Source organism: Fusarium keratoplasticum, chromosome 5 (genome assembly GCF_025433545.1).
Source record: "Fusarium keratoplasticum isolate Fu6.1 chromosome 5, whole genome shotgun sequence".
NCBI classification, from domain to species: domain Eukaryota; kingdom Fungi; phylum Ascomycota; class Sordariomycetes; order Hypocreales; family Nectriaceae; genus Fusarium; species Fusarium keratoplasticum.
In genome coordinates, this window is record NC_070533.1 from 317,378 (window position 1) to 814,426 (window position 497,049).

A 497,049-nucleotide genomic window follows, 5' to 3' on the forward strand; every position below is an offset into this window, starting at 1 on the left:
AACTCAAAAGTCGAGGCATTCCTTCCAAAGCTTGTGCAACGGGACGAGGATTCGTGGGGCATCACGATTTATTGAAGAATAATTCGACCTCATAGCATACCCAAAGGTAGATCAAGGCAACCCAGTCATAGAAATACAGTTTTACACAGTCAAGCCATCATGCTCAATGCCTTTCAACACAAGAGTCAATATCAAATATGCTCTGCAGATGCTTCCACGCTCAACACTCTGCCTCAACGAACCTTATGTCACCGAGAACACGTCGCCAGTTGACAATGATAAAAGCGGCCTAGGGTTAAAGTTAGTCTTTGGTACTTTAAGGATAAATAATGTGCTTACCAACCTGCTCTCCGTTCTGGCAATGGCAGCTCACCATCAACAGCAACAGCACAGCACAAGATGGCGACTCCTACACCTTACAATCATTATGGTTAGCATGATAAAGGCTTCCAAAATGACAGTGCAGGGACTTACAAATCACCCAGTGCGTTCTCTCTCTCAACGACTCAAGCCCGGAAGCAACTCAATACAGGACCTACCCAGGATATTAGTGGCACGGAACTTCAAAGTATTCAGGTGCACTCACCGCACTCTCGTGCTCTCCCGATACGCTGACCCTATCAGGGCAAAACCTCAAAGATGCCATGGACTGCCTAAAGGAGACTGGCCTCATGAGACTGCTGGAGCCAAAGAAGCTCCTTGCGGCCTCACGGCCATTGTCAGACCTCCAAAGAGTCACTAAGTGAAAAGATAGTCAGACATTGCAGAAGGAATATGTCTTTGCTGGTACCTACATTTGGTCTTCTTCGGTTGCTGCTTGCTTGAGCTTCAAGTCATTCTCGCACCCAACGAGCAGGACTTCGTCGATCATCAGAAGCAACTTCTAGATGGCCTCACTGGGCGTATCGAGAACGATCACCCTTTGTGCGACGAAGAGTCAACATTCCTTGCCACCTTGCTGTTATTAATTAGCCATGTTTCATCATGAATACATGTCACAGGCCGGGTGCTTACCGGCAACAAGACATGTGGTTGCAGGAGCTTCTGTGCTCCATGGAGTGGGTTTGGATGGAAAGTCAGTGAGCGAGAAGCTGCGCAAAGTCAATGGAGTTTAATCCGGGATACGCCAGGGCGGGCCTACAGACCTTGACTCACGAGTTTCCCAACAAATGAGATAGGGTTCTGCGTTTCCGATGTCAGCAAGAGCGTCAACAAGACTTGGGCAAAATTCATGTTGTGCGGAAGAACTGAATGTTCGTCTAGTTCAATGTTGAGGAATGACGTACCTGGATAAAAGTTCAATGAAAAGTTCATCAACCCAATTCCGAGCAAAGTTTCAAGACGTGATGACAGCAAATGCAACTTGCCCAGGCAGGTTAGCACACAATGCACTCGCGAAATGGAGATAACGGCCAGACTTACTGCGTAAACACAATGAGTAACCCAATCAAATCACCGGGACCCTTACAAAGGGAGTGCGGCTACTCCTCAGCCACGTCGGATGGGCCATTTTCCCGAGGCCAGACGTACTGGTTCAGGTCAAAGTGGGTGATGGCCCAGTCGCTCACGGCCTCGGGCTGCTCAATGAGTAGCCTGTAAAAGTCGTTGTGGCCAACCTTCTCGGTCAGCGCAGCCCTTGGTCCTCGAAACCTTTCACACTGAGTGAAGAGGTGAAAGGCGGTGTGCCTACCCTTCCCACAAGGGCATTGAGGTGAGTCGACTTGCTGGCCCTTGGTCAGAGGCAAACTTCAAAAGACGAGTGGATGACGCAAGTCCACCTACCTTTATCGAGAACAGATAGTCGTTCAGACTAATCACCCCGGTTCTGCACTGTATCAGAATGCTGGTTTGGGCACGGGGGAGATCACTGTAGCATCTGAGAAAGGCGTCGGCCCCCCAGGGACCTTTCATCGCTGGAGGCACCGTCGCGTGCCGCTGGGCTCGCTTTTGGCGATACTCATCCCACATAGCCTCGCTCTCTCTAAAAGTGTCCCCCATACAATATGCCTTCAAGGCTTTGTTTCTCTCCTTTGGATCACTCCAGCTCGCGGCTGCCTTAGCCTCACCTAGCTCAGCCACCATGCCCTTCCAAGTTCGCTGTCTGAGGTGTCTCCCACCCAAATCGAGGAGCGTGTAGGGATGAACCAGGTCATCGTCCGGTTTGCTAAGGCTTGTTCTAACCTTAACGAGGGCGTCGTGGTCGGGGGTGTCGATCATCTTGGCCCGGTGGGTTGCCGCCAGCCGGCAAAGAGTCATTCGAATACTGTCAATGTTCAGCTCCTTTTCCAGAACCATTCGGGAGGTCCCCCTCATCGCTCCAGAAATCTGCAGCAAGCACTGATACTGCAGTGACTCGAGAATCTCGAGTCTCGCCTGGGAGATACCCCCATGACGTAGAGCTGCTTCATGGTCTTCAGCTTTGGCCCCCAGATGGAGCCTGAGATTCGGAGCAGGTGATTCATCATGGCCTTGACCTTGCTCTTTCGCTATTAATCGCGTTAGTTGATACGGGAGCCAAGGCAAAGTGTTTGTACGTACCTCTTGGATGTGTTCTTCCCAGCGGAGCCCCTTGTCGACCTCAACACCAAGTATCCTCAGGTGTGTCTCGGGCTTTTTGCTGAAGCCGGGGATCTTTGGAATCAGTGTAGAATCGGGCCCACGGGAATATGGTCGTTTGAGGTGCATGAGATTGTACTTTTCGGGTGAGAATGTGACTCCCAACTCGCTTGCGCGTTTGATGATGATGTCATGGCACCTCTCAATCGCTCTACAGTTCGTCTCGTAGCGTTTCGACACTGCCAATATATAGGTGTCGTCGACGTAGGCGAAAACATACATGGTGGCTCCCTTGTAGCGGCACTCGGAGGCCTTCTCGAGTATCGGCGCTGAGAAGAAGAGGAACAGGATCGGTGACACGGGGCTTCCCTGAGGAATGCCAATGTTTACCCAGAAGGTGGGTGAAGTTGCGCCGGGCATTCTCAGCACGGTACTGCGACTGGATGAGAAGGACCAAATCATCAGGACAAGCCAGTCTGGGATGCCTAGCTCCACAAGTCATTGCAGGAGCTTAGTCCGGTCCACATTGTCGAACGCTCCCGCAATGTCAAGACCCAATAGTGTGGCCTTCAATCTCTTCTTCGAGCACCAAGCGGCGTAGATGGGATTGAGGAGATATTGGAGCGCCTTGGTCGTGCATTTTCCTGGAAGGCCAAACTGCACATGGGGGAGCAGGTTGTTCTGCATCGCGAGATCCTTCAGGCGATCAGCCAAGATTCTTTCCAAGATCTTGCCCAGGCAAGGCAACAGGGCAATAGGCCTCCAGCTCTTCGGATGGCTATAGGTCTTTTTACCTGGCTTTCGCAGAATGACGGTGGTGGCATGCTTGAAGTTGGACGGATGATAGGCGAGTCGCAAGCAGGCATTGAAGACATGGGCCAGATAGGAGACCAGGACGTCGCTGGCCATCTTGATGGCCTCGTTGGCGATCTGGTCTGGTCCAGGTGCCTTCTTAGAAGATAGCCTCTTGATGATCTCAGCTACCTCACCAGCAGAGACGGACTGATCAACTGAGAGCTGCGGTCTCGTCGGGTCGAGAGACGGCTTTGGGAGGCTCGGTGCAGCCTCGCCGTCGCTGGTCTTGGGCCATGTGCTGTTCCTTAGACTAAGCTCCTTCTCCTTCTTAGTCCGAAGTATGGTGTCGTTGACTTCGAACACGGGAAGATGGGCTGGCTCCTTTGGCTGACACATGGCCGTGGCCATCTTGGCCATCCTATACGCGCCCCGACTGTATTTTGTGTTGGCTGCTGTTGACCGATGCCAGCTGTCTCTGTTCTGGGCCCGTTCTTTGGCAATCCTCTTCCAGTTGCAATGGCTCCAGAACCGATGCCACCGATGGTTGTTGGACTGGCGAAGCTTCTGCAGAGCCATCCTTTCCTCATCTTTGAGTCGCTTCAAGGCACCGTTGACTGGCCGTCGGGTTGGCTTGAAACTTACGCCGACTCGTGTAGGAACATGCTTTTTGGTGGCAGATTCGAGAACTTGACGGGTGTTCTCGATGTATGTGTTGACATCACTCTCGGTCGCAAGAGATGGGTAGCCCAGGGTGCCCATGCCGTCTTTGACATGTCTGATGAAGCTCTTCTCTTTCGTGCGTCTCCACTGGAAAACGATCCGACTTGTCCGAGCCAGTTTGAGGCTCAGCCTTGTCTCAATGACTCGGTGATCAGACTCGAAACCCACAACGTCCAGAACCTGCCAACTCGTCCAACGTTGTATGATTTGATCGCTGACAAAGGTGAGGTCAATGGTCGAACCCTTGTCGCTCACGCCGCGAGTGAAGGTGGTGGTGCCGGGAACAGTGATTCAGATCATCCTGGCTGCCTGTAGCCCTTGATGAAGATTTCTGGCGTCTTTGGAGGCATTCTTCACCTCGACACCTCCCCAGTGCTCGTGGAGGAGGTTGAAATCCCCCACCAGAATGTCACGGCCCATCGTTGTTGTGTCTCTTATCAGCGCCTCAATGTCCACAGCGTTCTGTCTGTTGTAGACGTTGTGGATTGCCAATGTGCCGGCATTAGGCGTCTGCAGGTAGAGACTCGCCGCAAGATCTTTGTTGGCATCCTTATGGTACTCCACCTCATAGGTGTTCCCTAGGATCGATCTGTGCACAAAGAAGCACACGTGGGATAGACGGATAGCCGGCTTCTCATGCTCGCGATTCTGGGGTCTGTCTTCCTCGCGGAGTGGCCTTTCTGGATCGTAAAACGGTTCGTACGATCGGATCGAGTTCCATGGCATGGCGGGTGGAGGGAAGCTGGTGAGGTTGAGCTTTGTTACACGTGTTGAGCAGGGAACCTATCACCCCATGGGGCAAAGGCGGTAGATCGAAATTTCTCCATACTTAGTTAGCTCCCGCACGCGGACAAGGGCTTGCAGGCGTCTCAAGTCATTTGCGAATGAAGCCATCCTCCCAGTACCCTAGAAACCTCAAGAAACGCTGCCTAAGCGGCCTAGGGGACACAGCTATGACGCCGACCTTGACTTCTCTAGAATATATTAACACCGGTCCTCTCCTGGTTGATACTTCGCATGGGCTGGCCCGACGCCCTTGACCAGCAGAAGTCCTAATTATTCAGCGTACCGATGATATTGAGTGTCAGCAAGCCTGTTGAAGCCACACTGTCTCTACGGAGTAGCACGCCGTGCCTCTTTTTGAGCCTGTTGTGTAGATATTTCCCATGCCTGAGCAAGGGTAATTAATATGTAGCTAGTGGATTGATTATATATGTTATACCGGTAGAGCCATAGCTATATATTTATATCTAAGGACTTATATAGTACCTATATATATAGGCTTATAAAAACTTCTGAGTATCCTCTTTAGTCTATTATATATCGTTATAAGCCGCTATTAGACTTAACTCGCCCTAATATAATATAAGAAAAATCTTATATTTATTTCTTATTTCCTCCTTAGTTATCTAAGGCATATTAATATTAAAATGCCTTATTATTAAAAGTAATATATTATTTAATTAACTAAGGCTTAATAGGGATATACCTAGATTTAGAGATAGAGGTTGTGACGAGAGGGTGTTTTCCAAGGGATAAACCGGTCGTACTGGGTTTATGTTAATAGGGGATCAGGTAGCGTACTCTGAGGCGGAGTGTATAAGTCACGTCTGGTAATATCCTCAAAAGTATTAAGTGTAACTAAGTTGTATTGATAGCTGGGGTAGCTACTATATAAGAAAGTGCAATGAGCGTGTTCTATATACTACGCAGGTCGCTGAGGCCTGAGTGAGCGAGTTGGAATCACTCACTATGTATCACAGCCTAGACATACCCAGGGTCACGTGCCATACATACCCACAGTAAGCGCCCAATCCGCACCCAAGCCAAACTACTTACTCTTACGACCATAAGCAATCACATACCACTCACTATAAGCTCAATAAGCGATCTAACCTCGCTTATATAGGCCTTAATAACTAGCCTAGTATATAGAATATACTTATTATACTTTTATATATATTAGCTACCTTAGCTATTAATATAACTTAGTTATACTTAATACCTTAAATATATTATTAGATATAACTTATACCTATTTATTTAAAATAATATTAATAACCCTCTATTAATATAAACCTAATATGACTAATTTATCCCTTAGGAAATAATATAATTATTATATATTAATAGCTCTTATTTAGTAAATTATTTATATTATCTTAAATAATATTAAATATAATAGCTACCTAGGCTACTCCCACTAATAACTACTAGTAGGTTTTACTTATTAATTACCTAGCTATACTTATTACCCCCGCCCCCGCTAACCTAGACGAGGAAATAAATAATATAAATAGCTCTAATAATAAAGATATTAAATAACTTTAGGCTTAAATTATTATTATAAGCGCTAAAATAAATAATATATATAACCTTATTAAAAGGATAGGCGAAAATTAGTATATTTAAAATATAAAATACTTTAATAATATCTAAATTATTAATAATATAATAGCTATAGCTATAAATAAAAGAGATATAAGAGAAATCCTAAAATTAAACCCCCTAGAACCTTTTAATAAGACCGCTTATAAGCTACTTATATTCCTTACTTATCTAAGGGTATTTATAATATATTACTTAATATAATTTACCTTAGCTATTAATAAAATCTAATATATTATAAGGAGACTTAAGGGCTATGCTATAATATAATTTAAACCTATTATAAGGGAATACCTTATAATTCCGGCTAGCTAATACTTACCCTATACCTATTACCTTTACTTAGATTATAAAGCCTTTAAGGTAATACTTTAATAAGCCTTTAGAATAATTAATAAAAAGGTATAAATTAAAAAAGAAATTAAGGCATTTTAATAGATTTAATCTACCTTAAAATATAAGATTAAATACCTTTAATTCGCCTTAAAGCTTAATTAAAATTAAGAACCCTTAATATCTCTTTTTTTTAATAAACTTAAGAAAGAGGTATAAGCTAAACTTTATAAAGAAAAATAATTAAATAACCTTATTAATTATATTAATAAGGTAATTAAAATTAATAATTAATAATTTTCTTAGAAAAAGCTATAAAACCTTAAGTTTAGTAATAAAAATAATAACCCTTACTTTAATATTAACTAAGGTAAGAAGAGGTAAAATAATACCTTATATAATATTAACCTAAGACCTATAGAGCTTAGAGTAACCTAATAAGGACCTAAGGATATTAAATATTATTATTATTATAAGAAGGGCTATAAAGCTAATAAATATAAGAAAAAATAATAAGATATTTAAGAAAGGCGCTATAAGCTTTATAAGTAATAAATACTCCTAGAAGGTAAGAAATAAGTAAGGACTACCTAGGTAAATAATAAATTATAAATAGCTATTTATATTACTAAGATACTTAAAATAATATAAAAAAGATATAATAAGATAAGCTTATAACTAAGGGAGATTATTATATCTTACTAATCTACTTATTTAATAAAAAAATAAGCTAAAAAAAACTATATAATTAATAATACTATAGGCTAATAACTCTATAAATTAATATTACCCTTAAAGAATAAGTAATTATACCTTATAGACCTAATAGTCTAGAAGCTATTATTAGAACCCTATAAGGGAAAAAGGGAATAAAATACCTTATTATAATAATAAATTATTAAAATAACTAAAAGGTTTAAATAAAAAGAAATAAAAGTATTAGCGGGATAAAAGTAATAACCCCCCTTAATAGCCGCAAAATAAATAAACTTTAAAGAAGCTATTATAAAAGGTTTTAATTATCCCATGAGTGCCCAAGGACCTCCAAGCCGTACCTTGCCCCACTCTGACCACGTGATAGCCTCAGTACAAGCGGGGTACGAAAAGTTAGTTCAATGAAGCTATCACAGCCAAAATCACATACAAATTATTTTGAACTGAACAATGGCCACTCTCTTAATTCCACAAGAGGCACAAGCCCTCAATGCCTATGATGACAAGAGCTTTATCAAGGAAGATCATAGCCATCAAATGCACCCTAATGACCCGACCCGGGTGGCTATTTTTCCGGCCGAAAAGGCCCGCGGCACCAACTTTGAACCCTTCCACGTAGAGACACGCAACTTCCACATCAACACACCGCCGCCATCGCCGCTGCAGCTATTCCAGCTTTTCCTTCCTATTTCCCTTGTTGAGAGATGGGTCCAATACACTTAAAGCTGGCTCTCGTGGCTCAAGGAAAATAACGTTGTCGATAGCTGGAGTCACCCGATGACGAAGAATGCAAGGCTGCGAGCTTGGCAAGGGACCTCTGTTGCAGAAGTATATGTATGGCTTGGAGTACTAATTTATATGGGTATACATAAGGAAAGGACCATTAAGAGCCATTGGAGTACTCCAAAGCCAGGGGAACAGCGCCCTTTACACTCCATCATCAAGTTCATGCCCTATTGGAAGTTTCAGATCCTTCACCGCCACCTTCGCCCTTTTGACTACGCCAAGATCGACGAGACCGGGCCTCTCCCGAAGGTATTCCAAGCCTGTGATGAGTGGTCTGATCATATACAAGCTGTGTCAGCGGAGATCTTCATCCCGGGCTCTCATCTCGCTGTAGATGAGTGTATGATCCGCTTCACGGGCAGGTCTAATGAGACAACAGTCGTCAAAGGCAAGCCTATTCCTCGAGGCTTCAAGATCTGGGTTATCGCACAGCACGGCTTCTTTTTCCGCTGGTTCTGGCACATCACGGGCGCACAATACGGCGCCGTTGGTGTTGAGCTTCCTCCCGCAAAGCGCCGCTGCACCCGCCGCACGCAAGGATCGCAGGAGACACAGGGAGGCTCCTCAGACGAGCCTATCGCCTTGAACTCGACCCAAAGCGTCGTCGTGGCCCTAGCAAATACACTGCCAAAAGCGACATATCACGTCTTCGTCGATAACCTCTTCTCGTCGTCAGATCTCTTCCGCAGCCTCCGCATGCATGGCCACGGAGCCACAGGCACGGCTCGACCTAACAGCGGCATCCACGAGGAGCTTGTTCACGATCTCCGGGGCGATAAAAGACTCAACACTAGCTACGACTTCAACCAGATCAAGATGATCCCCACGCCTGACAACAAGGTATCATGCCAGGACGCTTTTCTATGTAAATCCCTTACTAATCTGTCTTTCCTTTATATCATAAGGTTAACCAAATCGCTTGGAAGGATAACCACCTCGTCCTCTTCTTCACGACTGTTTTTTCCGGCGAGGAACGCGTTGAACGCCGCAGAAAGAAACCCACCTCCAAGAAGCCCGAGGCACGGCAGATCCGCCGCTTCTTCGGTGATGAAGCCGTCAGGGATATCCTCATTCCTACAGTCGCCGCTGACTATAATGATGAAATGAACCACGTTGATCGGGGCGATCAGTTAAGGTCATATTATGCGTATGATCATCCCTTGCGCCGGGGTCCGTGGCAGGCTCTTTGCTGGACTTTTCTTCTTGACGTTGCACTCGTAAATAGCTATATTATCCAGCTACGAGGCCCCGAGCCACAGTGGAAGCGATTCACGACTCAGAGAGAGTGGCGAGAGTGCATTTATAACGAGTTATTCAACGCCTACGGCCAGAAAAGTCAGGCAAGGAAGCTCTACCGGTCAGGAGACGAGCATGACCTCCAAGACCCCGATTTACAGCGTCAACACGCCAATCGGCAGGTCAATCATGTCAACCGGAAGGTAAAATCAGATTGCATTGCTTGTCAGGGCTTTCGGCAAGGTCAGGTGCGGTCAAAGGGCCAGAAAAGAAGCCCTTTTAAGGAGCTCAACGGTAATCAAAGGAGGCCTCGCAAGCAGACTTGGTTTGGCTGCCGGTTGTGCAATGTCGCTATTTGTAATAGCCAAAATTGCTGGGACTTCTATCACCATATAATTTAGGTGAGAAATCTTGTACCTCTCATTTGGCGCATTTTAATTGGCTATAACCCCCCATCGTGACCTGCTTGGAGGTCCTTGGGCACTCATGGGATAAGAAATAAATCATAGGATATAATATAATACCCCCTTATATACCCTTTATTATATATAGAAGGGATTATTAATAAGATAACCCCGCGTAATATAATTATAATCTATGCCTATAATATTAACCTAAGGTATCGCGGGAATATAATAAAATATATAAATAATGAGAAAAGAAGTATTATATACCGCGATATATAGACTAAATCTCTAGAAGGGATATTAGAGACCTAATATAAACTAACTTTAAATATAATATAATAAAACTATAAAAAGAGCTTTAATAAACCTAAGAGAAATAATAATAAGAGAAAAAGAAAATTAATAAAAAACTATAAAAAAAAAACCCCTACCTATAGCTCTATAATAAAGATAATAATTAATACTAAAATAATAAATAAGAATAATATATCTATATAGCATAAGAATATATAGATATAGTATATACCTAGGAGATTTATTTTTAAGCTTATTACTAAGAACTAGCTAAGAACCTATAATATAAAGAAGTATTATTTAACCCCTAAGATAATATATAAATATACCTTATATATAAGGAATATCTTAGTATTTTATAGATATCTTATTAATATTATTAATATAAAAAATATAAAGAAAAGAAATAAAAATAAAATTACTTTCTTATTACCTTATTAGCCTAATTAAATAATAACTCCTATATATAATATAAAATAGAGGGATATTAAGTATTTTATTAATATAACTCTATTAGAATAATATATATATAATACTATAAGGATCTATATTAAGCTATCTAAAACTATAAATAAGTAATTTATAAGATTAAAGATTAATAGAAGAAGATTAGCTAAGAAGAACTAAGAAAACTAAGTAATACCTAATATAAGAAAAATAAAATAATAAAAAAAAGCTATTAATAATAATAAGATAACTTAAAGAATAATTATAACTATAAAGTATATATAAATAATAAGTATAAATTTAATTACCTTAGCTATACTATTAGGAAGTTAAAAAACTAAGTACCTTATTTAGCATAGGGTAATAAATAAATAAATATAAGAAAATATTACCTTAAAAGGCCTTTTACTCTATAAATAAAATATATAAGTAATAATACCTAGAACTAAAAGTATAAGTTAAGGGAAAATAATTAAATACTTTAATAAATAATAGAGCTAAGTAAAATTACTTTAATTTAATAATAATAAATAGATTTAAGTTATTATAAAGATATAAGTAAATACCTTATTTAATTATTAACCTAAAAGGAACTCTTTTTAATTATAATAATAAAGTTATTAATTATAAGATTAATTACCTTAAGGTTTTTATTAAAAAAAAAAACTAAGAGATATTATTTAATATTATACTTAATAAGTATTATAATATTATACTTAATAAGTATTATAATCTTATACTTAGATACCTATAATTATAATGCTATAACTTATATTTTAATTAAAAAATTAATTAGGTATTCTTTTTAAATAATAAGGTACCTTTTATAATAAATAATAACTTAGGATATAATATAAGATCTTAAATTTCTACTAAAGATATTAAAAAAGCTAAGAAGAGGTAAATATAAGATACCTCTTTACTTAAAGGAATAAAATATAAATATTATAATAAATAAAGATAATAAAATTAGTAAATAATTATATATATTATAAGATAATTCTATAAATTAAAAAAAAACCTAAAATAAGCTAAGAAAATACTAAAAAGGGAATAATTTAAAAATATTTTATTATAATATTATATTTATAAAAAGCCCCTTCTAGAAAAACTTAAAATAGGTTTACCTAAATATATATATTATAACCTAGAAATTAAGTTTATTAATAAAAAGTAACCTAGCTTTAATAAACTTTACTTACTTAATAAGGTATAACTATTAGTATTAAAGGAATATATTAAAGATATATTATAAAAAGGATATATTAAGGAAAATAAATTACTTATTAGATACCTTATTATATTTATCCTAAAAAAGAATAATAAGCTCTAACTCTATATTAACTTTAAAATACTTAATATTATTATAATTAAGGACTAAATATTATTACCCCTTATTAATAAACTAAAGGATTAGCTATTTAAGATAAAGTATTTTATAGCTCTTAACCTTAAAAGAGCCTATAACCTTATTTAGATTAAGGAAAGATATAAATAAAAAACTACTTTTTATACTAAATATAGACTATTTAAGTACCTTATTATGCCTTTTAGACTTATTAATATACCTATTATATTTTAATAAATAATTAATAATATATTATAAGAATATCTAGATATATTTATTATATATTACCTAAATAATATCTTTATTTTCTCTAAGATAGAAAAGAAATATATAAAATATATTTATAAGGTATTATAACTACTATAAGATACTAAGTTATTAATAAAGCCTAAGAAAAGTAGATTTTATACTTTAGAGGTAAAATTCCTTAGATATATTATCTCTTATAATAAAATATATATAGACCTTAAGAAAATCTTAGTAATTAAGGATTAAAAGGAATTAATAAATATTAAAGAAATATAAGCCTTTCTTAGTTTTATTAATTATTATTATAAGTTTCTTTAATAATTTAAGAAAATTATTATATTATTAATTAACCTTATAAAAAAAGATAAAATATTTATATTTAGGGATAAGGCTATAAGAGCCTTTAATATAATTAAAGAACTTATCTTAAGTAAACCTATACTTAAGATATTTAATTTATCTTAATAAATTAAACTTAAAATAAATACCTCGGATTTTATATTAGGCGCCTAGATTAGATAATAAGATAATAAAGGATTCTTATACCTTATTATATTTTATTCTTATAAGCTATATAAAATAGAACTTAATTACCTTATTTATAATAAAGAATTCTTAGTAATAATAAATACCTTTAAGGAATTCTAATATTATCTTTTAAGAAATAAATACTAGATTAAAGTATATATAGACTATAAGAATATTACTTACTTCGCGAAAACCTAAGAACTTAGTAAATAATAATTATAATATATTAAATACCTTTTAGAATTTAATTATATTATTATTTATATTAAAGGAATAAAAAATAATAAAATAGATATTATTAGCTAATAACCTAATCTAAATATTAGGAAAATTAAAGTAAAGAAATAATTTCTATAATTTATATAAGAAAGATATCTTAAATAATAAATAATTACTTATATTAAGTAATAAATATTATTATATTACTTAATAGATAAATAAAAAAATAAAATTATTATTAATATTACTCTTAGTAAACTTAAGAGACTTATAATTAAATAAATAGATTAAGTAAAAAGCTAATAAGGTATAATTATATATTAGAAATATATCTTTATACCGCGGAAATATATAAAAGAATTTATTAAATATTATTATTAAACTATAAAATATAATAAGAAACTTAATAATAAAAAATTCTAAGAAATAATATATTAATATTTTATATAAGAAAACCTTATAATAAGACTAGATAGCTACCTTAGCTATAAAATATATTATAACTATGCATAGCTAAGAGATAAGTACTTACTAAAGCTATGTAAATATAACTAAGCTATAAGGATATCTTATATTACTATAAGAAGCACTTATATTATAAAATAGGATAATCTATTCCTTAAGTAGATCTAAGAGTATAATATATAACTCTTAGATAATAAAAAAATAAGTAAATAATAAGTCCTAAATAAATTATAATATAACCTTATATATAAAATATATAGCTACTAATTATATAGATACTAAGGGATTAATAAAACCCTAGAATAAGTTAAAATAATATTTATATTTCTTAAAATAAAAAAAATTATTTTAATAATTATTAATTAATATAACCTTTATATAAAAACTAAGGTATAATATTATAAACCCTATAGGAAATTATAATTATTCCTAGTTATAAAATAACTATAGGATTTAATTATTATAGATTTTATTACTAAATTACCCCTATTAGAAGAATTAGCTATTAAAAACTTTTATAATAATATTCTTATTATTATAAATAAATTTATAAAATTTTCTTATTTTATATCTTATAGAGAATTAATAATTATAAAAGAATTTATATACCTTTTTTATTTTTATATCACTAAAATATATAATATATTACTTAAAATTATTATAGACTAAGGACTATTATTTATTTTAAAATTTTAATAAAGCCTTATAAGATATTTAGGAATTAATTATAAACTCTTTATTATATACTATAAGGAAATAAATAAATAAACTAAATATATAAATTAAATACTAAAATAATACCTTTAATATTATATTAATTATAAATAAATTAACTAAGTTAAAAAACTACTAGCCGCCTAGCTAGTATATAATATAACTATAAATAAAAATATAAAGATTATATTAGCTTATATTAATTTTAGATTTATACTAGATAACATACATATATAGCTTGCGTGATAGACAAGCATGCATAATAAAAATCCTAACCTCTAAGCTAGAGATCGCTATAAAAATACTATAAACTATTTGATTAATTAAAATTACTCGCTATACTCTTCCCTAGATATCTTAATCACTACCTGATAGGTCCTTGCATTATGGCCGGGCTGGCTATAGTTACTATAACGCTAAACCCCCGGTCGCGCCGACCTTCCTTAACCACTACGTCTCGATAATTTAGCCACTACCTACACATTAATATCCATTTGATTAATTACCTGCCTTCTTTCCTCTACTATTATAACCCCTCTTTTCTATAGCTGGGTTCTTTTTGCCCTCTGGCGCCGACTAAGTATCTTATTTGCCTCCTGAAGGTCTTTATTCTTAGTAGCTAGTAAGGTAACCTAATACATAACTACCTTTATCCCCTTCTTAAGAGACCTTAGGGCTTTAAGGATTAACTCTAGGGAGCTACTTTAATGCCTTTTAATTCGTCTTTTAAGGTATTTAGATTAAGATCTAGCCTTAAGCATAGTCCTTGGGGTCTTTAAGACCCAAGAGGTTAAGGGCTTAGATCCCTCCTTAGTAGGCATTAGAGTCTATAGCTATATATTAAGCTTCGAGACTATAGTTTCTAGATCAAGGGGAATAAGGCTAGCTCCTTTAAAAGCCCCCTTGATATTTCTCTCCGTTATAATAGCCTCGTATGTAGCGTAGAAGGCTAGAAAGAACTTAGTCTTTGAAACGTAGGTTATAGAGTATCTAATTAATCGCTTTATTTCTTAATTATAAGCTCGCTTTAATACGCTAAAGTACCTAATATTAAGAGGCTAGAGTAAATAAGATAAATAAAGTAGTATATAAAGCTAGATAATTTTCTTTTCCTTATAATATCTCTTAAATTTAATAAAGTAGTAACTTTTATAGCTATTAAGGATTAAGAGACGATAAGAACTAATTAATTAATTAGTTATATATTAGTTAAAGTACTTAAGCTACTCGAGATTAGTCTTATTATTAGTCTAGTTATTTTAGGTTATTATAATTACCTAATCGCCTAGGAGGTTACTTTCTTAGTATTAGTTAGCGAGGTGATATTAGCCCGCACTAATAATAAATAGTTAGATCGCCTAGCCTTTCGTATTAATTACTTAAATAACTATAATCTATTCCTAGTTTCTAGGCTAGACTAATTTTAGCTTTAAATACCTTTCTAAGCCTATAATAACTATTCCGCTTATAATTATACCTATAAGAAAGCTAGTCTTATTAAAGTTATAAATATTATTTAATTAGATGCTATACTTCGTGATTATATTCGCTATAAGCTAAAATTAATCGCGGATAATAATTAGATCTTTATACTTAGCTCTCTAATAGTCATATTTCTAAAAAAAACATATCTTAAGCTCTTAGTACTACTTAATAAAATTTAAAGCCTAACGCGTACTAATAGGTAGCGCGTCGCGGTCGGCAAGTAATTAATCAGCTATTTCCTTTATACCACGAAGCCAGGGGGGAAATCCTCGCGAATCTAGGTTAAGAATAAAGTAAATAAGGATCTCTTCCTCTAGGTCTAAGAGCTTACGTGATTTAGGGATCTAATTAAGTCGGGATTAAATGCCCTACTGCCGGCGCTATAGCTTTATATGACTAATATTATATATCTCTATAGCGCGTCGGAGCTTTAGTTTTAGGTTATTTTAAAGGGCCTAGAGGGCAAGAAGGATTCTAGCCTTATTATTAGACTAAGATATGCTAGGTGATTAAGAATTAATTAATTAAATAGAGATAATATAGGTTAAGGGATTTTTATTATACATGCTTGTCTATCACGTAAGCTATATATATATATTATATATTAATAAATATAAGATATTATTATTAATCCTAAAGCTATCCTTATTAGTAACTAGCTAAAAAATCTATATAGAGAAATATAAATAAAACTTAAGTTTATTAAAAATAAAATAATAAACTATATTAATAAGAAAAGGATTAAGAAACTAATTTTCTTAGAGAGAGATATAATCTATCTTATAATAAAAAATATTAAAATAAAATAATAAAATAAAAAACTTAATTATAAGTATATTAAATTATATAAAATTAAATAAAAAATTTTAAAATATAACTATAAATTAGATTTATTACCTAAGGTTAAATTCTACTTAATCTTTTATATCTTATTACTTAAATTAATATAAGATATTATTTAAGTTAAAATTAATAATAAACTAAAACCTGAGGTTAATAAACTAAAAGAATATATTATAAAAGCTATCCTTAATATAGATAAAATTAATAATAAAATAATATATTTTATTAAGTAAAAAAACTATCTTAACTTAGAAAATATATAAGAATTACTAAAATACCTTATTAATATATAATACCTCCTAAAGAATTTCTATTAATAATATTAGAAGGGATAATAAAATTATTAAAAAAGCCTAAATCTAAGATATTAATATAAACTATAATTTAGATATCTTCTATAAGTAAGGACTCCCGCTACTTTAACTATTTAAGCTTATCTAAGAAAGCCAAGCCCTTATAGGTTATTTTTATACCTCGCAATATTAGCTATTACTTATACTTCTAATATAACTCTAGCTAAGAAAGAGATTTATTTAAATCTTATTATATTTTTTATAAAGCTTTATAATAAAAAGTAAGTAGCTTCTTAGTAATAGCCTCTCGCTTATCTAAATAATAAGCCTCCTCGATAATATAAGATATTAGTATTATTAATAAAAAGACCTAGGTAAAAAATAAGAAATTATATATAAGAATTTAAAAAAATACTTATTATATTATAAAGATAACCTAAATATATATATAAATTATATTTCTTAAAACTAAAGATTATTTTATAAATAATACTTTATTTTAAGTAATAAAAATAAGGTATTACTTTAAAACTAAATTAATTAATCCTAGAAATAAGGATATAGTGATTTTTAATAAAAAAAAGAATATTTAATTTTCTTTTTATTATATAGCTTAATATCGCGTTAGTATTATAATAAAAAATAAAAATATAAGTTAAAGTTAATTACTTATAAAGAAATAACTATAGTCGCGGGAAATAACCTTAGGAATAAGATTAATAAAGAGGGGATATTATATTATAGCCTAGATATACCTAGGGTTATATACTATATATACCTATAGTAAGTGCCTAATCTATACCTAAGCTAAACCGCTTACTCTTATAACTATAAGTAATTATATACTACTTACTATAAGCTTAATAAGTAATCTAACCTTACTTATATAGGCCTTAATAACTAGCCTAATATATAGAATATACTTATTATATTTTTATATATATTAGCTACCTTAGCTATTAATATAACTTAATTATACTTAATACCTTAAGTATATTACTAGATATGACTTATACCTACTTATTTAAGATAACGCTAATAACCCTTTGCTAATATAAACCTAGTATGACTAGTTTATCCCTTGGGAAACGATATGATCGTCATACTGTGCTTATGGTGAGTGGTGTGTGACTGCTCACGGTCGTCAGAGCGAGCGGCTCACTCTAACGTGGATTGGCTGGATATTGTGGGGCGCCGTTTGACACGTGACTCTGGGTATGTCCAGGTCGTAATAAAGGTAATCTAAGAGTAGGGTTCTTAATAAGCCGCGGAAGTATTTATAATTAGCCGGCCTATATATAAGATGTGAGGTATAAATACTTATTATTATTTACTATATAGTAATAAAAAGTATATACCTCTTAGAGAATATATTAAAACTCTTTTTTTTAATAATTATCTATTTATCCCTATTAGTATTAAGTTGGGGAAAATGAGTGCTAAGCCGTTTTGGGCCGTTGGGTAATTTCTTATATATAGAAAAAGGTTAGAGGCCGCGGCCTCTAATTATTATTATTATCTTCATCGGTCATAACGAGAAAGGAGAGCTTTAGGCTTTCTTCCTCGGAGTAATCATCATTGCTATCAATTGATTATTTGCCCTTATTATTTTCTATATTATTAAGATCACGAGTTAGTGTGTGAGATCCCTCCTTTAAAAGGTCACAGAAAGGAATTCGCGAAGATCTAGCTATATGGTGTAGTGTGTTCTGTTTCTCTAACAAAGTATTTCTATCTTAAAACTAAAACTTAAGCCTATATAATATATTATAATAAGGTATTTAGAAGTATAAAATAATTTAGCATAAAATAGCTATAAGTTCTATAAAAGATTATAGTAATAGTAAATATCACAGAAAGCCGTGACGATAGGTTATATAACCTCCCGGGGAAATCCCGGGGAAATCCCCTGGGATTTCCCTTATTAATAAGCCAGGGATTTCCCAGGGATTTCCGCCGAACACCCCGGCGGAAATCTAAGGGAATTCCCTAAAAGGGCAAAGATTAAGAAAAGGGGAAAGGCCTAAGAAATCCCAGGGATTTCCCTTAGTAATTCCTAAAAGAGATCTCTATAAGAGACTTCTATTTCCTTAGTTAGAAAACTATAAATCTTATACTAAATATATCTTCCTTTTAAAACTATATAGCACTATAAACCTAGTTTATTATTTAGTGAGATTCTATATATAGAGCTTATAAGTTCCTAGAAGCTAGTTTTTTATATTATATAATAATAATTAATTTATTTTTATTTTTTAAATTATATTAAAATATAATAACATATATACATAGCTTGCGTAACAAACAAGCATGCGTGACAGCGCACTATACCGCAAAAAACAACTTACCCTATACTACTTAGCTAGCATAAGACAAATAGCTATAAGCCTAAAAAGAATAGTTTTATAAACCTAAGTTTCTAAAGAATTTAAAAATATTTTTTTTATATTTTTAAAAAAATCCCTTTATAAGGATATAGCTAAGTACATAGTGCGAATTTATTTTTTTATATACTACCTTATAAAGAATTTATTAAGATTTTTTTTTAAGATTATATAAGATAGGTTATTATATACTATATATAATATTAAAATTATAACTATTTTAAGCTATATTTTAATTTTTAAGAAATTCTTAGATTTTATTATTTAAGGTAAAAATACATTCTATCACATATACTTATTATGACGATCGTATCTTTTCCCAAGGGATAAACTAGTCGTATTAGGTTTATATTAGCAGAGGGTTATTGGCATTATCTTAAATAAGGGGTATAAGTCACGTCTAGTAATATGCTTAAGGTACTAAGTATAACTAAGTTATATTAATAGCTAAGGTAGCTAGTATATATAAAAGTATAATAAGTATATTCTATATACTTAAGTGCGTTATGCTAGACTAATCATGAGTTAGACCGCCGTTGTTCCTAGACCGCGTTGGTCCTAGACCGATATTATTCTAAGATATAGTCGGTCCTTATTTGATAGGTCTATGGGGCCTAGGGTTTTATAGAGACCACGTGATATAGCCGTAGAGGTCGTAATATGATATCTCCCCTCCGTTAGGTCTTATCCCTAAGACCTATATACCTTAGTCTTCTTATTCTTTCGTTAATGCATTTTAATCTTAACCCTTTTATTACTCTTAATGCTATAATAGCTAACTATGTATCTAAATAGGTTTCTCGCAAAACCTATGAGTTATATATCCTTGCTTCTTCCGTAGAATTCTTAAATAAGGAAGCTAATATATCTTATACTTATTATTTTCGCTTAGGTAAATAGTATCTAATATCTGCGGACTTATTGCGCTATAGTAAGTATATTCGCAATAAGAAATCTTATAATAGTACCTATATGGCTGCCTCTTATATGTTTTATCTCCTTCTCTTTTATAGGTTCCCTTAGCTAACTATAGTAATAATTTCTTTAATAAAATAGGAGAAAAAGTTAAAATAGGATAAGAGTAAAGCTAGTAATACCCTCTTTATGCTTTATAAGGAGATAATAGAGCTTTAGTCTCGCCTAGCTATAGTAGCTAATTATTTATCATATATTTATAAGACTTAGAGTAATATAAAAGTAAGGCATTCTAAGGCGACTTATTAAGGTCTTTAGGAGGTAGAATAGGAGGATAACTTATTATTTATATTAGATGCCTATAAAGGTATAGTAATATATAACCTCTAGGTAGATTATATTCTTAATAAGGTTAATTAGATATCCCTTGGGTTAGGCGATGAGTTCCTTAATATATTACCCTTATTTAATCCCGGTGCTATTAGTAGAAGTTCTTTAGAAGGCGTTATATATTAATAAGATATTCTAAGGGTTCCTAGGTATTTTCTATATCTAGGTAGTTTTTCTATTTAATGAAATATATTATTTTATTATTAATTTTATTTATATCGAGGATAGTTTTTATAATATATTCTTCTAGTCTATTAACTTTAGCCTTTGGTTTATTATTAGTTCTAACTTAGATAATATCTTATACTAATTTAAGTAATAAGATATAAAAGATTAGATAGAGCTTAACCTTAGGTAATAAGTCTAGTTTATAATTATATTTTAAAATTTTTTACTTAATTTTATATAATTTAATATACTTATAATTAAGTTTTTTATTTTATTATTTTATTTTAATATTTTTTATCGCAAGGTAAATTATATCCCCCTTTAAAAAAGTTAGTCCCTTAATTCTTTTCTTATTAATATAGCTTATTATTTTATTTTTAATAAATTTAAGTTTTATTTATATTTCTTTATATAGATTTTTTAGTTAGTCGCTAATAAGAATAGCTTTAGGATTAATAATAATATCTTATATTTATTAATATGCATTTAATATAAATCTAAAATTAGTATAGGCTAATATGATCTTTATGTTTTTATTTATAGCTATATTATAAGCTAATTAGGCGGCTAATAGTTTTTTAACTTAGTTGGTTTATTTATAGTTAATAAAGTATTAAAAGTATTATTTTAGCGTTTAGTTTATATATTTAATTTATTTATTTATCTCCTTATGGTATATAATAGAGAGTTTATAGTTAATTCTTAAATATCTTATAAGGCTTTATTAAAATTTCGAAGTAAATAATAATCCTTAATTTATAATAATTTTAAGTAATATATTATATATTTTAATAATATAAAAATAAAAAAGGTAAATAAATTCTTTAGCTATTATAAATTCTTTATAGGGTATAAAATAGGAAAATTTTATAAGTTTATTTATAATAATAAGAATATTATTATAGAAGTTTCTCGTGGCTAGTTTTTCTAATAGGGGTAGTTTTATAATAAAGTCTATAGTAATTAAATCCTATAGTTATTTCGTAATTAGGAGTAATTATAATTTCCCGTAAGGTTTATAGTATTATGCTTTGGTTTTTGCGTAGAGATTATATTAGTTAATAATTATCGAGATAATTTTCTTTATTTTAAGGAATATAAATATTACTTTGACTTATTTTAGGGTTTATTAATCCCTTAGTATCTATATAATTAGTGGCTATATATTTCGCGTATTAAGTTATATTATAGTTTATTTAGGACTTATTATTTAATTATCTTTTTATTATCTAGGAGTTATATATTATACTCTTAGATCTATTTAAGGAATAAGTTATATTATTTTATAGTATAGGTATTCCCTATAGTGATATAGGGTATTTCTATAATTTAGTTATATTTATATAATTTTAATAAGTATTTATCTCTTAGCTATATATAATTATAGTATATTTTATAGTTAAGGTAGCTATCTAGTCTTACTATAAGGTCTTTTTATATAAAATATTAATATATTATTTCCTAGAAATCTCTATTATTAAGTTTCTTATTATATTTTATAATTTAATAATAATATTTAATAAATTCTTCTATATATTTCTATAGTATAAAAATATATTTCTAATATATAATTATCCCTTATTAGCTTCCTACCTAATCCGCTTATTTAATTATAAGTCTCCTAAGTTCGCTAAGGGTAATATTAGCGATAATTTTATTCTTTTATTTATTTATTAGGTAATATAATAGTATTTATTATTTAGTATAAGTAATTATTCGCTATTTAAGATATCTCTCTTGCGTGAATTATAAGAGTTATTTTTTTACTTTAATCTTCTTAATATCTAGGTTAAGTTATTAGCTAATAGCGTCTACTTTATTATTTTTTATTTCTTTAATATAAATAATAATATAATTAAATTCTAAAAGGTATTTAATATATTATAATTATTATTCGCTAAGTTCTTAGGTTTTTATAAAGTAGGTAATATTTTTATAATCTATATATACCTTAATTTAATATTTATTTCTTAGGAGGTAATATTAGAATTCCTTAAAAGTATTTATTATTACTAGGAATTCTTTATTATAAATAAGGTAATTAAGTTTTATTTTATATAGCTTATAGGAATAGAATGTGATAGGGTATAAGAGTCCTTTATTATCTTATTATTTAATCTAAGCGCTAAGTATAAAGTCCGAGGTATTTATTTTAAGTTTAATTTATCGCAATAAGTTAAATATCTTAAATACTAATTTACTTAAGATAAGTTCTTTAATTATATTAAAGGCCTTTTTAGCCTTATCCCTAAATATAAATATTTTATTCTTTTTTATAAGGTCGGTTAATAATATAGCGATCTTCCTAAATTATTAGAGGAACTTATAGTAGTAATTAGTAAAGCTAAGGAAGGCTTATATTTCCTTAATATTAATTAGTTTTTTTTAATCCTTAATTACTATAATCTTCTTAGGGTTTATATATATTTTATTATAAGAAATAATATATCTAAGAAATTCTACTTCCGAGGCGTAAAACTTACTTTTCTTAGGCTTTATTAATAACTTAGCATCTTATAGTATTTATAATACCTTATAGATATATTCTATATATTCTTTTTCTATTTCAGAGAAGATAAGGATATTATCTAAGTAATATATAATAAATATATCTAGATATTCTTATAGTATAACATACATATATAGCTTACGTAACAAACAAGCATACGTAATAAAAATCCCTTAACCTACATCATCTCTATTTAATTAATTAATTCTTAACCACCTAGCATATCATAATCTAATAATAAGGCTAAAGTCCTTCTTGCCCTTCGGGCCCTTTAAAATAACCTAAAACTAAAGCTCCGACGCGCTATAGAGATATATAATATTAGTTATATAAAGCTATAGCGCCGGCAGCAGGGCATTTAATCCCGACTTAATTAGATCCCTAAATCACGTAAGCTCTTAGACCTAGAGGAAGAGATCCTTATTTACTTTATTCTCGACCTAGATTCGCGAGGATTTCCCCCCTGGCTTCGTAGTATTAAAGAAATAGCTAATTAATTGCTTGCCGACCGCGATGCGCTACCTATTAGCACGCGTTAGGCTCATAACTTCGTTAAGCGACACCTAGAGCTTAAGATATGTTTTTTTTAGAAATATAACTATTAGAGAGCTAAATACGAAGATCTAACTATTATCCGCGATTGGTTTTAGCTTATAGCGAATATAATCACGAAGTATAGTATCTGATTAGATAATATCTATAACTTTGACGAGATTAGCTTCCTTATAGGCATAATTATAAGCAGAATAGTCATTATGGGCTTAGAAAGGCATTTAAAGCTAAAATTAGTCTAGCCTAGAAACCGGGAATAGATTATAATTATCTAAGTAATTAATATAGATAGTTAATTAATCCCGCTATTCATTATTGGTATAGGCTAATATCACCTCGCTAATTAGTACTGAGAAAGTAACCTCCTGGGCGATTAGGCTATTGCGACGACCTAAAATGGCTAGACCGATAATGAGACTAGTCTCGAGTGGCTAAAGCATTTTAACTAGTATATAGCTAAGCGATTAAATAATCGCTATTATCTCTTAATCCTTGATAGCTATAAAAGTCACTACTCTATTGAATTTAAAAGATATTACGATAAGAAAAAGATTATCTAGCTTTATATACTACCTTATTTATCTTACCTACTTTAGCCCCTTAATGTTATATGCTTTAGCGTGCTTAAGAAGGCTTATAGTTAAGAAATAAAGTATTTAATTAGATGCTTTATAATATATATTTCAAAGACTAAGTTCTTCCCCGCTTTTTACGCTATATTTTAGACTATTATAACGGAAAATAATATTAAGGCATCCTTTAAAGGGGCTAGGCTTGTTCCTCTTGACCTAGAAAGTATAGTCTCGAAGCTTAATATGCAGCTATAGACGCCAACGCCGGTTAAGGAGGAGGCCAGCCCCTCGACCCCTTGGGCCTTAAGGACCTCAAAGACTATGCTTAAGGCCTAATCTTAATCTAAATACCTTAAGAGACGGATTAGAAGGCACCAAAGTAGCTCTCTAGAGTTAATTCTTAAAGTATTAAAGTCTCTTGCGAAGGGAATAAAGGCAATTATGCATAAGATAGCTCTCGTAAGGGCAGAGGTCTAAGACCTTCGACAGGCAAATAAGATACTAAGCTAGCGCCGGAGGGCAAAAAGGACCTAGCTATAGAAAAGAGGGGTTATAATAATAGAAAAAGGAAGGAAAGTAATTAATTAGATAGATATTAATACGTAGGTAGTGGCTAAATCATCGCGGAGTAGTAGTTAAGGGAGGTCGGCGCGACCGGGTGTTTGGCGTTGTGGTATCTGCGGTAAGCCCGGCTATAATGCAAGGACCTATTAAGTAATGATTAAGATATCTAGGGAGGAATATAGTAAGTAATTTTAATTAATTAAATAATTTATAGTATTTTTATTATAATTCTAGTCTTAGAGGTTAGAATTTTTATTATATATGCTTGTTTATTATATAAGCTATATATATATATTATTATTAATTATTTATTAAAATATAATAGGTATATTAGTGAGTCTAAAAGGCATAATAAGGTACTTAAATAGTCTATATTTAGTATGAAAAGTAGTTTTTTATTTATATTTTTTTTAATTTAGATAAGGTTATAAGCTCCTTTAAGGTTAAGTATTATAAAATATTTTATTTTAAAAAGTTAGTTTTTTAACTTATTAATAAGAGGTAGTAATATATAGTCCTTAATTATAATAATATTAAGTATTCTAAAATTAATATAAAGTTAGAGCTTTTTATTCTTTTTTAGAATAAATATAATAAGGTATTTAATAAATAACTTACTTTCCCTAATATATCTTTTCTATAATATATCTTTGATATATTCCTTTAATATTAGTAGTTATATTTTATTAAGTAAGTAAAGTTTATTAAAGCTAAGTTACTTCTTATTAATAAACTTAATTTCTAAGTTATAATATATATATTTAGGTAGATTTATTTTAAGTTCTTTTATAAAGAGTTTTTTATAAGTGCGGTATTATAATAGGATATTTTTAAGTTATTTTTCCCTTAGTATTTATTTTACTTATTTAAGGTTTTTTTTTAATTTATAGAATTATTTTATAATATATATAATTATTTATTATATTTATTATTTTTATTTATTATAGTATTTATATTATATCTCTTTAGGTAAAGAGGTATTTTATATTTACCTCTTTTTAATTTCTCTAATATCTTCGGCAGAAATTTAAGATCTTATATTATATCCTAAGTTATTATTTATTATAGAAGGTGCCTTATTATTAAAAGAGAGCACTTAGCTAGTTCTCTGGTTAAAATATAGGTTATAGTATTGTAACTATAAGTACCTAAGTATAAGATTATAGTATTTATTAGGTATAATATTAAATAATATCTCTTAGTTCTTTCTTTTAATAAAAACCTTAAGGTAATTAATCTTATAGTTAATAACTCTATTATTATAGTTAAAAGGGGTTCCTTTTAGGTTAATAATTAAATAAGGCATTTATTTATACCTCTATAGTAGCTTAAGCCTATTTATTATTATTGGGTTAAAATAATTTTACTTAGCTTTATTATTTACTAAAGTATTTAATTATTCTCTCTTGACTTATACTTTTAGTTCTAGGTATTATTGCCTATATGCTTTATTTATAGAGTAAAGGGCTTTTTAAGGTAATATTTTCCTATATTTATTTATTTATTGCCTTATATTAGATAAGGTATCTAGTTTTTTAATTTCTTAATAGTATAGCTAAGGTAGTTAAATTTATACTCGCTATTTATATATACTTTATAGTTGTGGTTATTCCTTAAGCTATCTTATTATTACTAGTAGCTTTTTTTTATTTCTTAATTTTCTTTATATTAGGTATTGCTTAGCTCTCTTAGTTCTTTTTAGTTAATTTTTCTTTATTAATCTTTAACCCTATGGATTGCTTATTTTTATTTTTAGATAGCTTAATATAGGTCTTTGTGGTATTATATATATATTACCTTAATAAAGTCATATTAATAGAATACCTAATACCCCTTAGTTTTATATTATATATAAGGATTATTATTTAATTAGGATAATAAGGTAATAGGGAAATAGTCTTATTTTTGCTTTTTTTCCTTATGTTTTTTATACTAATAGTATTAATAAGATATTTATGAAATACTAGGGTATTTCTTATATATAGGGTATATTTATATATTATCTTAGGGGTTAAATAGTATTTCTTTATATCGTGGGTTCTTAGCTAATTCTTAGTAATAGGCTTAGAGATAAATCTCTTATATATACGCTATATCTATATATTCTCGTGCTATATAGATATATTATTTTTATTTATTATTCTAGTATTAGTTATTATCTTTATTATAAAGTTATAAGTAGGGTTTTTTTTTTTATAGTTTTTTATTAATCTTTTTTTTTTCTTATTATTATTTCTTTTAGATTTATTAGAGTTCTTTTTATAACTTTATTATATCGCGTTTAAAGTTAGTTTAAGCTAGGTCTTTAATATCTCTTCTAGAGATTTAGTCTATATATCGCGGTATATAGTATTTTCTTTTTTATTATTTATATATTTTATTATATTCCCGTAATACTTTGAGTTAATATTATAAGCATAGATTATAATTATATCGCATAGGATTATTTTATTAATAGTCCCTTTTATATATAATAAAGGGTATATAGGGGGGTATTATATTATATCCTATGATTTATTTCTTAGGATTAAAACCTTTTATAGTGGCTTTCTTAAAGTCTACTTACTCTATTATTATTAAGGGTAGTTATTATTTTTATTTTATTTATGCTTTTATCTTTTTTATTTAAGTCTTCTAGTTATTATAATAATAGTTATTTATTAGTTTATATTACTTAGTCTAGTTCTTTCCTTTATTATTAGCTTAAGGAGTAGTTACTATTATATGGTTTTATCCTCTTCCTATGCCTTTATCCTTTATCCTACCTAGCTATAAATTTTCTTATTATTAGGTTTAAGTCTATAAGGGTTCCTCTTATTTATTATAATATTGTATCTACTTCGCGATATCCTAAGCATCTAGGTAATATAGATAGCTATCTATGGCCCGTAGTCCTAGTTAGTAGTATTTAATTATTTCTTACCTTTAGGGAGTAATTATTATTCCCGGGGCTTATAGCGTCCTTCCTAGATATCATATTACTTCTTTTTATACTTATTTGCCTTATAACCTTTCTTATAGTAATAATAGTATTTAATATCCTTAGGCCCTTATTAGGTTACTTTAAGCTCTATAGGTCTTAGGTTAGTGCTATATAAGGTATTATTTTATTTCTTTTTGCCTTAGTTAATATTAAAATAGGGGTTATTTACCTTAGTGCTAAACTTAGGGTTTTAAAGCTTCTTCTAGGAGAACTATTAGTTATTAATCTTAATTGCCTTGCTAATATAATCGATAAAGGTATTTAATTATTTTTCTTTATAGAGTTTAGCTTATACCTCTTTCTTAAGTCTATTAAAGAAAAGGGATATTAAGGGTTCTTAATTCTAATTAAGCTTTAAGGTAAGCTAAAAGTATTTAGTTTTATACTCTGAGGTAAATTAAATTTATTAAAGTGCCTTAGTTTCTCTTTTAGCTTATGCTTTTTTATTAATTATTCTAAAGGCTTATTAGAGCGCCGCCTTAAAGGCTTTATAATCTAAGTAGAGATATTAGGTGCGGGGTAAGTGCTAGTTAGCTAGAACTATAAGGTATTCTCTTATAATAGGTTTGAATTATATTATAGCGTAGCCCTTAAGTCTCCCTATAGCATACTAGACTTTATTAGTAACTAAGGTAAATTATATTAGGTAATATATTATAAATACCCTTAGGTAGGTAAGGAATATAGGTAATTTATAAGTAATTTTATTAAAAAGTTCTAGGGGGTTTAGTTTTAAGATTTCTCTTATATCTCTTTTATTTATAGCTATAGCTATTATATTATTAATAATTTAGATATTATCGAGGTATTTTATATTTTAGATACGCTAATTTTCGCCTATCCTTTTAATAAGGTCGCGCATATTATCTATCTCGGCGCTTATAGCGGTGATCTAAGCCCGGAATTATTTAATATCCTCGTCATTAGAGCTATCTGCGTTATCTATTTCCTTATCTAAGTTAGCGGGGATAGGGGCAATAGGCGTAGCTAAGTAGTTAGTAAGTAGAACCTACTAGTAGTTATTAATAGGAATAGCCTAAGTAGCTATTGCGTTTAATATTATTTAAGGTAACGCGAGTAATTTATTAAATAAGAGCTATTAATATATAATAATTATATTTTTTCCTAAGGGATAAACTAATTATATTAGGTTTATATTAGTAGAGGGTTATTAGCGTTATCTTAAATAAGGGGTATAAGTTATATCTAGTAATATACTTAAGGTACTAAGTATAACTAAGTTATATTAATAGCTAAGGTAGCTAGTATATATAAAAATGCAATAAGTGTATTCTATATACTTAAGTGCGTTGTGCTAGACCGATCGTGAGTTAGACCGCCGTCGTTCTTAGACCGCATTGGTCCTGGACCGATATCGTTCTAAGATATGGTCGGTCCTTGTTTGATAGGTCCGTAGGGCCTGGGGTTCTATAGAGACCACGTGACATAGCCGCGGAGGTCGTAACACTTATTTATTATGCAAGCTATATATATATGTTAAATAAATATATATTAAAATTAATATAAATTAATTATATTTATAATATTATTAATTATAATAAATAGTATTTATATATTAATTATATCTTATAAAATAAATAAATAAAAATATATAACTTAATATACTTAATAAGCGAGCGTCGCAGATAAGCGAGTATCGCACTTTTCTTAACCTTCTCTTAAGAAATCGCAATAAAAACACTAAAAACCATTTAATTAATTAAAACTACTCACTATACTCTTCCCTAGACGTCTTAATCACTACCTGATAGGTCCTTGCATTATACCCGGGCTTGCCGCAAATACCACAGCGCCGAACACCCGGTCCAACTAACCTTCCTCGACCACCACTCCTCGACGATTCGGCTACTACCTATGCATCCACATCCATTTAATTAATTGCTTACCTCCCCTCTTCTACCATCATAACCCCTCTTTTCTATAGTCTAGTCCTTTTTGCCCTCCGGCGCCGACTTAGTATCTCATTTGCCTCTCGAAGGTCTCTAACCTCAGCCGTCAATAAGGTAACCTAATGCATAATAGCCTTTGTCCCCTTTATAAGAGACTATAGAGCCTCTAAGATTAACTCCGGCGAGCTACTTTAATACCTTTTAATCTACCTTTCGAGGTATTTAGACTAAGATCTAGCCTTAATCACGGTCTTTAGGGTCCTTAAAGCCCAAGGGGTCGACGGTTTAGCTGCCTCCTAAACCGGCGTTAGAGTCCGTAGCTATATATTAAGCTTTAAGACTATAGCTTCTAGGTCAAGGGGAATAAGGCTAGCTCCTTTAAAAGCCCCCTTGATATTTCTTTCCGTTATAATAGCCTTATATACTACGTGGAAAGCTAAGAAGAACTCGGTCTTTAAAACATAGGTTATAGAGCATCTAATCAATCGCTCTATTTCTCGACTATAAGCTCGCTTTAGTACGCTAAAGCACCTAACGTTAAGGGGCTAAAGTAGATGAGACGAATGAGGTGGCATATAAAGCCGGATGATCTTCTTTTCCTTATAATATCTCTTAAATTCGATAGATTAGTGACTTTCGTGGCCATCGAGGATTAAGAGATAATAAGAACTAATTAATCGACTAGTTATGCACCGGTTAAAGTACTTAAGCCACTCGAGACCAATCTCGTTATTAGTCTAGCCATTTTGGGTCGTCGCAATAGCCTAATCGCCCGGGAGGTTGCTTTCTCGGTACTAGTTAGCGAGGTAATATTAGCCCGCACCGATAATAAACGGCTAGATCGCCTAGCCTTCCGCATTAATCGCTTAAATAACCGTAATCTATTCCCGGTTTCTAGGCTATATTGATTTCGGCTTTAAATGCCTTTCTGCACCTATGATAACTATTCCGCTTATAATTATACCTATAAGAAAGCTAGTCTTATTAAAGTTATAGATATTATTTAATTAGATGCTATACTTCGCGATTATATTCGCTATAAGCCGAAACTAATCGCGGATAATAATTAAATCTTCGCACTTAACTCTCTAATAGTTATATTTACGGAAAAAATGCGTCTTAAGGTCTAAGTACCGCTTAATGAAGTTATAAGCCTAATGCGTGCTAACTAGTAGCGCGTCGCGGTCGGCAAGTAATTAATTAGCCATATCTTTAATACTACGTAGCCGGGGGGGAAATCCTCGCGAATCTAGGTTAAGAATGAAGTGAATAAGGATCTCTTCTTCTAGATTAGATAGTTTGCGTGAATTCGGGATAGTATTAAGTCAAGCTTAAATGCTATTCTGTCGCCGACGTAGCCTATGCTTAGAGACCCGGTAGGTCCCTGCAGCGCGTCAGATGCTTAGCTTAGGGTTATTTTAAAGGGCCTAAAGGGCAAGAAGGGTTCTAGCCTTAATATTTGAGTCTGATATATTTGGTGGTTGGGAATTAATTAATTATATAGAAAGTTAGATATAAGAGGGAAAAGTGCGATGCTTGCTTGTCTGCGACGCTCGCTTATTAAGTACGTTAATTATTTTTATAATATAAATATATATTAATATTAAAATTATTAATTAATTTTTTAATTAATTTTTTATTTAATATTATTTTTATAATAAAATTAATATATATTAATAATTATTAATTTTTATAATTATATAAATTACTCCATAAACAGAGAAAGCGCTGCTGGAGCCGCCAAATCGGGCGGAAAGCGTCGCTATTTTAGGCGGCGCTAGCGGTGCGGGGAGTCCAACGACCAGAGGTCGCGGGGCAGGTACTATATACTTGGCTGGCCCGCTCACGCATAGATCCCTTGCACGCGCCCAGGGCTGACATGGCGGGGCTGTCAGGGCATACCCACCCGAGGGGGCCCAGTTTCTATCCCCCTTCTGCCTTCATCACAAAGGGCGTTCTAATTTCGATACCCAGCGCGTCTGTTTTCTGTTTCCTGTCGTCGCCCACAATGGATCTATCCCTTGCCGCCTAGAATAGCTATACCTGAGCTGCGATGGCTTACTTGCTCTATAAATGGCAGCGACGGTCCCCTTAGCCTCCCGTTCCCGTTCGACTCGTTCGATATGGCCGCTCCCCCTATTACCCTCCGCAGCCCGCCTGTCTACTCTCTCTCTCTCTCTCTCCCTAGCCGAATGACTGCTAACTTAAATCGAGCCGATAAGCAACGAGCCTCAGAGAATTATTTACGTCCTTACGTCCCCATGGCTCAGTTTATGACCGCCATAGCGTACCGAGCCGGTCCTAACGGCGCCCTAGATAATTATGCCGACTTTCTCGCCCAAGTCGCTCAGCAAGAGTCACGCAGCAGAGGCACCAAACGACCCGCACCGCTATCCACCGAGGCGCATAAGGAGAACCGAAAGCGGCTACGGCGAATAACCTTTGTTAAGCCCGTATATGCTCACGAAACCCAGATCAACGTCGCCGGCCTATTCAGGAAATGGGAGCGATAAGTCACTGAGCCTATCCCGCTGGATATCTATCCTCTAACGTGTGGGCTAAGTTACTATTAAGAAAAGAAGGTCGGCGATTGGAAGGCGATGTTAGAAGATCTATAGCGAGAGACGACGATAGATTTTTTACTCTTCGTCTGCGGCAACTATAATATTAAGTTATGGGGTACTTTGGATATGTATATTCGCTAATTCTAATAGCTATATACTACGGTTACGGGTTATTTTATGGACCGCAATAACTCTAAGGAAGTATATAAGGTATGGCCCATTTGAACCTGGCCGGAAGCTAGCTCTTCTCCCTATACTTTACTATGTATAGGAAGCGCTGATAGAGACTCCCGGCTAATACTATCGTTATATCTTAATCCCTTAGTTTGGTCTTTATGCGCCTAATATCGACGCTAAGCTAATTATAAGCGCGGCCGGGTTAGAGGTCCTCCTAGTATTTAATATAGCATACGACGAGAGTATCTTCCTTAGTAAACGGCACTGTATTTAACTCCCCTATTACTATAAGATTATATATTATACCGGGGCGCGACCTAGTAAGCTTATTGATAATAAGAGGCGAAAGCCTAAAGATAGCTTAACTTAGAAACTCTTCGGCTTTAAGGTCGTATCTTTACCTAATGCTAACCGTGGAGCGGACGAAGGTAAAGATAATAATATCGCGCCTAATAAGGTATCCCGGCGGCTAGATAAGCTATTATTAGCGGAAACCAAGGGACGCGGCTAGCCTAAGGCTCTTTACTACGAGGATATTAATCTAATGATTATCCGCCACCCGAGGACGGGACGGGCAGTACCCGCCATGGCTATTAAGTTTATCTATCATAAAGGCGTAGATAATAGGCTAAAACCATGAGTTGCCAACGTCCTATAGGCTGATTACGACTGGCCTATCTTCTTGATACTAATTATCATAGTACTATCTTCTACTTTACGCCGATGAGGAAACTCGTTTTTTGTGTTATTAGCGATATTATCGCCCTCGCGCTTCATAATAGCGCCTTTGCCGCAGAGAGCTTAATAAATGCCTCTTGGGTGCTAGGGATAAAGATCCCTATGTATAAGCCGTCCATATAGCTACGGTGGAAGGAGTCTATGCTTAAGGTCCCCGTTTTCCGCCGCTTTAGCCCTAATAGCGAACTCTCCGAAGATAAAGCTATGCTCTATGCTAAGCTTAGAGATGACATAGGCCAATAGAGCGAAGATACGGGGTTCGAGGTTCGCTAGACGCTAAAGGTCTGTCGCAAAGGAGCCTTAAACGCTACGAACGGTAGGTAATATCCCTAAGCTCTAGTGGGCTTCTAATCTATAGATTGCTAATATGCCCGTAGGTAACGCGCCGGATACTGTCTGAGACTAGATAATACGCTATAACCCTAAGTTTCTTACGTTTTAAGACGCCTACCTTAATTAGATAGTTAAGTTTAACTTGTAGAATACCTTTCTTAAGGAATAGATAGAGAGCGAATTATATAAATTATTCACGCATATTAGCCTTACCCATAACCCTCGAGCTAAACGCGATATAGTACCTATGGAAGTATAGGCGAACCTACTACCTAATCCCGAGATCGTTAAGCTAGAGTAGCGGCGAGCATTACTTAAGCAGGGACGGTATCGTATCTAGGGTCTGGAGGCCGAAGAAGAGATATATATGCTTACTGAGTAGATTAGACTTAAGAAGGGACGATGCGTATACCTAATTATAAGAGAGTACCGCTAGTATTACTTCTATTACTGTCCTATCTGGGATATTAAATGGGAGGTACGCGGAGAAGACGAAGATAAGTATGTGGAGCCTGCCATCTATATCACTATACTAGAACGCAAGGAATTGGCAGAGATCGTCTACCACTAGCCCGAGGACTTAACTGAAGACTAGATCTTCTAACGAAGGATCTAGTTTATTGATCTTATGGTGGCTCTCTATCGCAAAAGAGAGATAGTTAAGCGCTCCCGCGTCTGATAGAACGTCAAAGCCAACTTATCCATAAAGACCGAGCCTCTTGAAATAGAATACGAAATGTTGCCTAGCCCTGATTAATTCCCTCTGCTCCTGTACGCTGCGTAATGTCCTGATTGTATCGGTGATGAGTGACTGTCTCGTGAAGAGCGCGCCTTTATATACTGCTGCTCGACTATTATGAATGACTACTTCGATGACTAGTACCTGGTTAGGCGCGAGTAGGCTGAGCAGAGCGGCGAGAGGATCCGGTGTGAGCATCCTAAGTGCAAAGATGTTAGACTCTAATATTTGGACCACTTCCGGAGCTATGTCTAGAAGGTTTATGGTGTCACCCTGCGGACGTTAGAGCAAGTGAAGCAGAGGCGATAGCGCAAGGTAAGGCGCCGCTAGATGGCTAGGGGAAAGCGCCTACACTAGGAAAGAGCCTAGAGATAGAATGGCTAGAGCTAAAGTCCTTTCCTCTATGTCATAGATTTAGTAGAAGTAGCCCGGACTGGAATAGAATATATTAAGGAAAGGAGATAAGGTGTTTCCCCGCGAGTTTAACCTAAGGCGGCAATACTTTGTACCTCCGCAGCTATGCATAGCCTGTGAGGCCAGTATGATTACCGAGTGGTGCGTGGTTGGTCCTTTGGTGCCCTGGGGCGCTAGGACGAGCAGCCTACCAGCCCACTAACGTACCTGGCCAGGTTAGGTCGTGCGACGCTATTCTTGGCCGGGGCGACGATTTCGGGGACGAGTCGTTTATCAACACGTTAGGTTCCAAACCGATTCATGTTGTTCACTGGAGGCAACCATATACCGGTAATTTGATCGATAGTTCGATTGGCCAACCACTATGGCGGGCATAGCACCTCCACTGGCTGGGAACATGTCCATTCAAGGTCGATGAGGCACGTCACATGCGCCAATCACCATCCACAAAGATGCTGCTTGGATGAAGGCCCGAGAGGCTGTCGGGAATGGTCAGGAAACAGTCCAAGCAGAAGCACATCTCAACCTCCGTCTTTGTTTCTCCATCTGTTCCATTCTTGTTCCCTCGTTTCTTGCCATCCCCATGTCGAATCGTAAACGGGAAACAGATTGGAACTGCAGTAGCGTATTGGCATGAGGCTTGACCAGGTAGTACTAGACGAAGAGCTTAAAGAGTATTGTTTTGAGGCTGCCGGGTAACACCCCTCCCCCTCCCCCTGGGACGGTCTCCGTCATCCATTGGATAACCCGTCGCGGAGTTGCCTGCGTGTCCTCTTTTCTGTGGGTCAAGCCCGGTCGTGACGATTGGTCAGGAGGGTGCGGTTAAACAAGGGCACGCTGCTGCACTGTGCGAGCCGTCGTTGTACTCGTCTCGCCATCTATACATGCTAGGAACCCCCCGTGTAGGGCTGCTCTGCGAGAGTTGCCTCTTGTTGCAAGTCCTGGAGGGGGCAGAACAACAAAGCCGGCACCCCAAAAAGGGATAAAACTGGTCATGCGCAGATGCTTCTTTCACCAGCAAGTGCCTTTCTTCTCAGGCTCGTTCCGAAACGCATTGGCGGACCCCGTAGGGGATCGGTCTCCTGTATAATTCAAGTAATCTGTCACGGGCCAGATGAGATCAACTCAAGAGGTAATGCCACTGTATTGCGAGAATACTACGTTGGAGAGGAAAGAGAGAAAGCGGGCAGGCTCGTAGACGCGTAGACGTGTATGATAGTCCCTGTGACGGCCTGCCCCGTACGCCTAGTTACGTATACCCAACCCAGGGTCCAGCACCCCGGACGCTCCCGTCACAAGCGTACCAAAACTTGGTTTAGTGTAAGCAGACTTTATCTGCCTCTTTTTGACAGGCTGCTAGTAGCCTAAAGACGGGCATTACTGCAATAAGTTGATGACTTAATAATATAATTAATAATAATCAGGCTACTAGCAGCTGCTAACATCGAGGACCCACCTTTGGCCACCACCCCCCTTTGGCCAGCGTAAATTGCCTCACCTCCAAAATGCACACATCACGTAAATCAGCGATTTCTCAATAAAAAAAAATGCAGTTAATTCAATTGAACCTGAAATACACTCTGCATGCCTTGCTGCTCCTTCTCTGCTGCTTTAATGGAATTATCTTGTAATTTGGATGCCTCATAGTCGCGATATTTCTTTGGTGCTTTCTCAGCCTCATAATGAGCGTACGCAATTTCGTCAATGCGAGCAAACCTCTCATTAGGGTCATAATCAACGGCCTTTCTGCCAGTGGGCTTCTGTGACTCTAGCTGGTTCTCTAGGAACTCAATTCTCTGACTTTGGCTGGCGATAATGCCGTTTAAATAAGTGACTTGCTTGCTATTCTGATTTATGAGGGTTCGGGCTTCACGAGAGACGTCGCCATCGCTTTTTCGTATGCGATCTAGCCGTCTTTTGATATCCCTCTCGTTCTTTGGCGTACAGAGATTATCACGAGATAGCTGCTTTTGCTTTTTTGGTGTTGAGGGTGTCAAATCGGGCGGGGGAGGGCGCTTGGTAGTAGCTACCTTCTTTATCGGCTTATTGACATCGACAGGATAGATTCCTGCGCCCCGAAATGCGTGTCGGATGTTCCTCTCGGTTAGGGCTTTCTCTCGAGCTACTTCATAAGTATATACGAAGCGTCGTTTCTGAATGGGAGACCTAGCTGTGAATGTTGCATACTTGGATGTCTCTTCGTGAAAATTTCGCTTGAGAACTGAAAAGACGCCAACGTCGAGAGGTTGTGTGGTATGAGACGAATGTGGAGGTAAATAAAGGAGTTATACCTTATTTATCCAGGCCAGGAACATTATCTCGATAGTCACATGAGAGCTATGGCCGTCGAGAAGAAGGAGGCGCCATTTCCCAGGAGCAGGCGCTGTTTCTGGCAGGAAAACCTCGATGAACCATTTCCTGAAGATGAGGCTATTCGACCAGCCTGTAGATGTGCAGTCATACTTCCAGTCCGGCCACGGAGGGTCAAACCACTGGCCCTGGAGGTTCTCGCCGGTGAAAATGACCACCGGCGTCGTAGAGGAGCCAGCAGCTGAGATACACTCAATTATCGAGACCCAGGTACGAGAATCGCTCTCTGAGACGATGGAAAAGGACGTAAATGAGGTCCCTACGACCCTTCCGGCCTTGGTTTCCCCTTCAGCAACTCCGTGTTCGTCGACATTGTGTAAGGTCGTTGGGTTGATGTCCTTATCTTCAATTTGGTGCTCGAGGAGTCGAGAAAAGCGCTGTAACTGCTCCTCCGTTGTCTCCCTCGCTCGTACGGCGTCTGTGGCCCGCGATGGCTTCATTTTGATGTCTTTATGGCGCCTGATAAAGCGGTTGATCCAGTTGTGGCCGACGTGTTCGTCTCGTCCATCGTGCTTGAGAATGAGGTCCGCAAACTTGCGTATATTTGCCTTGCTTTGGCCCCGGCCAGCAGCTTCTTCATTGAGGATCCAATTGACTAGATTCCTCTCTTGGTCCGGATTCAACTTTTGAGCCGGAATTTGAGCGTCGCGAGCGTTGGTGCCGCCTTTTTTGCGGTTGCGAAGACTGCCGCGAGAAATGGCATGCGCCGAAGCAACCGGGGCGAGTGGGGCATGTTTGAGGTCTTTGAGAGCGCAAGAAATTCGATATTCACGTTCTTCAGACATTTCTGATTATTATGACATATTTTTGAAGTTGATACGCTGTAAATTGGTAAATCTGTGGCCGGGTGCATTATTCGCAATGCCAAGGATGAAGTCGATGATGATGTGGCCAAAGGGGGGTGGTGGCCAAAGGTGGGTCGTCGATGTTATGCCTTGAGGAACTTGTTCCGAAAGGTTCTTTTTTTTTTTTTTTTTTTTTTTTTTTTTCCTTCCGTGCCCTCCTGGCGGTCCAAAAATCAAGCTCGGGCCACTAAATGGTCCGTGCGAGCCGCCTGCACCACAATCGCTTCACCTCAATCCCTGCGCCACCTTTTTTCCTCCTGCACCACTTTTTTTCCCCGCGCCAGCCTGGCTACCAACCTCAGCCAGCAGGCTCTGCAAGTTGGTCAATTAGAGCGTCAGGTGCCTATACGTTCAATTCATAGAAATAAATTCTGCCATTCTAGGGATGATTTCAGGTGAAATAAAACCTATGTATCCATCCATACTGACCGATATCGAGGCATCAAAAGGAGCAAAACGTGGCCTATTCTGTAAGAAAGGAGGAGAGGAATTCTCGGTGCAGAAGCAGTCATAAATATTAGAAAAACCTGCGGGAGCTATTCACAGAGTGGAGACAGCTTTAGTAGTCGATGGTGTCATATTAGGTACTGATGGCGTTCTTTTTTATCTAATATTCTATGGTTACCTATATAACAATGCTATCAGCACATCATAGCACCGATGGCATGGAAACAATCTACGAACCCTTTCACAAGGGTAAACTACGAAAATCTGCAAAGAACAGCCATGTCTTCAGTCATCTACCTCGTCCGCCACGCCGAGTCGGAGCACAACATCTCGAAAGACTTCACACAACGAGATCCACCTCTTACCGCTAGCGGCTTGGCCCAGGCAGCGAATCTGACTGAAAATTTCCCTGACCCAGCCTCAATCGCCGTCGTTCTCACATCTCCACTTACACGCACGTTGCAAACTACGACCGCCGGCTTCCCTCAAGTCTTCCGCAAAGATGCAGCAGGCGGCGCCTAGCTTATTATCGACCCCGACCTTTAGGAGCGCAGCGACCTTCCTTGTGATACCGGGTCTAGACGTGCTGAACTAAATAAGGCCTTTCCAGGTCTCGATTTTGGGGACTTGGGGCATGAATGGTTCATCAAAGAGGGGTTGTACGCCGCGGATGATGCTGCGGTCGTTAAACGAGCGCAACGATTCCGCGAGAGATTGCGTGAGATTATTGCTTCACTCGAGAAGGATAGAGAAGAGGATGACGAGAGGCGAAGGACGAATGTGGTTGTTGTCACTCATGGTGTGTTTATGAAATTCTTAGCTGAGGACGACGCGATTAACCTCCCCAAGGCGGGCTGGAAAGCCTTCAGGATGGGTAGTAGGGAGGGCGGAGGTGCTATACTTATTCCCCTGGAGTGAAGTTAAAATGGAGAAACTATCGTCCATCTTATATTAAATTAAGCCCTGACAACCCCATACCAGATTAGGCCCAGCACAGCGCCCATGATGATAGCGACCGGAGGGTTCACGCCAAAAGAGTAGCCGAAGACAAAGCTCGATGCAGTCACGACAACCCACCATGGTTCCTGTGCGAGACTTGTCCCCTGCTGGAAATTTTCGTCTATGTAACCGATTTGCCACAGGCGGTAGACTGCGGTATAAATGAGCCCGACGGCACCAGCATTAACGCCTCTGAGGAGCGACTTTACCCATCTAAGGCCGCGGATAGCACTCCATATGCCCATGGTGCCATGAACGGTGATGAGGCCTGGGGCAAAGATGCCAATGAATCCGAGTGCAGCCCCTGCAGCCGAGTTGTAACCCCCGTTGATCGCAGTCAGGGCGCCAAGGTACACGGCGAAGTTGAAGTTGGGACCGGGAAAGCTCTGCTGAATGGCTAGGCCGATGAGGAAGTCTCGCGGGCTAACCCAGCCTTCGGCGACGACGTATTCGCGGAGCAGGGGGATGACGACGGGACCTCCGCCGAAGATGATAGTTCCTGCGAGGTACATGTTTGCGAAGAAGCTGAAGAGGAGCGATTTAACAGGCAACACGCCGCGCAGGACCATGATGACGATGAATGTAATGAGGAAAAAGACAATTATGCCGAGGCCGAAGGTCCAAGAGAAATTGAGGCTGCGTTCTGGTGGGACGACGCGGGGTTCCGACTCGGTCTCTGGATGCCCGTTCTCAGTAACCGGAAGAGTTTCCGCATCGTTGTCTCGGCTTGAGCGCGTCCCTGCCTCATTCCGTTTTGTCGCAGCATCGGAAGAAGTAGCAGTGGCGGTAGCAGTGTTGTGCTGATTGTGCTGATTGACAGACTGCGCCTGCGAAAGCTCGACGGATTCCGGCTCTTCTGCCAGGCGTCGTCTTCTGGGGTTCTTCACCACGCTCACGACGACCTTGACGGGGCCGTGAAGCCAACGATAATCATGAACGACGGTTGCGACGCCGGCCAGGAACATCAGAAGGGGAAAGTACCACAGCGCGTTATATAGGATGCCGGCCGCGCCTCCGAGGAAGACGATTACGTGGGTTATTTTATCGGTAATGGCTTTTTCTGACAGTTGAACTGCGGCGACTGCGATGATGCCGACGGTCGAGGCGTTGAGGCCGGAGAGGAGTGCATAAACCGGACCGGGGAGTGAGTCTCCGATGTTAGAGATGCCAATGGAGAGGCCGTACATTCCGAGGGCGCCAGGTAAGCTAGTGAAGCAAGTTAGCAGCGCCGATGCGAGATTTTGGACTGGACATGGCTGCTTACCTCCAGATAAAAAAGCTCAGCAAGGCAGGCGGGAAACCGTCATGGATGAGGTTGATACAGTAATGCATTTTAGTGCTACCAGGGCCAGAGAAAGCCTGGCATACACTGAACAGCTCTTGATACTGCATACTGATCAGCAATGCTGCGTTACCCAACGATACCACGGAAAACTCGACGTACCACTTGCTCGTCGATCCATTGCAGCTTCTGGACGAATTTGTCATGAAACTAAGGTGAGGGCATTCGTCAGCAGTCGCTCTGTCCGAGACGCAATATACGTCACGATGGAACATGATCATAAGAACAAAGCTGTAGCTCACGATTTTGAAATGCACTGGGGGACCACCAAAGGAGGTAAATCCAAGATGGTAATTAGTGTGGATGGCATTCCACAACTTGGCCCCGATATTAACAGGCTGCCCGCCTCTCCAGCGTCGAATAGCCATCCTGGTAATAGTGTAGGATTGTGTTGAAGCTCTTGTCGATGGCAGCAGAATTGGTACTGAACGGCTTGAATGCTGAAAAGTTGGAGATTCAAGACAGCACATAGGTTTATTCGCTTGACTGACCTACTAGGTTATCTCCATTAGTACCCACTCGAAATGGTGCAGTACAACCAATCATTGCTTCTCTTGCAGGGCACGTGGGGTTGGCCATGCATCGGCCCCCATGTCACAGACTTTTTCGGACCTATTAGATCGAGGGAATGACAGCGAGCCGACCGAAAGACTCACGCCGAAACGAACATATCCACCTTAACTTCGCCTGGACCCTCGCGCCACCTCTAGCCACGGCGCATGCGCCGTGGCAAGCCTATAAACAGACACCTGCAAAGACGCCCACAACTGCCCAAGGCCATTAGGCGATACCTGTCAGACAGCGCGCCCTCACTAGGTCACTGATGATGAAAGATGATATTGGGATGATCTTGAGTGTATTGATGGGGTTCCTTGTGTTCGTCCTCCTTGTTCTTCGTTCTCCCTCGTTGTCTTTGTATCTGAGGGGGGCAAGACCAAGATACTACCCAGGGGGTTAGGTGATGTACGCAACCCCTCTCTTCATCAGAGAGGGGGCGTCAAAACCTGTAACTCCGTCGCTCATGTAACCGTGTCAACCCATATAAAATTAGCTGCTTGACAAAAATAGTCCTGCAAAATATTCATTTTAAAAGTGGGCCTAAACCTTATTTTTTTTTTGATCGCTTATTTTTGTCCGACAGCTAATTTTCTATAGGTTGACAGTGGTTACAGGAGTGACGGAGTTACAGGTTTTGACGCCCCCTCTCTGATGAAGAGAGGGGTTGCGTACATCACCTAACCCCCTGGGTCGACCTGCTGATCCTGCAACAGATCTGTAACGCTGTTCTGACAATTAAGGTATCATGGGGTGACATCTTCCCTTGAGGTGGCTGCCTGTGTAACATCATCATGCATGCCACTTCTCCAACAGTACCTACCTAGGGCTTCGTCGCGACTTACCTGGAAGACAGTGCTTGTCGGCATCGTTCTTTTTCACATTTTTTCATAAGACAAGTGCTTGTGTCAGGCTCTTTTCTTTTTTCACTTTTTTCAAGGCAAGCGCCTTGCTTCTCAGGCCTGTTCCGAAAGGCATTGGCGGGCCCCGTAGGGGACCGGTCTCCTGTAGTAATGGATAGTAATCAGGCTACTAGCAGCTACTATAGTAATGGATTGATGATCTAGTAATTAGGCTACTAGCAGCCTGCCGAGCTTACCCACCGCATAGCTACTAGTAGCCTACTGGACTTACTACTGCATAGCTACTAGTAGCCTACCAGGCTTACCCATAATCAGGCTGCTAGTAGCTGCTATAGTAATGGGTTGATGACCTAGTAATCAGGCTACTAGCAGCTGCAATAGTAAGAAGTTAATAACCTAGTAATCAGGTAGCGACACCTGTGCCCAAACAAGAACTACTTGAGAACTTCCCTTATCTGTACAGCCGCAATCTGACGCATGTCAACTAAACAGCCGGACCTGACAGCCCATTCTGCGCTCTCGGTGAGCAAAGTATAAATATGAGCAGCCTTGTCTGAACGCTCCAAGACGCTTGCCGCCACCAACTTTAGGCTTCCACTGTCTTGTCTTCCAACGTCCCGCCTGCCGAGAGTCAGTAACAAATCTTTCGAGGACGGGTAATGCCATATACGATCGACTCAGCAGCATCCGAATATATCATGGTGAAGAGTGGAGATGGTCCCGCTAGGTCGCTCCAGCTTCTACCAGCTCGTTTGCGTTCTTTCAGCTCACGTCTCAAAGCGTCTGGGTGTGAACGGTCTTCCTGAGCCTTCATGTAAATGTCGATAGCAATGGTCGCGTCGCGATAACAAGGCTCACGTGGGGCCCGTCCATTTTCCCTCTCTGATTTTATAATGGATTCAAGCGTGGTGAAGATCCGCATTAACTGCACGTGAGCCAGCCGTCGGAGCAGGTACGTTCCTTCTTGTCCACAAATGATCCTGTCCACAGCTTTGAAAGCAGCAATAATACGGGGGTCTGAGCTTACGAGATCGCCAGGTATTGTGGTTTTGCCAAGTAATGAGATCCAGTCTGTGATTGCCTTTATGCAATTCTGGGTGAAGAGGTCCATTGGATCGTGCCCGACCAACCTTTGGCTTAGCGTCGTCACACGAGCCAACTCGCGAAGAGTGTGGCTTGCCTTGGGCGGTCGGCGACGGATCTGACTGTTTCGTTTCAGGATACAATATTGCCAATCTGTGAATGAGACTTTCCTTTTCTGTTTATCGTACCTCCCACGTGATACCCTACAGGGAGGATTTCGGCGTGTCTCTGAGCGCACCGAGTTCCAGATGCTAGTGGGAGGCTTCTCCCAAGCTCCAGACCCAAAACTTGGCTTCTCATGTAACCCCGCTTTGTAAGCGTTGCTGTCTGTGTGCGCCAAGTCGGAAGTAATGTTAACTTCGCGTGTCGTCTCAGGCGCAGGGCACGCAATGATTTGCTCGCTATCGACATCCATGAACTCGAACATGTCGTTCATCTCGTTTGTTGAGGCGTCCCTTTCAAACAAACGTGACATGTTGATAGGGCAGCTGCGACTCCTACATTGTGAGCAGTGCACCGCGAGGACGCGCAGACGCGAGCAATATATACTTCTGCCAACTGCACAATAATTCCTCGAGAATGGGACTGTGATAGAACGGGTTGATGTTTCTTGCAGCCCGTTTCTCAGGTTCCTCCCCCGGCTTGGGGACAGAAACGCGAATCCGAGCACTACCAAGGAGGGGCGTGCACGTTTCATGGGGTCGTAAAGGGGCAGGTATAAAGACGGTTTTCTGTTTTCAGCTTGCCTCGCGCTTAATGGTAAATCCGGCAACCTTCCGGTTTCTGCTTGCTGTTACCTGATCCTGTCCGCTGGCGCTTACCAGTAATCGCCGCCAACCATCCCTGGCGCTTACTGGTAAATTTAGAACCATGCGTTTCTTTCAATCGCGCTTACCAGTAATCGCAGTCAATCCGCCTCGCATCTTACCAGTCTAAGGTTATCGCATTACCGGTAAACCCTTTCCTGAAATCGTTTCTGGTAAGCTACCACCCGCTTACTAGTAAACAACAAGGAGGCTGGTGAAAGTTTACCGGTAATTTTAAGCCCCGGACCTTAGCATGGCCGCAGATTACCAGTACTCAGCCATCGCACTACTGGTAAACCCCCAGGAGAAAGCTATTCTGGTAAAGCCATCTACGCTGACTGGTAAACAATTAGCGGATAACTGGAATTTTACCAGTCATTCTGGCCTTCACCTGGTCGACACCTGTAAGATTACTCGTCAACATGGCCCATACTGGGAAATTTACCATGACGTCAGGACGGAGGACCAGTGAGTGACCGGTCGTCGGTCCCCTACCGGTCCTATTTGTTTCGGTAATGCACTCGGATATGGGTTTTTGTGGTTGAGTTGACTCGACAATGGTTATGTAAGTTAGGGGAATGGTTGCCCTAGCTAGGAAACCCTGATATGTATCCTCTTCATCGCTCCACAAGCAAAACTTTCCTCGTAGAGGTTTGCAGGTCGAGGTCTCTGCCCCATCGCTGTTCTGGGGAGCATCGCTGGTCGACGTCGTCGGAACTTGGGAACTTCGGGGCTTCGGGATAGCACTGTGATCAGTAGCCAGAGTTGGAGTATGGAGTTGAAGAGGCTGGGGCTGGCAATCCCGATGCTCTAGGGTATATATACCTACCCAGCTTGCTATGGGTGCCAGAAATGGCACCAGCATTCAAGGCACAAGGGTCCAGCTTTGTGTAAGCAGGGAACTGTTTTCAGCCTCCTTGTTGCTTTGAATCGGACCCGATGCTATTTGTGGGCCAGCTGCCTGACACCCCCAGTCGATAGCAAGCACGGTCACACGGCCATGATCGGTTGGTCGAAGATGCATCGGGCTCAGTCAGCCAGCTCGCTTGATCGCTCTATGGTAGTGTAGTCGACGGTCAGTTATCCAAGAGCCATGGTCACCTTACTTTCGAGCCTTAGCATAGTTGGAGGAACGCTTTATCGTGTCGCAAGCACGACGCACACGCAGCGGGCCGGGAACAGAGGACGAATTATGACCTCTTATGCTACCGAGCGAAAGTCAAAGGGGACAGCGCAGCGGAAATGAAATTTCGATCTGTCGAGAAAAGGGAGGAGTGTTCGAGGGAGGGAGCGTTCGAGGAAGGAGGGGATAGTCGGGAGGGAGAGGACAGTTGGTCAAGATTGCCGTAATGTTAGTATTTCCTAATTGGAGGACTCCATGGCCAAGCTGAGAAGAGCTACAAGTGCAAGCTTGGGAGGGAAAGTAAGCCGTAGTCGAAGTGTTGAAAAGAAGGAAGAAAGGTTGAGTTGAGTGTCACGGGGGTGCCCTGCAAGACTCCATGTCTCTTGGGTAAGCTTCATGCCTAAGGCAGCAGCACGGCAGTTTTGGGCTGTCTAAGCCACAAACCGTCCGTACTAAGCCAACCACCGCCAATGTCCAAGTGCTGAGGGCTCCATTTCGCCATCGTCGACACTCTCGTGACGACTGTTTACGTTACGAACGCGCCAGCTCTTGTGCCCCTAGCCATCCCTTCACGTCATGAATCAGGATTTTCCCACCCCACGCTCGATGAACCCGCCGAGCCCGCCGAACCGGCCGAGCGACGACTCGATGGCATCGCCCAAACCCCAACACACTATACCCATGACGTGAAGCTGCACACAAATGCGGTGCAATTTTTCGTGTCGACAGAAAATCATCTTTACGATACACGTCGCGTGGAACTCGAGGAGAACGTCTGGCAATGTAAGGGAACGATGAACGATACATCGATTCAAGGGCTCACAGAAGCTCTCCGGAATCGAGGCAAAGAGCCCCAGCCGCAGACCGACAGCAAAACCGTGGTGCCTTCCTTTCAAGGCCCTGGGCGGTCACTTGGGAATCCGGGAAGGCATGCAAACAGCTGAGCATCAAGAATAAGCAGTGTTTGGCTTGTTTCAGTTATTGCTTGTAGTCGAGCTTCAATCGAACTATCTCCTGTTATGTGCCCTGAACAACTCCTGCAGCGACGCGTCTGAAGATGATGCGACCACTTGCACTGCTCCCTCATCCAGCCTTACCCGTCTCGCATTAAAAAGCTCACCAAGCGTAGCAACAAGCATCTGCCGTCCATTCTTGCCTATCGCGATATCCTCTAGGATATGCACCTTTCCAGAATCCGCCCTCTCAGATGCATCTGAGCATATGGCGAGGCACTGCCGTGTACTATCAAACTCCCTCGCAAGGCTTTGAGCCTCCCGCCCTGGGCTTGCAGTATTGCCCCTGCCCCGTTTAGGCCTAGCCTCTCCCGCGAGTAGTCGCCCCCTGCTGTCTTCCCCAAGGGCCCGAAGTCGACTTGACGTGTCATTGAGTTTGTCGCAACAATCTTTCAGTGTCGAGAGGGTCATGATGTGTGCCCGGGTCAGATCCTGGGTAGATAAGCCAACGGGCTTGGCGCCACACGGTGCTTCCCCCTTCGCCACTGGCAAAAGCCTCAGTCTGTTGATATGGGATAGCACCTGCGAGCAAAATTGGAGACACTGCTCGGTTGCCTCGCGTTCATTGCGAAAGCGCTCTATATCTGCGGGTTCCGCCCGAGAGGTGATGTCGCCATGCCTCGTCAAAAATTGCAATTTAGACGTGATCTCCTCGAGGCGGTTCTCGAGGTCTTGCTTCGTATCTCGAATCATATCTTTGTATTCATTTAGGACTTGAAGGGTCACCGTGCTCGAACGCCTTGGTCGTTTGGGTCAGCCAAATAGCTAGTGTAGGAAGTAGGTTAACTGACAGGTTTGCATCCGCCAAGGCGATGGCAATGGTAGATTTATACCCAGCCAGCATAGCCGTGAAGCCATTAATGTCATTGTCCATGTATCTGAGCTTTGCCCAGTCTCTGAAGCTCATGTTTCCCTGCCCCTCAGAATGTCTAGTGCATCTGACTATTAGCGCCTGGAAATCCACGCATGCCTTGGTACACTGCTCGAGTGGAAGCTTCAGCGGAACGAGGATAGAAGGTTCGTGTCCGGCAGAAGCCTCCAGGGACTGGAGGACACCACCAAGAGCGTCGAGCTCATCTCTCAGCTGCCGAACAGAGCGAGGGTGGTCCCTAAGACTCTTGACAGTCTGGTAAAGCATCTTGCTTGACTGTATTGTAGCAGTGACGATGGCCAAAAGCCCGGAAACAACACTAAGCGGATCCGCCATTAGCCTTTCTCGTGGGTCAGGTGGCCACCTCGTCATGTGTCCCGAACTTGAAAAGATGAAGGTTTGGTCGGCCTCCCGTCAGGTGCCCACACCTCACCATCGGGTTGTTTCCATGCGGCCCACTCATTTGCTAGTGCGGGACCGGGAAGAACTCGGCCCCCGCCCCCCGGGGGAAAGTGCATGGATGTACGGTAAGACCTCGGAGTCGGCATCGCATCTCAGGCCGAGCAGGTTCATGGGGCTTTAGCCAGACCCTCCGATGATGCTGATGGTGCTAGAAAGAGCGATTTCACAAGGTCCCAGACCGGTAGGCCATCAGCGTTTTCACTGCCGAATGATGGCTTACGATCTCGGACACCAGCCACAGGCAAATGCGTCTGTATCTTATCGTAACCTTATCCCCCTGTGGGGGAGCATTGTGGCTTTTCCAAGCCCAGTTTGACGCAGGCAACGAAGGGCACTCCCCCCCGTCCGACACCTTGGCTGAAACACGTCACCAGTAACATGCTGTGATGAAGCGCGAGTGGATATTAATAAAGACGTCACAGTAGCCGAGCAGGGTACCACCGTTTCCTAGACGACGAGAGCAAGAAAAATCTCCATGATATAACTAACCACGTCTGCTATGGCTCGTTTGGTAGGTTGAAACCACGCCCATAACGCTCAAACCTATGCGACATTACGCCGCCACTGTTAGGCCCTTCAGTAGAAGGCGTTTGCCCGACGCCTTGTCCATTCGACTTGACACTTTCTAGGTCCAGTTGTGTCAGGCCGTCGATTGTTCTCTGGTAGCTCTCATTGCTGATCTGACCACCCAAATAACGGGCCTGGCCGCTCAAGTTAAGTCGTCTCGCAACGAGGTCTTTCACAGTCGAGACCGAAATGCCGTAGCTGCTGTCAGCCAGAGTTATGTCTTCGAAAATGTTGCACCGCTCATTAGTCAAAGTCTCGCCCGCATCAGCGACAACGCTCATGCATTGGCGAAGGCTCTCCTTGGCCTCTTGAAGCTGTGCAATTTGGGTAGCTTCGTGCTCAGACAAGGGCACTGCAGACCTCATCGCTTCCATTCTTTTGTCGATGACATTCTCATGGGTTGGAAGCCGTGATACTAGGGATTGGATAGAGCCTTTGGCGACACCCAAGCCACTCCTAATGAACATATGTGCTGAAGGCTGCTGCAAGAACTGCGGGTGCTCTTTCGAGGCTGATTCGAGTTGCTCAATCTGGGCAGCCAGTTGCGAACAGATCTTCAAACCTTCCCGAGTACTATGCTTCTCCTCCACCATAGCCATCCACTCAGGCTCATCTCGGCCGGGGCTTTCAGCCTTGGAAGCAGCTAAAGCCCGCACTCTTTCATCCAATCGTTTCATGTGCTCTTGTAGATCGTTCGTCGTATCGTGTATCAAGTCCTTGTATTCTTCAAGTGCGTCAGGCGTTATTGAGGTAATCACGCGCCTGTAAAACTCCTACCATCAGTTGACTGCGCAAATATAGGCCTGGAATTTGTTCCTTACATGTTTGCATTGGCCAGCGCTATATTGATAGTGGATTTGTATCCAGCAAGCATCTCTCTGAAATCAGTTATGTCTCTTTTGAGGTACTGCTGGCTGATCCAATCACGCAAGCTTGGTCGTGATGGGCCGGAATGCTTCGTGCACCGAGCAATGAGGTCGCCATACTCCTCACATGTCTTGCCGCAACGGAGTAAAGGAAGCTTTAGAGCATCAAAATTGATGTTAGAATTGTTGTCAAACGAGATATACTACGTAAGTGCCATCTCAACACGGTAGATCGACTGCGTGCTCGTGCGATGTCCCAGCGTAGGCTAATATCTATTTGGCAAGTGGCCGTGCCATGCGAAGTCATCACCGGCGGAGATCGCGGTCGGCATGTTGCGCAGTCAGTCTCTGATGGCCAGTCGCTCGTGGAATCTTCTAGAATCTCTAGATGACCTGATAAAACTTGACGCCTGGGACAGAGTGGCACAGAGTAGCACAGACGGGGAGCGTAGAGGGGATCGCCGAATCTTCTAGAATCTTTAGCACGTGACCTCAAAAAAAGTCAAGTACAGATTACTTCGAGCGGAGCATTGCGCACGGTGGAGCCCCCCCCCCCCCCTTTTTCTCTTCTTTTTTTCGCCCTTTCCGGTAGGCTAGGCCGACTTGGCATGGGACTTAAAACCAAAATGGAAAGATTATCTATCCGTCTCATTAACGATGCGCTACTAAAACATGAAACCCCTCGACAAGTCAATTACTCGTCAAAGAGACTGCCTCAGGCAAATCGTACTTTATGTTGTCATGCTGGCAGAATACTAGCAGGTTCAAGGGTTGGTTGAGTGTGCGATTTTTGAACTTTGCCAAATCTGGACTACCTGTGGCTGAGCACAGTGTGTACCTTTCGGAACGAAGAGACGAAAGGTTCTTCCTTCTGCGTTCCTTCCGCGTTCCTTCCACGCCCTCTCTCCCACCCTAAAAAGGAAAACGCTCGGAACAACGCAATCAACTCAGACGTGATTGGCCCCCGCTCAAGAGGGACAACAATAGGACTCGGGTATTAAAAGCTAGGCCCCGCGCTATCTTTGGAGTTTTATCGCACCTCCGACCCCGCTCAATCGACGAAGGAACCTAACGCACATCTCTAAAGACAGCCTAGGCTCGGCGAAATGGCAACAGCTAGGGAAGATCTTATCATAGCTCCAGACGATGACATTGAATCCCCTCTGCCAACACCGCATAAGCATGAGCTAGCTAACCTTGAGTCTAGGTTGCTAACGAACGCGACTCCGCAGTTAGGGATATATGGGTGGCCACTTGCTCGACGTCCTGCTTAAAGAGACAAGATCACTGATATAGGCGATAATAATAGGACAGCGCATCGTCAACTACAAGCATAAGAAGCTCTATTATCGACTACCGACACGAAAACGGGAGGACCTATCATCGGTACAAGGATAGAAGTCGGTTGCCGATGGTTTCAGGCACCGTAGAGAACTTACACTAATGCCTGCCAACCAGAATACAACTTTCCCAACGACGACGAAGAGAACGAGAGGCTAGGTATACCGACGCATCTTACCCAGTATTAGAACTTTTATGCTTAACCCATTTAGACCTAGAGCACAATTTATGCCTCTTAACTCTCAACAACAAGCTTAGCCTTTCGCCCCCAAACCTCCCTAATTCCAATGTCAAACGGGTTCTCGACTTGGGCACTAGCACAGGCATTTGGGCAATTGATTTTGGAGACGAGCATCCCGAGGCTGAGGTAAAAAGAGTAGTCGCAGAGCCCAAGACTTCTAACTGACACTATACAACCTAGATTATCGGTGTCGATCTATCTCCCATTTAGCCGAGCTTATAAACATGATATGCGATTATAGTCGTCGCGGTAACTAACAACCATCCAGTGTCCCCCCAAATATCCAGTTCATCATTAACGATATTAATAAAGATTAGAATTATTCTAAGCCGTTTGATTATATTCACAGCAGAATGATGAACTTTAGCGTTCAGAACTAGACTAATTATCTGAGCAAGATCTTCCAGTAAGCTCTATTATAAGCCCCGTATTCCCAATATGCCAGCCCTAACTTAACTATAAATCTCGCCCCGGGTGGCTATATTGAACTGCTAGAGGTTGATGGTTTCTTAATATCCGATGATGGTACTCTTACCGAAGACCATGCCCTTTCGAAATAGTGCAAGTTTCTGCGCGAAGCAGCAGCCAAATTAGGCCGGCCCTACAAACAAACCGATAAGTTCAAGAAGATCATAGCCGAGGTCGGATTCACCGACGTGGTTAAAACCCATTTCAAGTAGCCGACGAATCGCTGGGCCAAGGATAAGAAATTCAAGGAGCTCGGGGCTTGGAATAATAAGAACACAGCCCGTTTTCTTGAGGCAGCCACTTTGGCGCCGTTCACGAGGGGGCTTGGATAGTCTAAGGAAGAGGTTCATGTTTTTCTGGTTGATGTGAGGAGGGACTTGAACGACCCGAACATTCATGCCTACTCGCCAATGTACACACATTCCTCAATTGCTTGGCTTCATGAGCTAATATATCGATAGCTGCTCGGTCTATGGAAGGAAGCCAGAAACCTGAAGCTTTAGGAAATGGATGAGAGTGAAATGGTGCTTATAATTCTACAAATGTGCCGATATTTTCAGTCCTCGGATGGATGTGACGCATGGCTAGTCATCATCAGCTATATGAAGGCCGACTGCCGCACCGATCAATCGAATCCATCACCAAGTCCCAAAACGTCAGCTGGTCCTTGCGTATCATAAACGAAGACCTGAGGGCGGTTTGACCTGTGTCTTGCCCTGGTGTTCGGTCCACGATGTGCGAAGCCCGGAAGCACGTCCCGGCTCCACTGCAGCATGTTTTTCCAGCAATAGCTACCTATTGAGCGGGCGTGATATGGCGTGTCGCATGAGTGCGGGGGTTTCCGCCCATATGACCATTCACCATTCAACCATTCCCTCCACCAATAAGGAGGCGCAGTTAGTCTTCTAGCGGCTGAACAATCCCAGGAGTTTTGCAACAGTGACCCCTATCGCCCCTAACCCTATAGGGACTTCCCTCCGGGCGAAATAAAATCCATCCATCCAACCGTAGTTGAGACCGGACGGGGAATTCCACGGTCGTAAGCGCTGCAGAGCTGGGAGTAAACCATTTGTGGACGGGAATGGCGCGTTTAACAGCTGTTGTTGCAGATGGAGGGTGTTGAAATGAGAAGATGCTAATTGCTTGATTCATCCTAAAAGTGCAGTAGGGGAACCACGGTTTATGTACAGGCACGATCTCTTGTAGAATGTTCCTCCTTCTTCCACACCTTGCCACCGCCTTGGTCGCCTCACACTTGTGATCTCCAACAGAGGGAACGGGACACCTCTCCCTGATAGACTGCTCCAGCAAGGGATGAGGAAACTCTACATGTCACTTTTGGTCGCTGTTGGTCGCTGTTGGTCACAGGCAAAAAAGAAAATTGCTCACCAAGGCCGATAATACAAGCCACTTATGGGAATTTCGCTGACCACTGGGGAGGAATTGATGGAGGATCCGATTTGAAGCGATCGGCTAAGTTCGGGCGACTGCCAAAACCGCCGGGTAATTACTAAACCCACTAATAAGAGTATATAGTCGCGATATGCAACCAAAGCCGCGTCGTATGTAATAAAGCAGATGCTATCTCATCTAGGCTCCGTAATCGCAACGTCAATCGTGACTTTGACTTCAAACCACATCAATAAGCCAAGTCCAGCTCGGAACGTGTGAGCAGAACTCCCGATATCCAAGCACATCCAGTCATGGGTCGAGCGCCGACAAGCGGATATTGCCAAACCTGCCGAAGACGTCGAGTAAAATGCGGTCAGTAGCGTGGGAGGCGCGCCTTATGCTTACCATCTAAACCTATGCTGTGTGTCTGGCTCTGACGTTGATCGCACCCAGACCGAGGCGTTCCATCTTGCCAGAGGTGCCTCAAGTCTGGGCATTCTTGCGGCGGATATGAGACGCCCTTGAGGATGGTCAACTATAGCGTCGCTCGCGGCCAGCAATCAGCTTTACAAAGAGCCCCTTCTAGTTCTCGGTCGTCATGGATGCATGGTACCCCAAGCCTTAGCTATGCATCCGAACTCAGCTTGGTAGCTTTTGATGGCCAGATATCACTCGACTACTTCCTCGCTAGCTACACCTGGGCGCACTGGTGGAAGTCGATCGTAATCACCGGATTGCAGGGCGATACTGCCTCTGCCAGCTACATAGCTTGCAGGTCTCTCCTCATGGGACATCTCGGCGTCGGGAATTCTGATGCAAAACTGCAACAACGGAGCATGCAGCTCTACGGACAGAGCATGCGACTTGTGTCGTCGAGCTTGGACATGCACCAGAGCTCAGTTCTTGCTGATTTGATCCTCCCGGTCATGATTCTGAGCATGTACCCCGTGAGTTGACCATCCAGCCCTTGGGCAGAACAGGGCTGACGCGATCAACAGTATGTAATGGAAAAGTCAGTCAAGTTGGAGCATGATCTGGGCTTGGGCCTTATCACCAGAAATTGTGGCCCCGACTGCAGCCAAGACGACAGAACTGTTTCCATATTCAGGTCTTGCAGATCGATGCTTGTAAGAATCAAGCCCAAAAATTGATCCACGGAAGGTTGATTCAAGCGAACTAACGTGGCTTGAAGATATGCACCGCCCTTGCGAAACGATGCCGAACCTTCTTGGAAGAAGATGTCTGGAAGTCGGCGCCCTTTCGAGCCTCCCATAAAACCTGCATGGATAGACTCTATGACATAACTTCGAGTCTCCCCGGGCTAGCTGAAGAGGTCCTGGGTGGGCGCAATCGACAGCCTGAGCAGGTAGTTGACGCTGTCGCAAAGGCAGAAACTCTATACCGAGAGCTCCGAGCTTGGAGATATGACTGGGAACGAATCAACCCTGGAGCGGCAACCGTGTTGACCGTTTCTGATAGCTCAAAGGCCGCCTCTTCAGTGCTAGTCAGACAGCTCCTCGGCCGGCAGATCCGATTCAACAGTCTTGGTCAAGCACTCGAGATCTTCAACTATAATGCCGCCTTAGTGTATCTATCCCGGCTGCAGGAACTCCTTCGGTCCCGAACCTCTGCATCCATGCATATCGATGTGGCCCATATCGAAAGCCAGCTGCGGGACAGACAAACCTCGTCACCCCTCCTGCTAACGAATGAACTTGAGCTTCCCTGCCTGCCAGCCTTAGAGGCGGTCCAACAGTGCGCTTACTTAGCAACAGAGTTAAAGCCAAGCGTGGCGACGAACTTCATTGCCCTTGCACCTGTCGGCATACTCTACTGTGCCTTGAAAAGCATGGGACCTCTGGGAGAGCTCTTGTCTCTGGCTGTCGCAGACATCTTTTCTGCCACACCGGCGCTTGATCAGCTGGAAGTGTTTGGGATCTGGGATACACCGGATACTAAAGAGGCAACGGCGTCTTGATGGCGATGGGTTCTAATCATGTACCTCGATCTTTTTTGGAAATGGCGAGTTATGACTGTTGATGTATTTCAAAGCCGCGCGTCTGACTACATCATCACCAAACCGCCATTAGCCGTAACCACATTCCCGCTCACCCATCTCGACTCCTCACTAGCTAGAAACTTGACGATGTCCGCAATGTCCTCTGGAGTCCCCATTCGTCCTCCGGCAGGCACATTCTTAACCATCTCATGCATAGTGTCCCGAAGCGTACCAGGGGCAGAGAGATACATATCCGTGGCCACAGGACCCGGGTTCACCGCGTTGACAGTAACCCCATACTTGGGCCCAAACTCAGCAGCCATGACTCGAGTAAAAGCCTCGAGGGCAACCTTGCTTGCCGCATAGACCGCCGTGCCAGGCATTCCCGTCCTCGCATTAGTCGACGACACGTGGATGATCCTGCCCCCCTTGGAGATGCTTGGCAGGACGGCCTGGGTCATGAAGAAGGTGGCGCGCGTGTTGATGGCGAAGACGCTGTCGTACATTTCCGGAGTGACCTCCTCGACGGGGTGAACGTCTGCGACGCCGGCGTTATTCACGAGGATGTCGATGTGGTCGACGCCAAACCCAGATAGAGTCTGTGCAACAATCTTGCCTGGAGCCGACTCCTGGGCGAGATCAGCCTGGATGGCAATCGCCGAGGTACCTAGCTCAGAGAGTTGGGATACCAGAGCTGCGGCCTTTGGGGTTGAAGAGTCGGTAGCGTAAGTGATGGCCACCTGGAAGCTGAGGTTAGTTGTGCCTAGTAGGTGAGCGGATGAAGACTAACCCGAGCTCCCTCTTGTCCAAGCTTCAAGGCGATGCCAGCGCCAATGCCACGGGCGGCACCGGTGACGATGGCGACTTTTCCGACGAGAGACATGGTCGAGGCGTGATGTCTGAAATCAAGGATCAGTTTGAATAGGAAGACAGGAGAAATCAAAGCATATGAGGAGGAGGCGTCCTTTTTATGTGCGAAGGGGATGTAGTTGGCGGGCCGGGCGCCAGTAAGCAGGGGTTAGCTTGCATTCTCACGATTGCCTAATCAGGCAAGTTTCGTCGAGGTGCATGGTGAATCACCTGGAGTAGCAGCATCACACCCACACTGATAATCGCGCTGACCAAAAAAGACCCGGACACTTACCAAGCCACGGAGCCGGCCTCACTGCAGTATTTAGATTGATATTATCAGAGTAGACTGCGGTGACGCTGAATTACGTTGAATTCCGTTACTAAAGAGCCAAGCTCGGACCTGAAGTTAAGCTGGTCCAAAGGTGTCAGAAGACAACTGGAAGCTCTGTGCCGGCTTGGGCTCTGCAGCTCTTACCAGACGGTTTTGCGCGCCGTAAAGAGACAGTCAGATGCAGCTGCCGGAGAAGTGACCTCGAGAGGACAGCAGCCAACAGTCGTCACTGCATGCGACAACTTCGAGCAGATGGAACATGTCAAGGAGCAGCGAGTTCGGGTCGTGGTCGCTTGCTGATGCTGGAGATTTTGTGACGTGACTGCCCTAGACGGCCACAAATCCACAACAACGCGTCGCGAGGGAACAAAAGCTAGATCAATGGATACTTGGAGCTTGTGGGGTCCTCCTAATATAGTTATCTTATTGATTTGTGTTGAATTGAGGCGTTTATGGCGGAGTGTAATCGGTAGGGTTGGGAGTCGACCCAGCGAAACATTATGATTACCGCAAAATTGTATGGGAGCGAAGCATCATCCCACCCAATTGCCAAGTTTTGGTCTCAGGCCCTCTCACAAGAACCACGTGATCCGCGCGTCTGTTCGCTTAGTGAGTGGGTCTGAGTGCCTGAGGTAACTAGGCGTACAAATAAGATCCGTTATGTAAGAGGCATGTGTGTGTTAGAATGAGGATAGGAATTGACAAGGGTAAGGATCACAAGTATCGTGAATAACCACGGTCAACATGAACCCCACACCACAACGAGCGTTAGGCAACAGCCTGCTGCCTATGGGATCAGCAGACTGACCACAGGTATAAGAGACCAACTCTTGTCACTCCTTAGATAGAAGAACAAGCACAATGAAGTCTCTTCTGATCACACCCACTGTTGCACACCTCGTCTTTTGAGAATGTGGCCTTATGTTGCATATGCCTCTACCCAGATTGTCACAAGAGTGCACCACAAGAGTCAGAGTGGTGTTACAGATCAGTTGCAGGTTCGGCAGGTCTCGTATCACAGCCTCGTCTCGTCGAATATAATGAGGACGAGGAAGGACGAAGACGACAGGAGAGAGTTGAATCAATGACTGATCTGTTCTCCATCTTGAGATCATCATTCATCTTGACTGACCACCCTCGTATCCGACACCAGTCGCTCACGACTCGCTTGAGACGAACGGATTCTTCTAGAAAGTACCAAACAAGTTATGCGATGACGTCATGTCTTACGTCATCAGCGGAATCAGAGGGTCGGTGCATATGGCGACCAATGCGGGGTTGGCCGATAAGAGCAGCGGCCGATACGGGATGGCGTATAGGTCGGAGTCTGTAAACGGAAGGATACGGAAAAACAGACCGATAGGGACCCAGGCCAGCCCCACGCCCACCGACCTTGCGCCACCGCTGTATCGGCCGGGCTCCACATCGGCCATTGCATGCACCGACCTCGAAAGAGCCGATGTGGAGCCCGGCCGATACAGCGGTGGCGCAAGGTCGGTGGGGCGTGGGGTCGGCCTGGTCAGTATCGGTCGAGTTTTCTGTATCCTTCCATTTATAGATTCCGACCGACACGACATACCGTATCGACCGCCTATATCCGCCAAGCCGACTGTCGTCCGTATCGGCCGCTGCTCCTGCCGGCCAACCCCGCATTGGTCGCCGTGTGCGTCTACTACGAATCGGTGAATCGGTGAATCGGTGAATCGGCAAAACGGTACAGAAGGTTCGCTAGGCGACTGTAACGAGTCTCTCATCCACATAGACAGTAAATCTTAATGCGGCGCATGCTAATCAAGAGGGCCGTGGAATAGCTCTGGCATCACAGTCCGAACAGTATACCGTATCGACTCGACAAATTGATAAAACCTGGTGGGTCCTGGCACCCCTGCTTCATGCAAGTTCTATTCCTCATACAGTTAGTATGAGAATCAGAACACAACGTCAGCTCATCTCCCCCTCTTCCTTGATTTTGGCAAATTCCTCGCGTCACGGCCGCCGGCATGCCCCAATCGAGGCCATCGCCGGTGTGCGGCTTCATTGATATCGTCTGTATGTGCAGAAGTGAGGGCATTCCCAACGGAAGCTAACCAGGGCCAAATAGACGTCACACACGACTTTGAACGCGCCGAACCCTTCGAGATCAGACAGACCTACCGCCTCGAGTACAGGCAGCCCTCCTCGCCCGGTTAAAATATAGGGATTTCCCTAGCAAAAGAAGGCTATTACTACGGTTGGGTTAGGGTGTGAAGTAGTTAGGCTGCCGATGATGTCTTGAGCCGGGGAAAGGTGTGTTTTTGCAAGGTCGATAGAGACGACGAAGGACAAGTCAATAGCTAAGGTACAACTATAATACATGATTCAGGCTCTTCCTCCACTGTAATCGGGGCCTCGGCAGTAGTCCCATCGGTATATTTCCTCATCAGCCGTCTCACAATATCATCCTTATTCCCACCCACCAAAAGTCCAAGCCCCTTGGCCATTGTCTTCAGCTGTTCCTTCTTTAGCTGCATGAGACCAATATAAAGGTCCTCTGGGGTGTTGTCTTCGTCCCCAGCTAACATAAGCTCCTCAAAGTCCGTGAGGGTATTCACAACTTCTTCCTCCTTGACGATAATCTCCTCAGCAGTCTCCCAACCCGTAAAATCGATCTCGTCGATGTCTTTGATGTGTATGAGGTGGTCTTGGCTCCCGTCGGGTCTCACACTAATACCGCAGGTTGTAAATGACTTGGCAATCATCTCAGGGCGTTGGGCAAGTCGTTGAATAGCCCGTGAGACGACCCATGTTGTCATTATCCTCTTATCCTTGACGGACCACTCTGTCTGCCCTTGGGCCTCCTTATTTATCATGTAAATAAGGGTTTCTTCTCGTAGCAAGTCCTTCAATGGTCTGTTGACGGACACGTCAAGCGGTTGAAGCTGACCCGTACAGCCCGGCGGGATAAGCGCCCTCGTCACCTTCTGTTGCCGTAGCTGGTCTGTGACTTTGTCAGTCTTGTGAAATGTGGCGACGTCCATTACGAGAAGGAAGTCTCGTGTTTTCGCCTGTACGTCCGCTAATTCGTCCTTAATCCAGTCATAAAATAAGTCCTCATTGTTGTACGCTGTCTCATTGTACGCGACAGTCACGTCTGGTGCGTAAAGATGGCCCTCATCTGCGAAAATCCTGCCTTTTGGGCCGGCGGTGCCGTGGAAGATGATCTTGGGCTTTAGTCGGAAAGACCCGTCGGCGAAGATGTACATGATCAGGGTGGCCTGTCTCTTGCTCCACCCGCTACGGTCGGTCTTGCCGGCCACGGTTTTTGCCCCACGTAATTCCCACGTACTTCCATCGAGATATTCGAATGGAATCGGGGTCTCATCGACGTTTAAAGTCCATTTCTTCTCAAAGCGACGAACGGGCGAGTCGAGGATATAATTTATAGTCATTTTGGGTGACTGGTCGTGGCGCAATTGCAGTGTATTGGTGTTGTTAGATACCCGGCGGATAAAGCAGAGGAAGTTATTCGTGACAGCCCTGTATTCCTCAGGGCGACGACTTGACTCCTTAGTGATCCGACGCTTGACGATGCCTCGCCGCCGCTTAAAGCCCAGCCACCAACCATTTGAGAATGTGAATACCTTCACTGACTGAGGGTATTTATCTTCCCAGATAATCTGGGCCTGTCTCCTGAACCATCCAGTCGTTACGATAAGCTTCTTGTCCCGGGCCTCCAGAAACAGCCGGAAAAGCTCCTCCTCGAGGTCCGGCCAGTGGGGGGAATAGCTTCGTTTCTTGATGTCAAGGGCGGCCTCCTTATCCCGTTTCCAACGGTATATTGTCTGCTCGGGAATTAAGAACTGGATTGAGGCTTCTTTGGCCAGTGGATGACGATAACCATTGACAGAAAAGTAGTGACCTGGATCGTATATCCTATGATGCTCTAGGAACATAAGGACCTCGACTTTCTTGCGTGGTGAGTATGTATTCTCACGGCGTTGCAGTGGTTTTGGAGGAGTATATTTCCGATGGGACAGCGGCTTCTTCTTTGGTCCTGATTTCCGAGGCGTAATATTGACTGACCGCTCCACAAGTGTCATTTTGACGGAAAAACGGGGTCATGATAGCTTCACATCGGATGAAAAAACAGGTGATTTACGTTGGAAGGGGGAAAATCCCTCAAACATTGCAAAACCCTGGTCTGATATTGCGGGGAAGAGCCTCGAGAGTTTATCATCACATACTAACTATATGAGGAATAGAACTTGCATGAAGCAGGGGTGCCAGGACCCACCAGGTTTTATCAATTTGTCGAGTCGATACGGTATTAGAGAAATAGAGTAGCTACGGTCGTGTCGACCGTCGCCGAGTGGCCTATAATTGGCTCGTCTTAAACAAGAGTTGCTATGATCCGATCAAGTGGTACTAAAAGCCGCCGAATGATGTGGAAGCCAACCAGCTTGTGAGAACTCGGAGCCCAAAACGCCAACTCCCCGGCTCCATCACAACAACGCAGAAGCAACTGTCCCAGCACCTAGTCTGAGACAACCCCGTACCAAATTAGACCCATGACGGCTCCCATGGCAATTGCTACGGGCGGGCTGACTCGAAACCAATAGCCACCCACATAGCTCGTGGCTGTCACGACAACCCACCAAGGATCAACAGCCAGGCTGGTGCCCTGCTGGAAACCTTCATCGATGTGGCCGATCTGCCAAAGACGATATACTGCAGTGTAAATTAGGCCGACGGCGGCCGCATTGACGCCTCTCAGGGACGACTTGACACATCTCCACCCTCGCACCGCAGTCCAGACACCCATGGTCCCGTGCACCGTAAGTAAACCGGGGATGAAGATTCCTAGAAACCCGAGGACGGCGCCGGCAGCAGAATTATATCCACCATAAATAGCAGTCAGGCTGCCAAGATAGACCGCGAAGTTAAAGTTAGGTCCTGGGAAGGCTTGGATGAGGGCGAGTCCGATTAGGAAATCTCGAGGGCTAACCCAGTTTTCGGCGACAATATACTCCCGGAGCAGCGGGATCACAACTGGTCCACCGCCAAAAATGATAGTACCAGCGAGGTACATGTTGGCGAATAGGCTGTATAGACGTGATTTATGCGGCAGAGTACCACGTAGAACCATGACGACGATGAAGGAGACGAGGAAGACCAGGATAAGCAACAGTCCAAATTTCCAGCTGATATTGAGACGCCGTCCCTCGGGAACAACGCGACGCTGGTTTTCGACCGTCGATGCTTCGCGTTCGGTAATCGGGAGAGTGGCATCTTCATCCTCCCTCTTGTTTGTGGAGCTCGAGCTGTTGCCGTTTTTGCTGTGGCTGGACGGGCCAGCATCTGTGTTGGATTCGTTGTGGCCGTTTCTTGCGGCGGCTTCTTGCTGAATTTGCATCTCGACGCCCTCTTCTGATGCATTCTGGGATTGCTTGGACTTCTTCCGGAAGATAGCAGTAATGGCTTTTATGGGACCGTGGAGCAAGCGAAAATCATGAACGACGGTCGTGATGCCAGCCAGAAACATCAGTAGCGGGAAATACCAGAGCGCATTGTACATCATCCCGGCTGCAGCCCCGAGAAAGACCAGGACGCGGGTTATATTGTCAGTGATGGCCTTCTCGGACAACTGGACGGCCGCGAGGACGATGATACCGACAGTAGCAGCATTGAGACCGGACAGGAGAGCATACACGGCTCGAGGGAGAGATTCGCCAATGTTGGAGACTCCGATGGAAAGGCCATACATCCCTAGAGCTCCGGGGAGACTAATAAAGGCCTCTGTCAGCTTCTTACAGCGAGGTCGGAGTTCTGAAACGTACCTCCAGAGTAGGAAGCCGAGGAGGGCAGGAAGGAAGCCGTCATGGAGAAGGATGATGCAATAATGCATCTTGGTGCTGCCAGGGCCTGAGAAGGCCTGGCAGACGCTGAATAGCTCCTGGTACTGCACCATCGTCAGCAACAAATCTCCTAGTCAACTCATCCCTGCGAATCCCGGGAAACCTGTTCTTACCACTTGCTCGTCGATCCATGAGAGCTTGGCGACAAACTTGTCGTGAAACTGCCGTAAAATACCGTCAGTCATTCTCCTCTTTCCTAAGCCTATGTGTTGTGGTCCTCGCGGCACCGAATCCGAGTTAACCCATCCACCGGAGGGCCAAAGTCGACTGGCTTTTGAGAACGGGGCTCCACAGTGGAGCGTCGGCGGGGTGGGGGTGGGGGAAGCACTCACCATCTTGAAGTGGACCGGCGGTCCTCCGAATGAGGTGAAGCCCAGATACCAATTCTCGCGAATGGTGTTCCAGAACCGCCCACCCAGGTTAACAAGATGAAGTCCTGCCCACTGCTTGATCGCCATCGTCTCTTTAAGTTGAGAGATGCTGCTTTCGGGTTCTTCTATTCTTGATTACTAGCTATATAACAATCTGCCTGATACTGGACGGGATCCTAGACAATCTGTGAGGGTATGTCCCCGAAGAATCAGATAAAAATGAAGATGAGAGATTGGAATTTGAGTGTGGACTGATGGATGGCAGTATTTGTATTCATAGAAAGAACTGGCTGGTGGGTCTTCCAGAAATTGTCTCGCTGTGGGGTTTGTCGAGGCAGCCAATGACAAGTGTTGTTGTGTGGCACGTGCCACCAGACTCTGCAACTCAAATTACACAGATGCTTGCTGCTCGATAAAGGTGGGCCTCACATTCTTGTACAAAAATATCCTCGACATGTGGGAGCGATATGACGCAGCAAATCGCCCCCATGTGTCACGATCCATGCCGCGACCAGGCGGTCAGGAGTGGCAGAACGACCGTCGGCCGGAACAACGTCCCCCCCGCTCACGCTGGAACAGGTGAGCCGGACCCACCCGCTCACCACGAGTGAATCCCAGGGAAGCACTCACGACGGACGTCGTGAGCATCCCAAACCACAGGAGTATATAGCACACACTCATCAGCTCTTTCCTATGTACCAGCTACCTCAGCTATCAATACAACTTGGTTACACTCAATACCTTTGAGCACATTACCAGACGTGACAACCGCCTCGCCCAGAGTAACGCACCTGATCCTCTGCCAACATGAACCCAGCACGACCGGTTTATCCCTTGGGAAACACACGATCGTCGCACCCTTGAGCAAACGTTTGAAAATAACACCACGACAGCCAGACTAGGAGCCATTGAAGGAACAGCCTCAGAACCAGGCAGGTGGCGACTCGCTTATCATGTACGTTACGACCAAAAGATGCTACACGAAGTGTAGAATCTGCTGACAAGGTGGATTTTCAGTGCACTGCCTCGCCGAGCCACGTAACGATGCTCTGGAACGCTTACTCCGTCTCCACAAGCGTCAATCACCCCTGATGACCTAAAAGAAGAGACAAAGCTGGCGATGGCCTTTCGAGAAGAAAAGGCTAACAACAGCGATGGCACGAAGCGTGGCGTAGACGAGGCAAAGCGACTGATCTTGCTCGGGCTTGGATCACGGGATGATTTGTTGCCCCCGATCTGGTGGTGCAGAAGTTGTCGCTGACGTCGGGCGAGTGGACGGACGAAAATAAGGCTATTACTTTCACTGTTATGGGAGGACCGGAAGCCCTGCGAGGGAGAGAGGTGTGCAGGTCGGGGGAAAGGCGAGCAATAAAAGAGGCGATCGGCATACTCCTGCCCGTCAGCATTGTGAAGACGAAGGTGCTTGAAAGGTAGCTTATGTGTGGATTTTACTCTCCCCTTGTATGCGAAAACGAGAATGAGCCTCCGGATAAAGAACCTAGCCAACCTGAGCCGTAAGGAAGTCAAATGCCGAGGTGATCTGGCCTAGGCTGAACTGAACTTCAAGGATCCCAGGCCTCTCAGACTGTTAGGGGTGCTCGCTGTACCGAGCATTTCCATCAAGCGCTGTGCTGGGGCGCTGGTGAGGCGTGTTTGAGATCCCACCTTCAGTAAAAAATAGCATTGACTGCAACCTTACTTAGGGGGCTTACAAGGGCCGTACCACGGGATCAGTTCCCCAATGAAGCCTCTGCGCCACTCACAGCCCTCCTCTAGTTCCCCACACGAAGCGTCAGAGCCTCCCCCGGATGGTATCGGTACTTGGGCTTGACCTTATTTCTGGGCCTTCCCTTGACACAAGCGCGCGTATGCTCAAACGAGAAGAAAAGGGGGGTTTGAGATCAAAGAGAAGAACCCGGTAAAAAGGTCAGCAATGAGTGGATTATGCTCAGCAAATCCCCTAGTCCACGGCTGTAGCCAAGCATAATCTTCCCTGGTCAGCATTGCCGTGCCCCAGCTCAAAGTACCTTGTGTCCCAAGGCTGTCTGACGGCCGAGTCCATTACCACCATCCCAGCCCCATCTTTAAACCCCCCCAAGTTCCCTCCACCCACTGGCTCCGGCTTAATGACGCAGGGAAAAAAAGAAGGCACAAAAACAGGCACTCTCGACGTCAAACGAGCGACCAGAGATCGGCCGCCGAGGACCCAGTCTCCGTAACCCGTACCCGCTGCAAGCCCAGCAAACGCCCTGATCCGCGCGCACTCGCTTCCCCCAGCCCCCGAAGCAGTCAAGCCCCGACTCTTTTGTGACGACAGAGCGAGCGAGACGCGCGACGAGTCCGAGCTTCAAATAACCCTAACCCTGCGCCCTCCCCCGATCCGATCTCCTTCTCCTCCTCCGAATCATGCACCAATACTACAAAATGGCCGACTCGGGTATAGGAAATATCACTGGCGGCTTACGGCGCCGCTTCTCGGTGCGGCTCATCATCTCCTACGCCTTCGACTGGGCCGTCCTCATCTTCTTCGCTGCAATCGGCGTCGTCTTCGACCGCATCGAGCCCGCCAAACGACCCTTTTCTCTTGTCGACCCCAACATCGCGTGAGTCCAATACCATCCTAATTGCGAGCATCAGGCTGACCCTCGCTCTACATCTACAGCTTCCCATACACCGAACACGAACTCGTTCCGATCTACCTACTCTTCATCCTTGCCATCGGCGTTCCTGCTGTCATCGTCGCCGTTGTCTCCTTGATCTTCGTTCCCGGACCAACTGCCCCCAAAGGCACACCCAAGACGCTCATCTTGCAGCGTAAGCTCTGGGAATTCCACGTCGGCTTGCTCGGCCTCGTTTTCGCCCTCTCTCTAGCATGGTTCTTTACAAGTGCCATAAAGAACTTCTTTGGCAAGCCTCGCCCCGATCTTCTGAGTCGTTGCGAACCCGACTGGAAGAACGTCAAGGATCATATTGCTGGCGGCTACAGCTGGGGCAACATGAACGGTCAGCTCGTCTACGCCAGTATTTGCCAGCAGACAGACTCGTACAAGCTCGACGACGGCTTCCGCTCTTATCCCAGCGGCCACGCCTCCTCCGCCGCCGCCGGCCTAATTTACGCCTCGCTCTTCCTAGCCAGCAAGTTCTCCGTCACCATCCCCTTCGTTACGCCTTCGGCCGCTGTAGCTGCGGGGGCTACTGGAGCTGCTTCTCACGCCGCCTTCCCTTCCCGCCTGAGCCCTGAAGTTGATCTCTACGAGCCCACTCGCGCCCGCGGCTTCGACGACCGATCTGCCACCTCCTCGCTCACTACCAAGGTCTCGCTCTTTGGCGATATGGGCCAGCACAACGCCAAGATCCAGTCTCTTCGCCGTCAAGCTGCTGCTCCCCCCGTCTACCTCCTCGTCTTCACCCTCCTCCCCTTCGGCGTTTCCATATTCGTCGCCGGCTCCCGTTGGTATGACATGCGCCACCACGGCTTCGATATCCTCTTCGGCTACCTGATGGGTGTTGTCACCTCCTTCTACGCCTTCTACTACTACCACCTTCCCATCCGCACTGGCGCAGGCTGGGCCTGGGGTCCTCGCAGCGACGAACGCGCCTTCTGGGCTGGCGTTGGCCGTCTGGGCTATGCTGGTACGGATGAGGAGCTGGGTATTTACTCTCGACGAAACGATGTGGGTATTTCTGGTGATACTTCGTACCCTCCCATGGCGTCTACCCTTGCGCAGCGAAATATGCAACAACATGATGATCAGGGCAGTGAGCGTCGTCCAAGCCAGAACTTCCGGGATGTTGAGCTACAGCGGATGGACGAGGCGGATTGTGCCGATAACCTGTTTGGTGAAAACCGCGTCTAGGAGCCGCCCTGTTTCGAGTTGTAATTTCTTTTAGCATGGAAACTCTATAGCAATGTGCGTGTGTGTGCAATTCATTTAAGATATATGTACGGTATTTCTCAGGATATAAGTAAAAGTAGAATCTAGACGCAGGACAGCTTTAGGTAGATCTTAGTTTTGGCACGACGTAACACGAACAATAAAAACGACCGATTCAATCGAATATGACATATCTGTGTGAGATTACCTGAGTGTGAGTTCACTCTAGTGAATCACCTAGATGTGTTCACATCCTCACAGTATGGACGTAGATCCTTCACAGTGAATATTCACAGACTTCAGGAGAAGGATCTCGCAGAAAAGAAGAATGCTTCAGGATTAACAGCTATAATTCAAGAAATTTGTTCGTACTCCGGTTAAGACTAGCCCAGCCCTCGTGCCTTTCTGCTAAACGCCAATCCAGAACCGACCAAACATACCTACGTAACCTGGAAGGGGACGGCTCAGGGGGAGATGCAAGTAGCAAAGTCGGGCAATGAGCCACAAGATGCGATATGTGCATCTGACATACAGTAACAGTGCGCATGGGCCCAATTTGGTTGTATTTCATCAAATTACAGGAACGTGGCCTAGTGCTATCAAGCTAGCTAGCTAACAACTGCCAACCTCCAAAGTGAAAACCAGGCCTCACATCCTGAGCCTCACCATGAGATTCGTCGCAGTATTGTCAGGAGTCCTAGCTCATGAGTTCGTCATATGTCGGCAGAGCCTCCAAACCATGCATATCAGACCCATGCGGCGAGAATGTAGCGTAAGGGTCGGAGCTTGCATGGGGTTGTAACCTAATCGGCAGGCCCCATGTACGGCTGCGGTCCGGGCCGTCCTCGTCCTCTGCCGGCAGCGAAAAAGTGTCATCCTCCGGTAGGGACGGCATCGGTGGTCGTGGATATGCTACTTGCAGTGGTACTTTAAGGTCCATCTTACTCGCGTACGCGCCACCGAAAGAGATGTTGAAAATCACTGAGTAAGCGCGGGCCACAAGATGGCTAGAGAAGGTAGCCTGTAGCCTTCGCGATGGAGTTATAGGTACACAGATCGATGTCTGCAACCTACAAGCGTACTGCCTCTCGGATGGCGACGTGTCTACCCAATGACGCGACGCTCCACTGCTTCTCGAGGATATATTTGAATCCCGACGAACTGAGGTGTCTTCATAGGAGGGAGGTGCACTTTCTCCTAGATGATCTACAGTTTCATCTGCGGCCGATTCTAGATTCGGGAAAGTCCACTGGAAATTCTGGAATGTTTGGCTGTCTAGCCTTTGAAAGTCCTTGTAAATATGGAGGAGGGAACCATGATCCGTGGATAGACTCTGCGCAGGTATACATGGTAATTTTTCGGAAGAATAATAGGTCTTGGCGCAGATGGCGGGATTGACCACGATAGTAGTGTATCGCAGCCGGCGAATGGCGGCTAGGTCGCACTCGACAGTGATGTCAAACTCGCACTCAGTCGAGACGGGGGCTTGATTTGATAAATACGCGAGTGGTGGTGGCTCCTTCGTGGATATAGTGACAAGTCCCAGGCGGCCATAGAGAATGCTCTTCCATAGCGGTCGGCGTACGCTAAGTGTGAAGTCGCTAGGGCAACTTTCGGTATGGATTAGGGGCGGGACTTCGTGGTACGGCAGGAACTCAATCGGCTTGCTCATTACAACGGTCATCATCGAGTCCGCTGTGGTGGGCGTTTGCAAAGTATATGTCAGAACAATTTGGAGCGAATATAATATCGATATGTCCGGAAGAGGTACCGGGCTCCAGGAGTGGAAGTAAGCATTCCGAGAGTTAAAGGATGGAGGAAACGTCTGGCGTGTAGGCGGAGCAAACTCGGACCCATCCGGCATGATAAAGAGGAAAGGAATGCCGTATATATACTCGGAGATCCGCACCTCAGAACTGAGTTCTTGCGGAATGGAAGGGCGACATGCAACGTCTAAGAACTGCACTATATCAGTTCTACTCTGTGAAGTTAAATGATCTGTAGGACTAACCGTTTTGCAGCCGTTGCGTCGCGTACCATCATGAGCCACAACTATTGTCGTCTCTGTACCTATATATGGGTCAGTATAAGTACTTAGAAGCACTACAATAATATCGGTTGGCGGTAGAAGAACGCAGCTGAATGGACACACTGGGCTAACCTTGGAGGTACACTTCTGCCCTGGTGAAATGCAGAGGTTGTTTTGCCGTTACGCGAACTCGCCCTTCTAGTTTTTCGGCCGGTCGCACGCAGCGGAGATTGTCTCTACCCAAGAGGTCTATATCCACGTCGAGGTTATCCACGCTTCCGCGTGGAATTGGAGGCTCTGCCATGGTCACACGTAGTGCCAGCCCAGCTTGACGCTTTCGACACGTCGTAGGCAGGTACTGGGCGAATGCTATGAATGCCACGGATGCGAAAAGAGTCGACCTGGCTTGTCAATCTGTCAACGCTTCGCTGGCGTCTGGCGGCTTATCTGTCCCTGGCAGCACATGCTAAAGCGAGCCTCGACATCTCCGCGAGCTCGGCACACCAGGATATCGCAATGAGAGGGATGGTAAGTCGTCGGTGCACCCTCAATCTCACCGTATGACTCTAAGGCGCCCAATCAGATTGCAGCCATGACAGGATCCCGGTAATAAGGACCAACTCGGGCAACAGATCTGCCCCTGTTACGTCACTAGCTGCTTCGTGGCTTTACTACGGTACGAGGCATAAAGTATGTTAGTTCGCCCCACACAACAGCAGGGGTCAAAGGGGTCACTTTCCCGGGTCGCGATGTAGCTTCTTGCAAAATTAGCTATGGTCTTTATCTAGAATCGAGTATGCATTCTATTAGCATTAATAATAGCCTGGCAATGGTCCTTTATTGATTCTAATAGCTCAATAAAGAAGCTATCATTAATTGCCTCCCAAGCTTCCTTCACTGCAGCCCTTAGCTGGTTATATGACTGCTGCTCTGGGAAATGCCTCTCTATATAATCCTTTATCTTATTCCATACGGTCTCGATTGGATTCAAGTCCGGTGAAAAAGGCGGCTATTTAATGATCCTGATACCTCGAGCCTCAAGCTCAGCGATAGTCTCTGCCGCGGCGTGGGCAGGAGCATTATCTTGCATGAAGATATGACCCTTATCCGGATGAAGACGATGCCATCCATATACAATAGGGATGATATGTTCTATATAGCTAGAAGCCCGTATTGAGCCCTAATCCTTTTCCCAAAAGACCCCGGGGCCCTTCCCTGAGAGCCTATAAAAGCAGCCCTAGAATATCTACCCCTTCTTCTGTTGATGCCGGTCAATGATGCAGGTTAGATTAAGCTCTTCGCTGGGCCTATGAGTGACCCAGGTTTGTGTGTGCCTTCCTCCTGTAACCCAGGTCTCATTAGACTATAAAATAGCTATCTAATTATTAAGAGTCTAATCAACGCATCGCTTAGCGAAGGCAAGTCTTTTCTGCTGGGTAGCCTCTGTGATTGGGGGCTTCCGGCGAGCTACGTATCGTTGGAAGCTAGCCCGACAAAGGGCATTCTTCACAGTATAGACCGAGCAGTCCTAGCCTAGCTCCTGTGGAAGCCGCTAGTAAGCCATCCACCTTCCTCTCCGAGAGGCATATACGAACTCGATCAATTCCTCTACTTGAGCTTGTGTAAGCAAGGGAGGCCGGCCAGAGGGGCGCCGAGGCGTTGCTTGGGTTGTAGCTGCGTGTTGGACTTGCCGAAGCGTAAGGCGAAGATGCGTAGCTATTTGTTGATAGGTCTAACCGGCTGATCGAAGCGTTCGAATCGATATATGGGTATCGCGGCTTGTATTGCTTGCGCGGTTTGAAGGCTGCGGCGAGGGGGTTCTTGGAGGGGCGCTTCTGAGCTGCGTAAGAAGCTCCTGATGCTGCCGGGCAAGTTGCTCTTGGAGCTGCTGTTGAAGCTGTTCTTGCTGTTGCAAGATAAGCTGTTGTTGCTCTTGAAGCTGCCGTAGCTGCAGCTCGAGGTCCTGACTCGAAGCCATAGCAAAAACGCGATCAAAGAAGGGCTCAAAATGTGTTGTGTTGGTGTTAGGTTGAGATACGCGAAGAACGCGAAAAGTGACCTCTCTGACCCCTGCTGTTGTGTGGGGCGAACTAACATACTTTATGCCTCGTACCATCTCCTTGCTTGCGCGAAGACTACCAACGCGTACTTTGCAAGGAACTAAACCAATTACGGTTAGTGCCTCAATTAGCACACTCTGGCCGCAATATAATCATAACAGCCTCCTGCACGATACACCAGGCGCTTAGATAGTACCTTAGCAGTGGGGCGAATACGCGATGGTAGTCTTCGCGCAAGCAAGGAGATAGTAGTGAGCAACTTGTGCTCTGCCAAGCATAAAGCTAATGCGACAAACTTCATCTAGCCAATGAAGCAAAGCCCCGCCATTCGGCACACGGTCTTACACTGCCGAATGCTGAGTGGGTCAGACGACCGTGCTGCGCCGCAAACTTTTAGAACCGAATCTCAATTGGGTTCGGGTGTGTGTTCACGTTGCCCCACTCTCCAAGCGTCTTAAATCTTTTCTCCTTGGGCCAACGATTTGTCGGCCTTTGAATGGCGTCTCCTTAACATCAACGAATCCAACCTCAGCCACAAGGCGTTTGAGTTAATCGGCCTCTGAAAGGAGTTCCGTGCTTTTGGGCTGCTTTGACTAGATGAACACCCCATTTTCTGAAGAGCAAGATCTTTGGTAAGAGTGTTGTTGTCTAATAATATATCGACGTCCTGGAGCTCAGCGTAGCCACCCAGCGAAAGATTTCTAGTCAAAGATCAAGTGGTACTAAAAGCCGCCGAATGATGTGGAAGCCAACCAGCTTGTGAGAACTCGGAGCCCAAAACGGCAAGTCTCCGGCTCCATCACCTCAACGGGCCCTGGTACCTGGTGTGGAGCTGTTATCGATAAGATGCACTGTCATCCCTTGGGGGGTCAGTGCTGTCGGCACCAACAAAGCGGGGAGCTCGGATTAGTATTGATCCGGGATACCTGGACACACAGTAGCCGTTGAAACGATGACAACAAATGGAACCAACGAGCCCATCGCCACGCAAGTCAATCGTGTCAGTGATGATTGTTTCTCCCGCGATACTATCGGCATCCAGTCCGTGCTCAATGCCATGTTCAGAGCACAGGCCCATCAGCGACTGATTGCAACATATCGACTATAGTCTCCCAGCCCGCGAGACCCTCGCATTGCACTGTCGCCTTTGTTGTTCCACCAGAAGGAAGCGCCCCCGCGCCACACCTTGATTCGGCAGACTCATCTGACGAATAAACCGACAGCTCCTAGCTGCGGTACCCAGGGTCTCTTTTCCTCTCGTTCGTCTGCCATCCGAGCTGCTCCTCCACCTCTTCTCGCACGCGATCGATCCCTTAGACCAACTCTGCTTGGCCCTTACCTGCAGACGTCTTCTCCTAGTTCCTTCATTCCTCATCGTGAAGATACTCTCTGTGGCGAAGCACAGATGCCTGACCTCGCGATCCTGTTGTAAAATTCTCTCGCTACCGAGAAGGCTAGCCCCCCTTAGATGCGCGTGGGAGTCCAAGGCGAACATCGGCGCTTTGCTGCGATTGTTTGTGGTACCGACCCACCAGGAAAAGGTACTGGACGAAAGAAGGAAATAATAGCCTGCTAGCATTGTAACCTGCTAGCATTGCAACCTGCTGGCATAGTAATCTGCTGGCATTGTAATGTGCTGGCACAATAACACGCTGGAACTTTCTAGAAATAATGACCTGCCGCTTAAGCAGATCTGCCCAGAGACATTCCCCGCAAGCAGGTCTGCTTGCGCCAGAATCCGCGTACGCAGCTCTGCTTCGCCTATTTTCGGCTTAAGCTGCCAGATGCCCATGACAGAATGTGACCAACCTCCCCCACTCTCATCCGGTCGCTCCATTACGACAACCCACAAACCGCTCCACGATCATCGACCCTAAATTGAAGCTATCCCTCAGTCATAGTAGAGTCCCGTATGGAGTACTGCGGGCCTTGCGACCAGCATTTTGGAACTCCGAAGTCCCTTCAGCAGCACCTTGAGAGCAGTAGGCACTCGCAAACATATTGCTCACGATGCAAGAAACTCTTCCCACACGCTGGGGCCAAGCAGCAACACATCGCCCACTCTCGCCAGCACCATGTCTGCCACAATTGCCTCCAGAAGCCTGATTTTCGCAATGAGGATGAGCTGGATGAGCATCTGGAAATGAAGCACAGCATTTGCGTTCCCTGTGATCTCGCTTTCGGCAGCTCGAACCAGCTCGCTCAGCATGATGTTGCTATGCACAACAAATGTGAATCGTGCGGAACGTACTTGGAATCCCCGTCGAACCTGAAAAACGTAAGTCTCGTTCAATATTCCTAGCTAACTTAGTACATAGCTAACTCTCTCAGCATCGCAAAACCCATGCTGAAAAGACCGTCGAGTGCCTGGGATGCTCGAGGGCATTCATCTCGGACTCGGCAATGGTGTTGCATCTCGAAGCTGCATCATGCGAGTCTGGTGCGGATGAAGACTTCGTCGCCGAGGTGGCATTCGCCTGTTATCAATCAGACCGATACGTTAGCAAAAATCCCGACTTTGACTTTCAATGCCCTACTTGCGATACGCTTTTCTCGTTCATGAGCGGCCTTTTGCAACATGCTGAGAGCGATGCTTGCGAGGAGCACTTGGGGAGGAACACGGCGCTAGGGAAATTTCTCCACTACCTACGACTGCGCCTGAGGGAACTGTGATGCACGCCTTTGACCATCCCCTTTGTGATCTAGACAGTTTTGTTCTTAAATTTTATCTTTATTGTTTGTTTACCGCACTGCCATCTCCTTGGCAAGCTCAAACTCCGCACCCTGTACCGTACCTTGATCAGTTCGCCGCCGCTGCCCCTTGCTTCCTACCAAACCTTGACTTCTACTACGCGCAACATCTGCAGCTGTCACCTGCACCGGCAATGGAAAGCTTTCATTCTGTCGTGCTCCATTAGTGACGGCCTTGCTACGCCTTGATGGGGATCCTGACTCTCTCCTCCTCCGAAAGCGGCTGAGCTTTGTCAGTAGACTTGAACTCGTATTTTTCGCCCTTGCGACGAATGCAGATGTAGACCTCAGCATCATATCCCTGGTGAACTTCGAACCCGTTCTTTTTAAAAGTACACCATCTTTTCATGAAGTTTTCATTACTTCGGTCTCTCTTATTTACCTTGGTGTTCTTATCAACAGCCGTCGTCAAATCATACAGGGTAGCTCTGCGATCAATAGCCATCGTTGGAGTATGGAGCTGAAGAGGCTGGGGTGGCAATCCGGATGCTCGAGGCAGGTATATGTACCTGGCCAGCTTGCTTTGGGTGCCAGAAATGGCACCCAAAGCTTTGTATTGTGTTTCAAAGGGTCTATTTCAAGGTCCAAGGGTCGCGCTTTGTGGTCCTGCTTTGTGGTTCTGCTTTGTGTCAGGTAGCTGTTGTCGGCTTCCTGGTATCTTGAATCGGACCCCACGCTATTTGTGGGCCGGCTGGCTGACACCTCCGACGGCCATAGCCATGCCTTGCCCTGAAAATGACGTGCCGCCCTTGGGGTCGAATTTGTTTGCCGCGGCCAGGCTGGAGCGCAGGTGTGTCGACAGAGGGTATACCTCTAGGCAGCAGCGGAGGCCTCGGTACCCTGCAGTCTTGCGCAATTCACCAACGCGGTAGCTCTGTACATTAGACCATCACTCACAAAACGAAGCCCAAACGTCCAATATGAAAGCCTTGAGACGACCACCAAGACCATCGACACTCGATCACCGGTCGGCGTTGTTTCCCCACGCCTCAGGTTGTTGTTCTGACGGTGTTGGTCAGCCGCTAAAATGGCTCCCTTGGCCGGATTCGAACCGACTGCCTCTGTGAGGAGGCCCAGGCAAGAACCCATCGTACACCCCTCTCGGCACGAGCAAATGAGTGGCGGCGATTATCCGCTCAAGTAATGTGCTGCCGCCTGAGGCACAGCATCTGTCAACGCATCTGCGCCCTGGCCTCGCCCCAGAAAAGATGGCTCAGGCTGTTGGAGCATGGGGAAAAGGATGCTGACTACCGCTACCGTGCCATCAATTTGCCGATATTGTACCGATGAGCCCACCCACTTCTGGCTCGAGTCTCCCTGAGAGCTTCCTCTCTCCACTAAAATCCCAGCACAACGCGACAGAAGAGGCGAGCCGCCATGACAGATCAATCGCGATCAATCATCAAAGACCACCCGATCGGCGATGGGCTTGACTCCTTCCATGTCTCGTTTCAATCGATCTGCCATGAAAAGGGCTTCTCACGTTCTCCTAGCTCGCTGGACCAGCTTGACCACGAAGGTACGTGATCAGTTCTTTTTACAACGTCCTCCGCTGACTCCAGCAGGCCTTCAAAGAGTCGTCTTAGCTCTCTTGTCAGCGGTGCAAACCCTTCCAGCTGCTCGCCTCCTTCCTGCTATAGCGCGCCGTGGCACACTCTGAAAGAGGAGCTTGGCCCTATGTATGTGTAAAGACGTTGACGAACTATACAGTAGAATATCGCTTTTGCGTCTCTCGCTAATGGGTGCACACCATAGGGCCACCCAACCGCCAAGTTAAAAGCACGGGCAGGCTCAGTGTCTTCTAAAATTAGCCCAGGACTGGTCATGCTAAAGTTAGGGCGACAGCGCGCTGCTTCACCAATGGCAAAAAAAGATCCAAGACTTCTAAATTAAGCTCCCTAAGACCACTCTTCTGTGTCGGTCCCTTTCTTTCTCAGCCGCACCGTGCCCTACCTGTCCTGTATGGCTCGAGGCATTCGTGACCCCGTTGAGGGACTGGAGTCTCGCCCACATGCACGCCATTTGGTGCCAACATCAGCCCAAGTGGGTTGCTGCAATTCGCCCAGGAACAGCCGCGCGAGAGCCAGGGACAGACAGACGCTAATTTTATGGTAGTAAGATCCAAGGGTTCTAAAATTATCTTCCAAAGACCCGCTCGGATTTATGCCACCGTCTCTCCTTGAACAAACCTGTCGTTGGACTGGTTGACAACCCTCTCGCCTCCTGAGAAATGACGCAACGCACGCAGATGGTTACACAAATGGGCTCGGGACCTCGTGATCCACCCGCCCCCACGCGAAACACCGTCACCGTCCATGACCGTTGTGATTGCATCGGAAGCAAAAGGCTTGCTATCCCCAGTATATACCATGGCGGTTCGTAAAGCTCTTTATTCTCCACCAATCCTATGTCCGTTGGCAAATAGCTCCGTGCCTCCCTGCCCCATCCTTGCCCCCACAACCAAGGCCTTGCTCGCGTCTTCCCCCGGATCTCGTTCGACCAAGGATTGACTGTGCGTGATCACCACGATCCAGCCGACCACCGTCTGCGATATGACGCCGCACCACCTGATTACAGCCGCCTGGCCCGCCTTGTCCAGGTTGTCAAACACCTCGTCAACGAGCACGTAGTGCGCGCGGTGTGCACTTCTAGCCCGCGCTAGCTGCAACAGTGCGAAGAAGAGCGCTAGGTCGACGCGCTTGCGCTCGCCACTTGAGCGCTTGCTATAGGCGAGCGAGGGGTGAATAGCAAGGGTGGGACCGAGAACGGATCCCGAGAGGGATGTATCGATCATATCGTCGGCGGACTCAGAGTCGAACAGTGAACGCAGCATCCCCGTTGCCATGTGCGCGTGGCGCGTGTCATGGTACAGCACCGTAAGGACCTGCGCGAGGAGTGCGTTGAGCTCCGATAATGACTTCACGAGGATGTGCTCGCGGAAGTTGGCCGTTGCCTTCGTCGTGGAGCTGGGCGAGGAAGACGAAGAGGCGCGGCAGGTGCGCTTTGCCAGGGCGGAGGACCAAAAGACGAAGAGCTCGCGATTAGCGGCAAGCTCTTGCAGCTTGATGGCCAGCGCGTCGTATTCCGAGCGTAGGGAGTGCAGAGATGACTGCTCGGTTTCAGCCAGGCACTTGTATGTGGCTGCGTCGCGTTGCTTGATCGTGGCCTGTTGCTGCAAGGCTTCGCATGCCTTTTGAGCCCGGATGACCTGCGCAAGCTGCTCGCTAATCATGATGGCGTGGTTAGTACTCAGCTTTTCCTCGTGATTTAGGCTCTGCAACCGCGACGTGCTTGTCTTGATGTCTCGACGGAGACTGTTAATGGCCGCTTCCTGATCATGGTTTTGGGTGCTGGTTGTTCCCCGAGGGCGGTCCTTTGGAGTCCCGAATGTGCGCAAGAGGCCCCTAAAGGTCACCAGAAGGACGCGGAGAATGGAGGTCTCTATGGCGTTAAAGAGTTTGCGCAGGCCTATGGGGTGAGCCGCGGTAATGGCCTCGAGTCTTTGACTGAGTTGCTGCTGTAGCCAGCCTTGCCATGATGTCGACTCGGCATGCTTCTGTTCCTGCATCTGGGCATAAGAGCCCTTTAGCCGTTGTAAATTCTCTTGCTCGGTGTGGATTTGATTCTGCAGCGCCAAAATCTGAATGCGAAAGTCCATGTTGAGCTCGGGGGCCTGGGTTCCTTTGCTTGCATGGTGTTGAATGGCTGACTCTAAAGATGCGACAGCCTCCTCCGCCTCATCTTCGAGTCGTTTCTGTGTCCGGTCCAGATCTTCGAGCCGTAGTTCATTGTATTCTATCGTCCGGATCAAACCTTCTAGCTTGCCCTCCACCTTGTTCACGTCGGCGTCGATGTCCTTGAGCAGTAGCCTCGACACCTGCTCGCACTGATCTAACATCGACAGCCCAAGCGATGTCTCGATCAGGTCGCGCCGCTGCGCTGGCGTCGAGTTCAGAAAGCTCGCTGCACTCTCGTGGCTTAGCACGACCGTCCTGACGTATGTCTCGTAGTCGGTGCCAAGCAGCTCGTTGATGGCCACCTGCGTTGTGCGCGCGTCTGGGTGCTCGAGCTGCGGCTGCGGCTCGCCATATAGTGAGATGACGACGCGGTTTCTGTGGATCTTGTGCTTGCGATACCGTGCAATGGCGTATCCGTTGGCGAATTCCAGCTTGACGGAGCAGTTCTTGCCTACATTGTCGTTGACGACGTCGTTGGCCGCTAGCCCGCCGCGAATGCATCGCCCGAACTGACACCACGCCATGGCCTCGACGAGCGTGCTCTTACCGGAGCCATTGTCGCCGACCAGGAAGGTCAATCCGCGCGGGAGGTCTTGTCGGAAGTCAATGTTGATGGTGTTCTGTACGCCGAGGAAGTTGGTGATTGTAAGCGTGCGCGGCTCGGCGACGAAGACGTGGGTAGAGGGCCCTGCCAGCTCAGTGGCGGTTCTTGTGCCGACAACTTGAGATGACCTATCGAGGAAGTCTTGGTAGTTAACCTTGTTCTCACTATCCTGGTCAGCGATCTCGCGGGAGACTTGGATCATGCGTTGGCCAACCCGCACCAACTCGTCCCGTCGCAAGAGAAGAGACTCGTCTAGATCCAGCGACTCGACATATTCACGAGCCTCCACGGCGAGGTCGAGTCTCTCGGCCCGAGGTTCGGAGCCAGGGTCAGAGCCCGAAACACCGTCGGTGGTTATGGCTAGATCCGCCTCATCCCTGGTGGGATCCTCTAAGGGCTGGACAGCGGCATCGCTCGCCGGCACCGACGCGCCGAGACCACCGGATGAAGATCGGTCGGCGTGCAAAGCAAGACCCATAGGAGTCCAACTCCGCACGCTCCGCACGCCCAGCGAGAGAAGCTTGTCACGAGCCGTGACATACTTGAGATGGGTAAGCTTGCCGATGAGCATGACATGCTTGTCTGTCACGGCACCCTCGTCGACCTGGCCGCTGAGAACTTGCTGTAGGTCAGCTGTTATGTAGCCGACGGCATGCGGGTTGATGAGTAGTTCGTGCTCGAGTGTCTCTGGATCGAACAAAACGACGCCCCGCTGCTCGTCGTAGAGGTCGGCCCAGTTTAGCTGCAAGGGCGAGCCTAGGTATGTGATGCTCCCTTGTAAATTGACCTTGTTGCTGCCGGATTGTTCCTGGGTGATGGTCTGGTGGCTGTGGAAATGCCCCGTGAACGTTCGGGCCAGAGAGGCAAACCGATTCGGGCCCGTCAAGCCGCGGTGCGTAATAGAGGTCGCCGCGCGAGGATTGTCGACGCCGGCACCGACTACATGCCGCTGCGTGATAGCCTTGTTGATTGCGAGATGGGCAAAGGCAACCGTCCTGCTCGCCTCGTTGGGGCCTAGAGCAGCCACGGCCTCCGTCAGCTCGTTCTGCTCCTCGCGAAACGGCAGCAGTAAGACGCGTCGGCCGTCCCATTCGTGGTGAGCGACGACGCTATGCAGCAATACGTACGGGGCCAGGCGTTTGATATTGACGGCGTCAAGGGCTGTAGTCTGGTAGTCGCGACGGAAGGCGAGGTCATGGTTGCCGAGCACGATATGAACTCGCGGCACGATGTCGCTGAGGAGACTAATGAAGCGGTAACACGCAGACAGCACATGCGTCGGCTGCATCGTGCGGCTCGTCAGCAGGTCGCCGCACACCACCGCCCGCCTGACCTGATTTCGCTCCGCCTCCGCAACGATCCACTGCGCTGTCCGCCGCACCCGATCCAAGTCATGATGCTTGAAGTGGAGGTCGCTGAGAAGCAGCCATTGCACCGTCCTGGCAGACGGCGCTCGCATGGCTCATGGTGGCCAAAGGGGGGGTAAAAGATGCCATAAAATGGGGCGTCATGGAAATCTAGGAGAAGGAGAATTGCGGGGGATTGAAGAGTAGGATACTGTCCGGGATGATGTCACCGACGGTAATGCACTGGGAGATGAGGTTTTGTGCCGAGTTTGACCGACTGTGGCTATGTAAGCAAGGGGAATGGTTCCCTTAAGTTAGGCTATGGGCACGTGATCAGTGAATCACAACGCCAGGTCAACAATCTTAACAGTCAGAGGGGACATCGGCCACAGTTTCTATATAATCAAGAATCATGGCGTCTTTTCCACATTCCAAGTCCAACAAACATACTTTCCATCACGGTATACCTCATTCTTCTAATAAATGCCTGCCTGAAGTCACGCCTAGAACGTAACACGCGTCGTAGAACGCAGCACGCGTCATCGTGCCGTCCGGTCCCCGGAAGGCGACAAAGCCCAAATCCCCTTGCCTGATGACAAACGTCGCCGGGTCGTTGCGCATCTTATCCGAGAGCGCCCCCAGCGTCCTCTCCACGAAGTGGTCAAGCTCGATATGAGCGTGAGCGTCTTGAATGCGCGACTTGCAGGGTCCCGCAAGCTTAACCTTGGATGTTTTCTTGTCGCCAACGCACCCCAGATGATGTCAGAGGCGTGCTAGCCCATTAATTGCCCTCTTGCCTGTGAACACCAGGGCGAATAACGCGCCCGTGCGGGACATGAACTAGGACAAACAAGCTGGCACTGGGCTGGTGCCTGATCTGCATGCAGGCCAACGGGTCAGATTAGCCCAGGAACCGGTGCGCTAAGTTTCAGGGGTGTGACTGCCGGATGCGTACGTAACAGGGACATGCCAAATTTATCCACAGGTGAACAGGCTACTCGCTTCCTTGCTCCCCCGCGCATCCCACTTCGCGGCAATGGTTGTCAGCTTCCGGCCCGCCCTGTCTCCCTCCCTCTGTCTCTGATATGACCATTGTCACAAGCTATCCTTGTAGAAAATTAGGGCCAAAGCGAAACTAAACAATGTTTTTCTTATATCTCTTCTATATTAATAGGACTGCTTTGCTTGAGCCTAGTTAATGGACTTCTTATATATAACTCTTGATTAATTTCCCGCCCCCGTTTCTTTCCCGACGTGGAAACTTTTAGGCCACTCTTCTTATCTGTAATATCTGTAGCGGTTATGAGCACTGGCAGCGGGAAGCTTTTGTTCTGCCGTGCTCTGTTAGTAGTAATCTGCCTGTTACTTAGGTATGTTCTGACCTTTTCCTTGTCTGATAGCGGTAAAGCCTTCTTAGTAGACTTGAACTTATATTTCTCGCCTCTCTGATGTATGTATATATATACCTTAGTATTATAAGTCTAATGGATATTGAGGCCATTCTTCTTGAGAGTGCTCTATTTCTTCTTAAAGTTTTTATTGCTTTGGTCTCTTTTAGCCCCTTGGGCGTACTTATTAATTACTATTGTGAAAGGTGACGAGGTAAGAATTGTGATCTAGCCTAGGGGCGGGGTATAAATAATTAATTCTTCTTGCTGTCGCTAATTTTAGTAGATTCTATATTGGTGTTATTAGCTTATAGTTTTGTGTATCTAGGGACTTATTTTTGGTCCCCTCTTGAGTTGTACTTGGCTAGCAAAGTGGACCGGGATTATATAGCTTTCCGCTCCCCCGTAAAGACGTCGTATGTGAAGTACCCTACCTGACGGTAGGTATATGACGCACTTTGCGCCCTTCATTTGAGCTCTAGGGCTGTGATGCGCCTATGTTATACTTTGGAGGGGTTATTTCGTAGAGGCGCTCTTCCTCCCGGGGTTCTCGAGTATCTACCGTAGGCTTACTCTGCCTAGCCTTATCAAACAGTAGATAAGCAATTCCTCTGTCTTCTGGTAGTGAATAGTGGCAGAATAAGCCGGACTGCTGGAGCGATGTAATCTAGCTGACTATCTAAGTTGGTATGGTTAAGATAGTCTAAGTATGACTGGCTTCTTCCTCGCGGTATATTGAGCGTGGAAGGTTTGAGAACCGGGGGTAGTAAGTTATTGGTCCTATCCTAGAGGCTACTTTTCTGCTTGAGCTGCTAAGTCTCGGGTATTTTCTTATCTAGATAAGAGTATGCTATCGTAACTAATACGAGAATTTTTGGGCCACGGATCTGACATTGAATCCGGCTGTAATAGAATAGGTCCTAGTTTTGGGACCTCGCAATGTGCTAGGCCAGGCTATGAGATAGCACGTTATGTCCTGGGCCAGTTTCTAGGATAGGATATGATATCATAGCACAGAAATTAGGATAGTGCATGGTGGTATATCACAGTGCCTGGCATGGCATGTTTAGTGCTGGCACATTTAGTATCACAGTACATTCAGTATCCCAGTATAATTGGTACCACAGTACATTTAGTATCCCGGTCTATTCCCTCACAGTGCACTCAATATCACAGCACATCCATTCACAGCATTACTATCCCAAAACACGGTCCCAGCCCTATTGTGTCAGACTCGCCTGCAAGGACTTCGCCTTAGCAATAAACACGTCCTTCTTATGCTTTCCTGATACCTATTTCCTCTTCCGATTTCGTCGGTTGACGTTGACGGGTCCGAGAGGTTATTGAGTACGGAGTTCCGCTAGTATCAAATCTATGATTATATATCTGCTAGTGCGTTTATCGTAGAGCACGTTACGTAGCTTAGCATCGCGGTGGAGGACTCTATGCTGATATAATCGACTGAGTGCTATAAGAATCTTCTTAATAATATCCGTATTGACTTTTCTTAATCCTTTTAATACTGGTCGCCCGCCATAACTAAGGAATATGAAGTCTTCGTATACGCCGCTATTGAAGTAATAGGGCTTGATGAGGTTAATAACACCGAGGTAGACCGGAATGAATTTCCCCTAAAGGTCCCGGAGATGACTATATATCTTGTTCTCGTAGAGTAGGTGCTTAGTATCCATTGCCTCTACCTCTTTCGCTATAAGTATATAGCTATGCGACGAGAGGTAGAATTTAAAGAGTAACCCGCGTGAACTAGATAAATAAAGCGGCACGTAATTAGTATCTTTTCCGCGATTAACTGCTAGTTAATCCTATGCTAATTAAAGAAACTCGCGCTGGTTAATATGCGTATTGCTATGATCCGCCGAGTTAGGGCATTTCTAGTCTATTGGGCTACTAAATGTGAGCCTATGGAGATACTCGTGTATGTAGTATAGTCGATCTTGAATGTTTGGTCGCACGTTGGTGCCCTCCTGCGAGGCTGCGTTTCCATCGTGCCCCTGTATCTCGCTTAATCCGATGCCTATTGATATAGTAGTCGAGGCACCTCGGCGATTAACGCCTGGGTTTAGCGTTAGGCTTGGGCTCTCGTCGTTATCGTCGTCGCTGTCGTCACCGCTAGGTTACTGCGCCCCGTCTTAAGGTAGTAAGTATCGGGAGCGTGTCTAGATTGGAGAGCGTATAAACCCTTTCTATTATTACGCCTTATAAGTAGTCTCGCGTCGCGGCTTCTAATCTATTTCCGGGATACTTCGTAATATATCTTTATACTCTATGGCCTATATATTAAGATGCTTAGTAGTATTATGCTAGGCTTAATAGGGTAGCGGCGATTAGATAGCCTAAAGTATAAAGGCAAAGGCTTATGTAATAGCAGTGCGATAGAGCTGAGTCTCGTTATTATCTTAGATGTCTAGGCTTAGTACGTAGACGGAGTAGTAGATATAGGAAGGGTCATCCGGGATGCGGAGGAAAATATATGCCTCCCTGGTGTTGATGTACCTATACTGGATCTCTTTGCCTATTATATAGGAGAAGAGCTAGGTCACGACTATAGTGGCAAGTTGCCTGGCTGCGAATTTATATCCCTTGCCCTCCTGGTTGATTATATTATGATCTGGCTGGATCTCCGAGACTAGCCTAGTAATGATCTCGCCGCGTCTTAACTTATATGGCGCCTTATACTTAATCGCAATAGTAGGAATATTTTGATCGTTAGAGGTCTGGTATATATAGAACTGATCTCCTTGGTTGCCCTTCCCCTGCGCCTTTTGCCGACGTCGAGTTAACTGGTTAGGTAGTCTAGAACTAACTAATACTTGCTCTATTGATTCGGAGAGGGAGTTATCGGTAATACCGAGGTTTATATGGCTTTTAAAAGTTATTATTTTATTAAGGCTGAGATAACTCCTTAGCGACGAGTCGTTATATATCGCGTCTATTAGCTTCTGGACGGCATTTTCCATAATATCTCGCTCGCTATTTCGGAGTCTAATCTCGCTGCTGACCGGGCGAAGCAGGGATCGCATATAGTCTAATTGATATCGAGATGGAAAGGCGGCTTGGGAAGAAAAGGAGGGACTGAATAAAAGCTTATCCTAGATATGTTCTTATTCCCTTGTGAATATGGCCCACGGGATAATTCGTTGAGGATAAATTCGCCTAGTCGGGTTTATCGTGTCCCCTTGTGTCGTTAAGGAATGGTCGGTTATTATTTCGATAGCAAGGCTAAGCGAATGGCATGTCTCGAGATATGGTTGGAGTGTCAATAGTCGCGATGCATCTGCGAGTTTCTCGGCTTCTTCGCGTCGGCGTTGCTCTTCTTCGCGTCGGCGTTGCTCTTCTTCGCGTCGGCGTTGTTCTTCTTCTCGTTGGTGTTGTTCCTTGAGGGCGCGACCTTCGGCGGCTTCACGTCGGCGTTGCTCTTCTTCTCGTTGGTGTTGTTCTTCGAGGGCGCGGCCTTCAGCAACTTCGCGTAGGCGCTGCTCTTCCCGTAGCTGCTCTCGCAGCCTCTTAAGTTCTCCCATGGAGGCTGATGGATTTGCGCAAGAGGGAGCGGGTGATCGGCGTCGAGAACTGGTTTGTTGTTTTGAGACGCTGGATAAGGGAAAAACATCGGGACAACAGAACAAGTCCTATCCAGAGAACTATGTTATCATAAGCGGGTCGGTCCATATAGCCACATCGAGGGCCGAAATGTGGGGCTTGCCTAAGTCCGGTGTCGGGATTTTCAACTCACTCACATATGATCAACCCTTGGGCCAACCCCTGCTGGAAGCGCTATGTTTATAGTTACCTTAATATATAATAGATGGTGTCCTAGAATGTATTGAAAAGAGGAAGACTAGACAAGGTCATTTTAGAATAATTATTAGGCTGCAGTAAGGGCAGCACCTATTTTGGCCGTTTCATTATTGCTGCATATCTAATATATCTACGCGTTCTTATCTGTCCTTTAGCGCTTTAGCCGCTTAGCCTAATTCAGGGACCCTCCACTCCCTTGATGACGCGACCTCCCGCTGATGCGAATAGGTTGCACCGTTGACTTTGTGCCTGCGTATGTAAGCCCTAGAGTGTGCTGGCTTTTGCTTGCACGCGGTGCCTCGTTACTTCAGCGGATTCACTTACGACTCAGCCGATCGTCGTTCGCAGCATCACTTGCTGCAGATCCCTGCACTGTTATATACTTCGGCCATCGTGCTCTAGCGTAGTTATGCGCATGACCTCTCACCCAAGATGTCTTCGCCTGCCTGTTTTCGGGAACACGAAGTTAGAATGAGAAAGCGGTTTTGCTCTATTCTTAGGAACGGAGTGAGGTCAGGAAATAGTATTCCTTTGTTCCTGGGAACAAGGAGAAGTCAAGAAATAGTATTGGTCTGTTCCTGGGAACAGAGTAAGAACAAGAAAGCAGGATTGCCCCGTTCCCAGGAACGGAGCCAAGGTGAGAAAGCAGTATTCCTCTGTTCCTGGGAATAAGGAGAAGTCAGGAAATAGTATTCCTCTGTTCCTAGGAATATAAAGAAGTTAGGAAGCAGTATTCCTCTGCTCTTAGGAATAGGGCGGTCATCGGATCCATATTATAATCGCACGCCCCTAATTTAATAAGCAGAACGGCTATTTAGATATCGAGAGGAATAACTCGGTAAAATACTTTGAGAATATAGGATTCTATAAATACGTCGATGAACTATAGAATATCGCTTTTATGTCTCTTACTAATAGGTATATATTATACTAGGGGTATATATACTGATGTACCCCTGGACTCTTGGTATCTATATGTATATCACCTTATGGATATGATATCTTCTAAAATTAGACTAGGAACCGCTACGCTAAAGTCAGGGCGGCGATAATGCTTTATTGACGGCGAATAAGATCTAAGACTTCTAAATTAAGCTCCCTAAGAGTACTCCCTCGAATCCTTAGCCGCAGCGTGATCTATCTTAAAATAGGCACGAGGGATAGGAGGGATTTTAACGCTAAACCTCTCATTATTGCTAGCCAAACGCCAAATGGCTAAACCCCGCTTACCGGGCATAGCTGCCCGGGAATGGCGGCTGAAACCGAGTAGGAATAGAACCTGAACCTGAACCTCTTATTATTACTTAGGGAAGATACTAATAGAGCCGCAGAGCATAGTTGCCCGCTAGATGGCGCTGGGCCTATTTGTTAATCCATATAGCTTTTCTCCTCTGTCCGCATAGAGCTAGATTGAGGCTAGCTACTTCCCCCTTATCTGTTATCTATATCGATAAGATAGTACGATAGGCATCGGTATTTTAACCATCTGTGGATCGCTGGCCCGAAAGGAGCGTATCGATTAGCCTCACTAATATTCATCTGTTACGTTTGAGGTTCTAAATACGGAGGTCGTTGTTATAATGTAGAATAGAAATAGATTATTAAATATATGTCTATAAGTTTTATTTTATGCTACTGTGTCGCTTAATTGCTCGTATGTTTTTACGGCGCTACTGATTCCGGCACGGGCTATGCGTAGTGGCGATCTCGGACGTGCACTTAATATCTGTTGAAGTATAAGTCTTAATAGTCTTCTGGGGGTAACCTATTTTTGTTTTAATAATATCATAATATACTCGTTACTATAATATACTTAATATCATAGTATAGATTATACTATATCCTGCGAACTAGCCTAATTTCTGGCCTTATTAAATGTGGGATAATTAGGGAATGGAAAGTCTTTTGGGAATGGGCTCTGGGGTTAGGCTGGGATGGGAGTGGGTCGACTAATGGCTATGATGTCTTGAATAGATTTATATATTGATAGCTGCGAGGGCAAATAGGACCTGGTAAGTTGTAGACGTAAGATTTATAGCTTTATCGCTATGAGAGTATTATATAAGTATATACCTTGTTTCTAATTAATAATGCTCCTAATATTACCTCGAAGACCACCGCTCTGCTCTTGCCTCTTGGTTTTATTTCTTAAGAGTTATTATTGGTCCTGCCGGCAGTAGTAGTATACCCGTTTGCTTTTATATTAAACCGACGTGCTAGACGGAAGCGCGTAAAGCGGGATCTTATCGTTTCTAACCATTAGAATTCCCTATCGTAAAACCCACCTACAACCCAGGCGAATAGGTTCTATCGCTATAATATGAACTTAGTCTACGCCGTGGGAATAAAGTTATGTATGCCGGTGTACTTGAAGAACTTGGGATAAAATCCGGCGTAATCCTAATTAATAAACCATAGTTACCCTTCGCGGTCGAGAATAATATTATGAGGCGCTAGATTATAATGGGTAAAGATAAATGGGTAATTATATGAAAATACCGGTCTCGGGCAGGTTATATGCTCTGCCGGTGTCTTCTTAATCTTATGGCGGAGCGAGACAAAATTGGCCTAGAAATTTAAGAAAGTATTGACCTATTGAAAGGTAGCTCTAGGTGGTAAGCCGAAAGAATCTTCGAGAAAATATAACCTGTATTTGCTAGTTGCTAGTGATCTAGATGAGGTTAAAATAACCGACCTTAAGCGGTGGATAATGTGACGAAGTTGGAAGGTAAGTTGAAGGCTTATTATCTAACTAAGCTCTAGCTACGCTATATTAAGTGTTATTCTAGGAATCTGATCTATAATGTAATAAAACGTATTATTGACCTGGATAATTTATTAAATATGTGGGATATAGATACTAAGCTGATATATGAATTTTATAGATTCCGCAGTATCCTTAAGCTTATCCTCTGTATAGCCCTTGGCCAAATACTTGGAAGATAGTGGTATAATATTAGAAAAATTAGGTAAACTGGGAAGAGAAGTGATATGGCCGGCAAGTTCTGCATCCGTGTAGGTAAAGAGCCTTATGTCGTCGAAGTTTAAGTCTATTTTAAGTATAATTTAAAAGAAGAGAGTGGAAAAATAAGATTATTATAATCGGGATCTTAAAGGGATGCTAATATATAACCGATAATTTTCCGAAAGTTATATAGCCATAGATCGCCACTTATATGGCGATAAAATGAAAGGATACCTTAGCATTGATCGCATTGTCTTTTTTTACTTAATGCTCTCCACGCAACGGCAATCACACAGCTTTCAAATAGGTAATCAAATAATACATAGCATCGACATGATATCTCACGAGATTCCAGGTTGTAAACTTATTGTCGCATAACATTCGTGTGACCGGATGTAACTATCCGGTTTCACATCTGGCCTGTCGCATAATCCTAACGACATGAACTTAAATAGCTGTGCCCGAACACATGGCTGTTCGATTTCTTTTGTTCTTCAGATAATTCTCATCAATCGACTGGTGCCACCAATGATCCCTGCGGAACCAATTGTCTGACACTTATTAATAACCTCCGACCTATCCCTTCTGCAGGTCCTCCTATTGCGGCATTTCCTTTCACTTATATCGTGTCCTTTCTTATACGCCGTCATTCGAGTGAGCAAAAGGTTCCTTGCCTGACTTCTTGAATATTATATCCCGAAGGATTAATATAATAATAAGATACCGCGCTCTAAGCTTAACTAGTACTCTTAGGTTTAATAATACCCTATTATTCAAGATGTAAGATTAAAGTATAGACCTAAAACCTATAACCTTCCCATTTAGGCGTGAATGTATATTTCTAGAGTCTATTGCTATTGATTAGATTAATAATATCCCTAACCTTTGGTTTGCCGATAATATTAAAGGATAGCCTATAAATGGCCTTGTTGGTGAATCTATATCTCTTTGATGAAATTTTAATCTTGCCTTATAACCTATTAGAGCTATAGCCTAGGGCTATATCTATCTGAACCGAGTGAGTTAGTGATATCTCTAAGAAGGTAGCCTAGTGGTTAGTAGGCGGATCCTCTCTGTCCCCTTTGTTATTCTTATTAACATAGGCATAGATATATATCTATTTTACTATTCTTCTAAGATTACCCTTATTAAAATTGTCTTAGTCTTAGTTGCGATTTATAGCTACCTCGTTATAAGTATTATAGTTAATTATAATAGTGTCTATGGTGTTACTTACCTTTTAAAGGGATATGAGGTAGAGACTAAGCGGTAGAGAAAATAGAATTTTACTTTAGGATTAAAGATAGTAAAAAATAAACTAAGGGAAAAAGGAGTATCTGCGAGGCCTTATATAGCCTCTAGGCTCGGGTCTCTTTACTTCGAGTCCTCGGATAAAACGCATATACTCAGCTAGTTAGTAGCTCTTTCTATAATAGTAGGTAAGAGCGCTTAGGTAGGGTAGCATGGGTTATGGCCGTCTATTAAGGCCTAGGCGCCTATGATACCTAGGCCAAAGTATTATAGTGAGGTATCCTTAAACGCGGTCTTTTAGGTATTTAGGCGTATCGCTAAGGAACCTATATTAACTAATAGAGTCCTCTCCTTTAAGTATTATCCCTTAAGGGCTAAGTTAGAGCTATATTAAATAGGGAAATTAATTATATATTGCGACCTAATACTAGAATAGTACTAGGCTTAATACCTACCTAATTAGACTGCCTAATATTCCCTTCTGCGTTACGTGGAATACTTGGCTTAGAAATTAATTTTTGCGAGAAACGTTAAGCGGGGTCCGTTCTTATCCTCGCCATAAGCACGAATGGTCATTAGGCGATAATAAAATGCCTAATAAATACCCTATCTCGATAGCGACTTTAATAGCATATGATGATTAGTAATCGATATCGATAGATAGATTTATCTATTTAGATGATACTATGCTAGGATTATATGTTTCGATAATAAGGCAGGATAATATGCTATTAGGATTAGTTAGCGGGTTTATATTCTTTAAATAAAATGTTTTAGATAATTTAGTATATAAAAATTATTCTTTTTAGCCGTAATATAAGAGCTAAATTCTCTTAGAGTATAATAGAAATAATAAGATCTTATCTATAGTGTGAATTAATTAGCTTAAGACTTTACCGAATACTAAGACCTATCCCTGGAGCTTATTTATTTAGGAAAAATAGCCTGGGTCTACCTATTGAATCTATTATGATTTATGTATTAGCAAAAAATATGAAGATAGTGATTTAGAAGGACTTATACCGGATCTAAGTACTTTTCTCTAAGGGGAGTATTAGATTATAGTAAGCTCTTCCTTCTGATCTTCTAGATATTAGTTTATAACGCGTTAAGTAAATATTTAATAATAGTAGCTAATAAGTAAGGCATTTAGATCATAGGTAACTTCTTCTTATACTAGAGCTAATTATATCCGTAATACTTATATTTTTATAGAGGTATTATAAGGTAGTACTCTTACTTTCGCAATAAGGAATAGGGACGCGCTTTAGAAGTAGGGATTAATAGAGCTAAATAAATCACTTAAATTAATAATAAAAGCGATATAAATACTAGTATTTAAGGTTAATATTATATACTCTAATAAGTAGAGAAAATAGATTTGATTTATAAGCATAAGATATCTAAGGGTAAAGAAAATAGGTAGAGAGGTAGTATAATCGAGTCTTTAAAGATTAGTAAATACTCGGGAAATTCTTCTATAAGAGTTATATTTAGCTATGAAATAACTAGATAGAGAGGCGATATAGCGGCCTCTTAAAAAATTATTAGATTCTCGGGGAGCATAATTATAGAAACCATATATATATTTAAAGTAAATAAATAGATAGGCGGTATAGTAGTATCCTTGAAAATTAGTAGATACTTAGGGAGCTCCTCCGTGAGAACTATACTTAGTAACGAAGTGATTAAATAGAGAGGAGGGATAGTAGCGTCCTCGAATATTAGCGGATACTCGGGAAGTTTATCTATAAGACCTAGAGTAGGCTACGAAAGAATTAGGCAATAAGTCGAACGAACGCCATCTTCTAGAATTATTGCCTATTCGGCCTGTATCTATGGTACTTTAATAGTAGTCTCCCTATCTTCCTATTATGTCTAAGTTAAATAAAACTAGATTAGCTAAGCTTCTGATAGGTGGCTTATATTATTTCAGTGTAGTATATCTATTATAGATATATTATTTGCTTCGACGCTAGAAGTCACGGTTATCCTTAGCCTCTTAGTAGCACTAAACTTATAGCCTTAGTATATCGGATTTGACTTCCTTTTTCTATTCTGCGGTATTAAAATACTAAAATAGGTCCTATTAAGGAAGGCTTCTAGATATATTAGATACTTACGATGATCCGATCTATAAACTTCCTTCTAGTTATTTATTAAAGCCTTATTATTCTAGTTAGTTACTTACCTCTTATTATAATTATAGCTTAGAGCTATAAATACCTTTATATATATCTCTCCATAAAATACGCATATCTAAAGGTAAGCAGTATCTATAGCTTTTAATTAGCACCGTAATTCTTACTTAGTTTTAATAGAATACTTAATATATATGACTTAAGGTACTTAAGTATCTACTTACGTATTAGGAAAATATGCTACTCTATGCGGTATTTATGGTATAGATATAGCACCGAGGCCTTATTTCGAGTTATTTTGTTTATAAGGCCGAACTTAGGAGCATAGGCGGCATTAATATCCTTACCCTTAGATTTAATACTATCGGTATTGCCATAGTAATCATAAGTATAGCCGGTATTATTGCTATTATTATCTAGGCGGTTAAGGTAAGTGATATCCCTTATAATAGATATATGCTCTAAGAAACCTCGAGAGGGTTTATCCTGGGTAGAATATACTTAAATATAAGATAATATTCTAATGAGATACTCTTATTTAAGCTATAAAGAATAAGTATAGAAGATAAAGATATCTAACCAAAAGAATATTAGCCTTATATTTTATAATATGCCGATATAAGGTATCGTTAGTATTAAAGGCTCTAAAACATATTTGATATGCTTGACTACTAGATCGTATTTGATCTGTATCCTCTGTATCGTGTAACGAGTGGTTCCGTGGTAAATACGCCTGAAGTTCTAGCAACCTAATAAGTAGCTATTATTCTCTGAACTATACAATATTAGTAGAAACCCTAGTAAGGCTTCCTTATCTACACTGGCCTAGTACTCTATAACGTAGTAATATAGCGACTTATTTAAGTTAAATATCTTAGAATATATCTAGTATTTTAGAGATAGGTTGCTAGATAGACTCGGATTAATGAAAATGAAAGTAGTCATCGGTATAACTAAAGGGCTTAACGTGGATTTTAGCAGGAGGCAACATTAAGTAAAATATGAGCAGCGGGGTTGGTGATTATAGGGCCGGACTAGGCTTTAATTAGCTAGAAAGAATCTCATATGATATAAAGGCCTCCAGATGCCATACTATGTCGCTCTGATATAAGACTCTTTCTATTCATATTAACCCATACCTATAGTCTTTCATATATAAGCCAAAACGACTCATAATACCTACTTATATTAAATATAATAATACCAGCAAGGTTAGTTTATCTGCCTATACTAACTATAGTAGTAGTAGCATATCTAGATAAGAATATCTTATCCGCCTCTAGTTAATCTTAAGATTACTAAATAATAAGAGTAGACTATTGCCTTATGTAATTACTTTACTAAGAATTTTTAGTATAGGTACCGCTTAATTATAGGTTATATTTAATGGATTCTATGGGCTTAGGATATGCTTTAATTTGGCTTATATCTTATAGTTTTATATCGTACCTTATTTATTAAATATTAAGCTATAGTTTTTTTTCCCCTTTTATTTTAATATTTAATTATATGGTTATATAGACCTTAAGTTATTTACTCTAATATTAGCCGAGAATACTTAATTAAACTTATAATTAGGGGTAATTATATACCGGAAGTCTAGAATAAAAATCTTTTCTAAAAAAGTTAATAGGCTATCGAATGTGCTATTTAACCTAAAAGGGAATTAGGCTGCATATTATAATTTTAAGCTAGGAAAGGAAGTGAGCTATAATAGCGAGATACCTACCTAAACGGGAAGCAGATTATAGATCAAGGTCGCGAACTAAAACGAGAAATAAGCTATATATCTATTCTTTTTGCTAAAGCGGGAGCTCTAATTAAGATTACCTACTTAACTTAGTTAACTCGCTTAACCACCCCTTAAAAAGCGATTGCCTATTAATATTTCTTATATTAGCTAATAATGTATATTAATTAACCTAGAAGTTAGCTTCTTTAGCTATAGTAGATTACATAGAGACTTAATATATTTGTTATTAAAGCATAAGTTTATATATAAATTAGTATAAAATAATTAGTCTATATGCTACTAAAGATCTATTGCTAGGGCTAATGATATGGCTAATAGCTTGTAGGACGGCATCTGCTCTTAAAAATAGTTATTATAGGTCTCTATGGGGAAATTATAATAATAGACTATAAACGCAATAAATATAAGGTCCTGGCGTGCAGCTACTTTGATTAGATTAGGGCGGAATAAGAGAGTTTTATTATGTACTCATAAAATTTTATAATAGGTACGCTTAGCTAATTATATATAGGGTATGCCTGCCCTTAATGTAGCTAAGGAGGCAGCCGTTTAAGAATCTACTATTGGGGGCTAGATGATTATTAAGGGATTAGATGCTATCGCGCTAACGATATTATTATTTCTCGCAACTTGTAGGTTAATATAAACCCTAGCGTAACCTTAGTACTATATTTTAACTAAATTAGAATAGCTAATAGGATATGCTTGCGTTATACGCGGCGTTGATTATAGCTTATTCTTAGCTAAGACTAGCATGCATCCGCGGCTAGACTAAGATAAAAGTAAGGAGAGAACTATAATTAGTGGCCTATGTAGTTCTTGCTAATAATCGCGATAGGTACTTTTATATAGATTTAGTTACTCTTAATGCGGCCTTATAATGGTGCTATTAATCTCTTAGCCTATTTCTATCTTTCCTTATTAATTATATGAGCTCTAAAAAGAATAAGAATACTAGATATTGCTACTTTAATAGTGCTTATTTCTCTCTTATTTAATATATTACCTCCCGAGGCTTATTACTTTGTAATCCCTTGCTCTCTAACTTATTTATTATAATACTTCTTAGCAACCTTAGCCCTCCTCTTATCTAAGAGGCCCTATCTTAATATATATCTCTCTTAGACCTCTTCTTTCCTGGTTTTATAAATATCACTAGTGCTGCTAATTAAGCCCTTAATAGTAACCTAACTGGCTATACTTAGTTTATATATCTCTTTACTTTGGTTGCGTTCTTAAAGCTATATGTTTTTAAATTAAGAGATTGGTTTATTTAACGCTATAGTTAGTCACTAAAATTAAACCCGTATATTCTAGGCTAACCCCCTAAAGTAATAATAATCTATATTAAATGATTAGACGAAACGCACGAGATGGTATAAGCCTAGGTCTTATCTCGCCGATTAGACGATGCTGCTTGTTCTATGCTCGCTAAGATCCGAACAAAGTAGGATTTAATACGCGAGAAATACCTTAAAGGGAAAAAGGTTCTTTAATATGCCCCGTGGGAAGTGTCACGGCCATGACATACGCCAGGCGGGGAAAGCCGGCAGAACCACCTGACTAAGCAAAAGGGACCGAAGGGACCGAACTTCGCGCAACTCGGTCCCAGGACCGAATGGCAAAAGCATCGGTCCTACCCTGGACCGAGTCTCAACAACGTCGGTCCCTAGGACTAACTCAAGTATATAGAACACACTCATTGCACTTTCATATGTATTAGCTACCTCAGCTATCAATACAACTTGGTTATACTCAATACCTTTGAGCATATTACTAGACGTGACTTACACCCTGTTCAAGATAACGCTAATAATCCCCTGCTAATATAAACCCAGCACGACCGGTTTATCCCTTGGGAAAGATACGATCGTCACAGGAAGGCTCCTTTTTCTTCTGGTATAAGTATAACGTGCTTCACTACCGGACTACACTAGTAGAGCATGGTTTCCATAAAGAGGAGCAAATCTCTATTACCTATGCTAGGCGATCTTTGGTCTTAAAGGATCTCTTGGAAGAATATCGAATTATATACCTCAATGAATTAAAGAATAAGATGATTATCTATGGGCATCGCGATGAATACTAGAGAAAGGAGAAAGTAATAGCTGCTTGGCCTCTATTGATAGTTATTCTCGATAAGAAATAAAAAGAACCTTTGATTAAGGATATTTAAGATTTCCTTAACCCTAAAACTAGATGCTAGTACTCCGACTATTTGATCCCCTATAAGCGAGGATACCTCTTTTATGGGCCGCCTGGAACGGGAAAATCTAGTTTTAGCTTATTAGTCGCTGGTGAATTAGATATAGATATTTATGCCATTAGTATCCCTAGCGTAGATAATTAAATACTGAATAATTTATTCGTTGACCTCCTAGGCAGATGTGTTGTCTTGCTGGAGGATATTGATGTAGTAGGAGCTATGTATTCTAGGGACTCCGACTCGGAAGATTCGGATAGTGGCATAGACGCGAGGCCGAAAAGGAAGGGGGTTACTCTTTTAGGCTTACTAAATGTCCTTAATAGTATTACCTCTTAGGAAGACCGAGTCCTTATTATGACCACTAATTATCCCAAAAAGTTAGACTAGGTATTGATGTATCCCGGCCGAATTAATATAGAGGTCGAGTTTTAGCTTGTTAATAGAGGTATTATTAAAGATATTTTCCGCTTTATATTTGGGGAACTAGAAAAGTAGAGGGAGCATAAAAGGGTAGTGGAGAGTTAAGCGGATGAGTTTGCCTCGAAGGTACTAGAGTCTAAGTTTAGTCCGGCGGAGATTATATTATACCTTCTGCTATATAGGTCTTGCCCGGCTGCTATAGTAGAGAACTGCGGCTGATAGGTAGAGGATCTCCTTAAGGAGAAGTAGGGCAAGAGAGACTTACTAAAGAGTAGCAGTAGGAATCACCGTAGTTAGAGTTAAGGTTAAGGGGAGTCTTATTAGTCCCTACCGCATTTAGTCTGCCGCTATGAAGGTTAAGTAATGCTACACTTATTACTCCGTAATACCCGATAGGATAACCCTATCGGCATAATCTTAGAGATCTTAGCTAAAGACTCGTATGAAGATGGCGTAATCTGGTCTGTTTGAGTATATGGGTGACTTTAGTCCCGAGTCACTGCCGCGTTCGTCTATGGCCCATTAAGATTCCGTACCCCCTGAGATTAGTAACCCACGGGGAGTAGAGGCATATAACTATCTTTATGTTGGTTCTTTTGTTTTATTAATTATGCGCTATCTAATATAGTAGAGTTATTTCTTACTGCGGTCTTTGTTCGTAAATATAAATAAGACTTAGAGTCTCCTTATCGTCACGCCTTAATGCTAGTCGCGAACCTACTCCTCTCTGATTCGTTTTGATTAAAATAGATAGTCTTACCTAATATTAGGTCATTGAGACCTATCTAATATCTAGTCTTTTTTTTCTTTTTATCTACCTTTTTGCCTTACTTAAGGCTATTTATTCGTGGTGGCGGGAGACGCCCTTACTGTGCTTCTAAGTATGCTTGATAGCAGGATGGAGCATGTTAGAGATAGCGGCCTTGATCCTCTTTTCTCTCGAGTATAACCAGCCTGGAAAGCTTCCCGAGCTTCTTGCGGGATCTATCCCTACCATCCTAGATACCATTTCCTTCTGGGGCGCCGCTATCGTTCAGGTCCGTTGAACTCTTCAACAAGCGTATCGTTGCTGATTTGATAACCAGATCATTGCAATCATCTATCCGTTTGCAGTTAGCATTGTGAAAAAATCGTGGCTGAAATGGCTTGTTAGACTCGAATGCGTTGAAGTAATGTTCATTACTATCTTCGTCATGGTTCCGGGGATCCCGACTCCCCCTCAAGTTGCCTATATTACACCATTCACTTCCCAAGCTACTACCATTGGGGTCATACTTTTCGCTTCCCGAGAGATGGAATCCGAGCGCGAAACCGCTAATTATTTGTTGAGCCTAACCTTGCTTCTTATATTGGTCTCAGCATCCATACTTGGGCTGTCGCTTGCTGGATACTACCCGACCTTGATGCTCTTGCAGTGGTTCCTCTACATCTTCAACTCGGCCCTGGGTTATCGACTTCCGGGGATCCAATACCGGAGACCTCATCGGGCGGGTGGAAACTCGGAGCTCAGGCTGAATCCAAGTCGCCAACCAAGCCTTGGCCGCTCTCTCTGTGACAACCGATCTTCAGCAACCCTAGATAGCGATCAAGCGCTGTTCTCCGACCTGGTCCTGCCGCCTCCTGCGACCATAGCCTCAAACAACAGCCTGCACTTATCTGACAACAGGTAACTGGTTGGTTCTACAGCCTTGCAGCTGTCAATGGCATGAAGGGATGTGGCATCTTCAGAGCTCATGGCTTGTTGTGGTGAAGGACAGAGTGGTGGGGTAAAGAATGGAATTAATTGTTTACTTTTATTTTATTTACGTCTAAAACTCTCTAATTCTCACAGAAACTACTGCCCTTCCAATATGCCAGAAGAGATGGCCACGACGGCATAGGTCTTGGTGATTGCTCAATCCAAGCGGGATCACTAACAACGTTCCGAGTGCATCCTATTCTGCAACGCGGGAACGCTGTGTATGTTTCTTACTTTCGCCCAAGTTTACTATGGGCAACTGGGTCGACGGTTCCCCGAACCAAGTACAAAATCTCTCTTGGATCTGTGTGGTTCACAACGCACGTGGTGGAGCTTTCCGTGGGGAAAGCCGTTGCCGGGAATAGAACGGTCGCACCCTGTTGCAATCGCAGAGATGTGGGTAGCCCGGAACATCTAAAGTGCGGGTACCTGAATCGGAACCCGAGTGAAACTTTGAGCTCATGCTTAATCTTGGTTTGGACTCTATGCTGGCGGTTATTGTGCTGGGTTCGGTTACCATGACGTCTCACATGTTTGGACTCCTCTGGTGTTTACAGTCCTTGATATCTGAGCCAATTGACCTCGCTGATACGCCCATTACCGATTTCGTGGTCAATTGGTCGGCTGGGGCGAGCAGCCCATTCCTTGCCCACTAATCTGAGAATGGGCCTTGATAATCGTGTCTTGCATGCACACTTCATGAGCTCGCCGATTAGCGAATGACCTAACGCGTCCGCGACACGCTACAGTCGATTTTCGCGGGCAGGAGGAGGCATTGGCCACGGACATAGATGGGAGCAAGCGAAGCGCCCTTGTGGAATTTAGGCCCTGTACCCGCCCCTCTTCAGTAACAGCTGCTGCCAGTACCGTACGTACGCAACAAATTCGCACACTCGAATGCCTCTTTTAGCATACTCTAACTGATTAGAGGCCTTGAGCCTTATCTAATAGGTCGTCCCGTGTTTTGTGGGGACACAAGGGCTTTGATGGACTGATCATTACGAAATGCACAAAGCGCGTTTGTGTCCTCGGCAGGAAGCCAAGCGCGACTCCGCCACGCCATAGCCTCGTTAGGCATCTACCGTGGTACCTATTGACGGATCCCCTCTCTCCTCAGCGCTTTCCTTCAGCGAACCATAGTTACGCGAACATTGTCGCTGTTGGCCCCACAACGAGGGCAAATCATCTCTTGTCAGCCTTCTGTCTGGACGCGACCTGGAGTGGGCGGGCCCTGACCACTGTGAACACAATAAATACGATAAGATTGTCGCACCCTGCTGGAAGCACTCGCGCAGAGGTGGTTGAGGGTCGGTTATAAGGCAAGGAACCCCTCACCAGCTCAGACCTGTCAGATCAACGACACCTCGCTATGGAGCCCGCCGGCCTCGTCATCGGGGTCGCTGGGCTCGCTGGGCTATCTCCTTGAGTGCGTTAAGGCTACAACCAGGTCACGAGCAGGGGTCTGAACCAATTAAAATGCCGCAAATTAGAGGTACTTTAATTGCCTCCTATTTTCTATGGTGATAAAAGTCCTAATAATCCTGCTAGTTACAAAGGATAACATCACATTACCAACAGCTGTACCTTATTTTTTTAGCTCCTTTTTCCTCGTATTGGTATTAATGCCGGTTAATGGCTTCCTCTTGCTTCGTGACCTAATTTAATTTAACTGCAGCGGAGGCCTTGATAAGCAAGGCAAGAGCTGTTTTCCCCTCTTTTGACATGTTCATGCAGCTCCATAGGCGTATTTTCGTCACTAGCTCGAAATCGCTGCCTAGAATGACCAGTCTAATAAGCCGCAATAAGGTTATCTATAAGGCGGCCTCGTTAGTCACTCTGAGACCGTATTTTCTCCCACTTTGGCTGCCTATGAAGCTAAAGAAGATAGCTATTGATAAGGGCTGTATCAAGAAGGAAGGTCTAAGCTATAGCCTGCTAAGGGCCGCGACAAATTGAGTGACTATAGCCCCGTGATGCCCTCAGTTGGTCGCCACGGTCCACATGATTCATCTCATCGTTGTACATAGCGGCGATAGAAGGGATTGCAAAGGTCTTGACGGCTTTGTCACTAAAAAAACGCTATATTAGCCGTGCGCGGGTGTTACGAGCAGAAAGAGCAAACAGGATACGAATGGAAAACGTCGGAGCTCGGAACGGAACAAACAGACCCTGGAGGAAGTGGTGTGTGGTCGAACGGGTCGAACGGGGACGAGTTCGACCACGTTCGACCAAAAGTGAACCTTAACCTTAAATGGTCGAACAGGTCGAACGAGAGCCCGTTCGACCATGATCGACCAAGCAAATCAGAATAGTACATATAGCTTCACTCACTCCCACTTCCCTGTCTAGATAGCTCTCCAGCTTTCAATACAACTTAATTACTCAAGAATACTTCTTGACATTATCAGAAGTGATCCGCCACCCTACGCTCAGTACGTTACGCCCCGTTACAATTGCCAACATAAACCAATTCGGTTACGGTTTACTTCGTTGGGAACCTCGGCCGTCACATTACCTTAAAGTATGAAAAACGGTAGTGAAAAGAGCCTTGTTTTCTAATAATAAGGTTATTACCTAATGTAGTAATATATAGCGCGGAGCTCTTATAGTGGGACTGCTCTGACCAATCAGAGTGCGTTATTGTTTAATATGATGATTCCCTCCTTCCCTTTTAGGCCATGACACGGCCTTCCTGATTGGGCCTAGTCGATAATAGATCCGGAGATCACCCAACCGGCCATTAGAGGCACGTGACCACCCTCTGAGCTACAGGTTCCAATCCAACAAGTATAACCCTATCTAGAACTAGTAACTAAGTATATTTAATCTTAGTTATAGCTACCTTGTTAGTAGGACTTAATTAGTTTTTTAGAGATACCTTATCTATATTTATTTCTAAGTTTTACTTAGCGTTCCAGCTTATAGACTATTATTCTATTTACTTAGGACCTAAAACCCTAAAGATTAGTTAGAATAAGATATTTTCTTTCTAACCCTAGTATTACTACTAAGATAATAGAGCAAAACAGAGCAGGGTAAGGTAGGGCAGATATGTACTCACCATGTAAGTAAAAGCTTAATCATGTGATCGGTGTCCGTGACCTTAATCGACCCAGGAAGCCTTTGGATGGAGAAGTTCTGTATAATATGCTGCCTCGTTTCGCGCCACGCCGTCATAAACGCGTCGGATGACGCGGCTTCCCACAGGTACTTGGACGCAGTCCACCGGTGGACTGCCGCTGATCGTCCAGGGACCGGTGTGCCACCAATACCCACTGTCTTGAGCATGCTGACAAGACTTATGAACCCGTAGCCTAACAATATGGTCCGTCGTACACACTCGGCAAAGATCCATTCATCCCAGGATCTTGGTGGTTGCCCCCGGAGCGTTCCCTCCTCGAGTAGGCACATCTCAGCAAGATTGTCGCGGTAAGTCTCGAGATCTTCGATCCAGGTTTCAAGGGTTCCCATATCGCGTTCTGCCTGCGCTTGCAAGGTAATGTCGCCGTCAAAAACGCGGATTTGTTGGTAGATAAGCAGCGCTTGGGTTCGAGCTAGCTTGTCAAGAGGAGTAAGGGATTGGGTCAGGTCCATCGTCTCCAGGGGCAGTGTTTGTATAACTGCCTTTCCCTTGCCCTGGCTGCGGCCTGGCATGCCCACCAACTCGTCCGCGGCTTCGCAGAGACTGCGGATGGCACAAGCTCGGTTGCCATCGGTACGGTTCGTCCAAATCGTAACAACTGAGTAGAGAGCAAGAGCAGCGTACGGGATATGACTGCGATACAGGTGGCGATGGAGGAAGGGTAATTCGTGCTCGCGGACGAGAAGAGCGGGAAACTCTTTGAAGGTTGCGATAGTGAAGCCCACACGGGAAGTTGGGTCATGAATGCTCCATGGGTCAAGGTTTGCCTGAGAATGTTAGTAAATGGCTGTGGTAGTAAAGGCTTTTCGGCTCAGAGCCATGAATGAGAACATACACAGGTGTCAGACATAGCCTTTTGCTCATAAAAAAAGCATTGCATACTTTGGTCCAGCGGCGGAGGTATGCCCGACAGTCGGGCTGTCTCTAGTTCGGATGTTTGCATTTGTATGCTACCGCTCGCCTGATCAACAGACATGTGATTCATTAGGTTATTAAAGTCAAAGTCCGGCGAAAGGCTGTTCAATACATCGATGTCCTGGATCAGGGTGTCTTTACTTGTCTGGAAACCTCGGTAGTAGTCTGGCAGACGCTCGAGGTCAATTCCAGGATCTACATATAGTTCCATGCTTGAAGGCCATGTAGTTGTCGATGAACTGTCGAGATCTGGGAATAGGACCGTGCTGGAACTCTGGCCTCCCATAGGCTGACAAGATCGCGTAGATGGGTAATTGACGTACACACATGATAACCCCTTCTCGACGCACCGTGTACATGACGGAATCCGCTTGTCACAGCGGCGTTTGCTCCGGGCGCAGACATGACAGCTTTTTTGGCGCGGCCTGTTCGCTGCAATACGCATGGCACGCATCCTTGACAGCTTAGAGACTCCAAATTGATTGGTGACAAGAATCGCTGTTGGATCGGCCAATGAGAACAACTGTCAAAAAATCCTCTCTGGTCTTGTGCCTGAAAATAAGAAGCGCTGAATCAATTCAGCAAATGCTTGTCCAGGTTCAGGTTCAGGTTCTATTCCTACTCGGTTTTAGCCGCCATTCCCCGGCAGCCATGCCCGGTAAGCGGGGTTTGGCCGACAGCCGAAGCGCCCCGAATGTTTATCCGTCGCGCCCCACTTCGCCAAACGCCAAATGGTGTTTGGCCAGCCGCCTCCAGACTTCCCACTTCTCTCCTTAAACCGCTATCTACAACTGGCTGCCAACCTCTGTAGATCGTGGTTCTAAATACTAATGCACTCATGCTTTTAGGCTCTTACGGGGCGAGTCATACGCCCCGTGTATGTGTCCTCCTACCTACAGTCTTCCCCAGCGCTCGGCTTCGTCTGGTTACGAACTGGTCCTGACTAGGACCTGGGTTTGTTCCATGAATTTGACGACCTTTGCTGCTACTTTGCGTTCGCTCAGTAGTTGTCGGAGATTTCGACGTCCTGGAAATTGCCCTAGTTCCTGGTTTCGAAGTGTGGTATGCCTCCTACATTGAAGCAGGATATGGGCCACTGTTTGCCGTCCTTCGCCGCAGTTGCATCTCGGCTCGGTGACTCCTGGCACTCTTCGTTTGAAGAGGAAGTCATTCATCCCAATCTTTTCCGTCCGGAGTTGGATGTAAATGGCGCTCTGCCTCTTGCTGAAGTGCTTGTGTGGCTGCAGTACTTTCGGTGTTGGCTCTGGCGTGTGCCTGAAGGTTGCCCGGCCCCTGGTTTCCTGTCGCCACTGTGTTTGCCATCTTTGTTTGACAACTCTGCGCGACCACAGTTTCAACGTGGATTTCAAGGAATGCAGTACGGGGGTTGCTGTGCCCTTGGTCCCGGCGGACCTCTTTGTCGCCATCCTGTAGCTTCTTTGGCCGCTCGGTCAGCCGCTTCGTTGCCGTATATCCCCTTGTGGGCCGGGATCCATCTAATCTCGACGGTCAAACCTTGTGTTCGTAGTTCCTGTATTCGCTGTGTAATGTCTTGGAGAAGGTATGACCCGGATTTGCCTCTGGGCCTCGCCACCGACCGGATAGCTGCTTGGTTGTCTGTGTATATCAAGACTTTCTTTCTGGCGTTGCCTCTGTCTCTATCCTCCCGGGCAAGCTGTAGAGCCAAGGAAATTCCCTGCAGTTCACCGGCGTACACCGTTGATACGGAATCATCGCCCATGTAGGCGTCAAATGCATGTCCACTGCTTGAGGGGGCCTATAGTCCGGCCTATTCCCGTGACTCGGTCTTCCGCAACTCCGTTGTGCTCGGAAGACCAAGCACGGGGGGGCCGTTGACTAAGGAAAAGGCCGGTTGATTAGGGCAATAAGAAAGATACTTCTAATTACGTGTGCATTACACACAAAGAGAAGTCACTCGGTTATTGCGATTATCCCGTATTCTGCACCGATGATGCTCCTAATATGTCATTACCCCACCCGTCGTGAGGGCATCACGACAAACCTCTTCCAACCACCTCAACTTCACTCAACCACAACAATTGCAATTCTTCATCAATCCGAGATATGAATACATCATTGGAAAGCCACGATTCTGGAGATTCTATTCATCAAAGGTGGATTGACCCGGAGACCGGCTTGCCGCACTTCCACCGCTTTAACTCCGAGAACCTCGAAGAACGTACCGTCGCCGCAGCAGCTCTCGTCAAGTCAAGGTTTTTCCCCTCTGTCGCGGCTGCTGCCCGGGCCTTTAAAGTCTCATACAAGAGACTTCTTTCGAGGGTAAGAGGAGCGAATCCACGCAGCCAAAATGGCGGGAACAACACTCTTTTCTCACCAGAAGAGGAACAGTCGATAATTGTGTGGTGTTGGCGGCGTGTCACGCAGGGACATCACATACAATATCGTACTCTTCGTCAACATGCCAATGCGATCCTTAGGGCCACCGGCAGGAAGGCTACGGCCTCGCGCTTCTGGGCTCGCCGCTTTATGAGACGTCATCGTCAGATCTTTCATAGAAGAAAGGCGACGACGAGAGATGCACAGCGTAAAGCGATGGAGGATCGTGCCTCTATTCAGAAGTGGTTTTTGGAGTGGTATTACTTCTCCCGCAGCGGCGTGAAAACCGAGAATATCTGGAACATCGATGAGACAGGGTTCCAGATCGGATACTTGAAAAATGGTATCTTCGTGTGGACTTTTAGCGAAATAAACCAGCTAGTCCTGACTGACGCCCACGAGACTATCTCCATCACGATTATTGAAGCTATATCGGCAGCCGGGGCGGTGATACCGCCGTTTATAATTATGCCCGGTGTCCAAATCCCGTCCAAGTGGGTTGATAACGATCTTGACGGCGAGGCTGTCATCACGACATCTCCAAAGGGATATATTAATGATATTATCGCTTTGGAATGGTTTGAACACTTCGTTAGACATACGAAGCCATCTCGAGAGTGGCAGAAAAGGATTATCCTATTAGATGGTTGCGAATCTCACTTTACGAAGGATCTTTTCGCACATTGCGAGTCTCATAATATCACTCTTTTCCCCTTTCCTCCGCATCTCACACATATCCTTCAACCTCTTGATGTTGGTATGTTTAGCTGCTATAAACACTGGCATCAGGAGGTCCTGACGAGGGAGATTGCGGACGGTGCAACCGACTTTAATAAAGCGGACTTTCTATTCCATCTTTAGGAGATACGAAGGCGCACGATAAAGAAGTCGACGATCCTCTCTTTATGGCAGAAGTGCGGTCTTTTTCCTTATAATCTAGCTATTATCTTAGACCGCATAGTGAATCCGTTGTCGTCCCTGACTGCGGAAGTGGCTAAGACTTAACTTCCGGGTTATACCTCCTTTGGGTCTTCCTCTGATGACGACTCTGACTCTTATGACGAAAATGAGGAGGAAGACGGCGACGATGCCTTCTAAAATATATATCCGGATGAAGCTCATGACAAGGAGATTATAATGATGCCCTCTACGCCTCCAACAGTCAACTGGGGCGCCCTGGAGACCCCCCCCTTCCGTATATATAGGATTTAACAATACGAGCATTATGTGAAGCTTCGAATCGATGCGTCAATCATGTCCGGGGTTGCGCTGACACCATCCGTGGCGCACGTCAATGAAAAGGCAAGGAAAGCCTCTACAACACTAGCGATCAATGGCATCACGGCGACTCAGGAGATGCGCCGTCTTAAGGAGAAGAATCTTAGTCGCCGGGCTCGCGACCAGGGGACGTCAATCGTGGCTAATTACGGTCCAATTCGCATGAGCGATGCCAGACTGCGCGTCGCCAAAGACGATTACAATCGACAATCACAACAGGAAGAAGAGGAACGGCGGGTTAGGAAGAAAGCCGTGAAGGACGAGCTGATATATGTACGGAGGTGGGTTATGAGGGTGCGAGGAGTCGTCCGTGAGAGTATCCAGAAGCTGAGGGTTGAGAATATCTATCTGGCTTCCTCTCAGACTGCTTGGAAAGGACTCAAAGGCCGGCCACGGAGAGAGTGGTGGACTAAGACTGATAGACGTCTCTATCTCTCGTCCGCGAAGTGGATGAGCAAGAGATACGCGCTGCATCGCGAGATGAGAGAAGACCAGGGACTTCTTCCTCACTGGAAACCTCCTATCACGATGCCCCTCGACTACGACGGCGAGGTTGTGCAAGAAGCAGTGGATTTGCTTGCCGACGAGGAGCGGATACGGCACGAGGGAAAGAAGGTTCTATCTCTCGAGTCTGATGGGTTGGAAATCGTCGATGACGAAGAAGAGATAAGCGCAGACGACGACGACGACGACGACGTGCTTATTGGAGACGTTATTGAAGTCTGTCAGACGCCTTTTTGGGTGCCTAAAGAGGAGGAAAGCTCATAGGGGTTGTCTAATGGTTTGTCGATTTTCATCGCATATGTGAATAGCTTCATTTTTGACTTGCAGTAATGTGTGCTTTTGAACATAATGAAGTGACTTCTATTCCCACTGTAATTAGCTATGAATATAAGTACCTTTTTTCCCCAATCAAGAGCCCCTTTCCTTAGTCAACGGCCCCCCCGTGCTTGGTCTTCCGAGCACAACGGAGTTGCGGAAGACCGAGTCACGGGAATAGGCCGGACTATAGGCCCCCTCAAGTGAGTATTTTACTCCACTGGCTAGGGATGGTCCATGAGTTAGGTAAGTCGTGATAAGATAACAGCCACGTGATAGAGACCACGTTAGTAAGCCTAGCAAATCTTTCGGGTTAGTTATCATGGATGGATGGGTACAGTAAGTAACTCCCCACTACAAACCAAGAAAGCTTGACTCAGGCCAGTACTACTATTAATATATACCTGACGTATACAACAATTTGACACATGGCACTGATTCAAGGGAGTTTACATGAGCGCCTAATTATTTAGTCTGCGGGATAGGTTTGAGCTATATTGACTGAGGTTTGTAAGTTTGCAAGGTCCTTACTACGCACGATTAAAACATAAGAAAATGCAAGCCGATAGATTATAAATACGCCATCTGGAGGAGGATCGCTAACCAAATGCATTGATCACTATAAGGAATGTTTCAAATAGTATAGTAAAGGAACATATCATCTGCTGGTTGCATGAGCCATCGATTGACGATAACGTACATGATAAGCGAGTGCACCGGACAAGTGAGTGCACCAGTATCCCTTCAATTGTCGAGGACCTCCCGGCCGTACCGTGCCCCACACCACCCCTGTCATCAAGAAGGTACATGAGGGGAACCACACGTTGCGTCATTGATCACCACTTATATGAGCGGTGTAATGTAGCGATTTGTAACTCGAAAGATTGCTGGTACTTCTATCATAGGATTAAATACGTGGGGGATTAGGTACCTTTGATCCGATGCATTTTAATTGGCTGCTCTCCCCGGCCGTGACCTGGCGGGAGGTCCTCGACAATTGAAGGGATACTGTATAACCTAAAATCACTAAATCCTAAGTCTCTAAAAATGGCTATAAAATAGCTATGAAGTTAAAAAGAGCATTTCTATAAATATAACTCTATATAATATCTAAAAATAATTTTTTAATATTTTTAACAAAATCCGTTTATAAAGAAATAGCTATATATACAGTGCGAATAAGATTTTCTTTTTTCTAAACTAGCTTACTAAAGGATTTTTAAAAAATCTATAAGAAATAATAAATACTTTTCTCATTGTATATAATCAAACTTTTAAATTATAAATTTCTAAGATTTTTTCCTTAATTTTAGAGAATTTTTTAAAGAGATTAAAAATTAAGGTGTAAATTCTAAGAACTTTCAAAGTGGTGCACTCACTTGTCCGGTGCACTCGCTTATCATGTACGTTAAAGTTATGTCAGGCAAAAGGCAATAGCACTAAGGGAGTATCCCTTCGATTGTCGGGAGGCTCCAGTAGGTAACTCGCCCCACGCTACCCCTGTCACATGAGCAGTACCTGCGGGGAACCTAAAGATGCGTCATTAATCATTCCCACCTAAAACACCGTACAAATCATTTTGAAGTTATCAATGAGTTCTCAATCAATCCCTGCCGATACCCTCAATGCATATGACGACCAGAGCTTCATCAGGTAGGGTAACAGCCGCCGAGAGCATGAGTATGGCCGGTCAGCGGCAATAAAAGGAGGCATCAATCAAGGCAGGGATGTAAGCAGTGTGATGTCGCGATTTGTAACTCAAAATATTGTTGGGACTTCTATCACAGGCTAATTTAGGTGGAGAATAATGTACCTTTCATGCTCTCATATTTGATTGGTTAGACACCCCTGTAGTGACCTAACTGGAGCCTCCTGACAGTCGAAGGGATAGTACAAAAGGATCCCATTTTCCCCGAATATATTCTGAATCGTTGATCATATGTCTGCATAATTACGCCGTCGGTTCACCCTTGAAGACAAAGGCACTTGTTGCGCGGATCCATTCTTGATGTTCTTCGTACATGGGCTCTAGTCCGTTTTCCAAGGTATACTTGACAAAATCTTCGAATGTAATACCCTGGAAGTCAGGATAGAGGTCCTTGGCGATCAAGTAACCCAGATAACGAGCATACTCGGGAGTATTTTCTCCCATGAGGTCAAAGGACTTTTGGTAAGTATACTGAAAGTAATCCATCGTCTTGGCCTGGTTTTCCTTTGTCGCGGCTATGCCTTGTTCGATCTCCTCGGCGGTACGCTTTAATGAAGACGTGTTAGTTCCGTACATAAAGAAATACTAGGGTAGGCTGCAATTAGCCTTCGTCTGCTTTAAATGTAAACTTACGTATTTCTTCTCAAGCTTCTCACCACTAAGCCTTGCGACAGTGTCCCATAGATCGTTCTGTGTGCGAAGATCAGTGAAGGCGAAAACTTTCTGGTTTAGAGTTCGGGGATCTGTAATAATACGTGCGACGTATGCCCCGACATCCCGAGAATCGGTTCGGGCAGAAAGAACATCGCCGTTACCGCCAATGGCAGTATTGTAGAGGAATAGGCTACGGTCAAGTCGACCAGATGGAAGTCGCGGGAGGCTAATCTGATACCACCAACCGACATCAATGACGGTGTAGGGAAGGTGAACACGCTGAATGTGATCTAGGGAGGCTTCCTTCTATAGAGATGAAGAATAAGTTAGTCTTGTATCAGAGCATTGAATTCCGCCTGAGACTAGGGTTACCTACGTTATCTCGCAGTGTCTGGACACCTCTTGGCATCACCGATGCATAAAAGCAAGGGATATAGCGTCCCACGCCCGCCTTCTTCGCTGCATTGATGAGGGGCACTTCGTTGAGGATACAGCACACAATAAGGATATCGAGACCCTGAAGCTATGCTACAGCAGCATCTTCTGGACCGTTAATTTCAAACGATGCTATCCTGACGCCTCGTTCCTGAAGATTCAAAACATTTGGCTTTTCCAGCGAGGAGGGCCTCACAAGGGCGGTGATGTCCTGCGCGAAATCATCATCTTAGCGTTGCCTTGAAAGTAAAATATCCGCGGCAAGCGACTCACAAACTTATGGCTTGCAGAAAGCAAGCCATTCACAATGGAGCTCCCATTCTGGCCGGTGGCTCCTAGAATTGCAACCTTGGTAGCCATCCTGATGTTTTATTAACAGGTAATAGTAAAAACAATAGTTGTCGTAGTAGATGTTGATAGAGATAGTAAATAGCAGTGATATTATAACATCAACTAGCTACCCTTTTATACTTATAGGATATTGTTATTACAGCGAATAAAGGATGCACTTTTATGAGCTATACTTCAAATCGGATGAATTTCCCCCCGCGCATAAATTAATATTATGTCATACCGGCGGAGTTTGTTGTGCAGAGTGGGGCTTCTGGCGGAAAATACGTGAACTTGATTTAAATCGGGTCTATCTTCCCCCGTGTTTAATCAGCGAACAAACTATTGAACCGAAGCGGCCCGATACGCCGAGGAGCGATACTAGAATCGGCAAAGCGTTTTGACTAAGCGAACCTCAGAATAGGAATCTCTTTGACTGCGCGAAGGCTCCCACACGGTACCAGTCTCCACTACTAGGTCACTATCTAAGTCGCTCGCTAGCTTGGTGGCAATGTGTTAGTCCTGTATCTCGATTTGGGTGAGGGTAGAGAGATACTGATCGTGATTGGCTAAGATCCCTGTAAGATACCCAATGGGAGCCTTCGCGCAGTCAAAGAGATAGGCAGACTCACTGAGTTGGGGGAAATGGGTGCTAAGCCGTTTTGGGCCTTTGGGCAATTTCCTTTATCTCCTTGAGTGCGTTAAGGCTACAACCAGGTCACGAGCAGGGGTCTGATCCAATTAAAATGCCGCAAATTAGAGGTACTTCAATTGCCTCCTATTTTCTATTGTGATAGTAGATGGCGCAGCCCCAGTGGGAGAATGTGAGCGCCCTGCCATAAAAAAAGTAATAATTTTGAGTTATCAACTTGAAGGGACGCTTATCAGATGGACCGCATATGCTGTACTCGTGATTAATTCAACTCCTCAATTGATGCGGAACCGGAGAAGCACGTCGACCAGCTTTACCTGATCTTCTACCAGGTGGGGAGGGTCTGCAATTCTTCTCAGGGGCAGAGGGCTCGATCTCCAAGAAAGACAAGATATTGGTCTCTGAAGAAGTCGACAGCTGGGCCAATCCGCATACGGGTACCTACACCAGACCTTCCTAGGACGGAGCAGTTCATCGGGGTGCTTATATCACACCCGATCATCAAGCTACGAACTATGGTCTCAGGTGTAGAACCCGAGGCATACATGCCCTCCAAATCAACAGGCTAACAACTCCAAGCAATCGTGCACGCATATGACCAGGGTCATGAAGGAACAATATGTATTGCAACACTCCTTGGCTCGTTTAAGGTACATCCGCACTCATCTCAAAGTCCCCTGACCCAGAAGAGTATGATGCTATTAAGTTCTCCCACGATCCTTGAGCTTGGCATAGTAGTGCACTTGCAGGCCCGAGCTACCTCGTTTGGGGAAACGTTGAGCAAAACGCCGACGAATCTCCGCCTACCCAAGCTGCTCCTCTTCTTTCAGTTGTATAAGAAAGTTATCTTCGGCGTCTGAATACTTTGCCCTTCTTGCGGGAGCTCGCTTGGTTGCTTTTTTCGCTGCGACCGAGCGGGTTGAATCGGGGCTCATACTGGTGGCATGCGGATGATTTGCGCAAAGGGGCCACTCAAACTGGAATTGAAACGTAGTCTTGCCATTTTCGATAATGCGTTTCATTGAAACATTCTCGAGCTGCTATTCCTCAAACTGAGCAAGAAATGTAGTGGCATCAGAGGGAATAGATCTTGTATGCGATGCTGTTGGACTCAATAAGCCGAGTGCTAACGTGTCACGCTCCCTCAATGAGTGTGCGATAGCTCTTGTGGATCGCTTCCTTCGGCGAGAATCCCGGGCACTGGTGGGGGTACTGCGAACCGAGCTGTAAGGAGATTGAGATGCCTTGCGACGTTTGTGACAATGCTGCTTATCATCGGAGTCGTCTCTAGAGCCGTGTTCCTGATTTGGTGAAGGGCAATAGTCCTCGTTACGCACGCATTCTGGAATATTGAGGCCATCTTCACTGCTAGAGCCTTTAGTATCTACGTCACTGTCCTCATGCACCATTTCATGAGTATGTGAGGATCTGCGACGAGAACGGCGCGGGGACGGCAACCTCCGAAACGGAGGAGACAGTCGGGCTCCAAATTGCGATCCGGATTCGGCCGCTGAGGACTCGGACTCAGCGTCGCTGGTTTCGCAACTAGTGTGGTCGTAATCTTGCTTATGGTGTGATTCGGGGGATGAAGTGTGGGCTCTAGAAAGAGCATCACCGCGCGATGTGCTCGCACACTCTTCGCTATCGTGCAACAGCGTGTGAGCCATATTAGGGCCTGCAGCAATATGACTGTATGTGTGCATCAAAGGGGATGTGGGAGTACTCTGTGCACCATCACGGGAACGTTCGTCAGAGAGAGCATCGACTATTATGATGTCTGGCTCGCTGGTGGCCCCGGTGATAAGCTGTTGTTCGTCTGACACGCTCCGATATGGCTGACTCCTAGGGCTAGTAGGCGAAATGTTAAAACTGGCATCTGTATATGCCGTCGCATCTCTAGCGGACGTGCGTTCTATCTGATAAGGAGATTGTTGATTCGGTTTAGGATTAGCAAGGGGGCCCATATATGAGTTATGTGTCCAATCTGAGTCGTCCTCCACTAGAGCTAGAGATACTGCTGGCGTAATGTCCATACCGATGGCGTCCTCCGACCCAGTTGGACTATGCTTGGTGCTCGTGCCACCTATGAACAGGCTGTCAGCACCTACACCGGAAAGAACGACACTATTAAAAAACATACCAAAATGGTCTGCGATGCTGGTCGTAGGTGTTGTGTATGATTGCGAGTCGTCGAAATCTTGACCCTCATCGCCGTCCTCATTTTCTGTATTAGTCTCGTCGTTAGAAATTAAAATGGCGGTACCCCTGGATTCTCTAGTAGCCGAGACCCCCTCTTCGTCGCATAGAGATATGGAGTCGGCTTGGGAAGCAGGGAGCGCAAAGCTTTGCAGCAACTCCTGCTGCCTACTATTAGAAGCTGCCGATGTTATGTTGGAGTTGCCGTGTGTTTAGAAAACAAGGGATAAGGGGATTTGCTCTGGCAGTACGATGAGGCGGAAAATGGGCGGGCATTGTCCAGCTTTTATGCTCGCAGCCGAACTACGCGACTGGCCGGCAGGAGCCCAGCCCGTGTCCTCTGCCTATCTCCTCGTTCTCCGAGATCAGGGCGGGTCGAAAGGAGCAGACACGTAACCGCTTCTCCTCTGTGCCAATCATTCCACTGCCGGGCCACACCGATGTAGCTGTGATGGACAGATGATTCCCTCCTCACTCCATCTCCTCGCAGATCATCAGGGATCCAAGTCACTCGCTGGCAAGGCAGAGTTCTCGGAGATGCCATATGAGGCAGGTCTTGATGGCTGTTGGGCTGTTCACGCACAATGCGTGATCTCCAGTTGGTCACAGTATCGGGGATAGGAGTTTCCGGCAGCATTAGCTCTTCCGTCTGACCGTGATGAAGCTCGATGCTGCGCCCGCACATGTTGATCGTCACAGCCGGGAACCTTTTGAGCCATTCAGAGAGCTCAAGATGGCGTCACGAACGCCTCGTGATCCCGCAACAGCGAGACTAACGGAGGTTGCATGCGTGCAACACCAGCAGCTCGCCGTAGTGCGCCCGTCCCTTTCTCCTCCACTCCTCCTTCTCACCCAATCATCCCTTTCAGCATGCTGGCTTGCCTCCGTTTCGGAGGCTGCTGAGCCATCACGAGCCGCACGGAAACGGGTGAGCCGAGGACCAGCAGGAAGTAATCAAGGAACTTCCGCCCAAGCGGCGGGTAGTCTTGGCAACCCCTGAACAGGGAATTGGCGACTCGGCCCCGTCGAGCGACCCGTGATCAGACACTTCACCCGCTCTACCCGCTGAGAGAACCAATCAGGGAGCAAGTTCGTGCCAGAGGCCTCTCGAGCCACCCGTGCCAGGTTAAGGAGGCAAGTCCGAGATGGCACCATCCTCCATCATGCAGCAGGGGGCATTGATAAGCCACTGCGGCATTTCTGCCATTGGATGGGCGTCGACTGGAGGCCTCACAAGGAAAAACATTGCCGTGAGATGCTCTGCTGCTGCCTGAGAAGCATCACACCGCTGTGAGGCGGCCTAACCTGGGGAAAGCTCTCTGGACTGTTGGCGTTGTTAGTTTCTGAGAGAAGAGGACGGGAAGTGAAGCCGTACGAGACACAGAGTAGAGCTGGTAATAAAATCAGAAGATAGAATGGAAAACAAATGCTAGGACATGTCTCATTCCCTCCGCAATCTGGTGTTGGGGGCGATGCAAGCGTCGCGATGGTCGGTCAATCCCTCCGGCGAGAGAACTTCGTTCGAAATCAGAACGATGGCGTGGCAGGATGGGCGAGGGGAGCTGAAGGCAGCGATGCTTGCAGGAAAGGGAGAATAGCGGATACAAACGGGCAGAGCATGGGAAGAAGCAGAGGTCAAAGATACACGTTGCCAGGGTCGGAGGAGGTTCCTGTCTTATATACAGGGAGTCACGTGATATGCAGTCGGGCGGGTGTGCGGCACGCGCGTCTTGCCCGTTTGGGCGGTGCCGCTAAACCGGAGGCAGCAGCAGCGTGTCCGCGATTACTAAATAAAATTAAAAAAATAATAATATTATATTAACGTATATGTATAGCTTGCGTGACAAACAAGTATGCGTGACACCTGTACTGTGCACCTAAAAGCGCTAAACCTTAGGTCTATAAAAATAGCTAGAAATTAGCTATAAATAAAAAAAAAAGTATTTTTAGTTATTTAATAAGTAATAAAACTATATATAATTTTCTTAGATTTTTAAAAAATATCATTTATATATAAATAGCTAAGTACACAGTATAAATATACTTTTTCTAAACTAACTAATTAATTATTTTATTAAAAATCTATAAAATTTAATATAGCTCTCTTACTATTTAATAGGCTTAACTTTAAATTCTTAGCTAATTTAAGTTTAAATTAGATTTTTTAGAAATTTTTAAATACCTTACTTTTAGGTATAAGTACATTTGTCACGCATACTTATTTGTCACGCAAGCTATACACATACGTTATATTATATTAATATTTAATATTATAAATATTATTTAAATTATATTTTAATTTACTATATTATTATTTAATTTAATTTTTTTTATATTAGATATCTAAAAAGAGATTTAATTATATAAAAAAAACTCTAAGGGCTAATATGGATACTTAAATACTATATTTAATAACAGGTATTAGCACGAGGCAGGGAATAGGTGCATGCGGAAATCCAGCCTTATGTTTTAGGAATGAAAAGAAAGCGTCCCTATGTCCCAGAGTTAAATGGAATTCGTAACCCATTCACTAGCTACCAATTAGGTAAAGCTGCAGGTCCTTGACATGATTGAGACTCGACTACTTCGAGGTCTCTAAGCATGTCGCTGAACTCTTATTCATTGGGTAGTCTGCCAGCGGCTCTGTTTTAGCTACAGTCCTTCATCTCAATCAGTACCCCCATCCAGGTACCAGGGATCACGTATTTCTTCTCCTTGTCTACGATGACAGCTCTTCCATCACACCTGGACGCCGAGCTTTTTCTCGCCTCGCTTCAATCGCCATCGGTTCGTCGACTCAATCAATTCTGGACATCCCCGAAGCAGCCCGCCCCATTTCTTGATGAACCCAATGCTAGCCTCCCAATTGTATACATCGGACGCCTCTCCCCAGACGATGAGGTATGGCCCATCCTCTTCGTCGCTCTTCGAAATTTCCATCAGATCAGCGCAAAGCTCATCTTCGTCGATAGCCCCGCTCGTGATCGCATTCAAGACATTATCTCTAAGTCGCGGAGCGGGGAGGAGATCTGTCCATGGGTGGTGTTCGACCGCCTGCTGCAACGCCGTCGGGCGCATGTTCTCGGGACAAGTGTTTTCCACTGGCACGATGTCAAGGAGTTTCGGTCCAAGTGCATTAAATGGCGAGATTAGCTCGTCACGGCATAGACCGTGGAGCGGGAGACCAATCGTATGCGCATTTTCGGACAGGGCATTGATAGCGTTGAGGCGGATGAGGGACGGGAGGTAGGTTAGCCTGTGGTTCTTGAGGGTATACTGCATGTAAGCAAGCTGCATGAAGGCATATGTGACGGCGCGGGTCCGCGGGTGGTCGATCATGAGGTAGCCATCGGGGGCGAAGGCGCTGGTCGAAGCGGACTGTCCTTGACTGACGACAAGCTGTTCTGATGCCCCAGCCTGTGCCTGCTTCCGCTTCCCTATGATGGTAAGACAGGTAATGTGGCAGTAAGCAGAGATGTGATACTAACGGTATGCTCTCTGGTTAAGACGGTTCTGTCGCCGCCTCCGATCGGCCGTCCTCGTCACTCCGGTCCAGTCGTCCCCGGGAGCTCGTAGCTCCACTAATTGGGGTACCCGCCCGAAACGTTTCGGCGCAGGTATAGATATTTCTTCCCTCAATTCGGCCATGGGGTTAGACACTGGGAGAGCAATAAGGTCGGGGGAGAGAGATCCGCCACCCCGGTATTTCTGTTGCTGCAACTAGCTTACCAGCACTCCGAAGGCTCCGTGTGCCGTGGAGATATGGCGTTCTTATTCCCACCAGGAAGGAGGATCGTGTGGTAGAAATCGCCACTCACGAGGAAGTACCGCGTCTGGTTTGAGTAGTGGACGAGCCACTAACAACATGCGATTATCAAGATTCCCCTTCTGTGCGTAACCTCGTACCCTGTCTTCCTTCTGACGGGAACGTCAGAATCAACAGGCGGTGTGGCCAACGATCCATCACCCATTGGCCCATTTATCCATCCGTCTGCCGAGAGAATGACGCTAATGCATCTTGCTGACACTCTGGGTCCGAAGACCGAGCTGGGGGTTCCCTCGGGATGGCGTTCCTGTCAGACGTTTGTATCTCCTACCCCAGACGCGGCCAATTGATCTCGGCGCGTGGGGGGGAATAGAATGCTTTATTCGCAATTAATGTATTAGAACTAGGTTCATTTATTCCTTTGTTAGACTTTGTTTTGAAGCTCCAGACGATCTATAATCGCTAACATCTTAATTGCCGAAATGTCAAGATCGGGGTGCCACTATCCCGCTATGGAGATGCTACCGCTCACGTACGAATCAGTAGTGAAATTTCGGACCTAGCCTTTTCGTCGGGCGTGGTGGACGTTACGACGAAGTCTACCATGGCGATGGATTCCATATCACCCATATTCAACTTCGAAATAGTCTAGGTGATTGGGACCGGGCGGCCCATTGAAACCGCAAAATTTGGAGAAGCTCAAGTGCGTTATACCCTAGACAGCCAGTCAAGAGGCACTAGACTCGATAACGCAGAGCGCCATCAAGAATTGAAGCTTCCTTTCGGGTCTTGCGTACAGGCTTCGGCCTCGGACAAAGTTGGTCAGATTGCTAAAAAATACCCACCCATCCGGACCGAATTGATTTCACCACGTATTTACGGATGCATGCCTGGAGACTGGATGTAAGCAGGTTACATGAAACTAGAGCTGAAAGACTCTAGTAAAAGTTAAAATGTTAGCAATAACGTGAATCGACCAGGATGCATTGCAGAAGACGTTTCCGAACGGCGTATCGGGTTTTGTATCTCAAGTTAACCAGGGGAACGCCTAGGTTAGCGGGCCCGCCAACCCGCCATTCTAGGAAAGATTACTAAGCCCCCTAATTCCTTTAGTATTAGTATCAATATCTAATAACGAATTCAAATTTAATAATATAACTATAAATAAGATATAGCTATATAGCTAAATATAAAGATTACTACTCCTTAATCTCCTTCTCATATACCCTCTAGATCTCGCCTAGCCCTCGTCTACTCGAAAAGGGCTATACTACTATCTCATCGGCTACCTAGGCGTTAAGACGATTATTCTCTAACTTATCCTAGTTAAGATAGGCTATTATCTCTTCTTTAGTCTATTCCCTAGAGCCTATTAGTATCATATAGCGCTTAGTCATTTACTTCTAGTCAAGGCACTAGTCATAGTCGGCTTTACTATATTATAAAGGCAGACCCATCGCCTTCCGATACTATTAGTTAGTCTTAATACTACCGCGAGGCTATGCCCTATACTAAGCATCTCTCGCCGCAATATATCTCTAATAGATAGCCCGGGGGTTATTATATCTTAGTGCCAGAGCTGCTACTGCTACTAGTGCCTTTATTACTGCCGGTGCCTCTATTATTGCCAGCGCTATTATTAAAGGCGGCGCTATTACTACTAGAGAGGATAAGACTGCCTATGCCTGCCTCTAAGTAATCTACTCTAAAAGCTCTTAATACCGAAGAGGGTATATGTATGAAGATATTATATAGCCAATCTCATAGTATCTACTGTATCTTAGTAGCGCCTTTTGCCTACCTATAGCTTTAATAGCTTTAAATAAGCTTAGTAGCCTTCTTATGCTAGATACTGGTTAACTAGACCTTACTACTCTTACCTCTATTATCTTAAGTGGCTTAAGTAATAAGGTTGGCTTCCCTAGCTAATTAAGATGCTAATGCTTATTAAAATAATAAAGTTAGAGAGATTAGCCTTACTCTATAAAGGTCTGAATAGTATGAGCACATAGTAGCCCCTGAGTCTAAGTAAATACGCCTATATAAGTAGGCAGAGGCCCCTAAGCATCTAGAAGGCGCTTCCTTTATTCCTTAACCTTCCGCAAGGCATAGTAAGATACCTAGGCTTAAATACTACTATAGAGGCTTTTTAAGAGCTTAATTAGGGTATAGATTTATTGCTTTACTTAATTTATGCGGAGCTTAGTAACCTAATGGACTAAAGCTTATTAGATAGAGCTCTAAGCCTTGAAGAGATCTAAGGTAAATCTCTTTAAATAGCCTTTAAGTATACTATAGATGCCTTTAACTTAGGATATAATAATACTACTAAAGTGAAGATACTAATTAACCTAAGCTTTTATAAGCTTCTACTTATAAGGGCTAAGCTAAGTTAACTTTAGGTATATTACCTTATTAATATAAGTAGGTAGATATTACTCTTTAAGCTCTTATACTTATTATTTAAAGGTAGCTTAATCTAGTAAGTAGATAATTAAGTGCTAATAGCTAAAAAAGGCTTACTACTTTTCCTCGCTATTATCTGCTAGATCTAGACCTAGCTTTAGAAGAATAAACTTCGGCCGGCAATTAATAATAATAGCCTTATTAATATATTAAAGGCAAAGCAGAGAGATTAAATCTAGAAAGTAGATATTAATGGCATTTATATATGCCTCTACATAGTTAGTTAGAATAACTAAAGGAGGTTAAATCTAACTAATCTCATAGAGGGATTTAAGCCGCTTAAGAGCCTATAGATAGTTATCTATAGTTTCCCCCCTTAGGAAAGCAAAGGCAATATAAAAAGATTAATTAGATCTATTAATACTAATAATATCTAGCAATAGTATACCAAATCTATTAGTCTTATATATATAATCTAATAGTAGTAGCTCTGGATATATCTGCAGATAGGCAAGTAAGTCAGGGTGGGCAAAAAGAACTACTTTAATGTGATTATGCTTATTAACCTAAAATCGGCTCTAAAAGCCTTACTAGTCTAATTAATTAATAAGTGCTTATATAGAGGATCTGCCCTTACGGGTATCTCGGCGGCTCTATAAGATCTAATTTAAAATATCCTTCTACGTTATAAGCATAGATATATTCTGCCGTAGATAGGTATTAATCTCCTTAGGAGTGATTCTAGTAGTATTAAGCTAACTAATCTAGCCTTATTAATCTACTATAAGCCGCCAGTGGATTAGATAAGTAGTTAGATAACTACTTAGCTCGTGGTTATATATAGTAAAGCGCTTATCGCGCCGATGGCGCAAGGCCTAGCCGCCCTTATTCTTTAGCTACTTTCTAAGGATTAAAAATAGGCAACTAGTGCATCTAGAAGTTATCTGCCATATGCGCTGCCTTAAGGGGCTAGGAGGCGCCCCTCTGTGGTCATAGGCGTATATAATAACACGTAGTCCTAATTTTTCTACTATTGACTTTCTGTTTATAAAGGCATACCCGCGAGTAAAGGCCTAATCGTTGATAGCTTGAAATAGAGTATCTCGAGAAGGAAAGGTAGCCTCAGGAGGTATATAGTTAGGTGGAAATTGCCCTATCTTTAATTAGAAGGCATAGATAGAATTAAACGTATAACGGCTAGTAGTATTTATTGCCTTCTGCGATAAAAAGGGGGCTTAGTAATCTTTCCTAGAATGGCGGGTTGGCGGGCCCGCTAACCTAGGCGTTCCCGTTGACCAGTAACATCTTATTAAGCCTCCCCCCAGACGGTTGGCCCCAGAATACCGGGCTAGGGGGGGGAATTTTGCTTTTACTAACCGGATAAAGGCTAGGTCCCGACCAGCCGAGCGGGTGCGGGTGGGATGGCTTGGGGAAAGCCTGGGGAGCAGGCGGGGAAGAGAGGCCGTGCTTGAATCCTCGATCACGCGGAGGACGATGTCAAGGGACCGCTGGATGTTTGGCTGAGAGACGGGCCGATATCACTTATTAGATGCCGGGTCTAAATTGTACTTGGAATAACCTCATGGTTAAATTCGTACAGAAAGGCCGAGATAGAGCCACAAGAAGCTTGACTCGGTCCATTTTGCCTTGTAGCTTGACGATGTTCGCGGGTTTCTGGCTTGACGCTGAGGCAAAGCCCCTCTAGTGCCGGTGCCATAGTATGGATGACACCGAGGGCGAGGGTTGACCTAGCTTCGCCGGCGAGCTGAAGGACGACAGTGGTCGCGATGCCTAACACCGATAGAGTATAAGAAGATCATCAAAGCCTTGAACTTCTAAGTAAACCTTTGCTTCATCAAGCTTTCAGTTAGACCGGGTCCCCTCTTGAAACTGGATTGCACTCTGAGGTTTCTTCCCGTCTGTTTTTTCAGTATGAAGGCATTCCTCCTTGCAAATGCCCTGCTGCAGGCATGTGCTATCACAGAGGCCGGTGTCGTCCATGTTTGTTCATCCTTCTCTCTCGCTTCCCAACAAACTTCCTGGCGTCCACGACAAAGAGCGACTGCTAACCGTCTCCTAGTACCAACAGGAGGATCATAGTGCCAATGCGTTCTCGGAGCCCGTCTATCCATCACCATGGATGGACCCAGGCGCAGATGGGTGGAGCGAAGCCTATACTAAAGCAAAGGCCTTTGTCTCCGAAATGACCCTGCTCGAAAAGGTCAACCTAACGACTGGCGTGGGGTGAGCTCTTAAAACGTTTTCAATGGAAGCTCTTGGACTTATTGCTCTAACATGAGACTAGCTGGCAGAACGAACGATGCGTGGGCAACGTCGGTGACGTTCCTCGCCTCGGCCTCCGTGGTCTATGTATGCAAGACGGCCCAGTGGGGGTCCGGCTTACCGACTACAACTCGGTCTTTCCGTCAGGGCAATCGGCGGCTGCGACCTGGGATAGAAACCTGATTTTCCGCAAGGCTCAAGCCATCGGTGAGGAGTTTAGAGACAAGGGTGTTGATGTCGTGCTTTCGCCTGTCGCGGGCCCCCTGGGACGAAATCCCTCCGGTGGTCGCAACTGGGAGGGTTTCTCTCCCGACCCTTGGCTGACTGGCGTGGCCATGGCTGAGTCGGTAAAGGGCATGCAAAGCGTTGGAGTCATCGCCACTGCGAAACACTTCGTCGGAAACGAACAAGGTACGCATTGTAACAACTCCCTCTCTGCCTAGTCCAACGCTCAAACGGTATATTTCCAGAACACTATAGAATCAACTGGGAGGCTGCCAATCACGGACTTCCCGATCTTGCCGAATCTTTGTCGTCTAATATTGACGATAAGACCATGCATGAGCTATACATGTGGCCCTTTGCCGATGCTGTCAAGGCGGGCGTCGGCTCCGTCATGTGCTCGTATCAGCAGGTCAACAACTCATACGGCTGTCAGGACTCTAAGCTTCTAAATGGGTTGCTAAAGAGTGAGCTAGGCTTCCAGGGCTTTGTAATGAGCGATTGGATGGCCCAACATAGCGGAGCAGCGACCGCCGTTGCCGGGCTTGATATGACCATGGCTGGCGATACTATCTTGGGTACCGGCAGGAGTTACTGGGGCACGAACCTGACGCTCGCAGTATTGAATGGTACTGTTCCAGCCCATCGAGTTGATGATATGGCAATGCGGATTATGGCCGCCTACTTCAAGGTAGGAAGAACGGTAGAGGACCAGCCCGAAATCAACTTCTCCTCGTGGACCAATGACGCCTACGGCCCTGTCCAATTTACTGCCCAGGAGAATCAACAGGTCATCAATCGCCATGTCGACGTGCGATCTGACCATGCAAACCTCATTCGTGAGATTGGTGCTGCGGCTACAGTCCTCTTGAAAAACCAGGGTTCGCTTCCTCTCCAGAAGCCCAAGTTCCTTGCCGTGTTTGGCGAGGATGCGGGCCCAAACCCGAGCGGCCCAAACAGCTGTCCCGATAGGGCTTGTGGAGATGCCCTCTTCGCCGCTGGCTGGGGCTCTGGAACAGCCAACTACCCATATCTCGTCACTCCCGATTACGCCCTTCAGCAGCGGGCTCTTCAGGATGGATCAAGGTACGAAAGCGTTCTGATCAACTACGGCACACAAACCACTCTTCTGGCCTCCAAAGAAGAAGTCACATCTATCGTCTTCGTTCATGCAGCCGCCGGCGAAGGTTATGTCGGTGTCGATGGAAACTTTGGCGATCGGAAGAACTTCACTCTCTGGAGGGACGGCGACGTCCTGATCCACAACGTGTCTTCCAACTGCAACAACACCATCGTTGTCATCCATTCGCCTGGCCCTGTCGACGTTACTTCCTGGTACCAAAATCCCAATATCACCGCCATCGTATGGGCTGGACTCCCTGGTCAGGAAGCTGGGAACGCCATCACCGATATCCTGTACGGCAAAGTCAATCCATCGGGCAAGCTTCCATTCACTTGGGGTCCAAACCTGGAGAGCTATGGTGTGGATGTTCTCGTCAAGCCTAACAACGGCAAGGGCGCTCCTCAGGTCGATTTTGACGAGGGCGTCTTCATCGACTATCGCCACTTCGACCGCGTGGCTCTGAACGGTAGCGAGGGTGCTCCTATCTGGGAGTTTGGCTTTGGACTATCGTATACTACCTTTAGCTACTCCGATATCCAGGTCCAGAAGTGGCCAGCCCAGCGTTACAGCGCTTCCTCGGGCTCTTCCCGTCCTGCGCCCGTCTTTGGCAACTTCTCGACTAACTATGAGGACTATCTCTTCCCTGAGGACCAGTTCCACTTCTCGAGGGCCTTTATTTACCCCTACTTGAACACAACTGGCCCACGAGAAGCCTCGGATGACAGGGACTATGGTCAGACTGCGTCCGAGTTCCTGCCCCCCAACGCCCTCAGCTCGTCATCACAGGCTGTACACCCTGCTGGTGGTGCGCCCGGCGGCAACCCCCGGCTATGGGATGTCCTGTACACCGTGGCTTGCACTGTCACTAATACTGGAGACGTGCGTGGTGCTGAGGTTGTCGAGCTCTATGTGTCCCTCGGCGGCCCTGAAGAGCCTGTCCGCGTTCTGCGTGGCTTCGATCGCATTTTTCTGGACCCTGGCGCTAGTGCCACTTTCTCGGCCTCGCTGAATAGGCGCGATCTCAGCAACTGGGATATTAATCTCCAAAACTGGGTAGTCACTGAGCACCAGAAGACGGTATATATCGGCAGCTCGTCGCGTAACCTGCCTTTGTCTGCGACATTGCAATAGATGACGTCCACATAAAATCAGAATTTATATGCATCTTGAATAACTCTGGAATGCCCGAGCTCATTAGGTGCTATGAAGCCATGCAGCGTTCTTCATTGCATTATTATCTCGTAGTCCTTGTAGCAGAGCCTAACCGCCGCCCATCCCTTTCCGGCGCTGTATGTGTAAATATCTCAGTAGCTAGTAGCTTCTATAGCGCTGCTCTTAGACTAAATATACTATTAGGGTATAATAGTCCCCTAGGCGCTAAAATAGTCTTAATCAAGTTATTAATTATTAAGATATTTATATATATAACTATAAGGACTTATTATATAATAATTATATAATTATATATAATTTCTGTTACGCGGCAGCTAGGCAGTGGCTGCAGGGTAGCAAGGCCAGTTGGCCACTCGACCAAAAGGTCACCTATGACCTCGATCTATTGAGGTTATGACTGCCTAACGCGGTATATTACGGCTAGCCTGCAGGGCACCTTTGGCGCCCTAACATGGCACAACTATAACAATTTCTTAAAATTATTTTATAGCATAATTTTATAATAAATTTTATAGATATAAAATAGTTATATAAGTCTAAGCTTAATAAATATAATATAAAAGACTAATTAATTTTAATTAATATACTTAATAAGTAAGTATCTTAGATAAGTAAGTATCTTAAAAAATCTTAACCCTTATAATAGAAATTATTAAAAAACCACTATTAATTATTTAATTAATTAAAACTACTTACTATACTCTTCCCTAGATATCTTAATTACTACCTAATAGGTCCTTATATTATAGCCGGGCTAGCTATAGATATTATAACGCCGAACCCCCGGTCGCGCTGACCTTCCTTAACCACCACGTCTCAATGATTTAGCCACTACCTGCGCATTAGTATTTATTTAATTAATTACCTGCCTTCCTTCCTCTACCGTTATAACCCCTTTTTTCTATAGCCGGGTTCTTTTTGCCCTCCGGCGCCGATTAAGTATCTTATTTGCCTCCCAAAGGTCTTTATTCTTAGTAGCTAGTAAGGTAACCTGATATATAATTGCCTTTATCCCCTTTTTAAGAGACCTTAGGGCTTTAAGGATTAACTCTAGGGAGCTGCTTTAGTGCCTTTTAATTTATCTTTTAAGGTATTTAGATTAAGATCTGGCCTTAAGTATAGTCCTTAGGGTCCTTAAGACCTAAGAGGTTAAGGGCTTAGATCTCTCCTTAGTAAGTATTAGAGTCCGTAGCTATATATTAAGCTTTGAGATTATAGTTTCTGGGTTAAGGGGAATAAGGCTAGCTCCTTTAAAAGCCCCCTTAATATTTCTTTCTATTATAGTGGCCTTATATATAGTATAGAAGGCTAGAAAGAACTTAGTCTTTGAAATATAGGTTATAGAGTATTTAATTAGATGCTTTATTTCTTGATTATAGGCCTTTTTTAGTAGCCTAAAGTACCTAATATTAAGAGGCTAGAGTAAATAAGAGAAATAAGGTAATATATAAAGCTAGATAATCTTCTTTTCCTTATAATATCTCTTAAATTTAATTAATTAGTGACTTTTATAGCTATTAAGAATTAAGAGATAATAGGAACTAATTAATTAATTAGTTATATATTAGTTAAAGTACTTTAGTTACTTAAGGCTAGTCTTATTATTAATCTAGCTATTTTAGGTTATTATAATTACTTAATTACCTAAAAGGTTATTTTCTTAGTATTAGTTAGCGAGGTAATATTAGCCCGCACTGATAATAAATAATTAGATCGCCTAGCTTTTTATATTAATTACTTAAATAATTATAATCTATTCCTAGTTTCTAGGCTATATTAATTTTAGCTTTAAATACCTTTCTAAGCCTATAATAATTATTCTACTTATAATTATACCTATAAGAAAGCTTATCTTATTAAAGTTATAAATATTATTTAATTAGATATTATACTTCGTGATTATATTTACTATAAGCTTAAATTAATTATAGATAATAATTAGATCTTTATACTTAGCTCTTTAGTAATTATATTTCTAAAAAAAATATATCTTAAGCTCTAGGTATTACTTAATAAAGTTATAAGCCTAGTGTATACTAATTAATAGCGCGTCGCGATTAATAAGTAATTAATTAGTTATTTCTTTAATACTATAAAGCTAGGGGGGAAATCCTCGTGAATCTAGGTCGAGAATAAAGTAAATAAGGATCTATTCCTCTAGATCTAATAGCTTGTGTGATTTCATAGTAGTTTCTTATATAGAAAGAATGCCCTTTTGTCGGCGACCTAGGGTCTTCTAAGAGACTATATATATCGATGCGGCGCGTCGGAGACTTAACCTTGGGTTATTCTGAAGGGCCTGAAGGGTAAGAAGCATTCTAGCCTCATAATTCATCTATGATATGCTAGGTGGTTATGAATTAATTAATTAAGTAGGAATAATATAGGTTAAGGGATTTTTAAGATACTCGCTTATCTAAGATACTCGCTTATTAAGTATGTTATTAATAAATTAATATTATATAATAATATATAAAAATTCAAAACATATTTTATTATAATTAAAGCTTAGCTCTTAATAAGTTAATTAAGCTTTAAAATATATATATATAAATTAAAACCTCTTTTATATTATTAGATCCTAAGAACTCCTGCGTAGCTAGAGCAGAATAAATAGCCGCTGAGGGGGGTAACAGGAGAGGCACCAAGCGGGACAGGAAGGGCAGGAGGACAGCAAACGAAGTGAATGACAGTAGCCATCGACCCGAGACTGACCGAACAGCCTCCATTCCACTCGACCTGCTGGACTATGAGATTCTTGTTTCTGACATGGACAGCAGCGCAGGGATCACAGAGCAGCTGGAAAGCTTCATTAGCCAAAGACTCAAAATGGACCCGTGACACCTACAAACGGGGAGGTCAAGCATCGTAGCTTTGGACCTGGGCCAAGCTGCTTCAAGCATTGCCCACATGGCTTCTGCATTTCGTTCTCGGTTTGATTCATGGTCACTGAGAGAGCAATGAAACTGAAGACTGTTCGGACTGAGTGTCTTCTCGAAAGGTTGAAGAGAAGAGGGAGTTGGACGAGCCCAGGTTTGAGGAGAAGGGCAGGTTTAAATACACGTCAGGACAGGTCCTCCTGCCACCGAAGAGCATTTCAGGCTTGAAGGCAATCATCACCATGAAACCCCTCTTCCCTTGAGCCAGGCTATTCGCGTTGAGGCTTAGAAGGTGTAGCCAAAAGGCTTGAGTCCCGTAGTGCGGTACATCGAAAAGGGAAAGCTTCTGTGGCCGTGATACCATTGAACATCTTGGTCAGCAAGGTCAGTAGCATGAGACCCTTCATTGCGATTTGTCATAACAGGGTAGCCATCGGACCCTCACCTCCATTCGCTAGCCTTCCCCGGTATGCCGAGACCATAAGGGAGTCATCATTAGCTTTGAGTCTGCCTTGAATAGCGTCACCGTTACATGGGTTTCATTCAGCTCTGCCTTTGGTGCCTATCTTGGAAAGGAGGCCTCGGTTTCGCTACAACTCCACGCTTGCGCCTGATCCTGTTACATCAACTCGCGTCACGCTACAGCATCTTGTAAAATTGAGGTAGCATGACGCACCCGACCTCACTGTACGGAACTCAGCCTGGAGGGCTCTTATCCAATGATGTTCCTTGATTTGGGAGACCTGATGAGGCTTGGAGACTGGAGCGGCATGAGCTCACCCCGAGCTCAGGTTAAAGCAGCATCGACTCAGGATCATAGGCGAGAAGGGAAATCTTGGAAATCTAGATTCGTGGCAGAGTTAGGCTGTTATAGTTTCGTTCAATAGGTAGCTTCATGTGCTCATCACTGCGTGCTTTGTTCTTGGGCTCCACGCCCTGTTTTTAAGAGAAAACTTTGAATGTCGTTCCTTTTAATAACAAAACAATGTATTTGCATCGCCACCCTCATGAACTTCGTCACTGAGAAAAGGTTTCATTTAGCGGTGGTTAACGAGTCGTGTAACCGCCATTGGCAAAGATAGTCTGACCCGTGATCCATCCGCCTTCAACGCAAAGGAACTTGACCAGTGGAGCAATGTCCTTGATATCAGTTAGGCGTCCTCCAATCGCCTGGCTCTTATGAAACTCGACTGCATCTTGGGACTCTTGTGGATAAAAGAAAGCTGCAGGAACACAAGTCTTGGTCAGTCACGCCGACAACCGGATGCGGGAACATACCTGTATCCATGGGCCCTGGAGCAACAGCGTTGACACTGACTTTGCGACCTTGGAGTTCTTTAGCAACACCACGCGTGAAGTGCTCTACTGGAGCCTTGGAGCCTGCATATGAGGTATAGAAACCAGTGAAGGCTGCCAGGAGCGAGGTCACGATGGTGATGATCTTGCCGCCCTCTTCAACATGCTTGGCGCCAGCTTTGAGGATCAAGAATGCAGCCTTGGAGTTGACACTGGGCATATCGTTAGTAGGTCGATCTTGAATTTGCGTCGCGAACTGACAACACTCACGCAAACATTGTGTCATATTCTGCCTCTGTAATATCGACAATAGGCTTCTTGAGCACCTTACCAACCGTGTTCACAACGATATCGATCTTTCCGAAATCTTTGAGGACAGAGGCAAACAGTTTGTCGACAGCAGCCTCGGTCGTGAGGTCTCCCTGATAAAAGGAGATTTTCACACTCGGAAACGAGCTCTTCAGCTTGGTAGCCAGTGACTCGGCATCTTGCTTCGAAGCGGGAGAGTTGTAGTGAAGCGCAAGTTGAGAGCCCAGGGGAGCCAAAGCTAGGGCAATCTCTGCACCCAAGTTCTTTGCTCCTCCAGTGATGAGAGCGACCTTTCCGTCGAGGGACATGGTGAAAGCCGAGAGGTGATAGGAATTCAGTGTTTTGGCAAGTTTAGAAAATGGGAATCAAGGACGATGGTTGATGAGGAAAACAAGCATGGCAATCAGTGCCCAGTTATATATTCGTACGTCCATACTGATGTCGCCTTCGTTTGGGCACTTGGCAGTATCTCAAATCTCGAAAGGCAGACCAAGAAATTATCAGTAAGACTGTCGGCAAATGTTCAGCTGAAAAAGGGCGCTAAAATGCTATATGCATATTCCTAATCGGGGAAAGCGCCCGGGTCACGAACGCTCAAGGAACAAGGTCGTCATCTTCGAATCATAAGCGATACATATCCCAGCAATGGAGACATGCCCGAACCATCCGGCTCAAGAGGCGGGGAACAGTAAAGGCTGTAGGTGAGCTGTCGGGGCTTGCTGAGGTGACGGCAGCACGGACTAGGTCGAACAAGGAATATGCATTTTGCCCATAAGTGTGCTCATCCGCTCGCGTACGCGGGAAAGCTAAACAAGGTGACAGCTGCTTTGCATGCATATACCCAATTTAGCAAGGCGCAACAACGCCACGTGATATGAGCTCACGAGTTGGGCATCAGCCGCAGGACCTACGCGGGAGAGCTCCAAGAATCCTGAACTTGACCACTCCAACCTTTCCACAACCCTGTCTTGGGCATCATTTTGCCCACCCTCCCTATTCCTAACTGCCGAGTCTTTTCTCCTCGGGTAAATGATGAACCAACATGCCAAAAGAGTGGAGATTCGTCGTCAGTAATCGGCCAAGCGCCCTCAAGGCCAACGCCGCGAGCATTCGGGGCCATGTCGCTTGCCAGGGTTGGAAAGCCCACAAGAAATCTCGAGGCCAGAAACGCCGTCGGGGCCTGTCAGCGCTCAAAAAGACAACTTATGAATACGTAGCCGTGGACTGGCCATCTTGTTGGGTTCCTCCCCTCGAGTACCAGCTCGGAGGTGGCCGAGTTGATCCATTCAGGGCTTACCCGGGATCCCAGCATCCTGCTATTCCCGCCTTGCTAGATCACTGTACGTGCCGGGGAACCAAAAGTAGCTTGGCAACATGCTGATCTGATACAGACCTTGTCCACATGGCTGTTGACATCCCCGAGCTAGACCAACCAGGCAATGCCGGCCTTCTCCGCTCAAGCTGGTTCCCCCTCGTCATATCTGACGAATGCCCATTCAAAGTAATCCTCCTTCTGGCAGCATCCAATGCCGTCGCAATCAATTACAAGCCATATGCCTCTTGCGATCTCGTTCAGCTCCATACCAACGCAATCAAGGCCATTAACAACGCTTTCGACAGCAGCGAGAAGCGCGTTTGCGACGCTCTAATTGGCGCTGTCGCCAAGATGGCGAGCTTCGAGGCGATGCATGGAGACATCACGTCGTACCGCATTCATATGGAAGGATTGTGCAAAATGATCGGCCTTAGAGGTGGGCTGAATCAACTAGGCCTCGATGGCTTACTGCGACGGATTGTTGTGTGGATTGACATCAACTCTTCGTTTCTGCTTCAAACTCCTAGGTACTTCCCCCAAGACGGCTTTGCAGTTGGAGAGGTCTGGGGGGAGCCGAATCCAGAGCGATTTATCGCGCCGTAACTGCATGAAAGGTTGGGAGCTGTATCTCATCTCAAAGTGTCCTTATCTTGTCTTTCGCCTGCACAGCGCTAGGATTCCCACCAAGAGTAACACTTTCTCAATGGGGTCCGTTGGGTAATAAGGATGACGAGGCATCTGGCCAGGAGGCTCCAGGTGAAAATGACGCCATCCTTGAGCAGCAGACCGGCCATACCACCTAGACCTCTGTAAAGGCAAAACCTCCTCGAGGCAGCTCCACTAGGTCAGCATCCTTGCCACGACGATTCAGCAGCATGCGGATGAGATGGTCTATGTTCAGAAGCCTCTACGTCTGTCAGAATCAAGACATGACAGGATGGATAGCAGAACAATTGCCGACATGGAGGTGTGAAAACAAGAGCTCCTTGGTGAGGAGTTACCCTGCAGAGATAGGTGGGCACCGTCTCCAGCCAGACATAGGTAAAAGCGGACAAGACATAGTGAAGGGCCATATGTGGCTAATGCTTTACGAACCTCGATGAGCCTTGAGAGTAATAAGAATATATCCAAGAACCGCCGATAGCCCCCGCTTCTTACTCTGGCCCGGGGAAGATGCGACCCAGAGACCCTTCCAGCCCACAAAGTCTTAGTCAACCGCGAATGAGTTTGCAAGCGGGGATTTTTGATGTCTCATTGACCTCGGGGGATCAGAAGCCGAGTTAAGGGGAAGGACCTTCTGATCAACGTGCGCCGCGGTGTCTCTTGGCGCGAAACTTGGCATAACTTTTAGGCCAAAAGAGGGATGGGCCAGTCTTGTTCTTCATATTCGTACTTCTGTGCCTCTTTGCCCGTCCGAACGTCACCCGAGGTTTCCTGGGGCCCCGCAGAGGCGTCAGCATCCAGGCTTGTTCGTGCATAACATCCGGGGCTGACAGGGGCTCTCCTTGTCAAAACACTAGAGCCCCAGCTCAGGTGTCACACCAATCCGGGAGCACTCCGAAATCTGCATGGCTCGTCTTGGCGCCGGGTTGCACGTATGGAAATATTCGCTACCACGTAATACATACGGGCTTAGCGATATTTCCGCCATCCCTTCCACGATCCTGATGCGGGGAAGCACGCATTTTCGGGAGAGAGCTGAGCGAGCTGGAGACTGACTGCCCTTCTATTGATACTAGGAACTCCAAGTCCAGAGCTCCGACGGACTAGGCAGCGAGCTTCGAAGGGAGCGGCAACCCTCGAAGGCGCCGAGACCGATCCTTGCGAAACACTGATGGTCTTGTCAACGGCAACCCGAACTGAAGGGCTTTCAGGAAGTTGGAATCGCCCGATCATTTATCCGTCGCGGTCTCTCACCTGTGAATCTCCGCAGGCAGTACTTGGTACTTGTGCTACAGAAGATCAACTGCTCCCCTGAGAAGGCCGCAGGGAGGAACTCCAAATACCGGGATCCGGGAGCTCCCGAGGGCTTGGGATCCAACGTGGCGGCATCTGTGTGGTACCGAGGAGTGAGGTGGGGTGGAACAGCAACGTCAAATCCGGGGATCAAATGATGTGGCTGAACATGGGTTGGCATTTCGAGCCTTCACTGGCAGAATGAAGGCCGTCCCCTTGTTTGGTTTGGCATTGGCGTAATTGTCGTCGGCCTCTGTTATTCCGGATCGCCCAAGTCATCGGCATAACCTCCACCGTCACAGGGTTTGCACTGGATGCTGAGCTCCCCGAAATGGGCAATGAATTCGTGAACTAAACGGGAAGAAAATGCTACGTATTCTCTTCTAGAGCCGTGAGCATATCGAAAATAAACATGGCAGACTTTGTCCCCGAGACGTTGGCTATGTATGGTTTGTCACGAACCACGGGATCAGGCCTCAACAATTTAAGTCTAAAACTTTGCCGACTGATGGAAAGTGGAATAATAACATCATTCATCCCCGTACGCTTGATCATCCGTTCTTGCTTTCATTTAAGAATTTTCTCGCCCGTAACTCTTGGCCTCGTATGTCGTTTAACCTCGTTCCGCCACCGCCTAGCGCATGCTCCATGTTCTCCGTGCCTGGTTTAAACTCCATGAGCCACATGACGTGGACCTCGTTCTTCGTTTAAAGCTCGTTTTGTCGTCTGAACCGCTTTTACCCCTTTTGGGTCCCGCTGAGCCAAGCTTTGAGACTCAAGAGCGGTCGGATTATGCTAGGTCTGAAATCATCGACAGGCGAGCCAAGATTCTTCTACCAAGGTATTTAACTGTAGCATGTCCTGTATCTTCAGACCGGTCAGATCCACGCTTGACTAGCCATCAATTGCGTTCATCCTTAACACTTGCGAAGTAATAAAACTTTCCTCTCCTTTTTCCGATCTTTCTTGTTTTCCCCTTTGCATTCCTTTCATTCTCTCACGTACACCGAATTCTCCATCTTAAACCTTCTTCTATTCATTTCGTCAAAAACGCCTCCCCGATATCCCGGCCGCAATGTTTCTATTGAAAGCAACTTTGGCATTGCTTCAGGCAGGCTCGGCACTGGCTGGGGTAGTGGTCAGGCCAAGGTCAAAACAAGACGCAATCGTTTATGCAACCAAAGGAACGATATCCCTCTCCTCAGACGGGACAGACCCTGACATTCTGATCCTCGATTATGGTCAGAACGTTGAGGGACATCCCACCTTTGAGGTTGTGTCCACATCCGGGGATGCTTCTGGTTTCGAGCTCACTTTCGCCGAGTCCAAGTATGCCTTTAGCAACTACATGGTACGTTCTTAGAATCTTGAGTGGTAAATTTAGTTTACTGACAATTACTCTAGAGTGACGGGCCTCTCCCCCTCGCAGCTGCCATGGACAACTATCGTGTGAACCAATACAACATCTCCAAGCCTGGACTTGTTACCAATCGCCTCATTCAAGGAGCTTTCCGTTATCAAAAGCTCAACCTTTCTACGGCTGGTGAACTGCGCCTCAGGAAGGTGGGTGTGAAGCAGACGGTTCATACTACGCCGCTCACCGAACTCCCTGGGGCTTTCGAATGTTCAGACAACGACTTGACTCGGATTTGGTATACCGGTGCTAGGACGGCTCAACTCACGGAGATTCCCAAGGGCACAATTCCCGACTTTTGGCAAATCACCAATCAAGGTACTTTTGTCGAGAGTGCGGCGCCGCAAGCTCTCGCCAGTGCTACAGCTGCCCAGCTATTCAGCTATGAGGTTGACTTTGAAGTCAAGCCCGTCACTGAAGAATTCAGCTTCTCCGTGTTGTCAGACACTCTGAATGATGCCATTGTCATCTCTTGCAACGTGGTAACTGGCGTGATCTCGGCAACATATGCTCCTCACTCTGGCTCAATCCCATCTGCCGCCAACGCCCAGGTTGGCAAGTGGCTTTCCGTCCATGCCTGGGTCAACATGGGGGAGATTGCTGTATCCATCAACAATAAAGTGGTTTTGGAGTTCAGTCAGACGACCAAATTCGCTGGTTCTTTCGGCCTTGGGGCACCATTCGGCCACTCAGCCTACTACCGAAACCTGAAAGCTGCCACCCTCGATGGAGTAGAGGTCTACTCATCTACTCTAAAGGACCCTAGCTTTCTCGCCGATTTCCACATGGGAACTAATCCTGCCGATACGATTGTGGATGGTTCTCGACGCGATAGGATTGCCTACACTGGAGATCTCGATATCGCACTCGCTTCAAGCTTTGTGAGCACCTACGGCACTTCTTTTATCGAGGGCTCCCTTGAACTACTCGGTTCTTACCAAACAACTACAGGGTTTTTTATCCCGACCGCCAAGATCCAGCAGGAACCACTCAAGGACATTCTGGATGTCAATGTGACGGGCCTTATCGGCTACTCCTTCAATTTCCTCAACGCGCTGGCTCAAAACTATGAGGTCCAAGGCGACCTTGCCTTTGCCAAGAAATGGGCTCCTCGTATTGTGTCCATGCTGGACTGGGCGCATTCCAAGTTGGAGAATGGTCTTTTCACTCTCGCCGACGCTTCGTTAACGGGAGATTGGAACTATTATGATCCTCCTCAGACGGGTGCAAGCTCCAAGTTCAATTCTATCTACGCCTACGCCTTGCAGCAGACTCAGACTCTGCTCATGGATGCTGGCGCTGATGTCTCTGTATACCAGAATCGTCTCGAGAGCCTTCGCGGTGCTATTCACTCCCATCTCTGGAATGATACCCTTGGGGTCTATATCCTAACTAATGAGATTCCAACTGGATTTGCCCAAGACGCCAATGCAATTGCCATCTTATCTGGCATCCCGCAGAGTCATGGCATTTCAGCAAAGTCGTTACTGTCAACTCTCGAAAGCGGACTCCAACGTCCTGCGGGCCCACTGGCCTTCAGCAACTCCACGGTTGAGGCTGGATTCGCCCAAAAGATCAGCCCTTACGCCTCAGCCTATCATCTTCGCGCAGCTTTCGAGTCCAATGATGCTGATACTGTCCTCCTCCTCTTGAAGACCCTTTGGGCTCCCATGGCAAACCCTGCCCATGCCAACTACACCAACTGTTTTTGGGAAACCCTGGATCCTGATGGCACCCCAGGCTTGGGCCTGGTGACCTCTCTTTGCCATGGATGGGGCGCCGGCCCAACTGCCGAGCTAAGCCATCATGTTCTCGGCGTGCAGGCCGTTAAACCTGGTTACCGGGAGTGGAAGGTTGAACCTATGACCTTGGGTCTCAGCTGGGCCAAGGGCCGCGTCCCAACCGCGCATGGACCCATCCAGGTTCAGTGGAAGTTTGTGTCTGGCCTTTTGCAGATGAAAGTTCGTGGGCCCAGAAGTGGTGGCACCCGCGGAACTGTCCATCTTCCTAAGCCCCTACCCACACCCCTTGACAAGACCGTTATTACGGTGAATGGAAAGGTTGTGAGTGGCACCAATTTCACAGTTCGTGGTGGCCAAGAGATTACCATCAAGCAAATCAAGAGATAATCCGTAGCGTTTTAGTGATAAGCATAGAGTGGAGTTGCGACGACCGCCGAGATTCGTGGTGCACATCTATTCTTTTGTACAGTAGTTACTTTCCAACAGCTAGCGTTGTCTTCCACGAGATTTAATTCACGTCTGGCAATTTGCCCAAAAGGTATCAAGTATTACCAAGTCGTTCAGTAGCCAAGGGACCTAGTATATATAACAGTGCAAGTGAGTGTGTTTCTATACTTGGGCCGTTCTTTCAGGATCCCCTAGCCTAGGTGACTTATAGGAGGATAATCCTTCCCCCGTATTACGCTCAACATTATAATCTTGTGCATTGGGTCATTCGAGTAAGAACTATGATCTTCCTTCAATTAGTAGATATAATGGCATTCTTTTTTAGGCAGTTGCCTTCTTATGATAGCCAAGATTGCACAAAAGGTACACGGGAAAGGTTGAAAACAACCAGGTGGCTGAAAATAGTTGCGAGTCAGACCTCACTGTCTAAATCGACCTTTTCGGCTCAATCTAGGTACTGAGCGAGTCATATTTCGTAATTGACGTTCATTCGGTCATAAAAGCTTTCTCAACTACAAGGTTCAAGGTTTACCATATTTTTAGGTACCTAAGTTAGTAGCAAAAGGATTTGGGGCATTTGCAAACGTCAAGTCATGGGTTATTATTATAAACTTCAATTATAGAATTAGGCTTCCCACTCCGTAACCTCTCGAACAAAATATTGGCTAAGAGCCTGACGTCATCTTCCTGAAACGTTTTCTAATGGATCTCTGGTAGCGAAGCCTTTTTGACTTCTTGGTATTCACAACCTGATCCCACTCAAAATTCTCGAATGGAGTAAATTGGAGTTGGCTTGGTTCTGTCCCGATATGTGCGTAGTTGGGCTGTGTGCAAACTGGTGACTGCCTGCCACTTCCATAATCCTGCACGTATATTCAAGCAATCAAGAAGCCTGGCGGTGGACTGGGAATGATTTGTTCGTTCAACGAATCCGATGAGATCCTTCGTGGCAGAGGGGGCCGTACACTGACTCCCACAGCCCTGCGGTCTCAACGTGGCCGTATCGGATTGCAAGTTCGAGGGGTGACTGATCTTCGGGAAGCTTTAATTACTTTTAAAGTCATTTAAAGTATTACTAATCCCATGCCTAGATATCTATCTTGAAGAGTTTCTAACCCAAGACATCATTAGCGGAGACTCGGAAGCGGGGCAAACGCCGTTCCGAATCCCGACCTCATCTCCCCGAGCCGCATAACTAGCTTATTTCAACCAACCCACCTCAACATTTCCCCATCACGCAACATGCCTCGGGCTTGCGATCCGTGCTCAGTCAGGAAGATCAAATGCAATGGCAGATCTCCATGCGACGGCTGTCTCGCGGCAGACCTGCCGTGCTCGCACGCACGGAAACGCAAGAAGCCAGGGCCGAAGGGACCGAGGAAGCGGATTAAGGAGGCTATCCAGCAGATGCAGACAGCTGACGCCTCGAGTGAGGTGGAAACAACGGAGCCATGCGGCCCCGAACTAGATGCGGACACGTCTGGGCCAAGTCCAAGCATGTCTGATCCTCCCAACAGCCCCTGCGACAACAGCGCCATCAGCGGCCGAATACCGCTGTCAACATTCAATTACTACTTGGACATATTTCGGAGCCATCTCCACGTAGTATGGCCCGTGGTAGACTGCGACACCATCGAATCCCGTCTCCAAGACACCAATGACCGAGCCGTCTATGCACTCGCCGCGGCGATATGCAGCGCGACAATAGCCCAGCTACATCTCACCGTCAACGGAAGCGTACATTCTCACCATCAGATGGCCCTCGAAGCCGAAAGCGCACGATTCCTACTCGACTATTCATCGCACGAGACCATCGATGCCTTGCTTACATCCTTCTTCTTGCACGTGTTTTACTCCAATACGGGCAAGATGACCAAGTCCACACTTCTACTACGTGAGGCCATCGCCTACTCTCACATTTTGGGTCTTCACCAAGACATATTCTACACCAACCTTGACCCATTCACGACACAGTACTATCTTCGCATCGCATGGATCTTGTTCATCACAGATAGGGCCCATTCACTGCAGCACGACTTACCACCCACCTTCAGGCTCAGTCCGACACTGCCTGAACTCCAGCCCCAGGACGGTGACGGTCTCAGCACAGCCTTTTGCAGTTTATGCCGACTCTTCCAATCTTTTCAAGAAGCCTGTCCCCCAGATATTCGATCCACCGGGGGTCACCACTTGCTTGGAAACATTAGCACTCAACTCCGCCGAACACACTCATTTCCACTTTGCGAGAATGAGGTCCAACGCGCCGACCTCGTGGTCACCGACTCTTGGCTGCGCGTCGTCTTGTGGAAGGTAGCGATCCCATACGTTGATTCCACGACGGATCCCAACGACCGAGGACTCAGTGTGTCTTTCCCAATGTCTGTGGCGAAGGATCTCCTCTCCAAACTCGCCACCCTGTCATCCTGCGCCCTCGAGGCCCATGGCCCGGGAATGGTAAGCCGTGCCTGTCTCTCCATGTTGCAAACTAATCTCGAAACTACAGGTGTCCAAACTGTTCGAGGTCGCGAGTTCCGTCGCAGACGTCATCCTTTGTGCCCCCGATCTAGCAGACGTCGGGTCAGTCCAGGTCGGACCTCGCGAAGTCTTATACGCGCTGAGTAGTTTGATCAGCTCCTTGCGGACAACTGGTCATCCTGAGCTGATCACCCTACTTCGCGAGAAGATGATGGCGTGCGCTTTGGATCAAGCAGGGCCGGCAACGTTGATGCAGATCACGGATATATCGGACGAGGATGCACAGAATCTTGTTGTCCCACATCGAGGGGATAATCGATAGGTGTATTCTACGCTTGAGTCTATCTATTCCGTCTTGAATGAAACAACAAAAGCCTCAAACGGGCGAAGAGCCAACTTCTCCCGCGTGATATCCACCTCTGGGTAGTTGGACAACAACACCTCGGCAGACGACAGGTTCACAGACGGAGGCATGGCCCAGGTGACGGGAGTTTCCCGGAAGTTACAGACAACCACTGCCTTCTGGTCGCCGCTTGACCGGGAGTAGGCAAAGACGTCGTCGTGTTGTCGGTCGAGGAGCTCAAAATCGCCATACACAAAGATGCTGCGCAAGTCTTTGCGCAGAGCCAGAGTTGATCGCCAGTATTCAAAGACGCTGCCCGCTGCAGAGACTTGGGCTGCGGCGTTGCAGATCTTGTAATCGTCGTTGACCCTGATCCAGGGGGTGCCGGTTGAGAAGCCAGCATTTGGGCTGGAATCCCACTGTCAAAATATTAGCGGTGCTTCAAATATTCGACACCCATAGATATCTGGATGCTCACCTGAACAGGCAGTCGGGCGTGGTCACGCGACTTGAGCTGGTATTCCTTACGGGCAATGTCCAAAGCTGCAGAGCCCGAGCCAACCATCTCTTTCAGCCTATGTCTACATGTTAGCAACATACCTGACGAAAACCATCAACAAATCTTACTCTTCCCAGTGATTCAGAGTCTCAAGATCCCGATACTCAGAGATATCCCACGTCTCAGGCATGTTAGCCATACCCAGCTCCTGACCCTGGTAGACAAAGACGGTCCCGCTCTGGAAGCAGAGGAATGTGGCAAACATCTTGGCCGCAAGGGTTCGGAACTCGGGCTTGTCAGACGCCCAGCGGGAGATTGTCCTCGCTTGATCGTGGTTCTCCAGGTACAACGCGTTCCAGCCGCGGTTCTTGTACATGAAGGTCTGCCACTTGTCGACGATGGACTTGAGATCTGCCATGGCCCACTTTCGGGGGGAGAATTTGCCCTGGTCGCCGTGGTCCATGTCCACGCTGCAAGAGTCAGCTCACTGAAAGTTCTCATGCATATCATGGTGCTTACATCTCAAAGTTAAAGATCATGTTTAACTCTCCTCGGCTCTCTCCCACGCTCTTGATAACCTCCTTGGGATCTTGGACCGACGGCATCTCTCCAACCGAAAAGGCATTGTACTCCTTCAGGATCTTGCCAATGTCTTGTAAATATTCGTGGAGTCTCGGACCGCAGGCAAAGTGCTCGACACCGCTCTGGTACTTGGCCGAAGGAATCGTCACCTCTGCGTCTGGAAGTCCGGGCGTCTTGCTGATGAAGTTGATAACGTCCATCCTATCCAGGGTTAGTCATATACAATGCTTTAACACCGACAACGTACCGGAATCCATCGACACCCTTGTCTAGCCAAAACCGAATAATATCGTGGACGGCATCGCGGACGGGAGGGTGCTCCCAGTTGAGATCTGGCTGCTCCTTGGCAAACAAATGGAGATAATATTCGTCGGTTGCTTCATCGTATTCCCACGCGCTGCCTCCGAAGAACGAGCCCCAGTTGTTGGGAGGCTGTCTCGTGCCGTCTTTGTCGTATCTTGGCTTCCTCCAGATGTACCAATCGCGGTAGTTATTGTCTCGAGATGATTTTGATTCTTGGAACCACTTGTGCTGTTTCCCAGTCCCGTCAGTGTATTGAAATCGTAGTGGGCTCGGCCTTCGTACCTGATCTGATGTGTGATTGACGACAAGGTCCATAAGGAACTTCATCCCTCTCTGATGAAGACCCTCAATCAACCTCTCCACATCCCCCAAGGTTCCATACTGTGGATCGATATCGCAATAGTCTGCGACATCGTAACCCATGTCAACCTTTGGGGATGGGTAGATGGGGCACACCCAGACGATGTCAACACCGAGTTGCTTGAAGTAGTCAAGCTTCTCGATCACACCGGGGATATCGCCAATGCCATCTCCGTTGGAGTCTTTGAAAGATGAAGGGTAGATCTGGTAGACCGAAGCCTCCTTCCACCAAGCCTCGGAAACGGGGCTGGCGTTTGGTAGCGATGTGGCAGATGGCATTGTGGTGAGATGTTGTGTGTGGGATTACCGGGAGAGGTCAAGGAGAGGGGAAATGGAGGGACTCTTTTATCCCCGTGAGAGCAATAAATGGAGCACCTCCCATAATGTCACATCATCAGCCTAATATCATTCTTCGTCTAAGCCAAGTGGTAGTTACTAGTGACTGCAACCTCAAAAAACCTCCCGGTAATTCCCCCGGTAATCCTCCCGAGAATCTTTCCGAGAATCTTTACACCAATCATCTCTCACCCCCTCAACCGAACCCGCCCCCCTGACCCTTAGCTCAGAACTTTCTTCCACTTCTGTGGGGATCCTGGGGATCCAGACGGTTCGCACATGATCTCCATGGGGTGACAATCTCCTGGTCAGCGCTGAGGATTTTTGCCCCAGACTAGGTCCCCGGATTCGGGACTCCCCGTTTTCTGGGTTAGCTTGTTGAAGTTGTTACTAGAGAAAAACTTGACGGTGAAGCGTGATGGTCCAGCCGGAGAGAAACACATATAAGGGCATGGTGATGCCCTCCAGTTGATGACTTTTCTGACTCAACAGCCACAAACACCTTCCTACATCTACAAGTTCAACTCATCTCTTATTATATATCCTCTCTTCGCCATCATGGGCAAAAAGGAATCTCTAGCCCTCAAGTCGGGCAACGAGGTCTACAAAGCGTACCGCAACAACACAGACCAGAAATGGATTCGAGACCCTGGGCTGAGAAAGCTCAACATGGGCCTTGCCTTCATGTTCTCATCCGCAGCTGCAAACGGTATGCACATCTTCTTTCCCTTTCCATTTTCCTATTTTTCTCGAGAGTTCCATTGAGAACAGCAACGACATTTGGTCTTGTCCCTCCCAGCTCATCCCACAACAACCAACTTGAACCCCTGTTGGATGCTGCTCTACGAACCAATCAGCTAACGCGAAACAGGATTTGACGGGAGTCTCATGAATGGCCTCTTGATCATCCCACAATGTAAGTGACTGTTGCTGAAGAATAAGTTGCAAGTATCCTGATGGAAATCATAGGGAGCGACGACATCGGAGACGTCAGCCCTAGCATCCTCGGCCTCATCATCGCCGGAATCAGCCTCGGTGGACTTCCCACCTTTATTCCCGCCGCATATGTCAGCGACTGGATGGGTCGTCGGTTCACCATCGCCCTAGGCTCATCCATCATGGTTGCAGCAGCCATCATCCAGGCCGTCACCAACGGACCGTGGGCATTCCTCGGCACCAAGATTATGCTCGGAGTTGGCCTTGGTTTTGCTCAGACTTCTGCTCCTCCTCTCACGACTGAGATTGCCCACCCGAGACATCGCGCCAACGTTACAAACCTCTTCCAGGCCATTTGGTTCTGGGGCGCCATTCTTTCCGCGGTTGTCACCATGGGAACACTCCACATGAGCGGGAGCTGGAGTTGGAGACTTCCCGTTCTCTTCCAGGCCTTCTTCCCTGCCATGCAGCTCTGTGGCCTCTTCTTCGTCCCTGAATCCCCGAGATGGCTCATCTCCAAAGGTCGACGAGATGAGGCGTTCCAGATCTTGGCCAGGTACCATGCCAATGGTGACACATCGGACGAACTTGTCAACTTCGAGTTCAACGAGATATGCACTGCCATTGAGCAAGAACGTGAAATAGAAAAGCCCGGCATCATGTCCTTCTTCAAGACAAAGGGTAACCGTCATCGGTTGTTGATCTGCGTCTTAGTTGGGTTCATGATTCAGTGGGCTGGCAACGGTGAGAAACAATTCGAACATTAGCCTCGGGGTCCATCTACTAACTCTTCCTAGGCATCGTGTCTTACTACCTCGCCCCCATCTTGGAGAGCGTCGGCGTCACCGACTCGGTCGCGCAGGCCGGAATCAACCTCGGCCTACAAGTCTGGAACGCCGTCCTCGCTGCACTAGGTGCAATGGCTTGTGAGCGATACGGCCGACGACCCCTGTGGCTCATATCGGCCAGCGGCATGCTCTGCTCCTTCATCGTCATCACAGCTCTGTCGGCTGTCTTCGCCGACCACGGAAACAAGGCTGCTGGCAACGCCGTCGTCCCCTTCCTGTTCATCTTCTTTGGCTTCTACGTCATTGCCTTCACTCCACTATCGATCGCCTATCCAGTCGAGATTCTGCCTTTCGACCTCCGATCAAAGGGCTTGAGTATCAACCTGAGCGTTGTCTTCGGAGCTGGTTTCTTCAATCGTAAGTTCAATCTAACTCCCCTCTTCAAAACTATTCTAATACCGCTACAGAGTACGTGAACCCGATTGCTCTCGACGCCATCCAGTGGAAGTTCTACTTTGTCTACATCGGAACCCTAGCTGCGATGCTGCCGACTATCTGGTTCCTCTTCCCCGAAACAAAGGGAAGAACTCTGGAAGAGATCGCTGTAGTCTTTGATGGCCCCGGCGTCAATCACTTGGATGTCGGTGATAGGGTGTTTGGTGGTGGCAAGTCGATTGATGCACAGAGTGTCGCCCCCAAGGCGGAGCATATCTAAAGATTGGCCGTGAACAGCCAAAGGAGAGGTCAAGTCCTCTCTCCAAAAGTATCCAAGTAATGGATACGCAGTAGATAATACTCAGATTGTTAATAGTCGGAAGTATGAGTAAGATATGAACACTTGAAAGAGCTCTTCTTCCAGTCCTCCGCCACCCATGATATTACCTCACCTTAATCTCTACACACTTCGCCTCCTCAAACATCTCCCCATCCATAATCCCATGCACATACGCCTCTCCTACAAGTCTATACATCCCCTCCTCATCTCTCCTCAGTAACAAAGGCACTCTCCCCCCCTTCACGAGGACAATTCTGTCTCCTACCTCTGCCTCCCCTGGAAGCAGAGCCAAGAACCCATTCTCGCCACGCCCCAGTCGCCGTTCGTACACGGGCTCCAGCAAACTCGCAAACTCGCTGTAGTCGCGCCACGTGCGCATGACGTACCCCAGAAAGGCCAAGGGACGGAACATGCTGTCCACACGCCATTGACGCAAGTGGAAAACGGGTCGCAGACTGGACCGCCACGAGTAAAAGAGCTGGGCTGTCGCGTGGCGGCCACCAGAGGCGAAGGTACCTACGCAGAGCGTCTGCCAGTAGACGACGAGCGGGTCGTAACCGTCCTCAAACCCTGGGCCAGTGGACGACGTGTCTTGGCTGCTCTTTGACGATACTACAGATTCCTGCGCAAATGCTTCCCAGTCCCAGAAGGTGGCCAAGTGTGGGACAACCGACGATAGCTCCCAATAGATTGCCATAACGAGCATAAACAGCTGGCCCAGAGAGGCCAAGCGCGCCATGAGTGTATCGCCAGCCTTGATGGGCTTGAAGCCGCTACTGTCTCGTTGGAGACGATGCAGGACGGGCGAGAGATGCGTGATGGTCATGACTTCATGGCCCTCGAGTACGAGTAAACGGTTGTCTTCAATGAAGCGGGGCGTCGCCTTAGTACCGCAGCATGCGTGAGTCTGACGCAATCTTCCTCGAGCGTCATGCATGAGAGGGCAAGGGCCGCTTGGTGCACTCCAGTCGGGGACCCAAGATGGCAGCTCCAGGTTGGTCGTTGGAGTGCATGCTCCAAGAACGTTGAGGTTACCCGATTGCAGTAGCAGCTTCCGGGCAGCATGGCAGTACACATGGCTAGTCGACAGTCTGTAGTCAGCCTCAATCGCAAAGGAACCAGCCGAGTTGTCTGCATCTGCGTCTGCGCCTGCGTCTATAAGCCCCAATAGAGCGTAGACCTTGTCTCTAGGATCTGAGGCTTGTCTAAAACGGCATTGAACCAGCAGTCCCAGCAAAGTCTGCTCTGGCGTCGTAGTCGATGGCCGCTGCCTCTGCTCCCACAAAGCATGTGTTGACAGATAAGGTATTACGATGGGGTCGACAATTATCCCAAGCGTCACAGGGTTCCAGATACCAAGAGCGAGCCCGTATCTAATGCCAGCTGAGAAGCGGCCCCAGTCTATGGTAAACGTGCCCGCCATGATGACAGCCTCTGAGGCGAGGAGGATCTCCTGGGCCGTCCAAGCGCGAAACCACCACTCGGCACAGGCGATGTGGAGGATGCTAAAGTCGTCTCTGAAGCGGTCGAAGAGCGGACTCTCTGTCAGCTTTAGTTGCAGCATTGCCAGAGTCGGATTGTAGGGGTCGATGTCCATGGAAGGGTGTTGCCGAGAGATGGCCTCAGCTGCGAGCTCATCGACCATGGCAAACGCCTTTGCCGTGTACGCAGGACGGCTGTCTCCCATCCACACGATAGTGCGAGCAGCGTTTCTATAGATGTCTGCCATGATGGAAACCTGGTGGTTTTTCTCCAACACACTGTTCTGGTCGATGCAGACGGCGTCGACCCAAATCGTGCATGGCTGGTCCAACCTCCGGATATTGAGCAAGGCGGTCCGGAGATTCGTCGTGACCATGAGGGTGCAGTCCTTAATTTGTATAGGTGTCAGTTTAGTTTTATCGCCCCAGACATAGCTCAATGCGTCATATTCCTGGAGCCGGCTATCCAACGAGTATTCAACCAAGTTGCAGGCGATATCGTCCTGGCGGGTTCCCGGGGGCAGCTCAAGCAGGCGGATCGAGTCAGGTCCGCCGTCTAGGGCTGCATACTCATACGGCTCACTGATTAGTTCGTTCTTGGTACGATCCTAGTCGGGCGGCTTCTGGTCAGAACCACAGCGACTTGGTTAGAAGGGTTGAGACAAACTGGCAAGATCCCATGTGCGGGGTGATCCTCCTCAATGCTATTCTTCCCCTGAGTCAATCTTTCAAAGGTTCTCTCTACTTGCTTCCACACACGGTATGACATGATGTTCAAGAAGCAGGTGCTGCGTCTGTTGTCACAGAATTGGCGAGAAACAAGCGGTTTGCGGGGAAGTAAAAAATCATGTCAGCTTGATCCTGGTCCAGCTTTATGCACGGCACGGGCCACGTTCACTGATCGACCAGATTCGCGAAGTCACTGATTGTTCAAAACCTGACCAATTAACAAAGACTATTAGAAACTGAAACCATGTTGTAATAGATTGTTGATGATGATTGGACGCTCGAGGCCTATGATCGACGATCGCCGATATTCGCTGTGAGTCACGTGGAGAGTCAACGGGCAACCTCCCTTCTTACAAAGGCATACCATAAACTCAATACCACAATCTGTCTCTCTTCATAACCATCGTTGTTTTCCCTCGATATCTCTGCCGCAAGAGCGTGGTGTCTCATCCACCGGCAACGACGCGACTCCCACTCCAACCTCAGTCAACCCCAAACGGACTCCCATGCCTGCAGTCACCCCATCTCAGCAAGCCCTTGAGGGTAAAATTATCGTTATAAACGGTTTTCCGGGCACTGGAAAACTCACAATCCTCAAGAAGGTCAAGGAGCTACTTCCCACTGAGACGACCTGTCTTCTGGACAACCACCTGCTTATCGACCCCGTAGTGGCAGTCATCCCCGGTCGAAGCCAAGAGCATCATGAACTGCGCAGTAAGATTCGAGCTCCCATCTTTGCGAAACTACGGGAGCGTGCACAAGACGGTCATACCATCCTCATGACGGCTTGCCTGGTTGAAAATGACGAAAGAGACGCCGGTGTCCTCCAGGAGCACCTCAACATGGCACACGAAGCCGACGTGCCCATCTTCTGGATAAACGTGCACTGTAGTCGCGAGATACTACAGCAGCGCGTCGCGAGTATCGAGCGCCACCAGGGGACCAAGACGAAGCTGACAGACCCGACCGTTGTCCGCGACTTGGTGGATAAGCACCACCTTATTGAGCCACATAAGACCGACAACAGCCCGGAAGGATTAGCATTTGCAACATTGGACGCCGGTGGGTCCGTGGATCTCTCCGTCAGTCGCCTAATGAGCATCATCAAGCTCCCATAGAGCGTCATGACAGGTCGGATGGATTCCGAATGGGGGATTTTTCCAGCAATCACCTGCAGGTCAGTAGTAAGCAACCAATATGCAGCACCATCTGTCTGACTCACGAAATGCATACACAGAGTCAGGCTATTCTAAGGGAAGAACTGCCGGCGCATACACAATTAGAAACTTGAGTGTTGATATGACTTGTGCTACCAGGTAGCAAATGTGAAAAGAATGGGCGCCTGATCCATGATCGATGGGATAGATGTAATGAAACATTATTTCTATCGTTAATTGGACTGCCTACCAATGGCATATATCCCTTTCTCACACAAGTCTTACTTCAGTATCCAAAACACTACCCCAGCTACCGGACGCGACAGGAGTTGCCCATTTTCTCAATCCCTTCATCAACAACCGATGATGTTGACATTGTTCCGAGGCATTTATTCGAAAAAGGAAGATCTTTTCTAGAACTCGCTACTCGTCAGCCAAGTTCGATTGATAACTGACTGGTCACATAGTCTCGGGTAGGCACGGGGAGAGGGAACCTCGGCCAAGGTCTGCACGGGGGCAACATGACTGCCTAGGATAGAAATCCAGCAAACTATAGTCTATTGTACCATTCTAAGAGGTTTCCCTAAAGTAAAGAGAATCCCAGATAGTTCTGTGCAGTCAGGTGCTGACCCTTGCGTTCTCCCTCATTTAGCTGAAGAACGGCTGAACGCCATTGCTGATCTATGCCGACGGAAAGATGAGACTCTAGTGCCGTGTTACAAGCAAGATGCACGTAAATCACAACTTGCTGTAACGCTGCCTGACGCCCAAATCACAGCTATCCTCACTAGTCGCCACTATACGAGACAATGACACTTGAAGTTGCGTCGAAGCTGCCGGACCTGCGTTACAACCCCACAAGGATTCATGGGATCCATAGGGGGCCGGGGTCTGATGGGGATCACCCGATCCAATGAAGAACACACGGGCCAGGACAGGCATTGCACGTTTTTTCCCCTGCTGCGTGTTTTTGAACGTGCACGATGAGCCGAGTTCATCGCCTCCACTCTGGTCACGATGATCGAGATTCTTCCGTGGCCCAGGCCTCCAGCTTAGCACCCACCCATGAGAAACCCACATGGTCTCTCATCCAAGAGATAGAGGACGACTGGCTGGGTAGTTATAGCATGCGTACTATTGTTGATAAGGTCTCGCCCAATTGAGTCGGCGCCAAGTCGCTAACAAGGCGTTCGATAACAAACTTTGTCTCGGCCCGCCTCGCGACCCAACTCTCGGGTTCGCCTACGAGCAATTTGGCAAAACAAGGATACAAACTCCCGCAACCAACATCGGCAATTCTCAGTCGCGTGCGTGCCTGCAGCGGCACTTGCAATTGCCGAGGTGGCCACATTGATGGCCAACCAAAATGCGATTGATCCATCACACGCATATTGATCTGTATCTTGTCAACTTCAGCAGACAAAAAGACTCATATAAACAGGGGACTCTGACCTGCGTGATTCAATCTGTCTGACGCGCCGAGTTGATAAGCACCGCAACCTAATTGGTTAACCCTTAGACCCAGCATCTCCACGACCCGGAAATCTGACAAAGACCTTAGTCGAGTCGCTTAGACAATGGATGGAGCATCGGCTACAGCGGGAAAGAACAGACCTGTCACATCCATTTCCCCGTGCAGGTAAACGTGGGCTTAATCTCCGCTGCGCATGATTCATAAGACGCCAAAAGGAAACCTGGGCGCCACACACACTCGCCCAGCCGTTAGGCGAGCCTCCATACCAGGTCCCAAGAGGCCTGCCAAGAATCCACCAGCCATGTGCCAGATCGTAAACCCGCAGTCCAGAACACCCCTTGTCAACCGGGGGACACATCCTCATCCTGCTGAAAAACCCCTTGCAAGCCACAGTAGCCCGCTTTGACACTGACGTCTCCCCTTTCCCACTTCCGCCGCTTCCAATTCGACGAACCAAGAAAAGAACCATGAATCCGGGCGCGATCCCAGGGTTTCAGCTGAGATGTTGGCAGAGCTAACCGAGACGAGCTTCGTGTCGTCCCGGCTGGCAGAAGTTACGTCCGTGCGAGAGGGGACCTCACCTAAGAGCGCCACCACACGAAACGTGGTGAGCTTCTCATGTTGATGATTGTGCGTGACGAAGGAGCCCTTGTTTTTGAGCTACGGCCAGTCGCGTGCATGAATTGTCAGGCGTGGCGCGTATAGGGGGCTTGTCGGTCCCTGTTACGCGGACATGAAGCTGCTGATAAATAGTCATGGGCTCTCCTGTGTCTAGAGGGGTGTCAGCCTTGACTACTTTACTCCGTCTTATCACTCTGTCCTCTCCTCAGGTACCTTAATTGCATACTCTGGTCTCCTTCCTTACCTCAACAATGTCGACTGAAATGGAACACATCGACCGCAAATCGCTCTACACGAGCCTCGAAGCTCGAATCGACTACCTCCACAAGTTCCTCGACTTCGATGACCGTACGCCTCCCTCAAACCCCGCCCCCAAAAACATCCCTGTTGACCCATCGTAGGAGATCTGGAAGCACTGGCCTTCGGGTCCAAGTTTGTCAAGGACCTCATCCCTGCCGTTGTGCACATCGTCTACAGAAAGCTCCTCCAGTTCGATATCACGGCCCGAGCGTTCGAGATTAGAGATACGACATCAGAGGCGCCGTTGCAGAGCGTCTTGGACGATAACAGCCCTGAGCTTCAAGAGAGGAAGAACTTTTTGAACTCGTACCTTACGAAGATTTGCTCAGACCAGTCCAAGATGGCCTTCTGGGAGTACCTAGATAACGTCGGGTAAGCAACCGCTCACTCCCATCAGCAACCATCCGTGTCCCTTCCTCTAACAGATGCCCCTGCAGTGCCATGCACGTCGGTCTACGAAGAAGCAAGCCCCTCCGCGTCGAGTACATCCACATCAGCGCCACCCTCTGCGTGATACAACACGTCCTCACCGAGTCGATCCTCTCCCACAGCGTCCTCCCCATGTCCCGCCGAGTCGCAATGGTCAAGGCCCTGAGCAAAGTCATCTGGATCCAGAACGACCTCTTTGCCAAGTGGTGCGTCCGAGACGGCGAAGAGTTCACCGGAGGTCCCGCAGCAGCCGCGAGGGCGGATCACCTTGCTTCCGCAGGCGATGTTCCTTTGAAGGAGTCTGCGGTTTCGACTTGTCCTTTTAGTGGAATGACGAGCGGTGTTCAGAGCTAGGTGAAGGAGGACTTGTTAATTATTGATGGGAATGAACTTTTCTGTTTTTTTTGCAGGTGTCTTGGGCAATACAGGGCCCCGATTAGAATGTCAATGATAATGTACTTTTACTTGATGCAATACGCAAATGAAGAACAGAGAAAGCTCGCCTGTAGGTGATGAACTCAAATGCTTCCTAGATTGCTGTCCTATAGGCACGGATTCAGCGCCAGCACTCCTAGACGCCAATCATCTTTGCTCTTACTCCTAGGGTTCGTCTCTGACGGCGTAAAGTCAAGATCAATGATGCTGGCTTTCTGGTGGTTGTAATTAATCTCCCATTCCACACCCAAATCTCCTCATCACATTTCTGAAAACTCGTTTCAGTAAGTGGTGAGGCCAACACATGCCTTTCGGCATTGGGATTTAGATAACCACAAAGCATTGGGTTTTAATGCTGGCATGTGTCAGCAGCTGTGCTTTTTGTTAATGTGGTCGATGGCCTCTTTGGGAGACGTCGCCAAGCTCACAATGGAGTTGATGGGTGTTCTCCAATTCACTCAAGTTAACAGATTTGGGCCTATACACCAGATTAATATTTCCAGTAAAGCAAGCCGCACCTCGACGATTCCCTCAATGTTGGAAGCGCAAGGAAATGATTACCGCGTTCTCGAGTCCACAAGGCCACCCAGGTATGATGAATCGATGGGTTACAAGCTTAAGACCATCGCAGACTCTCTTTCCATAGCCAGATGCGCTTATTCAACGCAGACCTACCACGATCAAGGAATTCTGCGCACCTAAAATAATACGATTATGATTAGCTCGTGATTCTGTTAGGCGGGGTGGTGGGAAATGAATCGTTGCTTTGGTTCTCTGGGTGTAGTCTTGTGTGTCTACTGCGCTACTGGGCAAAAGAGATCGCCGTCTAGGAGGTACATTCCTGTCAGGGCTGACAGGTACCTTCTTGTACCTCACAACCCTGACCAAATTGCTTTTGCGGAATTCAATGTCCATCTGTCAAGCTAACCACAAACAAACAAAAAAAGCAAGCCTCTACCCCGGATCGACCTGTCAAAATGTCTCACACTAGGCACCAATCATGTTCAACTTCTAGATGTAGAGTTATAGTACAATGCAGATCATGTCAAGATTCAGTCTATTGTAATGAACCAAAAACCAAGCAACTCCAACCTTCTATTGTTACAACTCAACTTTATGGGGTATCCTTCAAAACCGCGGCAATCTCCCTTTTGAAAGTCTCAATGATAACTCTTCGGTTCAATTTCTGCGTGGCAGTCACAAGACCCTACAAGTATGTCAGTACTCTGTATCTCAGGAGAAACGATTTCAAACTCACGCTGTGAGGAGTCCACTCGTCATGAGTGAGGACGACACCTGCAACAAGCTCCATCGCAGCAAGACCACCGCTCTTTCCTGTAGCACGGAGATCTTCCAAGACTGCTTCCTTGACTCTGGCGTCGTGATACATGTCGTGCTCGTCGACGCCCAAACCTTCCGCGATTGACATGAGGGCCTTGACCTCGGGCATGATGACTGCGATGGGGCGAGAATGAGCTGGATCGGCGTGGACCATGACGTTCATAACAGTCCGAGCACCACGGTAGATAGACTCCAGCTTCTCAAGAGCGATATACTCCCCGCCTTGTAGCTTGATGAGGTTCTTGATGCGATCGATAACCCGCAAGTGGCCATCAGCATCAAACTCGCCAACATCACCCGTCTTAAACCAGCCGTCCGGAGTTATAGCCTTTTCCGTCTCTTCTGGATTGTTATAGTATCCCTTCATGAGCGAAGTGCCCCGAGCCCAGATTTCGCCCTGAGGTACCTTGGCATCAGTAGAGTATCCAAACTCGGGCACAGAAACCAGCTTGATCTCGAGAGAGCCAGCAACAGGGCCAAGAGTGTCTAGCGCGAACTCCAGAGGCGAGCCCAGGGCACCACAGGCGCAGGTTTCAGTGAGACCGTATCCGATGATCATCGGCGCAATAACATGGGATATAACGTGCTTCGTCCCCTCAGCGATTCCGCTTGCACCATTCACGGTGAATCGGACCCGTCCACCAGCCAAATCTCTGACCTTGCCAAAGATGATCTTATCAAAAATGTTGGCTCCCGGCAATCTGTATCTCGACATAAAACTCTTAAAGTTCAAGGCCGCCCAAAAGGCATTCTTGAGTAGAGCACTAGCCTCCAGTTTCGCGTTGATGCCCTTTCGGATGGTTTCCCAAACTTGCGGAACGCCCATCATAATGGTAGGTCCTAGTTCCTTCATGTCTCCTGCACAGTTTCTGGTTGATGCATCAGACAATGTCCTCGAACTGCCATAGCCGAGAGTGCCGCCGATGAAAATGGCCAGGTTCTCGACGGTCAACTCGAAAATATGGGCAAGTGGTAGATAGCAGAGTAGAGTATCGCGATAACTGACAACTTCATCCACGGAAGTGTAAATACCGGCAACTAAACGATAGAATGTCAGCAAATTCCATTTACTTACCCGCGAAAAAGATGAAAAGTTAGGTCGCAAGGGGGTAGCGTACCTCCTGCAACAAGGACCTCGTGCGTGATACAAGCACCCTTCGGGGGGCCAGCAGAACCCGAAGTATACATGATGCAAAACAAATCAGTCGGCTTAGCTGGTACAGGCTCAACCATGTTGTTCTCTCCCAGACTTCGCAACTGCTCAACAGTCAAGACCTTGAACTCTGGGTTGGCAGCCGCAAAGTTCTCCATGTCGTTTGGATGTCCGAAGATGCAGGCATCGTTGACAATAACAGTCTTTACGTTGGACTTTTTCAAAGGGTTCGTAGCGATCTTGAGAAGGTGAGGGTCGATGAAGATGGCGTCGGATTGGGTCTGCACGAGAGTGTGTTGGAATCCCTCTTCTCCGAGGGTGTCGTAGGCCGTGACGATGGAGATGGACTGAGAAGCGCAAGCATGCGACATGGCGAGCCAATTCATACTGCAGAAAATAATCAGATCCATGAACTAAACCAAGTACAAATGATAGTAGAAAACAACAAAACCCATACCTTGTCGCACCAAAGAAGTGCAGCTTCTGGACCGGCGACAAGCCCAGCTTCCGCAGCCCAGAACCCAACTGCAGCACAAGCGTCTCATACTCCTTGAAAGAAATGAACGAATACCCAGAGAGCTCAAAGTACTGCCACTTCTTCTCAACCTCTTTAGTCTGCCCATCAACCTTCTTCTGCTTCACCGTCTTGACCTCTTCATGAAGCTCAATCAGCTTCCTCGACCCGATACCTCCGCGGTCGGGGTACACGCGCGCGCTACGCTGAACAATGTCAAAAACGGTATTAATACCCTCTGCAGGTCGCGCGATGAGGCCATCTTTCGCTTTGGGGTGTCGTCGAGGAATAGTCTCGCCGGGGACCTTTTCGCATCCGGGCGACTCGATGGTGAAAGGCGGCTTGTGAACCTGATGTAGGGGTAGCACACCCGTTGGGTAAGGGACGTTGTGCGTATCCATCGTGGAAGGATATGATTGGACAGACTAGCCTATGTCAAGCGTCTGCAGGTCGAGTGGTAGCGACAACGGTTACAGTAGCCGGCACATGCAAAGCAGCACGAAGCGACAGCCATCCCAGAGATATATCCTCTCGGGAAGCAGCAACGTCATCTCTTTTTATCTTGTGCTTAACACGTGTGTCCCCATGGGCCCTGGGTGCCTCGGCTTTGCCACTACAGGGGATCCCGGACAGAAAACGGTCCCTGTGGGTAACATCAGGTGCCAACAGTTGCAGAAGGCCCGTCTCCATTCTCACCTAATCCCGACTCGAGCCCCGTTGTTTATCGTTTGTGCAGAGGCATTTCTAAGCGCAGTCACGGGCTGTACGATCCATCCGGTTTCCGCGGGAAGTACGGATGCACACGGAGTACATACTTGAACGGATATGCAGCTACTCCGTACAAGGGAGGTGTTGCGATCCAATCGCAAAATCAGATCCCATCTCAGCCAAGAGCTTCAGCCTCAACTGAACGCAAGCAGCTGACCAACAACGCGCAAGTAGTGACGCCAAACAAAAGGTGCTGACATGCGGATCCGGAGTTTTGCATCGGGAAACAGTTGAGATTCTGGGGATTTATCCCCTGCAAGTTCAAATCAGCACCCCGACGTCAGATCTGACAACGCCGCCTTGAGGAGCTAACAAGCTCTTTCTAGGCACGAGAGAACCTTATATCAACAGCTCATGACGTCGTTTATGTTCACATGCTTGTTTTGAGCGGCATTGAACGAAAAAATGTCACGAGCCTTTCGTTTCCGCGGCGCTCAGACGGGAAATTTTAGGAAATGACATGGAAACGCCAAGATTGTCCCCTGGACTGTCAGGCCAGCTAAGTGGATAGCGCCTCAAAGCCACTGCTGGCATGGCTGCGTCTGGAGGACAGTCTAAAAGGGAAAAAAGAAATTCACTGCATCTTGAGAACAAGGCATCATTTCCGACGGTGCATTCACCGAGTAGCTTACGACTCTGGCCACGTATAACACAACCTACTCCAGAGCATGAAGACACGAGACAACTTGGCCCAACTTGCATGTGATACTGACAAGGAAAAGAAAAGCCCCACCAAACTAAAATAGCAAGAGCCGACATGGATCAAGAGGTCATTCCAACGATTGAGGCTCATGGTGTCTGTCACTGATCAAAGGCCCTGGGAGGTTTTGTTAAGCCCCATAATAACTCCCGTCAGCCAATCACAGACAGGCGCGCAAACCTGAGGCTCCAAGCACGAATTGCCCATTTCCTTAGTAATTCGCAACCTCAGGCAGAACAATTTGATCTCATTTCATCTCATCTCCAACAAAAACACGGCATGAAGAAATCGATAGCCTGCGGCGCATGTCGTTCCTCCAAGCGTAAAGTACCATGCGACAGCCTCTCTCCAATCCTTTCCAATCTCCTTGGCTGATGGCGCCGTAGTGCATCCACTCGGGCGGGCCACCCTGCAGTCGATGCCGCGACCGCGGCGATGAGTGCATCTTCCCTCCCAAGGGCACCTCCTTCATCTTCCGACGGAGTCGTCTTGAGCGTCATGGACGTGAGCATGAGAGTGCTTCACAGCTGGCCGTCAGGGGCCAGGCCCGCTCGGAAGAGTGGCTGGCTGCCCGGTCAAAGACGTTGGCTGCGGTGGACGCCTTCGAGTTTCTAACCGACGAGGTCAAGAACAGCTATCTACGGTGTTCCTACAAGTGGTCTTTTCACCATATCCCCAATCTTCTCATAGGGATACGTGAGAAGACGCTCGATCCTCTGCTTGTTTGGGCTATGCTGGCAATCACGGTGAGGTGCGCTCTCAATGCCCCAATCACTTGTCCCTCACTCACCGCGTCAATACAGATTCTCCCAGGCCGCTCCTCCAGGGTACTCTAGCCAGGTCGAGGCCAGCAACACATTTGCTACTCATGCCCGATCAATGGTGTTGTCATTAGTCGACCAACCGACTGTCCATCGAGCCCAGGTCCTCCTCATGCTGACCGGCCATTCCTGGGGCGCCGGTGAGGGCAGACGGGCGTGGGTATACCTAGGCATGGCCGTCAGAATGGCTCAGGTCTTAGGTCTATTTGAAGAGCCGACATCCGTAACGACTCGCGACGACTTCATCGCCGCCGAGGAGAGACGACGCACAGCATGGACCTGCTTCCTAATGGACAGCCTTCTCAGCGGAGGTAAAGGCCGAGATAGGATGCTCTCGGCCGACAAGATGCGGATACAACTTCCCTGCGAATCCGACAGCTTCAACTTTGGAGAGCTAGTCATCTGCGAGAGGCTAGACGGCTCATTGCCCGAAGGACCCCGGCTGGGCGAGCAAGGGAACCTCGGCATCGTCGCATATAGCATGAGGGTCGCTGATATATGGGGTGCCGTTGCGAAATGGGCCTGCACACCACATGACAACAATCAACCACCCTGGCAGCCTCAATCCGACTTTCAGTACCTGCTCTCGCGGCTAAATGTGTGGAAGGACTCGTTGCCCAAGCGGTTACAGTATGAGCTGTTCCTGTTAAGGGCCCATAGTGTGTCCAACCAGGGTCAGGCGTACTGCTACATGCACTGCATCTACTTCATGAGCGTCATCTTCCTCTATCGGTCATATCTCCCCGAAGTGGAGATGCAAAAGGCGAGAGTAGGCGACCAAGAGTGGGATCAATGGTCAGCATGGTCGAGCAAGGAGTTAGTCGAGGTAGCCGAGCAGGTCTGCGAGATGCTCCAGGAGATGCGTGCCTTTGGCCTCTACTTTCTACGGGGTCTGGTTCCGTGGATTGGCTTTACCATCTACACGGCAGTAGGGACGATGCTGTATTTCTACCACTTCCCCAATCCCGGCGATACACCACATCAGATTGAGCGGAGGCGCGAGCACATCGTTGAGGGATTGCTGTTTCTCAAGGATATGCGACAAGCGTGGCCTATGGCAGATACCTGGGTGAGTTCTCCCTCTCAAACTCTGGCACACTTCCACTAACATCAACCCCAGCGAGAAAAGATCAAAGCGATGCAAATATTTTACACCAACATCAAAGCCGAAGGAGACCAAGCAGTAACACCAGGCGAGAGGAGAGAAATGCGAAACGCAATCATCGACTACGGAGCCCTACAGCCCGACCCCGTCCGACAACCCGACGCCGAGAGCAACGACGAGCAGGTGGGTTCATCCTCCGAAGCCTTTACGCAGCTGCCAACAAGACCCAAGAGCGCAACAGACGGCGAAAACGACGCTGCCCCTACTGCCGTGGACTTTGCGCCAGATCAGCTCAACTTTATCGCACCAGCCGACATTGACCTGTTTGACACCAACTTTGAGTTTGGAAGCAACATGCACGCGACATTTGCGGATACAACGCAGGGCTTCTGGGAGAGCTTCCCGGGAAGCATGGACATCCAAGGCGACATGGGAGGCGAGTAGAGAGGGCATTCTTCCCGACCGAGTTCAAAAGTCCAGCATGCCAAGCTGCGGGTACACGTTTGGATAAAAAGAGAGGGCGGAATTGAAGCTGGATAACCCGACGTGCAAGGCAATTGAATGGAGTCAAGTAGAAGCACGACATTGGTCAGTCAGAGGCAAAGATCTGCAACTCTGCTGGCGCTAATCGTAAGACGAATCCCCTCTCCCCCCCCGCGTTTCCTGGCAAAGGTGAATTCAGGCTAAATGCCGTGACACGAACGAGGCGCCGTCCTCGGGGAGGATAAGTATTGAGTGATGGGGGTTGTCATGAAGATGAACGTGGGGTGATACTGACAATTGAACTCTTGTCTCTCTTGTCTCTCTCACCTTTCCTTCAGCTCTCAGTCACTCGTCAAGATGCCTCTCGTCAGAAACCCCATCCTCCCCGGGTTCAACCCCGACCCCTCAATCCTCAGAGTCGGCTCCGACTACTACGTAGCAACATCGACATTCGAGTGGTTCCCCGGAGTCCAGATCCACCACTCCAAAGATCTCGCAAACTGGACATTGGCAGTCCGTCCTCTCACCCGCAAGAGCCAGCTCGACATGCGCGGCGACCCAGACAGCTGCGGTGTCTGGGCTCCCTGTCTCACTCATGATGGTGAAAAGTTCTGGCTCGTTTACACGGATGTGAAGCGGAAGGATGGGTCTTTCAAGGATACGCACAACTACATCATCAGTGCTCCGGCTATTGAAGGACCATGGTCTGATCCCATTTATGCCAACTCGTCTGGCTTTGATCCTTCACTGTTTCACGACGAGGATGGTCGCAAGTGGTTCAGCAACATGACATGGGACCACCGGGCTCGTCCCCTCCTGTTCGCCGGCATCATGCTTCAAGAGTTTGACCCAAAAGCAGGCAAACTCGTCGGCCCACGGAAGAATGTCTACCAGGGAACAGACCTCAAGTTCGTCGAGGGACCTCACATGTACAAGCGCAACGGGTGGTATTACATGTTGACAGCCGAAGGAGGAACGGGATACAACCACGCCGTCACGCTTGCACGGTCTCGAAACATCTGGGGTCCTTATGAGGATCATCCTCAGAAGCATATTCTCACGTCCAAGGACACTCCCAACGTCGCGCTGCAGAGGGCTGGACACGGCGATATCGTGGATACGCCTGACGGCAAGACTTATATCGTGCATCTCACTGGACGGCCGATTGGTCAGAAGCGTCGGTGCGTGTTGGGACGAGAGACGGGAATCCAAGAAGCATACTGGGGTGACGACGACTGGCTCTACGTGAAGAATGGGCCAGTCCCGAGCCTCTTCGTTGACCTCCCCGCCGCACGAGATGACACAGCATACTGGGCTGAGCAGCGATACACGTTTGAGAACGGTCTTCACCAAGACTTTCAGTGGCTGCGAACACCAGAGCCAGAGCGCATCTTCTCGGTGAACGACGGAAAGCTCACTTTGATCGGTCGCGAGTCAATCGGATCATGGTTTGAACAGTCTCTAGTGGCAAGGCGACAGACGCATTTCTCTTGTGACGCCGAGACTGTCATCGACTTTTCCCCAGAGGACGAGCGCCAATTTGCAGGACTTACAGCCTACTACTCTCGCTACAACTTCTTCTACCTCACCGTCACAGCCCACTCAGACGGCCAGAGAGAGCTTTCCATCATGAGCTCAGAAGACTCATCTCCCCTCGGTAAGCTCGAACCTCAAAAGGCAGAACCGGTAAAACTCCCCAACGAGGGCAAGGTGAAGCTGGGTCTATCCATTCGCATGAGCAAGCTCCAATTCTACTACGCCCTCGAGGGTGACGAACTGAAAGATTATGGTCCCGTTCTGGATGCTTCGATCCTATCGGATGAGTGCGGTGGACATGTAGGAGATGGGAGCTTCACTGGTTCATTCCTAGGAGTGGCGTGCTCGGACTTGAATGGACTTGGGATAGAGGCCAAGTTTGACTACTTTGTGTACCGACCTGTCCACCACGAGTTGGACCGCTACGAGATATAGACATTTATACATGAACATGGTGGCACGAGGAGAACAGCATGAAATCATTTAATGGCATTTGTTAAGGTATCTATGAGTACAGAATCGAAAACGGCTCCAGGTGCATTCCCCGCCACTCAATGGCATGTCTAGCACTTCTTAAGACCAAAGGCCTCCTTGGCAAGGTTCAGAGCGTCGAGGCGAGGCTGCTCAGGCGTGACATCCACACATTTCATGTACAGCAAGAAACCCTCGTCGATATCCCTTCGCAGAGCCTCGCGCACGTCGGGCTTGCACTGGGTCGTCAGGAACCAAGGACCAGAGGCAAAGTTGTACTTGTCGTCGACGACGTCGTCGAGGAGGGCGTTGAGGGTGCTGTTGGAGAGACCGTCCACACTCTTGATGTCGGCGTACTTGTCCTTGAGCTCGGGAATGCTCTGGGCGTACTTGAGGTTCCACTGCGCCATCTGCATGTTTGCGGTACCTTGGCCAGGTCGTCCGGGGCTCTTGTTGCGCTTGTACTGAAAGTCGACAGACTCAAAGGCCATGAGAGAAAGAATGGCGGCCATCTCCTTGACGTCGTAGATGCCGTAGTCGTAGAAGCCCTTGGTGATGAAGGGGGCGGCCTGCTTGGCGGTGCGGCACTCGTCGTTCTTGGGGTCGCACTTGACAGACTTGGGGGCTGCGTGCTCGATGATGGGGGCGGCGTAGAGGGGGCTGGCGAGTGAGAGGTTGGCGAAGCCGAGAAGGGCGGCGGCCGAGAGGGAAAGGAACTTCATCTTGTTGTTCTTGGGAGAGTATGGGTGTGTGTATGTGTGTGTGTACGTTGACGCACGGGTATATGAGTGTATGAGAGGAAAAGACAGAATGGAAATGTGCTGAGGACGTCGATCAACGGGTCGTCAGACAGTGTTTATAAGACGCTCTGAACAAAGAGAGTGATCAATGACAAACAGACACAGCCTGAACGTGGAGAAAGGTGAACAATGCAGGCTCAGCCGCGAACAAGTAAAGGACAGGGAATGTAAGCGGGAACAGACAAGGAAGAGAGAGAATGGATCCCCGTTGTAAGGCTGGGGGGCTGTACGTCTGACAGAGCAGGAGAAAAAAAAGAGATGCCGATCAAAATCAGCCAGACATCGAGCCAAGCCTGACTCTTTATGCCACCCGAAACCCCCTGAGTCAATTGATCAGAAGGCAACAAAATGTTTCAAAACTCTCCTATCCCAACGGCACAAACGGCACGGCAGAGGCTCTCGAGAGAAGCAGCTGAAGCGTCACTCACAACCAATGGCGTCTCTCAATCGCGGGTCAAGAAACACATAGTGAAACGCACCCTGCTGCTGTAGCCCGAGAAGGAAAACGAATCAGTCTTAGCGCTTACTGAGGGGGGCAAAAGCTTTCTTGTGACCCCCCTTGAAATCCTTCAAGCAGGCTCCCGATATTGCAGGGGGAATCTCGAAAAGTCCGAGTTTCAAAGAGTCCGAACATGTCAGATTAACCTATTAACATGCTTCAACTCGAAATATCAAGACCTTGGGTTGCAATAAGCGCGCGTGGCCGCAGAATGTGAGGCCCCCAGCCCTGTTGGGTACTGTACCCAGCCCAGCCCAGCCCAGCCTAAGCGCGTGACAAACCTCGGCTAAGAATGCACGCAGCCTTATTTTTTAGGATACACCGCCACAAGTTAATCTGTGCCTGCGCCTCAGATTTGGCCTCCGCAGATCTATACTTGGGACACATGCAACCTCGCGTAATCGTTGCCATTTTGAGATCTCACTGCCCTTGACATCACAGCCTGACATTTTAAATCCACAGGCCCTTACAGTAAACCAGGGCCTGACATCTTGAACAGGGTTTCACATAAGCTGCCAAGACGAACCAAAAGACAAAAAGTCCAAAATACAAAAGGAAATCAATATTAGCGTCGGTGATATCACTAAGCAATCTCAACCCCCATGGTATAATCCCAACCCCCCAAACATTCCCTAAAAAAAAAAAACACTTCATCACATTACTCTCCATCCCACGTAACCTTCATAGAGGTAGGGAAAGGCCAGATGCTTCCCCAGTCCTCAGTCATGTACACGTAGAATCCACCAGGCCTGGGAACCTTCTTCAGCTCTCCCTGAGCACCGGGAACCCGGCGGAGTCCCTTCTTCCGGAACAGGGCGCGGAACAGCTCCGTGAGTGCCACCTGGCTGATGTTTCGGCCGAGGCACTCGTGGGGTCCGGTTCCGTAGTGGATGTACGACTCGAGAGGTCGCCGAGGGTCTACGACTTCCGGGTTGGGGAACACGTTGGGGTCCTTGGCCGCTGACACGAAAGAGACAAAGACGCGGTCGCCTGCCTTGACCTCGACTCTCTCGCCGTTGTCTTCCTCGATCACGTCGGCAGACTCAGCCTTGCGGTAGAGACCAAACGTGCCGGCCATTCTGATACCCTCCATGGCGTAACCCAGAAGGAGGGCGTCAGTCTCCTCACCGGTCTCGAGAGCGGCAATACGATGCAGCTCAGGACGGTACTTTTCACCCGCAGGCGAAAGATACCAATCCAGAGTTTGAGCAAACTACCGCAACGTTAGCAATCATTCCCTTCACACACAAACAGAATCACTCACCACCTGAGCCTGGTTGGGAACCATGGCTCCAGCCGTAGGAAGAATCTGGCTCCACACAATGTCCTCAGTGCTCAGCCCAGCCCTCTTAAGCCCCTTGGCCATGTTGACTCCATACGCAGCCAGAGGATCATCCTTGTTCGCCTTGCCCGTGAACAGACCCTTCATTCCAATACCGTTGGACAGCTTGACGTTCATCTCGACAACCTTGCCCAGCGCCTGCGCAACCTCTCGAGCGCCCTGCCTCAACGGGAACGACTTGGCAGGATCAATGTCGAAAAAGATACAGACAAAAATGACGGCGAGGATCTTGTAAAGCTCCTGCTCGGAAAAGAGTCCCTTGGGGTTCTCCTTGGTCTTGAGCGGCAGGTTAAACATGCGCGACACGAAATGCGTGTGCGCGAGGTTACCCACGTCCCGCACAACGTCGACCTGCGTCTTGCCCGCGAGCTTGTACGACTTTTCCGCCAGGAGTTTCTCGGCAATCATAGAGTAGAACGACTTGATGGCGCTCTTCCACGTGTCGTTGTACAGCAGCGCGCCCATGCACTTGCGCTGCTGGGCAAAGAAGGCGCCGTCTCCAGACAGCATGAAGCGGCGTCCGCCCTCGCCCATAAGGTGCCCAAGACCCTCGTCCCAGCACACCTTGTAGATCTCCTGGTTCTCCAGGATGTACTTGGCGGCGTTGTAGCCGACAATGTTGATGCGGGTGGGAGTAAAGCTAGGCCGGTCAAAGTCGAAGCGGTCCGCGCGCTTAAGATCCGTCAAGATCTTGCGGTTCTCGGAGGGAATCACCATGGGGTAGTGAGCATAGACCGAGTTGCCCGTAAAGTGCTGAGGGAAAGCCCGGATGAAGAGCTTGTAAAAGACACAGCCGTGGTTGATGTTGAGATCATAGTCAACCTCCTTGTAACCCCAGTTGGTCAGGTTACGAGGATGGTAGTCAGTCGTGTAGTACCGATCACCACGAACAAGGGCAACGGCATCAGACAAGACGACACGAGAGATGGTGTAAGTCGGAGCAATACCGACACCAGGAACCATAGGTGTCTTGGCCTCCTCAGCAACGATACCAGGATACAGCTCGACATAGTCGGGGTGCTGGTACAGGTTCCTCAGAGACTCGGCAATCTCAGGATCAGAGTTGATCTCCTCAAAGGTATCATAAGCCTTGAGACCAAAGTGCTTACGGAACTCGTTCAGACCAGCCAAGTTCCACTTGCGACCACGGATAATACCAAGCATCTCGACAGGCTTCATGATGCGAGGAACGTTGCGACCGCCAAAGGCACCACCAGGCTGCTCAATAGCAGTAGCAAGAGCATCGACAAGCTCATTGTCGTTAAACTTGCCATCCTTGCCACGCTTAAAGCCACCAAAGGTGCGCTCAGCAGGATCCTGAGGAACAGACATCTCAAACTTCTTGAGCGCCATCATCAAGGCACGCATGTCCATGGCGCCATAGTTGTCGCCCAGGAGCTGAACATAAAAGTCCTGGATCCACTTGTCATCCATCTCGGAGATGCAAGAGTGCCAGCGGTAGCAGAGGTTGAACTCGGCAGACACGACGTTGCCAGTACCAGACTCGGAGCCCTCCTTGGTACCGACCGAGACACCCATCTCCTGACGAGGATCAAGAGTCCATGTGGTATCAACACGGTTAAGGTTGATAATGTTGCGAACATAGTCAATGAGGGTAATGTTGATGTACAAACCCGACGTGACAAGACGAGCAGTCTCAAAAAGCTCCTCATCACGCTTCTTCCAAGCCGCAGCCGCAGCCTCAGGATCAAGGTTAGGAGCCGGCTTGGAGAAGCGACCGCCCTCATTAATGTCAGCGAGGTTAGTCGCGACGTGGTTGTGGAATCGGTTAAACATGATGAGGATGATGCAGACACCAGGAGGGTTTCCGATCAGACGCTTGTCGGCAAACGTGTCAGGCTTGAGCAGACCATCCTCAAATGTTCGGATCGAGTCGCGAGCTTCAACGGTGCTACCGTAGAGGGGAGAGAGGTCGAGATACGACGACGAGTCGTTCTGGTTGGGGTCCTTGAGGTTGGTCCAGAACAAGTCTGTTCAGTCAGTAATTGCCAACTAAAAGTCGAGTATGGCACATACCGTGGATGATGATGGTGGCCCAGTACCACAGAATGCTCGACACATTGTTGGGGTTCTTCTTGAAGCCATCACGAGCCATGACAGACTCAAACACAGCCTCAGGATCAGGCTGAGCACCAAGCGACATGCCCTTGGGACGAACAGATCGCGAATAAGGAGTCTTGGCGGCGCCAAGCTTGGGCATATAAGGGTTCTACCACTATTAGCAACTCAATTGAGACCTAGAAAGTGTGTATCCTCACGTTGAGAGATCCATCCGGCTGGCGGAAGCGGTACTGGTCACCCATGTACAGCATCGGCGGGTGATCGAGAGAGTTCCAGAGCTTGTCGATGAAGCTGTTGGTGAGAACCTCTTGAACCTTGGAGTGGTCATTCAGACTGGCGACGAGCTGGATGGTCCTCTCCATGATCATGGTCTTGTCATCTTGCTGAGTCTCGCCCTTGGCCTTGCTCTTGACAATGTCAAGCAGCGTCTTGAGGTCTGTCACGCATCAGCAAAACAACCCCAACCTCAGGCACACAAAACTCACCCTTGATCTTGAGACGACGGAGATCCTCCTTGAGACGAGGTCGGTTCACCACAGTCCTGTAGCTACCATCACCCATCTCAGTAGGCAGCGGCCTCTTGGAAAGAACCCGAAGCTTCTTGAAGCTCTTCAGAGCACCCTCCTTCTTCTGATTGGACTGGCCAGCAGCCTTGGGCTGCGGCTTGGGAGGAGCAGCAGCCTTTTCCTGGCTGTGGCCATTGGTGGCGTGGCCGTTCTTGACCTCTGCAGACGACATGATGGCGCAAGTGTGTGAGTGAGAGGAGAACAACCAGAACCCCAGAAAGAGGGGGGACACCCTCGGTCTTATCAACCATCATCACACATGCTTTTCAAGGGAAACAAAAGCTTAGCTTAGCGTCCACGAGTGAGACACGGCATTCCGCGTCGCCATGGTCCAAGGACGGGGTACACCTGGTGCGGCCCGCAAGGGAGCCGGGCAAGAAAGACGAGTGGTTGGACCAAGCAGTGGAACACACGATCCCCATTGTTGCTTTTCAGGATCAACCTCGTAGCTCGAGGCCGGCGCATCTAAGTGTCTTGAAATCGAGTGGAGGGGTGTGTACCTTGGGGTATCGTGAACTTCTGATAGTCTAGCTAGACCTGCAGACGGCACAGACAGTAGCTCCCCACAGATGTTCAACACCAAGATCTATCCCCATCTCTGATTTGCTCAGACACCTACACCACCATGTCTCGGAAGCAGCCCAATCGGAGGGGCTACCCACACAGATTTGAGATGCCCTTGACGTGACTGGCTTCTCTTTGTGGCGTCTAAACTGGGGAGCTGTCAATCGAACTAGCCAAGGTCAATGTCTAATCGAAATGAGCACAGAGAGACTGGCGGTCAATCTTTTTCCTTCTTGCTTGGCGACACTTGGAGGATAACCCTTGCTTTCCAGCAGAGCGAGACATGGTATGCGTGGTGAGCATGGCCCTGTTAGGCCTTCTTTCAGCTTGCCTTTAGACAATAAGACCCTGTACCGGTTAACCATTCACTCACCTTTGAGGCCTTCAGTTCTCTCCCTTCTCCTCTGCCGCCACCGACACCAGTTTCCGCCCCGGGAATGGATCGCGGTCCGAGCCGGCGGCCCTCTAGTCCACAAAGAGGAGCCACTAACCCTCAAAGAAGAATGCCTCCCTCCCCAATCGAGAAGGACGAGAGTGGACACGGTGCAATTTAATCCTAGACCCCGACTCTTTCTGCGTCGGCAGTCGTACCCTTTGTAGGGCGGCAATTGGGCAATCATCTCTAGCCTTGCAGATCCTCAACTGAGACATCCCTAGGGCCCCCCCATTGACAGACGACGCCATGTATGTCTCTTGTCTTGGTACATAGGGTGCGAAGATGAGGGGGCGTCAGGAATTATACCCGTTGTCATTGGGTAACCTCCTCATCTTGAGGCGAGCTGAAAAGCTTCTTTTGGACTATCCGACCCGCCCTGTGCCTCCCCAAGACAATGACGTGTAGGGAGATTTATCAGCGGGCTTGCTTCCCATCCCATCCCATCCCATGTCAGTCATTGCTTGGACGATCCTCATCCATACCTAACCTCCCCGAGGCCATCTCGTCTTGGCCCTGCAGCCATCAACCAGATTCTTCCTCTGCAAGAGTCCACTCTCCTCTTCAGCTCGCCTGGCCCTAGTCGATCCCTGCCCTATCAGTCCACGACCTACCTGGAGCTCGGATGGAACCACTGCCGACACCTCCACCGCAGAGCAGAGCAAATTCTCCTCGTCATGCACGCACAACCCTGTGTGCATGGAATGAATGAATGATTGATTGGTGTTGCAACACTCTGCTTGACTCTGGGGAGCACAGCATCATGTTGCAAGCTGAATCAGTTGCTCCTGGCAAAGTCCTATGACCTGTTTCTCAGTCCCCTCAAGCACCCAAGGCCGTCGTGCTCATCTCTCGGGCGATCGACTCGAACCAGCCATCAAAATCTGAGCATCCCAGACACTGACGCAGATCCCAGCCCAGCCCAGCACGAGGCCCAATCCAATCATCGACTCCTCATTTATATGAGACCATCCCTACCCGCCCGCAGCGCAGACCGACAAAGGACCGCGTCACCGGGTGTTACCGGAGAATGAACAAACACGCGACACAGACACAGACGCTGTGTAAGTAACAGAGTCCTCGTCAATTTGCTTGCTTGTTCGTTTGGATAGAATATTTTTATGCTCTTGTCCTGCCTGCCTGTCCTAAACTCCAGCGCTATGCAATCCTGCTCCATCGTCTATTTCGTCCTCAGATCGTGAACGTAAAAGTCCAGCTTGTCGCTCTCGTATACATGGCCCTGTGGCTGCTCCGCCGGGCGATAGATCTTGTTTGGGTCTAGAGAATGCTCATGAAACGTCGGCTTCTGGTTGCAGTTCAAGATGTGATCCAAGCCTGGAGGGTGAGTTAATCGGAAGATGCCGTATCTGGCCATGTCAGCAATCGCTCTCGTCAAACGGGACGTGTACTTACGAGGGCGTGAATTTGGGCGCGCACACAATGGCCACGCTCTCAGGCATCATGACCTGATATCCAGCATGCGTGTGCAGGTCTCGAGAGCTCATGAAGCACGTCTGTGTCGGGTGCGTGTGGATCCATCCCAGCAGCAGCAGGTCTTCCTTCATACAGTAGTCAAACATGGACTCTTCATTCTCCGTCTCACAAGTATCCGAAGTGCACTTTTGGTCGGGGATCAAAAGACATCGAACAAAGAGGGCGTTGTTGATGGGAGTTCCGCAGAGCATCCCACACATTTCGAGCCCCCGGCGCGTGTTCTCGGACGCAATCTCGAGGAACTGCTGACGAAGTTGTCTGGGAAGGAACAGTGAGCGTATAGGGTCGCCATTCTCGAGATATGCGCCCGGCTTGAACGTCAGACGCTCCTTCTTAGGGAGCGTTGGCGGCGGGCTGATGGCCTCCTTTCGAGGCACCTGGGGTCGGTCGGCCGTTGTGGGTTGAGGAGATGGGACAAGAGGAGCGTATTGAGAGAGAGGAACTTTTTGAGGTAGACTCGGCGGAAGAGTTCCAGATCCCGACGTGGGGTATAACGGTTCCTTGGGTGGTAGCGAAATGGGTTCCTTTGGCGGTCGGCTCGGCTGGATCGAAGGAGTTGTCGGTGTTATTGACCTCTCATAATCCACCGGTCTCGACTTTGAGATGGACGGATAGTTGTACGAGTGCGATACCGGCGCTGTCTGGAAATCCCCATCATTACGTCGCTCACGAGCCGAATCGAGTGCCTGCCTCGTCGCCTCCATTTGTTGCCGCAGCTCATCGCCATCCCACTGATCCCATCTCCCTCCCCTCCGCCGGGACATGATATCCTCGTCTGATATACCAGCTTTCCTTGTCGCTCGTCTTGCCGTGTCTCTTCGAATCAACTCCTTTTGAGCCAGATCAACGGCTAGGTCTTGATTCTCAAAGGCGTCTAGGATCTTGGCGTTTCCGGTTAAGCTTGGGTCTCGGGCCGCAAACTCTTCATATCTCGAAGGCTCCGACGTCTTGTTCGCCGCCTGGGGCGGGGGCGCCATCCGTTCCCATTCTTTGACGGCATTCTCGATTTCGGGTTTCAGTTGTTCGAGGTCTTGAATCACACGTCCGATGCGCTTCGACAAGGCAGAAAATGCCTTCTTATTCTCGGGATCCTTGATCTGCGGGTGCGAGGGGAGGTATTGGAGTACGAGAACCGAGTGTCGGTAGAGCATCATGTATGCTCGTCCATAATCGCCATCGGAGACTGCAAACCCGGCCTACCAGCGTCAGCATGGCCAGCGGTGCAAACGCAGAACAAAGCATACCTCTTTATACAACGTCTCAGCAGCGCGCGTCCAGTGCTTGACAGGAATATTCGCGTTAAAGTTGAAGTTCTCAGCCTGAGCCACCAGCTCCTTGACCGTCGGGGGCCGAGCAGGCCGCATCGACTCCATTGTGGAAAAAGCGCTGTAAATAGGAGTCTCTCAGGGTCGTAGAAGCCGTCGCTAATGTCTTTATAACCAGGGCATATTCCCCCAAGCCGCCGCGCCACGTGTATCTGGTGAACAAAGGTTGGGAGCTGCCTGGAGTTGGATGTAATTATTCAGTGACGACGCGCGCCCTGCTTCATGGTCAGCCGGTACCTTGTTGCCCCTCCATGGCCGATGGCGGGGCAGGGCACCAATGAGGCTAACGGGGCAAGTCACAAAAGAGGTATATTCAACTAAACAGACTAACGCAAGAAAAGGGTCCGTTGCTTTCCTGCTCTAGCCTCCCAATTGCGCTGCTTACTCATCGCCTCAGCCACAGCCAAGCCCTCCCTCATCAAACCTCCTTGTTTTCTTGGGTCATGGAGATATGGCGTGGTTTATAGATGCAAATCGTACAATTCCCACCCGCATTGTCCACGCCATCTATCCCATCCAGTCGGATTCTACCTGATGCTTCCCCCTCAGGCATCTCTCAGAGTCCAGAGTGCCCAATGCTGACAACCTCCGGTTCGTTCCATACGAGAACAATTGCCGGCTTCGCGTACGCTTGCCCTGCCTTGGTTCGGGGTCCGGGGTCCTTTGATCCCCGTATTATTCACTTTCGCTTATTCCCTGATATTGTTTCCCAATCAGGCAAATGACCGACGCGGGGGTTGAAAGAGTCGGTCTGATGCGATTCTGACCAGTCCGTTAATTGTAGCGACCAGATCTTGCTAATCGGAGCCACTAAAGAGACGACTCATGAAGCGAGTTGATGCTAAACCCAAAACATGTTTTCTTCTGATATCTGTATCATGTACTCCGCCTCAACGTCCTGACGCCACATCCACATGCCATGATGGCCATGATGCGCGGTGTAGGTGTCGAATCACCGCCTCCTGCGCTGTGTTGGCCAACCCCACGGTGATGGGGGCATCGTCCCATCGACCCATGCATCCATGCCCATGATACCTGAAGGGAAGGAGCAGTGACCACCGCGTGGCCATGAGGCCTTGCTATGAGGCTGCCGGGATATCGTACGGGCTCCTTCATAACATCTCCTGAGCCGGGGGCCATGAAAGGTCAAAAGCCGGCCTCTCCCCAGGTCTTGGGCTCGAATCTTGTAGACTATATCACCATCTCTGACCAGATCTCACTATATCAAACAACTTGAACGACACCTAAACCACTTACATCCATCGAAAATGCAATCCATCAAGGACCAGTCTGCCGTTTCCGTTGTCGAAATCTCCCCCGAGATCGATATCCGCGCGACCAGCACTTGTAAGTTGCGCCTGGGCAGAGCCTCAATAGGCACTAACATGAGAAGCTGCTGTCAACGCTGCCATCGAGGTCTTTACCATCGAGGAGGGCCACGTCACCATCCCCAACGACCTCTGCCCCCTCGAGGTCCTCTTCAGCACCCTCCGCAAGGTCTCGGCCGTCTTCAACCTTGACATCTGCTCCGAGGTCGACCTCAACTGCCGCAAGATCCTCCACCGCCTTCTCCAGTCCATCTTCGACACAAACACCCAGTCCTTCCTTGAGCAGGAGACGTCCGAGATCTTTGCGCACCTCAGCGCCAAGCAAAAGGCCCGTATCCTCGCCCAGGCCATCGCCACCTTTACCATCCTCTTCCAGCGTCTGGCCGAGACTGGCGAAAAGGTCACCTATGGCGTCCTCAACCGTGAGGCTCAGCTCTTTGCCGAGAGCGAGCAGCGCACAATGATGCAGGATGCCATTGAGGGCAACCCCATCTTTGAGGACTGCCAGAGGAAGAGCGACATTGCCGATGCCATCCTTGCCGCCCTCGACGCCGACGAGTCGCCCGCTTCTCCTCAGCTCGTCGCTGCTGACGACAAGGTCGACTTTACTTTCTCGCCCGGTGCGGCGCTGGAGCACAAGAACATGGGTGTGCCCTGGGGGTTCACCGTCATGGCTCTCAACTAGATATTTCTGACGAACAAGTTTCACGACCGTGGAGTTTCAGGCGTTTCGGGGAACAATGGAGGAATACGAAGGAAACTCTCCCACTGGCATTTGTTTTAGCGTGGCGCTCATAAAGTGCCAAGGCCTCTTTTTTGATCTAGATGGCATCATCATCATTCAGATTCCATAGGATAAACAACTCAACTCATGATCTAATCGCTCCTTGTCCCATGTCCCCTTTTTTTGGTCAAGCTTTTTACTGGCCATCCTTGCCCTTGCCACCAGCGGCCGCCTGAGCACCCGACTGGATCTGGATGATCTCGGTCTTTTTCTTCTCAAGCTTATCCTGAGTTTCCTTGATTTGGTTCTCGAACCGAGAACTGCATCGGGCGTCAGCCGGGACACCTGACATGGATCGGAATGTCACTCACATCTCACTGCTGATGAAATCAAGGCGGCCCTTGACCGTGCTCTCAGCCTCTACCTTGTCCTGCTTCAGCAACACGGGGCCGGTGAGCTTGTAGATGGTCTCGCCGTCTTGTAGTCGGTCAAACTCCTGGTCGAGGTTTAGCAGGGGTTGGTGGTCGCGTGTTCAGGGGTCACCGCCTACCTGTTGGACTCCGAGATTTTCCTGCTTCTGGCCCTCAAGTTTTTGCCGCGAGGCGACTGCGCTCTGGAGTTCTAGACGTAGTTAGCATCTGTGTAGTCTTCTCAGGTCGAGAACTTGCCTCCTTGAAGCTTCTGGAACTCTTCCGACAGCGCCTGAAGACGCGCCTGAGGGTCCGACATGGCGTTCGACTGAGACGATGACAAGGCAAATGACGTGGTTCGGAAGGCTCAACTAGGCTAAAATATTCCTACCTAGAATTATCTCTTTAATGTCGTCGCCTAAAGTGAGCTCCTCGTAGGGTAGATTGATCTCAAGTTGTGCTGGTGCTGCCCCGCTATCCATCCCACCAGCGGCCGCTGAGTTCGCCCCGCTATAAGCATGTTTCCCCGCCAATCCAGGCTGCTCTGTCCCGCGATTGTTGCCTCATCCATCACCATCTCGAACGTCGGGTCTCCAACTTCTGCGGTGACGCCCACGTGCCTGTTGTATCGTCTTTTCTGCTGGGGAGCTTGCCAAGGCCTCGCTCTTGTCTTATTCATCTCTTCTTCCCTCCGACTCTCCTCCCTCCTCCCTCTTCGACCCCCCTCTCCCCTCGTTATCCTAGGCACCGTCACCATGTCGACCAACTTCCGCGACCGCGCCATCGCCGAGGTGCAAAAGGCAATCACCGCCGATCACAACAAGGAGTACCAAAAGGCATTTGACCTCTACATGTCCTCCATGGAGCTCTGGGTCAAGGCGCTCAAGTGGGAGAAGAACAAGGCCCTCAAGGTCACCATGCAGGAGAAGATGGCCACCTACCTCGACCGCGCCGAGAAACTGAAGCAGTTCCTCCAGAGCGAGGCCGACTCCAACTCGAACGGGGGCGGTAAGGCTGCCATGGGCGCTAACGGCACCACCACTGGGGGTAAGGCAAAGCCCTCGGCCGAGGACGACGAGAGCAAGAAGCTGCGCAACGCGCTGTCGGGGGCGATCCTTCAGGAGCGGCCGAACGTGAGGTGGGAAGACATTGCTGGTCTTGAGGGCGCCAAGGAGACTCTAAAGGAGGCCGTCGTTCTGCCCATCAAATTCCCCAGTCTGTTCCAGGGAAAGCGACAGGCGTGGAAGGGTATCCTGCTCTATGGACCTCCTGGAACTGGTAAAAGTTACCTAGCCAAGGCTGTAGCTACAGAGGCAAACAGTACCTTTTTCAGTATCAGCAGTTCCGATCTGGTGAGCAAATGGATGGGTGAAAGTGAAAGGTGAGTGTCTTTGATATGACGACATGGCGTTTCTAATGCATCTGCAAGGTTGGTCAAGCTTCTGTTCTCCATGGCGCGAGAAAACAAGCCATCCGTCATCTTCATCGACGAGATTGATGCGCTGTGTGGTCCCCGAGGCGAGGGCGAATCCGAAGCATCACGCCGTATAAAGACCGAGATTCTGGTTCAGATGGATGGTGTGGGCAACGACAGCAAGGGCATTCTAGTTCTGGGCGCAACCAATATTCCCTGGCAACTGGATGCTGCCATTCGACGTCGTTTCCAGCGACGAGTGCATATTGGTCTACCCGACATGAATGGCCGCGCAAGGATGTTTAAGCTCGCCATTGGCGATACCGACACGGCCCTTCAGGCGAGCGACTACAATGTGCTGGCTGCCAAGTCAGATGGCATGTCTGGTAGTGATATCAGCAACGTGGTTCAGCACGCCTTGATGCGACCAGTGCGAAAGATTCTGCAAGCCACCCACTTTAAGCCTGTAAGTCCAACTCTCGCCGCATGTGTGCGCATATCTAACAATCTACAGGTAATGAAGGACGGCAAGCGGATGTTGACACCCTGCTCACCCGGCGACCCAGAAAAGATTGAAATGACATACGACGACGTCACTTCGGACGAGCTGCTTGCCCCTGACGTACAGCTCAAAGACTTTGAGATGGCCCTAGAGGATTCGCATCCGACCGTATCCAAGGATGATATCGCGAAGCAGATTGAATGGACCAACGAGTTTGGCAGCGAAGGCGCATGATGAGTGGGAAAGGCAGAGCGAGTTTCCAGAATTGTCCTTTTTTCTTCTTCTTTTTAGCATGGCGGCGTCACGCGGAGTTTACTTGGGGCATCCACTGGTGAATGAATGTTGATATATAACGATTTGCAGGGAGTCGGGGAGGGAGGTATCTTGTGTGTGTGCAAGCGTGAAACCCTCTTGTTGATACACGCGAGCATAAGTTAGATGATTGACAAGAAACCGTGGTGTCTTGATTTGGTCTAGTATGTGAGTTTGCTTTTTCTTGAGGCTCTTTCATCCCATGTTGTAGGATCCACTGCGAGACGACGACAGATGGGCTTGAGGCGGATCTTAGAGTAACTATAGGAGGTCGAAGACAGTTGATGATGGTTATCCGAGAACTTAAAATAACAGGTTTTGTATACTAGTACTATATTCAACTTGGTTTGGTGTATAAACATCCATACTGAGGGATCCAATTGCTGCAAACCAGCTCCGCGAACCAAGGTATCAATCCGCTATAGGGTAAGCCATACGGAGGAGGAGGACAAGGACAGAAGTTTTAAGCAACCATATGACGCCGAGGACAATCGATGATAACTCTCTTATAGCTCGAAAAGATATCAATACTTTACCAATGCTTTGAAACTTTTCGTTCATCTGTATTCCTGTAGTGTCAGGAGTCTGGATAAGTATAGGTTGGAAAGTGTGAAGTTATGTTAAAGTCTGGGGAAAGAGAGGGGCAGAATTAATGAGCACAAAACGCTATTAGAAGAGCAGATGCTGACTTCTGAAAAGGTCGGATCATGAATAGGAATGTATATCTACTGTTTACCGAATTGTCCGGACTAGAAGATCGCAATGCTAATAAACCGCACGATAGCTTCCGCGCATATAGTACTGAACCCCTCCATCCCCATGACGTCGCCCCATACACCTCACTTAAACAAACAACAAAAGTCGGTGAACCACGGCAGAATCTCAATTTCTCACCCATCTCTCCAAACACGGCTTAATCCAATAGCATCCAAATCAAGTACCCTTGTCTTTTCCTTCATGTTTCTCGTTCGGCGGCACAATGCGAGAAAGATGCGGCCGTTCCTACGCGCCAGGGCAAACGCCCGCAAGCAGAGCACCCGTGTGACAGAAGAGATGCTCGTCGCGGGGACTCCCGTCGCAGAGAGGCTTAAGGAAACCGGGCTTTGGAAGTGGCAGAGGGGGAGGAGGGTTACGAAGGGTGTGCCTGTTGGTGATAAGCATCGTGTAAACATTGTCAGCGAGAAGCTATGCGGTAAACACCAAAACCTTGCACTTTTAGATAATCCCTAGCTAACTTGATTTTAGATGACATTGCTAATTACATTGGCCCCTCCCTCGACCGTCACCGCGGCTGCGATCTCATCGACATAAATCCCGGCGCTGGCCTCTGGAGCCGCACCCTCCACGACCTCGTCCAGCCCCGCAAGCACATCCTCATGGAGCCCGATGTCGAGGTCTACGGGTCCATGCTCTCCGACCTCATCGAGAGGCCAGGCGTGCAGCTCCTCCCAAAGGCCGGCATCCTCTGGCGAGAGGTCAACGACATGCTCGCGACATGCATATCACCCGAGAAAAAGGCAGACCCCAACGCCGTGCCGGAGCGCAACGATACCTTGCTCGTCAACATCAACATGTCATTCGCCCCCCCGAAAAAGTTTCAGATGTTTGAGTGCGTCAGCACAATGGTTCTATACCAGCTCATGTCATCCATAAAGACAGCCTCGCTGTTCCAGCAGTACGGCCTAGTTCGGATGCTAATCTGGGTCAACGACGACTCGAAGCGCAGACTCGTCCCGCACTCTGCTACGCGTCGCAAGAGGAGCACCTTTGAGGCTGAGCTCTCGTGCGAGTGGATCCGAGAGATCGCCGGCAAGGACGTCGAGTTCGAGGCCCAGGAGCTCCGGGACGAGTGGATCAACCTCGAGTCCGGGTATAATACTCTTGCCAGGATGAAAAAGGCCGGCCTGACCATGCCCTCGGACAGGGAGACGTTCCTCTACAAGACGATGATGGCTGATGAGAGCCTCATGGGCCAGAAGCTCGCCGGAGTCCGGAGACCCATCCTCAGCAGACCTTTCCGCACGGAGCTTGAAGGTCTAGAATCCGAATTCGCCTCGTCCAAGGAAGAAGAGCCTTCCAAACGCCTGAAAGCCCTCCGATACCGAGGAAGATACGACATTGAAGACTCAACCACGTATCATGAGCTCATCCAGCAAGGCGAGGCAGCATCCCAAATCTGGAAGACGGACCCCGCCGCCTTCGCCGCCGCCGACGCAGCATGGAACGCCAAGATCCAGCTCCTAAAGAAGAACAACCGCAAGGAGTACGTCATCTTCCGAGACAACTATCACATCTTCCGGCAAGACCCCCCACTGTTGCACTGGGACCGTCGTCCCTTTGAGCCCCTCGACGTTCGAGCAGACGAGTTCTACCCTCAGGTCCCCTGTGCGCTGCTCGACCTTCAACCAAAGACGATGCACAAGTACCTCCGACAGCACGGCCCGACGGCCCGCGAAGGAAGTCTAGCAGACGCGATACTGCGTTTCTGGTACAGCTACTCCCTGTACCCGGTATCCAAGGCCATGGACAGCCTGTGGCCGGGCTTCGGCAAGATGTTCCCCGAGATAACATGTCTGCGGGACCCTGCCAAGGGTGGTTCACCGCTATCGGGCGACGGAGAGATGCCCGCTCGGTGCGTCAACGAGAAGCAGTGGACTGAGATTGTCGAGACCTTTTTGAACTGGCCGTTTGTGCCCGAATACCAGGAGTTGGTGGGACGCATGATGGACGAGAGTGAAGGTGAGGATGAGGATGATGCCAAGAGTGGAGCTACAGGAGCTGGAGGAGTTGGAGGGTCGATGAACCTGTAGGATCCTTAATGTATATGTACCATATAGAATGCGCCATGACTGGATGAGTTTATGGCACTAGATCTTGGAACGGCGTTGTCCTGGATATATTACATGTAGAATAGAATATAACGAATATTGCTGGACAGCAATACTCTGGTTAATACTGTACAACTCCTTTTCACACCACGCCTTCACGGGATCACTCTCACTCCGCAGATCTCGGGTAAACATTGTTGATACATTGAAACGAAGCTATCAAACCATCCATGTCAAGCATGTCCCTACTTGACACTGGATCCCATGCCGTTTTGAGTCTATATGTGCTCGAACCGAACCGTAGTTACCTAGATAGATGCCAATAACCCCCCAAGCCGGTCAGTCATCGTTGCCAACCCGCAACGACATGCGTCAAGTCATGCCAGCCAGTTGATCTCTCTCGCGCCAAACGCCGTCGCCTCCAGCCAATTCGTAGGTCAACTCCGTACAGAATGAAACAAATAACAAGGGAAATCTTGAGCCCGAGCTCATGTCAGTGAGCTCTTCACATGTTGAAGCTCTGCCATGTCTTCTCGATTGATGGGTCCTTCTTGGCGTCTTCCACCCAGCCCATCTTGTCTCGATCGTCGGCAATGACTCGTCCGTATTCGAGGAGTAATCGAAGGACGTAAATCTGCATGTCCTCCTTTCGGAGCACCTTCTCTGCCCAGTCCCTACCCTCGAGGGCAATCTTCTCCGCCACCTTGTCATGTCCGCTGATATCCTTGTATCCAAGGAAATACTCCATGATACCGTAAAAGTCCTGGAACCGATTGTCCATGGGGACAAAGTGCACCCATGGCACAAGTCGGCTGTCGTGCCACTCTCGGAAGAGCGTGGCTTTGATAGGAAGCGAGGTCGAGTTGAGGAATCCGAGGTATCGGCCTGAAAACGAGTTCCCGTCGATATCAGGAAGATACTTGTAGTCAAACTGGTCGTGCATCTTCATCCCCTCGACCTTCTTGAAGTAGTGGTCAGTGTACCAACATGTGCCCTCGTCATTGTTGGGATGGCACATGAGGTCCACGAAGCCGACTTCTGACCACTCTCCGATCCATTCACCCAGGCGGCCCTGGGATTGGGCCTTCAAATTGTACTTTTCTGATGGTAGCACAAAGTTCTCGGGCACTGCCAAACCGGCCTCGACGCTCGATACCTTGGTCTCGTTGTTCATCGAAACGAATCGGTGGCGATGGAAACCTCGCCAGTTGTCGGCCTTGTTTCGTCCTCCAGTTGCGACACCTCGCCAAATGACCTTGCTGGTCTTGTCCTTCCAATCCACGTCGTTGTCTTCACCGCCGGTAAATCGTTCTTCGCCTTTCCAGTAGATCGGGGGAGGGAGGAGGATTTCGTTGTTGATAGCAAGCTTGGAGCCGCCAAACATGGGGAACAAGACCTTGGTCGACGAGACTGAGATGGGGTTGATGAGGAGACCATTCAGGCCTTGAAGATCGGGTTGATGGCAGATATCGCTCGAGAGGGTAAAATTGGATACGAAGCCTTCGAAGGAGTGCTCTTGAGCGTTTGCGATATCGATCTCTGGAGGCATGTTAAATGTTTCCTTCATCTCGGCCGTGCGGGCAGGGCTCTCTGGTGGGCAGCCTCGCCGGGCAATGGGCCAGTAGGGGCCTACAAGTGTTAGCGAAACGGACTATTCGAGAGCAAAGAGGGTCATACTGGTCTTTTCCCATCGCTTGAACGGAATTCTGGCGTATCGGTCATGACGGCCCGGCGGGGGAAGTGTCTGGAAATCAGAGATGACATCCTTGGTTGGCAGCAGAGCACGAGACTTGGCTCCGGCAGTCAAGTAACCATCAATGTCCTCCCAGGGGACGACCAAGCGAGGCTCGTCCATTGCGTTGAGAGGCATGTCCAGGTCGGGGATCAAGTGCTCAATGGATCGAATCATGTCGAGCCAAATCTGAGTCCAGAACCAATCGCTAGTCGAGTTGGCCTTGCCATTTCGAATATGAATCGACATCTCGAAGCTGTATGCCTCCTTGCGGATAATGGGCTGGGGAACGCCCCAGAAAGGCTCGAGATCATGGTAAATCTGGTCCCAAAATTCCTCCACGACGATAGCATTGTTGGCTTTCGCAAACTCGAACCACTTGTCGAACCCAGGGGGAGGGTGACGGCCACGGCGCTGTCGGTAGGCCTGGGCAGCCTCTTCGAGGGTGTGGGATTCCTTCGCAACGAGTGCTTTGTATGATTTTCCAGCATCGTGGATGAGTTTATCTATGGGGTGGACGCCCCTCACGCCAGGGTCTGATACGGGTTTCTGGTCCTGGGGCAGTAGTTAGCACGTGGCAACAAGGTCGCGATGCGCTGTGACGTACAGAAGGCTTTGAATTGCCGAAAGGCTTTACGTTCACAGGTTGTCGAGTAGGGATATTAATAGAGGGTGTTCGCGAGCTTAGTGTCCAGAAGGCAAAGAGGAACAGGCCAGCGACGACGGCGAAGCGTATAAAAGGGGTGGCGCGCCGTGACCTGAAGCCAGGCGCAAGCATCTTGACCATGTCGGCAGAAGTATTCGATTTCGATTTCGATTCAATAACGGGAGCGTCGAGCGGCGACTGAGAGCCGAGCGACGCAGCTCAAGGGCGGCGCAAACGCAAAAGATATCTGACGCCAGCGACAGAAACGGTTTGCGCAGCGAAGGGGAAAAAAAGTTCCAATCGAGGGCGGAACGTTCGAATGCGGTAGCGGGGGGGGAGGACGATCGCGGCAGGATGCGTCGATGCACAACGGGCGGGAAAAGCTGAAGCAGACGTGCGAAACAAGGTACGACGAGGAGAAAATGGCGATGCTGGTCTCCTTTTTACCACATTGTTTCCAACAGAGAGAGTCGCAGGGATAGCGGGTTCGTTCGCCGTCGGTGCTGCTGCAAGGTGATGCCAAGGAGGCTACACTATAACGTGGGGAGAGTGGGTGGGTTAAAGAATGGACAGACGAGGATGTCAAGTCAAATAAAGGGGGGCAAAAAGAAGACCAGAGCGAGAGAATGAAGATTGCCCACGATCAGGTAGAGCAAAAGAGGAAGAAGAATGACGAGGACGATGAGGCTCGGTCGAGGGAAGATGTGTGAAGGAAGACGAATGGCCGGAATGAGGGAGAGGCAAGATTTGTTAGGTCGACTCAAGTCAAGTTGGTTGGCTAGAATCAGCAATCATGGGAGGAAGCTCCGTCCAGGCCACATGTGGGATCACCAATTTAGCTGCCGTGCTGAGAAGGGTACTTGACGATGCAGCCAACCTCCTATGGGAAGCCAAGTACCGCTCTCAGGGGGCGCAAGCCTGGAGGTCCAGGGCCTTGCTCAGGGTCGCACGGTGGAGCCCAGTCTTCCGGGGGGCTTCCCTTTTGCAGGGGATAGAGCGGCTACCACCAAGCAAATCCATGATGATGCATTCTGGAAACCCACTCGGTCCCTCCAATCCGTTGACAATCTTGCCGGGTTCAGCAATCGAGGAGTTGATGAAGCTCAGGGGGAGATCAGACGCTAACACGCGTCAGCTAGATTGTTGCGAGATGTTGGACAAGAGACGCACTGTACTCTTTTTTAAGTGCTTATGCTAGAGGTGTGCACAGCATGATGCCGCTGCTGGTTAGAGCCCGGGCTGGTCAAACTTCCATTTGTTTGCGGAGGACAAGCCGGGACAAGAGTCTCACTGGTTGATCATGCCGCCATGGATGTCGTCAGAGCTGCGTAGGTTAATACAGCAACAGCCTCACAATGCCATCTTTTACCCGCGGACCTGGTGAGAGATTTGCACAAGACTCTAGAGTGTCTCGGCCTTGAGTCGTGCAAGCAACCAATCCGAATACTCGTGCATGTCGCAAACCAGTCTTCAATAGCTCAGCGGAACAAAGTTCAAGGGAGCACCGCCAGCTGCACAGTTCGGTACAGTATTCCGGAGGATTCGTTACACCCTGTTCAGTTTGCAAAGCACCAAGCCTGAGACACGCAATCATCAAGGGGACGCGTGTCAGAGCGGTTTCTGATTAGGAGGTGGGATCGTCGGAGCTTGGGGGCCCCTTGGAGAAACGGAGAGAGAGCGTGGTCCAAGCTTAAGCTTCAAGCCATTATTTTATGAGCCTCGATTCTATTTTGATGATGTTTCGAAACAGGACGGGAGACCTCTAAGCCGATGGTTGCGAGGCTGAGTTCAGCTGACACTCTGCCACTTTAAATAGCCATTATTTTTCTTTTTCATCATCTCAGCACGATAATATTTGCAATTATTTAAATCCCTTGAACTATTGAACCTGATAGTTCTCGTCCACATTGCGTAACTGGGGCCGCTGCTCAGAATAGCGCAAGTTCACATGCCACCTCCTTAGCCACCGTTTTCCTGCAGAGATTGACCCTGCGGTCCCTGCCTTAGCCACCGGCTGTGGACCTGGGTCCTGCAAGGTACAGGAAAGGAAAAGAGGAGCTCATAGCAAATTGAAGGTGTTTGAATGATGAAAGCTAATATCAGGGAGAGAAATACTGCGTGTTTCGGCATAGACACAATTCTAGGGGAAACCTCGTAAAAAGAAACCACAACTACAATTGGCACAAATCTTCAACTACAAACTGTCGCGTGACAAAACCTCTAGCAGGAATTGAGGCTCTCCTACTCAGGAGCTGTTCATTGCCCCTGAGCCCTGAGCGGTGTGGCGCCAGGCCCGCCCGTGGCGTCAGATCTTGTTGATTCTTGGACATTGAACAAGATCTTCGGTGACGGGCTGCACTCCGAAAGTGGGCACCGAAATTTACCGCTGCCGCCGTTTGCGTTCCCTCGACCGCTGCAACATCCTTGGCCCTTAAGGAGAAGGTTTACGGATCGTCGATTGAGATGGAGGCGGTGACATGCACCTGTCATGAATATTTGCTCACCAAATATCGAATACTCAAGGTCAAGTCCGAGCACCGAGAGACAATGGCAGAGTCCCCGGCTCTTCTAGACTCGCAAGGAGAGACATTCATCATCATCGACCTGTTGAGAACCGAGTTGGTGGAATCACTCACAGTTTGGCATCCACGGGGTCGTAAATGCAACTTTGATAGCACCAAGGCATCGAGGCAGTGCCGTCTTGTCACCTCCCATAATCGGACTCGAATCCGCTCGAACCCGGGCCTTCCGGGAACCTACCATCATGTTCGTTCGTTGCGTGTGCGGAATTCGTAACATCTAATGCGGTTTTAAGGTATTTGCTAAGCTTTTGCTGTGGAGAAGCTGTTTGAGACCGTCGCGTGGACTGCTGGAGATGGATAGGATTGTCTGTCGCGGGCGATCAGTGTTCCAGGCACTTGTTGACCAGCCAGCCAGACTTGAAGCAGCAGGAACTCCAGGGACCGAGTTTTACCATGCCATTCCAAGACATGGAAAGTCTAGAGGCACAGTGTCAGCCCCGGACGAGTATCAACACCGGGCGCGCAGGTCAAGGGCGGGTGAAGATCGTCCACCTAACCCATGAGGCTTGCCTGGCTGTGCTGTTGCATAGACGACCCGAGTTTCATTTTCGCTCGTTCTCGAATGCTTGGTTCATGTTTCGGATCAGAGACTGAGGCTTTCCGAGTTCCACGAGTTTGGCTGGAGGTCGAGGTAAAGATAGGTGTAGGTGACTGTGCTCTCCGACTTTGTGTGATTGCCGCGCTTGGAGGGGAATGTGTGCGCCCGCGACGCTTTATCCGTATTGCCTGAAAGTCGATTGCTGCAGGATTACTGCAAGAGTCAACGCAAACACCCGTCCAGCGCAACAGCTTGTCAGTATTGTCTCGTTATCTGTAACTCGCTTACAAACCGTCGCAGCCGATGAAAGCCACCGAGTGGTGGGGTGTCGCACAATCTCGTGAGAGTCTGTCCAACATGAAGTCATAGCAGGGCCATTGCGTCTCGGCAGCATCAATCTGATACCCAACATACTTACCGACATCGACAACGTTGCGGTCTACAGCCCAACTCAAGGATTCTTGAGAGACACATCCGGGGGCCAGGCACATTTGTGAGAAAAAGCACTGCCTGTGGGGATGTGACTGCATCCTCGTTGCGGCTCCGGATGTTCCCCAGGAAATGGAACGGCCGGCGGCGGGCAGGAAAACGTGTCGGACATGGAAGTTGAGCGTGGGGGGTTACGTATTTTGAAAAGCAATCGACATCATCACCAGGAATGCCATGCCTTGGCCCGAGAAGAAAAAAATCGGTGAAGCGGGTTGCGTCCTGAGGCACGTTGTGTTCGGAAGCGCGGCGATAGGGTCATGGACGAATTGGAGACGGCGATGGGGTCAAGTCATGAGCGACTGCGGCTATGGCCGGTGATTTTCCATCCACTGGACGACATCCTCCAAGGTTGAGCGTAGTTGTGCGGGCGTCGAGGCGCGTGGATGAGGCGATACAGGCATGGCGGATGGATCAGGTCGAGTCATGGTGGAAGAGGGCTAGTAACTTAGAGGAAATCGTCGCATGAGGACACAAGATAGCTAGTAACTTAGGGGAAGGCAGCGCATGATATTCAAAGACAGCTAGTAACTTAGGGGAAGGAAGACCCGCGATTCTTATGCTCGTTGGCTCCGAGCACCTCCGAGGGCCCCAGCCGAGGACCCCAGCCAACTCCTCCACGAAGATACGGCTAGTAACTTAGGGGTAAGGAGTGCCGGGCATCACCTGGCAATGCGTGCAACTGTGATAGATGCCATTACCTAACATTACATAAACCGCCGACGGCTCCAGTGCGCGCGGTGGTGGCTACCTGCGGCTTTGACGCTGACATCCCACGTTTCCTCTGGCCGGCGGGCGCTCAGAGGTTGCGCAGAGGTTGTTCAGATGATGCTATCGCTAGGGCCATTCAGAGTCAACTTTTCAGGGCAACAACACCTAGCGAAAAACATAGGATGGTTGACGTCCGGCACTTGCCAGGAGGGGTTGCGCCAATTGGGGAATCGGGGATTTTGGGGAAACAGAAAAAAGAATGGAGAATCTGTGATCGAGAGCGTAACAGAAACCATGCCCTGTCCTGTCGAGATCCAGCGGGGGGGCACGCCAGTTCCAGAAGGGATGACACTTGGCCAACAAGAGGACAGAAGTCGAGTCGGGGGTCTCTTCTGCTAAGCCGGAATCAGTTTGGACTCACTGGCAATTGGTGTCGGATGACCCGATGACGGGCAGTCAGCTCCCACCCTTCAGCTTGCAGGGATCGAGTTAGTGGTGTGCTGATGTTTGGTAGATGGATTTTTGTGGATGACCTCCAGTCCAGAACACGAGTTCTCTCGCGTACAACGTTGACAAACGACAACTCGACCCGAGCATCCATCTCCTTGCTTGCGCGAAGACTACCAACGCGTACTTTGCAAGGAACTAAACCAATTACGGTTAGTGCCTCAATTAGCACACTCTGGCCGCAATATAATCATAACAGCCTCCTGCACGATACACCAGGCGCTTAGATAGTACCTTAGCAGTGGGGCGAATACGCGATGGTAGTCTTCGCGCAAGCAAGGAGATACCCATTGACAAGGTCTCAGATCGTAACCCCCGCGCCGTCAACGGCTCCCGGGATCGACGCTATTACCTGATCTCTTTTCTTCCGCTTCCAGCCCTGGGAGGGTCCCTGTGTCAGGTAGCTTGCCGCCGGCCGATTGCAGCCATCAACAAAGTCGGCGAGATGGAGGGCAGTGCTCAACAGCTCCGAATACAAATGGAAGCTGTCTCGCTCTTTCGTTGAGAACTTCTCTTCTCTTTTTTTTTTTCCCTCATCACACACACTCACTCTTCTACAAACTTCTTTGTTCCTCAACAAAGCAACCTTATCTCTCTTATCAGAGCCCACTACGTCATTTCTCCCCCCACATTCCGCCCTTCACCCATAAACCGCAATCATGAACACCGGTCTCATTGACAGCCGCTTCCTCTCCAAGCCCGAGGAGCTTGGTGTTGTTGCTGTTGGATTCTCTGGCGGTCAGGTAAGACATTCAACCCCTTGACTGTGGAATAGAAATTTTCATATGTGTGTGGTTGCAATCGCGTGCTGACTCGTATCCTCTTCTAGCCCAAGGCCGGTGTCGACGACGGCCCTTCCGTGCTTATCGAGGCTGGTCTCCTTACTGAGATCCGAGAGGAGCTCGGCTACAAGATCTTTGGCGATGAGAAGGTCCAGCAATTCGACGACATCATCCCCGAGTCGGACCCCGACTACCGTGGCATGAAGAAGGCCCGCCATGCCTCGGCCGTCACCCGCAAGATCGCCTCCCAGACCTATGAGCACTCCCGCGAGGGCCGCATGACTCTCACCCTCGGTGGTGACCACAGCATTGCCATTGGAACCATTGCCGGCACTGCCAAGGCCACCCGTGAGCGCCTCAACCGCGAGATCGCCGTCATCTGGGTCGATGCTCACTCCGACATCAACACCCCTGAGAGCAGCGACAGCGGTAACATCCACGGCATGCCCGTGGCCTTCCTCACTGGCCTTGCCAAGGATGACAACGAGGAGTACTTTGGATGGATTGAGGATGACATGCGCCTGAGCGTTAAGAAGCTCGTCTACATTGGTCTCCGCTCTGTCGATGTTGGCGAGCGAAAGATCCTCCGTGAGCACGGCATCAAGGCCTTTAGCATGCACGATGTCGACCGGTACGTTTTAACCTTAAACTTTCCCCTGAGCCCTGACTAACTCGCAACTACAGCCACGGCATTGGCCGCGTCGTCGAGATGGCCCTCGCCCACATCGGCAACGACACCCCCATCCACCTGTCCTTCGATGTCGACGCCCTCGACCCCATGTGGGCTCCCAGCACCGGAACTCCCGTCCGAGGCGGCCTCACACTCCGCGAGGGTGACTACATCTGCGAGGCCGTGCACCAGACCGGCAACCTTGTGGCCGTCGACCTGGTCGAGGTGAACCCCAAGCTCGCCGATGGCGCGCAGGCTGAGCAGGACACTATCCGTGCCGGCTGCTCCCTGGTGCGATGCGCCCTTGGTGAGACCCTCCTGTAAGCTGGAGGCGTGTCTTGAAAAAAAGTGAACTTTTTGTATGATGGATGGGAAATGCATTGGGATGGGAGTATTTATGATATCCTTGAGTTGAATGATGATTGGGCCGGCGCATATAGGACTACCGAGATCACTCTCGAAATAAAACGTCACAACTTCTTTCCTCGGGAACTGACTTTGCCTTTGCTTCTGCTTTCACATGAGATTTAGTAATCGCCTCAAGTAAACTGTCAAGTAAACTGTTGAGAAAACTGTCAAGGCGAAAAAGATCGTCAGGGCTTGCATGACACCCAGGGTCCTAGTCAGGAGTAACATAGAAAACGTCAGCTCGGAAGTCGGTGAGAAGCATGTCACCGCTTGGCAAATCCTGTCAAGCCTCACCCGAGGCATACAAAAATAATTCCAGAAATCAAAATCCCAGGCGATCCGAAATAAAAGAATCCATCTCGAAGGCTGGGCTTTGTTACGTGTATCCATTCAGAAGCCGCCAAAGCGTCATCGTCCGCCCCGGAAATGCATGTTTGGCGTGCGTCCCAGCCATCGGGATTTACAAGGGGGGCAGCTCCCAGCCTCCTAAAGTGAGAAAGCCTCACCAAAATAAAGGGTGTCGGACAATTTTTTAAATGATGGACGCCGAGACCATGAACTGACATTGGACGAACAAATAAAAATCGTGTGGCGCTTGGGTTGTAATTTCTTTTTGGGCATTCGTTGACTTGGACTTCTTTTACTTCCATTGCCCCGTCGCGTTGATGATTTGGTAATTTGGCCAACTTCCCATTAACAACAACATCAACACCATCGACGATTAATAACTCAGCTTCGAACGCGCCATCTCACGAGCTTCAATACCTGCTACTCAACCCAGCGACAAAGCGACACCAAAGCATCATCCACCGCCTGTCTCCTCAACCCAAAATCTCGCCTTGGCATCCATCTCGACGCCCGAGACTCCGACGTCACATCACGTACAGCGCATCACCCGCCAATCTCCACCCCGCGAATCGACCCGACGAGGCGAACCAACATTCCTCTCGCGTGAGGCATCACCGCTCTCGTCTCACCCATTTGTGTCATCTGCATCTCAAGCGGTCACAAACTCACATTGGGATTGAGGACCCTGCTTTTGCTGCCAGGCACCCGGGAACCACTGGCTGATCAACGGCCGCGATCGGTGGGGGGTTAGGCGCCGCCTTGCGACGTGGCAGTCCGTTGTGCATTGGGTACTCAGAAGGAAAATCGACAGCAGGCTTTCTTGACTTGTCGGGGATTGGTTCGAGGAATAAGGGGGAAACGTTAAAAGGACGTGAGCGTCACGCCGAGCTTCAACGACGAGTTACGATTGATTGAGCTGGGACGACAAGGTTTCCAGACAAACACGAGGTTACACAGGCCGAGTTTATGCAACGCTTGATCTGTATTTGAACTGGTTCTCTCCCCAGAGCAGTTATCACGACGCCAAGTTTTCTTTAACATCAAAACTCGAGGGCTCGACTACCATCACCATGGTCGCCAAGTCAACAACGACCGGCTTCACCGGCTCGACTGGATGGACGGGCACCAGCTTCACGAGGTCTGCCCTGTCCTCCAGTCGACCACCCGCCAGCCATGTGCGGACCTACAACTGGCCGCCCATCCAGCTCAACTTTTGGATCTTTGTCATTCTGCTCGCCTCGACGTCCATCATCGGTGTCTTTTCCAGCTTTATCCAGATCCAGGAGCAGCTCCTCCTCCCGATCCCTTGGTACGCACATCTCCAGGTCCACGTCGGCAATCGCAACTAACTTGCGCAGGTACTTCCCCTACTTTATCACCGTCGGCTCCCTCACCGTCATCTTCATCATCGGCATCTTCTGGCTCATCGCTCAACGACGTCTTCTCCCTGCGATTGTCATGATCGGCGCCTTCATGTTCTTTGTGCTATGGCTCGTCGGGCTCGTCATCGTCGGAATACAACTGTTTGGACCTAATGGCTCGATCCAGAGCGTTTGCGACGTGCAGGTCTTTGGGCGCAACCCAACAGGGCAGAGCGAGCGAACCATGGCCTGGCTGCAACAGCGAAACATCTGTACGTGGACACTCTCGAAGTTAACCTGGACTGAACTAACGAATTGCAGGTCAATGTTGGCAGTTGGTTTTCGCCATGTCGCTGACGGGCACCGTCTTCTTCATCTGGGTCATGATCATGGCCTACCAGGTGTTTGTCAACTCATAGGGAGAGTACAGCACGCTAAAAGGACGTCGAGGGTGAGACCATTTTGGTTAACGATAACGATGCATGGCCTACGAGGCACGGAGTCAATGATTTGAATGAATACCAAAGTTTGAACGCACGCAAAGAAGCGCAGCATGGGAAGGAGTTTTATTACGACCAAGAATTAGGCCGCATTTGGATGATCTACAGTACTGAACTCGTTTTGAGATAGATATTTTTGAGCACGTAAATGTTAATAGTCAAGAGAGAATACAATCTTCATTCGCAAACACACTCGGCATTGTCAGTTCCCTCGACTTGGCTCCCTCCCGCGCCCACACCTACCGGAAGCTATCTGACGCTAAAAGCTTGCGAAGCTTCCAAGCACCCCGGCCCGTGTCTTGTTCTTGTCTAGCTCGGTCGTGATGGAGCTCACAAACAGCATCCAGACCAGAACCCGCATTCAAGCAGCTTATCTTGAATGGCTGTATCACAGGTCAGTCACACGCTAGCTCAGCCCAGACGGGCGCAGTTCAGCTCGGTAAGGGTATCAAGCCTTGCCCCACGGGATCTCGCGGTGTTTCGGAGAGATTCAGCAATTGGGTTTCAAACGACCCTGATTCCTCCATACCAGCTGCCTTGGTCAATGATGGAATCCGAAGCCGTATTCCCGAGATCTGGGCTTCAACCCGCCTTCTGGAGCTCTTCCACTGGCTTGGCCTTGGATGATCGGCGTCGGCCGGATGCGGGATGATGATGAACTCGGCCGTCATGGGCACATGCGAACGAGTTGGCTCAGGGTCTAGAGTGACGTAGCGCGACAATCGTACCCCCCCTGCCCGCCTGAGTGAGGGGTTTGGATTCAGGTCTAACCATGAAGGCGATGACGAAAGAAGAGGGGTCGTGATAGCCTGGTTCGAGGCAGGAAATCGAGATGGATCTGCATGTCATTCCTCTTTCCGTTGATTGATCCCGAGGGGTTTCGGGCACGTTGGTCTGGGTATAAAAGGGACGGATGGCCTGGCTTGTGTTGAGTCTGTTCTGTAAACCATCGCAACTTGTCTCTTAACTTTGCATCACAAGCTTTCTTAACAACAACTCGTCATCATGGATTTCATCAAGGACGCCGTCTCTAATGTTAGCAAGGGCCAGAAGTCAGAGGGCCAGAAGGAAGAGAAGAAGGGCGAGAGCCAGGACTACCTTGACAAGGGTATGTCCAAGCAACCTCATTACTAGGAGACGAGATCGTTGACAGGTTTTAGGTGTCGCCTTTGCCTCCTCCAAGGCTGGCTTCAACATTTCTCCCGACCAGCAGGAGAAGGCGACCGATTTCGCGCGAGAAGCTTATGAGAAGCAGTCTGGGTGAGTGATCAATGTGGCTGATGAGCTGAGCTGTGGCTGACATTCGAGACAGCAAGAAGGTCGATCCCAAGATCTCCCAGTAAGGAGACTACGATATGGATAATGTAATGGATGCTCAGAATGATATGAGCTTTATATGAATTAATACGACATATTCCCAACCAAGTTCTCGTTGTTGCACCTGCTCCTTGTGATTCTATCATCTATGTGGCCAACAAGGTGTGGCTCGAGCTGTGGCTACCTCTAAGAACCATTGAGTTTCTTGCCAATTCCTACCCCGGCAGGGCTGTGATAGAAGCGAGGAATCCTAGTCGTAAATCCAATCTGCGGAATTCCTCCGCTATGTTGATGTTATGCCGTAATTGTATCTAGACTTTTGCGCAAGCTGGTCAATACAAATATTGGCTGATATAGGGGGACCAAATCTACCAGAACTGCATAAAGCTCCTATCGGGAATGCCGAACTGAACACATAGACCAGATCAACAGAAAGTGCCAATGAAACATTACCAACACAACAGACAAGGCATTGAACTCTCGCCGCTCAGCTCATTTAACGAGACCCGTCCGTGACAAAACACCACGAATCCCTTCAGCAGGTGTCACGGTTGTCCCCGGCAACCAGCTGGGCTTCTGGGCACCAGGCGCATGGGTGACGGCCCACTATCCTCCCCTCCCGCGCCGCTAAAGCTACAGGGCTCCAGGGCCTCACTGGCCACTCGGCGGCGCCCAAGCCAGCGCTACGGGGTGCTCTGGAGGGGCCGCCCGGATCCCGTTCAACGGCCCAGGCGCCCGACGGCGCAAGGAGCCCAGAGCAGTCAAGGTTTTGCCTCCAGTGAGAGAGCGACAGTGAGTGGTGACGCTCAGGCAAAACATCGAGAACCACCGCAGGAGTCAGCCGTTTTCTCCCTTTTCCTAGAAGCCAACGATCAACAAAAACCCACAGCTGCTGCAAGAGCCAGCTTGCCCATCCAGCCCAGCCCAGGGCTTTTCGCCTAGACAATCACGCCGCTGCCGCAATGCATCATGGCCACCGATGAGCAAGACCATGGCCAAGGCCCCTCCGGCCAGCAGCCCTCGAGCCCTAGCAACAGCAACGGGTCGCGTCCTCAGACGGCCCATCGCGTCGACGACGAATATGATATCGCCGAGACATCTACCACGACAGCAGACACAGTCGCAGCTACTTCCCCGGCGCAGGCCTCGACAAACCCGACCACCGCGACCTTGGACCTGATGGCTGATGCTACCAAGAGCAAATCCCCGACACCCACGAATCTCCAACCGAGAAGCGCCTCATCCTCAAGAGCAGCGATCCGCGACAACAATGCAATGCTGCGAGTCCCTGGGCATCTAGCCCCTGAAAGCAGCTACTTTGACCCCGTAACTGTCGATTTCACACGGGGCCCTGATGATTCCCTGACCGAGGAGGACGTCAGGCGCCACCTCGGAGACGTGGAGTCTAGCTTTTTGCCCGCCCTATCGCCTATTCCCACGGCATCGACGAACAACGCGGGCGGTGTTGATGACACGTACCAATTTGATTCGCCGACAAAGAAGCCAGTCCCCCGACTTGGACCAACGATACAGGAGCAGGACGAGCACGATGTGACCACCACAGCCACCAACACCTCCAGTTTCGAGAACTTCGACTCATCCCCTACCGCCGCCGCTGCCCGGAGGACCATCTCGCGAGCTGTTAGTATGGCTAGCCAGCCAGGAGATAATCAAGGCGCGGCCGACGAGAGCGAGGACCGCGACACAGAGCACGAGAGTTCCATAATATCCAGCTCAGGAGAACACGATACTCAAGGCCAGTCTCTTGCTGGTAGTACCCCTGGCCATTCCTTGCGCAGCCGACGACCCAAGTACTTGCGCAGTCGCTTCGGAAGCCAACGATCATCGACATCTTCTTTCGTGACAAACCCCGAGTCACACGAAGGCAGCGACATGACTGTTGGCCTTGGCACCGACTATGCCCTCCAGTCTGGCGGCGCTGTTCCCGCCATGGGGATGACACGACACACGAGCAACCCCATCTTGAGGTCCATCAGCATAGGAAGCATAGGATCAGCCTTTGGCGCAGAAGATTACACCGACACGTCATTACCGCAACTGGAGCCGCTCCCCGAAGTCGATAGTCCCGAACGACCGCGACGCTCTGGTTTGCTCAGTACACCCAAGCCCTCTAAGGAAGGGTTCAACACTGCGCCAACAGACACAGTTATAGCACGACATGTTAGGAACGTTCAGGTACCCGAATCTCTGGCCAAGGAGTACAAGTTCAAGGGTGGACTAGAGACCCCCCGGAAACCTTCCTCGGTCACCATGGGTTCAGTGACCACGGCTCGGTCGGGAAGGAACTTGACCCTCAAAGAGCAGAGCAGCACTATCGAGAGGCTGTCCAAGGAGAACTTTGATCTAAAGCTCAAAGTTATGTTCTTGAGCGATCGCCTGGACAAGCTATCAGAAGAGGGTATCAAGGAGATGATTTCCGAGAATGTTGAGCTCAAGACTGGCCTTGCGGTGCTACAGCGGGACAACAAGGTTCTGCGAAGAAGAGTCAAGGAGTTGGAGAAGCAGATTAAGGATGAGGGTGAACGACCAAGCACAGCACAGAGCGGTACATCTTCAACAGACCAAACGGCTCGAATGGGTGACGAGGAGGCTCAGGAGCGAGAGGAGGAACTAATCTTTTTGCGCGAGCGGGTCGAGGAGTATGCAACAGAAATCGAAAGACTTCGATCTGAGAGCCTTAACAAGGAATCAGAGAGACGAAAGTTTGCCGACATTGTGAGATCACTTGGCGAGAGGACAAGTGACAACTTGGGCAGACAGGAAGAAGCCGACGTTTGGAAGGACCTCCTTGAACAAGAGACAGCCCGGAGAGAGCAAGCCGATGACGAGAACAGGAGGTTGCGAGACGAGGTCTTTAAGCTGAAGCAGGACATGTCGGGCTTGACCGGCGGACAGGGTGGTCTGCACCATACGACCAACATCTACAACATCACCAAGAAGCAGCGAGACGCCAACATGGAACCGAGTCGACCTGTTTCAGGCTTGTCAGGCGAAATAGAGGGCTCCAACGGCAACTTCAGCGCGGCCACTACCCTCGTTGACGAGTTGCGCCGAGAGAGTGAGCAGCTACGCCATGAGAATGCTGAGTTGCGACGAGAAGTTGGCGCCCAGACGTCAATGCTGACATCGAGGAACCGCGAGAAAGAGCGCCTCTACCAAGAGATTGAGGACCTCAAGATGGCTCAGCGACGAGGTCGCCCCGCGCCCTCCACCATCGACAGTCTACTTGAGCGATCGGCTTCACAAGTCGGCGGTCCCGAAAGGCCACAGTCGCGCGGCAGCATAAAGACACGGACGCAAATAGAGGAAGAAGCAGAGCGCGAAGAGATGGAAAACAAGATGGCCGAACTCCGTGACAAGATCAGCGAAGTCAAGCTACAGAATCAGGAGCTGCAGCGTGAGCTCGAGACTTGTATGGAGGACTTTGAAACGGCCATCGACGGTAAACGCCAGGCCGAGGAGGCAGCACTGTCTCTGCAAGAGGATCTCAACAATGCCATGAACGACTTGGTCGCTTTGCAGTCGGAGCGCGATGAGGCTCTGCGCGAGCAAAGCGACATGGAAAACGAATTCGAGTCGCTCCGAAAAGAAGCACAAGAGGAGATCGACGCTCTAGAGTCAGAGGCGGACCAGCATGCCGATGAGATGCAACGACTTCAAGCAGACCTTCAGGACCGCTCAGAGAATTTCGACGCCTTGCAGGAAGAGATGCGAAAGATGAGCGAGGCCCTCATTCGACTCGAAGACGACCAGGAGAGCAAGATGCGCCGGATCCAACAGCTCGAGCAGGAGTTGGATTCTTCCAACAAGGAGCTTGAGGAGCTGGAGCAGAAACTCATGGAAGCCAACGACAAGAACCAGCGACTGTCGGTGCAACAGGAGTCTTCTCAAGGAGAGATTGCCTTCCTTCGCGAAGAGCAAGAGGGTGACAAGATCCGCATCGGAGATCTCGAGGCGGCCCTGGCCAACGCCGAACAAAGCCTGCGCGAAGAAAAGGACCGGGTTAAGGAGCTGGAGAACCGCTTGCAGCAGGAGAGACACCAACGAGAGATCGTTGCGGACCAGGAGAAGGAGGAGGTGCAACAGTTCGTCAACGAGCTCAACAGGGAGGCGTCTGCTGCTAAGGATGAGGCACGACGCCTGCGTAAGAACTTGACGTCGAGAGAAGTGGAAGCTACCGAGTGGAAGGAGAGGCTGATGGAGCTCGAGAATAACTTGCGTGAGGCTCTGGGTGACCTCAACGGCACTCGCTCTTCCCTTCTCAAGGTATGTTCTACTCTAAGCATAAGGAGATTTGTGCTAATTCGATGACAGTCTATTGCCAAGCTGCAACGAGAGCTCGAGAATACGATTCGCGACCTCGATGCAAGCAAGGCTGCATTGGTGGAGAAGGATCGCATCATCAAGATGCGTGATTCTCTACTCGAGTCTCATGCCCTTGAGAGCCGCAAGCTCGCCGAGCTGCTCGAAAAGGAGCGTGTTGCTCACAGAAACACCAAGTCTCAGTACGAGACGTTCCAGAAGACGCACCAACATCTTACTCGTACCGCCAGCAGTCAGGATATCCGGATTGCAGAACTCGAGACGACACGGGGCCAGGATCGCAGGCGGATCGCGATATTGGAGCAGACTGCTCGCGAGCAACTTCAAGAGCGCAACGAACTGCTTCTTCTGCTCTGGCAGAAGCTCAGCAAGCTGTGCGGCAGGGAGTGGGCTAATGGCAACGCTCTTATCGATCGACAGGTGCTGCCATCGCTGGAAGTGGTTGCCAACCGTCTTCCCGGCTTCTCCAAGAACTTGCTGGCTGCCGTCAAGGCCATCGAGCTCATGGTCGGCTCGTTCGAGTCGAGGATCAAGTCTGTGGAGCGAGACTTGTATCGCGAATATCAGACTCTGGAGAACAACCTCGATGTCCGCACCAAGAAGTTGGATCGACTAGAAACTATGGTGAGGAACTCGGTCGCGTCTGGGTCATTGAGCCACGATGCCCGCTACTCGCGACTAGAAGAGGCATACCGTCAGCTCAAGGTCGAGAATACCACTCTCCGCACGGCCAACGATGTCCGAGCCCGGGCGGCGTACTCGTCCAGGGAAGCTTCTGATTCATTGATTCCAGTTCCAGCCAGTGGCGGCGGCTCACCATCGCCATCAATACCTCGTGGACCGGGTGAACAGAATAGAGATCGGTCCAGTCGGTCCAGGTCCAAAACGCGGACATCCACCATGACGAGATCATCCGCCGCAGCCCTTCCTGGCTCTTCGGCCGGCGGACTGGGTCTTAGAGACATGGCAGCCCTCACCGATGAGGCAGGCAACAACAATGACAACCGATGGCTGTTCCGACTGCGAGACATGGAGTACAAGCTCAAGATGGAGCGAGAAGGACGCAACCAGGACCGACACGCGGCGAGGCAGAGGCTGGGAGGACTGGAGCTGGAGAACCGAGACCTAAAAGAACGGATGAAGAGGGCGCTAGGGGAGATCGACTAATCAAGCATACGGCCAAAGACAGCATCAGGAGTTGGGGAGGGCTCATAGAGAAGACATACGGTGCTAGGGTGTTGATGTTTAGTTATCTTGTATAATACCAGTATCGTTAGGGACGGGCAGCTGCACTGCATTACTACGAGGGACTTGATGGTGTTGATGAGGAAGGGACCGACATATTTGACATATTCTGGGTATTTATTACGGCTTTTTAGTGATTGGCAGTGTTTTTGTCTCTCTTTTGCCAGTGATGCTACTTGAGCCATCCATCACAGCCACCAAGGCTGGCTAACGTCGGGACATTGTCCACCGACACGCACATTGCAGCACACCGAGCCCACTCCCGAGTCGTCAGCAAACTTGCTTTTGAGTGTCCCCATCAGTGTGTGGATTAACTTTCGGGTATTTGCGAAAAAGTGTGGTGGTATTTAGTAGATCCAGAGAGGAGGAGTGCGGACTTCCGAAAGGGGTAGTCCCGCACTCCTCACGGAAGGATATAAGAATGGAAGGGATGTGTTGACGTTTGATGATGAGATGGTGGTCATCAGACACACAGCTCTTACTCCTCTTTTCTTGTTTGAAACAGTGGCCATCATGTTGAGAGCTTCTCTGGCTAAAACGCCCAAGGGCTTTTGTCGACGCATGACGACAGCAGCGGCGCAAAAGTCAACAAAGAAAGAAGGCGACATTTCAGACGCCTTCACATCCCTTTCAGGCGCAAAGAGAGAGCCCCTCCCCGATCGATTCCGCGAACTAAAGTGCGATCTTGTTCGTGGTCGGGAAAAGGAGATTGTGGCAAGCTGGGGCAGACTCCTGCGACAGCTTCGAAGAGAAAACGAAATCATCGCAAAGAAGGGCCCTTCTGTTATTCCTCAGGTTGAGTTTTCGGATTTTGAGAAGGATGTTGATGTCTTGAAGGAGGAGATTAGGAAGAGGGGTGCTGTTGTTATCAAGGGTGTTATTCCGGAGGCTGAGGCGAGGGCTTACAAGGATGAGGTTGAGGAGTATGTCAAGAAGAATCCCTCAACTAGAGGTGAGTACTTATCTACGCTTGTAGATTTATATGCTGACAGTTTGTAGCTTTTCCGGCTCATGACCCTCAGGTTTATGAGTTGTATTGGTCTGCTCCTCAGCTCAAGGCTCGCGCTCACCCTAACTTTCTTCGGGTTCAGCACCATCTGATGTCCTTCCTATGGCACTCATCATCCCCTGATACGCCCATCTTTCTGGATCAGCCGTTTTCATACGCCGACCGTCTTCGCATTCGACAGCCCGGTGATGCCTCGTTTGCTCTAGGTCCTCATATCGATGGCGGCAGTGTTGAACGATGGGAGAAGGAGGGTTACGGCCGCGGAGGCGTATACGACCGTATCCTAGAAGGCAAGTGGGAAGAATACGATCCTTGGGACGCAAGCGGACGAGTGGAAGCTGTCAACAACCTCTACGACGGTCTCGGACCTTGTTCCATGTTCAGGATGTGGCAGGGCTGGATGAGCATGAGCCACACCAAACCAGCCGAGGGTACGCTTCTCGTGAACCCCCTCATGAAGCTGTCGACGGCATACGTGCTTCTACGACCATTTTTCCAGAACAAGAGAGGTCGTGCGTCAGCCAACTACCTCGATGAGGAGAACTGGGAGTTTATGGGTGTTGACGGCATGACGAGTGAGCTTCAAGGAGCTACGCCGGGGACAGGTCAGGAGTGCACGGATGAGCTTCATCCGCATCTGGAGCTGGAGAGGACCATGGTGCATGTTCCTGAGATTCGGCCTGGAGATTTTGTAGGATGGCACTGCGACAGTAAGTTCCCTCTTCCTCGTTTTCGTCATGGTACTAACACGATCAGCCATCCACTCAGTCGACAAAGTCCACGCCGGAAAAACAGACTCAAGCGTCCTCTACATCCCCGTCTGTCCCGTAACCCAGCAAAACGCAGAATACCTCGTCCGCCAGCGCGAGGCCTTCCGGCGGGGCACCCCGGGACCAGACTTCCCCGGAGGAGCGGGCGAGTCGGGGCACGTGGACCGGCCCACGGAGGAGATGCTTCGGGGGTGGGCGGACGGTGTGGGGAGGAGGGCGATGGGGCTGGAGAGGTTGGTTATTGATGAGGGGGCGAGGCCGGGAGCTAGGGAGGCTGTGGAGGCATCGAATGCGGCTCTAGGGTTTTGAGATGTTAGTGATGCTTGAACTGTACACGTATTGATATCTGAAGAGGAGAGTTTCCTGGCTGTACGCTGAGGATGGCCTGAATTGTACACGTATCGTTGATTCCAAACTGACCACGTTTGATGACCACATGTATTTTCATTATTGCTGTTGCCTGACAGTGAGCATGTTTGTTTGTAAGCACACTGATACATCATGTTTGTCCTTTCATGCACGGCCAATATCAGGCTTGCTCGCATTTGTAAGCTGCAAAGTGAGATGAAGCCTCAAACATTGGAATTCGGACAGATTATCGTCCGGCTCAAGGTAGGTACCCCACTTGCAATGGTGATGTTGAACCAGTCTGACGATGAGAATGGTGTGAGTTGGTGATCAGTAAACAATGTTCCTGGTCTGGAAGTCGTCTAGCCCGGCAAGGATCAGCCCTATCCGTGATCTCCAAAAAAACTCACGATGTTTTGCTTCCCCTCCTTCGGGTCTCGGTCCCGATGGGCCGCCCACTCCACTTGGGACAGGCGACGGCGCTTCAGCCAGAGATCCACGGAGAAAAGTACATTAGTAATACAGGTTGAGGAATCATCTGGAGTTACGTAGTAACACGGGAAGGGCATTAGTAAAGCGCATGAGCGGTGAAGCAAGGGGTGAAAGATCCAGAGTATGTGGGGGGACGTCAAGGTGCTTGGAGGAATAGACAGATATATATATATTCAAGAGATTCGCCTCTCGGAGAGTTGATCAAACCCGACACTCATCACGCAATCCTCTTACACACACACACCATACACACACATACTCTCTTATCAATCAATCAGTCACCATGAGCTACGCACTCTACGACTCGGCCATCCTCCTGGCCAAGGACGCCCTCAACTCCCTCTCTGCCATCCTCAAGAAGGCCGAAGCCCACCCCAACGCCGCCAGCTTCCCCCAGGCCAAGCTCGCCGAGGACATGCTCCCCCTGAGCTTCCAAGTCCACTGCGTCTCCGACGTTGCCCAAAAGATTGTCGCCCGCACCACAGGCGCTGAGCCCCTAGCCCTCACCCGGGAGAACTTTGACACATTCGAGGCTTTCCACGCCCGCATCGCCCAGGTGCTCGAGGTTGTGGAAAAGGCGGATAGAGAGGCTGTTAACAAGCGGGAGGGCGAGATTGTCACGCTTGGTCTTGGACCTGGAAAGTCGGCGCAGCTGGCTAGCAGGGATTATGTCAACGGATATGGACTGCCCAACTTGTTCTTCCATTTGACTACTGCGTATGCTATTCTGCGCAAGGAGGGTGTTCCCTTGGGAAAGCAGGATTACCAGACAGCTTTCCTAGGCAAGTATATTCAGGCTTAAGTGGAGGATAAAAGTGGTGAAGAAGATATTGAGGGGGATAAAAAGCAAGATTATTTACCCAATTGTGTTGTCCATTGTGAAGTTATCTGGGGTTTGTGAATGTGTTGCTCCGTTTGCATTGGCCTATTAACAGCTTATAACATGAACTGAAGTGTCAATGTCTATACATGTGAACATCACTGGGTATAATGGCCGTGAGAGTAAGCACATGTGTTAACACATACTTATTAAGAATTTCAAGGTCCATTACACCAAAAGTACAGTTGTCGTGATTGAGGGTAGATCTCAGCCAATCTCATCTTCAAACTAACACGAATAATCAAGAGACCTTTTGAACTCACACCCTCACATGATTGCGAAAAGAAAATCTCTAAACAAAGGGCCTATGAAGCTCTATTCAACATATAAGGAGTGTACATTCACTGCTAGAATGAGGTGCATTTAAGTCTAGGGTAGCTAGCTTTGACTTTGTCTTTGTCATCCTCCAATCGCCACCCCGCCAAACATCAATTACACTCGCATCCGTAAGCTTCAACTTCCAACCTCAACCCCAACATCGCATACCCCCAAAATGTCCGTCTACTGGTGGGCGCTCCGTCTGATCCAGTCCTTCGAGGTACCTTCCCTTTCCAATCTCTCCAATGCCATAGCTGACAACTCCTAGGACCACATCGTCGCATCGGTACGAAAACGCAACCCGACCCTCCGAAAACCAATGCTAACAACCTTCAGATTCTTCGACGTCCAGGCTTCCATCGCGCAGTGGGAAAGATACACAAGACGATAAACGAGAAGCAATACGGTCGAAACCCCCATGAGCCGCTAGCACCCGGTGAAGCGACAGGTTCGCGCTCCCTCTTCATTACCCGAGGAGAGTTGTCATGATAGGGCTAACGGAGGGATGTAGCGGATCCAAACTCGAGCGATCGACATCAGAGGTTCGCGAAACATTTCATCGACGAGTTGAAGAATCAGTTTCGGGGGAAACCGACAGAGTTGCCGAGTGAACGACCAAAAAAGTGAACAACCACGGTTATATTCTTTTCTTTTTTTACGATGATATGATACCCAATTATACTCTACTCTCGGAATGCGGTGGAGAAAGGCTTGCTTGAATTGTCGATGGTCGACAATGGGAAGAGAAGGGTCAAAGGTGGATGGATAATCACTGCAAATGGGCAGATAGGCGAAGGTTGACATGGCGTTGGTTAACAAAAACGGACTCTTTATTGTCAAGGCACGAATTGAAACTGGCTAATGCCAAAACTCCTACTCTGCAAGCACTGAATACACCTACAACCCTCCCGTGGCAATACTTACAACTCCATCAATAACATCCGCGATAAGCTCATCATCGTCTTCATCACCGGAACCCCCCTTCCCAACCCTCATCATGGCGACCTGCCCTGTAGCAGCATGTTTGCACTGCTTCTTGGTCTTCCCCCAACACTTCTGACATAGATCTTTATCCCAGCATTTATTGCAGTGCCATACCATCTTGCCTTTCTTGATGTCCTTCCAGCACCCGCTGCAGCCCATCGACGAGCGTTTACGCTGCGGGAGATCTTTGCCTGCTGCGAGGAGGACCTGCGTCGCTGTGGGAGGACGGTGGCATGTTGGGCAGAAGTAGTCGATGGTGTGTTGTGTTGCGGAGCGGTAGACTGTGTCTGAGGGGGCGAGGCCTTTGCCACAGGTTTTGCAGCGGATCGCGACAAGGATTTCGATGGTTTGGAGACCTTGGGGTTGGCTCGGCTGGACGTATGAGGGCTGTTGGACTGGGGGGAGTGGTTGGTAGGGCGCAGCTGGAGGATAGTTGTAAGCCGGAGCTGCAGGAGGAGGCTGATATTGCTGCAACGGCATAGGAGCTTGTCCATTCCACGGCCTAGGTGGCAGTGGAGGCGAAACTCTTCCAGTCTGCAACTCGATCCTCCACATGGCCTGCACAAACTCTTCCCTATCAAACTGCCCATTCCGATCTCGGTCTGCTTCATCCCAAATACCTGCAAGATCCGTCCTGGATAGCCCGCTCGTCATGAATACCCCCGCTGCTTCCATGCCGTTGAGGTAGGGTTTGCCACGAGCTTCGTTGGCAAATATTGCCTCGTAGCGTTGTCTTGCTGCTGGAGGAATCTCTTGAGTAGATGCCTGGGGATAGGTAGCTTGTTGGACGCCGTTCCATCGTGTATTGTCTGGAGGCGCAGTGTAAGAAATGGTACGTCGATGATTTGAACGATCATTAGCCGGCGGGGGAGAAAGTCCAGAAAAGGAACTCGGTCGATGTTGAGACTGAGGCGAGCTCGAAACAGACAATCTGTTGCTGAATGGCCCGTGAATAAACGAGTTGAGCACATCATCAGACGGCGACTGCTTCTCCATGGCCATGACCACCAGCTGATCAGGAAGTTTAGTAGCCAACATCTGATACAAATGCTTCGACCGTGTTCCTGAAACCGCTTCGAGGAAATACTGATCAGGATTGCAAGGGCAGAGAACAGTATTCCTCCCCAACACAAACCCAGCATTCTTCAACTCCCCATTCGTCAAAGCCTGCAAACTCGTCTGCAACGACTGCGACAACATAGCAGATAACAATTCTCGATCAGTCCGGACAATGACAGCTTCTTGAGCTCCAAAGAAAACATCACGGATTGGCGAATACTGCCGTGTTTGACAGCTCAGGTCGAGATATTGCAAGACGAGACGCTGGAAGGTGTTGGAGAAGCCGCTTGAGTGAGATACCTGGACAGTTCCGTCGTTGAAGCGGAGGAACCAGCCGCCTAGAGGGGAAAAAGTGATGTGTTCGACTGACGTTGCAGGTTGAGCTGCTGCGAGTAAATCTTGGCGATTTGATAGAACTATGCGTGTAAGCCGAGTAAACATACTCTAGTGGTTGCACTCACGCTCGCCTCCCTTGGTCATAATCGCATAGGTCCCATCAGGCGCCGTCGAGACCCATGATATCAAGGTACCGACCTTGTTAGCATGGCCACATGCATTCCCTAGACGATCCCATATCTGCTGAAGAGGACCAGGTAAGTTCTTGCTATGAACCGTTAGCCATCACCATCAATCAACAAATGCTTCCACTCACGCCACGGAAAAGTAATCATTCCCAACAGCCCAAGAATCCTCGCTAGTTCCCAAGTAAACAAACATTCTGAAACCGGCAAGATAAAAACCAATGCATCTACTCCAACGCCAAGGGCACCATCACGAATTATAAGTCTCCCACCCACCATCGCAATCTCCAGCCCGTAACCGCTAAGAATCCTCAATTGGGCAAAATCCAACCATCAATCAACTCTTCATGTCGGATTAATTGAGGCGCGGGTAAATCCATGTCCCGCTGAATCGTCGCAAGGCGTCTTTGGTGGATGTTCATTTCCTAAATAGGCAAAATCTTGGGAGGCCGAGGCGCAGTCCATGAAGCGTGATTTGCTAGGCGACGATCCGCCAGTGCTGGGGGTCAGCACCACGCGATTATTCCTCCGTCTCAGGCGTATTTTGCATTGTAAAACGAACTACAAGGGGACCAGTAGATCAATGGCACGTAAGACAGGCTGTTGAAACGCTCGTGGCTGCTGGAAATGAGGTCACGATGCTGGGATCACTTGAGAGAATAGACTGAAATAAACCAACTGACGAATAGTAATGACCGGCCTCGTCACCGAGACCCAGCTCCTACTCGTCAAAGGTGGTACTTGGTTCCACCAAAAACAGGTGCCATCTGGCCCGGCATTTCCTTCTCAATGAGTCCCTTGAACCTCCATCCCGTGCAGTGACCTGGCATAAGTACCGTGGGCTTGAGCGCCTTGAGGTCCTCGATACTCTTCTTCATCTTTTCCGGGGCGGCGTCTGCCAGATGGTAGCCACCGACAATCGCGTGAATGGGGCTGTTGTCAAGCTCTTTGGCGTGCCTGGCAACATTGATAAGACCGGCGTGGCTGCAGCCGGTGAAGACGACAAGTCCCTTGTCTATGACTTGTTAGCATTGCCGTTTCAAATGCAACATGATGCATACCTTTGATCTTGCACATGACAAACCGCTCATCCATGATGAGTTCGTCCTTTTCCCACGTGTTGGTCTCAGGCTCATAGCGGATACCGCCCCGGACTCCAAGCTCATAGTCCGTCTGTCGAGGAATTTCGCTCGAGATCAAAAACATGTCGTCCAGCACCGTCTGCGGCTGAGTATTGGTCTCAACCTTGCCACCTGCCTTCTCAAGTTCCTCCAGAGTAGGGTCTGCTTCAAGCGACAAGATGTGCGGTCCCCCATTGTTGCCTCGGTGCGCAGGACGATTGGGAGGGACGACAACTGTGACTCTATCGCCATCCGCTTTTCCCTCGTTGACGAGTTTGATGGCAGAGACCATGCCGCCAGAATGATCGCGATGCCAATGAGACAGAGTCATAACTTGAACCTTGCTCAAGTCGAGTCGAAGTCGCTTGGCATTTCTCTCAAAAATATCGCCCTCGGGTCCACTGTCGAACAGCAAGCTGTGGCTTTTCCCATCCTTGGTAACAGTCTAGAAAGTCAGCTATAAGCTGAGACACTTTACTTGATATTCTCACAATGAGCAGCGAAAGGCCAAGTGCGCCACAACAGAGGTTCCTCATCGGAAACTCCACCTTTGCACCGCCTCTAGCCGCTGGATCTGGAAGCACATCGACAGGCGCGCCACGGAACGACTGAGTGTGCTTGACGTGGGCATTCGGACTGGGTGAGATGTAGTCGATCTCATCGTTGACCAGAACGACGATTTCGATATTGTCGACTTCGACCAAAGAAGGGTACGCCATTGTGGTATCTGACAGTAAGATAAATGAAGATGGAGAAGTTTATACAGTTTTAGAGGCCATGCAAGCCTCTTTATACACATGTTCGCTGTCCGCGGACGCGGAGCGCCAATGCTGACGGTCTCACCTCTATTGAGTGTCAACCTGCGCTTGTGGTTCGACTCGCAACCTGACCCTCATGAAAATAGATCGCTTTTGCGAGGTGCGGAAAGGGCGGAATTCCGTTCGTCCATCTGCCGTGCTCGGTCGCCGAGGTGGCTTTGTATCATGGCCTCATGTAACTTATGTTCCCGAAATGTTGCCGACTGGGTCTGAATGTGGACAAAACGCATAGGCCTTCAATATGGCGTCGCAAAAATGTCTCGAATGCGCAATATTTGCGGCCAGAGTGTGATATGGGTTAATGATATATCTGTCATGTGTGGATCGTAGAGGCACTGATCAGGTAGCATATTGTCCCCAATCTCCCCAGTTGAATGGAAGAGCAATGTCCAGGTTTGCTTCGAGCGCATCTTCGACAGCGTTGAGGTTGAAGTTGGGATCGATATGTCCAAAAACATCCTGCCCCGAGATGGCGTCTATGAGTGAAAAGTCGACTGGCTGCTCGACGCTCGGCACAGAGTTGATCATGGTCGGATTAGCCACCGGAACCGTCGATTCAGGTTGTCTTGGGACAGAGTTTGGCTGTGAATTCGAAGACGGAGCTGAGCTCGGTGTTTCTCCTGGAGGAGGAGGTGGTGTTGAGTCCTTGGTGAGAGTTGTTGCGGCACGCTCCATCTCTTTCAGAACTCTCTCGCCAAGACCAGCAACGACATTAGCGCTCCAGAAGTAGTCACCAAACTTCCTCAACATTTCACAGTTTCTCCGGAAAGAATGCATCGCTCGAGCTCGGAACATTGGCAGGCGGCTATGTCTCATCTTGCGATACTCAACACTGAGTGCTAGACAAACAGCATAGGGAACGAATGGCATAGGACTGAGATGATCACGTAACACGGCACATGCTATTCGCTCAGCTGCGAGGGAGCGGCGGGCATTAGCTGATGGCGGAGGAAGAGTTGAAGCTGCTGTGAGAGTGCCTGGTCGAGGGAGCCGACACGATAGGATAATAACCGCGTGGTAGAAAGTCTCGATGGTGGCTGCAAAAGTTAGCAGATGCCCAGTCGGAGAGGAAGCCATACTAACCAATCAATGAACCCGGAACTTTGAGAGCGTCGGCATTCACAATCATGGCCTCGAGCACAGGAAGATCAATGTAGGCGACCTTGTCAAGACCAGACGCCTCAGCACTTGGTCCTGGGCGGTAGAGCTCAATGACCTGGTCGAGCCACTGTACCACAGACAGCAGCAGTCGAAAGCATGGTGGACGCTTCTTAATGCATCCATCGAGATTCGCGCCGATGTCTCTCTCATGCATCAGGCATGGTCTTCCGTAAGCCGCCGCGTTGATCCTGTCGACTGCCCAGACTGCGCAAAACAACGTCTCGAGCTCTTCGCAGTTTGGCGCATCATACCTGAGAAGGTGTAGACCGAGAGTCTGGATGTGATGAATAGCTCGCCCACCAAGTTGTGCCGGGAGATCTGCTTCCTCGGAGCTGCTTGGTTGCGTGTAGAGGGATAGTATGACAAGGGCCCTGATATGAAGGACGCGGTCGGTGATGATGCTGGTTTCAAGAATAGCCCGCACTGCCGAAGAGATGGACTGCAAAAAGTCTTGGCACGTCAAAATCTCATCTCCCCGATTCTTGAGCCGAAGATAGCGAGATACGGAGGGATCGGTGGAGGCTGCCAGACAGACCAGTTGCCGTAGAACGATGGTGGTCGGCTCATCAGAGGGACCCTCTAAGGCTGTCTCCGGGATGATGGGAAAGATGGGATGAATCTTCTGAAGAAACAACCGCTTCAATTTGCGATACTCCTTCTCCGGAGGGAGACAAGACAGGCAGTGTTCTCGAACAAAGGGAAGCAAGAACTGGTCCATGATCGGTGGAGGTCGTGACGTGATGAACTGAGATGCCTGGCCTGGCCCCCCGACCGTGGACGAGAGCCAGATACCGACATCGCCCTTTTGCGAAGTTTCGCGAACTGATGCTGAACCTGTCGCCTCCACAAACATGCCCTCTGGATTCAGATCACCGACGAAACGCGAAGATGACTGAGGCTTTGGCGTCATGCTGGCTGACTCTCGCCTTGAAGGCGTCGCGACAGGTCCAGTCGAGTCGCCATACTGAAACGAAGCTCTGTTGTTGCTTGTTCCGTTTTGCTCGGGTAGAGCACTGGAGTGAGTCTGCGTTGATCCCGTCAAGGCCAACGGAACGGATCTATAAGGTGATCAGCATGGAGAGACATGTCAAGCATCAAGGCCCACTCACGATGACCGGGATGGAGATGTCTCGTCCTGGTCCTCTGGTCCGGCGACAGCCGTCGCAGCCACTGGACTATCGTCGCGTGAATCCTCAGCGTGAATGCATCGCCTCTACATAAAAACAGTCAGAAAAGTGTCGTCGAGTCATCAAGGTGTCACAGGCTGACCTTTTTTCGTCGACACGCGGCACAGGCGTGCTGGACCTGCTTGCGCTTGACGGGGAGCCCCCCGCGGTTGGGATCCGAGGCCACAAACTTGACCTGCTTCGACGATGGCTGGGGCATCGCAGGTGTTCACCATGGGAGACTTTCTGAGGCTGGTGCGGTGAGCCTCACTTGGTGGTGGTCGCAAGGGTCAGTTGCAGATGGTGGAGTGGAGATGTTTGGCGAAACGGTGAGTGATGAGTCGTGGAATTTCCCAAGGTGAAGGCGGGACGGAGACCCTCGTCGGTGAGGGAAGCTTGGTGCAAGTTGCTTAGTCATCTCGGTGAGGGTTTATTTGAAGTGGTCCAACATGCCGCAGTTACCGGACAGCCGAGCAGCCGAAGGAGAGAGTGTTTGATCATGCGACTGAGATGCATATCGTATCACAGGGCCGATCAATTTTCTGATAAACATGTGCAGAGGTCAACATCATGACTGCGGGTTTGGATGTTGGGATTGCTTCATTTGAGGTCTCCACTCAGTAGGTGCCTGCTGAGAGCTCCGCTGGAACTGCCTAGAGATCGCTAAAGAACCCCTGGCTGCTCATGGTTTTGTGGATCTGGATTTTATTGACTAGACTTCTTGGCCGTGAATGTTTTGATTGCCGAGAGTATGACGTTGCATGCTGTACTCGGTTCTGTGGGTGCTATTTTGGTGGAGTGAGATCAAAACAGCTTCATCATGAGCATCACAAAGCTCTCAGCAGCCCAAGATCAAGCAAAATGATAAGCAACAGAATCAACAACATCATGACACCACCTCCACCATCCCTCCCGGTTGCCCCTTCAATATCCCGTCTACCAACGCAGTGGGACCCGAACATAACAAACAGCACAACACGATCCCCCGGCCGTGAATCCGACCCGTCCTCTCAACGCGACCTTCGCACCAAAAACAACAATCCAAATTCACGCTCCCTTCTCGTGCGACCTTCTGCCCCACTGCACCGTCCATTTCCACTGGGAGGCTCGAGCTTCAAGGGCGGCCGTTTTGAGAGACCCTTGAACTCGCAGATTCGGTTGGCTGTGGTGAATCGCGGGGTGGTGGGGCCGGCCGTCTCCCGGACGGACGCTAGCCGTGATTGGCAACAACATAAACATTGGGCCGAGGGGTCGGGTCTGCCTGGAGGTCAAGCAAGACACGCTGTGTTTACGTTGGTTGTTGTGAATGTTTGTTTAAATACAATATCCTTCCTGGTCCTTTGTTGCCAGGCTCATCTGCTTCTTTGTGGACCAACTGTTATCCTCTTTGTTGCAGGCGGCCTGTATCCATTCTGGTGGGCTTTAATTGTCTGCCACATCCTAGTCAGCTATGGAAGACCTCAATCTCCCGATTGCCGTGAGGCGCCCACGGCGCAGCAGCATCAAGCCTGAGCCAATGGCCGATGTACCCTCCTCTCCAAGAACCTCTGCCAAAACCCCTCGGAGAAGCAGCAAGAGGCGGGTCCGCTTCTCGGATCCGGGACTCTCAGCATCCAGCGGGTTGACCCCAATGGTTGGCCGTGTATCTGTTTCTACACCAAAGCGTCGCCGTCACTCTTCTGCGCCTGTGCAAAGCACACCGAGCAGATTTGAACCAAAGAGTCCTGGCCTTCCTCAGAGCGGGGAGGTGACTTTTCTTTCTCTTCGCCAAGTCCTCGATGGCCGTGTTCAACGCCGCATCCGCCGCAATGGCTTGAGTGAAGAGATGAACACAATACAACAAGAGAAGCGACGAAGAGCAAAGGAGTCCAAGGCTGAGATCGAAAAGCTCAAGAACGAGCTCAAGGCCCGGGATCGAGAGATCTACGAGCTGCAGAATGCCACCATCGTCCTCGACACCGACCGGATATGGGATCTGGAGAAGCAGATCCAGGATCTTCAAAGCGAGCTGAAGAAGCGATCTAGCAACGCGAACCAGAGCCGTGGATACAACTGGACCCTCGCGGCGAGGGATCAGTTCCCCGGGGACTGTATGGACATGGCGCTCGACGATGAGGACTTTGGTGAGGAGACGATGGCCCAGTTTGTCTGCAGCACTCCGCAGAGGGCGAGAGATTCGGCAAGAGATTCATTCATGACGCCCCCCGCGACAAGTCCTACGATTCCTGGATCACCGCTTTTCCCAACACTGCCGGCTTTGAACACCAACATTGGCGTTCAAGCTGGCGTTCAGGCTGGCGTCCAAGAAGCACTACCCGACCCCAACCAGGAACGACTCGAAGGCGAGATATCCACTCTCCAACTTGAGGTCGCCAAGTTGACAGAGACCCTCAATTCATATAAAGCTCTTGGTGGCCGACTCAGCGAGAAGCTCTCCGAATTCAGGCCTTCCACAGAAGGTGACAGAACATCACCCGCGATTGAAGGTCTTGAAGCCCAGATTGAGATGATGCTCCAGACCATGTCCGACAGGGCATTCGCCTTGACCCAGCTCACATCCTCAATCACCAAACTCGGATTCTCTGGTGATGACGCCAGTGACATGATGACGTCCCTCGCATCAGGATTCCGAGCTGCTCGTCTAGAGTTGGAGTATCTCACCCCGGGAGAGATCACACTACCACTCTCATCCCACGGCGCAGAGGTTCTAGACCTCCTCCTCACTCGTCTCCGCGAAATGGCAAAGAAAGCCAAAGAAGACGAAGACGCCATCGACGAGTACCACGAGATCGAGTCGTCGCTGCGAAAACAGCTCGACGCACGGGTCACCGTCATGGACGGCCTCAAGGCAGAGATGGGCAAGGCGGAAAAGCTCATGAGCGACAAGATTGCGCGGATACGCGAGCTCGAAGTCGCCAACCAGAGGCTCAAAGGTGCCGTGGATGGGTACATCCGGGATATCTCTGAGCTTGAGGATCTTGTTCAAAGGATGGAGCGAGAGGCTCAAGATGCTGAGGATGAGCACAATGTTCAGCTTGAAGTGAAGCGCAAGGTTCTCACTAAGAAGGAGGACAACATCGCTGAGCTGGAGGCTAAGCTGACCGACGCCCTGCACCGGTCTGCAGATCTGCAAAAGCAAATGGTTGAGCTCCAAGAGTCCAAGATGAAGGATATTTCGGAGCTGAACAGGAGACACGGCGCTGCCCTTGCGGCTGGCGATGCAAACGTGATGAAGTACCGCGGGGAGATTGACAAGGTCAATGAAGCCCTGCGCACAGCACACGCAACCATCTGCAGCCTCCGCGTCGAAAACGGCACCCTAAAGACGCAAATGGAACAAGACCGAGAAAAGGCCAGCGCAGTAATCGATTCGATGAAGGAGGAGCTACAACGGGTCGTCCAGATGAGCCAAGAGTTCCTCAAGACACCCAGCAAGACGCAGACGGAAACCACACAGGGTTCCGCCAGTTCGTCAAGGACGGTCGTGAGTCGGGGCTCGTACTTTTCTGGTGGTCTGGCTCGAAGGACGAGTAAGAAGAAGATGAGTAGGGGACAGGATAGTGGGATGGGGCTTTTGGATGAGGATGAGGAGTTGTTGTTTTAAGACACGACATGGGCATTTTGGCATGGATGGGGCGTTTGGGGACCTTCATTCTATTAGCTTTTTCTTTGTACCATGATATTAATGTCATTAATTCTGAAGTAACTGGGTATATTTACCTATGATGGGTGCTTCATGACGAGTAAAACCTCCATTGCGCCTTGTAGTCTGGCGTTAGATCCAGTCCAAGCAGTAATGCCCGTAGCAATTCGATAGGCATCGTATTCGCCCTCAAGACGCAATCGTGAAACTCCTTCTCGCTATACCTCCTCGAGCTCAACACCTCTTTCCTCAATTCCATCATCTGCAACGCCCCAATCATGTATCCCACCTGATATAGAGGCGAATAGTCTCCATTGAAAGACCGCCTCACCTCAGCTTCAGCGTTGGACGGCTCATGACCCACCCAATCGACCAAAAGATCGATACATTCTTGAGGCGTCATCTCGCCCAGGTGAAACTTGAGAGAGAAGATTATGCGGGCACAACGATGCATGCTCCAGAATAATGTACCGATGCGATCTTCGGGCGAGATGAAGAAGTTGCCCATCTCCCAAAACACCATCTCCCAGTACATGGCCCAGCCCTCAACAAAGAAGGAAGTGGTAAACATCTGTCGGTGACTATGATGTCTTTCACCCATGAATAACTGAAGCCTATGCCCGGGTATGAGTTCGTGAAAGGCCGTCGCACGAGAAAAATGTTTGTTGTTTCCCCTCATGACCATCTTCTTGAGCTCATGCGACATGTCGGCCGTCGGGGAAGCGACAAGGATTGAAGGACCACCAAGAAAGAATGGTGATTCTTTCTGACGGTCTGGAGACATCATAAACATGCGATATGTCTCGTCGGCGATTTCAGGCACTGTAACGAGGTCGTGTTCTCGAACGAAAGATGTACCTTCGCGAGCGAGTCGTAGGACGAGTTGGGTCTGTTCGCCGGGAGGAACAGACTTTGTTTTGACGTGTTCGAGGGCTTTTTTCCAACCTTCACCAAAGTTGAGTTCCTTTGATGCTTGTTTCATTTGCGCTTCGCACCATTTGTACTGTTCTTTGGCGATGTCGATGAGTTCCTCGGGTGTGTATGGAATCATCTCGGCTTCCAATTCCACAAGTAGTCCGTCCCTACCAATCGGTTCACCAAAGATCTCATCATGGCCATCGTGCCGTACTCCGACAAGTCTGCTCTGTATCAGGGACTGATAGTGCTGTAAAGCGGTATTCGCTTCTCGCCATGGTGTAGTTGCCCACCAGTCAAACATGGGATCGTAAGTAGTGTAGAAGCTGAGAAACTCGTGCAGATGCTTTCGCAATTCGGCCACAATTTGAACAGCTTTGTGCGCAATCTGCTTGCTGACTTTTATTTTGCCCTCCTCCACTTGGTGTTGGACATTTGATGTTTCAACTGTCACTTTGTTCAGTAACTCAGCAGCCTTTTCTGCCTCCATCGGCTTGACGTCTTGTCTCGACTCGCATAATGATACGATGATCGACGCGAAAGGTAACAAAGGCATCGCTGCTTCTTGTGCTTTTTGGTCCAGATTGAGCTGTCGCTGTCCTCGCTTGAGGAAGTTTCGCAGGAGGAGAAAGTCGACTCTGCCTTGTTGGCCAAGATCCTGGAAGGGCATCTGGAAGAGATCGTCCAATTCATTTTTATAGAATTGGCTCAGCCGTTTGTGACGTCTTTCAGACATCTTGATGTTGTAGTAATTGCGAAGATCTCGCAAGTCGGACCGTACTCGTCTCACGCGGTCAGCCATGGATTCAACATCCTCATTCATCTTTGTCGTTGTTGCTAGATTGACCCAAGCACCGTCCATTTCCGACGAAGAAGTCGACGCATCGCGCTGTGGCATGTTGAATTGCCGTCACGATCCTACAGCAATTGAGATCGCCCAAGAGAAACAAGAGGAGAAGTTCAGCTGAGGGGATGTCTAGTTTATGAGGGCACATGGACATTTTCCCAAATGCGCCATGCCAGACATGGGACTTGCCGCGATCATCAGCTTTCCACATTGAGACAGGGACAAGGGAGGTGAGCCATGTGGCTGCCATTGACGAATGAGTGAGCTGGAAAGCAGCCATTATGAGCCACGAGTTCTTTATTGAACCTGAGAACCCTTGCTCAAAGGCCAGTGAGTTGAGGCTCGCATGAATACATCCGGATAATATGTAGTATTTGTGTTCGCGTTTGAATACATGTGAGGTCACACGAGCATGGAGCTCCCTTGACGAATTTCCTCCACTATGACGTGCGACAAGCAGATTGACGGTTTGAGAGCAGTTCTCGTTGAACTTCAGCCACGTCCGACTGCAAGCGGACAATCACGATAGCTCCAATCTTATCACAACTTCTCTTTCAGCTATACCAAACTACAGCTATCAACTCAATTTCTTCGGCAAGGCCTTCCCGTTTGACTCATTAAAAAATCTCACTCGGCCCCCTGACTCCGACTCGATAGCCGATGAATCCCGCCCCAGACATCTCCACCTCGTCTCGGCCAGCCAATCTGAAGCCGACCCGGGCATTCTCTAGATCCGATGGCGCAAGCGGATCAGCACCGACGCCAGCTTTCGGAATTATCTCCCACGCCCGAGTTCGGCATCAAATCTAACGCTCAAAGACCGGGGGTGTCGCTCATTAAGGGTCTCTTTCCCTCCGACCTTTCACAATGTCATAACCTCTATACCATTTAATCGTTATGGCGACGCCCCTGCTCCGCGCCGCTCTCCGGAGGCATTTCGTGTCAGCCCGATTCCCCCGGATCCAGCGCCGATTCCAATCGTCGCCGTCCAAGCCGCCCTCCGGGGCCAAGTCCGAAGAGTCCATCCCCGTGCCCAGCACCGTTGCGCCTCTGCCTCTATGGCAGCGTCTCGGTCCTCTGACGGCTGCGGCGCGGGGATATGCTAGGGCGCAGACAAAGAGGCCGCTCACGACGCAGGTCGTCACGGCTGTCGTCATCTACATTGCTGCCGACTTGAGCGCTCAGTACGTCGGCGGGAATGAGTATGATGGTGCTAGGACAGCGAGGAATGCCGTCATTGGTGCTGTTGCTGCGATACCCAACTACAAATGGTATGCCTCACGTCTTGCTTGTGCTGATACTGTCCTGACAATGCCCAGGTTCATCTTTCTCTCACACAACTTTAATTACTCATCGCGCATCCTCTCAATCGCCACAAAGGTCGCAGTGAGCCAAGTATGCTTTACACCAATCTTCAACACCTTCTTCTTCGGCTCTCAAGCCATTCTCTCGGGCGAGAACCTCGAGGGCACCGTCGAGCGTGTCAAGGACACGGTCCCCACCAGCATCATCAACTCGTGCAAGCTATGGCCCGTCGTGACGGCTTTTAGCTTCACCTTCCTCCCACTGAATTACCGACCACTGTTCCACGGTGTCGTCGCTGTGGGTTGGCAGACGTATCTCAGCTTCTTGAATAGGCAGGCTGAGCTCAAGGAGGCTCTTCGGCATGAGGCAGTAGGTCATGTGGATGAGAAGCAAGAAGTTGCCTACGCTGTTCCACAAGCAGCCTAAAAGTTTTCTTCTATTTTCCTTCGTTCTCTCGGGTGGGATCTAATATAGACATAGACTTGTGTTTGATACAGAAGCATCAATGGAGTTTTCGGTTGACTGAAGCGCAATTGCAGGCCTAGCGACGACGTTAGTCCATCCGTCATTCGAGAAGTGATCCTTTGTTACATACCCATAGCGACACCAATTTCTGCCTCCACAGTTTAACACTCTCAATTCTCCTCGCATCTGTCTAGTCTGTCTACAGCTCTCTATCGAAAGTTAGCTCCACGTACAACATCACATGAACTCGGCAAGACATACTCAACACTGGGTCAAAGTCAGCACAGGAACATGGTCAAAAACAGGCGCACACTCACACTCCGTAACAAGGATATTAGACACGTCAAGATCGTTCTTCACCAGGGCCGCGAGGCTTGAACCACCAACCGATGGATTCACCGGGTTCATAGTACTTCAAGATATCGTCAAAGGTGAAACAGCACTCGACACAGATGGCCTGGTACGGCACAGAGGTCTCCGTCATGGAATTGGGGACGCATTCGAGCTCTTCGACATCACAGGTGGCGTCGGGGATGGGCTCCTTCATGACCGTGTGGGTGCACGAGTAGCACTGGAGCAGAAGACGGCACACCGGGCACTTGCGTTCAGTGAACTCGTAGTTGTCGGGATCCTATTCCCGCTTGGGCCAACAGTCGGGACACATCACATGGCCACAGGGAGCGATGAGGCCTTGCTTGCCTCCTTCTTCGGGGGTCGAGAGGCCGGCCATGCTGATGTGGTCGTAGCAGATGGGACAGGCGCACTTGACGGGACGTTCACCGGGTTCGGCTTGGCCAAGGCCGTGCTTGCGGAGGACGGGCCAGAAGTACTCTTGCACGGGAGCTTTGGGATCGTCGGGCTTCGCTGGAGGACCGTCACCAGTGGTACCGGTGTCAGTGGAACCGACGCCGTAATCCCAGCCGTTGTCATAGGCACAACCGGACCTAAGAATGGGCATTGTTAGCTTCAACCTACCGGTCGATAGAAAAGGATGGATTTGGGCGCTGTGAGGTTAGTGAGGGTCGAGACGTAGGAAGCAAGGTGCAGGTCCTCAATCCTGCGGGATGCGTGAAGGATGAAGTTGACTGTTGAGCAGCGACTGAATTTATACGTCAGGTGCTCTTCTATTCTTTTTATTCAACAAGAACATTGACGGGGAACAATGTGTAAACGCCTTCAAACGTCCAAACGGGTCATGAACAGTGAACAGAACATACCCGAAAAGACCAATTAATCATGCTCTGTCCAGTGATCAAACGCGCGATTCTACTTGCACCGATGCCTTTGTTTGCCCCCTCCGTTCACCATACCACGACTCATCCTCATCAATGGCTGTTTCATGAGTCACATCGTACGTAGTCTTGACCACGACGGCCGCCATAGAAACACTGTCCTTTTTGAAGATGGACTCTTGACTACCGCGATCGCTTGGCTTGGATCCCTCGGCGATACTCGGCGTGAGTTCATACGGCCCTGTGATATCTGTTGACTTGCCGGCTCCTGTCGTTGTTCGGAAGGAGGAGCTGATATTTGTGTTGTTTTGCCAAGACCAGAATGAGCGTTTGAACATGGGTCGTAGGATGGGAATGTTGACGGTGATGATGCCGACGAGTGTTTCGCGGACGCCCCATTCGTTTACAGCGAGGGCGGATGGATGGGCTGAGAGTGTGAGAGTTGCGCGGATGATGGCGGCGGCGATGACGAAGAGTCCAGACGATAGAAGGAGGCCGATGACAATTTTCCTGGACCAGATCCGGTAAGTATTGCTGCAAGTTCATGACAGAATAGAGCTTGCCTTCGAAGGGGGATTTGAAGCTTCCACAGCAGCGGCAGTGGAATACCCAATATCATAGAGTCGGTCCTAACCATAATTAGAGGCTGTTCTCAGAGTATATTTATTGAAGGCGAGACGAACAAGACATTGAGCACCGTGGTCACCACGAGGTTTTGCCTCCGGAACGTGCACTTCTCTATTCATCATGGTTAATATGCTGTGACCATCTGAGCATGTTTAACGAACCTCCAGGGTCAGGAACAACCCTACGAAACAAGGTTAGTTGATTAATTCAGAACATTAGAACCACCAAACTTACTGCCAGTTCTTGCGTGTAGGAAAGCATCCAAACGTGACCTAGTATTTGGTCAGTCATATCCGACAACATCTGACAGGCCTCATACGGTGAGGAAAACGGCCAAGTAGGAGACAGCGCAACAAACGGATGCCGTCTTGACAAGAATACTATGCCAGGTTCCAATGGTGATTCGAGAAAAGAAGAAGAGCATGGTCCCCTTGAGCGACCAGATGAGAGAAGTGTATGAATACCAAGCGACAAACTCCAGTTTCGAACCCTTCACACAATCTTTGATGATGGAGTCGGTCAATGCTTTCGAGATGTGAGTCGTCGGTGCGTATGTTGATGATCATGGAAAACTGACTGTGTGTTTTTGCGTAAAAGTTTGCCTCGAGGTTTGTTCCCAGGTAATCTGAGCTAACAGTCAGTTAATGCCGCATCAACATCAAAGGAACTGGTCAAAGAGTACATATCAGGTGGACGGTAAATCCATCCATGGCAAAGAATATCAAAACGAGTGCCGAAAAGAAGTCATCCCCCTGGAACCCACGCCATCCGACCGTCTTGAACCGCACGGCGAATCGAGTAAGCAGAATGAGCGTCCCAACGCCATAAAGAGCCCAAACTTCGTATAGGAACTAAATCGGTGAGACAAAGTTTATCGGAGGGGAAAAGAGTGTGATATACCGACGGTCTATCTTCAAAGACAGGCATGATTGTCGACGAGCAAAGGAACAATAACTTGGCGCAAAACAAAAGAAACGAGAAACAACGAGTCCCCAGATCCAACAGCCAAGACCCTTTCTTTTTTAATGTACATCTGCATTAGACCCCTGGAGACAACACAAACCCGACACGGCGAACCAGAGCCTCGAGATCACCCAAGTCCGAGCACCATGCCCTATGCAAACTACCACTAGCCTCAAACCAAACCAGGATTTCAATACCGCTGAAGACGCACTCCTCGATGTTAGAGCTGACAAGTCAGGGCCTCCACGATCGCAATCTAGATCAACGTTGTGGGTACGGATAGATCCTGCAGACGACATAGGTCCGGGTACAGCGGATGCATGCCCGAAGTGTCTTGACTCGAGTCATGAGCAAACCGAAATGGTCCGATTTCTACTCCTTGTAGCGAACTGAGCTCCTCTTTTTAGACTTCAACACTTGGCTAACCGACTGATACCCTCATCAACTGCCGACGACAACGTCCCAACAGAGAGTAGCAGGATCGTCCAAGTCGAAACGAAGCTAGGATCTCACGCGGGGTGCTTGCCGAGTACCTTTCTGTAATAGAAATAGGTACTCGAAATATCTGAAAATGTCTCGGGCTTCCCGTGTTTATTTGTGGACGTCTACCTGCAGCTCGACTGAGTTCTAGACCAAACAGCTTGAAGGATTAGTTGGTGGCTTGTCAAACGACTCCATCAACTAAAAAGCCTTGCCGTTCCGTGGCGGCCCTGAACGTCAAAGCGCTACAGGAGCTAGTGTCCGCCATGCATCTCAATGAGGATCGATGCTAAAGGCCGGGAAAAACCAGGCACGAGCTGTGAAAAGCCAACGTGACAAGTCTTGACACATAGCAAAAGCACGTCAGCGGTCCGAACTTCCGAGCCTAGACTCAGGGGTCTGAAGGATCGACGTTCCCCATGGGCAAAAGTATATTACTTATCGTGACCCGGTAAGGAGTGAAGTCTCCGGATTCAAGGGAACTCTTGTCTCTAAAGGCTGTATGATATAAAATATTAGCATTAAGTTGAACCTTAAAGCCGGGTCTACTGACAATATGGGTTGTCCTTATGAAGCCCAACACGCCCAGATGGGAAGCCAGCCTCGTCAGATTCCAAACTTGGATATTAAAGTTCAGTAGACTGCGGGATGATGGCCGCGTTTTCCTCAAACACATGGCCGCCACGTGATGGAATTGCCAGTTAACTGAAACCCTCCGTCCCCTTTGTGACGGCTGGCCAGCACTCACCATCCAACTTCTTGTCGAGTTTCCCTTGTTCGGGGACGATCAAACCGGAATTGCTGTTGCCTTGCCAAGGCCAACCGTTGGGCCGCCGATCTTTCCATTCTCCCCCACACATTGCAACCCATCCCTGACAACCTCCAGTAGTCATCTCCGTTCAAAGTTTCCTTCTCCGTCTCACCTCCAGGGGCACATGAATCGCCGCTCGTATCAACCTCTCCAACTTCTTCGGAATTCTAGAAATATCCAATAGGAATTTGTTTGCCATAGCAGAGATGGAGTATATGGGGTAGGAGAGTGGCATTGCCAGTGTAACGGTCATCGGACATTCTCGCCCTTCACTGTCAAAGGAACCTTCGCTGATGGGCTATGATCCTTTGAAAAATCTTCAACGATCTAATTTCGGCCTTGGGAGACCTTTACAGGGTTGCAGAGGGGTTTCACTGCACTTCAAGGAGGAAGAATCTCCCTGGGATCCGGAACACGCATGGCTCTTCGCGGAAAGGATTCTGCTGAGAAGCTCCGAGACTTCAATATTGGAATGAGAAAGAGCCTTTCAGTTTTTAGCCAGTACATATTAACTCGTACGGTATGGGCCTGCGAGTTGTGATCGACGTCGAAGCTTTCTTAGGTAGCAGACAATGCCCCCCTTTGGTGAAATCATCTCAATGCTTTGTTCTAACTATCACGTAACTACAACTACACGCAACGCTCTGCGCAAGAGTTATCTTTGATAATGATGACCAACAAAAACCCCCTTTGTCCTGACGAATTACTCTCCAATCAGAATATCGCTAGCTGAAATGCTTGGCTCCAGCCTCTGTCGGCGCCAAAAGTTTGTTGCTTGAAGCAGTTCCCCGTCAATCAAGAACCACCACTTCTTGGCAAACTCTTCAGAAACCTCCCAACTCGTCCCATCCCACGGTATAGATCCCCAAACCTTGAAAGCTCCGCCTGTTAGATCAATAGTGAGCTTTTCCAAATCTATTACGGCCAGAGAACGGAGGACGCGGTCTCGAACCCCAGGAAAAGGGATGACGTCGACAAACGGGGGATGAGGGATGGTTTTTTGTAGCTCAGTGGGCATAAGAGTGGAAGGGAGAGATGTTTGTGATGGGTTGAAGGTATCAATGCTTGGGACTTCGCATGGGATGTGAAGAAGAGTGGCATTTGAGGACAATGCTGCGACTGTAGTGAGAGAGGTGAGTAAGAGGAACTGAGCGTCGAGACCAGGCTGTAAGGTGTCGATCTGCGTATCAGCAACTGATGCTGGGGGGTCCAATACGACGTCAAGTGATTCGTTGTCCTGATTTTCCAATCCAGGTATTTCAAGATCTTCAATGTTGTTGTCGGCCACTGCACCACCACGGGCCTCAGTTGTCTCAGCTTGTGTTTCGACCTGGGCGGCTTCGCCTGATATCGAACTGGCCTTGTTTCGTCTCGCCTTAAGGTTGGCTCCTAGATCAAAGTACTATTTAGAACCCGTTTAGACAGCCAACACGAGTCAAATGCTGACTTACTGCGAGCCCTCTGGGCAAGTCTGTTCTGGATTCTTTTGCGTTGGCCGCTGTCTCTGACCTCGGACCAATCGTCTTCAGCCCCTAGGATATATGGCTGCCACTTTTCAGCCATATTCAATCGTTATTTAGTGATATCGTAGTATTAATTATGATGTTTGAAGAAAGTTAAAGTGTCCCAATGTTTCCAGCATCATATTGCGAAGGCGCTGACAAATCCATCTCATTGTTAGTGCTGATATAGTGCTGATGGGATCACTCTGTCGATGCCAATGCCATGAACAGGTTAAAGTCACTTTTACATGTCAAAACCCGCGAGTATTATTATTCCTCTTGAAGAGCTATAGCATTTAGCCGACAAGGCCATGTTCACAGCCTCAAGAGTCGCGGGTGAATGAACTAGACAAGCAACTTTCCATCCTTGATAACCACATTCTCATCTCCAACTGCAAAGGTGACCGTTGTTGGATCGGCAAACTCGGCGACATCAGTATTCAGAGTCTCCTCGTGTGCCGGGTCCTTGAAGAAACCGACAAGGTCATCCATAGTCGGGAAGATGAGGGTGTTGATCCCATCGGCCTGGGCGAAGTTGAAGAAGGGCGCCATCTCAGGCCCAATCTTTTCTTTGAATTCTTCGGCATAGACGTCGAAAACGTGATGCTACAGCCAAAGGTTAGAACAAGTGCTGAAATCTTGCGAGGGCTGATCGTGGTACCTGGATGTAGGCGATGCCGTTGTGCTTCTTGATCACCGGACCGGCCAACGTTCCGTGACGAGCGAAGCGACGGGAGAATTCTTCCTGGGTCACGCCCTCCTTTCTCCTGGCGAAGACGGTAGCGCGGTATACCTTGCTGAAAGCCATCGTTGATTGTCGGAAGCTCCTTGTTGTTCTGTTGGCGAAGAGGATGGTGATGCTAGAAAATGAAGCAGAGCTAGCTGTTTAAATACATGGGTCGCATAATGGACGGTGTAGTACAAAACCGTCAGACGGATGCCATAATTCTCGATCATTAGGCATTGGGTGACAAGTCCAGAAGCTACTCCTGTCAGAAAGCCCACCCAGACGTCAGATTGTCCTGTCAGAAAACCATGGCGTTGTAAGAAGGCTGTCAGCCGTTACCATTGGGTGGGTGGAGCTAGCGAAAGGTGGGTTTGGGCTCCGGACATTACTCCAGTTCGGAGCCCATTCGGCCATCGAGGGGGTCGCTGGCCTCGAGAGAAGTGTAGGGTCAGGCAGCCATGTCATGGGGGGCTCGGCAGGCAGCGCAGTATCTAGAGTACATGGGAAAGGCGCGTCTTCACAGACAGATGTAGCAGAGGTGTGAAGAGCGTCGGAATGGTCGGGGTGTGGTGTGCTGGGCAGTTGTGTTGCACACGCTACTCGAGGTTAATACATGGCATTGTCAGAAGAAGCGAAGGTAATAAGATCATACCAATAGCGGCAAAGGTGCTCAAGGGGTCAGTGCCTTTGGTGGCTTGGGTTATTGCTGTCAATGAAGTGTCAGTGAGTGCCTGTGTGAATGGAATTAGTGAGGTGGCGTACTGTTCAAGAGAGATATCATCAGGGCAAACAGAGTCCCTGTGACAATACGTATGATGGCTGCTTTTATACCGCCACCATCTATCGCATTGCGGTCGCTAAATTGTAGATTGGGAGACCTGCGATCTTGTTTGGAGGACTCAGTTATACCACAAGGTTGATTCAGACTCTCGGTACGGGAAGGCGGAAAAGTCTTCGGGGACAAATCCGGTGCATGAATGTCAAAGGACGAAAGTCCTATTGACTGCTTTGCCATCGGCGATGTACACTCGGGGGTAACTCGCTCTCCCAGTAGTGGATGATGGTCCGCCTTGGCACTGCCCCCAGACTCTGTGAACTGAGTTGACTGAAATAGAAGCTTGGCGGCAAGATCTTGCATCCGTATAATATTCTCGTCGACAGAGCCTGGCGATGAAGATTCTTGGCTGAGCTCGATGCCCCACGCCAGTCGCACGACTTGTTCATACAGAAGGGTGTCATTGGTCTGCTTGAACTTGCCGTGTCTCAAGACTTCAAAGAACGAATGAACGCCGTCTTGGAACTCCCCAGTGAAATCGGCGCCTGCCTTTGATCGTATCAGGTCCGTCATCGCCCGGGCGAGACACAGGTAGGCCAGCAGCGAATACACGTTGTCAGGGGCCTCGAGCACCGACAGACCTCTCATGGACGACATTGCCGAGCGGAAGGCAGGGCGGTGATCAAGAAAGTACCGGGACAGCTTTTCAGCTTCTACGGCTAGGTGCGCTGGGAGCTTCCCTGCCACGTTGCTGATGTTTCTGCACTGAGAGATGAATCGGGCTCGCACGGCAAAGGAATCTCTCAGCGGGGCTATGTCATCTAGAGGTTTGCGGTCTTGGCGCAGTAGCAACTTGACAAAGCCTGTTCTATGACTCCTTCGCGCAGCCTCGATCGCTGAAAGTCCATTGCTGTTGGGCTGAAACGGATCGGCGCCCCCGTCCAACAGGCGTTTTGCGACAGCTTCATCACCGTACCTGGCCGCCATGACAAGGGCGTCGTTGTTGTTGGCACCGTAGCACAGGTTGAGGATGGCTGCCAGTTTGCTGTCCCCTTCTCTCAGCACGAGGAACAACGCCTTCGTCGCGTCAAGCACCGGTTCGTTTGTTCCACCATCTAGCTTCGCGTGGGAGAAACCAGACTTTTCGGCCCAAGGTCGTTTGTGCCGATGTGCCTTCAAGGCCAGGTCCAGGCTTGCGCCTCTGTCCAGAAGTAGTTTGAAGACGCGGGAGTTGTTGGACATGGCTGCTTCCAACAGGGGAAGGCCCCATTCAGGCTCGCCCAGTCCCGATGACATCTCGTCCACGTCTGCTCCATGGTCAAGAAGCAGTCTACAGACATCTTCTTGTGGAAATTCGCTTTTGCCCCTGGATGCAAACGACAGTGCACCCGGCTGACAGCCCCCCTTATCCAGGAGAGGTAGGAGGGCTTCAAGTCGACCGGCCATGGCGGCTTCGCGCAGAGCATTCGTGGTTGGAACGTCCAAGTCCAGGAGTAGCTTCACGACTGTGGCGTGACCTCTAATGGACGCTGTTTTCAGAGCATTCAACAAGGTTGAACTGTCAAAAGGACGACCAAGTTGTTTTGCCAGGTTGAGCAATGATTCAGCAACGCGGTGATCACCCTCCGAGACAGCTCTGTAGAATGACGCCGTCAAGTCTTGATAGCTGTCCCCCTCAACGCGGTCCGTGTCTTCGGCGCAGTCGGCATCTTCCGAGTAGTCGATGCTCTTGGTGCAGTTGTTGTCTTCGGTAATGTCTTCGGCGCAGTTGTTGTCTTCACCTGTGTTGTCCGTGGCCTCGACGACACTTAGTTCTCCACACGTCGAGGCAGTGGCAGTGAGTTTCGAGAATTGCCCGGGATAGCCCCACGCTTTGTCTAGAATCCCTATCGAAGGAATATCGCTGGGCTCAGAGAGAAGTTCGGGCTGGCGCCAAAAGGCATCGTCATCGTCATTGTCAATATGTTGACACTCGAGGTCTAAGAGATCGTAATTTTCGTTCTCGCCAGCCTCTGGGACGGGCAGGTTGTCTACACGCCGCCAGGCGCGTTCGAATCGGTCAATGGCCATCGAAAAGTGATCAGATGCTCCACGGCTTATCGGATGACCGAGTCCCCCTCTTACCTGCTTCTGAGGATTCACCGAGGTTATGATGTGTGGGCTACCAGGAGGGCTGGAGTCTTCTCCCATGCCAGCTACCGACGTAGCGCCTGTAGACTCCATGATCTCGTGTCTGGACTCATCTTCTGACACAAACTCGATGTCCAACATTTCCAAATCTATGTTCGGTTTAGCTTCTGGATAAGGAAGCGGTAATCGGTAACGTACCTTCACACCAAGCACCGAAGTGGCCAACATCAAACTGGATCGCAGCCCTGGCCCTCTCCTTTCTCCATCTCCTGATCTTCTCCTCGGAAACGGGAGCGCCACCAAGCTTGACCGAGGTCGTCTTCTTTCCCTCTTTCTCTCGGCTCTCAAGCTCTCGTACAATGGACTCCTTTGCCTGTTTGGGGACATTCTTTACAAGACCCCAGGCTTTCAGCGTAGTCTTGTACTGCTTCTCACTAGAATCATGGGTTAGAAGGGCTTGGACAGGAGGCTGAAGGGGTGCTCTTACGTTGCCCGGAATCCATGCCTTTGCTCCATGGTAGTCATGACCTGAGCCAATTTCATCTGGTCCACTATGTAGAGATGCCGAATAGTGGCGCGATGGGGCTCAAAGTCGGGCTTGACCTGCAGTGGCGGTTTGCGGGGTTGGGTTGAGCTGCTCATGACGGACGCCGAGGAACAACTGACGTAAGGGGGAGGGGGAGGCAGTGGTTTTCTGGTGCAGAGATGCTCAAGTATGATTGAAGAAGCTGAATTAATTGAGATTAGCTGGTGTAAGAAGAAACAGAAGATATATAAGATATCTTAGGCCGTAGTTTACTATGTCCCAGAAGCCTCCCCGAGGGTTGGCTCAACCACTGAAATTTTGGAATTACAGCCCGGAAGCAATCAGCCACCAATTAACCTTGTCGATGAAGGTCCTTTGCATTCAGGTGTAACGCACAGAGCCACTAAGGATGAACGACGCTCATACGCAAAAAGGCCCTTGCAGGGAGAAAACAGCCCCATTGGCGAATAAGACTTGCTTGGCAAGCCGATCCTGCAATGACTTTCTTGGGGCTTTGTTCATTGGCCCAAGCTTGCCACAACAGACGGTGTGAAACGGACCACGCATGGTGGCTTGACGCTTTTGTCACGCGGCTGAAAGGCGGTAGTGCGCCAGTTCCAGAATGCTAGATGGAAATCAGATCGTTGCATAGACCATCGGGATATTGTCCATGGGTCTTCTCTAGCGAAACGGCCCCGAGCCTGACTCTTATTCGAGTGCCTCCGAATATAGTTCGACAGTATTATCATGTGCCTTTCGAGCCCTGCTTTCCGCATTTCGCCCACGAAAAGTGCACGTCAGCCTCACCCTCAGCTCTCGCTTAGCGACAGCTCCGCCTAAATCGACGGGAACTTGGTTCTGAGCGAAGATGGGCTTTCTTATACTTGATCGTCTCCGAGTGGTATATCATAGGCGTCAAAGACGTGGTGCTACAGCTGAAAGTCAGAAAATACGTTGAAGTCGTGCGAGTTTAGGAAATACTATTGTTTTTATTGATCACTGGTCTGATCAATTGGCGGGCGAAACAGCGAGAGAACTCTTCTTGGCCCAGACCCTCCTTTCTGCGCGGTTCACTTTACTGAAAGACATCTCTGATGTTAGACACTCTTTATTATTGGGTCTCGGAAAGGAGGTTGTGAATGCCATAGTTTGAAGACTAAATGTTTTGCTACAAAATCCTTCCTGTAAGTCCATGACTATGGCCTGAGTGACAGACCCAGAAACTGGATGTTGTCAGAAACGCCACAGAGCCATCAGAATCCCCTGTCAGAACTCTGACGAGTCAGACGAAGCCGTCAGAAATCTGACCAATCTGTCAAGGAAAATGACAAGCACATCATTGCTGCATCAGACACTGTAAGTGAAGAAGCGCAAGAACCTGTACTAGATTCCTGCGTATGCTGGACACTGACCAAGCCAGGAAGCATAACTGTACGTTGAAAATATTTGGTAATTGCTATAAAAATGGTATCTATTACGCTCTCACACACGCCGTGTCCAGTCCACCAATTACCGTAAACTCCAAACCGAGACTCCCACAATTGAAGTACCCGACATTGATCAATTTTGCGCCGGCAGCTCAGCCCGAACACCATAGCCCTGAAACTGGTGTCCATGAAGTTCCTGTGGTTCCTTGGGCAAGTAGTGAGTCTGCTGCCAGGCATTGCCCATCTGCGGCGCACCGTGGTCGGGTGATGAATGATTGCCCTCTTTGGCGGCCTTTTCATTCTTGCGCATCTTCCAGGAAAGGTATACCACGGCTGCAATTACGAGTGCTCCAACACCGACGCCAACTCCAATGCCTGCCTGGGCGCCAGTCGAGAGTCCGGCTGCTGGTGCCTCGGTCGACTCGGGTGCCTGGGCCTCACCCGTGGTTGATGAGGCCGCTTCCGATGTTGTACTCGCAGACGAAGATGCGCCGGTCGTCGTGGCCTCTGCAGTGGAAGATGCGGGATCGCCAGTGTACATCGTGCCAACAACTAGATATTCTGTCGCTTGTCGGTTCCATGTGGCCCAAGGCTTCGGCTTTGAGGGATACACATTGAACCTTCCGACGCCGTTGTCGCAGCAGTTCGCATTGTGATCGCAGCAATATGAAGTATCGGTATTCGTAACGTTCGAACAGCCCACCAGGTCGGTTCCTCCAGTGTCGGCACCTTGATCATATCAGCACAAGTTCAGCGACTTCGATAGAGTCCTAGACCTACCAAGACAATACAATGGACACTCTGGTGATGCCCAGTCCTTATCTGTACAGGAACCTCGTACAATACCTCCATCGCCTCCTGCGCATAGCTTGTTCGACATACAGATCGATCCGAAGCTTCCTCCACAGCATGTGCTCACCTCGGCATCTTCATCGCAAGGGTGGTCGGGGGCCTCTTCTCCATTCGGATAATAACATTGCTTGGCGGCAAACCCCTTCTGCAAGTAACAAAGGAAAAGGATAATGGAGATGAGCCTCGTCATCGTAGCCACTGAGCCGCGCAAACGGGCAAAGGAATAGGCATGAGAAGCGTGTAACAGAGAAATTGAGGATGTGAGGGGAGAATGGAAACCTGGACCCAACGAAGGCTGGGGCAGTTCTAGGAGGGGGGCACGAACAGGCCCCTTTGTCCAAGCCAGAGCCATGTTGATACTTTTAGGGTGCAGTCTAGCGAGTTAAAAGACCTTGGCGGTGGTTGCATGCATGCATGGGAAGAGTAGAACCAACAGTCAAGTCTGAGACTCCATGTTTCGGGAGGGTGTCATGTCTACCCCGTGGCGGTTTGGACCTTACAGCTACGCATCGAATTTGATCAAGAGCAGTTATCTCGAAGAATTTCCTTTCAGCACGACATTTTCTGTCTAGATTAGCTCAATTGACAATAAATTTACGCGGCTGAACTCGTTGGTGATGTTCAGCTCGGATGGTTGCGTTTCATTAAGCGCCGTCTCCGGTCGGCGCTTAACAGGTTCATCGCGACGCAGGGGGCGACGTCTGCTTTGAGGGAAACCATTAATCGATGCAATGGAAAGGCCCAATCACGTCTTCTTCTCTCTCTGCTGGGGCATGGCGTTCATTGAGCGCGTGCCGATCCCGATCATACCAAGGTCTGCCTTGCTTCTGCCTTGCTTGTCCCGCTTGAGGCTGACAGACGCCTGGCTGCAGCTGGGGACGGCATCAATAGCAACATGGCCTTCACATCAAACACTGGCGACAAAATGTGGTGGCCACGAAAATCTCTGTATGAAAGACAAATGCGCTGACTTATATACTCTCACTACACCTCCGCAACCTGGCCATCGTTCCCTCCCTTCCGGGCCTTCCTCCCCCTAAGCCTCCAGGTGAACAAACCCACTGTAATGAGCGTAAGAATAGCTGCAACAAGTGCGTACACCCATATGTATCCGGTTGCAATGTTGCCGGGCGCCTTGGGCCAGTCAAAGAAGTCCATCGAGAAGAAAGTCTTTGCCAAGATCAGTCCCAGAACTAAGATACCAGGCGGCTGGGTGGGACTGGGACTTACTGAAGTAAAGGTGGCCGGGAGAAAGAACATTGTGACGAAGGCTATCAACTTCATCAAGCTGCCATCCTTCTGCGCTAGACTGGAAACCTGCAGGCTGCTGTGGGCGATTTCTTGGTTTGTTTTGCGGGTGTCCTATTCGAGTCAGCCAGATGGGCTCTACTGTATGGAACACCTTTCACTCACCATGGACATTGCCAGCTTTAACCCCCCAGTCACGGTAGCACAATCGCGAATGTGCTCGTCGTATTCGCTGATTAGCTCCTCCAGCCTCTTTTGGATCCGGACACTGGGAACCTTTAGTTTCTCCAAATTCTTCTGAATCTCCAAATCGTAGTGTGTCGAGTCTGGAGCCGCGGCGTTGGATGACCGTTCAAGGTGGATCACCATCCTTCGCATCTGCTGCTGCCAGTTCTGGAACCCATTCTGCAAATTGCTCATGTCTTGCCACAGCTCAATGGGCTCCTCCTCATCATCGTCGAGTTGGGAACTGGATTCAGTACTCTTTGGTATCTCTTGGCCCTTGTTTACCGTTAGGTCAAGCGTTAGTTGCCCCATCTTGCCGGAATTCTTGCGCAAGAGCTTAACATGGCGCTCCCTCTCTATATCGGCAAGCAGAGTCGGCAGGAGCATGGGGTGAAAGACAGGGTGGTCAGTTCCAGTGAGTTGTTCTATGAGAAAGTCCGCGGCCTCATCGTCGCACCCGTACACGACGGCATATGTGGTGAGGTTTCTGAGTGAGAAGGAAACCGACAGAGCCATATCACCAGACCAAGTTGATACTGTTCTGCAGTTGTAAACTTGAACGATGTCAACACTGAATAATCCCTTTGCCTCGAAAGATGTATGGGAGCAAGGTACCAGTAGTAATATCTCCTGAGTCTTGGTCATATTGAAACGGCAGGTCCATAAATTTGCACCGTATGTTTCTGTTGATCACTCGCGCAATCGACCCGTGGACCCGAAACTCGGTCCTCACTTGATCAAAGATGGGCTTCGGAAAGGGCAAATGTGCCACTGTCAAGGGCTGATTGAATTCCTGTTCTATGCGCCCACAGAATCTAACGACGGGTTAGCATCTTGGTCGCCTTGTGAATATGGACACATACAAGATGTTGAGAGTACTTTCAGCGCCATCACTATCCTTGAAGTGACCCTTATTCACAGTTAGTATACTTCCGGTGAAGGAGACAGGAGAGTCCAAACCGCATTGAACCAAGACTGCCACTCGTATTCATCGGATAGGGTCCAAAATCTTTGTCTTGTAGCGAACTAGTCAGGTTAGACGCTTGCTACACTAGAAGCCTAGGGCCCATACTCCAGATCGCTTGGAAAGACTGAGTATGCGACTTGTTCCATACTTCTGGAAGAACAAGGTCTTCATGTCTCCTTCGGAGATGCCGGGGTCATGACGTAGCCAGTTCATGCCGACCAAAGGTTCCCTCGATGCGGGCCGCGCTGCAGGAAGATGCATGCTCCCAATGGCGGAGGAGACCAACCTTGAGTTGTTATAGACTGTATGGCTCGCGATTCGGTTCCTGAGGCCTCGACCAATGGCTCCGCTGGTGCCTCATGGCTGCATATGTAGAAGGGTCACGAGGCGTTGTTTTTCAACCTGGCCATGCGTGAATTACAGTGGAAGACCACGGGAGGGGGCGCATGCCGTGAGTTGGGAGAGGTGCACATTCACAGCCGAACTCTGAGATCAGATCACTCAGGCATCAGCGGATCGCAGAGCCTCATTTATCACCGTTCAAGACGATGATTGCCTCGGCTGAGGCGAAGCGATTGGGCGTCCTTGGGAATCAGGCTCCGAGTTTTGTGGAAACTCCAAGCTGCAGGATGTGAGACTTGGAGGCAGGCTCTGGATAAGCGGGAAGAAGACGACCAAAATCGGACGCCAAGAAGTAGTTGTCAACGACAAATTTCAAGTGCAGAGTTGGGGGAAATTCGGTATATATTGTCATCAATCTTTCCTTGAAAATGAGGTGGCTTTGACAACAATCTCTTATTCTCGTCGTCAACTACATGCTATGACAAACCACGAGCTTTTGGTTACCACCCCAAACTCAAGACATAAAGCCCAAAAAATGTACTCCCACACTCTTGACACTGAGTACTCCGATGGCGGCGTTCTGAAGGCAATCCTCGACGGCAAATTTGGTCCCAAGGGATACAAGACATACGCAAGGCGGCCCTTTCTACGACTGCGGACTCACTGCTAACGCCCGCCAAGATGCGGAACAATAGATTTACTGTCAAAGTCCCTACGCCTCTAACCGCGGTGAGTGCACAGCCATGTTCAGCCCTACGACGTGACTCACAGTTGTGACCAGGCAGAGATCGATTATATCAAGACGGAAATGTGGCGTCATTTTCATCCCGGGCAGTAGGGGTCGATGGTTCATTTTCTTATCTTCTGGAAGGACCGGGTTTTGATCCAGGACGACGATGGTTAAGTTGCTCTCTGTTGGCGATGTTTTGCATGTTTTGCAGGGTATAATGAGATACAAGATGGGCATCTTTTGCATCAACCCCGATTACGCGCAGGCTTCTAGATCACTCAGTCACATGTTGCTGTCTCCATTTATCCTTATATTAAATTGTCTATTTTCCAATCCCGACCAAAGAAAAAGGTTATATACATCGGTCAAGCGCTAGATCGGGCGCAAATGCAAAAGAAGGGCGGGCGAATGTGGCCCCGAGGTCGGAAATCCCGGATTTCCTTGCTCAGTAACATTGCTGAGTCTCGCTTTCGTCGAGCTTCCGTGAGGCCCAGATTGTGTATGAGTTGTCTCGCATCTGCCTTTGCTTAATAAATGCAGACGATGATGAATCTGTGGGGCGTTGACTTACCGAGACGGCATATTGATCAGCGAAGAGTTTGTTGAGAAGATTTTCCAACTTGGCTGGGTCAACCCGCCGCCCTGATATGGACGTCTTCTCAGTAGTGTCACGTTGGTGGTCTGGGGTTCTCTTCGTGCAGTACCAGCAACAGCACGCGGCTGGTCGCGTATTCCCTGTGTTAACAGCGGACTTTGACATTCTCGGCTGGCATGAATTGATGGTTTGGCGTTCAAGTAAAAGAATCTGCATTGACCTGAGCAAAGGAAAACCATTCAGCTGTGAGTGGGAAGGCTACTCTTATGGACTACAAATTAGCAACACTCTCAGCGAAATGTCTGTATAGTCATCTCGCCACGCCGCTTCGATTGCCTGTTCGTAACAGGGTGTACTGACCTATCGTTCAAGGTTGCAATGGGAAAAGGGTTGAAAGTGAGGCGAGACAGCAGGCTTCTTGGTTGGTCGTAGGTCTCCGGGTCACCTAACCAGGCTGTGGCCGCCAAGGCTCTGGCCGCAGCAGCTTCGATAGCAAAGCCACGCGAGGCATTTTCCAAGGTGACGTCTCTCCCTCGGAGCAACGATTTGTTCTCCCTGCCCCGTTGATAAACAGGGTCGGCCTGGGGGTTCCCCCAGTTTCAGCTTCATTCTACATCGCCCGTTGCTTGAGTCAACATGTCTCCTGAACAGCCCCCTATGGCGCAGCCAAAGCTCAGCATCTCTACATCAGACCCAGTCATCGCTCGCAAGCTCGTCGACGAGGAGATGGAGCAGCTCAGAGGGCCTAAAAGTGCTTCTGAATGTCTTGGGCTCCCCGGTGACTATCCAACCGGACTGAATCGGTCAAGGTCTTTGTCTAATAGATCTGACCTATCCAGCCGCATCGACGACTATGGTCGTAGATTTAGAGAAGACAACACGTCAGGATCGCTCGAGAAGGGTCTCCAGCAACTGTCTCTCCTCGGGGTAGGGACTGAAGGCTCTTTGGGCGGCCCAGAGACCTATAGACCTGATGAGGTTCAAATTCAGTCCTTGGCTGATGATCTCACCACTGCCGCGGTGCCACATTATCGCGATAGAACCAAGGACTGGATACCACTGGGTGAGCTACGGCGGCTCTGTAGCCCCCCGGTTGTTTATGAGGAACTGAGGGGAAGGGTTGATAAATCTCATCTGCAGAAGTACACCGACTACGTGTGTGGTCAGACTGACGATGACTTCAACGCTGAACGTTCGTCACATATACTGTTCGCAATTCTTGTGCTGACTGGACGATTGGATCTACTAGGTGGATTTTACGAGGCCAAGATCTGTGACAGGGACTTTCCCTTCATCCGGGGGGATGATGGTGTGCTTCGACCACTCAAGAGGGACTCGCGGGGCAAGGAGACACGCCATTTCCCTTCAACTGAGAAGAGCTTCATCTCTCAGTTCTACCGGGAGCAGTGGCACATCAATGTCCCCATCATATCTATGACTCGTGACAAGCAACCTGCTGAGTACGAGCTTCATGCTGAGACCATCATGCCATGGACGTCTCGTCGCCATATCAACGAAAAGGGCGGCCATGCTGATGTATACGAGGTCGAAATCCATCCGGATCATCATCGCTTCGTGAGTACCCCAAATACGTACTTGTCTCTACACGCGGATAAGAATCACCTTCTAACCATTGCCCTAGATCGGACATGAGGTGTTTGCTCTCAAGGTGCTTCACTCTCCCGACCAGGACGAGTTTGAGCGAGAGCTATACGCTCTCAGAAAGACCCCGCCTGGGGATCATGTGATCGAGTTGTTTGCTACCTTCCAGTGTGGCAGTGAACTCTCGTTCCTCTTCCCATGGGCAGAAGGGGGTAGCCTAGGCGACCTCATGAAGAAGCACCCCTCCGAGCTCTTTGCCTCGCCGACCAATGCCTCGCCTCTCCTCATCCAGTGGATTGCAAAACAATGCGCTGGGATCGCCGAGGGTCTCCGCGGGATTCACAACGTCAAGCCGGCGGTGCGGCGCAAGGGCGACAAGCCCAACCAAGATTGGAAGGACAACTACGGCATCCACAGGGATATCAAACCCGCAAACATTCTTCGATTTACCGACAAGAAACTGGACGGCGATTTAGGCAAGCTCAAACTAGCCGACTTTGGCCTGACCAAGTTCCACACGCTGGCCTCGAGGTCGCTACAGCCTGGGAAAGGGAAAATGTCTCCAAGTTATGCTGCACCTGAGCAGATGAAAGAGGGACCCGGCGTTTCCAGAAAAGCAGACATATGGGCTCTGGGCTGCGTCTTCTTGATGCTCTTGACCTGGGCCATCCGAGGACCAGGAGCGCTGAGGAGATTCCAATGCGTTCGCATGAACGAAGGAGACATGGGTCACGCGAGTCGCTTTTGGAACACGGACTCGTTTTTCATAAATGTCACCCAGCAATTTGGCCATTCGGTTTCTAGTGGCTTCCTTCTGAAGCGAGCGGTTGCACTTGTAAGTTTGATCTCCTGGTGTTTTACCCTACCTCCCGCTAAGGCTGATGTGTTGGACAGCGTGTTAAATATAATAAGAGGGCAATCTCTAGAGTAGATGGCGAAGCCAACTACCTGACCGAGTTCCTCGACTTTATTCTCCATCACATGTTGGTCATTGACAAGACGCAGCGTGCCGGATCCGACGAGGTCTGCGAGTTTCTTCACAACAAGATGCAAAAGTACAACAAGGACGGCTATAATGTCACTCTCCCTTCCTTGGACAGGCCAAAAAATGTGGACGAGCCCGAATGCGCTTGTAACCACGAGGATAATGAGTATCACTGCCAGTACCAGAATGGCTCAACCCCTCTGGTTGCTGTTTAGAGGCCTTGGATGGGATCAATTAAGGGGCATTGAGTGTGCAACTGTGTCTCAAGCAGTGTATAGCCTCGCGGCGTATATGTAATTTAACAAGATAGATTAATAAGCCATTCAAACCTACTCTTAGACTATCAAGCATCTCTTCTATTGATTGCCCACCACCGTACCTCTCGGCCAGAGGTTCTGCGGCACAAACCTGACTGAAGACCAGAACTTGCACCACTAGACGAGCCACCTCTACAGCGCCAAGACTCCTCAAGTTTCCCGTGGGGTGAAAATCACGGATGTATTCCTTCGACATCTCTCGACTGGGGCAAGGGTACTGACCGTTGACGATGGACATGGAACCTTCGGGACGCCTTTCCGGTGCGAGAGGTAGGGACGATTTTGAGGCCCTTAAAAGGAGCGACCTAGACTTGCTCATAGCCTTTTGGCAGGGAAGCTGAAATGTTGCTTGTACGAGGACAACGGAACCAGAGAGGCGTCTTGGGCCACAACCATCTTGGCCGAGGAGGCCCTTAGCAAGCTACCACCAGCCCCCTGTGATGAATCCTCTCGAAGCAGCTCGGTTGGCACTGTGAGCAAGCAAGGCGGAATATGTGCGCCTCTGAGCTGCAGTGCCGACAAGAATCCTTATGCGACCTGATCCATGGAGGTTTCTAGACCCGCGTGACTGTAATCTGCCGAACTTCCAATCACCTTCTGCCAGTCACTTGTTGTCTGTCCTGAATTGTTTAATCTCCGGCATGCGGCCTTCCGGCTCGACGAAGCTTTTAGGAATCCGAAATGCCGGCCGCTAAGAAGGGATCTGCACTATATGTCCTGATACTTCTATCGCCGGGATATCGCGAGGCAAGCCCGACTCATCAGCGGCTAGGTCCCCCTGATGATGACTGTCGGACTGCTTGTCTGGGCAGAATTCAACATGTGGATAACAGACAGAAGAGCGCTTAAGTGATGTTGGTATAGACCAAAGGGGGGTAGGAAGGGGGGGCGAGCAAACGGCAGTGATAGGGTACCCTATGGAGGATCTCATGTTGAGTCAGTCTCGAGTTCAATCTGTTCTGCACGGGTCCAGCCATTGCCAAACTTCTTCATGAGCCACTTCAACAGTTAGCAAGGTGTATGATCCTTCATCATAGTGGAATAGACTAACCTCGAGGGTAGGCACATAGAGTGTCTGTACTAGCCCGCAGAGCCCGATGGTGAGAGGGATCAACTGGCCTGTCGAATTCACATCATATACCCCCCTGACGCCGTTCCAGTATAGAGTCAACTCAATTCCCGTGATGGAATAGACCAGCGAAAAGACTCTCAGGTACGGTACTAAAACTTTGACAATCCTTGCTTCCAGTTAGAGGGGCCCAATACGCGGTGTAGCATAACATTACATACCTTTGTACCTTTTCTCTCCGAGCATTTCGCTTCAAGTCTTTTGACTGAGAAGGGGTCCTGTTGAATTTTCGAAAATATCGAATGGCTCTAGCCAGCCGAGACTCGTTGCGTATGGGATAGTTGCAGGGGGCTATCGCCAGACAATACACGGCAAACCCCCAGACCCATCCTATCGTGACCAATATTGAACAGAAAGCAGAGAAGGTCTTGGCTGACTGATTGTATAGCGATACCTTTGCAAATAGGAATCCGTATGTACCACACCCTCCTGGTGTCCCCAGGAAACCACTGCCTTGTATCCCATCGAGCCAGAACCAGACGTAGTAGACAGAAGCAGCCGTCAATACACACCAGAAGACGAATTGCCGACAGAGACGCGTGACAGTGTCCACATCGAAGCTTTGGATTGGCATCGGGTCGTTACCGGTCAACAGGACGATGTAGACCCCGCCAAAGATGATGTATGCGAGGACCATGACCTCAACAGCGTAGGGACCTTTGGGCGCATCCTCGATGGACGGGGCAGTGTTTGCGGTCATGAAAAGGAGGGCGACGAAGATGACAAAGATGAAGATGGCGTAGGACTTGGCCAAGCTGGCTCTGCCTCTCAACTCGAAGGCTCTCACGATGAGGACTGATGTCCATTGGAGGTATATTCCGAGTCGGATGCCGAATCCGTAGATATCTGGTTCGCCTTGGAAGGCGCATTCGTTCGAGGCATCTCGCAGGGAAGGGGTTAAGACGGCCATTTGGTGGATGGGCTCGATGTCTGAGAAAGCGGTGGCAAAAGATCTTGAGAAGAGACCATCACCAGGCCCTTCCTCGGCGGTCCTTTTCTTGCTCAAGGAGGTGACGGTTGAGCCTCAGTGTGACAATCATCTTGAGGTTGTGCAAGAACATATGGTACCTCACGGGGGCTCACCAGACCAAGATGTAGTTGTACGAGACCATAGTCAACTAATCAGGGTTACAGAGGACCCTGAGAGGCTATCACGGTACTGACTTGAAAGGGGAGAGGATGGCATTTTCGTTACCATGATGGGAGGACAGAAGTGTCGCTTGATACCTAAGCTGACTTGACTTGATCACCCAGAATACTCGACGATCCAGGGGCCGCCATCGGTACTATAACAAACAACATGGATATGAGCATCGAGTACACATACTCCCTTGTGAGTGCTCTATCCAACAAAGGCTTTTGATATGAAGAGGCTAAAATGGAAATGTGCTTATTGTACCATGTCTAGGTGCATGTAAGCGACGATTTGTCTCACCACTGTACCATCAAGCCTCCAACCTCAGGTGGTCGAGACAGGTTGGGCTGAATGGCGTGAGTCTGCGAGAGGGCTGAGCCGATTGCAACATTCCACCAAGGCCGTACAGTTGAGGCTCAAGACCTAAGAAATAGTTGATCGCCATGTCCGAGGTGTATCACATCTCATGTCACCATAAGCTCCCTCATCGAACAAAAGCGTTGAGGTTTCAACAAGCGGCGTCGAGAGGTTTGGTCAGACTGACGGTGTACAGTGAAACCTTGCTGCCACATGGGGGGAAAGCATTAAAAGCCTCAACCCTTATCATCAAGCAAGGGTTTGAGAAACTTCCCATTTCGCGGTTATTTCAACGGTCGAGATCCTTGCTTAGCTCGTGGCCTGAGCCGCCGTGACGGTCACCCGGGAGCTAAACGCCGATGGCTTGCGGGGAGGGGATTTGAACAACATTTTGGCTTTGGCAATGGATGCTTTTGAGTTTTGTCTGTTTTCTTTTGAGCTTGCCTAGACTCTGATTTGGTTAGTTTATCGTTGTAAGGTTTCTGGAAAGAGAAGCTGTCGCAAATCCAATTTCTCAACGGTCATCCCACCGGTTCATGCGCCTTTTTATGAAGCTGCAAAAGCCGATATTGCGTGCCGCTCCACGGTGTTGGCTGACAACAGCCCCTTATAAGAAAAAATCCTTGCGAGGAACAAAATTCGGATCGGTCGGAAGACGTGGGATTGAGCCCCGAGACAGTTGGATGCATGATGGCTGCGATTATGCAGGCACATGGCTTGTTACATGGACCGCCTCGACGATCCTTACAACCACCATCCTTGCAGCTGAAGAAACACCCGCTAGACAAGAACAAGAAGGCGGCGGACAGGCCGAGGCGAGGCTGTTGCAATTTCGCCGCGCGTGAGCGGTTCCGAGTGCCAGGATCCGTCGCCACCATGATCTGCATCCTCGCAGTCGCTGACCTATCACGACTCTTCTCGCGAGGGGCTAGAAGCCACTTGGAGGGGATTCCCAGGCCGGGGAGCGATCCGTCCCTCCACAGCATCATCCTCTCCCCATGGGGGTCCCCTAATGATGTGACTGTTGTGTCCTTGGAGCCTGACGGGTCTGGAGAAAGAAGGAAAACCTCGTCCACTTGGACACACCTCGAGTCATTCTAGAAGTCTACATAGCTGTCAAATGCCCGTTTGACCCTCTTCTTGTCTCCATTTCGCCCAAACTTGCTTCTGCCGTCGTCCATCGACTACACACTCATGCGGGACCGTCTCGATACCCACAATCATGCATCACCATGAGGGATGATACCCCCAATATCATCGCCGCAGCCGCCGTGACGCTCCCTCTGGCTACTGTTGCCCTCCTCCTCCGACTCCTCTCGCGTCGAATCACAAAGACTGGATATGGCTGGGACGATGTGTTTGCCATTGTGGGTTGGGTAGGTCGCGAACTCGACCATCAGATGCGCGAATATCCTGAATAACCTCATTTTTTTTTTTTAGATCGGCTCATTGGCACTCTTGATCAATGGCATGATCTGTAAGCGCAGCTCGCTCCTCGATCATAGCTCTTCTGACATCGTGTAGGGATTCGCAATGGACTCGGCCGACCGATGGACTACAACCTCTCCAAGGACTACACGTACGCGGATAAGCAGCGGACTGCTTGGTTGCAGATCTGGTGCACGAGCATGACCTATACATTTGCCATCGCCTTTTCCAAGTTTGCGATTGTTGCCTTTTACTGGCGACTCTTCAAATATTCCGACATTCGCGTCCCGATTCAGGTCCTCTCAGCGGTCACTGTTAGCTGGTTCTTCCTCCGACTGTTTATGGTGACACTGCAATGCATTCCCACTTCAGCCTTTTGGGAAGAGCCCCTTGAGACAAAGACTCAAAAGTGTCACGTTCGCGAATCCGCCTTCTTCTTCTCGACCGTCCTTACGCATGTCCTGATCGACTGCGCCATCCTCGCACTGCCTGCCATCGAAGTCGGCAGGCTTCATCTTCCAAAGGGCCAAAAGGTGGCCGTCATCGCCTTGTTCGCATTTGGCGCCGTGTAAGTGTACAGCTTGAGACTTGCTAGAGTCTCGCTGACTGGTATCCAGGACTTGCCTCGCCTCAATCTTTGTCCTCATCGAATCGTTCAGGTACAAATCGGACTCGCCAGAGCCGACGTTGCAATTCGGTCCTCACTACGCTTGGTCCATCGCGGAATGCAACCTGGCCGTAATAGCTGGTATGCTGTCAAATCTTGACATGGTTTACGGGGTACTGATCAATGTGATAGCTTCCCTACCGATGCTCCGACCGATCGCCCGAAAGATCCTCCCGGGATCATTTCTCAGCTCCAACAGTGGCGGCGGCCAATCGACTAAAGCCAGCGCACCCTTCAGCAACGGCATCAAGCTCACGGGCATCACCAAGACCAAAGAGCGCGACGGCGACGGCTCAAGCTCTACACACGAGCTGACACCGGGAATGGATCCTGGACCGTCAGACTTTGATGCACCCGACTGGCCGCACAGCGCGCAGACGGTGATATCGAGCCCTTGGCGAAAGTACACGTCATCCCGGGACTTTCAGGACCTGGAGCAGGGCGGCGGCATCCACGTACATAATGAGACGGCAATAAATGTCGAACGGATATGACGACTATGAGCTGGGACAAGGGGCAACCCTAGGCGTTTCGTCTTCTATTAGAGCATGATTTGATACAGAGATACCAAATACAATAAATACTGTTAAATATGCGCATGGAACTCGCCGAGAGAGTTGATCAGCAATGCTTGTTGCAGACAAGACACATCCTAGCGCCCCATTCTCGATGAACCAGCACACCGGTACCGAACGATGCAGGTGGCGTTCCGAGGTGGTGTGCCTCCGACCTGCAGACTCGTACAGTGTCTAATTCCATTCAGGACTGAAAGACACGGTGCTTGAGGTATCACTGAGCAAACAGTGTCGTAACGGCGCTCACCTTGACTCACCGAGGTGATAGGTCACGGCTACGCTAGCCTCGAAGCCAAAGCCGCGAAAGTACTTGACCTGGTCACAAGAACCATCTCATTTCGATCTGGATCTTCGGCATAGATGATCTTGAACCGACCAAATCTCCAGCTCCAGGGGCATTTAAGGTGATAAATGCTGGAGAAAAAGAACGTAATAGCCGAGCTCGGCAATGTAATCCTTCCTTCCTCACGGCTTCACGCACGCCGGATTTCAATGTCCGGCGTCCGAATATTATCGTTTAGCCGTTTGGAATCGCAGACTCACCATTCGCCGAGGGTACGTAGCTTCCACTTCCTGACGTCGACGGGACTTGACCTTCCTCGGACTTGTAAAGCCTCTTTCTTAACCAAGGTTCTCTTGCTCAAGTCGAACCATCATCTTCTCCCTTTGCCCGCTCAATCGCAACACCAAGAGAGATAGAGTCCGTGCGATGCTCAAAGAAGCTCGGTTAGATTGATCCCGACTTGATCTTCCCCGCAAGCTGTGTGTCTGTCCTTTCTTGTCACCATCAATCTACGGACCAGAGTAAAGATGGCTTCCGCTATACGATTCAAGGCCGTCGCTGGCCTCGCCGGCCTCTCGCGCACAATCCCTCGAGCCCACGCCAATGCCTTCCTCTGCCATCGCGGCGCAATCGACACCCAGCGTCGTCTCTTTGGCTTCTCGAGAGTTCTCAATGGTGAACTCATAGTCAAGGTGCCCCCAATGGCCGAGTCCCTTAACGAGGGCACATTAGCCAGCTTGACCAAGAAGGTCGGCGAGACCATTGAAGCCGACGAGGAGCTTGCCAGCATCGAGACTGACAAGATCGACATTTCCGTTCCCGCCCCCGAGACTGCCGTCATCGCCGAATACTTTGCTGCCGAGGGAGATACTGTTGTAGTTGGTCAAGATCTTGCGCGCATCGTGACGGGCGGCGAGGCCAGTGCTCCCAAGAGCGAGGGAGAGGGAGAGGCTCAACAACCACCCAAGGAGGAGCCCAAGCAAGAGACGAAGCCTTCAGAGCCTGCCAAGGCTGAGGAGAATCATAGCAAGGAGCAGACACCTCCCCATGAGCCTCCCAGAGCCGCGAAGAAGCCTGCCGAGTCGAAGCCTGCGCCCAAGTCCGAGCCTGCCGCTCCTGCGAGCGCATTCACCGGAGGTCCCGCAAGAACCGAGCGAGTTGTAAGTGTTCAAGGTGTCGTAATTGCCATACATAGCTAATGCGACTTGTCGCGCAGGAGAAAATGAGCCGTATGCGAAGGACCATTGCGAGCCGTCTCAAGCAATCCCAAAACACCTGCGCCTCCCTCACCACCATCCAAGAAGTCGACATGACTAACCTCATGGCCTGGCGAGCCAAGTACAAGGAGGAAGTTGCCGAGAAGTATGGCGTGCGCCTGGGTTACATGGGTGCCTTCACCAAGGCCACGACTCTGGCTGCTCTGGAGATTCCTCAGATCAACGCTGCCATTGATACGGACAAGGAGATCACCACGTGGCGAGACTATGTCGATATCAGCATTGCTGTGTCGGCACCCAAGGGTCTTGTGACGCCTGTGCTGAGGAACACGCATACGCTGAGCATTGTTGAGCTGGAGCGCGATGTTGCTGCTCTAGCCAAGAAGGTGAGCATAGAGAATTACAAGAGTGATGAATGCGCTAACTGTATAAAGGCCCGCGATGGAAAGCTCACTATGGAGGATCTCGAAGGCGGCAACTACTCCATCAGCAACCCCGGCATCTTTGGCTCCATGTTTGGAACCCCCGTCATCAACTACCCCCAGTCCGCCGTCTTCAACATGAACGGTATCCAACAACGCGTCATGGCTATTAATGGCCAGGCCGAAATTCGACCTGTAAGTCTACACACATCTATTCCGTCTCACAAGCTAACGCCTTGTTTCCACAGATGATGTACATCAGCTTGACCTATGATCACCGTCTCATTGATGGTCGGGAGGCTGTCAGCTTCCTCAACATTGTCAAGCAGTATATCGAGGATCCCTCTCGAATGCTTCTTGCGTAAAGGAGGCCTTTATGTAGCATTTGTATTGTAGTAAAAAAAGGACTTTATGGGCTCAGGCGCAACTTGTCTGTGAAGGGCTGCATGGATCGGCGCTTTTTGTAGACTTGGACTTAATACAGGCGTTTGACTGCCAATATCTATTAAATCATGATACTCTACAAGTGAACAGCTCGGCCGATTCTCCTCCCCCAGACCCTATAGCATATTGAAGACGGGAAGAGCCTCATGCTCAATGCATGTAGTTTACAAGTTGCATAACGAGAAGCCATTGCCAAGGTTCCGCCATTTGCTATGGTAAGTCGGCTACTCGGCCATCAAAAGACCGACAAAGCGAGCTCGTCAAGTCCCGCCTCTCTTGCTCACTCGCCCTCGGATGTCGCACCCGAAAACCTTCCTTTTGCCTCCCATGATTCGCCCACACTAGACCTTCATCCAGCTATCCGCCTCTAAACGCCTTTGCCAACTCGCCTAGCCTTCGGGTCATTTATCCATAGCCATGGGATTGCCGTGGATGTTGTCACGGCATTGCCGCGGGCTGCATGGATCTTGGCCTGGATACAAGTCCCGACCTCCATGAATGACTTGCTTCGATCCGATCTTTGATCCATCTTGTACCTCGATGGACTTTTCACAAGGTTGATTGACATTTTGAACATCGAATCTCTGTCATTATGTTGCGGTCAGCTCGTTCTGCTTCTGCCGGTGGTAGGAGACTTGTTCGTGGAGTCTGCTGTCAACACCAGCTCACACGAGGCCTCACGACGCTCAAAACCACCCAGACCATTAGAAAGGATGGGGGTAGGAACTATGCTACGGCGCACGCAGAGGCGGTAGCTCCTTCGGAGCCCCCAGTAAGTACACTGCACTTATTAACAAGGTCTTTTACATGCGGCTTACACTTTTTAGACACAGGCGGAGTCCTTTCTCCAGGGAGGCGCTGCTTCATACATTGATGAGATGTATCAGTCTTGGAGAGAGTCCCCGGAGTCTGTCCATGTATCATGGAGGACCTACTTCCGCAACATGGAGGATAGATCACAGTCGCCCGCCCAGGCTGTCCAATTGCCCCCTGGCTATCTATCGCCTCGGGATCCAGCTCTGCAATCTCAAGTTCATCCATCACAAGGTAGCCAGGTGGCGGACCAGCTAAAGTTGAGCAAACTTGCTGCTGCGTATCAATCACATGGACATCACGTCGCCAACATCGACCCCCTTGGGCTTCGCAAGAATGGCCAGGCTCCTCACGCCGAACACCCGGAAGAGTTGAACCCCGCCTATCACGGCTTCACTGCCGCTGACCTAAACCGGGAATTCGCTCTCGGCCCGGATCTTTTGCCTCATTTCGCAGCCCAGGGCCGCAAGTCGATGACCCTGAGGGAGATTGTGTCCGCATATGAGTCGATGTACTGCGGCAACTATGGCATCGAGTATTCACACATCCCAAGCGCTGAGAAACGCGAATGGCTTCGTGAAAGACTCGAAGTTCCAACTCCTTTCAATTTCTCGCCAGATGAGAAGAAGCGCATCCTGGATAGTCTCATCTGGAGCACTGGCTTTGAGCGCTTCATTGCTACCAAGTTCCCCACTGAGAAGCGGTTTGGTCTTGATGGCGCTGAGGGTCTTGCTCCTGGTGTTACTTCTCTTATCGACCAGAGTGTCGATGTTCACGGTATTGAGGATATTGTTATTGGGAGCTGTCATCGAGGAAGATTGACCATGCTGGGTACTGTCTATGGCAAGCCCCGCGAAGCGATTCTCGCCGAGTTTGGGGGACGAGTCACTGCTGATCTTCCTGGTATGGCCGGTGATGTCAAGTACCACCTTGGGCACGACGGTCATCGCATCACTCCTGAAGGCCACCGTGTTTCTCTATCCCTCCTTGCAAATCCGTCACATCTCGAAGCGGTCGATCCTGTCGCAACTGGCTCTGCCTATGCCACCCAGAAGCTGCGCGGAGACAAGGACCGCACCCGTGCTATGTGTCTTGCCTTGCACGGTGATGCTGCTTTCGCTGGCCAAGGAGTCGTCTATGAGACTCTTGGTCTCTCAAGACTTGACGGATATCAAGTCGGTGGCACCATTCGCATCATCGTCAACAACCAGATTGGTTTCACGACTGATGCCGAGTGCTCGCGATCCACTCCCTACGCCTCGGATCTGGCGAAATACACCGACTCACCGATCATTCACGTCAACGCCGATGACGTCGAAGCCGTCACTTTTGTTTGTCAACTCGCAGCCGACTGGAGAGCCCGTTTCCAAGAGGACATTGTCATCGATCTCGTCTGCTACCGCAAATTCGGCCACAATGAATTCGACCAGCCAAACTTTACGCAGCCCATGATGTACAAGCAGGTTGCTGATCAAACTCCGACATTGGAGTTGTACATCAACAAGCTTGTGCAGGAGGGTACCTTTACCGCTGCTGAGATTGAGGAGCAGAGGAAGTGGGTGTGGGATAGACTCAATGAGAATTTTGAGGCCAGCAAAACGTACCTCTCGGAGAGAAAGAACTTCCCACCTGGGTGGGATTCTCTACCTTCACCAGCTTCGTTGGCGGTTGAGAAATACCCCGTCACTCAGACGGCTGTTGAGCATGCCACCCTCAAGTCCATCGCGGACAAGGTCAACAGCGTGCCTGAAGGCTTTGAGCTCCATCAGAGCTTGCAGCGCATTCTTACTGGACGGTTGAGCAGCTTTGACCAAGGTTCTGTTGATTGGTCTACTGCTGAAGCCCTGGCCTTCGGAACCCTCTGTCTTGAAGGCCACTCTATCCGTCTGACGGGCCAGGACGTCCAGCGTGGAACATTCTCACAGCGTCACTCTGTCCTGCATAACCAGGCCACGGGCGAGACATGGACGCCTTTGAACACCCTTTCTGAGGAGCAATCTCCTTACGAAGCCATCAACTCGCCTCTCAGCGAATTTGGTGCCCTCGGTTTCGAATACGGCGTGACACTCGCGGACCCGAACCCCCTCGTTATGTGGGAAGCCCAATTCGGTGACTTTGCCAACAATGCCCAGGTGATGCTGGACAACTTTATCGTTGCCGGCGAGTCCAAGTGGCTTGATCGGTCAGGCATCGTTCTCTCCCTACCTCATGGGTATGACGGCCAGGGAGCGGAACATTCGTCTGCTCGACTGGAGAGGTTCTTGTTGATGTGCAATGAGGAGGGCAGGTCTTGGCCGAGTGAAGAGGCTATTGATCGAGCGCATCAGGATTCCAACGTGGAAATTGTTTGCATGACTTCACCGGCAAACTACTTCCATGTCTTGCGCCGTCAGTTGAAGCGAGAATACCGCAAGCGTAAGTCTACAGTATTCCACCATTTGAGTGCCTTAACTAACAGCAATACCTAGCATTGGTCATTTTCTTCTCAAAGTCTCTTCTCCGCCATCCCATCGCCAGATCCGACATCTCACTCTTCACTGATCCCTCTGCCACCTTCCAGCCTGTTCTTGCTGACCCAGAACACGAAGCCGGCGGAATAGATAGCGAGGACAAGATCTCTCGTGTTATCTTCTGTTCAGGCCAAGTCTATGCCAATCTGGTCAAGCACAGAGCCACCAACGGCCTCCGCGACACAGCCATCACACGTATTGAGGAACTGCACCCCTTCCCCTGGCGTGAAGTCAAGGCCAACTTGGAAAAGTACCCCAACGCACAGAACATCGTCTGGGCACAAGAGGAGCATTACAATGGTGGAGCTTGGCACTATGTTCGCGATCGTTTGGAGGCTGTTCTCCGCGAGTCGGATAGTCTGTCGGCAAGGAGGGTGTTGTATGCTGGAAGGGCTGTGAGCGCGAGCCCGGCTACTGGATTGAAGAAGAGGCATGAGGCGGAGGAGAAGCAACTGCTTGAGGATGCTTTCAGCGTTCAAGAATGATTTTGTGGTTTGTTGAGCGGGATGCTCCTGGGCAGAAGATGGAACACCAGATTTAAAAGGTACCTACATTGAGACGGAACTCTCTAGATTGTAGCATTGTCAATTAAGGCATTTCTCTTTACATTCCCAGGCAATGAGAATTCCATATTTCTCAGCAAAGAACACGTTTTTAGCACAACAATCACATTGAGACCAGGGTTGTATATTGTCATAACCCGAGCGGACAGTGGCTGCTTGTCGGAAGCACCGTCAACTTACATGAGACAGCACGATGGAAAGGGCCACATCTTGGGACTAGAAAGATTTTTTTAATAATACGTAGAGCCCAAAATGTCTTTTTAAGCTGATATCTCGCTCTTCATGCAAACAGTGCCATTCTTTTCCACCAATACATCCCAAACCTTTCCACCCTCGGCATCTCGCACACCATCCGTCCGGATGTTGTACGTCTCACCCGCATACAAAGGCGACATGGCCCTATACTTGATATCTCTAGGACCCTCTCCGTTTCCATGAATGTCGCGCCAGTAGTTCAGGAGATTGATGAGATTCAGGGGCCCATGAACCACCAGGCCGGGGTGATCTTCCACGTTGCGAGTCCAGTCCTCGTTGTAGTGGATCATGTGGCCGTTGAATGTGAGAGCAGAGAATCTGAATAGACCAACTGGTGACCATCGAAGTTCTCGGATGGGAGCGCCTGCTGTTGTCAGTGAATGATCGTGTATAGATGGTTCAGAGGACATACCCTCGCTCTTGGTTGCCAAGTCCTTCACAGATGATGGACCACGAGTGACGTTTTCAAGCGGCTTTGGCGGCTCCTTGATGGCATTAAGGTCAATCTCAGGTCGAAAGACCCATGATCGACGATCAGTCAAGGCCAAACCCTTTGGACCCCAGAACTCTTTCTCAACCTCAACCAGAACCATTTCTCCTGCCGAGCGGCTCTTCTTTGGGACAGCACTCAACAGCCTTGTCCGCTCTTCAACCTCATCTCCAACTCGAAGGAGAGCACCACTTGAGGGCTCTGCCCACTGCATCTTTCCGCCAGCCCACATTCTCCTCGTGAACGGGGCAGACGCATTAAATGTCCTGTCTGTTCCATCCGCACCAAGGTCTCCCTCAGTGCCATTTGGCGTGAAATACGCCAGATGATATCCCGGAGGCACAGGAGTTCCAGCTACTGGCGCATTCTCAGAAACGTCTGTGCCGTTGAGGTTGGGACGGCCAAGCGTGAGAGCGAGCTTTTGTAATTGGTTGGCGTCGATGAGTTGACGACGGATAACAGACTTGTCGGCAAAGTTTTCAAGAAGATATGATGAAGCATCTGCAGCTGTGGCCTTCTGTAGACGTGAAGAGACTGTGAAGCCTCGTCGCTGGCATGATGCTGCCTGAGCAATGCGTCCGGCTTGACGGAGGTGAATCGATTTCATCATCCTGATCCCGCTTCTCAATGACTGACAATAGATGGATAGGTGCAGTTGAAGGACCTGGTCAAGGCATATGGCGGGAATTCCATGTATGTATAACACTCAACCGGTAACCAGCCAACAAGACGACGGAGTCAGTTCGGTCATGGTCCGGGTGGAGAACGGAGGTGGAACCGGGGTTCCCGGCCGTGATCTCGGCTACTTGAGCTCCCCTCCAAGTAACCGAAGTAGCCGGTCTCCACTTCAGACTCGGATGTCATCTCCGGAGTTTGATTCACCGCGAACGGCCCAGGATATTGAGACTCTCCATCTGCATTGGATCATTCGCCTGCAGGACCAGGCCGAGATCCGCCATGCCGTCATCACCCTCCCAGGGTCCGTACAAAAGATTAAAGTATTGGTCTTCAAAGACTCTTGTCTGGGCCTGCGTCTGCGGGGTGGGAAAGTCATGTGTCCGCTCTCCTGGACTGGCTGCATCTGCACTTCCTTGCTGGTCTTCCGAAGTCACTCCTGATTCAAGGTCGGCGATGCTGTGGATGGGTGCATCACTGCTTGTTGCGCCGTGTAGTCGCTGGGCAATTGACACGTCGAGATATTGGAGAAACAAATCCAGCACATTGTTGTTGATCTTCCAGTACTTTTGTATCTCTTGCAGGCCGAGGAGACACATCTGCGCACGATGCTCAGCGATGCGGCGAGATACATCCACGCCTCGCCTTATGCTGATGGCATGGATGCAGAGGGCGGCAAATAAACTCGTGATTCTAATCGCCGGTCAGCATATGTACTTCTTTCCAGTTACTTATCCAACTTACAAGTGCATCTGTCCATAGCGAAGCGTTCCTTGTGCAAGCATGTCCTCAGCGATCCTGCTAATCTTAGACGCAGCCGCTACGGCGATCTGCCCGCTCTGTTCGTCTTGGCCGTGTCTAAGAAACTTATGCCTATAAATAAGGATCCGAAGATGGCTTCACAGGTACTGTTAGTGAGAGCTCCAGCCGCTAGCAGATGTGACATACTTGTAGGCAAGGTGTAACAGATGCGCCCACACTGAGGCCGTACCATCCTCGACACCGCGGTTCATATCCTCTGGGAGGTTTGCTCTCCAGTCTTCGAGTGCATCACCGACGTCTTGGATCTGCTCAGGGGTCGACGGTTGCCTGCCAGGTGAAAAGTGCACATCAACTACCCGGCCAACTATTTCAACGAGTTAGTACCTGACCCCAATTCAGCTCTCCCTGGTAACACACGTATTCGTGCAACATCTACCATCTTGATGGCGTATGTGATGTGCTCCGGCTTACAGCAGCCAAAAGGAGAAAAATCGGGATGTTCGGTCTCAGACTCCAGGTCCGATGGGCTCAGTGGCTCTATGTCGCAGTCGTCATCTCTGATTCTACTGGGAAGGCCCAGCGAAGCGGCTGCTTGTCTCTCTCGGACCTACAAGAGTCAGATGGCGATCTAGTCTGATACGAAGGGGACTCACGTAGATAGACCACCAGATTCGTCTCCTTAGACGAGCCTTTTGAGGATCTCTAGTCGTGAACCTTGGTCTGGAAGATGTCAGTCTCTGCTTCCTCAGCTTGAAATTTGTCCAAGGGGTCAACTCACGATCTATGAAGTCCATATGACTCCGCCACACCAATGACAACTCCCAGCCAATACCGCACATCCCTAACGTCAGAGGGACCACCTCGCCAGAAACTCATAAGAAACAGTGATTGAATCAGGGTGGTCTCATCCTTTTCCCAATCGGCATGAAAGAGAAGTCTCGCTCGGGTGTACAGCAACGACTTGGCCTCTGTTCTATCAGTGAAACCCATGGAAGTGATGGTCGCATTGTCACAGTACGTTGCCCCGATGAAGAGCATGGACTGCATTAAAAGGTATGAGACCTCGGACGCAGCCAGTTGGCGAGTGAACTCTGCCCTATCCAAAATTGGGAAGCATGGATGAAACCAGGTGAAGTAAGCTTGCAGGGCTGGAGTGCAAGCTTGCAGGTCGGGTAATGTGAGGGCGCCCTCATCACGTAGATATCGTGATGTTCCTACACTGAGGCGATCGATACTAGCTGGAGATGCACCTTCGGGCATGGACTGAGGTGTGCTGTTGATGGGAAAGAGGAGTCGGGCCTTTTGCTTGCTGCCGTTTTGGTCATCTTGTTCGTCGAGCTGCTCTCCTATACGGGGCATTCCAGGGACCAGGGTGAGAAAGTTGGATTCGCCAAAGAACAAGTTCCCAGGTGCTGCTGAATCTGTTGAAGGTGAAGGGCTCCTCGCCGGTATTCTAGTATCGGCAGCATCTCTTTCAGTCTGGGGAGTTGCGCCTGATGCCACTGTATGAACAGATGATGTCGGCCGGTGAGAGAGGGGTCTCCCATCGCTGCCTTGTACACTGGGGCTAAGAGCAGAACGCCTTTGTTGTTCAATCTGCTTCTGGCGTTTGTTCTTCCGCGGATATCTAGACTAATTGTTAGACCAATATCCAATACAAGGAGTATTAAGTCAACTCACCTCCCTCGACGAGACGGCAACACCTCGCAATTGACCCCTGAAGAAGCGCAATTGGAGCAGGGATGGCACTCTGTGACATTGCATCTCACCCGCCGAGAGTTGCACTCACGGCATGCATGCTTCGCGCGGGCACGTTTGACAGTGCTAGTAGCCGTCGAGGCGTCATCGGTAGCCGCTGATGGGAACATGTTGCATCGATCGGTGTCTTGGCTTGGGTCAACAACAATGACACTGGCCATTCGGCTTATTTGGCAGAGTAGCCGGGGGAGAATGTCTTGTTATATGGATTGTGAATTGGTAAGAGAATTGGTAAGAGTCAAGACCCGAGCTTCGGGAGGGACATCCGGCGATGATATTGTCATGGGTCCACTTTTCTGAGAGGCAAGTAACCGAGGGCAGATGAGATCGATCGATGTTCTTGGAGGAGAGATATGGGGTTGGTGGATTCAGTATGGAGTCATTGGTTATCCTTATCGTTTCCACCACATGGCTGACCTGGTTTATCCTCCTTATCAACATACAGGCCTCGTCGGTGTGAATGGTGTGTACGTACCCCCCGCTCTGTGTGTAAGTGGGTGAGTTCATCGACCAGTCATGGTGTGAAGATTTCAGTTCTAATCAAGAAGTTCTGTATTCTATGTACTTTTTAAACACTTATCCCTTGTCTAGTAACTCCTGGGAAGCTGAAGCACCCTCTCGCTGATAAAGTTCAAAATCATCTCCCTGCTAATGGGCGCAATCCTCGGCACAAGACACTCGCGGAACCACCTCTCAACATCATACTCCATGGCATATCCCATACCTCCGTGTGTAAGAACCGCCCTCTCGCAAGCTGTAAATGCGGCCTCGGCAGCCATGTACTTGGCGCTGTTGGCCGCGACGCCCACCTCGTCCTGTCGGATGGATGAGTCCGTCTTGCTCTGGTCGTAGAGTCGTGCTGCGTGGTAGGTTGCCAGCTTGGCGCCCTCGAGCTTCATGTAGGCATCGGCTAGGGGGTGTGCGATGGCCTGGTTCATTCCGATTTGGCGCTTGAAAACGACACGCTCACGGGCATATTCGCTGGCCTTCTTCAGGGCTGCATAACCCAGACCGAGCGCCTCGCCGGCAAGGAGACAGCGCTCAGCGTTCATGCCGTGAAGGATCATCTTGAAACCCTTGCCTTCTTCGCCAATCAGCGAGTTGGCAGGGATCTGGTAGTTGTCGAAGAAAACCTCGTTGGCGTCCACAGCGCGACCACCCATCTTCTTGATCTTGCGCAGATCAAGACCAGGCTGGTCTCGGTTCAGGTCGATAGAGAACAGGGAGAGGCCTTCACTAGGCTTCTTGACCTCCTCCAATGGCGTAGTTCGAGCAAGAAGGATCATCTTGGAGGCGACTTGAGCGCAAGTAATCCAGATCTTCTGGCCAGTCACACTGTAGGATCCGTCTGAGTTCTTCTTTGCCGTGGTGCCCAGTCGGAGAGTGTCGAGGCCGGCGTTTGGCTCCGTAACACCAAAGCAGACTCGCCACTTTCCAGATACGATGTTGGGGACTGTCGTTTCCAGCTGTTCTTGAGAACCAAACTTGGCCAGGGGTTGGGTCGCATAGACGTTGGCGTGGATTGACTGTGCGCCAGCCATACCAGCTCCAGACTCAGTGATAGTTTGCATCATCATAGTCGCCTCAGAGATGCCCAGACCAGAGCCTCCCAAGGATTCAGGAAGTGCAATGCCCAGCCATCCATCCTTCGCAAGCGCGGCATGGAACTCCTTGGGATCCTTCTCCTCCTGGTCATGCTCCTGCCAGTAGGTGTTGGGGAACTCAGAGCAGACCTGGCTCACCGCTTCCCTAACCATGAGTTGGTTCTCAGTGAAGCCAGCCATCCCCATAAGTCTCCGTGAACTTGTTGTTGAAAAGGCATGGCTCCGTCCAGCCTGAGCCCGGGAAGCTGAGAGGGTAGGGCGACTCAAGCGCCAGAGTTGATTCGCTACTGATCGTGACATGTTGAAAGATTGCTGAGGATGAGATGTGATACTGAGTCTGAATGTCTGGAGATGTGAGCTTCATTTATCCATGAACACGATATTCTCGCTGCACTTACAAGAACCCTAGTTGCCGAATCACCAGTTCAATCGCAAGGTGGTTGACGGCGACAAGTTGTGGAGTAACATGGCATATAGCCGACTCAGCGGACAAAGTGTGGGGGTGCCCAGAATGACCTCCATCTTGAGTAGCCGAATTGGCTACTTCAAACGCCCAATTATCTTTCAATTGCATTCCAAATCCGGTAGGGATAAAGATTCGGCGATTCAGGCGCCTTTTCCATAATATCAACGGCATCTTGGGCGCCGACCCCGATGGCCTTGCCGGCTCCGGTGGCGCAACGCCCTCGGTTCCGGGGCATCACGGCTCCGACATGGTATAGAAAACGCCGACTTGTCAGGAGTATTCGGGCCATGATTGATGTATAGAGAAGTGTTGCTTGTCCTTCAAGTACTTCAAATAGGGCAGTTGATCTAGCTATTCGTTCCACTTCATATCCGGCTTCTCTTCATTCTCGGAGCACTCCGCAATCATGGCGCAAGATACCCAAGTAGCCGTTCAGTCTCTTCCAGCTCTTACAGAACATCATAAACACCAAACATTGTTACCAAAACAAAATATACAATATCCGAAATGGTTTGGCGGATCAGCATCATGTCTGGCTGTCATTTGCTCACATCCCCTTGACTTGGGTGGGTGGTTTCCTCACTCTGCTTCCAGGACACCGAGTTACTAACTTGTCGTGGTTTCCAGTCAAGGTCAGACTTCAAGCTACACCGCTGTCGGAAAGAAAGAATGTCCTGGAGACAATAGTCCATATCCTTCGCAATGAGGGTGTCTCTGGTCTATACCGGGGTGTAAGTGGCTTCAAAGATCAATTAGATGCCAGTTACTAACTCGAGGCATAGCTATCAGCAGGCTTGCTTCGTCAATGTTAGTCTCCTCTTGATGATTACCATCGCTTGTGCTGATACCAGAATGTAGTGACTTACGGATCCACAAGATTCGCCATCTACGAGTCCATCAAGGAACAGTCTTCGAAACATGGGGGTGGTCCAGCCCCCATAACCATCCTCCTACCAGGTGCCTTTCTATCCGGCGCATGCGGTGCCCTCGTCGGAAATCCGGCCGATCTTGCCAACGTGCGCATGCAAAACGACCGGTCCCTTCCGCCGTCTCTTCGACAGAACTACCGCTCGGTATTTGACGTTCTTGTTCGCGTCGCAAAGACAGATGGTCTCCAAGGCTACCTCCGCGGTGTCTTTCCCAACGCTATTCGGGCCGGTGCCATGACGGGCTGTCAACTTGCCTCCTACGATGGTATTAAGCAGTCTTTGATAGACAACTTCAGTCTCAAGGATGGTGCACCAACACAACTGCTAGCTTCACTTCTGGCAGGCCTCTTAGCCACAACGATATGCAGCCCCATCGATGTCATCAAGACACGCACCATGAGTCAGGGAGGTTCAAGTTCAATTATCGGAATGATGACAGAATTAACGAGATCTGAGGGGTTGAGATGGGCTTTCAGGGGGTGGTTACCCAGTTTTGCGCGGTTAGGGCCGCATACAGCTGCGACACTGTTGATTCTGGAGCAGCATCGGCATTTGTATCGAGAGTATATATCTCGAGGAATAAAGCAGGATGCGCTATTGTAGGAATCAAGCATGGGTGTTTTCAAGCACGCAGGCCCGAATTAGTTAAGGAACCAGGAGGCTTTAGTGCGGGCGCAGATGTGTTGGTATCCCATCCAACGCCTAGATCTCGACCTTGAGGCGTCTCTTAATCCACCCTTTATACGGCGTATTTCTCAATGCGCCTCTTAGTGTTTCACGCATCACGACCCTCTCTAGCCGTCCATACCTGCCCATGGAGTAGAAGCTTAAGCGACCAGTAACTGTGCATCGTATCCCGCCCATCGTCCGATAAACCATTTCTCCGTAGATGGATCTGTTGGGCAGGAACTTCTCATGGCTTAAGCTTAAAGTTGTGATTTTGATCCACCCTCAAGCACCGTTATAGGTACACGATCTGCTCAGTAGGGCAAACGCAAATCTACTTAGTTACCTCTCCTCTTCATCGGCGCTTCTCCAGGTAAGATTGTTGAGCTTCAAGCAACTTGTCGTTTTGAGTTTTATGAAAGAGGAGAGGACAGGTCAGCTCTCCTTTCGGTGTGAAATTATAAAAGCCCATTGACGGTCACTTGGCTGTCGCAGCTTGATTTCCAATACTGCCCATATCCTCCTCATCACCACCATGAAGGCATCCTTCGCAGCACTCGGCCTGCTGCTCATCAGCGCCGCGCAAGCCCTTCCCCTTCCCGAAGCCGACAAATGTCACGTCGCCAAGGTGCAGAACAGCACAGTGCCCGTCACCAAGAGCCTCCACAAAAGAGATGATGTTAAGGGCTGGAATTCTCTCCCTGGACTTGCAACGATTGACGATATGGTTTTGGGGATTTTCTTCGACTGGGCAAGGAAAGCGGTGGCCAAAAAGCAGCGTGAGTGAACACTTGACAACAGTCTACACTTTAGGGTAGGCAGAAGCTCACAGACGCACAGCTATAAGCAAGTGGCACGACAAGGAGAATAACCGGTTCGAGAGCAACAGCTGGGCGCTCAGTCCCCACGAGGTCAGCGTTCTCGAAGCGTGGGTCGACGAGACTGGCCAACCCGCCTGGTCAACTGAGGCAGATGTCTTCACCAAAATCCCGCATGGTCGTAAAGAAAGTTAAGACCCAACATCAGGACGACTACGCTCACATAGGCCAATAAAGAGTATTCACTTTAGCCTATTTATGACCTAAATGAGGGATAAAAATGAGAAATAATGCCATAAATCTTTTCATATTCTGCTTAGTTACCTCTAATATTTTTCTCATATTTCATTTCTTATATTTAGGAGTCGTTTTGCGTTAGACGACTGCGCGGCTCCCATCCATTGTTCTAGGTTAGTTGCATCGCCACGTCGGCACCGCCACACGCGCTGGCATCAAGAAAGCCCAAGCCCAATCACCGCCCCAGATGACGACGCCTTTTTCTTTCTTGGACGGGATGCAAACATTGGGTCAATCAAGGTCGGTCATGGCGGCTGAGCTGAGTAAGAGGCAAGGATGTCTCGGCGCGTTTCTTATATCTAAGAGGTTGCTTGCTAGCAATTGACGCTCCTTTCAACTCAAGCGATTCCCCACATTGTGCCCCTCAAGTGCCGCTCCACCATCATCACGAATACCCAGCAGAGGCAGCCCAGCTCACGACCCAAGACTTGCAGCTGGTCTTGGCTTTTACTTATAAGCGCCGTCTTTGCGCTCGTTGCTGCATTGATTCTTCACAATACATCCTTTCTGAACATCTTCACTCCATCCACAATGGGCGGCGGTCCTGAAGGCTTCCGCACCGTAGCTTACTACGTCAACTGGTACGAAGCCACCCTTGACCATACATGCCCATCGACTAACGTCATCTCAGGGCCATCTACGCCCGGAAGCATCGTCCCCAAGATCTTCCCGTAGAGAAGCTCACCCATGTTCTCTACTCGTTTGCCAATGTCCGCAGCGACACGGGCGAAGTGTAAGCTTGAACCCCATCTCTACCCGCTAGATCCGCTTTACTCACCATTGGATGATGCTCCAGCCATCTCACCGACGCTTGGGCGGACACCGACATTCACTGGGAGGGCGACTCTTGGAATGACTCCGGCACCAACCTTTACGGTTGCATGAAGCAGCTCAACCTCCTCAAGAGGCGCAACCGTAATCTCAAGATCCTGCTCTCAGTCGGTGGATGGACCTACAGCAGCAACTTCAAGGCTCCCGCTAGCACCCCGCAGGGTCGTGACACATTTGCCAGAAGCTGCGTCGACTTGCTCAAGAACCTGGGTTTCGACGGTATCGACATTGATTGGGAGTACCCTCAGGATGCAAACGAGGCGAGAAACTATGTCGAGCTGCTGGCTGCTGTCCGCCAGGCCATGGACGCCTACGCCCAGACCTTGAGCCGACCTCACCACTTTGAGCTCACCGTGGCGTGTCCCGCGGGCGCGCAGAACTTCCAGAAGCTAGACATCCGCGGCATGGATCAATACCTGGATTTCTGGAACCTCATGGCCTACGACTACGCTGGTTCCTGGGACTCGTCGGCCGGCCACCAGGCCAACCTGTACCCGTCGCGCGACAATCCCTCATCCACTCCGTTCTCGACCTCGGCCGCCCTCGACTTTTACGTCCGCAGCGGCGTCAACCCGCAAAAGATTGTCATCGGCATGCCCCTCTACGGCCGCTCTTTCGAGAACACCGACGGTCCCGGCCGCCCATACCAAGGCATCGGAGAGGGCAACTGGGAGCGCGGAGTCTACGACTACAAGAACCTACCCCTCGCGGGCGCCCAGGAGTACAACGATAATGCCTCCGGTGCCAGCTACTGCTACGATCCGCAGCGGCGCACCATGGTCACGTACGACACGCCACAGATGGCGTGGGCAAAGGCCGAGTACATCAAGAAGTGGCGGCTGGGAGGTGCCATGTGGTGGGAGAGCAGCGGTGACAAGGAGGGTGATCAGAGCTTGATCACGACTGTGGTTAATACCTTTGGAGGACCGCAGGCGCTCATGAGGCAGGAGAATTGCATCGAGTATCCAGCGACCAAGTATGATAACCTGCGCAATAGGTTTCCGAACAACTGAGATACAAGTAGTTTAGTATGACGGAGCGGAAGAGGACTGGACAGGGCACCCAGATTAAAGCACAAATGGGCATGAACATATGAAGTATCCGTCAATGAATTTAAACCGATCCGAAAATACATCTTTCAATACCTACGTAATAGTGTAATTGACACTGGCGGCCGACAAGGCAATCCGCTCGTCATCACAACAGTCTTGATCGGCGTCACAAAGATCTCGCCTTAAGCTAGGTTAGGCGTAACGAAGCGCGCAAGGATATTGGGTATGATCCAGGCGGCCGACGCAAAAGTCCCGGGATGTCTATCAGGTTTCCAATCCTTACAAAAGATGAACCAACAGCTCCCAGGATGGAATGATCGTCCACCCGATTTCCAGCCAACAAGAGGCCCCTAATCGACAGCCAGAACAGTCCTTGACGAGTACTTGATTTTATGACCAAGGGTTTCTAACTTCCAGGCAGTTTCGCAGAGAAAAGCCGTTGCCATGCCACCATCGAGGAACAGAACCATCGACTTGGGTGAAGAAAAAAGTGATACACAAGAAAGGCAGAGAGGTATAAGCATATCTTGCTAGAAGGATCATGGATGAAATATTGAATCTCATAATAGTTTTTCTCACTTTATCATCTCTATTCATTATAACAGTCGTGACCTTTGAGGGGAGTTAGAGGTATTGCCGTTATTTCTTCATCCATGTGCCAGCACCACCACCACCACCACCACCGCCAGAGTCGAGAGAAACGGAGCGCGGGCGGTCGCCTCTTCGGCACATGTGCTTTCACTAGGAACTAGCGAATAAGCTTAAGTCAAGAACCCCCGGCGGTACCCTTCCGGAGAAAGGAATGCCTTCGTTGTCAAAGTTGGGCTGTTGGTTGATCGTAGGATCGCCATCCTGCTGATCATGACGTCGCGACAAACACAGCCATCTCGCCTTGAGTAGACTACAATCCCCCTTAGAGGCAGCCGTATTTATGCAAAGGGGTTTTCTCAATTCCCATTCCTTTGGTGTGCTGATTTGTCGCATCTCGTCTATTATATCTCTGAAGACACTAGTTACCGCTCAAGTACAACCTGAATTTTGTCCAGCATCATGAAGTTCCAAGCGCTCTCAGTACTTGCGCTTCTTTCACTAAATGTGTCTGCACAGCAAGTGATAGGGTATGAAATGCTACCTCGCTAGCTTTCTAATACTGACAATCTTTAAGCAACGGAAATATCACAGTCGCGTTCTTTGCCGACGATGAAGAAGACTCGTGCCAAGCCGACAATGCCAACAAGACGACAACAGGCCTCGTCCTCACGACATCAGACCTACCGAACGCGTACACGTGCTTTAACCTCTCAGATATCTTCTCACAATCCAACGACACTGGTTTCATGAATGCTACCTGGAAAGTCTACGATTTGGACTACAACCTTCGCGAACCCAACGGCGTGCACTGGCTCCTCCGCAACCAAGACAACTTTGACTCCAAGGCCAACTATTCTCGTGTCTGGTACGAGCAGGTAAACCAGACAGGAGAGATCAAAGCCGGAGAGGACGCGCCGTGGGTGTTTTACATCTACGCGTTTGAAGACTGTGAACAGATGCTGGCAGGAACCGATGACCCTTCTGAGAGGTGGCCTTGGTTCGAGAACAGCTGCCAGACCGAGATTGGCGGTGAGTGTCGGACGGTCCCGTACTCGATCAAGAGCTTTGCGATCCATCAGTCTTTAGCGTACAACATCAGACATGGGGGCTGTGAAGAGTGGGCGTTCCTGGGAGCTGCACCGAGGTTTGGGGAGCGTATTTCGGCACTGGTTGCACTTTCAGCGAGCTTGACGGCCATATTCCTTGCGTTTTAGTGAGATGCTTGTTCTGAGTGCATCTTTTAGCGTTGCGATTGCTCTGTTTGCGCTCATCTGAGGGATCCATATTGGCCAACAGGCCCTCGGTGGGGAGTCAAGGCGAAAGGCAGAGTAGCACAATTGAATGATACCACATGAGAATCGACACATTTATGTCTCGCCATCGGCCATTCTTGCATCTTGAACTTACTCTAAGAAAACAAGATTCCAAAGCGTCCAATAATTGAAGGAGATTTCTGAAGCATACTGGCTATGGCTTGAGAAGAGCTTGAGTGTGAGCCACATGTGGAGCACAATAAGATCACGTGATCTCATGCCAGCCACATTCAGCCTCGGTGGCCCGTGCTCGTAGCTTGGAGCTGCCAGAAATTTTCTACTGGGAAAAAAGTGCGAAAACTCAGTCTCCAGCCATCACCAACACCCTTCGAGACGCGGAACCCCCCTCCAATTGCGACACCGGCTGGGACCAAGACAAGATGTCGCACATCGACTACGCTCTCTACGAATCCCCTGTGGGCTATGCCCTCTTCAAGGTGGTGCATCAGCAGGATGCGGTGGGGTTGAAGTTGAAGGAGACCCAGGCTGCTGCCAACGACCTCGCCAAGTTCGGCAAGATGGTCAAGCTGGCCAATTTCAGCCCTTTCCGGTATTTACACCTTGCGCCTATGGTGTAGTGTGACTCGCGATGCTAACTATAGACCCAGGGGCCACGTCGAGGCTCTTGAGAACATCAACCTCGTCTCCGAGGGTATCGTGTCGGACTACCTCAAGTCCGTCCTCGAGCTCAACCTCCCCCAAACGAGCGGCAAGAAGACCAAGGTCGTCCTGGGTGTCTCCGAGAAGAACCTTGCTGGTGCGATCAAGGGCGTCTTCCCCGGAATCGAGTGCGAGACTGCCGACACCTCTGACATTGTCGGAGACGTGATTCGCGGTATCCGACTGCACGCCGACAAGCTTCTCGGTGGCCTCAAGTCCGGCGATGTCGAGAAGGCCGGTCTGGGTATGGGTCACGCCTACTCTCGCGCCAAGGTCAAGTTCAGCGTCACCCGCAACGACAACCACATCATCCAGGCCAGCGCGACCATCGACTTCCAGGACAAGGGTGTCAACCAGTTCTTCATGCGCGTCCGCGAGTGGTACGGATGGCACTTCCCCGAGCTCATCAAGATTGTCTCCGACAACCTGACCTACGCCAAGCTTGTTCTTGCCATTGGTGACAAGAAGAGTCTCAACGACGACAAGCTCCACGACATTGCTGCTCTCCTTGGCGAGGACGGCGAGAAGGCTCAGGCCATCATTGATGCCGCCAAGGTGTCCATGGGTCTTGACATCTCTCCCGCTGACCTCGAGATCGTCCACGGCTTCGCCGAGGCTGTCGTTAAGCAGGCCGAGAACCGCAAGTCGACTGCGCTGTACCTCGAGAAGAAGATGTCCAACGTCGCCCCCAACCTCCAGACCCTGATTGGCACTCCTGTCGCCGCCCGCCTGATCTCGCACGCCGGATCCCTGACCAACCTCTCCAAGTACCCTGCCTCCACTCTGCAGATCCTCGGTGCCGAGAAGGCCCTGTTCCGTGCCCTCAAGAGCAAGAGCAACACCCCCAAGTACGGTCTCATCTACCACAGCAGCTTCATTGGCAAGGCCGGTGTGCGCAACAAGGGTCGCATCTCGCGATACCTCGCCAACAAGTGCAGTATGGCCAGCCGTATCGACAACTTCTCTGAGGAGCCCTCCACTCGCTTCGGTGAGGCTCTCAAGCAGCAGGTTGAGGACCGGTTAGAGTTCTATGCCACTGGCAAGAAGCCCGCCAAGAACTCCGACGTCATGGTATGTAGAATTGCAGCCTTTGAGGTAAAACAGCGCTAACTATATCAACAGAAGTCCGTCATGGACCTCATTGACGACGACGACGATGCCGATGAGGACGAGGAGATGGCCGATGTCCCTGAGCCCGAGTCCGCCAAGAAGTCCAAGAAGGAGAAGAAGGAAAAGAAGGACAAGAAAGAGAAGAAGGAGAAGAAGCGCAAGCGAGATGAGGAGGAAGCCCCCGCCTCCAAGGAGGTCGACGGTGAGAAGAAGAAGAAGAAGAAGAAGAGAAAGTCGGAGGTCGCCGATGACGAGTAAAGCTCCTCGGATCGCTTGACAGCCCCCTGGGCAAGCCGTCGCCTCCACAAGGGATGAGCATGCTCCAGGGGCCGCCGAACGTTTTGGAAACGAGGACAATGGGAGACGATGTCATGGAGAGTCCTCAGTCACGATAGACGTGCTGGAGGGCGTCAACCAACATCTGCCGACACGCTCATCTTTGCGAAGCTCGGCGAAGAAGGTGGTCATGGCTGCCGGCCTCGACACCTCACTCCCGCCAGAGTTGTACATTGCCAACACACTAGAGAAGCGGCGAGCGTGGGAGAGGTCGGCCTCCCAGGGTTCTTGTGCACTTTCTTGAGAGGAGTTTGTAGGATCTGGCTTATATGGCTTTTGGGCGTTTTGAGGGCATTTGGCTTGATGTAAACCTGTTTTTCACTACGAGGGAGAACTCATACCCTTTGTTTCAAAAACACGCAGTTCACTGAAGTCTGGACACCCGTGAATGCTGCTGTGTATGTGAATTCCATGAATGGCATCAGTCGACTGGCGCGTGACTTCAGCTGACCTTCGGTGGACCTCGGTGAGGCAAACCCAAGGTGTGCTGGGGGAGCCCCACCAGGGCAAGCAAGGCTCTGGCGAAATGAATTTTTTCGAGGCTGGGCACAATTGTTTTACGCGAGGCTGCGAAAATATTTGCGATTCACAAGACGGATTGGGCTTGGCCTTGATGGTACCTGCAGTAATTTCGTGCATGTCGATATCCAAAATGTGTCGCACAAAGGATGGATTCCAGGGGATGATGGAGCGCTTCTCGCTTCGGTCGCAGTCGTCCAACATATTGGTGGCAGTATCTCATCACCTCAATATACAGTGTCTTGATGGCAGCATCTTCACTTGGAGCACGGCAAAGTCAAGTAGGGGGAATCATCATGTGTTGTCGTCTCAATCAAGCATGCATTATCTCAGAAACTGGATGTGCTCTATGCTACAGCCTTCAACGCCCATTTTTGGCACCCAATCCGTTCCGTCATCAATCCCAATCAAATCCCTTGGTCATGCATTTATTGCTTGTCGAAGACGTAGGTCAGGTGGCAGCGACCACAGTACTGACGGTCCTGCATGGCAGCCATGAAGACACCAGCGCCGCACTGCTTGCTGTCAGTATTTGTCACAAAAGAGGATGTGGTGGGGAGAACTCACAGTGTCGCTGGGGCACTCGCGTCGAAGTCGCTCGATCTTGCCATCGGAGTCGACCTTGTAGTACTTGAGCACAGCCAACTTGGTCTTCTTGCGCTTGTGCTTGATCTTCTTGGGGGTGGTGTAGACCTTCTTCTTGCGCTTCTTGGCACCACCACGCAGGCGGAGGACCAGGTGGAGGGTGCTCTCCTTCTGGATGTTGTAGTCGCTCAGGGTGCGGCCATCCTCGAGCTGCTTACCAGCAAAGATGAGTCGCTGCTGGTCCGGGGGGATGCCCTCCTTGTCCTGGATCTTGGACTTGACGTTGTCGATGGTGTCGGAAGACTCCACCTCAAGGGTGATCGTCTTCCCCGTGAGGGTCTTGACGAAGATCTGCATCTTGCCTAACTGAGACTGTTAGAATTCAGGTCTTGGTGTTTTGTGGTGATGGCAAGTCGCGACAATGTTCCTCCCGCGACTCGAGGGCACACGAGAAATATGCGATCGGTTCGCGAGGAGGGGAAATTGACAACGACGAGAATGAAATTCTCATGTGAGAGGCAATGAAGCCCTCATCATGGAAAAGGGTGTTTGCAGCATCTTTCAGACGTACCTCGACAATAATAATTATTGCCTTCCTAAGCAATCCTCAGATGGTGCGGGTTGGGTTGAAGAAGATCTCTCTCGTGGTGGTGGTGGCGCCGGCTCAGAAATTCATGGGAGACGGGGGTGGAGGAGAAGTGGGGTCACATGATCTAGGGTTTCCGCCTGTGCATAGCCCTTGCCCGCAAAATATTGCCCCTCGTGCGCTTGTGTGCGTGTGTGTGAAGCGGGTCCCCCCTCCACCACGACAAAATTCCCCTTTGCCCTACAAGCCAACCCAAAAGTGGACTCTGCCACAGAACTCCAACGCCTTTTGATAACGCACATTTCAGTGAGTCCTTCTTCTTCTTTTCTTTCCTTTCCTCGCGTGGACCTGAGTATTAACCCCCAGCAGCAACCGTCAAAATGGTCAAGAAGAGAAAGAACAAGTACGACTCCCTCCTCCGCCTGCCAGTCACAATCACCACCGCCGCCGACGATGTCTCTCGACGAGATTCTTGAGCCTCGCGACGCCGACGATTGACAGCTCTGGCTCCGTCACTGAACACGATCGCTAACAACCTCTCAGCGGCCGAAACAAGAAGGGCCGCGGCCACGTCAAGCCCATCCGATGCAGCAACTGCTCGCGATGCACCCCCAAGGACAAGGCCATCAAGCGGTTCACCATCCGCAACATGGTTGAGTCTGCTGCTATTCGTACGTTTTTCCTCCTTCGATCAGCTCTTGACAAGCGCTTACAATTACAATAGGTGACATCTCGGATGCCTCCGTCTTCGCGGAGTACACCGTACCCAAGATGTACCTGAAGCTGCAGTACTGCGTCTCTTGCGCCATCCACGGCAAGATTGTCCGGTACGTTGTCCTTCCCGGGAGTGTGACAACTGCGCCTTGGTTGCGTATGTGCTTCAGATGAGCCTTGGTCGTACTTTTGGAACACTCCCTCCTGCTTTCTCTCTAGAAGAGCAGTTCCCCCCTAGGTATGTTCAGTCGAAATACTGACAAGACTCACAGTGTCCGATCTCGCGTCGGTCGCCGCAACCGTGCCCCTCCCCCTCGTGTCCGCTACAACAAGGACGGCAAGAAGATCGTCCCTACTGCCCCTAAGGCTTAAATGTGTTGAAACGGTTTGGGACTTCCCGGGGTGTCTGGTTTTATGACAAACGGTGCATTAAAAACGCATGGGATGATGACTTGGGATTATGAATCTTTGAACGGATTCCAAAATACAATCGGACGCCAAATCATGTCCACCTCTTGACAACATCTTTTGTCCAATGGAGCTTGCTGTGACTGCTTTTGTGATGACTTGTGACAATATTTGATTCGTGTCGGATGAAGACGCAATTGCAAAACCTCGTAGACTTGAGTAGTGTGCATTCCATCACATTTCTCTGCTCGGACTGTTGACAGGAACCGTACGATGCATGTCAAGAGAGGCGTCTCGTGGAAACAAACAGCGATTTGTTAGATGCTGTAAAATTTTATTACATGCCGCAATGCCATTATACTCAATTCTGTTGAGCCATTGGATAGCTCTGGGGTGAAGTGTTTCTCTTGGATCTCGCTCTTTCGTAACGGAATTGAAGCGAAAACCTGTGATGCCCTCACATATCAACCACAACATGCCAGTCCGCACAAACCAGCGAAAATTTGTAAGAATAGCCGTTTTAAAAGCATCATCTTCAAAAGGAAAAAGATCAATCCATTCAATTACACTCCCAACTGTCCAACAACGTCGTATATATCCGTGGATCTCGAGAAACCCTCATCTACCCTAAATCACACCATCAAACTTAACCAACTCGGTCCCATTCTGCGAACAAGCAAACGCATCAACACAAACCCCCCCTCCACAGCAGCTCCCCGTCAAACACATGAAACCCTCTCCGCAATCTCCATCTGCTTCACAGCTTGCTACAAAGTTTCCGCACTCTGTCCATTCGAACGCGACGCCGAGACCCTCCGCATTCTTGCCGCAGATGCAGCCTGTTCCTTCGATAATGGCTTCTCTTGGGTATGCGCACGTGCTGTCCTTTGTTTCGGCGACTCTGCCTCCGGGGCAGCAGGCCATTCGGGAGGGGTCTTGGATGGTGATGTTGTAAGGGCGCGTTCTTGTGGGTGCCCAGCTGAGGCTTGTTATCGATGGGATTCTGGTCGCGCCGGCGATGAGGCTGAGGTCAAAGGGGATCTCGTCTACGTGGAGGGACTGGCAAATGTCTGTCTCGAAGCTGCGGTAGGTGTTGTACACGTTGACGTACGTCTCCAGCGCTCCGTACGAGGAGAAGGTCAACTGCTTGGAGAAGAAGGCGCGCAGAGCCGTCCAGAGCTTGGTGTATGCCACGACGGCGGCGTCTGCTTCTTGGACTTGCCTGTCGGTGAGACCTTCGTTTCCCAAGTCTTTGCGGAGGACATCTGGGTCGAGAATGTCCTGGGCGGTTGCGTCGAGCGTGGTGACCACCGTTGAGAGATCCGGACATGAACCTCCAAAAGGATCTACCGTGATAACGTCGAGGACATCCTCTTTGATGGCTTGCTGACACCTCAAAAATCCAGATTCAGCACCAGGAAATGCGCAGTCAAACTCCCATCGCCCAATTTCCTCGTCGACGTCGATGTCTGCACAGACGGTACCGCCAATGAGAAGTTGGGGATACCGTTTGAGAGACTTGTCGACTGGGTTACCACACTGATCCTCCAGATACAGAACCTGTTTAAAGTCCATATCTTCCATGCGCCTCTTTCGCTTGATGGCAGCACATTGCACGCCTGCTAGGTCGGCAATCTGCTCATACATGTCCTTGATCTCGATCGTGATATGGTACGTGCAGTTGGGCCCTGAGAAGTGAATCCCTACGGCATCCAGCGACATCGAGTTCCCGGAAGGGTCAAAGACAGACAGCTGACCGCGACGGGAGATATCGACAAAGTAAGTGCCGCCTTGTTCATCGCGAACCGTAAGGTAGAGCGGATTGAGCCCTTCGCTCTCAAACTCGACCGACTCGATATACGGTATCGGAATAGAGACGTTTTCCTCCCGAAGTCTCGAGTTATACAGCAACGCACGCCTCGTCGCATCGCCTTCGGGATCCGGCCCCAGAGTATGGCACGTCTCCTGCGAGAGCGCCGCGGTGCGTGTGACGTGCGTATAGTGAACAGCCGGAAACTCGGACACGCCAGTCGTCGTGGCGTTGCCCCAGCGAGATACAGTCTCGTTGAAGTTGCCGGATGGAGCGGCTGTGGGCGTGGGACTTGTGGGAGCTGTGACAGAGTCGATGCTCCCCGAGGCAGAGGGCGTGGTATCTCCACTAGGTGCAACGCTGCCGCTTGGAGTCTGGCTTGGTATGAAGTCGGAGAGTGTTGGTAGAGGAGGAATAGGGAACGGAGGAGTAGGAAACGGTAGGCTCGGGAATGGTAGAGTTCCTGAAGGCCAGCTGATAGTCGGAAGGCTGATACTCGAGTTGATGGTTGGCAGGCTTATACTTGCGTTCCAGCTAATAGTCGGCAAGCTCATACTCGAGTTCCAGCCCGCAAACGTCGAAGTGGGCGCAACGGTAGGAAGTGACACACCTCCTCCTCCGCTCCCCGAAGTTGGGGTTCCAGGAACAGGCCAAGGTAGCGAACCGCTGGTGGCGGTGTTCCAGGTTGATCGAGTTGACCAGGAACGCGTCATTCCAGGTTCATTGAGATCTGACGTGACATCCGTGGTTGGTGAGAGGGGCCACGTACTCCATGTGTTGTTCACAGCCCGTGAAAAGGATGAGACGGTTCCTTGGGTCGTCGGCATTGGAGTTCTAGGGTCGGTAGTATTCCACGAACCTCCTGTGGGTGTGGCTCTGATTGTCGAGCTGCGAGTGCTGTTACCCGGTGCTGGTCTTGTCCAAGGACGGTTGATCGAAGATGAAGCTGATCGTGTTTCGTTCCAAGTGCCATGCGCCGTTGGAGTCAATCCGCCGGTTGGAGTATTCCAGGGACTCCCTCCTGTCGCCTCCCCAGAAGACGACAACGCAGGCCAGGTTGAGTTCCAGGAGACACTTATAGTTGGCCTTGAATCGTCAGGCTTAGTGTTCGAAGGACTTTGGCTTGCTGTTTCCCCAGACGATGACCAAGGAAACAGTGTATTGTTCCAAGAGCCAGAGGTCATTGGCCCTGGTGTTCCAGTCGTCGTCATCCATGTCGAGTTTGAGGCGACCTGACCTGAAGCTTCTTCGGAGGACACAGCAGATTGAGTCTGATTCCAGGAACCAGGAGTTGGTGTTCCCGTCGTTGTCGCCCAGGTTGAACCCGAGGGGGTACCACCAAAGGAGGACGGGGCAGATCCAGTCGTCGCGTTCCTGGAACCAGTTGCCACTGATTGCGACTCGTTGGATGCCGTCCCTGAGGTACCACTTCCGGTTGCTTCCCCAAGAGATGACGAAGCTGAATCAGTCCCATTCGAAGAGCCTGTAGGTGTCGACATTGGCCCTTCTGTCGTTGCCATCGACGTCGAATCCGACGGCCCTCCTGGCCTTCCCATCTCAGACTGTGTCTCCGAAACACTCTGACTTCCAGTCTGAGAAGCCGAGTCCGCGGTTGTAACCGTGATATCTCCCGTCGTCTCCCTGGAAGAGTTTGCCGACGTCGTGACAGCACTCGAGTCCGTCAGGATACACTCGCACTACTCCACATTAGCACATTTCCCGACATCAACAGGGAGAACGCTCACATAGGATGATATCTGCGTCTGGTTATATCTCATATACTCCGGAGGCGTGCTATACCCCGTCCCGCAGTGGCTCCCCTCAAGAACACTCGAGCAAAACTCGCCGCCATCGCCAATGAGGGACGTGTAGAGGGCATCTTGAGGACAAGTGGTCGTGCCGTTCCAGTTGGTAGGAAACGCGGAAGCTAGGCGGAGGAGCGTAATGGGGAGTAGCCTCCACATGATGAACAGTGAAGAGAAACGAGCGTGTTGGGAGATGATTGTGTGTGAAGAGTGTAGTGTTGCTCTTCCAAGACTGCCTCGAGGTTTCTTATAGAACGTACCTAACCATCACGAGCGTCTCCTGAATCTCTAGTACGAGGCCGCCCGTCCTTCTCGCCCACTGATAACGCAGCCATCCTTTTCAGGACGCCGAACTCGACTCGACCTGCGAGACGTGGAAGTGAATCTGCCGAGACACCACGACATCTCGCAGTTGGTCTCGACCTCGGCACTTGAAGGTGTCCCCCTCCGTAGATTGGACATCTCCTGCAGCTGTCACCCGCGTGCCACTGCGTGTGCGCCTGCCAGATCGACGGTTCGCGGCAGACGTGAACGGCTATCTGCGTCGTGACCACGAGGCACGGGAAGGGTCGCTTGGGACTCGGCGAGTGGCTTGAATCCTTAATGTCCCAGGCTGCAAAGCCCAGTCGAGTCTTAGTCCATGGCGACTCAAGGTGGTGGCACAAAAGCCGGTTCCTGGATCGTGGGACGCGAGCGTGGTACGAGTTGATGATGAGACGAGGCAACTCGAGGATGATGACAAGTCAAGCTGTAAAGCCCTGGATAAGCTGAATATAATTAGATCTCAGTTGAGAAGAGACGAGTATCATTGCACTCGACATGAGAACACGGTATCACCATCGTCGTATCGCTCGCTGATCTGTCAATGCAAATATCGTCAAATATCATAATCTAGCCCCCATCCTGTAGTCATTCATTACCCGCATTATCATCATGACACAACTCCGTACCAAACACCATCAGACAGCTCATCACCTGAACGGTAATGTCGTTGTCGGATTACCCCCCTGGACTCGTTGCTGCTGTTGTTGCTGCCCTTGGGGTCTCACGATAAAGTCCTTGTTCTCAATCGTCACACTCTTGGTCATATGATTGACCTTGTACACTCCAACCAGCCGCGCCGCAAGCTCAAACATGTTGTTGCGCAGCGAAATGACAATGAACTGGGCGTTCTTGGTACGCTCCTTGATGTAATTGGCAACGATCGAGACCTGGTGACTGTGTTAGCTGTTATCGAAATGCGAGAGAGTAGGGAAGCGATATGGCATGCCCACGCGAGCGTAAGCTTCAATGGCCGATTCACAGCCGAGTGTCTCAGGGGCAGGGTGGCACTCACGTTTCTGAAATCCAACGCAGCATCGATCTCGTCCATGACATACAGTGGTGTTGGCTTGTAGTGGTGCAGGGCAAACACCAATGCCAAACTGCTCAGCGTCTTCTCTCCACCAGAAAGGTTGCTGATGTTCTTCCAGCTCTTCTTGGGCGGCATCACACTGAACAAGATACCCTCGCTGAAGGGGTCAAGACTGTCCACCAGCTCCAGCTCCGCGTTTCCTCCCATGGTAATCATCTGATACATCTCCTTCAGCCTGAGGGAGATGGCACTGAAACCTTCCATGAAGCCTTCCAGCCGCAGGCGCCGAAGATCGTCGCACCGCTTCTTGGCCACATCTCGTTGTGCAATGGCCGACTGTAGGTCTGAAGAACGAGCCGCGTGCTCTTCCACACGTCTTCGGTATTCCGAAAGGACGCTCAGGTCGACATTGACGTTCTGTGTCTTTTCCTCTAGAGCAGCAATCTCGCCCTTGAGTGTCTCCTCTCGCATGTCAGCAAGCTCGTCAGGAGTATACCGGGGAAGCTCGCTGGGTTGGCCATTGTGCTCGCCCTCATCTTCCTCCTCTTCCTCTTCGCCTTCCTCGTCCTCTTGAGGGGCGTCGGTCATGTCCACATCATCTTGGGGAGCGTCGTCCATATCCACGTCTCCATCGTCACTCGGTTGCGGCTTGACCTTCGGCTGAGACCTGGACTGGCTCGAAGAACCGCCAATGAGGTCGTCGATGTTCTGAAGGACAAGCTTGGACAGCTTGTCGTCCCAATGGCGGAGTCGTCTTTGGTTCTCAACGAGAACCTTCTGGTTCTCCTCCAACTTGTTACGCATCTCAATCTCGACTGCTCTTGTCTCGTTCAGTTCATCTGTCTTCTCATCCAACTCTTTCTTAAGCGACTTGAGCTCCTTCTTCTTGGCGGCCAGGCCCTGCTCAGCCTCCTCAACCTGGGCCTGAAGCTGCTCAGCGATCTCGCCCTGGTTGTTGATATCGTTTTCAAGCTTCTCCAGATCACGGGCGGCTGCTTCGAGTTCTTTGGTGGACTTCGCTTGGTCCTTTTCGAGCTTGATCTTCTGCTTCTCAGCCTTGACCTTGCGAACCTCGGCATTGGAGATTTCCTCATTGTTGGATGAAATCTCCTCCTTGATGGCATCGACCTTGGCTCGCTGCGCACGAAGCTTCTCACCTCCCACCTCCATGATCTTGTCCTGCAGAGCCTTGATCTCCTCTTCCACGCTGGAGGTCTCCTCGTGAAGCCTCTCCACTTCCTTGTTGAGCTTGGCGATCTCCTTCTGCAGAGCGGCAATGCGGCTGTTGTCAGTGGGCGAGGGCTGGTGCTCCTTGCTGACCTCCTTGATGCGTCGCTGAAGGTCGGCGACGTTCCTTTCGGCGCTCTCGATTTCAAGATTGAGCTTCTGCATCTTGGTGTCGAGCTGAGGTATCTGCTCATTCAACTCTCGGAGGCGAGTCTCACATTCCCTCTGGTATTCCTGGAACTCCTGGAACTTGGCCTCCCATCCATCGCGATCACTCTCAAGCTTGGCGACCTGATCCTTGCTCACATCTGAGACGAGCTTAGAAGACATGAGGCCTCTCTTGACAGTTGTGCCACCACCCGACATAGTACCAGACTTGTCGATGAGTTCTCCGTCAAGAGTGACGACTCGCCATCGCTTTGCGCCGTATGCGATCCTGTTCGCCTGAGCGAGGTCTGTAGCGACGAGGGTGTCTTGCATGGCGTGGTAGAAGGCGGGTCGGAACTTGTCTTCCTTGGCTTGGACGAGATCAAACAGTCGAGGGGCGTTCTCAGGAGTCTGAATAGGCGAAAGATCTCGAACTCTCAGCTTGTCTAAGCATATGAAGTTGCCTCGTCCAACGTTGTTCTTTCGGAGATACTCGATACACTGCTGACCAGCCTCGACAGTCTCGGTGACAAAGTTGTCAAGGGCACCACAGGCTGTTGAGATGGCGACATCGTACTTTTGATCAATGGTACCAAGGTTACCCAGGCGTCCATGGAAGCCATCAATACGGCCAGACTCCTTCATGCGCATTAGCGCGGCGAGGACGTTGCCTCGAGCTTGCGTGTTAGATAAGCTTGAACGAGCTTCGTCGGCCTTTTGGCGCGCGTTGGAGATCTTGGAGCGAATCTTGGGTTCCTGTTCGGAGAGAACCTGTAACTCAGACTCCATCTTGGCGGCCTCCTTCAGAAGCTCAGCCTTTTCCGCTTGGCAAGACTTGAGCTCCTTCTTCTTGGCGGCCTTGCCCTCCTCGATGGAGACAATCTTGGCCTCAAGCTCTTCCAAAGCGACAGTACCAGCATTGGCCTTCTCTTGGAGAATGCTAAGCTCACTCTCTGCGACAGCAATTGCCGACTGCTTCTGGTTGATCTTTTCCATCCAAGGCTCCAGAGACTTTTGAAGAGCGGCGATTTGGTCAGAGAAAGCTTGAGTCTTCCCCTTCAAGCTGTCACGGATCTTGGCGAGTTCAGCTTCAGCGGTTTGGATTTGTTCCTCAAGTTCGCCGATCGCCTGGGTTCGGATTTCGATTTCCTCCCCACACTGCTCAATGGTCTCGTCGGCTTCGGCAGATGTTGTTTCGGCGTTGGCGATGGTCTTTTCAAGTTTCTTACGCTTGTCCTCCAAGAACTTTCGCTTTTCGTCGAATTTGACACGCTCCTGCTCAAACTTGGACATCTCCTTGACGAGGGTCTGTGTTTGCTTCTCCTGGGCCTCAAACTCCTCGGCACCCTTGGCGTGCTCGCTTTCGAGGCTCTTGATGATTTGCTCACTGCCGTGGTGCTTCTCAAGCTCGGCGTCGAGTTGAGCTTGCATCTGGCTGATGGCTTCTTGGGTCACAGCAACATTCTCGCTGCACTTGTGAAGGAAGAGCTGGTAAAGCGCAGACTGCTTCATGGCCAGCTCGTTTTCATCTCGGATGTAGGCAATTGCCTTGTCTTTCTTGTCCTCGAGGCTGTTCTTTTCCTTCTCGACGTGCTGAACTCGACCGCTCTTCTCCATGCAAACGTCATTGAGGGTCTCGACTTCGGCGGCGGATTCTTCGATTGGCGTCTTGTACTTGGAGGTTCCGATAATGTCTTCGAGGTACTCGAGCAGGCCGTCGTCATGCTCATTCGCAGCCTTGGGCTTCATCTGAGCAATCGACTCGACTTCACCCTGAAGAATCAGGAATCGCTTGTGGTCCAGATCGACGCCTCGGTCTTTGAGGAGAGTGGTGACTGTCGTAAAGTTGGATTCCTTGCCATTGATGTAGTATTTGCTCGAGTTGTTTCGGAACGCTTTTCGTGAGATAATGAGTTCGGAGTCAGGAATAACCTCGTGGCCACCACCAGGCTGAACATGTTAGTAAGGGTAACAGGCTTGGGACTAAGGCTTCATACCTGATCCATGACTTCCTGGAAGTGAACGGCAACTTCGCAGTACTCCAAGTTCGGATGCTGAGCAGAGTTGTGAATAAGGGCCGAAATCTTCCCTTGCCGCATCTTGCTGGCTCGGAAACCAAAGACGAAGAGGAGCGAGTCGATAACGTTGGACTTGCCAGAACCGTTGGGGCCAACGACGGACGAGAACGACGCATGGAAGGGGCCGACTTCTTGTCTGCCGGCATAACTCTTGAAATTGTTCAAGATGAGGTGCGTCAAAACAATACGGGCCTTGGGTGTTGTGTCCTCCACAATGGGTATGGTCACAGTCCGCGACTTGAGCACAATGTCCATGGGCTTCTCCATAATGGTGTCCATGGGCTTGATAGGCTTGATGGTAGCCTGGGTATCATCGACGGTCGTAGTATTCACACTGGATGTTGAAGTATCCGCCTGGGATGCTTCTATCCTCGAGGTCTCTGGGGAGCCGGCTTGCGGTGTGGGAGGAGGAAGGTCAGGGATGGATCCGATTGAGCTTCTCGTGGATGCACTCTTGCGCTTCCGGGGTGCCGGCTTCTTCGCAGACTCTGGCTCAGGCTTGATCGTCGAGTCGGCATCAAACACCTCGCTGGGCTCGATCGAGGCGGTGGAGGCGGCACTCTTGCGGGGACGGCCTCGTGGTTTGGGTGCGGCAGCGGGAGTTGCCGACTTGCGTCCACCTCGTGTTTGCCGTCGAGGGCTTTTTTGCGGCTCTGGCTCATAGTCCTCTTCCTCCTCTTGGATCCTGGAGCGGTTGGAGACAAGGTCATCCTCATCATCAGAGTCAATGATTGCGGTGCGTCTGGTGGCCCGCCGGGTCGGTCTTGTCGGTGATGCGCCCGACATTGTGAGTGTTCGTAGGGGTATCTAATCGAAAAACGACGTATTGCTCATGCAGCGCAAATGCCAGGGCGTCGCTCAAGGGTGTTGGGTTGAGATGATAATAAAGTGGTTGCGCCCCGCGTTTGTTTGGAAATGTCCCAATCAGTCCCACAGTTTGTAAACAATCCCCTGAAGGCGCCTGCCGGCGCGGGGTGCCCTGGCGCCAACTGAGTCACGTGAAAGCGCGACAGCTCAGAGCTCACACTTTGACCGTTTCGCGATGGCTCCAAGCTCTTCAAGCTCCTCAAGGTTTCTAGAGTTACTCCCAAATCCAACAAAATGTTCGACTACGCCAATATCCACCATGTATTCTCCTCTGAGGCGACGAACCCATACGATCGCAAGGCCCAATCCGACATCGAGGCTTGTCGCAAAAGCTTCGATGGCGCACTCTTCATCGACCGTGTTTTGAGGGCTGTGGGAATCACCAAAGGTAGGCTCTAACATAGATGCAATACCGTCGCATTCACTGATTTCTTCTTCACAGCTAAGATCTACCCTCCAAAGACCGACAATGCGCTGAAGCAATTGCACCAACAAATCTGCGAAGCCAACATGTCTATGCATCACAAATACTCCATCTTCTACTACATCCTCCTCGACTTTGACCAAACCTCGGAACACGAGAGCGTCTCGGAGGCCTTTGTAGAGGCATCTGGAATGCCCAAGAAGTACGAAATCTTCATGAAGGGCCTGTGGTATCTTGACAGACACGACTTCTCTGTAGGTTCCTCTACATGCCTAGCCATGCTCACAATCCACTGACCTGTCATAGCGAGCCCTTGAATACATCTCGCACCCTTCACTCATCCCAGACTTTGCCGACGACATCATCACCGTCCTCGTCCGCCGTGCCTCCGATAAAGACTTCAGTATCGCGCTCTCCTACTTCTACGCGGTGCAGCCTATCCTGAAGACCTCGGCCGCTCTCGAGTTGCTCTTCGATGCCATGGCTCAAACAAACGTCTCTGAAGCGCTCTTCTACTCTCGAACACATCCTCCTCACACCCGTGAGCTTCTGTTCCGAAAGCTTGTGGGCGCTGTTCTGGACTATCAGGGCGAAGACTACGCAGACCGGGCCGCCGAGCTTGCGTTCCTCCCCTTCGACACCGCCGAAGAGGGATGGTTCGAAGAATACCTGCTCAGGGGCGATGGAAAGACACACAAGAAGGCCAAAGATACTCTTCTCATTCGGAAGATCACCTGTGATCAGTTCTCTGATGTGTCCAAGGTTCGGCAAGGTGGACACTGGTCCGGCATTCTTGAAGGCATCAAGGGAGGGATCAGTGGACATGCAGAGTAGAGTCACTCTGCTGCCTCGGATTCCAGCTCTTTTGTTTCTTTGGATTCTCTCGGAGGTTGGGAGATGGTTGGGCATAGCGTCGGCGTTGATTTGGGTTAGCTGCGTCGCCCCCTTTGGCCGGCTAACGGTTATTACAGAAAATTCGAGATCCATTAACTATTTATCATTGCTTCGTTTATCTCGTTCCTAATGTCATTCCGGAATGTTTGCACTGGGGGTATAAGAAATCCGCCTTCAAATGGCATCACTTAACGTGCTATGCCTCGACCACCTCAACATCTTCAAAGCCGTCTTTGTCTTCGTCATCCGACCTTCTCGCTACCTCTGCCTTCTCGAATTCGCCCGAAAGATCCGCTCGTTTCATGTTGGGGCATCCGAGGATGGAACACACCAAATCACAAACACTACCATGGCCGCACTGTGATGTGCAATTTTGCATGCAATCATGTCTTGTGGATGTGGAGGTGGATGTGGAGCTGGCAGTCACGTTCTACAACGAAGTCATTAGTTGGTAGAGCAGGGTAAGGGTGAACATGAAACTTACCCGCTTCACCAGCTCATGGGTTGGCGGAGGCATGGCTAGGCTTGTGGTGGCCAGGAGTAGGAGCAGGAAAGCTGACAGCATCTTGATGAGCTTTGGGATTTTCGATGCAGGTTGAAGGCTTGAGTTCCTGGATAAAGAGGATGTCTGGAAGCTCAAGAGATGGAATACCGGCCACCGCTTCTTATACCAGTGGGCACCTACAACATCAACCACTGATGTTGGGCCGGTAGCACACCCCTTAGTGCCAATAATCCAGAAGCGAAACACTCCGAGACACAAATAGAGCCCAATCAACTCATGCTCTGGCCTGCCAAGTCGGGCTGGCGATGATATTCATGGTGTTGCCACTAGACGACGCTGACAGCGTCGCAGGGCTGATCAATCCGGATGCTTGACGCCCAGTATTTGCGGGTCTGGGGTTGAGACCCCCTGCCAACAGGCTCTAAGTGGTTTCCGAAAGTCTGGATGAGACTAAAAACCTATCACGCTCAAGAATGATAAGCAACGTGTTGGTGTCTCTGGCCAATGGGATCTTGCCATGGCATCCCGGGAGCGAGGACCAAGAGCTCGGTTAGGTCTCATCGTGGGCGTACCAGATATTCGGGTCGAGGACGGCGGTTAGATGAGAAATGTGACACTCTTTTCCCTACGCCTTTTGTCTGGGGTTGGAAAAGATGGACGAGTTGATGGGTGCACGTCGCGCCCCCAGGAACCTGAGTGGCCTGAGGTGATCACACAGATAACATCATTCAAGACTGAATACTTCATGAATGTCAAGCCTCTACTCTAACTTGCAAGAGCATGAGCTTCTGCCTTGAAGAACGAGTATTTGTTCATATCTCAAACTCAACATCAGCGGGTATGCAGAGTAGGGCCCTATGAACTTGGCAGATGGTTGGGCATCGCGTCGGCGTCGATGGATTAACTGCATCACCCCCTTTTTTAGATGATTAAGGCCATGATTTTAGGCATTAGGAATCATTCACTCTATTAAGACATATCTTGCGCACTTCATTTTAACCGAGGTGTGCCAATGGTCGCCGAATGAGTGGACAAACAGGACATGTTTTGGGTCCCTCGGGACACCTTCTATTAATCTAGCCCATGTAAGATGATGGGCGCGTGCCCTCTATTTCTAATTTTATGCATGCTTACTCTCTTAGCCAAAGAGCTCATGCCTTTGTCGTTGCAAAACAAGTACTCCGGCAGTCAACGGCATTTGCCCTGTCCTCCAGCCAACACCTCAACCACAGACTTGCTAATAACATGTTAGACTAGACGTCCGATGACACTTTGGGCGGGGCTATTACCTTTCGTTTCTTTTTGAAGTCCGCATAAAGAGAATTCCAGATTATCCTTGCGGTGCAATCCTCAGTACCGTCTGCAGTGGTTGTGCAGTCAGGTTGAAGCTTGGTGCGCTGTTCTTCAGACATGGGCAGCCAGGGCTTTGGGAGTGGCCAGTCGGAAAAGTGAATAAGCTTGGACTCGCTGTAGGCCATGGAAGGATCCCAAATCTCAACATCAGAACCGAGATACATGGTGTGGTTGTCGCTACGGAATTCGCCAGTCAACATGGCGTATCCGCGATGGGCGAGGACGAGGGCGCTGTCGCGGTAGAGGGAGTTGATGATTTCCATGTCGTATTCACGCCCGGATGCCGAGTTTATCTTGGCCATGATGCGGCCGAACTCGACTTGCGAGGGCTCGATGACCATGACGTGGGCCGAGAGAATCTCCCTATCCGGCCACAGCCAGTAGGCTCGGGGCATGGCCACGGGCACTGAAGGTAGTAGAAACAGCTCGTCCATATCTTGAAGAATAACAGTATCGGAATCAACGGAGAGTACGCGGCGGTACTGGGTCTGGTTGAAAGCAAGCAGCTTGGTGTAAGAATCCGCCTAGGTCCCTTCAGAACGAGGTAGCGTTAGCAAGCGATCCCAGACATGCCTATTTTGTGAAAACTTACTGTCTGCACCATTTCTGCGTTGAATTGTTATGGGGATGAGGTTGACGTTGTATTTATCTCGAGCGTTTCGGAGTAGGCGGACATCGTTGCTACTGTCGTCGTCGGACTTGAGCATGCGGGAGGGAAACATGATGACACGGTCCGCCTTGCTGGACAGACGATGCAAAGACTCGAAGAACATGACTGAATTACATAGGTACGCGCTGTTGGTGACATACTGTATATATGCAAAGCGCGACCAATCGATGTCAGTGTTGGCATTGGGCCTCGGAGCCCTCTGGGAGAGGCAGTCGCAGTTTTGGAAGAGGAAGAAGATGGACAAGATAGTAAGGACAGCAAGGATAGCGGTCCAGCGGTAGCGCTTTGATACCATGAGGCATGGTGATAGTCGAAACATTTTTGATTCGGCGTGCATGTTGATTGCTTTGCTCATACATCAGGAGAGTATACACGGGAGCTGCCACTGCCTGCCAGTGTCAACATGGTATTTTCAAACATAGGAACTGCGCTTGTATATAGGTTATTCAGAGACACATAAATTTCTAATTTCTGTCAATGGAAAGCTCGGCCATTTCTCGATAGTTCCTATTTAGAGTGTGGTTCACGGCCTTTATTAAAGCGAGCTCAAAGGACAGTGAACCATACTCGAGCCACCTCCTTCTGTCAAAAGCAGCAGAAATGACAGTGCATCACATTGAATGTTCCAGAATCTCAATGAACTGGTTGATGCATTGGCTGGCTTTGTCTTCTGCCAAGTCATTTTCTTTCTTGATGTCTGGTTCCTGAGCCTCCCAAGCGAGCCCTTTGTTCCTTCATGTCTAGACCGACATGACTTTAAAGGCATGTGCCGGGTTTTTTTAAACACACATTAAAAGCTTTGAGCTTCTTTTAAATTTCCTAGGGATATAGCTTTCTGGAGGCCAGATAGGTAGATGATTTATCTACGTTGGAGTGACACTGGCACATGGTCTATGTCCTGGTCGGAGAAGAGACGACCAGCCTCTCGTCATCAAGGTATCCACAGTCATAGGTGACCACTTCTAAGGCCGCAGTCTTTCCTTGAGTAGACACATACATGAGATCTACATTTGCTATCTGCAATGAGTCTTGGAGCAGTCAGGGGGTATCAAGTCAAAAAGCGGTCTGAAAGTCTGCCCGCTAGGTCAGATATGTAGGGCAACTGAACAGCAAAATAATGGGAAGTGTAGTCGGAATCCTCGTTGGAACCGTGATATTGCCCTCAGAGGACGAGAAGACCAAGTGTCGTAGTAGTGAGAAACCACCAACTACCCCTATCATCGCGTGACTCTCTTAGCATCACACCTCCTCAAGTGAGACTTGCATTCCCCGCCTTGAGAATCTATACCAAAAAGCTCCACGAGGTATTTTTCAGACTCCTAATTCGGAAGAGAACGACCAACAACTATGCAAGGCGGCATGGACCCTCCTGCAATGGTGGACACTGCTCAGCGAATAAAGGGCAAGGGACTGTCGAGCAACCAACAACGCCAGGGATGTAAACAAAACATTGATCTTTTAGAGTTTGAAAATGTTGGGGGCCTCAGAAATAAGTCAAGGGTCCCTCGAATATGCAATGACGGTCAACAGCGATGGGAGAAAGGGCAGCAACAGCACGACTGATCGGCCTTTGACATACACCAACACGAGTACCTTCACACTCAGTCTTCCAGATGTAAGAATGTTTTGGAATGAGTGTGCACCGTTTGGCTCTCTCTATCCCTACAAAGACTTTATCGGTACAGTCCACGACACTATTCCATGGCCACCACGGCAAATTCTTGAGCTTCCTGGCCGTCATCCTCTCCCGCCCTCCGCACAATCTCCACCTCCACAAGCTCTGCCGAAAGGTCGGCTCGCTTCTTTTGCGGGGGACACTTGATGGTGCACAGCATGCCGCAGACCTCGCTTTCACAGCCTTTTGTACAATTGCGAAGGCAATCCGGTGACACGATAGTAAAGTTCTACATACGCAGACGTTAGTTGAGGAGTTAAGAGAAGAGTAATGGAAGAAACATACGCGTTGGTGTAGCCCATGCGTGGAACTAGAGACAGGCTGAGGCATGGCGAGACCTGCAGTGGCCGAGAGGAGGACGAGAAGAGTTGACAGCATCTTGATGAGCTCGGTTGCGTCTAGTTGAGTTGAAGATGGCAAGTTTTTGGATGAAGAGAGTGTGTCTGTCTGGTCTCACTCAAATGGGAGACGGATAACCCCTACTTATACCCTTATTCCAGCACGCGCTGATGTTGGTCAGGCCACACTCTGTGTAGAAGAAGACATGATCTTCACTCAACTGCATGAATAAAACCCAAGTATCTCGTATTCAGTCCTTTGACATCACCGCTTGGACACTCTACCAACACAATGTGACCTCGCGGTGCAACTGCAGTGCTTTGCACACCAGTCACCGTGAGGTCTGTAGTCGGCCCCCCAGGAAACCAGATCCGAATGGTTACCGATAGTCTGGATCAAACCCACCACTAGCAATCAGATCACCTTACCGTCTCAAGGGTAACGGCCAATAAGGTCCTGCAATACCCATCTCGAAGAGTGAGTATACAGGTCTCAGAGCTTGGAACTATAATAAAGTGGTTTTCTTCTCCATCAGTTTGCAATAAGGATAGCTGATAGGCTGCTGGGGGTTTCCAATAGGTTATGATTTGCTCAGCTGCGAGCAGGGAACTTGACGATCAGTGGCAAGAAAAGAGAAATACAAAGCTACCTAGCGAGACCGCTGCGTGAAGTAAGTATAGGTACGTATACTTTAGCGTCTGAATAACATTTCCAACCCTTGAGACCTGCAGTTGTCACTGGGGCCAGGGCCTCGGTTGAGGTCACGGGAAGACCGATACCGGAATAGAAAGATAGGATCTTGTGATTATGGCTGTGAAATGGGGACTAGAAGGGAAGTTATTTAGGTAATTAGGTAGGTACTCGGTGAGAGTGTTAGTTCCTAAATTGGAAATAAGACGCCTATTCAACTTGTGCTGATTGATTAGATACTCGGGTCGGTTCTAGCCGGGTAACTGTGGGAACGGATCTCGGTCTTCAGATCTACTCCCCGCACTCGCCTTGTGCTTCGCCCCCATCTTGGCAATCCAGATCTCTCAACAACCAAGCATCACTTGACCGTAAACCAAGCCTTCAATATCTATTGCAACATGTCTCGAACCCCTGTCTCCTCCAAGAAGGCCCCAGCCGCAGCGGCCAATCTCATGAACCAGGCCATCATCGCCAATGGCTTCGTCTTCACCTCGGGCGCTCTCGCCATGGATCCCCAGACCGGGAAAATCATTGACGGCGACATCGAAGCTCACACTGTATGTCCAAGCGTCTGCTGCATGAACTCTTTAGATTAACACGCCCAACAGCATCAGATTATCCGCAACCTCGGCGCCATCCTTGAGGAGGCTGGTTCCAGCCTCAACGATGTTGTTGAAGTCAACATCTTCCTGTCAGATCTCAAGTACTATGGCAAGATGAACGAGGTGTACCAGAACTACTGGGGTGACATTAAGCCCGCCCGGACGTGAGTTTTCCGAGTTGATCCATGTCCCTCATAAATGCTGACTCTCCACAGGTGTGTCGCGGTCAAGACTCTGCCCCTCAACGCAAACATTGAGATCAAGTGTGTTGGAGTTGTTACCAAGCCCAAGTCAAAGCTATAGATAAAAGCGGTCAATTAACCAACCATCTCAATTTATACCAGAGTTGCGAAATCTCCCCTGCGCCCTCTTATGCCAGTCACAATCTATCTCCCGACACCCCACAAATGTTCCCTAACCAATATCCCGCTTCGCTAAATCATGAGCCTTCATCAAGTATTCGTAAACAAAAAAGAAGGAAAACAAAAAGACAGACGCTGCCCCAAATTCTCAAAACAAATACAAAGACTCCATTGCAATGCTTTTCCCACCTCTTCTCACCCTTCTCATCAAGGCATCTCGGCCGGGGTTCGGCGCTCATTGTAAGTTCCCAGCTCTTGTGGGATGAAGTGAGGATATGCCTGACTTGGGTATGCCTGGCTCGGATAAGCCAGCTTCATATCGTCAGATCTAGACCAGCCTGTCTGTACCGACGCCAGGCTCATTGCGTCCGACTCTCCCATCGCTCTTCGCTTTCGTCTTATGATCAACCAGGCCAAGAGACCGATGCATATGAGTCCTGCAGCTCCGGCGCCAGCGGCGATGCCGGCTTTAGCCTCTATCGGAAGACCTGTGTCTGGCTTGGGTGTCGAAGTTGCTGTCGAAGCTGTTGTCGAAGTTGCTGCCGGAGCTGCTGTCGTTTCACTGACCTTGTCCTTTTCGTTCTGGCCATTCTCCTCGTCTTCGTTGTTCTGCTCTTTGCCATCACCTTGGTCTGGCTTGGCCAAAACCGTGTTGACGGGGGTCGCCGTACAGGTGACCTGGCTGTCGATGGGTCTGTTGTTTGGGTCCAGAGCCACGAGATCTTCGAGGGTAGTCGGGTTGGCCTTCCAGATCGTGAATTTTCCGGCATCCTCATTTGTGGCGAGATAGGCAGCGGTGAAGAAGAACCGGCCGATGGAGATGAGTCCATCCTGCATCCTGTTGATTCTGAGGAGGGGCTGGGAGTCATTCCGATAGATCTCTCCGTTCTCGTTGATCCTCCGTTCCGGGACAATGAGCTGGTTGTTTGGGATGGTGATGGATAGGCCGGTGTTCAACTTGATAGTGAAGTCTCCATCGTACCTAAATTGACGGGTCAGGGTCATTCATGCTTTCCCGGCGGGCAATGATGGTCACTTACCATGGCATTTCAGGATCGAGCTTAGCGCTTTGATAGTCAACTCCTTGCATCTTGCTGGCGTTGATAAACTTGCTTCCGATGGCATCCAGAAGATTGTCAAAGTATGGTTCCTGATTGAGGCTCATGATATATGGGTTCTGAGGGGCTATGCATGCCCGTAGCGGCTTCTCCTGGTTGCTCGAAGCGAATAGCGACAGGTCGGTACCGTTGCGGAAGTTAAGCGAAAGGCCGCTTATTGAAATCATCATCTTGCTCCGGCAGCTGTCCATCCCAAGTGTGAAGTCCATCTCGTCGCCGTCTCCATAAGTCTTGGCTCTGTCGTAACCCCCAAACACTAGGGACCCCGGAGTGTCGTCTTTGGAGCCGACTGAGTCCAGGCCCCAGTAGTAGCCAACGGATCTCGAGGCAATGCGACCGGCGTTTCGTAGGGCACTCAAAACTGTAGACTCTGTTCCCACTCCGATGATGTGTTGTGGAGTGGAGCCATACAAACCCCAGGTGTCCTCAGAAGCAACTGGCTGTGCCATAGGAAAGCTCTTCAGGGTGAGCTCATTACCCAAAGATAAGGTGCTGTTGAACATGCGGTATGTGCTTCTGTCCCAAGACTCCGCCACAGGTGCGTATATCTTGCTTGTGTCTTCGTCAACGGTTGAGTTCTTGGGCAGATAAAGCCCTCCGCGATATGTGACACATTCTTCAGCTAAGAAATCGGTTTTAAACACGAAGGCCCGTATACGAATGTGTTATTGTTCGCCCTTGCACGGAGTTAGAGGCCTTGTGGTTTAAACCCAGCACTGGAAGCATCCTTACCATCTCGGCATGAAGGAAAGTGATTGTCCAGGCTCGCCAACCTTGAGATTGACGCCACGCCGGATATAGCCAGAGGCCAAGGTAACATTCTCGATCGGAAGAGATATGGGACGAAGAACGCAGGCATCTTGTGCGGAGGAAAGAGAGAAAAGGAAAAGGAGTATCGTAAAGAAGTGAAGGGAAGGGAAAGAAACGAGTGAAGAAGCCATGGCGTCTCTTAACGCCCAGCCGGCTAGGATCAAGAGAACCAAACAAAGGAAACAAACTGGACGGGAAGGTAAAACTGACTCAAGTGCGATAAAGAGGCAGCAAGTCGAGTTTAACTAGGCCATGGCTGGGACGAGTTCCTCCCATCTATGGCATCTGCCAGCATCGCCTCCCAAAATGGAGTCTGCAGACTGGATGCGCGAATCGTCCATTCCCATGGGAGCTTGCTAGGGCTGAAGGATTCTGTTCCCACACACATGTTGCACGGTCCCTGGGTATAATGACATGTTGAGGGACGCATGCATGCACCTAGTGATAGAGCCAACAATGGATTCAAGGCCGGTAAGGGTCGTCTTTCGTCGACATCGTCAAACTCAGACGCAAAGACTGCAGCTGTGCTCAACCCGATAACTTAAGAATAGGATTCAGTATAACCTCCCTCCACACTTGACTCTTGGCGATTCCCCAGAGTTGCGAATGGGCTCACCTGTGATGTTGTCGTGAAATACCGTCTGCCTTGCCATCCCCGACGCCGATCGGCCTTGACCTTGCAACTCCCCCGGTCCGTCCCAAGTTTCACCAAGCGCCCAGAAACCCTTGCAACGGGTTCTTCCAGCCACTCTCTTTTTTTCTTCCCCAAGATGCAAGCTAATGCAGTCGCGTTTTGTTGCGCGCTTAATCGTCCCGCCAGAGGGCGGCTACAGGTGGCGCGATGGACGGGGCCTCGACTACGGCGCGGCAACCACACGTTCACCGGCAGGCATTTATTGAGCTTTCGAAGGATAAATGCCTTTGGCGATGGTAGACATGGGCTTCTTTGGGTGGGCTTCGGCGCTTGGCGCGGGATGGCGTCTTAACGCCGGTTTTCTTGCTTAGAGCTTGCGCGTCCACCGTTGACTACTGTCAAACAGGTGTAGAAGAGAGCTTGGCAAATATTGCTGTGTGAGTGAATTTCCAAGGCGAGGTTTACAGGTCTGAATGCTCAGTTGCTTTCAACATGAGTTGTCGCTACTCTCATTGCTCCCAGTCCTACCTCACGGATCGCAACGAACCTCTCCAAAGAATCGCTCGCAAACTCAATTACACACGCTCTTCCTCTGAGTCACAGCAGCCACGCGTTCATCAACATGTTCTATTTAATTCCGATGCCCCTGTTCTACGAAATCGTTATCCCCGGCGCCTCGGAGACTCCGAGAGAGCGGTCATGAAACAGGGACAGCTGCAAGGACGGAATACCACCCTCATCTGGCATCTAATATAGAGCCAAGTGTGCTCTGTGTTTCATAAATCCAGGTATTGACACCCTTCTATGTCGCTTCAGTGGCTACAACCGACCTGTTGGTTCAGTCTGCATCGGAGCTCATGCCACTCGCGGAAGACTTGATAAACTGTGTTCCAACGGCCCCCAAGTTCCACTTTGAGGATGAATTTACATGAAGCTAATCTAAACAGAGCATGGAGTGCGGTGTTGAGATCACTTCAAGCTGGGGTGCAATGAGCTGGGATATGTGAGCCGTGAATCACGCGGCATTGCGTTTACCAGAAGCGCCATTCGAACAGAAAGTGGCCTAGATCTGGTTCGTTGGCAGAAAAGAAGCTGAAACTTGCTGAGGATTCTAAGACTGGGTACTCGCGCTTAAGGGAGTGTGTGTTTGTGGGTGGCTGCATTCGCGTGGCTTCTAAGACAACGTCCGCCGTGATGCACACTGGAAACTCAACCAGCCCAATGCAACCCTCGATAGCCGAAGTGCAAGCCTAGCAATCCATTTGAAGCGCATTGATTGAACCGTATTTAAACATGTAGTTAACGTTCTATTATGAGCCAAAGGCCGCTGGTTTAGTGTTCAAGACCGTGTCGTCCACGACTTTAGGGTAGTGGCATCCATGGCAGAGAGCCCGCAAGACACTCGACGAGTATGCTCCGTACTTTAATGAAAACTCCATCAAATGCTCTGAGGCCCATTCTAGTATCTTTGGACTTCCTTGTCCGCGACTTTGAAGTTGTACATCATTTTCTGCCCGCATCCTTAGGCTCAGAGAGAGCACGCTAGACCCTCAAACTCTCAACCACCAGTCAACAGCTGGCACTCAGTTACAGAATCAGCACCATGTCGAATCATTGTGGTTAGTTTATTTTATTGAATAATATGAACAAGTCGTCTACTCAACTATGCAAGTTAAAAAATCCCGCTTCGTGGTATCTAAATAAACCTGAAACCTCAGCTTCCCCTACAAAAACCCGCTTTCCCAAGCGCTCAACACCAAAAAAAGTTATAGACATTGTGAGAATTAAAAAATATCGTCCCCCAGTTCCAAACTGTACATTTTTAATCATGAATTCTTCTAATTCGTATTAACCAGGCATCTCGAAGGGGGCCTGCTTGGGCTGGTTATCCGCAGACATCTCCTGGGGGATATAGTGCGGCACGCCTTGGGTGGGATATCCGTTCTTGGGCTCGCTCGGGCTGGACATGTATGCGGCTGTTGACTGGTAGTGGTGCTGTTCCGCTGCGGCCTTGGCGTTCTTGCGCTTCATCAGCCACCAGACGAGGAATGCTACGCCCGCGATGACGGGGACGCAGATGCCGACTGCGATGCCTGCGACGGCACCGGTAGATAGACCGCTGTTTGCTTCATTGGGAGAATTGCCAGTGTTTTCGTTGCTATCGTTGTTGCTATCGTTGTTGCTGTTATTGCTGTTGCTATCCTTGCCGTCGCCTTCGCCAGGGTCAGCTGAGGCGGTCGGGGCAACCGTGCAGGTTGCCTGGGCGTTGATGGACTTGTTATCCTCGCCGAGGGCGACAAGGTCCTCGCTGCTGGTCGGGTTGGCCTGGTAGATGGTGAATTCCCCGGCATCTCTGTTGGTGACGACGTATGCGGCCGTCAGGAAATAGCGGCCGAGACTGGGGAACGCATTCTTGGATATTTGCTGGAGCGAGTTGATGCGAATGACAGGTCGGGATGAGTTGGTGACAATCTCTCCCTTGTCATTGATGGTCCTCTCGGGGACAATGAGCTGGCGGTTGGGGATGGTAATGTCCAAGCTGCCGCCCAGCTTAAAGGTCAAATCGCCACCGTAACTGCGCGTCAGGTCAGCCAATAGCCGCAAAGGTGAGACAGTCAGCACAACTTACATGTCCCTGTCAGGGTCGAGAACGACGTTCCAAAAGTCAATCCCCATGCTCCGACCGTCCTCGAAATTGTCGATGGCGAGGCCCAGGTTGGTAAAGTACGGATCATACGGCATGGCCATAACATTTGGTAGATCCGGAACAATGCAAGCCTGGAGTGCCGTGCCGCCATTGTCATCATCGAAAATGGAAACATCGGTTCCATTCGGAAAGTTGAGAACCATGTCCAGGATGCTGACCACCATGCCGGTCGAGCAACTGGCGTAGTTAGAGAGCTGAGTTGTCAAACCGTCACCCAGAGCCTTGGCCCTGTCGTATCCTCCTAGCACGAAAGAACCTCCCTTTTGGTCCTTTGCCTCGACGCCGTCGAGCCCCCACCAGAAACTAAACGACTTGGAGGCGATACGACCCGCGTTCTTGAGGGCCTCCATGATGGTAGATCCTGAGTCCATGCCGATGAGGTTCTGCGGCGAGTAGCCCTGGAGATCCCACGTCGAGGTGTTTTTCGGGCGCGCGATGGGGAACTTGTTCAGAGTCAGGTCCTCACTCCAGCTGATGGTCTCGGTGATAATGTTGTATGTGTCTTCGTTGAAGGGTTCGACCAGCGGCTTGTAGTCCATTGCCGTGGCGCCCTTTGTGCTGGACTTTGAGGGATCGTAAAATCCTCCTCGCCATGTCTGGCAGGAAGCCGCTTTGCCATCATTATCGCACTTTGGCCCGTAGATGAAAGTATTATTGTTGCCCCTAGACGCAATCAGTTCCAGCTCGGATGACTCGGTATAAGTCGCAATGACTTACCATCGAGGCAAAAACGACAACTCTTGCTCCGGAGTGCCAACTTTGATGGATATGCCCCGACGGGATTGACCCGAGGGAAGAGTCACATTGTTAATGCCCATGGACAGAGGCAGCGGAACGCAATCCTGGGCCATCGAGCCGCCCTCGAGGAGCAACATCGTGGCCCAGAAGTACAAGGCCGAAGGAGAATGCATCGTGAAACCTGTCGAGGATGCCCTCAATGTCGACCCAATACCATATTATTACACGATAAGTGTCTCGAAGGGCAGAGTCGATCTCATCCGCAGGATGATCGACAAGACAGCAAAGAGAAACAGAAGAAGAGTCAAGTTGGACGGGGAGGGGGGGCGCCGACAGAGAAAATGAGAGTGTGCAGCCGGAGTCCGGGTCCGCGCCAGAACCAACAACTCACCCAGGGATCGCTGTCGCCATTCTCTCAAGATGCGGCGGGCAGAGGGGATGATCTTCCCACTCTTGCTCTTCAGCCCCCAAGGGACAAGCAATGTCGCACCCAACAGCACAGCACGGGAGAGGCTGTCCCCATGTCGATGCCTCCGCCCAAGGTTGGCCGAGATGCAGGTAGGCGGCAACCCTGTCCCGCGGGACCAATTAGTTGCGCCTTTGAGCGATCCTTCCTCCATATTATTGAACCCCTGACGTTTCGAGTTTTCCAGCCTCAACCAACACTCAATACTACTTGGATCACGTACCTACCAGAAGCGGACCACCCATGCTGGCACCGGCACAATCGGGAGGATTCTGAGCATTGCCACTTGAACGCGAGATTCTAGGATGCACCGCAGAGAAAAGACATCTATTTATAAAGCTTTCGAGAATGTTTTCACAACTCCGAGACTTGGGTTTCGTTGATGGTTTTCAAAAAGATCGAGCTTGAGCTAGGCGAGCGAGCGATCGCTTAAGGGACAGGGTCGCTCGGTTACTGGGTGCGGCGCTAACGTTATTCTGGAAATTGCTAATTATGGTTAATGCTTCAAAAGATGGCGCATCCTCGGCGCTCTAAGAGGTCGGCCCAGTCTCTTTCTGTCTACAACAAGAGCGGGACGCTCCGTTCGCAACACACGTTTCTGTCTCTAGCGCAGGCGCAGCGGGCCGAGAAGTAAACAAATGCATCTTTTGACAGACAGCTCCTGAACTGCCGAGGAAGGATCGTGAGCTGAATCCATCCTGCGAGTCTGCCTTGGACAGATGGAATACCGCCCTGTGGTCCCGTCACTGCCCAGTTTCATATAGATCGCTATGGAGACCCCTGGCGACACATCACATCCCAGGCCTCCGCGGCAGGCGCCCGTCCGTCCCATTCCTGGCGGGCGCTTAGCACTGCGCCAGAGAGCTCGTATCACGGTCCCGCAAGGCGACCTACATTGGGCCAATCGAGGATGGACGGAGACGTCACGTCAGGGGTACGAGGGGGCTATACCTCTCCGACTCCATCTGAACGGTGTCAGGGGCGACTGATTGGTCGTGGCCTTGAGGATGACACTCTTTTGCCTGGCCGCCTTCTTCAAGATTCAATCTGATGTTTCGCTCCCCATAAACATCTTTTTGCTGAATTGTCAGAGTCTTGTCGCAGAGCGGGGTCTTCATCGCGACTTGTCGCCATGATCTTTGTCCACGCGCGACGGCATCGCGTTGCCATACCCATTGCGATTCTCATTTTGCTGATTATCGGCCTAAGCTACCAAGGCGTCGCAATTCCCGATCAGAACTCTTGGCCAAAATGGTCATCACCTTCATCTGCGCCCTCACGCCAGCCCAGCCCTCCTGCCGCCACTCCAGAACTCTCCAAGGATTATCAACAGGAGGGTCTAGAAAGTGACTGGTGCGAGGAGAGATATGGGCTCAAGTATCTCGAGAACGCTCGCGACTCGGCAGTTTCCTACTGCAAGCCTGAGTCTAGCTCGGGTTTCCACTGCTTCTGGTCCAGCACCGCCGACAGCCGGACAGACGCCATGTGTTATGGCCATGGCGCAGTGTTTGACGCCCAAAAGAAGAAGTGGCGGATGGACTGCGACTTGAGAAACTTGACCGACGAAGAACTTGAGAGAGGCGTTCGTCAAGTACCCCAGGACCTCACGCGCTACTGGTATGGCACCGGTCCCGGGCATGTCATGCAGAGCTATGTAACTACGGATGGAGGAAAGGGAGATGAAAAGACAAACAGAACCACCATCCTCCTCAAGCGCGAGGGTGCCGGTAACCCCTGGCACTGCCTGATGGAGATCATGAGTCTCGCGTATACTGTCGACATCCTCCAGATCTCAGTGGACCCGGACACCAAGGAGCCCTTCCTCACTGCCAAGGACGGCGAGACTGCTCAGGTTGTTGTGCTGGACGACGAGCCAGACGGCCCCTACTGGGACCTCTGGAGACTCTTCGCAAAGCTGCCTATCCGTCGCATCGCCGACTTGAAGGCCGACGAGCCTCCGACAAACATCATCCTCCCCTTCGCGGGCGGCAGCAACCCCCTCTGGCAAGGTGACTGGACACCCAATGGCTGTCGGGACTCCCCACTTGTCACGACGTTTGCCAGGCGCGCCCTCGCCCTATACGGCGTCAAGAGACAGAACCGCACCGACGACGTCGCCGTCACCTTTGTCAAGCGCACTGGTACTCGCTCCCTCCACAACGAGACGGAGCTCCTGAACGCTGCGCGCGCCGCAATCCCCAACATGAAGATCAACGAGGTCGACTTTGCCACCATGAAGTTCAAGGAGCAGCTCGAGGTGGTGCAAAAGACGGACCTTCTCGCGGGCGTCCATGGCGCCGGTCTTACTCACACCATGTTCCTCCCCCGCGGCTCGGCAACCCTCGAGATCCTCCCCGACGAGTTTTTCCACAAGGGATTCCGCAACCTTGCGCAGATCATGGGCAACGGGTACTTTAGCACTCACGGCAAGGTGCCTGGCGGGACCGACAGCGACTGGCAGAATAACGCGGTCGAGATTGACGAGGACAAGTTCGTCGAGGCGCTGAGGGAAGCCGTTAGGAGCTTGTATAACAGCGGTGTGCGGAGTTTCGATGCTGTGTGAGAGGCTCATTGTGTGACACATTTCGTATGGCGTTCTGGTTGGGTTTTCACACATGGCGTTTTCGGGAATGAAAGAGGTGGATGGCATTAAAGAACGACTTGAGGTGATGTTGGAAAGATATCTGGTCAGCCATCTATGTTTCGAGAATTAGCCACATCCACAGTTAGGATTTACCAGGGATATGAGATAGACCATGTTTGAGGGCGATCCCCCGTTTGGTAGTACGAATACACTTGTAGCATGATTTACTTACTCCCATTATACCGGAAATTACGAAAAATTGTATCTAGAAAGATGGCCTGGATGCATATAAGCTACATGAACATGATCGAGGTCGGTACCTGCATGGTGTGTAGCAGCGTACATCGAGGTATCAAGCCATGTATCACTCAAGGGGAGGCCGCACAACATCTCGTGTCTCGGTCAATTAAGAAAGATAAAATTATTTTCGCATCTTTAGTCATGGATATTCTTCTTTTTTACTCTTCTATCCGATCCCAATTCAACCACTTAAACTGTCGAGTCTTGGTGACGGGCACGCAAACTCTCTGATATGCCCGTTTAGTAGCTAGTCCAACGAGAAGGGTTTTGGGAGCATGTTGCTCACCTTTCGCATCACTGAAAAATCAGTGTAGAAGTTGTTCCATATTTCTCTCTCAATACAGCTCTCCCGAGCCTGTTCACCGTCAGTCGTCGGGCACTCGGGTTGGTTCTCCTGTCGCAGTCCCAGGTCCTCGATCCACGGTTTCGGAACAGGCCAGTCAGAAAAGTGCACATATTTGGCTTCATTTAAGACCGCGACAGGGTCCCATTCTTCTTTGTCGGAGCCAAGATAGTGAGTATGGTCCTTCATTCGAAACTCGGCCGTTAGCATAGCGTATGGTCGATGTGGAATCACCATTGCGCTGTCCAGATACAGCTTGTTGAGTATTTCCATGTCATATTCGGTTTTTTCGACGGTATCAATCTTTTCCAAGACTCTCTCGAATTCGTCTTTATCAGGTTGCACAACCATAACGTGTGACGAAAGCATCTTCTTTGGGGGGTCGTCCCTCATCAACCAGTAGGCTCGGGGCATCGCAACTTGACACGGAGGGATTCGGAAGAGCTCGTCCATGAGCTGGAGCAGCATACCGTCCGAGTCGAGGGAGATGAGACGATCGTATTGCGTTTGATTAAAGACGAGGAGTTTGGTGAAAGAGTCAGCCCACGTTTCTATAAACAGCGTTAGAATGCCGAGTTCCACCATTCTTCACACTCCCATGCCCCGGATGTCTTACGGTCTTGGCCTTCTCGATGCTGGATCTCAATCGGCTGCAAGATGACATTGTATTCGTCGCGAGCCTTGATCAAAAGTTTTCCTGCAAGACTGGTTGACTTTTGGGCATCAGGCGCAAGCACTTGGCCAGGGTACAGCATGAGTCGATCTGCCTTGCTGCCGAAACGGTGTAGTGCTTCGAAGATCATGAGCGAATTGCAGAGATACTCCTCATCGGTAACGTATTGGACGTAGGCAAACCGCGACCAGTCGATACTGTCGCTGCTGGTGCTCCCGGTGATGTTATCGCCGCCCTCGCTGGACTGGTCGTCGTGGCTTTCACTGTCATTGGTGTCGCCCTGATTGGTGTTTTCCTCGCCGCTGTGGCCAAGACTCTCATCATTCGCAAAAACTTCTCCATGGTTCTCGTCTTTCTGTGCGTTAAGCTTATCACCGCCCAAGAAAGAAGGACTCCCCGGGTACCCGCCTGGGGTTGTAGCAGCGCGCTCAGTGCTCTCCGGAGCTGCAGCACTTTGAATCCTCCATGTGTCTGGTAGAGGCACGTCTGGGTAGTCGTACTCGAAAAGGTTGAGCAGAAATAAGAAAAAGATGGTGAGGAAAATGAGGGTCGGCAGGAACCTGAGCAGACGCGACATGGTGGAGGCGTGCTGTCTTTCACCTCTACACCGCGGGTGAGCCAGGGGGCCGTGGAAAGTGGAGGATGCAGAGAGAAAGTTCAATTGATGGGGCATCAAGAGAAGATTGTGATTTACCCGGTCCGAGACGGCAAAGGGAGAGTCAAAGGGAAGGGGGAAGGTGCCAGTGAGGTGTTCCTTCTCCCTCACCCCAACGAGGGCAGATGTTCCAGCTGAGCAGACCAGAAATCTCTAAGTGGGCCAGGCCCGAATCAAGGATTTTGAGAAACTCAAGAAGCATCGTGAATGCCTTGAATGTGACAGGTGGTCAATCAACCGGGCTTGTGTGGCTTCCATACTAGATTTGTCAAGGGAGACTTGGAATGCCACATCAGCCGCAGCGCTGAACCGATCATTCCTACAAAAAGAAGACAGCACCATCGCTTTGGGGGGGGGGGGGGGGGGGGGGTCCCCGCTGGAAGACATAAGCAGTTGAATTCTTGAAATCTTTTTCGAGTTGGGGAAACGGTATTCATTCATGTTGTGTTCGTGATAGTATCTGCGTCCAGCCGAAGAGACTGGTTGTCTCAGGCATTGGAAGCGATGAGCGAAGTCCATACCTCAGAAATAGAGCAAGATCTAGGCGCTCAACTTTCTTTTGATTTGCAACTAATTGGAGAGACTGTACCTTGATCATATTATTGGAGCCCCTTCTTATAACGCCTCTGGGTCTGAGACCAGAGCACGGCAAGGAGGATGTTAAGAACATGGGACTCGATGAGCTATCAGCGACAATATTTAGATTGAGCAGCCATTTCTCTGGGCGATTTATCTTGATGGTATCACTGGGCCTTTTTGCCCCTACCGCATCCCGCTCTTCTCAGCTGTGAACACCCTCTAGTTACTCCTGTGCATGGCCTCTTCTATCCACGCCCTTGCTCCCATGGATCCTCTTCTTGGCATTCTCGATAATACCCACGGAGTACTATAACAAACGCCCCTACACACCCTTGCCCAACTGGGGCAAAAGAACAACGGTTTCGCCCTTGTCCGTGCCAATTTAGAACCGCATCTGCTTCCCAAAGTCATCTATTCTTCCCATTGAGGGTCACTGCAAACTCGTATTCTGGCGCTAATATTGGACCCGATTTCCCGCCATTCACAGACCCTGAGCCGCATCGCGTGGAACCATTTTTAGAGAGCCAAGACCGGCGAACCGAGCGCAAAGTTGGCCAACGCTTGTGCCCATGGATCCATAGATTCATGCGTCGTTTATTGAGTCGTGATTGGGTACTTCGTTCAGGAACGGGAAAATGTGTCAAACGATCTTGAAACCTTATCGTGATCGGAGTTTATCTATAACTCTAGTTTTCCGCGTTTCCTTTTACATGGACCTCACTCCTCCTGGCGCCATCAACTCTTGCGCATCACCTCTCCCCCCATGTTTCGCCAATTCTTCACCTTCCTTCACTCATACTCCCTCCCGAGTTATTTCCTCAAGCCTTCTTCTTGGCCTTCTCAGCAGCCTGAACCTTGGCAAAAGCCCCGACAGTCTCCCAGATGCTCTGGATGAGCAGAGGCACAGGGATCATGATCCAGATAAAGTTGCAGAAGAAGTAGTACCACCAGAAGTAGAAGCTCTCGGGGCGGCAGTAGACGATCTCGAGGACGCGCTCGCTGAAGAAGCAGGTGCCGTAGTAGAGGAGGTTGCCGTAGATCTGGCCCAGGCTGATGATGAGCTGCAGAGGGAATCGGATCGGGTGGTCCTTGACGATGGCCCAGGCCAAGAGGAACGAGAGGGGACCCCAGGCGAACGCAGTGATGCCCTCCATGCAAACCAGGAACGAGTCTTGGGTGAGGTAGCGGGAGTCGGAGAGGGAGTACTCCTTCCAGAGTTGGGCGAAGAGGTGGTCCTGGGCGGCGAGCTGGGCAAAATGGACAGTAAAGTAGCCTGTAAAGGTTAGTATTCGATCAGCTAAAGATGAGTATAGTCCGACATACCCTCAAAGAACAAGTGGATGCATCCGCAGAGCGCAAACCAGAGGGTGGTACCCGTCGCAACCTTGGAGAGTGTCCGGCCAGACTGCTGGATAAGCAGCAGCGTCACGGCGAAGATGGCCAACGATCCAGCGACAAACGTCGCCACAAGGACCGGCGAAGACAGTGAATTGGCGGCATAGTGCGCGAGTGGAGCATTCAACGGGTAGTAAGGATGCAAGGGAGCTTTGCCGCTCGCGTTGACGGCGTTGACGATGAATGCGGAGTCTTCCATTGCGGCAGGCTATCAATTGCGGTGGTCAATTGAAGAGGTGAGCTGACTAGTGTGCTTGAATCCAGAGATTGACTTCTGGCTGGCCGTTGATTATTTATTGTATTATCGACATTGGCTTGTCTTGTTGATCTTTACAATCGTACCTGCGCATCATCGTAGCGAGGTTCTTGGCGCTTTCGGAAAGTCGAGATCCGGGCTCGTACCATGGCCTCTTTCCCCCCGCAGATCCGGCACCCGGATTGTCAAGGACAACCCTCCGATTGGAAGATCAGCAACCGTTAGCCAGGGGAGAATTGATCTTGTATAGCGGACGGGGCCGTTAGCTCTCGGGCTCCGCGGATTACGCCTGCCCCCAAATGTCATCCTTTCGCATTTGGAGGCTCTGTGTAAGCACAGTACAATACGGATACGATAACGATTAAAAGCGGTCAATTAGAACGTCACCGTCTCCATTCGGACTTCGCCAAGTGTGCCCAAAAGATCTTCTCCCGGAGACATTATCAGCGACAGGTGAACTCGCTTCTGCTCAGCTTCCACCATGACCAGAGTATCCCGCACTCTTCCCTTCTCCGGGACTCTAGGTATACCAGCCCAACTCGTCTTTGCAGGCAATTGTCCGTCCCCAGTTGCCCATTCCTCCCAGGACATCTCCTCGACTTGCATCGGAGATGGGGAATTCTCCCTTGAGAGGTCGCTGGTGTAATACACTTGTCCCTCAACCTCCATGATCTTCTCGGCCACCACCGCAGCGCCGTCACTCGACCACATACCCTCCTGTCTCTTGATCTTGTGCAAAAACGCAATACCTCTTCGTCTGAGCCACGGATGTCGACACCGCTGACACGCCATGAACACGGGCACGATCAGACCCGGTTCCAGAGAAAGAGGCGATTGCACGTGGGTGTTTGGCGTGTTGGACCACAACAGCTCTGCGAGTGTGAGGATGCGCTCAAAGTATCCAAGCAACCTGTCCCATCGCGCCTCAGGCCCGTATCCTCCCGCAGTGATGCACATGCGCAGCAACGTGTGATACAGCCTGATGGATATAGCTCCTATGGCGTTGTGTGGATCGCGGTTCCTCTCAAAGTCGGCCATCTTGTACTCCCACGATGCAATGTCCTGCATCAGATTCTGTATGATGGCCTCTTCACCCTGTTCGCCATCGTCGGCTACTAACGTCTCACCCAACAGCATGAACCTCCTCATCAGACCAAACAGCGCCGTGCCCGCTTGCGCATAGCTCTCCAACCGTTCTATCTGGCGCATTAGGGTGTCAATGTACACTGACCGCGGTGTGTTGTCGTAAGAATATGGAGCACTGGAGTCGGAAAATGTCATGGCTTGTAGGTCGAGTCGTGTTAGGATCTCAGCCGCACTCATTGTTGCTTCATCAGTACCAGCCTGCTTCAATAACCGGTGTCCAGCCGTAATGTGAACCTGACTCTCAGACCAACGTCCCATCATGTTGGTGATGGACAAGAGTGCAAGACTTAGTGACAGTAGTCTCGTTGGGTCTTTGACATCCTGAGCATAAGATACTGCGCGAGCATAGCTCTGATGCGCCTGGTCCATGAGCCCTTGGCTATTGTGATGTCCATGCCCCTGCCAGAAAAGCTCATGCCGTTGATGAAGAGCCCCCAATGCAAGCGTAGCATGCCAAACAGCAGGTTCACTATGCGCTAGCTGAAGCAACTCCCTCGTCCAGAACCTCGAAGGGATAAAAGAAGCCGTCGACGGTGCCGTAAGGTTCCGAAACACGTCAAACAATGACATGCTAGTCGGGGTCGGCGAATGGCTCCTGTGCCGGGGATATTGAGAAAGAGCCTGAGAAATAGGTCCGACGACGGAAAGCTGGCGCGTGGCGTCCGCAAGTTGGCGACGTGTAACGGTTGAATCCTCGGGAAGATATCCATCGCACCGACGCTTGGAGTTGAGGCAGCGTTGACACGAAGGCTTTGCCTCGTCGCACTTGACGCGGCGAATGCGACAAGTAATGCATCCCGTTCCCGATTTGCGCGGCATGTCGAAGTCTTTTTTCGAAGTAAATTACTAGAGGAAAGATCAAGTTTGATGGCTGAGATTGCAGTAATAATATGAAACCCCAAGTTTGGAATGGGGGCACTGCGCCCCCGTCTCGCGCTTAGCGGATACATCCATGGAGTGGCTAGGCAATCATCGCAACCAGCACAGCCGCAAACCGCGTACACTGAGCACACTGCGAATCAGAAGGATCACGCGATGCTACCCTATTTCATTATCTGAACATGTTAAGCGAGGCTTTGACCGCCTGTCAAATGTCGAATTGCCCTTAAAGACCCACGGTATGCGTCATGTTGGGTGTTGGTTCAGACTAGACCTTATTAGTTCTTCTTTGAACGGGTGCTCAGCCCTACCCGCAGCAGGGGCTGATGTATAACCTCATCATGGGGCGAGAGACCATCAACCCAGTTAATGGAACTTGGTCATTTCTCTTTAGGTTTCGGCCCTTTCGGCCAACACTCTCGATTGACTCTCGGGTTACCTAGGTACATTCACACGACTGTGAGAAGAGACAGCAGAACGGCAGAAATACTTGTCTGACAACTATCAAGTATAGTCAAATAATAAGAAAAAGGTGTCCCAATTAAAGACAATGCTTTGGATTTCTTTTCCTTATTCTTATGATCCCTTCCAAGCTACTCTGAGGTAAAACATCTCGCCTTATGCTGCGTGGGTAGCTTTAGCCATCGAACAACGGCCAGTTCCTCTCGACAGATCAAAGAAAGTCCCAACAAAGTGAATCAGAAACCTAGTGAAGTCATGGATATAAAGAGACCCCCTGTACCTAACACAAGAATGAGAATCATCAAAGCATCACTCTCAACTTCAACTTCAACCACCAAATCTCATTACACAGCCCGTGCGCCATGTCGTTCGACCAACTTCCCTTCGAGCTCCGGCTGGAGATTTGGAACCTCTGCCTAAACTCAGTCGACGAAGACCTATACCTCATCCTTGGCGTGTCCCTCGGAATCGCCATGTCCCACCACCCTCGAAGCCCACTCGTCGAGCAGACTGTCGTCGGAGGTAGCTTCGTCCCGGCCTGGCCAGATCACGCCCTCCCCGTTCACCCAGTCGAATCTCAACTCACGATCCAGGGCCTCGGGGCACTCTGCCCACGAGTCTAGAGCTGTAGTTCTGAAGCGCTATCCCGATCTCGTACGGCTCGAGAAGAACACCTGGGTTCTTGGGAATTGTTGGCGCCTTGCGCACAGCTATGAAGCTTGAGAGAAGGCATGTTGTAGACCGCAGCAGTTCTACTTGCAGTGTAACTTGCAGAAGGATATCCTCTGGGCGCACTCTGCTGCACCTGCTCGAAAATTTCACAGCTACCGTCCTGTGGATTATGCACTCGGAGTGTATGAGTTGATAAAGGGCATTCCGTGGGGTCCTGTCAACGCTGATATCTTCAGGGAGACCCTGAAATGGGTCAGGCATGTGGTCGTCTCGATACCCGCGGGCCTGCCACAGAATGCCCCCGCCGCCCATATACCTTGGGTCCAAGAGTTGCTTGCGGGGATGCCCATCCTCGATACCCTGGCCGTACAGGTCGGTCGATTTCCCGAACCGTTCAAGAGGGTCAAAACCCCGGGCTCGGATCCGGATCAGGGTCAACATTCAATCCCCGACGTCACGTTGGTATACCGTCCTCTGAGCTATCGTGTCATCAGCTCCAGATATCATAACACGCCGTCAGCACGGTTTTATACCGCCGTCAGAGAGTTCAAAAGAAGGGGCTTAGCTGAGCACAGTCAAGACTTTTACCAAAGCTTAGACGCGAGGTTGAGAACTGAGGGATTACGCTTTGAAGATCCGTCATTGACTATCCTAAAGCTACGCGAGAAGCCGACTGAGCAAGCGCAGGCTGAGAAGTGGCAGCGGGAGAAAAAATATTTTGACAGGTGGATGCTCGGGGGTGGGCTCGAGTGGCGGGAATGGGACGGCAAAAGTCTGTATCTGCCGGAACAATTCACCATGGTTGCGAGTAACGAGGAGATAGAGGCAGGCAGCCGAGAGAAGAACGCGGGAACGTGGATAGTTCATTAGTCGTTAGGTTTGGGTATCGTATCAGTCTATAATGCTTCGCTCTCCTTCTTCCTTGCCCGTAAAACCGCCGCGTGTTGCTTTGTGTGGTATTTGACGTCGTCTGGGTAGAGGGGGTTCCACACCGTGTTGCAGACCTTGCACTCGGAGAAGGGTGCTTGAGAGGATATGTTGAGGGTTGTTTGGACGGTCTGTGGTTTCGGCTTCTTCGATTTTGTGGTTGTGTTTGTTGTGTGTTGCTCCTTCAATGGTAATCTCGCAGGTCCCTTGCCATCTTCTCGATTCTCCCCGGCTTCCTCGTCGTCTTGAGCATCGCTTTCTGTCTCTTCGTTGTTGAGTATGGGTAATGATGAGCCCCCGAACCGCAGTATTCGTGGTTTTCTCCTTGTTTCTATCCGTGGTGGTTGTGGAGGTGATGACGGTGGTGTTGATTCAGGCTGTGGCTCGTCGCTCTTTGGACTGGGGGCGACCGTGGATGACGACGAAGAAACAGGTTTAAAGAAGTTCAATATCGAACCCTTCTTAACGACATCCTTGGGGGATTTGCTGTCGCCTGCCGTGGGTTCCGTCGAGTCCTTACTCCCTGTTGGTGTAATCTTGGGGAGCGATGGTGATTCTGTGTCATCGTTCTTGGTGTACTGTTTCTTCAAAGATGTCTCCTCTGCTGAAAGACGTCGCTTCTTCGGACTGGGTTCCCTGGGCGAGTTCTCTCGGGTCGTACTCCGTTTCCCGTATGTTCGGAGTGGCTTGGCGCGCATTCGCAGTGCAGAAGGCGCTGAGATGTTGGTCCTGAAGAGTGTCAGATTCGAAGTCGTCCATGGGGAAATAGAGAATCGGCATACATTGTGACAGTCTTGTTTGTTGACGAGCTGCCATGCTTCGTCCAATGAAATGGGGTCGTGAACCTTGCGTCGCGCAAGACTTGTGAGTGTTTCGGTGAAAGAAGGCAAAGACGACTCCTGCGCGAAATAGTCGAGGTATACAATTAAAAGCAGAAAACGAGTGTTTGAAGCGAAAATGACCCAACTGATCCTCCCCGCGTACAAATTTTAGAAAGGTTGTTGACCTTGGGCATTGATGCGGATGTTAAAAGGCCCCACCACTCGACGCGTCGAGTCGCGTCCGTCGCGTAATCACATGGTGCGATCCCACCTTGTCGAGCCATGATATCACCCCGGTCTGTGGAACTCGAAATACATGATTTGTCCATGTATAGATGTTATGATGCAGGCTCGTCATGAGTAAATAAATGCCAATTGGATTAATTGCAAGGTCTTCAGCATAATGGCTTACTAGGTACATACCCAGCGATCACTCTCAGTGTACATCACAATGGAGACAGTTTCAACTGCTCGAAATACGGATGCTTGACTTGCTAAAATGTGTTGAATCCCCCGTCATATATCGACCTTTTGTTCCGGTCTTCTTTTCCTAACCGCATCATTCTCATCTGCTCCCTTCTCCTTAATCAACACCGTCTTCTCGTCTTGTGCATCATCTTTACCCACAACCCAACTCTCCACAACCTCTTTGACCTCCCTCACCTTGCGATCCTTCTTCTTCCCCTCCTCCATCCTCCACTGATATCCCGAGTACACCGCAACCTCTGCTATAGCAACAAGTATACTCCCCCCCAACGTGAGAAACAGCCTCGACGGTAGACTCCACCACCGAGCCGCGATCCACAGCGTGGCCGCCACACCTGCTATGCTGATGAGGAAGTTGATTATGAGCGTCACCTGCCGGTGCACCTCGTTCATCGCGGCATCATCGTCGTCGCCGGTGTCTCTGGCAGAAGTGGGTTTGTTGACTTCGGCAAATGCGGAGGCGGCGTGGGGGAAGCGGTTGTGGAAGGTTTCGAGGTGCGGGACGGGGTTGATCATTCGTTCGTAGGCGCGGGCCTCTTCTTCGCGGCGGAGACGGGCCATGAGGGCTTTGTATTCAGGGGACTAGACCTGTTAGTATATGCGCTTGTGGGAAGCAAGTCAAACTCACGGGTTCTGGCTTGGGAGGCGGAGGAGGAATGTAGATGGATGCGCCGCGGAGGAGCTGCTCGAGGGTGTAGGACGAGTTGCCTTGCGTTTTGAGGTTCTTCCAGAGATCGACAATCTGCCCATGGGATATGGGCTTTCCAACTTCAGGCTCGTCTAATGATGGCTCATCGGGTTTCTGCGAGGGAGCATCGGTTTCGTTGTCGTCATGACGAGCTTCGACAGCTTCCGATTTCGAGGATTCTTTGATCGCCAAGGCCTCCACGATGGAGGGCGTTATCGTAAGTAACACCATACTTCTTTCTTGGACAAGCGCACAGGATAGAATGAGTATTTCTGCCTGAATGAGAGCGCGAGCCGTTGGAATGGAAGTTGTCAAGTTGATGCCTACGTCGCAGCGAACATGTGTCTAACAGGCATCCCTCCAACTCCAGCACCTCCATCACTAAAAACCCCCGTGCGTCAGCGTATTTATCTGCTGACGCCCTAGCTCAACGGCCCCGTCGCGAGGTCGAGATCTGGCCAATCATACACCCTCATTCAGTCAGTCTCCGTCGGGTGCTTCGCCGGACGGATCCGCGAACACCCCGGGCTTAGCAGCCACAACCAGAGAGCAGAAGCTGAGGTGGGCGGGCTCTCGCTCGCTCGCTCGATTGGAAAAAGTTTAGAGGTCAGGTCCCGCCGGGTCGAACAGAAATAACCAAGTCCAAAAAAACCACCAACCGACGAGAGAAAAAAATATCCCTCGCGGTTCCTCGATTGCCGAGCGACTCGACCGACGACTACTTGTGGAAACGAATTGCTTCTTTGTCGAATGCGGTGATACACAATTCGAAGCTTCACCGTTTCCCCTCCACATCTTCCGATATTAATAACTACCCGATTTTGCGCACACGGCCGCGATGCAGCTCCGTCCGGGGGCCTCGGTGGTGCGCGATGCCTTGGCTAGACAATCAATGATGACGAGGACGGGCTTGACTGCCTCTCCCCTCGCCAGGGCGCCCGCTTGCGTGCTGTGCAGACAATTGACCGTCGGTCGAGGTCCCACGAGGATACACAGAGCCGCCCTTCACACCAGTCCCCGAAGAGACTCTGCCTGGGCTGCCGCCGTCCAGGTCGCCTCCAATGTCGTGGGCAATGTCGTCAAGAAGGCCGCAAAGGATAGGATGCATGTCGACCCCCTCCGGACCGTGGCCAAGGAGATGAAGTTTCTCACGGGCAATATCCGCAAGCTTCTGGGCTCTGGTCACCCCTCACTCGACCGCGCAGCAAAGTACTATACCCAGGCCGAGGGCAAGCACGTCAGGCCCTTGATCGTCCTTCTCATGAGCAGGGCCACCTACCTCTGCCCCAAGGCACCTCCCACGGCTCCCACGCCCACTAGCCGAGGCATTGACACCTCGATATCTCCCGTCCAGATCCTCGCCGATGTAAACCCTTCAGCCCAGCCGATCTCGGCCGTCGAGCCAGAGGTTGCCGAGGCCAATTCAGATATTCTTCCTAGCCAGCGGCGGTTGGCAGAGATCACGGAGCTGATCCACACGGCCTCGCTGCTTCACGACGACGTTATCGACCATTCCATCTCGAGACGAGGTTCGCCGTCGGCTAACTTGGAGTTTGGCAACAAGATGGCTGTTTTGGCTGGTGACTTTTTGCTCGGCCGGGCATCTGTTGCACTCGCTCGTCTACGTAACCCCGAGGTCGTCGAGCTGTTGGCTACCGTCATCGCCAACCTCGTCGAGGGCGAGTTCATGCAGCTCAAGAACACGGAGCGTGACGAGCGGAACCCCAAGTGGTCCGAGGAAACAGTCAGCTACTACCTCCAAAAGACATACCTCAAGACGGCCTCTCTCATCTCCAAGTCATGTCGGGCGGCGGCTCTGCTGGGCAACTCGGACGCCGTGACGGTGGACGCGGCTTATTCGTACGGACGCAACTTGGGACTGGCGTTCCAGCTGGTGGACGACCTTTTGGACTACACGCAGAGCGGGACGGACCTGGGAAAGCCTGCGGGGGCGGATCTGGAGCTGGGCTTGGCGACAGCGCCGCTGCTGTTTGCGTGGAAGCAGATGCCGGAGCTCGGAGCTCTCGTTGGCCGCAAGTTTGAGAAGGAGGGTGATGTAGAGAGGGTAAGCTTGGTTGCATTTCCATTGATTGTCCTGTTTGACGAATCACGTTGCTTTGCGCTTCTGCACATCCCCCTTCACGAGGGTGCTATTGGAGAGACGATGCTAACCGGTGGGTGTGTCTAGGCACGTGAGCTGGTGCTCCAGAGCGACGGTATCGAGCAGACGCGGGCTCTCGCGCAAGAGTACGTGGACAAGGCGATCGCGTCGATTGCGGATTTCCCCGAGAGCGAGGCCAAGGACGGCTTGATCGAGATGGCACACAAGTCACTGAAGCGCCAGAAGTGAGGAGGCCACGAGGAAGAGGCGGATGGAGAGTCATCCGCCGTGTACAAATAACGACATCACTATTTATTTTCTGCGACGAGACACGGCAAAAAAGAGAGATGAGACGGGTTGTTAACTGGTGGGCTGGGATGAGCAACGGTGTATGGTTTGTCCTTTTTTTGCTTGTCTTGTCTTGTCCTTTGGTGTCTCTTGACCAAGACGATTCTACAAGTCAAAGAGAAAGACGAAGGACGCGAGTGATGCATGCATGAACTGAACTGTACCTGTACTTGTACGACTTGCCGATATAAAACCGCATATAACTGACCACTTATCTTATACCGAGGAGTTGAAAAGGTTCGCTCGGGTTGCGGGGTTGGAAGAGGAGGGGCTTGATGATGATGGATGTGGTTAGATCCTGCTCTGTACGAGAAAAAAACAAAAGACGTGTTCAACTCTTGGGTTTCGATCGAGTAATTCTGAGGTGTTTCAAAGTGATGTTTCCGAGGTGGTGGTCATGAGGGATAGAGAACGCGCAACTCCGCGGAGTGACTTTGTTAGTTGAAGAGAGACTAGAACGAAACGGAACACGGCGATCCGAGCGTATTACTCGATAGAAACCTCTTTTCAAAGCAAGTGATGAGCTAGACGGGTCTTTGAATGATGCCCTGCTGACTGCGTGAGCCATCCTCATGCAATACCTGATCTGATCAGACAACCTCATTCCCGGCCTCGACCAAGCCCTGACCGCTCCGTAGACCCCGAATAGCCTCAATAGCGCCGTAGCAAAAGCCATGCCTCGTCCGAGCACTCATTCCTGTCAAGCATCCGGTTCGTAGACGACCATCTCATTACTCGATGGTTACTCGATTGAATCACCCACGCCGGCGGCGGCGAGAGTCCCTGATTGGTCGGTTATCAACGGTACCCGGCCGAGTCCGATGGATGGACCCTGGTTTTTTTTTTCTCCAAGCTTTTTTGTAAGTGGGCCGGTCCGGCTATGGCTGATAAGCAAAAGGCATTCCGGGAATTCGGTGTCTGCTGGACGAGGCCATTCAGAGCCATTCAGAACGTAACAGGGGAGAGTGATTGGGAGAAGGACATTTTGATCGAATAATAGAAACGCTAGGGCCTCTTTTATGTTTGTTCCCTTGTTCAAACCCCGCAAAATACCGATGGAGGGGTCCTTGCGGCGCAAGATAAGAAGGGGAAGCCATCGCCGGATTCTGGGGGTGGCTTTTTCCTGGAGGCGTCAACACTCGTTGCTCTGCCTTGCTCTGCCTTGCTCTGCCTTACATCTTTTGCCTCGGTACTTCTTGATCCGATCTTGTTGGGGTCTCTGATAAGAGAAAACTCTCAAGAAAGAACCAGTCGTTGTTCCTGGATATCACCGCCGCCGTTGTTATCTTATCCACCCCACCATCCCGCCGGCCCCAAGTTTCCTGTTCGGAGGGACAGAGATAAGGAAAAGTCCCGACGAATCGATTCCACACTCGGGAGGTAGAACTGCTACCTTGCCTGTTTTCCCCGGATTGTTGAAGTGACAGGGGGTTTCTGACTTTCCCTGACTGTGTTTTTTCTCTTCTTCTTTCTTTCTTTCTTCCTTCTTTATCTTATCCCCCATTCTTGGCTTTGATTCGACTCTCATTCACTCATCATGACGGCCGCCAACTCTCTTCAATCCATCGAGGGACCTGTCTCTGTCCTCGTCTCTTCTCGGGTCGTCGTCACTCTCCCTGATGACTCTCTCGTTGTCACACCTGCTACTGTTGTCGTCAGCCCTGTGACTGGCAAGATCATCTCAGTCATCCCCGAGATCCTCCCCTCCTCCAGCTTCCCAGCCGGCACCGAGTATGTCGACCACAGTCCCAAGCTCCTCTTGCCCGGTCTCGTCGACGCTCATGTTCACTTGAACGAGCCTGGCCGTACCGAGTGGGAGGGCTTCTGGACTGGCACTCGCGCAGCTGCCAGTGGCGGTGTCACCACTGTCATTGACATGCCATTGAATGCGATTCCCCCAACGACGACGCTCAGTGGTTTCGAGGAGAAGCTCAGGGCCAGCCGAGGCCAGTGCTGGGTCGATGTTGGCTTCTACGGTGGTGTTATCCCTGGTAATGCGGATGAACTGAGGCCTCTGGTGGATGCTGGTGTTCGAGGTTTCAAGGGTTTCTTGATCGAGTCAGGTGTAAGTACGGCCGAAAATTTGAGACGACAACAACTGACTCGCATAGGTTGACGAGTTTCCGGCCATCTCCGCTAAGGATGTCGCCCTCGCCATGGAGACACTCAAGGACACGCCAACGACGCTCATGTTCCACGCCGAGATGATCCCTCCCATCGCCGAATCCGTCGGCGACGCGGTTCAGTCCTCGGAAGCACCTCTGGCGCCAACTGGAGAACTCAACGCATACAAGACCTTCCTCGAGTCTCGGCCTCCTGCGTTTGAGACGTATGCCATCGAGGAGATCCTGAGTCAGGCACATATCGCCCCTTCGCTTCATCTCCACATTGTCCATCTCTCGGCGACGCAGTGTATCCCTCTTCTCAAGGCGGCTCGCGCATCTGGAATCAACATTACTGCTGAGACATGCTTCCATTACCTTGGTCTCACGGCAGAGGAGATCGAGAAGGGTGACACTCGACACAAGTGTTGCCCACCAATCCGGGAGGGCAAGAACCGTGATGGTCTCTGGGAGGAGCTTGTAGCAGAGGATTCGTGCATCAGAACCGTCGTGTCGGATCACTCACCTTGCACGCCTCAGTTGAAGCTGCTCCCCCAGCACCTCGACAGCGAGCGACCTGCTATGCCACACAAGGATTCGGGTGTTGTCATAGAACAGGAGGACGAGGTCAAGGAACAGAGCCGCGGTGACTTCTTTGCTGCATGGGGAGGCATCTCCTCTGTAGGACTCGGACTTCCGATCCTTCACACGGCAGCCAAGAAGCGCGCCGAGTTCTCCCAAACTCCCAGCATCACCGACATCGTGCGTCTCTGCTGCCAGGCAACGGCTGCGCAGGTTGGTCTCTCACACCGCAAGGGTGCTTTGAAGGCCGGTATGGATGCCGATATTTGCGTGTTTGACGACGCGGACGAATGGACGTTTACGCAGGGCGACATGCGGTGGAAGAACCGTTGCTCGCCGTGGGAGGGCCACGAGTTTACCGGGCGCGTCAAGGAGACGTGGCTGCGCGGAAAGAAGGTATTTGAGCTGGGCGCTGGAAACAATGGTTTCATCGCCGGAAAGCCATCGGGCGAGTCGATCACGGAGAAGCGGACGGTTTGATATCCATGATGGATCGCGAATGCGATGGATGGAGGCAAAACTAATGAATATGCACAAGACGGCGTACCGGAGTAAGGGCCAAACAACAAACGAAACGGATAGAAACAGGTTGGTTATGATCTTTTCAGCAGGTTCATAGACGTTTTAATGAAGAACAAGATTGATGAGATGATGTCGTCATTTCGAGGTGATGCTGGAGTTGTACGAGTCAAGTTCAGTGTTCACGTGGTGAAGAAAGTGACGATCGAGGTAGGAGAAATTGTGGGGTTTGTAAGATGTCGTCGGCAGTTGAATATACGTCGTTATAGAATTGTAGACGGAGTAATTATTCAAGACATACATTTCGTTATTCATGGATCATCTCTGGTGACGGGCATTAATTTAGCTTGCGGTGCGGAAGGATGTTTGTTTAGCCAGCCGAGCAGTATTCTGGTGATGGCTTCACATGGGTGCAAGTATCGTGTTCAAGATGCGACTAAATGCACTGTACTCAAGTTCAAGGTGTTGATCATAATAAGCAGCCATTCTGGTAAGTTTTAACACTCCGCCAAGGTTTTATGCATATTCAACACACTTGGCAAGATACCTCACAGGCAGTCAAACATGTTGCGGAGCAAATACCTCAAACAGTCACATCAGATCTGATCCCTCCTACATGCTGCACCCGAGATCTCAAAGCCACCGCCATTCTAGAAATGGTTCAAGTCGCGAATAATGTGCGGTATACGAAGCCATCCTTGGCGTCGCAAATGAAACTCGAGAGCCCAGACCTCGCTTACGACCCTCAAGTGCCGAATCGAGCAAAACCGGGCGTCCATCGTCCGCGTGGGCTACGGGTACTCCAATATATCCGGAGATTCACAGTGATTGTCGGCCGAACTTGCATGATCGCGTGTCTAAGCGAGCTGTAAGCCGTTACATGGCGCATGCTTCGTTTCGCAGCCGACGTGGAACGAGAAACTTTAATGGGGGTGAAGAGAAAGAATGTTGCAAGGGGATCGACGGCTGGGCTTGATTAGCGAGGGGATTTTTGGTGCTTGTTGGACGTGGGAGCTCATCTGAACCCGACAGAGTATCGTGCCATTTTGCCCTGCAGGACCCTGAGGAAGGGTGCTTCATGGCCCTAGAGAGTAGCTATCAACATCTTCAACGGACGCTTCTTTAGCCCGAACAACGTCATGGATCTCAAGGAAGAGGGCATCACGGTCATATCAAAATATTAAATAGGTAAAAACTACTACGTTACCGTCACCAACCACCTCCATCATGCATCCATCCTCTTTGACACCTCCCTCTTTGTCCCTAGACCGTCCAAGCTTCCCCTCGGGAAAGCCCCATTCCGAGCTCATCTCCCTCTCCTCATCCGCGTCAGCCAGAGCTTCCCACCACCACCAACTGCAAAAGACCACCAATCGCAGACGCCCCCCAATCTCGGCCCTTTGACAGCGGTGCCCCCCGATGCTTCTGGATCTTTTCTTGGCGGCCGACAATGAATGTTCCCTCCCCCGCCCTCGGTTCGGCGGCTAGATCTCCACTGTAACTTTTAGCGGCCGTCACCTCACTTTTCGACACCTCGCCTAGAAAGGATGGAGCTCTTTACGGCAAATAAGATCCCAGCAGCGGGTATTTGCCATGGACCTCGTTTACATATTCTTGTTCATGGTCTAAAAAGTGCCATGGATCGATTTATATGAAATGTTTGCCTCGTCCATGTGAAATCTAGACTTGGCATCCATCCCAACTCTTCCTCTTCTGCACTGATCATGTGCTGCGGCGTCATAGACTGATTTACAACCAACACTACAGTCCCTCGAATAACCAAAGCTTTCAATCTACGAGTTCTATTTTGCTTTCACTCGAGCTGCCATAATGTCCCGAGCTTGGACCAACAGATAATACCGTTGTTGACCAAGATGCCTCATCATGACCCGTCCAACGCCGTCGACATCGAAAAGATGGACAGGGCGAGCTCGTTGGACACATCGATAGAACCTAGCAATCAGCAGTGCGACAGTCGACGTTTCTCTCTTTCCGGCGCGGGAAACATTTCTCTCGACGATGTACAGGCCGTTCGAGTTCAGCTCCGCGACCTCGCTGTGTCGGTTGATACGGCACCATCATGGGTCGAGCCGGCGACGTACCCGCAGCTGTTTGCGAACAAGTTCAACACCAGCCCCAAGATGAAGTCGCTGCTTCACTCGGTGAATGCAGATATCCAGCCAGGGACATTGACTGCTATCATTGGAGGGAGTGGTTCAGGAAAGACGACCCTTCTCAACACTGTTGCCGAACGAGTTATGAGTCCCAGGCTCAGCCAAGACGGAGTCGCTACCTTCAACGATCAGGTTGGGGTACATAGTGTGCGCCATGCCTATGTTATGCAGCAGGATATCTTGTTACCGACCCTCACTGTTAGGGAGACGTTGAAGTATTCGGCCGATTTGAGACTTCCCCCGTCGACCACTGCCGAAGATCGAAACAGAGTTGTGGAGGAAGTCATTCTCGAGCTTGGCCTGAAGGAGTGTGCCAATACTCGCATTGGAAACTCCCAGCATCACGGCTGTTCCGGCGGCGAGAAGCGACGAACCAGCATCGGTGTTCAACTACTGGCCAACCCGTCCGTCCTCTTCCTCGACGAACCGACCACTGGCCTCGACGCTACAAGCGCTTATCAACTCGTCCGAACGTTGAAGAGGCTTGCCCAAAAGGGCCGAACCATCATCACGACCATCCACCAACCTCGGTCCGAGATCTGGGATCTCTTTGACAACTTGATCGTCCTAACCAAGGGCAGCCCTGTTTACTCAGGACCTGTCAAGGACTCTGTCCCTTGGTTTGGAGATCTCGGCTATCAGCTTCCGCCATTTGTGAACCCGGCCGAGTTCATCATCGACATTGCCGCTGTCGATAATCGCACTCCCGAGTTGGAACAAGAGACAACTGCCAGAGTTGAGCAGTTGAAGACCGCATGGAACCAAGAAAGCGCAAAGCAATTCACACCGCTTGACACGTCCATCGATGTTCGACACCGGAAACGAAACAAGCGAGCAGAGAAACATGCCGGGTTCGTGAGACAGCTAACTGTTCTTACGGATCGTACCCTCAAGGTTACATATCGCGACCCGTTGGGAATGATGGCTTCCATCATGGAGTCCATCTTCATGGGTCTCGTGACGGGCTATCTCTTTTACGACCTCGGCCGTGATCAACCCGGCATCCGATCTCGACAAGGTGGACTGTACACTGCTGCCGGTCTCCAGGGCTATCTCATTCTCATCTTTGAGGTGTACCGCATGACGATCGACATTCCGACCTTTGACCGCGAATCGTCAGAAGACTGTGTTGACGCTCTGCCCTACATCCTCTCTCGAAGATTGGCCCGAATGCCGACAGAAGATGTCCCCGTGCCGTTTTTCTTCTCCGTGATTCTCTACTTCATGGCAGGTTTCGACCGCGATGTGGAAAAGTTCTTCATCTTCTTCGCTATTAGTCTTCTAACGCAGTACATCGCTGTGACCTGTGCCATGACCTGTGTGGCAGCAGTTAGACACTTTCCTGGAGCGAGTTTGATTGCGAACATGGTGTTTACGTTGCAGAGTATGGCTTGTGGCATGTTTATTCAAGCCAACAGCATTCCGGTATATGTGCGATGGTTGAAGTGGATTACTTACACGGTATGCCCTTGGCTTCTCCTGCGCTGCTGGCGTCTTTATGCTAACAAGACTAGTTCTATGCTTTTGGAGCATACGCTGGGAACGAATTCGAAGGCAACTTTTACGACTGCCCCTATCCTGGTGGAGAATCCGACCCAAGGTGTAAACAGTACACCGGCAAATACGTGATGGAGTCACTCGGCTTTCCCAGCAACTGGGTTGCTCGCCCCATCATCGTCATGGTGGCTTTCGTCGTCTTCTTCCTAGTACTCTCAACAATCGGACTACACTTCTTCAAGGTCGAAATGACGATTGCTCGTCCTCGTGTCTCGGATACCGACTTGTCTGCCGGAAAGGAGAAGATGACGGCGAGGTCTATCGCCGATGTTCGCGCTATCGACCTGGGACTTGACAAGTTTGCCTTGAAGATTGACAAGAGGAGCCCGCTTGGCAAGAAGCTGCCCACCAAGATAATCCTCAACCCTGTCAATGCCACGTTTGATGCTGGGGTTTTGAATGTAATCATGGGACCGTCAGGAAGCGGCAAGACATCCCTCCTCAACGCCATGGCTCTGCGACTACGAAACTCGATGGGCACCAAGTATCGTCCAACTGGAAAACTCACCTTTAACGGTGCCGTTCCCTCAGATTCGGTCATCCGGTCTGTTTGTTCCTACGTCTGCCAGGATGACGATGCTCTTCTGCCGTCACTTACGGTCCGTGAAACACTCCGTTTCGCGGCCGGACTGCGTCTTCCGTCTTTCATGAGCAAGGAAGAGAAGAATCGTCGGGCCGAAGAAGTACTGCTCAAGATGGGATTGAAAGACTGTGCTGATAACCTGATTGGCGGTGAGCTGGTCAAGGGTATCTCTGGAGGAGAGAAGCGTCGTGTCTCCATCGCTGTCCAGGTGTTGACTGACCCTCGCATTTTGCTTCTCGATGAACCGACGTCGGGTCTTGACGCCTTTACCGCGAACTCGATTATGGAAGTGCTTCAAGGACTCGCCAATGAAGGACGAACTCTCATTCTCACGATCCACCAAGCTCGTTCCGACCTGTTCAGGGAGTTTGGCAACGTGCTTCTTCTGGCGCGAGGCGGCTCGCAGGTTTACTCTGGCCCTGGAAAAGACATGCTTGGATATCTGGCGCGCCACGGCTATGACTGCCCTCAGCATACGAATCCGGCAGACTTTGCGTTGGATATGATTACGGTTGACTTGCAGCAGGAAGAGAGGGAGGCTGAGTCTCGTGAGCGAGTGCAGAGGTTGATCCAAAACTGGAAAGAAGATGGTGTTTCGAGTGGTCGGCTCCCTGATATTCGAGAACGAGATGAAGGGAATGAAAAGACAGACAATCTTGAAGACACGGAGAAGCAGGGTCAGTCTACCTCACCCCCAACAGCTATACTGCAACCGAAGCAACAAACTCCACGACGATCCTTCAACAAGGCCAACCTCTCGACTCCCGCCGAACTTGGAGCCCTCATCCGCAAACGAGCCTCAATCACAACCTCACTCCCTCTTCTTCTCCACCGCGCCATAATCAACACCCGTCGCCAACCCGAACTCATCATGGCCCGCCTCATGCAAGTCATCGGCCTAGCCATCGTTCTCGCCCTCTTCTTCGCCCCTCTCCACAACGACTACTACTCAGTCCAGAACAGAATGGGTTTCGTCCAGGAGATAGGTGCTTTTTACTTTGTCGGCATGCTGCAGAACGTAGCTGTGTACCCCAACGAGCGAGACGTCTTTTACAGGGAAGATGACGATGGAGTCTACAGCGTTGAGGCGTTCCTTGCGTCCTACACCATCCTCGAGGTACCCTTTGAGATCGTCAGCTGTCTGGTCTTTGGTGTCCTCGGCGCTATTGCTGTTGGTCTGCCTCGGACGGTGACCATGTACTTTGTCTGCGTCTTTTCGTGCTTTGGAATCGTCTCGTGCGGTGAGAGTCTGGGTATCATGTTCAACACTCTCTTTGGACACACGGGCTTCGCCGTCAACGTCATGGGCATTTTTCTGTCTGTCGCAAACAGTATGGCAGGCGTCCTCTCCATCGACATGCCCGAGCTATTCAAGGGGTTCAACTACCTCTCGCCCATCCGCTACGCCACCCGTGCCGTCGCGCCGTATTCCCTGCGCGGCGTCGAGTTTACGTGCAATGATGCGCAGAGACTGCCTGACGGAAGGTGTCCGATCGAGACCGGGCAGGATGTACTGGAGCTTTACAAGTTTGACGTCGATCCAGTTGTGAATGTGGGAATTTTGGCGGTTTGTGTGGTGGTTTATCGGGTTTTGGCGTGGGGGTTGTTGAAGGCTATGAGGAAGCACTGGAAGGGAAGTAAGGGGGATAAGCAGTAGATTTGCTTTTAATTTGACGGAAAAGGCTTTATAGAGCATAGATATCACGATGTGTTGACTCGAGAATGTGTTTGGTTGTGTGTTGCAATCAAGGGCATTGGGAGGCTTCCCTATATATACGATGTCAGCTAACACAATTTCTCGAGTTTCCATGGCTTTCAGAACAGCTAGAATAGTCATGATCTTTATAATCTTCTATTCGCATGCTCAGTAGAGGATAATCCGATACCATAGTAGTGTGATCCGCGTGCTGGTCTCATGGCCACATGGCATCAATTGTTTCAATAGATAGGGTAGATAAAAGTCACGGAACCAGTAGTACGGGTTTCATGTGAATAAGCCATTTACACTATAGCTATGCAGGGCAGATATGCCCAAGATATGTAGTTCCTCTCAATGCAAGTCCCATCTCCGGCTTGCTATCAAAACACCGCCAAATGCATCCAAAACTTCAAAGCAATCTTAACGAGTGGGTATCAGTCATATCCTCATCCCACCCAGCATCTTACATCTTTCCACCAGGAGTCTCAATGTCAGAGTTGCTAACGTTGGCGATAGTCTCAAAGTGGTACAGTGGCTCCTTCTTGGCAGTGCGGTCAAAGAGGATCCAGCGCTTGAACCAGTGAGGGAGAGCGACGCGGAGCTGGTAGCTGGCAAACTTGCGGACGGGAACAGCAAAGACCCAGTCGAGTTCTTCGAGGGTGCGCTGCTTGGTCTCGGGGACCCAGAAGAAGATCATGACAAAGGCGACGGCGTTGAAACCAGCGTACAATCCAAAGGCGCCCACGGTTTGGAGACGGTCGAGGATGAAGGGGAAGGAGGTTCCAAGGACGGCGGCCCAGAAGAGACATGTGGCGACGGCGAAGCCCATGCCCGTCTCGCGATGGGACAGGGGGAAGACCTCGGCGGAGTAGGTGAAGGGCACAGGACCCTCACCGGGGGAGTAGAAGGCGCCGAACATGAAGACGAAGAGGCACACCAGGGCGGTTCGGAGGGTGCCTGTGTCGGTGGAGATGAGGGTGCAGAGACCGGCGGCGAGGAGAGTCCATGTCATCTGGGGGAAGGTGAAGAGGAGGAGACTTCGTCGACCGAACTGGGAGTTGTTAGCTGTGAACGGTTCCTGGCAGATGTTCAACTTACAGTGTCGATAGTCCAGAAGGCCGGGAAAGCAAAGAGCCAGTTGACAAGGCCAAAGCCGAAAGAACCAAGCATGGCTTGGAACTCAGTCATGTCGGCCTCCTTGAAGACGGTAGTAGAGTAGAAAGCAATAATGTTGATACCGCACATCTGCTGGGCAATCATGACGGTGAAAGCAGCAAGCGAAGCACGGCGGACACGAGGAATTGTGAAGAGCTGCGTGAAGCGGCTGACGTAGTTGGTCTGTCCAACAAGCTGATCCTCAATCTCGAGCTGGGCGCTGATGTAGTAAATGTCACGGGCAACCTGGATGGGATCGTGTCGAAGCTTCATCAGAGACTCCCAGGCCTCGGGGTATCTGTTCTTCTTCATGTACCAACGAGGAGACTCGGGACAGAGGTAGATCAGACACATAAGCGGCACTGCAGGGATAAAGGGGGCTCCGAGCATGAGACGCCAGTTGATGGACCTGTCGACGTGGAAGACTGCGAGGTTGAACGCTGTGCCCAGGAAGATTCCAAAGGCCGTCCACATCTGCCACGACATGACGAGGGCGCCTCGTACTGAAGCGGGAGCGTTCTCGGCGGCGTAGATGGGTACTGTAGAAGCCTTGACGCCCATGCCGATACCCATGAGAATACGGCAGGCTAGCTGCTGTTCCCAGGTGTGGCAGAAGGCGGAACCGATGACGGGCCAGATGCAGAAGTGGGCAGAGAAGAAGATGACGCCGCGACGGCCCCAGAGGTTGTTGATAGGGTCGGAGAGCCAGCAGCCGATGAAACTATTCTTGTAAGTGGTGAGTTTGTCGAGTTGATGAGGAACACTTACGCAGAGCCGATATAAGGACCAGCGTTTACAATACCAACCAGAAGCTTGTCTCTTGTAGTCTTACCACCAATACCATAAACCTCGGGAAAAAAGATGTTTGCGCCGTTGGAACCAGTCTGATCCCATCCCTGCACAGCAGCACCGATGGAGCACGTAGCAATGGTGAGGATGAGTTTCCAGGGCATGTCCCAGCGATGCGTGACCTCTCGCTCGAGGACCTCGACCTCGCGGTCTGTGAGCTTGTGGTCTCCGTCAATGTGGCGGATAGAGTTTGGGTTCTGGGCTACGAGGGCGCCCTTTTTAAGAACGGGGATGTGGTCGGTGAGACCTTTGCGCTCGGCCCAGGCTTCGACGTCGGCCATTAGTTGGGCCTTGGGGATTCCCTCGAGGGGGTTCTTGATTCTGGTTTACTGTTAGGGGAGAAGAGGTGGTGAGGGTTGAGGAGGGCGTACTTGGCCTCGAGGTTGGTGGTGAGGTCGGCTGCTTGCTCGGCCATGGTGGCGGAAGGCTTCTCATCGTCGTGGGACATTTTCATGGGCCGGTCGTCAGTAATGACATCGGGCTGCGTGCCCTTTGGTCTGGGATTGTCAACAGTTGCTCTCTCCAGGTAAGAGCTTAACATACTGGTGATCAGCCATTGTGGGCGTCAATCAAGAAGCAGCGCTTCAAACTCTGTGAAAAGAACAAGATTGGACCCAAAGAAGGCTTAAGAGAGTCTGTACTCTTCTTATGTGAGACAATGGAGAAGATGAAGTGGATGATCTGGGGAAATGAGGAGCGACACGACGGGTATTTGTGTCTCTTCCTCTTTCCCCGTCGATCCCCCAGATGGAGAAAGCCCGTCTGTCCTCCATGGAGGAGATAGTAACCCCAGGTCCTTGCCCCCGTCCCACAGCCGTTTCCAAGCTCAAGCAGCTTCCGGGGATAGGGGATCATCGGGGGGCGTGTCATGAGTTGGTGTACCATGGCCATGATGGACAAGGAACTGTCTCCGCGGGGACGCTAGTATCCCGCATACTATACGAAAAACGGATAACCGTATAGAGTAGTTACACTCCACAATGTGATCTTCTCCACTGAACACACTCACTCTGAGAGTCGAGTTTCGACGTCGTGGTTCGAGGTGCAATTCTCCACAACCTCCTCCAACAAAACAAACCCCAGCTTAGGAGTGGAGTCTCCCTCCGCAGATCCTTGGCATCCCCTGCTTGCCTCTCGGCACATGGGCCCCTGTTCGGCCCGATAGCCAAGAGGTGTGTGAGTGGTTCTTCTGTTCTTAACCGCGTTACGCGGTGAGATGCTGTACTGATTGTTAGTCAATCGTGTATCTTTTTCTCCTATCTCCTTGGCAAAAGCTTGCCCATCGCGAAAAACGCTTTTCCTGCCAAGTTGCGTCACAATTGAAAGACTTGCTTGACTGAAAAGATCAACATGACTTTGGGTAAAAACGAGCAAGCCACGATCCACAGTAAAGAGAAGATCTTTTCCCACGCCACGATCGTAGCTGAGAACAGACCAAAAACGGGCCCCATCAGACGAGAAAGAGAGACATTGGAAGCCAGGCAGCAGAATTCCGAGACTCTTGAATGGATGGACGGCTCCCGTTGACAAGGGGGGGTGTGGGACGGCAGCTAACGACACCACTCTACCTCTGACATCAGATTAACGAGGGGTGGACTCTATTTTCTCTGTGATTTCTGAGGGCGAGTCTGACAGCATGCGTCTCCTGTGTAGTGTAGCACTGCATCCGTTTCCCGGCTGGGCATCAAGATAAACGGCCATTTTCCACCCTTCGACTGCTGATCACGACTGTATACGAAAAAAGCCCTGCGCCCAGCTCTTTCACTGAAACAAGGAACATGGGAGACAATCGTTTATTCCCGTTAGTAACGAAAGCGGCTGAGAGTCCGTGTCAAACAAGCGCAAGGCAGCAGAATAAAAAAGACCCCACGAGTCATTTTTCGCATCTTGCAAGCGAGGTAATGTCATTGGTGAATCTTTGTGAGCGGGATAACCTAATGCGGTTGTTCCCATTGAATAAGCTCACATGGTTTCGTCGAGGCCTTTGTTGTGGAGGAGGGTGTGTTGAAGGTATTCGCCTTTGAATCCTTCACCAGCCACTGGTGTCATGACATGGAGATCCCTTTATTGATGTGAGGCCCGAGGATATCATTTTGATCTCACGTGGACTAGTTTACACCATTAGCCATACTCAATTGTGTTTAAACCTTTGATCTTGATGCAATGACGTTCATGAAAACATCGTAGCCGTTGATCAGATCCCACCAACATCTTCAATTGACATTTGCCTCAACCCCGAAACAAACACCCCGTCTCCAACCCAACCTCTTTAAGCGATGGAGACTTTGGTGGCGTGTTATCACGGCCCAGATCTCAGGGTTAGATGTCGGGGTCTCCAGACCAAGAACGTCTCACGCTAGCTACCCAACCACTTACCATGAGAGAAATGCTTCAGCCTGGGAAATGAGGGGATTTAATCAGTGATAAATGCTAGCGCGGGCGTTAACATTGAGGTTAATCGGGCGTTGGAGGCGGGTTGAATATCAAACGCCTCCCGGGCGGACGCCATGTCAGTTTTGGCAGCTCGAATTGAGTTTGACTTGCAGGAGTTGTCAGATCCTTCGAGGTTGACTTGGAGAACGGTGAGACATGGCTTATTCGAGTTTCCTCCTTCGATTGTTTACTCTAAGCGAGGTTGGACATCAAGGTGTTCCTCCAACGTAGTAGTCACTCCCAGACAATCCCACGATGGCTTCATCTTCACCCCTGCGTTGGAGTAACTCTCCCCTGGTCCATTAATTGGAGTATCATGACTACTCAAGGGGCATCGCCAAAGTCCCCCTGACCGTCTCTCGGTTCTCGGCACGTCAACCGAATCCCTCGCCCGTTCCTCGAACTAAAGACATTGAAAACCCAAGAGAATTAACGTCCTACTGGTCCAGCTACTGCAGCCGCACATGGACCTGGTTCTAGATCCCTCCCGGAGAGCCGCACTACGTTGCATCCCCTACCCCTGCAACTTCCAGGCAACCGAATTAATTCTTCTCCCCAACTTCTTCTCTTTTTATTCTGCTGCCTAGAATCTCTCTCCATACCGCTTCCGCATCTTGCGGGGTCTCCGTGCGGAGTTGAAGTTGGGGAAGCGAGACTTTTCCTTGGGCTAGACTTTTTTCTTTTCCTCCTTCCTTGTTTGACCTGGTCTTTTTCGCTCTTCAGTCCATCAGGTCATTAAGAAACAGGCTATGACATCATTGCCACTACGGCCAAGTGCCGAGTTCCTCGTCTCCGCTGCGGCTCACCCTTGTTGGCCCATGTGGGGAGCCCTTGGCGCATCCCGTGATAACATGATCCTTCTCAAACAACATGAGAAAGGGCGACAAGGTGAAATTTTGCAAAACCTCGTCTGACTAGCCTGCCCCTTGGTGGAGATTTCATATTGGGCTTGATATCAGCTGAGACCATCGTGACACTTCGGACTTGACCGCTGCAGGGAGGGAGTGAAGTGTGAGCATGGATTCCTGCTTCAGTAATCTCCTGGTGTCGTTTTGTCTTTTTTACTCTTGCCTTGCAATTGATCTTCTGCTGGCTCTCATGCTGCCAAGTTCTGTTTGATTTCGGAAGGTGAGTGTTATAAAACCAGGGGGGATACTTAGCAGGGTCACTGGGGCTGGTGCATGTATATCAATGGATAATAATCCAAGGCAGTGAAGTCTATGAATTATTTACTCAATGCCTGAAGATTTACTTAGAGTCAACATATCTTTCATATTATATCGTGGTCTAAGATTATACAATCTACTTGATAGTTATTTATTATCTTTAGGCTATCACCAGGTAATACAGGCTCTGCCAAGTATCTGTTCTTGCATAGATAATTGTTCAGGCTTGCAATGCTCTCATTATCTTCATTAGGTCATGCCAAGAAAGAAGAGCCAATGCCAAGTTCACATCATATCCACTCCTTATGAAATAACCACCTCACCGCCGCACATGTCGGAGAGTATCCACGCCAGGAGCAGTTGAGCACATCAATGAGAACTCAAGCTGTTTTCAAAGAAAGAAGACACTCAGGGGCCATTTCTTTCTGCCTGCTTCAAGTTAGTTCGACTCGAATCTAAGGCAGCTCACGTTCCACCTCTCAATGGCTCTAACCCAGATCCAAACCTCCTGGCTCAACTACCCTGGATAGTGGTCAGTAACACCACGGAGCTGAGTTTCCATGCATGGTTCCCATCAAGAGACTCCCGGTTACCCTCATTGTAACCGCCTGTTGTGCCGGGTTTCGTGCAACATTTTTCAAGATCTCACTTCATGGCCTCATAAACATCGTGTACAAAAGATGAGCAATCAATTTACATTAGCGACAAAGCTCACTATGAAAAACAGACCAATGCACCTAACTACGCCTCTAAGCGCCTCAAACTCCCAATGCTAAACAACGAAGAACAAAAAATCCCAGGGGTATCTCTCTCAAACTCATCAACCCTTGCAGAACCAAAGACAAACAATGGGCTTCGCGCCCGGCTCCCCTGTCCTGTCCGGCCCCCAACCAACATCCTTGATGGTCTTCTTCAGCTGCTCCTTCTCATCACCAGCAAAGCAGAACCCCTTGTACCACTTCCCGTTCCCACCAGCATAGACCTCGAAGCAGAGGTTCTTCTTGGGCACCGGGTTGGTGCAGCCGAATCCCTTGAGCAGGTCGCCCAGCTTGGTCCCGCAGGGGACGTGAGAGGCGATGAAGGGGATCTGCGTGTTCTCGGGGAGCTGCCAGGGAGGTGTCTTGCTCTTGAAGACGTGCATCTTGGCATGCTCAGCGGGGAAGAAGTAGTTGTAGCCAGGCTCACAACCGACTCCACCGGAGGAGTTGGTCATCTGGGCGGCTGGCATGTTCGTGTCGATGGCGGGGTGAGGTTGAGGCTGTCGAGGGACATTGCCTGTCCCGTTGGGCTGGTAGGCGAACGTCTTCTGGGCGTAAAACCCACCCATGGGAGGCTGCATGGGGTAGGTGGGCGGGGCGAGATGGCTGTAGGGAATACCACCGGTGTAAGTCACGTAACCGTGGTATTGAGGCGCAGGTCCCCCATAGTGAGGGATGTATGGCTGCCCCTGCGTCGGCATGGGGGCACCAACGGGAGCAAAAGCAGGATGAGCACCAGACGCATCGCGTCCAGAAACGGGGTTCCAGCCGCCGGACATCGTGACGAGGTAGGTCGAGGGAGGAGGAGGTCGTCAACACAAGGGCTGCCAGGTATGAACCCAACGGCGAATCTCTGGATCGAACGAGGCTTGCCAGTATCCAGGTACTGGCCCTTGACGCGTCGGGTCCCAGGTCTCGGGGGGAGCAGCGTAGGTCTCGGGGAGGGGAGCGTAGGTCGCGGCGTAGGAATCGACAGAGGGCTCGACGTACGGCGTACTCTCGTACCAGTAAGGGTAGACTTGGCGAACTTCGGGGGCAGGAGGAGCTTCGTCTCGGTATCGATGAGGGAGGCCAATGTTGAGATCGTCTTCTGAGCCGGAGGAGTAGATGTCTGGGCGGCCATCAGAAAAAGGGGAGCTCGAGGGGGGTACTGGGGGTTTATATAGACCAATTCTGGGAGTGAATGGTCTACATCCCATGTGCAAGAAGCAAGACGTACCTGATGCTGAATCCGTATCCTCAGAGTCACTCAGCCCAACCTCAGACGAAGTACTCACGCTCTCACCGTCGCCGCTCTCCTCGTCAGAGTCGACCTCGACGTCCAGGTGACCCGCAAAGATCTCGGTGCTCCAAACGATGTTGTTTTCACTGTCGTAAAAGGCGCCCACGATGATCCAGGCCCAGTATGGAGAGTCCCGGGAAGCTTGGAGGTGCTGGGTGATGATGAGCTTTGTCGCGGGCGCGGGGAGGTTGACGTCGTTGATGGTCCTGCAACGGAGAGGTGCGGAGGCGGAGCTGGACATGGAGGAGGATCGTCTGAGGCAAAGAGAGGCTGTGGTGAAGAGCTGAGAAGGCTGATGAGTGCTCACGAGGAAAGGCGAGAGACCAGTAAGACGAGGCTGTCCAATATATAGTTGACTGAGGCAGAGGAATGAACATGATCAAGTAACGAGTGTTGAACCATAATTCAAGTCAGAAAAGAGTTAAGATGGCTCAAGGTGGTGAGTGTCTGTCTTTTGGGGTCGACACAACCCATAAACCACAAGTGATTCACCAGTCATTACGTCAAGAGGGAGGACATCCAAGGGAGGGGCTTGTCTGGACGAAGGCTAACAAGAGTCTCAAGAGAGCAGAGCCGGGCGCGTGGCACTGGGCCCATGTCATGTCTGCCGTGATACGCGGCTGGACCGGTACCATGGTGCGTCACACATGAGCATGGCACGCAGCCCTTTCTCTGCGCCCCCCATCACTTGACCGGGCGAAAGACTCTGGATGGGTGAGGCTCAAAGAGGGCCCGTCAGCCTGTCAGAGCCTGTGAAAGGTTGGTTCCTTGAAACAAGGAGCCTGCATCTGTAATTGTGCATGAGATCGGCGGGTCTTACTAGGGATGGCCCTGTTGCGAATTGACTGGTTGAGAGCCTGATTCAGGGCCGTAAGCGTCACAAGCTCAACCAGCTGATAAAAAGTCAAGTTGAAGAGCAGTGGTAAAAACGTCAATTCAGACTAACTCCGTGCCTGCTGAGTGAAAAAAAAGGTCGTGATATAGTAACACAAGAAAAAACATGGCGAATCGCAGCTTGCTAGTAGAAACGTGAATCAAGAATGCGTGCGTGCACTTCTTCAGCCCAGCCGGTGAAACCATGACATCGCATCTTGGCAAAACAAATCATCACCGAGTAACCCTCTCCCCCAAATGCCTCATTCATCGTCACTCGTGGGGTCAACGACTCTCAGTCCAGCGCCCTTCTTGGCCGTCTCAATCTCTCTCTTCTGCTGCTGCCGCTTCCCGACCTCATTCACCAAACCCTTGAGGTAGACCTCGGCCTGGACCGTCGCGCTGTAGGCGGCCGGCGTCCAGTTCCAGATGTTGCGCTTGTGCATGTCTGCGCCCGCCGCCAGCAGCGTCCGCAGCACCAGCAGGTTCCCGTTCCCGCTCGCAAAGTGCAGCGCCGTGTTTCCCTCGACGTCGGAGCGCCGGACGGCATCGTAGGGTCCGCCTGGGACGTACGTGAGGAGCAGCTGGAGGATGGTGTCGTGGCCGCCCAGGCTAGCCTCCATGACAGCATCGCGGCCTCGAATATCGCGACGGAGGATACACGTCTTGTCGTGCTCGCAGAGGAGGTGCACCACCTCGGTGTGTCCAGCAGCCGCGGCGAGCATCAGCGCCGTCTGATGGCTCTCATTGAGGGCCGGGCACGGATCTTCATGGCCAAGCTCTAGAAGCACTTCGCATATCTCGCGATGGCCTAGCTGAGCGGCCAGGTGCATGTTGGAATTGGAGAGGCCCGAGGGTGACGAGTCTGGGTTGAGGAGCAGAGAGGGATGGCTCTTGAGGATTCGGCGGAGGAGGGTGGCATCGTTGGCATGGATTGCGCGGCGGACACGGATCGACGGCTCAATCCTAGGAGCAAGTTTGGTCAATTACTGATGTGTCTATCGCATCTTGAGCTTCTCACATGATGGAGGACGACTTGTCATGGCGGTCGAGAAGGCAGCGCAGAGAGCATATCGCGAGTGACGCAAGCGGGGGAACGAAAGGCGCGATATACTGATGAGAAACAAATGTATCAAAGAATGATGAAATAAAAGAAAGAAGAAAGGAGAGAGACGGCCGGGGAGGAGAAGCGTCTCTAGCAAAGAGGAGAAGAGGAGAGTTTGTGTTGATGATAGCAAAGCTTCCTTCAGCTGCGCCGCCCGCTCTCGGCTCTCGTCTCCAACCAAAGCGAAGCGACATCATGAAACAATGGGCGGGCAATCCCCCACACCCTCAGCGCCCGCTGTTGCTGTCCCCCCGCCGCGCTTCAGCGGCCCACAGTGGATGGACGCGTCGCAACCCCGCTGACGGTAAGCTTCCAAAGTTACCCTACAGAGGAGGTGTTGTTTTGTTGTTTTGAGTCAAAGCGGCTGAATAGTTGGGTAAACCTATCATCTGGGTGTAGACATACTACTTTCCTATGTAATTAGGGGTTGCCAAGTATTGGTTGCCCAAAGCAACTGAACTGTTAGTCGACTCAAGCTTCGAATCTGGTATACCTGAAGACGACGTCGTACCTTGGCGGGCAATCTATGCTGAGTAAGAACATTACGATTAGAAGGGGCAGCCACGTATAAGACAGCCTACTCGCTCCTTCCTCCAACACCATCTCACGACGGGCTTGATGCCCGGGCGAAGACGCCCGGTTAGCTCAATCGGTAGAGCGTGAGACTCTTACTCAGAGTACACGATCTCAAGGTTGCGGGTTCGACCCCCGCATCGGGCTTTTCCTATAATTTCTTTTTTTGCTTCATTCCCTTATTCTTGATGTTATTCGACATTTTTGCTGCAAGTGTCACCCAGGTTGTTAACAATGGACATTGAAGCGTATAGGCTGTGTTGTTTCCCGCGGCTATTGAGCTACTGTTGAATGGGGCTCCCGCCTTTAATACCTTGTCTATTTCTCGTTCAACTCATGATTCTTCTTAATCGCCTTGTTCTTCCCCGTATCAATTACAACCGCCGGATCCTCCTCATCTCCCTTCCTCGTAACCTCGTTTCCCTTCTTTGTCTTGATTGAAGTCCTGGTCTCTGTCAGTATCACATACTGTCAAACAACTCTGGGGCATCTTACTCTTCCGCCTTGACGTCTAGCACCTTGCCCTCTGGCTCCCCTTGTCCCCACTTCCAGCTGACCGTCTCGCCCTTCTTAGGTCCCTTCTTTGGAGTAGAGTCGTCCTTATCGTTTGATGTCTTTTCGTTCTTTGACTTGCCGTTTGATGTCTTGGATTCCTTCGGCTCATCCGCATCCTCTTCGCTTACCTCCTCTTCCTCTTCCTCGTCCTTGGTCTCTGACTCTCCCTTTGCAGTCTCCCTCTTCTTGTTTGGTCCAGACTGATTTTGAGTCGTCTTTCGCTTGTCACCAGCCTGCTTGTCGTCGTCTTCTTCCTCTTCTTCCTTCTCATCATCCTGCTTTCCACGAGCCTTGAGGAAATCGTGACCCCAGTTCTTGAGCGATGCGTATGACTTAGTCTTTTTAACCTCTTCTGCCGACTTTTCGCTGTTGCTCTTTGTCTCTTGAGCAAGATGACGCTTGCTATACCACAGTTAGCATTACCCTCACCAGACTGTAAAGGACAATCCTACCAGTAAGAAACAACCTTGCGCATATGCTCAACCTGCTCGTCCGTGTACTTCTCAACCTCCTTCTCAGGATTCTCCTTGAGAATCTCAACAATCTTGCGTCCACTATCGTGTCCGACCGTCTCGCCGTTCTCATCCTCCTTTGGCCAGCCTGCGCTGTTGGAGTCGTCCGACTTGAGCCACTTTTCCAGCTCAGAGGCCGACATGTTGACGAGCTCGTTGAACTCTTGGATGACTTGGTCTTTGCCCTTCATTTTGGCGGTTGAATGATGTCTCTAATTGAGGTGGTTCAAGTCGAGTTGTATAGACCAATTGTCCAATTTCTCTCAGCTCGACTTGAACAAGCCATCGCAGACTTTTAAAGACTTCTTGCATGGCTGTTTTCGGTGTCGTCATGACAGCTCCCCTGACCATCACCGCGTCATAGAAAAATAGCTCCATTGGGGGATCTTGCCGAGATCGACATTAGCTCCGGAACCAAAGGTGGGCGAGATCGAAGCTTGTTTTGACCTTGTTGTCTCGGGAACGCGAATCGAATCGATGAACGCATCATTTCTCCCCTTTGTTGGCCCGTGGGTTAGGGAATGTTGATGAGGCTGAGACTCGGGTAGAGGAAGAAGTGAGACACCAAAACAGCAAAGAATGGCCAAGCTATTCGTAAATATTATATTATAGTAAATACAATGATAAAATGAGCGTCGCAGATTTAAATGTCTTCTCTCTGTCTCTGTCTCCCTCTCTCTTGTTGTTCTCAAGATGCCATTTTGATCCCCCCTTGGGAAGGATACAGTAATGTCTTTGCACTGGCATCTCGTTTGTGGCTCGCCTGGTGTGACTGGGAACACGATAGTCTTGTCTTCAGGGTCTTGTTGTCATGATCAATCAATTCTATAGTATTTATGATTAGCACCTACTGTAAACCCAGCAAAACCTGGTATCCCATCTGCGCCAACGCCGAATAAACAACGCTCCTTTCAATACATCATCACACCAACTTCTTCAGTCCATGTACTTTATCTGAAGATTCTGCACCTCCGTATTGGTCCCCACCCGCAGATGCCACTTTGGCTGGCCCCCCTCAAAAGTCATGGCCAGTGTCAAGTCGTCGTACTTCCTCCACCCGTCAGAGGGATTTCCTACTCGTTTCCACTGCTCGATGGGCTTGTCCCAGTCGCACTCCATCTGACAGAGGATCTTTGTGGCTTCACGTCGTTTGGGCGGTTCGGACTCGTGGCTGTATCTGATGGAAAAGATGCATTTGGGTGGGCGCTCGTCTTGGACGTATCTGTCGTAGGGGACCTCGACTGGTGAATGTCGCAGTACTTCCTCGCCCTATTACGACGTTAGATACCTCGTGATGGTTCGCTTATATCACATACCTTGACCAGATACCACTGCATCCGATATGTAAAGTACCTCCCCTCTGGACCAATCTCGACCTTATCCTTCTCCATGTCAAAGTCATCGAGGTATTCGATGTCGCATTTCACCGCGATGCCGTAGTTATATCGTGACCTGCGAGAAAAGACCTCAGGGAGAGACCTGAGGGCCCGCTCCTTCTCCTGACTGGGCGGTGCTTGGGCGATAATGCCGTCACGTAGTAATCGCATAACACCACCTGACGCTACAGCTGACCACCTGAGTGACTGTCAGATATGTAGACTTTGTGGGAAGAAAGGACGAGTACGGACCGTGAATGGGGCCGGAACACCGTGGTGTTCGCATATAGAGCTTTGAGCTTATTGTAAATATAAGGAGAGTCGCCCAACCCGCCTACAAGGAAGATGTGCTGCCGCAGTGTTAGTCTCAACATGATGACGGCACACAAGGCTATACTCACATTCGGCCTCTGGCCCGTCGCCTGTTTTACTCGTTTGAGCTGCTCGCTAATCAACACCCGAATACCAGTATACGACTTGTCAAAGAAGAATTCCATCTCCTCGCTGCTGCGCGTCAGCTAGGCCCAACTCCAGATTCTTAGTCGACGCGGACCTACCTGGTTAATCGAAACTCGGTCTTTTTCCTCATTCGATTCCAGGTCCCGACTGCTTTAATCGGCGCATCGAAAACGAAATCGGGCTGTTCGGGCTGGCCGTTGAACAGTCTCTTGGGGTTCATCTCCCACCGCGCCATGAAGGACTGGTATTCGTCGCGTTCGAGGTCGTTGATCTTGAGGCTTGTCTTTGTGTAGAGATGATTCTCAAATGCTTCATCAATAAGAGTCGCCCCAGCTAACTTGCCTGCCAGATGTCAGTACCCAACGGTATGGCGACAGAGGGTTTGCGCTTACCGTCTCCGGTTACACATTCTTTGACCTGATAAGGATTTGTAGAGTTGATCATATAACTGATAACATCCTAGCTTGGCATTAGACGACGGGAGACTTTGTCAATTGGGGCAGACATGACATACAACTGTACCACCTCCGGCGTCGCAAACGACAAATGAGTTTCCAGCCTGGCGAGACAATTAGATATAACTCTGTAACCTGGGATCTTTAGACTTGCCGCAATCTCTGGAAGACTCCTCCGCTCAAGCAATATCGACAGCGCCGCAGCTTCAGGTTCCTGGATAAGCTCCAGAGTGGTATCGCCTGCATGTCGGTATTTGAGAATACCCGCTGTTTTCGCTGCTCGTCTCATGGCCTCCTCGGCATACGGCGGCCATATGGCAGGCACCGTAATGGCCACCTTGAACGGCAGACCATCGAGCATTTTGGTTCTGAGTTGTGCTAGAGTATGCTCCCAAAGCTTGGATAGGAATATCGCAACCACATCTTCGGCCGACTTTCTTCGCTTCCGAAGCTGCCGTCTCGCTTCTGTCACGTATACTGCGTCCTGTAGAGTGTCTTTTCCCATGTCTTCTTCCCTGAGGAGCAGCATCTTGAACCACCTCATAGGCTTCATGCTCGGTGCCACCTCGTAGCCCCATTTCCCCGTATCGAGATCGAGAACGCTGGGAACCTGGACGGGATCATTGTATCCGACCTCACTGCCTGGATATCCAGTGATGGGGACTACCGAATCGGGGCATGTCGAGAGTGCGTACGAGACACCCGAGTACCTGTTAATGGTTAGTCCATCGCCGTCGCAAACAAGAAACAGTACTCACGTCGTTCCAAAGTCAATTGCGATTGCCAAAAACGGCCCCAGAGAAGCTCGACTTTGGTGATGAGCCATATCGCAAGAGGTGTCGATGATGGGAGAGATTGCGTCGCAAGAGGAGAAGGAGGCCGAGTAGAATGCAGCTACAAAATAACCGGGTAGCAGCCTACCTTCTCCCTTGCCGCAATCCCCATAGCCTTGCCGAGCACTGATGGATGCATGAGTGCCCAGGCGGAGCCGAAAAGGCAGACTCCCACAACTGTGCGCGAGCGCTACTGTCAGCGAACGATTGTCTTGGGCTTCTAAACGGACCTGGGTGGCGCTGCAGGTTGGTCTCAGCCCCCAGTGTTGGCTGCGCCTAGAGACATCCTGGGCGCCTGTTGCCCCGGGGGGGGGGGGGGGGGGGGGGGGGTGAAACGTTACAGTGTCTTCCTCTTTAGTAGGCGGTTGCACGCTCCTACAGTCATCACGCATCTTGGATCAGAAATCATTGCTCAACATCACCATGAGCCGAACGAGAAAAGAGAGCGAGGGAGTCATCCTCGTCATGGGCCCAACAGGCGCCGGGAAGAGCTACTTTATCAACAAGCTCAAGAGGGGCGGGGCACAAGTCGGACATTCACTCCGAGCCGGTTGGTGCATTCGTCCGTCGTCTTGTCCTGCATCTTGCTAATCAAGAAACAGAGACGACGAGATGTCAGGGCGTCAATATCGAGTTTGGCTCGGCGGGAAACACCAGAGTCATCACCGTAGTTGATACACCTGGCTTTGATGATACCCATCGTTCGTCGGCAGAGGTTCTGTCTGAGATCACAGAGTATTTGGCGACTCAGCACGCCATGGGAATCCCCACCAAAGGGGTGCTCTATCTTCACAGGATCTTGGATAACCGGATGAGTGGTTCTGCCATGACGTCCCTGGGCTTGTTTCAAGACATCGTGGGCGATTCCGCTCTGAAGAATGTCATCTTGGTCACAACCATGTGGAACAAGTTGCGAGCCGAAGACATAGCGGAAGCCGACAGACGAGAGCAGGAACTGCTCGACGACTTTTGGCGACCCATGATCGACAATGGCTCCTTCGCAACTCAGTTCCGTGGCACTAGCGATAAGGCTGCCGCACTCGTCTACCACCTCGCCGAGAAGCAGAGCGTAGTTCTCAAAGTTCAGGAGGAAGCCTATGAGCAGGAGAAGGCGGTCGTCGATACGTCAGCCGGGGCGAACCTGAACCACAGCCTGCAGGAGGACGAGGAAAAGTACAAGAAGCGACTGAGGGAGCTGGAGCGAAGGCTCCGCAGGCAAGTCGAGCTGGGCGACAAGGAACGGCAGCGAATCGTTCGGAGGGAGATTGCCGCTGTCGAGGCTGTACTCAAGAGGCTGAGCATGTCCCTAGACCACCTGGCGGACCGTCACGGATCCAGGGCGCGCATCAGACGGTGGTACAGAGAGACATCGGCAAAGATCCAGGAAAACGGAGTAGGGATGGCCTTTATGGCGCTGGCAGCCGTCTTCAACATCACCGTGTCGGTTGTGAGACTCGTGGGTGGTGTTTGAGGGTGACGAATGTGACGGTTTGCCGCGACCCTTGCACATGTCTTGGTCTTGATTCGTTCCATGACAGCCACAGCTGACCAGGTGCATAATCCGCCATATCGTCCACGGCTAGGTGCATCCAAGTCCAGCAATAAGATAACGAGAATTGGCAGCCTGCTGTTGATTAGGCCGATGTGTGACTGCCGGCTGAGCTGCCACATTGATCCAGCTCAGCCTCCGCCAAGATGCACCCTCGTCCGCCCTGCCGAGAGCCTTGGGCTGCTTTGGCGGACCATGGCGACCCATCTCAACCTAGTTCGCGTCGACCTTTGGGAGTCATGGCACGGAAGCCTCCGGGGCTGAACTCTTGATGAGAACGACTCAGGGCCCTCAGTTGCCCTCGCAGCATGGACAAGATCAACATGAAGACCACCAGCAGAGATGAGATGAAGAAGCAGGCTCTCGGGCCTGAGTCCCCTCGTACCTCACCCCCAATGAGCCCTGGGGCGTCGCAGCCTCAACAGCCTCAACAACACGATAGACCAGGAAGAGAACGCATCCCCAAAGCAGTGACTAATGGAGTACGATCACAATCCGCAGAACCCAGCCGGATGCCATCGATCTTTAGATCGATGTTCAGAAATGCAACGAATGTCGCGAGGAGGTATAATGACAAAGCCAACACCAAATACGACCATCAAGGACAGATTGATCCCCCCATGAATGGAGTCAGAGATCCGAACAAGCTGAATAGAGGTGGTCGCCCAATGCGGAGCAACTCGTTCGCGCATCCACCATCTAAACGTCGACACTGGCAGGGTGAACCCATCTCAGGACCTGGCGAGAGGATTCCCCCGAGGACAGCAGCTGGGAAGACCAACCAGGACGATGAGGACATCGACGACCGGGTTACCGCAAGAATTCTAGCATCTCCGAATCACAGCGATCCCGTCATCAGCCAGATCAATGCGACGATGGAGGATGACCATGACCAAGCATCTCCCCCAAAGTTGGGGCCTGTCGAGTCTGGCACATTCGACGTCCAGATCAACGCTGGAGACACAGACAAGAAACTGAGTGAGCTCCAACAACAGCTCGACGACAAGGATGAGCTCATACAACATCTGAAGAGTGAACTCCAGAAAAAGGAAGAGAGTCTCGCATTCATGCGAAAGAAGGCAGCGGATGCAGCGGCCAAAGCGGCAGATGTGCCACCTGCTCTGGTGCTTCTGCGATCAGAGGAAGAGCTCATCAACAGCTGGAACGACCTGGCTCACGAGATCAGCAACTTTGTCAGGGGCTACCTCAAGAACGTAGACCGGAAGAATAGAGAAAAGTGGATGACGACAAACAAGAGGAAACTCAAGGAGATCGCCCCCAGCTACAAGAAGATCGCGGCCGACTCGAAGCATCTGCACTGGTTGATAGAAGCCCTGATATGGAGGTTGCTGTACCAGCACATCTTTGGAAGCTCTACCAACGAAGCGCCCGTCGCCTGGGGAGGCCAGCACGGTGATCTTCTCTCCGAGTTAGGTATGTGCAGGGTGGATTTCGTCAAACCTCATACTTACAATTGTTCATAGGCAGCGCTCTCATGGAGAGTCTTGAACAGGAGGATGAACGATTTCAACGTCTCTATCACCACTGGAAGGCTCTGAGCACGAATCTCTTCGACATGGCGGGCTTGCAAGAAATGTCAGAGGTGCGGGTGAACAAGATCATGGAAGTACTGGGTGGTGCATTGGGAGATCTTCTCTCGACCTCGGCGGCCAAAGACACGCTCTATCTCAAAGCCCTGCTGAGCATTGTCCGCAACGCCACGTCTCTTGACCGGCTGTTCTCGGGTCAGATGAAGTGGTATCTAGCGTACTACCCACCGGAGAGGCATGGTACCGAGTCAAGGCCACGGATCAGGTTTGCGACGAGTAATACGCCTGCTGCGAGTGACAGGTTCACTGTGCGGCCGGCTCTTTGTCGTGCTGGGGGTGGTGGCGGGGAGATATACAATTCCTTCAAGCCGATTGTGAATCATGTGGTGAAGCCATAGCGAGGAGTATTAGGTCTCTGGGGAGTATTGGGAATATTAGAAGGAGTTGAATTGAGTTGGTATTATATCGCGGGGAGCGAATCTGGGAAAGATGATGTACGGAGTACAGAATCTAGATTAATTGCTGCACCCCACTAAACCCAAAGAGGAATCACCCCCACCGCGGGGTTCCAGGCCAGGGGAGCGGGAGCGGGGCCATTTTTCGCCGCTGTGAGTGCGTACTTTGAGGCCGATAATCGCATCCCATCTTGACACTTTTTTTTGTGAGTCAACAACATCCCAGGGTCGATCTTGGCAGGCACAGAATCATTCGACTTTACGTGTATACAAAAGCTCTACCTCTCCCATCTGTGAGTCCCCCTTCTTTTTCTCTTCTCCATTCTTCCCATCCGCCTCAATTGACCTCTTCCTCGGCTCTACCCCTCCATCCTTAGTGTCTGCCCCTCCGTGATACCCTCAACTTCTCTACGAACCTCTCCCTCACGAACCGGTCGCAACAGCTCAATTCAAGCTGCTAACAGCTCCCGAAGCTTTGAATCACAGTCGCAAGCATGTCTGACTACCCAGCCATCCTTCTCCGTGCCGAGGAGAAGCCCCTCGAGCACCGCTCCTTCTCCCCCGCCGTCATCAAGACTCTCGTGGATGCTGGTTATCCTATTTCGGTCGAGCGCTCCTCCACCGACCCCAACTTCAAGCGAATCTTTGAAGACTCCGAGTATGAGGCCGCTGGCGCCTCTCTCATCCCTGCCGGCTCGTGGCCCGAAGCTCCTGCTGGAACTCTGATCCTTGGCCTCAAGGAGATCCCTGAGGAGGATTTCCCTCTCAAGAACGACCATATTGTATGCCAAACTCTATAGAACTCCTTATCTCTTCTTGCTAACTTGGTTCAGTCCTTCGCCCACTGCTACAAGGTCCGACTTCCGGCTTCGTCCACACTTCGCCTGAACTAACACTCTGCAGAACCAAGGAGGATGGGAGAAGGTGTTGAGCCGATTCCCTCGTGGCGGCTCTGTCCTCTATGACCTAGAATTTTTGGTGGACAGTGAGGGTCGAAGAGTGTAAGTCTCTTCTTCTTGTACTGTTTTCGTTGGATTTGATGCCGTCGTGGTGTTGAAGTTTTTGTCTTCACCCCTGCTCCCAATACTCCAGAAATCTTGAGACGGGAAGTCCCTTTTCGAGAAGAGAAACCTAATTTGCCTCCAAGAGAGGGGTCGAACAACCTCTATCTCTGAGAAACCCTGGCTCGTATGCCTTGGCTTTCATGCCAAGGGAGCTCTTGGCCTTTACCTCCAAGGAGCCGGAGGAAACTCGCAAGAGGAGAAAGCTCTCCTGGGGAGGAAACGCTCATGAGGATCTCTTTCTCGTCAGAGAGCTCCTTCATGCGAAGACAGGAAAACCCTGGCTTCCATGCTCGGGGGACCCTTGGCTTCTCCCTTCATGAAGTTTCTGCCTTAAAGGAAACTTTGAGGGGGGACCCCCATCTCTAGGAGATGTGAAGCGGTTTCATTCAGCAATATTATCTCTGCCACTTAGTTCTCGAGCCCGAACTAACGAACATTAGGTCCGCATTCGGATTTCATGCTGGTTTCACAGGAGCAGCCTTGGGTCTTAAGACACTGCAATGGCAGCTCGCTCATCCCGGCGAGAAGCTTCCCTCCGTGGGCACTTTCACTGACGGCCGTGGATACTACCTCAACGAGGAGGAGCTCGTGAACCAGATCCGCGAGGACCTCGCATCTGCAGAGAAGGCCTTGGGCCGCAAGCCTACCGCCATGGTTCTTGGTGCACTTGGCCGATGTGGCAGAGGCGCCGTTGACCTGTTCCTCAAGGCTGGCATTCCTGAGGAGAACATTACCCGTTGGGATATCCAGGAGACTCAGGCACGAGAGGGTCCTTACGAGGAGATCGCTCAGCACGACATCTTCCTCAACGCTGTAAGAACCCCTGCCTGTGTCACTGCGAGAATTGCAAGAACGTACAAGGCTAACTAGTAACAGATCTACCTCTCCAAGCCCATCCCTCCCTTCGTCAACGACGAGCTTCTCTCCCAGCCCGGCCGCAAGCTGGGCGTGGTCATCGACGTCTCCTGCGACACCACCAACCCCCACAACCCCATCCCCATCTACTCCATCAACACCACCTTTGACGACCCCACCGTCCCCGTCACCGTCAAGGACGACCAGAACACCAGCCCTCTGTCTGTCATCAGCATCGACCACCTCCCCTCGATGCTTCCCCGCGAGGCCAGCGAAGCCTTTAGCGAGGGTCTCAAGGAGTCTCTTCTGACTCTTAACGAGCGCAAGACCTCCCGTGTGTGGGCTGATGCTGAGAAGCTCTTCAACGAGAAGGTCGCTCTCCTCCCCGAGGAGCTCAGAACCAAGGAGGTTTAAACGTGGATTCCCCCCTTTCTTTCGTTGCCTTGGGTTCATAGATGGGAATAGAACGCTGCTGAGCGACGCGGTTGATCAATCGCAAGCCGTTTCACGATGAATCTTGTTGGCATACAGATCGCTCGAGATACAATTCAGTGAGAAAACTTGACGTTGAATTAATAGAAATAAAGTTGATGACCGGCGAGATGCAACTTTCAGGGGCTTCACGCCTTGGCTGACCAACCAACACGTATTAGTGCTCACAGCTTCGTACACGACATGCATGCGCCTCCGAAGTGCATTAGATGATGAGAGCCGATATTTGACATGCCATTTTAGGTATCGTGCATACCACCAAGGTTGTCATTCCGAGATTCCCATCTGTCTTTCTGACCAATTATACAAGCCTCATTCCAACACATCCATGAAGCCTTTTTACTATGTGATTTTTATACTAGGATACATGTACAAGAATAAGCATGCGTTGAATAGTCAAGTTCAAGTTGTAAGCCGCTGTCAAAGGCACCCACCCTGAAGTATGTGGGTAGTTGGACTTGAGCAGGGTTCGCAGACCCGTTACATCCGTGTCTAACAAGGAACATGGACCGGGGTACGACATGGGCCGAAAAGATAGTCGATCAGGATGGATGCGTCGCATCATGACCAGTGATGTGCGTGACAGAGACACTGGAGTGTTGGTTCACTCTGTAAAGTGCTGACTGGAATGCATTTATTGCAGATGGTGCACAAGGGGCGTATACATGCGAGGCCATATTGATGTCAACGTCAATGCTCTCTGGGGACAGTTCACTATGCATAATCTAGAGTGACGTAGATTCACGCTGCTGTCAGCGATAGGCTAGATGTTCAGCACTATACGTCAACTTCGAGGCGCGATACCCAAGTTCGAGGGATGGGCGTTGAAGAATAGGAGATGAAGCATATCAAACAACCATAAACTCGATAATTTTTCCGTGGAAAAAGAAGTCGACTATCCGCCAACTTCTCCTGAACATCCTCTGTCGAGTAACATACGATACAGCCTCGACGATCCCCAACCCAAAACATGCTTCTCGAATATACCGACAACGGACAACACATAGATGACAATCAGCCTGCCTCGAAACTCGACGAAACCGCACCCTTGACCTATATGAGCCAAGACATGACATGATCTCCGTCCAGGTAAAACGAGTTCAGTCTTGGCGTTTCCAGATCGACAGTTTCACGCCAAAACATTCTCGAGAAAAAGGTGACGAAATATATAATGAATCGGTAACAGTAAAACTTGCGCAAAATTCTCTCAGACGATGTAACAATAATCTATCTTTCATTTACAACCGACAGTTTATTACTCTAACCTCGGCACCTCGCCAAGGATGCTGTACCCCAGTCCCGTATTTTTCAGATTTAAAAAATAATCTGATGACTCGTCGTCCTATCAACACTCGATGCCTCCCTACTGCTCGAGCCACGGACGGACTTTGCTTCCCACTTCCGGCCGGGGCCACCGTTTTCTGTCACATCGGGACCCCCTGCCTCAACCATCCCCGTCCCTGTACGACCGGACCCTCATCTGACAGGTGTGTGTGTGCGGGTTCACTGAAATTGGAGGGATCATGAACCTGTGTCAGCCCTACCAGAATGGCCTCAGTACTTGACATGAGCGAGATTGGCTTTCAAGCAGGGGGTGTTGCTCTCGTAATAAAAGACGTGTTGAAGAAGACGAGACATCCCGACTCTTCCGCTCCCTTCAACTCTGCAGTGTTGTGTTGTTCAACAAGTCCCTTCATTCACCAGTCACTCTTTTCTGTAGTTGAGAGTCTTGACGATCTCTCAGCTCGACCACTCTTTAAACACCATCTATTCGTGTACCTCTTTTTGTGCGCTGCTACCTGAATCCCTTGGCTAGTTCCAGGATCGAAAAACATCACCTATAGTACCCCCCTTAAGTCGATCACCATGAAGTTCCTCCTCCCCATCCTCCTCGCCGCCCCGGCTGTCATGGGCCGAGCCTGCAAAGTTCGGCACTCTCACTCTTCTCAGCCCGTTGAGGTCCCAGTCAACACCCAGCCTGCTGCCATCGAGGTCCCCGACAACAACAACGGCGCCATCGTTGTGAGCACCACCGCCGTCCCCGAGGCCGTCGTCTCCCAACCCGCCGTCGAGCAGCCTTCTCCCGATGAGCAGGACAGCCCCGCCGTCTCGGACACTACCCCCAAGACCACCCTCGTCACCTCTGTGGCTCCCACCACCCCCAGCGCCAGTTCCGTCCCCGAGACTGGCTCCGGATCCGACTCTGGCTCTGGCGCTTCCGAGGATCTCGGCGGCTCGGCCAAGACCGGCTCTTCCACCTTTTACGGTGGTAACCTCGCCGGTGGAAACTGCATGTTCTCCACTTACACTCTCCCCTCCGGCATCTACGGAACTGCCTTCTCTGGTGCCGTCTGGAACAATGCTGCCTCTTGCGGTGCTTGCATTGAGGTCACTGGCCCCAGCGGCACTATCAAGGCCATGGTAAGAAACACCACCCCTATCACAAGCAAATCTTATACTAACTCCTCCAGATCGTTGACCAGTGCCCCGAGTGTGAGGAGGGCCACCTCGATCTCTTCCCCGACGCCTTCACCGCTGTTGGCGGCACCGATGGCATTGTCCAGACATCTTACAAGTTTGTCAGCTGCGGTATCACCTCCCCCCTGTACCTGCACAACAAGGAGGGAACCTCCCAGCACTGGTTCTCCATCCAGGTCGTCAACGCCAACGAGCCCGTCACCAAGCTCGAGGTCAGCACCGACGGCGGCAGCACCTGGCAGGAGACTGAGCGCAAGGACTACAACTTCTTCGAGAACTCTGCTGGCTTCGGTGTCGACTCTGTCGATGTCAAGATCACCAGCAAGACGGGCAAGACCGTCACCGTGAGCGGTGTCGGCGTCGAGGCCGGCGCCAAGTTCGAGGCCGACTCCAACTTTTAAAGGAAGATAAAAACGGCATAAAAAGGAGATTCTGGTAGTTGAGCGGCTGGGACTCATGTGTAGAATAAGGTTGGGCAGCTGGCTGCTTTGACCTGGAGTCTCTTTGGGCCCTTGTACATAGCACTGGTACCCTGCAGCCAACTACCAGTGGGCGTTCTAGCGTGGGAGCTTTATCTTCGTGTATAAATTTGACAGCAGTCTTGCTCCATTGTTGTGCCAATAACTTGTGGTGTTCCATTGCTCTAGAAACATACCGAGGTAGGCTACAGTGCTACCAGAAAGAATAGCTCACAGTAGAGTAAGAGGAAAAGCCAAAATACTTGACAAATGTAAGAGTAAAACTTCGGCTCCGAGCTGTCATGAGGTCTCGCAACCCGTAGCTCAAGTCGGCATCGATTCGTAGTGACCCCCTTCTCCGTTATGCGCAACGCCATGCTCTGCTCCTTCTTACCCATAAAAGTTCAACCAACGACGATAAAGAGAGGCTCTCCTCCTATTGAGGCTCTATTAGTTCATCTGTCATCATCCAGGTCCTTCTTGAGACTTATCAGATGGCTACTTCTCGGAATCCAGGTCCGCCACTTGCAGCGGGACAACAACGGGCTGCTGCGCAGAAACTTGATAGACCATGGCGGGAACGATCTGCACCTCGGACCGAGAGAAGATTTCGAACTCCAACTTCTTTGCAGGCCCAAAGCCCATCAGGTTATTGGTAATTCTAGCGGCAAAGAATCTGTTGCTGGTGCCGCGCTCGGATCTAGCGGCGTGCTTCTTGAAGACCCAGCCACCCAATCCTCCCCTTAGGTCATGGACCCGATGTTCTTCGTCACTCAGGCGCTCTGTGGGAAGATGAGTATTGTAGATAGCCCAAAGCGCCTTTGGAAGACCCTTAGAGGAAATCTCGGCAACAACCCCAAAGCCAGTAAGTTGCCATGTTCCACCAACGATGTCGTCGAGGCTCTTGGTGCGTTCAGTCTCCCAGTCACCAACATAAGTGCACAGCTCTCCCAGTTGCGCAAAAACAAAGTTGGTCTTGCCACCGGGTTCATCGGGGTGGATGTCGACTGAGTCTGGAACCTCGATGCCTTCTTTCATCACCCATTCTTTCTCGACGTCTCGAACCGCAACGGCCGGGAACCCTCTGGTGTCGGTGCTAACATTAAGATTGATGGCAAGAGCATTTTCATGCATCAAATCGCCTCGGGTTTTCGTCAACTCCCCCAAGGGCGGGCTCGCGTAGAGAAAGTTGGAGGATGGCCGGATAGCGTAGCAGGTAAAGATGTCATCAAAGGTCGCTTCGCCCAAGACAACCAGAGGGACGTTGCACATGTTCAGGGTCCAACAAAGTTCACCAAGGCCAGCTTCCTTGGTGAAGTTGGTGTTTCAGAGTTGCTCAAAGAACACTTCGTCGGGCATACGGTAGAACATTCTCTCCCTGTGGCGGTCAAGCCACTTCCGAGACCACTGCTTGTATGCAAGATATTCTTCCCGGTTCGGCCATTTCTCCTTGATGAAGCGACCATAGGCGCCAAAGTCTGACTCCAAATCCATGAGACTGTTTAGCTTCTCTTCGTTCTGTCGAAACCAATCATAGAACCGCTGCTCATCGGGTGTAAAGGCAGTGATGAGCGCTTCGTCCGATCCGCGGTAACGCATTCTTGCGGTATGTCGGCAAAGCCACTTGTCAGCCCAGTTCTGGTATGCCTCAAACACCTCAGGATCGAGCCATGCCTCCTCATGGAAGCGATCGTAGGCGCCGGGGTCTAAAAAAAGAGTCATGAGATAGTTTCGCTGCTCCTCAGTCTCTAGATGCCATTGATAGAACCGCTGTTCCTGTGGAGTAAAGGAAGCGATGAGCTCCTCGTCGGAGAGAAGACATGCGGTGGGAATGGGAGGGCGACTGTCAAGCTGGGTGGAGGTGGAAGAAGATTCTGGCATGATTGCTGAGAAGTAGGAATTCTGGTAGTGAGAATGAGGCGGTATCCAGATGGGGTGCTGCGGAGAAGAGGGCAGTTTCTAGACGCGGATGGGAGATGGCTTCAGTGTGATCAAGGAGAAGAAGAGGTGAAGAAGAGGAGAAAGTAAAGAGGTGATATTTCATTGATATAAGAGAGGAAGGTGAACCCTCGGAGTTTAGAAGTCAAAAGATAGAGAAAGAACACCCCGTGAGTTTCGGTGTGCGTGTTTAGAGGAGAATAGGGTTTATTTGGAGTGACGCCTTCACACCTGCCTGCAGTGAATCAGTCATCAGGAGCGCTCCGAGCCCGTGTTGGGAGCGGCAGGTATAGACATGTACAGTGGCCAATGCACATAACTATGGAGGCGTACAAATATTGTTGTAGCTCATGCTCATTATAGACGAACACGTCTGGGAGTTTATTGTCGCTGTTGGATGCCAATCGATGCACGTACGCCGTCAGTCACACCACAAGGGTCGCTTGCAGCCAACGAACTTTCTTGCTCAATCTCATTGTCTGCAACGTTGGCTCATCTGCATTGAAGGAATTTATATCTTTCGTTACCTAGCCACCCATTAAACACATCACTAAACATCAATCATTGCTACCATTAGGCGGTCTCGGCGTGAGCCGTCTTCTCCTCGTCATCATCTCCTCCCTTCAGGGCGCCGGTGCGCCTAGCCTCCTCAACCTTCTCATCAAATCCTCCACTTGCGACGGTGCTGCGCCAGGCAGGGATGTTTCCGTCAAACAGGAGGTCAACCTCCTCCAGGGTCTTGCGTGAAGTCTCGGGGTAGCAGAAGAAAGCATGGAAGGTCATGGCAATACAGAAGGTGCCAAAGATCATGTACGTCTGCCACTTGATGTTGGTAAAGGAAGGAGGAACGAAAAAGGCGAGGGCAAGGTTGAAGCTGTTCACATCAGTATTTGTATACTCAGACTCTCGTCAAGCGACTTACACCCAGTTTCCGGCAGCCGCGAGACTGACACCCTTGGCACGGTACTTGAGAGGGAAAACCTCACTGGCGTAGATCCACGCAACGGGCGCCCAGGTGAGGCCGTAGACTCCGACAAAGATGTAGGCCAGAGCAATGACGGCCTTAGCAGGCTTGCCCTGGATAGCCCATTTGAGAATATCATTGCCTTGACGCCATGTCAGCCACTGACATATAGAGCATGCAAACTAACTTACCATCGACATTGTCGACGGGGTAACCGTGGACAGCCATAACAGCTCCGCTGGTGAAGTGAAGAACACCACAGATGACAGCACCGATGATGAGAAGCCATCTACGACCAAGGCGATCGATGAAGGGCAGGACGACGCCGGTTGTCACGAGGAAGATGACATACTGGATGATGGAGGATGTCAGAGCAACGTTGCCAGTCTGTTTGTCAGGTTAGTCCGTGTTCTCATTCAGGTGTCGACATCACTTACCATTCCAGCCATGTTGAAGATGTACACGAGGTAGTAGAGCATGACGTTGCCGCCCCTGAAACCAAGTTAGCATGTTAACAAAGCATCATCGAGGTCCAGACTTACAGCAACTGCTGCCAGATTTGTACGCTGACACCAACCATGGTGCGCTTCCACACACCGGGGGCAAAGAGGCCGAGGTATCCAATATCCTTGGACTCTCGGGCGATGCGGACCGCTTCGCGGACCTCCTCCATCTCGGCCAAGACAACAGGGCTGTCGAGGTCACCGCCGGCGTGTAGGTGGGCAAGGTTGAAGTGTGCCTCCTCCCAGCGGTCGTGCTGGGCGAGCCATCGAGGCGACTCAGGGAAGAAGAAGAGGCCACCGAGGAGGATGAAGCCGGGGATGGCTTGGATGCCCCAGGCAATACGGAAGGCCGCGGGGCCGTCAACGTTGATGGAGCAGCCATACGAGATCAAGTACATGATAAGAATACCTGTTGTTGTCAGTCGGAGTGCTTGCTGATACTAGAGTCAAAGACTTACCCCACTCAATCGACCACTGCTGGATACCGACGACACGGCCACGGATGTCGGAGGGTGCAAGCTCGGCGAGGTACACAAGAACTTGAGAACTAGTGATACCAACTGCAAGACCGCTGACGATGCGGCCCACGATAAGGTGGCCAACGTTCTGGGCGGAGCACTGAAGTACAGCACCGGCGATCCAGAAACCACAAGCGATCATGATAGCATATCGTCGGCCGAGTCGGTCAGCGAGAACACCGGCAAGCAAGGCGCCGATAAAGGAACCGGCAGACATGGAGGCAGTGATGCCGCCCTGCTCGGTCGATCCAGGGTCGTTAAAGTAGTCGCGATACTGGTCCGAGCCGATCCATGCGCTCATGGAGCTGATATCGAAGCCAAAGAGCATACCGCCAATGGTGCCAATGGCGGCAAGCGCTGAAGGGGCGTGTTAGTCAAGTTGATGGACAAAGTCATGATGGGGATTGCCTCACCATAGATGTTCCAAATCCGATACATGATGAACAATTGGTCTCCTAGCTAGAGACTCAAAGACTCGATCAAAGAAGAGGAAGATTGATGATGATGCCGTCCCAAAACGCTGTCCCTCTCGCCGTGTCTCTTGGTTCTTATAAAGACTTGACGGCATCCTGACTGCCTCAAGGGTCGCGCAGCTTGGACAGACAGGCGTGGAGCGCGTGTAGAAGCGCACGTATAATATTGAAGCAATGAATGGGGCCGGTCAAGTCGTCTCAGACGTCATCCACAGTTTTTGGTCGACGTTAGTCCCGGGGCACCGCAAATGGTGGAGGATGGGGGGATGGACGGGGTCCCCAGGATCGACCTCCTTGGTTACCACGCTTAGATAGCGGCTTCGAGTCGTGGGATGGCGTGTTGGGTTCATCGGCGAGCCTCATGACTTGACCCGAACCAACAGCTGCGAGCCAAGGTGGGCGCCCAGCCGGTAATGCTACCGGTAAAAGCCGCGGAAGGGAAGATGGCGTCCAGCGCAGGGGTTCATGGTTGGGGGTTTGGTGATGTTTCTGGGAGATGATGTGAAGTCTCTGTCGCGGTCTGGTGGAAGTTGAAGCCGCCTCTGTCAACCTCCATCAGGTACCCCAGTGGTACCTGCCCACTGTTCCCAGATCGACCACCTGGGACATTACGAGGAAGGAGCACCTGAAAGGGATCAAGGTCAGCCCACGGTGAGCAACGAATTGGCCTACAGAAGAAGTCGGCGAGAATGATTCCGGAATGATATCATGGACAGGGTTCCCTGCCGTCTTCATGCACTGTCACCTTACAGCGCGCGCAGGAGTCGGAGCCGCCCACGTGTGGCTGTCCGCAGAGCCGCCTTGTGCCGTGTGCCGGGCACCGGGACATCTCCGAGTGCTTGTCCGATTGATTCTCGAAGCCGTCGAGAAGGTGCAGAAAAGAGGCTGCCTCGTTCGAGACAGGCTATTGGAGCGCATCAGATCTTCTTGGGGGGTGACACTGAGGGCTATGATCATCGCACGGCGTGTCGTCGTGGTTGTGAAGGGCTCCACAGTCTACATCTTGCATCCCTGCGGGCAAGATGGGCTTCTCACCTTGAGATTTTTCATGCCGAGTATCGTGATGTTTGGGTTCGCAGCTCCAGAAATGCCATGGCTCTGAATCACATCTCAGGGGTTGCTCAGCTCTGTTTGGGTCGCAAGAGTTGAGCCAGTGTGTGTCATCACAGGCGCGGACTGCACCCGTCGCGTGTTGCTGTGGGGAAAGGGCCGAGAGTTACGCCTAGTTTCTCCAACTCCCCCAATTCCCCAGGGCCCTAGTGGGAAGATTCGGGGTAGAGGGCGCCCCGGGGGGAAGACGGTCAAAGGCTAATCGTCTTCTTGGAGTCTGATGGGGGCGGTTAAGTCGATACGGGCAAGACGAAGCTCCATGTTCCCGGCGAGTGCTTCGTGCGCGGTTTAACAAACCACCAGGCTCTTTATCTGTGTCATGCCAGTCAGCAAGGGGACAGGCATCGATTTCACTGCTGTTGGTTCTTGGTACGTCAACACTTCAGGGGACTCTTGTCAAAGTGGCGAACTGATCATCTCGTTACGGTACAACGTTTCAACAGACTTGGAAGGGGTGACAGAAGGATGCGACCAATTTGTGACCCAAGCCTCGACACGGTCGGCTTAATCCCGAGATGCAGGTCCTTCTCCAATTTCTCCAATTCCTGACTAAACAACCATCGCACCCAGTTCGCTTCTTAGTCAAGAGCGCGATGGACTGATTGAGCTGCAAACTGTCTGGCGGTTTCATGTCATGAATGAGTTAACCTGTCACACGATGCATCTGGCTGGGATCTGAGGATTGCAGCCTTCGAATCTCGAGTGTTTTGCTTCTCAGGCCGATCCACTTTTCAGCGTGAACGACGCGAGTCATTCGAACCTCGTACTTGTAAGTCACAGATAGCACCAAGAAGCCAGCGTATTTCCTTGAAGGCAAGCCTGTTTTTATATGCCTCATCGTTGGAGGCAAGTTCTGTCCTTGGGAAACCTGATTTCAAGACCATCGTCATTGCCAAGACACCTTTCACGAACTACAGCGACCCCTGTTTATTAGGCGTACATTTCCCCCCAGTCTACCCTTCGTTCCCGGACCTTGAATCGGCGCCATGAACCCAATCTGTAGAACCATGCTTTCATTAATTCGCAGAGCCTCCTCTAAATAATCTTCCGCCTTTGCGGGTACTTTGGGCGTCAACGACATCGTAGAAAACGAGATTAGGTAGACGATATTTTCCACATGTGCGACTTGTGTTATCAACATGTTGACTAGAAGGGAGGACCACCTTCTACTCACCAGTTCATCCTGCTCTCCATTTAGCTCAAGAAAGCCGACAAAAGGCCTTTTTCAAGGCGACAGAGATGGTCAATCCGGTACCAATGGATAGAATCTGGCACAGGGTAGGCAATGTCGACCATGACCTCGTGCAAGAGACACAACCAAGACGTCCGCTTGAAGAGTGTAAGGATCGCTACTATGCCCTTGAAATTGACGACTACACAAGTGGCTTGATTTCCATGATGCTTTTGTTGACGTGGGAAGCCAGGTTTTTCAAGAATACCGGTCACCACTCGCTAAGCCCCCCCCCCCGATACGAGTGCGCAGGGATATGTCCGTTATAGAAAACACTACATGATCAGAACTCAGGTGGAACTCTTTAGGGTATGTATCTAAACTTGTTAAAAGTGAGCCAAAATGCTTGATCTATTGGTATGGTAGAGGTCAGGCAAGCCTTTGTCCACCTTTGTGAATCACGATGCGCCTGTCTCCCCCCGCTATACAGAGACCCTGTATGATCCAAGCCCATCGTATACGAACTAGTGTAGAAGTGATGCGTTCCTTTATTTTGATTGCTGTATTCGATTTACACCTTAATACCCCCGAACAAGAACCCAGCGTGGCTACCTGATCGAGATGCCTTCATCCCATCCAGCTCCAAGCTCTGATCACAGCCACACCAGCAGTAGCTGTTACAGCCCGAGTGGCTCGTACTGTACACAAGCCTTCCACTAGAATCGCACCTGTAATTATAAGGTGAGTTCTTACACCATCCATGACCCCAAGCGCACTGGATCGAGCAGCTGTCGTCCTCGTTCATGATGGAATTGATGTTGGGGGAAGTCAGGGTGGAGCCGGCGATGGCTAGGAGGAGGGAGGCTTCTGGTTGTTAGTCGGGCTAGACCAGCAGTATTGGGCTAGGGGGTGAACTTGCTGAGAAAAAATGTCTTCATTATGAGATGAGAGTGAGGAGCGTCGTGGTAAATAGTCTGGAGAAGTATACCAATGGTCGTTGAGCGGTTCTCGACTCATGGGTCGTAGGGTGACAGGAGAGGACGTCTCCAGGGTCGTTGCTTTATACAACACCAAAGATGGATTCGATCTGTGATAAACACAGGCTACTATATTGCGTGAAGCAATGCCGTCGCTATCTTCTGTTATGCGCAAACAGAGGCTTGGTCTCCGAATAACAATGAGGGAGGGCCATCCACACGGAACTGAGTTGGGAAGGCCATTCCCCCACACAGAGTGACCTCCTCACCTGGGCGCGTTCGCAGATTCAATACAATAGAATTCAAGGTAAAGAGTTTAGCCATTTAATTTGATATAATTTGATCAACATGACTTTATTTCGCCCATTTATTTCTATGAGGCCGTTCTCGTTGAATCATCTCAGTCCGCTCACATATCCAAAACCATAGCGTCTACAAAAAAGGTGGGCAAAGAACAAGCGCATCATTACCAAACGCCAAAAACATCGAGTTTTTCTCCTCACTTTTCAATATCGCTTCCCGTAGATTGTCGGAACACGAGACCTGGGTGGCCGATGCAGAGACAAAAGACGGCAATGACAACGAGCCTGTCGCGAGTTAGCACCCAATCACCACTTGCGAGCAGACAGGAGATAACTTACACTCCCTCGAGACCGATAAAGAGACCCTCATCAGTGACCAGATCAGAGTCCTGGTATCCTTCGCTCAACTCATAGCATCTGAAAGCGCATCGGCCGAGAATCATGATCACAGCCGCGCTCAGGAAGCCAAAAAAGATGCGCATGCGGGTGCTCAATGCGCTGGCAGACCCGCTGCGGAAGTATCGAAACAGGTAGTCACCGAGAAGCACGCAGAAGAGAACCAGGATGGCAACCTGCAAGGCGAGACCGGCCATGGCGACGTCGATACCTGTCTGGCTGGAGCCCTGGCTAACGGTCGAGAGGGCTCCTCCTGCAGCTTGGAGGGTGAGGCAGACAATGTCGGCGGGGATGAAGATCCACCAGACTAGCTCAGGTCTGAATCGAGAGATTTTGGGGGCGAAAGATTGGATGCTATGAGAGTTAGAAGGGAGTATACAGGCGAGGAAAAGGGGGCTTACGTCTTTGACAGAGTCACGTAGACAGCAGCGGTATAAAACACAGGACCAGACGTGATGAACACAATCTGAATCATGAATCCAGGGAACGAAAAGGGGTTGCTGTACATGAGAAGACGGCCGATATATCCGATAATCTCAAACAGGCAGCCGAGGATCATAAAGATCATGTAGAACCAGGTCCGCCATCGGATTCCGAGAAAGATGTGGATGCCCATGGCGAGGGCGTAGAGGATGATGAAGATGACATTGGCGGCTAGGGAGGGTCGGTACTTGTAGACGCTCCACTCTAGGGGGCAGAGGTCGAGTGTGCAGTTGGCGTCTGGGCCGAAGACGATGAGGCCGTTGGGAGGATCCATGGTGTAAGTGCTGCTGTGGGTGAGGTGCAGTACGGAGTGGAAAAGAGGCTTCTCGGAAGTCTAGTCAAGTTGAGATAACGCTGATTCGTAAGAACCCAAAAGGATAGTTGTTCTGTAGTTGTGATAACGTTGCTCTTCGGCTGGTGCTGCTTGATGTCGTCAACTCAAATCCACTGAAGTACCTGGATGAGTATCCAAGTCCGACGGTTGTTGGTCATGTAAGCCGGCATTCTCGGAGCACAGAGAAGCAGGCCTCAAGGTATTTATTATCAACACATCCCCCATCTGCACCTCTCCATCTCTTGCTCAACCTCCATGATGGACGGTCCCCCAGATACACGACGTAGATCCTCGCACTCGCTTAACTGCCACGAGGTGGAACCCGCTCGTTTGCGCCTTGCCCGTTCCAGCTGCCACAGGGCTGAACGAGCGGAGCCTGAGGAAGCGAGTGCGAAATACGAGCCAATCGTAGAGCTATCCTTCAGTGGACGGGCGCTAGGGGTCCCGAGGGGCTGTCCACTGGACCGGCAGCTAACTTGTCCCTTTAGGGAATCCATGCGAGATGCGTTTTTGGAGGACGTCATGGACCTGGCGAGATGACGAGTCGATGCCCTGTCGAGTCATTCCTTTCTGTTCGTACCTTATTTTGACAATGTCCGAATGCGAATATTGACCCCTAGTTGAGACTTGTTGATGACGACGACAACTGCCAAGATGGACAAGCTGAAAAGCGGTCATATGAGGGTTACATGCTTGCTTACGGGGAAGTAAACAACCATTCTATCTGCTGCGCCCAATCTTGTGTGACCTCTGCTGCAGGCGCCCTCCGTGTTTGATCGCAGGTGTTTGTAAATGTTGACCCGATGTCTGCCTAAGATTTGGCGAAAGCGAGACAAGGCGAAATCTCAGCACCATCGTGTTAGCCTAGCAACAGTCGAGATTGCTACACTTTTCAAACAGATTCGTATCATGGCGTTAAACGCGTTGCGATACACGTCAATCCGGTTTGACATTACACCGTGGATTCATTCTGGGTGGTTTTGTCTTACACGTGGTGGCACAAGCCCCTTGGACGTTGCACCGGCTCCTACTCAGCATCCAATCTGATCTTTATCTTCAACTGTAATTACTCCTTTGCAGGGCTCCTGCATGTGCCCTAGCAAGTCCGTCGGGGTTCTGTGGCCCATCACGCCGAGATTCCCTCGTCCCTTTCAATCTCCTCCTTGCTGGGGCACCACTTGTCCTGGAGGGCCTTGTCCGTAGTCTTTTCAATCACACTCTTCTCCCACCACTCACCCCAGCTCGTCAGGAAGATACGGTCAGGATCTTCGGGAAAGTCACTTCGCGTGAAAGCCCGAAGGATGCTCTGCGCACCTGCTACACAGTTAGCGTCCCCATCAATCAAGCATAAATGAGGGCTCCCCACCTTCGGGAACGCTCTTGGCGTCGGGCATCTCGTGGGTCAGCTTCATTCCGCTTCCGCGACCGATACCGGTGCTGGGGATGAGGCCCGGGGAGACGGCGACGACGTCGTTTGTGTCCGCGAGCTGGCGACGCCACCAGTGTGCGCCGAGGAGGGCAGTGAATTTAGTCTGAGGGTAGGTGGTTCTTCCAGACATGCCGGAGCCGGCCTTTAGTTCGGTGTCAAGAACGCCTTGATAGTCAGCCTAGGAGAAAGCCAGCGTGGAGAGAAGGTGCGTACTGGGGTCGGGCACGTTGCGCACTGCGCCAGAGGACACGAATATTATCCTCGACTTGGACTCAACCAACTTCTCTCGTAGGAGGTGGACTAGATAATGTTGTGCTAGTCCTTTGTTAGCTCACACGATTCTACGAGAACGGTGCGCAGGAGGCCTACACAGGTGGTTCACGATGTGAGCCTCACACCACTTGGATCCATGAGGTCCAGGCCCTTCAGAACCATTGCTGATACCCGCATTGAGCAGCAAATAGTCAATCTTGCCCTGACCAAGCTTCTCAAGTGTCTTCTCGGCGAATGACTTGACTCCCTTCAAGTCGGACAGATCAAGAGGGAGGATGGTTACCCCATTTGCCGCCCGGTCATACTGCAGCTCGTCATATGCCTTTTGCGTATTTTGGATGTTTCGCGCTCCGAGAATGACCTTGTAGGGCTGGGTCTGCTCGAGGAGCTGCTTGATAGCTTCCAAACCCTGATGTCACCGTCAGCAATGCCAGCCAGCACTTCAACGCCCAACTCACCAATCCCGAAGAGACACCGGTCGCCACGATAGTCTTTGCAAGCGAAGCCATTGTCAAGTATTTTGTATGATTCTGTCTGATGATCGACTCGTGTAAACTGAAGAGAGCTCAAACTTTAAGGCGACGACCCGGCGGGGTTAGCGGATATAAGATGACGCACTTGAGTTTGGTTGGCGGAGGTAGAGGCCGGATCTCGGGTGGATATGCAAGGGACGGGGGATTTTCTGGGGGCAGAGCCTCACGGGCTGATGTAATCAGCTGTGCAATTATTAATCTGATCGAGAGGTTCATTGATTACGGGACGACTTGGTTCTGTTGTGGTCTAGACTGGTCAATGGGAGATTGGGTGAGACATCGTGGGTCAGCTTAGCTCTAAGGATAAGCACTGAGCAAGGCATCAAGCCTTGGTTCTCCGTGCCAGTCTGGGCTGGTACTCGGTCTGTTATCATCTTTTCATTATAGGTACTCGTGCTCCTCAATACCATCTTGGAAGACTTATTGACATCTCTCAGGATGAGCCATTGGCAGGGGAACGAGCGATAAGCTGGTCTCTGTACAATTACCTGTGAACCACTTGTCCCATATCAAAGCCGTTCAATTCCACCTGTTTGCTAGACAACAGACACATCACACCCTCAACCACCCAAAATCCCTCTCCGGCCTCTTATATTGTCCATATTTTCTCACAATCTGATAACTTTCGTCCCTCTTCTCTGCATACAAATCGTGCATATCCGGCACCGTCTCCTCCACCCCCCGCACCTCCTTGAGCTTTGGTAGTCGCTCGCCCTTCTTCTCCATCAACTCGGCTACCTGCTTATCCATGAGCCGCGTCTTGCCCTTAACGTAGCCGTACAAACACAGAGACTCGATGTTTGGAGGTAGGAGGTCGATCAGACGGCGGGCTGGTTTGGACTTGAGGGGTCGCATGTAGTTGACGCCGCGCTCGGTGGGTGTTAGAAGTGTTCCCGGGTCGATACTCAGGTGCTTCAAGCCGTGAAAGTCCGCCAAAGAGCCGAGAGTCGTACGGGAAGGACCATAGTATAAGATGCAGCGCGGCTTGTCTGGCCCATTGTCCTCTTCCTCATCCTCATCTTCGTACTCCTCATCCCCCGTAACGTCATTTGGATCAGCCAAGCTCTCTGGCCAAGGCTTCTGTCCTTCCTTGAGATCCGGCCAAGGAGAACTTGAATCAAGTCCTATGCTGAGATCAAGGTCCAACTTTTCAAGGGTCTCCTTTTGCAGCGCTAGAGCCTCTCCAATCTCCTTGGTCACGACATGAGACGAAGATCCATCCCTGTTGTACATGCCGCCTAGCCAAAGAGTAAACTCGAGCAAGGCCCTAGGTGCCTTGAGGACCGTGACCATTGTCTCAGTTTCCACATCGCTGTGGGTGATCTCGATCTTGTCGACGTTGGAGGAGCCCGGTTCGACGGGGAGGGACTCGACTTGGTACTCCTCCACGGCGTCAGCGACCAACTCTCTAAACTCTGGAAGTTGATTAAAGAAGAAGAATGGAGCCGTAAAAGTGGCTCGGCCGTACCCGCCGAACCCGTCGTTTCGACCCTCAATCATCTCGACTCGCTTGAGTTTCTGCAAGCAGGGCTGAGGTACTTGGCCCAGCCTCATGGCCTCCAGATACGCCCCCACCATCGAGTGAGGGTTATGGTCTCTTCCCCATGGAACGATGAGATCTCCGAGATACAGTGTCGAGATGTTTTTGCACATGGCGAGTATGATGATAGCAGCAGCAGCTGGGAAGCCGAAGCAAAGCTCGTGGTTGTCCATAACGTGCATGAGGAACAGCTGTGGATCCGGCTTCTCCTCTAAGGCCCGTCGCTTGCTAGCTAGAGCATCGAGGACATCGCCTTCGATAGGCCCCAAGCCTAGGCTGCGCACCCGGGACTCGACCATTGCGTACACGGCATCCGAGATGGGGTAAGGCGTCAAAGTTGGGTCCTTGGGCCCCCATCTCCAACCAGCAGAGTCGATGGCGAGCTCCTCGACCGAGTCGGCGAGGGAAGGCTGTTCAGCGTATGCAACGATGAGTGGGAACAGGGAGTCATGATCGCCCTGGTTGAATATTTGTATCCTCTTGAACGCGGCGATGGACTCGTTGGCGAGTAATTGTTGAGGGGGCAAAGCCATATTGCAGGAAAAGTGGCGTGGTCGTCGAGTTTTGGTCTCGCTACGCTCAAAGACACTGACGGTGCAGGTTTAATAACTCGAAGTCTTTATTCTCGCTTATTCCCAAAATGGAGATTGCCGAAGGATTCTAGCCAAGACTCAAATCCGTGCTGGTCAAGTTATTTGCTGGGGTCTCATGGGTCCTTGCGCTTTCGGGCAATGAAGCGATTCGCCCAAGGGGAGAAGCTGCATCTACGGAATTGGGTCTGTTTCATACATCTTTTGGATCCATGGATGCTTCAAATGGTAATTCTTCTACCGAGTGTGAATTTGTTATTGGGCTCTTTCTATGTCGAAAGGTAGGTAGCCTTCCATTTCATGAGTGGTGGGTTTGGGCGCCGAGTTGTCGACGTCTTGACATGCTGTTGATCAGTTGCATAATTAATTCAGGGTCAGATAATTGACATTGTTGGGCAGCCCGACATACAGTCAGCTCATATTGAGGGATGCGAATCACCACAAGCCTTTTCAACAGTTACTCAGGCAAACAATCGCCTCCCGCCAAGCCTCGTTGCCTTATCATCACAGACGTGGCACTCTGTATAAAATCCCACAACTGTGGCTCTCCCCCCTTCAAATCAAAAGTCCTTCACATTTCCGCCTCACAATGCCTATACCAATACACAAAGACTGGCGCAGACTCATGGATCTGCTGACCTCGATCTTGCCAGGCAGACGTCGTCGCAAGCCGCACAAGCCGCGATACACGGTTGAGAATCCGCAGGTCATCTTTTGCCAAAAGATTCACCCTGATGCTCTTTGTGAGCTTTTGGAGAGAAAGTTTCAAAAGTCTTTTTTCGTACAGATGCATAATGATGTTTATCGGATTCATGCGCCGAGGCATCTGGCAATGGTGAGTCATTCCTGCGGAAGTTGGAGGTGGTTGTGCTGATGGTTTGCCTAGCACGAATTTGATTGCTGCCGGATCCCATGATGATACCCATGATGATGTGACGAATCGCTTTATGCAGGTCGGTTGGATGGCGTTGGGGTTTGTGATGAGAGACGCAAGCATAGTCGCCCAAGGCAAGGAAAAGTGAGATACCAGTACAGAGGCAGACATATCCTCTTCTAAGGGAAATCATAAAAATACGATGAATTAATAAACTAATTATGAAATACTTTTATATTGTAAACCGACTCTCTTCTTATGCCAGTCACAATATTAGGATGGCTTAGATGGCTCTGCTATTCTCAATCCCGCGCTTTGCTTGACCTGCATTCATGCAGGTCCGCGGTCTTTGTGCATCAGCTTAGAGCAAACTCTCAGATGTTTTTAGACATTGTGGGTTGAAAGAGTCACTGCCTATTAATACACTTCACCTATGAACCAACACCAGACTTGGCAGTGAGGCTCTGTGGGTGGCAACAGGGGCTGCGCCTCAGCCTTCTCATTCACTCCTGCATGAGACGTCACTGCTTCTGTGACATAAGATCTGCTTGGCATTTAACCCCTTCTCTTCTTGAAAACTTGAACCCTTGACTGTTACGCACTCGCATATGCAGTCAAATCGTGACCTTCATGTCTCAACACCGCGATTCGGGATCGTCGCAAGGCCTCCTGACAGTCCGACCCCAAGAGACGTCTAGCGGAGGCGCAGGCCTCGCTGTCATTAGGGGGAGGGCAGTCGAGGACCTTCCGCTTAGACCTGCACGACCTGGAGCTCTATCAGCTCGCTCTGGTCTTGCTACTGCTACACCACCTGGGACCTATCAAAGGTTTATGCTGGAGCATCTTGCAAAGACTTTTGGCGATGAACATTTGTCGTCTGCGGGACCTAGCAATGCTGAATTTTACTCCACAGGCGGTCAGTTCGCTGACTTCAGCCGCGAGCGCAAAAACAGCACGGCAGATACAGTTCTTGGAGGTATGATGCCTTGACTTCTCGACGCGAAATGAACTGGGCTAACAAATGCAGATATCGACGCAAGACTACGCCAGCCGGGCCTGATCCACGAGATTGAGATAGACGACGAGGCGGAATCTCTCAACTTTGAGCAGCTGGGAGAGGCTGAACCAAAAGAAAAGCCCGAGCCATCGCAGAGAGAGGTTGTCGATCTCAGCTGTGTCAGAAACGATTTGACGGGACTAGTGACGATACATGGGTGTAACACATCCTTCTTCTCCTCATGCACCGGAAAATTCCTCTCCGACGTTCGTCTCTGGCGCTACATGGACCAGCCCAAGGTGAGGGCTATTCTCGATCAGTGTGGCCTTGAGGGAGTCTCGGATGATGAAAAGGACTGGTTGGCCTCCAAGATCTGCAGCAAGCCACGGTCAAAGACGGATATCGGATTCAAATCGTACCGCAAGATCCTCGCACTCCTGATTCGCATTCAGAAACAGGGTCAGATCAGACGGTTTGTGGATGAAGAGTTGCATGATGGTCTACTTCCTTTGAAGCAGGTCGACGGTCCTGGTGGGTGTGTTCAGCTTGTTCTTGATGAGAGGAGTGGCCCTCACCCATGCTTTGCGGACTGGGATCATGAGCATATCGCGGACTTTGCGTGGAAGCAATGGGAGATGTGCGCGCCCTTCTTCAAGACTGAAAACGACGATCTTCGACATTATATCTTTCCCGGAGGTATCGCTATTCCACTTATCCCAGCTGGCGAGGGGCAAGTCGAGGGTGCAGGAGGACATGTCGCCAAGGTTCAACTGCCTGAAACGCACGGAAACCTCAGAACCCGCCAGGTGAATATCCCACAGACTTTTCAATTCTATCTGCTAACCTATCAACAGACCGGAGATAGAAAGCAACTGTTTGCTGTAAAGAAACTCAAGAGCTCCGACCGCGGCGCCTTCGAGGCCGAAGCCCATGCCCTGGGTCGTCTGAACAAGATCAGGAAGCAGCACGAACAGGAGGCGAACGAGAACACGAAGCACATTTCCATGATAGCGGCGACGTTTGAGATTGAGTCTGGAAACATATTACACTTCTATCTCGTCTTTCCCTGCGCCGACGGCAACCTCCGCGAGTTCTGGAACACGTACTCGACGGCACAAGACCCAGAGCACGTGTATGGTCTCTCTCGTTGGATGGCAGAGCAGATCCACGGTCTCGCGAGCGCTCTGAACATTCTTCACGAGTTCTACGCCCACAGAGCCGAGGATGACGATGACCCCCGAAACCACGGTATCCACGGTGACATCAAGCCCGAAAACATCCTCCGCTTCACAAACTGGGACGGCGACCCAGGCAAGCACGGCGTCCTCCAACTCGCAGACTTTGGTTTAACAAAGTACCACCACACGGCGACAGTCAACCACGTTGACCCACACATGCGGTTCCACCCCTACTGCGCACCCGAGGTGCAGGCTAACTGGAGGACGAACCAGTCGCTCGACACCTGGGCCTTGGGCTGCTTGTTCTTTGAGTTTTGTCTGTGGGTGGTTTTTGGGAATGAGGGGCTTAGGGGGTTTGATGAATCGAGGACAGTGGTTAATTCTGACGGTAGTATGACAGTTGGCATGCTGTATGAGATTCATGGGTATGGGACCTCGGGGTGTTGGCCATTTCCTCGGGTTAACAAGAAGATTACCATTCATGAGGGTGTAGTTCAGGTACGACGCCCCGATATCGTATTGTTTCTGATACTGACAGTTTGTAGTGGGCAAAGAAGATACATGGATTACCTTGGGTTCCCAAATTCATCCACGATCTCGTCGACATAGTCGTTACAGACATCCTCGTCCCCCGCAACGACTCTGGCGAGCATCCCACTTCGCCCAGCGACGGGAGGGGATCATCACAGTCATCTTCTCCTCGAAGTGCGACTTTCCAAGAGTCCCGAACTTATCTACCCATGAGGCGAAACACCACAGTGCGCTCCGAGCCATCGCGAGTGCCTCCCCCAAGAAAGAGGTTCTGGTCTACGGATTTACCCAAGAAGCGAATCAGTATGTCGGAGCTCTGCAAGAAACTTGAGGACATGGTTGATCAGGATGATGAGTATTTTACCCGGGGGTTCAGCTACGACATGGCGACTTTTAAAACGGCGAGGCCTTTTAGGTATGTGAGACAAAAGGGGAAGCGTCCTCCCCTCGGCGTCAAGGTGTAAAATCCGCGGTCACATCACTTGTCATCAAAAATGACAATTCCAGGGGAATGTACATTGGTTGGGCATGGGCATTGGGAACAAACAAGGACGATCTGTCGGCATGAGCGTCACTCTAGAACAGGGGGCATGGGGAATTGGCAAAAGTGTAACTCATTATCGTGTATCATTACTTGGGCTCATACATCTCAGTAGCCTCGATAGTAGCTTGGACTGTTACCCGCAGCTATGCTATTGATCGTGGCCACAACGTCCTACATCTTTCAGTTTACGATGCCATTGAACAGGGGGGCAAGACTTACTCTGGTCAGACTCTGCCTCACGTAAAAGTCATATCTATCCGTGAGAGGAGCATTCTATGACCGTCAGTAAACAGTAGTATAATCCCAATCAGCCATTTACGTACATCAACCTTCCACTCTCCAACACCCAACACCTTGTCAAACTCGTGCTTGGTCCGGTAGGGGTCAAAAGAGGACGAGTGTATAACCACGTCAGGTTGAAGGATCCATTCCGGACGCTTACTCCGACCAAATCTCCATGATGTCATGTTTCAGATTCTTTTTCAGAGTAGGGTCGTAAGTTTTGAGGCAGAGGAGGCGGTGTCGATGTCAGTTTGCCTGAGGTGGACATTTGCCTGGTTAAGTAGGCGACGAGACATGCCCGGTTTCTACGAGGCTCTGCGTCTCACATCGAGAATGGTTTCACTAGAATGCATCTAGTCTCGCTACGTGTTCGACATTCGTTGAACAAACATGTCCTCGGCGAGAATGCACCTCGGTCTAAGCAGATAAACCACAGTAGCCGGGCGAGCTCTATTGATTGAGGCTCTGCAGAATATTGTCTGACCTGCTTCATGTCGGCTCCCGTGGGGAACAGCCTGGTTTACTCAACGCCGTCGTCTCATTCGTCGAGTCGAGAGGCAGCTGACCAGGGTCTCTGCAGCCATCCAGTACGCCTTGTGCTGCCTTTAAAAGCCTTGTCACGAGCTGCTGAGATTATCTGCCGTTTCAAACTCCTGTTGTACACTGCCATTTCTGGTCGTTATAAGCTGTCGTTACAAGCTCTTACAAGCTGACGTTGTAAGCCGTCGTCACGAGCTTTTGAAAGCGGCCGTTACAAGCTGATATTGGCTACCTCTTCAAGCTGTTGCAACGTTCTATATAACGTCTCTTCAAAATTCTGTCAATATTTGGAATAATTTCTTTTTGGGTCATAGTTCTTTGCGGCTTTGCAGTTTTACCCAAAGTGCGACCGCAGCCCAACCTAATCTGCCTCTTTCGCGAACCATTGCACTTCTGAGGCTGTGTCGAGGCATTCTCCGCTCAACAAATATCTCTTGACGCAGCCTGAATTATCCGACATCTACATCCTTCAACCTCGCGACAGTTATGGCGTTGAAGAAGCAGTACGAGATGGATCGCGTCTGGAGGGACTTTGAGCCTGCGGATGAGTCCCTCAGTCACCTCGACGGACCGTCTTATGGGGAGTCATCAAAAAGCTGCTTTTCAATTACGAGTGATAGTCTCTTATCTGTAAGACCTTGCCCATGTTGTTGTTGATTGTGCTAACGATGCGCAGACCAAGAACCTCAATCATTATCGAGAGATTCGGGGTGAACAAGACTGGGCATCATGGAAGACAGATGTAAGCTTCTCATTGCCTTCAGCATATTCCAATTCTTCGGCAATTCGTCAAACGACATCACTTCAAGTTGATGTCACTGACTGACCCATCTCAGTGTGTTCCAGCCGTCACCAGCACCTCCAAGCCATCCTTCTCTCTCCTGTCAGTATACCCATTAGCATCGTCATTGTGTTTCTTCTAACAATTTCTCAGAATGTGCCCTCGGAAGGAAATCACAGAGGTCGACCCTAAGGTTTTTTCACGGGTCCAGCATTATCGCATGGCCTTGTCCTGGATCCCCATTCAAAAGACCAAGTTCAAAGATGTCTTGACGCGAATGCACGTACCCTCAGTCTTCATGGACATGGTCAAGCGACCTAGGACCGTCTTCAAGAGGTTGAAGAGCTCTGTGCAAGGCCAGCCCTGCGAAGGTAAGTCAAACTCAACTGTAGTTGCGATCAGCTCACTCACCAGTCCAGTGTACATACTATCTGTGGACTCAATATTGACGCAGTACACGGCCATGAGCGTCACCTACTTTCCCAATACCCAGCAAGTCTTTGGCATCTTCCTAGGATACGGTTCTCCGGACGACGTCACGAATATGGCGTCGAAGCTCTTCAACAACAGGGGTTTCATCCATAATCCGTTTGTTCTAATATCTGCCTTTTTAGAGCTCGAGAGGAAGCACCGCCTCAAGCAGGTAGACGACATGATTGACGGGCTAAGAATCAAGATCAGCAAAGGCCAACACATCCAGAAACCCGATGAGGAGACTTCCGACGATCAGCCCGAGACCTTTTACGAGCTGTACAATCAGGTTGGCGTGCTAAGATCTCAGCTCAACATGTGGAAGCTACAGCTCGACAAGCTTCTCAACGTGTGCCCGAATCTCCCCGCTTTCAGCACCCTAGGCACCGAGGGCTTTGTGCTCGAGCCTGCAGACTACGTCACCGAAGTCCGAGAGATCTTTGAGGAGAGTGCCATGAGATGCGAAAACGTTATGCAGGCGACTTCACTTGCCTTTCAAAAGGCTTGCCTCCAAATCCCCCACAGAAGATGAACCGCATCTAACAATCACAGGAACTGGCTGAAGTTGCACGCCAAGACTCCAAAGTGGCAATTGGCGATGCCCAGCAGATGAAGGCAATTGCACTTTTAACAATGTTTTTCCTCCCAGCCACGGCAGTCGCGGTAAGTCTCCCACTTCAAACAATATGAGAAAGGTCACTGAGAAGCTAGGGCTTTATGGACGCGCCCGTGTATGACTGGGAGGGCAAGGGCCACTACTTTTGGTACATCGCAGGACCTCTTACTGGGGCGGTCATGCTGATGTACTTTGTGTGGACAACCGTGCTAAAGACGAGATGAACTGTTGGCTATGTACTTGTTCTGTCACCCCGCACACGACAGGGTTGCATTCGGTTTCCGCGGAGTGTAATCATGAATGGAGGTAATACCTAGAACAGTAATCAACTCCCGTATTCTTTTCTTTTCTGCTGAGGTGAGAACTCTAAGTTCATCTACTGTGAAGCCAAGAATGCAACTCTTCGGCCGAGAGAGGGCGGAGTCGGCTCCGGAGTGTGTCTTGTTGCGAAAGCTTCAAAAGTGGACTCTTAAAACGGTCAAACATTATTGTCCGGGATGTTCGGTTGATGGCCATCCAAGCCTAGGCTTGCACCCTTGACGATGTCACCTGGAGCGGCGTCCTCGGGTGTCCGGAGTCTCTTTCCAAGAGTGTAGCAACATACCGAGGCTTGCTGGGGATGTCTATGCCCGTCGAACAAGGAGGGGGATGATTACGAATCGAAAAACAACAGTTACGTATTCAATCCGTGTAGAAACAAAACGCCCGCCGTCAAAAGAAAAGACTGGTGTTCCAAATCAAGGCGTCTTAGCCGCTCTTGGAGAAGCCCCCCGAGCCTCGGTATCCGTGTCCGCCCCACCTCCCATCTCCGGGGAGGCGAGGGGTGGCTTTTTCAGCTGGAGAATGTAGATCCCCGACTTGACCGGGCGGCCGATGGTCTCCCCGGGGATATATCCTGATGGGAATAGCGTCCGTGATATGTGGCACTCCGGGCCTTGAAGGCGGGGCCGAGTAGCTAGATGTTTCTTCCTACGTAGTAGGGGGGAAGGGGAGGTTGAGTTGTGAGACTGGTTGGAGGTACAAAAAGGTTGCCCCCCTCGAAGTCCTTGGTTCCAGTCGTACTGATACTCGTGTCAAGGTTGGACTTGTAACGAACGACGAGCCTTTAGTACAACCTGCTGTGCACATTCACTTGCATCTGAACTATACGTTTCACCACATTGCCCAACATGGCTCGCGATAACCTCTCCGTCCTGCTCGCTGAGCGTCCCACCACAGACATCATCCCCGGCCAGACATTCTCCCAACAGACTGCCCCCGCTCCTACGCCGTCCGACCTCAAGGATGGACAGATCCTCGTCGAGACTCTCTACCTCTCGCTAGACCCTGCCATGCGAGGATGGCTGCGAGGTAACAGAACTTGAACCCTTACTTGATTGATCGTCTTCTAACATGTCTCAGATGCTCGATCCTATCTTCCTCCCGTTCAGATCGGTGAGACAATGCGAGGTGCCTGCGCTTGCCGCGTTCTCGCCTCCAAGAGCAAGCTCGCTAAGGAGGGTGATATCGTTGCTGGCTACCCGGGATGGACAGAGATCGCCATCCTCCCCGAAGGCCGCTTTGAGCCCCAAGCCAACTTCCCCGGCGTCCAAGAGCCTCATGATATGCTCTCAGCTCTGGGCGCTACCAGTCTGACAGCCTGGGTTGGCATGACCCAGATCGGTGACCCCAAGCCTGGTGAGCTTGTTGTTGTGTCTGGAGCTGCTGGCGCTACTGGTAGCGTTGCTGGTCAGATTGCAAAGATCAAGGGCGCTAGAGTTGTGGGTATCTGCGGAAGCGACGACAAGTGTCGATGGCTCACTGAGGAGTTGGGTTTCGACGTGGCTCTCAACTACAAGGCCGAGGACTTTAAGAAGAGGTTCAATGAGGCGACCAAGGATTACATTGACGTCTACTACGATAATGGTAAGTCAATCGACCCTCTCTACAACGCAACAACTAACATGTATCAGTCGGCGGCGACATCCTCGACATGTGTCTCATGCGAGCCAAGGAGCACGCCCGTTTCGTCGAGTGCGGCATAGTCAGCCAGTACAACGCCGCCAAGCCCCAAGGACCCCGAGCCTTCTCGCAGATCATCACCATGCGCATCAAGATGCAAGGCTTCATCGTTCTAGACCACGTCAAGGACTACCCCCGCGCGCGGGCTGAGCTAGCAGGCTGGATCGCAGAGGGCAAGCTCAAGAAGACCGAGACCATCGTCAAGGGTGGACTCAAGGTTGCCGAGCAAGCCTTGGTGGATCTTTACAAGGGGATTAACACGGGTATGTTTTTGTTGTGTTTTTTGTTTTGTTGGGTCAGTTGAGCTAACGATTTTTGATAGGCAAGATGATTGTCGAGATTAAGAACCCGAATGAGAGCCCTTCGAAGCTGTAATGGAACTTGTATGACAGAGATTGAGATACCTAGCGGGATGTATAGATAATGATTATGTCAATGACCTCGAAGCCATCGACGATTCGTTCACTTCGGAGTGTATGCTCCGGATCAACTGACGACATTGTCAACGAGCCATATCGAATGTCACTTCTAACCTGTCCAACCAAATCACTTACAGTATAGCATCTCTCTATCATGGACCGAGGCATACTCTGTGCTAGTACAGCATCGCGAAACTCCCTCTGCCAAGCGTCCAGGGTAAGTCGAACCGAGAAAAACCCTTCACAACACCATCTCGACCTTTCTTAATGAAGCCATTTTTATCACCCCCCACGAGCGGCCCCGATCCCAGCAGCTCAATCCCTACTAGCGAGCCCATGAACCCCCTCTAGCCAAGGATCCGTCGTCTGCAGCTGAGGCTTAAAATGGCCTGTAGCGGTTCTTGGTCTCTTTGATCCCATTCGCAAAGTGACGTAAAAATTCACTCAAGTCGCCAAATATCATATCAGCCTTTTTTTGCTTAGGCTAGTCAGATCCCGGTCGCGGCGTAAAAAAATTGTTGCGTGTTTTTCTACCATCATGAATTATATCGCTCTCTCATGATACCTTCATCCTCTCGCCACATCAAACTTTCACTGTCTGGTATCGCATCATGGGCGCGCACGAAACTCACCAGACCGACAGCGAAGCTGCTGTCGGGAACAAAGATGAAGCCATCGCCATTGTCGGAGAGGAGCAGCATGCCATCGATCCTGTGGTGGCTGCCCGCGCCGTGAGAAAGATTGACCTGTTTCTCATCCCCGCCATGATTGTCGGCTGTATGTGCCTCACCTCACCTTGAGAGAGTTAGTTATAACTAATCTTGCAGATGGCCTCGTGTACTACGACAAGGCGATTCTCGGCTCTGCTGTTCTCTTTGGCATGACTGCCGACCTCGACCTCACCATCGTGGACACTTCAACTACGCCCCCAACAGTCGACACCCGACGTCTCAGCTGGGCCACCTCGCTCTTCTACTTTGGCATGCTGGCTGGCCTGTACCCCATGACATTCGCCCTCCAGCGCTTCAACATCGGCCGCGTCCTCGGTGGTGTCGTGGTCGTCTGGGCTGCCATCTGTATGCTCACTGCTGCTGTGACGTCGCACCAGGGGTTGTATGTGCAGCGCTTCTTCCTAGGTTTTGTCGAGAGCATTATTCCTACGGGATTCATGTGTATTGTTTCGGGGTATTACACGCAAACTGAGCAGTCACTCCGGCAGAGTTGGTGGTTTTCGTCGACTGGCATCTTCACCATCATCGGAGGCGCACTCAACTATGGCTTTGCGCAGATCACAGGCGGTGGCCTCAAGAGGTGGCAGTATATCTACCTCCTCGCAGGATCACTGACATTCCTCTTCGGTCTCTTCTGCTTCGTCATGCCAAACTCACCCGTGTCGGCTTGGTTCCTGACCAAAGAGGAGAGATTCGCTGCCGTGGAGCGTCTTCGACATGGACAAACCGGCGTGCGATGCACAACCTTCAAGACATCACAGCTTAAGGAAGCCGTCCTCGACGTCAAGATCTGGCTCGTGGCTCTTATGATGGCGTCCGCATACACCGTCAATGGTGCCGTCAGCGGATTCGGACCCCTAATCGTGTCGACTTTTGGCTGGAGCACTCTACACTCGATCCTATTCCAATTCCCCCTTGGCGGACTCTGTTTCATCGTCATCCTCCTCACAGGATGGCTGGGCACAAAGTTCAACAACATCCGCATCTTCATGCTTATCTTTACTTGCCTGCCTGTCATTGCTGGATGTGCCATCATCTGGAAGAGTGAGTGGTCGTACCGTGCTGCGGCGCCTGTGGTGGGATACTCCATCACTGGCTTCTTTGGCGGAACTGTGAGCCTTATCATTACTATTGGCATGTCCAACGTTGCCGGACATACCAAGAAGAGTTTCATGGCTGCCACCATCTTTGTGGCCTATTGTGTTGGAAACATTGTTGGTCCTCAGCTTGTTTGGAGCCAGACCAAGAACGAGCACTACCCAGCTCTGTGGCTTGGTTTGATCATCTGGTAAGTCCATGTCGATCTTAGTTTACTCAAGTGTCTAACGGCTATAGTTACATCATCTGCATCCTCGCATCGACTGCTCTCTATTTTGTCCTGCGCAATGAGAACAAGAAGCGAGATGCCGTCCCCGGAGACGAAGCTGAACGAGCCAAGCTGGCATTCCAAGACTTGACCGACAAGGAGAACCCCTACTTCCGCTACGTCTACTGAGATACCCCAAAAGTACTGTTTCAAGGAAAAGAAGATGGAGAGAGGAAAAGTACATGCGCTCGGCATCTAGCCCGCAGCTATTATCATATGCATAATCTATATCTGTAATGCCTACCCCAACGCCTAAACACTCTACCAACATGACACACCGCATGACGCTCGCCTCAAAAGATCCTCTTAATGCTGGGTCCTACCCATTGCACCTCTGAGCAGTTTCTCTTGTTCCTCCACTGCTCGATCCTATCCGTCATCCATCCCGACTTGAAGTCGACCCACCGATCTTTGCGATCAGGAGGTGGAGGGATGACGTTGCCCTTGTCGTCCTTGACCTCGGGCTCGATGATCTTTTCTGGTTCTCTCGGATCGCCGACTCTAAAGGATTTGGAGAGAACGCATTTCTGCTCATCTCTTCCTCTCCAGTTGAACTGGAGACACTCGTCGTTGTCGCTGCAGTACGACCCGCAGGCATCAAACGAGTCAATCTTTGCTTCAGGCGGAGCAACCCAGAAATCCCATTTCCCATTGTCCCAGTTGTCGGCTACCTTGCGGTCACCTGGGTGATGGAACCTCCAGACATCCGAGTAGAGCAACGGCCGCTATACATAGTCAGTGTGTGAAACAACAAAGGCACCATCTCAACTTACGCCAAGCTTCCTCTGGCCAAACTCCCATCTCCAGACATCCACCATGTCCTTTGGCTGGGTCTTGTGCAACGTCATCACAGGCTGGCACCAGTACTTGTCGCTAAACGGGATACTATGCAGGGGATGCGGGTTGAAGAGCGGCCAGTATCCCCGCAACGGCACGCTCACGTTCCACAGCGCCCAGCCGACGACGCTGTCGCCGCAGCAATCATTGCGAAGCATGGGAAGCCATTTTTCCGGGGCCGGAGGTTCAATGTACTGTCCGTAGGGTGTCGTCTTGCGCACTAGGAGGGCCTTGACGGCGCCACGGCTGAGGACAAAGCCAGGCCCGCCGTTTGCGAACCATGTCTTGATGTCCTGCTTGACGTCGTGGGTTCCCGGCGAGGGAGAGCCCATGTAGAGGGGCGCATCGGGATCGAAGGTTTGGAGGAATCGGAAGGCGTTGTCCCAAAAGACATATCTGAAGTAGTTATAAGCGCGAGTATAGAAATAGTGATCAGGAGCACAAACGTGTCTGTCTCAAAGAAAAAGTAAAAGTCCTTGTTGGGCTTGGTCCTCCATGCGCGCTCGATCATGGGCAAGAACTTGAACTTGTCCATCCTCCAGCCATTGATGCGCGCAGTCGCCTCCTTGTCCACATCGAGTGTCCCGTTGCTGCGCATCTCCTTCTGCCAGATGTAGTTTATAAAATCGGGATTGTCGTGGTAGTAGAGCTCCGGCAGGTCGGCCAGCACATCGATGACCTGATGTCCTCGCACCTCCTCGTCCAGATCCGAGTATACGAGAAGCTCATCCTTGCCAAAGCAAGCGCTGACGCTGTCAAACTGAGCGTCGATCCTGTCCTTGGCGTCGGCGTGGCCCAGCTTGAGGACAGGCTGGATGGTCTGGAGGAGGTGCTTTGGAAAGGTGGCGCATAGCTCGTTGGTGGTCTTTTCGGCGGGATCGATGGAGACGGGGAAGAAGGAGCTCGTGGTAGAGAAGGAGTAGTACTCGGAGACGCCATAGCTGCCGTGGATACGGCTCCAGAAGACGAGGATCAGGAATATGACGGAGCAAGAGCCAAAGATGGCCATGCGACTGAATCGCTTGTTGAGCATCATCCGCCGGGTGCCGATCGGGCCGGCGGGGGTCCAGAGGTTAGGCATGGAAGCTGTCGCTCAAACATGGCACTGAGGCCCGGAGAGCAGGAGACTTTTCGAAAGGTTGCTCGGTCGCAAGTTGAACGGAACGAACGTGGAAGAGGAGGCATCGCGGGATGGATGAAGCGGGCAGGGATGTGCTCCAATCGAGACAGGGAACGTCTAGCGCGATAGGGGGGGAGCCCGCTGGAGGTCCACTAAAGTAGCCTCTAGGGCCTGTAGAACCTTGTTTTGGACCTTCAACTTTGTTAGAGACAGGGTGTTGTAGGATATCTGGCCCCTGAAATTATTTTATTCTGAGACATTTGCAGATCAACAAGAACCAGTCTCATAACGGAGCAAAATCATTGTCTCAAGGCAGGTGTGTCATGATGTTCCTCGAGTGTGAGTTTGACTTCACATTCCTGCCCTGAGTGCCAAGTCTTGGTGGCCTTCTCTGGGGCCACAAGGAAAAGTAGGATGCTCAAATTCTGGTCATCTTGTGAAACGTGAGAATGAATAGTCTATCTGTGAATCAGTTTAAACTCCTTTTCCTGCCCTCGATGGACATTACTCCACATCCTGTGGATCACGACCCTGCGCATTGCGAGCCCTGAGTCCTGAATTCCCAGACGCAGTGCGGAAAACAGAGCTCGATGAAGGATTCTCATGAAGTGTGATGCCATTCTCTCCTTCGCGAGACCCTCCGCTTGACTGGCACTCTTGCGCAACAACTCTCTTGGACTCCCTGGTCGACCACCTCTTCTTGATCCACGGGAGGAAGTTGTAGTATCCTCCGCAAGCAAAGACACCACACCAGAGGACAAACTCTGTGGCGTAGATGACGATTCCGAGGTAATCGAGTTCCGGCTGGAAGAATACAGACGCGAGGGAAAAGACATCGCCTGCTGCGTCGATGGCCACGAATAGGAACGAGATGCCGCGCACTGTTCGGTGGATCCAGATGTCCCAGTAGTGACGCAGCACGCCCGCCGCGAGAAGGGCTGCAGAGAGAGAAGCCATGAGGATCATAGGCCATTCAATGTCTTTGGACTCGGGGATGCGGAGGGCAATGATTAAGCCTGCTTGAATGCCCCCCATGACGGCTGCAATTGGGAGGACGACGAGGAGTGATCTGTATACACTCCATTTCTGATTGCCGTCAGTTTCCTACTTGCACAACTACTTGGATGATTTTCTTACCCTCTCGTAGTAATAGCATTGAATCCAAGTGACCAGACTCAAAAGCGTCAGGATCTGAGGTTGAATGCGCAGGGCGATGTTGTACTCCTTGACGATGTTGTAGACACCAAGAGGAACACCCGCCCAGGCCCAGAGCATCATCATAGATGGCTGCAGGCCAGTCGCATTATGCCGACGGTAATTAACGACAATCTGAGGAATCAACTAGAAGTTCGGTTCGTCAACCAATGTTTACTCTCATGTTGTCTCATGACAAACCTGGATCGACCAGCAGACCTACGCGGCGTTAGCAACGAACCTCAACAATAGGGAAAGGAGAGCATCTTACGGCTCCTAGAGTGCCTAGCACATTAGCAGCGATAGGAACATCCATTTTTACCTTTACAATATTGATTGTAACAAGGAGAAAGATCCAAGCTCAGTCGCGAGATAAAGATCACGTTCAAGGATTCGGAGCTCCGAACCGGAGAAGCGAGATGGGCAAAATGAGCGCGCCAAGAAATGTTAGGCTGTGCTAATAAAATAGGTGGCAGGCTTAACATCTAGCGGCTAAGGTCCGCTATCGGGACTTGTAAAGCCAGAAAAGAGCATCATGTGATGGAAATAATACGGAATGAACCTAATGACGGACTCAATCATAACTGTAATACTGTATTGAACTGGTTGACACGATCTTCAGTGGTGGGTTGGTTCTTGACAACACCAAGGCACATCACGCACCTCTCTTTGTCAATACACTTTGGATGGACCCGTTGACCAAATTAGCACGGCATGTTGAAGGGCAAAATGTTACGGGCTGTGTCTGGGCTGTGCGTAGGCATTAAATATGCCTTGCAGGGCAATCCATCCTCCCAGGTGCCGAGTTTGCCGGGTGCAGTGAAGGATTCTGTGAACTCGACCAAATTGCTGTATCTTGAATACCTACAATATGATGCGAGTATTTCTTGGCTTAATTCATAATAATTATTTAAGCCTTCTGCAAGGAACTCGTGCCATTCGCGTGGACTTCTGTGCTGCCAATTGTTTATCATGAAACTGACTTCATCCTTCTAGAACTTGCGGCAAACGGCCTTGGACGAAATACGCCCTCAATGAGGCGCAGTTATTTCAACTCCATGAATCGCATTCGCGTACGGATCGACGGATCCGAAACCCTGTTCACGTCAACGCAATGTGGAGCGACACCACAACTATAACTACACGCTCTCGCAGACTTGTCTTGAGCTGAAATCTTGGCATCAACATTGAGCAAATATGGAATGCAAGTTACTTCACCTTCTCGCGATACTGGGCTTGTTCGCTTTCCCTGCGGCTGTTGGCTGGTTCAGTGTCCTCTCTTGGGCTGAAACCGTCTCTCTTGCTAGGGATGCATGGGGATTACTCTCTTGGTACAATGTGCCCTTCTATCATCAAGATACAACTAGTAAGTAAACAAGATGTTGTGACTGGAGGTCATGTATTAATATGCCTAGATGCTTTGCCCGAGCAGTCCAGACACTCAGTCAAGGAGTATGTGAATTCAATCCTCGGGTCACTCAACCCTTCAGTGCCACGGCTCGAGTGCCCAGTACCAGATGCTAAACGATACGAACCCCTTCGGGAGCCTGCCTTTGCAGTGCCAGGAATCGACTACATCTTTGCCGTACGAGTGGTGAAAGACCTGGACCAGTTGCCCACACTCCTCGGCGCCGTTCTCAATGCCATGATGCTCCTAGGACCATACCGTTGCGCCTTGACAGTCATTCGCAGCGGCTGGAGACCACAGATGGACGATGTGCTAGAAGAATTGCGTCTTGGGATCGAACACCTAGGTGCAGTTTACAACTACACCTCGTTCGCCTACGGCCCTCGCGTTTATAAACATCGCAATCAGGCGATAGGCGCTGTGCGTCATGCCAGGAAAGAGGTGTCAGAAGACGCGACGATTGTCTTCCTGGACGACGTGGACATTTGTAGCGAGGATATTCTTGAGTTGATTCTCCAACGGGAGAATCTGGGAGCTGACATGACATGCGGCATGCAATGGACTCTCCACAAATCCAGCGACACTCCCTTGTTTAAGAACGACGGAACTTGTCGAGATATGCAGGGGGACAAGTTCGGTCACGTCGCGCCTGAGAAGTGGACCCAGGGGACGGATGTTAAGGAATACTTCTGGAAATCCTCCAAAGACCAGGCTCGATTCAACGAGAAGCGGCCCTTCCAGGTGTTTTCCTGCTGGGGCGGCGCAGCAGCCTTCGCGGCCTCTACCTTCACGAGACTCGAGCAGACGTTTAGACTGCCGGTAAAGGGGGCAGAGTGCACTCAGCCAGACACGAGACTATTTTGCAAAGACATGTGGTCCCACGGTCGAGGAAAGATTGCAGTCGTTCCCAGCGTCAACGTTGCCAGACGCCAGGGCGATGACTTCAATGTCAAGAAGAGCATAGGGTTCACTGCAGATCTGGTGCGGGGACAGGACCCCAAGGGAGATCGGATCGCCTGGGTGAAGGAGCCGCCTAAGGAGGTGCTTTGCTCCAAGAAGAGGTGGGAGGCGTGGGATGCGGGTTTGCCTTTGGATGATCCGTGGGATTATGAGCTGCAGGAGGAGGTTTCATGATTGGAGGGGTGTGAATGGAAGGAATGAACTGTACTTGCTAAGGTTGAGAAGAAGGTTAGAGCACACTAGGAGCTTGTAGATGTAAATGTATGATGAAGAGGCTATTTCTAGACCATGAGCGTACATGTGATGTGCTACTGACAAGCTTTGTCTTCACTCAACCTCCCGGAACCTCCTTCGACGAGATCTACATTGAAACTTCTACCGGTTGAATTGAAGGGACCACTGCATTAAATACCTGTTGGTTAGTATCATAGTTGCCGAGTCTTGACCAACCGCTTCTGAAGCCGACGCGCGTCCTTGCTCCACTGCCCACGATCTTCGAATACCACGTTGGTTAGCCGACTTGTTGGGCCTCCCTTGTCTCCACGCGGCACTGGTCCCTGCGGCTTAAAACTTGATCTGGGGTAAACAACTACAGTCGATGTATGCCGGGTCGGCTCGAAGTTCCCTCGATCCCCTAGTTTGGGGACCGGGGTCGATATTGACGTCTGCGACAGAAGGCAGATAACGCATAGGCTATACCCGAGGCTAGTGCGACTCTCAACATGTCGTATGGGGCAGTCACAAGTTTTAGACTCACCTCCATCAATTATAGTACGAGTCCCGTTCCTGTCGTGCCTTCTTGCTATGCTGACTTGCATCATGTCAGGTTTCAATGGTGATGGAGCCGAGTATACCGATCAAGAAAAAAGACAAGACACCCGAGGGGTAGCGTGTAGCACTGGCTTCTCTAAATACCTTAAAATAGGTACCTTGGTAAAACATAATGCTTTGTATCTCTTTTGGTTGTCATTTCACTGTTTCTATTAAACCTTAATAGTCACCCTCAGGGAGGATACGCAGATTGGTGCCCCTGCGCTGGCGTTTTTTCTTGACCTGCGTGTTGAGCCAAACAAAAGCTTTGTGGCAATACGGAGACTGACCCTTATAGAATATGATTGTTGTCATCCAATCCCTGATATGATGCTGTGGCTTCTTGTCTGCGGCGTCCGCGGTATCCTTCCGGGGTGGGCAAAGACCAGGATCAAGCAGTGTCCGAAGTCGCTCTTCTCCTATTTAGACAATGAGGGTGAGAACTAGCAGGACGGAGCCTATAGTGTGTATGTGGAGGGGTATATCAGCTAGGTTTGTGTGATCTAGCTGGGCTCTCTGTCCGGGCCTGTTTCCGGCGAGGGTCTTAGAAGGTTCAGTCGGTATAACAGATTCAAGTCCAATAGAGGACCTTCTTAGAATACAAACTGCGTCGGAAAGAAGGGTATGAGCCCATCCTCAATAAGATGATGGTAATAAGACAATGGAACTGCAGCATGTCCCAGCCAAACCTATCCTTCGTCTCCAAGACACCATTCAGGTATAGCCATTACCACCCCACGCCCGTTCAACAAGGGTCCAAAAGCCAAGGCCTCGGCTGAACCGCTCTTGCACAGACATGGATGCTGACGAGTTTCCTCTTGAAGATAAGCGGCCCGTCGTGGCGTGACGACGGACGGACTGCACCCGTAGATCGGGAAGTGGTCTTGGCCATCTCCAAGGTTGCTCTTTTGCATCACTAGGTGCGTTATAAAACGTCGAGGTGTGGCTCTGCCTGGCTTGGCGGGTGGTCGAACTCGTGGGTCATGGCTGGGCCAGGAACATGTGGGAGTTGGTTATAACCAAGTCGCTGGGTTAATCCAATGATATATCTTTGTCCTTGACCGAGTGATCGCTCTTCTTAAGATGGTAGAAGAACAGCGAATAAAGGCGAGGCGACAGATCTCTAACAAGCATCCAAATCGACTGTTCGACAACAAAGACATGAGAAACTACGAGGGTCCAAGATGGGAATTCGCCTAATTACCTTCTTGGACTAGACAACTCCAGTTCGTCGTAACCGAGAGCGGAACCCATACAAAAAGTTGTTCCGCGGCTCCGGTCCATCCTTATTAGTGCACCTATTTCGTCTCCAACGGACTTTGAGCGGACTTTTGATCTGATAAGTCAAGAACCAAAGGTGGCAATGACCTGGCTCCCTGCCATTGCCCAGAACAAGTCAAAGATCTGAGGCTCAGGACAGCTTGGGAAACCCGTGTGCGCGGTACCATCTCACAGTTGAACACACTATTATGACAGGGAAACCATCTGTTGGAGGACAAAGCGCTTATCTGATCCGAGACTACAGTGCTGAACCATGCTAGTTCTTGACAGCTCAGTACCTGAGTGAAGGAATTTCTCTCCCACCTGAAAAAAAAAAGGACCTGCCAAGAACGGTCTACCGTTGTAAGCTCATGTGTTCGTACCCCTCGGACCCCGTTTCGGGAGGTCTGGTCCGACGCCTTGGGCCCCTGGTCGCCAAGGGCGCGCTAGACTTCGGATCAGATAACTTTAACACGAGGAGTGCAGACATGGTGTAAGTGGAGGGCGAGAGGCAGATGGTAAGTTGACGGGCAGTCTAGACCTTTAACTGACATGTTTGTCTGCAAGAGTTCTTGAGCGATTAATGGTTGCTATCAGTGTGACACGAGTTAAACTGGAGTCTCTGAACGGAGTCTCGGCTTGTCTGTTCATGTAACCCACGATGTACACACCTAAATGTATACCTCCCCGAGCTAGCTTCGCCCAGAACGAGGGGCCACACCAGTTCAGTTCAACCCTGTCGTCCAAGTGGCGACACCCTCAGCACCCAGTTCGAGCTGAGTCTTCGCCAAGGATCATCGGCAGACACGCCTCGGCCCATGGCGGGTGCGCATGTGGCCCAGGACGGGGGACCTTTGCCCTACCAGCAAGGGTACCTGCGGAATTCAGCTCCGGAGATGCTGGTGGCTCGATGGCAAGATCGGACTGGGCTGGCCGATGGAGATGCGAGGAGGGGTTTATAACTGTCCCTTCAGCCTCTTGACCTCGAACCGGTTTTGTCCATTCAAGCTTTTTTATACCCAGTTTCTTTGTCAAGATAACCACTTGGCCATCTGTTCTTTCCCCCGTACACCTAATTCATCTTCATCAATCGTCAAGATGGTTCTGGCAGTGACCCCCGCGTTGATCCCGGACATCCCGGAGCTCTACGACATCTACTTCAAGGCCTTTGACAATGACGACATGGGCCGTCGAATGGTCGAGATCCTCTTCCCCCAGGGCATCACCCCCGAGTTCAAGAAGGCCCACGCCGCGGGAACGCTGGCTTACTGGCACACTTCCAACACGCAGTTCACCTTCAAGTGCATCGACACCGAGACGGGCGAGATCCTCGGCATGGGTCTGGCCGATCTGGTCCTGAACCCTCCCGAGAAGAGAGAGAACCCTGGTGTGCAGTGGCTTGAGGGTAAGGAGCGTGAGAGGGCTGAGAAGATTCTCAACCCCCTTTGGGATGCTCGAGATGAGCTCATCGGCGGACAGAACCACATCTGTAAGTTGCTTGACCCTGTTCTGTCCTGACAAGACTGCTGACACTCGACAGACGTCCATGTCATCGCCGTCGACCCTAAGCACCAAGGCCGCAAGGCCGGCGCCCTCCTCTGCCAGTACGGCATCGAGCAGGCCGAGCGCCTCCAGATCCCCATGTACTTCGAGTCGTCCCCCACGACGCTCGGCCTCTACAAAAAGGTGGGCTTCGAGGAGCTCAAGAAGCAGGTGATTCACGCGGCCGAGGACCTGGGCACCCCCGAGGACGTGGTGGTTCCGCTGTGCATCCGCATGCCTGCCGCCGCCAACGGCATGTCCTTTGAGGAGTGGCAGGCCAAGGGGTACCCCAAGTTCGAGACGAGGCCCATCGACACGAGTATCCTGGCAAAGGCCGCGAGCGCTGCTGCCGGTGGTACTGATTTGCTCGGTCTGCTTGAGAATTTGACCACGGCTTGCGGTGGAGAGAAGAACCTCATGGCTCTCGCTTCTATGGCTTCCACTATTGGCGTTGATAAGCTGCCTGGGCTTCTTTCACTCATGGGAATCTCATCTCCTGAGCCTGCAGCAGCAGCACCAGTAGCTCCCAAGGCGGAACCCGCGGTTGTCAAGCCCACAGAGACAACAGTCGAGACGACGGTCGAGGTGGCCCAGCCCTAGATTTCTTGGTAGTCAGTGCACGGATGATGGAGCAGGTTAGCAGTTTTACGAAATACCCCAAGCAGAGAAAGAAAAAAGGAACAAGGATGTTGTATAGGTAGATGTTAGCGAGAGAGAACAAGGGGGGTGCCCGACATCGGTTAGATGGCTTGTTAAGGTACCTAAAAGAAAGGTACGTACCGAACTTAATTTGCGTTATCAGATCATCAGATAAATTCGTCCCACATCGTGACTCTTGGCACACGCGACAAGAACCAAACAAAACCAAGCCCGTTAAGTAAAGAGTGTGAACCCTTGAAAGAATGTTCCGAGACATAAATCCACGTGAAAGAAGGAAAAAAGCCGCGGAAGGCGTGTGGGCTGCTGCGGAACATTTGCGTGGGATTAAGTAGCATGACCACAACGTACATAGTACCTGGCTGTTACGTATTTCCCCTTCAGCTGAAAGAGGACGCAGAGGTACTCCGTAGCTGGACTAAACCCGAGCCGATGAATAAAATGCCTTGGGACGCAGCCAACATCTCACCCATGTTACCCTCTTACCTCTTGCATCCTTCACCTCTTTTGAAAGAGTCCAATTGAAGCCATTCTCTCTAGAGTACGACAATCACAATGCTGGACAAGCCCGTCCTCTTCAGCAAGGTCCTAGCCTACACCTTTGCCTTCTTCTTCCGAGAATGGCGTCGCGCCCTAGGAAGAACCACAGACGGCTGGGCCTCCAAAGTCTCAAGCAAAAAGCCCTCGGACACGCGGGACCGCAACATTGTCATTGTCGGCGCCAGCTTTGCAGGATACCAAGCCGCCAGGGTTCTCTCCATGAACCTCCCCCCCGGAACGTCGTTCAGAGTGGTTGTCATTGAGCCGAATTCGCATTTTCAGTTTACTTGGGTTCTTCCGAGGTTTTGTGTCGCAAAGGGTCATGAGCACAAGGCGTTCATTCCGTATCAACAGGATCTTAAGGAGCTTCCTGAGGGTGCGCTTCATTGGGTCCAGGATCGTGTTGTTGAGGTGACAAAGACGCACGTCAAGCTTCAAGCGAGCGGCGAGGAGATCCCATACGAGTACCTCATCGTCGCCACCGGTTCCGCTGTCAAGGATGGTCTTCCTTCGCGACCCAATGCTGCCGACAAGCTCGAGGCGATGAAGAAAATGCAGGATATGCAAAATGGCATTGAGAATGCTACCAAGATTGTCGTTGTTGGAGGCGGTGCTGCTGGTGTTGAGCTTGCGACAGATGCCAAGTCCAAATATCCCGACAAGACTGTCGTTCTGGTGCACTCTCGAGCGGCGCCTATGCATCGGTTTAGCAAGACTCTTCAGGATGCTGCGGTTGAGGGCATCAACAAGCTCGGCATCGAGCTCATCCTTGAGGATCGTGTGGTCAGCGAGGAGTCGGGAACAGTCACTCTGCGATCCGGCAAGGTCATTGAGTGCGATTACTTCGTAAGTCCCCCATATCATCTCCAGAAACTCCAACTCACAACTCCAGATCAACTGCGTCGGCCAAAAACCCGCCTCAGATATCCTCAAGACCCTCGTCCCCGGCGTCATCACCGAGTCCGGCCACATCAAGGTCAAGCCAACGCTCCAGATCGCCGACGACGCCTTCCCCAACATCTACGCCTGCGGTGATGTCGCGGACACCAAGACGGCCAACCCTAACGGTCGCTCGGCGAATCGTCAGGCTGATGTGGCGGCTGATAACGTGCTCCAAGCTCTGCGCGGAAAGAAGCCTAGCTACACTTTTACAAACTACTGGGCTGATGGCATCATTAAGTTGACTCTGGGCATTGTAAGTATCCCATTATTCTTTCACTGATATAGAGCTAACGCAGTATCAGGACAAGTCCGTCACGTATCTTAGTGACGGAAACAAGCAGCTCCTCTGGGAGGCCGAGGAGAAGGACGAGGCCCTCATGGCCGCTGACTGCTGGCGAAAGTTTGGGGCTACGCCTTTCGAGGATGACTACATGCCCAAGGATGCAACCACCGAGGCTGTTACTCCTGAGGCTGCCACTCCCAAGGTCGCGGATAAGGAGCAAGTCTAGATGATATACCCGTTGTGTAGATGTTGATTGTTGAGGATAATATTATACCATTTCATTCTGTCGCACGAGATTAGGCATCTGTATTGAACCTACAATCTTCGAGACACCATTCTGAGCAGCACCTTGAACGACCCTCTCGAATTGGCCTGTACTGGATGACCAATATCCAACTTCTAACAGGACCATCATCTCACCATCCCGCACTCATGACAGCCTCAACAACCCCTCCAGGCACGAACCACCATCCCAATAAGGATAGTCACCCCCCAAGGAACAGCTGGAGAAGAAATAACCTCAACACGGACCCCAGAGTATATCGCATCGGGCTAATCGTGTGCAGGAAACCCTTGTCCCAGAGTGTGGGGGTGGCGTGAACAGTCGATGGATGGCATGTTTTGAACCTTCAGCTCGGTTAAGGCTGTCGAGATAGACGAGAGTATTTACAAGCTGTTGTACAGACACAGGTCGGTCTATTCGACCATACGGAATACCTCTTCGATCCAGGCTCTCCAGTCATGGTCCGTTTTCTCGGGCTTCCACCCCAGTTCATACGCTCTGTTGGGCAGAGTCTTGTTCCTGTACCACCATCAGCAACTTGCGATCCAAGACATGCCATGAGCCGACAAACCTCATGCAGAAACACAGTTTCGTAATGCCTTGGTCACCATTCGTCGATTCCTCCCACCGTTGCGCAGCCTCTTCTACTATGATGGATCGTGGGTCGGCAGACTTGAGCACACCCCTGGAAACACCGACCTCTCCAACGAGTTTCGCGACGTCGAACCAGTTATGGTATCCCGTTTCCGTAAAGAACAGTCCATCTCTTCCAGAGAGCACGTCCTCATCTCGTAGGATCCGCAATATCATGACTTTGTACAGCTCAGCAAGGTCCGTGATGTGTACATGGCCCGCTCCCCCGAGCCCATCGCCAATGTACTCGGGGTACCCCACGTCAATGGCCTTTTTGACAAGGTCAAAGAGTTGTGGCGTATGTTTGTTGAATAGGCCTGTTCCTTCGCCGTAAATGTCGGGCGGGAGGAGGATATGGGCCTCCACGCCATGCTGCTCTGCGGCTGCGATGACCCCGAGCAACGTGGTTCGTTGCGAGAAAGGTGACTCTTCTTCCAACTTCCTCAAATGATCCAGCAGATGGTCTTCCTTAAATTCGGTTAAGCTTGGCTCGCTTGGCAGTTCTGGACCTGCAAGGTTCCAAGTCCCAGATGTCTGTTATCAGAGTCAGCTTCAGGCAACTCTTACAAGACACCATCTTACATGAATGTAGTGGACCTTGCCACCTTTCTGTATTTTTCTCCGGCCCAGTCCCTCGATCAACGCCAAAGCCGAGCCAAGATGAAACCCGGAAGCAGTATGGATCACCACGTCGTGCTCAGCGGCAACACGCCTCAAATGCTCCGAGTCATCCAAGTCTCGAAAGGTGGAGGTCTTTATACCCTGAGACGCAAGAACGTCTGCTTGATCCTTCTTTCGGACCAGCGCCGTGACGGCCGATGACTGAATGAGGGCACCTCCAGACTTCAACAGCGTTGTCAGAACTGAACCACCGCTGGGGTCATGGTCAGCCATCCGTACTCAGGCAATACCAAAGCCTTACACATAGCCAGTCGCGCCGGTGACGAGTATCTTGCGTTGAGCCATTGGTTCGAGGCCGTCAAACAGTCGTTGTAGAAGCAGGATGTGAGTCAACCCTCTGAGATCCCGCATTAGCTGCGAAACCCCGCACACGGTGGAATTCATTCCGCTGATGACTGAAAGACGAGAGCGTGATAAGGTGTGAATCGCACATGTTAGGATAGGGTCTGATGTGACTGCAGTCAACATGATGTATTCAAACTCGGATATTGCATTACTGCGAAGGAGAACAATCCGGCTCCTATACCAACGCCTCATCCTTCCGGGCGTATCATTTTGTTGCTCTTTAGAACGTCGTCTGTAGCTTCGGGTAGTCCTTAGCCTGCGCATGCAAGTCTGCAAAGATGGCAGCCGACTCGTCTTCTGCCAGGTCCTTCATACGCTCAAAGTCATCCTCCTCGAGGTTCTCGAGCACCGTCTTTGGGTCTTCCTTGTCCTTCTCTTCGTTCTCCTTCAGTGGCTCAACGGCCTTTTTGATACCCGATGATTCCCCAATGAGTAGAATCTGGGTATTGACATAGTCCAAGTGAGCAGGCTTCGAGGGCATCCAGCGGAGAGTTCGGAACTCGTCAATGATTCTAGAAACGCGTCAGCATCAGCTGTTCTTTTTGGTAGAGGTCTTCCTCACTCTTTTGGAAAATCAGGCCTTTCAGGCAGCTGCGTATTCGCAGGCCCAGAATGCTGGGGGTTCTTGGTACTGATGATGAAGCTTCCCTCTTTCTTGAGGCCTAGCTCTCCCTGCACCTCATCTAACTTTTCGGGGAGCGTCAAGAGATATGCCAAGTGGCTATCCTGACCCGTCGACGTGATGGCATACACGCCCTCGCCGACGGGCGTGGCAGCTGGGGTGCGGCGTGTGCCGGCCGTCTTTGTCTCATACTCGGACGCTGCAAGGAACTCCTTCTTGATCTCGTCGTAAGAGGCGCCGGACTTTTCAACAAACACCATGAAGCGATCCTTGCCGCTCACAGGCAGTGTCTTCTTGGGAAGGGCGAGCAATCGAGTGGTCCCAACGTCAGCAAGGGTGCCCTCACCCAGTCGAGCATCCTTCGCGATAGGGCGCAGCAGGATGTGCGAACGCGCAATGTCTTGGACACTCTCGGGGTCCTCAATGTTTACGCGGCCGCGCATAAAGAAGTAGATGATGCCTTTCTCGAGGATGTTGGACGGGACATTGGGTTCTTCGGCAGGCTGAACAGCGCCTTTGGCATCCGCCTCCTCCTTCTCGCTGACCTTGGCCTTCTCTTCATTCTTCTCCTCAGACTTGTCGTCTGCGTGTTCCGATGTGACCCCTACATCTTCGAGGGTCTTTTGCTCTTCGGTCTTTGGGCGCTTTGCATCGGGCGACTCATGCTGTATCTGATGCTTCTCACCAGTCGATGCCTGATTCTCTCCACTGCCGTTCTCTTGCGAAACCTTGGGATCGGAGTGGGCCATTTTCGATAATTGACAGAGTAGGATTGGCACAATCAGAAGAGAAGTTGCGGGAGGCTTGTTTAAGATCGGGAGGAGTTGTCTTGGACGCGTCGCGTAGGTTGTCGCACAGGTGATGTCATAGACCTCTCATCCCCAGCCGCGTCTCGTTCGTGTCTATGAGCCACACTAGCCGGATGCATATGTCATTAACTTCTCACCATCAAGCTGTGGCTGGCTAGGTCAAGGGATGGCATCTGGATTGGCCTTGACCATGCCAAGGCCACCGATATCACGCTCCAGCAACCGCAACGCCTCTCGAGCAAAAGGGGCAGCGGCACCGCGGACTCTCAAAGCCCATCTCAATTCTTCAACTCGGGCCGCGCACCAAGCCATCTCATCGAATGAGTCTGCTGTTGCCCATAAAAGTCCCGCCATGGATCCGATCTCGGCTGCTTGATAGGCCGCAGCGCTACCCCAGAATGCTGCCGTGTGCTCTGGACGAAGAGATCCAAGTAACTCAATTGCCGACTGTAGCTTTGCCCGGGCAGTCGATCTCAAAACTTCGTAGAGCGATCCAGGTGTATCGGGAGTCATGATCCGAACAAGAGCCCGGTGTAACGCAATCTCCACAGCAGCATGCGCTAGGTGAAGAGCACCGTTTGCACAAAGCTCCCTAAGCTTTGTGCTTTGAAGTTGAAGCCGATGAGGCAGATTCGCGTGCCATTCACGAAGACGAAAGACCAGAGGTTTTGCCCGCTCAACAGCGGCGACAACCCCCATCTGATCCAAGGTCCCTCCCGTGCGAGTAGCCGCGGCGCTGTAGAATGTCCGGATCACATCGCTTAGGATCTGCGTCAGCTCGATATGACGCATAAACAAGTCCCAGCCAACAATAATTGGCGAAGTATGGTCCCGGTTGGCCTCTGGGTCTATCGCGCCCAGCTCGGGGTAATCAGATACAGTACAGAGACGAACGTCCCAGTCACTGTCCTGGATGAGAAAGGGCCGTCCATGAATACACGCTCCCCAGCGGTCCTGCATGTACAGAGCCCAGGCCAATCTCCGTCTAAGCCCAACCTCCCACGCAGGAATGGCCCAGGCACTGCAGTCGATATGGATGCCTAGATCCTGTGCCATGGCAACTAGCTGTGCCGTAAACATGCGGTTCGACATTGGGTGGGTGTGAGAGCCGGACTCGACAATCCGGCGGTTGCGTTGGAGCAGCAAGAGTCCAGCTTCAAGCGTACTAAGCTTGGGTCTGCGCATATCTTGAGCAATGGTGCGCTCGGCCAACTGCTCAAGGGCCGCAGGATCTGGGATCGACTCGACCTCACGGCCAGCAAGGGAGCTGTCATATAGCTGCCAGTCCAGAGCCACGAGGTAGACGGCAGCCAGCAAAGAGGGCGCAAAGTGTCGATGGGATAGTCGATGCTTGCTGATAAAGACATCCTTGTGCAGGATGGGAAAGCTGGGATGGACGATACGAAAGTAGAGGTCAACCAGCGTCCGGCCCAGAGGGTGAACAGTAGCCTCGATGGCATCCAAGTCGGCAATCCGAGTCTGTTCAGACGCGGCTGATTCGTCAGGATGCACAAGGAATATCGTCTTGTAGTCGAGGCGTCTGGCAAACGACGACGACGCCGGAAGAGGCGGAGGATCCTGGTTCATGAGGTTTGGGCGATGTAGGTCGAGCAAGACGGGGTCGCGATAGTCGGTAGGTCCAATGTATTCAGCGTGAGTCTTCAAGTCCAGGCCAAGGGTGTTGCTGAGGATGGGAGGACGAGGAGCTTCAGGGGCTTCTTCCTCGACGCGTGCCATTTGCTGCGTCTGTCCCGTGATAGGCGGTCCCTGGGCGGCAGATGTGCTCTCTACACTCGCCGGGGTAGAAGCAGCAGCATCGCCCTGGCGGCTCGAGGTAGGGGAGGCCCCTGAGTTTCCCGGCCCGCTGAAGCTGTTCTGCAGCGGTGGTGATGTCGCGTCTCCAGCATTCAACTCCTCGGTCCCATCACGAGACGCGGCCTGTCTTTCCCGTTCACGCTCCCGATTCTGGCGTCGCTGACGAGGAGTCGGGCCTCTCAGAAAGGTACAAGGTTGGTTGTGAAAGGTGCACAGGACACATCGGAACTGACCCTCCTCCTTGACGCACCGCGTCTTGCGGACACGACAAGTATCACAAGGCCTCGAGCGCGCCGAGGCCGGCGGGCCGCCGCCGTTGCTGCTGTTGTTACTATTCCCCGCGCCGGCGGTATTCAAACCTGGGCCGGACAGATCAGCCGGGCCGCCCTGCATGGCGAGAGGTGAATCACGATGAATGACGGGCTGGGAAAACATGTGCTGGTTACTACCATGACCCCACCCACCCCGGTAGGAAGGCGTCTGGCTAGAGTGTCACTAGGTAGATGCACAGTGATAAGAGACTCGGGCCCATCTTCCAGCTCTACTCGTGCAGATGGATGCTAAGCGGAGCCGCGGGACGGGAACATGGAACGCGATGGGAAGGTAGAGTCGTTACAACGACTCGAGCGAGCGCGGAGAATCTCCACGGGCGGACTTGACTTGTGCTTATCGACATGGTCCGGGTTGGGCCCATGGCACGATAAGGAATTTGATGGAGGAGGCAGGGAGCCCCACGGGGTCGGAAATACGGGGAAACGGATACACCGAGATGCTGTGGGAGGTCAATGCCTTCAGGTTTGTTTCACAGACAGGCAGGTATTGGTGTAAGATAGCGAGTTGGGCAGTTCATGTATCTCGGTAAAATACTCAACTCCAAGATGTCTCTGGTGATGCATGTCTAGGTACCAAGTGCAGGTCCAAAACACGCAGATCTGATGCAGGAGCTCATGTACCTCCACTCTCAGCCCAGAGACGGGGGTCAAGACAGAATGGCAAAAGCAAGGCACGTCTAACTACTCTCAAATATCATCAGTTGTCGAGCAAAGAATATACATTAAGCACAATAAAATGGCAGGAAAATGCTAAATCATAGTCTAATACTTCCATCGCTAAACTGAGGGAGCACAAGTCAATACCTTTGGACCGGCGTCATATTTTGTACAAACGCCATTACGTATAAAATCAACCAATAACTTTCCGTCTCTATATCTCATCCCCTTCGGCTATCTCCTCTCAAACCTGATACTTATACACCTCAAAAAGCCAAGCGATAACAGAGCCTCCTACTCCTCCTTCCCCTTCTTTCCAATTGACCAACGAGATCGACTCGCCGCCGGCGAAATAAACTGACAAGGAACGATCTGAATGCTGCAGAGTGGCCGCCGGCGAGCGTTGTGATTGGTCGGGGGAATTTTCGAGGCTTCGGCTGTCATTTCCGGGGGTCACTAACATCAGCTACTTTGGACTGGATACTGAAAGTGATGTCTATCGGAGAAAACTTGGGTTAACAAGTGAGTTGACTATTCGTTCAGAACTTGATCCACAGTGAAAGCTTCAATCGAGTTGTTCAAGTGCTCATTGGTATTCTCATAGTCGTTGATCCTCGAGACTACTGAACTACTCCGTGTCCCTCTCGCTAAGCTCCAAACGCCACGGCCGCTCACGGAGACAACCCGGCCGAAAAGGGGAATTCCAACACCACGAGCAAAAGATTTGACGATAGCGTCCTTGAGTCTCACCGGCATTTCCTACTCTCATCTTAACCCTCTGCATTCAGCCCTTCGTGTCACAAGCAATTATCCCATCGAAAAAGTCATTCTCGGCGCTCACTCAGCCCCCCGCGCTCCTCGATTGATTCGGCCGAGTCCTCTGGCCGCCGGCCCCCGGGCTTCACAACACTGTCCAACGAGACAGTGTACCTTCTGTTTCTTCCCCGGATGCTCTATCAGCGCTCACCATGAAATCACTTGGCTTCTTGGTTATCGAGGCTATGCAAGTTTATGAATCACGAAAGTTTGAACCAGTCGAGACCATCCCCCAGTGCTACCTCCAGGCTCACCCTACTTAACTGTCCTCGAGGCCCCCAGGTATAAAACATAACCATCAAGGCAAGGCACTCTAGGCTTGCTATTACTACTTCAGACTTTCTGTGTACTCATTTACTTGGCATTTGCCTCGATTACCAAGAAGGGACTTGACCTGCTCCCTCTTCCTCTAACCTCCTCTTATACACTCCTCTTCTAACCTCCCACTCTATCAACATGGTCGGACCTATCAATGGTACTACCAATGGCACCACCAATGGTGCCAATGGCATCAGTAACCACGCCAAGCCTATACCCATCCTTACAATTTCCGAATGGAAGGCCGCTCAGTTGGCTGGGGATGGCCTCAACCGCCTCTACTCTCTGGTTGAAACCGAAAAAACCGCCAACCCCAAAACCAAAGCATGGATATCTCTCGCAACACCTCAACAACTCCAAGAACAATGGGCCAATCTTCAGCAACTCGACAATGCCACATCCCTACCTCTGTATGGTGTTCCCTTTGCCGCCAAAGATAACATCGACGCCAAGGGCTTCACCACCACCGCCGCATGTCCATCTTTCAGCTCAGACCCAGCTACTTCAGATTCAACTGTTGTGGCTAGACTCAAGGCCGCCGGTGCCATCATCGTCGGCAAGACAAACTTGGACCAGTTCGCGACTGGCCTCGTCGGTACCAGGTCTCCCTATGGTGCCGTGCCAAACTCTTTCGACCCTGGCAGAGTCAGTGGTGGCTCCAGCTCTGGGAGCGCCGTCGTTGTCGCCCGCGGTGTTGTTCCATTCTCTCTCGGTACAGACACTGCTGGCTCTGGTCGTGTCCCAGCTGGTCTTAACAATATCATCGGCTTGAAACCAACTCGTGGCGCTCTCAGTGTGCGTGGTGTAATTCCCGCTTGCAAGACACTTGACTGCGTTTCCATCTTTGCTCTCAATGTTTCCGACGCTGGGACTGTCCTTTCTGCTGCTGAAGGCTATGACTTGGAAGACTCCTATTCTCGCCCTCGGCCAGATGCCAATCATGCAACTATCGTCGACGGGTTCGGTTCTGCGAGCAATACCACGAGGCCTTCGCTAGCTGTATGCGCAGAGCCAGATTGGTTCGGCCGTGATGACCACCATCCTGCATATGAGAAAGCCTTAGCAAGAGCAAAGGCTCTAGGCTGGGACGTGGTTCCCGTGGACTTTACCATTCTCTTCAAACTCGCCAAGCTTCTTTACTACGGTCCCTGGGTCGCAGAGCGATACGAAGCAATCCGAGAGTTCATCGAGGCATCGCCAGTCGAAGCCATGGATCCCGTCGTACGAAAGATCATCATCAGAGCTCAAACACTCTCAGCGGCAGACGTCTTTGCAGGTGAATACCTTCGTCAAGATCTGACCCGTCAGATCGAGTTAGCCTTTTCCCAATTTGACGGTCTTCTTGTGCCCACATCTCCTACGTTTCCCACGATGGAGCAGATCCAGAAGAATCCTGTCGAGGAGAACTCGCTGCTCGGCACGTACACAAACTTTGTTAACTTCCTAGACTGGTCGGCGCTTTCTATCCCCGCGGGCTTCAGACCAGATGGGTTGCCTTTTGGCATCACTCTTATTTCCAATCGTTGGCAAGAGCCGCTTCTTCTCTCGTGGGCTCGTGACTGGTTCGGACAAGAGTCCAGGCCTTTGGGGTCAACGGGTGTGGAGGTCTCTGAGCCGGCTGTGAATCACTGTCTGGTCTCCAGTTATATCCCAGTTGCCGTCGTTGGTGCGCATCTCACGGGCTTTCCTCTCAACAAAGACCTTACATCTCGGGGCGCCAAGCTCTTGAAGACCACAGCGACATCGCCTTGTTACCGGTTCTTTGCTTTGAACTCTAAGTCTGGCCCAAAGAAACCAGGCCTGAAACGAGTCGCGGCAGGCGAGGAAGGATCACAGATTGAACTCGAGGTCTGGGATCTGCCCAAGTCCTCTCTCGCCAGCTTCATGGATACCATCCCTCACCCTCTCGGAATCGGCTCCGTCGAGCTAGAAGATGGATCTTGGGTTCGCGGGTTCGTGTGCGAGCCGGTCGGTTTGGAGGATGCTGTCGACATTACGAGCCATGGCGGCTGGAGAGCTTACAACAACCACCTCCAAGAGAACGCCAAGCCAACGACAAACGGTATTCACAAGAGAGGTATTTCGAAGGTTCTTGTAGCCAATCGGGGCGAGATCGCGGTTCGAATCATTGAGACTCTTCACAAGATGGGACTTGAAGCTGTCGCCATCTACTCCGATACGGATGCAGAGGCCACACACGTTAGCAAAGCCGACGTTGCTCTGAGACTCGAAGGAACTTCTGTCTCTGAGACGTACCTCAACATTCCTCAAATTTTGGAGCTGGCCAAGTCAGCTTCAGTCGATGCCGTCATCCCTGGCTACGGATTCCTGGCCGAGAACGCCGAGTTCGCGACCGCCGTCGAGGAAGCAGGCATGATCTGGGTCGGCCCAACTCCCCAGCAAATGTCGGATCTCGGCCTGAAGCATCGCGCTCGTGCTATCGCTGCTGAGGCTGGGGTTCCAAATGTTCCCGGCTGCGACAGCCTTCTCACGTCGTTGGAGGAAGCCTTGGAAGAGGGCCAAAAGATTGGTTTCCCGTTGATGCTGAAGAGCACGGCAGGCGGCGGAGGAATCGGATTAAGCCACTGCAAAGACATCGAAAGTCTTGCCACGACATTTGAAAGCGTTCGACGACAGGCAACAGCCAATTTCGGCAACGGTGGTGTGTTCCTAGAGCGATTCGTTCAGCGAGCCCGTCACGTCGAAGTTCAGATCCTGGGAGACGGCACAGGAAAAGTCATTGCAGCTGGCGAGCGAGACTGCTCTCTGCAGCGCCGTCACCAAAAGGTCGTCGAGGAGAGTCCTGCGGTCATGGTTCCAGTCGACGTTCGGGAAAAGATGAAGGCGGCCGCTGTCAGCCTCGCTTCGTCGGTCAAGTATCGAAACGTCGGTACTGTCGAGTTCATCTACGACATCGATACGGAGGAGTTCTTCTTCTTGGAAGTGAATACTCGTTTGCAGGTCGAACATCCTATTACCGAGTCAGTTACGGGTCTCGATCTGGTCGAGTGCATGCTCAACATTGCAGATGGGAAGGCTGCCCAGCTATTCGAAACCACGCCTGGAGTTTCCGGTGCTTCCATCGAAGTTCGACTTTACGCCGAGAGCCCCCTTCAAAACTTCCGTCCATGTGCCGGTCGCATCACCAAGCTCGAGTTCCCCTCCAGTCTCCGAGTCGACACTTGGGTCAAAGTCGGCACCGAAGTCACGACTTCCTATGATCCTCTCATAGCCAAGCTCATATCATCTGGAGCTGATCGCAAGGAGGCTCTGAAGAACCTAGCCGATGGTCTCGAAGCTACATGCATCGAAGGCGTTCAAACCAACCTAGAGTACCTACGTCAAATCGTTGCGTCGTCCATGTTCGAGTCTTGCGATTACACGACAAAGTCTCTAGACTCCTTTCAATTCGTGGCCTCCTCTTTGGAGGTACTCGAGCCGGGTGCTTTAACCACAGTCCAAGATTATCCCGGCCGTACTGGCTATTGGAGCATCGGTGTTCCTCCCGGTGGTCCTATGGACTCGTATTCTTTTCGTCTGGCAAATCGGCTCGTCGGAAACTCGTCAGACGCTGCCGGACTCGAGTGTACTCTCCAGGGTCCCTCCCTCAAATTCCACTGCGATGCCGTCGTCGCAGTCACAGGAGGCGTTGTGCCAGTCACTATCGACGACGAACCGGCCCCGCAGAACCAGGCTCTCGCCATTAGAGCTGGTCAAGTCTTGACTATCGGGCTTGTCGAGCATGGACAACGCATGTATATCGCCGTTCAGGGTGGTATTCAGGTCCCCGTCGTCATGGGGAGTCGAGCGACTTTCGAACTCGGCAAACTCGGTGGGTTTTCTGGTCGAAAGCTTCAGCAGCGCGATATCTTGGCTCTCGAGCCTCGTCCGACAGAAGGTAACGCCAATGGGCTTCTTCGACTTGCCTCTCCCGTGCCTATTCCACGTCATCCAAAGGCCCACTGGACTATCAAAGTGGTCCCTGGTCCTCACGGTGCACCCGAGTACTTTACCCCTGAAAGCGTCAAGTCTCTGTATCTCAGCGAGTGGAAGGCCCATCACAACAGCAACAGACTCGGCGTCAGACTCACAGGTCCTCAACCTGAATGGGCCCGCGAGACTGGTGGAGAAGCTGGTCTACATCCCTCCAACATCCACGACGCCCCGTACTCTGTCGGTAGCGTCAGCTTCACGGGCGACGAGGCTGTAGTCTTGGCCTGCGATGGCCCGAGTCTCGGTGGGTTCGTCGTGTTTTGCGTCGTGGCGTCGGCCGATATGTGGAAGATGGGTCAGGTTCGACCTGGTGATACGATTCGCTTCGATCCTATTACCGTGGAGGTTGCGCTCGAGTTAGAGAAGCAGCTTGAAGATGCCATTGAGAACCTCTCACCTCTTCCGTCCAAGGAGCCAGAAACCACAGACGAAGCATCTCTGACAAGGGAGCTGGCCAGCATCCCCACTGTGGTTGGCACCATCGAGCAAGGTGGCCAGAAGATCGTCGTCCGGCCAGCTGGCGACAGAGCGTTCATGCTCGAGTTTGGCGAAGCCGTTGCTTTCGACTTGCGACAAAGCTTTGGCATCTTTGCCTTCTGCCAACAGCACGAAAAGAAGCCTATCCTTGATGTTGAAGAATTAACTCCAGGAGTGTTCAGCCTTCACATCACTTACGCGAACGAGATTCTTCAAAGCACCATGATGGCTCGTCTGGTAGAGCATGTGGGCTCGTACTCTGTTCCATTCCAGGTTCCTTCGAGAACGGTTCATCTTCCTATCGCTTTCGATGATAGCGTTAGTCGAGCGGCAGTCGAACGCTACGCCGCAACGATTCGAGGAGAAGCTCCCTGGCTTCCCAGCAACGTCAAGTTCCTGGAGAAGCTGAACGGCATCGACAACATCGACAAGACGATCTGTGCTGCAGAATTCCTCGTTCTCGGACTCGGCGACGTCTTCATGGGCTCGCCCTGCGGTATTCCCCTAGATCCTCGCCATCGTCTTTTCGGCACCAAGTACAATCCTTCTCGGTCGTTCACGCCTCGTGGCGCTGTCGGCATCGGGGGGCAGTACATGTGTATCTACGCGACGGATTCTCCTGGAGGATATCAGCTCGTCGGTCGAACAGTCGACATCTGGGACTCTGGCCTCGTGGCCGACATCGAGAAGCAAGGTTCCAAGCCCTGGCTGTTCCGTCAGTTCGATCGAATCTCTTTCTACCCCATCAGCGAGACGGATCTTGACAGCCAGTTAAAGGATAAGCTCATCCGAGTCAGTGATGGTGTGCTAGATCTGGCGCAATACGAAGCGTGGCTGGAGGAGAACAAAGAAGACGTGGCTGCCACAGCCGCACGCCAAGAAGCGGCCATCGCGAGCGCTCCTTTCATCGACGAACTAGTCCGACCGTACCAGCCCAGCCCCAACACGAACAGCCACACGAACGGCATCCTAGGCGATCTCAGCATCGACGGCGAGCGCGTCAAGGCCATGCTGCCAGGTCGATGCTACAAGGTGGTAATCAAGAAGGGAGAAGCTGTAGAAAAGGGCGACGTGCTGGTGAGTACATCGTTAAAGTCTTTGAACAAATCTAACTGACCTATGTGCGATAGCTGTGCGTCGAGTCGAGCAAGATGGAGGTGGAAATTCGTAGTCCGGTGGGAGGGACGTGTTCGGCCGTGCTTGTCGAGATGGGGGACTTGGTTGATGTGAATGATGATCTGGTCATCATCGAGACATGATGTGAGGCCGTACTTGGAGAGAGGTTATGTGGGCGAGGTAGTCGCAGAGGATGTTTTAGGAGGCATGGCACTGTTAAAGACGAGCACAGCGCGTTTCTTCAGAGATCAAGCACAATTACAGGGCACCAAGACACTAAGGCGGCCGCGCACAGTTGACTAGAAGAAGGTTTACAGTCATTACAGTCATTGCAGTCAAGGTCATCAAGGTCATGTTTGAGAGAAGCAAGAGTGTTTTATTTGAGTGTATATGTGTGTAGTCTGTAGTCCCGATCCATCCATCCAGCGCCTTCCCAAGGCGTGTGCGGAGTGTCTTTGTGCGTGTGATCTGTGTTGTGCGTTTGTGGTCTCTGTGGGCAGTCTGTTGGGCGTGTGTGGTCTGTCGAGTGCGTGTGGTCTGTCGAGTTCGTGTGGTCTGTTGAGAGATCGAGAGCGAGAGCGAGAGTGTGTGTGTGTGCGCCCCGTCGTGTGTGGTCTTTGAAGGCGAGCAAGGTTGAAGTCATCTGTTGCCCTTCGCGATGTGAGACCTCACTCCTCTGCAGGTTTGCAAGAGCTGAGGAGCAAGGCCTCTCGTGAACCAGAGATTCAGGAGCAGGCCTCGCTACCCAGCACTTGCAAACCTGCAGAGGAGTGAGGTCCCACACAACGAAGAAGCAAAGAGACTCGACTCCAAGCATCTCGAGCTGTGGAGGGAGATGGTTAGCACAAGTCAAAAGGCAGTTCAAGGTGGATATGACTTACATCATTCTGTTCCCAAACAGGCTTTCGAAGGCGGTGCTCGGGATCCTTGGTCAACGTGCGCCACTTACTCCGAAGGGTGGGCTCCGCCTCCTTGTATCCTCCAGCTTCCTTGATCTCACGGTAGGTATACCCATCCGCGCGGCGGTCGATCAAGTACTGATCGCGAGAGGCACGAGAGGCCATGGGGGGGAGGCAAAGATCCGCCCCAATCGACCAGAGGGCCTTCTCTGGGTAAAAGACCCAAAATCTTGCAAACCCGCAGAGGCCAAAGACTGCAAATTCTGTGTCAGTACAAATCAAGAGATGTTTCAGGGTGAGCATGACTTACCCAGCCTTGGACCAGCCAAGGCGGCCGCATGTCGACCAGAGGGCCTTCTCTGGGCAAAAGGTCCAAAATCTTGCAAACCCGCAGAGGCCAAACCCACGGGCTGCAAACGCTGTGTCAGCACAAGTCAAGCGATTTTGCAGAGCGGGTGCGACTTACGTCTCTCGGTGGAGGGACCCGCGAAGGGCGCCTTCTAAGTTGATAAAAGCATAGCCAACGAACACTCAACACTGTACCAGTGCGTCAGTATGCCAAAGAGGTTTCATTCAAGAATGCAGAAGGGAGGGCTGGGGGTTGTGGACGTACTGGTTGGTGGTGTTAGCACCCCGACCCGCAGGACTTGGCTCCGAAAGGAGAGAGGAGCAGGCCGTTCGCCTCAAGCATGACTAGGGGCCTAGCCATGCTGGCATGGATGTCAGGAGGGCGACAGCGAAGAAGACTCTGGGAGGACTCACCTTGGGCTGTAGTGCTCAGCCTCCAGCATCACTGAGGAGTTACGAAACTTTTGGACCAGGCAGTCCTTCCCCTGGATGGCTAGGTCATGTCAGTGCCTGTTGGGTTAGCAAAGAAAGAAGAGGAATGAACTTACTGGCATACGACCCCCCTCCCAGGTCGAGACATGCCGGGGTTGCTCTCAAGAAGCCAAGCCAAAGCCCAAGAAGGGAACTGGAAGGGCACACGAGAGACGCGGGGAAGAAAAGGACAAGAAGAACCAAGAAGAACCAAAACAAACCAAGACAAACCAAAAAGAAAACCCGAACCATTCAGGAACGGAAGCAAGTCCCCATCGCTTGGCAAGAAGCCAATTGCCAGGCCGGAGACCTCCCCTAACCAAGAGTTGCCTCAAGGCTAGCTCCGCCTCGGAAGAGGCGGGTGGAAGTTCTGACCATGGCGTGCGATGGTGACTGCTGATGATGAAAGGAAGAAAAGGTGGGAGAGGTGGGAGGAAGAGGAGGATTTTATAGCTGTGGGAATTGAAAAAGTGGGGACGGCTGATCTGGGTGATTTTGGTGCGCGTCTGGTGTTGGTTTTGAGGGGCAGCTGTGCGTGGCCGCCTGGCTGCAGGTGGTTGGGGGGCAACAGCCCTCACCAGGCGACCGTCTCGAGGTACGTACCACGCATGAACGCTCGATCAGAGAGCATCTAGAGGATCAGGCGCCTCGTCGCTCCGTCCGAGAGCTGGTATGAGGTCTTGGGGCCGCGCGGTCGTGGTGCTGGACCGTCGCCTGCCTCGATCCCCTGAGCGGCCATCGCATGCACCTCTGTCCCAGCCAAGATGCCCACGACCCGTGTGACAGTTATTGAATCATCTTGAGTGCGTCTGCATTGTTTATAATGCATTAAATTTCATGCAAATTAATTATATCAAATACAATTTTACTTCGCAGCTGCGACCCTGATGTTCACCTTCATCTTGCCCTTAAGCTCAATATTTGCATCGTCCTTTGCTGTTGTGAATTCACTGCAATGCACACTGCTTCAGTCTCAATCTCCCATACGCGGTGCAGCCAAAAAATGCGGCGCGGGTGAAGCATTATCACAGACAGTCTGCCTGTGGACGCGGATGAGGCGAGGATGACTCCTTTGAAAATACTCAGGGCAACCACAACAACAATTAATTTCGAAGATAAAAATATACCTCGGAAGCTAAAAATTGGCCCACAATGGGAAAAATAGGCGCCCATTTTTAATATCGTGCGTGGTTGCAAGATCACGGCTGAGTGTCCCTCACCATTTGAGAGATGTCGTCCAGAGCCCGCCTGGACCCCTGTCACGCCACCCAGTAACTCACCTAACCCACTGACAGCTAACGGCCTGCGGCTCATACGCCCCCCTGTACGACCGATTTTCCCTGGGCGTCCCCACCAGCGAGGGGCTGCCCCTCGAGATCGATCGCGCCGGGCAGATCAACCAGGGGTGATCCTGTGCCCAGGGTCCAGCTATAAAATCCCCCTCCCCTCCAACCCCTCCCCCTCTTCTTCTTCTTTTCTCCTCAGTCGTCGACCATTGCTGGTCATGCCGGTGGCACCTGGAGCTCAAGAATCCTAGGTACTGCGAGCCTCCTACAGGTAAGGGGAGGGGACCAGTCGCTTCGAGCGGCTTGGCGGTGAATAATTTTTGATTTCCCACACACACACTTTTTTCATTGGGTTCAGGGCCTTGTGCTCTGGCTTGAAGAAGAAGATCTCTTGCCTTGGTGATGATGATGTGATGCTTGTCTTGGTGGAGCGATGTTGACTGAACGTGTGGAGGGCGTCGAGAGAACCTACGTGGGCTGGGTCGTGATGTTTGTTTGTGGTGTTGAGGGCATTCACATTTGCAGATACCGGGATCATGCCACGAAGATGTTCCTCGAGAGTGTTGACTCATTATATCCGTAGTAGCTATCACCAGTATCTATCGCCATGTCCCTTTGCCCTGCTTGATCGCGTCCCTCCTCGTAGCCACCACCGTCGAGCCATGAAGCCGGTCGCGTTCGATCGTCCCGCCACGCCTGGGGAGTTTCTCGGGTCGTCGGGGTAGAAGCAGGGACCGTAAAATGACATGTAGTGCTCTGGCAATGAAGGTAATGTCGTAGATCTACTGTCTCCGGACCCCATGGCCTCCATGTTCGGCGGGGCGTTGAGGCCATTGGTCTGTCGCGATGCAGGCCACTCGATCGCAGTTGTGGTGTTGACGTTTCCACCACCCGCGGGGCGCCCACCAGCTGCAAGGAGTCCGGACACTCTTTTCCCTGGCGTCTGACCTTTTTACTTCGATAAAATACTCGCAGTCTTCAAAATTTCTTTGTCTTGACGTCTCGTCCCTTTTGTTGTCATCTCCTCTGTTCGGTCCTGAACATCCATCCATCCTCATTCTGGTTAGTGTCTTCATCACCATCTCCTCTGAACAGAAACCGCTGACTCCATCATCATCCCTCAGCTCGTCGACCCGCTTCCTCGTCCCTTCGTATCGTATCCATCGCTAGAATTATTGCTACGCTCGAGAAAAGACTTGCCTCCATCGCGAACCCCTCCCGCCATCGCTGCCGCTGCGTCGCCATCCAGCAGATCAAGGACGCGTTCGCAGCTCACATCGTCCTCCGCCATGTTCGTTCCATCCTCTCTGATCTCTTACCTGCATTCACTCACACTTCCCTCACTACAGATCTCTGCCCCCTTTTCTGAAGCTTCCCTCCGAATAGCCTCTCTCCAAGCTGATCCAAGCGGATCGTCCTGAGCACGACCCTCGACATTCACAGTAGAAGATACGAAGACACCACGAGTCCCTAGCAGACAGTCATTTATTTCATCGCCTTGTCCTTAAGAAACCCAACGGATACGCCCATACTACCGAAGCGCGACGCAAGATCATCCTCACGATGCCCTCGGCTCTCCCCTACCAACGTCCAGCGACGCCTTATCAGGTCCGCCAAGGCACACACATTGGCTCAAGTACGTAGGAAATCTTCCTAATGACCAGAAAGACACGGGGTGCCTATGTCACTGCCCATTCAGGGTGCAGCGCCGAGCCATTCAGACGACAGAAGCCCATCGACGTCGGTTAGCCCTCCCACCTGCCAATCCAGTCTCCTGACGATAGTCAGAATATCCAAAGGTCAGTATCTACCCTTTATGTCTTTCACGGGTACCTGGGTGAGCCGCCTTCCTAAACTACCATACTTGGTTCATCCAGTCCTCGCACATCCATCCCACAACGCTTCTCTAGAACGACAGAAATAGATACAAGGTAAAAGCTAATCCTTACAAAGTCTATTCTAACTGGTGATCTGATCCTCCTACCAAGGTACTGCCAACAAGTGTCTGTCAACTGGGTATATTCGTGTGTCAAATGTCCACTCCGTTGTTCTTTTGACGGCTTCGTTACTAACTATCGTTCTTCTAGAATGTCATGCACTAGAAACCGCGAGCGATCCGAGCCCTACGGGAGACAAAGGAATTCACGGTACCAGTTGCCCGATTCTCAATGACCCTACCCCCGACCACGACAAAAGAAAAGCTACATCAAACACCTCGAGGAAAAGTCAAGATCTGACTCACTGGCTCAGAAAAAACTCCTTGTCTTCGAAGGTTTTCAGCAGGCGTCCAGGGGTAACATGGTGCTGATCAAGACAGGGCACCTTGGCCATAGTCAGGGCTCAGCTATCCAGCAGTTCCCAGTCTAATTGCTGACAGAAGAATACTCTACATGATTGGGACTCTAGATCAGAGTCCAGAGACTAAGTTACAGTACAACGGCTGATCGATTCAAAAACAAGAGTTCACCGAGGATAGCAGTTCAAAGTGGCTTCCAAAGACCTATCCGCAAGTCTTGGCCTACGACAGGAAGAAGGGGAGGAGATAATTACGACAGGTCTTGAATTCACATCAGCAACTCGGGGAATCTCCTACGCCACCCCTTGAGCTTTATGCAAACCACTTGTCTCAGCTGCTTCTATGAACTAACAAATCAGGACTCTTCCTCTCTATTCATCAAATTTTCGTGACAGAGAACTCGAATACCTCTTCCACCTTCCAATTCCATCTATTTCTATGACCCTGTTTAGTCCATATATATCGCCTACTACTTTATTTCAACAGACCGAACAAGTTCCTCCAAAAGCTCCGAAGCCCTCTCCCCTCCCCCTAGCTCATTGAGTTCATCTCCCAACCGACCCGCCCTCTCCGCGAACCCCCGATCGTCCAAAATCTTCCTCGCCGCGTTCTGAACCTGCTCAGTCGAAGGATTATCCGTCTTCAAGTCGATACCAGCTCCCGCCCAGCTGACTCGAGCCGCTGTGTCCTTCTTGTCCTCCGTCTGGCCTGCGCAAATCAGGGGTACCTTGTGCGAAAGAGCTTGTGTTACGCTTCCGTAGCCGCCGTTGGTGATGAGGAGGCAGAGCTGTGGGAGGAAGAGGTGGTAGGGTATCCATTTGGCGTATCGCACATTTGGCAGATCTCCAACTCGGGATTTGATCTCTTCCTCGTGAGGCGAAGCTACCACCAGAAGAAGATCAGGATCACCGGAAAGTGCCTCGATGGCTGGTATAATCAAGGAGGTCGGATCCATTGCCAATGTGCCTTGGGTGATTCCAACAACGCGCCGGTGTGTGACAATTTCATCCCACCAAGGAGGTAGCAAGTCTGGATTCGTCGTAACCTGTGTGACGAGAGGCCCAACAAATTTGGTATGTTCTCTTTGCCCAGCAGGCTTTGGTAGGAGTTCGAACTCCAGTACAGGCGAAGAAGCTTGAATGTGGAGAAAGGGGCTGTAAGTGAAGGACTCGGTAGGTTCGCCATACGGCAAAGCCTCCAAGCCCAGCGATTTCCGTTGATTATCGATGACCGGTCTCAAGAACAGCGGCAGGAGAATCCATTGGCTAACCAGATGGTGAAGATGATTCCAGGCCAACCCGAACCACGAAGTCGGCGGACTGTCTCCAGATACCGCTTGAGGAGCTCCCCAGCTCGACATGTACATAGGAATAACTCCCAGAGTCGCATACACGGGAATCTCCCCGAGTTCATACAACGTCCTCGCACCATACGGCATGATATCCACCAAGAGCACCTCGGCCTTGAAGTCGCGCAGCACCCGACGATAATCGCTCACTTGAGCAACAACCCTCGACTTGAGCCGGCTATACACCTTATCCAGGATCCCAGTTTCGCTCTCTGCCATGAGCGGTGCGTCGACGACGGCAATGGCCTCTGTTGCGACAAAACTGGCTCCTACGGCGCGAACGCGGGCTTCGTTGTCGGAGCTGGTCAGCCATACGACGTCGTGGCCGCGACGGACGAGGGCTTGGGCCACGGCTTGCATTGGATAGGCATGGCCGGCTGGGAAGTGAGAGTGTAGTAGTATCTTCATCTTGAATTGTCGAGTGATGGAGGAGGGGAGTTGGTTATTGGCTGAGATGTTGCAGCGGTGAGTTGGGTCGTGGGGCTGTCATGCAAGGGCGGGAGATAGACTAGATAGTCCATATAAGAGTAAATAGATCAAGTATTAAACCTAGTTATTGAAAGAGATTGTTAGTATTCCGTGACTGATGATACTTGGGCTCCATCTCGAACAATCAGGTTCTCGAGCCCGGCCAATATTGGGTGACTCGGTTCGCTGGGAATGCGGCTACCCTACATGATACGTCAAGATTACCGGGGAAGAGCACAACGACGGTCTCCGAGGACCGCATACTTCATAAAAGGAACGTATAAGGACTATGATTAATTCATAGGAAAATCTCTGCATTTTGGAAAGTTTTTACCTATGATTATGGCAAAATTATGCTCAACTTGCTTGCGGTTGAACATGTTGAGAATTAAACCACCAAGCCAGGTCAAAAAACTAGGTCAACCTCCACACCAAACCAACTTCACTACTGCACACACAACACCTCGCATCACAAAGGTACATCTCCATCTCTCACATTTTACTGACGTCCAGCCCAGAACCTCAAGAAAGCCTCCTTCTTATCCTTGGGCGGCGGAAGTGGCTCAGGGTTACGATCCTTCTCTTCAAGCGGCATGCCATCATTTCCAACATTCGTCACCGCGTTCTGCTGCTTGCCCAGGAAGTAGTTCGTCTGGAAGAAGGCCGCAATGAGGGGGATAAATGCTAAACCCAGAGCCACAGAGAGGCAGTACCACAGAGTGTTGCGGTACGCAGTGATGGCGCCCTGTCGCATCGGGTCGTCAAACTCGTAGAGCGTGCGAATCTTGGTCACGCTGCTAAAGAGCGTCTTGACAGTCGTCTCGTTTGCAGGCGGAGGGAGGTGCTCGCGGAGCTGACCGGGCATCTTGTTTGCCCAGATGACGGCGACGATGGCGCTTCCGATGGCGCTGCCGATCTTGGACCACAGAGACAGGAGGGAGATTACGAGGGCCACGTCTTGGTGAGGGACTGAGGCTTGGGATGCTACGCGAGAGCCAACGACTGACATGGAGCCTCCGAAGCCGATGAGGATCATGGACATGACGAGGGCGCCCGTGTTGTTGGTTGCCTTTCGGCCGTCGAGGAGGATACCCATGCCGATGATCTTGACGCAGAGACCGGTGATCTGGATGGTGCGGTAGCGGTGCGTCCATCGTTGAGCGAGACCGACCAGAGGGCCAGCCACGCAAAGAGCGAGGGTCAAGGTGTTACCATAGTAGACCTACAGAGTCAGCAACATCACGCTCGGCAGACGAAGCAACTTACCCAGTTCTGGTAGGTCCAGTCTTTGGCAATCAACGTGTAGGAAGAAAAGTACAATCCTCGAATGTTTCCAGCAACTAACTCAGTCAGATAGGTACTCGCAGCGGAGAGAGAAACATACGCATATAGAAGCCATCGATAATGATGGCCATGATAAACGTCCGGTTAAACACGAGTCGTCGAGGAGCGCTTGGCACTCTTGCCCACTTCATTTCGAACACGACATAGAAGATGAGGAGAAGACCGCCCACAATCATCATGGCGATGAGGGACGGGTTCCTCCAGCCATGCTCGGCGTACGTCTTGAGGGAGAATGGAAGAAGGAGAAGAGACCAGCCGAAACCAAGGAGGATCAGACCAAATGCGTCAATCTCTTCGAGGTTGTGCTTCAGGGCCTCGAGCCACGTCTTGTTCTCCTCGGCTGCCGGTGCGACAATGGCTCCATGGGGTCCTTCATATCCGCTCTCCTGAGCAAGCTCCCTCGCAGCACGACGAGCAGCGTTGCTAGAGGCAATATTGACGACACCCTCCTTCTTCGCCTTGCGGTCAAGGTAGATCAGAGTTGCAACAGCAGGCGAGAGAGCCACAGGCATGATGATGGCAAACATACCCAGACCCCATCGCCACTGGTTCCTAGCCTGAAGAGCGTCGACAATCTTGCCTGCAAACCAGGTGTTGATGATGAAGGGCGTCGAGAGCATCGAGCTCGCGAAACCTCGCCACTCGAGGGGTGTCAGGTCGGCCACGATGATGTCGTTGGTGAGGTCGAGACCAGAACTTCCAATGGCAACAAAGACTTCTCCGACAATATACGCAGACACGGTCCGCGAGGAGGCGGCAATGATGTAGCCGCAGGTATAAAAGAAGATGCAGAGGAGGTACGTGTACGGTCGACTAGTGATATCGGAAAACTTGGCGATGAAAGGCTTCGACACAGCGCTAATGATGCTCGTAGCGATAGAAAGGGTCGAAAGCACCGAACTATGCCTCTCAAAGTATGACGAAGCATCGACGCTATAGTACGATGTGGTCGACGAGTCGAGAGAGTACGCCCACGCGCAGACGAGGACGGAAGCTCCCACGAGCCAGAGCGTCTTGCGGTCCGACTTGGCCTCGCGGTAGACAGCCTCCATGCGGGTCACACCCTGCGACTGGAGGACATTTCCCACGTTGGAGAGCTGCTTGAGGTCCTCGCTGCTGCCAGAGTTGACCCTCTCGGGCTGAGCAGGGGGGGTTGGCTCGATGGCGTCTTTGTCTCCAGACATGATTGAAGGTTCTTGACAACTGAATAACGATCTCAGCTGGACAACGATGCCACAATGGCTAAACGATGGATTGACTATCTAATTCATAGGCGCTACGTGAGGCATTTGTACTTTTCTCCCCTGTTGCCATAGCGGGTAAGTGTAGCATCCCCAAGGATCGTCGCCCACGCACACCCAACCGAAATCGCCCGCCAGGTTGGGCGAATAGTGCAAGTTCGTGATCTAATCTAATCAGATCAGCAGTGGAGAATGGGTATTCTCCATCAGATAATTTTTCCATCACCCAAAACTTCGACTTAACGGGCCGAAGGCAAGAATCCAACATGGGAAATACAAAGAGTGGATAAAAGTGTCCAGTCGTTCGGTAAAGTATATCGTATAGGGCTCATCACGAGGGCTTGCAACGTTGTATAGATGGAGTCTTCTCCATAGAGAGCTCCCTTTTGGCGGCCGATCCCTCCGGCGGCCGCTGCTTAGTCGGCCGCACCTTGTAGTAAGTTTCCACTTTTCACTTTTGCATCCCACGCTCGTTCGCGAGAAATATCCGTCAAGTTTTATTGATTGTCTATCCGTAATGTCTTTGTGATCACTGACCAAGGCGTGGATCCTCGTGCCACCAGCTACTAAACTCACCGGGAGCGGACCTCTTCCTCCTCCTGCTTCTCCTCCTTGGACGTCCCATCGTCGTGGAACCTCGTTTCTTGAGCTAAGAAAGGTCATGTTAGCGTAGGTAGATCCTTGCAGAGATGCCTCAACTCACCACTCCACAGTTCGGCGTAGACCCCCGCGCGGTCGATCAGTTCGCGGTGGGTTCCCATTTCCGCCACCTGCCCCTCCTTGAGTACGATGATGATGTCCGAGTCAAAGATGGTGCGGAGACGGTGGGCGACAAACACGCTCGTACGGCCCTTTTCCCGAAGGATGCTGTTGATGTTGAGCATCAAGGCCTGCTCCGTGTGTGTGTCGAGAGCGCTTGTGGCCTCGTCAAAGAAGAGCAGAGGAGGATCCTTGAGGAGAAGACGGCTCACGGCGAGGCGCTGCTTCTCTCCTCCAGAGATCATAAGTCCTCTCTCACCAACCTTGGTCTGGTAACCGTCAGGGAACTGCAGAATCGTGTTGTGAACATGGGCCCTTTTGGCAACGGCGATGACCTCGTCGTGGGACGCGTTGATGGATCCATAGCGGATATTGTGCTCAACCGTGTCGTTGAAAAGGGGAGTGTCCTGCGGCACGACTCCGATGGACCTCCGGAGGGACTCGAGGTTGACGTCTCGTATATCCTGGTCGTCAATGAGGATCCTTCCATCCTGAACATCGTAAGACCTGAACAAAAGACGCAGCAGCGTGGACTTGCCGCACCCGCTGGGCCCGACAATGGCCACCTTCTTGCCCGCAGGGATGGTCAAGGATAGGTTGCGCAGGATGGGGCGGTCCGGGTGGTAGGCAAAGTTTACGTTTTCAAACTTGATCTCGCCGCCCTTGGACAGCACCAGGGGCTTGGCGTCGGGCTTCTCCTTGATGTTGGCGTTGACCTTTTGTAGGTTGAACAGCGTCTCCATGTCCAGAAGGGACTGGCGGAGCTCGCGGTAGACGGATCCGAGGAAGTTGAGCGGCACAGAGAGCTGGAAGACGAGCTGGTTCACCATGACCAGGTCGCCCACCGTCAGGCCGCCAGAGGCAACACCCTCTGCGGCGAGGTACATCATTCCGGTAAGTGCCGAGGAGAAGATCAGGTTCTGTCCGCTGTTGAGAAAGGCCAGAGACGTTGCCACCTTGATAGAGTTCCGCTCATACTGCTGGAGGGCCTTGTCGTAGCGGGCAACTTCAAACTTTTCGTTGTTAAAGTACTTGACGGCTTCGTAGTTGATGAGCGAGTCCACTGCCACAGTCGAAGCCCTGTTGTCGGCCGCGTTGGCCTGTCTCCGGAACTTGGTTCGCCAAGCTGTGGTCCAAATAGTAAATGCCGAGTAGCTAACCATAGTCAGGACTGTGAGAGCCGCAAACTTGGCGCCGTAGTTGTATGTAAGGATTCCGCAGACCATGCTGATTTCAAGTGCAGTAGGCAGAATATGAAATACCATGCTCGTCAAGATGAAGCTAATTCCCTTAGTACCGCGGTCCAGGGCCCTTGTCAAGCCACCAGTCTGCTTGGATAGATGAAAGGTGAGATCAAGTCGCAGTAGATGCTCAAAGACGTTGCCCGCAACTCTTCGGATAGCCTTTTGGGCCACAGACGCAAACACAGCGTTGCGCACCTCCTGAAACACCGTTGCGCCTATACGGGTCGCGCCGTAAGCTAATATCATGGCTCCGGCAACCGTCGTCGCCGTGCCTCCAACCGCCGCAATGTCAATGTTCATCGAGTCCACGATGCTCTTGAAGTAGAATGGCACCTGGACGTTCATGACCTTGGCGCCAATGAGCAGCGACACTGCGAGACCGACTCGCACCTTGGTGCTCAAGTCATCCTTCGGCCATAGATACCGAGACATCTCTTTCATGATGGCCCAGTCAGCTTTGCGCTGCTCCGTCGCAGACTTGTCCACCGCCGCCAGAGGATCATTCTTGCTCGTCGCTTGTTTCTTTGCCGGAAACACAGCCGAGGGCTTTATAGGTTTCGTCTCCTTGGTCGCGGTCGCTCGGGGTTGCTCACGACGCGGGGCAGACGTCCAGAAGGTCTGCGTGAGCGCCGGACGCGGTGCCCACGGCCGCTGAGGAAAAACCACAAGGCCGCACCGGCATCCCAGCGGCGGGCGCTGCAGTAATCGAGGCATCATCGTGGTTGTTCAGCTCAGCGGGAGCTCATCATGGGATTGCGTCGGTGTTCGGTATTGGTGGGGGGGAATGCCCGCGATTTGTACGACGACGAGAAAAGGGGGACAACAAGGTAGGTACCGGAGCCGCCAGAGACCTTGAGAAGCCTGGCTGCGATCCGGTAGCCAAAGAGGTGTCTATTCGGCCGGGGGATGGAGGATTTAAAGGAGACGGGTGAAGCTGGATGAAGCTCACAAGTCGACTTGCCGAATCTAGCGGGATATGATGCAACTGGTTGGCGCCTGAGGCAGCCGATGATCGGAGCGTCTACCCACGCTGAGATTAACTTTGAGCGCAACACAATGTTATGCCAAGGCTTCAATTGATTTGATTTGAGGGGGATGGAGCTCCTGGAGGAATCTTGGAGGCTGTAAGTATAGTAAATAAGAGGAATGAAGGGCTTGCCAGCGCCTGGCAACGATATCCCTAAGTCGTACACTTACATCTCGGGATGGTGCAATTGAATAGCAATCGCGCAATAACGAGGAGAAACGTCGCCAACTGAATTGCTCGGCTCGTTATCTGTGGAAATTTGACCCTTGGCTTCTCGTTGATGCATAAGAATTGCTTCTTCTCAAGTCAACATTGGTCACAACACCACGCTTCGTCGTCACGATCTGAGCTGGAACACTCACAGGAACGCATATCTCTTGATCAAAGGGAGAGACAATCGATTAGCTCGATTACCCGTCCAGAGAGTCTGTCTTATACGACAGCACGCTCCAAGGACTTAATGCGCTACGTACCTTCCATCTGTCTCAGGGCCTCAAGGTCGTGTCTTCCCAACAGATGCTATTTTGGGCCACATGCAGCCCTACCCGCGGCCCGAAATAAGCGAGTTTCGAACAAAAAAGGGAAGCCATCGCGACAAGTACCTCGAGGATAATGTTCAAACATCAGGACGGTAAAAGTAACGGCAATGGCAAAAAGGTTCCAGAGGGAGTCGAACCCTCGCTGGCGGAATCAGAATCCGCAGTCATAACCGTTAGACCATGGAACCATTCGAGCCGGTGTGCCGGCACGCATGGGTCTGCGATTGCTGGGGGATTGGCCAGATATTTTGGTATATATAGTTTTCTTGTGCATTTCGTTGTCATTTCCATTGAACACCGTTACCTCGAGCGTGTTCCCCTAAACAAAGAGCTTCTTCAAAGCGTTCTGTTTGGTCCTTCTGAAGTGGTTTGGGTGGTCCAAAACGGGGGCTGTAAACGCACCGGAACACGTACGTCTTCATCTCATAGCCAGCGTTTGAAGATATGAAGGAGATTTCAAAGCTTCAGATGATAGAAACCAGCCAGAAGAGGCAATAGGCTTGCTGCCTTCTCACCAGAGACGCGTTTGTCGATAATATCTCTACAACAAAGGATAATGTTGCTGTGAGGTCTGACGCGCACCGACCGCTGTAGCGGCTGTCTACAGTGCACAGCCCCCTATAACTCAGCAACGCCAGTCAGCACTGGCGGGTCCCAATTCTCAGCGTTCACTTCAACCTCTCTCAGAGATTGACAGATCGCCTCAACCATCATCTTGAAAGGGCCTCTCATCGTGAAAATTGAGTATCTGGCTCGAGCGGTATCTTCCGCATACTTTCAACATGGATGGTCTCGAGGCGGTACGACAGCGCCTTGAGGAGAACCTCGTCCCTCATCTCAAAGAGACTCCCCTGCTCGCCGCCATCGTCACAGTCTTGGTTCTTGTCGTAACGACGAGACTCTTCACAGGCGGTTCTTCTTCTCAGAATGGATCTAGGACTCCTCCTCTTGCGCCTTACTGGATCCCTTTCTTTGGCCACGCTCCTCGACTCTTTCTCAACGCAAACTTTACCTTGACGCGCTTCCGAAACCGATATGCCCAAGGCATCTTTTCTATTCGCCTATTCCAAAGTATCCATTCCTTTGTGTTTCGACCTTCTCTCGCAGCCAAGCTACTTGAATTGCCCGAGTCGATCGCAGACAAAGAGTATGTCGCCAGACGTCTCATGGTCACCAACTTTCGACTCTCTAAGAAGGATCTCGAGGCCTACGACAAAGCCGCCAGCGAGGTTCACCAAGTCACCAAGCAGTATCTCTCCGGCTCGCATCTGGATAGTCTTGTAAAGGCCAATGTTCGAGACCTGGACGATGTCGCCGCTGAATTGGTTTCCTTCAACAGCTACCAGACCGATCAGATGGACTGGGAGAAGCTAGCAGAGGCAGATGTCGTGGAGACCGAAACGAAAGAAAGGGTCATGGAGGCTGACTTTCTCGAGTTGATGAGGAATTTTGTCGCTAGGTCAGCCACTGCTTCCGTCTTTGGCACTGATTTCGTCGAAAACTTTGACGACATCTGGCCACACCTCTGGGTCTTCAACGACGGCTTCCTGTCTTTGGCCATGGGCGTTCCTCTTTGGGCACCTCTTCCAACTTCTCAGCGGGCTAGAATCGCTCTTGGTCGTCTACATTCCTTCATGCGAGAGTTCCATGAGGATCTGGACAAGTTCTTGAACAATGAGGAGCCTGGTGCAAGATGGCAAGATTTCCACACCATCAGCCCTCTCGTTCGCAAGCGAACAGAGGTCTTCCGGAAGCATGGCCTATCCATTGACGTTCGAGCCTCGTTCGATGTAGCTCTGTTCTGGTCCGTGACAGTCCACTCCACTTCTATGGTCTCGTGGTCTCTCTTTGAGCTCTACCAAGACCCAGTCCTCCTCGAGCAGATCCGTGACCAAGTCGCCCCCTTCGTCCACGTTGTTCAACCCAAGAACGAATTCGGAGGTATTGTCTGGGTTCCCCCCAAGATTGAGAAGCTCGACATGGAGGGGCTCATGACAAAGTGTCCTCTCCTCAAAGCCGCTTACCTCGAGACGCTGAGGCTACACGGCGGCGGCTGGTCCGCGAGGCTTTTGAAGGAGGATGTAGTCCTGAAGGATGAGGGAGAGGCGGGCCATGTGCTCAAAAAGGGCACATTTGCGCATGTTGTCCCAGATCTGCATCGCACTGATCCCAAGGCCTTCTCCGACCAGCGCATTTGGCACGTCGGACGGTATCTCGAGGATGATGTAGACTCCAAGGGAGCCAAGATACAAAAGGTCAACCCAAAGACGATACAAGCATCTGGTGAGTCTACATATCCCTCCGATTGATCACAGCTAACCTTGGCAGACGGAACTCTTACGATGTGCGATGACTCTGACTTTACCATGAGAAAGGTGTACTTGTACACTTCAGTTCTCATCTCACTTTACAATGTCGAGCCGGCAAAGGGCGGTGATTGGGTCACGCCAACACTCGTCAAGGGGGTGGCTTCAACTCGCCCATCGCGGTCGATCAGGCTTTGGATCAAGCCAAGAGCATTGCCTAAAGTCAAGTGAGATACGTTCTAGTACTGGAATTTCTGCTACTGGGGAGGGTCGACGGCGGCTTGCCGTAAAGTCATTTCATGATCAAGGCTTGACGGCGCATCTTTAGGGGTTCTCGATAGACATGTGTGCCGTTTCGGGTCTATGGGTTCAGCACATCTCGTTCGGCCTGGGAATCGGTTTTGAAGGTTGTGGGGATCATATTGTTATTAGTAAAGGGCCACACAAACACCGTGTGCATGAAGCTACATAGGGAACATGGCAGATTATGGGTGATGATAATAACTACCCTCCATTCAGTGTTGCCGCGCCTTCTACTTCTCGAAAGGCATGATTACATGGTCCTCATGAGGGAAATAAGATGCCCAAGATGGCAACCGGGGTTCAGTGCACAGTAGATCTCCGTCCCTGCCCTGCCGCCCCGTCAACTGAAGCTCGAAACTCGAGGAAACTTGGGTATCATGGCATCCTATTACTTTTCCCCAAGCAGCTATCCGTGTTGAATCTCACCGTCAACACTGTAATTCGCACTTCATTCATTATACGCGTGTCAGGCCCTTGAGCCAAGAGTTATACATACACAGAACATTCCTGTTCCCATTCTTTAAACTGCCATTAGACCTCAACACGACTATTAAAACTCATTCTCTGTACCTCCAAACTCTTGGCACCCTCACCATCTCACCTTAGGGCCTAGTGGGGCGTAGCGACAAGTTCTTACATACACAAAACAGCAAAAAATATCCACACAACCCCAAAAAAAGGATTGTGAGCACATGTGCTCCCCCGGGAAGGCTCGAACTTCCGATCTCCCGATTGTCTATTGAATAACAGTCGGACGCTTTAGCCAACTAAGCCACAGGGGATTAGCTAATTGGATGGTGAGGAGCTTTCGAGTTGGGACTCATGTTCGCCGGGGGTCCTCGGCGAGAGATTGCGGGAAGAATTGGGTCTTGGTCAAGTTGTGATGGGTTCTTGAAGTGAATGAGAGCGTGTGAGGAGACAATTCGCTTTGGTTGGGTAGAAGGCGGTCAAGTGAAGAGGAACTCGGTACTCAGGAACAAGTCACAAGAAGCAAGCCGAGCACGAACAGATGGCAAGCAATGGTCTTCATAATAACCTCCAGGAATTCAAAAGATCTACAGAAACAGACCAGATCAGCAGCCTGTAGGTTGCTTTTGGGCTGGCTGACTTGACATGGATGAACGATACTGGGGGATACCTCTTGGCAACAGCCGGGGATCTACCCATTGTCTACAAAAGGCAAGAAGTTTGCCAGACCTGGAATCAACTCATTACTATGCATTCAGAGTAGTCCGATCCAAAGGCAAGAGCCACAATGGCATTGGACTTACCCAACATCCCATAGAGCGAGAACTCAAGATAGTCCAAACAGAGTCCCTTGAGTTGCACCAACGAGTCAATTCACGCCAGCCCTCAAAAAGAAGACCTCTGGAAACACGATCCTGGCAAAAAGAATGAGTGAAAACTCAAAAAGAAATAGTTGCTCCCCCGGGAAGGCTCGAACTTCCGATCTCCCGATTGTCTGCAAGTAACAGTCGGACGCTTTAGCCAACTAAGCCACAGGGGACTTGTTGTTGAAGGGCGTGTTCGAAATGGGGCCTAGCTGGGATGGGGGAGCAGAGGCAGGCTGACGAATGTGAATTGGAGGCTTCAATTTGACTCGAATAACCTGTGTTTGCTTGTGAGAAAAACGTGAGGTTTTCTGTTGCTTCGAAAGGTCCAGGTGGTTGTGTGGGTGGACCGCGTTAGAGGTTGCTGGGGAGTGTTTGCTGGATTCGTGTGGACAAACATCGTTCGACTCAGTGTCCTCGTGGCACGAGTCAGCCACCAAGCATCAATTGAGAGCTCACAGAGGTCCGAAAAGCGCAATGGCCTCAAAATCCTATGCTAGAATGAGTGAAGTTCACAAAACTCGACTTGTGTGTTGGTGAGATGAGATGGCTTACCCTGTACACTCACCACAAGAGGTCTCGAGTTCCCAATTACACGAAATTCGTATCGTGCCTTTCATGATCTCCTCTATTTTCAGTAATTTTCTGGCAAGATGCTTAATTCTGTGGTCCGGGTCTCTGTTGTGGTACGATCACGACAAAATCACCTTGTGTCGTTGTAAGTGTTTGTTGCCTCGATTTGTTCATTAAACTCGTCCTTCGTGATTTTTCTTCCTTTCGACCCATCATGTCTAAAGAAAACAGAGAAACCAGCCTACTAACCCTTGTATTAGGAGAGGCAGCCCATTTGGAAGAAGATTCGTCGAGACTGTTGCCTGTGTATTGCGGCATCGGACTCTCTTGGGATTGGTATTGTGTCTTGACATCGGGAGACGTAACTTGAGACGTGCTTCAAGCCTCCACAACCACAATCACATCTCACGAGAACTCACCTGGACTGTCATTGTCTATCATCGGTGGCGTCTCTCATTGTCCGCCTTGCCATACTTCTGAAGAGGATCAAACATGGGCTGACGTGAGGTGCTTCCAATAGCATAGTCTGAAACCAGCTGAGGCTATGCTTAATGATCCCAATCCTTAGTCAATGGCGGAGTCTAAGGCGGATTGAGATGATTTTCAACAAAAGGTTGATCCGTCGGTCTGTCCGTTGGCTGTGCTTGAGAAATTTCCAATGCATGATACTTTCGTCATAGGAACTTGTCCCGACGATCCCCGGCCGGGGTCCGGAGACGACATCGGCGATCGGTGCTGCTAGGCAACGACGTACGGGGCCGAAGACGTCGGCCTCGGATCCGGGGAAGATGGGGCAAAAACAGCTCAAAGGTTAGATGAACAAATGAGATTTCTCCGAGGCTGTGAAGAGGCTGTGCAGAATACGACACAATAGCTTCACCTTGTTGGTTTATTAAGTCCCGCCCTGCCTTGGGCGGTCAACCTTGCTCAGCAAAAAATCTGCTGACATTGGACGAGCATCGAATAAATTGGACCGGTTCAGATGATCAGCATCCCCTTGCTCAGCCTTGAGGGATAATCCAAAGTGGCAACTTCAAACAAGGCGCGGTCCCCAATGTCAATCTTCGAAGTCGAGAAAAGTTCTAGAAGCCCAAGCAAGTGTCGTATATATCGTGTACTGTAGGGTTCGGGTTGCGGTGCCGGCGGTTACCAGATGGAGCTCCTGATTGACAATCATGTCACCAGCTTCTGCGCCAAGGGGAAACTATGACCAACCATCAGCAAGTGGAGGAGATTGTCTTTGGAGGCAGTGCATAGGTCACGTTGTTGGCTGCGAACGGTGTTGTTTGGCGACGGCGTAATGATTGGGTAGACCTGGCTCGGTAGATTGATAGTGCTTGCTTCTCCAAAGACGTCGGGCGCAAAAGGGCTTGTCGTCTCTTGTCACCAACATTCGTCCCTGCATGCTTTGTAGCGCCATGAGCGCATTTTGCGGGGGCTGAGTCAAATACGACGGCTCAACACCCGCTATCCCGATCCTTCAAAGAGAAATCGCCGGAAAGAAGCGATGAATTGGAATGGCTGATGATGGTTGCGACAATGACCAACAGACTAGCGGTGCTCATCGTTACCGGGTACGCGACAGACCGAGCGACCAAGGGTCTTGGTTGTCTTGGCCATTGTGTAAAGGAAACAAGCCCAGTCACGTTATTCCCACAAATTCAATGTGCCGTATCCCGAGCTATCCGCTCAAATATGAGGGAATATCGCTTCCAAAGGGCGTCGTGTGCTAGGTCAAAAAGGCTGTTTGAGGTAAGACCACCACCTTTTTGCTTCTCGCATTGATCGTATCTCTTGATACCTGGGCGGTCTCGCCCTGGGGGTAGCTCTTTCCTCTGTTGAAGCCTGGTCGAAAGATCAAACCCTTGCCCCGCACGAGCTCCTCCTCACACCAATCATGGTGCTCCATTGGAGAATAAAGCGGGCCTCAACAAGTGTGCCGACAGGTCCCGGCCTGCAATGCCACGCAGGCTCCACAACAAAGTGGGGCTGATCGCTCATCACCTGTGCTCGAAAATCAGTACGTACCGAGAAAGCTCCCTGCAGGTGCAGCGCAGGATGAAGCTCAGGTTGTGTCGGGTGCTCCTGCCAGCGACGTCGACGTCACCCCAGGACTTGGCTCTTCTGGGCGCACGCAACCCGCAAACGAAGGAACAGCGTGATGAGATGAGATTAAATAACACGTCTTCCCCACCCCCAGAAACTTGGTGACACCATCATCTTTCTCTTTTCACACTGAATTCATGAGTACTATCTGATTACACTTACACAAACTACATCGGTACATACAATTAGACGTTCGACGTAATCTCACAATGTCTTCTACAGACGGAATGCTCAACGGCGGAGGTTCATCCTCCAAGGCTCCCGCCCCTGCTGAGGGCAACGGAGGCTTCCAGGCCCAGCACAAGATGGCCGTCGTACCTCCCAAGAAGGAGGATCTCCAGCGTAGCTATGCTAGAGTTGTCGAAGAAGATGCCACCCCCGATGGGTGGTACGCCCGGATGAGTACGTAACTTTCAATCACCCCATTATCAGATCCAAATCTAACTCATCGCAGAGGATACTCTCGGTGTTGTCATCGGAACCATGGGCGCCATCCCTTGCTGCATCATCTGCCCCAACCCCTTCAAGGAAGTCCATCAGGGCAACGTCGGTCTCGTCACCAAGTTTGGAAAGTTCTACAAGGCCGTCGACCCCGGCCTGGTCAACATTAACCCCCTCAGCGAGAAGATCATCCAGATCGACGTCAAGATTCAGACCGCTGAGGTCCCCGAGCAGATTTGCATGACCAAGGACAACGTCACCCTGCGACTCACCTCGGTCATCTACTACCACATCGTGGCTCCCCACAAGGCTGCTTTCGGCATCAACAACGTTCGCCAGGCCCTCATGGAGCGTACCCAGACCACACTTCGCCATGTCGTTGGTGCTCGTGTTCTTCAGGATGTTATTGAGCGTCGAGAGGAGATTGCCCAGTCGATTGGAGAGATCATTGAGGATGTCGCCGCTGGATGGGGTGTTCAGGTCGAGAGCATGCTCATCAAGGACATTGTTTTCAGTCAGGAGCTGCAGGAGTCGCTTTCCATGGCCGCTCAGAGCAAGCGTATCGGTGAAAGCAAGATCATTGCCGCCAAGGCTGAGGTAGGTCACAATATTCCCCCTTACACCAACACTTGCTAACAAAACCAGGTCGAATCCGCCAAGCTTATGCGTCAAGCTGCTGACATCCTCAGCTCTGCACCCGCCATGCAGATCCGATACCTCGAGGCCATGCAAGCCATGGCCAAGTCGGCCAACAGCAAGGTCATCTTCCTGCCCGCCGCGAACCAGACCATGGGCAACGCCCTCAACGCCGCCATGGCCGCCAACCCGACTGGCGAGTCCAGCAGCGCCCAGGCCGAGGGCAGCTACCAAGACTTTGGAGGTCAGGACCCAGGTTTCCAACAAGCCATGCACGCTCGCGTCGTGGAGAACATCTAAGCCATGATCTTCTCCCCTCACCTCGTGTGTCTTCTCTTTCTAGCAAACGTGGAGGCAATGGTTGGCTAACGCTTAAGGATTTCCCTTCGATGGGGTTTAGCCTGGTCTACTTGATTTCAGAAGCATTGCTCCCGCTGCTCTCTTCTCGTCTTCAACAGCAGCAGCGCTACATCTCCCGTTGCAGCGGAGATGCTCGAGCGTTACCCTTCAACCCCATGATTTGTTACGACTTGTTTCTGCTACGCCTGCGTCGTGTTTTGCCTTTCGATACCCTCCTCGACAACCGAAAAATCGCGCGCCTTGACTTTTTAAACTTCTGATGTATGTATTTTACTCTGTTTTCTTTATGTGAAGGAAGGGGTGGCTTGGGTATGGTTTTGAGGTGGGATACCCAGATGTGCTCGATAGAGCAGTCTTTAATGAAGACCAAGTCACCAGGATCATGAGATTATGCCGTGGTTTATGTTATGGAGGATACCCCGATCGTTACGTACAATCAAACTCGTTTGCGCCATGCTTCTGGTGTCACCGTGATGATGCTTACTGTAATGTCTCTACAACAATGTTTACACCGACTCTTATCACTCACTTTGAGACAAGCACTTCAAACAGCAATCTGAACTTAATAGTTTCTCTTCTAATTCCCATCTGCTATCCATAAGATACACGGCATCTTCTGTTCCCCCTCCTTCAAAGTCCGCAAATCTACTCCAGCGAGATTGGAATAGGCAGAGGATTGGAGAAAATACGAAAAAAGAAACAACAGTGACTAAAACCAATCACGCCAATATGCCCCTCCGCCCAAACGCCAGCCAGCCAGGAAACAAGGTGCCCGCTGGCAGAAGCTGCCAGCCAGGAGTCTCTCAGGTATCATATAACTACACATCGGGAACCGTCCAATCATTTTTCTAGTGCTTTTCGTCGCGCTCTCTTGTTTTGTTTGGGGATGGTCCGTCGTCAGTGTCCAGACGAGTAAGAGTGAAGCAAGGGGGACGCCGACGATTAAGCCTTGCGATCCCGCCTCCGTGTCTGATTCAGCGTCGCCGCAGCGTGAGCTGTGGCTTTTTCCTCGATGGCACCTAAGCATCAGAGTGGCGCTTCTTCTTCTTCTGCTTCTTCTCCTTCTTGGGCTCGGCCTCGTCTTCTGAGTCGTCGTGCTTGCGCTTCTTCTTGCTCTCGGGGGCAGCCTCCTTGGAAGGTGTCGACTTCTCCTCGGCCTTGCGCAGCTTCTTGAGCTCCTTCTTGCTGAACACCTTGGGCGTACCGTCATCGTTGAGTTCAACGTCGCCTCGCTCGTACTTGCGCTTGAACTTCTTGACCGAGAGACCAGCCTCGGCGGCGAGGCGCTCGTAGTCGGCTTCGGACAGCTTCTTGGGCTTGGCAGGGGTGGTGGTGGCGGCCTCCTCCTCATCGCTCTCCTCAGCATCCTTCATCTCCTCATCCTCAACCTCCTCAATGAGCTTCTTGGACTTCTTGCTCTTCTTGGCAGGAGTGGTACCGTTGGCAGCCTCCTCATCAACACCGTCGGCGTCGCCGTTGTATCGGCGAGTCTCCTTGAGAGTGAACTGGCCGGCGCCAACAATCTCGCCAGAGGGAGTGACGTTGGTGCCCTTGGGCAGAAGGGGCTTGCCCTCGAGCTTTCGGAGGTGGTTCTCGAGCTTGATGCGGTTGCTGAGACCAAGGATGGCGCGCTCCTCGTCATCGACGTCGTCCTCGAACTCGCCGAGAGCATCGACACGGAGACCCAGGGCAGCCTTGGCAGACAGCATACGGGCGATCTTACCCTTGTTTCGGCCGTTGGCCTGACCGATGAGCGACGAGTGGTAGATGAGACCATACTTGGGTGTGTCGTGCTTGGTCTTGAGGGCGCGGAACAGAGCCTTCTCGGCACCAAGAATCTGAATGGTGGAACCAGGAGCCTTGGCCAGGTTGATGAGGGAGCCGGCGTGGGCGATGAGGCGGGCACCAACGAGGTAGCCGACGAGGGCAGTCAGGTTGGGGGCAATGGCGCGCATACGGTTCTCGAGGTACGAGGACAGCTGGGTTCGGTAGTTGGAGTAGACAATGACCTGGTCAGCCAGCAGCTTGATGTTGTCAAGATCCTCCTCGGTAATCTCAGTACCCATGCTAATCTCGGCAGCGGCCTTGATGGCGGCCTCGATCTCCTCAGGCAGGATCTCGGAGAGGTCGCTCTCGGAAATGTTGGTGCGCATGCCGACAGCGAGGATGACACGGGCATAGGCCAGGTTGTCGTTGAGGATCTTCGCCATCTCAGGGAAGTGCCAGCCGTACCACTCCTTGGTTCGCATGGCATAGACGTTGAGCTCCTTGTCGAGATCGTCGAGGAGCTTGATGGCCTGGATGATCATGGAGTCGACCTTGTCGGCCGAGAACTTGAGCTTGTGGCGCGACATGGAGTGAGACAGACCCAGAGCCATGCGGTCAAAGTTTTCCTCAACAAGACCAGGAATGAGGTTGGAGAGCGAGCCACGAATGCCACGGAACAGATCCATCGTGTTGGAACCCGAGACGGGAGAGATGTTGAGCGCGGGCAGGTTAGAGATGGCCGTGCCCAGCTTCATGTCGGCGACGGCGAGCGAAGCCTTCTTCTCGGACTTGAGGTCCTCGAGGAGCGCGGTGAGCAGCTCAGGGACCTTGCCATCCTTGAGCGCGGCGGCTTCTTCGAGAGCGGTGGCGGCGCTGTCGAACTTGACGAACTTCTTGAGCTTGAGCCTGGAAGAGAAGATGGTGTTAGCGACCGTGGCTTGTGTTACTTGCCATCTGCTGGACACCCAGTCTCGTACAGAAGACATCGTGTGCTGTTCAATCGCTGGCAATGGCAGGATAAAAAAGGAGACTCACATCTCAACGACCTTTTCAGGACGTCCCAACTCGGCTGCGAGTTCCTCATTCTTCAGCATCTTCTTGTCGGTGGCCTTGAACAGGCCGTAGCTGCCAATTGTTAGCCCATCCGCGTCTCGAGTGAAGCTCGCTCCTTCCGAGTTCTTCAGGTCGCGACTTACCCTGCCGGCGTCTCTGCAAGCACAAAGAGCGACATTGTGAATGTGGGTGTATGGGCTCCTCCCCGATGTTCTCGCGCTGGTCGATTGGCGTCGTTGCTTCCTCACGAGGCACAATCCCGTTCCGTTGTGCGAGGCTGCGAAAGGAAAGTGCGAGGTGCTTGCGATGGAAAAATTTCAGTTGGAAGCTCCAAAGTCTCCACTCAAATTTTTTGGTCTTTGGTTGCAGGCGCAGAAAGTGGGATGCAGGTCCACGGACAGCGGCATTACTATGTTCCGGGCGGGTCGCAGGTACGTATCTGTGCCCAGCCTCCTGGCCACTCACGTGTCGACATTCGCGACGCTCCAGCTTGCGTCGTCGCTCCAAGGCTTGGGAATGCTAGGCGACCAACTTTGACGATCGACTTCAACCATCTCACGACCACGCAGCCGTCTTTATCTTCTTATACGCGACAATCTCGAGTCGAACGAATCGCGACGAATAATTGACAAGATGGAGGGCCTTCTCTTCAACGTCAACAACGGGTGCGTCCTGCTTCGAGCTAGGAGCTCCATGATACACGAAGCTGAGATGGAGACTAACCCTGGCCAACAGCTACGTCGAGGGCATTGTCCGCGGCTACCGCAACAGTCTGCTCACTGGCCCAGCCTACAACAACCTGACGCAATGCGAGACCATCGATGGTATGCATGTCATCTCATTAACGATGCCCTCTTCTAACTTGCCCAGATCTCAAGCTTCAGCTCGGTCCTGCTTATGGCGACTTCCTCGCCTCTCTCCCTCCTAACCCTTCGACGTCCGCCCTCGCAGCCAAGACCACCGACAAGCTCATCTCAGAATTCCGATATGTTCGTGCTAATGCTGTTGGATCGCTTGCCACCTTCATGGACTACGTCACCTACGGCTACATGATTGACAACGTCGCCCTTCTCATCACCGGCACCCTTCATGAGCGCGACACCCGCGAGCTCCTTGAGCGATGCCACCCTCTCGGCTGGTTCGAGACTATGCCCGTCCTCTGCGTTGCCACCAACATTGAGGAACTCTACAACAGCGTGCTCATTGAGACCCCTCTTGCTCCCTACTTCAAGGGCAGCCTGAGCCACCAGGACCTTGATGAACTCAACATTGAGATTGTCCGAAACACTCTCTACAAGAACTACCTCGAGGACTTTTACAACTTTGTCAACACTCATCCTGAAATGGCTGGCACTCCCACCGCCGAGGTCATGTCCGAGATTCTCAACTTCGAGGCTGACCGCCGAGCCATCAACATCACCCTCAACTCGTTCGGCACTGAGCTGTCCAAGCAGGATCGTAAGAAGCTCTACCCCAGCTTTGGCAAGCTGTACCCCGAGGGAACCTTGATGCTCTCCCGAGCTGACGACCCTGAGGGTGTTCGTCTCGCCGTGGACGGTGTTCACGACTACAAGACCTTCTTTGACGCCATCTCAGTTGGTGGTGGTCCTTCGGGACCTGGCAACATGGGTGGCGGTTCCAGTGAGGGCCGAACCCTGGAAGACATGTTCTACCAGAAGGAGATGGAGATTTCCAAGAGCGCCTTTACCAGGCAGTTCACTCACGCTATTGTCTATGCTTGGGTGAAGCTAAGGGAACAGGTAAGTCTTCCCTTTTCATCTCAACTCAGTTACTAACAAATCTCAGGAAATCCGCAACATTACCTGGATCGCCGAGTGCATAGCCCAGAACCAGAAGGAGCGCATTGGCAACTACATCTCCGTCTTCTGATTTCCTCCATTTAGCACATCCCCGAGTCTCTTTTCTAGCATGATTTTGTGTAGTATAGCAGCAAACTGTTGAGTCTTAATGGCAACGGACTCGTTCCGACACTGGCGCAAATGGGCAAAGATAGGTTGATGCAAAAGGCGGCATCGTTCGCTTCGTTCTTCAGGTGGCTTGTATTGTACATAGAGAGAAACACGTTATTCTACAAAGACAGGACAGCCGTTTCTTCGTCTTTTCTTCTTACAGCGAGATCTGGTTCTTCCAGGTCGCAGGCGTGAGGCCCAGCTTCTCAATCATGTTTGTCCAGCGCTCGCTCCCCCTCTCCTTGCGGTCCATGTACTTGAGCAGCTTCTGCCGCCTGTGCAACAAGAGTCGCAGGTTGCGCTTGTTGTGCTTGTCCTTGTAGCCGCGGTTAATCTCCAGCGCCTGGGAGAGGGTGCGGATCTTGGCCGTCAGGATGGCAATCTGCACCTCGGAGCTTCCCGTGTCAGGGCCTGCTCGCGGCGCCATGGGCAACTCGTTGGGCGTGATGGACAGGGCCTTGGGCTTGAGCACCTTGTCAGTGTTGTGACGGCCAAACTCGGCGACGATGCGCCGCACGTTGGCGTGGAAGCGGTCCTTAGCGCTGCTGTTTTCGAGGGAGGTGATGCGGCGGAGAGCCTCGACAGCCTTTTGGTGACGCTGCTCGTACTGCTTCATCTTGTCCTCCTCAGTCCCGGGCTCAATCTGTGATTCAACCATGCCAACCATGGGCTTGGTGAGGGTCTGTCCTTGCTTGATAGCCTCTTCGAGCTCCCACTTGGAGAGGAAGTGGTTTAGGATTTCGGGAGACGTCGGCAGCTCCTGGGGAGCAGCACCCTCTGCACTCGTGGCGACCTGGCTCGTGGTATTCTGACCGGCCGAGTCAAGGGACTCGAGGAAGGGAGTCGTCCGGCCCTTGATGGGGTCACCCCAAGCCTCCTCCCGCTCCCGCTGGAGCTCCTCGCGCCTTTCCACATTGGCCGCCTTTCTCTGCTGCGCCTGAGCCCATCGGTATGGATCCTGCTTTGCCTTGCGCTTCTTCTCGCGCATGGAGAGGTTCGCCGTCTGGACGATGGGGAGGAAGTTTGGTGTCGTGGGCTTCGCGGCCGGTCGGAGGCAGACTGCTCAATTGATCAGCATTGAGGGGCGCCAATTGTCCCGATGAAACGTACGGTTCAAGGAGCCTAGGCGCGGCAGCGCCGTTATTCTGGGGGGCATGGTGGAAGCATCAATCTGCTGCTGCTTTACTATAGAGACTGATGAATTGACGTCCAAAGCCTTGCCCCAAATTTTCCCATCATCCAACGGCCGATGCCGAACAAAGGCGGGCTGAGACCAAAGCGGACTAGCGTGAGCATCACGTGGAGATACCGCACCTCGATCCCATATCGCTGTACTAGACCCTAAGCGGCCTAGCCTCGCCAGGGCCATCAGGGCTTTGCACCACCCACACATTTTGGGGTCACAAATTCCCGTCGCGAACTTTTGCGACTCTACGAAAAAACATCACGACGCAACCTTCTTCCCTCAACCCTCCCACCTCCCCAGGAAGACAGACCGACAAATCCGTCAAGATGGCCCCCTCCAACCTGCCCTCCATCTTCAACGCCACCAGCCAGGACATTGAGATGCTCCTGGCTGCCCAGTGCCACCTGGGTAGCAAGAACCTCCAGGTTCACATGGAGAACTACCTCTGGAAGACCCGTGCCGACGGTGTCAACGTCCTCAACGTCGGCAAGACCTGGTACGTTTTGACTTCACTCTGCGATGAATTTCGGAGATTTCTGGAGGCATAATTGGAAGCGACGCGACGGGGAGGATTGGACCTTTGCGAGCTGAAGCTATCCGGAGGAGGGGCACAGAATCTCGAAAACATCAAATTTCGCACAATCGCTAACATCACCGTCTTCACAGGGAGAAGATTGTCCTGGCCGCCCGCATCATCGCCGCCATCGACAACCCCGCCGATGTCTGTGTCATCTCTGCCCGTCCCTACGGTCAGCGTGCCGTCCTCAAGTTCGCCTCCCACACTGGTGCCACTGCCATCGCCGGTCGCTTCACCCCCGGTTCCTTCACCAACTACATCACCCGCTCCTTCAAGGAGCCCCGTCTGATCGTCGTCACCGACCCTCGCACCGACGCCCAGGCCATCAAGGAGGCTTCCTACGTCAACATCCCCGTCATCGCCCTCGCCGACACTGACTCCCCCACCGAGTACGTCGACGTCGCCATCCCCACCAACAACAAGGGTCGCCACGCCATCGGCTGCATCTGGTGGATGCTTGCCCGTGAGGTCCTCCGCCTCCGCGGCACCATCTACAGCCGCGAGACCCCCTGGGACGTCATGGTCGATCTCTACTTCTGTATGTTTTCCGTCTTCACCAAATACTAACATCCGCTAACATCCTGCAGACCGCGACCCCGAGGCCGAGGCCGAGGAGAAGGTCGAGGAGGAGAAGGCCCCCGGCGTCGAGGAGGAGGGCCCCGCTGCCATCGAGTCCGGCTTCGCTGCTACTGGTGGTGACTGGGAGGCTCCCGCCGCTGGCTTCGCTGGTGCCACCGGTACCGGCTGGGACGGCGCTGCCGGTGACGAGTGGGGTGCCGCTCCCGCTACCACCGAGTGGGCCGCTTCTGCCGCTCCCGCCACCGGCGAGGCTGCCAAGGAGACCACGTGGTAGGGTAACGAGGCTCCTGGCGACAACGAGGAGGTCAACGCTGCTGCTGCTGGACATGGAGGCGCAGAGGTTGATTACCTGCCTCCCGCCGACATTGAGTGGTGAAGAACAAAAAAAAATTAGGGAACGGTTGCCTTGTTCGCATACGTGTGACGGGCAGGAGAAACAATGGCGAAAGTGGTTCAATCAAACTATTCGGCGGCGTTTTTTCGACAAAGCTCTGGCTGACTTTTACAAACATCTTGGGACTGAGGTTCAACCATGGTGGTGCTGATGAGGGAAAGATACTAGCCCCCCTTTTTCTTTGATCCCTTTTTATCTCCTTTCCTTTCGCGTGTGTACCTATGTTCGCTTCGCCAAAGGTTACGGGGGAGTGAGGGTGAGAGGGGTGGAGAGGGAAAGCCCTGTACCGCCAGGGGGGATGGACTTGATCGTTATCCCGCCTTTGTTCTGCGGTTTTGATGCGAGAGAAGCTAAATACGAGTCGTCCAAGCTGAGTTAAAAACCATGAAAAAAAGATGAAAGGTGCCGTGGATACTTGCCTGTGATGTCTGTTGTAGATAGGTCTTTCTGAGTGGTCGCTAGTGCCGCTCCATGAGGTTGTGCGTACTGTCTCGTAGCTTGTCATGTCTGTCGTAGTCACTGCTCTGTCTTTCATTGGCATCATGCTCGAAGTAATGTCAAGTCTCGAGTATTAAACTTCTGTTGCTTGTATCGGCCGTAAACTCGTTTCACATCACAATCCACACTCAACTCAACCCCCAACAATCATCGTAAACGTGGTATCAATTCCGCCTTCAAGGCCTTCCTTATCCTTTCTTTCTCTAACCATTCCCTTTACCCTCCTCCTAATCTCCCCTCATATAACCCATTCCATTCATCAGTCCCTATGTTTCCCCCCCCCTTGAACGTCATTACTCCTATCCTAATCCAACCCTTCCCTTTTCTCACTCCCCCGGGTTACAAGACCCTTGGCACACTTCGTAATAATAGTGAATTAGGAAATCTCAAAACGGGCGCTCGTAATGCGGCGCGGAGGGGGTATGAGCAAGCCAGAAAAACAGCTGAGGACCCAGACATGAACCATGTGTGTGTATAAACGAACAGAAAAGTGCCCAACTCCTTGCTTTGTCCCAGATGCTGTGTTGATGATGTATGATAATAGTGGTTTAGAACTTGAACAGAGACCCCGTCATGTGTAGATGTGTGTGTGTGTGTGTGTGTATGCGTGTGTGTGATTCGAGTATGAATAGAGAGAGGGGTATAATGTCGAGGCACGCTGGGTATGCACTTCTGTACTGTGGTGGTAATGAAACACAAAGTAAATGAAACTCTGTTGGGCCGGTGAGTCATCAAGGTCGTAATTTGTTGCCCGTGCTGATGTGTTAAAGCGGACAGCCGCTTGTTGGTTATGGAGGCGACTACTCCAACATCTCTGAGTGTCGTCGGATCTCCTCATCGCTAAGAGCGCTCATCCAGAGACACCTCTCGGTGATGCCTTCGATAGGCTGGAACTTGTACCGAGTACTGGCCTCCAACAGGCGCAGCAGTGTCTTGACGACCGCAGCAGCAATGCGGCAGCGCTCAAAGTTGATCAAGGGAGGCGTGGTAGGTGAGCCAGCAATCTCTGACGGTCGCTGGGCGTTGTAAAGGAGATCGTGTGTGTAGATGCCGACAAAGGGGATGCAGCCCGAGTCGGAGCCAACCTCCATCTCGGCACGGAGGTTGTAAAAGTTGCGCATAGGCGTCACCAGCTTCTCGAGGTCATGTAGTGTCTTGACATCCTGAGGGGGCACATGCTCCCATGTCCTCGATAGACGAGCGACCTCGTTACTGGACAGGGCAATGGTGAGCTGTGCCAGGGTCGCAAAGTTGCGGTAACGTCGGCAGTGAGTCGCAATGTGGATGAACTTGCAGATGCATCGCACTCTCTCCTCGACTGTCTGTGTCAGGACAATCTCAGAGATGGCCCATTTGACCATGATGTTGAAGCGGGCAATGACAACATCGACTCCATGAGCATCAGTGTTGCGTAGAAACTCTACCCACGAACGAGAGTCACTGTAGGCTGCATTCTTCCAGTTCATATCGATGAGTTCCTTCCAGTCAATCTCGTTGAGAGCATCCTTCTCAATAAGTGTGAACTGCTGAGCGAGGATCTCCGAATCAAAGGCCAGGATGAATGGAAGATGAACATTGTACTTGTCGGATTCCGCAACAACATCAGGCTTCGGGGCAAGGCGGAGAGCTTCGGTTGTCGCAGTCTGGTCGTCGGTATGGATGTAAGGAGCCGTTGGCGTGGTCTCTGGTGTCGGAGGAAGAGGCTTCTGGCCCCAGACTTGGGTCTCGTGCAGTTCAGGAACCTTGAAAGACTGCGGTGGCGACATCTCGAGAGCTTGTACCAGTGTCATTGGAGGTGAAGGAGGGTTCCTCTTGGGGGCAGGTGCTGGAGATCCAAGAGGGTGAGCTGGAAGCTTCACGCGAGGCAAAATACCGTCTCCTGACTCGAACTCCTCATAATCAAGGGCCTCAGCCGACATCTCGGACGAAAGATCGCTATCATCGTCGAGGAACGACTGGTCTTCATCAACCGTGGGCGCAGTGTCACCAGGCTTGATTCCCTCGATGCTGTCTGTCTTCTCAATGAAATCGAAAGATGCATGTTGTGAGTCCGGTTCAGAGAAGACGGTCTTTTGCGCACGAGGAGTTGCATCATCATCAGGACCTTCGAGAATTGACATGTTGGTCCAAGCACGGCCAGGGGACTTGTCGCGGCCAGGATTCGAGTCTCGGTCCAAGATGGGGATGGACGAGTATGATTCTCGTGAAGTCTCGGACAAGAATGACTTGGCCTCGGTCAACGGCCGCTGGCGCTGAGGTGTTAGGAAGCTGTCATGAGAGTCAATAAGAGGCTCAGGCTCATCCTCTTCGGGATCCAGCATGAACGTCTCCCTGATGACAAGTTTTTCACGATGATCCCTCTTCTCGCGTTCCTCTTCCTCTGGATCCATCATGTCCACGTCAATTTCGGGAGGAGGGTTAAAGACTCCTCCAGGAGACTGTGGGTCCATGGACAAGCTGTACGTCTTCTTCGCAGGCAACTTGCCCTCGAGCTTGGCCAGGGCTGACTCGATGCCGCCATCGTCATCGTCATCCGGAATCTGAGCAAGCTTCTGCGCCTCCTTCTCGAAGGAAGGGCGCATGGCAGGCTTCGACGAATGTGTGCTGAAGAGCGAAAGGTCTCGCTTCGGTGCCTTCTCTGCAAGTTGTCCCAGAGAAAAGACATCGCCTCTGGACTGATGATACTCGATGGATACTACCTCGCCATTGCCAAAAGATTCCACACCAGGGCTCTGGATGTAAGAACTCCGGATAGACTCCGAGTAAGTCGTCAACGATCCAACTGATCGCGATCTCCTTAGTGAAACCATGTCCAACTCACCCACGTTTGTCGCAGCTCGTAGATCTCCACCCGGGCGTCGTCGAAGAACTCGCAGAGGTTGAGGAACTGGCACCTCAGGTTCTTGTGCCATCATTGAGGCGCCAGAGTCTGTTGTAGCATCAAAGCTTCGGACCGTAGACTGGCGGACAGTGCTGTTGAATGAGCTACGGCGACGTTGAATAATTGAAGCCAATGACTGGTGCGATCGAGTCGATTTGTTGCGGCGATGACCCCCCCTATATGACAGAGGAGGATAGTGACGGAGGCTGCGGTGTGTCGTCGAGAAGGATGCTCGGCTTCGCTCCTCGGAAGCTCGAGCGCTGCTGCCGGGGGCTAGAGTATCAAGGTCAGGGACGAAAGGTGGCAGAGGATCCTCATCAAGTGAAGGTCGGACCACATGTTGGTTGAGTAGGTAGGACGAACGCCTGGGGGTTCCAGTTCCAGCAGAGGGGGCAGTAGGAGGCGTCGTAGGAGGTGTGGGATCAGCGCCAGTGAGTCTAAAGGTTTCGGCAAATGCTTCGACAGAAGTGGTACTGGCAGGCTCCCCTCGCCTCATCAAAGAAGGATCAAACGGTGTCGTGTCGTCAACGATGACGATAGACTTGCTGCCCGTGGTGATAGCCATGTCACTAACTGGCCGGTGCTTATGGTTGTGCGGCAGGCTGTCGAATGTGCTAGAGTCCATATGGGCAGCTGAGTAGTCAACATCTCTCGCCGAGAGAGATGGGTTGGGAGACCCCATTGTGATGCCGCGGCGTTCAGCCTCAGCAGCGGCCTCCTCTCGCACTGCCTTCTTGAAATCTTCCACAGCTTCGGCGCCAAGTAAGTCAATCCTAACAGGAGGTCGAGATCCGTTCGGTCTTTGCCTGCTCTGGGGGACAACCGCAGTTCCGGGGATACGGTTTGTTGTTGCCCCGCGGGGTCCAATATTGTTGACATTAATGAAGCTTCCGGGTGTGGGAGACACCCCCTGGCCTCTGGTGCTAAGGGCTCGCCGCACACTTCCCAGAAGCTTCTTCATCCCATGACCAGACATGGCTCCTGCTGGTATCCTCTCCTTGACCAGGTTCTGGCTCTCCGGGTGGAGAGTGGCCGTTTGCCTCTGGCTAGCGGGGAAATCATCGGGCTCGATATCAACAAATGCCTGGCCAGGGGGTAGAAGATTACCACGGACAAGACTCCCAGCATAGGGCACAGTCATCATGAACTCCTGGTCCTTGAAAGACATCTTGTCAGAGCTATGCTCCCGCAGTGAATCGGTCAAGCTGTTGTTACGCTTGTGCGCTGGCTGAGGCCGCACGCGCTTTCCAACCAGCGCGCGAGGCGTCGTTGCTATCGGACCTGTATTGTTGTAGACAGAGCTCGCTGTTACTGGGTGAGCTGCCAGTGGATTCGTCTGGTGAGGGTGAGTAGCTCGCATGGCCTTGTTGGGAAACGAGCAAGAAACAATATCCAGACTCGACATGCTGATTGGAGACGCCTGCGATTCCACCTCGGCGGGATCTCTGGTGATCTGGCCCTCAGGGGTACTCGGCCGGGGATCCGTGACGATTGAGTCTCCAACGTGGCCAGCCCGGGAGATATCGGCAATGAAACTTGTTCGCTCGCATGTGCTCTTCATGAGAGGCAACAGACTCTCAATCTGAGGTGGCTCCCCATCATCACGGTCCCAGAAGGTCGGATCCAAATCAGGATCCCTGTGACCAGCAATGCCACCAGGCGTGATGGGAACATCGGCATCAAGTGAGTCGTCGAAATTAGGGCCATCCCAGTAAAGAGCACAAACCCTGCGCCAGCATTTCTTGAGCTCTCCAAGAATCTTGAGCTGTACCTTGCGAGATCGAGAACATTGCGATAGTTCGTCCACAAAGTCGTTCAACAACTCGCAAAACGTTGACCGGAGATTGTAGTCAATGACAAAGTCGTCCATAAAGTAGTTGAGAATCCAATGCCTCAGGGCCACAAATGTCCGAACACGAACAACCATGCCAGTTTCGTCATCGCGTGCTAGTGCCCATCGTAGCCGGGCAATGAGCATGCGTAATAGGTCAACGGATTCGAGGAATGCTCGGTAGGTTAGGAAGAAATCGGAGATGAGTTCGTAGTCGAGGAAACTGGGTGACGTGATTTCCGCAACGAGTCGTGGTGGTGTAGCGGCTGTGACAGCTCCGGTCGCAGGGGAGTATCTGACCAGGGCTCGATCGTCGCAGGCCGGCTTAAATGTGAGGTTGTCAAACATGGCGGGTTCGACATTGAGAATCGACTGGTAAGTCGGATGAACGGGCCGGGGCCCTCGAGGAGAAGGGGGATTCGGAGAGGTATTGGACATGTTGCGAGAGAACCGCAACACCGGGACGGCCAACGAGCTCGGCCGCCTCGTCGATGCTAGATCTGGATGAGAACTGTTAAGCTCGCCCTGTGATCGGTTTAGCAGCGAGGCGCTGCTGGAGCGAAACTCCTCTGTGGGAGCGTAGGAAGAGCCGCGAATCATGGGTGTGCCTCTGACGGTAAACCGAGGAGTTCCTATCCGCCAAGAGGGAATGTTGATATCGAGAAGAGGAGTTGAGTTGGCATCAAAATCTTCCATAGTCCGGGGCCGATGCTCCTCACTCGGCTTGGAGATGACGATTTTGAAAACCCCAGGGTCCGAATCCTTAGCGGCGGAGACTTCGTGGACCGTGCTGTCGGAGAGGGCGCGTCGGTGTTTCACGGACCTTCGAGGATCCCGGGGGTCGGCTTCGAAGTAGGCTTGGTTGCTGTCAAAAGGCGTGGCTTCCGGGGTCGGCGTGAACTGGCTGATGTGAAGCTCACTGCTCTCGTCCTCGGCGGGTTTGCTGTGTGGGAGGGTATCCAAGCCTGCTGTGCTGGGCGGAGTGATGGGAAATACGAATTGAGGCTGGGGACATCGCTGGTAGGCAGGGCGGACAGTCGGCCTGCGGAATGAGGGTCAGCGATATGTGAACAGGGGGACAAACTGAGTTGTCAGTCAGTGCGAGCGTCCAAGACCAGCGCCAGCGTTCCTGTGCCAGCGACTTCGTGATATCTCTGAGGCGACAGGACAGAGGATCGGATCGCAACGAGGGCCCGACCGAGACGTCTCCCCACAAGCACTCGGGGCAAAAGCCGTGAGGCGGGAGGAAGGGAGAGCGACGGGGCGGAGATGTGGCTGGCACACAGCATTCCAGTCGGTTGGACAAGTGAGGCGCTAGGTGCAGAAAAGAACGACAAGCACGAGACGATCAAAACCTTACCTCAGATATATCCGGCCATTGTTGCCAACGTTGGCGACGGTGAATTGACGACCCTCACGACCTGCCGACCCACCATCTGGGGTGATGTCCCATCGAGGGAGGCTTCCCTGAAGGTCGGAATCCGAGTCCTTGAAACTCCTGGGTGTTGGCTTCCTCTGGTGAGATCTTCGCTCGGAGAGAGGGACCAAGGGTTTCGCGAGGGCGGCATTGGTGATTGGGGGAAGCATGCGCGTGGTTGTGGTGGTGGTGGACCTGAGCGACGGCCACTTGTTGTTGGGCGTCGGCGTCGAAGCGTCTCTGGGGCTGGAGTTTTCCTTTTCCTTGGGTACTGCGGCGGTGGTGGTTACGGAAGTGACAGGGTCGTCGACAGGAGACACAATCCCAGACCTTGGCTGGTGAGTCGTCGAAGACGCGGCGGCGGCGGAGTGAGCGCTCGGGATGGTCGACGTCGGATCCTTGACCGGAGGGCGCGACGACGACGAGGACGATATGGGTATGGGGACGGGGGGCGGAGCGCTGAGGCCAGACGCTGGCGGCAGCGGGTCTGCGGACGAAGGCTCCAGGGCCTCCATGAGCACTGGCCGCTCACGCGCGCTGCGCTGGCTGTCGTCAGGAGAGGGCAGAGCTGACGGTGCTCAAAGCGACATAGGAGCTGGCGACCAAGGCATTGAGTTAGCAGCGAGCGTGTCAGTGGTGAGAGAGGTCGTCGCGCATAGTCGAGGAGGTGGTGGTGGTGGTGGTTATTTGATCCAATGCGCGCGGGGAGAGGGGCTAAGCGCTGAAAACGAAGGAGACACCAAAAGAAGAAAGGAGAGACAAGAGTGTACAGCGACTGTTTGCGCACAACCAAGAAGGAAAGGGAGGGAGAAGGCGATAGGACGCGGCGAGGCCGAGCTGGGGATTATGATGGGATGGATGGGGGGATTGAGCCGGGTGTTTGCTTGGACCATCCACCATCAACAACGTTTGATTGCCCTGTTATGCTAGCCGGTGGTAACACGTCTGTAATTACCAGAACAAGCCAAAACCTGGTCGAGTTTCTGACAAGCAGGGGGGGAAGTTGGATGTGGGAAGGGGACTGATGTCATTGTGAGAGAATGGAATGGGACCTGGACCTACGTGACGAAGCCATAAACTCGATGTTTGCTCTTGTATGCGGGAGTCGTCGTTACCATCAAGAGGCGTTGGCTACCTTTGTCTGAGTCGAGAGAGGTTGGCAGAAGGATTTGGTTGGTGGTGAGTTGGATGGGGTGGAAATCGAGTCACGCAGATGCTGGCTGGACTGCGCTACGCTCGCTATAGGAGAAATTGGCAAGGAGAGGGGCAAAGTAAACAGGAAATTTCCACAGCAAAAACACGGCAGCTTAAAGGTGCCCCCTCCGTCTTCAAACAGCAAAAAGTAAAGAACAGAGGAAAGAGGAAAAAGAAAGGAAAAAGCGAGGCTGTTGGACCCGAATAACGGGGGAGAGACAAGACGGACGGGAGATGGGCTCTGGCGCTTCCATTTGGGATGGCGCATGGAAAGAGGGTGTGGGGCGGGACGCGATGTCAGGTTTGTGTGTACCGTTACTCGCAGCCTCTAACAAATGCCTGCAGCAAACAGGTAGCTGGTACGGTAAGCTATGGAGTGCCAGGCCCTTTTAGGGCAACCCAGGGGAGGGGTTATGGCGCGTGGGCCAGTTGGGTCGGTCTCCCGTCGAGGCCCCCGTTCAAGCCGTTGATTGGTAGTCTCGGTGACAGTTTCTGGCAGACGGCGTGTTGCACGAACTGTTTGCCAGTCATGAATAGCATAAAGAAAAAGAAAAGAATACAGTATGTTGACCTCTCAAAATGCTGCTGTTCAGTGGTCAGACAAAAGAGCTCACAAGCTGGTCAACGGAGCATGGATGTTGCTGGGTCATGGACGGCCCACGGAGCCGGATATCCCCCAGGAATGGATGGATTGGAGAGAGCGAGCGTCGAGGCAATGTACTCGGTACCTGCATCTGTACTCGCAACGGTCCCCCAGCTCGGCCCGCCCTCCCGCAAAAATATCCCTGCACACGTGCACCCAGCCACCAGCCCTTTAATCAACCTCAAAGTACACTCTACCTTTTCGTCCTCTTCCCATCCCGTCCCATGCTTTGACGTTGCAGCAAAGGGAACCTGAACATCCAGACCCAGCGTCAAAGCACACATCTTGAGCTATCAGAAAGAAAAACACTCACATAGAGTTTTTGCAAGGTCAGGCTGCGATGGAGTCTGGACTTGATGCCCAGTTCGTCGATCATTTGGTTCCCAACTGGGCATCTTTGTAGATCTCTTGTTGCCTCTCGGGGAATTCAGATTCAGTCAAATAAAGATAGTGCAAGACGAAAGAGGTAACTGAGGGGATTTTCAGCCTCTGCGCAAGAGTCAGTCGTTGCATAGGCACAGTACCCAAGGTTCCAGAAGGAAAAAGGTACCTACAGATCCATCCCCCCATGACCTCCCTCTGCCTGCATGTGCATGATGCATCCTCTCTCAAGTCGAGCTATTCATGGCATCATCCTCGCGTGCGCATTGACAATCACACACTTTTTTGTTCTTGTCTCCCCCTCCTCCCCTCCAGCTCGTGTGTGCGAAAACCCGCACGCTACTGTACGATCCAAGGAAAGGCGATAAAAAAATGAACAAAGTCCATCGTCCATCGCCAATCAACTAAACTTTGAACCCGACTGCCCGGGCGCCGGGGAAGCGTCCCGCCTGACGAATCACGACGGCTTCCGCAAAATGGCCCGCAGTCTAGGGTAAAAAAAAAACAATCATGTACAGTAGTTCGTCCGCACAACGGACAAGAGACTATCGCATGTTCGTCCGCTTACCTAGATAGCTAAACTTGAAGCAAGCAGTCTTGCATCCCGTCCCCGGTTCGTGGCTTTTACTTGAAGAATGCCTTGTTAACTAAAATGTCTTACAAAAGCCTCTCAAATCTTCAGCTCCGACTGTCAAGGCCGACTTCTGGATCATGCAGTAGTTGGGTCCATGGTGCCACGAACTGCCCGCTCGCCCTGGGCCATGCATGACACTACGGTTCCTCAGACGAGCAGGGTAACATACACCGCAGCAGGTGACTTGAACTGCCATCGGATGCAGTGATTCGAGATCAGAACTCGATCTCGAGGTATCATTATACCGAGTTAAGATATGAAAATCCCCTGTAAACTCAAATCCATCATCAACCCATATGTCCCACGATATACATTCAACCCTTGCCTATACAAAATGCGGTGTGCTCCCAGCCCCAAAATACCTCCCTCTCAACTCTTTTCGTTACCCCACGAGTCATTCATGTTCCCGTTTGAGCGCTGTCGGCGCGTAACGAGTCCAATTAACAAACAAACATATCCGTCTCGCCGACCAAGGCGGGGACCCTTCATGCAGTCTCTGAATCCGGTCTTCTTGTAGTTCAGAAATCCTCCCGCTGTCGATTCATGACGCCGTTCAACTGACGTCCCCGCCGAGTCAATGCCCGCCCCTCATGGCAAAAGGCCCGCGCCGCCGAACCGCTCGCCCTGCCTTGCGGAACCCAGCCACTCGCTGTAGATCACTTCTTGGAATGCGGCATGGGTTCCGTTCCCGCCTGGCAAGCGAACCCTCTCAGGAAACGCCATGGGATCCATTCTCGCGTGTCTTCCCTGGCACTGGCATGTACTGTTACTACTGTATGCGTGGCAGGGCTGTCGAGTCCATGATGCACGTCTTGAGCCCGCTTGGATGGTCAACCATGTGATCAACCTGGGGTTGATGATCGTCATTGTTGATACCTAACAAGATAGCTGAACGCAAAGGTTTCACTGAACAATATCACCAAGATAAGACACTCTGATGAATGCGAGACAGTCCAACTTGTATTCTCTTGGAACCCATCTATCTTGACCGCCTCTTCCTCTACTTGCTGTCCGCTTCCGCAAATCTACATGACGATGCAAGCCGTCTCTAATCAATGAGCTACACCCAAATCGCATCTTAAACGCTCAATTCCTGGATCTTCTCCACCAGTAGCTCGGTAAATGTCTCTACCACGTTGGACTCGGGTCCGCCGGCCTTAGCCTCAAAGATGCAGTCTAGCACCGTCTTGATACCCACTCCCACGCGGTCCGAGCCCGTCAGTCGTTGGATCTCGTTGAGCGTCGCATTGACATCGCCCGAGTTGAATACCCTTGACTCTTGCAGAACTGTGGCCAGGTCACGGAGCGTCGACACGGCCGGTACCGCCACCTTCTTGGCAAAGTCCATATCGATTTCGAGCATCTTGAGGACTGACGCCTTGGAGGTTGTCACAAAGATTAAGAGACGGTGGCCCTAGAACACTGTTAGCTCGGTTCAACATCATATAAGGAACAATAGCTCACCTTGGGTGGCTTAGAGACAAGCAGAGTTGTCAAAGCCTCGAGCATCACGTTGGAGAAACGGGGTCCAATGGGGTTCCATCCAATCATGCGCTCAAAGTCGTCTAGGATCAGAATACTAGCAGGCGACTTGTAGGCATCCGTAAAGGCCTTGTGAAGGTAGTCCTTCTTGGCAAACTCGTCGCGGTATCCCACCAGGTCTGCTGGTGTAACCATCTTGACAAAGGGGAATCCGGACTGCATAGCAATATGCGCCGCCAGGGCCGTCTTTCCTGACGCCTTGGGGCCGTGGAACAGGACTGACGTGCTGAACTTGTTGGGATCCTCCTTGATCATGCCCACAACACGCATCATCTCCTGGATAGTCGAGTTGATGTGAGGCGCATAAGGAATGATGCCCAGGCGAACAGCCTCCTCCAGCTCTGCCTCGGAGACACCGTATGCGGGTCGGACCTCAGTCAGAGCATTCATAAAGTCCTCGCGCTTGACCTTCATGTTGGCCACATCCTGCTTCACGGCAGCCAGCTGACCAACTTCGGTGTGTCTCGAGAAGGCGAAAGACGCCGCAGCCTTTACCAGACCGTTGATCTCGGCACCCGAAAAGTTCTTGGTCAGACCGGCGAGCTCTTCCATGTCGACGTTGGGGTCCAGAAGGTTGTTGGTCCTCATCTTTCCAGTGTGAATCTTGAGAATCTCAAGTCGACCCTCCTCGTCGGGAAGCGAGATCTCTAGATGCACCTCCAGACGACCAGGTCGCAGAAGGGCATCATCAATCATGTCCTTTCGGTTGGTCATTCCAATAAGGAGAATGTTGTTGAGCTGGTCCACACCATCGAGCTTGGAGAGAAGCTGGTTCACCACACTGTCACCAACACCGGTACCACCGCCAGCTCCTGAGCCTCGCTGCTTGCAGACGGCGTCCAGCTCATCAAAGATGATGATGTGCAAGCTGCTCTCATCGCCCTTCTCCTTGTATTCCTTCTCTGCGTCTGCGAACAGCTTTCGGATGTTCTCTTCAGACTGACCAACGTACTTGTTGAGCACCTCGGGACCGTTGATGACCTTGGGTGGCCTGGCATTCAGCATCTTGCCAATCTGCCTAGCAATAAGCGTCTTTCCGGTTCCAGGAGGACCGTAGAGCAGCATTCCCTTGACGTGAGGAATACCAATCTTGGCCACAAGGCCAGGTGGGAAGACACGAGAAGCAAACGCTCGGCGGAAAATAGTGGCAAACTCGTCACCCAAACCACCGATACCCATATCCTCGAACTTGAAGTCAGGGGCCAGAATAGCGTTAGAATTGGGCTTCGACATGGATGGCTTCAGGTTAAAGTCGCCCTTTCCATCGCGATGGAACAGCACCCGGGTCTGGGTCGTCAGAATACCTCTGGCGTGAGGTTCTCTGTAAACCTTCTTGCTCGAGTCGTCGGAAGACATGGCCAAGTCAGTCAGGCCAACCGTCTTGACAACGATCAGGAGGGGAATGTTTCGGACGTCCATCAGGATGCGCTCGCCAGGAGAGAGCACCTGGTTCTGGTATGTGTCGATAAAGATCTTGGACAGCTCATCCTCGTCGTATGGGACCTCGGTCTTCTTGTTGGGGGAAGCGAAACCAATCTCTAGATCAAGAGATCCGAGATACGCCTTTCCTCCTGACCCGAATGGGTCATAGATCTCTCCGGTAAATTGATCTCTCATGGTGATGCCAGCCCATGATCGTTGGGGGTCTGATAGACTGATGCAGCCCGAGGGGAACCCAGGGACTGGCTTTGCTGAAACAACGTATTCGCCGGCGGGCTGGCCACCTCGGAGGAGGACGTAGAGATCGGATCCGTCGCGGCTGGGAGGGAAGTCGTCGGGAGAAACGGCACACCTGGGACGTCACTGTTAGACTTGGCTTTCAATTTGGGGAAGGGCGCCGACGTACAAATTACCGTAGATCAGTCGCGACTGCAGAGACTTGTCTGTGACCTTTTCAACTCGGAGAGGGACCTGTCGACCACCGCCAGAGGGGCCCTTCTCAGCATACCGGGGCTGACCACCGCCGCCCTGGTATCCTTGAGGAGGCTGCTGCTGCATCCTAGGGTCGTTGTATCGCGCGCCGTAGCCCTGCTGTTGCTGGTAAGGGTCACCTCCTCCGTAAGGCGCCCGAGGAGGAGGCTGCTGGCCGCCACCTTGAGGTTGTCGCGAGCCGCCGCCCATGAAGCCGCTGAAGGGTGTCCTGGACATGGTGGCGGTGGGAGGAGGGGTGAAGGAGGGTGGTTCGGGATTGGATGGCGTGTAGAGGTGAGGATTGTGAATCGCTGCTGTATAGTCGTTGTCCCAGATCCTGATTTTATTCTCGCGATCTGGTGTGCGTGGAGGTTGTAAAGTACAGATTTCAAGCTGAAGCCTGAAGCGCTGGCTTTGCTGTAGGTATTAGCCCAGCTTCAGCCTTGGATCCGACGCTGACGGACGCTGACGACGGGAGGGGCGATTTGCCAGGGGTCTAAGCTGTTACTACCCGAAAAGGTTTAGTGGCTATGTCATCTGCTTCTTATTCGTTTCGGCCCCGCATTCCGGACACCAGCGCCTCCTTGGAGGGAACTCCAGGCGCAAAAGATTCACGATTCGAGCTGTTGAATCTTTAACATCGCGTCAAGATGCCACTGTGAGTGGAAAATTCGAGACTGTTTATATAACTGCTGACATATCATAGCCATCTGCTCGGCAAAAAGTCGTGGAACGTCTACAATGCTGACAACATCGCCCGCGTCCGTCGCGATGAAGCCGCCGCAAAGGCCGCCGAGGAGGCGGAAGAGCAGCGCATGCAGGAGACCGATGCACAACGCCGACTAGCCATCCTACGCGGCGAAGCTCCTCCACCTATAGAGGATGCTGAGCCATCCACGGCCGACGAGCCGCCCGCTCGTGAAACCACACATCCTGGAAGCATGCGGCGGAAACGGAAGCGACCGGGCGAGGACGACACCGACTTTGAGATGCGCGTGGCGAGGGAGAGGGATGACATGGCTGTTGTCAGCGTCGAGTCTGAGAGGAAACCTACGAGCTCTGCTCCGATTGTGGATCATGCTGGGCACATTGATCTTTTCGGTGATGAGAAGCTCAGAGCACATGCCGAAAAGAACGAGGAAGCAGAGAAGGAAGCCAAGAAGAAAAAGCAGAGCTATGAGGATCAATACACGATGCGATTCTCCAACGCCGCTGGAAAGGACGGCGCTCTGCAGCCGTGGTACTCCCAGTCCGATGCCGCAGCTCCGGATGCATCCTCCAAAGACGTCTGGGGCAACCAAGACCCGAAGCGCAAAGAGAGGGACATCAAGCGGATAGTGTCGAATGACCCGCTCGCGATGATGAAACAGGGTGCATCAAAGGTTCGGGAGCTGAAACAGGAGCGAAAGCGATTTCAGGAGGAGAGGGACGAGGAGTTGAAACAGATGCGCCGGGAGGACCGGCATCGCGAGAGACGACGACGGAGGCATGAGGAAAGTGGCAGGGGTGGAGATCGGAGTCGAGGCCGAGATGGGGAAAGATCTTCGACTCGACATGAGGAAAGGAGGCATAGGCCGAGGGATAGGAGAGATGACCATGATCGTGGCAGAGGATCTGAGAGACGGAGGCATGATCGTTATGAGAGAGGGGAATCCAGAGACAGGAAGGATTACAGAGATCATCATGATAAGGATAGATCAGATCTGGAGAGGAGAAGGAGAAGGAGAAGTAGAGACGACGAGAGTCGTAAAAGAAGAGACTCGCGATCTCCAGAACGAAATCAAGGCGAGCGACGTCGACATCGTTCAAGAGAAGAAGCATGATACATAATGTCTAGATACCCAAAAGCAATATTTCCAATCGAATTTAATCCAAGTCTCCTTCCTCTCTCCTCCATCACTCTTCAATCCACGGCAACCGAATCTCAACAGGCTGCATATTCTTCTCAACCATCTCAACCACCTTCTTCGCCTCGAGTCCCTTCAAAGCCTCCCTGATCACCGCATACGTCTCCTCGCTCAGCCCTTCCTTTCGATCACAGTAGACATCCAATCCCTCTTTTGTAAACACGGTTGGAGCGAACCACGTAACCGCCCACTTCTCCTTCACGCCGTCTGCCGTCGTGGCCTCTCCCCAGCCGAGAATCTCCCAGTGACTGCCAACGAAGAACAGCCAACCTTTACCGCGCCAGTCCCATCCGACACTCGAAGCCTGTGTGTCGATACCTTCAACAGTCTTGCGCACTCCGTCCTTGGATGTCGGCTCATACTCGACCAAGTCGTCAAGGCGCGGCCGTCCGTCAGTGGTCCCCGGGAGAAGCTTGTACGTGATACGCACGTTACGCGCGTCGCGCCACATGGAGAGCGTCGAGTGCGTCACAGTCCATGTTGTGGTGAGCCAGTCGAGGGCAGGAGCCGAGGGAGGAGCTACTGAGGCGGAGGCGGCGTATTTCGAAGGGACTTCGAGTTTGATGGGTGGCTGGTCGGCAGCCATGGTGGTGATCCGAAGTTTTGGTGTTTCACTTAATGTGTTGTGCTAAAGTCAAACCCGCTAGCCAATTTTGAATGCCAAGTTATGATCGAAAAGAGCGACCAGAATGAAGAGTGCGCCGATAGATATGGTGTTGGTTGTAGGTAAGATGAAAAGAGTGAGTTGACAGTCCCATTATCAGTGATCGTCACAAGCAAGGAAACCTATGAAACATGCAAGGCTTGAAATGCAACCTTCCATCAATCAAAACCGAATGATCCTTGAAATTAAGGACGCGCTCCAAAAACTCTCAATCATGCACGTGAATATTTAATCAGTCGTCATCGCACCTCATTGGGTTTCAATTGTTCAGATGAGGCACGACGTCGCGTCTGGTTTATGCTGTAAATCGAAGGGTGTGATGTCACTGCCCGTTTCTCACTTTAGCATGCTGTAGCCTCACTTTTAACATTTGGCGGTAAACGTCGCAAAGGAGCTTTGAAAAGAATGAAGAAAATAATTTTTATTTGGTACCCCTCCAAACCAAGATTTCTTCTACAACTATTTAACCTCATTTCTCGCTCAAATCTGGCATCAAAATGCTGTCCGTCTACCTTATCTCATCCTCTTCCAGGGTAGGCCCCGTCAAGCCACATCCCATCTCAGCCCCCACCGCCACACCCAGGCTCCACCGCCAAGCTTCGACCCCGGATTTTCGCGAAACCGCTCCTGGCTTTTCTCCTCCCATTCATCTCATCTCACTCGACTTCATCCCATCTCAGCCAAACATCCTCGGCTATATCTCCTCCCTTGCTGCAGGTGTCCTCAAGCCGGTTTCCTCTCTTTACCCCTCATCTCGGCCGAATTATCTTTGCTCTCCGCGCTAGGCACAATGGACGCCAATTCATCAGAGCCCAACGTCGAGGTCGACGCTTCCGACGACGCCCTCATGGCCCAGATGGGCTTCTCCTCATTCGGCGGCGCATCTCCCCCTTCCAAGCGCCGTCGCTACAATCCTCGCGCCGATGCTTCACTCCCTCCCAAACCTCCCAAGCCCTCAGCTACCGGCGCCAACTCCACCGCCCTCGGAACGGGCTCCAACACGGACGAGATTCCCCTCGACGACGACGACGAGCCTGTGCAGCCGCCGGCGCAAGTGCGCCCGGCCAGTCTCCCGCAGCGACCTGCCCCGGCGGTAGATTCGCGCCCAGGCCATCATCAATCGCAGCCGCATGGGACGAGGGACACCTGGTACGTCGGCTACTACGATCCCATGTCGAATGAGAACCCCTGGGAGAGGCTTGAGAAGGCACGAGGTCTGGAGCCGAAAGGCACGTGGCTGCCCCGCGGTGCGCCTTCAACTGCGACAACTGGCGCTCCCTCCTGAGGACCGCATCCTATCTTGCAGCAAGCGATCTGTCAACTGAGCTCGGATCTGTACTTGTGAAAGAGAGCACGTCAATTGGAGCAATCTTTTCCCATGGCCCCAATCTGCCGTTACTCAACTCGGCATCAGGCTTCAATATGAGCCAACATGTTTGAGCAATGTCACATGCACAATCACGTGACCACAAACAGGGGTAATTCAACCTCCAAGCACCACCCGCACCACGACGATGGAGTCCCAGCTACGACGACACCATTGTCACGAATCACATGACGATACACATCGACACTGGCCTGTCAATGGCCCGGAGGGGCGTGGGGAGCACTCGAATCACATCTACGGGGGGGTTATCACATACATTAGCCCTGGGGCCACACCATCAGTCAAGGACGGAAAACGAGACCTCGATTGCTACGAAACAGTTATACTCCAGACTCCGGCTGAAATATCCACAAAGAAATCCCCCATACGGCACATCGCCCTACCCAGGAGAGTAGCTCGTCGGCTCACACGTCCTGCCGCCTTGCCCGAAGGAGCAGTATCAGCATGGCTACCTCCCCCAAATAGGACAAGCGCCTCAAATACACAGTGTCCTGCCAGACCGCCGTTATTCACAGTCTCGTTTTCTCCTTGGTCCAGTGGTTCCCAAGGCTCCCCTCAGTACACACCCCCCTGGAAATGCCAGGAGCAGTCGACTTGCAGCCCTCGGCTGCTCCCGCGTCACCCACTCCACGAACACGTTCCCAAACACGTCGTCCCTGCAGCGATCGGAGCCGACACATCATGTCTTGCTGCCAGTCTTGCTGACGCCGTCCCCTGGCACCCCCACAGACTCCAGGGAGGTGGTGTACTTTTAACATCTGCCCCTAGAACACCCAGGTCGTCCAATCATAAGCCATAAAGTCGTTAAACAGCCGCCCATTTTCGCTCTCCCCCTCTCTCGTCTCCCCCACACCTTTTCCAGAAACCGTGGGTTAGGCGTGTTAGGGCCAAAAGCTGCCTACACGCCCGCCCTGTTCGTTCTGATAAAAGCAGCAAGAGATCTCGCGTCTAGCGGTGCGATTTGCCGCGCCTAGTGCCCCCGGTTTTAACGTCACCTCATCCTCGCCTCGCATGAACTACCCGTTCATGCAGGTCGGGAAAAGCTGGTGGCGTGACAAGTCCAAGTCAAAAAGTCAAAAAAAGAAGAATTGCAGTTCAAAACGCTAACAATCCGGTCGTCTCGGGTTCCTGCAGATGCAGCGAAACCACGTGGTATGTGTGAAATTGTGGTGAGTTGGTGGGTGAAAACGAAGGTCGCTCGCTTGCTAAAGTGAAATTTTGGTGTGAAGTTATCGTTGAGATGCGGCTCAAAACGAACCCCTGAAACCCCCTAGTTCTCGGGGGAAGGGTATCGCGCACGAGCCTTGCTGTACTCCTTGGTGTGCTTTCGCGAGGCCTTGGACTTGAGAGCTCTGTGTAATTTGTCAGTCTCGCAGATTCGTAGAATTGCATGTTGCAACGAGGTCAATTGAGTCTCGCTGCAACTCTGAGTCTCGTTGCCGGCAGCCATTGCGCGGCTCGGCAACGAGAACTCAGAATGTGAATTCTGGTGCAACTTACCCGACCTTCTTCTGTGTCCACTCGAGATCGCTGCGGACCTCATGAGCATCTCGCATGCCCTCCTGGAAGCGCTCGCGGGTCTTGGCCAGACGAGCTTGCGCCTTCTTCTGCAGCTCCATGAGCTCTCGGTGCTTGGCGTTCAACTTTCCGGATCTGCCCGCAGAAAAAGTAAGCCCTCATCCACGCCGGGTATTTCTAGCCGGTCACGGCATTGACAGTGCAACCATCTCGCAAACGGCGACCGGCAAACGCAGATTTGCTGCAGCCGTTGCTGGGGTACATTGTGGGGAAGGTAGGGAAGGTAGCTGCTGGCAATTGCAAAAAAGGATCAACTTACGTCTGAGCCTGCATGGCCATGCTGCGGTCCAGGGGGATGGGGTCAAACGAGTTGGCGAAGCGGTCCTGCATGTACTCCTGGAAATCGACGCCGCTGGCCGAGTTGGTGCTATCGTAGTCGCCGTATCCGCCAGCGTAGCCGGACGAAGTGGCCGAGTATCCACCGTTGCTGTAAGAGGGGATGCCCGAGGCGGAGCTAACCGATTCGTCACATTCCGGAGGCGAGACGGAGTATTGGCTGTAGGTGGGGTAGTGGGAGCCCTTGGAGGGAACGGGCAGAGGCATGGAGTAGCCCACGGAAGTGTAGTGAGTAGACATGATGATGGTGGTAGGGAGAAGAGATGACAAAGAGGTCAATTGGAGGTTTGTGGGTTGGTTGTTCAAGGTCGTGTCGACTCTGTGGTCGAGTCAAGTTGGGTCTGGTTGAGTGAAGCTCTGTCAAGACAAGAGAGCTGTGAATCAAGACAACAAGTCAAAGACTTGATATGAGGACCGGGCAAGTTGGGACTTCAAGTCAGAAAGTTGGCTGAAGAGTGATGAGAAAGGAAGAAGAAGAAATCTACTTCAACTCGATCAAGTTGGGCCCTTTTATAGTTTTCCAGAGACCCTCCCCGGTCAACCTGGATGAACCGGAGGATAACACATCCCGAGACCATTCGCCAGACCGAGGACGAGCAACCCCGCTCGAGAGGGCGTGGAATGCGAATTGGACAAGATGATGACATGGCGGAGGATAGAGAGCGGCTAGACGAGACGATCATGGCGGGATGCAAAGGTGTGGGCCATGGCGGATGGCGACGACGACGTGAAGGGCCAGGAGGGTAACAAGGCTTGCGAGACTAGGACTACTGGGAGGGTGACTAGGGAGGCTAGGAGCGGCAAACGAGTCTTGGAGAGGTAATGAAATGGCACAAAGGCAAAAAAGTACACATTCGAGACGAACGGCCGTTTGAGACGCGGGCCAACGAAAGAGATGGATATCAGAGAGGCACGGCTGGGATGGGGCTATAGGGGGAGGGTGACGATAGAGAGGGACAACTTGTCTGAGCGAAATGGACTAAGAGAGACGGGAACGTGGCTTCGAGACCTCTCGGGATCTCTAACTCGATAGTGACGCTGAGTCTGTGGATGCCCACGAGTTACCTTGTTAGTTGGGGGTGCAACGAGGACAAGCCTTGGGGCTTTTAGCAAGGGCTTGTGCATATGCCGAGAGCAAGAGTCCGCAATCTTAGATGTAGTATGGATGGATGGCAAACGGCCAATGGAACAAACGGGGACGGCATGGGATTCGTCGCTTGACGTTTGACGGGCCAAGGTACAGTACAGTGCAGTGGAAGTAAGATTGGGGAAATGAGACTCGAAAAGGTAAAGGATCTGTGTCAAGATCAACCTAGAGCTAGCACCCGGAAGACCGGGGGATGACGAAGCGAGCGAGCAATGCACCGTACCAGCAAGGGCAGATAAAAAACAGTAAGAGAAAAGAGCGTGCGTGCGTGTGAGTGTGTATCGGAGCGGAGACCGAGAGAGACCCCGATTTGAGAGGACAGACCCAGACCGTGGCAGAAGCGCAAAAAGAAAGCGAGATGCTGGTGAGATGCCATGCATATCCGGGTCCATCAACGGACACATGTGGCTGCACTAGCCGTTGGGTCTAGGTCTTGAGAACGGACAAGGGCCACGAGTAGAAGAAACTTGCACAAGGGGGCAAAAGCAAGCGCCGAGCTTTTCCAATGACAACAAGTGTGGTCGACTTGGGTGGGATAGAGTCGACTGCCACGGGTGCATCTAGTGGCATTGATTGTGTAAGAGTCGACAACCCGCGTGTTGGGAGCTCGGTAGTTGGCTAAGGCAGCGGAGAGGGCGAGTTGGCGAGTCCAGGCCGGGCCTTGGCTTGGTTGTTCTCGGCTGAGTGACGTGAGGGATAATTCCGGGCGAGGACTGGTTTGGGTCGCTGCTTTTCCACGATAGTACTGTAGCGGAATGGAAGTGCTCTAGGCAGATGGATGGATCGTGGTGAAAAGGGCCAAACGAACGAACAAGCCGACGCTGACTGGTTAGAAGGCTGGTTAGATGGACCCGAGCAGACAGACCAAACCAAAGCCCACACACCAACCACACCCTCACACATACATAATATCTGTACCTCTTTACAGTAGTCGGCCGGGTTCCGATGCCATTGGAGTAGCGGCAGCGCTGGCAGTGCACTCAGTGAGTGGGTGTAAGAAGAGGGCATTGGATGCCTCACCGTGTAAACAGGGATTCCGGGGAGAGATCACCAACCGTCGACGGGACCCTTGACTATCTCATCCCCAGGTCAGTGTCCAGAATTAACATCGTCAACAGGGACATGGCGGGGAGACGAGAGATGCGTGGCGACATTGTGGAAATTGGGGAATGCATCTCTCTTGTCGCTATCCGCCCATGTGCGTCTGGTGTGCATCTCGACTGCGTCTCGTTTCCTGTAGCAGTTACAGTGGGAGCCGGAAGCTTGGAGCCTGGGAGGGACCAGCGGAATGGATCCATCCTGACGGTCCAGAGAGACGAGACGAGCGAGCGAGCTGCAAACAAGCGCGCTGACGCTAGGCAAAGCCAAAAGGTCCAAGGCATTGGAAAAGCAGCACTGGATTTTCGGGCTCGTGGAGAGGCACCAAACGCAGTCTTGCCCACACCCCCCTCCTGTAGCACTTGTTCGCTGGCGGCGCCTTGATTCAGACGTCAGGACTGGGGAGGAGAAGCCTTGGGAGAAGGGCCGCGAAAAAAAAAAGAGACAGACAGACACCAAGGACAGAGGATGACGGGCCTTGGGATTGGCTCATGGACCGGGGTGTGGGTTGAGCAAGCAACGCAAGGCAGCGGGTCGGGCAGAGCTGCAGCAAGTCGGGCAATTTCTGCTCGGTCTGTGATGTGGTGATGCGTTGTCAAGATATCTACCAGACGTTGCTTGTGCCGTGATGGATGTATGGTGGGATCAAGATCCAATGTGGATGGAAAATAGGAACCTGGTAAGTTACAGTATCTCAGGGACCAAATCGGGGCGTTGAGCAGGTGCAGAAGTGAAGTCTCGCACCTGCCCGCTTAGTAGTGTAATGTAGCGTAGTGATGGTGTGGAGGCAGGAGCAGACAGGGACTTTGTAAGAAACAACTACCAATACAGGGGGGCAGGTATGTAACAGCCTGGCAGGCACGATGGAAGCACTCAAGAAAACAGGCAGAAACGCGGTACTGACTTCCTTGGATGGGGGACTCGATGATGGATGGTGGGGGAAGGAAGGTGCGTGCGCAACCTACCTATCTTGACAATCTGTTACCGATCTTGGATTTTCTTTTTCTTGGGTTGCTCCAACAAGATCCACGTGCCATGGCAGTTTTTTTTTTTTACAATTTTTTTTCTTTCTTTTAGAGAGCCTCATGGATGACGCTCCAGGGGGGTCGTGAAGTCCCATTGATTCTGTCTCGAGGTGATCCATTGCTTGTTTGGCTCTTCAATGCCATTGATGCCTGCAACTCCATCAGACATCATCACCATGATCACGGAATATCTTTCAGATGCTTCACAATTCGAGCTCCCGGCTCTTCCGCCCCCAAAGGAAAATGCAATCTCGACCGGACCTCGCCTCGATTGGTCATGAATAACTAACAGGATTGGGCGCACTCGCTCTGGATTCCATTGGACGAAGCTTGGTCATGTTCATGATTGCATCGCAATCTTGTGCTTCTTTTTTCGCCCCTCCCCCGCTTCCAAGTGCCAGCCAGTCAACCGCCAGCAACACCAGCAAGATCCACCATCCACCACTTTCACCACCTTGGTGAGCAATTGGGTCTGTTCTGCTGTGACAGGGTCCGGGGCCTCAGGGGGTCTGGCTGGCCTAGGCTGAATCTCTAGCTTGAGAAGCTTTGACGAGGGGACAGCTCGAGGGGATGACGAGGATATGGCTTTGGCTTTGTTGCCAGCTCGAGATGATCCGAATGGCTCATCATTGACGGACCCCAACCAAGGAGCGTCATGAGCACGTACACGGAAGAAATTGCAAGACTCAACATTTTTCTTTTTTGGCTTTCAAGACAATGTTACATGATGGGCTAGGACGACGTCTGAGCGGCTCTGCTTTGACGTCCTTCACATGTCTCATACTGGCTTCTCATGAGACAAACCGCCACTGCCACCTCTGGAGCACGTGTTCTCTGATAAGCAGAGCTCGAGGGATTACTGTAACGGGCTAAAGAAACCTCAGGCACGACGTTATAACTTCGATTGGACTTGATCTCACAGTCGACCGGGCCGGCGTCTCCAGTCGAATAAACGCCCGCTGGAGCTTGAAGCTCGCTGCTCCCCGGCCTGTCTCCATCCGTCATGGAGAATCATGTCCATGGATGCTTGCTTGTGCAGGCTGCGCTGCAGCTCTGGGGCTTGCAGCCCAGCGTTGCGGCGGCGGCGGCAGCAGCATCAATAGTAATAGCACGTCTTCAAGTCTGCAGCAACGGCGCCTCTGTGGCTCTGCCATTTGTCGTCGGCGCCGGTGTCCCGTCGCGAACCCACCGTGACACGATCCTCCAACGGCTCCTGTAGCCTTCCGTGCGCGGGCCCATGAGGCCGTTTTCAAGCAACATGAAGCCATTCTTTGGATCCAGACAGACACGTCGTAGCTGAGGAGCTGTCCCGGTTCATGCACATCCGATACGGGTACTTGCCTGCTGTACGAAACACGGCGACTCGCACATCCTGTCTCACCGTCGCTACCTACCTACCTACATGGTACATCCCCAGGCTTGGGCTCGGGCTTGAGCTTGGGATACAGTCCTGCGCGACGGTCGATCAAAGTCCGGTTCGACGGGCATGATCCCGGCTCAACCGCCTCGCGATCTTGTCAGCCGCGTATCACTCTTGATGATCGCGTTTCTTAGAATGGAGGTAGTCCCGCGATGGGACTTGGTACTCAGGGTGGCATGACTTGCGAGTCCTGCGACGAGAGCTGTGCGTCAGATTGAGCTTGAGCTGCGGTGCCTTGATGATTCGCTGCTAATGCTCCTGGACTATCGCTTCTTAACGATTGCTCGAGGACCAGTGAAGCTCCCCCAGCTTGCACGCCCGCCTCACCTTTGCCAAGCAAGGTGAGCTGTTGGCACCGAGACGAACGGGTAGATGATGGACTGGAGCTGGAGACTGACGCGAGATTCGTCCAGATTGGAATCCATGGAACGAAAGGAAGGCCTGCCCTCTGACTTGTTACAAAAAAGGCGCCTCCACCGTGCATCGCATTGCATGGCAGCTTGCATCGCAGGGCGGTTGTCGGTCGTCGTCTCTTTTTTTGTACTCACAGATCCACACGAAGAAGCCATTCACAGCTGTCCAACCCTTCCCATCCCAAACCCGCTTTGGCAGAGTTTTTCTTGTTCCCCTTGACCCCTTGTCACAAACCATTCCACAGAGGGTGGAATAACTTGCAACATTAACAAAGAAAAATAGAATCACCACGTAGGTAGGTAGTCCAAGCGTACATACACGTCTTGATACTACACACACACTCACACTCTCTCCCCCTGCTTTGACAACCCTCCACAACGCACGGACAACTCAGCGCCGTTGCGTAGGTATGTGCGGGCAAGGCGTGGCCCAGGCACATGGGAGGGGGAGAGATGCGACTCTGTGCAGGGGGGTAGTTGATGATGGGGCAGCGTCTCATAGGATGGGACTTTTTAAGACGTGAATATTTTTTTTCTGGTTGGAGATGGTGATGGCGTGCATGGTGTGAGTGCTTGACTCGACGACGATCCATCCATCCATGGATATACAGCTCATCCTTTTGGGGGTTTAACCCCCGAGCCATCTATCTATCATATCCGGCTGTTTCTAGAAGGGGACTCTGTGTGGGTGGTTACCCCGTCATGATCTCCCCTTGGCCTACATCCATCCATCCATTATCCATCTCTCCTCTCCGAGCTCCCTGACGTATCCCCAAGACTTCTACTCTCCCCGTGACCTCCCACCATCATGGGCGGCGCTCTCTGCCGTGCAAGCAAGCAAGAAAACGGGCGGGCGTAACCGAGAGACATGCCTTTTATTCCGAGCTGCCAAACCGACCTTTACATATACTTCTTCTTGTACCACCCAAAGATTTTTATCCGCTGTGCCGCAACTTTGCTGGGTTACTCAAACAACATCAGCCTCAACCCGTCCCGAGCGTTACGTGAATGATACCACAAGTTCTCTTTTCTTTTTCTCTCTTCCTCGTCAGCAGGACCGTTTGCGGGAAGAAAGAAAAATACGATATGCCGTGTCTTGTTGGTACAACAGACGTCAAAGTGGCGCAACACTCTTGAACATCACAGCACATCTTGTAGATGAACAAAAAAAGGAGAAGCGTTTCATCTCATTGTCTAACCCAATCCCCTCCGTTCCGCTCTAAGCAAGCAGGTCCATCTGCATTACCGTTCATGCCCTGTCCCATTCTTTCTAGTTATCCAAGAAAGACCCCCCTTGATAAAAACCTCTCTCCCGATGTAACACCACATATAGACCCAAAGTATGGAAGGTTTCGAGGCAAAGTACCCGAAGTGGGAAGATATCTCCTTTTCTCTCCTGTTTTTTTTAGCCCCTTTCCTCGCCAAGAGGGGGGAAGTTCATGCTTGCCTCCATCCCCCAAGTCTCGTTCCATCTCGCAAGCCTAGCTCAAAAAAGTACAACCAAAAAAGACAAGCCCGGGTTTGGTGATCCCCGGGGGTGTATGCTCAATCTTCTGCCCCCGTCCAAAAGTCCATTCCAGAGGTGAGTGAGTGCGTTGACAAAGAAGAAGAAGGAGCAAGAAACAAAAAAACGAGGGAGAAACGAGAGGGGAGGAGGAGGCAGAGGATAAACCATGACCCCCCATTGTATATGCACAACTTTACGTCAAGTCCCCCAACATGTATCAAATGTCTGTTGCTGTTCCTGCGCAGCTGTCTCATGTGCATCCAGGCAAAGGCACCAGACCATCCTGGTTATTTTCATATATCGTGTCTCGGCTGAGCAAGACACACTTGACTTATGCAAGGGTATGGTACATCTAAGAAAACACCTTGAGGAAACCCCAGATGCCGATACCGCTCAACACGGGAATCGTCAAGTTGTCGTCCCAGCCAAAGATGTCCACAGCCTCGCTGGCAGATGCCACGAAGCCAGACCACAAGCTCATGGCTCCCAGGGCCAGAGCGCCAGTGATGCTGGCCTGTCCCCGAGACACACCAACTGCCTCGCAGATGGTCTTGGGCAGCGAGAGAACGCCCTGGAACATGAAGTTCTCGTCACCAGGGAAGGGGCCGATGGTCGGGACGAGCCAGCCGTAGAAGAAGTACGAGGTTCCAACGCCAACCAGGAAGGCCGCAATGGAACCGGCCAGTGACTTTCCGCGGCGGATGCGAGGGGTGTATCGGCCCCAGAGGCGGCCAAAGGTGCTGGCAGCGGTATCGCACCAGCTGAGCAGGAGGACGCTCATGATGCCGACATCCTTGGGGAAGCTGTAGAGGACGATCCAGGCACCAAGGAGGTAGAAGATGACACCGTTCCAGCCATTGTATTCGCTCTCGCGCATCAGTGCACCGAGAACCTTTACATAGAAGCGGTTGAAAGATGCGTATCGATGTCGGAGCCAGTCGACCGTTGTGATGGGGATGAGCGCTGACATGAGCCAGGGTGTCACCGACGTTGTCTGAGTGCCGGTGACGTAGAGCCAGATGACGAAGAAGCCGATCGACACGTGGAGGACCTTGCGCGGCACCTCATGCTTGTGCACAAATGTCCTGAAGTGCCTGTGGATGGGGATGAGTCCTAGAGGGCTGGGGCTCCGGCTAAAGTCGCGCCAGCTCCATCCTATCGACGTTGAAGGCGTCGGCGGCGCGAGGTGGCCGTTGGTCGCGACAGCTTTGCCGTTACCGTTGGTGCTGGCGTTTCCATTAACATTGACTGGTTCCTCCGGGATAGCGTCCTTGGTTATCTTGCCCGCTTTGGAAGCGTTGCTCATGCGCCTTGATAGGCGCTTCACAGCGGCGTGATCGATCGGTGAGCGGCTGCGAGTGCGAGCCCTTCGAAGTTCGGGAGGATCCGAGTCATCATCTTCCTCAGCGTGCTCCTCGAGGGGTTGAGGCGTGGGCGTCCTCCTCCGGGCGGCGGAGCGCGTAACTGGGCCGGTGTAGTCGGAAGCGTCTCGCTCGGAAGGCGTGGGACTCGGCGAGATGACGCGGGGCGTCTCGGGGATCTTGGATCGGAGGGACATTGTGAAGGAGAAGGGTGGGAGTGCTGGACAGCGAACGGCGCCGACAACTATGCGCCGTAGAGAATCGAAGCCCGAAGGCCAAAAGGTGTTGTGCTTGTTGGAGTGGAGATGTTTATCTAGGCGCGATGAACGCACCGTTGCGACGTTGTCTGACGAGCAGGAAATGTTGGGTGATGATGCGCCAGCAAAGAGTGAGAACAAGTTCCAGGAACCAAAAGAATGGAGTTGCTGTCGCCTGTCTGAAACCAAAGGATCGTCGCGTTCGTGGTCGTGGCTATGCCTCTGCCGGCTGTGGCGTAGTTGACAGTGGTCACTGACGTTTACTGGACCCTGACAGCTGGTGCTAATGCTGTGACGGCGACGACGTTGCTGGTGATGGTGAAGATGAGGTTGTTGACCCTGGCTCGGGGTTGAACTAAGGCTCCGCGGTGCCGGAGACTTCGGAGGACGGTAAAGGTCGAGGCCGTCTATTGTTGAATCCAGATTGATGGTTGACAAGGATGCAGCGGAGGTGGGATCCCCCGCCGCATGATGGGTACGGAGATGAATGGCCCAAGGCTCGAGGTCACGACCGGGGCACGCACACATGCGATCCGTGTGACGTTTTCGGGGCGGGAGTGAGGGCGTGACTGAGCGCTCAGATAGCGGAAGCGTGGGAGGGGAAGGAAAAGAGAGACAGAGAAAGGGTTAGAGAGAGTCGTGTGACACTCGAACGGTATCCGGCGACTCTGGGTGGGTTCTGTCTATTTTTTCACTCTCTCTTCTCATGGCTTGGTTCAAGTTTGGTTTGGCGTTGGTGGGCTTGAGATTTTTCGCTCGCTCCCACGGCTGTCACTGGACGGCATGGGTCCGGGGGAAGAGACGGAACGATGCAGAGAGTACGTATCTGTGGCGCCGTGATTTCCAAGTTTCCCCAAAACGGACACCGCCTTTTGTTGTGTAAGCTACGAGCATGTGACTGAGGTGCTGTCTGTCTGTTCTCGGTGATGTGAGAGAAAGCACCTCGGTATCAAACTCCAATAAATCCCATGAATATCTTCAAGTTTGAAACAACTCCTGTGGACAGCTGGCGGAATGCCAAATTAAGACTAAAAACAAGATTGCCTTGTAATCCTCGACCCCCGGCACTCAATAAACAAATCCCCCCCGGCCCTTCCGCGATCTGGCCTGACTGCTCCAATGCCGGCCAAGACAAGTGTGTCACGTCACCCCAAAACATTTCATCTCAGGGACCGAACCAGGTCCCCATCCAATCCCACGTCATTTGAAAATATGCCCAGAAGTTGTGACCACGTGCCTTGCAGACAGACCCAGACTGTTCCAGCCACACTGAGTACATGCGCCACAGTTGAAGCCTCCAGATCCACTCCTGCGATAAGATAAAAATTTACAAGAAATGTTTTGCGCAAACCACCGGCCCCTCTAAGCCGACTTGCGACAGCTCAACTTGAACTATTCCATTCGGCCTCAAACTTTGGTTGCCAGTTTCAAATCTGGACAAGGAGAGTCATGGCGCCTGGAAAGGAGAAGAGGAAGAGCCAGAGAGCTTGGGATGCTCTCACTCCTCCCCTCGCAGAATGGATCCTTGATGCTGTCGCGACAATGGGCTTCAGCCAGATGACGCCTGTCCAAGCTGCAACTCTCCCCCATTTCATGGGAAACAAGGACGTTGTCGTCGAGGTATGACCTTGATCCAATCTTGATCCACCAAAATCACCATCTAACTCTGTCCTAGGCTGTCACCGGTAGCGGCAAGACCCTCGCATTCCTCATCCCCCTCGTCCAAAAACTCCTTCGCCTCGGAGAGCCCACCAAGAAACACCACGTCGCTGCTATCATCGTCTCACCTACGCGCGAACTGGCTGCCCAGATCCATACAGTGTTGCTCTCGCTGCTGCAATTCCACGAAGCATCCGCCGAAGTCCTCCCACACCTCAAGGGCGATGAAAAGCGTCCCGCCACTACGTCCCCGGCCATTGTGCCCCAATTGCTCGTTGGAGGCACCACGACCCCGGCGCAGGATCTCAGTTTCTTCCTTCGACATAGTCCAAACGTTCTCATCTCATCACCCGGTCGACTCGTCGAGTTGCTGTCGTCTCCTCATGTCCACTGTCCCCAGTCCTCGTTTGAGGTTCTGGTCCTCGATGAAGCCGATCGCCTTCTCGACCTAGGTTTCAAGCCCGATCTTCAAAAGATTCTATCACACCTTCCGAAGCAGCGAAGAACTGGCCTCTTTAGCGCCAGTGTCAGCGAAGCTGTCGGCGAGATTATCCGTGTTGGCCTAAGGAACCCAGTCAAGATCGAGGTCAAGGTCAAGATGAAGGATGGTGGTATCCTCGAGGATAGGAGGACACCTGCCAGTCTTCAGATGACATACATGGTCAAGCCCGCCAGCCAAAAACTTCCAGCCCTTGCCGAACTTCTCGAGGGGTTACCCGTAAGGCCACAGAGAAGCATCGTTTTCCTTTCTACTTGCGCAGCCGTCGACTACTTCCAGCACATCCTACCATCAATTCTGCCAGAAGGCTTTGCTTTGGTACCCCTACACGGCAAGCACCCTGCCAAGGTTCGCGAAAAGAACTTTAACCGTTTCCTCACCTCAGTATCGCCAACAATATTACTCACAACCGATCTGGCGGCTCGTGGTCTGGATATTCCCCAAGTTGATCTGGTAGTTCAGATTGACGCCCCCTCAGACCCGAAGGTCTTTATCCACCGCAGTGGTAGAGCAGGACGTGCCGGCCGAAAGGGCTTGGCTGTGGTTATGCTACACCCTGGGCGAGAAGAAGACTACGTCAAGTTCTTGGAGATTCGAAAGACGCCAATTGTGGAACTAGAGAAGCCGGAAGTCATTACATCAGAGGACGGCGCTGTGGCGATTACTAAGAAGATCCGCGATCTGGTCCAAGAAGATAGGGCGCTCTTCGACAAGGCCCAGAAAGGTTTCGTGAGCTGGGCTCGAAGCTACGGCGCCCACCAAGCTACATCTATCTTCCGAGCTGCTGACCTTGACTGGGAGGACCTCGGAAATGCCTGGGGCTTGTTGCGCATGCCTAGGATGCCTGAACTCAAGAACTGGAAGGGTGACAAGATGCTCGGTCTGGAGATTGACTGGGACAACTATGCCTACAAGGAGAAGGCACGAGAACAGGCCAGAAAGGTTGCCCTCGAGGAAGAAAAGTCAGGCGGGAAGCCGGATAAGAAGGACGAGAACAAGCGCAAGCGCAAGAACGAGGCCTGGAGTGCAAAGCACGAGAAGGAGGAGGAGCGCGTGGAGCGCAGGGAGAAGCGGCACAAGCGGCGTGAGGCTGAGAAGACGGCCAAGATGACGGACGAAGAAAAGGTTAAGCAGATGGAGCTTAACGAGCTTATTGCTGAGGTTCGCAAGCAGAATCAGGCCAAGGCAGAGAAGAAGGACGACGAGTTTGAAGGATTCGACGATTAGACAGGAATATACCCCGTTCGTTGGTTGGCGTCTAAAGTTGGCTATCTTGGCACCGATTCTCTCAACGTGAGCTCTCACTCGCATTGGTCAGTTGGTAATTTCGGTTTCGGTTCACTCCTTGAACGCCGTTTGGATAGTCTATTTCCGTCCATGTCGGTTTCGCTTTCTGAGCTTGGATGCCGTCGCTTAGCCTCCAGTCAATGCTCATGACGCGGCAAGGCATAGATGTACCCAAAAACGCCTAGTAGTGGTTTCATCGCCTTGAGGGGCTGACGAGGCGTTCGAGATGGCACCTGAAAATCGGCCTCATGTCGGATTCTGCAGGCCAAACTGCAAAAGGCCTCTGCAGAACTAACGATGTGGATGTCAACGCAAGCAACCAGGGGTGAATTGCGCGGCCTTGTCCCAAGCGCATGGGTAGGTGGTGGATCGTCGAGGAGAGGGAGGTTTATAAGCCGTAAGGTCCCAAGGCTATACGCGTATGGGAATGCTCAGCCAAGAAGGGAATCCGAAAATTCGAGTTGGATCCGAGGAACGCGTATTCGGTCGTAGGTGTAAGTGGACTCAAACAGACCCGTGCAGGACTGATCACTCACACGAAAGGTTTCAGTGAGGATGCAGCTGCTCTGAGTAAAGTGTGTGAATTTAAAGTGGCGGTATAGGTAGTAGGCGTAGATGAACTCGATCATTGTTGATGCCCCTTTGATCTTGATTGTGAACCACGCCAGCAACGTTGATGGAACGGATCAGACATCATGGCCCAACTGAAGCCATTTGAAGGCGACGACTACCTGTGGAGATATGTCCCATCGAGAGCTGCCGCAATTGTATTTGTGGTGCTCTTTGCGATTCCAACGGGCTTCGTGATTTGGAGGATCGTGAAAACGCGAAGCTGGCATTGCATCCCTTTCGCCATAGGGGGACTGTGTAAGTTGAAACTGCGGTTAGAAGGAAGCAGCTGACCGAGAAAATACAGTTGAAATGACAGGATACAGCGCAAGAGCTGCAGCACAAGGGCTGACAGACGTCATGATGCCCTATTTCATCCAGCATGCTTCCATCTTGCTTGCGCCGGCCCTGTTTTCAGCAGCCATGTACATGACACTGGGCAAGATGATGCGGCGCCTCAAGGGTCAACGACACTCCATCATCCCAGTTACTTGGCTGCCAGTCATTTTTGTCGTAGGCGATGCCATGTCATTCTGTATCCAAGGCAGCGGAGCTGGTGTTGTAGCTGCTGGTCTCGGCACCATGGAGACGGGCCAGAAGATCATCGCAGGCGGTATCAGCCTCCAAATCGTCATGTTTGGGCTGTTCATAGCCACATCCATCGTCTTTCACATAGGGCTGCGGCACTGGCCATCCGGGCCATCGCTGGCAAGGGGCTCAACATGGAGGCGGTCGATGAAGGTCCTGTACGCCGCCTCGGTGCTCATTGTAGCGAGGTCCACATTCCGCTTGGCGGAAGGCATCCTCGGCCCGGATGGATATCCACAAGGACATGAATGGACGCTGTATGTGTTTGACGGGCTGCCGATGCTCTGCGTCATGGGTATCTTTGCGGGCTGGTTCCCAGGGGCTGAGGGTGGGCGGGGATCTCACGGGGATGACGAAGGGTGGCAGCTGGAGACGATGGACGCGTGGCCGTCATATGAGAGCCCTACATGAGGGGCCATCGATACGGAAGCAGCCGTGGGATAATTTCCGGGGTGTTCAGAGCCTCTGCGGAGAAATTGGGTGATCAATTAAGCTTGAATTTGTAATGTTGTCAAGATTGATGGTCTGACGGTGAGCCTGTGTAGACGAGTATCATGGGTTACGTGGAAGATGGATGACGTAAACCCAGAGATTGTGGCTCATGTAGGAGAAGGAGCAGGAGCGATGAGCGTTGAAACTCAAGAGTCGAGTTCTTGCAGAGAGGCTCGGACCTTCCCTGGCCGTTTGTATGAACAGCCACAAGACGGAAAGCGGAAGCGACAGGGATGGCTTCTAATTCTGGATAGGGCAGGACAGGATCGTACCTGACAGGTGTGGCTCCGTGGCTCTGGTCTGGTCAGTGGTTACTTCCCAACACAGTCAAGGCCCGATAAAACCATGAACCGATTCGATTAATGGGGCCGCAAGGGATGGAAGGTGCTTGGAGCATGGATTGATCCTTTTCAACTGTGCTCTTTCCCTGCTTTGCCTTACATTAAGCGTCGCGCCTTCCTACTGCGTACCGTACCGTGCCTGCTCCATCAGCCAGTCTGACTAAACCGCCGCATTTTTGCTAGAGCCAGCACTGTCAAGCCATTCCGCAAAAACTTGACCAAAACAAACCAACGAAGGGCGCTTTGATCATTCACGACGACGCGACCAGGACAAACTGTTTGACGAGGGCGCCACTTACTCTCAACGGCCAAGACAATGGGCGCTTTCTTTAGCTGACCAAGACGACATTGGCAAGAAGCCCTCCCCTCTCATCGCCGCGCCTGCGCCCCTGAACTCCCCTCCTATCCCCTGCAATGCCCCCGCGTTCGGCTGCGGAGGCCAAAGGCTCCGGCTCCGGCTCCGGCGCCGCCACGGCCAAGCTCCGTCGCGCTCATCGGAAGTCGCGCAACGGCTGCTGGGAGTGTAAGCGGAGGCATATCAAGTGCGATGAGAGCCGTCCGGCCTGTAGCAACTGCGTCGTCAGTGAGCGATCATGCTCCTTCCCGCCCTCGACAGCAGCAACAGCTGCCACTCCAGCCGCACCTCAAACTCCGGCCTCCGCCCCAACGCCGAGTCCAGTTCCGTCGCATTCTCAACCTCCGTTGCCCTCTTCTCAGAATGCCACAGGTGTCGACAGTCAGGCTCAAAGCCCTGCCGATAGCATGTCTAGTGCTACGGGCCTTCATCATCCTGCGTCCGGGCCTCCATCATCACTCTTTGGATCACGGCTCGGCTTTCCTACCATTCTTGATGACCGACCACCTCCTCTAACCGCTCTACCGTCCTTCACCGAGTCCTTTATCACCAAGACCTTTGCCGACTCACCCTCAACTCCCTCTATCCCAGACGGCATTCCCCAACCCGTCTTTGCGGCAAAACACCTCATCCTCTTGCACCATGCTACAACCGCTATGCCACTTACCAACGACTTGACACACCCCATCGTCGAGATCGCCGTTCAATGGTCCAAAGATGCACCCTATGCCATTGACCAGCTGCTGGCCATCGCTGCTGATCATCTTGCTATACTACAACCCGAACATGCCGCCTCTCATCGACGAACGGCCAGAGAACTACAGACACGGGCGCTCACCCTTTTCAACAACCACTCGCAGGAAATGAGTCAGGAAAATGGCGACCTTGACAAATATTGTCTCCCTCGATTCCTTTTTGCTTCCTTACTCAGCCTCCACATGATCTATGAGACATACGCGTACTACCGCGCCAACTTCCACGTCTTTATCGAGAGGTTTGTCGAGTCTGTCCATCTTCACCGGGGCGTTCGCACTGTCATCTCCCCATGCTACAACATCATTCTTGAGTCTCCTCTAAGACCATTCCTCGTCAATATCCGCCTTGCTTCGGAATCAGATAACGGGGGTAGTGAATGTCTCTCACTACTTGAGCTCGTCCAGAACTCTGATCTGAGCGCAGCAACAGTCAACGCTATTTCAGGCGCTGTTCACACATTGCAATGGGCGTTCAACATTCACCGCAACCTGCCACAAGATGGGAGTGTGCACGCTTCCACCGCATTTCCTGTCCTCTTGACGGCAGAGTATATGGAGGCTGTGCGCAAGCACCGCCCTGAAGCCCTACTTGTGTTGGCATACTACGGCGTTCTCTTGCACCGTTGCCGCAATGCCTGGATCATAGGCGATGCCGGCTCTTTTCTAATACGCCTCATCGCCGATTACCTAGGGAACTTTTGGCAGGAGCCCATGCGCTGGCCCCTTGAAGAGTTGGAAAGGGACCAGGGGTGAGAGACGAGCGCCCGACGTGGTTATGTTTATCACCACCCGGTCATCCCACGAAGACGAACACCGAACTGCACGACATGTTCTTGGAGGTTCAGTTGGTGGTCAAGTTAGCAGCTGGCCATCTATACAAGCCGGCATAACTGAACGGCTGGCAGAGATCATAAGCCAGCACTGCCCGAGCCTTGCTGTCTCACCACACATTTCGTCACCTAAAGCAATGACGCCTCACGCTCCATATGGTAGATCAATGAGGCATAGGGGCAGATACAGGGGGGAGAATAAGGATTTCTTCTCGGATCTTGCCGAGGGTAAACGCACTGTCAGTGTCATGTCTTGGTCTAATCATGTACAATATCTCAAGGACCGCTACAAGCTGGCATCCTCCTTGATATCAATCTGGACAGACATTAACAGGATCGCAGCAAGGCACCTTGTCACTGGGCAACGGGAAGAATCTGGTTTATGTAGAAATATGTATTTGCCGGAGCGTCACAATCTGCTCCCTTTCCATACCTACGATATAGCCCTAGGTAGACAACTTCTACATGCTCCAGCCTGAAGCATCCACCTCGTCTCTCGACCGCATCATCTGAATCTGTATTTCGTTTCTTCTTTATTTATTCGTCAAAGTGAATGATCAACCGCACGCGGCACTCTCGTTCAACTAGTAAAACAACAACAGCAACAGCTCTCACAACCAGGCTCCTTTCTTTTTTTGTTTACTCCCCTCAACCCTAAAAGGGGGGCTGGGTTTGAATAAGGACATGCACCCCCTGGATCGGGTGGGCGGCGACCACTCTATGAAATTTGGTATCATAACAGCAAGGAAATCGAGCAAGGAGGAGATGCCGTCGCGCGCGAGAAGGCCGGAGCTGTCCGTCGGATCGCAGGGCGTGGATAGCCTCGATGACGCCGTTCAAAGACCATAAAACTCCCAACCATCCCCGGCTGACTCCGTCGGTTTCGTGTCGGAGGCGACTTGAGGCGCAAACTCGGTCCGCAGCTCCTCATCCAGTCATAGCTCCTCGTCGTCCAGCTCCGAGGGCTTCAGCAGACCGCCAACCTTCTGTCGTCGCTCCATGTCGGCCGCCTTGGCATCCCGCTCCTGCTGCTCCTTCTCGACGATGAACAGCTCTGCGTTATCGCCGGCAAACTCCTTGAGGGAGATGAGGAAGTCACGGAGATTGAGACGGAACTTGTCGTACTGTGTGTTGAGTGTGAACAGTCCCTCAACAAAGGTTGTGATTTGGCTCCTGTGAAACAATCAGTATTTGGTCATGGGCGCTGGGAGGGACAACGTACGCTTGCAGATTACGGAAAGCATTTTGCAACAGGTTCGCCACAAAGTTGGCGACAAACTCTCGGTTGCCAGTTCCAGCCTGAGCCTGGTCGGGGCTATAGATGGGCCCCTGGATCTTGGGTTGAGTACCATCGGCAGGGTGGATGTAGTAGAAGAGCTTCATCAGCAGCATGGACTGCGTCTTGAAGCCGGCCTTGTGGTCGTTGTCGGTTACAACAAAGAATACATCTTGCAGAATGGTGATAAAGAATCGCTGGAAGAAGGCGTTGGCTGTCTGGACATCAGTCTTCTCGGCGATGTTGTTGATCAGCTCCAGGGCCATGTTAAGACCAGCCGCCTCGACATCTCGGTTGTCATGCTTGAAAGCCCACGAGCACGAGTCGATAACAAACTTGAACTGGTTGTTGTCGAGCTTGAGCAGAGCAGGGAAGCAGTGAAGGTTGATGGCTCGGAGGAGGTTGAAGAACTCGACTCGGTGCTCGGGGAACTCTGAAAAGTCCTTGTTGATCATCTCCAGAGTGCACTCGAAAACATTCTGCATGATAGTGGGGACTTGGTCCTCCATCAAAGCAGAAAGCTTGGTGATGATAGTGGAACAGGCCTTGAGAACCTCGGCATCTCGGGCACCAGGCACGTTGCGGTTGTAGTCGACGAGCACAGAGTCAAGCAGAGGAGGGACCATCTGAGCACGAACAGCCTGGAGATCCTCCGCCTTGTCGACATACACCTCGATGAGTTTGAGAATTTCCTTCTTGATGGTCCGGAGACCTCGGACCCTGGGCATCTTTGTCGCGAGCTCACCATCGCGAGCAACGGCCTCAGAGATGAGCGTGCTTGTGGCATTGTACATCTGAAGCATGTCGTGGTAGATGCGACCGATCTGGGGATAGAAGTAGGATCCCACTGATGAGCAGGCTGAGACATTCGTCTTCATGATGTTGCCGATGACCTTGATCGTCTCGGCGTCCTGAAGAATGGACGGGTTCATGGTCGCCTGCTTGATAATCTCATCCCAAGCCGCATTGGGGATGGCCATGAGATCAGAAAGGAGTCTCTCCTGCTGGTGTTTGTTACCCTGAGCAGCCACCATGTAACCACATGCCTCGTAGAATGTGTGCACTTGTTGAGGTGTCAGGTCGCATGTAATCTTGCCCATGTTTCTAACAATCTCCTCGATAAATGGCTCCTGCTCGCTGGGCTGGAGAGCAACAAAGTGTCGTCGGCATTGTCGGGCAATCTTGATGAATGTGTCGCAAGCCATGTCCTGCACACCTGTTTAAACGTCAGTATCATCATGGAGTCCTGAAAAGTCTGAATCTTACCCTCGTGGGACTCGTGCATGAACTCGAAAAGCTTGTTGACAACCGTCTTAAGGAACTTCCAGTGAGCCTTGAGGAAACGCGGGTACTGGCCCACGATGTACATGATGTTACTGGCGACAACGGCCTTGTTGTCCTTGCCGCGCTTCATCTCTGTGAGACCCAAGAGATCCTTGATGACGGTGACGAGGAATCTCTTTTCAGTCTCTTCATTCATGGCCAATGAAATGGATCCAATGGCCCAGCAGAGAACGTTGCAGTTGTGCCAGGACCACTCGGTACCGTCGACCTGTCGTGCCAGCTTCTCCGTCATGATGTTTTCCGTGTCGACCACGTCCAGATGCGTCAGGTACACCAGGCACTCTCTTATCGTCTTGTAAAGTTGTACCGTGTCGCTCTCCTTGACGAATTCTCGCACAATTTCACCCTCGTCGTTTTCGACAATCAGAACCTCCTCGGGACGAACCATCTTCTCGATCATGACGACTCGCAGGTTGGAGAGAACCTCGTTGTACTTGTGTTTTCGGAGGGGGTAGTTGTTGAGGATCGACGGGTTGGGGGCGCCGCTGCCGGAGATGCCTGCGCCGACGGCCATGAGGGGATTGAGATCCGTGATAGGGAGCTGTTGCATCTCCTCATAGAGTTCCTGAACAAGCTTAAGCCAGTAATCCAGGCAAATCTTGAAGATTTCCCGATCGTCGATCTGCGATATCCTAATAAGATAGTAGTGACCGTGGATGAGGAAGTCTCGGTTAGGGAGCTTCTCGATAAGCTATGGCGCAAGTTAGTGTCCAAAGTTCAACAGTACTAAGCATACAAAACCTACGTTCAAGTGCATTCCGAAAAAGTTGCATAGGAAGAGGGCCAAGTTCTGGATAAACTCCTGATCCCTTGAGTTGCTGCTGGGATATGTCGACTTGAGATCGAGAGAGACAGGAATGATGTTGGCAATCGTAGTCAGCGTCTCGGTAAACATCTTGACGAGCTGCTCGTCGTAGGAGTTGGGCTGGCCAGGGCCACCAGTCTGGAGACCACCGATCTCGGTAAGACACTGCATGGTGACGTTTCGGAACTCGGGAGTCGAGAGGAAGCGCGTGCGCAGTGTCTCGATAAGTGGCGTCTCGAAGATGTAGCCCAGAGGGATCCAGTTGCAGAATCGGAGTAGGGTCTCGAGGGTCGCCTTGATCAGGCTGGGCTGAGTCGCAGTGTTGAGAACCTCCTGGCAGAGGTTGAAGATCTGAGAGAACTCGGCGCACATGGTCTGCTTCAGGTTGCGCGTCTTGGTTGAGGTCATCTGCTCGGCCGAGTAGTCAAAGACTTCCTCCGAGAGCAAGCGGAGAATGATCATGTTGTTCTCACAGATGGATAGGTTGGAGTGGCAGGACGAGATGATTTCGTTGATGAAGGTGGGCCAGTTGTGTGGCCATTCCTGCTTGAGGACGGAGACGAGAACGAGGTTGAGCTTGTTGAGCAAGGTCTTTTGCTGGCGCAAAGACTCTTCGGAGCTCGAGCACTGAATGATGAACTGCACAATGAAGTTTCGGATTCCTGGAGGTTATGAGCGGTCAGCGCTGGATACCGAGGCAAGCTGGAGGAGGTCATCGTGACATGACGAACCTTGGCACTGGTCCCGGGGGAGGACCTTCCACCTCGTCATGATAACATTATCGAGGACCTGCAGACCCAAGTCTGTCAAATTTTGTCAGCTACCCTGGTCCATGAATTTATGTTGAAAAAATATGCGGTTCGGGGCGAGAGCCAGTCGGTGACAGATAGGCCACGGGAGTGAGGCAGTAGAGTCGACGTACACTTGGTCTGGGGATATTGCGCATCGGAAAGGATCTTGTCGACCATGAGCCAGGCATCGGGATCTTCTTTGAACTATGCTACAGTTAGCCGTCACAAGGTCCTTCCTGCATACTTGGCAAGAAGAGGAGCGCGAACCTGGTTCAGAGCAGCTTGGGCGGATTTTTGCTACATGATTCAACGAGACGAGATTAGCTCTTGTGCCTCTTGGTTCACGCGCGGGGTCCACGGCTGGGAAAAACCGAGACGCCAGCATCACAACCTACCTGCTCACCGCGCCCCTCGTAGAATGAGCGGACGAGGTTGTCCAGCTCTTCAATGGAGGCAGCCATGTCGGGCGGCTGGTTCGGAGTCGAGGACTTGTCGTTTGCGAGGGTTTTGGGTGGTGATGGTGGTTGTGGTGGGCGGACGACGAGGCGAGGCGGGGGAGGGAAGAGATGCAAGCAAGGCCAGCCCCAGGCAGAGACACCTCAGATGGAGATGGGAAAAAGCAGAGCGCGCTCTATAACAAGCGATAGAGGCCAGGTAAAAGAAGCAGGGGGGAGTCGCGGTGGGCGGGGGACGCGTCGCAAAAACCTGCACGAGGGCGAGAGCGAGGGCAAGACAGAGGAAGAGAGAGCAAAGAGGAGAATACAAGTTCGGCTTTGGTGGATGGTGGAAATGGAAGTGGACGACGTCGGTGAAGTGAGGTGAGGTGAGAGGGACTACCTGGACTGGAGGGAGGGGGAGGTGAGGTGGATTGGTTGGTGCTAAGTTCCAATGGTGGGGAGATTGAGGTGCACCTTCTGTGAATACAGGCAGTACAGGCACCTCCAGTGGAGCGGTGCCCCGCAGCTTCGGAGCCTAGCAGCGTCACTTCAGTAACCACCCACCAGCCAGCTCACACAGCTTAGCACTGAGGTGGGCAGACTGGGCTCAGTTAACCGCCAGCTGCCCAGTTGATTTTGTCAGCGGCGGGGCTGAAAATTCGATGGAAGGCTCCGGCGACAAAATGTATCGGTACCTGTTCCCACCAAGGGGGTCGATGCTGTCACTGTGGGTGTCGAGGGCAAAAAAGCAAGACAAGGCTGCGGTTCGTCGGCGCGCAGCTCAGACCATGACGCCGGGACAGTTTGTATCGGTACTTGTGATGAGACTGGAGATGACCGCCGCGCGCCAAACTTCCCAGCCTCCTCCAGAAGAACGAAAGCTCCCATCGATCGATCTGGGTTTTGGCCCAGTTTGAGATTACCCGATGCGGCTATACGGGTATACGCAGTGACAGTTGGTGTCTCGTCTTAGCAAAGTCTCCGACTGAAGCAAACATCTTCTTTATTACAGAAAGTGTCTTGCCGTGATCTTTGCATCAGAATGTTGCATTCCTTGACGCACACAAAGGCATGGTGTTGTCTCTTCAACCAACCCGGCTGAATAAACTGACTGATCACAAACTTCACCAACCCAAGACTAAAACACGTCTCTAACAAAGGTACCATTTTTTTTTTAAAGGCTGCTGCTCTATCTGCAAAGACACGACCAACTCGTTGGCTCTATCGTCTAATCCAATCACACGGCCAGTTCTTTTTGGTTATTTTACTTGTTTATGCCTTGTAGCCGGCCTCGAACAGGCTGTCCCGCAGGGCATTGAGCGCCTTGTCAATGTCATTTCGGTTGGGATCCAGCTGTCACACACACAGATTAGCATTCTGGATGGGCGTCTAAACGTGACGGGAAAACTTACAGCGCTAACACCCATGTGGCCGAATCGAATGTACTTGGAGGCGATGGCCTTGTGAATGCCGCCAGCAAAGACGACACCCTTGCCGGCCAGCTTGGGCAGCACGTCGGGGGCGCCAACACCCTCGGGCAGGTAGATGGCGGTCATGGCGTGAGCCTGGTCCTCAGGCTTGGTGGCCACAACCTTGAGGCCGAGGTCCGCAACGGCCTTCTTAACTTTGTCCGACACTTCGATGTGTCCCTGGAATCGCTCGGCCAGAGGCTTGGCAAGGATCTGTGTGAGGGCAGTGTGAAGGGCGTGGATGAGCTGAGGAGAGGGAGTGGCGAAGTATGAGGGCTTCTTGGCCTCATAGTTTCTCATGACTGCAGCACGTTAGCACATGTTGGCTTGCTCATAACGAGCTGGGTTACTGACTAGGAGTCCAGTTCTTGAATGACGCAAAGTAGGCGGGGATAGGAGTCTTGCGGTTCTCAAGAGCAGCGGCGACAGCGCGGCCGCTGAAGAAAGAGATGGACAGACCAGCGGGAACACCAATGGCCTTCTGGCTGGCAGTAACGACACCATCCAGACCCCACTCGTCGAAAGCAATCTCCTCGCAGGCAACACTGCAGACACCGTCGACGATGACCAGAGTCTCGGGGGAGACACGGCGGACAGTGGCGGCCAGGTTCTTGAGCTCGCTGAGAACACCGGTCGAGGTGTCGACGTGGGTGACGGTGACGATCTTGTACTTCTTCTCGGACAGGGCCTTCTCGATCTCGGGGAGCTGAGGTCGGCCACCAACCTCGCCGTCGAGCTTGGTGACGTTGGCGCCGTAGGTCCTCAGGCAGTCGGCGAAGCCATCGCCAAAGTAGCCGGTGCTGAGAACGAGGGCGTCCTCACCAGCCTCGACCAGGTTGGCGGCGACGAGATCCCAGCCCAGTGTGCCGGAGCCAGAGATGACGTAGGGTTGAGCGGCGGGGTCGGTCGATTGGAAGAGCTTGCGGGTCATGGAGAGGGTCTCGCCGAAGGTGTTGACGAAGCCGGGGCCAACATGGCTCTCGCTGCGGACGTCAGTATCATTAGGAGTTATAGCAGAGCCTGTTGTATCTCACCTGTAGTGGCTCATGGACTGGAGGACGGCATCGTCAAACTCGATGGGCCCAGGGATGAGCAGAGTGGCATGAGGAGGTTGAGAAGACATTGTGGTTGTGGATGTGGAAAGGCGACGATTCTGAGTAGTAGACGACGGAAGAGATTGAGCAGCAGAGGCGGCGTTATAAGAAGATGGACTCGACAGATGGCGAGAGACGAGAGAGATCCTCCCGGCCGACGATGCGGCGGCGGCCGAATACGTCTTGAAGCCCGCCGAGGAGGGGCTCTCGGCGGACAGCTCCGGGCTGCGGGGCACCTTCCCCTCCATTACCGACGCCGATCTGAACAGGAGCGACCGACTGGCTGCTGCGCCAGCTCCTCCCCCCACTGACAGCCGCTGCACCCACGCCAGCTTGACTGGCGGTACCGGAAGAAACCTGGGAGTGGCTCCCCCCCTCTTGCAAAAAGGCTCACTGAGAGAGCCTTTCAGGGGCACGACGCAACAGTACCTACGGAAGAAGGCCGAAGGTTTTGCTGGCTGGTGACAGCTGGATCGGTCGCCTTCCGAATCCGGGGTACAGAGACCGGGGTGTGGTTTCTTTTCGGGGGTGTTTCGGTGCCGGATTGTCAAGCTTCACCTTCGGACCTTTGAAGTGAGGGAAGCTGATGATGGATTGAAGTGATTCAAATTGTCTCGGGGAGAGGGGATTTTCAGGAGAAAGGACGCCCGGGCTGCCGCTGCTGTTTACACTCTAGCCCCGGAAGACCCTGTCCCTCTCCCCCGTGTCCCGTCCCCTCTTTTTCCTTTTTACAGCGAGAGAAGAGTCAGTTGCTACAGCGCCGGTTTACGCTGGGCTCCGCCGAACATGGGCTCGGGGGTGTCTCGGCATCTTGAACCGATGGCATGCTCTTGAAATAAGAAGCCTCCCGATATGACGGGCATTTAGCCCGAGGAAGTCTTTCTCTTTGAATATGTCATCATTTTTCCATGTCGTGAATATCGTTACAAAAACAAAACGCAGTGATATAGTTACACCGCCCCTCGTCGAATCCTTGACGCCCTGGTTGCCCTGAAAACGAGATGCCGAGATGAGGACATCCACCGATAAACCCAAGTTGTCTCAATCAGAGATTGGACTTTCGATGCCCTTATAAAACTGGAACAGCTTGCCCGCGCCGTCCTTCCACTGCACGTCGTTCTGCAAATGATGTCCCGCGCCATCGACGAAGGACACCCTCACGCCCTCGCGCTTCTCGCCAGCCGCCGCACGATAGAACTCGGCCGTCTCCTCCGTCACCTTGGGCGTCATGAGCTTGTCCTGTGTTCCGGCCATGACGAGCACCTTTTCGCCGCTGGAGCCGTCGTTGCGGATCTGGCGCAGGATGCTCGAGGCCCTGGCAAAGGGCTGCATCATGCTAAAGGGCCAGAGGTAGCTCTCGTAGCGGTTCATGCGGCGCTGGAAGGGGATCACGGACGAGAGGGGGAATCTGTCGCCGAAGAATGCGCGCTGGGTGAGCTTCGGGTGGGAGAGAGGTGAGTTGGAGTGCCAGCCATGGAAGATCAGACGGATCGTGAACCACGGGTCCAATTTCCACCAGTTCACGTACACGCCCATTCTACAATGGTTTGTCAGCTGCTGGCGGGATTGTCAGTGATGTCTGTTACTTACGATCCATAAGCTGGTACAGCGCCCAGCAATGCGAGGGCCTTGACTTTGACAAGTCCATCGCCGAGGATGCCTTGGCTCAGACCGCCACCGCTCGAGTGGCCGGCCAGGATGACCTCACTCTCCTCGTGAACTTGAACCCACTCAATCGCTGCGACGAGGTCTTCAGCTAGAGCGCTGCGCGGCGTCGCAAAGACCATTTGCAGGTAGGATGGATGCCACGACTCTCCGTGGCCTCGCAGCGAGACGGCATAGCACTGGATTCCGCACGCGGCGAAATACTGCAGATACTCAGTCCATACCCAGGCGCCGCCCATTCCACCGTGGCAGAAGACAATCGGGGGACCTCTGCCCTCTTGGACGATGGATGGCGTGTTGGAGAGGAGCTCGAGGCGGCCCTCCGGCGTGTCTACCCATAATCGCTCGAGGCCCTCTGGTACGGGCGCGGGAGGGCCTGTAGGCCGCCTGAAGTGAAGCCACTGATAGCTGAGGTGAAAATTGAACATTGACGGCGAGTTGTGACAGGTGAGTTGCTAGAATTGATGCCGAATTGACTTTGGGTTGAGCGGTGTGTGAGGATGGCGCGACAATCGGAGCCCTGGTCTCCCCTCACTTTATATACAGACTTCGAAAGCTACAGCTCAAGTTTTCGAATGCGGAATAGGCTAGTAAAACGGGAACGATAAGCCTGCACTCCGCAAAAAAGTTTCTTGGGCGGTCACACAGAACCAACCCAACTGCTCAGCCTTCAAAACCTCAGCCGCTCTTGTTTCGTATCGATCCCGTAGTTCCCCGGAGCACAAGCCACATTGCAGACCGTTTTATGCCGGGAGAAGTAGGGATGCTGCGCTGAGGACTCACATGTCGCAAGGCGATTGACGGGAAGTCCGCTGTAAGCCATAAGCGCTTTTCTTGCCGTAATTCTTTGGTGAGATGGAAACAAGAAGTCTTGTGAACTCACAGCTGAATGCGTAGTTTCTGACTCACTTTGTTCTGCCTCTAAAGACTCCCAAAAATAGTATTCAAACGTTGAAGACCTGGACCAAATGTAACGTGTGGTTTACAACTCTTGCAAAGCCACTGGCTTGAGTCTCTACCAGGACAACTCCCAGCCTAACGCGATCTGGAAGAATAAACGAATTAATCTCCGCCAGAGATCGAAGCCAATGACTTCTCGAAGGAATCCCCCATCGTGGGGTTCACAGAGTTCTATTGAGGCTCCCTCGGGATCCGTTCCCTATCAATCAGTGATTTGACCCCGCTCATCGGGACGCCTGCCGTGCAATCACCAAATGGCTAACCAAAGACGGTCAGCAGAAAGACGGCAACTTTCTTAATTATACAACAGCTCTACATTAATAGGACGTCTTTTCCCTTTTCCTGAACACATCTGAGGGCAATGACAATGCCAGTTAGCAGCCCTTCCGGCAAAGTTAGGAAGCGCTCACCGAAAGCGTGGGCCATCTCGTCCAGCTCCACCACGGCATCGCTAACAGCGACAGTTGCATAAGATGCCGCGACCAAAAGATCAAATGCTCTGGCTCTCAGCCCTGTCAACAATGTGACAAAAGAAATTTGACCTGTCGGTTCGACGAGGAATCGCGAAAGGTGGTGGTTTCAAGAAGGTGAGCATGACCCCTTACTTAACTGGCGTTTCTCATCATTCCAGGTACATCACCAACCTCCAGCAGAGGTTGTCCCAGCTTGAACACAACGCAACTCAAACAATTCCTCCCAATGTATCTCCTGAGCAGCTGAGAAGTCCTGATATGAGTACGTAATATCCCTGCAAATTGTCAGGATACTCACATTGACACCTGCAAGTTGATGAGAGCTTGGCCACATCCACAGGCACCAACCGCAGCCCAGAACAAACGTTGAAAGACTCGGCTTCGACGTCATCATATGGTCCAATAGAGCCACCAAGAATACAGAATGATGCGGAAGCGAAAGCCCCTCTTATCAACCCATTGGCATTTCACACATACGACTGGGTACCGGGTCCCAAGGGTCAGATAGGTGAGCTCCAGGCCGTGCTATCAGTCTAGTGGGCATGAAGCTAACACAACCATCAGTCTTCATGGGAACATCATCCAACTGGTCGTTTGGCAGACGAGTTCTCACAATGACACATGAACGCCTCACAGGAACTCCACTGCCCATCCAGAACCTTCATTTTGGTGGACTAGACGGCAAAGTCTATGATCTCAAATGGGACGGTAACAGGAGAGCCTCTTCTAACGACACACTTGACCCATCGATTCTCCCAGGACAGGACTTCGCCCTCTATCTCATTAATTCTGTCAAGTTTCATTGTGGATGGCTCTTTAACCTGTTTGAGGAAGATCGCTTCATGGAGCATTTTCGACTCTTCCACGAGCGTCCAACAGAGTATCCTCGTGTTGCGCCGCTTTGGTATGTGCACTACCTTCTCATCCTGGCCTTTGGGAAGGCTTTTGTTGTCCAGTCGACAAAATCGAGGCGGCCACCAGGAGGGGAACTGTTTGTGCAGGCCATGAAACTCATGCCGGATTTCACCTTTTTCGAAGTCGACCCTGTGGAGCAGATGCAGGTTCTGTGCTGTGCTGCACTGTATCTGCAATGCGTGGATTATCTCACCCAAGCCTATCGTCTTGTAAGTTGCTTGGATATATGACGGCTTGGTTTTGTAGCTGATGAATCCAAGGTCTGTTCCGCTCTCCGACATGGCCTAGAACATGGCATGCACACGGAGATGCAGTCTCACTCCCTTGACGACAACTACGTGCAGAGATGCCGTACCATCTGGTGGACTGTCTATATCCTCGAGCGCCAGATGGTTTCTCAAATGGGGCTTCCCATCGGAATATCAGACGAGACTATCAGCACACGGTTTCCTACCTTTCCAGGACAGCCTGAAAAGTTGGAGGCTTTGAAAATTCAAGTCAGCTTTTGCCGAGTGCTGGCAAAGATAGACCAAAGTATGTATTGAAATACTGGGAAATGACGGGTCTACTAACGCAGATTAGCTGTCTATGGGCTTGAGGGGAAGCTTGACAGTCGCTATCTGGGTGCCACACAATCGGTTCTCCGAAGCATCGCCACTGTGACAGAGCAGTTGAACAGATCCTTTGAGATTCATGCTAATGAGGGAATAGCTGGGGTTTCTCGGACGTCGGCACATCTACATCTGCTTCAACATCAAGTACGTGTGTTCCTTTTGATTCAATCATTGTCTGCGACTAATAGTAACAAGTGCATCATCCTCACCACGAGACCTCTTCTTTATACCTTTCTTCTCTCAAGACTTGGGCATCTGGAAGTTGCTTTGATGCATTGGCTTCAGTCAGAAAGCGTCAAGGGTCTGGTGCAAATGTGCACTGAGTCTGCTCAGCAGATTCTAAGAATACTTGCAAGCCTCTCGGATCAGGGGCTGCTGGGTTAGTTGATATTGAGTTGACGATTGATTAACAAGAAGCAGCCAGGCTAACTTCTCACAGAGACATTTCTACGTTTTGATCTTGACGCAACTTTTACTGCCACAATCGTGCTATTGATGGCCGCTGCTATCGACTCGTCCCTTCTCCAAGATCATACTCCCTGGTCACAACGCGCCTACGCCATCTTTGATGAGATGAGCCGCCGCGGAAACCTCGTTGCAGAGATGCTAGCGTCAGAACTGAAGCAGTTAGAGGGCCTGCTGAGCAAATTCTTGGTGAAAGACCACGAGCCCAGGTTAGCGCCATCAACCAACGGCCACAACACACCACGACAGGGTCATGCCGATGGCATGGACACTTCGACAGTGAATGTTGCTGAGTACCCGGAACCTTTCGGCCTTGAGACGACCGAGGACTTGGGGCTAGGCTTAAATTACGAGCTCAGTGCCGAGCAGCTCATGAATGTTGCGGATTCCCTGGATATTGATAGCCTGACGTGGCCGTGGCCGGATGAGGGCGTGGCTAGTAGTGGGAGTCCTGGTGCTTGATAATTGATCCTTGGCAGATGGACTACATAGCCCTTAAAAGTAAAACTACAAAGTCTTTTTCAACTAGATACAGAAAACCTAGGGTAAAGGTTGTGTAGCTATTAAGTTATTTGCTTTGAAACTCTACAGGTCTCCGCCCCAGTTCAACTTCCACATATTTATCGCATTCATTTTTATGCTTACAACTCAGAGCTCTGATCAGTTCGTCGAATTCATTGAAATCACCTAACGGGTTAGAGCGAGTATGAAGCCAAGCCGAAGCCTTAGCTTGGAAGTGATGTGAAGAGGCTTAACAGAGCCTTCAACTCCCACAAGCTATTATTGCCCCTTTACTGCCAGAAATAGCAAGGCAGGAAAGCGAAAATGCGGGGCTATTGGGAGTGTTTCCCCGTGGGGAGTATTTGGCATAGGGGCGCTTGGCCTCGGGAGGCTATTCCGAGATCATATTAGATGAGCCACACCCACTCGGCAACTACACGCCAAAGACAGATACGCGAGAAATTAGGCACATACCCCGGATATTCACATGTTTATAGTCAAAGTGGTACGCTAACAAGCGCCGTGAGTTAGTGGTTGATAGGGTGCCGATGGGGACAGGTCGTCACTCAGGGGTAAGGGATAACTGGCGCGCCAGCGAGTTTCTTGCTAGAGATACCAGCATATATCACACATCACAACCATCACATCATATGCAATTACGTCACAAAGACTCAGATGTTTCTCAACAGGTAAACTCTTCGTTATAGCAAGAGGGTATATAATGCTCCTAAATGACTGGAAGCCGCCTATCATGTGAATTGCTCTACTATGCTCAGCAATTACCACAGCTGCACATAGGTCAGGAAACGCCTCCACTTGGGCATTCTGTAGTACTCGTCCAGCTGGGTAATCTCCTCGGCGCTCAGGGGTCGTCGACCAGTCTGGCAATCAGCCGTCGCGGGGTCTCTCCAGGGGGTTCGGTAGATGATCTTGTATCCGAGAGTGAAGCCAAAGATGACCAAGACTCCGATCATGTACTGGAAGAAGTTTTCGGCAGTGAATCCTGCGCCGCCCTATTATTGATTGTTAGCTACAAGATTTTGACTTGTTTCGTAGCCTGCTGTTTGTCGAGGCAAGCTTGGGGGGTGACTTACAACTGGTTCGATACCTGAGTAGATACAGCAGACCAGCAAGAGGAGGGAAATCAGCATCAACCAGCCTGGTCCCAGAGGCCAGGCGTTTGACTTCCAAGCATATACCTCAGAGAAGAGCTTGTCGTTCTGGGCCTTGAGGGCACAGTGGAAGCGCCAGTTGGTAAAGGAGATGATGATCCAGTTGGTGAAGAAGGAGGCGCTGGTGATGGAAATGAGCCAGTTGAGGACCTTGAGACCTCCAGCTATGATAGTGTGAGCGATTGAGGACATATCATGAATAACAAAGCTTACCAGAGAGCTGGATATAGCCCAGGATGACGGCGATGACACAAGTGATGACCAAGGCGAGTCTAGGTCGACCCTTGTCATCCACATGAGCGAGGCGCGGCGAGACAAGTCCCTGGTGAGCCATGGACCTCAGAACTCGGGAGGCAATATAGACGGATTCGGCAGCGATGGCAAGGACACCACACATCATTCCAGCATTGAGAAGCGAGGAGATGAAGGGGATTCCAGAGTCTTGGACAGCGACAACGAAGGGAGAGGCAGCAACACCGCTACCACCGAGGAGTCGTTCATCGTTGGAGGGGACCAGGATGGTGATGAAGACGACGCTGAGCATGTAGATAAAGTTGACTCGGAAGGGGACGAGCTTGGTGGCGTGGGCCATGGAGAAGCGAGGGCTTTCAGCTTCACCTCCCATGATTCCGATAAAGACTTGGTCGCCGACAGCCCAGGTAGCGAGGAGAGCGCAGTTTGCGAATCCCTAGAATTATTAGTTTCCAAGGAAACCATTCTCTTGGAGAAAGACTTACGGAAAAGCCGTTCAAGAACGCAGGCAGGTCAGTCCATGTCTCGCCGTGATGGACGGTTCCCTTGGGTCCAGCGCCGCAGACCAGAGCCAGAGAAAGAGTAATGATGATGAGGAAGAGAAAGATCTTGATCAGAGATGTGACGTATTCAAACCAAGCAAAGACCTTGTTCGGGAGGAGGAAGATGACGAGGCAGGCGACGAGGAAGATAGTGACTAGAAAGGGGTTAGCTGAGTTCTCAGTAAAGAGGATATGGGCGGTTTACTTGTTGCTGCTAGAGGGAAAGATCCTTCAGCCCAGAACTGAACCAAGATGTTGAAGAAACCAGCTTCGGCAGAGACAATGGCAGTCCATCCTATCTCCTCGTTAGAATAATCTCGCATAGTCACGACTGAACATACCAAGCCACTCAGCAAAACCAGCTCCGAAAGCCAAGGCCGGGTCAACCCAGCGATCAGCATAGTCGATGTAGTTGCCAGAAACGGGGAAAGCAATGGTCATTTCGGACAGTGACTGAAGGACAGCCCAGACACAGCTGCAGACCATGGCGTAGGCGATGACCATGTTTCCAGGGCCGCCAGTTGCCAGGGCTTTACCGGTAGCGATGAAGACTCCAGAGCCAATGTTGGAACCCAATGCGATGACCTTGGTGATTTTGTTAGTGTTTGAGTTGACAGAAAGACCCAGATGTTTCATACATGGACTTGGCGAGGTGAAAAGGAGCGGTGGAACTGGCCGTGCTGATTCTCCATCTCAGCTTCGGCGATACTGCCGACAGGGTGAAGAGTTCCGTCATCTTTGGAAGTCCTAAGCTTCTCCGGAGAACCGGATGAGACATCTACGTCGTGGAGTCCCATTGTGAACAAGTTGTAGGGGAGTGATCAAGAGTAAAAGATGGAGATGATGATCCACCGACGATCTTTGGAGCCGTGATGGGAACCTTTATATATCTCTGCCTATCTCTCAATCAAGCACGGACCAGGCCACAGTGGCAAGGCTAACCATGAGGAACTGAACCAAATCCCTGGAAAATCCGGGGAAATGATGGTGTCGTCAATGAGTCGTGATTGGGCTCTACGGGCAGGTATCCGCGTTTGTACAAGGTCTTAAGGCTATCTCTGTTTGTCAATCTGGCAGGTGTTTCCTTGAGAAGATTAGCCTTTTGTAGGGGGAGGGAAAGAAACGACGACTCATGGCGCGCAGAGATTAGCTCCTGGTGCTGGCTTATCTTTTCTGTCTAGCCCCCTGGACATACCCCGGATTCTTTACCCCAGGTTTCTCCCAGGCTAGTTTGGGTCTAGCCCTTGGCACCATGCGATTCAAGACTCGTGCTAGGTTATCAGGCAACTGCGAATCACCGAGCAGGGACTCGCATGTGATGGGTGGCTGAGTTTAACGCTACGGCAGAGGATCCGGAGATGCAACGTCCGCTGTTCGATACGAGGGATATGGCATGTTGTGCCGATGTTTGTACCGTGATTATCATGCTTTCTACTTGAATCAAGGCCCTATCGGATGCCACGCGTCTTTGTTGTCTGAGGTAGGGTTCGAGATAACGGTCAAACTGGCGTTGAAGTTGACCGTGCTATCGAGACGGAATCACACCGAGGAGATAAGGTGAGGAGATAATGCAAAGGACTAGTCCTCTTTTGCACCGCGGTAACTCATAGAGGCAAATAGCGGGGCAGATACTGGCATGAATTTCCTGTTAAAGAAAACGGCAATGCATTGACCGAACTCCCCCGCATCTTCTATCACCGGCCCATTCTGCCGACCTTGATAAACCGGCACAATAGTCCGTGCTAGTCTGGACCAGTCTAAACGCTAAGGGAGGGTCGATCAGGAAGGAGTCCGCGGAGGGGACGTGGTGATTGGGATTGGGGCCGTGGGGGAGACACATGTTGGAGTATCACAGCTGCTCTTGGAGGCATCATGCGGACCGTGGGAGGCGTTGACCAGTTGGAGAAGCACTCGGATACAACAGCCGGTAAGTATGGGAAGGCTGTTACTTAAGTCACTATGAGTCGATGCTGTAGATGTGAGTATCAAAGCAAGCATTTTGAGTTCATCACCTCGTCTTTCTGGTTTCAGTTCTCGTCTCACAACCACCACAATGCCTTCTTACGTGGAAAACAACACCCTAGATGCCATCATCGTCGGCGCAGGCTTCGGCGGCTGCTACCTCCTCAAGAACATGCGCAAGCAGGGGTTCAAGGTCCGGGTCCTGGAGGAGGGCCTCGGCGTCGGCGGCGTGTGGTGGCACAACCGGTACCCCGGCGCCCGCTCCGACACCCCCGTGCCCCTGTACGAGTTCTCGGACCCGGACATCTGGAACAGCTGGGAGTGGTCCGAGGAGTACCCCAGCCAGCCAGAGATCAAGCGGTACTTTGAGTTTGTGGATCGTCAGTGGGACCTCAGCAGGGACATTACCTTTGGTGTCAAGGTCACTGATGCATCTTTTGATCCTGAGAGGGATGAGTGGACTGTCAGGACAAATACTGGGCTCTCTCTATCTGCACGCTTCTTCCTCCCTGCCATGGGCTTCGCCTCCAAGATCTTCACACCGCGCCTAAAGGGTCTGGAGAACTTCCAGGGATTCACATGTCACACAGCCAAATGGCCTGAAGAGCCAGTGGATTTCAAGGGGAAGCGTGTTGGCGTCATTGGCACAGGGGCCACGGGTGTCCAGGTCATCCAGGAGCTCGGCCCCAAGGTCAAGGAACTGGTTGTATTTCAAAGATCGCCCAACTGCGCGCTACCAATGCGGCAGAAACCCTGGGGGGACCAGGACAAGACCGCCTACCCCAGCTTGTACAAGCAGATGAAGACAACAGCTGGAGGCTTCCTCTTTGACAAGGTCCAGCGGAGAGCCATGGATGATACCCCTGAGCAGCGCGCTGCTCTCTATGAGGAGCTGTGGCAGCAGGGAGGCTTTGCAGTTACACTCGGCAGCTATGAGGATCTCATGACGGACCTGGAATCTAGCCAGGCGATCTATGAGTTTTGGCGGGACAAGGTCCGGCAGAGGATCTTGAAAAAAGACCCTGAACTTGTCGAGCACTTGGCTCCAACAAAGCCTCCATTCCCCTTTGGCACAAAACGCCCTTCCCTGGAGCAAAAGTTTTACGAGGTTTTCAATCAGGACAATGTCAAGTTGGTTGGACTCAAGAAGAATCCCATCGATGAGGTTCTTCCCCACGGTGTCAGGCTCGCCGACGGAACCGTGCTCGAACTCGACGCCCTGATCCTCGCCACTGGCTTCGACGCCGTCACGGGGAGCTTCTCCAGAGTCAACATCAAAGGCCTCAAGAACAAGGTCCTCAACCAAGAATGGGGCACCGGCTCCCGAACCTATCTCGGCCTAGCAACATCGGGCTTCCCCAACATGCTCTACATGTACGGCCCGCAGAGCCCCGCAGCCTTCGCCGTAGGCCCTGTCATCTCAGAGATCCAGTGCGACTGGATCATCCGGACGCTCTGCTACATGCGGCAGCACCGGTTCTCAAGAATCGAGCCCAGACCTGCGGCTGAAAAGGATTGGGCCCGCGTGACGAATGAAGAGTGCAATAAGACTCTGCTGCACCTGAACGAGACGACGTGGTACATGGGTGGGAACGTGCCGGGCAAGACGCGGGAGGCGTTGAATTACATGGGAGGACTGCCGGCGTATCAAAAGGCTCTAGACGAGTGTCATTCGAATGGGTTTTCGAGCTTCCATTTGCAGTAAATTGATAGACTTAAAGAATGCAAGCATCTTATCAAGCTGAATTGTCTTGTTATCATTTATATGATACTCGGATATGCTCCCGATGCTCGATCTCACCACTGAGAGGCTGATTCGAGCAATGCGCTAACGAGTCAGACAAGCAATAACAGTTCCAAGGTTAGCGTAACCGAGGAGAAGGGCATATCCCTCCCCCTGTCAGACGGGTCTTATCCTTATCCAGACACGGCGCGATAACCTTCCTATCCGTCAAGACCTTCCTATTGTCTGTTGAAAGTGGTCAATGCAGCTTTTCGGTCAAGGCCTGGGCTCTCTCACCGTGGACTGATTTGCTCTAGCGATTGGCCCCCTTAATCGTGTTATCCTTTACTCCGAACTCCCCGCGCTATCAGCACGTCATGGCCCCTGCTGCTAGAACCGGTTCGTCTTATCGACTTGAATCACATGGTTTGCGTTCGGTTGCATTGAGATAGTGGTCGGATCAGGTTGTATGTACAAGAAGCATCCCATACGATAACCTTGATCAGACTACCCAGCATACGGCTCCAGCACTTTCACCCTCGACAGACCAGACATCAGGGCTGAACCCCCCCGAACTCTTGCAGATTACGACAGTCGAATGAAGAGATCCAACTTGGATTACGTATAACAATTGCAACAAATATATCAATAATAGAAGCATCAAGCTGACGCTCTGCCAGATCACGAATGCTCAAATTATACAAGGCTATCTACACACCACGATTATCATCCATCAAATACCTGAACCTCTGGTCTCCTAACCCAAGGCTCCGATACTTGCACCGATTATCAACCAACTCAAGCCGCAGCAGCCGCTTGGGCACCCGCCGCCGCCTTGCCAGCAGCTTCAGCAACTTTCTCGCCGATGGAGACAGGAGCGTCTCCCTCCTTTGTCACACCGGCGGGACTATTTCCAGCAGCGGCTCCAGCAGCTTGTTCAGCCTGTTGACCACCCGCAGCCTCGCCTTCCTTTGTCGCACCAGCGGGATCATTACCACCAGCAGCTCCTGCGGCCTGTTCAGCTTGTGGTGCGGCTGAAGACTCTCCCTCCTTGGTTACGCCAGCGGGATCATTTCCAGCAGAAGCTCCCGCAGCCTGTTCTGCTTGAGGAGCAGTTGAGCCCTCCCCTTCTTTGGTCACACCAGCAGGTGAGTTACCATCTTGACCAGCAGAGGCGCCTCCTTCTTGTTGAGCAGTAGTAGCTTCTGTTCCCTCCTTCGTCACACCAGCTGGATCATTGCCACCAGCAGCTCCTCCAGCTTGTTCAGCCTGTGGGCTTGTCGAGCCTTCCCCTTCCTTTGTCACACCGGCAGGTGAGTTACCGTCTTGACCAGTGGAAGCTCCCTCGCCCTGTTGAGCCGTTGAAGCGCCCCCATCCTGACCGGTAGAAGCACCGCCTTGCTCTCCTTCCTTGGTGACGCCAGCAGGAGAGTTACCGTCCTGGCCAGTTGAGGCTCCGCCCTGTTCGGCAGTCGGATCAGTCGAACCCTCCCCTTCCTTGGTGGCTCCAGCGGGCGAGTTACCATCTTGACCAGCAGATGCTTCTCCTTCCTTGGTAGTACCAGCAGTAGATGCGCCTCCATCCTGACCAGCAGAGGTTCCACCTTGCTCAGCAGTCGGGCCAGTCGAGGCTTCTCCCTCCTTAGTTACGCCAGCGGGAGAGTTGCCATCCTGACCAGCTGAAGCCTCTCCCTCTTTAGTGGTACCAGCAGTGGAAGCACCACCATCTTTGCCAGTAGAGGCTCCGCCTTGCTCAGCGGTAGGATCAGTTGAACCCTCCCCTTCCTTCGTCACGCCGGCAGGTGAAGTACCCTCCTGTCCAGCAGCGGCCTCTCCCTCCTTGGTGGTGCCTGCGGTGGAAGCGCCTCCGTCTTGCCCTGTGGAAGCTCCACCTTGTTCGGGAGTAGGGTCAGTTGAGCCTTGGCCTTCCTTGGTGACTCCGGCGGGAGAATTGCCATCCTGACCGGCAGAAGCTTCTCCTTCCTTGGTAGTGCCAGCAGCAGAAGCGCCTCCGTCTTGGCCGGTAGAGGCTCCTCCTTGTTCGGCAGTCGGTCCAGCTGCTTCGCCTTCTTTCGGTACGCCAGCAGGTGAGTTGCCCTCCTGGCCCGCAGCAGCTTCTCCCTCCTTAGTGGTGCCCGCGGTAGACGCTCCGCCATCTTGCCCTGTGGAAGCTCCACCTTGTTCAGCAGTAGGGTCAGTTGAGCCTTGGCCTTCCTTGGTGACTCCGGCGGGAGAATTGCCATCCTGGCCAGCCGAAGCTTCACCCTCCTTGGTGGTACCAGCAGTCGAAGCACCTCCGTCTTGGCCAGTAGAAGCCTCTCCCTCCTTGGCCGTGTTGCCGGTGGAAGCACCACCATCTTGGCCTGTGGATGCACCGCCTTGTTCAGCCGTAGGATCAGTCGAACCCTCGCCTTCCTTGGTTACGCCAGCGGGAGAGTTTCCGTCCTGGCCGGCAGAGGTCTCTCCTTCTTTCGTCACACCAGCAGGCGAGTTACCATCTTGGGAGGTGGAAGCCCCAGTGTCTTGGCCAGTTGAGGCTCCGCCGTCCTGTCCAGTCGATGCTCCTCCTTGCTCAGCAGTCGGATCAGTCGAGCCTTCGCCTTCTTTCGTAACTCCAGCAGGGGCGTTTCCATCCTGGCCGGTAGAGGTCTCGCCCTCCTTCACAACACCAGCGGGAGCGTTACCATCTTGACCAGCAGATGCTTCACCCTCCTTCGTGACGCCGGCTGGCGAGTTGCCATCTTGTGAAGTAGAAGCTTCAGTGTCTTGGCCGGTTGAGGCACCTCCATCTTGACCGGTGGATGCTCCACCTTGCTCAGCAGTTGGATCGGTTGTGCCTTCACCTTCTTTCGTAACGCCAGCGGGTGAGTTGCCATCCTGCCCAGCAGAGGCCTCTCCCTCCTTAGTCGTGCCAGCAGTAGTAGCTCCATCTTCTCCTTGGGGAGTGGAAGCTCCACCTTGTTCGGCAGTCGAAGCTCCTCCGTCTTGGCCAGTAGACGCTCCCCCTTCCTGTTGAGGAGTAGCAGCCTCTCCCTCTTTGGTCACGCCAGCGGGTGTGGTGCCATCCTGACCGGCAGAAGCTTCACCCTCCTCAGTGGTGCCGGCGGTAGCAGCTCCATCTGCTTCTTGTCCAGTAGAAGCACCTCCTTGTTCGGGGGTAGCAGGTTGTTCCTCTTCCTTGTTTTCAGGTGCAGCTCCTCCCTGCTCGGCAGTAGAATCTCCTCCTTCAATGAATTTGACGGTCTCGCCTGCAAAGGTGGTGTCAGGAACAGGCACCGGCGCAGCACCTGGGTCACTGAACGACTGATCGGGGGCAGCAGGTTGCTCTTGGCCAGGGTTGGTGAAAGATTGGTCGGGGGCCGTGATTTCGGCGCCGGGGTTGGTGAAAGACTGATCGGGAGCAGATTGCTCGTCACGGCGGAACTCGACGGGAAGGGCAGCGCCGAGGCATGTCGGGGCCAGAAGGGCCAATGTTGCAAGAGATGGACGAACCATCGTGAATAGAAAGGATCTGAACAAGTGGTTCAGATGCTTTTTGGAACGAAGGACGGTGGTCGGTGGTTCTAGAGAGTTACGAGACAAGCAACTCAACGAGCAGTAACCGGCTTCTTTAATGCCCGTCTTCCATCAAGCTCCCCAGCCTCAAATCCTGCATGTCCTACTGTCCCTCATCCCGTCATTGCAAGCCTGCTGCGCACAATGGAGAATGAAGGATCACTGTTAGCGCCAACATGCATGGGACCCCTACCAGTCGTACCCATTTCTCAGCCCTGCCTGCCCTACGCAAATTGTCTAAATGTAGATCCTGGTTTTTTGCGAGCAAGCTAAGGCAAAGAGACGCACAGGTAAGCACTCTAGTCGCTTGGCAGCTGAAGATGTTTGTCACAGCCTGATTTGAGATGGAACTGATTTCAACGTTGAGAACTCACCTCTCAATGCGGTGACTTTTTGTGTTGCTTAGCTGTTAGAATCAAGTCATATAATTCAAATATTTCAGTCTGACAGGTTCCAGAGGCTGAGTGTCACGACAGAAATCGAAGCCGTGTGGAAATTGGCGCCGTGGGTTGGCGCCGTGAATGGCTGCGTTTGAGGCGTCAACCATGACCAATCGCCTCCCTACACACGATCCCGTCTTTCCTCAACCCCTGTACATCACATCGTTCATGAGCCAATGCTAGAGTTGTATTCTGCATAGCCTCGACCAGCATCTCCGAAAGTGCGGAAGAGCTTCAGACATTGCGAGATTTGGCAACTGTTGATGTGTTCGCCATTCTGTAGATCTTTAGAGTCTATGTAGTTAAAGTTGACTGCTTACGTGTGCTATACATGAGCTTGTGGTTCTTATTCCTCATTCTGGGCAATTAACCCTCAGTAAGCACCTTGTTCATCTCCTTCAACCCCTTTTCTCAACAAGACATCCCAGCCTACCCGTTGTAACGTCTTTCGTCGAGTCGCCAGCTTCAAGCAAGGGTTATATGCAGTCAGCTTGTTTGCGACGCAAGGACACATCAAGACTCCACCCATCTGACCCATCGACGCGGCCAAGTCTCTCCCCGTGGCGCTAACAGCGGGTTTCAGGACGTGTTCAGCGGCAAGGGCCTCACAGGGGATGGATTAGATCAGGGACGGGATAAATTTAGATGGGCAATCACACCATTCACGCGTATGCATCTTGCGAGCCAAAGGGGGCCCCTTTTCAAGCCTAGAAAGGTTGGTTCAGGAAGAAACATGGAGACAAAGAAAGAGACTTGTTTTTGCTGTGCAAAGTCCATGCTGTGATGCCAGGGATTATCCCTCGACGGCCGAATAAGTAAATCCGACTGACCGGAATCTGTGGGGGATGTTTCGATCGACAGCAGCCGCCTACTGCCCTGGACCATGCTTAATGAAACAAGTTGTCCGAGCTTGGCACTGTTGGTCGTTGCGAGTGGCGGGTCATACGTTCTTTTCAGTAAAATGACCTTGAAGGATGAACAAGAACCTCGTTTGAAAGTCATTGGAGTGCACGCATCTATCGTTGCTAATCAAGAGGCTTCTTCTCTCATAGAAGCAGAGTGGTGCAGTAACAAGAAACACAGCTTTCGACAGAATGCCAGCCATAACTCACTCTGAACTCTCCCAGCGCCTCATGGTATGGTTTTCAGAAAGTTGCTCTTTGTTCTGCAGTCCCGCTCATCCCGGCAAGTTGGATGCAACCAAGTTATGCATCCGTCGTGTGCCCAAACCCCAGCCGTATAGATCTCGATTTTAGCTCACCGCATTCGTTCAATGCTCGGCCTTGTTAAAATATAACTTTCCGTACATCAGCATTGCATTCTCTGGTTCCAAAATCAAGTATTGTCGTACCATGGTTTCTAGCTGTTTTCTACCCACAACCATCAAGATCCATCGCCACACGGCCCCTTTGTTCACCTTGGGACCCTTCAGCACACAAAAGGAGAGTACCGGGCATAGAAGCAGCGACCATGGTTCTGATCAGAATATTGATATCGAATCAAATGCCAGAAGACAAGGTTTCCTATCAGAAATTACAGCAACTCTATCAACTTTTATTACAACCAAGGCCTTCAAGTCCAAGACATCCTCACACCTAAACCTGTTTGAAGAGTCATGCCTCTCGGCCAGTGCTATAGTCTGCCGTATTGTCACCAGGTCGCTATATTTTACCAGATTGATTTTCGCGCCGGCATTGTGTTGAAGTATATATTCTTAATATTGTGGCCGATACTCTCTTTAGCTGAGAAGAGAGGTATGATGATCAACAAAAAAGTGCTTTCATCAGCAAGTCCTTACTGAGTGTGAGTGAATCAGATAAAAATGTTGTCCAGGTGGGAATAAACAGCACCCAGAACCTCACATGGAGCATATGAGGGATGAACAATACTTGATGGCATGCGGTGTTAGGGATAACTACTCCAACATGTTGGTGAAAACTGCTATGTTGATTATTCTAGGTACCTTTCAATAAGACGCTAACTCACTATGCACAAAGGTATAGAGTAACAGAGGTGATGAATGAGTTTGTGCGCCAGTGAGATGGCCACCTTTCTCCATGATTAGGATGGTCCCATCTCCTTATTGTAGGGTGATAAAGAGTGCTGGGCTTAGGAGAAAAGAACATTGTTCAAGATGGCGACAACACTGACATGTCGTTCAGTATCCAAGAACCTAACCACCACATCATCCTCTGAATCCAGCGCATGTTAAGAATCACTCAACGCAAGACGTCCAGACGACCGAGAGAGACAGAATTGGTCGACAGTAACGGACATAAGAGATATCTGTAGCTATCACAGTTTTAAATGTGCCATGCCAGCCATCTTCGTTAGGTCTTTCACTTGATCTTTATCAGTTTCCACCCTTGTTGCGAGACCTCTTCGTCAAAGCCTTTCCAACCCGCAAGATCTATTTTCATAGCCATTCAGTAGGCTTTTATGCTTAATAACTCCAGGCCTTGCGTTCTATGCTTACTAGATGCACCATTTGATGCCAAGACGCTGATACAGGCCGATGTAAGATGGGCCCGACACATCACCACTTACACTTGGCTGACACTTCGTCGTGGAAGTTGATGATACGTCGGCATCAAATGCTCCTTGCGGTGCGGTAACTTGCCATCCAGGGCACGAGTAACTAGCCCTCTACTAACGCTCCATACGACTTGTTATGAGGCTGTAATGGTGACTTCTTGACAACAGCTCAGCACTCTCTCCGCTCGGCTCGGATGTTGCACAGTCTCCTAGCCACCACTTGATGTGCCTGCTAGTCAACTTTGTGGGGATTTTTCTCATCTGGAAACTCCCAGAAGAAAGAACATAGCTTCTGACTTAGCCGTACAGACAGTACAGTTGTCGTTCGGACTTCAGTGTGCGATGGAAGAGTTAGCTTCGCTTTGCGCAGTCAAGGAAAATCAATGGAAGATGTCAAAGGTGGTATGTCTACCATTTCTCGCCGACGTCGAAAGAAACACTAATTGCAGGATTCAAATCATGCTCATCTTGAACAGGTCTCTTGGGCTATGCCTCGTGAGAGGTGATATCCGGCCACGAAACAAGAGACGATGGTGAGAAATGAATGTGCGTCAACTCAACTTTTATGTCGCCCAGAGGGATTCCTTCGATGTCAAACAGTACAAAGAAAATTCGGCTGTCCAATATATAGCCAGAATGAGTTGCCTAGGCCTCGAGGGGACGACCCGGGAACTGATAGGGTCACCATGATAGCACACCCATGGCCAGCCGAGTTCAGACAATGGGATTGCGCATCCATAAAGCACAGGATTTCTTAGAAGGGGTCGAATACGTTAGACAGTGGAACATCATGAAGGCTCTGTCGTTCACCAAAGGGACGTCTGAACTGTGACGGCAAGTTTCCAGATGTGCCGGGTTGATACGGCAAGAGACTAGCAACTCTCGACGGCAACTAATTATTAGAACAACTGATCGATTTGTATGACACTTGGGTATTTTCTTAATCTGTAGCCATTACCTCTACTATGCGAGTGGACTTGGTTGCCATAACATGACCGAGTGTCGTGACTACCACAACTCGTTACGTTGGCAATCTCTTGATTTCTTATACTTCTCACGAGCACATTCGTCAATGCAAGAAAATCCAAAGGTCGCATCTTCCTCCTCAGGCATCAAGTTAACCAATCAGTAAGCCTCAATGAGTCGTAAGCAGCAGTTATCGTCGTGTACTGTTACTCACGAGTTCCTTATCCGGCGAGTCCGAAGAATCACCTCACAACTTCATCCTCGCCGCAAATAAAGTGAGTGAGAGAGAAAAAAACTCAAAGGGGGATACAGTCACTTTGAAACACGACGAGAGAATAACCAACAGACACACCCCGGAGTTTCCGAATGGCAGCAACCGAACGCCCGCAACGAGACGCAAATCCCATCCGTAAATGGGGTTTACCCACGCCGAGGTGGAGCATCCCTCTGTCCCATTTTTAAGCTTCAAAAAAAACAACACGCCTCGCAGTAAACGGGCCGACAAAGTGGTAGATAAGGTCGGGTGGAACCCTCCCCCCTTGCAAGAGATAGCCAGTCAAGAGTGATTGCAAGATTAAGAAAGAAAATAGAGTAATTTGCATAAAGTTTTACTCACAAGTCCGGGGCAGATCTTGACCCGGTTTTCCCACAACCCGTGGGATGGGCGTACGTGATGGTCGCATGGGGGGATGATAGGGGCGATAAGATAAAAAGAAACGACGTCACGCAACGATGCTACATGAGCTGCCATAGAGGGATCACGTACAAACGAACCTCTTTGTAGAAGTGAATGTCAAGTTACTCCCGTATGCCGCCAAATCAGGCCAAGACACGGAGCAATTGATCGTCCACGAGCGCAGGGTATGGCCCGTCTTGGAAGGTACCGTCTTTGGCACCTTTGGTCCAATGTCGTTGGCGATGCTACCCTACACAAATACATCTTGACGCGGCGCCAAGATCTTGGTGACCCTCCCCATCTTGCTTGAGTGTTTCTCGAAGGAAAATGGAATCTCGGCGTGCTGGGCATGCATTTCATGGTAGCAGTGTGTGATGAGGCTGCATAGCCGCGACTACAATCCATGTTGCTGGTCTTTCATGAACTTGTGATATTTGCAACAACAGCTTCACGACCTTCAACATGACCTCTTACAAAACTCTCGACAACATTCTCCTTCCTGTTTCGAGCTTCGGATCAGAACCCACGTACGCAGGATAAGCGCGTGCAGTGCCAAGGCTGACCGTGTCGCTATGCGTAGCCGTCGCTGCCGTCAGCATGCCAACACCCTCAGCAACAAACCTCAAAGTTGCCAGCCGGATCTTCAACCTCCCTAGTCTCCGTTGGCGACCTGTCACTCGCAGTGTCACTACTCTATCTCCAATTCTATCCCGGGCATTATTATCGCGTAGAGTCAAGTCAAAGTGGGACTCTGACTTTGAGAATTGACATCGCTGAACCACAATTTCTGGCCAATGCGCCTCGCAAGTGAAACCCAGGTCGGGGCACAGAGTCAGCCCTGCCCTTGTCACACGAGGAAGTGAGATTCTGGAACGATGGGACTCATGTGATGCAGAATCTAGCTCGGCAACGTTGGGTCCGTGGCCCATCAAGCTGGAGATTGGCCGGCGGCGTCGACGACGGACGAGACACGCCAGAGCAGAGCACTGATTCCAATCCGCCCCGTCCGAGGCCACCACCGTTGGGAGCACCGGTGTAGCAGTTCGCATCCAGATCATGCCTTGGCAGAACGGGTCGAGAGCCGCCCGTCGCGATGCAGGCAATGCAATACGGGGGCGAGATAGCCTGAGCCAAGACTCTCTCACAGGCAGGCAACCCGACTCCGTGGGATAGCTCGGCCCCGGCTGGGTTCCGGAACACATGCTCACCGAGGACTCGCGATGCTGGACGCGTAACTCCCCCAACGACGAGTTCAAGAAACTTTGGGAACTGATATCCATTGGACCGGATCTGGATGAACGAATCGATGGTCTATGCCGCGTCGTCAACCCTCATCTGTCGACTTTTCCTAGTCGCGTCAAACTCCAAACCGGCCCTGGTATGGTTCAAGCTGTTGCACGTAGTACGAAAACCTCCGAGACTGTCTGAAGTGGGAATTCGCTCTCATTGGCGTGTCGCAACAAGTCGGCCGCTTCATGACTAGCGCCGCAGGTCATTGCAATAACCTTCTTTTGCATCGGTTCCGCTAGAGCCACGAGTCGTTAGGTTGGACTAATTGGGCAGCTCGTTGAGCAAGATTGACTGTTGGGGGTGCCTGTCAAGTGCTAGAGGCTGAATGCTGCTTGACCGGGTGAGGCGACCACGAACTGTTCCTGTGAAAGGCCGTGGTGGTGCGCAAAGGAGCCTCAGCTCTACTCCGTGCCATGTCGTGCCCATCGTCCCGAATGCCCAAGAGTCGCCTGTGTGAGCAGATCATTCCCAAGTACACAGTGCACAGCCACCCGAGTGATGGAGATCTCGTCGCAAGGTCAGGGGCGCCTGACCTTGTTCAGATATTACTGGCTCCGCAAGCAAGGGCGGCACGGCCGGTCATGTCCGAGCCCACTTGAATCCCCATCATGCTTAAACCCTGCGAGGAGGCCCGAATGGCGATGCCAGGCCTCGGGCCCTTCAACCGCTGGAGCCACCGAAAAAAAGGACCCTCTCATAAAGCATTGCATTACGTACAAACGTCTGGGGAACTTCCTCAAAGGACAGTTACTGCTCGTCAGCATCTCCAGATGTCCGGCTCGAGCACTGGAGCCGTCCCCAGATTGACCACGTCTTGCCCACGGGGTAAAGGCGATTGAGAGCAAACTGTTACGTATCGCCCCGTAACCTTAGATTCAACGTTTGCGGAGTGAAGATCTCAATGTCTGGAGTAGGTATTAAACGTGCGCCGTGACCGAATCCAACTGCAGCCGACTCCCGGCAGAGTGATTGCCGCAGCGCAGCCGCTGGAGGCTGTCACATTTGGCTTGGTGGGCCAGGGTCAACCCCCGTCTTGGAGCTGTAGAATTTGGTGCTATCGCAGCTTCTTCAGCAGAAACCGCCCAGGGGCGGGCTCCTTAGCCGCGCCGCTGAACCACAATGCAATGAATGATAGTGCCGGTGGGTGCTCTGCCGTCGCGTCGCACCACGCAAGCTGGGAAGGGAAGCCAGCTAGCCTGCCTGCCTGCGAACCGGGGGCCTCGGGCGTCCCTGGTTCAATAATTCAAGATCTGAGGCGTTCCTCCAGCTGTTCGCTCGTTCGATCGGTGCGCTGCGATGCCTGCAAGTGTCTCTCGGCTCGTTGCCATCGCACACGCTAGTGCCCAGGAGAGCTAGCAGTCCCTCTCACAAGTCGCGCGGTGCGGCTTCTAGAAGAAAAATGTCGCATTCTAGTCGGTTGTTTCCCCCTGTCTTCCCTGCGGGATGGAGTAGGAGGCGCTGACAATCCGTCACCTCTCACTGCACACGGCTGCGCCATGGAGGGGCGGCCCGCGGCTGCTGAGGCCCTTGGAGAAGCTCCGACACGACAGCCGAGGAAGCGTATGATGAGTGGCACCACACGACTGGGACCGGTAGAGGCAGATGAGGGAGAGTAACGAGTTGGCTTGTGGCGATTCGTCAAGGCCCGGCAATGGCCATGACTGCGCAGGGCACCAGTTCAGAGTGCTCTTTGCGAGAGAGGCCATTGGTGACAGCGAATCATCTCCGTGTCGGGTGGGTATACCAGGCGTCCGGAAGGAGAGGCGGTGTTTCCGACGCGTCGTGAATGGGTGAAACACGCAGCTCATGGCTGCACCAAACGTGACCTTTGCTATGACGCCAATCTGCCGAGCTGGATAGACTTTGCATCAGTGGCGCATCCACCGCTAGGACGTTACAGAGCTGATGGGCAATGATTTGACGGAACTTGGCCTTGGGGGATTTTTGCTGCATGACCTGCCAATGCCTCTTCTCTGTGCATTTACCGCATTGTGATTATTGCGGAGTCGAAATAGAGTCCATCATCAGCCCCAGAATTGACAGCTAAAGAACCGGACTTCCCAAAATGGAAGGTCCTCAAAGAGCCCCGTACAGAATGATGCATCCCAAACGGCTCGTTAGAGAAGTGCCCGCGGGCCGTTCGGAAGGTTAACAAATTGCGGTTTACGGGCAGCAAGAAGGGAATTGACCGGGGACAGTAGGGGCGGGCAATGAGATAGCAAGCATGGGCCACCGAGTAGGGGCTGTTGTCGTTGCAGGTGGTGGTGATGAATGACATGGGAGGCAAAGCCTGCCCTGGGATGGATCAACAGGAGCCACAATGACCTGGCCTTTGATCTCTGCAGCCAGGCGACTGCGTGAGCGATCTTGCGAGTCTCTTATCTGTAGTGGATAGACGCGGAGAGCGCCTGAGATAGGAATGGCTGACGGCGGCTGGTGAGATCCTCTCGAGACGCGGGTGGGGGCCGCTGCGGTGAGAATAGGCAAAATACACACGGCTGAGAGTGTGAAAAGTGTTAATTGGGATGACGAGGCATGCTTTGATGTTGTCTTTGATGCCACGAGATGAATATTGGGGTAAGGCTGGGCATTTGGAGTCGAGCAAGTCTTGGTGTCTTGGCCTGGAGACAACAGCCCTGGTCTTGGACAAGCTGAGCCATTGACCAAGTCGACATTCAACTGCAAACCCTCCATAGCTGATGCCAAGACATTGACTGGCATGACCCCAATCATCTGTGTGTCATGGTGTTTTGTATGACATTGAGTCACGACCCTCTTTAACGACAGACGGGAAGGATCCGAGGCGAAGCCTCCATCAACTGCTTCTTTTGCTCATGAGAACTGATGGTTTTGGCGGCAGATTATCCTCCAAAACATTGGCCGAGTGAATGAGCAAGGGGGCTTCATGGCTTGACTCTCCGTCTCCGCAATGCTGCTACCCGGCGAGTTGAACCAACATCCCGGACGCACAAGACATTTGAGGAGAGGAGCAGCACAAGAGCGTCGTGTGTTGGTTGTGTTGGGTTCCACATTGTCCATGTGCCGATGGGGGGCAACGGGGAGGATGCTTTGCAGGCCCGGTCAGTAGTCCCGAGAGCAAACGTTGCTTTTTTGTGGTGATTGACTGCGCTGCCTGCAGGCAAAGATCAGCTTCTCATAAGCAGTCATGATTCAGAAAGGGCTGAATCGCAACGATTTGCCCCTTGTCGGGCAAAGGTGAGTAGCAGAAAGTCCGAGATGGATGCGCATGCGTGTGACTGCGCGTGGGCATGGAATGAGAGTAGAGCACAGCACAGCACGGGGAAGAGAGCAGGGAACCCTGCCCGAGGTAAACAGCTTGGGGCCAAGGTAAGGCAAAGCAGGGCAGGGGCGGGCAGAGGAGAGGTGCAGGTACCTAGAGAAAGTACCTGTACCTCTCCTTCTTCATGAAATGTGGGGACAGCCTTGGAACCCACTCCCCAATTCCCCACTCTGAGAATTGGTCTGGGAGATCTTCTGCTTGGCCTGTGCTTAGCCTGGTCGAGTTTGAGAGAGTGGCTTCTTCCTTCCTCGCTGTGAAGCCTGTTTTTCGCTGTTGCTAGCAAGAGCAGAAAAAGGGCCTAGACGGAAGGGGCGATGCAGACATTGTACAACGAGTAAATGCCAAGAAATAAAGCTCGCACAGTGCTGACATGGGCGTGCACCCCCCTCCCATCAACATCCATCTTCCCTCACACACCATGCAGCCATCCATTGTCTTTACTCAAATCTCCTTGTGTCGCGGATCTCATCCAGGCGAGAAACAAGGGGTGCGCGTAGCCGCGACAGCAATGATCGCCTCTGCCAAATCGGAGCCTTCGTTTTGCTTCCTTCTCTTGCCCGGTCCTTGTCCATGTCGGTGATACTCTCCGCTTCGCCATCTTCCATGACTTCGACCTACCCCAATCATCCATGTTCCTCCGTATCCAAAGTCTTGGCCTTCAGGCTCCTCTCGTTTCTTCGTCTCTCGTTGTCGCCTCTTCCCCACCACCCTCACAAACACACCAAGGCCTCCGACCTGACACTAGTCGGTAGCAGGAAGCTAGGAGCTCAGTCGACCCCGGGCAACGCTATTTGGGTACGAGTGAGTTCCATCGTGGGTCCTCTGCTTGCAACGTCCCTCGAGAGCTTCTTCGACCTGGACCCCTCGACCCAACCCAACTTTAGCCCCCGGAGCTAGGTTGCTTCAACCCATGCCCTTCCCGTCTCCATCATCCCATCCGTTTGGTTATCCTTTGCCTCTCACCTCTCTCACTCTAGACTCGAGACGTCTTTAAGAAGGCCGATCCCCCTCCTCTTGTCATCTGTTGTTTCCGTCCATCATCGTCTATTCCTTCTCCCCTCAGAGGTCACTCGACCCTTCTTGTCTTTCCTTCCCACACTTCCTCCAAGGTCTTCTCCTCACCACATCGAGGTAGAAGCTAGGTCTGCACTTGCACAACCGCAACAACCTCAACACGCCCATTGGGAGATAGCCCAACATGGGTTCCAGCTTGGAGAATCCAAGTGACGCTGGCGCCGAGAAGGGCGCCAAGGTCACCGACTATGACAACCACAACGGCGATGTCCAGACCGGTGCCGGCTATGCTTTCGAGCAGGAGAGCTACCTGACCCGAAATGGTCTCACTCTTGAGTCCTTCAAGCAGCGCCGCTTCGACGGTGCTATCGAGCTCGATCGTCGAATGAAACCTCGCCATCTGCAGATGATTGCCATCGGTGGCTCTATCGGTGCTGGTTTCTTCGTCGGTTCTGGAAAGGCCCTTTACAACGGTGTAAGTTGACGGCACTTGGCTCTGTCTGCTTCCATGTCTAACGAGCGACACAGGGCCCTGCTTCTCTCACCATTGATTTCCTCATCATTGGTGTCATGATCTTCAACGTCGGTATGTGTTCCCTGTTTCCCCATGTGCGAGTCAAGCGCTAACCATCTTTTCCAACAGTCTTCGCTCTTGGTGAACTTGCTGTCATGTATCCCGTCTCCGGTGGCTTCTACATCTACTCGTCTCGCTTTATCGATCCTTCATGGGGTTTCGCCATGGGTTGGAACTATGTCGCTCAATGGGCAGTCGTCTTACCACTCGAACTAACAGTCTGTTCCGTCTGTATCCAATATTGGAACGATGAACTATCACCGGGTATATTCATCACCATCTTCCTCGTCGCCATCATCTTCATCAACGTTTTCGGTGGTATCGGATACGCCGAGGAAGAGTTCTGGTCGTCTTGCCTCAAGCTGGGAGCTATCGTCGTCTTCATGATCATTTGCCTCGTCCTTGTCTGCGGTGGCGGTCCCAGCAACGGCCGCTACAACGAGTTCTGGGGTGACCGTCTCTGGCACGACGATCCTGGTGCGTTCAAGAACGGCTTCAAGGGCTTCTGCTCCGTCTTCGTCACTGCTGCTTTCTCCTTTGCTGGAACTGAGCTTGTCGGTCTTGCTGCTGCCGAGTCTAGCAACCCTACCAAGGCTCTTCCCGGCGCCATCAAGCAGGTTTTCTGGCGAATCACCCTCTTTTACGTCCTCGGTCTCCTCTTCGTCGGTCTTCTCATCAGCTCCGCCGACCCCCGACTTGACATTAGCGGTTACTCCAACGCTAAGGCCTCTCCTTTCGTCTTGGTTGGCGAGTACTCGGGTCTCACTGGTCTTAACCACTTCATGAACAGTATCATCCTCGTCTCGGTCCTTTCCCTTGGTGTTTCGGCTGTCTATGGTGGCTCTCGTACCCTGACAGCCATGGCTGAGCACGGCTACGCCCCCAAGGTCTTTGCCTACATTGACCGCGGTGGTCGCCCCACCTTCTCTGTCCTCATCCACATCATCATGGGATTCCTCGCCTATGTTAACCTTGACCCCAAGGGTGGAGAGATCTTTGACTGGCTCCTGGCTCTTTCTGGTCTGTCGACTCTCTTCACCTGGGGCTCCATCTGCCTGGCCCACATCCGTTTCCGCAAGGCTTGGGCTCACCAGGGTCACACTCTGGACGAGATCCCCTTCCAGGCTGTTGGTGGCGTCTATGGCTCGTGGCTCGGCCTTTTCCTCATCTCCCTCGTCTTGATCGCCCAGGTAAGTTTCGTTGAGCAAGTACTGGAGAACCATGCTAATAAATATAGTTCTATGTTGCCATTGTCGCTCCCCCTGGCTCGTCCGGTATGGGCACTGTCGAAGGCTTCTTCATGTCGTACCTGGCCTTGCCTGTCGTTCTCTTCTTCTGGGCCGTCGGATATATCTGGAAGCGAGAGGGTTGGCTCTCCATTGACAAGATTGATGTCGACACTGGTCGTCGTGAGCATGACTGGGAGGAGATCAACAAGTTCAGGGCTGAGATGGCTACATGGCCCGCTTGGCGCCGCTTCCTCCACAAGATCATGTAAGCTTGTGGATGGATTGATTGATTGGGAATGGGGCGTGAGGTCCCTTGTTGAATGCGTCTAGAAGGAGACTACTCCTCACCCGCGTGGCACCAGCACTTGCCGATGGCAGCGTTCGCATGGGGGCAGGCCTCCGATCTTTTGACTCTCGTGTACATCATTTATCGCTAGATACCATAAGCAGGAACTTCTGCACATAATCTGACAAGCACATTGCTTTACAATATCTTGTTGTCTGCTGTGATGTGGTGTGATGGGTGGCAATGTTGTCTGGATGAGAGTTGTCGAGGCGCCAGTATGTTGAGAAGTGATGGTACTTGGAAGCCCTAGAGTTGGAGCGTGACGTGAATCTTGACGGTTGGTCGGCGTTGTGGTGGCTGTTGTCAAGTTGGTGTGGATGGTGTTGCCAAAAAAGGTAATTGCAGGAGGGCGGCGCAGATGCAGGGGCCGACGTCAAAAAGTTGGAGAAAAGTTGGAGAAAGTGGCCAGGAACATAACGAGGAACACTCAAAGAACAAAAAGAAGGTCTACGAAAGCATTTTAAACACAGAAATCATATTCTGGGGAACATGTCAATTACGCCCATCGCGCCCTACGTGCTCTACAGGATCCAGAGAAAACTTGTCGTCGGGTGGGTCGCGAGCGCGCCCTTTGCGTGATTGATGACCGATGCCGGTGGAGTTTCTGGAGATTGGACTGCCTTTGCGGGAGGGTCTTTGTCATGAGTGATGCCATGTGAGGTGACGATTTGTCACGTGGGGCAGGGAAAGAATGGGATTTTACGTATGGAAATGCGATGAAGGGGAGAGGAGCGAGGGATGGGCTGTGTTGGGTTTATGAACTTGGTGAGGTTGTTGGAGGAGTTGGGTGGTCGTGGCGCTGACAAGGACTATGCTGATCGGGGCCTAGATAGGTCTGAGGGTGAGATAGTAGCCTTGAAGGTAGGGAGTTCAAAGGAGATGGGAGGTAGGCGTAAAGTTGGCTTGTAGTCGATTGCATTTGGCGCTCTGTCTCAAAGTTGTGATGTTGTCCCATCCTCGATCCACCATGTTATGCGAACAGCTTGACCAAAGACCCAGCTTCTGTGGGGACCCATCACCAGTTCTGCGAGATTTGTTAATGTTTCGAGATCCAGAGATGTTTTTACGTACAATCCAGATTCACCGTTCCCGATCGAGGTCGAGGTGAGAGCACAGGCGAGGTAAGTTGAGGTGAAAAGTGAGGATCTGCCTCGATGGAGATGGACTCACTTGGAGTCTCCCCAAGGGCCTCCAACACTCATCACAAGCAATTGCCACGAGACAACAGACACATAGAGAATGAGGAAACGGGGGAATCCGGCAGAGGCGGCACCGTTGGTCCGTACAAGCGCACCGCTCGTCTCTTGGTATCGTGTCATGTAAGGCGCAGCGTAGCAACGTCGCCAAAGGGGTCCATCTCACACTCAATCTTACCCAACGGTCCCTTAAGTCACTCAAGTACAGTACTTTCAACCGGAGCACGCACCCGAGAAAGGACAAAACTCCACTACGGGGAAGAGAAAAGGGGCTCCACGCAAGATAAGGTAAAAGAGAGGTCAATCCGTTTATTTTGCAAAACCTGGGGAGCGGCCGCAAATTTGGTGTTTTGCGTACGTACAACTTACCTTATGGAAATTGGAGAGAGGTGCGGGGTTGTAGAGGCAAGAGACCCGGGGAGGGGCTCGTGCGGAGAAGGGGGATGAGTTTGCGGGCGATGGCCGAGCATGGCCTGAGGGGGCGTGTAATGCGTTTTTTTTTTCTTGGGGGAAGATGGGTTCTAGAACCTTTTGTTGTGTTGTTGGATGGTTCATAGAATTTGTCCGTGTCTTGGTATGGGGATTCGGAGAGGCCAAGATGTATGAAGTCAGGGCCTGGCTTGGGAAGACAGGGGGATGTACCTGGAGGTGGGAGTAGCACTGTGCCAGCTGCCAGGGAAGGCGAGTCACGAACACCTTGTCCTGCATCCCCGGCGCGTCCTTGCCTATGGAACCTTCAAGTCCGCTCCGCCACAGTCTGGGGGCGGAACTCCACCATCTTGCTTTGGTCATCTGGGGTAAAGAAAGACGGGACAGCGAATTGCTTCTTACATGATCAAATCAATGTGTCAGCTAGCGGGGTCTGGGGTAACGGAACCTCATCATCAATTTCAGGTTCGTCGTCAGGAGCTTCCTCTTACATCACGAATTCACCATGTCAGCTCTACTAGCGCGACTAGCCACAGCGCCCTGGTTCACCATGTATCGCTACTCAGTGTACATTTTCGCCAACTCAAAAAACAACCTTACCCCCTGGCCTCCCAGTCAGCACTCTCCCCCTCCATTTTACAGTGCTGATTCGCCCTGCATTGGCTTCAGCAACGGCCCGGCGCCCGCCAAGGGGCTCTACCGTCGTTCTAGAAATTGCCCATTAGCAGTTTAGCCTCTCCCCCCCCGCGTTTAAATGAAAACCCGACGCCTGAAAAGCAACCACTTCTCCCAGACGCTACTGCGCAGCAACTTGGGAATTACACATGAATGGTTGAACTACAAGGTTTCCATCTGCCCGTGCGCACCTTTCCCCAGACCATCTAACCAGTCTATTACGAGATCTATATTCAACCTCACGACTATTACTTAATGGTTTCCTGGGATTGCGTTTCCCCATGGGGTTCTCTAGTGACAAAACTTGAGCCGTCGAAAGCCGAGAAGGGCCCACGAACGCCCCCCCTGAACACGACAACTTTGGTAACAAGCTGTTCCCTTGTCTTGATTTAACCTCGTGGGCCTCTGTATCCCCACGATTCGACGGTATCCGGGGAAGAGATTCTGGAGAAGGTGGCTCCATGGGCTCCGCCGGGTTACGGGGCCGTGATGTGACGCCGTCACCATCCCCACGGGGTGATGCCAAATGAGAGTCACGCCAGGCCATGACGAATGCTCTGAAACGCCTCGCTTGTGGATATGGTCTACCAGTGGTTTAGGGTCTGGAATTCCCATCCCAAGGCTCGCCGGAATGGACGGATGGCTCGGATATCTGGTGTGTCGATAGCGGCCGGCGGCCAACTCGGGCATCAGGGATTTGATTTGGAATAACTCGCCAACAAGTCAGCCCTTGGACTGTGTGGATAGGAATGATGCCAAATTACGTGCTCAAAGCCTAGTACAGTGTCGGCTTCAGGGAAGTGTCGCCCCCTTGCCCCGACCAAAGGACAAGAGACAAGCGCAGTGTCACTGACGTTGACTTGGCAGGTTTTCATAGTCCGCATTGCATTGAAGAACCCCGTGGCTATGCAAGGGACTCGCAATGAGGCAAAGAACGATATCACTGAGTGAAATATGAGCAGAGACGATTTGCTTCCTGTGCTAGGAAGACCTGCGCGAGTAGTTGGGAACATCCCACCAGTGAGTCTTGGAGCAGAGAAAATGGGCCCCGTCGGTGACGTTGAAGCCATCATCCATGGTAAGCTTTTCGATGAAAGCTGCTTTGCATCTACGGCGAAGCAGAACGAACACCTGCTTTCCAATGTGGTGTTCATTGGTCAAGCCGATGTTGCCATGCTCCTGGAATCGATAGAGTTGGCTTTTCCTCCCTGGCTGCAGGACATCCTGAAGTCAGATGTCCAACCTTCCCTCTATCTCTTCAAAATACTTGTATCTAGATGGGACGTTCATGCTATTGTTCTTGAAAACCTAGGTAGCCGTCCCAGGATCGACATTGGCTCTTACACGGCCAGCTCCGGGGCGTGCCGACTGGCATGGCGTCCTATCACTATGACGACCCTCAAATGCCTCAGCTGGAGAGCACCCTTCAGCAACTCCCTTCCACGACATCCCAGGGCAGCCGAAGCAAAAAGAAGACATGAATGGCAAAAAACAAAGCAAATGCGTCATCCGGAATTCGAATCCGAGCCTCAACTTCTCTCTGATGGAAGAGTTGAATCCTAACCCCTAGACCAATGACGCTTGAGATTGACGATGCAACCTCGGTGAGTGTCAGATAAGCGGCAGAGGTGTTGAGATAGTGCAAAAAGAAATCGCAAAAAGTGAGGTTGCAATGCGTAATCTGGGAATCGAACCCAGGGCTCCCCGACGTTACTCGAATGGCAACGGAGAATTTTACCACTAAACCAATTACGCTTTGATTTGTTGTTGAAACCGAAGCTCCCAAGTGAGCCCAAGATGGGAGATTTTGGCATCGCGAGGCGATATCCATCTCAGGACGACAATATGATGAGCCTTAGGACTAAAGCGCGATTAGGATTAGGATTGAACGGCTATGTCATCTAGGCAATGTTTAGACCATGAGTGGATGCATGCGGTTGGCTTGGCAGTATACTCAGTTCACGTCCAACCCCGACCGTCCCAATGCACCAAAGCGAGATCAAAATGAGCCACAAACTGACAACTGATTATTTGGGAAACAAGTGGAAAGATGATTGGTCCAGGTGCGCTGATCAAAGACCTCATTCATTCCAGATCAGCTCAGATGCGCGGTGCTGACCTCCGATCCCCACCACGTGAGTTGCTGTGCCTCACCGGATATCGCAATCTCACAGAGCCTCAGATCTAACAACCACCAGGCACAAGACGCCAGCTATGGCAACGTATCAGTACCAGCGCTTACAGCCCGATGAGATCCGGTTACTAGCCCTCAGCGCTGGCAGTTATGACGCCAAACTTGAGGGCAGCCTGGATATCTTTCGACTACCCGAGAATGAGGAGCCAGAGGAGGGACATCAGGTCTTGGTCACCCGCGACACAGGCTCCGACGTGCAAAATGCGCCTCCGTATGAAGCGCTCTCATATACATGGGGCTCACTCCCAATCTCTCCGCATACATTGAGCATCGTCGTCGGCGACGGGGAGACTGCGACTCTCGACATTACACCAAACCTCGATCTCGCTCTACGCCGTCTAAGACAGGACATCCCCGCGAATAAATCCCGTCTCCTCTGGATCGATGCAGTCTGCATAAACCAATCCGACCTCGTAGAGAAAAGCACACAAATCCCCAAAATGGCCATGATTTACAACAGAGCAGAGGGCGTCTCCGTCTGGCTGGGGGGCGACGACGCCGGCGCAGTCGACTTTATCGACAAGCTGCTCAACCTTGACGATTTTGACCCCCTTACAAAAGACCCCGGTACGCCGGAGGAGTGGGCGGCGTTATTGGCCTTGATGCAGAGGCCTTGGTTCAACAGACGGTGGATCGTGCAGGAGATTTCGCTGGCGAGGAGGGCGACGCTTCTTTGCGGGATGAGGAGCGTTTCGTGGGAGGACTTTTCTGCCGCTGTTGCGCTGTTCACTTCGAGGTATCAGGATCTACGGGCGCTATTTCAGAGATCTGAAAAGTTTCAGAATCACCCAAATTATCTGGGAGAGGTTGACGCCCTCGGAGCCAAGTGTTTGGTGGACCTCACGAGCAATCTGTTCAGAAAGTCAGAAGACGGCGCCGTGCTTGAGCGTCTCCTATCACTCGAAGGCTTAATCTCAACCATGGCTGCATTTGAAGCTGCGTCTCCCCACGATACCATTTACGCTGTCCTCTGGCTCGCTCACGATGCCCAGCCGGATGCGCAACACGGCGGCGCCATGTCGGATGATCACCTCTTGCAAACGCCTCAGCACTCGCCCACATTGGCCGGTATCTCGTCCGATGAAGACGTGTCGGACTATGATCTAGGGGCACACATGCCACAGCCATCGAACCAGATCAAGTTCCGAACACCATTCCCAAGGCGAGCGACGGGAACATCCTCAACCGACGGCCCTGAGAAGCTGTCCAGGAGATCAACATCATTAAAGCCCCCAGTCGCAGCCTGGCAGTCATCCTTCAGTTGTCGCTCAGTCTCCGACCGCAACCTAAGAAACGCAGAGAAGCACTTTGAGGGATATCCCACGTCCATAATTGTCGACTACAACAGGAGCGTCTATGAGGTCTGCAAAGAGTTCCTCGAGTTCGCCATCGGCCGATCCAGGACCCTCGACATTATATGCTGTCCCTGGGCTCCAGAGCCGCCTCCCGACGAGCCAAAACTGCCGTCGTGGATCACCCAGTTGGACAGCACGCCTTTTGACAAGCAGCCTGGTCATAATGTGTATAGAAGAGTTCTCGCCGATCCTCTGGTGGGATGCCCTGGTCATGGACCGAGGATCTACAACGCCAGCGGCAAGACAAAGATATACCCAAGCAAAGGCTTCATACAGGACAGAGTCTTGGTGGCCGCTGGATTTGTACTCGATGCGGTCGGAACCACGAGGAGTCCAGCATATGAAGGCATCATCCCTTCCACATGGCTCGACCTCGTCGACTGGCCGGGCCCTCCGAATCCTGTCCCCGATCGTCTCTGGCGAACCCTCGTAGCTGACCGAGGCCAAGATGGCAAAAGCTACCCCCCAGCATACTTCCCCCTAGCCTGCAAATGGATGTTTGAGCAGCGCAGCCGGAGAGGCGGGATAAACACAACAGAGCTTCTAACATCTGGGCGATGTCCATCGATAGCATCAGAGTTCCTCAGACGGGTGCAAGGCGTGATATGGGGTCGGCAGATGATGCTGACAGAAGGAAGACGGGGCTCAAGCAAGTTCCTGGGCCTGGTCCCTGCTGAAGCTCGGGAGGGTGATCTGATCTGCATCTTGTACGGCTGCAGTGTCCCTCTTGTGCTCCGGAGGCTTCGCTCGCCGTCGAAGCAGGGAAGTATGAGCTCTTCATTTGACCAGAAGCCAGAAATCATCGAGACGCAGCCAGATGGCACCGAGTCAGTTCGGCTCTCGACAGTCTCGCAGTCAACTTCATCCCTCCCCTCGCCGAACGAAACACCGACTCAGAGAGCTGCAAGCACAACCTCAACCTTGGAGCCTGAAATGAACAATACGTCACCGACAGATAAAGGTCTCGCTGTCCCTACGCAGTCACCGAGTGTCAAATTCGCCTCAGTTGGCGTGCGGAAAGCGCTCAGGAAGGACACGGCTGAGAGCAAACCGCCGGACCTAGCTACCTCTCTCGAGAGTCAGTACCAGTGCGAGCTCATCGGGGAATGCTACATCCACGGCATGATGGATGGGGAGGCTTTCAAGCATCAAAGGGAATACGGGAACAAGCTGCGGCTGTTCCACCTGCTCTAGATATCTATTCGTAGAGGGCCGACAGCAACAAGGGGCCCAGAGAGGGAGCTATGGTTCTTTGACATTCACCCAAAGCCTTCCCAGTTCCCCTTTAATATCACGCAAATGTATCTCATAACCTTCTCAGGCGCGTCACTCTGCCTCGGCCATAGCGGGAACCCTTTCGAAGCAATAGCTCAGTTATCTGGTCCCTTTCTTCATCGTCGAACTCTTGGTTCCAGTACAGCGGAGTTCCTGACCATCGAAGTCCCCGGTTGGGGTCTGCGCCGTGTTCTAGAAGCACTTTCACCATGGCGACATGTCGATTCGAGATGGCCGCCCTGAGAGGAGTTGTTGGATCAAATACACCAACTCGAGCATTAGCATCAGCGCCGTGCCGTAGAAGAAACCGCACAATCTGGATACTTCCATCCCGGACGGCTTCCAGGAACAGAGCTGGCTGTATTTGTATGTCATACTCCTCAAGAGGAGAGTTACTTCGTCCACCTCCAACATGGATGCAAGCTTCGACGAGCAGCTCTGCCGTTGAAAGATCCCAGTTTTCAAGCACAGAAGCCAGAGCTGTTCTTCCATCTTCATTTTTTATATTCACATCCAGGCCGTGCTGGAGAAGCAGCTCGGTGCCCCTGCGGCTTCTTAGTTTAACCGCCCAGTGGAGGGCGTTGTCGCCATGGTTATCCTTGATGGTCAGGTCAGCTCCACGCTTCAAGAGCATGGCTGCGCTTTCGATCTTGTTCACGGCCAGGGCAACTACAAGAGCAGCCCTGCCATGGTCGTCTTGGACGTTTATATCGGCGCCGTAGTCGACGAGCAGTTCCGCAAGGTCTGGCCCAAATCCAGCAACTGCCCAGTGCAACAGAGGGCGCCCTTCGCTGCTACCGTTGGGGTCCATACCGTGGTCAAGAAGTGCCTTGACCTGATCGTAGACGGGCCCAGCGCCATGCCTTAACACCATTGCTGGATCCAGACCGCGGGGGCTGGCGCCGTGTTGAAGCAGCAACTCGATGACCGCCGCACCGCCGCGGATCTCCAGTGCATCCTTCAAAGCCAATTGTGCTACGTCACTGTCAAGAGTGGCTCCGTTAGCGAACAGAATGTGAATAAGCCGCTCGTCTCCCAGTGCGACAGCTTTCCGAAATAGGCTGTGCTCTAGAGCTGTACTGCGTGGCCGCCGTGCCAGAGGGTTGGGGCTGATGCCTTCTAGTGTCTTCTTCAAGAAGAGCTCTGCAACTTCTGCCCCAAGTTCCATCGCCTTGTGGATTGGCTTGAATTTGTCTGTTTCTCCGAGCCATATTCGTTTCTCGAAATCTCGTGTCAGAGAAGCTCCATGGTCAACTAGCAACTGCGCAACTGCTAGATTCTTACGATCGAGAGCGTAGCACAGCGCGGTCCAGCCTCTATAATCAAGCTCATCAACGTGTTTTCCTGTCAAAGCCGTATCTTGAAGCATTCTCTGGGCCAGTGGGAGAAGCCCTAAAGCTGAGCACACGTGCAAAAGAGGAAAGCAACGACTTCCATCATGTTTGGAAAATTCACGCATTGACCCATTATAAAGATCCCACCACCTCGATCGTATAAGCCTGCCAGACTCACTCTGAACGAATGCGTTATCCGAGTCAAGCAGCCTTTCGAGACGCTCGCCACAGCGTCTTGCGTGCTCGGGCCAGGAAAAGGTGGCATACGAGGACAAGGTGTTGACTGGCATGTCATCGCGTACCGAAGCGCAGGAGAGAGCAGCCTCAAGTGCGCTCAGGCACCTCTGGGTAATATGAAGTTCCATTTCTTCAACTTCGATGCGGAATTCTGGAGTTCGTAGAATGTCGTTGTTGGCTTCGCCCTTCAAGAATTCACCCACCGAAGCGTGGACGAGCTTGACAATGGCACCTTTATTCCGCCATTGCATAGAAAAGGTAGGTTTGGCATTTCTCGAGGTGGGCATGTCCCGGGCCATCCGTCTACTTAGAGTCAAGAGTGACCCAGACATAGCTACCAGGTCGACGATGGTTTGAGCGTCCACGTCCAAAGCCTCGGCAAGTTGATCCACGGTCAGAGAGTGACACGCCAGAGTCACCCAGCGCAAGAGCTGAGCGATTTTCCCTCTCATGGGGCCTTTTATCCGAAGGAGAATCTTGGAGTATAGGGCGCCAAGGTCTTGTGGAATCGCATCCAGGGCAATCCGCATCTCTGTCTTCGTCTCAACGGATAGGAGCTCCTGAATGGCAAAGCCAACCCACAAGAAAGTTCCATCTGAGCGGTGCCAGAGGGTTGTCTTGACCTCTTTTATGAAGTCAAGGCCCAACTCGGAGAAGAGATCATGCTCTTTGATCTTGGCGCTGATTACTCGGGAGACATCCTTTGCAATCGCATCCGTCTTGGTTTCGAGATTCAGTCGAGGAAAACTTCGCAAGCCAACCATGTCTCGGCTGACTATGGCAAGCCTGAATGGGTTGTAAGGTGGCGATCTCGATCTTGATTCCTTATCAAACACCTGTCGTAGGTTGTTCAAGAGCCAGCGGGTCGAGTCCCGGTGGCATTCGTCAAGACCGTCAATTAGTCCAAGGACGGGTCCCAGTTTTGGATCCGTTAGTATGCTCGCAAACATGGCCCATAGATCTCCACGAGATGAAAGGGTGCGCTTGGTTCTCTCTCCTGTCCCCAAGCAATCCTCCACATGTTTGACCATGCTAGGAACCTGGTCCAGGACCTGGTAGAGCAAAGATCTCATGATGGCGATTTCATCACTGGTTGACTTGTCTCCACAAAAGACATAGAGCACAGCACAGTCGGGCAAAGACTCCCACTCCTGGGTCAGGAAGATGGAGAGCATAGTCTTTCCCCGCCCAGGTCTGCCAGATATCCAAAGGAGGCCCGACTCTTGGGCGTCTAGCCAAGACCGGTAGATCTCATTATGTCGAATCCACTGGCATGTTCCTTCTGTCAGGCTTCCCTTGGTATTGATGAGTTCGGCGCGGACTGAGCGCGGCTCGGAAACGAAGAGGTCATCCTTGTATTCGCGGACAGTCTTTTTCTGCGTATTGGCGTCTATCGATGGCTTGGATTAGCTAGAGTGCGTGAAAAACCAGTATCTAAACGCACCCGAGCCGACTCTGTTCATGCCAATAACAGCCGTGGCCCCCGGGGCCACGTTGACATCGCCAATAGTAACGGCGATATTGGCACGCGCCTCTGCGCCCATAGCGTCAGACGAAAGACAATGTACAACCAAGGGTAGCAGGTATCAGAGTCGGTTTGCGGATGGGGGAGAGAAGCTCATGGATGAAAGGATGAAAATGACAAAGGGCACTTCCAAACGTCACAGCCTGATTCTCGGCCTGGGCATTTAGGTAAGTCCTCAGCTGAGGCAAACCAGGGTGATTGATTGGCTACCACAAGATGCAGCTCCAAGGCATCAAGGAGGCTCCTCTCTTCAGAAGTAATAATGTCCCAACTCAGCTGTTGTCTTCCATCTTAATCGCGGTATTCATAAGTACCCATATCCATTTCTATCACTATACCTTCGGTACTGCCTTGAAGACCATCAACCTCCCTGTCTTTTCCCCAATGGCCGAAATAGTAGGCACAGTATCAGCCGCCGTAAGCCTCACAACAACAACCCTCCACGCAGTTCGCATCCTCGCCAACGACCTGAGCAGCATAAAGGACGCCCCGCAGACCATCGCCAACGCCAAGACGGAGCTTCACAACGTCCAGTCAGTCATCGAGAGCCTGCAAGCCGCCCTCAACCAGAGCAACTGGCAGCCCGTGCTCTCTGACATTACCTGTACTGGTAACCTAGAGGCAGCCCTGAAAGCTTGCAGCGACGTGTGTGGTCGCTTTCACCAAGAGCTCAAGAAGCTGTTGAGACACTCTAATGAGGGCGATTTGTCTCGTAGGGACAGGTTCAATGTCGGCTTCTTTGCCAAGAACAAAGTTGTGGCTTTTATTAGTGAGCTCAACGTGTGCAAGTCAACCATCAGCCTAGCCCTCAGTGGTGCAAACCTGTTAGCAGTCCCATGTCAACTTATAACAACAGTGACTTACCCTCAAACAGCATGGTCTCCATGGAGCAGCTCAAACAGCTTCAAGTGCTTTCAAGCCAAAGCTCCACCGAGATCCAGTCGAGCAACGGGGAGACAACAGACCAAGACCTGGCAGCTGACATCCAGAGAGGCGCTCAATTAGCAAAGGGATATCAAGATCTCTTAGCCTTCCTCCAAACCAAGGTCAACGAGAATCGGAGGCGAATAGAACTAGGAAGCGTGGAAATGCTCAACTCTGCCAGAGTCATGGCCGGAGTCAACAACACAGACGGCACAGAAGGCGACATAAACGTCAAGGTCGGCAACGTCAAGGCAGACGGCGGCAAGGCTCTCCTTGGCTACACTAGCAAAGTGGACATCGACGCCTTTTTCAGATAGTCAATGCTTCTCTCCACTTATACGGCATAAACTTAGATCATTGGCATGCTTCTCATAATCAACATTAGAACCTCTCGATTACACACAGCTACCGCTCAACCATGACCCTCACGTCCCCAACCGCCGCCCTCGCCACCTTCTTGAGCAACGTCCTCTCATCTGCCTCTCGGTACCGTTCCCACGAGTCCAGTCCTTCCTTGGCCTGGATGCTCAGCGTCTCGTACCCCTGTCGGATCACCTCCGTCACCTCCTGTGTCGTCAACCCGCTAGGCTTACGCCGCGCTGCACCGCCCTCAGACAGCAGCTGATTGTAGTGAGCGCTGACATTGATGAGCGTGTCGATTGAGTTGGTGTTGCGGTTCCCCAGTCTGTAGTTCTCCTTGAACTTTGTCAATACTTCGCCTGACTCTACCACCTTGTAGAAAAGATCGTCGTATGCCGCTGGCGTCGGGAGGAAGGCTTCACCAGCAGACAGAGACAGCGCGATGAGATTAACAACATGGTCAAGGAGGGTATCGATGTGCGGTAGATCCTTCAGGTCGGCCGTGTAAGTAGCCAAGAAGCGAACGATGGAAAGCAGAGAGCGGAAGAACTCGGGCCAGTGGTATTCAAGACGCGTGCGCGTGCGAGAGAGGTACGAGATGACGCGGAGCATGATGCCGAAGCAGAGGGAGTAGAGGCTGACATCCAGACGCCGACGGAGATTATGGTTAATGCCGTCGAGCATGGTGTCGAGCAGGGAGATGGCCAGGACTCTCTCACCCTTGACTAGGGGGAGATAGGGCTGCCGTTGTCGGCACAGGCGTACTGGTACTTTCGAGTCTTCACTGCACATTCGCTTGCAGATGACGGGATCCTCGATAAGGAGGCGGAAGACCATGAGATTGAGGTGGGCGTAGTAAGTAGCACGAGGTGACAGATAGGCGTGCTGGAGGAGATAAGATGTGAGAGAAAGATAGCTGGCAATGGGCTGTTCAGCACCCTTTTCTGCCCCCATCGTCACTAGATTAAAGCAAAACAGCTTGTTTGCGTGAGTGAAGTCATATGTTGCCAGAAGAATGGCAGCCTCTTCCTCTGGTCTGGCAAAGGGTTAGCTGGACTCTCCATTGGTAACCCACACAGCTCAACTTACAGCTTCGTGAATAGGGCCTTCGCAGTCTCTACATCATAAACAGGCTTCCTCACCGGCTTAGGCCCAGGAGCAATCGCACCGAGTCCAAGCATGTTGAGAGTCGCACTAAAGGTCCAGCCTTCAGGCAGGTCATCCTGGATCTTGATGTATCGAGACCGCACCGTCTGGCACGACTGCCCTATGCAGGTGACAATCTTCTGAATGGCCGACTCGTTGACAAAGTCGTTTAGCCGTAGCTGGTAGGGATTTTGGAACTCGAATTTGTTGTAGTTGGCTAGTAGGCCGAGTAGGATAAACGGTTCGAGGACTTGGTTGGATGATTCGGAGTCTTGGATAAACTGGTCTCATGTCAGCACCATGCCTTGTCTCCTCTGACACCACACGTACCTTCATAACTGAGGGAAATAGATCTCTCTGGATGAGGTAGGTCAACAGAGTTGTCTGATACGCTCCCGCCGTGACCGCAAGCAACACCTCGATCGCCTTGTATCGTGTTTCCACTACCCAGTCAGCTCTATACTCCCAATGCGCCAGGCGAGCCTTACAGTCTTTCCCGTTCCTGGTTATGTTTTCTAGCGCTCCGACAAAGTCGGTAAAGACGTTGTCGATGTGGTCGAGGCCGGCGAGGAGAACCATGATATCGGAGCTAGGGTGCGGGTACCGCTTAGATAGGAGGCATGACAGGAAGACGCTGAGGGTCTAGACGACGTTAGACTCGGTTTCCTGGGAGAGAAGCGACGGTATTCAACGCACATCTAGCGCATGTAGTTGCGCAAAGCTGTTCCCGCCCTTGACTGAAGCTATAGCTCTCGCAAAGAGCTCCCTCGTTCGGACCTCGAACTGCAGCACATCGCTCGGGCTCAGCTCGTTCAGGAGGCGTCGCAGGGCCGCTCGATCGGGTCGCAGTAGAAAGAACTCGGCCCAGAAGCCCTCAGTCTTTTCCTCGTCAAAGTCATCCTAGCGCAGGAGTTCGTCGATCAGTCGTCGGCGCAAGTTGGTCGCGTGTGCAGGGGGGGACATGATAGCTACCTGCACGTAACAAGTTAGACTTCGGCCACAGAACAGCGGGGGAAAAGGCAACACAACCAACCTTGAACAGAGAATCGTACAGCTGAATGATCTTTGGAGTAAAGACCTCCGGCGGAGGCTGGCGGGTGAGAGGTGACGCTTCCATACCCGCGATAACCAAATGCCCAAACCAAGACCAAGGACAGCGAATCCAAAGTTGCGATAAAGATTTTGGGCACCTTGACTTATCGAGGGGCTCGCACAGTGCTGTTAGCCGACCTGTTGCGCACGGCTTCACTCTGGATGACGTGGACTGGACTGTGCTCGACGCACGTGCACACTGTACATGCACTGCCCACCCCTTATTGTCGGCAGGAAAACCAACGACCGAGACAATTCAGGACTATAAAGGGTTAGCAGAGACAGAGAACACATGTGTTATTTGATCTCGGTAACTCGTGTCTTGGTCGGTTCTCACGTGAATGGCTTGGTTGTTCCTGAGGACAGCTCTCAGCTTGAAAGTCAGCAAGCCAATAGTTCAACAGACTACTGCGCAGTAGAGCAATTGCGCAATGAGTGTCTCCTATTGCTGTGCATTAAATCGAGTTCTGCACGCTCAGCAACGGGCCGCAACTAAATTGGTATAGATGATAGTTGCCAAAGTTGTGTGCTTTATAGATGGATTGTAAGTACAGCACCTTGTCTGTCGCAGAGACAACGCAACGAGGCGGAACCTGAAGCTTTATATTCAAGCTTCCGATAGACAGAAACGACAATAAGTTTTGGTTACAACTGCAACAATATGCACCTCTCGGAGTAACAATAAAAGTTTATGCGCCTCACATATCCCGAAAAGTATATTGTTGATGGAAGCTCATCGGATCCAGTTTGAACGCCGGTGTCTTGCTCACATAGCGCCAGAGCAAAAATCACATTCACCAGACCAATTACTTACGGGGAACTACATTATCTCGCAGTGTCCAACACAGAAAACATGGTTCAATAGAGCAATTGTTGAACATATATACAATAACTACCTGCTGTGTTACTCGAGTGTCAACCCGACCTGCATACCCTATACTAGAACCGATGCCTCGGACGAGCACAGCCGGAGTGGTGACCATCCACGACCGAGTAGTTTCTGACTTCAAAACATAAAACAAAGTATCTATGTGTATTCCCATGTATGTTTAGATACCTTCGAACAGTATAGAGCTGTCTAAAGGCGCTGATAGCGGACATATGGCCCAGTTGCAAACCACCACATCGGGCTTCATTCCCTCCTGAACAGCTCCCAATCAGACAGATAGCAAGACGCAACAATAGCAGCCCACGAAAGGACAGTACCGCCGAATCGAGTTACTTGTAATGTATTGCGGTTCAAGGCTGAACGGCAGCTGCAGAACATCAGACGAACTGCCGGTCAACCGCCGTGGTCCTTCCTCCGTTCCATCGGGAGCAACACATATAACGCATTGCATCCCATACATACGAGCTAGGAACATATAATCACGGTCATTTTCAAGCAGAAGGAAGGTCTGGAGAGTGAATTTGAAGAGAAATGGGCCCTGATCCCCGTCCCGGCTCTTAGAGTAAACAATAACAGCCAAGTTATCGACGATGATAACCCCATCTATCAACACCAGCAGCAACACAAATTGGATCACGAGTACGGCTCATGGAACATCTTCTCTACCGGATCGAGCATTATCTTAATCAGCAGCATGGCGTGGTCTGACGAGATTACTTCCTTAACTTGAACCTCGTGCCATCACTGAAGACTGTCACGGCTCATAGCATGAACAAACAGCGAGATTACTTGACAAGAATCATGAGAGAACAAGCTCTCGTCAAAAGGTCAAACAATACGTAACATCCAAACTTAAATATAAACTGGCTCTACTACAAAGCCGAGATCCACCCTTTCCGTAATAAGTATCGAAAGAGAAGTCAAACATTAAACACTCAACCGGGTTCGGTTCCCATGTCACGGTATGAATTAACTCGAGCACATATTCCACCCACCTGCTCCGGCTCCGCGCACACCTTCACATGTGCCATATAACGTACTCTCACCGATGTAATATAGCTTAACCCGGAGGAAACGGTAAAGCAGAGCTCCCCCCCTGCCAAGCTCCTGACCCGGATATCAAGAAACCCTCGTAGACAAGACGAGGCGAAACTCATACGCGAGAGCAGGTTACCTAAACACGTGGTAGAGGCGAGATGATAAAAACCGCCTCACCTGGGCGCTGCAAAAGACCGTACCTGCAGTCGCAATATCAAGAACTGCCGACCAGATTCCTGGGGCACGATGCAACATCACGACCGGTATAGCATAGACTCGTAATTGGACTCTGGATCACGGGGACGCCGTATCCCCCTGGGGTCCCGAAAGAGGCGCCGAGGGAGGGGGAGGGGGTGTGGTCTTCATCCTCTTTCATCCCCTGATAGTTCCCGAGAACCTGGTGACGAGACGATAACCCATGGCGAGGTTGCAAGCGTGGCCCCTCGCCAAAGATCCTCACTCATCTCTGTTAAGCGGCGATTCCGTCGTTATCACCCGGTTGGCTGGCCTCTCTTCTCGCCAGGCTAACGGCTCTGCTTCCCCCTCGTCGCTTCACCCGGCCGCAACCCTCTGCCGAAGCTATTCCAACCCGCTTGTCAACGTCAACGTCAACGCAACCCCACATGACGAACAGGCTCGAGTTGGCGGGCGGGAACTAGACAAAGACCTTGGTTCGTCACCGCTCACAAAAGTTCTTCAGACTATGGCAGTTGATAGACATGTATGTGAGCCCAAAGCAGAGTCCGCAGGTCCCGCATCACCGCGATCCAGACCTGCCCAGCGTTGCCTCTTCAGAGCCTTGTGAGGTCGATCATCATGTCACGAAGCGGGGGCACACACACGCGCGGAAGCTTGCACTGCCGGGGCCCAAGCAAGTTGAAGAGGGGATGAGATGGGATGGATGACACTTGCCTTGCCTTGCCCTGCCCTTCGCTCGTCTCAGTGAGATGAATCCGTCGTTCCTCTGGCCATAAAACTATGCCCAAGGTGGCGCGAGAATCCGGTTTCCTCTCCACCGGGTTGGGCGGATAGATACCCGCCTACTTTGACAGGCCGGAATGAAGGATCGAGGGCCTTGTCGTTTGAGCATGTTCATGGGTTAGAGGCCCCCAAGGTATGTAGGTAGTAGCGTTGGCCAATGCGGACGTGGACGGGGACGGGGACCTACAGCGCGCCAGGATGGCACGGGGGTTGACCAGGGAATTGGTGGCAGCCTACGCTACGCTAGCTACCAGCAGCAAAGCGTGGGCAGGGTAAGAATTGACGGATCCCCTGCAGTGATCAAGTGAGGCTTGAAGCTTAAAGGACGATGAAGAGAAGAGAGGGACCAGGAGAGAGAAGCAGAGACCAACAGCCTTTCTCAAAGAGGTCGGAATCTTGCATGCGGAGCGACGACAGGGATGGCGGCCAAATTGTGCAGAATGCAGTGCGTACCGACGCCACGGCAAAGGCGCTTTCCGGTCTCAGTTGCCACTGACTGAACCAACTTGATGACGGAAAATATTGGTCAAGAGACTCTTTTCTCCGTGGTCATCAGAGACATTTGGTCAGAGATCGAGATCTCATTCCTTCGACTCAAGACACAGGGAGAAAAGAAAGCGTTTTGCGTTGTTGTCTCGTCTCGTCTCGCCTCGTCTGGGCTCAACGGCTGGCTTGCAGCCGAAGGCGTTGCAACGGTGAAGACGAGGCGCCGTTAGCGTCGGCATGTCTGTCTCTGGCCCAGACGGAGAAGCTGCCCCGGTTGTCTAAGTTATACGAGGGGAATGGGGACTTCCAATGATCATGTCCAGGCAGTTTAATGGAGAATCTGCACTGCACACGCGGCAGACAGAGCGGTCTGTATGTCTGTCTCTGACTGACTGCCCCAGCCGTGCTTCCGCTCATCGGTGCCGAGGCTGAGCTGAACTGAACTGGGGAGTGTGCAGCACCATCAGCAGCAGCAGCAGCCAGGGGTGATGCCATGCGATGCCCTGCCCTGCCATGCGACGCTATGCCATGCGATGTGATAAGGGTGATGAGGCGTACGGATTGTAGGGCCTCATCACTTCTCTTCTTCATCTGGGTAATCTTGAGTTATCGTCAGCAGCAGCAGAATGACTCTTTCTTTTCTCCGCGAGTCAATCAATGTCTCACCACCACGCTGCCCAGATCTCGTCGGTTGGACAGCACGCGCTCCGAGAGGACACATCGCAAGACAGCTGAACCTGCGGGTTGAATGTATGTCGCAATTGTGAATGTCATTGTCTCCAAGGATGATGCTGCTATTGTTGTTGGCATTGCGTCTGCCTTGCCTGTAACCGTTGTGTTGAATGCGGGGATTATCCATTTATCCATGGATGTCAACAACCAACTCGAGATGCATGTCGCGGGTGGTGGCAGCAGAGAGAGCTAGAGTCGCAATGGAAGCCCTCCAGATGGCTTATTCGGCAAAAGATCCGGGCTCACAGCCCAGTCCAAGCTCAAACACCTCGACAACATGTCAATTGGCCAAGTCTGTGTCACCCGCGTGCGTCTGTGAGGCCATTCCCACCACATCTTTGACCTTGACCCCCAATCTCTTCGGGGGACAACCATCTCATGATACCTTCTCCCCTCCTCTTTCCTCTTTCCTGTCGATCAGTCACATCATCCATTCCACTCTTTTTCACCGGGATGGGGACTGGAACTCACATGCACCAGCAAAAATGACAGGCCCCCTGCTTGCTCACATTTATGCAGGAACCCGACCAAGCACAACGCGCGTACCCTCGCTCGATGCATCAACAAGGCAGGGCATGAAGCTGACTGACCTCTTGAAATCCTCAATTGCAGTGTCATGGCCCAATGTGCAATGCAGAACACAATACCCTCGTCCCCGCTGCTGCAGAACCGCGATTGAGGCCCCGATACGCCGCTCTGTCATGTTGATGCCCTCCCGCCCGTGCCGAGCATGTCTTTCTCATCTTCCTCTTCTAGACCTTCACCGGCCCAAAGCGTCCACGTCTTGTCTTCGTCTCGAGAGAATGCAACCCTATTGACACTTTTGACAGCAGGCCCGGGCTTCTCCTTGACATGGCCATCCCTCCACGTGGGGACGCAACGGTCGCCCAGCCCAGTAAAGAGACATGGATTCCATGCTGGCCCTCACTCCCTTCCAGGGCCCTCGTAGCTCCAACCACATCGCATTGGAGGAACTACCTGCACCGGTGCGCTCCCTCCCCCAGAATAAGGCCGGCGAGGCAGACCCTGACCCTGGTGGTAGACCAGCTGTTGGGATGAGATGCGCCGTCTTGTGCCCTCGTCCATTATTACAGTACGAACCGGGGGATGCAGTGGTGGCGATCAGATCAACATCCGGCCATCGCCAATCGGGCCTGTTGGAGACGCGATAACATCAACTTGAGCAGCCCAACCCAGAGAGGCTTGCGATTCAGCGTACCGGTATCCCGTATCCTCCATCCCTGGAGTGTTGCATTGCAGGCGAGCACACGCGACGCGATCCGAGTACTACTCGCTTTCGTCGCCGGCTATTCCCGTCATTGCTTTTTAACCTCCTGGAGCATGACATTCATCACGCCATGATAGACCCCTCGTGGACCTTTCCGCTTTGCTTTGCACCTTTGTAGCTCTTCTCTGGGCCGCAGGTGCATCGCCTTCCCGATTAATTTGCTGTTATGGCCTGACGACAAGGACCAACGTTGAATCCTTCACCCCAGGTTCATCACGCATGGTCATTGCTTTTGGATCGCTTCCTAGATGGTCTTTTGACCAGCCATGGGATCCAGCTCGTGGTATCCTCGATTTGTCAAATTCAGTGACCACGTTCGCGCAATTGTCACTTCTTGACCCGTGCTTTGAGGATGGTTGATGGCTTCTGCGACACCATCTCCGAGAAGGTCAAATTATGGATCACTCAGTCCATGGATTCCCTTGTCCAGGTGCGCTCTTGTGGATTGTAGCCCTATGCGAACAGTATGCAGCACACGTTATCCTCGGTCTCCAAAGGAGAATTGATGTGTATCGCGGAGAACTGGGACGTGTCAGAAAACCGCCAGCTTGGGACCTTAACCCTAAAGGATCACCGAAGAGAAGGCAACCCCAGGAATAACTTACCGAGCGAGTAGCCCCAGCTGTGCGGTTGTCCAACCGATTAACCCACGAGCTTCAACTGAAGCCCCTTTCCCTGAAAATCATACCAGCCATATTATGACAACGGCCGGCCCTCCGCAACATCGCCCCGAGTGCCCCACTTCGCCGGCCTCACCAGTTCCGGAATGCTCACCGGCAATGGGCCACCAGAGTACCGTAATGTCCGTGAATGCTACGCTCCATCTCGAGAAGGATTGCGGCGTCGCGATCCCGCTTCCAAATACTTGGGATGACGAGATACAAGGCTCATAGACCCTCACCACTCTCCGTCCGTCAAGACACTCTTTTCCCAGGGCCTCCCCACGAGCCATCAGGCGACAATAATCCCGATGGTTCGGTAAAGCCCTCCCACCTCGCGTGGGACGGCAACCGCGCGTGGAAACGGCAGAGACAGCTATCTCATTACCACATGGACTTCATCTCCATGTTGGTCTTGAAGAAAAACACCTCAGAGCCCCCACGTACTCGGAAATCACGGTCTTTTGAGATCTCTTGACGTGACATCGCATCTGATAAGATCACCACCTAGCTTCACCACCCCGAAAACCGATGTCGGCGTCGAGCTGTCTGAAATATCTCCGACGTGGCTTGGCACCACCAGGGCCGGCTTCGACGCGGGTCGTGTCGTTTTGGGAATATCCAGCATGAAAGTTGGGTCATAGTCTTCAGCGGCGTGGGTGAGACAACGATCATGGGTCCGAGAACGTCTTCCAGAATGGGTCGCGCAGAATTATCTTCCGCCAGACGCGGTATCCGACTCATATCACGTCGCGTGTGTGCTTTATCATCATGTCTCATAGCTGCACCGCAGCCGAGGAATACTACCCTTTGTCTTAACCTTGTTGGACGCAGTCAACCTTGTTACTTTGTCTTCACATCATTCAAATGAAGTCGCGCTACTGTATGCAGACCGACGGCTCGACAGCTTGGACGGTCGATCCCAACGAACTGCCGTCCACGCTTGCATATGACTCGGCAGTTTGACGTGGTTTTCGCACAACCATCTCGTCGCGCCTTGTGTTAGCCCACCAACTCGCGAGATCCTCGACCGGCTTTGTCGTGCCGTACCATGCAATTAGCTTCTTGCGTGACCGCTCCGGACGGGATCCTCGATTGCCCCGGATGATGGGCGGCGCCGCGTCTGACCCTGCTGATCTCGGATCTGGCATGGCATAGCATGGCATGGCTGAACGAAGGTTGGTCGCGCGAGCAACACGCCCTCACACGGCAGAGAAAGGCTGGCTGAGCACACCACCCACATCCCGCCTTCGTGGGGGTTGGTTCGTTCGTTGGGCATCTGACAAGCCTCTTAATGAAGCCGGAGGTGATGAGATGCCGCAAATGCAGATCTTCTCAATAGGTGGGCCTATTGTTAAACCCAATTTGCTCTTCTATAGCAGCCGTCTTGCGCAATCTGATGATTGTCAATGTCCAAGCCCCGGCCCGCAGCCGTTTTGGCCTAGCACGCCAACGAAACTCAAGCATTGAGCACCGTAAACGGCCTCTCTTGGCGACCTGCGTAGGAGGGTTCTTCTCGGCCATACTATAGCTTGGGCACTTATCGGACCATTTGGGTTCAACGGCGCCATCACTGCGAATGATGCGACCTTGGTATATTGAGCTTAGAACATGGCAGATTACTGGCCCTTTCGGCAACAAGAAGTGACAAGGTGCTGAAGCCATAACCGAGAAGTGCCGTGATAGTCGTATCTCGCATCCGGATTCTCTTTGCTTGCATCTGGCACGGCCCTCCTCTTGTCCCATGCTCGTCTAGATGCATCGGGTCCGAGCAGTCTCATCGATCTGCTTGTTGTCTCGACTCACACACCAAGGCGGCGGCCGCACTCTGGTTGATAGTCGCGAGCACCGAGGTTCGTGAACACGAGAAACGGCAGCCATGTCGCCAGAAACGTTTTGAGGCCGCGGGAATCAACGCCACACTGCCCCGGGGTGTGTGTGCTCACTTGCTCCCATGCTCGCCCATGGCCATGACGAGCACCTGGCTGACGATCCTCAATGGGACCCCAAAAAAAGAAAACCCGGAGGAGCGAACTGTCGACAATCAAGCGCCACGCGCGGCGCCTCAGAGTTTCAGGTACCATCACCAACTCCATCCAATGGGGGCGGTTCCCGTTCTTTAGACTGACGAGCCGCGTCTTCGGTGGCGCGCGCTACAGCATGGGCTGACACGCCGCTGCTGTCGTCGTGAGGTCGGAAGAGCAACACTCGTTCCGTCCTGCTCTAGCGTTCCTACAAGGTCCTGACCAGGTGTGGTGATGCTCAGTTCTGGCAGCGGCTCACACCCTTTCTCTGCGTGCCCGCTCAAGACAATTCCCAGGAGCTAGGTTCAGCCTGTGCTGGTGGTGTTAGGTTAATTTCCTCGATCTTGATGGCTACCACCAGAGATCTCTCCCGGCCGCCCCGGCCCCGGCCCCGACTTATTGAGCTCGGCTCGTGGAGAACAGAGCGCACATTTGGTCAGAGTGGGAGCATGGCGTCGAGTCTCGATCTGTCCAACTCCAGCCTCCATTATCGGCTTTGCCTAGAGCCCTCGGCTCCTCGCTCTGCCCGTTGAAATTTCAACGCTCGCAACAGCACCGAGAATAACCCACAACGTATCTTAGCGAGACACTACCACGCTTCTAAACGGTACTCTACACGCGACAGAGAGTTCGTTAGTCTTCTCCAGCGCACCTCAGTTAGTTGCCTCGGGTCTACAACATGACGTATCACTGTCTCATGATTGCTTTTGTTGTCTCTTCGGCGGAGTAGACTCTTAGCGGGGGACAACGCCCATGAGGCGGGTCAGTTCCCAGTCCGTGTGTAAGGCGGCCCGCCACGGGACCGAACTGCTCTCTTGCC

The 497,049-nt window shown here is 50.6% G+C and overlaps 134 protein-coding genes and 10 pseudogenes across 144 annotated transcripts, besides 10 other annotated features; 68 read left to right on the forward strand and 76 right to left on the reverse strand.

The window, feature by feature from the left end:
• Positions 1-31,890: 31,890 nt before the first annotated feature.
• NCS57_00677400 (uncharacterized protein) lies at positions 31,891-32,280 on the forward strand (the record flags this gene model as incomplete). Its single annotated transcript, XM_053056652.1, has 1 exon — positions 31,891-32,280. One exon carries the CDS (start codon positions 31,891-31,893, stop codon positions 32,278-32,280), a length of 390 nt encoding a protein of 129 aa, XP_052912847.1.
• Positions 32,281-39,350: 7,070 nt separating this feature from the next.
• NCS57_00677500 (uncharacterized protein) lies at positions 39,351-41,103 on the reverse strand (the record flags this gene model as incomplete). Its single annotated transcript, XM_053056653.1, has 4 exons — positions 39,351-40,599; positions 40,658-40,779; positions 40,838-40,885; positions 40,936-41,103. 4 exons carry the CDS (start codon positions 41,101-41,103, stop codon positions 39,351-39,353), a joined length of 1,587 nt encoding a protein of 528 aa, XP_052912848.1.
• A 5,500-nt stretch (positions 41,104-46,603) lies between these two features.
• Positions 46,604-47,424, reverse strand: NCS57_00677600 (Helo-like-N domain-containing protein; the record flags this gene model as incomplete). Its single annotated transcript, XM_053056654.1, has 3 exons — positions 46,970-47,424; positions 46,822-46,917; positions 46,604-46,610 (listed from the first exon to the last, which is right to left on the reverse strand). Exons 1-3 carry the CDS (start codon positions 47,419-47,421, stop codon positions 46,604-46,606), a joined length of 555 nt encoding a protein of 184 aa, XP_052912849.1. The 5' UTR covers positions 47,422-47,424.
• A 584-nt stretch (positions 47,425-48,008) lies between these two features.
• NCS57_00677700 (uncharacterized protein) lies at positions 48,009-48,755 on the reverse strand (the record flags this gene model as incomplete). The annotated part of the gene is made up of 1 exon (XM_053056655.1): positions 48,009-48,755. The coding sequence occupies one exon, from the start codon at positions 48,753-48,755 to the stop codon at positions 48,009-48,011; it is 747 nt and encodes a 248-aa protein (XP_052912850.1).
• A 1,498-nt stretch (positions 48,756-50,253) lies between these two features.
• Positions 50,254-50,736, forward strand: NCS57_00677800 (annotated as a pseudogene). The gene is made up of 4 exons: positions 50,254-50,344; positions 50,403-50,444; positions 50,498-50,652; positions 50,707-50,736.
• Positions 50,254-50,736: a sequence feature.
• A 1,961-nt stretch (positions 50,737-52,697) lies between these two features.
• On the forward strand, positions 52,698-54,364 carry NCS57_00677900 (Zn(2)-C6 fungal-type domain-containing protein; the record flags this gene model as incomplete). The annotated part of the gene is made up of 4 exons (XM_053056656.1): positions 52,698-52,758; positions 52,840-53,333; positions 53,385-53,513; positions 53,579-54,364. 4 exons carry the CDS (start codon positions 52,698-52,700, stop codon positions 54,362-54,364), a joined length of 1,470 nt encoding a protein of 489 aa, XP_052912851.1.
• An 86-nt stretch (positions 54,365-54,450) lies between these two features.
• Positions 54,451-55,268, reverse strand: NCS57_00678000 (uncharacterized protein; the record flags this gene model as incomplete). Its single annotated transcript, XM_053056657.1, has 2 exons — positions 54,451-55,125; positions 55,176-55,268. 2 exons carry the CDS (start codon positions 55,266-55,268, stop codon positions 54,451-54,453), a joined length of 768 nt encoding a protein of 255 aa, XP_052912852.1.
• Positions 55,269-57,901: 2,633 nt separating this feature from the next.
• Positions 57,902-59,647, reverse strand: NCS57_00678100 (uncharacterized protein; the record flags this gene model as incomplete). Its single annotated transcript, XM_053056658.1, has 1 exon — positions 57,902-59,647. The coding sequence occupies one exon, from the start codon at positions 59,645-59,647 to the stop codon at positions 57,902-57,904; it is 1,746 nt and encodes a 581-aa protein (XP_052912853.1).
• A 434-nt stretch (positions 59,648-60,081) lies between these two features.
• On the reverse strand, positions 60,082-61,962 carry NCS57_00678200 (annotated as a pseudogene). The gene is made up of 4 exons: positions 61,795-61,962; positions 61,576-61,623; positions 61,385-61,506; positions 60,082-61,330 (listed from the first exon to the last, which is right to left on the reverse strand).
• Positions 60,082-61,962: a sequence feature.
• A 2,277-nt stretch (positions 61,963-64,239) lies between these two features.
• On the forward strand, positions 64,240-65,690 carry NCS57_00678300 (AcidPPc domain-containing protein; the record flags this gene model as incomplete). The annotated part of the gene is made up of 2 exons (XM_053056659.1): positions 64,240-64,436; positions 64,496-65,690. The coding sequence occupies 2 exons, from the start codon at positions 64,240-64,242 to the stop codon at positions 65,688-65,690; spliced, it is 1,392 nt and encodes a 463-aa protein (XP_052912854.1).
• A 6,010-nt stretch (positions 65,691-71,700) lies between these two features.
• Positions 71,701-72,470, forward strand: NCS57_00678400 (annotated as a pseudogene). The gene is made up of 2 exons: positions 71,701-72,075; positions 72,129-72,470.
• Positions 71,701-72,470: a sequence feature.
• A 2,467-nt stretch (positions 72,471-74,937) lies between these two features.
• Positions 74,938-78,348, reverse strand: NCS57_00678500 (AAA-23 domain-containing protein; the record flags this gene model as incomplete). The annotated part of the gene is made up of 1 exon (XM_053056660.1): positions 74,938-78,348. The coding sequence occupies one exon, from the start codon at positions 78,346-78,348 to the stop codon at positions 74,938-74,940; it is 3,411 nt and encodes a 1,136-aa protein (XP_052912855.1).
• Positions 78,349-82,900: 4,552 nt separating this feature from the next.
• Positions 82,901-83,251, reverse strand: NCS57_00678600 (uncharacterized protein; the record flags this gene model as incomplete). The annotated part of the gene is made up of 1 exon (XM_053056661.1): positions 82,901-83,251. The coding sequence occupies one exon, from the start codon at positions 83,249-83,251 to the stop codon at positions 82,901-82,903; it is 351 nt and encodes a 116-aa protein (XP_052912856.1).
• A 15,725-nt stretch (positions 83,252-98,976) lies between these two features.
• NCS57_00678700 lies at positions 98,977-100,181 on the reverse strand (annotated as a pseudogene). Its single transcript has 2 exons — positions 99,891-100,181; positions 98,977-99,822 (listed from the first exon to the last, which is right to left on the reverse strand).
• Positions 98,977-100,181: a sequence feature.
• A 3,905-nt stretch (positions 100,182-104,086) lies between these two features.
• Positions 104,087-104,374, forward strand: NCS57_00678800 (uncharacterized protein; the record flags this gene model as incomplete). The annotated part of the gene is made up of 1 exon (XM_053056662.1): positions 104,087-104,374. The coding sequence occupies one exon, from the start codon at positions 104,087-104,089 to the stop codon at positions 104,372-104,374; it is 288 nt and encodes a 95-aa protein (XP_052912857.1).
• Positions 104,375-106,376: 2,002 nt separating this feature from the next.
• NCS57_00678900 (Isoflavone reductase family protein) lies at positions 106,377-107,582 on the reverse strand (the record flags this gene model as incomplete). The annotated part of the gene is made up of 5 exons (XM_053056663.1): positions 106,377-106,679; positions 106,767-107,093; positions 107,164-107,310; positions 107,419-107,433; positions 107,496-107,582. The coding sequence occupies 5 exons, from the start codon at positions 107,580-107,582 to the stop codon at positions 106,377-106,379; spliced, it is 879 nt and encodes a 292-aa protein (XP_052912858.1).
• A 1,662-nt stretch (positions 107,583-109,244) lies between these two features.
• Positions 109,245-111,085, reverse strand: NCS57_00679000 (uncharacterized protein; the record flags this gene model as incomplete). Its single annotated transcript, XM_053056664.1, has 3 exons — positions 109,245-110,287; positions 110,345-110,564; positions 110,984-111,085. The coding sequence occupies 3 exons, from the start codon at positions 111,083-111,085 to the stop codon at positions 109,245-109,247; spliced, it is 1,365 nt and encodes a 454-aa protein (XP_052912859.1).
• A 2,054-nt stretch (positions 111,086-113,139) lies between these two features.
• On the reverse strand, positions 113,140-114,048 carry NCS57_00679100 (uncharacterized protein; the record flags this gene model as incomplete). The annotated part of the gene is made up of 2 exons (XM_053056665.1): positions 113,140-113,837; positions 113,889-114,048. 2 exons carry the CDS (start codon positions 114,046-114,048, stop codon positions 113,140-113,142), a joined length of 858 nt encoding a protein of 285 aa, XP_052912860.1.
• A 4,456-nt stretch (positions 114,049-118,504) lies between these two features.
• Positions 118,505-121,331, forward strand: NCS57_00679200 (Beta-glucosidase; the record flags this gene model as incomplete). Its single annotated transcript, XM_053056666.1, has 4 exons — positions 118,505-118,573; positions 118,653-118,816; positions 118,878-119,266; positions 119,326-121,331. 4 exons carry the CDS (start codon positions 118,505-118,507, stop codon positions 121,329-121,331), a joined length of 2,628 nt encoding a protein of 875 aa, XP_052912861.1.
• Positions 121,332-125,299: 3,968 nt separating this feature from the next.
• Positions 125,300-126,165, reverse strand: NCS57_00679300 (uncharacterized protein; the record flags this gene model as incomplete). The annotated part of the gene is made up of 3 exons (XM_053056667.1): positions 125,300-125,475; positions 125,531-125,760; positions 125,819-126,165. The coding sequence occupies 3 exons, from the start codon at positions 126,163-126,165 to the stop codon at positions 125,300-125,302; spliced, it is 753 nt and encodes a 250-aa protein (XP_052912862.1).
• A 734-nt stretch (positions 126,166-126,899) lies between these two features.
• Positions 126,900-127,775, forward strand: NCS57_00679400 (uncharacterized protein; the record flags this gene model as incomplete). The annotated part of the gene is made up of 2 exons (XM_053056668.1): positions 126,900-127,197; positions 127,249-127,775. The coding sequence occupies 2 exons, from the start codon at positions 126,900-126,902 to the stop codon at positions 127,773-127,775; spliced, it is 825 nt and encodes a 274-aa protein (XP_052912863.1).
• Positions 127,776-130,203: 2,428 nt separating this feature from the next.
• Positions 130,204-132,671, forward strand: NCS57_00679500 (Bac-rhamnosid-C domain-containing protein; the record flags this gene model as incomplete). The annotated part of the gene is made up of 2 exons (XM_053056669.1): positions 130,204-130,479; positions 130,533-132,671. 2 exons carry the CDS (start codon positions 130,204-130,206, stop codon positions 132,669-132,671), a joined length of 2,415 nt encoding a protein of 804 aa, XP_052912864.1.
• Positions 132,672-133,973: 1,302 nt separating this feature from the next.
• On the forward strand, positions 133,974-135,528 carry NCS57_00679600 (Zn(2)-C6 fungal-type domain-containing protein; the record flags this gene model as incomplete). Its single annotated transcript, XM_053056670.1, has 2 exons — positions 133,974-135,185; positions 135,235-135,528. The coding sequence occupies 2 exons, from the start codon at positions 133,974-133,976 to the stop codon at positions 135,526-135,528; spliced, it is 1,506 nt and encodes a 501-aa protein (XP_052912865.1).
• A 23-nt stretch (positions 135,529-135,551) lies between these two features.
• On the reverse strand, positions 135,552-137,572 carry NCS57_00679700 (Aamy domain-containing protein; the record flags this gene model as incomplete). Its single annotated transcript, XM_053056671.1, has 6 exons — positions 135,552-135,968; positions 136,028-136,124; positions 136,177-136,518; positions 136,568-136,831; positions 136,878-137,161; positions 137,216-137,572. The coding sequence occupies 6 exons, from the start codon at positions 137,570-137,572 to the stop codon at positions 135,552-135,554; spliced, it is 1,761 nt and encodes a 586-aa protein (XP_052912866.1).
• A 615-nt stretch (positions 137,573-138,187) lies between these two features.
• On the forward strand, positions 138,188-140,068 carry NCS57_00679800 (MFS domain-containing protein; the record flags this gene model as incomplete). Its single annotated transcript, XM_053056672.1, has 5 exons — positions 138,188-138,338; positions 138,501-138,545; positions 138,599-139,309; positions 139,363-139,770; positions 139,821-140,068. The coding sequence occupies 5 exons, from the start codon at positions 138,188-138,190 to the stop codon at positions 140,066-140,068; spliced, it is 1,563 nt and encodes a 520-aa protein (XP_052912867.1).
• A 163-nt stretch (positions 140,069-140,231) lies between these two features.
• Positions 140,232-142,378, reverse strand: NCS57_00679900 (Cyclic nucleotide-binding domain-containing protein; the record flags this gene model as incomplete). The annotated part of the gene is made up of 2 exons (XM_053056673.1): positions 140,232-142,217; positions 142,277-142,378. 2 exons carry the CDS (start codon positions 142,376-142,378, stop codon positions 140,232-140,234), a joined length of 2,088 nt encoding a protein of 695 aa, XP_052912868.1.
• Positions 142,379-142,844: 466 nt separating this feature from the next.
• On the forward strand, positions 142,845-143,456 carry NCS57_00680000 (uncharacterized protein; the record flags this gene model as incomplete). Its single annotated transcript, XM_053056674.1, has 1 exon — positions 142,845-143,456. One exon carries the CDS (start codon positions 142,845-142,847, stop codon positions 143,454-143,456), a length of 612 nt encoding a protein of 203 aa, XP_052912869.1.
• A 2,385-nt stretch (positions 143,457-145,841) lies between these two features.
• NCS57_00680100 (Protoglobin domain-containing protein) lies at positions 145,842-146,673 on the forward strand (the record flags this gene model as incomplete). The annotated part of the gene is made up of 3 exons (XM_053056675.1): positions 145,842-145,938; positions 145,992-146,262; positions 146,328-146,673. 3 exons carry the CDS (start codon positions 145,842-145,844, stop codon positions 146,671-146,673), a joined length of 714 nt encoding a protein of 237 aa, XP_052912870.1.
• Positions 146,674-147,868: 1,195 nt separating this feature from the next.
• Positions 147,869-150,163, reverse strand: NCS57_00680200 (AMP-binding domain-containing protein; the record flags this gene model as incomplete). The annotated part of the gene is made up of 4 exons (XM_053056676.1): positions 147,869-147,961; positions 148,013-149,133; positions 149,214-149,635; positions 149,706-150,163. The coding sequence occupies 4 exons, from the start codon at positions 150,161-150,163 to the stop codon at positions 147,869-147,871; spliced, it is 2,094 nt and encodes a 697-aa protein (XP_052912871.1).
• Positions 150,164-151,497: 1,334 nt separating this feature from the next.
• Positions 151,498-153,600, forward strand: NCS57_00680300 (Zn(2)-C6 fungal-type domain-containing protein; the record flags this gene model as incomplete). Its single annotated transcript, XM_053056677.1, has 5 exons — positions 151,498-151,557; positions 151,617-151,981; positions 152,034-153,120; positions 153,172-153,339; positions 153,388-153,600. The coding sequence occupies exons 1-5, from the start codon at positions 151,510-151,512 to the stop codon at positions 153,598-153,600; spliced, it is 1,881 nt and encodes a 626-aa protein (XP_052912872.1). The 5' UTR covers positions 151,498-151,509.
• A 396-nt stretch (positions 153,601-153,996) lies between these two features.
• Positions 153,997-155,610, forward strand: NCS57_00680400 (Glycoside hydrolase family 43; the record flags this gene model as incomplete). Its single annotated transcript, XM_053056678.1, has 1 exon — positions 153,997-155,610. The coding sequence occupies one exon, from the start codon at positions 153,997-153,999 to the stop codon at positions 155,608-155,610; it is 1,614 nt and encodes a 537-aa protein (XP_052912873.1).
• A 128-nt stretch (positions 155,611-155,738) lies between these two features.
• NCS57_00680500 (uncharacterized protein) lies at positions 155,739-156,368 on the reverse strand (the record flags this gene model as incomplete). Its single annotated transcript, XM_053056679.1, has 1 exon — positions 155,739-156,368. One exon carries the CDS (start codon positions 156,366-156,368, stop codon positions 155,739-155,741), a length of 630 nt encoding a protein of 209 aa, XP_052912874.1.
• A 1,235-nt stretch (positions 156,369-157,603) lies between these two features.
• On the reverse strand, positions 157,604-161,122 carry NCS57_00680600 (uncharacterized protein; the record flags this gene model as incomplete). Its single annotated transcript, XM_053056680.1, has 5 exons — positions 160,855-161,122; positions 160,567-160,805; positions 160,325-160,517; positions 158,210-160,278; positions 157,604-158,158 (listed from the first exon to the last, which is right to left on the reverse strand). Exons 1-5 carry the CDS (start codon positions 161,105-161,107, stop codon positions 157,604-157,606), a joined length of 3,309 nt encoding a protein of 1,102 aa, XP_052912875.1. The 5' UTR covers positions 161,108-161,122.
• Positions 161,123-163,112: 1,990 nt separating this feature from the next.
• On the reverse strand, positions 163,113-164,799 carry NCS57_00680700 (MPN domain-containing protein; the record flags this gene model as incomplete). Its single annotated transcript, XM_053056681.1, has 3 exons — positions 163,113-163,299; positions 163,346-164,622; positions 164,671-164,799. The coding sequence occupies 3 exons, from the start codon at positions 164,797-164,799 to the stop codon at positions 163,113-163,115; spliced, it is 1,593 nt and encodes a 530-aa protein (XP_052912876.1).
• A 1,220-nt stretch (positions 164,800-166,019) lies between these two features.
• NCS57_00680800 (uncharacterized protein) lies at positions 166,020-166,764 on the forward strand (the record flags this gene model as incomplete). The annotated part of the gene is made up of 2 exons (XM_053056682.1): positions 166,020-166,098; positions 166,145-166,764. 2 exons carry the CDS (start codon positions 166,020-166,022, stop codon positions 166,762-166,764), a joined length of 699 nt encoding a protein of 232 aa, XP_052912877.1.
• Positions 166,765-166,999: 235 nt separating this feature from the next.
• NCS57_00680900 (uncharacterized protein) lies at positions 167,000-167,532 on the reverse strand (the record flags this gene model as incomplete). The annotated part of the gene is made up of 4 exons (XM_053056683.1): positions 167,000-167,123; positions 167,175-167,299; positions 167,354-167,424; positions 167,472-167,532. 4 exons carry the CDS (start codon positions 167,530-167,532, stop codon positions 167,000-167,002), a joined length of 381 nt encoding a protein of 126 aa, XP_052912878.1.
• Positions 167,533-167,968: 436 nt separating this feature from the next.
• Positions 167,969-169,363, forward strand: NCS57_00681000 (uncharacterized protein; the record flags this gene model as incomplete). Its single annotated transcript, XM_053056684.1, has 3 exons — positions 167,969-168,594; positions 168,643-169,093; positions 169,142-169,363. The coding sequence occupies 3 exons, from the start codon at positions 167,969-167,971 to the stop codon at positions 169,361-169,363; spliced, it is 1,299 nt and encodes a 432-aa protein (XP_052912879.1).
• A 1,014-nt stretch (positions 169,364-170,377) lies between these two features.
• NCS57_00681100 (RRNA adenine N(6)-methyltransferase) lies at positions 170,378-172,251 on the forward strand (the record flags this gene model as incomplete). The annotated part of the gene is made up of 2 exons (XM_053056685.1): positions 170,378-170,633; positions 170,687-172,251. Exons 1-2 carry the CDS (start codon positions 170,399-170,401, stop codon positions 172,249-172,251), a joined length of 1,800 nt encoding a protein of 599 aa, XP_052912880.1. The 5' UTR covers positions 170,378-170,398.
• Positions 172,252-172,774: 523 nt separating this feature from the next.
• Positions 172,775-174,788, reverse strand: NCS57_00681200 (CAP10 domain-containing protein; the record flags this gene model as incomplete). The annotated part of the gene is made up of 3 exons (XM_053056686.1): positions 172,775-173,898; positions 173,947-174,556; positions 174,609-174,788. The coding sequence occupies 3 exons, from the start codon at positions 174,786-174,788 to the stop codon at positions 172,775-172,777; spliced, it is 1,914 nt and encodes a 637-aa protein (XP_052912881.1).
• Positions 174,789-180,130: 5,342 nt separating this feature from the next.
• On the forward strand, positions 180,131-181,247 carry NCS57_00681300 (Arginase; the record flags this gene model as incomplete). Its single annotated transcript, XM_053056687.1, has 3 exons — positions 180,131-180,214; positions 180,301-180,884; positions 180,938-181,247. 3 exons carry the CDS (start codon positions 180,131-180,133, stop codon positions 181,245-181,247), a joined length of 978 nt encoding a protein of 325 aa, XP_052912882.1.
• Positions 181,248-182,749: 1,502 nt separating this feature from the next.
• NCS57_00681400 (uncharacterized protein) lies at positions 182,750-183,459 on the forward strand (the record flags this gene model as incomplete). The annotated part of the gene is made up of 3 exons (XM_053056688.1): positions 182,750-182,988; positions 183,038-183,312; positions 183,362-183,459. The coding sequence occupies 3 exons, from the start codon at positions 182,750-182,752 to the stop codon at positions 183,457-183,459; spliced, it is 612 nt and encodes a 203-aa protein (XP_052912883.1).
• Positions 183,460-184,545: 1,086 nt separating this feature from the next.
• On the forward strand, positions 184,546-184,883 carry NCS57_00681500 (uncharacterized protein; the record flags this gene model as incomplete). Its single annotated transcript, XM_053056689.1, has 3 exons — positions 184,546-184,648; positions 184,701-184,800; positions 184,853-184,883. 3 exons carry the CDS (start codon positions 184,546-184,548, stop codon positions 184,881-184,883), a joined length of 234 nt encoding a protein of 77 aa, XP_052912884.1.
• Positions 184,884-185,826: 943 nt separating this feature from the next.
• Positions 185,827-190,368, forward strand: NCS57_00681600 (uncharacterized protein; the record flags this gene model as incomplete). The annotated part of the gene is made up of 2 exons (XM_053056690.1): positions 185,827-189,144; positions 189,193-190,368. The coding sequence occupies 2 exons, from the start codon at positions 185,827-185,829 to the stop codon at positions 190,366-190,368; spliced, it is 4,494 nt and encodes a 1,497-aa protein (XP_052912885.1).
• Positions 190,369-190,899: 531 nt separating this feature from the next.
• Positions 190,900-192,534, forward strand: NCS57_00681700 (uncharacterized protein; the record flags this gene model as incomplete). Its single annotated transcript, XM_053056691.1, has 3 exons — positions 190,900-191,398; positions 191,446-192,165; positions 192,212-192,534. 3 exons carry the CDS (start codon positions 190,900-190,902, stop codon positions 192,532-192,534), a joined length of 1,542 nt encoding a protein of 513 aa, XP_052912886.1.
• Positions 192,535-193,342: 808 nt separating this feature from the next.
• On the forward strand, positions 193,343-193,867 carry NCS57_00681800 (uncharacterized protein; the record flags this gene model as incomplete). Its single annotated transcript, XM_053056692.1, has 1 exon — positions 193,343-193,867. The coding sequence occupies exon 1, from the start codon at positions 193,349-193,351 to the stop codon at positions 193,865-193,867; it is 519 nt and encodes a 172-aa protein (XP_052912887.1). The 5' UTR covers positions 193,343-193,348.
• A 571-nt stretch (positions 193,868-194,438) lies between these two features.
• On the forward strand, positions 194,439-194,890 carry NCS57_00681900 (uncharacterized protein; the record flags this gene model as incomplete). Its single annotated transcript, XM_053056693.1, has 4 exons — positions 194,439-194,483; positions 194,532-194,549; positions 194,600-194,711; positions 194,775-194,890. 4 exons carry the CDS (start codon positions 194,439-194,441, stop codon positions 194,888-194,890), a joined length of 291 nt encoding a protein of 96 aa, XP_052912888.1.
• A 270-nt stretch (positions 194,891-195,160) lies between these two features.
• NCS57_00682000 (uncharacterized protein) lies at positions 195,161-197,023 on the reverse strand (the record flags this gene model as incomplete). Its single annotated transcript, XM_053056694.1, has 3 exons — positions 195,161-196,722; positions 196,768-196,910; positions 196,959-197,023. 3 exons carry the CDS (start codon positions 197,021-197,023, stop codon positions 195,161-195,163), a joined length of 1,770 nt encoding a protein of 589 aa, XP_052912889.1.
• Positions 197,024-197,555: 532 nt separating this feature from the next.
• Positions 197,556-198,667, reverse strand: NCS57_00682100 (uncharacterized protein; the record flags this gene model as incomplete). The annotated part of the gene is made up of 3 exons (XM_053056695.1): positions 197,556-197,842; positions 197,889-198,393; positions 198,440-198,667. 3 exons carry the CDS (start codon positions 198,665-198,667, stop codon positions 197,556-197,558), a joined length of 1,020 nt encoding a protein of 339 aa, XP_052912890.1.
• Positions 198,668-199,105: 438 nt separating this feature from the next.
• On the reverse strand, positions 199,106-201,313 carry NCS57_00682200 (Fungal-trans domain-containing protein; the record flags this gene model as incomplete). The annotated part of the gene is made up of 4 exons (XM_053056696.1): positions 199,106-199,803; positions 199,850-200,985; positions 201,037-201,140; positions 201,197-201,313. 4 exons carry the CDS (start codon positions 201,311-201,313, stop codon positions 199,106-199,108), a joined length of 2,055 nt encoding a protein of 684 aa, XP_052912891.1.
• A 1,230-nt stretch (positions 201,314-202,543) lies between these two features.
• NCS57_00682300 (uncharacterized protein) lies at positions 202,544-204,697 on the forward strand (the record flags this gene model as incomplete). Its single annotated transcript, XM_053056697.1, has 1 exon — positions 202,544-204,697. One exon carries the CDS (start codon positions 202,544-202,546, stop codon positions 204,695-204,697), a length of 2,154 nt encoding a protein of 717 aa, XP_052912892.1.
• Positions 204,698-204,827: 130 nt separating this feature from the next.
• On the reverse strand, positions 204,828-206,549 carry NCS57_00682400 (uncharacterized protein; the record flags this gene model as incomplete). The annotated part of the gene is made up of 1 exon (XM_053056698.1): positions 204,828-206,549. The coding sequence occupies one exon, from the start codon at positions 206,547-206,549 to the stop codon at positions 204,828-204,830; it is 1,722 nt and encodes a 573-aa protein (XP_052912893.1).
• Positions 206,550-207,395: 846 nt separating this feature from the next.
• Positions 207,396-208,229, forward strand: NCS57_00682500 (uncharacterized protein; the record flags this gene model as incomplete). The annotated part of the gene is made up of 2 exons (XM_053056699.1): positions 207,396-207,769; positions 207,818-208,229. 2 exons carry the CDS (start codon positions 207,396-207,398, stop codon positions 208,227-208,229), a joined length of 786 nt encoding a protein of 261 aa, XP_052912894.1.
• A 238-nt stretch (positions 208,230-208,467) lies between these two features.
• Positions 208,468-211,054, reverse strand: NCS57_00682600 (uncharacterized protein; the record flags this gene model as incomplete). Its single annotated transcript, XM_053056700.1, has 13 exons — positions 208,468-208,477; positions 208,530-208,535; positions 208,682-208,899; positions 208,936-209,212; positions 209,579-210,010; positions 210,064-210,129; positions 210,184-210,238; positions 210,289-210,308; positions 210,362-210,399; positions 210,447-210,652; positions 210,705-210,752; positions 210,810-210,978; positions 211,028-211,054. 13 exons carry the CDS (start codon positions 211,052-211,054, stop codon positions 208,468-208,470), a joined length of 1,572 nt encoding a protein of 523 aa, XP_052912895.1.
• A 2,030-nt stretch (positions 211,055-213,084) lies between these two features.
• NCS57_00682700 (uncharacterized protein) lies at positions 213,085-213,944 on the reverse strand (the record flags this gene model as incomplete). Its single annotated transcript, XM_053056701.1, has 2 exons — positions 213,085-213,770; positions 213,833-213,944. The coding sequence occupies 2 exons, from the start codon at positions 213,942-213,944 to the stop codon at positions 213,085-213,087; spliced, it is 798 nt and encodes a 265-aa protein (XP_052912896.1).
• A 284-nt stretch (positions 213,945-214,228) lies between these two features.
• Positions 214,229-214,691, reverse strand: NCS57_00682800 (EthD domain-containing protein; the record flags this gene model as incomplete). The annotated part of the gene is made up of 2 exons (XM_053056702.1): positions 214,229-214,489; positions 214,545-214,691. The coding sequence occupies 2 exons, from the start codon at positions 214,689-214,691 to the stop codon at positions 214,229-214,231; spliced, it is 408 nt and encodes a 135-aa protein (XP_052912897.1).
• Positions 214,692-219,601: 4,910 nt separating this feature from the next.
• Positions 219,602-220,510, reverse strand: NCS57_00682900 (uncharacterized protein; the record flags this gene model as incomplete). The annotated part of the gene is made up of 2 exons (XM_053056703.1): positions 219,602-220,197; positions 220,351-220,510. 2 exons carry the CDS (start codon positions 220,508-220,510, stop codon positions 219,602-219,604), a joined length of 756 nt encoding a protein of 251 aa, XP_052912898.1.
• Positions 220,511-221,304: 794 nt separating this feature from the next.
• Positions 221,305-222,438, reverse strand: NCS57_00683000 (uncharacterized protein; the record flags this gene model as incomplete). Its single annotated transcript, XM_053056704.1, has 3 exons — positions 221,305-221,490; positions 221,551-221,682; positions 221,734-222,438. The coding sequence occupies 3 exons, from the start codon at positions 222,436-222,438 to the stop codon at positions 221,305-221,307; spliced, it is 1,023 nt and encodes a 340-aa protein (XP_052912899.1).
• A 1,839-nt stretch (positions 222,439-224,277) lies between these two features.
• Positions 224,278-224,640, reverse strand: NCS57_00683100 (uncharacterized protein; the record flags this gene model as incomplete). The annotated part of the gene is made up of 2 exons (XM_053056705.1): positions 224,404-224,640; positions 224,278-224,349 (listed from the first exon to the last, which is right to left on the reverse strand). The coding sequence occupies exons 1-2, from the start codon at positions 224,590-224,592 to the stop codon at positions 224,278-224,280; spliced, it is 261 nt and encodes an 86-aa protein (XP_052912900.1). The 5' UTR covers positions 224,593-224,640.
• Positions 224,641-225,063: 423 nt separating this feature from the next.
• Positions 225,064-227,229, forward strand: NCS57_00683200 (Protein kinase domain-containing protein; the record flags this gene model as incomplete). The annotated part of the gene is made up of 3 exons (XM_053056706.1): positions 225,064-226,002; positions 226,070-226,864; positions 226,924-227,229. 3 exons carry the CDS (start codon positions 225,064-225,066, stop codon positions 227,227-227,229), a joined length of 2,040 nt encoding a protein of 679 aa, XP_052912901.1.
• Positions 227,230-231,184: 3,955 nt separating this feature from the next.
• Positions 231,185-232,541, forward strand: NCS57_00683300 (uncharacterized protein; the record flags this gene model as incomplete). Its single annotated transcript, XM_053056707.1, has 5 exons — positions 231,185-231,328; positions 231,393-231,429; positions 231,477-231,948; positions 231,998-232,128; positions 232,180-232,541. The coding sequence occupies 5 exons, from the start codon at positions 231,185-231,187 to the stop codon at positions 232,539-232,541; spliced, it is 1,146 nt and encodes a 381-aa protein (XP_052912902.1).
• Positions 232,542-233,432: 891 nt separating this feature from the next.
• NCS57_00683400 (Dihydrolipoyllysine-residue succinyltransferase) lies at positions 233,433-234,909 on the forward strand (the record flags this gene model as incomplete). The annotated part of the gene is made up of 4 exons (XM_053056708.1): positions 233,433-234,065; positions 234,122-234,508; positions 234,557-234,739; positions 234,793-234,909. 4 exons carry the CDS (start codon positions 233,433-233,435, stop codon positions 234,907-234,909), a joined length of 1,320 nt encoding a protein of 439 aa, XP_052912903.1.
• Positions 234,910-235,580: 671 nt separating this feature from the next.
• On the forward strand, positions 235,581-238,796 carry NCS57_00683500 (Oxoglutarate dehydrogenase; the record flags this gene model as incomplete). Its single annotated transcript, XM_053056709.1, has 3 exons — positions 235,581-235,760; positions 235,816-238,216; positions 238,270-238,796. 3 exons carry the CDS (start codon positions 235,581-235,583, stop codon positions 238,794-238,796), a joined length of 3,108 nt encoding a protein of 1,035 aa, XP_052912904.1.
• A 338-nt stretch (positions 238,797-239,134) lies between these two features.
• NCS57_00683600 (uncharacterized protein) lies at positions 239,135-240,229 on the reverse strand (the record flags this gene model as incomplete). The annotated part of the gene is made up of 2 exons (XM_053056710.1): positions 239,135-239,493; positions 239,542-240,229. 2 exons carry the CDS (start codon positions 240,227-240,229, stop codon positions 239,135-239,137), a joined length of 1,047 nt encoding a protein of 348 aa, XP_052912905.1.
• Positions 240,230-240,497: 268 nt separating this feature from the next.
• NCS57_00683700 (Fungal-trans domain-containing protein) lies at positions 240,498-242,924 on the reverse strand (the record flags this gene model as incomplete). Its single annotated transcript, XM_053056711.1, has 8 exons — positions 240,498-240,987; positions 241,039-241,167; positions 241,243-241,420; positions 241,474-241,663; positions 241,710-241,776; positions 241,835-242,683; positions 242,737-242,773; positions 242,846-242,924. The coding sequence occupies 8 exons, from the start codon at positions 242,922-242,924 to the stop codon at positions 240,498-240,500; spliced, it is 2,019 nt and encodes a 672-aa protein (XP_052912906.1).
• Positions 242,925-243,401: 477 nt separating this feature from the next.
• NCS57_00683800 (uncharacterized protein) lies at positions 243,402-244,718 on the reverse strand (the record flags this gene model as incomplete). The annotated part of the gene is made up of 1 exon (XM_053056712.1): positions 243,402-244,718. The coding sequence occupies one exon, from the start codon at positions 244,716-244,718 to the stop codon at positions 243,402-243,404; it is 1,317 nt and encodes a 438-aa protein (XP_052912907.1).
• An 868-nt stretch (positions 244,719-245,586) lies between these two features.
• On the forward strand, positions 245,587-246,416 carry NCS57_00683900 (uncharacterized protein; the record flags this gene model as incomplete). The annotated part of the gene is made up of 3 exons (XM_053056713.1): positions 245,587-245,615; positions 245,667-245,691; positions 245,736-246,416. 3 exons carry the CDS (start codon positions 245,587-245,589, stop codon positions 246,414-246,416), a joined length of 735 nt encoding a protein of 244 aa, XP_052912908.1.
• Positions 246,417-247,014: 598 nt separating this feature from the next.
• NCS57_00684000 (uncharacterized protein) lies at positions 247,015-247,492 on the forward strand (the record flags this gene model as incomplete). The annotated part of the gene is made up of 2 exons (XM_053056714.1): positions 247,015-247,242; positions 247,298-247,492. The coding sequence occupies 2 exons, from the start codon at positions 247,015-247,017 to the stop codon at positions 247,490-247,492; spliced, it is 423 nt and encodes a 140-aa protein (XP_052912909.1).
• A 633-nt stretch (positions 247,493-248,125) lies between these two features.
• Positions 248,126-249,438, forward strand: NCS57_00684100 (Chitinase; the record flags this gene model as incomplete). The annotated part of the gene is made up of 3 exons (XM_053056715.1): positions 248,126-248,175; positions 248,226-248,327; positions 248,391-249,438. The coding sequence occupies 3 exons, from the start codon at positions 248,126-248,128 to the stop codon at positions 249,436-249,438; spliced, it is 1,200 nt and encodes a 399-aa protein (XP_052912910.1).
• A 1,089-nt stretch (positions 249,439-250,527) lies between these two features.
• On the forward strand, positions 250,528-253,409 carry NCS57_00684200 (Nucleolar protein 58; the record flags this gene model as incomplete). The annotated part of the gene is made up of 5 exons (XM_053056716.1): positions 250,528-250,595; positions 250,643-251,097; positions 251,616-251,931; positions 251,990-253,112; positions 253,164-253,409. The coding sequence occupies 5 exons, from the start codon at positions 250,528-250,530 to the stop codon at positions 253,407-253,409; spliced, it is 2,208 nt and encodes a 735-aa protein (XP_052912911.1).
• Positions 253,410-254,434: 1,025 nt separating this feature from the next.
• On the reverse strand, positions 254,435-254,948 carry NCS57_00684300 (uncharacterized protein; the record flags this gene model as incomplete). The annotated part of the gene is made up of 2 exons (XM_053056717.1): positions 254,435-254,521; positions 254,574-254,948. The coding sequence occupies 2 exons, from the start codon at positions 254,946-254,948 to the stop codon at positions 254,435-254,437; spliced, it is 462 nt and encodes a 153-aa protein (XP_052912912.1).
• Positions 254,949-255,389: 441 nt separating this feature from the next.
• Positions 255,390-256,263, forward strand: NCS57_00684400 (annotated as a pseudogene). The gene is made up of 5 exons: positions 255,390-255,483; positions 255,547-255,580; positions 255,721-255,848; positions 255,902-256,004; positions 256,164-256,263.
• Positions 255,390-256,263: a sequence feature.
• Positions 256,264-256,926: 663 nt separating this feature from the next.
• On the reverse strand, positions 256,927-258,822 carry NCS57_00684500 (uncharacterized protein; the record flags this gene model as incomplete). Its single annotated transcript, XM_053056718.1, has 1 exon — positions 256,927-258,822. One exon carries the CDS (start codon positions 258,820-258,822, stop codon positions 256,927-256,929), a length of 1,896 nt encoding a protein of 631 aa, XP_052912913.1.
• Positions 258,823-259,009: 187 nt separating this feature from the next.
• Positions 259,010-260,073, reverse strand: NCS57_00684600 (uncharacterized protein; the record flags this gene model as incomplete). The annotated part of the gene is made up of 4 exons (XM_053056719.1): positions 259,010-259,195; positions 259,250-259,568; positions 259,646-259,806; positions 259,855-260,073. The coding sequence occupies 4 exons, from the start codon at positions 260,071-260,073 to the stop codon at positions 259,010-259,012; spliced, it is 885 nt and encodes a 294-aa protein (XP_052912914.1).
• Positions 260,074-260,885: 812 nt separating this feature from the next.
• Positions 260,886-265,506, reverse strand: NCS57_00684700 (Structural maintenance of chromosomes protein; the record flags this gene model as incomplete). The annotated part of the gene is made up of 3 exons (XM_053056720.1): positions 260,886-261,125; positions 261,251-264,592; positions 264,640-265,506. 3 exons carry the CDS (start codon positions 265,504-265,506, stop codon positions 260,886-260,888), a joined length of 4,449 nt encoding a protein of 1,482 aa, XP_052912915.1.
• Positions 265,507-265,821: 315 nt separating this feature from the next.
• Positions 265,822-266,845, forward strand: NCS57_00684800 (ELYS domain-containing protein; the record flags this gene model as incomplete). The annotated part of the gene is made up of 3 exons (XM_053056721.1): positions 265,822-265,975; positions 266,030-266,265; positions 266,318-266,845. 3 exons carry the CDS (start codon positions 265,822-265,824, stop codon positions 266,843-266,845), a joined length of 918 nt encoding a protein of 305 aa, XP_052912916.1.
• A 256-nt stretch (positions 266,846-267,101) lies between these two features.
• On the reverse strand, positions 267,102-267,470 carry NCS57_00684900 (uncharacterized protein; the record flags this gene model as incomplete). Its single annotated transcript, XM_053056722.1, has 2 exons — positions 267,102-267,335; positions 267,390-267,470. The coding sequence occupies 2 exons, from the start codon at positions 267,468-267,470 to the stop codon at positions 267,102-267,104; spliced, it is 315 nt and encodes a 104-aa protein (XP_052912917.1).
• Positions 267,471-268,663: 1,193 nt separating this feature from the next.
• Positions 268,664-269,770, reverse strand: NCS57_00685000 (uncharacterized protein; the record flags this gene model as incomplete). Its single annotated transcript, XM_053056723.1, has 3 exons — positions 268,664-269,169; positions 269,356-269,504; positions 269,574-269,770. The coding sequence occupies 3 exons, from the start codon at positions 269,768-269,770 to the stop codon at positions 268,664-268,666; spliced, it is 852 nt and encodes a 283-aa protein (XP_052912918.1).
• A 1,357-nt stretch (positions 269,771-271,127) lies between these two features.
• On the reverse strand, positions 271,128-271,546 carry NCS57_00685100 (uncharacterized protein; the record flags this gene model as incomplete). The annotated part of the gene is made up of 2 exons (XM_053056724.1): positions 271,394-271,546; positions 271,128-271,337 (listed from the first exon to the last, which is right to left on the reverse strand). The coding sequence occupies exons 1-2, from the start codon at positions 271,484-271,486 to the stop codon at positions 271,128-271,130; spliced, it is 303 nt and encodes a 100-aa protein (XP_052912919.1). The 5' UTR covers positions 271,487-271,546.
• A 953-nt stretch (positions 271,547-272,499) lies between these two features.
• Positions 272,500-273,042, forward strand: NCS57_00685200 (uncharacterized protein; the record flags this gene model as incomplete). Its single annotated transcript, XM_053056725.1, has 3 exons — positions 272,500-272,694; positions 272,746-272,903; positions 272,955-273,042. The coding sequence occupies exons 1-3, from the start codon at positions 272,536-272,538 to the stop codon at positions 273,040-273,042; spliced, it is 405 nt and encodes a 134-aa protein (XP_052912920.1). The 5' UTR covers positions 272,500-272,535.
• Positions 273,043-273,308: 266 nt separating this feature from the next.
• NCS57_00685300 (uncharacterized protein) lies at positions 273,309-275,078 on the reverse strand (the record flags this gene model as incomplete). Its single annotated transcript, XM_053056726.1, has 3 exons — positions 273,309-274,083; positions 274,142-274,841; positions 274,952-275,078. The coding sequence occupies 3 exons, from the start codon at positions 275,076-275,078 to the stop codon at positions 273,309-273,311; spliced, it is 1,602 nt and encodes a 533-aa protein (XP_052912921.1).
• A 2,433-nt stretch (positions 275,079-277,511) lies between these two features.
• Positions 277,512-279,281, reverse strand: NCS57_00685400 (Peptidase A1 domain-containing protein; the record flags this gene model as incomplete). The annotated part of the gene is made up of 3 exons (XM_053056727.1): positions 277,512-278,238; positions 278,293-279,033; positions 279,088-279,281. 3 exons carry the CDS (start codon positions 279,279-279,281, stop codon positions 277,512-277,514), a joined length of 1,662 nt encoding a protein of 553 aa, XP_052912922.1.
• Positions 279,282-280,661: 1,380 nt separating this feature from the next.
• NCS57_00685500 (uncharacterized protein) lies at positions 280,662-282,137 on the forward strand (the record flags this gene model as incomplete). The annotated part of the gene is made up of 1 exon (XM_053056728.1): positions 280,662-282,137. Exon 1 carries the CDS (start codon positions 280,707-280,709, stop codon positions 282,135-282,137), a length of 1,431 nt encoding a protein of 476 aa, XP_052912923.1. The 5' UTR covers positions 280,662-280,706.
• Positions 282,138-282,705: 568 nt separating this feature from the next.
• On the reverse strand, positions 282,706-284,051 carry NCS57_00685600 (Glucose N-acetyltransferase 1; the record flags this gene model as incomplete). Its single annotated transcript, XM_053056729.1, has 2 exons — positions 282,706-283,352; positions 283,418-284,051. The coding sequence occupies 2 exons, from the start codon at positions 284,049-284,051 to the stop codon at positions 282,706-282,708; spliced, it is 1,281 nt and encodes a 426-aa protein (XP_052912924.1).
• A 1,475-nt stretch (positions 284,052-285,526) lies between these two features.
• NCS57_00685700 (EXPERA domain-containing protein) lies at positions 285,527-286,302 on the reverse strand (the record flags this gene model as incomplete). The annotated part of the gene is made up of 2 exons (XM_053056730.1): positions 285,527-285,981; positions 286,032-286,302. 2 exons carry the CDS (start codon positions 286,300-286,302, stop codon positions 285,527-285,529), a joined length of 726 nt encoding a protein of 241 aa, XP_052912925.1.
• Positions 286,303-286,734: 432 nt separating this feature from the next.
• On the reverse strand, positions 286,735-287,874 carry NCS57_00685800 (uncharacterized protein; the record flags this gene model as incomplete). Its single annotated transcript, XM_053056731.1, has 1 exon — positions 286,735-287,874. The coding sequence occupies one exon, from the start codon at positions 287,872-287,874 to the stop codon at positions 286,735-286,737; it is 1,140 nt and encodes a 379-aa protein (XP_052912926.1).
• A 2,540-nt stretch (positions 287,875-290,414) lies between these two features.
• Positions 290,415-292,782, reverse strand: NCS57_00685900 (uncharacterized protein). The gene is made up of 4 exons (XM_053056732.1): positions 292,381-292,782; positions 291,822-292,334; positions 291,228-291,344; positions 290,415-291,174 (listed from the first exon to the last, which is right to left on the reverse strand). The coding sequence occupies exons 1-4, from the start codon at positions 292,669-292,671 to the stop codon at positions 291,007-291,009; spliced, it is 1,089 nt and encodes a 362-aa protein (XP_052912927.1). The 5' UTR covers positions 292,672-292,782; the 3' UTR covers positions 290,415-291,006.
• Positions 292,783-293,278: 496 nt separating this feature from the next.
• NCS57_00686000 (putative hexaprenyl pyrophosphate synthase, mitochondrial) lies at positions 293,279-294,790 on the forward strand (the record flags this gene model as incomplete). Its single annotated transcript, XM_053056733.1, has 2 exons — positions 293,279-294,505; positions 294,629-294,790. The coding sequence occupies 2 exons, from the start codon at positions 293,279-293,281 to the stop codon at positions 294,788-294,790; spliced, it is 1,389 nt and encodes a 462-aa protein (XP_052912928.1).
• A 1,636-nt stretch (positions 294,791-296,426) lies between these two features.
• On the forward strand, positions 296,427-298,053 carry NCS57_00686100 (Amidohydro-rel domain-containing protein; the record flags this gene model as incomplete). Its single annotated transcript, XM_053056734.1, has 2 exons — positions 296,427-296,954; positions 297,001-298,053. 2 exons carry the CDS (start codon positions 296,427-296,429, stop codon positions 298,051-298,053), a joined length of 1,581 nt encoding a protein of 526 aa, XP_052912929.1.
• A 1,913-nt stretch (positions 298,054-299,966) lies between these two features.
• Positions 299,967-304,063, forward strand: NCS57_00686200 (uncharacterized protein; the record flags this gene model as incomplete). Its single annotated transcript, XM_053056735.1, has 2 exons — positions 299,967-301,727; positions 301,781-304,063. The coding sequence occupies 2 exons, from the start codon at positions 299,967-299,969 to the stop codon at positions 304,061-304,063; spliced, it is 4,044 nt and encodes a 1,347-aa protein (XP_052912930.1).
• A 505-nt stretch (positions 304,064-304,568) lies between these two features.
• On the reverse strand, positions 304,569-306,666 carry NCS57_00686300 (MFS domain-containing protein; the record flags this gene model as incomplete). The annotated part of the gene is made up of 5 exons (XM_053056736.1): positions 304,569-305,156; positions 305,204-305,981; positions 306,029-306,430; positions 306,481-306,606; positions 306,653-306,666. 5 exons carry the CDS (start codon positions 306,664-306,666, stop codon positions 304,569-304,571), a joined length of 1,908 nt encoding a protein of 635 aa, XP_052912931.1.
• Positions 306,667-310,528: 3,862 nt separating this feature from the next.
• On the reverse strand, positions 310,529-311,245 carry NCS57_00686400 (uncharacterized protein; the record flags this gene model as incomplete). Its single annotated transcript, XM_053056737.1, has 1 exon — positions 310,529-311,245. One exon carries the CDS (start codon positions 311,243-311,245, stop codon positions 310,529-310,531), a length of 717 nt encoding a protein of 238 aa, XP_052912932.1.
• A 33-nt stretch (positions 311,246-311,278) lies between these two features.
• NCS57_00686500 (uncharacterized protein) lies at positions 311,279-311,989 on the reverse strand (the record flags this gene model as incomplete). Its single annotated transcript, XM_053056738.1, has 2 exons — positions 311,279-311,577; positions 311,686-311,989. 2 exons carry the CDS (start codon positions 311,987-311,989, stop codon positions 311,279-311,281), a joined length of 603 nt encoding a protein of 200 aa, XP_052912933.1.
• Positions 311,990-312,884: 895 nt separating this feature from the next.
• Positions 312,885-313,815, reverse strand: NCS57_00686600 (uncharacterized protein; the record flags this gene model as incomplete). The annotated part of the gene is made up of 2 exons (XM_053056739.1): positions 313,643-313,815; positions 312,885-313,587 (listed from the first exon to the last, which is right to left on the reverse strand). Coding segments are annotated over exons 1-2 (705 nt in total). The 5' UTR covers positions 313,645-313,815.
• An 802-nt stretch (positions 313,816-314,617) lies between these two features.
• NCS57_00686700 (Hva1-TUDOR domain-containing protein) lies at positions 314,618-315,557 on the reverse strand (the record flags this gene model as incomplete). Its single annotated transcript, XM_053056740.1, has 3 exons — positions 314,618-314,744; positions 314,795-315,256; positions 315,307-315,557. 3 exons carry the CDS (start codon positions 315,555-315,557, stop codon positions 314,618-314,620), a joined length of 840 nt encoding a protein of 279 aa, XP_052912935.1.
• Positions 315,558-316,302: 745 nt separating this feature from the next.
• Positions 316,303-318,653, reverse strand: NCS57_00686800 (uncharacterized protein; the record flags this gene model as incomplete). The annotated part of the gene is made up of 8 exons (XM_053056741.1): positions 318,415-318,653; positions 317,712-318,366; positions 317,594-317,660; positions 317,300-317,543; positions 317,144-317,246; positions 316,995-317,092; positions 316,683-316,941; positions 316,303-316,635 (listed from the first exon to the last, which is right to left on the reverse strand). The coding sequence occupies exons 1-8, from the start codon at positions 318,480-318,482 to the stop codon at positions 316,303-316,305; spliced, it is 1,827 nt and encodes a 608-aa protein (XP_052912936.1). The 5' UTR covers positions 318,483-318,653.
• A 253-nt stretch (positions 318,654-318,906) lies between these two features.
• Positions 318,907-319,960, forward strand: NCS57_00686900 (AIG1-type G domain-containing protein; the record flags this gene model as incomplete). Its single annotated transcript, XM_053056742.1, has 2 exons — positions 318,907-319,039; positions 319,092-319,960. Exons 1-2 carry the CDS (start codon positions 318,913-318,915, stop codon positions 319,958-319,960), a joined length of 996 nt encoding a protein of 331 aa, XP_052912937.1. The 5' UTR covers positions 318,907-318,912.
• A 386-nt stretch (positions 319,961-320,346) lies between these two features.
• NCS57_00687000 (uncharacterized protein) lies at positions 320,347-321,986 on the forward strand (the record flags this gene model as incomplete). Its single annotated transcript, XM_053056743.1, has 2 exons — positions 320,347-321,472; positions 321,523-321,986. 2 exons carry the CDS (start codon positions 320,347-320,349, stop codon positions 321,984-321,986), a joined length of 1,590 nt encoding a protein of 529 aa, XP_052912938.1.
• Positions 321,987-322,537: 551 nt separating this feature from the next.
• On the forward strand, positions 322,538-324,376 carry NCS57_00687100 (Saccharopine dehydrogenase [NAD(+), L-lysine-forming]; the record flags this gene model as incomplete). Its single annotated transcript, XM_053056744.1, has 5 exons — positions 322,538-322,825; positions 322,877-322,897; positions 322,947-323,044; positions 323,548-323,920; positions 323,984-324,376. 5 exons carry the CDS (start codon positions 322,538-322,540, stop codon positions 324,374-324,376), a joined length of 1,173 nt encoding a protein of 390 aa, XP_052912939.1.
• A 1,944-nt stretch (positions 324,377-326,320) lies between these two features.
• NCS57_00687200 (Expansin-like EG45 domain-containing protein) lies at positions 326,321-327,333 on the forward strand (the record flags this gene model as incomplete). Its single annotated transcript, XM_053056745.1, has 2 exons — positions 326,321-326,875; positions 326,926-327,333. The coding sequence occupies 2 exons, from the start codon at positions 326,321-326,323 to the stop codon at positions 327,331-327,333; spliced, it is 963 nt and encodes a 320-aa protein (XP_052912940.1).
• A 2,568-nt stretch (positions 327,334-329,901) lies between these two features.
• Positions 329,902-331,751, reverse strand: NCS57_00687300 (uncharacterized protein; the record flags this gene model as incomplete). The annotated part of the gene is made up of 7 exons (XM_053056746.1): positions 329,902-330,202; positions 330,251-330,434; positions 330,484-330,679; positions 330,730-330,784; positions 330,835-331,204; positions 331,254-331,670; positions 331,727-331,751. 7 exons carry the CDS (start codon positions 331,749-331,751, stop codon positions 329,902-329,904), a joined length of 1,548 nt encoding a protein of 515 aa, XP_052912941.1.
• A 3,792-nt stretch (positions 331,752-335,543) lies between these two features.
• Positions 335,544-336,559, reverse strand: NCS57_00687400 (annotated as a pseudogene). The gene is made up of 3 exons: positions 336,144-336,559; positions 335,686-336,096; positions 335,544-335,631 (listed from the first exon to the last, which is right to left on the reverse strand).
• Positions 335,544-336,559: a sequence feature.
• A 1,126-nt stretch (positions 336,560-337,685) lies between these two features.
• Positions 337,686-338,770, reverse strand: NCS57_00687500 (uncharacterized protein; the record flags this gene model as incomplete). The annotated part of the gene is made up of 5 exons (XM_053056747.1): positions 337,686-337,873; positions 337,926-338,153; positions 338,202-338,303; positions 338,358-338,670; positions 338,720-338,770. 5 exons carry the CDS (start codon positions 338,768-338,770, stop codon positions 337,686-337,688), a joined length of 882 nt encoding a protein of 293 aa, XP_052912942.1.
• Positions 338,771-342,413: 3,643 nt separating this feature from the next.
• On the forward strand, positions 342,414-344,968 carry NCS57_00687600 (annotated as a pseudogene). The gene is made up of 4 exons: positions 342,414-342,774; positions 342,826-343,601; positions 343,650-344,471; positions 344,519-344,968.
• Positions 342,414-344,968: a sequence feature.
• Positions 344,969-346,356: 1,388 nt separating this feature from the next.
• On the forward strand, positions 346,357-347,962 carry NCS57_00687700 (uncharacterized protein; the record flags this gene model as incomplete). Its single annotated transcript, XM_053056748.1, has 7 exons — positions 346,357-346,500; positions 346,547-346,612; positions 346,707-346,753; positions 346,805-347,022; positions 347,071-347,624; positions 347,675-347,785; positions 347,834-347,962. The coding sequence occupies 7 exons, from the start codon at positions 346,357-346,359 to the stop codon at positions 347,960-347,962; spliced, it is 1,269 nt and encodes a 422-aa protein (XP_052912943.1).
• A 945-nt stretch (positions 347,963-348,907) lies between these two features.
• Positions 348,908-350,114, forward strand: NCS57_00687800 (uncharacterized protein; the record flags this gene model as incomplete). Its single annotated transcript, XM_053056749.1, has 4 exons — positions 348,908-349,088; positions 349,140-349,643; positions 349,691-350,002; positions 350,062-350,114. The coding sequence occupies 4 exons, from the start codon at positions 348,908-348,910 to the stop codon at positions 350,112-350,114; spliced, it is 1,050 nt and encodes a 349-aa protein (XP_052912944.1).
• A 655-nt stretch (positions 350,115-350,769) lies between these two features.
• NCS57_00687900 (MFS domain-containing protein) lies at positions 350,770-352,384 on the forward strand (the record flags this gene model as incomplete). The annotated part of the gene is made up of 3 exons (XM_053056750.1): positions 350,770-350,935; positions 350,986-352,177; positions 352,225-352,384. 3 exons carry the CDS (start codon positions 350,770-350,772, stop codon positions 352,382-352,384), a joined length of 1,518 nt encoding a protein of 505 aa, XP_052912945.1.
• A 164-nt stretch (positions 352,385-352,548) lies between these two features.
• Positions 352,549-354,173, reverse strand: NCS57_00688000 (uncharacterized protein; the record flags this gene model as incomplete). The annotated part of the gene is made up of 3 exons (XM_053056751.1): positions 352,549-352,980; positions 353,029-353,488; positions 353,539-354,173. The coding sequence occupies 3 exons, from the start codon at positions 354,171-354,173 to the stop codon at positions 352,549-352,551; spliced, it is 1,527 nt and encodes a 508-aa protein (XP_052912946.1).
• A 543-nt stretch (positions 354,174-354,716) lies between these two features.
• Positions 354,717-355,764, reverse strand: NCS57_00688100 (uncharacterized protein; the record flags this gene model as incomplete). The annotated part of the gene is made up of 4 exons (XM_053056752.1): positions 355,678-355,764; positions 355,608-355,625; positions 355,350-355,553; positions 354,717-355,298 (listed from the first exon to the last, which is right to left on the reverse strand). The coding sequence occupies exons 1-4, from the start codon at positions 355,720-355,722 to the stop codon at positions 354,717-354,719; spliced, it is 849 nt and encodes a 282-aa protein (XP_052912947.1). The 5' UTR covers positions 355,723-355,764.
• An 836-nt stretch (positions 355,765-356,600) lies between these two features.
• Positions 356,601-357,948, forward strand: NCS57_00688200 (annotated as a pseudogene). Its single transcript has 2 exons — positions 356,601-356,772; positions 356,822-357,948.
• Positions 356,601-357,948: a sequence feature.
• A 2,994-nt stretch (positions 357,949-360,942) lies between these two features.
• On the forward strand, positions 360,943-361,986 carry NCS57_00688300 (N-acetyltransferase domain-containing protein; the record flags this gene model as incomplete). Its single annotated transcript, XM_053056753.1, has 2 exons — positions 360,943-361,333; positions 361,385-361,986. 2 exons carry the CDS (start codon positions 360,943-360,945, stop codon positions 361,984-361,986), a joined length of 993 nt encoding a protein of 330 aa, XP_052912948.1.
• A 612-nt stretch (positions 361,987-362,598) lies between these two features.
• NCS57_00688400 (Pyr-redox-2 domain-containing protein) lies at positions 362,599-364,034 on the forward strand (the record flags this gene model as incomplete). Its single annotated transcript, XM_053056754.1, has 3 exons — positions 362,599-363,429; positions 363,476-363,778; positions 363,828-364,034. The coding sequence occupies 3 exons, from the start codon at positions 362,599-362,601 to the stop codon at positions 364,032-364,034; spliced, it is 1,341 nt and encodes a 446-aa protein (XP_052912949.1).
• Positions 364,035-364,504: 470 nt separating this feature from the next.
• On the reverse strand, positions 364,505-367,121 carry NCS57_00688500 (Epimerase domain-containing protein; the record flags this gene model as incomplete). The annotated part of the gene is made up of 6 exons (XM_053056755.1): positions 364,505-364,610; positions 364,663-365,258; positions 365,307-365,598; positions 365,647-365,742; positions 365,978-366,262; positions 366,313-367,121. 6 exons carry the CDS (start codon positions 367,119-367,121, stop codon positions 364,505-364,507), a joined length of 2,184 nt encoding a protein of 727 aa, XP_052912950.1.
• A 219-nt stretch (positions 367,122-367,340) lies between these two features.
• NCS57_00688600 (Zn(2)-C6 fungal-type domain-containing protein) lies at positions 367,341-369,431 on the reverse strand (the record flags this gene model as incomplete). The annotated part of the gene is made up of 1 exon (XM_053056756.1): positions 367,341-369,431. The coding sequence occupies one exon, from the start codon at positions 369,429-369,431 to the stop codon at positions 367,341-367,343; it is 2,091 nt and encodes a 696-aa protein (XP_052912951.1).
• Positions 369,432-371,257: 1,826 nt separating this feature from the next.
• On the forward strand, positions 371,258-376,848 carry NCS57_00688700 (uncharacterized protein; the record flags this gene model as incomplete). Its single annotated transcript, XM_053056757.1, has 2 exons — positions 371,258-376,666; positions 376,720-376,848. 2 exons carry the CDS (start codon positions 371,258-371,260, stop codon positions 376,846-376,848), a joined length of 5,538 nt encoding a protein of 1,845 aa, XP_052912952.1.
• A 5,626-nt stretch (positions 376,849-382,474) lies between these two features.
• Positions 382,475-383,761, reverse strand: NCS57_00688800 (uncharacterized protein; the record flags this gene model as incomplete). The annotated part of the gene is made up of 1 exon (XM_053056758.1): positions 382,475-383,761. One exon carries the CDS (start codon positions 383,759-383,761, stop codon positions 382,475-382,477), a length of 1,287 nt encoding a protein of 428 aa, XP_052912953.1.
• A 559-nt stretch (positions 383,762-384,320) lies between these two features.
• Positions 384,321-386,349, reverse strand: NCS57_00688900 (uncharacterized protein; the record flags this gene model as incomplete). The annotated part of the gene is made up of 3 exons (XM_053056759.1): positions 384,321-385,043; positions 385,088-385,161; positions 385,206-386,349. 3 exons carry the CDS (start codon positions 386,347-386,349, stop codon positions 384,321-384,323), a joined length of 1,941 nt encoding a protein of 646 aa, XP_052912954.1.
• A 629-nt stretch (positions 386,350-386,978) lies between these two features.
• NCS57_00689000 (uncharacterized protein) lies at positions 386,979-389,126 on the reverse strand (the record flags this gene model as incomplete). The annotated part of the gene is made up of 2 exons (XM_053056760.1): positions 386,979-387,055; positions 387,110-389,126. 2 exons carry the CDS (start codon positions 389,124-389,126, stop codon positions 386,979-386,981), a joined length of 2,094 nt encoding a protein of 697 aa, XP_052912955.1.
• Positions 389,127-390,757: 1,631 nt separating this feature from the next.
• Positions 390,758-392,512, forward strand: NCS57_00689100 (uncharacterized protein; the record flags this gene model as incomplete). Its single annotated transcript, XM_053056761.1, has 2 exons — positions 390,758-392,258; positions 392,304-392,512. The coding sequence occupies 2 exons, from the start codon at positions 390,758-390,760 to the stop codon at positions 392,510-392,512; spliced, it is 1,710 nt and encodes a 569-aa protein (XP_052912956.1).
• A 4,291-nt stretch (positions 392,513-396,803) lies between these two features.
• NCS57_00689200 (PHB domain-containing protein) lies at positions 396,804-397,971 on the forward strand (the record flags this gene model as incomplete). The annotated part of the gene is made up of 3 exons (XM_053056762.1): positions 396,804-396,996; positions 397,049-397,632; positions 397,681-397,971. The coding sequence occupies 3 exons, from the start codon at positions 396,804-396,806 to the stop codon at positions 397,969-397,971; spliced, it is 1,068 nt and encodes a 355-aa protein (XP_052912957.1).
• Positions 397,972-399,050: 1,079 nt separating this feature from the next.
• On the reverse strand, positions 399,051-401,029 carry NCS57_00689300 (Nucleolar protein 58; the record flags this gene model as incomplete). Its single annotated transcript, XM_053056763.1, has 3 exons — positions 399,051-400,704; positions 400,834-400,923; positions 400,995-401,029. The coding sequence occupies 3 exons, from the start codon at positions 401,027-401,029 to the stop codon at positions 399,051-399,053; spliced, it is 1,779 nt and encodes a 592-aa protein (XP_052912958.1).
• A 365-nt stretch (positions 401,030-401,394) lies between these two features.
• On the forward strand, positions 401,395-402,741 carry NCS57_00689400 (V-type proton ATPase subunit; the record flags this gene model as incomplete). The annotated part of the gene is made up of 4 exons (XM_053056764.1): positions 401,395-401,516; positions 401,587-401,675; positions 401,722-402,611; positions 402,658-402,741. Exons 1-4 carry the CDS (start codon positions 401,485-401,487, stop codon positions 402,739-402,741), a joined length of 1,095 nt encoding a protein of 364 aa, XP_052912959.1. The 5' UTR covers positions 401,395-401,484.
• Positions 402,742-402,978: 237 nt separating this feature from the next.
• On the reverse strand, positions 402,979-403,977 carry NCS57_00689500 (uncharacterized protein; the record flags this gene model as incomplete). The annotated part of the gene is made up of 2 exons (XM_053056765.1): positions 402,979-403,880; positions 403,932-403,977. 2 exons carry the CDS (start codon positions 403,975-403,977, stop codon positions 402,979-402,981), a joined length of 948 nt encoding a protein of 315 aa, XP_052912960.1.
• Positions 403,978-404,333: 356 nt separating this feature from the next.
• On the forward strand, positions 404,334-405,437 carry NCS57_00689600 (40S ribosomal protein S0; the record flags this gene model as incomplete). The annotated part of the gene is made up of 3 exons (XM_053056766.1): positions 404,334-404,503; positions 404,674-405,122; positions 405,172-405,437. 3 exons carry the CDS (start codon positions 404,334-404,336, stop codon positions 405,435-405,437), a joined length of 885 nt encoding a protein of 294 aa, XP_052912961.1.
• Positions 405,438-406,855: 1,418 nt separating this feature from the next.
• Positions 406,856-412,720, reverse strand: NCS57_00689700 (annotated as a pseudogene). The gene is made up of 2 exons: positions 412,128-412,720; positions 406,856-411,809 (listed from the first exon to the last, which is right to left on the reverse strand).
• Positions 406,856-412,720: a sequence feature.
• Positions 412,721-416,114: 3,394 nt separating this feature from the next.
• Positions 416,115-418,726, reverse strand: NCS57_00689800 (Vesicular-fusion protein SEC18; the record flags this gene model as incomplete). The annotated part of the gene is made up of 3 exons (XM_053056767.1): positions 416,115-416,450; positions 416,501-418,370; positions 418,425-418,726. The coding sequence occupies 3 exons, from the start codon at positions 418,724-418,726 to the stop codon at positions 416,115-416,117; spliced, it is 2,508 nt and encodes an 835-aa protein (XP_052912962.1).
• Positions 418,727-419,139: 413 nt separating this feature from the next.
• Positions 419,140-420,312, forward strand: NCS57_00689900 (Cir-N domain-containing protein; the record flags this gene model as incomplete). Its single annotated transcript, XM_053056768.1, has 2 exons — positions 419,140-419,147; positions 419,196-420,312. The coding sequence occupies 2 exons, from the start codon at positions 419,140-419,142 to the stop codon at positions 420,310-420,312; spliced, it is 1,125 nt and encodes a 374-aa protein (XP_052912963.1).
• A 73-nt stretch (positions 420,313-420,385) lies between these two features.
• Positions 420,386-420,982, reverse strand: NCS57_00690000 (uncharacterized protein; the record flags this gene model as incomplete). Its single annotated transcript, XM_053056769.1, has 1 exon — positions 420,386-420,982. The coding sequence occupies one exon, from the start codon at positions 420,980-420,982 to the stop codon at positions 420,386-420,388; it is 597 nt and encodes a 198-aa protein (XP_052912964.1).
• Positions 420,983-421,850: 868 nt separating this feature from the next.
• On the forward strand, positions 421,851-422,345 carry NCS57_00690100 (uncharacterized protein; the record flags this gene model as incomplete). The annotated part of the gene is made up of 1 exon (XM_053056770.1): positions 421,851-422,345. One exon carries the CDS (start codon positions 421,851-421,853, stop codon positions 422,343-422,345), a length of 495 nt encoding a protein of 164 aa, XP_052912965.1.
• A 1,372-nt stretch (positions 422,346-423,717) lies between these two features.
• NCS57_00690200 (Biogenesis of lysosome-related organelles complex 1 subunit KXD1) lies at positions 423,718-424,601 on the reverse strand (the record flags this gene model as incomplete). The annotated part of the gene is made up of 3 exons (XM_053056771.1): positions 423,718-423,799; positions 423,948-424,100; positions 424,285-424,601. 3 exons carry the CDS (start codon positions 424,599-424,601, stop codon positions 423,718-423,720), a joined length of 552 nt encoding a protein of 183 aa, XP_052912966.1.
• A 6,722-nt stretch (positions 424,602-431,323) lies between these two features.
• On the reverse strand, positions 431,324-433,117 carry NCS57_00690300 (uncharacterized protein; the record flags this gene model as incomplete). The annotated part of the gene is made up of 1 exon (XM_053056772.1): positions 431,324-433,117. The coding sequence occupies one exon, from the start codon at positions 433,115-433,117 to the stop codon at positions 431,324-431,326; it is 1,794 nt and encodes a 597-aa protein (XP_052912967.1).
• An 849-nt stretch (positions 433,118-433,966) lies between these two features.
• NCS57_00690400 (RNA helicase) lies at positions 433,967-435,974 on the forward strand (the record flags this gene model as incomplete). Its single annotated transcript, XM_053056773.1, has 2 exons — positions 433,967-434,209; positions 434,265-435,974. Exons 1-2 carry the CDS (start codon positions 434,039-434,041, stop codon positions 435,972-435,974), a joined length of 1,881 nt encoding a protein of 626 aa, XP_052912968.1. The 5' UTR covers positions 433,967-434,038.
• Positions 435,975-436,729: 755 nt separating this feature from the next.
• NCS57_00690500 (uncharacterized protein) lies at positions 436,730-437,642 on the forward strand (the record flags this gene model as incomplete). The annotated part of the gene is made up of 2 exons (XM_053056774.1): positions 436,730-436,901; positions 436,951-437,642. 2 exons carry the CDS (start codon positions 436,730-436,732, stop codon positions 437,640-437,642), a joined length of 864 nt encoding a protein of 287 aa, XP_052912969.1.
• Positions 437,643-438,478: 836 nt separating this feature from the next.
• On the forward strand, positions 438,479-439,927 carry NCS57_00690600 (Zn(2)-C6 fungal-type domain-containing protein; the record flags this gene model as incomplete). Its single annotated transcript, XM_053056775.1, has 1 exon — positions 438,479-439,927. One exon carries the CDS (start codon positions 438,479-438,481, stop codon positions 439,925-439,927), a length of 1,449 nt encoding a protein of 482 aa, XP_052912970.1.
• Positions 439,928-440,939: 1,012 nt separating this feature from the next.
• NCS57_00690700 (Exportin-1) lies at positions 440,940-444,681 on the reverse strand (the record flags this gene model as incomplete). The annotated part of the gene is made up of 8 exons (XM_053056776.1): positions 440,940-441,177; positions 441,227-442,496; positions 442,547-443,315; positions 443,370-444,091; positions 444,161-444,232; positions 444,352-444,424; positions 444,488-444,517; positions 444,616-444,681. 8 exons carry the CDS (start codon positions 444,679-444,681, stop codon positions 440,940-440,942), a joined length of 3,240 nt encoding a protein of 1,079 aa, XP_052912971.1.
• Positions 444,682-445,929: 1,248 nt separating this feature from the next.
• Positions 445,930-447,468, reverse strand: NCS57_00690800 (uncharacterized protein; the record flags this gene model as incomplete). The annotated part of the gene is made up of 4 exons (XM_053056777.1): positions 445,930-446,010; positions 446,070-446,428; positions 446,481-447,109; positions 447,161-447,468. 4 exons carry the CDS (start codon positions 447,466-447,468, stop codon positions 445,930-445,932), a joined length of 1,377 nt encoding a protein of 458 aa, XP_052912972.1.
• Positions 447,469-448,261: 793 nt separating this feature from the next.
• NCS57_00690900 (AB hydrolase-1 domain-containing protein) lies at positions 448,262-449,313 on the reverse strand (the record flags this gene model as incomplete). Its single annotated transcript, XM_053056778.1, has 2 exons — positions 448,262-448,757; positions 448,811-449,313. The coding sequence occupies 2 exons, from the start codon at positions 449,311-449,313 to the stop codon at positions 448,262-448,264; spliced, it is 999 nt and encodes a 332-aa protein (XP_052912973.1).
• Positions 449,314-450,477: 1,164 nt separating this feature from the next.
• On the forward strand, positions 450,478-452,774 carry NCS57_00691000 (annotated as a pseudogene). Its single transcript has 7 exons — positions 450,478-450,580; positions 450,632-450,826; positions 450,883-451,442; positions 451,494-451,767; positions 451,816-451,991; positions 452,043-452,226; positions 452,287-452,774.
• Positions 450,478-452,774: a sequence feature.
• An 818-nt stretch (positions 452,775-453,592) lies between these two features.
• NCS57_00691100 (AA-permease domain-containing protein) lies at positions 453,593-455,576 on the reverse strand (the record flags this gene model as incomplete). The annotated part of the gene is made up of 7 exons (XM_053056779.1): positions 453,593-453,826; positions 453,908-454,149; positions 454,199-454,673; positions 454,723-454,934; positions 454,985-455,074; positions 455,121-455,364; positions 455,418-455,576. The coding sequence occupies 7 exons, from the start codon at positions 455,574-455,576 to the stop codon at positions 453,593-453,595; spliced, it is 1,656 nt and encodes a 551-aa protein (XP_052912974.1).
• A 1,256-nt stretch (positions 455,577-456,832) lies between these two features.
• On the forward strand, positions 456,833-458,446 carry NCS57_00691200 (Pyr-redox-2 domain-containing protein; the record flags this gene model as incomplete). Its single annotated transcript, XM_053056780.1, has 1 exon — positions 456,833-458,446. The coding sequence occupies one exon, from the start codon at positions 456,833-456,835 to the stop codon at positions 458,444-458,446; it is 1,614 nt and encodes a 537-aa protein (XP_052912975.1).
• Positions 458,447-472,425: 13,979 nt separating this feature from the next.
• On the forward strand, positions 472,426-474,313 carry NCS57_00691300 (AA-permease domain-containing protein; the record flags this gene model as incomplete). Its single annotated transcript, XM_053056781.1, has 4 exons — positions 472,426-472,716; positions 472,770-472,827; positions 472,885-474,005; positions 474,053-474,313. The coding sequence occupies 4 exons, from the start codon at positions 472,426-472,428 to the stop codon at positions 474,311-474,313; spliced, it is 1,731 nt and encodes a 576-aa protein (XP_052912976.1).
• Positions 474,314-478,904: 4,591 nt separating this feature from the next.
• NCS57_00691400 (HET domain-containing protein) lies at positions 478,905-481,433 on the forward strand (the record flags this gene model as incomplete). Its single annotated transcript, XM_053056782.1, has 1 exon — positions 478,905-481,433. One exon carries the CDS (start codon positions 478,905-478,907, stop codon positions 481,431-481,433), a length of 2,529 nt encoding a protein of 842 aa, XP_052912977.1.
• A 112-nt stretch (positions 481,434-481,545) lies between these two features.
• NCS57_00691500 (NACHT domain-containing protein) lies at positions 481,546-484,629 on the reverse strand (the record flags this gene model as incomplete). Its single annotated transcript, XM_053056783.1, has 3 exons — positions 481,546-482,708; positions 483,027-484,475; positions 484,530-484,629. The coding sequence occupies 3 exons, from the start codon at positions 484,627-484,629 to the stop codon at positions 481,546-481,548; spliced, it is 2,712 nt and encodes a 903-aa protein (XP_052912978.1).
• A 365-nt stretch (positions 484,630-484,994) lies between these two features.
• Positions 484,995-485,851, forward strand: NCS57_00691600 (Helo-like-N domain-containing protein; the record flags this gene model as incomplete). Its single annotated transcript, XM_053056784.1, has 2 exons — positions 484,995-485,434; positions 485,485-485,851. 2 exons carry the CDS (start codon positions 484,995-484,997, stop codon positions 485,849-485,851), a joined length of 807 nt encoding a protein of 268 aa, XP_052912979.1.
• An 88-nt stretch (positions 485,852-485,939) lies between these two features.
• On the reverse strand, positions 485,940-488,262 carry NCS57_00691700 (DUF1741 domain-containing protein; the record flags this gene model as incomplete). The annotated part of the gene is made up of 6 exons (XM_053056785.1): positions 488,074-488,262; positions 487,737-487,940; positions 487,529-487,682; positions 487,371-487,483; positions 486,984-487,321; positions 485,940-486,930 (listed from the first exon to the last, which is right to left on the reverse strand). Exons 1-6 carry the CDS (start codon positions 488,155-488,157, stop codon positions 485,940-485,942), a joined length of 1,884 nt encoding a protein of 627 aa, XP_052912980.1. The 5' UTR covers positions 488,158-488,262.
• Positions 488,263-497,049: the final 8,787 nt, after the last annotated feature.

Excerpts from the sequence above, each read along its gene's own strand:
- NCS57_00685900 (XM_053056732.1), bottom strand. The coding sequence starts at position 292,671 with ATGGTGTTACTTACGATAACGCCCTCCATCGTGGAGGCCTTGGCGATC. Across the intron at positions 292,335-292,380 it reads CGCCTCCCAAGCCAGAACCC|TCCCCTGAATACAAAGCCCT; the intron begins GTGAGTTTGACT and ends TAACAGGTCTAG. Across the intron at positions 291,175-291,227 it reads ACAAACAAGACTGTCACAAT|GACCAACATCTCAGCGCCTT; the intron begins GTATGCCGATTC and ends GACACTCTTCAG.